This window comes from Ceratotherium simum, chromosome X, assembly GCF_057802395.1.
Source record: "Ceratotherium simum simum isolate JZ-2026a chromosome X, ASM5780239v1, whole genome shotgun sequence".
In the NCBI taxonomy this organism is placed as follows: domain Eukaryota; kingdom Metazoa; phylum Chordata; class Mammalia; order Perissodactyla; family Rhinocerotidae; genus Ceratotherium; species Ceratotherium simum.
Window position 1 is genome coordinate 117,169,950 of NC_141940.1, and position 576,716 is coordinate 117,746,665.

Sequence of the window (576,716 nt, forward strand, 5' to 3'; positions counted from 1 at the left end):
AGAGAGCAGTCAATCATCAACCACACCTTTCATTTTTAATTTAATGATCCTCTAATGTACCACAAGGGAATATACTATGAGGTGATATGTACTGGAAATAAAATGTTGTAAAGCAAGTGGAAATATAGCTGTTATTCCAGTCTCCAAGTCCTTAGCAAAAACTACGACGAAACTGGAAAGACGGAAGTGTCTGAAAACCAAGTCACTACAGAAAAAATTAGCTGGGATGGTGATATCCGGACTTATTTCACAGAACAAACGTAAATGCAGGTAACTTTTTTTTTTTTTAGTGTAGTTTTATCTTCCATATTTTCCACAAGGACTAACCAATACAAAACATCACTATAAAAAGAATGCAGTGAGTTCTTGCATTTAGAATGCTACATGGTCAGATTCCAGATATGAATATCACCAAGTGAAATAAGCACATTTTTCATTCCTGGATAAAGAACAAGGAATAGGAGAGAATACGGGTTAAGAACCAGAAAGAGTGAAAAATACCTCAGAGTCCAAATCCTCAGTCCTTATTTCAAATTCATGGGGCCCCTTAACATGATATTTTATTTCCCATTTTACATCTTGTTTTCTTTCATAAAAAAAAATCACGTCTAGTTACCTCAATTACATAAGCAAATGTGTGGAAGTTTTCTTTCCGTCTTTCCTTCCTTTGTTCCTTTCTTCATTCCTTCCTTTCTGCCTCAAAAATTTATTGAATGTACACTCTATATAAGATATTATGCTGTGTTTAGATAAACAGAGGAAGAATGTCCTAGAAGGGACCCATTCATTATTTATGACAAGATGAAGTTTACTACTAAGAATATCATTCTATTTTAGGGGACTATGGTTTGAATGAATGAATGAATAATTTCTAGTTGTTACTTGTTGAGTTATTTTGCTCTTTATTTTCATGGCATTGTTTGAAAAAGAATTTTATATCAGTTATGGGTACAGAATAAGAGCCAATTTATTAAGCACAGCATTAGTCTCCTCTTTATTATAACACGGGAGGGGTGCAGCAGTAGGGCGCAAGTAGTTGGTGTAAGTCTCTGTGGCGGTACTGGGCAGTAGGGGAGAGTTTGGCTAGTAAAGAAATGACAACTGTGTCCCTAGATGTAACTTTTCCACAGTTACTCCTTGATGTCGCCTATATTTTTTGAAAATTAGTAAGCATGTCAGTAATATGGGTGTAGGGTGTTGGATGAAGGGAGACATTTAATCAGACCCAGAGAGAGTGATCTTAGTTTTTTTTTAAAGTGTCTGATGTCTTTTGACCCAATCTGAAAGTAGGTTCCCAGAACAGCAGGGCTAGGTCATATCCAAGACCACTGGAAAGGGTGGAACAAGAGCTCCTGGGCAAGGCATAGAACAAAGGTGAGCACTAGCTACCATGGGCAGGCAAGCCCAGAAGGTGCCGTCACCAGGTGCCCTGCTACAGCGAACAAGTGTCCCTTATTTGCAAAATTCAGCAAAAGTTCAATTAAGACTCATGTCTTAATTGCCCCCGGACTCCATTTGTCATCCTAAACCATTAGTTCACAGCCCACGATAATTAGTGAACAATGAAGTATTGTGGCAATATTCAGTTTGTGTCAAGGTTGCATTTGACAACTTATGAGGTTGAACCTGATAAAATTGCTGCTATGCAATCATTTTTGACCTATAAAAATGGCAATTTCTTATAGTTCAAGCTATTAGTTTGCTAGTCAATTCCTTGAAAATTAGGAAAGATGTTCCTCATATAACTATGTCATACGTGGTAAGACAGCCTTCAGGCCAGTTCATGGGAGCATATTAACCCGTGATGTTGCTGAAATATTGTACATTTGTGATGTAAAATATTAGGAGACAAGCTGTTATAATGCCAGCAACTTAATGAAAACAAACAAAAAAGAAGGCAATCTAGTAAGAACCAGCTTTGATAGTATTTTATTGTTAGTGCTTGAGGAAAAGCAGATTTTTTTGTGTGTGAGGAAGATCAGCCCTGAGCTAACATCCAATGCTGATCTTTGTCTTTTTTTTTTTGCTGAGGAAGACTGGCCCTGGGCTAACATCCATGCCCATCTTCCTATACTTTATATGGGATGCCGCCACAGCATAGCTTGACAAGCAGTGCGTCGGTGCGCACCCGGGATCCGAACCCCGGGCTGCTGCAGCAGAGCACGCACACGTAACTGCTCCGCCACCAGGCCGACTCAGAGGAAAAGCAGATTTTAATGGAAGCATAAGAAAGTACATGGAACTAGCAAAAGGCATTTATAGACTGTAAAAGGAATTTACAGACCTTAAAGGACATTAATCCTGGCTAACTAAAAATTAGATCTACAATATATTCACTGTCTTGGCCATCCACTTACTTCCCAACTCTTTGCCTTCTGGCTTCCATTCCCATAACCCGGAGGAAACTGCTACCTCAAAGGTCACTAGTGAATTTCTGGTTTTCAAGACCACAGCTTCTCGGTCCTCACCCTCCTGAATCTCTTTGAGTCATTTTACACCGTAGGGCACCCTGCCCCCCTCTTTGACACACTCTCCCTTCTTGACTTTTCCGTGATATGGCCCTATCCCTTTACTCCTCCTCTCTAACCATTCCTAAAGAAGCCAGAGAAGAAGTTGAAAGAGAAAGAAACAGGTGAAAAATTGAGTGATTTTGTGTAACGTTTAGTTGAGCTCTCCGTAGTGAAAGAAAGAAGAGAACTGCATCTTGTGTATAATGAAGGCAATGGAGAAAATACTTGGGGTTAACAGTTCTCTCTGCTGACCACCAATAGGTTGGTTGCTATCCAGAGAAGCCTTGGAGTAAGGGAGAAAAGAAGTGAAAGTAGTCATTGTATATTAAATGATTTGTTGCTCTACACAGTGGTGGAGATCATCAGGGCTAGAGGAATACATGTCCACAATCCCTGATCTGCAACTCCAAAACCCAAAATCTCTAAAAGCCATGTGGCAGCAACACTTGACCTGAACAGATATAATGCTCTTTATGATCTTTATTTATTATACTTAATGGTCTTTATTTGTTATACTTAATATTATTGAATGTAGAAATATTCAAGTGTTTAGTGATAGGATACTGCCTCAGATCCCGCTAGGGGTAGGTTGATATATGGTATATTCACAGTATCACCTGTAATGCCTGAGTTCTAATCCCAACACTGCCGTTTACTAATTGGGTGGCCCTGGGTGGGGAGGGATTCATGAAAGTGGAGAGGAGGCAATCCAGTGAAATAACTTATCCCCATTTGATGTAAATAGACTAGCTTTAAGAAGGAACTAATACTTGCCTTATCTGCTCAAAGGGTTATTATGAGAATAGAATGAAATGAATAATAAAAAACAGCAAAATTAATAAAGAAAATGTGCTCTGTGAATGAAATTTTTATTTATTAAAATTGATACTGAAACTACTCAACTTGAGGCCATAAAGAGGAATAAGAGGGTTTAAGTTAAATATTTTACTATATGAATAATTCATAACTACAATGGCTGAATCTCAGAAGTAGATAACCTACCCATTTGGAAAGACACAACAACACATGGATCTGGTGGGGAGACAGTGGGTGGGAATAAAGAATCTATTTGAATTTTCAACACAAAGAAATAAAAAAAAAAAACCCTAAAAAACTCTGCTAGTGTAATTGCAAAGAAAAAACTAAGTACACATTACTTCTAACCCCAGCAATACCCTCATTTTCCCCCAGAGGATATAATCTTATATGATCCCTGAAGAGAGAGACAGAGATAGCGATGGGATAGAGAGAGACAAAGAAAAACTTGTGGCAACTCAGCTAATTATCCCAGTATTAAGTTCAACTCAATTAGGTAATGATGATCATGTTTTTAAACAATTACTCATTTTTCGACTCTATAACTATAGTCTAACAAGATGACATTTGTTGAATCAAGTGTCCTCCCAATCAATTCAGTTAAAAAATTCTATGTGACTGCAATGGCCAAGATGTGGAAGCAACCCAAGTGCCCTTCTACAGATGAATGGGTAAAGAAGATGTGGTGTATATATACAATGGAATACTACTCAGCTATAAAAAAAGACAAAATCGTCCTATTTGCAACAACATGGATGGACCTGGAGGGTATGATATTAAGCGAAATAAGCCAGACAGAGAAAGACAAATACTGCATGATTTCACTCATATGTGGAAGATAAACAAACACATGGACAAAGAGAACAGATTAGTGGTTACCAGAGGGGAAAGGGGTTGGGGGGTGGGCAAAAGGGGTAAAGGGACACACGTATATTGTATGGTGATGGATAAAAATTCGACTACTGGTGGTGAGCATGATGCAGTCTATACAGAAATTGATAAATAATAATGTACACCTGAAATTACACAATGTTATAAATGATTATGACCTCAATAAAATAATTGAAAAAAAATTCTATGTGACTGGGTGGACAAGCTGTTTTGTTGAATTAACTAATCAATATGGTAGAACTTTGTGCATCCGGTCAAATTCTAATGATATTGAGACTCTCTTACGTTGAGGATTCGTGCCTGCGACTTGTCTGCCAAGTATATGGGGATGAGTCACTTCTTCATTTCTTGGGGCTCTTAAAAGCAAAGACTCAAAGGTTCCTGGGAGGACAGGGCCATAAGCCAGGAGTGGAAAAATTCATTCATATGATAAACCTTTTGGCTTTTATTTAGCACAGTTCTAGGTAATCGAACATGCTCTTTGAAGAACTAAAGAAAATTTAAACCAATGAACGTAAGAACTAAAATCTACTTGCTCAAAAGTGACAGAGGCTTGCCAATGTTAGTATCTTTGTCCTCATTTCAAAGGTGATTGAGGCTCATATTAGATTCCCAGCACATATTATAGTATTTGCTTCTAGATTATCATCTGCTTAGCTATAAAGGGGAATACCAAGGTTCATTTTAGTAGTACAATGATTGCTGAAAGCCGCAGGTTGCAGTTTCAAATGCAGTGCGTTGACACAGCACATTCCAATAGACCAGCAAATTAAATGCCATTTAGAAAACCTCCTCAAGGATTATACCAGAGTCCTTTGGTGTAAAATTGAGCATGTTGTGTGGGCTAGAAATTAGTGTACTTGGCAGTTTTTCCAGAGTTTTGTAGTTCTTTTTTTCTTTGTGTTGAGAATCCAAATAGAAGCCTTGCATGTCTATATACTCTCTTTCCCCACCTTCCTGCCAAATCTATGTTTGTTTCCAGATAGATAGGTTATCTTACTTCTAAGATTTAGTCATTATGGATATGAATATTTATCCACATAGTAAAATACTTTCCCTAAATAAATCTTTTTTTCTTTTCTTTGTGGACTCAAGTTGAGTAGTTTCAATATCACTTTTTATGAAGAATATAAAGGTTTTATTCACAGGGTTCATTTTTTTCACTAATTTTTACTGCTTTTCATTATTTATTTCATTCAATAGCAAGTATTACTAATCCTACTTAACAAAAGAAAAAACAGAGGCTAAGTGAATTTAAATATTTTACCCAAAATCATACAGCATTTAAAAATGTTCATATGTTATTTTAGAGGATTTGTAGCAACTGATTCTTTTAGTTTCCATGTTTTAATTATTATTATTCTACTTTTAGCGTATTTCCGTTTAAAAAGCACTTTGTCATCAACTCTTCTTCCTGGAATAACTTGAAAATGTCATCCACGCCATGCCAGATGTGTACTCAATGGAGGACAAGAACTGGTATTGGGGTGCCTGCAACCCCATGACTGAGTAATGTGCAGGGTGGTTGCTAGGATTATTCTTGGTCCAAATGGAACATAGTACCATGGGAAGGGGCATAGAGAGAAATCAGAGTCTTAAACAGATTGGATGTATTTCATAACTTGAAAATTTTTTAAATGAGGATTCTATTTTTGCTTCAGCATTTATATAGCACTTTGGATAATTGTTTGTTGGCCATTTCTGTGCTATACTTGATTTAGGTCATTTGCTATTTATGCTTTGCTTGTGGGTAATGCAGGGCAGGTTTTAGAGGCTCTGATAAAACTGCAACTCTCCTCATCCTATGTTGAGTCAGATTTAAATGGAGGAAGAACACTCTGACACATCCTGTTAAAACAGAAAGTCAGGCTATATTATTCCTTTACTCAAACCTCTCTACGCCTACCTGTCTCTTTCGGAGTTGGCCCCAAAGTCTCTAAATGGTGACAAGGCCCTACACAATCTGCCCTCTGATCCACACTATTTTTATTATAAAAATTGTGATAAAAAATTGGAGGAATAGTATAATGAACATCCACATATCTACTACCTAGATCTAACCATTCAAAACTGAAATTATAAAGGGCCGAGAGAGATAAGGTCCTGAGAGGGTTGCAAATAAAAGGAGAGAGAACCCACTGGATCAGGCTGTTAGAGATGTAATGGAGAGTGGGTTAGGCTACCTGTTAAACCGATGTTCTTACACAGGGAGTGGGATTAGGGGTGGGGGAAGAGACCACAGTTGGGCTGTGGTTGGGGCTCATTCCCAGAGAAGCATTTGGTTTTGTTTGTTTGTTTGTTTGTTTTCCAGCTGGAGATATAACTGACATATAACATTGCATAAGTTTAAGGTGTACAATGTAATGATTTGGCATGCGTATAATTGCAAAACAGTTACCACGATAAGCTTAGTTAACACATCCGTCTCCTCATGTAGTTACAATTTTTCTTCCTGTGGTGAGAACTTATAAAATGTACTCTCTTAGTAACTTTCAAATATATAATACAGTATTGTTAACTATAGTCACTATTCTGTACATTACATTCCCAGAATTTATACCACTTTTTCTGTATCCATTCATCCGTTGACAGGCACTTAGGTTGTTTCCATATCCTGGCTATTGTGAGTAATGCTGCAATGAACACAGAAGTACAGATATCTCTTCGAGATCCTGTTTTCATTTCCTTTGGATATATACCCAGAAGTGGGATTGCTGGATCATATGGTAGTTTTATTTTTTAATTTTTTGAAAAATCTCCATACTGATTTCCATAGTGACATTCCCACCAACAGCGAACAAGTGTTCCCTTTTCTCCACAGCCTTACCAACGCTTGTTATCTCTTGTCTTTCTGATTCCAACAGGTGTGAGGTGATATCTCGTTGTCATTTTGATTTGCATTTCCCTGATGATTAGTGACGTTAAACATCTTTCCATGTACCTATTGGCCATCTGTATGTCTTCTTTGGAAAAATTTCTTAAAAAAGAGTGGTATATTGTGTTTATATTTTCATTTGCTTCAAGATATTTTTTGATTTCCCTTTTGATTTCTTCTTCGACTTATTGGTTGTTCAGGATTATGTTGTTTAATTTCCACATATTTGTGAATTTTTCAGCTTTCCTCCTGTTATTGATTTCTAATTTCATACCATTATGGTTGGAAAAGATCCTTGGTCTGATTTCAGTCTTCTAAAATTTGCTAAGGCTTATGTTGTGACCTATCATATGATCTATCCTGGAGAATGTTCTATCTGCACTTGAGAAGAATGTGTGTTCTCCTTCTGTTGGATGGAATGTTCTGTATATGTCTATTAGGTCTATTTGATCTAAAATATGGTTCAAGTCCAACATTTCCTTGTTGATTTTCTATATGGATGGTCTATCCATTGTTGAAAGGGGGGTATTGAAGTCCCCTACTCTTATTGTATTGTTGTTTATTTCTCCCTTCAGATCTGTTAGTATTTGCTTAATATATTTAGGTGCTCCAATGTTGGGTACATATATATTTACAATTGTCGTATCTTCTTGATGAACTGACCCCTTTATCATTATATAATGACCTTCTTTGTCTCTTGTTGGCATTTTAGGCTTAAAGTCTATTTTGTCTGATATAAGTATAGCTTCCCCTGCTCTCTTTTGGTTACCATTTCTATGGAATATCTTTTTCATGCCTTCGCTTTGAGCCTATGTGTGTCCTTAAAGCTGAAGTGAGTCTCTTGTAGGCAGCATATAGTTGGGTCTTGTTTTTTAGCTACTCTAAGTAAGTCCCATAGGTTTTCTTCATTCCTTTTTCATTTTTTTTCTTTTTCCCAGAGCAGCATTTGACTGGATCTCTGGCCATCCATGTCCTCCCCTTCAGCCAAGGCCAAATTCAAACCTTCCTCAGCCTATGAAACCCTCCAGATATGAAGATTGTACATAACACCTTTCAGTAGTCTGTGTTAGTGTTTACAACTGTCAAGTGATTCTCCCTTAGGACTAAACAGGAGCTTTTGCCATGTCCTTTCAGCCCATTTCCTCCTGTTCTTTTCTTGGGAGAGATGGAGTTGTCTGGATAATATCTCCTACATATTGACATCAACAAATTTCAAGGCAGAAGTACTATATCATTTTCATCTATTTTAAAAAATGATAGTTATTTTCTTCTTCAACAATCTGACCAGTTCTTTTGAACCTTTACCACATCCCATGGACAGAGGCAGGGGTTGAAATGGAAAACACACTGACAGGTTAAGCCTCAGTTCTCTTACTGGTTGACATAGAGCTAGATACTAACCTTGCTGAGCGTTTGAAAAGTAACAACTTCCAGAAAGGTGGTTATGAACACTCAGTAAGGTGATAGACATTGGTGCCCTGCAGACAGCAAATACTTTAAGTATTAGTTCTCTCCTCTGTGATGTTCAAGTCAGGGCTAATTATTTGGACTGATATTTTGTGTTTTATTTTTTCTTGCTTTCTCCTATTTGTTGCTGAGACCAGTGCATACACACACAAATACATGTCTAAATAGGATTAGATACTTTGTACTCAAATGCCTTGGCAGTTTTGCTACTGGGAGTAGGTAATTTGCTATTCTGCTTGGTCCTGACTGAGATTTGGGGAAGTGGAATCATGCACACACATTAGGTCTTGAGAGCACTATGTTCACAGCACTATCTAGATCAGGGTCCCTTAACCTCAGCACTTGATATTTGAGGCCAAATAATTCTTGTGTGTGGGGAGCTGTCCTGTGCGTTGTGCAATGTTTAGTAGCATCCCTGACCTCTACCCACTAGATGCAGTAGCACCCTCCCACAAGTTGTGACAACCCAAAATGTCTCCAGACATTGCCAGTTGTCCCCTTAGGGGCAAAATCACCCTGATTAAGAACTACTGCTCTGTATCACTGATATAGATTTGCTTTGAAGAGAAAATTTCTGCCCATGCCATCTGAGGTTGTCATCTGTGAATCTATGATCTCTAATTACTCTCTATTCCTGAGCATTCTCATCCTACCGAAAAAAAAAAAAAACATAGCTTTTTACTAAGAGAGGGTAGACGGTCTCCCTTTAGTGAAAATCATGAAGATAAATGCAATATAAGAAGTGCAAGGAGAAACTGTGTTTGTAACTCATGCAAGTTTGATGTCATCCTGGGACTATTTTTTGAGCTGTCCAGCCACACCTTTTATGCTTCTTCATGCCTTGACTATCCCTCTCTTCCATGCCTCCGATAAGAATTCTCTCTAAAAGCCCTTTCTGAGCACAAAGCATCTGGACTTGAAGGCAGACTGCTGAGTTTCGAATCCCAATTCCATTGTTTTCTAGCTTTGTGACCTTGATTCCATGCCTCAGTTTCCTCATCTAGAAAATGAGGATGGTGCTATTGCTTACCTCATAGTGTTGTTGTGAGGATTAAATGAGGGAGCACATGTAAAGCAGTTAAACTCTGCGTGGCACATAAAAGGCACTCAGCAAGGTTTGGGTATTATTATTGTTAATGTTATTAGTAGTATTAGTCTATGCGATTCAGAGTCTCATCTCTTTCAGAAAGCCTACCTGACTCTTTGAGCCCACTCTAACCTCATATTTCTCTGAAATCATGAAAAGTTTTATAATCTTAAAAATCAGAGTTTATCCACATCATCTTTTGTCTGTGTCATTTGAGTAAAATTTCCCAACAACACAGGATGTATGAGCCAGAGATTACATGTTCTATGTGATTTACATTCTCTCATTCATCTCATTTATTGGGTAAATAGTTGTTAAACTGTTTGGGGGCTGGTCTATACCCCTGGAAAAAATTGAGTAGAGGTTTGGGGAAATATCTTCCCTCTCCTATTAGGACTTTCTCCTCCTTTTGCCCACTCTTATCTGGTTATATCACATATAGTCAGCGGGTAAAGGTAGCAGCATGATATTAATACTAAGATGGAAAGTCCCTCCAGATCAAGGCACAATTCAAGAGGATCTTGCAAGTTCTGTCTTCCATACCTGAAATTCATAGGAACCCAAACTCACGGTTGGAATGAAATCTCTACAGAAAATGTCCCCAGAAATAGCCCCTTGTACAGCGGGTGGAACACGCACTACCTATATTACCTATACGAAAGACATCCCTTCCTACTTCCTTAAGGCAGAGCCAAATTTAGTTGGATGTCTACCATTCTTCAACATGAATCAGATGTAAATCTTGATTAGTATAAGTCAAGTAGCCTAGTCCCCTGGGAAAGCTTCCCTTGTTCTTAAAAAAATTCATTAAAAAGAGAGAGTCACAAGAAGAAATATTTCTCTTTTTCCACATTGTCATTTCTAGATGTGATGCCTGAAATGAATGTAGCCATCTTGTGACCACAAGGGGAGCTTTAATCATAGCAGAGGTCGACATGCTAAGAGTGGTACAGTGGAAAGATGGAAGAAACTTGGGTCTTTGATGATATCATTAAGCCACTAAATTAATCAACTCTGGATTTAACCTATCATGGTCTTTTTGTGTGTGAGTTATTATGTTTTCCTTATTGTTTAAGTCAGTTGAGTAAGAGTATCTTCTTACTTGCAGCCCCAAATCGCCCTAACTGAATACATAATTTGGAAAGACCTTGGTGAGGTCATTAAGAGAACATATCAGTTAGCTTTTGCTACATAAAAAGCCACCCCCAAACTCCATGGCTTGAAACAACAGCCATTTATTTAGTTCATGATTCTATGAGTTGACAATTTTGTCTGAGCTCACCTGAGAAGCTCTTCTGGTCTTAGCTGCTCTCACTCATGCACCTACAGTCAGCTGCCAGGGAGGCTGGGGGCTGACTGGTCTAGGAAGGCCTCAGCTTGCTTGTCTCATCACTGCTCCAGTGGTCTCTCACTGTCCAGGAGTTTGGCTCAGGCTTGTTCACTTGGTGGCTACTCAGGCTTCAGAGAGACAGAGGAAGAGAGGGAGGGGAGGGAGAGAGAGAGAGAGTCAGAGAGAGAGAGATAGAGAGAGACAGAGACAGAGAGAGAGAGAGGAGAAGCATGGACTCTTGAGGCCTAGACTCAGAACTAGCCCACTATCACTTCTGCCACATTCTATTGGCAAAAGCAGGTAGAAGAAGAGGGGAAATAGACTGTCTCTCTTGATAGAAGAGACGGCAAAGTCACATTGTAAAGGGTGTTGATACAAGGAGGAGTGAAGAAGTAGTTCTGCAATCTACTACAGTTATCTTATAGTAAATATTTACAAAGCCCTCTCCCTAATTAGTTGAGCATCATGGTAAATAAATAGGTTAGAATCAGGGCACTTCCAATTATTAACTAGACTTGGGATTTTTCGTTAACCTCTTTAAGTCTTCATTTATACTCCTATTAAATGCATATCATAATAGTTCCTTACTCATAGGGTGACAGTGAGGATTCAAGAAGACAGTGTGTGTAAAGTGCTTAACACAGTCCCTGGCATATGAATATTAACCATTATTTGTAAACTATAAAGACAGGCCCGTACTCTCTAATTAAAGCCCCAGAATTCTTTCTCTCTTACTCTTTCTCCTTCTCCCCTCCTCTCTTTATTACAGAAGACTTAAGTAATTTCTTACCTGTTCTGCCACTACCCTTCACCCCATTACTATTATAGTTGGCACCTTGACCACAGCATCTCCATACCTGTCAGAGCTCTGTGCCCCCAGCGGAGCTCCCCAAGGTTCTGGATTGCCAATGCCTAATGCTAGCTGATGGGTGCCTTGGGGCATAACTTAATGCTTTGCCTTGTCCTGGGCCTTGTTACCTCTGGTTTTTGATTACCAGCAGCTTTCTCTAGAAGAGTGCCAGGGTTGAAATCTCAACTGAGTAATAGATGGATTTTTGCCCTCCTCCACTGTTTCTCCAGTTTTCCAAGGGAATAATACTTTCAGGCATGGATCCAGACTTCCAAAAGTATCTCTAGAGTACCCCGTGCTCCCAAGCATCATAGGTCTTCCACAAACATCCTATGGAAGTGTTTGAGCTATCCCTGAATTTCAGGTTCATATTACATTTGTATGGAACTTGGGCCTAAGGACTTCTTGACCAAATAAATTCAGAGAGGATTCTGAATCAGCTCCTAAAGATGATAAAGCTGCCCAGTGAACTGTAACTGACTCCTGCTCCCCAGCTAACTTTCGGGAGATTCCAGTGTTAGAACAGGAGATTCCAGTATATAATAGTTACACTAGGCAAAAAAGCTTCAGATAATACCTACCACAAAATCCAGTGAAAAGGCTGAGCAGAGAAAGACACTCAATATGAGAGTTCCTTCAAGTGTGTTCTCACGTTTTCACTTGTCACAATTGCTTGGTGACGTCATCTTTGCAGAGATTGCTGAGGCTTTGCCTAATCTTAGGTAAACGAATGTTAAAACATTGGGAATCACTGAGATCCAGAAATAACATCTTGTAGCACAATGGCGTTATCCAAATTCCAAGGCCATAGAGCTTTTATTTCTTTCTGGATGGAATCCAAATTAATATTATTAATACCTACCACATTCTGACTGTTCCCAGAAAAGATGCAATGCTGCCCTGGGATTTATGTTGTATAGTTTCTAGACACTGAACATATTTCTCAGACAAAGAAGATTCCTGACGAGGTTGAAGACAGGCTGGTAAATCTTAGGAGGGTCTTTAACGGCACAGAACGAAGTAATAGGCTCTTACCCAACTTAGCTTCTAGTTTTTATATATTTGTGGTGACATCTCCCGCATCATCAAAAGCTAAGAGATTTTGATTTAAAATATAGTAGATTCTGAAGCCTCAGAAAAGTTCTTATAATTTCAAGTGCATGTATCCATGTGGGCATGAGATTAAAGCTTTTACTCTTCAACTTTTGACTTCCACACTGGTCCTCCTCAGCGCTCAGATATTAGGCACTTGAGGATTTACAATGTGATTTATCCACTTCCCATCTTTCTGATTTTGGGAACTGGAGCCGTTCTATAACCTCTTATACTTTCCTCCACATTTCCCACTTGCTTAGATTCCAGAGAGAGAGAGAACAAAGGAGCCCTGCAACCAAATAAACATTAGCATCCTTAGGCAGAGTACCAGTCTTACAGGATAACCTAGAGGAAAACTTCAAAGCCCCAATTAAGCTCTCTTCTCTGGTCCTATAGACCAGACCAGCAAGCTTACCTCTGAGCCTCACCCTGGTCCTTTCAGCTCTCCAGAGCTCTGATGTCTCCAAAGAAGGCTTCCCCAGCCTGGAAGCTTACAATCCTTCCAGCACCGCTGGTGTTAATAAGCTCTTATCTGGGACATTGTGTGTCAGAGAGGGGCACACATAGAAAAGAGAATTCTATACATGGTAGAATTGTTACCATACACTCTGCCATGCCATTCTGTCTTTACAATAACCATTTCTCTCTCTCTGGACTTTAGGAATATTCATTTTGTGATATACTAAACTATAACATAGTCAAATATCTTGACTTTATTTCTGGGTTCTCACCATCACATTGTATATTCTATTTTTGAATTGGCCACTCAACCATCAGTTATGAATAGATGGTTACACAGAAATCTGGGGTGACATTATTATCCCATGGGGCACTGAAATGGAGCCTCAAAGAGTCAGCAGAGTTCTGGGTCATACTTGCCAGAGAATCCCAAAGGTCTGTGATTCAGTTACCTTACTTCTCTAAACTGATATTGCCTAATTTATTCTGAAATAAGCACACCCATTCCAGTACCAGACTTCTTGTTAACAGGTGTGGCACCTCTGAGAACTCCAGGTCATAATGATCTCATCCTAATTCTCCTGATACATTGTCACTGTGGGAGCAAATGCATCCAACATGGCTGCCAGAGCAGCTTTTCAGTTTAGCCGGTATTCTAGCCTCTGTGGTTACGTGACTATCTAATCTTTGCTGAAGTTAATGGCTGGCCACGAGGGCCATCTTTAAAGAACAGGAACTCCTCAAGGAATGGCATGGACTTTTGATGGCGCTCTAACCTCTTAAGTTCAGAGCACCCCCAGATTGTGGAATAAATTAGCAATACTAAAATAACTAGCCCCGTGCTTGGCTAACTCAGTTTAAAGAGTGTGTTCATCTCCTGACTCTGTCTAGAATACTTATTTTTATAGAATGTTTTATATTCATGTTCTAGAATGCTGTTATTTTATGGAACATTTTATTTTCATATCCCAGTTAGAATAATATCTTCCATCTGGTTATCTAGGAATTCTGATGACCACAGCTGTGGGCAAGTGAATGGTAGCTTGTGGCCACAGATGAGACAACATTGGGTAGGAGCAAAAAATCAATGTACTGTTAAAAATAAAAAAGTAGATAAATGAATTTAATAAATGTTTTAAAAAATAAAAATTATTAGCGAAATCAACTGGAGGGATTTCCATTACTTTTACCTCACTCCCTGGCACCTAGTTTCATAGTTATCAATGAGCTTTGTCACCATGGTAGTTGTGATATAAAGATAGTACATCTCATACAATGCCAGAGTGTCCTCACTTTTCTTGTTGCCTAAAACATTGATTGTGAGTTGAGATATCTGTCTCAGGGGAAAGACTGACCCACGTTCAACCCTTTCCTTTCTACTTATTAATAGCATGACCTTGGAAGAAGTGGCTTGATGGAGGCAAACTTCATTCTCTTCATTTATAAAAAGGTGGTAACAATATCTTTCTTACATGGTCGTTTGGTGGATTCAGTGACTTAAGACATGTAAAGCATTTAGCCCAGTGCCTGGATTATAGTAATCATGCTATTTTTCTTCCATGTTTTCTACCATATTAACCCAAATCATAATTTCCGAATCAAATCTTGTTCCAGAAGTTTTTTTCCACCTTTTCTCAGTTGATACTAACTTCTATCCATCATGTCCCGTGGATGAACAAACAAACAGATAAGATATGCCTTATTAAAAATGAATTAATACATACAAGGGTAGACACACAATGTCTACCCTCTTTCTCCTCCTTACTACTGAGTTTATATACAATATCTTCATTCAACAACTATTTATTGGGTACCTATTATGTGCCAGGAATTTTTCTAAGCAGCTGGGGATATGGTAGTGAACTAAACAGAGAAAAATCCCTGGCCTCTTGGAGCATATATTATAGTGGGGAGAGACAGACGATAAATAAATAAATACGTTTGAAAAACATGCAGTTATCAGCATAATATAGCTGATGATTGTAAGTGCCATGGAGGAAAATAATGGATGGAAGTTGTCTAAATAGTGTCAATGTACTTTTATGTGGTGGTGGTGGAGATCAATTTCAATAAGGTGATCAGGTAGCTTGAGCTCCACTCCTTGACTCATTAAAAAAGAGAATCATAATATACGTTTTTTAAAATTCTGAGTTTTCAGATTGGCAGGAGGAAAAACAGTATTTAGTAAAATTGAGAGGTTATAGTCTTGACCAGCATACCTAGGACCAACCTTGGAGTTAGTACAACTGGCTCTATCTGGGTATTGTTCCATTGGTGCTCTGGGAGGTCTCCTCTTCCAGCTTGGTAGGAGGGACTCTCTGAGTGCATAGAGAGGTTGGGGATTGAGTCAGTAACTAGCCTTGGCCAAGTCCCACTGATGGCCCAGACCAGACAAATCCCTTAGAAGATGAGGAGGGAAGAGTACAATGTCTCCAAGATGAGCCTGCTAGACCTCAAGAAGACAACTACTGTTGGACATTTCTAGTTAGATCAGAAAACATGGCTCTTATACTCAATCTGAAGACTGAGGTAGAGGCCAATAGAGATGAAGGTTTATTGTAAGATATTTACAACCAATTAGGATGTACTAACCAAAATGTAAAAGTCTTCAGTTACCCTCAGACTCTAGCTGAGAGGCAGGAGCTGGCTCCAAAAGGAGTCTTCTACGCTTTGAATGCCAATCAATGTTTCAGCCTTGACCTGGACTGGGTCTAAGCCACTTGACTTTGACTATTTCTCACGTAAGCTGCCTTCTCTGAACCTGCACCTTGCTTCAACTCAACTATCCTGTGCTCCTAAGATGTATCTACTTTGCTATAAACCACTGAAGAAATGTGATGCTCTGGCCAAGTTCCTGAAACTCCCTTTTATCACTTCCCTGTTCAGTCCACAGATGGATCTTCTAGGGTGGGTTGTTTCAAGTAACTTTTTTCCTCATTTATCCACCCTATTTTCCTCCCAAGGTCTGGACTAAATACTTTCCAGCACACTGGGATCTGAAGAAGTAAGCTCTTTTCCTCTTGGTCTTAACTGAAAAGACATATTTGACTAACCATCTCTAGATGACAAGTTTCAAATTTATATCTTCATCCCTGACCCCTCTGCCAAACTGCAGATTTGTATATCTAACTGCCTTCTCAACAACCTCACTTGGATTTCTAATAGATATCACAAACTCGACAGAATTCTTAGTCTTTCCTCCAAACTGTTTTGCCTGCAACCTCCCCTATCTATTTGATGTCAACCTCGTCCTTCCAGTTGTTCAATCCAAAAAACCCTGGAGTGATCCTTGACTCTCTCTTTCTTTCACAGTCTACATCCAATTCAACAGCAAATCCTATAGGCTTTACTTTCAAAATGTATTCAAAATCCAGCCACCTTCTCACGAATTCTACTGCTACCATCACCACCAAGCCACCATCATATCTCACCTGGATTATTGCTATTGCCTCCTCACTGGTCTCTCTGCCTGTAGTCTTGCCCCTATGTAGTCTGTTCTCATACAGCAGCCAGAGTGATTCTTTTCAAATGTAAATGAGATCATGTCATTCCTCTGTTCAAACTCTACCATGGATTCCCATTTTACGTAGGATAAAGGCTCAAGTTTTGCTTCTAAGGCCTTAGACGTAAATTTATACTAGTGGCTCTAGTGTTACCTACTATTTTGTACAGTCTGGGTGTGGAAATAAATTAAGGTTACATGGCAAGCACTGTACTATCATAAATTCAGACCAGTAACAATCAGTACAACCTCCCCGGAATCCACAGTTTGTCCTCACAAATCTGAACTCTGTCTGTTGAAAATATTTGCAATTTGGTTAATGAAGATTATCTTTGCTCTATCTGTAGGGAAAAGGGACTGCTATGCAACTAGAAATGTAAACAGGAAAGAGCTTTAGCTTTTCCTCTGGGCTAAAAAGTCAACTTGTTATTTATTTTCTGTAAAGTACTTATAAATTCACTTTGTGTGATAAATATGTGGTCAAAACCAATTGTACTAAATGCAAATAATTCTTGGCCATGTAAAGTTTTAAATTCTCTATGCTGCATGTTCCTGATATCTTTCCTTATTTCTATTAGAAGCATTACTCCATCAATTTTAAGATAAGAAATTGCACAAAACATCCCTTTTTCTCTGAAGTTTACCAAAGTTATCCTCTCAACTTAGGGAACTAGAGAACGTTCTTGCTACAGCTATTTGGCAAACTCTCCATTTGTGACTCAGTTGGAAGTATATAAAAAGTTGCGTGGTAAGGGAAATATGGATCTCAAAGTCTATGCACTTTGCTCCAGCAGAGTGAAGATGCACTCTGAGCTTATGAAGAGGGAGCTTTCTGATTGAACTTTATGGCCATCTGGTTTCCATTTCAGTTTTAACAGACAGCAAATCAGAAACAGGGAGGGGATTTGTGGCGAACAGGGTTACTAGAACTAGATTCTTCAAGAAGTGACAGTGAATTCAGAACCTGCAGAGACAGCAGAGTTAACAGCAATAAAGCTGTTTGGAGCCATTTAATGTAAAGCCCTGAAGACACTGTCACATTATAGCCTGGTCAGTAAGCAATGTTCTAGATGATGACACTGAGTCATCGGAAAAAAAAGACGCAAAATAATGTTCAGGCAACATCCTGATTAGGATGGAATATATTTTAGAAGTTTTTTTACCTTGATGGTTTAAAAATGCAAAATTGGTATAATCAAAGCAGTCCATTTTAGTTTTGCTTATGTGGGCTTGCTTATTCTCAGAATACGACAGTTTTCCTATAGAACTACTACGGATAATTCTCCCATTTCCCTCACTTCTCAAAGTTCCCTAATTATTACATAGCTCTTCTCATTTTGAGTGGCTGTTATTACTAGGCTCCCAGCATTCTTCTTTGTGTTCTCCTGTATTAATTCATGTAATACTTACATCGTCCCTATGAGACGGGGATAATATTGTCATCAGCTTTGAAATAAGGAAATTAGGTGTGGGAGGAATATTACCTGCCTAAAGTCACACAGCTAATAAGTGGCAGATTAAATCCGTTATGCTACCTAAGTCTTCTTCTAAATGACAGTCCCATGATGGAGGAGAGCTCTCCACCCCACGTCTTCTCTTCCACGTCTGACCCATTTATTCTCTTATTTATTTTCCTCTGGATACTCTTCTGTGTCTCTCTAAAATTGTGGTCCTCAGAAATGAGCGTGATGCTCTAAATTATTTTGTATCTAATACTTCTATTAAAGTCTAAGAGAGTCTATAATGGATTTACCTTTTGTTGGGCAGCCAAGTTGGATTTACAACTCATATTAAGCTTTTATTCAGCCCACTTGCCTGGGCTGCTCTAGTAGCTCCCTGACTGTTCTCCCTGCTTCTACCCTTACCCCCTTAGTGTCCGTTCTGTAATCAGCAGGGAGAATGATCCTGTTAAAACTTTTGCCAGATCACTTCTCTTCCTGAAGCCCTCCAATGTTTCCCACATTACTCAGAGTAAAAGCCAAAGTCCTACAGTTGTCTGTAAGGCCCTCCTGATGTGGCCCCCAGCTTCCTCTCCATCTTTACTTCCTGCCGTTCCCCTATGCACTGGGATCCAGCCACAAAGGCCTCTGATGTTCTTGAGACCTGCCTACACACTTTGTCCTTGCTGTTCCCTCTGCCTGGAACAGTCTTCCCTCAGAATCCACATGGCTTTAATCCCTTCCTTCAAAGGGATGAAATGTCACCCTTTGCTGACATTTGCTCAAATGTCACCCTCTCATCCCCACCCCATCATTCACCATCCTCCTTTCCTGCTCGTTGTAAAGTCATAGCATTTATCATCAGCTATTTGTTTCCTCCCTCTACCCTACCTGATATAATATGATATCCACAGGAACTTTTTCTTATTCATTAGTGTATATCCAATATGTAGAATAGTGCCTGGCATATAGTAGGCAGATAATAAATAATTGTTGAATCAAGATTCTTGTTGTTTTGGAAATGAACAGTTTTTAGTCAGAAGACTGCTTAATCCTGTACTGTGTGGTTGTTTCAGGAACATTTAGATCTAGTTGTAGAAATTTACGTTTTGTTAAATCCCTTATTGAGATGGAAGATACACTATGTCTTTGGATTTCTTTTTTTTTAAGATTCCATTCTTTTATCAGAAAGGAAATGAGTCAGACAGCATCTAACTCATTCCTAGTGAATCCCTAGATATATGTTTAGGACAAGAGATACGTATTTTCCAAGTGCAAACTACATTCCAAAAACTATATTTCATAATTCTATCAGGAGTCAAGCTCAAACTCTTCCCTCTACCACTTGTGAAATTCACCCTCCCACCCTTTTGAGAAGTAGAACAGGTTTCCTGCATCTCCAGTCTCCTAATTTTATCTGGTTCTCCATTTTTTCTCAAAGACAATCTGTACCTTTAGGCCAGTTGCTCTTCTGGGTCCCATCCCCTGGGTCTTTAGTGGATTCTTTCCGTTTTCAGAATGGGCTCAGAGAGAACCTTCTGGGTAGCTATCAGAACATCAGCATCTTCTCAGTGGAGAGCAAACAAAAATTCCAACAATTCAGTCACCGCTTGCAGCTGACCATCGTGAACCAGTTTTCCTACAGAGTTATTGTGACAATTCTCCCATTTCCCTCGCTTCTCAAAATTTCTTGGCTTCCAGAATTTTCCTGCTTCACTGTTATCTTAGGCTCCTTGTCCATCTATTTTTAGCTTTCAGATTTCATAGTCTGCTTTCTCCATTTCAATTTGATCACGTTAATCTTATTTTCTGCATCAGTGAATTGAAATTGGACTACTCCCATTTTTTTTTCTAAACCTAAGAGCTTCATTCAGGAAGTGACCTGAGGAGAGTTTTGTTTTGGCTTTTATTAGTTTTCCAACTCTTTGCTCAGAGCCTCATGTGCCGCTCCCCCTTCTCTTGCCTGGTTTTTCTCCTAATGCCTGTGAGAAGTGAGTGGATCTCAGCCTCCTGGAATGTAGGAGGAGCCTTACCGAAACTTCACTGATTTTCCCCACATCTCACTTTCTTTTAACATTCCTTATCATAATTACTTAAATTTGTCAATTACTTTATTCCTCAGAAGGATTGTGTATTTTTTTTTTTGTGAGGGAGATCAGCCCTGAGCTAACATCCGTGCTAATCCTCCTCTTTTTGCTGAGGAAGACCAGCTCTGAGCTAACATCTATTGCCAATCCTCCTCCTTTTTTTTCCCCCAAAGCCCCAGTAGATAGCTGTCTGTCATAGTTGCACATCCTTCTAGTTGCTGTATGTGGGACGCGGCCTCAGCATGGCCAGGAAGCGGTGCGTCGGTGCGCGCCCAGGATCCGAACCCGGGCCGCCAATAGTGGAGCGCGCGCACTTAACTGCTAAGCCACCAGGCCGGCCCAACGATTGTGTATTTTGATTCACATCCAGGGTAGTAAGATTCTGCCTCTTTTTGATGTGGCAGAACCAAATCCATCATCTTCACCGAAGGCACGCATTCCTCTGCTGCTCTTTCTCTACGCCTCCGTTATCGCTCTTAGACTCCTGACTACAACTTAAAGGCCTGTACTCTAGAATCAAACTGAGTGCCTTCCTGCCCTGGCTCCACCACTTACTAGCTGAGTGAGGTTTGGCAATGTATTTAAGTTCTCTGAGCCTCAGTTTCACAATCTGTATAATGGTGATAAAAAAATATTTACCTCTGGATTTGTCATAATGCCTAAATGAGATATTACAATACAAAGCACTTTGAACAGTTACTTATAATTATTTTTTCCTATTCTACAATAATATGTACAACTTTGGAATAAGGGGAAGTAGTGGAAGCTTTTTAAAAAGGTTTGGTTACTGCCATTTTACCGGGACCTGGAAGACTTGTTTTTCTGGGTGAAGAAATGTTTTCCCCGTGTGAAGGTTTCATAATCTCAGTCAAGCAAGCCCATGGGCCCTGCCATTTAAAGTGGCTCCTCTCTTTTATCTATGATACTCATACCTCCACCCTGGGAATGAGGGCACTGATCCAGCTCCTGAGGGTCAACAAAATAACCACTGAAGTCCCTTTGAATTGTATGTTGCCACGACCCTATGGCGATGGATGATCAGAACTTGACAGGGACACTCTTTGAATATCATACCATGTGGAGGCATTCTTACTTCCTTGTGACCTTGCCTGACTTTTGAACAGGTAAGTGAAAGGGAAGGAGGCACATAATGAACTAGTTCAGCTGTAGAACTAGTGTTTAACATGGTCATCTGAGAAATAGAAAATGAACCTTTTTAAGTTTTCCTAAGCCAGATCAGGAGCATTAACCTGGAGGGTAGTCTTATAATTAAAAAAAAAATGGCCATGGAAATTAAAACTTATAAGAAAAAAATAAATTCCGCAAAGGCAAAGTCATTTGCTTAGGAAGACAAAATATTACCCACGTAGAGAGTTCCTACGAATAAGAACTTGAAATAAAAAGAAAGGAGGGATAACTGACTATTAATGGAATTGTCTGGAAAATATGTAAGTACTGGTATTACCCCCATGATCCCTAATTCTAGACTTCTTTGGTCACTGTAAAATTATAACACTTTCAGTGTATCTTTAACAGTTTTTTAGGAACATATTAACCGAATGTACAAGTTTTGATTTGGACGTAAAATGCTGGGAGAGCTATGATTCTCTAGGATTAATGAATAACATTTGTTTATTTGATTTACTTTAAAAATCATTCTAAAATCTGTTTACATATCTGTTCTCTCCAGGATGAACTTTATGTTGGTTCAGCAGATTGTTTACTGTTTCTTCTTCTTCTTCTTTTTTTTTTTGTCTTCCCTGCTCAGTGCCCAACCCGAGTTCAAAGGCTGATGAGAGAAAAAAACTCATGAGGAGGTTTTACTCTCGGGAAAGTTGTTCAGTGGATGGGATCTTGGTGCACAGGGAAAGATGTCAGGCTCCTCCTGGCTCCTTCTCAGCCTTGTAGCTGTGACTGCTGCTCAATCCACCACTGAGGAACTAGCCAAGACATTTTTGGAGAAGTTTAACCCCGAAGCTGAAGACCTGTCTTATCAAAGTGCACTTGCTTCTTGGAGTTATAACACCAATATTACCGACGAGAATGTCCAAAAGATGGTGAGTTCTCACGGCTACACAGGGATATTTGTTGCTTCTTACAGATTAGATTACTGCCCATAAAACTGAAAAGGGAAATCAAAGAAATGCTCTGAGCTGTGAGGCTGGATCTTTGCCTCAGTATTTCTGATTCTGGAGTCCCAGATGTCTAAACTTAATTGACCTTGGGGTTCATTTGGAAAATTGTTACAAAATAATTCACTGGTCTCAGGTCCAGATTCTTGAAAACTAGTGAACATGCTTTATAAAGTTACCACTATAATTCTCATCACAGTCAGGGTTTCAGAGCATTTCATGGAAATGCCATAGGTTTTTGAGTGAATTTCCTCAAGCCTACAATGTCAACAGGAATCTCTAAAGACCCTCTATGAATGATATATTAACTGAAAAATGCAACTGGAGGCTTGGTTAAAGAGCTAGCTAGTAATTAAGCTAACCATGGGTCGGGTGAGGCTGGACTTGGGAATTCCTTCCTTAATTGTTAGGGAGCTCTGAGGGACTTCCAAAGGTCACAGAATCCCTCCAGAGCCCTCCAAGAAAAACCATAATTAAACCAGTTCTGACAAATCTCAGAATGCTCTGGGAAAGCAAGATGCTTTGTTTGACAAGTGCAAGGATTTAGGAATTTCTCTCTCACAGGTCCCAAAGCAGTATTCTTACACATTTAGTGTGGGAAATTGAACAACATTATTTGAGAGAAGATTTTTGTGGCACTTGTACAGCAACACATTCCTTCAAAAATGTCGTTCAGAAGCTTATTTTTTCCAAATGATTAATGGTTGCATGTTTAAATTAAATTGCTGCCATTCATTGGACAGATCAAATATGAGAGCTATTGCCTCATTTGAAATCCCCCAAGAGATTTTTTTCTATTTTTCTAAAGCTCCAAGAAATCCAGAAGATTTTGATAGCCTGGTGTTATCATAGGAGATCATTTTTTTCTTGTCTCATGTTTTAGTTTTACCTCTCTTCATCTTTTCATTGCTGCTTTTTCCTCACTTTCTATTTGCTCTCTGTTGGAGGTGCCTGTAGTGTATCGTGTATTTGTTTTCATTTTCAGCTGAACGGTCTTGTGGGTGGTGGTGAACGTATACCAGCATCAAGCCTAAGAGCTCTGGAGCCAGACCGCCGAGGTTCAAGTCCTGGCTCTACTACTTTCTAGCTGGGTGAACTTGAGCTAGTTAATTAACTTCTCTGCACCTTAGTTTTTTCATCTGTGAAAAAGAACAATCGTATCTGCCTCAGAGGGTTACTGTGAAGACTGAATTAATACACGAAACAACCAGAATAGTGCTCGATGCTTGGAGCATGGGAGAACAGTAAGATATCATTGCTATTGGTGTGAGAGGGAGCTAGAACTGCTGAAGAGACATGTAACAGTTCTGCTGAGCACCCAGATGCTGAGACGGCATGTTACAGAATGAGATGTAGCGATGTTGAAATCGTCTCTGGATCATTAAGTGCTATCACTTTTGAATTGCACCAGATGATTAGAGCAAAGGCCAGAAATGAAAGGGCATAAATCACAAAGTGTGGGCAAACTGCAGGAAGTACGGGCTCTTTAAAGGAAAGTGAAAACATTTGAATGCAGGAAGCAAGCATGGGGCCCAATATTTCCTTCCGCAAGCAGTGGCGAAGGGTGCATTAGTGCATTTAGGTGCACCTGTGTGGGTTTACCTGGGGACGGGGGCAATGGGCAGGGAGGGAAATGGCTCTTCTTTCTATTCTCTTATCGCATGTACTGAGATCCCCTAATAAAATCGGCACTGTGGTAGGTGCTACAAGAGGTACCAAGATGAGCAGGATGCTGAGATATGGTATGCTGCTGGTGGCTATGCTTAGAGAAAAAATTTTAGAAATGGAGAAAGTTCCCCCAAAAAGAGCAACTGGAATGATTTAAAAGGATCAGAGAGAGTTAGGAGGGAAAGCAGAATTAGCTGTACAAAGCCTGACTCAAAAAGAAAAAGAAAATTAGTCTGAGACGGAACAAGAAAGGATAGAGTGTTCACAGTTGTATTGGCCAAATCTCTTCATACTAGAAAGGTGGTGCCTTTGAAAGCTCAAAAGAGATAAATTTGCCATAAATAGGAGGAGGTGCTATTTACCTTACCGGTGGTAAAACTGGTAAGACTTGTAAAACTAGGCCATTCTTTAATATTAAAAAGTGAGACATTAAAAACTATAAATAGGTTTTTGAAGTATTTAAGCAAATGTGAGAACTGTAGATCCACCGTGGGTAAGGAAGTATGGTCAAGTGCATTGGTGGGGCCAGTTCTTTACCCTTCTTTATATCAATGCCCCAGGTTATGTCACTTTGCAGTGCCATCCAACTGAAAATGATGTGACTGTGTCCTTCGCCATGTAACTTACTTTGACCAATGGGGTGTTAGCAGACATCATGCAAGCAGAGGCTTGAAATGGACTTGAATAATGGGGCTTGTCGTTTACACCTTTGCCTTTGCCATGAGAACATACCTGGGCTAGCTAGCTAAAGAATGAGAGACACACGGAGTAGTTGTCCCAGCAGAAACCAACTTCCCAGAGTTGTAAGCAAATCCCGCCAAGATCAGCAGAACTGCCTGGCAACCCCAGTGATTCTAGTCTCATAAACAATAAAAGACTTATGCCTTTGAGGTTTTTGGTTGTTTGTTACATAGTATTATTGTAGCAATAGATAAGTAATACAGGAAGGGAAATATGGGCTATATGACACATATATTTGTTTCCTATCAAGGTGACATTATTGAGGACAATCTGCCATTTCCTAGTTGTCCCTTGGTGTAACTTTCAGAATCAGAATATTGAGCTTGTCAGCCAATGGATCTGACGTAGTATGGCTATTCTTAGATCAAGTTGTGAGAATATACCTTAAAATAATAGAAGGCCTTAAAACTTGATCAGTGTAGTGTCCTAAAAACTCCTTACTTAGGAGAGGTCCATCAGAAAAAGATAGGAAAAAAACTTCATTCAAAACAGGTTTCTAAATCGTTCATAAATTCAGGGAAAATTAATTACCAAACACTTGTCATGTGCTATACAGTAAATTGCCTCCCTTGCTTTATAGCAAATGCACTTCTCATGTTTAAGATCGAACAGTCACCAATTAAACTGTAATTATCATCTCAGTAAAATGATATTACTTTTTTTGCATTGCCTCTTCTTTGTAAGTCTACCGTTGGTTTGATTTTTGAAGTGGAGACCTTTGTAAATCAAAAAGATGAATTTTTTTTTGCAAAGTCAGAAGCTCTCTAGCAACATAGTAGGTCCCTAGGCAATTTTTATCCCTGGAAGAGAGCAAAAGGATCTCAGTGCTGGCAGAGACATCCTGGTTCACTGTTCCAGGATTTGGCAGTATCTACTACAGCTGCCCCAAACTCCTCTCCATGCATCTGAAGTGAGTGTTGAAGACTGCTCTGTTGCAGCCCCGAAGGTCTCTGAGAACACTTCATAAATATTTCTTGATGAGTTATCAGAAGCTGTGAAGAGAAAGCAGGAGGCCCAGACTTACCCTTTGGATGGTTTCTAGGCCTTCTTCAGCCCCCAGTTGCCAGGGCCCCTAGAGTCCTTGGGCACGCCTGATTCCTGAACCTGTTCCTATGTCTTTAGGGCTGGGGTCACAGTGAATTCAGAGCCGGATAATTTTAAACTACTATTCAATATCCAAGGGAAGAATGTAGACTTCATCCCTGTCTCCAATGAGTTCATCCCACACTCCTGAACACACACAAATACACACAGGTACAAGGATGGGGAAAGATCACTGTGCTGCAAATACAGTGGAATTCAGGAAATACGATGCTATCTTGACTCTCCTGAGCTGGCTGTGATACCTTGGGCAAGTCACTTATTTCTTTGTCTCTTGAAATGTAAGGGAGTAGATGGACGTAGCCAAGATTTTTCAGTGCATAACAGTTGTGAATGGATATATTCCACGTGTGGAAGATTAACATGAGTCAAGTGCATTAGTGGCCTTGTTCATACTAGTGTTCCTTTGTCATGAAAACTTGATAATGTCCCAGTTTAGTGACGTAATTTTGGTGAAATTAAACTCGGGCAACTCAAAATGATATGTTTAATTATACCCAAATGTGGCACAATTATTGATCCAAGCACTGGCAGGCACGAGGCGGTCACCAGCTACACCCAGAGAGGGCAGTCTGGTGGTCAGGAACTGTCACTGCTTCTTGATGTGTGCCAGGTTAACTGGGTAAAATTTTGGCTAAATCCTTTGGTTTGGAGCAGTTCCATGGCATTTCAGATCTAGATATAGGATCTAGGGAATAAGGTGATTCTTTTCTTTGCTTTTACTGTTGAGGGCTTTTAACAACAGCTTCATTGAGATATAATTTACTCACCAGAAAATTCACCAATTTAAAGTATACAATTCAATGTTTTTTAGTATATTTACAGAATTGTACAACCATCACCATCATCTAATTTTAGAACATTTTCATCACTCCAAAAAGAAACCGCATGCCCATTAGCAATCACTCTTCCTCCCACCAGCCCCCAGCTCTAAGCAACTACTAATCTACTTTCTGTCTCTACAGATTTGACTATTCTGAACATTTCATATTAATTAATTATACACTGTGGTCTTTTGTGACTGGCTTCTTTCACTTTGCATGTTGTAGCATATATCATTACTTTGTTCCTTTTTATTGCCAAATAGTATTTCGTTGTACGAATTTTTTTTTACTTTTTATCATAAAAATTTTCAAACGTGTATAAAAGAAGAGAGACTAGTATACTGAATCTCTTTATACCCATTGCCCAGATTCACCAATTATCAACACTTTGGCCAATCTTGTCTTATTTTTCTACCCAACCCCACATTTATTGGATTATTTTGAAGGACATCCCAAACATCATATAGTTTTATGTGTAAATATTTCACCTTGTAGCTCTCAAAGTAACAATTTTTAAAAACAACCTTAATAACAGTACTATGTCAAAAACTTAACAATAATTCCTCAGTATCATCAAATATCTAGTCAACATTCAAATGCACTCTGTCTCATATATTTTTTTAAATTTCAGCTGGTTTATTTGAATAAGGATCTAACAAGATTCTTTCCTTCCAATCGTTTTGGTGGATGTACTTTAAGTCTCTTTTAATCTATAGAGTCCTTCCCTCACTTTTTTTACAATTTATTTGTGGAAGAATTGAACTGCTGGTCCTAAAGAAACTCCTACTTTCTGGATTTGCTGATTGTGTCCCATAATGTTGCTTAACATGCCCTTTCGTCCCCTGTATTTCCTGTAAATATATAGGTCTAGGGCAGAGGTCAGCACACGTTTTCTGTAAAAGGCCGGATAGTAAATATTTCAGGCTTTGTGGGCCCTATGGTCTCTGTTCAACTCTGCCATTGTAGACTATTTGTCTCTGCCATTGTAGCACATAAGTAGCCACAGACAATACATAAATGGGTGTGACTATGTTCCAATAAAACTTTATTTACAAAAACAGATCGTGGGCAGAGTCCTGATCTAGAGACTTGATCAAAATCAGGTTTCACCTGTGAGTTTTTTGATAGGTGTGGAAATTGAATTTACACTACTAGCATGGTGCAGGATTATTGAGCCAAGAAATTAAGAAAAAACTAGTTCAGGTCCCTAGAGCTCCAGAAAAAAGAAGCAAATTAAAAAATCTGTAGGGCCCTTTTATAAAAGCTCAACTCATTCCTACTTTATGCAATAGACACAAATAAATTTAGGATAAATTAAAGATTAAATAGGAAAAGCAAGACTTGAAATTTTATAGGAAAATGTAGGTGACTTTTGGTTAGGAATGGCTTATTAAATGACTTTCGGTTAGGAAGGGTGTATTAAATAAGAGACAAAGGATCATGCAATGAAGGAAAATATTGATCAAATCAACTGCACTAGAATTAAAAACAAACTTCTGTGCATCAAAACACATCATAAACACACACACACAAAAGACAAGAAACAGAGCTCAAGAAAACATTTGTGATGCATATAATTAACAAAGGATTAACAGCCAGAATATATACAAAATTTTCCTAAGTGATAAGAAAAAGACAAATCCACTAGAAAAATGAGGAAAAGATATGAGCAGCAAATTCATGGAGGAGGAGATTTGAATATATATGTTTACATACCTCATATATATGTTTAACTTCATTAATAATCAGGCAGACAACATTATAATAATAATGAAGTGCCGAGGTGACATAAAATCAGGTTTACCAAAATTTGACAATATCCATCAAAGTTGAAAATTGCTTTAACCCGTCAATTCCACTTCTAGGGATTCCACCTGGAGAGCCTCACCTGTGTGCTCAAGAAACCTTGACTTGGATCGACTCCTATGAAATTTCCATATTTGCAGGTTAAAATTGAATATTGACAATTTCATATGGTTTAACCTAATACAAGAATGTTTGTGAAAACAACGTAATACTTCAAAACAGGAAACACAATAAACATCCATAGATGAGAAATTATTAAATAAACTTGGATTTGGTCATACATTTAAATGTTACACAGCAGTTAAAATGAATAAATTATATATGCTTGAAAAACTGGAAAAAATATGTTGAGTAAAAAAAGCAAAGGGGTTTTATTTCATTTTTTCCCCCACTTTATTGAGATATAATTAACATATAACATTGTGTAAGTTTAAGGTGTACAGTGTGTTGATTTGATACACTTATATATTGCAAAGTGATTACCATGGTAGCATTGTTAACACCTTCATCAGGTCACATAATTACCATTCTTTTTTTTGTGGTGAGAATATTTAAGATCTACTCTCTTAGCAACTTTCGAGTATATGATACAGTATTATAGACTATAATCAGCAAATAAAAATGTCTGAAGCAAATATTACAAAACATCAACATTTATTAAGTCTGAGTAGAGGTTTTCATGGTATTTGCTATGTTACTTATGCTATATTATTATTACAATATATATCAAATATATATATGGCGGGCCACTTTCTGACAGGACCTAATTTCAGGGGTGTTTTTTTTCCCTATGAGATAAAATTCAGAAAAAAATTAAAATGTTTGTAATCCATACCCCCTTCTCCCATCTAAAATGAAGAAAAAATAAGTTTTTGATTCCCAAGGCAGAGTGATAGAATTCACATTCTTATAATTTAGATTACCTACTTTGTGGAATAGAATAAGTGTTTTTTAAAATATATATCTAGGCATATTTGAAAAGTAACTAAGGCAGCTTTTGTCTTTGATTCTGATGTGGTTTTGAGGGCTATACATGGAAACTGGGCCGGCATATGGGAGCTGAGGGTGGAGGGTTTCCTGGGAGCTTGTTGGGCTCCAAGTTCCTGGGTGGATGCTAAGGTTCCAGTCGGTTTTTCATCTTCTGTCTTCAGGGAACTCTCATATCTACAGGAGAAGAAGTGGTTTAGAGGTTGCTAAAAGTATAGCCTGGTTCAGGGGATAATAAGCTATAGAAAAGGAGAAAATGTGATATCAATACTTCAAATCTCAAACAACTTACCACAAAAACATTTTAATTATTTAAATAAAACTATTGTAATTTGGATAGAGACCACCAGACCTATAGCTTAAGGCAAAGCTCATATGAAAACATGTAAAAGCATAAAGAAATCATCATATTTAATTTGCGTGGAGTTGGGACCAAAAAGAGCAGGATATCTTTTTGAATATTTCAAAATATATTAATATAGGATTTAGACTTTCAGTCCTTGAAATTATAAAGGATGTTTCACAGGATGAGAATATGGTATCCACTACAGTTATAGGTAGGGAGTCAGAGAGGGTTTTAATTTCCTGTGATTGTACTGAACAATGTGCGTCTTGACCCCAAACCCCTATCTATGGCTGTGGAAACTTTTGCTGTTTTAGTTGCTGCTCTCCTGCCTTTGCACAGAGGTAGTATGGGATGCGACTTATTTGATCTGTAATGGTTTCTTTTGAACCCTGTAGCTATGTAAATGACTGTATATGTTTCATTTCATTCATTGTTCTGGTCAAAAAATTACATATAGCTATCGACCACTGTCTAAGGTATCTGGTTGGTATGTATGGACTGACTTTGATTCTCTGCATAACTGCTAAGCTGTCAGTTTTATTTAGGCTTGGGAGCCTTAGAGTGAGGCTATGGAATAAATTTTAAATAATATTAAAAAGAATAGCTTGGGATGGAACAGTATGTCCTCAGAGGCCAAAATTCAAGGCAACATAAAGTAACTTTTTTGCTGCTATAAAGTATAATACTTGTAGTATAGTTGTAATAAATAAAGTTCCCATATGTCGTATAATAAAAAAATGTTCTAAGATTGAGGCCTTTTGGGGATTGTGAGTAGTTTCCAAAATAGATTGAGAATAAAATTATTCCTATAATTTGGTACCAAAGTTTTACCAGAAATTTTGCTTGACAGTAAAATCATCTCGGATTGGGTGAAGAAGGGTAAGGATTGAGAAGTGAGTGGTGGGTTGCATAGATGAGTCTGTGCTGTAGACCAAACTCCTCTTTCCATAACTCACTCCTTCCCACCCATGCATGTTAGAGAGAAGACTAGAATGTGTTGAATACGATCTATAGTCAATGGTTAAGAGCATTAGCTTTGGAAGTCAACGTATCTGTGTTGACACCCTGGTTCTCCCATTACTAGCTGTGTGACCTCGGGAAAGTTATTTACCTGCTCTGTGCCTCATTTCCCTCATTTGTGAAGTGGAGACAATCACCACTACCTCACAAGATTGTTTGTGAAGATTAATTGAAAAGTAGTTCCTGAGGGGTTGTGTGTGCTCAATAAAGAGAGAAATTGTTTTCCATTTCACTGCCACTGTTCTCTTCATCTCTTGTCCAATCCATTATTGTCACTTCCACGCACCATTTCCATCATGTCACATGCCCGCTTGCAACCCCTAAGTGACTCTGTGGTATTCACAGGATAAAAGTAAAATTCCTTGGTCTAGAAAGTGCAATCATGCCTGGAGTCCTGCCTTTGGAATCTGTACTAGTTATCTATTGTGTAAAAAATCACCACAGGCTTAGCAGCTTAAAAGAATACACATTATGTCACAGTTTCTGTGCGTCAGGAGTCCAGGCATAGCTTAGCTAGATCTGCTTCTGAGTCTCATAAGGTTGCAATCAAGGTCCTGGCTAGAGCTGTGGTCTCATCTGAGGCTCGACTGGGGATGAATCCACTTCCAAGCTAATGTGGTTAATGGTAGCATTCAGATCCTTGTATGCTACTTGACTGAGGTCCTTAGGAGGTCAGTCAGAGGCTATCCTTAATTCTTCACCATGTGACCCTATCCATAGAGTAGCTCACAACATGGCATCTTGCTGCAATAAAGTCAACAAGGGAGAGAGGGTCTTCCAGCAAGATAAAAATTACAATCTTATGTAACATAAACATGTACATCCTGTCACCTTTGCTATATTCTACTGGTTAGAATTGAGTCACAGTTCCCATTCACACTCAAGGTGGGCAGGGACACACAAGGGTGTACCACCAGGAAGTAGGGGTCATGGGAGCCCTTTAGAGTCTTTCCACCACAGGATCTAGGATCTAGACTCTGGCAATTGATTGCCATCTCCTCTATTTATTTCTCTCAGCTCTTTTCTGCACATAAGAAAAATGGAGCTAGAATGATTTTCTGTCTCATGGGGTTGTTAAGAAGATCAAATGAGGTAAATTATTGTGCAAAGTACTCTATACCCATCCAATTCCTACCTACTTTAAGGTCTGTCTTGTGTCCCACCTCCTCCATGAGGGCTTGGCCAAATATTGTCACCTGCGTGAGTCTCTCTTTTCCTATACCAGAAACTGCTTGGCCCACTCATAGTTTACACATTATCATGTGCTCTTATGTTTCATTAATGAAACGCTCATGATGCATATCTTATCTGTCTGATAAAACTGTAAGCAAGTTAAGGACAAGGGCTTTTTTTTTTCTGTAAATCATAAAACAGCTAACGTTTTTTGAATGCTTAGGATGTATCAGGCACTCTGATAAGCATTTTATTATTTGTTAGTTCTTCTTGTCCTTACAACAACCCTTTGAGGTAAGTCCTATTATTACTCTCATTTTAAAAATAAGGTAATTGTGGCTCAGAGAGGCTAAGTAATTTGCCCAAGGTCACACAGCTAGTCAGAGGTGTCTGACTCCAAGCATGGAGCTCTTACTTGCCTCATACACTACCTCTTTTGTATGTATGGTCTAGAGAAGTACAATGTACAAAGCAGTTGCTCATCTTAGTCTTTGATAAATGGAAATGAGTTTGTGCATTGAGAGAAGACTGCACTAGAGAAGTCTGGAGAAGTTCACCTGCCTACTGATGTTCAAGATGGGGGGCAAGTGAATCCTGGCATCATCACCTGCTTGTTGGTTTCTTTTGCCGGCAGAAAACCATCGTGGCTACAAAATGGCCATATTCAGGGCCGGCTCCGTGGCTTAGCGGTTAAGTGCGTGCGCTCTGATGCTGGCGGCCCGGGTTCGGATCCCGGGAGCGCCCCGAGGCACCACTTCTCCGTCCAACGCGAGGCCGAGTCCCACGTACAGCAACTAGAAGGATGTGAACCTATGACATACAACTATCTACTGGGGCTTTGGGGGGAAAAAACTGAATAAATAAAAAAAAAAAAAATGGCCATATTCTGGGCAGCCTTGTTTGGGGATCATAATTTAAGGTCAGAATCTCTGGTAAGTCATGGCACTGTGGAGCTTACTGCAAACTGGTTCTCATTTCTTACAGTTCTCATCATCATGAGGAGTTGTATTCCCATTAAGTCCACTCTGAGCTCTAGCGGGCTCTCCATTTAGAGCATTCATCCTTGAATCCTTGATCCATAAATAGGCCATAAGGCCATAAATTCCAGGGCTCCACAATGTGAATCATCTGTGAGAATTCACTTCCAGTTCTGGGGACAGGACCCTTGGTAAAACTAGGCACTGGGCCAGAAAGAGAGAGTGATAAAGAGTGGCCTGGTCACTCTTAACTTAAGGCTTGACCTTCAGCAAAGTAGAGAACTAAACCACTCAGGAAATATGAGATGTTGCACCAGATGTTCTTTGGACTATATTTTCTGTTCTATCTGTTCAAGCAGTGCCATCCTGACTTCAACTTTATTTTCTGTCATTTCAGAATGAAGCTGGGGCCAGATGGGCTGCCTTTTATGAAGAACAGTGCAAGCTTGCCAAAACTTATCCACTAGAAGAAATTCAGAATGTCACAGTCAAGCGTCAATTGCAGGTCCTTCAGCAGAGTGGGTCATCAGTGCTCTCAGCAGACAAGAGCCAACGAGTATGTGAACATTCTAGCACTAATCCCAAGAGTTGAAATATTTGGGAAATATTAAACATTAGTATCACCCTTGGCTGCTTCCTTTATCTGCAAAGATAGTAATGCTGACATTAGAAAGAGCTCTGTGCCTAAGGTAGGGTGACCACATAATTTATCATCCAAACTGGAATCCTTTTGAGAGTGAAAAAAGACACTGGTAATAATTATTGTAGGACACAGAGTCAAATTGAGATTGTCAGGACACTGTGGTGTATATGGACACCCAATACGGAGATCACCTTCCTGAGGACCAGACAGCCTGAAGAATACACTTAGTCTATGTCAATGATTCTCAAGTAGGAGTGATTTTGCCCCCCAGGAACACTTGACAATGTCTGGAGACATTTTTGGTTATAACTGGTGAGAGGGGGGTTGCTATTGGCATCTAGTGGGTAGGGATGCTGTTAAACATTCTACAATGCACAAGTAAGCCCCCAACAACAAAGAATTATCTGGTGAAAAATGTCTATATTGCTAAGCTTGAGAAGCCCTGTATGCAGTCTGATCCTTCTCCCCTTTCACTCTTGACTCTCCTCTGCCTCTTTAACAAGTGGCTGACAACCTCAGTTCAAACTGCTTTAGGGATGGGTGATTCACCTCTTTCCAAGACATCAGCTCCACATGTGGGCCCCTCTAATTGATGGAAACATACTCCCTCCTTTGAGTGTTAAGTGCTTTACCTCCACTTTGTTCTGCCTTCTGAAGCCAAATTGCTCTTTCCTATAATAGTCCTAAAATAAATGAAGGCAGCCAATTTTTCAAAACTGTTGAGTCTTTTCTTCTCTAGGCTAAACATCCTTCCCTCTGTCAGTTTTCCCCTATACAATGGTTTTGAGTCCCCTAATCCGTCCTAGTTGCTGTCTTCATTCTGTCAGTATCCTTGAACTGAACACAACACTCTGAGTTGGTTCTGGTCTGCGTGGAGGTGAGCAGGAATTTGACGTTCCGTACCCTGTGCTCTACATCTACTAAGACGGTCTAGAACTATATTAGGTTTTTGTTTGTTTGGTCTTGGTTTTTTGACAGTCAGATTCCATGGTTGCTTCATATCAATGTCACTGTCATTGAAGTCTTCAAAACTCTTCCACCAATGTTGCTCTAAAACGATATCTTTTAAAACAAATTAGGTAGTTTGTCCAAATTCAAGCAAGCCTATATTCACTCCTGTTAAAATAACATCTCTCATCCCATCTCTCTAGCCCAGAAGTCAGCAAACTTTTTTCTGTAAAGGGAAAGATAGTAAGTATTTTAGATTTTGTGGGCCATATTGTCTCTGTCACAATGAGTTGACTCTGCTGTTACAGTGGGAAATCAGCCATAGCTAATACGTAAACAAATGTTCCAATAAAACTTTACAAAAACAGGCAGCAGATAGGATTTGGTCTGCAAATCATAGTTTACATACCCTTGATCTAACCTATTGAAATATTTTTATCTAAAATATTTGGCTATTTAACATCAAAGTCTTCTTTCCCAGTTGCTTGTCCTCTGGAACTCTGTGTTCTCATCTGCATCTATAAAAAGAAAAAATGCATGATAAGGACAAGGATGAAACCATATGGCACATATCTTCCTACAAGTTGATATTTATTCTGCATTCTTTGGATCCAATTATCCGAGTAGTCACTAATCCACTTTATCTTATGCATTCCATGCTTCCCCATCTTTTTCACAAAGACATCGTGTGAAACTTCGCCCATTGGTCTTTTAGAGTCTAGACAGCCTGATCTAGCCTAGGTGGAACCTGGACATTGTATTTTTAAAAGATCCCAGATAATTCTAATGTGTAGCCAGGAATGAAAGCCACTGAAATGCGTGTGAGAGCTTAAAGTGTTAGGGAAGAGGGGGGACTGAAGGATGCATGAATTCAATGGAGAGGAAGTAGGGGAGATTGAAAAAGCAGGTAGAGAAAGAGACTATGAGGGTTTTTGTGTCATGGTAAGGAATTTGGGTTGATTCCTTTGGACTATGGGATCTTGCTGAAGTTTTAAGCATGGGATCTATTTCATGTTTTAGGATAATGACTCTTATAGCAGAGCAAAAGAATAATGGAAGAAGGAAATAGGAGAAGGGAAAACGGTCTTTCACTTTCATCCGGTGCTTCTTAAATCATCTGTGGTTCTCTCCTTTCTCCCTCTTTTCCCCCCTCCCTCCTTCTTTCCTTCCTTCCTTCTTCTCTTTCTCCCTCCCTGCCTCCCTTTCTCTCTCTCTTCTTCCCTTTCTTCCTTTATTACCAACCTACCAGAGATCAGTACTTGATTAAGTTCATTGATCACATGCTTAGATGTTTTGGAAATATCAAATTGTTTTTAAAAGTTTATGAACATTTATTCTCTCAATTCCTGTACAGAATGGAAACAAACTGTTTGCTGACTTGCACTGGTCCATGGACCATACTTTGAGTAGCACTGCTTTACTCTATTACCTTACTTTCCTTTACTGACAGGGTAAAGTTTAAACTCTTTAGTATGGCATAGATGGTCCCTCATGATCTGGTCCTTGCTTACCTCTCCATTCTCACGTCCTCCACTTCCCTCAATCAGCACCACTACTCCAGTTTCCTTCAACATGTCATCACTCCCTGAAAATGACTTGTCTTTCCCAACCTCCTTCCTTCTTTTGGGCTCTGCCCTCCATCTCCTTTCTCTACTTGACCAATTCCCACTTCTCTTCCAAGGCACAACTCTCCCCTTTTCTTTGAAGCCATTCTTGAATCTCCAGCTTATAAATTTATCCACTCCCTCCCTCATACTGCCACATCACTTTTTGGTGGCAGTTATAGTACTTGTCACTCTGTTATGTAATTATTGATTTCATGGCTGCCTCACTGTCCCATGACTGTGGGGTCCTTGAGGACCAAGGATTTGTTCGTGTCAGAATTGTCAGAATGTAGGGCATAGTAGATGTTCAATAAATGTGCACTCAGTGAATGCTGAATGAAACAACAAATGCACTTCTCTGTGCATGTGCAGTTGGAAACGTTCTTGGGACTTTGGGAGATCTGTTTATTTCAGTCACTCCACATATATTTATTACGTGTTTATAAGGCTCTGTGCTAGTTGATAGTGAGGAAATTTAACTGAGACATTCCTACTCTACATAAAGGAAGATACTTGGCAAGAAGATGTGAACTGCTGTATTTTGAGGCATAAAAAAAATCACATGGCCAAAAGGATATCTTTACATTAGCATTCTCTTTAACATATTTTCCATTTTTAACATCGCTTATTGCCTTTAACTTGCAGCTGAACACAATTCTAAATACAATGAGCACCATCTACAGTACTGGAAAAGTTTGTAACCCAAGTGATCCACAGGAGTGCTTACTACTTGAACCAGGTAGGCTATTAATTTTGAGGAGTGATTATGAAATTTACTTTTTTATTCCAAGTTTTAAAAATGAGATTGACATTAGATGATGACATTGTGCCTTTCAGCAAAGACGAGAAGATTCCAAATATGCGTGTTTCAGCACATAGATGAGCTTTCAGCTTCTAACAAAACTTCACTGTAAATTCTATCACATTCAAGTAATTTAATTAAGTTAGTAGTTAAGTGATTTATATGCTTTATTTTCTCCGCGGAAATATTTTGGAACTATAATAAGGATGAGGAAATTAATGAATCATGAGATTTCATTTTATAACTTTAAGACCTTGATGTCTGTCAGCCTTACTTTTAATTCTTTATAATTCATGTAATTGTTTACAAATAAAAATTTTACAAATGCATGTTTACTTCCCTTTGGGTGCTTTGTGATAACAGGTTTGGATGAGATAATGGAAAAGAGTGAAGACTACAATGAGAGGCTCTGGGTTTGGGAAGGCTGGAGGTCTGAGGTCGGCAAGCAGCTGAGGCCATTGTATGAAGAGTATGTGGTCCTGAAAAATGAGATGGCAAGAGCAAACAGTAAGTTTGCTGGTCTGTAGAGGTCCTGAAGCTCTCTATGGGGCCATAGGGCTATTTCTTATGAATTACTAAGGCTGCCCTTTGATATAAGGGGCAATTCCTAAATTACTGATCGTCTGCTGAACAATTCAGGTTCAAATAAGAAACTACTAGGAAATAAGGAAAGGTGCATTGACATTCTACGGTCTAAAGAGCTCAGGAGTGAGACTTAATTACAGGGCCTCAAATAAATCAGTTGTCTGGGAAGGTCTTAGGCTCCTGGGGGTTCCTGAGGTAGTCTGGAGATTGAGTAGGGATGCTATTCCTCAGAAAGGATGAGAGACAGAAACATTGTCTCTCACATAAACTCCCATTTGACCACAGTTCATTCCCAAAAGTTGTGTGTTTACCTCAGGGTGATGTCCCAGAAAGAAAAACATCAGACTAATTTAGGCTGGAAACCCGTTATTTTCTTCAGCTGTAATTCTAACTCAAATCATGTGGTAATAAAAAATCTTAACATGGGGAGGAATTTCCATATCTCCTAATTTAGTCTCCTGCCTGAATAATGAGCTGAAGCCACGGCATTATGAATAGCTTTATGCTTTGATGATTCACGGCCTCCTGGGGTTGAGTCAAGAAGAACTTTTTTCATCTGTTGTTTCTAAATGTCTTTCACTGCCACTTAAACTCATATTCTCAAGCCATAGGCAAGATGGAGACAGTAGCTCTTCACCACATCCTTCCATCCAAATATTTATTTCTCTCCTCATCTTCCTGATCATCCACTGCCAATGTGCCTGTAAAAATAAAAATTATTAAAATACATTTGCAAACGTTATTAGCTAATACCCTAACACGAGCTCGTGTTTCTTGATGATGAGATACTACACGAAGTACACAGAGATGTGTTGTGTATACATATAATTTGCAAACAAACACAGACCCACTGTGGCAATGTCTGAGTTGGGTTAGATTTGAAACTATAAGGCCCTGAACAAAATGAGAATTTAACAACTCAGATCCAATCGCATGTTTTAAAGCTAAAGATGCAAACTGACTTATGGAGAGACCCACGGTTAGGAGACTAGGAGTGAGCCTCTGCCCCTATATATAAGCCAGTTGTGTGACCTCGGGCAAATGATTTAACCGGCTAAGAGCAGGCTGTTAATCTGCACAGTGGGGATTATAATAATATCAATCTTGTAGAGTTTTTGTGCTTATTAGATGAGATAATACATTTAAATTTCTGGCACAGATCAAGTGCTTAACAGACATTAGCTAGTGCTATTATTCATTTGCATCCCTTTGGGTTGATATTTAGAAGGGCAATGAAAATGTGACAGATCTTTGGATATTTTTTTTAACTTCTCAGCAAGGCTAATCTATGAATACTGTGCTTTATCTCATTCTTTCCTGCATGTTCTCCTCTTTCTCCTTTTTAAAAACAGATTATGAAGACTATGGGGATTATTGGAGAGCAGATTATGAAGTGGAGGGGGCAGGTGACTATAACTATAGCCGCAACCAGTTGCTTGAAGATGTGGAACGTACCTTTGCAGAGGTAACTGTGGAACTGTACCCAGACACAGATGTAGGGCAGTGCACAGGAAGAAGGGACAGTGACCAAATGCATTCAGGCTTGTTCTTAACACACTGCTCAGACATTCCCAGGCCTCAGAGTTATGGAATATTAGAGCTTGAAAAGATTTTAAAGAATAATAGGGCAACTCCAACAAATGATCAGAATTACTCTGCTTTTCTCCCCTTTTCAGCCACTGACCAGCAATTACCAATAGCAAGATTATAAGAAGGAAAGATTATAGGAAGAACTGGTCTTTTCGATTATAAGAAGGAATGGTTTTCATGAGCTACCTGGGGCTGGCACATGCAATTACATGGATGAACTAAAAAACACTATGCTAAGTGAAGGAAGTCAGGCACAAAAGGTCAAATATTGTATGATTTCATTTATATGAAATGTCCAGAATAGGCAGAACTATAGAGACAGGAATCGGTTCTGTAATTACCTGAGGCTGGAAGTGGGAGTGCAACTGACAGCAGATGGGCACAAGGAAACTTTTGGGGTGATGGAAATGTTCTAAAACTGGGTGGTGCTGATGGTTGCCCAACAGTGTAAATTTACTAAAACTCATTAAACTATACACTTAAAAATGGGTGAATTTTATGATATATAAATGATACTTCAATTTAAAAACAAAGGAAGTAGGTAGCATCTTTAAAATGAATATTTTTTGTATCTGCTTTCATTTTGGGACCGTATTCCTCGAGATATGTTTATTGCTTAAGTGATGGAGCTAGCCATCATCAACATCTGGGAGGAAGGAATGCTTTTCAACTCTTCAGAATATTTGAGAGGAAGAGAAATTAGAATTTAGGGAAATTCCACTTGTCTAAAGAAGCTCCCGTGTTTAGTGTTGGGGATTAGATATTGGAATAGGTTACTCTTGGTCTTAAACTTTCCTCCTGGGCTTTTCAGATTAAACCGTTATATGAACATCTTCATGCTTATGTGAGGGCAAAGTTGATGGATACCTACCCTTCCTATATCAGTCCGACTGGATGCCTCCCTGCCCATTTGCTTGGTAAGAAACTCCAGGAACTCTTTGTGTATTTTGCTCTTTGTTATTTCCACCAATAAAGTTGTTTCTTGGAATGAGACCCAACATAAAACTTTTGAAAAATTCTGTTGATGAAGTTAGTAACATTATAGAAATCACATCTTGAAAGCACTTTCTTCAACAGAAAAGCCATTTTAAATCATTCTGTATCGCATTACTTTATTTTGTATGTAAAGAGTTATTATGTTGGCAACAATCCAAAGGATAAAGGGGTGATTTAAGATAACTAGAGAAAGAACTCCAAATTCAAATGAGAGTGTAAGTGAGGAAAATAAGTTTTATTATTCAAGTTGGTTGGCTAAGCTCTTGAGGTGGAGTTTCGGATTTTAGTATCATATTGTCAGAGGAAAGACGCTTGGTAGGCTGGGCGTGGTCAGGGGTGAGAGAAAAGTTTTCTAGAATTAAGGTATAGCCTGAGTGAAAGCTTCATAAGTTCATTCTCAACTGCACCAATTACTTTTGCTGAAAAGTACTTGGTTTGGAATCATATGAGTAATGAATGGAGTCTTCATCATGAAGGAAGATGCCTAGTTTAGGAGGAGAATTAATCTTCCAAGAACTTTGGATCTTGCCACGGAGACTTTGCCAACCATGCACGACCTGGGGCCCTTTATTGAACCTCTTAATTCCCCTCCAGAGAGTGGCCATCTTCCCCTCCCCTCTCCCCCACCCCAGAAGCTGAGGCCAAATAAAATATACGTGTTTGAAAAGTTCATGTCATGCATACATAGCATTCTAGATTAAATCTAGAATACTGTATGGCCTTTTTACCAATCCCATCTCTTTCACTATGTAAAATCAAGTCTGTACTTCTGCTGTCTTTGTCATGTCTTAACAAAATCTTTTTTTTTTTGATAGGTGATATGTGGGGTAGATTTTGGACAAATCTGTACTCTTTAACAGTCCCCTTTCGAGAGAAACCAAACATAGACGTTACTGATGCAATGGTGAACCAGGTAGGAAGAAGAGGCCTTGAAAACCAAATCTAAATCCTCAACTTTACTTCTTTTTATGCTATCTTTCTCTTCTTATCTTTTGCATATAAAACCATGTACATAAAAAAAAAAATTCAAGGTAATTTTGGGGCCGGCCCGGTGGCGGATGTGGTTAAATGCGTGCGCTCCCCTGCAGCGGCCTGGGGTTCAGCCGTTCGGATCCCAGGTGCGCACCGCCGCTCTGCTTATCAAGCCATGCTGTGGCGGTGTCCCGTATAAAGTGGAGGAAGATGGGCATGGATGTTAGCCCAGGGCCAGTCTTCCTCAGCAAAAAAAGAGGAGGATTGGCGGATGTTAGCTCAGGGCCGATCTTCCTCACCAAAAAAAAAAAAATTTGAGGTAATTTAAACTTGTTTTTTATGTAGTTATCTTTTCATGGAAAAGTAGGTTACAATGACAGTGACATCAAGTACCATGAATATCAGGTATGGTATTGATCTTGCTAAGAGATATTAAAAATGGAGATGACCTGAGTTTTCCATTAAGCAGTAAGATGTGGAGTTATCAACTGGTTGGCATCACTCTTTCCAAAGTTAGTCATTGTGGAGCAATGAGTCAGTAATCTCTATGAATAGTAAAAGAAAGGATACCATTAGAAGATTTTTGCATATTTAAAAAATCATTTTTGTTAAAAATATTACAAGAGTCTTTAAAATAATTTTTAAATCACCTTTTTGTTATCATCTTGGTAAAATTGTTTAAATTCTCTGTGCTCCCTTCCATTGATGAAATCATATTATAGTTATATATTTTTCTTTATTCAACTAACAGTCTACATTTCTGGGTAGAATTCACAATCATACTTCTATTGGCTATATAAAATTTCTTCATATAGTTGCACCATAATTTACTTTACTATTTATGCATCACTGGACTTTGGCTTGCTAACAGTTCTAAATCTCTAAGCAGCAATGCAATCAACATCTTCACATACGTAACATACTCCTGGGAAAAGTCCGTAGCAGAATAAAAATGTAAAGTTGCAGGGGCCTCAAACCTCTACAGCTGTTCTAGCCTCGTTTTGCAGTCGAGCAGCAGCAGAGGCCCATCTTTATGTGGCTCCTTAGCCTATCCACAGTGTTTTTATACCCACTATCTCTCCTAATGTTATCTTTACAACAAACCTATGAGGCTGCCAGTTCAGATACTGTGATAGTTCCATGTTGTAGGCGAGGAAACTGAGGCTTGGGGAAATGACTTGCCCAAAGTCACAAAGACAGTCAGTGGCAATTAAGGTTTGAACTCAGAACTTCTAATACCTCCAGTCTGGTTTTCTATTCATTCATTCTTCATTCAACAGATGTTAACTGTACTTACTAGTCAACATTGCTTTGGTATATGTTCTTTCTGCTTAAGAATGCCATACTCATTAATACTAACATTGCCTGCCATTAAGCCTTTAAAGATCAATAATAAAAAAATCCATAGTGTCATATCCTGTTTCATATCCCCAAGGCTGACATAGGAGAAAAACCAGACTTCACTGATCTTTGAGATCAGAGGAAGTTTTCTGTGTCACTAAAAGTGATTCATGGAGTATCTGCAATTACATAAGCCAAACTTAGTTTGCCTGATGTGGGCCTTATCTCGAAAGAAGTCTTGGTCAGCTCCAGGGACACTGGCTCCCAGAAGAGTTTGCTTGATGCCAGACACCTACTGCTGCCCCTCTTTAGTTCTAGAACATCCTAAAAGTTTAGATTCCCATACAGACTGTGAAGCCAAGGCCCAACTACTCATTGCCTGCTGGGTCACATGCAGACATTTTTGGTTCTAAAAGCCCACGACTTCTTGTCCACTTTATTGTTTGTGTCTTCCACTGAGCCTAATACCAGCGCCTTGCCCCTTGAAAGATATCAATCAATGATTATTGGCTTGAGTTGAATAGTTTTTAGCAAAGAGAAGGTCATTGTTGTTTATGTTTATACTTGGAACATAAAGAGTAAAGACAAAAAACATCACACATGATCTCACCCAGTCTACTGTTAATATTTCGTGTATTTCTTCCTTAAGATTATACTATATAAGTGGTTTATATATTCTACTTTTCCACTTACTATTAAAGTATAAAAAATCAATAAAAATTCTTTATAAATGTAATTTATTTAGATTTTCCATTCCACAAAAGTGCCATTATTTATTTAACCACTCTGATGGTTGTTTCCACTTTTTTCCCTATTGAAAATCATTATACATGTTGTACACCTTAAATTTACACAATGTTATATGTCAAATATGTTTCAGTTAAAAATAATAATAAACAAAAAATCATTTTAAATGTAATTCTTGGACCTAATTTCTGAGAATTTCCTAGGTTAGTTCCCTAGAGACAGGGTTACTGAGGCAAAGAGTATAAACACTTTGAAAGCTGTCCATACGTTTTGCCAAATTGCCTTCCAGAAAGGTTATGCCTATGGACATATCTAACACAAAGAATGCTGTTATTTTTTTTTAATTTTTTTTATTGATGTTTTAATAGTTTTTTTGTGTGTGTGTGAGGAAGATCAGCCCTGAGCTAACATCCATGCTAATCCTCCTCTTTTTGCTGAGGAAGACTGGCTCTGAGCTAACATCTACTGCCAATCCTCCTCCTTTTTTTCCCCCAAAGCCCCAGTAGATAGTTGTATGTCATAGTTGCACATCCTTCTAGTTGCTGTATGTGGGATGCGGCCTCAGCACGGCCGGAGAAGCAGTGCGTCGGTGCGCTCCTGGGATCCGAACCCAGGCCACCAGCAGTGGAGCGCACGCACCCAACCGCTAAGCCACGGGGCCGGCCCAATAGTTTTTAACATTGTGAAATTTTAGGTTGTACATTTTTGTTTGTCCATTACCATATATATGACTCCCTTCACCCCTTCTGCCCACCCCCCACCCCCCACCCCCCACTCCCATTGCCCCTGGTAACCACAATACAGTTTTCTCTGTCCATGTGTTGGTTTATATTCCACATATGAGTGAGATCATACAGTGTTTGTCTTTCTCTTTCTGGCTTACTTCACTTAACATAATACCCTCCAGGCCCATCCATGTTGTTGCAAATGGGACGATTTTGTCTTTTTTATGGCTGAGTAGTATTCCATTGTATATATATATACCACATTTTCTTGATCCAATCGTCAGCCGAGGGACACTTAGGTTGCTTCCACTTCTTGGCTATGATGAATAATGCTGCAATGAACGTAGGGGTGCATAAGCCTCTTTGGATTGTTGATTTCAGGTTCGTTGGATATATTCCCAGTAGTGGGATGGCTGGATCATAGGGCATCTCTATTTTTAATTCTTTGAGGAATCTCCATACCGTTTTCCATAGAGGCTGCACCAGTTTGCATTCCCACTAGCTGTGTATGAGGGTTCCTGTTTCTCCACATCCTCTCCAACATTTGTTGTTTTTTGTCTTGGTGATTATAGCCATTCTAACGGGCGTGAGGTGATATCTTAGTGTTGTTTTGATTTGCATTTCCCTGATGATTAATGATGTTGAACATCTTTTCATGTGCCTATTGGCCATCTGTATATCTTCTTTGGAGAAGTGTCTGTTCATTTCCTCTACCCATTTTTTGATAGGGTTGTTTGTTTTTTTGTTGTTCAGTTGTGTGAGTTCTTTATCTAAAGAATGCTGTTATTTTAATGCTAGAATTAAATGCTGTTCTTTTTTTTCCAGACCTGGGATGCAAACAGGATATTCAAGGAGGCTGAGAAGTTCTTTGTGTCTGTTGGCCTTCCTAATATGACTCAAGGATTCTGGGAAAACTCTATGCTTACTGAGCCAGGCGATGGCCGGAAAGTGGTCTGCCACCCCACAGCTTGGGACCTGGGGAAGGGTGACTTCAGGTAGTGAGGCTGACACTTACATGGCTGATACTAAAATGGGAGACAATGGTGGCAGAGACAAGGATGAATTTGAATTCCTTCTCCACTTCTCTGAGCACAGAAGAGATGAATGAACTCTCCTTGAATGACTGCTGGGAGTCCGTGAGAGCACATTTGGGCTTTCCCAGGAAAAGGGGATTGTCAGCAGGCCCTGACTTGAACCTTTAGATAATTTGCCTCACTTGAAATAATATGCACCCATTAGAGTTGTATGGTCGTGGGTATAGTGGGGTCCCCATTAGGAAAGGTTTTGTGCTAAGATTTATGGAAGATGGATGTGTGAATCAGGCATTGATCCTCCCTTCCATGTTTCCCTGTTGTGAGTGAGACAGGACAGGTGAATAAATAAGCTGGGATGAAAGAGAGAAAGTGGTATGTGTCATAAGAGAAACACAGAGAACACTCTATGGGGAACTGGAAGAGAACTGGGCACACCTGGAGTAGTGGGTAGGCTCAGACAGGGCTTTTCAGGTGGCATTTGAATTGGGTTTGAAAGATAAGAAGGGCTTAGGCAGACAGAGCTGGGAGGCAGACACCGAGCTGGGAGAATAGCAGGATCAAATGCAGAGAGGCAGAACCTTGCGTTTACTGGAGTCAGCAAGTTAGGCTAGAATAAAGGGCATGTGAAGAAGGGTCTGGGTGATATGGCAGAATGAGCACAGGCTTTCGAATCCCAGATGTGTCATTTAATGACTAGGCAACCTTGGGCAAAGTATTTAACCTTCTTGGGTTTCAGTGTCTTGATCCATAAAGTCAAATAGTAATTCCCAGGTTGCAGGTTTGTGAGTGTCTTAGGTTGGGTTGTCTAGCTTGAGATGGAGATTCTTGTACAAGTGCTTCACTGAGCGAGAGCTTTCAGGCCAAGGGGAGTGATAGAAGCAGGATGGGGCAGGGGAAAGAGTTAAGTAAATATGTGGTCTCTGCTGGAGACTTGGCCTCAGCCTGATCCCACAAGGCTCTCTGGAGCATGATTTGTACCACAGAGTTGATCACACTTTTGAGATGGGAGGACTGGCCTTTTGTACCCCTGTATTAATCAGTCACTGGCTGTGGACTGTCCCAGAGTGTGCGGGGACTTAACATCCTGGTTGAGGCACCTCCCATTCAGCCAGAGACAGTGAAAAAGGAAGTGGCTGTTGGCCATTAACACCTATGACTCAGGCAACTGGGAGATGGGTGGATCTGCCAGGGAAAGCGGGTCTGGACAGGGACCCAGCAGCATCCACTAGAGTAGGGGTTGGCAATCCTTTTCTGTAAAGGGTCAGACAGTGAATAGTTTAGGCTTTGTGGGTCTCTGTTGCAACTACTCAGCTCTGCCCTTGTGGCATGAAAACAGCCATAGATAATACATAAACAAATGGGTGTGGCTGTGTTCTAATAAAGCCTTATTTATCAAAACATGTGGTCAGCCGCAGGCCATAGTTTACTGACTCCAGTACTAGAGTGAGGCTTAAAATGAGTAAGTATACATAAGTTTCCTGGCACAGCATCGTACATAGAGTAGACATTAAATATTCAGTAGCTATTCTTATAATTGTTTCCAAAGAGAATAGAGAAAAACCAAGTTAGAAAAGCTGGTCCTATTGGGGTATATAAAGGAGGGTGAGTTTATTCTTGAGCAGGTGAGTCCTTACAGGGTATTTATCAGGGGGATGACACGGTCAGAGTGGTAGGAAAATTAATTTGGGACCCTACTGAAATATGATCCCTATGCTCACCTGAATGAAACTATTCTTGCCACGTTGAAAAGGACCACCACCTAATTGCCAAATGCAGACCTTATTTCTTTGGGCCACGGCAGCATTGTCTAATGCTGTCTATGTTTATGAGTTATCTTTGAAATGCTGTGTTTCACTGGCTTCTGCATGGTCATCCTCTTCTGGACTTCTTTGACTTCTCTCATCGCCATCTCCTCTGAGTCATCTTCCTCTCTCCACTCTGTAAGTACTGGGACATCCTAGGGCTTTGTCTTCAGCCCTCTTTTCTTGCCATTCTATGCCTGCTTCATAGGCCATCACATCCATTCCCTGACTTACATGCTAATGATTCCCAAATATCAATTTACAGCCCCTCCACCTCCTGCTTCTCTATCCTGGCTATACCAAACTGCCCGCAGTGTCCTGAATGCAGAACGTTCAGGAGTGAATGAATGCCACGTTGTTTTCTCAAGCCTTTCTCACTGAGCACTTACAGGAACATCAACCGCTTGTCACTCCCTGCCATCTGCCTGGCAAACTCCCGCATATTGATCAAGATCCAGATTGCTTGTTGCATCCTCAGTTATGCCTTTTTTGGTGCTTCTAGGAAACTGTGCCTGCATTCACTCATTGTTATGCCCAAGGTCATGTCTACTGATCACTTATGGAGTACTTGCCTCAGAGTTTTTGTAGTAGAAGACTCTGCTTATCTTACTTTCCATTAGTCTGTGAGCAGGAGAACACGATTCAGCTCTGCCCATCACGTTATATTGAGCACCAAATACAGTTTCTAGGACATAAAAGATAGGTCCTCAAAATTCATTGGTGAATAAATCTTGGAAAGATGATCCATGCTACCAAAATCCCATGCAACTCTATTGTGATGATTAAATGAAATTCAATGAGATTCATTTTAATCTTGCCCATTTTTGTGCAGGATCAAGATGTGCACAAAAGTAACAATGGATGACTTCCTGACAGCCCACCATGAGATGGGACACATCCAGTATGACATGGCATATGCTGTACAACCCTACCTGCTAAGAAATGGAGCTAATGAAGGGTTCCATGAAGCTGTTGGGGAAATCATGTCACTTTCTGTAGCTACACCTAACCATTTGAAAGCGATTGGTCTTCTGCCATCTTATTTTTATGAAGACAGTGGTATGGACATTTTTTCATGGCTTGTTTTGGGGATTCTTTAGTCTGATGTGGGCCAAGGTATTTATTATCATGCATAGGACATATAATTTTTGCCACATATAGTATAAGGTATTTATGGGTAACTGAGAATTGCTACTGGTAAGAAAATTTCTAAGTATATATCACAACATGGCAACTTGTGGTTTTGTATCTTTGAAAAGGGCATAAGAGAGATAACTGAATGAATGGCCTTGGGACTCTAAGAAACATCTAACAAGGTAAAAAAAAAAGATGCTAAAACAAGCCCACAGAACTGAAATGGATTTTTCAAGGTCACCCAGCTAATTAGTGTCAAAAGTTCTGACTATATCACTCTGGTACTAGGTAAAAACTTCTCAAAATGTTAGATCTGGAACAGATTCTAAAAACTATTTTGCAGAGGAAGCAAACTGAAGATAAGAGAGGGAAGGTAACGAGCCCAAGGTCAAAAAGCAACGTGGGTGAACCAGAAGCAGAGCCCTAATCTAAAGCTTTTCCCATAATAGTATGCAAAGCAAAGCGTCACTTGAAATTTGGGAATTCTTAAAGAACAGGCAGGAAAATATCAAGATTGGGAAGGACTGAAACATTTTGTTCATCCAGCTGAAGCATGAATTTGCCCCTGCAGCATCCCCTCAGACCCATGCTATGCTTCAGCATCTTTGCCTGAGGCAGCCCGTTTCTCTTTGGATGGCTTGGACTTGACGGAACACGACAAATGTTCACGAGATCCAGAGTCTTCAGTGAGGACGCCATGGCTTTTGATTCTTTTTTGTAAAAGGAGGACACCTAGAGCCAAATATGTTCTTCTCTTTCGTGTGTTTCTCTCCCCTCATTTTAGCTATTTGGGCCACAAATATCAGCTCTGCTGGCTGGAATGTTTGGTCAATGAGGTCATGGTCATGAGCTCCACCCTCGTGTGGGCAATTCACTTTTCCTCGATTTCTGGCTCCAGACCTTGGTAATCTCACAAGGGCCTTGGAGTAGGTCAGTGTAAAGCCATCATCACGGCTGAAAAAGTTAGCATAAGCATAGACCCAGTGGGTAATAGACGAGTAGTGGCATCCTCCCGTTAAGGGAGCAACAAAGGAAAGGGAGTTCACGGTAACCACACATGTTTCCTAATTTTAAAATATCATTCTCAAGTCAATTAACAGACAATTATTTGTTTTGTCATTTTTTCATATTCCCTGACGGCAGGCAAAGATAGTTGAATCACTAAGATAGCACTCACTAGACATGGTTAAACCATTGGTTTAAAAAACTCCTACTTCTGGGACTTTATCAGATTAAAGAGCTTTTATAAGACAAATGAAACCAGAATCAAGACGAACAGACAACCAACCAGCTGGGAGAGAATATTTGCAAAACATACATCTGACAAGGGGTTGATCTCCATATTATATAAAGAACTCACACAACTGAACAACAAAAAAACAAACAACCCGATCAAAAAATGGGCAGAGGAAATGAAGAGACACTTCTCCAAGGAAGATATACAGATGGCCAATAGGCACATGAAAAGATGCTCAACATCACTAATCATCAGGGAAATGCAAATCAAAACAACACTAAGATACCACCTCACGCCCGTTAGAATGGCCATAATCACCAAGACAAAAAACAACAAATGTTGGAGAGGATGTGGAGAAACAGGAACCCTCATACACAGCTGGTGGGAATGCAAATTGGTGCAGCCCCTATGGAAAACGGTATGGAGATTCCTCAAAGAATTAAAAATAGAGATGCCCTATGATCCAGCCATCCCACTACTGGGAATCTATCCAACGAACCTGAAATCAACAATCCAAAGAGGCTTATGCACCCCTATGCTCACTGCAGCATTATTCACTATAGCCAAGAAGTGGAAGCAACCTAAGTGTCCCTCGACTGACGATTGGATCAAGAAAATGTGGTATATATATATACAATGGAATACTACTCAGCCATAAAAAAAAGACAAAATCGTCCCATTTGCAACAACATGGATGGGCCTGGAGGGTATTATGTTAAGTGAAATAAGCCAGAAAGAGAAAGACAAACACTGTGTGATCTCACTTATATGTGGAATATAAACCAACACATGGACAGAGAAAACTGGACTGTGGTTACCAGGGGCAGTGGGGGTGGGGGTGGGCACAGGAGTGAAGGGAGTCATATATATGGTGATGGACAAACAAAAATGTACAACCCAAAATTTCACAATGTTAGAAACCATTAAAACATCAATAAAAAAAACAAAACAAAACAAAAAAAACAAAAAAAACCTCCTACTTCTTTGCTTGGCTCTGCCCCTGATCTGTGAATGATGTTAAACAAATAAGTTCCTTCGTTCCTTCTCTCCCTCCCTCCCTCCCTCTCTCTCTGTTGCTTTCTTCTTCCAAAGATATTTATTGAGCACATACTATGTGCGAAGCATTTTTCTAGACACTAGAGATACAGTGGTGTGCCAAGCAGATAATATCCCCCTGCTTACATTTCGGTGAGCTTCATTTGTACACTAGAGATGAGCTCTACTGCCTTTTTACATCACTAATAAAGGATAAATGAGATAACACAATTTGTTAAAGCATTTTAAACCCAGGTGTGGAAGATGTCAGTACATTTAAAGTACATTGTACTTCTTTTTTTTTATTGTGAAATTTTTGTTGTACATTATTGTTTATCAGTCACCATATACGTGCATCCCTCTACCCCTTGTGCCCACTCCCCACCTCCCTAGCCCCTGGTAACCACCAAACAGTTCTATCTGTCTGTGTGTTGGTTTATCTTCCACATACAAATGAAATCATGCACTGTTTGTCTTTCTCTTTGTGGCTTATTTCACTTAACATAATACCCTCCAGGTCCATCCATGTTGTTGCAAATGGGACGATTTTGTCTTTTTTTTATGGCTGAGTAGTATTCCATGATATATATATATACCACATCTTCTTTATCCAATCATCAGTCGAGGGACACTTGGGTTGCTTCCATGTCTTGGCTATAGTGAATAATGCTGCGATGAACATAGGGGTGCATAAGCCTCTTTGGATTGTTGATTTCAGGTTCGTTGGGTAGATACCCAGTAGTGGGATAGCTGGGTCATAAGGTATTTCTATTTTTAATTTTTTGAGTAATCTCCATACTGTTTTCCATAGAGGCTGCACCAGTTTGCATTCCCACTAGCAGTGGATTAGGGTTCCCATTTCTCCACAGCCTCTCCAGCATTTGTTGCTTTTTGTCTTGGTGATTATAGCCATTCTAACAGGTGTAAGATGATATCTTAGTGTGGTTTTGATTTGCATTTCCCTGATGATTAGTGATGTTGAGCATCTTTTCATGTGCCTATTGGCCATCTGTATATCTTCTTTGGAGAACTGTCTATTCATTTCCTCTGCCCATTTTTTGATTGGGTTGTTTGATTTTTGTTATTCAGTTGTGTGAGTTCTTTATATATTATGGAGATTAATCCCTTGTCAGATATATGGTTTGTAAATATTTTTTCCCAGCTGGTGGGCTCCCTATTCATTGTGATCCTGGTTTCATTTGCCTTGTAGAAGCTCTTTAATCTGATGAAGTCCCACTTGTTATTTTTTCTTTTGTTTCCCTTGTCTGAGTGGACATGGAATTCAAAAAGATCCCTTTATGGCTGAGGGCGAGTAGTGTACTACCTGTATTTTCCTCCAGGAGTTTTATAGTCTCAGGTCTCACCTTCAGGTCTTTGTTCCATTTTGAGTTAATTTTTGTGTGTGGTGAAAGAAGATGGTCTACTTTCATTCTTTTGCAAGTGGCTGTCCAGTTTTCCAAGCACCATTTATTGAAGAGACTTTCCTTTCTCCACTGTATGTCCTTAGCTCCTTTGTCAAAGATTAGCTGCCCATAGATATGAGGTTTTATTTCTGGACTTTCAATTCTGTTCCATTGATCCGTGTGTCTGTTTTTGTACCAGTACCATGCTGTTTTAATTACTATCGCTTTGTAGTATGTTTTGAAGTCAGGGATTGTGCTGCCTCCAGCCTTGTTCTTCTTTTTCAGGATTGCTTTAGCTATATGGGGTCTTTTGTTGCCCCATACGAATGCTAGTATTCTTTGTTCTATTTCTGTGAAGAATGTCCTTGGGATTCTGATTGGGATTGCATTGAATCTGTAGATTGCTTTAGGTAGTGTGGACATTTTAACTATATTTATTCATTTATTCTTCCAATCCAAGTGGATGGAATATTTTTCCATTTCTTTATGTCATCATTGATTTCACTCAGTAATGTCTTATAGTTTTCATTGTATAGCTCTTTAACTTCTTGGTTAAATTTACTTCTAGATATTTTATTCTTTTTGTTGCAATTGTAAATGGGATTGTCTTCTTGAGTTTTCTTTCTGTTAGTTCATTGTTGTTATATAGAAATGCAGCTAATTTCTGTAAGTTGATTTTGTACCCTGCCACTTGCCTGTAGTTGTCGATTATTTCTAATAGTTTTCCAATGGATTCTTTAGGGTTTTCTATATATAAGATCATGTCATCTGCAAACAGCGCGAGTTTCACTTCTTCGTTGCCTATTTGGATTCCTTTTATTTCTTTTTCTTACCTAATTGCTCTGGCAAGAACCTCCAGTACTGTGTTGAATAAGAGTGGCGAGAGTGGGCACCCTCCTCTTGTCCCTGTTTTCAGAGGGATGGCTTTCAGTTTTTCCCCATTGAGTATGATGTTGGCTGTGGGTTTGTCATATATGGCCTTTATTATGTTAAGGTACTTTCCTTCTATACCCATTTTGTTGAGAATTTTTTTATCATAAATGGATATTGGATCTTATCAAAAGCCTTCTCTGCATCTATTGAGATGATCATATGGTTTTTTTTCCTCGTTTTGTTAATGTGGTGTATCACATTGATTGATTTGTGGATGTTGAACCATGCCTGTGTCCCTGGTATAAATCTCACTTGATCATGGTGTATGATCTTTTTAATGTATTGCTGTATTTGGTTTGTCAATATTTTGTTGAGGATTTTTGCATCTTGTTCATCAGGGATATTGGTCTGTAGTTTTCCTTCTTAGTGTTGTCTTTTCCTGGCTACCATCATCATCAGGGTGATGTTGGCCTTGTAGAATGTGTTGGGAAGTGTTCCATCTTCCTCTACTTTTTGGAATAGTTTGAGAAGGATAAGTATTAAGTCTTCTTTGAATGTTTGGTATAACTCTCCAGAGAAGCCATCTGGTCCTGGACTTTTATTTTTTGGGAGGTTTTTGATTACTGTTTCAATCTCTTTACTTGTGATTGGTCTATTCAGGTTCTCTATTTCTTCTTGATTCAGTTTTGGGAGGTTGTATGAGTCTCGGAATTTATCCATTTCTTCTAGATTGTCCAATTTGTTGGCATATAGTTTTTCATAGTATTCTCTTATAATCTTTTGTATTTCTGTGGTAACTGTTGTAATTTCTCCCTTTTCATTTCTAATTTTATTTATTTGAGCTTTCTCTCTTTTTTCTTGGTGAGTCTGGCTAAGGGTTTGTCATTTTTGTTTATCTTCTCAAAGAACCAGCTCTTTGTTTCATTGATCCTTTCTACTGTTTTTTAAATTTCAATTTCATTTATTTCTGCTCTGATTTTTAGTATTTCCCTCCTTCTACTGACTATAGGCTTTGTTTGTTCTTCTTTTTCTAATTCTGTTAGGCATAGTTTGAGGTTTCTTATTCGGGCTTTTTCTTCTTTGTTAAGGTGGGGCTGTATTGCTGTGAGTTTCCCTCTCAGGACCACTTTTGCTGCATCCCATATGAGTTGGTATGGTGCATTTTCATTTTCATTTGTCTCCAGATATGCTTTGATTTCTCCTTTAATTTCCTTAATGATCAATTGGTTGTTTAGTAGCATGTTGTTGAGTCTCTACAGCTTTGTCACTTTCCTGGTTTTTTCCTTGTAGTTGATTTCTAACTTAATGGCATTATGGTCTGAAAAGATGCTTGTTATGATTTCAATCTTCTTAAATTTATATAAGCATGCCTTGTTTCCCAACATATGGTCTATTCTTGAGAATGTTCCATGTGCGCTTGAGAAAAATTTGTAATCTGCTCTGTTTGGATGGAGTGCTCTGTAAATGTCTGTTAAGTCCATCTCATCTAGTTTTTCATTTAAGTCCATTATTTCCTTATTTATTTTCTGTCTGGATGATCTGTCCATTGATGAGAGTGGGGTGTTAAGATCCCCTACTACTATTGTGTTGTTGTTAATATCTCCTTTTAGGTTTGTTAATAGTTGCTTTATGTACCTTGGTGCTCCTCTATTGGGTGCATATATATTTAAAAGTGATATGTCTTCTTGGTGGAGTGTCCCTTTTATCATTATATATTGCCCCTCTTTGTCCCTCATTACCTGTTTTATCTTGAAGTCAACTTTGTCTGATATAAGTGTGGCAACACCTGTTTTCTTTTGTTTGCCACTAGCTTGGAGTATTGTCTTCCATCTTTTCACTCTGAGCCTATGTTGGTCTTTAGAGCTGAGATGTGTTTCCTGGAGGCAGCATATTATTAGGTCTTGTTTTTTAATCCATCCCACCAATCTGTGTCTTTTGATTGGAGAGTTCAGTCCATTTACATTTAGGGTAATTATTGATATATGGGGGCTTATTGTTGTTATTTTATCACTCTTTTTCTGGTTCTTTTGCATTTCTTTTGCTTCTCATCCTGTGTGTTTCAGACTACCAATTTAGTTTGGTAGTTCTGTATGGGAGTTCTCTTAGTTTTCTCTTTCTTTATCGTGTGTGATTCTGTTCTGATTATTTGGTTAGTGGTTACCATGAGGTTTGTATAAAAAAATCTCGTGGATGTGATAGTCCATTTTTTGATGGCCTCTTATTCCCTTAGACTAAGTCGATTTGATCCCTTTCCTCTTCCCCTTCTAAGTTATTGTTGTCACATCTTATTCCTTCTTGTGTTGTGAGTTCATATTTAACATGATGAGGTTATATTTACGCTTGGTGCTTACCTTCCCTTGATCTTTGGTTTTATATTTAACTGTTTGCTAATCTATTTTGATAGAGGACTGCAATTTTTCTGGTTTTGTCGACCTATTTTCCTCCCTGTTCAAAACTTTGAATCCCCTTTCTCTTTTTTTCCTCAGGGATGAGGGCCTTCTTGAGCACTTCTTGTAGTGGGGGTCTTGTGGCAATGAACTCCCTTAGCTTTTGTTTATCTAGGATAGTTATTATTTCTCCATCACATCTGAAGGATATTTTTGCTGGATAGAGTATTCTTGGCTGAAAATTTTTGTCCTTCAGAGTTTTGAATATATTGTTCCACTCTCTCCTAGCCTGTAAAGTTTCTGTCAAGAAATCGGCTGAGAGCCTGATAGGAAATCCTTTGTATGTTATTGTTTCTTGTCTAGCTGCCCTTAATATTTTTTCTTTGTCATTGACTTTTGCCAGCTTTACTACTATATGCATTGGAGAGGGTCTTTTCTTGTTGATATATTTAGGAGATCTATTTATTTCATTCACTGGTATTTCCAGCTCCTACCCCAGGTTTGGGAAGTTCTCAGATATTATTTCTTTGAACAAGTTCTCTGCTCCTTTTTCCCTCTCTTCTCCCTCTGGAATACCTATAATCCTTATGTTGGATTTCCTAATTGAGTCGGATATTTCTCAGAGAGTGTCTTCATTTCTTTTTAGTCTTAGCTCTCTTTCCTCCTCCATCTGGATCATTTCTGCATTGCTGTCCTCAATATTGCTAATTCTTTTCTCCATATTGTCAGCTCTGATGCTTAAGGCTTCCAGATTTGTCTTTGTCTCCTCTATTGTGTTTTTCATCTCTAAGAGTTCTGATTGTTTTTTTTTTTTACAGTTTCAATCTCTTTTGTGAAGAAACTCCTGATTTCATTGAATTGTCTGTCTGTGTTTTCTTGTATTTCATTAAGCTTTTTTATGATGGCTATTTTGAATTCTCTGTCATTAAGGTTATACATTTCTGTGCTTTCTGGGTTGACTTCTGGGTGCTTGTCATTTTCCTTTTGGTCTGGAGATTTAATATATTTTTGCATGGTGCCTGTCGGTGTTGGCTTACTTTTCCTCATAGTGAAAATGTATGGTTGCAGTTTCCTCTTGCTGCCGCTGGGTGGGGGTCAAGTGCTGTGTATTCTTGCCCGCCTCAATCCATGGGCACTCTCATCAGCCCTTGGCTGATCTGAGGCTGAGTGGAGGCTGCTGGCGGGGGGGAAGTGTGGGAACAGCTGAGACTGGAGCGCAGCTAGGCCAAAGCAGTTGGGGCTCGGGTGTGGGTGGGTTGAAGCAGCTGCAGCTGAAGTGCCGCTGGGCCAAAGAAGCTGGAACTGGAGTGTGCTGGGCCAAAGACGTTGGAACTGGAGTGCATTGAGCCCAAGAAGGAAGAGCTGGAGCACTGCTGGGCCAAAGAAGCTGGAACTGGAGTGCACTGGGCCAAAGAAGGATGAGCTGGAGTGACTCTGGGCCAAAGAAGCTGGAACTGGAGTGCACTGGGCCAAAGAAGCTGGAACTGGAGTGTGGTGGGCTGAAGTTGTTGGCACCAAGTCAGCTGGAGCCTGAGCACAGGCCAAGCCGAAGCCGCTGGAGCCAGGGGTGGGGGGGGCGGTCAAGCTGAAGGAGCTGGGGGCAGGGCCAGTCCAGCCGAAGGAGCTGGGGCCGTGGCACGTGGAAGCCAGGGAAGCTGGAGCCGTGGCTTGGTCCAGCCAGAGCAGCTGGGGTGTGGCATGGTGGGGCCTGAGCTGCCGCTGCCTCTGGTGCAGGGGTGCAGGCTCACCTTGGTGCTGGTCGGGCCCAGGCACCTGGGGGCCACTGCCTGTGGGGGTGGGGCATGGTCATGCTGCCCCTGCTGGTGGGGCCCGGGTGCCTGGGGGCTGCTGCCTCTGGGGACGGGGCTGAGCTGAAGCATCGCTGTGCTGAAGCGCCAGTCAGGCAGGCCAGGTGGGGGAGGGGCACTTACTTTCTCCTTGCTGATCTCAGAGGTTTCTCGCCTGGCTGTTGCTCCCTGCTCTCCTGAGGGGCTAGCTTGTTGAAACTACCCTCCCAACAGTTCCGCTCCCTATGTAGGGGGATCCCCTCTGGCTGTGAGGGGTCTTGGAGAGTGCTGGTTTTCACCCAGTGAGCTGCCACTCCCCCTCCTATGAGAGCTGCGTGGTCTCAGTCTTTGGGTTGCAGTCCTTTGGGGAAGGAAAGGCGCTCCTCTTACCTCCTTCCACATCCTCTGGGGATTCCAGCACCTCTGTCCTTGGGTGTATGGCTGCCTGTGTGCCTCAGATGTCCCCTGTGTTGTGTGAATAGCTTCTGTTGGAATATGAATGTCCTTTTTGTTGTGTCTTAGAGGGGGAGAGTTCAATGGGGAAAGCTCACTCCACCATGATGCTGACGTCACTCCTGTACTTCTTTTTTTATTGAAGTATAATTGACATACAATATCCTATTAGTTTCAGGTGTACATCATAGTGATTTAATATTTATATACATTATGAAATGATCACCATGATAAGTTTAGTTACCATCTGTCACCATACAGAGTTATTACAATATTGACTGTATTCCCTATACTGTGTACGACATCCCCACGACCTATTAATTTTATAACTGGAAGTTTGTACCTCATAATTCCCTCCACCTATTTCACTCCCCCCCAAGCCCACCATCGAGACCACCAGTTTGTTTCTTGTACCTATGAGTCTGTTTCTGTTTTGTTTTGTTGGTTAATTTGTTTTGTTTTTTAGAGTCCACATATAAGGGAGATCATACAGTATTTGTCTTTCTCTGTCTGACTTATTTCACTTAACATAAGAATTGCCTTTAGGTCCCTCTATGTTGTTGTAAATGGCAAGATTTCATTCTTTTTGTAGCTAATATTCCATTATGTGTATATATATATATACACACCACGTCTTCTTTATCCATTCACCTATTGGTGAACACTTAGGTTGCTTCCGTATCTTGGCTATTGTAAATAATGCTGCAGTGAATATAGTGGGGTGCATATACCTCTTTGAATTAGTGTTTTCATTTTCTTTGGATAAATACCCAGCAGTGGAATAGCTGGATCATATGGTAGTTCTATTTTTAATTTTTTGAGGAATCTCCATACTGTTTTTCATAGTGGCTGCACCAATTTACATTCGCACCAGCAGTGTACATGGGTTCCCTTTTCTCCACATCCTCGCCAACGCTTGTTATTTTTTGTCTTTTTGATAATAGCTATTCTAACAGGTGTGAGGTGATATTTCATGGTGGTTTTGATTTGCATTTCCCTGATGATTAGTGATTGAGTATCTTTTCATGTGCCTGCTGGCCATCTGTATGTCTTCTTTGGAAAAATGTCTATTCAAGTCCTCTGCTCGTTTTTTAATCAGGTTTTTCTTTATTGTACTTCTGATTATCCAGTGGATGGTTGCCTCTGGGGAGACTCTTTTTCTTTTGTTTTTTTTTTTTCCTCCCTGGTTTACTGGCTTTTGGCCATATCTGTTTAATGTTTGTTTATTTAACAAAGACTCACAGAGGGCATCATGACACAGATACCGGCCTAGGTACACAGTCTTGAATGAGACATTAACAGTCACTGCCTTCATGGAGCTTACAAGAATAAACAGTATGACTAGGGAAGTAGATGAAATAGCCCTAATTAGCTCTGATAAGAAGTATTTAAGGAAGGCAATTGAAACTAATGAAAAAAAAAATGAGGATTAGGGGTTACTTGTGGATTTATTCACCTGTTCTATCCAAGGCTTCACCCTACTCCAAATCCCTTAGCTGAGAAAAATGAATATTTTCAGTATTTCTTATGTAATCATCCTTATAGTAAGTATATGTTGAGGCATAATATCTTAAGATTAGGAAATTATTTAACACAAAACACTCACTGTCATCCTCATTTTAATATTTATCCTTTTCCGTTTTACTTTCAGAAACAGAAATAAACTTCCTACTCAAACAAGCACTTACAATTGTTGGAACTCTACCGTTTACTTACATGTTAGAAAAGTGGAGGTGGATGGTCTTTAATGGCGAAATTCCCAAAGACCAGTGGATGAAAAAGTGGTGGGAGATGAAGTAAGTCAATGAATATGCAATCAGTAAACTGTTTTCTCATGAGTTTGCTGTTTATTTAAAAGCATTTGGCTGGCCTGTATGTATATATACACACACATACATCACGTCACGTATATAGTACTAGTATCTCTATTTTATTGCCTGAGGGCTTCCTCTGACCCCTAGAACCCTCACATGGCAGGAAGAACTACCACCCCATCAGCCCTCAACCAATATCTGATGGGAATGGGTGGATAAAAATTCAGCTTCTTTGCCCTTTGGTGGGAGAATTCTGAGGTGGTGACTTGCTTGATAACACCCCTTTCGGAGGCTGCTTTCCTTTCCCTGTCTCACTTCCTCATTCCTTTGCTAATATGTCCTGGGATCATTTCCCAGGACCTTGCCTCAGGGTCTGCTTCTGTGAGAAGTCAATCTAAGACAACGAGGATTGGGGTTCTCAGAGAATTCTTCACAGTCAAAATGACTGGGATTTCAACAGCCAAATCTTGAAATCTGGTGATGGGGGGTTAAATATGTGAAAATGAGAGAGAAGTGTATTCAGGCTAGGGGAATGCCATCACACCACACATAACACACACACACACACACGCACACACACATTAATAGCCTCTTTTTAATTTGTCTCCATTTGGGTCCGGTCTCAGATAACATTTCCTTGGCTCTGCCTCCTACCCAAGCAGGATCAGGTGACACACTTCTTATGCTCTATCTTCTTAAGAGTTGGGTCACCCATTAAACTGTGACATTATTTAGGAAATGATCAATTTATTCATTTTTATTTATTCTTTTATCCATTCTTTTAAACAAAAATATTAACCCACATTTTAGGCACAGCACTGGAGATCCAATGCTGGTCATTTTAGATGTTCTTCTTGACTTCAAAGAACTTTTAGTCTGTGGAGGGATGTGACAAAAGAAACCAGTGCAACATATTGTGTTGTGATGAGATGGTATGGGGATCCATGAGCATCCATGGGGAGATCCAAGGCCCAATCTGGTGGGTCACGTGGGGGGAGGCATCTAAGTTGATCTCTGAGAAAGATGTGGGAGTTAACCAGGTGTATGTAGAGGGGAATAGAGAGAATTCCAAGCTAGAGAGAGCCTGGCACATTTGGGCAATGAACAGTGATCCCTTTCAATAGTTTCAGCACTACATTATTCATCACTGTATCTCAAGTGCCTTGCACAGTGCCTGGTACATACAGGTATGAAATAAATGGGTTTTGGATGGAAGAGTTAGAAAAGAAGACAGAAAGGAAGGAAGGAAGGAAGAGAGAGAAAGAAAGAAAGAGAGTGAGAAAGAAAGGAAGGAAGGAAGGAAGGAAGGAAGGCAGGCAGGCAGGCAGGCAGAGAAAGAAAGAAGGAAAGAAAGAAAGAGGGGGTCGGCCTCATGGTTTAGTGGTTAAGTGCCCACGCTCTGCTACTGGCGGCCCGGGTTCGGATCCCAGGTACTCACCGACGCTCCGCTTCTCCAGCCATGCTGAGGCCGCGTCCTACGTACAGCAGCTAGAAGGACATGCAACTATGACATACAAATATCTACTGGGGATTTAGGGGGCAAAAAAAAGGAGGAGGATTGGCAATAGATGTTAGCTCAGAGCCGGTCTTCCTCAGCAAAAAGAGGAGGATTAGCATGGATGTTAGTTCAGGGCTGATCTTCCTCACAAAAAAAAAGAAAGAAAGAAAGAGGGAGGAAGAGAGAGAGAAAGAAAGAAAAGAAAAGAATCTTACCCCTACCATCTATTAGTCAGACTCCTGTCAATTATTTTTCTTTGTTTTTCTTATTTTTCCTTTTTATAGTGAAGATCTACCCATGTAACATTCAGCCTCATATCCATAAGTTTAAGTCAGCACCACTCTTCTGCCAAGCTTCTCTGTGTTAACATAAATCCTACTTAGGAGGAAGGAGGCAGCATCTATAATAACTGTTTCTAGCGTTTGAGTATTACTGAAATTGTGTCTGTAATGATCCCACAATCAGAAAGGACAAATGTATTAAGTTTAAACAATGCTAAATACATGGTTTCCCTATCTTTTTTTCTGATTGAATTAGTTTTTGATCCCTTTTAGTTTATCTTTAAAATTACGTGGAATCAGACCCTTAAAATGATTCATTAATGCATTAATTACTCCATTCATTCAACAAATATACATGAAATCTTTCCTTAGCATTAGGCACTGTTTGGCACTGGAACTATAAAGATGACCAAGACACAGCCCTGCTCTCCAGGAGCTCAGGTCTCCAGGGCAAGAAGGAGTTGTATGTGAATAATTGTAAAATGGAGAGAGAAGGGGCAAGGGAGGCACAGCTAGAGAAGGCTAAGGAGCTGGAGGTGTTCACTGTGCTGGCAGGTGGGTGGGATCGGGCGGGAGGCCTCACAGAGGAGGGGACATTTGAGCTAGCCTTGAAGAATAAGTAAGATTTGAATTTTAGAAAATTCCGTCTGCCAGGAGCACATCAAGTGTAGTGCAAGAGGAATTATGAGGACTTTCACTGTACATTTTTGGCCATGCAGTGCACTTTATTAAATCGTGTTTTGAAGACATAGCTATTTTCCAATGGTATATTCTAGCTGAATTAATAAAGGAAGAGATAACCACATAATGGGTTTTATTCTGTAATTTTTTACACTGTTTCTATTTCACCTGACATCCAATCCCAGTATAAATGCCACTGGCTGATGAAACTGCACTAGGTGCAGCCAACCGTGCCTTCTCATGAGGAGTGACCCATGGCTGATGTATCTTCTTTTTTTCCCAAAGGAGAGAGATAGTCGGGGTGGTGGAACCTGTGCCTCATGATGAAACATACTGTGACCCCGCGTCGCTGTTCCATGTTGCTAACGATTACTCATTTATCCGGTAAATGACAGTTTTCTTCTCACTGTTTAACTTCTAGAGTTTGTAGACAGCTGTGCTAATGGCAGAGAAATAGGGATCTATGAAATGAAGAGTATAATTTCTCTTTCTGTCTTCACCAACCTCCCCCCTAGAACCTCAAAATAGGTGATCAATTTCAATTCAATTTAACTCAACATGATTTATTGGGTTAAATAAAACTCCTGCGAGGTCTTTTTCCAACATCAAGGAGTTTATAGTATCCTTGGGAGAAATAAAGTATTTTTGTTCGTCTTCTCGTTACTGGCAGATTTCAGAGTGATTGTAATAGAAAGAGCATTTTTAACTTGAAGTCCAAAAACCGATGTTCTTCACCTATTAGCCCCAGATCTTGAATTTGCTGAGCCTCAGTTTCTTTATTGAAAAAGTGGAAATAATATCATTGACCTGCCATAAGGATCGATCGGCATCATTTATATGAAAGGGCTCTATATCTGTAAAACAATACAAATATAAGCTAACATTTAACAAAATAACACTACCTTTTCGGGCCGGCCCTGTGGCTTGGTGGTTAAGTGCGCGCGCTGCGATGCTGGTGGCCCGGGTTCGGATCCCGGGTGCGCATCGAGGCACCACTTCTCCGTTCATCCTGAGACCGAGTCCCGCATACAGCAACTAGAAGGATGTGCAGCTACGACATACAACTATCCACTGGGGCTTTGGGGGGAAAAATAAAATAAATAAAATCTTTAAAAAAAAAAAAAAACACTACCTTTTCATCAGCTGATACATAAATGCAAGTAGGTTATGATGAGTCTGTAGGGTTCATATTTGGGTCTTTCTGGAGAAAGAACTTTGACTAGTAGATCTTTGGTTACTAGGGCCTCAGAATTTAAATATACACCCCAATCTATGACTCTACCACAGTAACTAAACACAGGACTGTTTTTTTTGTTTCTTTGCCTCTTTTACAGATATTACACAAGGACCATCTACCAATTCCAGTTTCAAGAAGCCCTTTGTCGAATAGCTAACCATGAAGGTCCCCTGCACAAATGTGATATCTCCAATTCCACTGAGGCTGGGCAGAAGCTGCTGTAAGAAATGCTTCAAAACGTTGACCCTCTCCTATCATTTAATATTACTCATCTCCAGGCCTAAGTTTGAATTTGATTTCTTTGTTCTAAAAAGAAAATTTTTGGCCTCAAAATGTCCTCATCACAAATTAAATGTTTGTTTTGTGGTCACACAGGAACCTAGACCATGTGATGACTGGACAGGGCACCTCTCTCCAAGCCATAACTACAGAGCTCCCTTTGTAGTCATTGGAAGGGAAGAGAGATTGAAGGATGAATACATCCATTAACACACCTTATTTTCTTATCTGCCAGGAGCAAACTTAGCCAAGCCAAAGGAGAGAAACCATAGATCATACATGTAAATATATGTACATCTGGAATCCCTCAAAAGGCCCTGAACCCCCCTCCCCTTTTCTCATGTAGCCAAATGCTGAGCCTTGGAAAATCAGAACCCTGGACCTTAGCATTGGAAAGTGTTGTAGGAGCGAAGAATATGAATGTAACGCCACTGCTCAACTACTTTGAGCCCTTGCTTACCTGGCTGGAAGACAAGAACAGGAATTCTTTTGTGGGCTGGAGCACTGACTGGAGTCCGTGTGAGTGCATCGAGTTGCCACATTTTGAATCACTCCCTTTCTGCTTCTCCTGGTCTTCTCTGGCCCCAGTCTCAAGGGGCTGTGACACAGTATGTTCTCCCTCTGTGTAGACCCTGCTTCTGACTGTGCTATGGTGGCAGCTGCCATTTTATCAGGGAGGAAACACAACATTTGTTCAGCCCCTACTATGTACCAGGCAAGGTGAAAACTACTTCACACACACACACACACACTCACACACACACACACACACACACACACTCTCTCATACTCTCTCTATCTCAAGCCTGCTTTATTAGCCTCATTTAAAATAAAAGAGTATAACAGTCCCCAATTCATTGTACTCAAATACTGCTCTTCAGAGATAAATACTTTTAACAATTTTAATGTTAGTACCTCTTCTTTCTGGCGGTTTCTTTTGTATTTCTAAAGATTTTATTTATTTATTTTTTCCCCCCAAAGCCCCAGCACATAGCTGTCCGTCATAGCTGCACATCCTTCTAGTTGCTGTATGTGGGACGCGGCCTCAGCATGGCCAGAGAAGCAGCGCGTCGGTGCGCGCCCGGGATCCGAACCCGGGTCGCCAGCAGCGGAGCGCGCGCACTTAACCGCCAAGCCACGGGGCCGGCCCTCTTTTGTATTTCTAAACAATTTGTTTATATTGTTATTTCTTTACTGGTCAGTTTTAGACATGCGCTTCTGCCTACTCTTGCGCCTCCCTTTCTCATTCTCCCAGTAAAGCTTTATCATAATTTTAAGTAAAGAAATTATCAATGTTTACATTGTTATGCCTGCAGAGCCAAGGCCAAGGAATCTATTATATCCTTTCATATATGGCTTTTTGTTTGTCCTGGAGTTTTTACTGCCTCATTTTTTTTGCATGCCTAATTTGCTATCTACGTTGCATTCGTCTTTTCCAACTATTCCAACATATCTATTCTTTCAGTCTCATTTTTTCCTAAAGACTTCCCTCTTAGCATCTTATGTCCTCCTGTCTCAATATGGACCTCAGTTTTCCAACCTGAGTCATCCGTTTACCATTTTTCTGGTTGAATCCACTGCTTTCTGGATTCTATTTCTTCTTTCTCGGCTTACCTCTTGTTTTTGCTGCAGTACAGCCTCCAAGTGACTTTCTAAGCAAGAGCACATGGGGTAGCAGGATCACCTGTTTCCCAAAGTGGCTTTCACCAAACCTTGGCTTTCACTCCGCTTGTTTTCAGTCTGGTGTCTTCTTTCTACCCTCTGCTCTACCTGAATCCCAAGCCTCTCTGGGACTTTTTGGGTCTGTACTGCCTCTGTGTACACGTTAGGCCATGGCTTCCTGAGCCTTGAGAAAGCGCTTACCCCTCATCTGTTACTTTTTATTTTCTGAAAGTGTGTTTATACCTTTTAAAAAATTCCTTTACTATCACTTTAGTGGGATCTTGGGAGGGGAAGGAAATAAACACACATGGTCAATCTGTCATCTGTAACAACACTCTGTGATTTCTCTTTGATCAGATGCTGACCAAAGCATCAAAGTGAGGATAAGCCTAAAATCAGCTCTTGGAGATAAAGCAGTGAGTATTCTGGGCAGTACGTCCGTTAGTTTTCAACGTACTCCCTTAAGAAGGACACAGTAAGCCCATTCCAGTGTGATTTAGTGTGAGAGGCCACATAATTCTCTTAAAAACTATAAGCCCCAGATTCTGGCCTTCAGCTTTTGGGTTTTTTTAGTAACACGTTCCTTATTGGATTGGCTATGTCAACTTTTTCCTTGTTACCTTGAAGGTGTTATGAAGAGCAATGAGAAAACATCCAATCTTAAATATCAAATACCCATCCTCCCAATTCACTCTTTCCACCATTACTTATATTTGAGGAAGAGGACATGGTTATATGTTGAGAGATTTTTTGTTTTTAGAAGTAGTGTAGGTAGTTTTACTTTGTTTTGTTTTAGCCAATCATCTATATCCTGGAAGCTTGTTAAAAATGCAGAATCTTAGGCCCCAGCCCTGGACCTGCTTAATCAGAATCTGCATTTTAACAAGCCCCCAGGTGATTTGTGCACACAATAAAGACTGGCAAGCTCTGACTTAGAACACTGTTTCTCAAACCTGGCTGCACATTGGAGTCATATGGAGTGTTTTAAAAATATGAATGCTTGACTCCCACTCTCTGAGATTCTGACTTAATTGCTTTGGGGTGTGGCATCAAGAGTTCTAAAAGCTCCCCGGGGGGCCTCTAATCACAGCAAAGTCTGAGAACCAGTGATGTAGACGTGCATTTTGGGATAACAAAATGTTTTACAGAAAATCATATCACTTACACCTTCATGTGAATTGCTTTAACCAGCTGTTGCTTTCTCCTAAACACCTGTTTCAGGTTATCCAGTCTGAAGAAGTAGTGGCTTTGATTGGGAAAGAGGAGGGGAGAAGGTAGTCCCAGGCAGATGGGGCTCAAAGGCCTGGGTGGGGGCATGGCACCCTGAAGGTTTTGCAGAATTAGAGGACAACATGGAACTACTGGATAAAACAATTCCGGGTGCTACAGAAAATTGTTATTTGCATTGGATAGATCCAAAGATTGCATTTCTACCCCCTTACTTTTCCTGGGAAATTAAATATTGTCCAAGGCTCCACAGTAGTTGTAGTGTAATTTTCATAGGTAAGTAAGACATCTGACTATAAATAACATAGTAGAAGGAAAAAAATGACCATTTAAAAAAGAAATAATAAAAATGGAGGTGCATCACTTCCCAAACTTTAAAAGTTCAACTTCCTACTTAACAATCATTGAGTATCTGTGGGGTTATTTCTCTTTCTGTCATATTTTTATGAGCTCTTTCTTGGCCTAATAAATTTTAATTACTTTAAAGTATTGAGCAGATCAGGATCCTTTCAATTATCTTCTTTTTTCTTGACATTTGTCCCCATGTTCTCTTTCCATGCAGTGAGGGATTGGTAAATAGTCTTCAGAGGGTTTGATGGTGTAACATTCTGAGGCCAATTCACTGAGCAACAGGCTGCTTTGATGAGACCAGAACCATACTTTTAGCACACCTACATATCAAGGCCAGTATATCTGCCCAGTTCAAGCTATTTCATGGCCAAGTCCAACTGGATCTTTGGCGTTATTTTCAGAACTCAGCCTTTAATTTTATCTATATATAGAAATAGTAACCAGAATATTATTAGTAGTAATATTAATAATATTATTATTACTATTAAAGCAACTTTCCCCAAAACCTGAGTGATATCAAGCTGAAGTTAATGTAACAATTCTTTTGTGAAATCTTGTAATTGTTTTTCCTAAAAAGGAAAGGAGAGATGCAAAATTTGTGCCATTCATTGATCTCTACTGCCGGCTGCTGGAGGAAGGAGTGAATGCTTTTTTTTTCTCTTTTAACAAGCTTTTCATAGACTATGCAAATACACATTTGTTTAGCACTGAAAAACAAGAACAAACAAATTACCTTGTTGCTTACAAAGTTATTTTTTCCTTTGACCTCAAGTTTCTTCTTCTTTTGCACTTATACATATCTGAGCACTTACTATTAAAATAGTAAAAACTCAGCATATTTGTCTACAATATATGGACAGTTTAACCAAAACCCATGAATCACATGACTCCCATCTATAATCCTGCCCTCAGGGTGTTTATTTCAGCTTACATAAAACTAAAGTAAAAGGATCAGTGAACCCAGTGGTTCTTAAAGCATGGTTGCCTGATGAGCAGCATTAGCACCACCTGGGATCTTGTTAGAGATGAAAATTCTTGGGTCTCATTTGAGACCTGAATTGGAAACTCTGAGGGTGGGGCCCAGCATTCAGTGGTTCAACAAGCCCTCCACATGGTGCTGATGCATACTCAGGTTGGAGGTCACTGACTTAATGAATAGCGAGAATCTTTGGAATATTAGAAAACTTAAAAATAATGCCTGTGGAATATCAGGTTTTGAATGTATCCTATGATCCCTACTGAGCAGTGTTTTTCTTTTGAATTTGCAGTATGAATGGAATGACAATGAAATGTATTTGTTCCAGTCATCTGTTGCATATGCCATGAGAGAGTATTTTTTAAAAGTCAAAAACCAGACAATTCTTTTCGGGTAAGTTGATTTGCTGTGCTCTCACGTTACTCCAACCAGTATTTCCCTTACTCTTGGGTCTGAGAAGATATTATGCTTAAACTTTCATTCAAGTGAAATTAAGAAAAAACTCCTAATAACTTATAAACTTCTTTGATATCCTGGAATTTGGGCCACTCTATTTAGGGGTGATTGTGACTTATTTGACTTGTAAATTGCAAGAGCATTGTTCTTATGGAAAGGCCCTCCCTCTTCTCTCCTCTCCCCTCCCTGATCTTCTCCTCTCCTCTCTCCTCCCCTCCTCTCCCCTTCCCTCTCTTCTTTTCCTCCCACTCCCCTCCCCCTAATACTCTCATCCACCCTCAGCCTGAAAGAAAAAGGCAGAAATCTCTGCCTTCATTGAGCTTGTATTCTAATGCATATGTTACATGTGTGTTACAGATAAGCCACAAAATAGTCAAGTGAAATATAGTAGAATTAGAGGGTAATAAGTGCTAGGCAGAAAAATAGAGAGTGCTAGAGAGTGCTGGTATGTGTGTGTATAGAGTTCAATTTTAGCTAAAATGATCAGAAAAGGCCTCATTAATATTTGAGCAAATATCTGAAGCAGGAGAGAGAGCCAGCAATGTAGACAATGGGGAAAAATGTTTCAGCTGGGGAAAATAGCAGGTAGAAAGATCCTGAGGAATGAATACCCTTCACCTGTCGAAGGAACAGCAAGGAGGCCAGTGTGGCTGGAGCAGAGTGAGCTAACAGAAGACAAGTGAGATGTAGTCAGGGTGGGACTGGGGCACGGGGGTGAGAAGGAGAGAATAAAGTTCACATGGGCCTCACAAGCCATTCTAAGGACTTTGGCTTTTATTCTGAGTGAGAAGGGCTATAAGCCACATGATCTGCCTTAGGTTTTATTAGGATCACTCTAGCAGCTGTGAGAGCACGGTCTTGTCACATTGTGCTGTAAACCCCACTCCTTACCCTTGCCCATGAGTGTAACATGACAGTTTTTGCTGGGTGGGGCAGGGTTGGAGGATGTAAACACACCACCTCTGTCCATGGTACTGAGCCATTGCAGCCCACTGTGTTGTTTATCACAATTCCGGGTCACCAATGATTCCTTGCTGATTCTCCTGGTGCTTTTAGTTTGAAATTTTTCTGACCATTGAAAAAAAATGTGGTTCTTATATGGTGGCAGAAAAAATAGTGCCAAGACTTGTTACCACACCTTAAGTAGTTGAGTTCATGTGGTTCGGGCAGTGTTAAGGGTTTTTGGACTATTACATCCTTCTGTTGTTTGCCCTCCCTCATGTCTATACTTTACCCTGTGATCCTCCCCCTCCTCCTTTTCACCAGCAGAAGTCTTCATTTCTCTTTATTGTGTCCTCTGTGCCACAAGGGAAGATGTTTCTTTTGTTTCTCCACAGGGAGGACAACGTGTGGGTGAGTGATTTGAAACCAAGAATCTCCTTCAACCTCTTTGTTACTTCACCTAACAATGTGTCTGACATCATTCCTAGAACTGAAGTTGAAGAGGCCATCAGGTGATATTTTACTTTCAAACAAACTATATAAGAGTGAGGGGGTTAACAAATGCAACAACAACAATAACTAACGTTTATTGTGCTCTTACTGTGTGCTAGGCGCTGTTCTGAGTCATTTACATGTTTTATCTCATCTTAAAAACTTGGGTTTTAATTCCAGAAGGACCTCGTAGTGAGGGAATTGTCTTGATTTGGGTTCCTCCAGATGCAGGCCCTTAGACAAGGATTTGAGTGTAAGTAGTTTATTTGGGAGGTGATCTCAAGAAACACTGATAGAGAAATGTGGACAGGAGATAGAGAATGGAAGGAAGATCATAAATGACATGTTACTAAGCAAGCTACCACTGTGAGCAACTAGAGCTCCATTCTACTGGGGAATTCTGGGAGACTGTAGAATATGCACCTTAATGGTCCCATTAGAGCTGGGGTATTTATTAACCACCTCCCATCAGTCATTGGTTGAGAACTGCTTACAGGTGACATGAATTCCCCTGCATACAGGCCAGAATCTTGTGGCCTGAGAATGCTCTCAGGCAATTACAGCAGGTACTTAGTGAAGAAAATCTGGCCAGCAGGCATGGAAAATAGTAAGTGCAGAAGGGACGTGGACAGGTATTGCCATCCTTTGCTAAAGGGACTTTGATGTAGGATTCATTTAACTAACCAAATTCTGAAACAAGGTAGGTAAACATAGAATTTCTTAGACATTGGTTAGCCTCCACACTAGAAGAGGAACTTGTTACGGGCAGTGAGTGTTTAGAAGGAACAGTTTGCCTGATTTGCCTCAGCTCTTTCCCAAAAAAAGAGTGAAGAATGGATAGATGTAGATGATTCCCCCTGTCGTTAAAAAAGGCTTAAAATACCCACTGCTACGGGGAAGCTCACTAGGTGGCCCTCTCGAGCTGCTGTTCATCTTTGGAAGTAGAACTAAGACCTGCTGGGCAGAGTGCCTAGAAAATCTGGCTTAGTTGGGGGCGTACAACCCAACCACGCCCAGAGACTCACTGACTGCCTCCAAATGACTTGTCTCTGTCTTGGGGAAAAGTGCCAGCTGAGATCATCATGAAAGAGCCCAGCCTTCCTGCAAGCTGCAGAGGACCTCAAACTTCTTGTTTCCAGAATTACTTGAGACACTTTCAGGCTAACATTGCCAGGGGTTACATGGCTAATCCTGCTTTGACCTCTCTTCTTCTCTGGGTGGACTCTGACCTCCTAACCTGCACTATACCCAATGGTAGGAGGATGGGATGTCAGACACTTTTGTTTTCCATCCAGAATATTCTCCATTTCACTGTTTTTTGTTTAAAATAATCTTCATCCTTTTTTCCGCTGTAAAATTCAGCCATATCCCATCCCAGGGCTGGAGAAATTGGCAAAGGCCCTTTTCCTGTGTTCCTCCCCAGTGCTGCCTCCAAATGTCAACACCTTTCATTTGGAAAATACAATTGTTGAGACTTGTATAGGACCTGATTCATTTATTTGTAGAAGAGGTGTATCCCATTGTCCTTTCTATCATTTGATATAAAGTCATCGTAGACATACTCTGACAGAAGGGAAATTCTTACCAAATATGCTAACTTTGCCTTTACAACACAGTAGTCATAAATGAACAAATGCCAACCATTTGCACATTTCCACATTTGCAACCCAATTTTCCAGTGAAGCTGTTGCCAAACCTAACCTAGGATGCAAGATATGAAAGGCATGTCATTGTCAAAACTCATATCTTTCATTGCACCTGGTTATATACTTTGATTTCATTGCTATTTTAGGTGTACATTCTTAGGATAAGCTTTATCAAATCCTTTCTGGAACAATGATATAAGGAGTAAATTTTATTTTGCCTAAGTGTTTTGCTTTTGGGAATAGGATGTCCCGGGGCCGTATCAATGATGCTTTCCGCCTGGATGACAACAGCTTGGAGTTTCTGGGTATTCAGCCAACACTGGGAGCCCCTTATGAGCCACCTGTCACCATATGGCTGATTGTTTTTGGGGTTGTGATGGGACTGGTAGTGGTTGGTATTGTCCTGCTCATCTTCACCGGCATCAGAAGTCGAAGGAAGTAAGTGACCTTTCCTAGACTTTTCTATCCTAAAACAGAAAGTTTTAGAGAAAACTAATTGGAAAATTTGTAGTAAGTGGTAGCTTGTACAAGCCAATTACTTATTTGAACAATTTTGTACCTAAGGATTCTGATGCATCACCTAGAAATTTACCAGATTTCATCAGAACTTCACCTTCCTAGCAAGTCCTACCACACAGTAGATGTCCAGCCTAGGGGTTACTACCCTGCCCCAGTAAACTCCATCCTGGCCACAGCATCATTTCCCTGACTGCCAAGAGGCACTGCAAACTCAGCAAGGGTGGGCAGCCTCAGGGGATTATCCTACTAATGAGTCCTCCTTGGTCTAGCAGTGATCCTAAAGACTGGATTGGTGATGGGTTTGAACTGTGAAATCATTCAAGAATGAGCTCTGAGATTTGCTTCAAACTGCTACTCTTTAATCATCTTCATTCCTCCTCAGGTAGCCCTGACTCCCTATCATCTCCTTACTTCATGGATCAGGCACTCTAATCTGTTCTTGAGTTGAAGATCCAAGTTTACTGAGGGTTTAAATCTCTAGAGACCTGATTTATAGTCTTGCTCTGCCACTAGATTTTTCTTTTCTTTTTCTTGCACAGAAGATTTGCCCTGAGCTAACATCTGTTGCCAATCTTCCTCTTTTTTTTTCCCTCCCCAAAGCCCCAGTGCATGGTTGTATATCCTAGTTGTAAGTCCTTCTAGTTCTTCTACGTGAGCTGCCACCACAGCATGGCAACTGACAGCCAAGTGGTGTGGTTCCGCGACCGGGAAGTGAACCCGGGCTGCCGAAGTGGTGAGAGCACCGAACTTTAACCACTAGGCCATCAGGGCTGGCTCTGCCACTAGATTTTTTTTCTGATCTTGAGAAATCATTTACTTTTTTTGCGCTTAATTAATTAAGGTTAATAATATTTTATAGCACCTAACAAAACCCCATGCACACACTTCAGATTGTTTAATCACGTTCTTGATTGAATTTTTACATGCACTAGTCTATTTTTCTCAATTTTCTTCACTATAGAAATTTTTAGTTCCTCCACATCTTCATTTAGAAAAATTAGGCATTGAATAGAATACATTCATATGGTTAAAATTTTAAAAATACAAAAGTACATGTAGAGTTTCCCTGTCACTCTTTGCCTCCAAGTGCCCTTCCCAAAGCCAACCAAAATTATCAGTTTCTTGGAGACCTGTTGAGTCAGAATTTTCATTTCGGTAAGACCCCAGGTGATTTGTACGCACATTACAGTTTGAGAAGCACTCTTCTACATACTAAAAATTTGCACATGAGATACTATTCCAAAGTTAATTCATTAAATAAATTATCTGAGGTCACCTCTTTCATGCCACACACTACGTTAATAGAAGGTAGACAGAAAAATAAGACTGGCTACCCTGCTCAGAACTTTCATACATTAATTACATTAATGTTCTCAGCAAATGTATGATGTAAATATGTAATTATCTTCATGTACATGTGAAACTGAGATTCAGAGAGGCCAAGTAACTTTCTCAAGTTTACACAGCTAGTCAGTAATGGATTGGGATATCCATCCAGTTTCCAAAGCTGGTTGTTGTACTACAAAGCTGTCCTATCCTGATCTTTATACTTTGGAAGTCGATGATTTATTAGGAAACTCTTTAAAATGAAGTGATTGGCTAAATGACCACCGAGTTGCTAAAAATAGCAATAATGGTTAATACTTACTGAGGGTTATATGCCAGGTACTGTGAGTGCTCTGCCAGCATTATTTCACTGACTTCACATTGCCATCATTTTCTGAATAAGCAGACTGAGGCACAGAGGCCCCCTCTCTATAACTCCAGAACTCACACCCTAACCAGTCTCCTCCCCTCTGCCAGCTATGGTGCCAACCAATCACGGGGCTAAAGAAGTGAATCCAATGCCCTCCAGGTGTTGATAGTCTATTAAGAGGGGACTGATATGCAAATGAATACATCAGTGATTAGATGCTGAGATGTAGAAGATGCCTGGACCCAGTGGAGTCCAAGGGAGGCAGTGTCATTCTGACATCACTATATTAAGGTGACTTTACTTTTTAACAGGAAAAATCAAGCAAGAAGTGAAGAAAATCCTTATGCCTCTGTGGACTTGAGTAAAGGAGAAAATAACCCAGGATTCCAAAATGGTGATGAGGTTCAGACTTCGTTTTAGAAAAATCTGTTTTATTTCCTCTTGAGGTGATTTTATTGTATGAAAATGTTAATTTCATGGTACAGAAAATATGAGATTATAAAGACGTCACTAAATATCAAAACTATGGCTCTGTTCAGGAAAAGTTGTCCAAAGAAGACATGCCTGAGGAGAGGGCATCTTCACTTGCATTGCTTTTAATATTTATTTCTGCCTCAGGATTTGTCTTCTCGTCTGGTTCCTAAAAGAGATTTTTATATTTGAGATTAATAGGGAAAGTGTGTCTTTGGCCTCACAGGCTGTTCAAGGGTAATGGAAATGGAAATGTCTGTTGCATTGCTGGAGTTAAAATAAAATAAAACGTGGCTGTATGGTGGCAGCAAGTGTTGGGGCCTTGTACGGAATCTGGATGGATCGCTTTTAAGGACGGTGCCTGTGAACTGATGGAGCTGCAGGGATTAAGAATGGCACACACTGTTCACTTGAATTTAATTCAGATGTATAGGATGACACGCTCTCTTCACGTTAACTTAATCTAAGTACTATAGTGATTTGCCTACAGTGATGATTGGACTGGGCCATCCCTTCTTCAGGGTGACAGGTCTAAAGAATAGAGAAGAATCCAGAGAGCAGTTAGAGGACATTGCCTTCTCACTTCCAAGCTGCTTAATCATCATCTCCCTGACAAATTAAGCTAGCCCCAGGGCCCTCCATGAATCGCCTCCCCCAGCGCACACCTGATAGAAACTGATTTCCATTGTTCTCTAACTGGGGAGTGAATGGAAATCCCAACTGAACATCACCCTCTGAAGTGGGCACCCAATCTCTTAAATCTTTTGTATTTATCCACAATGTTTGAGTAGTGCTGAGCACAAAGCAGATGCTCAATAAATATTTACTAGATTTACACACTCCTGTGGTCTCCCGAGTACTTATATGCTGGGGCTTCTGTGGATTCTGTCTGCTTTTCACTTCCAGGAACAAAGTCGCCGTCTGACTGCCTGGGCCACTTGACCTCCCAAATGTCTTCAAATGTATTCTAATGTCTTAAATTGCTTTATTGTACAAAGCAATTGTAAAATCAGTCTAAAAAGAGTTAAGATTGTGCACACCATCAGGTTAGGAACCAAACCTGATACTGCTTTTACATATCTCAGAGCCCCCAGCCCAGCTCTGAGCACAGCATCCATTGCATACCTGAAGACTGATTTAAAATAGATTAAATAGATTAAAATATCCAAACTCTACCCATCAACTTTCTCTATGTGGTGACAAGCATAATGTTAGAGTAACTTTGTGCTTAATAAATTCTATAGAGATAATGCTCATGGTGGATCAGTTAGCCAAATCAGGGGAAGACGACCTTTTTCTTCACTTCCAAGAGAGTGCAGGCAGGCCTCTGGTTTAAAACAAAAATAAACGCTAGATGTCACCACTAAACACAGTTAAACAGCATTTTAAAAATTATTATGTATGTTTTAAATACTATGAAGATTGTTCCTGTACTTGGCTTCTCCTAGCTTCACTGAACTTATTTTCTGATAAACCTCTACCGGTACCTTAAAATCTTGCTTGAACTTGATTTTTGGAGCCAGGCTTCTAAGCAAGGCTTTGGCCTCTTTTCACAGTAGACAATTCTGCATTGTTTGAATTTTCGCAACAAGCATGTATTACTTTAGTTATAAAGAAGATTATTTTTAGAAGATCAAGTATATAAAAATGAGGAGAAGAAAGGAAAACAACCTTCAAGGGGAGACCAGAAAGACCTAGTTTGGGCCGAGAAATATTTCTCTGGGGGGTTAACAGTCTGAGGTGGGGGTCCCTGGTGGACACGATCAGGGAGAGCAGCAAAGGCTGGCACCCCATCTGACTGGGCCCATTGAGGAGGAGGGGTGTGTGTCACTTGTTCCTTCTTTTCCCTTGGGTAGGAAAGAACCTCGTACACAGGGCGTGCTAAATAAATGCTTGCTGAATATATAAATGCCCTAATGGTTATTTTAAAAGTTCCATTTTGTTATAAATTGAGATTTGTGTACCTCTGTAAAAAATAGAAGACTATTATCACAAGTCAATTCTGTTGAATATAAAGGAATCATTATTTAAATGTCAAGAAACAAATAACCAAGAGGGATCATTGGAAACAGCGGGGAGATGAGGGAGTGAGTGGGATGAGGGAGGGTGTGAATGTCTCTTAAGGGAGATTATTGACTTATATCTAGAAAATAGTAGTGGGGCTTACTTAGGGTGTCTTTTCATTGTAATAGCGCCCTCCACATAACCTTTCTCTTTCCCTTCTTGACGTTATAGAAACGACAACGAAGTACTCCAAAAGAGAGTAAAACCGATGGGTTCAGTAGCCTGCTGTGAAGGAGGGCATTCCCAGGAACAATTTTAAAGCTAAAGTACCTTTTAGTAATAGCCATGAGAAGCTAAAATAGTACTTTTGTACTTTTGTGTCAAAATAGAAGACTGAAATAGAAACTGCAGTTATCAAACTAGCCAGAAGCCCCAGAGCCCTAAACTCAAGGATTTAAAATGTTTAGAAAGCAACAATCTAATCAATTCTAGATATAAGTTCATGGTTGCACTTGAGTCGAGATTGATAATGGTTAAGGTTAAGGAAAAGGGCATCAAGTTATACCTTAGCATCTTTTAAAATTTGCTCTATGTGAAACATAGTTACTATATTATTCAATAATATAATTTAACTTTAGTTTTATATTTGTGTACATGATGACATAAAGAGTCATTGTTCTAATCCGGATATCAGATGAGAATTGTGTCATGTGGATTCAATTATGGACCACCTAATGATGCCTACCACATGAGGTCCCCCAGGGCAGTTCAGCCTGACTACACAGGGACACATGGGAACTTGTTAAAAACACAGATTCTCAGGCTGCACTCAGACCTGCTCTCCCAGAATCTCTGGGGTAGTTCCTAGGAATTGTGTTTTAATAAACTCTCCATTTGATTCTCATGTATGCTAAAGATTGAGAACATTGAAACATAAAGGCAAATGTCCACCTTTCTGTACTTGTTAATAGCGTATTTAATTATCATGATAGTGACAATTAAAGAAAAGAACAAATATCCAACAAATAATTTTTCAATTCTGTTCAATCTTTACACATGGTACACACCCTCTCTACATTGCAATCAGAAAATGTGCTTCTGCTATAGGCTAGGAAGTGTAATATTAAGAGCAGCATAAACAAAATTACTAATTTGACCTAAATTTCAAGGAAATCTTTTGTTTCCTACCTTGTACATTTCTAGATAATATAACAGACAAACGACACACAGAATACCATTAAGAAGAACTAGCTAAATTACATTGTCTGCGCCTTGCTACTTTCCTTAAAAAGAATGAAAATGTTGGCCAACATTTATATTCATTCTCATCAGATCTCCTAATTTCTTCTTCAAGGCTTGTCTTTTTCCCGAAGTGGTTCAATGGAAGATAGGAGTTGCTGAAATGTGGGTCGCTTTTCTGGAAGCTAAATAAAAGAAAAACCCAATGGTTTAGTTTATGAAGGTTATGATTAAAAATAAACTATATAAAATATTTATACCTCAGTCCTAAAGCTAGCAACTTTTAAAATGTGGAAACTCTACAGACATTTCTACTAAGGAGAAAACTAGAGCCCTAAGAATTGGAAAAGAAAAAGTAAAAATATCTTTATTTGCATAAGATATGATTGTATACCTGGAAAAACCAAGAGAATCAATGATAGAACCAACCCAAATAATAAAGGAATTCACCAGGAGAGCAATATATAAAATTAACATACAAAATCAATAGCCCTCATATATATGTACAATAACCAATTCGAAGATATGATGGAAGAGAAAACCCCATTTACAATAGCAACAACACTAAAATAAAATACTAACAAAAATGTACCCCCTAAATGAGGAAAACTTTAAAACATTGCTGAAAAATACAAATGCAGACTTGAACCACATAGAAAAGTAAATGTTGCTTGTTCTTGAATAGGACAAATCAATATCATAAAGATGTCAAATTTCCCAAGTTAAAATATAAACTAAATACAATCTCCTCCAAAACATGAACAAGTTGGTTTCAAGCTGAACAAATTGATTCTCTAGTTCATAGATTTTTTAAATATGCAAAAACGGCTAAGAAAACTATAAAGAAAGATGAGCAATGAGGGGCTGGTAGCCTACCTAGTATTAAAACCTATTATAAAATCTTTATAATTAAAACAATTTAGTGCTTGCACATGATTTGAGACAACAGAACAGAAGAGAAAGTCCCAAAACAAACCCAAATACATATAGAAATTTCGTACAATGTTAGGGGGTATTTCAACACCATTAGATGCTATCTTATGACTGAGGATAACATGGTCTTTTAATAAATGATGCTGCAACAAATGGGTAGTCATTTAGAAAACAAGATTTTTGGATCCGTGCTTTATACCATACACCAAAACAAACACCAACTAGATCAGAGACTTAAATGAAAAAGAATGAAACCAGAAAAGTACTAGTGGAAAATCTGAGTGAATGCCATTATAATCTGGGTGTGGGAAAGCCTATCTAACTATCACTCAGTTTCCAGAAGCAATAAAAGCAAATATTGATATAGTCAACTATATTTTTAAAAAAAAACTTTCGCATGGCAAAAAATACCATAAATTAAATCAAAAGATAAATGACAAAAACTGGGAGAAAATAATTGCAACTTGTGTCACAGATAAAGTGTTAATCTCTTTAATTTATAAGGGGATCTTTAAAATCGAGATGGGAGAAACAAAAACCTGATAGAAAAATGGAAAAGACTTGACATATAATTGTCAGAAAGGTATACAAATGCCCTTACAAATCTACCTCCCTCATAATGGAAGACGTACATATGAAAACTGCACTAAAATGCTACTTCTCATCTATCAGATTGTCAGAAATTCAGAAGCTTGACAATGGTTTCTGTTGGTGAGACTGTGGGAAAATAGGTACATTGCTAGAGGGGCAGCACCTGTGGAGAAGAATTTGCTACTTTTTTTGTAAGAAAGAAACGGAAACAAAAACACATATACATACGTGCTCCTTTTTGTGCAAAGAAATACGAGAAAGATGAATCAGAATCTAATGAAAATTGTGAATGTTCTTACAAAAGTTGCAAAATAAAATATAAAAAAGGGGATACCAAAATGTACAGAATGCTCACTATATGCAGAACCTTCAACTGGGGATTGTCTCTGTGCAAACCCCTCTCAAAGGATTCTGCCACAATTCACTGGCTTTCTTGGACCAGCTGTGGGAAGAAGGCAGTTCCTTCCTGTTCCGGGCCCCCTGTCCATCTGATGGTGAAGTCATATCCCCAGGAGCTAGAGTGGGGAGGGCCAGGGAGGTTCATGGCTTCAACTCAAAAACTCCTTGTCTGCTCCTCATCTCCATCTGACAGGTGACAGCAGTAAGTCAGCCTGGTTGTGGGCAGTGACAGGTCTCTAACTCTCCTCTGACCCAATCTGACCCTCTAGCACTGCCTGAGGCTCTCAGCACCTTAGACACTATATTTGGGGTAAAAAGGGTGGGACAGCCTTGTACAGTATTCCGAGTGCCATAGGATGGGAAATCACAAAGCATCCATATTCCAGGAGATAATTCAAGGCTAAATAATAAAATATTATTATGTGATGCAGTCAGCAACTCTTCCAAAGTGGGACTCTAGGCTCCAACACAAGAGGTTAGGAACTCTTTAAGTAGTGTGTGGCAATTTATTCCAAGCACCAGGCATAGTGCCTGGTGCATAGGTGCTCTGTAAATACAAGAACAGCAAACACTTAGAGCACTTACTGTGTACCAGGCACTGTTCTAAGGACATTGTAAAATTAACTCATTCAATCCATACAATAATCCTGTCGGTTAAGTACTATTTCACAGTGAAGCACAGAGATGTTAGGAGGCTTGTACAAGGTCACACAGCTAGCATTCAACCCAGACATTCTGGCTCCAGAGTCCACATGCTTAACCACAACACCAATCTGCTTTTTACTAGTGAATGAATGAACGCATGAAAGCATGAATGCAGCATTAGGCCCTTTTGTCAATGAGGCAGTACCATATAATGGCTATGAGCTATGGGCTCTTAGATTCATGTTCTTAAAAGTCCCCTCTTATCATGTCGCTCAAAAGTCTTCAGTGGCTCTCCATCACCTATCAAAAGCAAAACTCACACTCCTCTCCTCATCATTCGGTCTACAGACTCTGGACCAGATCTACTCTTCCAAATGAATTTCCAGCCCTTCCAACAATAGCTATAGCCAAGCACGCCATGCTCATTCTCGTCTCTGCAACTTTGCTTGTGCTCCTCTCACCTGGACACCCTTTGACAACGTCTCCTCTCACACACCGATGGACATTCTGCAGAGATTTCCTGACCTGGCTCAGATAACGATGCAGTCAGCAAGCTGGCCTCCCTCTCCGTTGAACTCTTTTTGTATCTGCCTATGCTTCTACTTTGCATGTATAATTATAAACTGCTTGATGTTTTCAGTCCTACAATGTGAGTGCGTGTGTGTGTGTGTGTGTGTGTGTGTGTGTGTGTAAAGACTGAGTTTGGCCAGGGCAGAGATGGAGCCTCATACTTCCTTAACATCCCCCTTAGTTCTACGAGCATGGTAGATGCTTTGCAAATTAATCCCGTGCAATTTCAGCTGCAAGTCTACCCGGAAAGATACTCTCACTCTCTACCTGCATGGAATGCTTTTATTCAGCGTTTGGGAGGCATGGGAAGAGAGGACGGAGTGGTGTCCATTATGTGTTCTCTACACTTGGTTAGACGGTCTCTGTTATACATATTCTATTTGAGGAGAGACCGCATAGTGTGTGGTTAAGAACAGGGACTTGGACACTAGCCAGCCTGCCTCTTAGCTGTGTGACCTTGGGCAAGTCACTTAACCTCTTTGGGTCTGTTTCCTCTTCTGTTAGTTTTAGCCATAATAGTGTCTACCTCATAGTGTGTTTCCTGATGAATAAATGAGTTAATATTTATCAAGTTCTCAGAACAGTGCCAGACATAAGGTGTTTGTTAAACTTTTGGCACCTACGCTGCTTGTTTTACATCACAAACACTTGAGGGCAGGGTCCCAGGGCCATTTCCACCCGCTCTGTAGCAAGTGCCTTCCCTCGAAAATGCTTTGCCCAGCGGTGACGCAGCAACCACCCTGGATGAGACCGGCACCCCTTCCACTTCCAGCTCCCCCTGGTGGTGCACTTGCCTCGTGCCAGCAGCTGTACATGATCTGGTAGATGGTGTCCGATGCCAGATGGGGCCGATAGAGCCTGTGGCCCTGGGAGACCTTCACAACCACCTGGGAATTGTCATACAAGTCGTAGGGCTGCTTCCCCAGGCTGAACACTTCCCACATCAGGATCCCTGCACCGCACCGAGGGGTGGCCGGCAGACAAAAAGGAAAGAGAGCCAATATCAGAAGGGACGGAGTTTGTCAAGTGAGCTTCACACGCCAGGTCAGGAAGGCTATGGGTCAGAGCGAGGGATCCTTCGGAAATGAGTCCTAGCAAAATGGACAGGGTATGGAAGGTGAGCTGTATCATCACTTCTGGAGCCCAGGGTCTCTTCCCTTTGTTCCCTGAGACCCGGACGCCCGTTCTTGCTGGTAAAAAGATGGCAAGGGCATCTGCAGAGGGAGCTACTTGGGGTAGCTTGGGCTGCTTCAGAGAGGCGGCTGGGCCTCGTTCAGTCCACCGTGACGACCACCTGGCTCCCAGCCTTAGGAGTGGTGGACTGAAGCCCTCGCCCTTTCTCTCGCCCTGCCTGGCGGTTGTGTGCAACAACTTCACTGCACAATCAAATCACCTCTCAGTGGAAATGTAAAGATAAAATCATTGATAATGTTCCTCCTCTTCTTATTGCCACAGTGGTTCATAACATTCTGTGGATCTTTTGAGAATCTGATAAAAGCCATTGGCTCTCCCTCAGGAAAGTGAACACATAGCATAGCATTTTTGAGTTCGGTTTCTGGAGGTTCACAGTGCCCCATCAAGGGCATTGCAGACTCCAGGTTAAGAAACCGAGTTCTGGTCATGGTGGTCAAGAGGGTAGCATTTGGGGTCAGTCAGACACGGCCTTTGAGGCCCAGTTCTGCCGTGTATAGGCTGGGCAAGTTTCTGAACCCTTCTCAGCTCAGGTTCCCTGTCTGTAATATGTGGATACTTGCACATCATAGAGTCGCCATGAGGATTAAATAGGATAAAACATGCAGAGCACTTAAAAGAGCACGAGGATATTTTAACTGCTCTCTAAATGGTGGCCACTGTGCTGTCATACTGGCCAAGCCAGAGAATTTCAACAGTCAGCCAGTTTCAAAACCGTGGCAAACAAGAAATATGTAAGAAGGAAGAAAACTTTTCTAGAATCATAACTGAAGTACTACCTTCAAAACTTCTTTGACTTTCAGGCCTACAGATTTTATGTAAAACATTTACAATGAGGCAATATTACAAGTTGTGGCTGTATTTTTTTTAAACAAAGTTTCTAAAACCATTCAAAAGTATGTTGCTCCCTTCACAGTTCTCTCTTTGGAAGGCTATCCGCTGACCTCAAAAATAATATCATTGCTTAAAATATCTGTGGGACTCCTCTTTGAGAATTGCTTTCAGAGGCCCTGGTTCATTTTGAATATCCTTATTGGGGAAAAATTATTTAAGAATAGATTTAGTTTCTGGAAATAGCCAGAAAATTTCTAGAGCCAAGTTCTAGTGCATAAGGTGAGTAATCAAGCCGAGTAATGCAATTTTTTTTTGTCAAAAACAAACTATAACTATTGAGTAAGGATACTGATTTTTAAAAATATGTTTCATAAGGCATATCAATTGAAACAAGGAGATTGAAACCAATTTTGACAAGTTAATCAGCACAAAATGACATCAAGTATTCACCAAAATGCTATCTTTCTATCACAAAAAGTTTCCTTTTTGTGTGTATATTGGATTATTTTTTTAAATGAACAATACCATTTTTGCAAAAGGAATAATTATTTTAAAAAATTGTGTCACATAGAAAAATAAATGGCTAACTAAATTTTCTTTTTTTTCAGGCAGTCTTTTGGATGTCATATAGAAAGTCAAATTATGCTTATGGACTAAGACAGGCACAAAATAGGTCTCAGTCACATTTAATATATTCTGTAACTTTACAATAATTTGGATTATTTATCCTGGGTCCATCTGACAGTGATTGTAAACAGGCCTGACATTCCTCACAACGTAGAAAAATATCAGAAAGTCTACAAAATCACAATTTAAGAATTGTTTCTGCTTTCTAATTACCTTTATTAAATTTCAATATTGATCTTTTAATAAAATAGGGGTCAGCAAACTTTTTCTGTAAAAGGTCACATAGTAAGTTTCCTAAGCTTTGTGGGTGATGCAGTATGTGTGGCAACTACTCTACTCTGCTGTTCCAGCACAAAATCAGCCAGAGACAATTTTTAAATGAATAGGCATGGCCGTGCTCCAATAAAACTTTATTTACAGAAACAGGCCACCAGATTGGGTCCTGGGCTGTGGTTTGCTGACTCCTGATCTAAATGATGAATTTTAACAAGGACACTAGTTGAAATTGGTATGGTCCAAAGAAAGCACTGAGTCATGTTTGGTGTTTACACCAGGCATGCCTGAAGAATCAGTCAACACAGAAGGGAATGGTTATCATGGCTGCTTTCACACAGAAACTCTACGACTTCATTTTAAGCCCTTCAAGGTTTTGGACTTTGTGCAAACTCGGTTTTTTTTTTGTTTTTTTTTTTTTTGTGAGGAAGATCAGCCCTGAGCTACCATCCGTGCTAATCCTCCTCCTTTTGCTGAGGAAGACCGGCTCTGAGCTAACATCTATTGCCAATCCTCCTCCTTTTTCTCCCCAAAGCCCCAGTAGATAGGTGTATGTCATAGTTGCACATCCTTCTAGTTGCTGTATGTGGGACGCGGCCTCAGCATGGCGGGAGAAGTGGTGTGTCGGTGCGCGCCCGGGATCCGAACCCGGGCCGCCAGTAGCAGAGCGCGCGCACTTAACTGCTAAGCCACGGGGCCGGCCCTGCAAACTCGGTTTTAATTTTTAATGACTCCTTTTTAAAACCTGTTTGAAATCTTCAGTGGAAGAGCTTTTATCCCCTATGATTTGATGAGAAGGTGCTAGCAGGATGCAAATTATACAATATGTGGCAGATATCCTAACAGACCCAAGAAAAGGTCATCATCATCTTCAATCTCTTGCTTCTCCCAGGCCATACAGGTAATTTCGTAAGTGCTCAGAGCTTTTGCTAGAAATGGATGTTGCTGCTCTTGTGGTTTCCTGTTGCGGAAGCGAGCTTACGAAATGGGGCCGGGGCCTGTGTGGCCACATTCTTACCGAATGCCCATACGTCTGACTTGCTGCTGTATTTGAAGTAGTGAAACACCTCTGGGGCTGACCACTTGACCGGAAACTTTGTTCCTACTGAACTGACATACTGGTCATCAAGAACATACCTGTGGGGAAAAATCAACACAGACCTTAAGCCACTTGGCTGTGCAAAATGGGAAGACTTCTGCTGGCCGCCATTGTCTCCGTGGCGGTACAGGCTGATGAAGGACATGGAGCCATCCAGCCTCAACCGAATGCTTCAGTTTTCTGGATCGTTTGCTTCCTTTCAATTTGTGAGCTTTGCTAGAAGCTACTTATGACTTGTAAGCTTTTCAAAGTGATATCTAATTTTGAAAATACTAAAATCTGAATGCAAAATGTTTCGTAAATATCGAAAACCACAAAAGTGTAAAACTAAAATGACTCAGAATCCCACCCCCAAAATAACCTGTAATTCTCCCATTCAAGATACATTTTTGCTTGTATTTTCCAATCTTTTTTTTCTATATATAATCTGAACAAAATTGGTTTTCTGTTGTACTGAGGTTTGCTTTTATTTTTCCTTTAACAGCATATCAAGAACATTTTCCCCATGTGGTTACATTTTCTTCTGCAGCATCATGTTTAATGGCTGAATAGTATTCCCTCTTATGGATTAACATAATTTGTTTAACCACGTAAGTTGCTTCTGATCTTCTGCTGTTATAAACAGTGATGAACAACAATATCCTATGGAGATATCAAGACCATAAAAATATATATTAAAGATATGCCCTACACTTTTGTTTGTAATAATGATAAAAATGAAAGCAACCTCAATGTCCATGTGATGAGGAGCAATTAAATATAATCTATTAATGCAATAGAATAGTATGCAGCCATTAAAAAAATGAGATAGCTCTCTATTTACCAAAATAAAAAGATGCCCATCGTATATGGTTATGTGCAAAAGCAGGTATATATAATGTGATTCCATTTTGGTGGGAACAAACAGTAAGTGTACATATTTGTGTATATGACTGGGTATGCTTAGGAATAAGATATGAAAAGACATCCACCGAATGTGTTAGCAATAGTTACTCCTAGTGCTGAGATTGAAGTGAAGGGGTGGGAGGCAGACTCTATTTTTTACTTTATACACTATTGCTATATTTCTTACAATAAGCATATATTATTTATATAATTAATAGAGGGGAATGCCATATATTTGCCCACAAAATCAAACAAACAAAATGACTCCATTCAAAAAAATAGGAAAATGAAAATTATGGAAATTGAAATTTTGGATACAACTTATAGGAAACTTTACAAACCAAAATGTGTGTAAGATATTTACTATAATTTAAAATATCAGAAAAAGCTGATTTGGCAAATCATTCTTTGAAATATTAATAATAGTAATAATAAATAACACGTTCATAGGATTACATACAGCACCTCCCATACTTCCATCCCCAGGCCCCCTCAGCTCCTCAGAAACCACCAGACACCCAGAAACTACCCTGGCACCCCTGACTGGGTTCCACGTATGGCATAAACTTTCCTTCAAATCATCAGGACCCAGTTAAGTCACAGGCATCTGAATGATGGGACCACAGAGCTTCATGACCAACAGGGCCTGGTGAATGGCCTCTAGGATCCCTTATTCAGAGCAAGACCTTGTGTCTCCCTTTTCCTAAGCTACAAAGAATTTGACAGTATATTCCCTGGATGCTAGCATAACAGCCAATATTCCAGCTTTGAGAACAAGGTGGGGATCGGTTCCCTTGTCCGGGTAGCTTATCCTTCCCCCAAGGAGCTATGAGTAGCTTTTACTCTTGCACTCAGGAGAGCTACACATTTGGAGTGTCACTGTAGGAGACTCAGTGTATGATGGTTGGAGCCACGGCAGGTAGCACACAGCGAAAGGGGTATCTTGCCAGTATTGAGGGGTCCCAGAAGAGGAGCACTTTCTAATACTGAATTTTGGAGAAAACTTAAAAACACAGATTCCTCTATAGTGTTTTAGGGCCATGTTTGCTAAATATAGAGCTGGCCTTAGTCGACTCTTCAGGTCTTTTGAAACAGCATTATTCCTCCTCAGCATTATGTGAGTTTATGTCGAATCAGCAGAACTTTATAGCTGTATTTTGTCTCAATATAATTTGTGGGGCATTTACTTGCCTTCTAGACTATAATGTGAGCATTTTGAGGGCAGGGACTATCCCACTCATATCAGTATGTCCCACAGGCCTAGGTATTTAGTAGAAACCCAATAAATTTTTGTTGAATTGAAAGACCAACGTGTATGTATTCATTTCCTATGTAAAACCATGAAAATTGGCTCTGAGGCTTAAATAGTATGAGGATTCAGAATTAAGGAAATGGAAGACTCTTTTAAACTGCTATCATAATCAAAATAATTTCTCCAAATCATGAAGTGGTGATAGAATGCCCACCAAGAGAATTTCAGAGTCTCCTTGCATGTCTTACTTGATGAAACAGAAAATTTAATGATATGACAACAAAATCTTTCCTAGTGTTAATGCTATGCCTATTAGAACATATATTAAAAACAGAAGAAAGGGCTAAAGGAGCCTTGACTGGGTTAAAAATATATGTATTACATATTTATCCAAATAATCTGGCTGTAGCATGTTATATTTAAATATTTAGGATCTTTCATGGAATTTATGCATAAGTTCAGAAAATATTTATCTGGGTGTTAAAAGAACTAAAAGGGACTTTGGATAATTTCTGAAGAACAATCCCATCTTACAGCTGAAGAAATGAGGTGAAACAGGTTTCATAGGTAGTCAGAGGTAGTATAGGGGAGGGGATCTGGGTTTCTAAGACCTCAGTTCGGAGCAGGTTCTATGTCCCCACAAGGTCTTCAATTATAATGGCATTTAGATGTGAATGGAAATCCTTCTTTCATTGGTTGCCCCTTGGGAACTGGCTTACCTCGTCATTCCAAAGTCAGATACTTTCACAGAGAGATCACTGTCTACCAAGCAATTCCGGGCAGCCTTTGGAGGAAAAACACAATTACCAAGTAGTAAAAGTGACAAAGAGTCTCCTGACATCAGAATCCAACATTCTCCTTCTCTTTGGCAGGATTCTCAGCAAAATCTATGATTGCCTATCAAAACCCCAAATGATGAGAAGTTGTCTTTTTTCCTTTGCAATTTTCAATTTTTTGAGATGAAAATGTGCTCCCATAAGTATTTTCACTCAAGCGTCCATCCTTGTCAAACAACATGGAAAATATTTCACATTAAACACAGAACCTTAGCTCATCAACGAGAAGGGAAAAATTATTTCTAGGGGTTTCCTCTCCACCACTAGGATACCGTGCATTAACAAGGGCTTTGAAGGCATGAATGCTGCACCGAGGCTCGTGGAATGCACTGGCCTCATGTGCATGGCATGTTTGCTATTTGGCACAAGAAAATCTCTCAAGATAAATAACAGTACATACCAAGCTGAACACTTCCCACTCCCACCCTGACCCAAAGACATACACAAATTTTATTTCCTTCTGGGTTTTTTTCCCTTTCTCTTCTGTATTTTCAGTTATTGTATTAAATGACTGCTTTAGCACTAAGCCCTTCCCGAAGTAAAGGTCAACTTGGTTTTAATGGTTCCAAGAAACACTAAATTGACCAGAGTCTTTCCTTTTATCTGTTTTCCTTCATACTACAACACAGTTACATAGATCTTGATGGCTTCTTTTTTTTTTTTTTTTTTTTGCGAGGAAGATCAAGCCTGAGCTAACATCCATGGCAATCCTCCTCTTTTTGCTGAGGAGGACTGGCCCTGAGCTAACATCTATTGCCAATCCTCCTCCTTTTTTTCCCTTTTTCTCTCCAAATCCCCAGTAGACAGTTGTATGTCATAGCTGCACATCCTTCCAGCCGCTGCATGTGGGACGCCGCCTCAGCATGGCTGGAGAAGCGGTGCATCGGTGCGCGCCCAGGATCCGAACCCGGGCCGCCAGCAGCGGAGCGCGCGCAGTCAACCGCCAAGCCACGGGGCCGGCCCCTTGATGGCTTCTTTTACTCTTTCTGTTCTTTCTGTACTTCAGATATTTTATTTTGAAATTGTGATTTTTATTACAAAGGTGTCATGTGTTTAAGCAAGTCATAAGTAGGCATAGTAAAAGTGAAGATGCCCTCCTTGCCATTCCTCCTAATGGCCCACCACTGGAAGCAGGAACTGTGGGTTGTTCTCCTTCCTTTCTTTGAGCTTCCAATGGCTTTGCTTACCAAGTCCCGATGTATGAACTGGTGGCTCTCCAAGAAGGCCATGCCTTCACAAACGTCATAGCACATTTCCAAGAGCTGAGAGGGTTCAAGTCCTTTTCCATGACTCTTTAGGTAATTAAGCAAGCAGCCATTGGTTATATATTCAGTCACTATGTATATAGGGTATTTCTTCGAGCACACTCCATAGAATTTCACCAGCTTGGGATGGCTGAGTTTCCTGGAAAAAACAGATTTTCAAAGTTCAGTACTGAATTTCCACACTCCATTTTCCAGATGTCCTGAAAAAGAATCATTCTCAGATTTTTGTTCATTTTAATTCCCCCCTTCTACTTGAACAGAGAAAGAGAGAGAAAAGTTTAGGATCTTATTCTGTGAGCCTTAGCCTTTGGAGGCAAAAAATGCTGCCTCATATTGGACATTGACAACCCCAGCAGCATTTAGCAGTTGTGGGTGCTGTGTTCAACTTTCCTACAGAGAATCAGGGAAGCAATGGTCTGTTGCCTCGGAAATCCTGTTTAGTCTTGTGGCATCTTAAGAACTTCCATGACTGATTTGGAGGAAGCTACACCTTAAGAGCAATTACTTTCTTTCATATTTAGATATTTTATTCTAAAAAAGTTGTATCAGAATATGAAGGCCATAGGTAAAGTGAAAATAGTTGCCATGTTAGGGAAGTGAGAGTAAGCATTATTTTTCTTTGTTTTTTAAAAAATTCATTTTACATTGTTGTTACATTATTTTTTCAATAATAAATTTATAAAATAGTAACCACATGACATAGCACTTCTGGTAGGTCATGGCGAATGGACACTCAGCTATCATGACGTTCATAAACTTGTCCTTATGTAATTGATCTATTCTTAATAGATAGATTCAGGTAATTAAGGATGATTCTTTAATGTTTAGATGTGTAAAGTAAATCCAACTTTTAAATTTTTTAATAAATAAGCATTTATTAAATATTTAGTTATTTTCTTCCTTCTTAGTTTAACTATAGGGACATGACTTATCATGTTACTCAAGGCCATGAGCTCAGTTATGCATCTTTCAGCAATTTTAGAGACCTGCATGGTACTCAGCATTGCTCCCTTCAAAGGGAAGGCTTGTGGTGGGACAAAGGTCCACCACCCAATAAAAGCTGTTTCTTGAGCAAATTCAGTCACTGACTGGGGGGCTCATGGTGGGAACACCATGTCAACTGATACGTCCCACATGATAGGCCTCAGTTTGACCATTACACTTGGGATTTAACATTTTCCCCTTATGGTACAGTTTGACCTCTTTCTGTATGACTGATTTGTTAATGACTTTTTATGATTCTTTATGATTATCAACTTGGTAATAGCAAAAAATATGTTTTAAAGTTACACCAGGACAAGGGGGTTACACCATGAGCCTAAGGGAGTTTCAGCCAGATTTTTCTGTCCTGCAAAAAGAAGACATCAAGGGCCCTCTCCCCAGTTTTATGACAATACAATTACTAAAAGCAGAAACAGCTACATAATTTGCAGGAACTAGCACAAAATGAAAATGCAGGGATCCTTGTTTAAGAATTATTAAGCACTTCAAGATGGTGACAGCATAGCATTAAACCAAGCATAGAGCCCTTGTAAGTGTGGGTGTTCTCAAGACTGTGCAGGTGGCATGCCCATGAAGCCAGCCCTAGCCAAAGGCTTATATTCACACAGTACCTCTGCTTCCAAGCAATTCAAACAATTGTGGTAAAGTGATTGTTCTGATTCTCCTGGTACCTTTGGTCTTCATAAAGGAATGACTAAGGAAATGGACACTGGAATGTCTGCCTGGGTTTGCATCTCTGCTTTGCCACTTTTACTAGCTTAGTGACCTTGGGCAAGTTAGTTGACATTTCTGTGCTTCAGTTTCCCATAAAACAAAGATAACCATGATACATCCCTCATAGTCTTCTTATGAGGATTGGATGTGTTAATATCTATAAAGTACTCAGAGAGATGCCTGTAAACACTATAGAGTGTTTAAGTAAAAAATTTTCAAGTGCCATTACTCTGTAGCAGGCTAGGATTTGTGATTTCAACTATCTTTGACCAAAGTCCTGCTATAGCATTGTTTTCATATCGTGCTGATTGGTTCCCTAAAAGTAGGATGACCAGCTGTCCCGGTTTGCCTGGGACTGAGGGTTTCCTGGGATGCAGGACTTTCAGCACTAAAACCAGGCAAGTCCTAGGCAAACTTGGATGGTTGGTCACCCTTCAAAGTCTGATTCACCATGTTGACAAGAAGAGGTAGAATCATTAAAATAACTCTTTGTACTTAGAGACAGAGAGCAAGAGAAGGGGGGGGAGAGGGAGGGGGAGAGAGAAAGAACAGAGAAAGAGAACACGTACGTATTGCCAAGAATTGAGGACTGTGCTTGGAGCTGAGGCCCATTCGGAAGGGTATCTTCATTTATCAGGTGAGGAAAGAAGTAGGATAAGAAAGAGATTTTTATCAGACTGTATTGAAGGTACCAGGAAGGAAAAGGATATTGTCCGTAGGGTATTAATTTTCAGTATTGCTTTAGTCCTGGCCACTAGAAGCTCCTGCCCTTGGGTATGTGCTTTACAGGGCCCCACTCTGTTCCTCATCCCACTATGCACCTCCTCACAGGGCATGCACCGATTTTATTTAACAGTGTGTTAGCTTGTTTATAACTTCTACATATTTGCATCTGTGATATGTGGACTCTTGCTCCAGGCACTGCAAATGTTAGGGACAGGCCTGTTAGCATGAATGTCCTCTCCTAGTGAGGGCTAGATTGTCATTCCTCAGATGAAACTTACATCATGGTCTGGGCCTCCTGGAAGAATTCATCTTCTGACATGGAGCCCTCCTTGATCATCTTAACAGCAACATCATACTGGCCCTTCCACTTGCCCAGATGGACCACTCCAAACTGGCCACTTCCCAGCTCCTTCAACAGGGTAATCTCTTCTCTTTTCAGTTCCCAGAGTCCTAATACAGCAAGACAGACATTCTTTAGGACAAGAATAGAAGGTTTTGGGGCTAACAGCTTCCCAAGAGATTTTCTCGCCAGTGAGAGTTTCCAATTGATGATATGAAGAACTGCAAGACTTTTTATTTTAAGCTGCTCACTTAAAAAAAAAAACCCTTAGTGATGTGGTCTTATGACCTTTTAGACCACATGATAATGCCACCAGGACAATATTGTTCTTGAAGCAGCTACAGTTATTAACAGGAAAGCTCCCAGTAAAAACACTTTGCCAACCAGAGGCATCTTGGAAAGACTCAGTGACAATATGTGCTCGATGCCCTTAGCTTGGTAAAACATTGTTATATTTTCTTATAAAACAAATTAAACTGTGATCTGGGTGGATGTCATCATCTTAAATACTCAAGGTTGAAGACTGGCTCTCCTGAGCAAGCACAGAATCCTGAAGAAGAAAGGACAGGTAATGGGGTTCTAGAGGCTGATGATTGGGTTTATTAAGAAGAAAAATCTGACAATCTTTTTGGTAATGCTGGGGAGATTACAGATTTAGGTTGGGAGGACAGAAAACATTTTTTTTAAGAAAAAGAACAAATATGTTAGAGCTGAAGCCCTGCTTGGCACAATCTGAACAGGGACCTCCTTCCTGTCTTCTCTGTTTTTTCAGTAAATTAACCAAAAATGCTGAGAAATGGAGTTTAATAGCCCAAGGGCATGTCCTTACCACTTCCCAAGGACACGGAGACAGGAACCTTGTTGGCCTTGGTCGACACAGGGTGGCGGAGTCGTGTGATCATGCCTGCAATGGAAACAGCATCATATCATCACATCATCACATCACCTCACATCACATTACACCACGTTGGCTCACACATCTGCTCATGCTCTCTCCAGAGTAGCTGAAAAAGCCCAGAGTTCAGGATGTTGTGATGCAAAGAATCCATTCTGACCATATTCATCCTGTAGTTGTACTAATTTGTCTTTGACTAGTTAGTTCAATGTAAAGCAAAAATTCAAAGAATAAAACCACTTTATGTGACTTTAAAAAATCCCATCGAAGTTAGTTGCTTGATGGAATTTTTCATTTAAAATTTTTTCCCATTTTTATTTTGCTATCTCTCTATAGTCCTGTATTTAAATATGTATACACACAGCACACACATTTGGCAAAAAATCCAAACAGTTTAGAAGGGTAGAAAATAAAAAGTAAATCACTTGAATTTTAAAAAATTGAACCTATTACTAAATTGCATTAAATGGTCAAGTCATTTTAAATGTTTGCATTGAGTTATGGTAAAGCTGTGTCAAAATAATCATAGTATTTATAGTGGCTTGAAAGAACTCATTCAAAAAAATGTTTTTTCTTTAAATGTGTGATGCTTTCCAAGTCATGGGAACTATCACACATGTCCTTTTTCCTCCTTCCTTTTTCTATATGCTTGTTTACTTTTTATATGAGTGGTCTCTAAACATTTTAAATCCTGCACTTTTTTTCTTTTGTGAGAAAGATCAGCCCTGAGCTAACATCCTATGGCAACCCTCCTCTTTTTTGCTGAGGAAGATTGGCCCTGGGCTAACATCCATGCCCATCTTCCTCTACTTTATATGGGACGCCACCACAGCATGGCATGACAAGCAGTGCATTGACGCGTGCCGTGGATCTGAACGTGCGAACCCTGGGCCGCCGAAGTAGAGCACGCGTACCTAACTGCTGCGCCACCAGGCCAGCCGCAATCCTGCACCTTTAATCAGCAAAAAAAATTAGCGCACTCCTCCAAAATATGTATATATACAATTACTGCTTAATTGATACATTATGTGAATCATAAAATATACTCACAAATATAAAACTTAAGAGAATGAAATTTAAAAAACAAATCTAAATAAACATTTTAATATTTTCTTTCTATACTCTGTGACGTTTCTTGTGCATCCTCTGGAGTACAGTCATTCCATTTGGAGGTGTCTATTTATAAAATATCTTTTCCAAAGGATACTTTTGAGGTGCTACAGGTTAAAATAACCAATTGAGGAAATTGAGACAGAGGGAAAATACAAGCACCAAAATGGAAGCCAAGAGTAAGGCCAATTCACCTATGTGCATGCAATCAGGTCAGATAGAGTTGAGCAAATTTGATGCTGAGCCCACAGCTTATTTTTACTCATTGTTGGAAATTCATCCAGTTACTATTCATAAGTGGCACTAGTCTAGAAAAGACATTTAGAGGGGATTTCTTTTTTTCATTTCTTCTTTTTCCAGCTTTATTGAGATGTTATTGACATATAACATATGTAAGTTTAAGGTGTACAATGTGATGATTTGATACATGTATATATTGAGAAATGATTACCACAATAAGGTTAGTTAATATCTCCATAAGAATGTATTTCTATATACATTTTCACCAGCTGATTAGGCAAAATTTGAAAAGAGTAATAGCAACCAGTGTTGGTGAGGATGAGGGAAATTGCTGTTGGTGGGAGTGTATATTTCTTCTTCTTTTTTTTTTGCAGCAGAAGATTCACCCTAAGCTAACATCTGTTGCCAATCTTCCTCCTTTTTTCACCCTTCCCCCTCCGAAGCCCCAGTACATAGTTGTGTATAGTTGTAAGTTCTTCTGGTTCTTCTATGTAAGCCGCTGCCACAGCATGGCTACTGACAGACCAGTGGTGTGGCTCTGTGCCTGGGAACCAAACTCGGGCCACTGAAGCGCCCGCTGAACGTTAACCACTAGGCAATCAGGGCTAGCTGGGGAGTGTATATTTCTGAAAAGCATTTTACAATGTCTAAATTTTAAATGTTCTTAGCCATTATCTCGGGAATTCCACTTCTAGGGAGTGTGGCTACAGAAACACTCTTACAGCTGCACAGAGCTATGTGCGTAGGACTGTACACTGAAACATTGATGCGATGTGAAAATATCAATAGAGGGTTAGGTGAATAAATTATGGAGTAAGTCTACAATAGAATTCTAGGTAGCAGTTAAATAGAACAAAGTAAGCTATATATATACTTGCATGGAAAGACCTCTAGGACATGTTGAATAAAGAAAGCAAGCTAAAAAGTAGTATGTGTCAAATGACCTCACTTCTGCAAAAATATAATGTGTGTAGTTACATATGTGAAATTTATTTTTATATATATAATGAATAATAAGTGTTAGTATCAGCATAGAATAAAATTCTGTCAGAATAGACACCAACTTGTCCATGGAGATTACTCCTCCAATGATATACATTTCTATAATGTTCGAATTTTGCAAACAAGTTACTTCTATAGGCAGAAAAAACCTGCAAATATTTTTATAAAGAGAATCTCTACTTCTAAGTCACTCAACTCCATTTTTTCTGGCATTATAGAGTGCATAATGTCATATTCCAGGAAATGTAGGTTACAAATCACAGCAGGCATAGGACCTGAGAGCATTCTTTCCCTACTTTCACGGTTCCCTATATAATTGAAAATATTAGGAGGATCAGTAGTATCCAAGAAAAGTGATATTTATCAACAAGGACCTATAAAAGAAAAACTGAAAAAAATTACCTGCTGAATTGTGTTGATGATAGTGAATAAGCTTTGGAATGGAATCAAAACAGTAGTTTTCTGCCAGGTACAATTTGTTCTCAGGATTTGTATGCACATGGTAATGTTTGACGGTTCCTTTCTTATCACTAGAAAGGAGGAAAGAATGTTAGGATGTTTTTAGTAAACAATTGAAGCTTGATTAAACAATGGTTCAATAATTCTTTCAGGTGCATTCGCAAATTTTGAAGAGGGAAGTCAGAGAGGGCTTCTCAGTTTTGACATCTGGTGTTTTTCTGGAGGTATCCACGACAATCAGTAGTTACGGAAGGGGACTCCTCTCTGAACTCAACCTATCCTTGTACACATACAGAATTCACGTACAATAAAATTCCAGCCTTCTGGACTGTTCCTTCCTTAGTAAGTATAAAGCTGGAATCTTCCTTTGATGATTGACAGCAGTTCTTGCAGTTCTGCAGATCCTGCAGCTCTTCAGGATCATTATTCTGAACATCAATTCTCTTTTAGGATAATAATGGAGATAAAAATATGGGAGGCGAAGGTGATTAGGCTGTGGATGTTCTCACCCAGAGCATGGGCGAGAGGCTCTTTTGGGAGTGGAACGTGCAAGATGAGGTGGGTGGGGATCTCCTTTAATTCTTCACATGAACTTGTATCTTTTTCACATAAAACATATTTTTTCTTTTGCTCTACTTGTAGAAAATAGTGGTGAATTGATGCACTTGGTTTAGGCTAATCAGGAAGGATACGCCTGTCTTAGATTTTAGAGCATGGCACAGCAGTCAAGAACTGGGCTTGAGTCCAGTTCTACTGCTTGCCAGCTACCTCATCTGGTTGTTATAAAGATTGGATGAGATTATCTACATATCAATTTGCACTATGCTTCATGCATAAGAAACTGTTAATAAATTGTTGTTGCTGTCATGCCGGCCTAGTTAAAACTGCAATTAGAGAAAGGAGAAAGGGTGCTTCTCCTTGGTGCAAGTGGCTAATTGGCTCTTGGTCTCAGCATGAGATTCACTCAAACCCATTGATGGTGTTTCATAAAAGAAGACTTCTGTATTCATTGATTGGGATTACTTTAATTTGATTCCTCATCTACTTGCTAATTTATCTATCTGACCACCTTCAAAAATGAATCTGGTGTCAAGAAGCTTGACTAGGAGGACTTCTGATATCAGATTTGGCTGAAACTGCAGGGCCAGAGGGCCACAGAGCTTTTGCTACTCAGTGAACCAAGTCTTCCTCTGGTTCTTATGGGGTTGGCTTTAGCCAGCATCCGGGTGTGCAACCTAGTACATGAGGTGCTCCCAGGATGTAGCTTTTGGCATTGGAAATGCCATGTGACTGCTTAGGGTACATCCAATTTCCTGAAATTGGAGGTAGGTACCCTAAAAAAATTCTCAGAATGAAATAACTTTTTAATCACTTAATTATTACAAAAATACGTATATGCACCATGGGGCAGGGCACATGAAGAGGGCACCAAGGCAGAATGACCATTCAATTCCACCACAAAAAAGGGTCGCACATATAGAAATATTTTCTTTCAAATGATCCTAATCAGGATTTGGCCAGATTCTTATTCCAAAACATTGGGAGTTTCAGTGTAGAGACAGGGTGTGGTTGACGGAATACGAACTCTCCTGTTGAAGGCCAGGCCTCAAGTTGGTCATTTATGAGCTTTGCAGGCAGGTCTTTGTAAGCTCTCTTTGAACCTCAATCCTCTTATCTATAAAATGGTGCAAATAAAATTAGCTTTCCTATTTGCTTTGCAGGATGATTAGAAGAAACAAAAGAGCTAACAACCAATAGGAAATTGGCTTGTAAAACTCTGGAGGGGGATCCTGATGTTGGTGATGATGACTTACATGAGATGACTGTGGGTGTCTTATACGCCTTAGTGTTGGGGTGGGGGTAGTGGAACAGGTAGAATCACTCTTTCCCAACGACAGCAACAATAATGGTAATTGCTAGTACTTTATTAAGTGCTTACTATGTGCCAGGCACTGTTCTGATCCAATACATGAATTAACTCACTTCATTCATAGAGAGTAATAATCGTTATTATAGCCCCTTTTCAGAAGAGGAAGTTGAGGCACAGAGGTTAAGAAACTTGTTCAATGTCATAATGCTCTGAAATGGTAGAGTCAGGATTTGGACCCAGAAGTGCAGCTTCAAACCAGAACTATTAGCCACACAAAGAGGACAGTCCCCTAGAAAGAAGCTCTCCAAGAACATAGCTACACTGATTCAATCTTCTGCTAACTCTGCCCCTAAGGGAAAGACTTAATAAAACCAAACTCTGGGATAGGTTTCTCAGCTCAGCAGGTGGCTCAGGCCAAGAGTGTAGAGTGTTGCTATTTTTCTCTCTTTCTAGGCTTACGACTGAATCGTGGGGAATAACCCAAGATTCCTTTAACAAATGTTTACTGAGGCGTGCTGTGCACTGGGCACTCTGCTGCTGCCTGGGATAGGCAAGAGGTGATCTGCAACAGAACAGCCTCTTGGAAGTCAGGAGAAAAAAGGCAACTGCAAATGGTCACATCCAATAGAAATACTTTGATCCAAAATTCCAGGGTTTAAAGATGGTGTCTTATCCCAAAAATGTGACTAAATGACAGGCATATTCAAAGAACATACTCAAAAGATAAAAGAAATAAATTCATGTCATACTTACTTCACAGCCTTACTAAATAAGGACACTGTGTACATTCCCGCCTGGCTGGAATTTCTAACCATAAATGCTCCTTCTTTTCCCTGAAAAGAAACGTACATGTGGAAGGAACAGAAAACATTTTCATTATTCTTGAAAACTATTTTTCCTGGTAGGTGGTAGGAAATTAGATCTTTTAGATCCACTTTATATGTCATTGATGGCACAGATTATCCAACAGTTGGCACAGAAGGAGACCCACAGTTTAGCTTTTCTCCTTCTCTCACTCAATTTCTTTCTTTCTTTTTTTTTTTTTGGTGAGGAAGATAGGCCCTGTGCTAACATCTGCCAATCCTCCTCTTTTTGCTGAGGAAGACTGGCCCTGGGCCAACATCCATGCCCATCTTCCTCCAGTTTATATGGGACGCCGCCACAGCATGGCTTGCCAAGAAGTGTGTCAGTGCGCGCCTGGGACCTGAACCGGCGAACCCCAGGCCGCCGCAGCGGAGCGTGTGCACTTAACCGCTTGCGCCACCAGGCCGGCGCCTTACTCAATTTCTTTATAGCTTTACCCTGTGTGCTTCAACTTTTCCTTTCTAGTCAATTTTTAACCCTCTCTGATAATTTTCTCTGTTTTGCATTTGTGCAAGCCTAATGTTTTAATCTTTTAGAAACAAAATTTAAAACCGCATATCACCATATCACGCTCTTGGAAGGTTTTAGAAAACCAAAGATGCAGAACAAATCATTTGTTCAAGTTCTATGCTCAACTTGTCTTTCTTAATGACTTGTGCTAATTCTAAGCAGACTCACCTTCAGAAAGAGCAGATAATAAACTATGAATGTGACAAAATACCGAGTTAGGTAGTGAAATCATCACATTCTCACTAATACCCCTCAAAGAAATAATTCGTGTGTTCTATTAGGTTGAACTACATCATAGTGTCATTTTTGTAGGTCAGAAGTTTGAGGTTGGTAATTCCACATCACTTGGTAGACATATTCCCCGTTCCATCTGCTGTACTCTGGTTTAGGTGCTAACGAGCAGTGACAGAGCTGAGGTAGGCTCTTACACAGATGGCCCCCAATAAGTCATCTCTCTGTGTTCATGCCCTGTGTAGTCCCCTCCCACGTTAACTCTGGGCTGGGCCACATGACTTGCTTTGGCCAGTAGGATATTAGCAAATGTGACAAAAGCAGAGACCCAATAAGTGCTAGCACTGAACTGTGGGGCTTGTCCTCTTCAACCACTGCCTTGAGATCACCATGCTGGAGGAAGCCCAAGTTAGTCACATGGAAAAGAACTATGGCACCTCGGTTGACTGCCTCAGCTAAACCCAACCCCTTAGTCAATCCACCAGCTAAATGCAGCCACCCGAGTGATCCTAAGCAAAACCTGCAGAACTGCTGGCCCAGCTGACTCACAGAATGGTGAGAAATCATAAATCTTGTTCTTTCAAACCACTAAATTTTGAAGTGGTTTACTACACAGTGATAGATAATGGAAACAGAGGAAGTGGCTGTATGTGAAGGGCCTGGTAACCCATTGGCTGGATAGGCAACACTATGATGACTTGAGCAACACTGTGATAATTAGCAATAAAGTTTCTATGAGAAGTGCATTACCCTCTGGGCCCAACAATAGAAAGAGATTCTTAGAGGCTATTTTAGAGACTAGATTATTTACCTTTTGTCTCAGTAACTGCTCAGATTGTGACCTGGAGATGTTGCCTGCAAACCAGCTGCAATAAGAAGGAATTCCGTATTTGAGAATTAATAATGGTTAATTGCATAACTTGTCACTCAACTTTCTAATCTATAAAATGAGGTATTGGCCTAGATCAGGGGTTTCCAAACCTGGCTGCTCAAGAGAATCGCCTGAGGAGCTTTTCAAAAATCCAGATTCCTAAGTCTCCACCACCCATTTATGATTCTGGGGTGAGGCCTGCATATCTATATTTTTAAATGGGCTGGCTTTAAGAACCTTCGGCCTCCTTCTAGGTGATCTCTAAGTTCTCCTACATTTCACTATTTTCAATGAGAGCCAGAGATTAGATTGATGAAGAATATTCCGATGGGAAAGTCATGATTGCCAAGGATGAAAGTTCCTGTCTTTCAACCCTATAATTTTCTTTTAATAATCCAATAGAAACACACCTCATAGCATCTATTTTCAAAGCAAATGCTTCTCTAAAAAATATATTTTATTTACAGAATAGCAATAGATAAGCATCTAAGGTTATATTAAGACAGAAGCAGTTGTACTGAACTGAGAAAAAGATGATGTGGGACAGCCAGGTGTAATCTTCACATTTTGCCATTTTTACTAATGTAACCGAGAACACCATGTCTTACTTTATATGTGGAGCTCAACAGGCGACAGAGTTGTTTCTTATGTGAGATCAACAATGTCTGTAGTCTTTTGGCTTTGGCCAAAACATCATACTAAGGCAATGAACAGGGTGTGACGTGGGACAGGGCATGGGTTTGGGGGCTTGGGAGGACCTTCTGGCTAAAAAATAACACCTGAGGAGGAAAGAAGTACATGAGGAGAGTGAGGGTATATTAGGCGAGGGCAAGGTGTCAGCTGGCGGCCAGTTCAATGAAGTAGAAAGAGCCTTAGACCAGCCAGCTTGGAGGTTTGTGTTCTAGACACAACTTCCTAATAAGTAGTTGTCTGGCTTTGGACAAGCCACTTAGACTCTTTTGACCTTGGAATTCCCCATTTGTAAAATTAGGATGAGGGTTGAACCCGATTAGTTTAAAGTCTCTTTGGGGGGCCGGCCCCGTGGCTTAGCGGTTAAGTGCGCGCACTCCGCTGCTGGCGGCCCGGGTTCGGATCCCCAGCACGCACGGATGCACCGCTTCTCTGGCCATGCTGAGGCCACGTCCCACATACAGCAACTAGAAGGATGTGCAACTATGACATACAACTATCTACTGGGGCTTTGGGGAAAAAAAGGAAGAGGATTGGCAATGGATGTTAGCTCAGGGCTGATCTTCCTCACACACAAAAAAAGTCTCTTCTAACTCTACCCATATAGATACTGTATAATTAACACTTGAGATATTAACTGATATTTTTTATTAGCTAATATTTTAAGGTAATCATAGCTAATTAAAAGACTCATCAGGGAATATAATCCAGGATGTATGCCTACGGGAGATAAAAAAGGTGATCAGGAATAAGGAGAGAGGCCTGGAGAGGCGACGTGAGATTGTGTATTATACCTGCCCCCCGCCCATACATACACACACACACACACAAACACACACACACACACTTTGCCTGTGTCATAATTTTGCCGAGGCATGGCTCTGTTTGTTTTAAATACTATTTCAGCATTTCAATGTCAGAGCAGTAGAGGCTTAGGCCTAGTCCTAAGTCATGATTTTCCGTCTAAACCTTGGTGCCTCAGTCTTTAATGAGGTGGAGTAGAGTTGCTCATGAAGTTATGGCCAAAAAACAAGTGCTTCAGTGACACTGATGGAGCAAGAAGCTGGGGGCACCAAGTAGGGAGTAAGAAGGCTGAGCCCCAGATCACATAGCCCTGTAGTCCTGATCTCCTTTCAGCATCTCTTTGACTTTGAAGATGCCAGGTCCTTCCTGATCATTTCTCCAATGTACACCTCTCACACACTATTTGATTCTAGAAACGATGGAGATAGAGACTGTCTATATGGTCAGATTTGAGTTTTCTGAACCAAGGAAAGACTTCCAGTTCGTCTAAATGCTAAAGACTAAAATCCACAATGAGAGGTTCATTCCCATTGGCTTAAGTCTTTGTTATCTGTTAAAGTGCAATTATCTTTGGATAATTTTTGTGCTGGTCTTTCTCAGTCTTTCATGCCTTAGTTTGAATTATTCCATCAGATGCTTGCCTGAGGGTAGATGTTAGGGAAGAAGACAGGGCTGAAGAGGAGCTAGAAGATGGTGAAGAGACCATGATGCAAAGGGGTGGGGAGTATGGCATGTCTTCCCCAATGTGACAGGTAAGCCTAGGGCCAGGCTGGGTTAGAGGTAAGAGGAAAAGTTGAAACAGTGGTATGTACTTTATAAAAGCTTTCCTTGCACTTATAGCCAATAGATCAAGAACAGAACTAGAAATATGCGTAATCCTAGTGTTCAAGTGAATTGGTTGCCATTGGATAACAGGTGTCTGAGAGATGCAGTATGCCTTATTACTTCCACCTCTCCTTAATGCCAATCTTTAAGTCCAGGAGACTCATTTGTCCCTATAAGTAGAATGGTAGAATCTTAGATTCTGGAAAGGACCTTAATGGTCACTTAGACCAACCTGTCTCAGTATAGTTGGGATGATCACAGATTCTTATTTGCCCAGAAGAGTCCAGTTTATGCCTGATGTCCAGGTATAACAATTAACAGTGCACTCTTTCTCTCTCTAAAGTGTCTACTTTAGATGTTAAATAATAAGGTCACCCTAGGAATAGGAATCTCTCAATATAAATGCTATCATGTTCAAGTCTCAGTTGTGCTACCTTATAAAATTACTGAATCATAAATAACTTCAAAAGTTGGACTCAATGCTAATAGCAGCCTTCAATCATCATCCGGCGAGAGGTCTCCGGGGAAGAAATAATCAGCAGAAATGTCTTATGCTATATCTATGAAGACAAGGTGAAATGAAGGGGACACCAGGTATACAATAAATCTAATGAATATGTGCAGCCAATGTAGATAATCCACATTGGGGAAAAATATTTTCATTAGTAACAACCCAGCTCATTGTCACCTGCCATCCAGATAAATGGCCCAGAACCTCACATGAGTTTACCCATGTAAATATGGCCCCCTGAGCAAGTCTGAGCCATCTATTTTAATGCCTTTGGGGAAGAATAGAATAGAAACATCTATGTTTAGTTTTAGAGGAACACAGAGGACTTTCAAAACTCACTCATAGTCATCCAGGTTTTCCTCCTCTTCAGATGAACTTGACTCAGGGAATCCCCTTAAGAAGAGAGAAAACAACATGAATACAAAAAACCACCCAGAAATCATCCAAGTGCCTAGCAGTGCGATATCAAATCCCACCCTGCTTTCATCCATGTAAATAAAATTCAGACTGTTAGGTTTCCCTTTTTGCCCTTGGGAAGGTATCAGTAAAGTGAAGAGAGAGTCACTCAAAAGTTGAGCTCATGCCCAGTCTAATGAGAAATGACTCTGATACAGGAGGTCCCCAGGAGGTCCCCAGGAGGCCCCCAGGAACACGGATTTCTTTGACTCTTAAGAAGAGGGTGCTCATGAAATAGATGAAGATGCCTTCAGGGACAGCTGGGGTATAAAGTTAAAAAAAAATCTCAGGTTGTGTATAGAGCTATTCTTAGGGAAGAGTTGTTCAACTCAAGGTTGTTTTTCCTCCTGCTAGAGATGCCTGAGCCAGGTATATTAATGTTCATGCTGACACCAGAGTAGATCATGAAAGATGAATCAGAAAAACCAGTGTGAGGAAAACTGTAACCCACAAGTCATGGATTCAGACCAGCTTAAGGGTTCAGAGAGGCAAACTAGATGGATTTTTTCGGTTTATATTTACTTTAAATGTAAAGTTTAGGTGCAAAATCATTGCAAATTTGGTTAGTTTTCCTGCAAATGGAAGTAAAGGAATATCTGAATTTGATTTACCATGACATCTTTGAGGTGCTGTGATTTACATTTCTTTCCCTTTGGTTACTGCATGCAAAATCTTCACTGTTACAAAAAAAGATACATTTCATAAATTTACGTTTATTTATAAATGTTAAATGACAAAAGTAATTTCGTTAGATATGTTTTAGCTTTATTTAACATTTTGACCCATACATTTCACTTGGTTTGGAAATTTAAGCTAATGAGTCATTTTCACATTTTCATCCTCGCAGGGACTCCAAGAAAAAGCAGTAGTTTGACGGTATTCCTAAACAAAAGAGAATTCTTAATAATGGCTCATAATAACCCCAAACAACAGAAAACTTGGGTTAATAAATCATCTTGGCGGGGTTTGCCTCGATTTTCTTGTAGATATGCAAGCATTTTGTCACATATATTTTAAGATAAGGTATTTTCCTCTATGCTGTTGTGATTGCAATTAGAAGTCTTGAAAATACTGATTTTTTTTTTTTTTTGAGGAAGATCAGACCTGAGCTAACATCCGTGCTAATCCTCCTCTTTTTGCTGAGGAAGACCGGCTCTGAGCTAACATCTATTGCCAATCCTCCTCCTTTTTTTCCCCAAAGCCCCAGTAGATAGTTGTATGTCATAGCTGCCCATCCTTCTAGTTGCTGTATGTGGGACGCGGCCTCAGCATGGCTGGAGAAGCGGTGCGTCGGTGCGCGCCTGGGATCCGAACCCCGGGCCGCCAGTAGCGGAGCGCGCGCACTTAACCGCTAGGCCACGGGGCCGGCCCTTGAAAATACTGATTTTTTAACTCCATGTGGACACAGATAGATCTGCAAGATTTTCATCATTCTCTGCCACTCATCACTTGATCTCTTTCATTTTGGGTGTTAAGCAGAGCATGAGAAGGTGCTTACCTCTCCAAGTCCAAAGGGTGTTTTATTTGGAATGCAGGACCTATTTCCTGTTTGCCTTCATATCCCAGGCTCTTTTTCAAAATCCCACTTCACAGTGACAAGCTTCCTTAACAAGGAAGTGCTCCTCTGGCTCCATTTCAAGGAATGTCTGGAAAAAGCCCTCGACACTGGAATGCCTCCCTCTCCGCCTTCCCACAGAGCCTCGCTCACTAACGGAGCTTTTTTACTTCATCTCTTCCTGAGAAAACTCTTATTTAAAAATGCTATGCAATTTATTTAGCCTTTTTGTTGTTTTTAAGAACACGTGGAGAATGTCCACCAACAGCACATCTCTTGGATTTATCCACATAATAGAATACTATGCAGACATTCAGAATAGTCAGGTCGGTTGCACAACAATGTGAATGTACTGAACACTACTGAACTGCACGCTTAAAAATGACTAAGATGGTACATTTTATGTTATGTTTTACCACAATTAAAAATATTTTTTAATTAAAAATTAAATATATAGTCATATATTCAAACGGAAAAAATGTCCAAGATGTTAAGTGAAAAGAGCAAGTGGCAAAGAACACCGTGTGGTGAGAACTTGATTTTTTAATTCTATATATCTGGTGGCATGAGCATAGAAAACATTTTAGAGAAATGTACATTGAATGTTCTGCAATGCTTTAATGGTAGCATGAATTATTTTGCTACTCAGAAAAAAAATAAAGATTGCAAAGCAGCTCAGATGAAGACAAGTATGAATGACAGAAAGTTGATAAAAAGTATTATCTATTTATATGAGCTGAGAAACATGACTGCATTTTTAAAATTCAAGCCCTTTGAGCAATGATAATAATTCACTCACACATGTAATGCTGCTCATGCTAAGAAGCGATTAATCAATCTTTTGTTCGGACAACTAGCGTTCTGAAGTTCTAGGGAAAAATCCAGGGTTGGGAGCAAATCTTGGGTGCAAAGTCAAAGGGGGTGTCAAAAAACTTGGTAATCAAGATAAGTAGTGTTTTAATAAATTTTTTTTTCCTGGGGAAGATCCACCCTGAGCTAACATTTGTTGCCAATATTCCTCTTTTTGCTTGAGGAAGATTTGCCCTGAGCTAACATCAGTGCCAATCTTCCTCTATTTTGTATGTAGGTCACCACCACAGCATGGCTTGATGAGTGGTGTAGGTCTGTGCCTGGGATCTAAACCTGCGAACCCAGGCCACCAAAGTGGAATGTGCTGAACGTAACCACTAGGCCACGGGGGTGGTCCCTTAATGAAATATTTTAAAAAATAAACATTGATGCAAAAAATCCATGATGAACAGCATATCAACATTTTAAATAAAGATAGGATCTGGCAATCCATGAGTTGGCAGCTCTGCAGGAACCCCATGTGAATCAATAGTGCTGAGTACTTATTTGAAAACTAGTCAGTCAGTTTCACTGCACAACTCCCTCAATGAATCCCTGGGGATCCTGGCAGGGAGGGGACCTGGCACAAAGTTGACATGACACCCATTCTTCTTGGTTCTGGGCTTATCGATTGTGTCCTTCCACAAGTACACCGGGCTGCAGGCAAATAAATGGAACCCGTCCCCTCAGGCACTAGATATAGATTAATATATTTGGATTCTAGCTCCACTTGAGATTGAAAGGTACCATGACTTGTTATACTGAAAACAACTGCAAGAATACACTTATATTCTTTCAAGTTCCATATGGCCCTGTGGCTGTATCATCACTACAGTGAGGCATTTCCTTTAGGTAAAAATGATGAGGATGGAAAGAATAAAAGCACAAGGGAGAAAACAAAGAAAAGAGATACACAGCGAGTCAGAGAGATGCTCTACATCCATTGTGGGGAAAGACAGACATTGGTACCCTGTATAGATGCTAATAACTGGGTGAGAAGATGTCAGATAGTGAACAACATGAGAGGGGGGAAGTATGAGGCAGCAGATAAGGAAGGGTAGTCACTTAACCCTTTCTCTATTGTCATCTTGCAATTCAATTCAATATTTATTGAGCATCAAGTGTGGAGCCAACTCTGTGCCAGACCCCAGAGACACACACAATTTTAGTACTGCCTGCAAGGTAGTTTCAATTTTGGCTTTAGGTAGCATCTTTTGGCTTAAAAACGTGAGAAAACTAATCACGCCAGGAGAGGCGAAGGTGGACATCCTGAGAAGGTAAGCTATGGCCTTTCTTCAAATGCTACTTGTCATTTGGCCAGTGATGCCTGAAGCACATTACGAAAGTAAGCCCACTCTAAGCTCTCTCTCATATAAAGGATATATTTTAAAGATTTAGAGTTCTGTAATGTGAAGTTAGTTGAGGGGATGGTGGGGAAGAAAGAAGAGAGAATAAAATGTTCAAGTGTTACAGTCACGCATCACTTAATGACAGGGATACATTCTGAGAAATGTATCATTAGGCGATCTTGTCATTGTGCGAACATCATAGAGTGTACTTACATAAACCTAGATGGTATAGCCTACTATGCGCCTAGGCTCTATGATACCCATCTTATGAGACCACTGTCGTATATGCAGTCCATCATTGATCAAAATGTCATTATGTGGTGCATGACTGTACTTAGATCATTAGATAGGATAATCTAAAAGGAAAGTCCATGCTGCCCGGTCCCAGTGGGGCCACTGTTTTCCCAGACTTCTGGCTCAAGCACTGAACATTTTCTGAGAGGAAAGCCCTATCTCAGCTAAGACCTGTGTGGACAGCTTTGGGGCTGAGGTCCAAGGCAGTGAGGTAATGTCTATCCTATATGCTGGACAGGGGAACTAAAAGCTGAGTTTACCTTTTCAGTTTTCTTACTTGCCACCAGTCAGGGCAGTCTTCTCTTGGAATATACCGCATGTTGACATTTGACTGGGAGCCATAGTTTTTCTTTGAGTCACTGTCATGCTGGGCTAAAGTCATACTTGAAGATGGTTCATCCATTCTGAGAATAGGAACTGCTCGAGGAATCTTCAGCTTTGGAGGACAAGAGATTTTAATATATCACAATGAGGCACAGATTCATGTACTGGGAACTAACAACAAAAGTATATCAGCTCTTAAATTAAAAAGAAAAGAAAGAACGAAGGAAGGGAGGGAGGAAGGGAGGAAGGAAGAAAAGAAAGAAAGAAAGAAAAAGAAAGGGAGAGAGAGATAGAGAAAGACAGACAGAAAGAAAGAGAGAGAGAAAAAGAAAGAGAGAGAAAGAAAGAAAGAAAGAAAGAAGGAAGGAAAGAAGGAAAGAAGGAAAGAAGGAAAGAAAGAAAGAGAAAGAAAGAAAGAAAAAGAAAGAAAAAAAAGAAAAGGGGGAATATTAAGTATTGGAAAAGATATGGAGCAACTGGAACTCTCATAATTTGCTGGATGGAGTATGAAGTGGTATAACCACATTGAAAAGCTGTTTGCAGAATCTACTAAAGCTGGACGTGCACATACTCTGTGATCCAGAAAATCTATACACATATCCAGCAATGAAATCAAAAGACATATAAAAGAATGTTCACAGCAGAATTATTTCAATTAGATAAAAACTGGAAACTACCTAAATGCCCATTAAAAGGATAAAATAATAAACATATTGTGGTTGTAGTAGGCTAAATAATGTCCCCCCAAAGATGTTCATGTCCCAGTTCCTGGAACCTGTGAATATGTTACCTTATATGGTAAGAGGGACTTTGCAGATGTGATTAAATCAAGGATCTTGCGATGGGGAGATTACCCTGGATTATTGGGGTGGGCCAGATGTAATCACAAGAGCCTTTATAAGAGGGAGAAAATAAGGTCAGAGATTAGGGAGAAGATGTGAGGATAGAAGCAGAGATCTGAGAGGAACGAAGATGCTACCCTTCTGGCCTTGAAGATGGAGGAAGGGGCCAGAAACCAAGGAATGCAGGCAGCCTCTAGAAGCTGGAGAAGGTAAAGAAATAGATTTTCCCCTACAGCCTCCAGAAGGAACACAGCTGTGTAGACCCATTTTAGACTTCTGATCTTCAGAACTATAAGAGAATAAATTTGTGTTGCTTTAAGTCACTAAATGTATGGTAATTTGTTACAGCAGCAATAAGAAACTAATACAGTGGTATATTCACACATGGAATTCTATACAGCAATGAGAATAAACTACAACCACATACTAAAAAATGGGCAAATCTCATAAACTGAACAAAAGAAGACCATAAATGACTATATACTTCATGGTTCCATTTATACAAAGGTCAAAACCAGGCAAATAATCCATGATGCTATAAGTTAGTCTAGTGAAGTCTCTCAGTGGGATGTACTGACTAAAAGGGAACATGAGGGTACCCCTGGGGTTCTGTGATGTTCTGTTTGTTAATCTGAGTGTGGGCTATACAGATGTGTTCAGTTTGTGAAAATTCATCAAGCTGAACTCTTAGGACTTATATACTTTTCTAAGTGCATATTATACTTCAATTAAAAATTCACATAAAAATATATACAAGCTCTGAATTTAATTTTTTCATACTGTATTTTACTTTTTTTTTTAGGGATTGACATCCCGGGAATTTCAGTTACGCGGGACACTGCTGTTTATGAGCTGTGAGGTGGTTCTCTCTAAAGACAAGTGCCGTGGAATGTTCCCTAAATGGAAATCAGAACAGAACAGCGAGAAAGCAGATTTTTATTTTCCTCAGCTCATAAAGTAAGTCCTCTATTGAATGCTCTGGTAAAAACAAAACAAAGAAAAACATGCTTTTCAAGATACTCTGTCTGATCCCTTATCCCTTAGGGCAGCTTATAATCAAAACAGACTTAGGAACCCTTGGCCACTGATTTGCATGACTGATAATTTTCAAAACATTTCCCAAAGAATTCCTTGCCAGAGACTAGATGCAATGGTTTCTGGCTCCCAAATTATCTTCCACTCTTAGATTTGTTTAAAACAAACTTTATTGGAGTTTAGTTTATGTACCATAAAATTCAACCTTTGTAAGTGTAGAATTCAATGACTGTTAGTAAATTTGTCAAGTTGGGCAACCATTACCACAGTACAGTCTTAATAAACTTCTATCACTCCTATAAGATTCCTCGTGCCCATTTGTAGTCAATCCTCATGCTCATCCTGGCCCCAGGCAACCACCAATCCACTTTTTGTCCCCATAGATTTGCTTATTCCGGACATTGCTCTTAGATGTTTTACAGGGCCGTAATTTTCAAGCTTCAGAACCAAAGCATGTATCCAAACCAAAACAGCGATGTTGCTGATAACAAAACAAAATACCCAAACCTTAATACGTGTATTAGTTTCCTAGGGCTGCCATAATGAATTAGTACACATTTGGTGGATCAAAACAAGAGAAATTTAGTCTCTCCCAGTTCTGGAGGCGAGAAGTCCAAAATCAAGGTTTCAGCATGACCATGTTCCCTTTAAAAGCTCTAGGTGAGAATTTTTGCTTGCCTCTTCCAGCTTCTGGTGGTTCTAGGCATTCTTTGGCTTGTGGCAGCAGAACTCCAGTCTCTGCCTAGGTCTTTAAATGGCATTATTCTCTGTGTATCTCTCTGTGCCCTCCCATCTTAAAAGGACACCAGTCTTTGGATTCATGGCCCATCTTAATGTAGTATGATCTCATCTCAGTTCTTAACTAATTACATCTGCAAAGACCCTGTTTCCAAATAAGGTCACATTCTGAGGTTCCAGGTGAACATGAAATTTGGGGGACACAATTCAACCTACTACAATAGTGGATTTCCTTTTGCCCTTCATGTTGGTTCACAAAAACTATGTGGTTTTTACTTAGATAGAAAGATAGGAGGAAGTGTGTGTGAATGTGTGTAGCTGAAAATAAGTACCCAAGATACCACAGAGCCGATGGATGGGTGGAGACACTCCTTTGCTTTCAGGTGAGCTTCCAGAGGACCACTGGAAGGCGATTTTACGTGTCTCCTGGCATTTGAGGAGGCTGACACCTACCTGAGAAGCCTAAAAGCAGGAGGCTATGGCTATAAACCCAAGAAAGCAGAGCAAAAGGAGAGCAGCAGCCTGTACTTCGAGAGTGAGCCACAGACAGTTTTACTAACCAGAGCAGTCAAGGTTTTGTTTGTTTTCCTGTAGGCCAACTCCACCCTTGGGAGAGGGTTGGCTGGGAGCTATCTTGAAAGAAACTGCCCCAGATTGGTAAATTGACCCAGCAGAAAGACTGAGGGCTAGAAACCTAAGAACTAAAGGTCAGGACATTTCCTCTGTCATAAAACTACATTTGGATCTGTACCCCACTGGGAAACCCACAAAAGTCTCCCATAAGGTAAAGAATCAGCATTGGAAAACTGTCTCACCCAGAAGGCACCACTACCAAATCATGATGGGACCAATCACATATGACTGTCTCTTTTTCATTTGACCCCCTCTTCCTGGGCCCCAACCCCGAAAGGGTCAAAAATCTCAGTCTCTCCATGACCCCTCCCCCAAAGTAGGCTGCCCTCTGATGCAGACTTGAGCTGGGTGAAGGGGAACGGTTTTAACTTGGAAAGCTGTTTGGAGTAGTATGATTATGTCCCAACACTGGTTGGGACAATTTAGAGGCTGTTCTCATGACTACTAGTAATTAGGAAAATTTATGTCATCTGAGAGTGACTGGAAAACTATGGAATCTCCCTGAGATTCTATCCAGAGAAAGAGAAGAAAGCCCACTGAGTGGGTTTGAGGGGATAACGGAGGGAAAGAATTATGTTGTTTTCCACTTGTGCCCTGTGGGGCCCCATTGCTTCACCAGGACACTTACGTGAGGCAGTCTTGACCATGCTGGTGGTAGGAGAGGAATGACAGCTAACAATAGTTGCCTGTTATGTGTGATGCCGTCTTAGGGACTTCTCCCACATGCACCCAGTTTTTGGTGACTATTTATGTGCTTACAGTTTAGAAAGAGGCCCAGTTATTCAATGCAAAAATATAAATGGTTCTACCTTTGAATTTATTATTTGATACTGCCATTGCTATTGGTGATAGCTCACGTTTTTTCTCTCTTTGCTGAGCAGTCTGAATAAAGCCTATGCTTTCTAGTCTTGAATCTGGCAACTCTTGGTTTATTTAATATATTCTGACTACGAACAAAAATTTAAATGTTGACTTACCACTCTGTCTGGGAAGACGGGAACTCTGTATTTCTCTTCATTGGTTGCAATGTGCAGATCAGCATCTGAAAAGTAAAACCAAGTAATGTCAGAAGGAACTGTAAATAAAATAAATCAAAACACGCAATGTTACAAATCAAAAGAATGAACTAGCTTGTGTGAGCAACACTCCAGATTAAATGAATTTAGACACAACATCTAGAGTGATTCTGGTGCTTTCCTGTATAACATCCACCTCAAACACCACTTCTCCACCATTGATTTTCAATATCCTCCCAAAATGGATAAAAAATTAAGGTTCCTCTAAAGCCTATAAACTAGTAATTTATACCACATTTCCACTTTGTATTTGAGTAACAGATATCTAATCTCGTTGGGTAGTACCTGCGACCCTAGGATTCAGAATCCATGTCTGACTCCTCTTTGATTGGCTTATACAGGATGCTTATAAATAGCTACTTTATAAGTGAACAAACTTATCCTATGCTTTTTTTTCCTGTACTTGTGATAATTGTTGGTTTCTCTTTCTACCCACACATGTAGATAGATGTCCAGGCCCTCAGTGTGAAGCCATTATATGCCTTATATGTGGGGTGGCCATGCTCAACTTACGTGTAGGCCATGTACCCTGGAAAGATGGTGGTCTGGGGCATTTTGGAGACAGAAGGAAGCAAAGACACTCAATTGTTTCCTTCCTAGCAGCAGTGCCCGTGGGCTGCCCCGTAGCTCAGCAGAAGAGGCCAAGGGAGTTAGTTATACTTGGGCAGATAGACAATATCCCAGCTGCTTATGAGCCGTAACACCGCTATATTCTGTAGTTTTCTTCAGAGGCTGGCAAAGAGCCTGTGGCACCCAGGACACATGGCAGGTGCCATCCAGACGGAACCTAGGAAGATAGTCCCAAGGCAGTGCTCGCTCTGGCCTTTTTCCTGCTCTTTCCCAGGGAGTTAGGGCATGGTCAGAGCTGGAATCTGGCCTGCTGGGTAATGATGCCAGACCGTAGACAGAGTAATTGGGGGAAGTGATTAATGCTGTAAGGAGACATTACTTTTCAGCTCCTCACAGTGGAGGGAAGATCTACATATAGTAAATTCTCTATAGTTCATTAAATCATTATAATTCATGAATACAAAGGGCAATGTGATCTAATTGAGATTAATAAACGTTCATTGTGCAGTCTGAGATGGAAAACACAATGAATATTTATTCATTGATTTTGTTGTAAAATTATCAGTAACGTTAAGATAATTGTCAGGTGTCAATACTCTATGGAGTGAATTTGAATGATATTTCATGTTCCTGTGTGTTTTAAGTTCGTGAAGTATTATTATGCAGCTGATCTCAATCAATTCTTTAAAGTCATTGTAATCCAAGCATATTTTGTCCAGGCTGGTAAAATTGTTACTAAAATAAGTTCTCCTTTTTATTTATTGACGACTTCATGTTGTTCAAGAATGATACACTTTTAAAATATAAAAGACTGCCTCATGTAAGTATCCTGGTGGAGGAATGGGACTCCATAGGGCACAAGTAGAAAACAATATAATTCTTTCCCTCCGTTATCCCTTCAGAGCCACTCAGTGGGCTTTCTTCTCTGTCTCTGGATAAAGTCTCAGGAAGATTGCCCTAGGAGTATAACTGGATAGAATCTGGTTGTACTTAAAGCAAACTTTTCACTACCTTCTCTGATGTTATTAAGAAATCAACAAACATTTACAGAATGGCAAACCACTTGAAATACATCTTTTAAAACTTGGCCATCCAGCATGTTAGTATATGTGGTGATTAAAAGTGTTACTTAAATTTTATCTTTTGATTTTTTTAAAAAGGATGCTGGTTTTTTTAGTTTATAATTTTAGTTTATGAATCATGATGATATGTTCACCACATTCTACCTATTTGGAGTTTATCTTAAACTAGGAAGAATTATGGGAGGTAATAAACAGCTCCTCGCTTGATTCATGATTCCAATTTAAAAAATATTTCTCAAGAAACGAAAGAATGGCAGATGCTAATATTGTTATTATTTTAATGAACATGACTCAGTTGACCCTAGAATTGGACTTCATTTGCCAGATAGCATCTTCGAGGCTGGATTTTCATGATGCCAACCAATCTGGTACATCTCATTTTCCTGAACTGGCGAGCTGTTCTGGCATGGGGCAGGTTTGCCTAATGGGGCACCATCCACCCAGGGCCCAGCCCAATAGAGGGGTCACATTACATGCTTCCCAGAGAGTACATCCCGGGGCTGCTTTGCAACTCTGCTGGCAGCACAGGAACTTCCCGTCCACGAAGAACCCACTGTGGTACTTGATCAGCAGGTGGGGGTTGCCCCTTATCTCTGGGGAGCAGGCAGGAAGAAAACACGAGGTGAGTAAACGTTGGCCCAAGAGAAGAAACACATTCAGTAAGTGCTGTTATCACAGAACAATGAAAACCTCATTTTGCCAGCAACCAGGGTGAGGGCAAATGTTTCCCAAAGGATACGTCTTTCACTTAGAAGTTAAAAAGCCAAGAAGAAAAGTCTAACCATGCGTATAGCAAGAACAACACAATAACTTACATCTGTCTTAAAAAAAAAAAAAACTAGCAGAAAATGCAGGTACAGATCAGCTTGGTGTTAGGATTTTAGAAATACATCCATAAAGGAAGTAAGTGGGTTATGGCACGTGGTGTTCCCTTGCGGCCAAAAGAGGCTGGAGGGTAGGACTAGATCTTAGCAAAAAGAAAAGAAGGTTCTAATATACATTCTCTCCACTTTTTATTTTGAAACATTTCAAACGTACAGAAAAGTTGCAAGAATAGTACAATGAATGTCCATATACCGTTTACCCAGATTCACCCATTTTTAGCCATTTGTCACATTTGCTTTATCTCTCTCTCTGTATGCACATATTGTTTTTAAATTTTTTATCATTGTTATATTTTGCTTAACCATTTGAGAGTAAGTTGCAGATATGATGACCTAACTAATGTCACCCATAAATACTTCAGCATGTAACTTCTGTTAACAAGGACATTTCCTTATATAACCATAATACAATTATCAAATTCAGGAAATTTAATACTGAAACAATACTATTACTTAATATATATTTCATATTCAATTTTTTTCAATTGTCCCAATAATATCCCTTATAATCATTCATTTTTTTCTGATCGAGGATCCAATCCAGAATCACTCATGGCGTTTAGTTTATCTAGTTTTCCTTGATCTAGAACAACATCTCATCCCTTCTTTGTCTTTCATGACTCTGACCTCATTTACACATACCAAGGAATGAATGGTTTATGGGGCTACTTTTCTAGGAATATGTGAATATTTTAAAAACCCATGGAAATAGGACAAAGAAATCCAAAGAAATGAAATTCTAATATTGGAGTATAAGACTGTGTCTACAACAAACTAGCCTCTCTCAAAATACAGCAGAGAAACCCACAAGGTCTTAGTAGAGTAGTTCAAGATGAATTACTAGGTGGGGAGGGCTGGTTCTATATGTGGCTTCAATTCTTTCCTTCTTGATTTTATGTTCATCTTGAGGATCCCTAATTTGATCCCAGCAGAATTCTGCTCCTCCTTTACAACTCTGACTCAAAGTAGTCGATGGAGATAATAAGCACTACTTTGCTGGGTCATTGGAAGGATATGAGAAAATGTATGTAAAGCACCCAGCACAGTGTTTGGTGCAGAGTAGGTGTTCAATGAATAGTGGGCTTTAGTGATATCATTCCTTTAGTTTAACTCAGCTCAGCTTACCCAAAAACACTGGCATTAAATAAAAACTTTACTAAATATTAATGGGAATTAAAGGAAAATTATTACCAAAATCACAAAAAGCAGAAGGAATTAAGATTATAAAACACTAGTTTCCGACCTTGACAACGGTCGTTGCAATTCCTTGAGCACATTGCTTGCCTTCCTGCTCTCTAAGCTCCTAGTCTCCGTGTGCCAAGATCCCTCTTATTTCCTACTACATGGATTTAGTTTCTTGGGTAACTAATTCTTTTCCAACCAAGTCCAAAAGTCCACATTGCAACAGTCCCACCGTCTAATAATGACAATAAGAGGAACTCATAAATTATATGTGTATAGGACTTTACATTTACATGTTTCTCCCTCACATATATCATCTCATTTAATCTACTCAACAACTTTGGAGTTGTTATGATGGATCTTACAGAGTTAGGTAAACTGAGGTGCAGAGAGGTGGTGTAACTTGCTCAAGTTCACAAATCTAGTAAAGAGCAGATCTGAGACCCAGCCCCAAGATTTTCTACCTCACTCCACTGCACAGATGCCAGCTTCCCTGCCAAAAGCCTTTCAGTTTTAATTTTTGGAAAGAAGGGCACACTTTATCCACATCTGATCAGCTGAATTCAGAACCATGGTAGCTGACATTCCTTAAGTCCCCAATGAATCAACCCGAACCTCCCAAGTGTAGGTTACCCTCTGGAGAACTCTATGTCTCCAATGTCCATCTCAGTTTATAATGCCTGAGCCAAATAATAGGCACAAAAAGGGGAGAGGGTCATTATATTACAGTGAAACTTCGTATGGGATAGGATTTGAGTGACAGAACCTCTTTGTTTTCTTGCAGTAGGTTGGTTGGCCAACCTGACAGCTGATACCACCCTCTTTCTCTCTTGCTACCTTCAACTTGACAGCCGATCCTATCCACCTTCTCTCTTGCATTCCAGCATAGAGGCTGGAAAAGCCAGGTACTGTCTTCCAGCCTCCTTTGCACATAGAGATGGCCATGAGACACAGTTCTGGCCAATGAGACATGAGCAGAAGTTTGCAGAGGGGCTTCTGGGAAAGCTCAGAGTCTTTCTGAGAGCCTCTAAGGGTGGAAAAGCAGAAAGCTAGGAGGAGCCAGGGTCCCTACTGATTTCACTGAGCTGCTGCACTACCCTGGACTTGCTCATCTCTGGACTTGTGAGAGGAACACAGTGCATTTGTTTCAGCAACAGTTTGGTGTTGTTTTACCTGTATCCCAAAGCATTACTCACTGATACAAATTGCTTGCTGCATATATGGCAGCCCTAGTGATAGGGTCTCTCTGTGGTTTTATGAGGGGCTACGAGATTCACTTCTGTTTCTGTCTCTGCTCCCCTTTTATGTTCTGTATGCCTTCACATGAGCTACCTAGGGCCCACCCAAACCTGTCTACCATATAAAGTTCCAGAAGGACCTACACAGAACCCTAGTGCATGATCAATAGCTGCATACAGGAGGTGTCTACAGAGCAGCTGCCCCCAGGAAACCTCCCCTAAGGAGAGTAAATGGGAAGCAGCATCTTAGAGCTCCTCCTAGAGGCCCCACTATAACTACAGCAACTCATGTTTGTGTGCAGGATACTGTAATGTATTTATGAATCACTCATTTGTGGCTCATGACCATTCTAGGAGGAAAGAAATGTGATCTCCTATTTTACAGGTCAGGAAACTGAGACTCAGAGATGTTAGATGGTTTTATTAGATGCCACAACAAAGCAGGACTTGGATACAGATTTGTCTGACTCTAAGAGGGCTGCCCTCCTCCTTCACCAAGAGGGAGGCTTCTCTCCTTACTGGATCACTTGACTATCTTATGGAATAGGTTGCTAAATCCTTTCATGCAAAGGGAAAATTAAGCCCTATGTGTGAAAAAAAGGATGTATTTGCATTGAAGTGGAGTAGGTGATTGTTTAAAGTGGTGTAATTTGAGGTGTACTAAGAAAGAGCTCTAATCGAAAGCTTAAAGAAAAGAAAAGAAAAGAAAATCTTTCCCCATCTGGGAGCTTAATATCTGCAATTCCACCAATAGAGTCATTCATTTGAGTTAAATGTCATCCTTACACCATTACCCACCTTTAAAATAAAATTGTCGCAGGGAGAAACATCATAGTGCCAAATTACTAACACAAAATCTCTCTCTTCGACCAAAGGTTGTTACCAGGGCAGCGTAAGGATCGCTAAATAAAAGCGTCATTAAATCCCGGGTTTTGCCTAGCATTTTACTGTACTGGTTAAAAAGCTGGGTTTGGGTAATTGAATTATGAGTTCTCCATTATTAGGTATGTGACATTGGCCATGTCTTCACTTATCTGGAAAATGGAGAACAATATTACCCTTTCCATAGAGTTGTCAAGAGGATTACCTAAGAAAATATTTTACAAGTACTTGACACAGTAACTGGCAAATGGTAAGTGCTTAGTAAGTACTAGATATAACTTTCTGTAAACATCCAAAGTACAGTAACTACATGACCTGAGGAGGCCTAGACTTTGCCCTTGTAAAGGCAAGCACAGTGGGTGGGGAGCAGGCAGCCCTGCTTCCTCCAAGCTGCTGGGAAGGCACAATAGCCAGCTCTGTGCAGCGCAGGGAAAGGGAACCCTATCCCCAGGCTTCCTCTATGCAACAATGAGAATGCAAAATGAGGATGAGGATCCCCAGGCCTCCCCTATGTAACAATGAGAATGCAAAATGAGGATGAGCATGGCACACTCTCTGAGGGTGGTAGGAAAATCAGTAGATTCTCTTGTGGCATTGCGTCCTTTTACTGTCGTATCTTTCCTCCACCAAGCCTCAAAAGAATTCAATCAATGACTCCTTTTTTTGACTTTTTAAATTACCTTTTTGTAATGCTTTCAGCCACTGACTTCGGCTCTCTTCATTTGATGCATAGACATAGAGAAGCCCATCTTTATAGACAATCTGGAAAGGAAAAGATCTGGTGCATTTAGATATAATTGTATCACAGTTCGCTCTGGTGCAACTGCAAATTTTCTGTTATTCGAAAGAAACGTTGAGTTTGCTTATATAATATGCATTAGCTCTGGAATTAGATGAAAAAAATTTGGTTATTTTTATCCTCCATCCCTCAACTTGTTTTATCCTAGACACCTCTACACTTTGGAAAATCACAGCAATGATGCATCTGACAGCAGTGAACATTGAGGTCTCAGTAGAGATGCCCTAGACCATGGAGAATCATAAGAGTATAAGATGTTAGACAGTACAGTTGTCTTAGGAGTGTTCTGGTCCATCTACCTACCCAGTACATGACTTTCTTGATAGCCCATTGGAAAATGTTTATCCACTCTATCCTTAAAAGTATCTTCAGGGATGGAATGTCCTTTACTTTCACGATGCCATCTTTGCCAATTTCCATATATTCTGATCATAATATAGTTTATGCTTATATTGAGTAAAAATATGTCTCCCTGTACTTCATTCGCTTGTGGCACGTCCCACCCCAGGAATCCCAGCATAAATAATTTTCTACTCCTTAAAATACTTGTTTAAATGTTTGAACAGTACAATGTCTTCCCCAGATCCTTCTCTAGTTTATTTAACTTCTGTGGGTAAATAATATAGAACATTCATTAAACACCTACAAGTTTCTGTGCTCTTTCTTACTTTAATATTTTAATATTATTTCAACTCTATGAAAAATATATGATTATGCCCACTTTGCAAGTGAAGAAATAAACTCAGAGAGAGGTTGAGTTCGTTTTCTATGATTACACGAATATAGGCAGTGGGGCTAAGAGCTCTGTGGGGCTCCAAAGCCTGCGTTCTTTTTTTTTTTTTTTTAATAAAATTAACCATTTTATAATTTTATTTATTTATTTATTTTTCCCCCCAAAGCCCCAGTAGATAGTTGTGTGTCATAGCTGCACATCCTTCTAGTTGCTGTATGTGGGTCGCGGCCTCAGCGTGGCCGGAGAAGTGGTGTGTCGGTGCGCGCCCGGGATCCGAACCCGGGCCGCTAGCAGTGGAGCGCGCACACTTAACCGCTAAGCCACGGGGCCGGCCCAAAGCCTGCGTTCTTTTGAGCACTCTATGCCTGATAAGAAATTGAAGCATCTTCCATGAGCACACGCTCCATTGGTTTCTTCCAATTGGATAATGTTCTTTTTTAAAGTGGGAAGTACGGACTGTTCCTTAACCAAATTATTCTATTTTATTTCATTTTTGGCCACAGTTCCCTCATATTAGCCCTGGGTAGTCTGACCATCTGAAGGACAGTCTGCCTGCCTTTAGATCAGAAAGGTAAGCTTTCATGATGTAATAAAAGTAGGGCATGACTTCAATCAAGCCACTTCCAAAGGGTACTGTAGGCACACTCTCTGTAGCATACCATTGTTTAAAATACTTCAGGGTAAAATCAGAATTCCTTCACATGCTCTGCAAAGCCTTTCATGATGTGGCCTTACCCACTTCTCCAGGCTCATCTCTTTCGGTCTCTCACGGGGCTGCTTTATTCATAAAGACTACTTGGAGCTCTCCTATCGTACCACACTATTTCACCTATCAGTGCCTTGACACCTGCTCTTTCTTTTGTTTTGCTGGGCTAAACTCCACTTGTCCTTCCCAACCCCAATGTCACCTCCAACAGAAAATCTCCCTGACCTCTTGGAGTGAGGAGTGAAGCTTCTGCTTCCTGGGGCACCATGGCTACTCTGCTGACCCTCATCTTAACACTCACCCTCACTGCATTATAATGATCTGTAAATGCATTGGGGCAGGGATGGCATTTTATTTCCTATAGTGTGCCTAGTACTTGCAGTACATTGGAAATGCTCATCAATGTTTGATGAAAGAGATTGTCAGACTCCGAGGCAAGTCAGGCCATTGCTGCTTACACGCTCTCCCTCTAGGAAAGGCAGAGTGGTGGAAAGAACTTTAGCAAACTGCCCACCTCTCATCTGGGGATGTTCCAAGCCTTGTCATTGTCTTAATGAGTCTTTGCAACATCATTATTTATCCCCGGTATATTGAGTTCATAATAGAAAATGTTACAAGAAAAGCCATCCATCCAATGGAATGTGGTCCCTCCGCTTACCTGAAACGGGTACTGTCTCTCCACAGGGGTCTGCTCCTCAAGATTTACTTTCTCCACACATCTGATTTTCTTAATCTCGATTGATCCTTTTCTGCTGCCTCTTTTCTGAATTAAAAAACAAAATATAAGATGCCTCCTGCGATACACAATGGTGCACAAAGAAAATCACAAAGTTAAGGTTATGCTTGGGAAGGAGATTGGGAGATGGAATGGTCATGGGAGAATCACTTCCAATTATTCCATAATAGTCAAAATCCAGAGACAACAGAATATATTTTTTGAGTGTGGACACAAACTCATATACTCCTCCGAAAGCAAATCTTCAAGCAGCCCTTAATATTTGTTTGATAATCTTGAAAGACATTTCAAATCAATCCTATGTGATTAATCTACTCAGGAAAATCCAGATTTAACTCCACAAAGCATCTTCATTTTGCCTCAATTTTATGACAGTATTTCAGTATTCCTACTGTGATAGAATACTCAACTATATAGAAATATTCTTACTTTCAGCATTGCGTTAAGGCAGTGTTTCTTATCTTCAGCACTATTTGGGGCTAGACAATTCTTTGTGGTGAGGGCTGTCCTCTGCATTATAGGATGTTTAGCAGCATCCCTGGTCTCTGCCCACCAGATTCTAGTATCACACTGCCCCCCTGACTACCAAATTATGACGACCAAAAATGTCCCCAGCCACTGCCAAATGTCCTCTATGGAGCAAAATCACCCTCAGTTGAGAACCACTATTCTACAGTCACAGTTGGCCTTAGTAAAGTTAACCAATGTTTTAAAAATCATTATCTTGAATTAATTATACCTTGGCTAACAAAGAAAATGTGATGAGTGCAAGTTGATTTTTACTGTGTAAGTTAAGAAACCTGATATTGTTTCATTATAATTAAGTGCTTTGTGGAGACTTAAAAAACTAAATAGTATTAAAACAATGGAATTAATAGGGTCTCACCATTTTGTCATATTCATAGTAGGAGAGGTTTGTTTTGGTCAAAACAAAAAGCCGCTCTTTGTAATTATTTGGAGACATTTTCTTCTTTTGCTGTGATCTTTTGAGAAGAAGTTCTTCTAGAATGGATTTTGTATCCATATTGTCGTCCTAAATGAAAAAAAATAATTAAATTGAGTGTTCGCAGTATCTAGCTAGGTTCTCTTTTAGCTTTCATAATTTTGATTCAACTACAGCTCATTCAGGGATAATACAAGTTTTAAAAATTAGATTTAGGATTATAGAGGAAAACGTAACTAAGTGGACTCTTAAATACACACATACCTGCACTTTTTTCTACTGACTTGGCTTTGACCTTTATAAATATGTTGATTTTTTTTACAGCGTTTTATGCATTTTACTCATCTCCCACTCTGAACCATAAATTCACCATATTTGTACTATCCTCCAGACCATCTTATCAAAAGTCTCCTTATTCCTTAAGCATTCTCTAGGCATCTGTTGAATTGAATTGGATATAATAAATCTTTTAAAAATTGAACTCCAGACAGCTAACCATGTGTGAAATAATTGATCAACTGAAATTTCTCTCCATTAATGTGGCCAGTTGTTTGACGAAATTATCCAAACCACTGTGAGACTCTGATATCATTGTAAATGACACCCTCAGCCCCGATTATGATCAGATCTTTAACATAAAGGGCACGGGTAAAATTTTCAATATTTCTGAGAGTAAACCATTTAAAGAAATGCTATCAAAAGAGATTTAAAAGAAGTGAAAAAAATTGGTATTTATAAACTAAAAACACTCCTGCTTTTCCTTCCAAATCCACGTAAAACGTTAAAACTGAAAATTTATTTCTGGAAAATAAATGCACTAATTTTTTGGTTCTACTAGGACTGTTGCTTCAACCCTCAGTCTGATATCAGATCTGAGAATGAAAAGAAGTAATGTTAAGCAGTAGGCCACAAGAGATACACTTTCTTCTGTTCTTCTTTGCTTTGTGAAATCACATGGTTATTAGCAGTCAGATGCCCAATAATTACCATCTTTCTTTGTTTATTGATAACCTGAAAGTAATTAACTTTACTTACCTTACATTTGATAGAGCCAAAATGTACTTGTGGGTCCTTGAACTCTCAAGCTCTAAGCAAAAAGTTACTGCTCTGAGGCACCATCACTCATCTTCCCTCTGGCTATGCCAGAGTCATGCACTAAAAGGAAGATATTTGCATCCTATTTATCACTCTCTATCAGGAAGCACCCACACAGACATTGCTCTGTATGGATGGAGGCGGATGCCAAGTGAACCTGTCCAGTCACTAATGGGCACTTCTCACTGGCCCAGGAGTATGATGGGCCCATGATGGCAGGGTAGTGGAAGAAAGGGAGACTAAGAAACAGCCTGGCATTGAATAAACCCAGCCGGGCCCAGCCAGTTTCCCTCCTGACATAGACCACACCTCTCTAGAAAGGGGAATCAAGAAAATCAGCTTTTATTATTTATCTACAGAGATCAGGCAACTATTTATTAATCCCTCAAATGTTCTCTAAGGGCATTGTTTGATTTATAGGCAGAAGTAGCAGAAATCTTATCTACTAAATATAATAAAGTCCTGGTCACTTTTTGCTTTAAATATTGTTTTATCCAGAAAAAAATGTATAATTCTTTTGTGAAAGTGGATTGGGTTTCTTTTGAGCACAGTGGGTGCTATTCGCCATGGTCACTGGTTTCTTTGCCCCAGACGCAGAGACGGGGCAGCGATCAGGGTGTAGCGAACCCAGCAGGACCTGGGAAGGCAGGCAGCATGTCTATCTTTCACCTGTGCCTCTATCATAACCACTACACATACACCTGCTCAGATAAGATTATTTTCTACACCCAAAGTCTATGGCCGGAAGAGAATTTGCTTGAAGACTTATTGAAACTGTGGAGGGTCTACTTCTTGTGAGTTAAAGTCCCCTGTGGGGAGCCATACCACACCGGGCAGAATTGTAGGGCACTTTCACCTTTTACACTTAAAAAATTTACTAACAAAGCAAAAAGAGAAAACTGTGAATGCTCTAGTCAAATGTCTTATATCCACAGCTAAAACATTACACCTCAAAGCAGAGTGCTAGTTAAATAGATCTGGTTAGTTGAATAGAAAGTTTACTTTTCAAATTTTTTCCAGTTGCTGAATCCATTTGTAACATTACGAACGCTGTTTTAAAAATGCAAATCCCAATGTCCAAGGTAGTACGCAGCCTTTCCCGGTACTGCATGATGATCCATACACTATTCTGTTTATAGAACTTTCACATTTGTTACATTAAAAATGGTTTTGGGGGGAATTTTATCTAAAAACTAATATGGTGAGTCACAGAAACCATTGACAAATGAAATTCACAAAGTTGCTTCTGTATATTGAAGGGAAGGAGCACATTGACTAGAAAGGAAGGGACCAAGTCCTCGAGCACATTTTCTAATAAATCTCCAAGGGTTTATACACATTGTTGCATCTGATGCAATAAAATTTGTCAAATTTCAACAAAATTGTTCATTCAAAAATCTTGCCCTTTGTGAATTTTTTTGCTTTCATTTTAAAAATCATATATGGTATATGTTTATTCTACAAAACTGAGAGCTACAGAGAAGTAAAAGAAAAGAACTGTTACCATTTTGGTCAACATACCCGTAGATTTTGTCAAATATATACATGCTCGTGTTTATTTTCACAAAAATGAGTTCACATACTGTGCATTTGAGTCTGTAATTTGTTGTTCCCATATAATAAACACGTGGAGCCACACATCTCTGAAATCCCTCAAAGTTCCACGCCCTGAGCTAGACTCCCCAGCTTCCTCACAAAAGAGAAGAACCCCATTTTGATGACTCACACTTTTGTCATCTCCAGATTGGTTTCTTCTAAGACAATACCTGGTTCTTGCTCAAGTTTGGACCTGCCTTTCTCGTTCTATTTGCTTCTGTCCCTTTCTTGTACTTCTTTCCTCTCCTAGATTAGCCTAGATTCTAAATTGAAGGCCTTTCTATGGTCTCTCTCGGTATAAGAGGTGATAATTGGTGATGACTAATTTTTAAAAATGCAATGTCTCCTCCCTTGTATTAGGACAATAAGTCTACAGGGCTCAGGTACTCTTGTTGATTCAAATGCCTGTTCAACAACTAGCAAACTTGGCTCTGCCTACCCTTATTTAAAGGAAGGTAAAAAAGAAAAAGTCTTTCAAAATAAATGAGATCTTAAACCTAGGCAGTATTAACCAGAAATCTATTTCCATAGAGGAGCTGGTGGGATTTGGCTGAACTCTCATATTACCACCTGCATAGAATAGACACATCAATTTGCTTACCAAATACCCCAGGCTGCCTATTTCCCTAAGCACATGAAACTAGAAAGAGATTAAAGTGCAGGGGAGGAAAAAAAAAAACCTGGCAGAAATCAATACAATATTTTCTATAAGGAAGCCAGCAACCATTGTGTAACCTATAACATACATAAAAGGTGCGTGCTGAATTAACATGACTTGGAATCACTCTGGTTATTTAGCATTTATAAGGAAATGATACCATGAGAGTAATGAGTTCAACTCTGCAGGTCTATTCAACACACTTGATTTTGAACCTACAGTATGCCCAACATGGAGTGACTGGTTCCAGAAATAAAGATCAGCTCTCCACCGTCCAGAGTGACAACGAACAGGTTTGAGAGAGAGGTTTCATAACTAATATGTAAGGTAGCTGTGGGGTGGGGGGCTCAGAAGGCTTGGAGGAGGTTACGGGACTGTCATTTGTGAACTGTGTCACCCTGACCTAGCCCCTTCCCTGCTCCAAACTTTAGTTTTCTGATCTATAAAATGAGATGGGTAACAGCTCTCCCACTTTACATGACTTAAATGAGAAACCTTATGTGAAAATACTGGACACACCATGGACACCAATTCATGATTTAAAAAGGAAAAGGTGGAGAGAAACAACTCAAGTGCTAGAGCAGAGTCCATTCTTTTTGCTATGAAAGTCCCGAGGAAGGAAAAGTTGTTTTCTTCCTTAAGATAATCAAGAAAGATATTATGGAAGGGAGGGCATTAAAATTGGACCTTGAAGGATATGATTGATTGTAGTAATACTAATCCTAGCTAATGTTGAAGGAGGGCTCGCCATGTGCCAGGGGCTATTTAAAGCACCTTAAAAATATGCATTCATTTGCTGATCACAATAACCCTAATGGGTAGGTCATGACACCCCTACCCTGTGGGGTAGGTTGTTACACCCCACCCTAAGGAGTACACAGCCACCCTATGGGGCAGTCCATAACACCCCTATCCTATGAGGTAAGTTGTAACAAAGTCACCCTATGGGGTAGGATGCAACATCGTTCCCTGCTTACAGCTGATGAAGCTGCCATAGACAAGCTAATTGCCCAGGCCACACTGCTACTGTGTGGAGCTGGGATTTGAATCCAGGCAGCCTAACTCCACAGACCATATTATTGCCCATGATGCTAATGTTACAGAGGGACGTGCCGGCTGTGTAACTCTCCTCCTCAGAGAAGCCTCTAACCTAAATATAGGAAGGCAGCCATAGGATATCAAAGCTGGTAGGAAGCCTAGAAGTCATTTTATAGATGCAATATTGAGCCCCAGCTGCCTAAGTGACTTAGCCAGAACTGCAAAGCTGTGACCTAAGAGACACAGCCCAGGGAGCAGATTTCTAGTGCCCTGCTTGGGGCACTGTCCACATCATCATGGCAATAAATAGACTAAAAGAGATCTATATGTTCAGCTAAACATATTACAGCCTTGCTGAGGCATGCTGTCTGGTAGAACTGGGCATCGATTTGAGTCTTACCAGACCCATGCAAAGGACCTTTTATTGGAAATATCAGAAAGATGTGACCTACAAATAACCTTTCAGCAGGAACCTCCAAGGCAGTGTTAAATAGCAAAACTCTAGTCCACATTTGAAAATAGGCAAGCACATACAACCCTCAAAAGTTGGAATAAATTCTAAGTGGTGCAGAAGGAGGAGTAGGAGGCAGGAAAGGAAGGGAGAAAGGTATATATAGTTAAACGGGGCCACTGGATAGTTCCCCCAACCAAAAAGTAAATTCCCTGCCTGGGTCAGGATGGCACCTTTAAAGCTTTATTTTTTTAGAATTGAGAGATGTCCCACTTGATTTAGTTATCTTCTCTTACTTTACATAGCATTTAGCTAAAGAGTTTGATAGGTGTCAAAATATTATAATAATACATGTTGTGGGAGGGCAGTGGAGGGGGGTAGGCAAGAAGGAATGTGCAGATGCACCAAGTGCTGACGGGGGATGGGAGGGCTCAGAAAGGGAAAATGGAGGACCTGTGACAAACTTGATCTTCAAATATTTGCCCAAGGCCGGGCCTGTTTATCTTCCTGCTAAGTTTATCTTCCTGGCAAGTTAAACAGGAACAAAAAGCTGAACTCAGAAACAGGCAAAGTGGTTCAAAAATATCTCTTAAGATGCTGGCCAAAGACAAATACCGGCTCCAAAGAACCTGACAAATCCCAACCTCACTTGATGTTATGCAGGAGAGAGAAAGTTACAATTGATCTTGGCATGATATGGACAGAAATCCTTTGACATTGACACTCAAATTCTTAACATTTTGAAACACCTTACCTTAATTGCTCCAAAATAAATTTATGAAAACCAGACATTTGGGAAGGCCATTTGGCACAAAGAATGTGAGAATTCCAAACCCATTCCTGTTGGAACTAAAATTTGCTTGAGGTGTGAAATTCATCTTCAGTGCCCGATAGAGCTTTTATAAGCCCTTCCTTCTTTTCAGCAATGTCTTTCCTTCTGCTCCCTCCCCTTTGCCGAGGGCACTCCTCTGGGCACCCTCCTTAGGAAAAAAGCAAAAAGTGATAAAGGCACGTCTTAATACCTTATGCTGAATTAGCTTAACACATAACACCGCTTAGGCGATACAGGTTGGTGTGGGCGAAAGCACCAAGCTGGTGGGTTCCAATCCCTGCTCTGTCTCTGTGCAACCTGGCATATTACTTAACCCTGCTAAACCTCAGCTTCCCCATCTGTAAAGGGAGTGAAACAATAACCACCTCAAAGGGTTATGAGGAGTCAAGAGAAAATGGCGGTACGATGCCTAGCACCCCAGTAGATGTTCCCGAATCCTGTACCCCTTCCCCTCATCACTCCGTAGGTAGAGTTTTAAAAAAAAACCATAACAAAGTTTAAAAACTTAAGACAACAAAATGATCCTCAATGATAAAATTTCAGTCCTCATCCCCCTTCCCCCAGCTCCTGGGGATAGGAGCTAAGGAGAGGACTCCACACGTATTCTCCAGTCAACAAGCACCTGCTCGCAGGTCTATCACAAGTTTTCAGTCCTGGGACTGGTTACCTTAAAATCAGGCTGAACCAGCCCTATTGACTGTGCATTTGCGCCAGTAGATTTCTTACAAATCAATACATGGATGTTACTCAAAGTGTGGTCCATGGACCAGCAGCATCAGCATCCCCTGGGAGTTTGTTAGAAATGCAGAGTCTCGGGCCCTGGCACACACCTAGAGCATCAGAATCTGCGTTTTAGCCAGATCCCCAGGTGATCCCAGTGCACATGAGAGTTTGAAAAGCACTGACCTAGACCACATTATAGTTGTACTACTTTTTAAATCCAATGAAATCATCATGGTCCACAGGAACTTTCAAAATTATATGGATGTGGCTGCGGCTGTCTGGTTCACCTCCTTTCCATCTTTCTATCTCTATCTAAAATACCCCCAAGCTCCCAATTTAGGGAGACTTCAGGAACCTAAGAACAAATATTTGTAGCTAAAATAACATCATAAAAACACAGATAAATAAAAGAAGGTATGACTAACATTTCTTTGTCTTTTTGGAAGCAGTTATGAAGCCAATATGAAAAGCCAATGTCTAAAGAATAGTATGGAAATCAGCAGAGGAAACGACGCAAAACTACATCGAGCTGATGATGATGTACACACAACCCGACAGCTTCCCTGAACGAGATTTTGAGCTGGGGGGTAATTTACTGTGAAACTATAGCAGCCCCCCAAATTACACGGTCCCATCCAAAGTCCCAGAGGAGCCCCAGCGATTTCATATTCATGATTTTTTAGTATTTTTCTTAAAGCAGGCTCCCCAAATTTTGTGAACTTCAGGCTCTACCACACCCGGATCCGAATCTATTTTCCTGTAGGATATGATATTGCGTAGCCACCTGCCGTTTAAACGCACCATTTTGGCTTGTTCCGCCGCCAGGTCCACGGAGGTAAAGTTAATCTGCCCTCGCAGGAACACAGCCCCACTGTCCTCCTTCCAGCAGCGGTGAATTGTCTCACATTTTCCCGGCTGCTGGGTCAGAAATGGCTACGTTACTCAGTGCCCCCAAAACGTTTATTGTCCTGCAAGGCCTTACACAATCCCACAGGAAACCACGCTCAAACTTAGCCAACACTTGTTGATCTGATTGAATGCAACAAAAACGGAGACAAAGCATATTTCAGAAAGGTTCCAACTTTGATAACTACAGCTCCTGCTTTTCCCAGGCAGCTGTCGGGTACATGTGATAACCCTGCCTTTGTTTAGAGAGCTCTGTGCTGGGAAGGACAAGAAAATATCTCTGCAAAACCCCACTTCTGATGCTGACTTCTCTCGCTCAAGGCAGGAAACCATGAGGTAACGCCAAAGTGCACAGAGAATCAGCAATGAAAATTTCAGCTCAACACTGGAGAAAGGGAGGTCGGAGAATATATGAGAGAGAAGGACAGTTAATATGACCGAAAAGGAGCACATTTCCACAACTTAAATTATTAAGAAATCCAGAAATGGAAAAGAGAACAGTTTTGCTAATGTACTGCGCATCAAGATTGCCATGAAAAAGTGTGATTGTCACTTGACATCATTAATACAACATCACAACTTTTGGCTTTACTGCTTGCACCATTTTCTCTGGTGCATACTGGCTGCCCATATATAATAAGTCTAATGCCTTATTTTAGGCTCTGCTATGGACAGCCGAGAAAATGAATCATCCTTTTAGCATGCATTGACACTCTTCTATTAACTTATAAATTGTTGGCTGCCTTAACTTATTTGTAAACATCTATGGTGTGATGAAACCTTGAGTTGGCAGAGGGGAGTGTAGCTACTGACTTTCAAAGAGGTATTCTTTTGAGTGGACACAGGATTAGCATCATTTCTGTTCATTCATTCAAGTCTTATTGAGAACATACCATGTGGGATAAGCATTCTGTTAGGGGCCGGAGACACAGTAGTCAACAGAGCAGAGGCAGCCCACATCTTCAGGGGGCTTATATCTGGTGAAGGAAGAACCACAAGTAAAGGTTTAATTACAGCAGAGTGTGTGAAAAATAACTGACAGAGATATTTTTTATATTTCTGTTTGAAACTGGAATTTTGGGAAGGCCAAAGAATCCTTCAGAAGAATTCAAAAGAGGGGAGAATAGATCCCAATAGCAAATAAGTCACTGATGGGTTCCAAATAGCCCTCCACCCTCTAGGGATAAAGTAGGCAGTCATTCGAGAAAGTGAGAGTGAAGCAGTGTAACAGTGGCACAGCAACCTGGCCAAATGAGTTAATTTTACACTCTGCTAATTAACTTCCTTTCCCACATGGTGATTTGTATTAACTCCACTGTTGATGTATGGTAGCACAGCAGAAGATCAATTCTAGAATAAAAAGTATATTTAGGGGAGGGGAAGGAGGAAGTGGCAGAAACCTGGAAACACCTGGGCACAATCTCTCGGGATTCCCATCCCTTCTTGGGGCTTGAAACACTCAAGGGCAGCTGGGAGGCGTGGTTTCCTCTAAGTCAAAATGTCACAGATTTATTTAGTTATTCATTATTCTATTCATTCACTTCCTCTGCCACTTCTCCCGACCCTTTCTTTGGCTCTGTATTTTCCATGTCTTTAGTTTAATTCTAACTTGTTGTGGCAACCTGCTGTTTCAATCACATGATTTAATTTGCTCGAATTACAGTCTGTGTTGTCACCTCTACCCAGTGAGACCCTTAGGAATTTTCTCTAAAGCTTGTTTATGTAAGTCTTTAGCATGTGACAAGCTTCTGTAAGGATGTAGCATGGGATAATTTGACTTCATGGCGTAAACAAACTTGTTCACTTGGGAGTAGTAGATCTTACCTTTTCATAATAAGAAAGATGCTGATAGGATTCATTGGTTTTTTTTTTGTGTGTGTGTGTGTGTGTATGAGAAAGAGAGTCGGGGAGGAGAAGGGAGGGAGAGAGAGAGATCTGGTTTCTGGCTGACCTCCATTTTTCTCTCACTTTAAAAAATTCATTTGACTCATGGTTTTAAACACCATCTATATGCTTGTGATTCCAAATTTCAGATCCTCACTCCTGAATTCCAGACTTGTAGTTGACCATCCACTTGTCCATCTATACTTGGAATATCTAATAGACATGTCAAACTTAACATGTCAAAACCGACCTCCCAACTAACCCCTCAAACTAGCTTCTCCTACAGTCTTCCCCTTCTCAGCTAATAGCAATTCTATCCTTCCAGTTTCTCAGGCCAAAGAACGTGGACTCATCCTTGACTTTTACCCTCCCTTCACACCCAACGTCCAATCATTCACAAAATACAGTTAGCCCTATCTTCAGAACATGTCCCCATTTTGGCCACTTTCACCACCTTTGCTGCTACCTACTGGTCTCAGTGCCACCATCCCTCACCTGGAATACTGCTCTCACCTCCTGACTGCTCTCCCTCACTGACTCTTGCCTCCTGTGTGCGGTCTATTCTCCACTGAGTAGCCAGAGTGATTCTTTGAAATGTAAGTCAGTTCTCACCACTTCTCCAATCTGAACTCTCCAATGGTCCTCTCGCTTCTGGTTCCCTAGCACTGTCTTTAACATCATCTTATGATTCTTCTACTTTACCTTGCTGCTCCTAAAACTGGCCTCCTTGCTACTCCTACAATATTCTGAGTGCCGTCTGCCCCAGGGCCTTTGCATCTGTGGTTTCCTCTGCTTGGCAAACTGTCACAGATGTCTCTCTGGTTCATTTCCTCATCTCCAGGCTCTGCTTTAAAATGGTATCTTCCTAATGAGCCCTACTTGGACCACCCTGTTTAAGACTACAAGCCTCACTTCACCCAGAACTCCCAATCTCCTTAGTTTGCTCCACTTTTTCTTTTTTCCATAGCACATATCACCTTATAACCTACTACATAATTTCCCTGTTTATTACCGTTGATATCTGTCTCTCCTCACTAAAGAGTAAGCCCACAAGGGCTCCAACAGCTTCTTTCTACAGCTTGAGCTTTTTCCACTCTTGTCTCTTCATTGGGGCGTCACTCCATCACCTCCTGCACTTATTCCTTCTGGTACTAAAATAATCTGCTTGGAGGTTGGGACCTGATGTAATAGTTTACACTTAGTGGAATCGACTGTTAATGTGTCACCTCTCCTAAGGATGCTTGCATTTTAAACCTCAAGTCCAGTGGTGGAACAAATAGCATTGTTCCTTATGAAAGGAGATGCGTGAGTAGGGGCTGGAGGTGCACATGAAAGGTTTGTTGTTCTGTTTTGTTACCACCTTTCCTGACACCTATGAAAGTTTTACAGAGATGTTGGCATTTTCTCAATTTTACTCCCGTTTTTTAGTGGAAGGTAAGGATTTGGGGTGTAGATGGGGTTGGCAAACTATGACCACCTGTTTTTGTAAATAAAATTTATTGGAACACAGCCATGACCATTCGTTAGGCATTGTGTGTGGCTCCTTTCATTCTACAATGGCAGAGTAGAGTAGTTGCAACAGAGACTGTATGCCTGCAAAGTCTCAAATATTTACCATCTGGCCCTCACAGAAAAGATTTGCCAACTCATGCCCTAGAGGAATCCTGCTAGCTGTGAAAGTGATTTAGTAGCTTGGAATTTAGTTCAACAGCTCAATTCAACAGACATTCACTGAATGGTAGTGTACAAGGTGCCAGAGTTGAAAGTGAAGAAAGTAGGCAAAGGGGGTATCTTTATGGAACTCTTCCAGCCACAATTCCCACTTTGATTCAAATTATTTTTCCCAAAATTTTATCACGAAAAATTTCAAAATACAGAAAAGTTAAAAGAACTTTACAGTGAGCACCCATATACCACCATCTAGAATCTACAGTTACCTTTTACTATATTTTCTTTGTCATATATCTATCCATTTATCCATCTCTCTCTCCATCTTTCAATCCACCTTATCGGTATTACTACTACTGCCAATGTTATTATTATTTTTGGTGCATTCAGAGTAAGTTGCAGACATCAGTACACTTCATTTGTAAACACCTCAGCATACATAACATTAACTAGAGGTTAATTCAAATTAGCCTTTTATTTTAACTCCAATACTGTGATCTTGAAAGCAGCCTTCATTTGGCCAGAAGACACAACCTTATAAAAGCTGAAAACCGAGAAAGGTTATCAGGGTACATGAGGTAAGCATTAGGGGAATCATTCACCTAAATTTCTCCCTTTCCCTGGTTCAGAGATGAATCGGCCTTTCAGGGCCAAGAGTGTTTTGCTTGTGATGAATTCTAAGAAAGATCTGTGGCTCAAAAGAGAGGATCACAAGCTGTTCTTTTCTGGCACACTGCCAAAAACCCATGGGAAAGACAGAGAGGAACACAGTTATGGGTTTCATGCAACAGCTGATCACATGTAGCTTCTGGGTCAGAACCCTGGTTGATGGAACAGACCGACTGTGCAGATTGCTCTCACGAGGGTGGAAATGGGAGTCACGTATACCCGTCTTTTCTGGACATATTTGGATGTCCTCAATCAGCAGCACATTAATGGCCTTCATAAACTAATGTTTACATAATAATCAGTCCCTGACTTGGAGCCAATTGATTTCCTGGGTTCAGTGAGTCTGAATCTCTAATATGGAATATTCCAGAGATATTTGTCATTTAATGAACAGCAGCTACAGTGCTCTGGGAGGCAAATTACCAAAACCTGACCAATCTGCAAGAAAGAATTTTTGAGTTGATTGCTTGCAGGAGAAAAAAACATACAAATGATGAAATGAAAGATGGCCATGTATTTCTATAAAATACCTTTGAGCAGAAAGTTGAAAAGTCATACAGAAGAGGAAAATAAAATTTTTGAGAAAAAAAGTTCAAATATGTTGATAATGTGGGTATCTTTACAGACTATAATGGTGTTATCTGGAATCTTCTAGGGAAGGCTTTCTTCATTGTCATATCAGCGTGGATTTTTCTTTATGTTTTGCAGGATTCCAAGGGCTATCGATAGTGTACCTACACACTCATATATCCAGCTGCCTGGTCGACATCTCCATCTAGATGGCAAATGACAGTGTGAAAAGTGCTCAAAGCTCCATGCACAGGGTCACATTTGTCATCTCAAAAGTAGGCCCTGTTATAATGAAAGATTACATGCCCCATATTCCATTTGTAAAAATTTGCCCCTCTCTCACCTTTGTTTTTCCTCATTTTAAGTCTTCTGGCTTTCCAGGCCTGTTCTTTTCTCCACAGGGGCCTGCAAGTAGAATTCCCTGCCTTGCCCTGACAATGCACGTCCTTGGCTTAACTTCTACCTGTGACTGGTTTATTAAAAACAAGAAGGAAGGGAAGCTCTCACTCTCGTTACAGTTTCAGAGCTGGAAGGGATTCTGAGTCCCAGAGGAAGCTCTGAAAAGGTGATAAACTGAAAGCATCCCCAAGAGTATCGCAAACCCAGGATAGAAGTGGGTGAAAATGTACAGCGACACCCTTCTCTCTTGTTTTCTTGCATTAGGAAGCTGTCCTTGTAAACGCTGATTGTAACAGAGGAGACTTCAGGGCACCTGAGCTCCAGAGCTTACTGCTATGGCCAATGGGAGGCAACAGTTAATCTCTCAAGTCTACTTTAATAATTGCTTATTTTGCTAGATGTCTGGTTGCCTTGGTAATAACATTTAAATGGACATATCCGCTTTCTGAAAAGGTAAATATTTGTGAGAGGTTTTCTTTAGCCCAGCGAGCTTTGAAAATCCACCTCATCTCTCCTCTCACATAAAGGCATATTTTCCACTTATCTATTATCACGAAACAAACCACATGGAAATGGAGTGGCTTAAAACAACCATTTTTATTCGCTCACTATTTTATTTGCTCATTATTTTTATTTGCTCAATTCTGTGGGTCCAGAAGTTGGGAAGGATGCAGTTGGGTGATCATGTCTTATCCAGGTGGCATCAGCTGGGGCAGCTGGGCCTGGAGGATCCACTTCCACGACGGCTTCTTTGTCTATATGTCTGGCAGCTCGGTGTTCTTGGCTTCTGTCTCTCCTCATATGGCATTTCTACCTCTCCTTCATGTGGTGTGGGCTTCTCCCAGAAAGGTGGTCCCAGAGTCATCGGTCTTCTTACACAGCAGCTGGCTTCCAAGAGGCAGGAAGCAGAAGCTGCCAGGCCATTTTAGAGCCACGCCCAGAATTAGCACAGTGTCACTTCCACTGTGTTGCATTGGTCAAAGCAGCCACAGGCTCTGCCTAGACTCAAGAGGAAGAGAAGTAAACTCCACTTGTGATGGGGGGTGTGTCAAGCTCACATTGCAGAAGAAGACATGTGTGATGGCAGATACTGTTGGAGCCATCTTAGGAAAATAGAATCTTCCAAAGGATAGTAAACAATGACTCTGGTTAACAATGTGTAGTTGTGATGATTGCCACATCAAACATCTCACCCATACTTGAAGGGGCAGACGGGGGAGGTTTCCCAGAGGGAGCGACATGGAAACTGAGAGCTGCAAGATGAATGGGGATAAGCCAGATCAAGGAGAGAGAAAGAAAGTTCCAGACAGAGGTGCAGCAAGCCAACAAGAGGGAGAACACACCCTCCAGAGTCTAAAAGAAGGTCAGCATGGTGGAAAGAGGGGGGTACCTGTGTGTGTGTGTGTGTGTGTGTGCGTGTGTGTGTGTGTATTTGTCCTTGAGCAAGTGTCAGCATGTTGAGGGTGAGGCCAGGTTGAAGACATCACAGGACTTTCCTGAGGACAATGAAGGTTTTAGGCATTTATTTCGCTTCCCTGTGACTTGGAGAATGGATTGGCCAGTGGTAAGCCTGAAGGCAGGAAGAGTGGGGTGGCTATCAGAGAAGATGGATGGTGGCAGTCAAAATGGGAAGGACTGAATATATTTAAGAGAGACTAGGAGCAGAATCCACAGGATTTCAAGGTGGAAGAGTGATGGCGAGAGCCTGAGTTCCAGGCTCAGGTAACCGGCTAAATGGTGAACTTTTTGGCAGGGAATGCAGAAGCAAAGTGCCAGGCAGAGAGTCCATGCTTCTATTTTATTTGGAGACAGTTGCAGAAGTAAGTATGATGATGATAAGCAACCATACTTTATTATTCCATGGCACTTTCAATGTTCACGTGTATTGTTTCATTTAGCCTTGAATCATCTGAGTAAGGTGACGAGGGGGGAATTGAGCCCGACTGACACATAAGGAATCCAGGGGAAAGTCCTTGTTCCTCAACTAATCTGTTCTTTTTGAGCAGGGGTTTGTAAATTGGCCTGCAGCCAAGTCTGGCCCACTGCCTAGTTTTTACAGCCTGTGAGTTAACAATGCTTTTTACATTTTGCAGTGGTTGAAACAAAAAAATCAAAAGAAGAATAATATTTCATGACAAGTGAAAATTATATGAATTCAAATGTCAGTATCCATAATCAAAGTTTTATTGAAACAGCCACGCCCACTGATTTACATGATGGCTATGGCTGTTTTGTTGCTACAAAGGCCATTGGGGCAGTCTCCACAGGGAACACATGTGGCCTGCAAGAGTTGAAAATATTCACTATCCGGCCCTTTACAGACAAAGTGTGCTGAACCCTGTTTTAGAGGTGTCACTTTCCTTCCTTTCTCAAAACTACGCAAGGAGCTTTCTGGTGTTTAGAGGACAGAAACCCACAGCGATGCCTGTACCTCCTGGTTAAAGATCCTAACAACGAACTAGATTCCCTCGCTGGCTTCTGCAACTCCACAAGCCCCTGGCAAAATGCTCTGCCTGCCCACTGCATTCCAGCAACATGCAAGCTCTTAACCGGTTGTGTCCCCACTAGCGTGCCTTTTCTCTAGGCAGGAACAAAAATGTCTTGGCTCCCTCACTCCTCCCCCCCCCATTGTAAGTGGCAAACAGCAGGCAATTTGCTTATGTAACACACAGTTGTGTAGTGCTTTAATTCTCATGACAATCCAACGAGGTTGGTACTACAGAGCTTCCTCGATTTCTGATGATGGGGGTACCGGCCTGATAAACCCATCATAAGTTGAATACCATAAGTCGAAAATGCATTTAATACATCTAACTCATTGAATATCATAGCCAAGCCAAGCCTACCTTAAACGTGCTCAGAACACTTACATTAGCCTATAGTTGGGCAAAGTCATCTAACATAAAGCCTATTTTATAATAAAGTGTTGAATATCTCATGTAATTGATTGAATACTGTACTGCAAGTGAAAAACAGAATGGTTTTAGGTATATCGTTGTTTACCTTTGTGATCATGTGGCTGACTGGGAGTTGCAGCCGGCTGCTACTATCCAGCATCACCAGAGAGTATGGTACCACATATTGCTAGCCCAGGAAATGATCAAAATTTGAAGTAGTTTCTACTGAGTGCATATCACTTTCACACTATCCTAAGGTCGAAAAATCATAAGTCGAACCATCGTTAAGTCGGGGCCCTCTGTATTGTCACCGTCGCCATTTTACTGTATTGGAACCAGAAGCACAGAGAGGCTGAGCCACCAGCCCAAGGTCACACAGCTAACAAGTGGTGGAGGCAGGATTCGAACCGGAGCAGCCAAGCTCCGCGGGTTGCGTGACAAGCAGGCTCCAGTTAAAGACAGTTTTCTTACGAGGGCGACTTGGATCTTCGCTCTTATCAGAGCACCTGCAAGGACTACACACCCCCTTCAAGGCCTAGCGGGCCCCCCAAACGCTTTCCCGGGTGCTCTTCCCTCCCGCCTCTCCCGGCGGGAGGGGCGTAGAGGCCAAAGGGCAGCAGAGCAGGCGAGGGAGAGGCGGCGGGCGGAGCGAGAGGATCCGCACGGTGGCGTGTAAATAAAGGCGTGTCGCTCCCGCCCACGGTCCCCGAGACCCACCGCCTCTCGCCTCCCGCCTCCCTGCGGCCGCGGCCTGGAAGCGCTGAGTCACGGTGAGGCAGCTGGACCGGCGCCCTCCCCGCCGGCCCTCCCCGCGCCCCCCGTCGCCGCCCAGGCTCCCGCTGCCGCCAGGCGCTTGTCACAGGCCGCCCTGCCCGCCGCGTGAGTACTGGGCGCCCGCGGGGGTGGGCTGGGGGGTGCTGCCGATCAGGTAGCAGCACCCCGCCTTCCCCATCCCCCTTTAGACTCCTAGAGGAGTCTCCTAGGGAGATGACAAGAGATGCTTAAATAGTACTCTGACATTTAGTGCAAGTGGTAAACGGCTTTTCCTTCTGCAAAGCGCTGCGATCTATCTGGTAAGTACCTCATCAGTTGTTCACGTGCACAGAATTTAATTGTAGGAGTGTGGTAGGACCCAGAAATAGTCCACATAGGGGTAATATACATTCTAGTTGCTTGTCTGTAAGTGATGCCAGTTCTGTACGCCTCTGAGGATTAAGCTCATTTCTGTGCCCCACAGTCTAGCACCCAATAAATATTTATTGATCCCTGCTCCTGGGAGGGCACGTTTTGAATGGCCTTGGCTGACTGGAGCGCATTGCCCAGTAGAATGCTCTGATGAATAGCAGCTAACATTCTTAGAGCACTGACTACAGCCCTTTGAGGCAGGCAGTCTTATTACCCGTTTATTACAGATGGAAAAACTGGGCAGCTTAGCGAATGGCCTCAGGTCACACAGCTGGTATGTGGTGCAACTGGGATGCAAACCCCGGGCTGTCCGGCTCCAGAGTCTGTGCTTCTTGCTAAGGCATTTCTCTTGGTTTGAGTAGGAAACTTTGAAGGAACGGATTATATTTCACCTGAAGAAGCGCTTTAGGGATTGGGCGTACTGTCTGCAAGCATCTGAAGTGGAAAAGGGGTTGGTTCTACTTGTTCTGTAATATCCCATTGAGTAAAACTTAGACCCGCAAGGAGGAAACACTTTGGAATAATAAACCTGGGGTATAGATGGTCCTGGAATATGGGATGCATTGTCAACGGCACCTCCTCTGTGAGTTCTCTATGTTCTCGAAGACTTCATGAGAAAGCTCAAAGATTTCTTACCTCTAAAGTTGGCCCTGAACTTCAGGGATAGATAGGTCTTTGAATTGGTTGACCTTCAAAAATCCCTTTCAATGCCAAGATCTTTGGCATGTTCTGCTGAGAGTCTCAGACCTCTTGGTTTTTCTCCATGTTCCCTATGTCAGCACACAAATCTCCACTCGCAGCCTCACTGGTAGCACCTACGTCATGGGGCAGCGTGGGGTTGGGGGGAAGGCTGAGAGATTTCAGGTAAAGCAGATAAAGCACTCAGAGGTTCTTAGTGCCCAACAGAGCTGTCACCGCTAAACGTTGTACAAGATGGCTGCAGGATCACATGAGAGAACCATTGTAAATAATTACTGGGACTGGGAACCTAGTAAGTAGCCATACATGTTCACCATCATCATCATTGTTTTAAATCACCTACCCCAGGTCTATGTGGTAAGCAATCAATAAATTATAGCTGTTAATATTTTGGGCAGGTCTGAATTTAATATCCTTTATCTTGTAGTCCTTGGATGGGCCCTCTTTTATGACTTCTCTCTTTGTTGTCCCTCCTTTTGCCCTCCATCCTCTACAGCTCAGCAGCAGAACACTCTCTTTCTGGAGTTCGACATGGCATCCTCCAAGAAGGTTACTCTCTCAGTGCTCAGCAGGGAGCAGTCGGAAGGGGTTGGAGCGCGGGTCCGCAGAAGCATTGGCAGACCCGAGGTACTCTGGTTGGGTGGCTCTTTCGTGCTTCTTTGCAGAAGGGACTCGTGGGACACTGAGGATAAACTTGGGAAGAGAGGGCCCGGGATGGTCATGAGCTGCCCTGTGGGGTACCATAGGGGCCAACTCTAAACTTAGCAATTGGGGTCCCCCTCAGACCAGGACCAGCCCCAGCCCAGAGGGGGTTTCTATGATGTGGATTCAGAGGTCCTGGGCAGAAGGTATAGCTGAAGTATCTCTGCACCTCGCTGCACACCCACGTCCTATCCTGGGTTGATCTATCAGCCTCAGCATGCACATTGCCAACATGCCCACCTTATACCCCCATGTTTACATGGCCACAGGTCACAGCACTAGGGAGTAACTCTGGGTCCCAATTCCAGATTCCCAGGAGAGAGATCTGAATGGCTTGGCTTGGGTCAGGTCTCTACTCTTGGCCAGTCAGCTGTTGCCAGGGATTTGGGTCCATAGTGAGGCCGCTGAGACCCAACTCTGTGGACTTCTTGTGGTGGTGGGGGGGAAGTGGGAGCTTCTCTCAGAGAGGGCTATTGTAGTCAGGTAGACGTCTTTCAACCTTAGAGAGTAGTTTTATTTGAAAATTACAGGAGACACAGGACTTGCGGAAAAGAAAATCTTAAATGCCCAGAAAGGTAGCAAATGGTGGTTATAGCCCAAGGAATACAGCGCCCAGCACCATACCAGATTCTAAAAAAATAATTTTTTTTATTGAGGTATGATTGACATATAATGTTATATTAGTTTCAGGTGTACAACGTAATGATTCAATATTTGTATATATTGCAAAATGATCAGCACAATAAGTCTAGTTACCATCCATCACCACACATAGTTACAGATTTTTTTTTTCTTGTGATGGGAACTTTTAAGATTTACTCTCTTAGCAACTTTCAAATATACAGTATAGTATTATTAACTATAGTCCCCTTGCTGTACATTACATCCCCAGGACTTATTTATTTTATAATCGAAATTTGTACCTTTTGACCCCCTTCACCCATTTTGCTCACTCCCCACCCCCCCGCCTCTGGCAACCACCAGTCTGTTCTCTGTATCTATGAGCTTGTGTGTGTGTGTGTGTGTTTTAGATTCTACATGTAAGTGAGATCATACTATATTTGTCTTTCTCAGTCTGACTTATTTCACTTAGCATAACACCCTCAAGGTCCATCCATGTTGTTGCAAATGGTGAGATTTCATTCTTATTTATGGCTGAATAATATTTCATTGTGTGTGTGTATATATATATATATATATATATACACCACATTTTCTTTATCCATTCATCTGTTGGTGGACACTTGGGTTGTTTCTATGTCTTGGTTATTGTAAATAATGCTGCAATGAACATTAGGGTGCAGGTATCTTTTCAAGTTAGTGTTTTCATTTTCTTTGGATCAATACCCAGAAGTGGGGTTGCTGGATCATATGGGGTAGTTCTATTTTTAATTTTTTTATTGAGGTCACTTTGGTTTATAACATTATATAAATTTCAGGTGTACATCATTATATTTTGACTTCTGTTCTATTTTCAATTTTTTCAGGAACCGCCATATTGTTTTCCATAGTGGCTGCACCAATTTACATTCCCACTGACAATGCATAAGGGTTGCCTTTTCTCCACATCCTTGCCAACATTTGTTATTTCTTGTCTTTTTGATAATGGCCTTTCTAACAGGCGGGAGGTGATACCTCATTGTGGTTTTGATTTGCATCTCCCTGATTAGTGATGTTGAGCAGCTTCCAAAAAAAATATTTTTGAATAAAAGAACAAGTGTATGAGGGAAATGGATTCTTTTTGAAAAGTGAGGTTGGTTTGTTCCTCTCCTTAAAGTCTGCTCTGATATTCTCATAATCTTTCCGCCTTTATCTTCCTATTCACCAGTGAGTGTCTTTTCAGGTCCATCAAACATTGTTTTCCAAAGGGATGCACACAAACAGGATTATTCTAGGGACTAAATGCATAGTGGATTTTGGGGAGATGCAGATGGTTGTGGTGTCATGTTCTACCAGGCCACATAACTAACAGAACAATTGTAAAGAATTCGGACACCCGTCAGTAAACCCATTATTGTATGTTGAGGATAGCTAATACTTTAATTACTCCATCTGTCAGGAACACATCTGCTGAGGGTTTCTTAATTTTTTTTGTCTTGTGAACCTCTTTGGCGGTCTGGTGAAACCTATCAATTCCTTCTCGGAATGATATTTTTTAAATTCGTAAAATACATAGGATTACGAAGGAAAACTTGTATACTGAAATACGGTTAGCAAAATATTACAAAACAAATTCATAATCTAGTAATTTTACATTAAATAACAAGACTTGGTGGCAGTTCTCATGACTACCTAATTTCCAAGCTGTGAGGAGCATGAACAGTAGTTCAGTTTACCCACAACAACGGTAATGTGATATGAAAATAGCTTTGATTTCTATTGGTGACAAAGTCACAGGTCCTGGTAATTTACTGTGGTTCTTTGACTACATTCATAATTGAAGCAAATGTTAAATTTCGGTCTGGAGATGGCTGGTGGTGACTGTTGCACACCAATGTGAATATACTTAATGCCACTGAACTGTATACTTAAAAATCGTTAAAATGGTAAATTTTATGTTATGTATATTTTACTATAAAAAAAATCTAGAAGAAAAAAATTTCCAGTTAGAGGTTAGTGAAAATAAAGAGGTAAATTTTTTCGATTCGAAGTTTACAATTCCTCTGAATTCTATCCATGGTGCCCAGTTAAGAATCCCTGGCTGAAAGCCTGTGCGTTAAAGACCCCTACATTCTACTAATCAGAGGGTCTCCCATGTCCAAGGTCTGCCTCTACCCTAAGGAAAAGTAAATGGATGGGAATCGGTCCTAATGCCATCACTCTGGTTTAATCACTATTAAGACAGGCTGTTTCCTTTTGTGTCCATATAGTTGTATATTTTACATCATGAGGATTATGCAGACTAAACAATTTTGTGTCCTTAGTTTTTCATTTAACATGGTAGCATAAGCACTTCCCATGTTGTTATAAATTCTTTGTAAACATCATTTAAATGGCTACGACATATTCCAGTGTATGCGCATACCATCATTCTCTTACTCATGGCCCTACTTTTGGCTATTTAGATTATTACCATATTTTTTAGCACTCCGCACACTATCAACTTGTCAGAAGGGTAGACCCCTAACCCTCCAATCAGCAGAGAAGGAAAACGTCAATCTATCTTTAAGGCCCTTACTTTTCAAACTTTTTGCACCAAGGCTTTGTCTCCGAAGAAACATCTCATCAACCTTGGAGCCCAAGCTATTTTAGCATACAATTGAAAAGTGTTTAGTATTAGTGGCTGTAAGTGACTTGTTCCTTATGACAGTGTATGTGGAAGTAGAGGAATTTACAATGCTCTCACTGAGCCTTTTGGTGATGATAAACAAGAGATGGAGTGGGGCTGGCTCACACCTTTTATTACAATTATATGCGGGCCGGGCCAGCCAGGGTGGAATTTGGATGACTGTGTAGCATGATGTTAGCAGGTAGTTCGTCTGTGCTCCCAACAGAAGGGAAACCCACTACTCATCTGCATTTGCCTTTGTGTCCCACTCCCCCTTCCACCAGACACTCCTTGGTGGAATGTGATTTTCTTTGGACCATCATATTTATTTTTTTATTATGAAGAATTTCAAACATAGAAAAGTAAAGAAAATAGTATAATGAATCTCCATGTATCCAGCATCCACAATGATCAACTCGTGGGCAATCGGCAACCTTGTTTCCTCTAGATCTCCATCCATTTCTTCCCTCAAAGTATTTTGAAATAAATCATTTCATTTCATTTATAAATATTTCAGTTTGTGTCTCTAAAAGATAAGAACTTTTAAAAAATATTACAATCCCATTATCATACTTAAAAATAATGAGTTCCTTAGTATCATCAAATAACCTTGACTAATCTTGGTCCTGGTTGACATAGCCTCTGTAGATGTGGCTTTCCATTATCAGAGTCTCTAGACATTGAGTCAAGGTAGAGGGGCATAGAGTCACAGCTCATTCAAGGCTATAATCTAGATCTCCTTCTGGACTGTGTGCTGGCAGTTTCCTTGTGCCTTCTCACCATTACCCTCAGGCCGCAGTCTAGAGGCTGAGTAGGCCCAGGAGGTAGTCCGAGCTGTTGGAGTCTACCTTTGAAGGGCCTCTCCCTTCTGCTGCTGCCATATTGTCTTGATACAGGCTGGCCTTTTGTTGGGTATTGGGAGGGTGGAGTCTCACCTGATTCTAGGCTGCTGCCACAGGCATTATTGTCCTTGTATCAGTTAGGAGTAGGTTCAACTGTGTAAAACAGAAAGCATCTTCCAAAACCAATGGTTTGCAGATGTAGGGATTTGTGTTTCTCTTTTGAAAATCCAAAAGTGGGCAGTCCAGGGTGGGCCTGGAGGCTCCACACCTATCAGAGACCCATGCTCATTCTATCTTAGTTCATCATTCTTAGTACATTCTTAGGGCATCATCTTATGGCCCAAGACAGCTGTTGGGGCAATAGTGACCTTTTGCCCTTGGGCCCAGAAAGGAGGAAGAGAGGAAAGACAAAAGGATATACACCAGCTGTCGATCCTCTGTTCATAAGGGATTTCCCTACAAGTGCCCCCCAACAACTTCTGCATACCTCTCATTAGCCAGATTCAGTTGTATAACCACACCTAGCTCCAAGGGAGGCTAGGGACCTAACACAAGTTCCACCTGGGATGTTTGTGGAGTACCTTCTATATACACAGAACTATGCTAGATTCAGTGGAGCATCATAAAAAAAGCATAACATCAGCGCTGTCCCCATGGAACTGACATTCCTGGTAGCTACTTCTAGTGCTTCCTGATTTAAATAAAATGCCAGGCTGCTGGAGCTTTATGAAGGGAGTGCCACAGGCTTGAGGGGTGGTGGCCACATGTTTTGACTGGCCTTCTCAAGAGATCAAAAGAAATAGCTTGGAAGCTGCCACCTGAGTTTGATGGCTAAAGGATTTTGAACTGTTTGAAGGAATATAAATTCTCATATGGTTCAAAAACTTTGAAAGATCATCAGTTTAATATGTAGAGAGAGAAAGATGTGGATGAGTTGGGTACCAAGTCAAAACATTTTAGAAAATCAGAGTTCCCATGTAAATCAGATCTTGTCTATAGATAACAGGTTTCTTTTACAGTGTGGTTGAATACTTGCCAGATGTTTAGAGAAAATTAGGAACTCTGATGAAGGCTAATACCTAGCCTGCAAATAACACTTTAGGACAATAATCTAATGCAAGAAACTCTTGCTTGTTGGAGAAAGAATGTCTCTTACACATGTCCCCCATCCCTTGGCCAGATGAACGCTTCATCCCTCTGACTCTTGCCTCAACTAGCTCCCTGGCTTCTGCAACCTTTTCCTTGTGCTGGGTTTCTTCCTGTGTGTGTCCACATATCATGAATTGGTGACCAGAAGGATTGAATGTGCGATCAATATATGACAAATAGTACTTTCCAAACAATGAGTGACTACTCTTCTGTGGGTGGTGGATGGTGATGAGGGTAGGACTGGGAAGAGGGAACCTCTTCTTTTCACAATTTATTTAACAGCAGGACATATTTGCTCATATGAAACTCACTGATACCAAGAAGCAATAAATATTTCTTTATCTCATCTTTACCAACATTTTAATACCATAGAACCACTATAATGTAGAGTTAAAAAGCCATCTTAAAGCTCTAAACCTTTTGTTTTGCACTCGGGGAAGTTGTGGCTCAGAGCTTTATAGGACTGGTGCAGTATAACAGATATCACCCATCTATGTAGAACCTACAGTGCTTCAGGCACTGGACCGAGTGCTCTCCGTTCATTGTTTCCAACCCTTCAGGGTACGTATTATCCTGTGAGAAGAAAAAATGTATGATAAAGTATGAGAATTTTTAATCTCTCCTCCCAGCCCTGTTCCATTCTTGGGATTTCCTTGAGCTGAAATGGAATTATGAGTGACAGGATAAAATTGAAAGGATTCCAGATCTGATTTTTCACTGGAAGGGCCGAGAGTTACTGGTAGAAGAGAAGAGAGTAACTTCAGAAGGTGAGGGGGAGAAGGAGAAACGGAAAAAGCTGTCTCCTGATGGTTTGAGGAGATTTGAACAGTTAGAGTGTGAGAAGATGAAAATACTGGAGACATATATATTGGAAGTGAGTAAGGGGGATTTTAAACATATCTTTAAGTTGAAGCCCCCTTTGGCATTTTTGAGAGAATTCAATAAATATTTTGTTTTTCAGTTACTTTTTCAGATTGGACTGGATGAAACACTGGGCTGAGATGGGCTACGAAGTGGCCCAGCTTTACCTGGGTCATAGTCCACATTTTAAAGTGAAGAGACTGAGACTTGGTTAGGTGAAAGAACTTGCAGGAGCTTGTTGAATTTGTGTGTGTGTGAGCATGTGTATATGTATTTATTTCCCCATAGAAAGTGAAAATAAAAGAGTCAAAACCACAGTCAGAGACAAAGAGAGGGTTTGGTACTTTAATTTCTAGCCATATGACAGAGTACATACCCTGAAGTAAATAAACAAACAAATAAATAAATAACTTAAGAAATTAATTAGCTGAGCTGACAAGAAGTTAGAAAAATTCTTAGAGTCCAAAAACAATGAGAAAGAAAGAAGAAATAGAAAAGCGGAATAGTTTCATAGCCATTGGGGTAATTGAATCAGTATGTTAAAAGTTTATCACAAAGACAACAGGTCCAGATGATTTTACAGACAAATTTTACCAATTATTTAAGGTATAGATAATTCCAATAATGCACCAATTCTCCAGGAGATGAAGCTCTTCACAAATCACTTTATGAAGCTATTATGCTAGAGTGATCTTTCTAAATCTGATCATTTCAGTGTTGGATTAAAACCCATCACCTTCAGGATAAAACCCAAACTCCTTTAAGATTTGGCCTCTCTCCTCAGCCCCTCTCTCATCATAATTCCATGTGCATCTTTTGCCCCAGTAGAGTAGTCTCCTTGCAGTTCTTCTAGCTTGCCAAGCTGTTTCTCTGCTCTTTTACTTGGAATATTCTTCCTTCTCCTCCTTCTACTTTATTAACTCCTACATGTACTTCAAGACACAGCTCAAGTGACACCTCCCTAGTAGAACCTTCTCTGATCCCACCCCACTCTCATGTGTGTTAAGTTGTCCTCTTCCAGAGCATTTATCATAGTGCAATCATTGATTTCCAGTCTGTTCCCCCAAGAGGATAGGATACAGACTGGATCTTGTTTGCACTTGACTATTTAGATCTTAGATGATCATGAAATGTTTGTCTACTTTTTACGCTTCTCATAAAATGTCAACTCTTTAACTTAGTGAATCTGTGTGTGTGTGTGTGTGTGTTTGCGTGCATGTGCACATGTATGTAGAAGTAAGGAGTTCTTTCCTGTAGGCAATTTTTATTGCAAAAAGTTGCTCATCGGTTGTGTGTTTTCAAAGAGCTTTGCTAGATCTGTGCATGAACGTAGGCTCTAGTAGTGTGCCTTAAAAGGCTTGTCTAATCTGCTGAATTCTATTTTTATTTCAGTTAAAAAATCTGGATCCGTTTTTACTGTTTGATGAATTTAAAGGTGGCAGACCAGGTGGATTTCCTGATCACCCACATCGAGGTTTTGAAACAGTAAGTAAAATAATTTGACTGCAAAAGTGTGTATTTTACAACTTGCCTCTGTTCTTAAATGTAATCACTTCTAGTAGAAAATTCAAATTTAGAAGCAATGAATAATAGGCAAAAATTAGTTTATAAGTTTCTAGCTAAAGACTGGCTACTATGGAATTGTAATATCTATTTTACATGAAGTATACTCAAATTTAAATATTTACTGTTTTTAATATTCTCTGAATTTGTCTCACTGGAGACATTCCTATTTGAGCAGCTAATAAACAACAAGAATTGGCTTCTTAAAATATTTATATAATTAAAATAATCTGTTGGAGATAGAAGAAACGATTTAAGATGTGATCTAAATAATTTTATATAGAAAACTTGCTTCTCTTCAAGAATATTCAGAAATGTTTAACCTCATGTAATATAATATTTTAAACCCCAAAACACAATCCAAGAACACTATGAGTATTTAAACTCAGTTCTAAGGAATTATAGAATCAAGGGGCCGAAATATAACATGGCCTAAAAATTAGGATTTTAAGGACATACATATACATTTACAAATTTAAATATAAAATTTAGAGATTCTGCTGAATACTTATTTTCAGTTTTAGTTAGATACAGAAATAAAAATGTGTAATATAATATTGTGGCACTTTCAAAGATTCCCATTATCCACACAAATATACATTCTGGGAAGAAGCAGGGACATTTACTTCCTAGTTACAAAGGTTAGCCATCTGCTCTGCGAGAAAAACCTGTATTCTTGGGAAACAGACCAGGGCCCGTCAAAGGGTTAGTGTGTTTGTCAAGCCAATTATTGCATGAGTAAGTATTTATTGAAGGCTGGCGACATGCAGGTGTTGGTGTCGGGTGGTCTTTTGTATGTTAGAGTGGTGTGTTGGGGAGTGTGGGCAGAAGGCAGAGGGATGGAGGCTAGTGAAGAATGAGGCGTGACCCCTGCTTGCCTCCAGTATGCAGTGTAGTTAAGGAGGTGAAAGACAGACAGGTCAAGAGTTAACCACTGCACTGTAAAGGTGGAATAAATGAAGAAGCTTCTGGGAACAGTATGAAGGATCAAGGTAGTTGGACCAGTCTCCCTTCCTCACTTAGCCATTTGCCTTCCAGTTCTCTTCTCTGCTAGCGCTTTGAGGGGCATTGTGCCTTGCTTCAGCAGTAATAGAATATTCCTTTCACCTCCCCTATACTCGTGCTGGATTCTGACCTGGTTCGCGGAACTTGTCTCCCCGCTGTGCTCTTCTGCTTCTGTTATCAGGACGTTCTCGCCACTCCATCCCATAGCTCCGGTTACCATTTTACTAATCCTTCAGCGTCTTTCCAGATGTCACTGTCTCCATCAAGTTTTGCAGACAATCCCAAGAGGATGCACTTTCTCCTTCATTATATTTTTACCAGTCTCATTCACATTAGACCTTTAGGGTGGCCTTGATCATATTCTGTCTTGTATTCGAGTTAGAGATTGCCACAACCGCCCCTCCTTCGGCCAAGAGGACTGTAAATTGCTTCAGCTGCGATATTCCCACACCTCTCCATGTTCTCCAGGTGGAGATACTCAGTAACTACTGGCTGAATTTAATTGGACAATAAAAAGAGAGTTTTTGCTGAAGACAATGAATATATTAAATAAAATGGTGAAATGCATTGCTTTCCTTTCCATTATGGAGAGGCAATTTAATTTCCTTTATAAATTACAATTTATAAATTGTAAGGTACTCAACTTTGCTCTGTGAGGGAGTTCGGCTGTAGAATATTGCTATTTGGCTCTTCACTTTTGAATAAGAATTTTCCTTAAAACTGTAGTTATAATTACAGTCAATCCCCATTATTTGTGGATTCTGTATTCATGAATTCACCAACTCACTAAAATTTATTTGTAACCCCAAAATCAATACTTGTGGTGCTTGTGTCATCATTTGTGGTCATGTGCAGAGCAGCCCAACGTGCACGTTCCCAGCTGAGGATGAGCAAGGCCACGCTCTGTCTTCTTGTTCCAGCTCTCCTACTGTAAACAAGTGTCCTTCTTGAGGTCTATTTAGTGCCACATTTTGGTGCTTTTTGTTAGTGGTGTCTCTGTTAAAAATGGCCCCATACCATAGTACAGAAGCGCTGTCTAGTGTTCCTCAGTGCAAGAAGGCTGTGAGGTGCCTCATAGAGAAAATACATGTCAGATCAGCTGCCTTCAGGCATGAATTACAGTGCTGCTGTCTGTGAGTTCACTGTTAATAAATCAGTAATATATATTAAATAAGGTGTCTTTAAACAGAAACAAACATAAAGCAATGTTATGTATTGATCAGTGGACAAAAATGTTGTGAGCAGAGGCTCGCAGGGACCCAACCCTGTATTTCCCCAGGAGCAATGCTTCAGTGTTCGCAAATTCCATGATCATGTCAACTTTATAGAACAGAACTGCTGCAAATAACTAGACTCGAATGTATCAGTTTTCCCCAGGAGTGTAGGTAAGCCAAGGACTCAGCTCTCTCTTAATAATGAACTTTAAAAGTGCAATTTAAAATCAAGTCCACTTGTAGGCTCTCATTACCTCCTTTCTGGAGCATTTTCTACGGGCTTATTATAAGTTTTAAAAATGCTAATTAGTGTAAAGAACAAAGTTAGAATCACCTGTTATGTTATCTTACCATCCAGAAATTGTATTGTTATTGTTTTGATGTATTTTCATCCAGTACTTTTTTTCTGGTATTACGCTGTATATGTTTTGAGTCTTTTTTTTTTTTTTTTTTTTTTAGTTAACATTATACTGTTAGCATTTTCCCAGTGTTCTTCAAAAGACTAATCTTTCCTGGCTTCATTAAGCATCTGCCATGAAGGTTGTACCAACTGCCATTACCACAGCAATGTGTGAGGGTACCTGTTTTCCCTTAGCATTACCAACACAATATATTTACCCAACTTTTCTTTCTTTGCCATTTTGGCAAGTGAAAAATAATGTCTCAGCATAGTTTTAATTTGCATTTCTCTTATCTGAATGAAGTTGATTATCTTTTCATTTTTAAACATTTGTTCACCATGCATATTTATATCCTTGGCCTATTTTTTTTCTGTTGGATTGCTGGTATTATTCTTATTGTTTTACAGAAGCTCTTTATATATTAAGGAAATCAGGCCTTTTTCAGTGATAGGCCCTTTTCAGTGATAGTGATAGGAGTTGCAATAGCATTAAGAGGGATTGGGCTTGTTTTGCACGCTCCTAAGGGTAAACCTTTGGATACAAAGCATAGATACAAACCAATAGAAGGAAGAACTTTCTAACAATTCATTATGCAAGGATAGAATAGGCTCCCTGGATCAAAGTGATTTTCTTATGCCTGGAGAAATATAAGCATGCACTGAATGTTAACATAATGGATGTATTATCAGGATTGGCGGTCCTCAAAATAGGCTGAGTATGAGATGAGTCAATGCTGTGCAGGAATAAAATATTAGAGCTCACATTTATTTTTTTTAAATAAAAATGAAATTATGCTGTACTAACACATGAATATAAATAAATACACATATTTAGAGTGCATGCTCACACTTTTAAACTGATAGTGACACGTGATCGAAGAAATATGGAGAATATTATTCTACAAAGTTTCTATTACCTCAAGTCTGATCTGTGAACCAGCAGTGGTACCACCTGGAATCTTCGGCTCCACCTCTGATGTACAGAGTCCGAGTCTGTATTTCAACACCATCCTTGAGTGATTGATATGCACATAAAAATTTGAGAAGTGCCTGTCTAGATGACCTCCCAAACCAGAAATGTTATAGTTCTGTGAGATAAGAATGAGAACCTGATTTTACTGAGTTAATTGTTGATCATTTTTTTAAACTTAACTCTTCGGTTTGGATAGCTATATATTTTCTATTAAAAATTTGCCTGAAAACTGAGGAAGAAGGAATGCCCTGGAGAAGGAGGCACAGCTGGTGGTCACAAGACAAAGGAAAAAATGCATTCAGTATTTCCTGCCAGGAGTTTGGACTCTGGGAAGCATTGTTTTCAAAAGGCCTGAGTGGTAAAGGGTGGAATAATTTTGCAGTTACCTATTTCTAGTCAGGCCTGATATCTTGATTTGTTTAGGGCAGCTATAAATGATCAGAAACAAAGAACAATCTGGAAAATCCATGCCCTGCCAAAGTTTAGTTTAGCTTGAAAAACTTCACACATTGTTGATGAACCCTTCACGCACCCTGAGAAGAAAGCACCCTGAGAAGAAATGTATTTTGTGCCTTTCAAAATAATCCTTTAAGTTACAGCCTCGCGACTTTCCAGGCTTCAGCACTGGAAGTCTTGTGTTCCTGGGAACCCCTCAGCCCTGCGGAAACCAACGTGGTTGGTCACTGCTGCTTAGTTACATTTAAGAACTGTTAGGAGTAAACCATCATGCCTGCTTCGCAGGGACATTTTAAGATGGTCTTGTCAATTATGTTCTTGGTTGGGGCTCACAAAGGTTTTTTACAGTTTTTCCCTGCATGCCTCAGCAGGTTCTTTGATTTTGTTCAGGAGAACAGACCCACCCTGTTTCCAAGGGCGTGTGCATCAGAAAAGCCACACTCATATTTACTGGCTGGCAGCCAGCAGCATTTGCATGCAATGCCTGAACAGTATCCTGGAGAGGAAGGGAAGGGTCCTGGTGATTCACACCTAGAACTTACAGCTGGATTCAAACCTCCCGGCTCCCCTCCCAGCTCCCACACAGCCTGCTTTTTCTAGCTTGCCGTGCACTTTCAAAACCAAACCATACCATTGTTGAATCAAGGCTGGAGGAAAAAAAAGCTTGATTAAGTTCAAAATCTATTTTGGAAAGAAAAAAATATACTCTAGGAAAACTAGGAAAGAAGGATACTTTCTCAACATCATAAACACTGTCTACTGTTCAGTGAACATCCTATGTCCTATCTAACACTGAGATATTAGACATACTCCTGTTAATTTGAGAAAAAAAGACAAGAATGTCTACCAGCACCGTTATGATTTAATGTGGTTCTGGAAGCTTTGAAGCTATTAATAAGAGTTACAGCTATTGGAAAGGAGGAGGAAAAACTGTTTATTTGTAGGTAATATGCAAATAAAAACCCCACAGTGGCTGCGTCCAGCTTTGGGCCATGATGTGATTAGAAGAGGACCGAGGACACAGGACTTGTCCTTAAGCTGTGGTTACAGGGCAAGCACGTGGATTTTAGCTTATACAGTTATTTGGAATGATTTTGGGGGTGAAGCTAACAGATTATAGGAAGGAGGCTAAAGCCACCCTCACCCCCAAGACACCCCTTGGCACCACCGTGCTAAGAATATCAACCAAAACCTCTTAGTAAATGGCTGGATATTAAATAACTGTGCAAAAATCACCCACTTTCCTGCATAAAAGCAATAACCAGATATAGTAGAGGAAACAGTCACAATAGCATAAAAGCCCCACGTAATTCCAGAGGGAAAAGTTATTCCCCATTAACCTAGTAATCCTACTTCTAGGAATCCAATAAATTACTGGAAAAAAACCCGAGGTAGGAACAAAAGCTTATTATACAAATGTTTATTCCAATTTTAAAAAGTTGAAAAAAAAGGTACAAAGTATCCAAAATAATAAGGAAATGATTATATATCTGGAAGTTATATATAAAGATATTAATATATATCTGGAAGATGGAATTTTATGCCGTTAAATCAAAGTTTCTCAGCCCCAGCACTATTGACATTTAGGGCAGGATCATTCTTTGCTGTGGGGGCTGTCCTGTGCACTGTAGGATGTTTAGCAGAATCCCTGGCCTCTACCCACTAGATGCCAGGAGCACCCCATTACCTCCAATTGTGACAACAAAAAATGTCTCCAGACATTGCCAACTGTTCTCCGTGGGGCCATCAAATTGCCCCCAGTTGAGAACTAGTGGTTTAAATATGTGTGTCCATACAATGGCATACTGTATAGCCATTAAGAAGAATGTCACAGCTTGATATGTCCTAATATGGAACAAGCTCCATGGTAGCTGGAAAGTGACAGAGGCAAGGTACAGAATTGTTATGGCAGAGTGTAGGATTGGTTTAAAAAGTGAATATAAAAGTATAACAAGACTATACCTTTATTCTTTTTTAATGGTTTATTATCAATTTTATTGTGGGTAAGAGGAACTATTTTAATGAATGATTACTTCCACAGACTACATTGATGCGAAGAAAATGAAATTACAAAATACATGTTTCAATACCAAAAGAAGATGGTGCTTAGAGAGAAAACAAACACATAATGACAGATACAAATATATATTCACAAAGCTTTTTTAAAAATTTGGTGGTTTTTAGTATGTTCATAAGATTGTGCAACTATCGTCATTGATTCCAGAACATTTTCATCACCCTAAAAAGAAAGCCTGTACCCATTAACGGTCACTTCCCAGTCCCACTTTCCCCAGCTTCCAGCAACCACACTTTCTGTCTCTATGGATCTGCCTATTCTGAAGATTTCATATAAAAGGAATCGTACGATATGTGGTCTTTTGTGTCTGGCTTTTTTCACTTAGCACAATGTTTTCAAGATTCATCCATGTGGTAGGATTTATTAGTACTTCATTCCTTTTTATGGCTGAGTAATATTCCATTGTATGGATAGACCACATTTTGTTCATCTAGTCATCTGTTGATGGACACTTGGGTTATTTCCACTTATACCTTGATTCTTGGGGATGCCTAGATGATCTCTGAAAGGACACCCAAGAAACTGGAAATGGTCCTTCCAGGGAAGGTTCCTCAGTGAGGGGGAGTAGGAAAGAGAGTTAATTTTCACTTTAACCCTCTTTTTCTCTTCGTACCTTTAGAATTTTGAACTATGTGTATTGATTAATTAAAATATCAATATTTTCAAAATTCCCTCTTCACACGCCATATTTGAAGACAAACAGTGTTCTCATGGTTGGCGAAGCTCCTGATGCTTACTTGCTCTCCAGGAACTCTTGCTGAGGCATTTGACCTGGTCTGCCCCCTCCACATAAAATCAGCCTGGTATGTGTTCTATTCCAGTCAACCAGAGAAGCTAATAATATATGCCAGTGCTAATGGGGAGGATGACCTAGGCACAGCTTCCTCTGAGAAATTTTTGTGTCCCGTTAGAGGTTCCCATGAAATTGAAAAGACTGCTTCAATTTAAAAGCATAACTTTCTCCTCTTCAACATGTTTTCTGGCTGAAAAGAAATTAAAATTGTGTGCGTATGTGTGGAAGTGAGACAGAGGACTTATAGTTTGCAAGAAGGTTAGAAAATGATTAAGGAGGAACAAGAGAGATCCAGTTGAAGAAGTTTCATGTTCTTAGGGAGAAGCTAGCTCTTCTAACAGAACGTCTGGGAAGGTGTTAGGGAAAATTTGGCCACTTAGTAAAACCTTAAGGATTAAGTTAGATATGACTGTCTGGACAGTGGGGGAAAGGGTAGAGGGCTTAGTGTGGAGAGATATTAGAAATGGTGAGTAGTTTAGTCAGACTTAAAAATTGGATGTGTGTGGGGGTGGGATCTAAAGCTGTAGGTTGGGCCATTATTGGGGAATGCCTTCAAGGCAGAACTCAATCTCTATGAATGAATGGCCAGTATTTTATATCCTGAAACTCCCAAGTTAATGCGATCATGTTAAGTTAGAACCATCTTTAGTCTAAAAGTCCGGCTTTTAGACTTTCTATATCCATGTTTCTCAACTGGGGGAAATTTTGCCCACATGGGATCTTCTGACAATTTCTGGAGATATTTCTGGTTATCCCAACTAGGGAGTGTTACTGCCATCTAGTGGGTAGAGGCCAGGAATGCTGCCGAACATCCTAGAGTGCACAGGACAGGCTCCCAGAGCAAAGAATTAAACCCTAGTCTATGTCAACAAGCATAGGTCACATGAGGGAAAGTAGTAGTTTAACTGAAATAGTCTTCGAAAGTAATCCAAATAAATTCCCCACAAATTTCCCCATCTGCCCCACCCCCCCCCTTTACGATTATAAACAGAAACCATTCGTGTCTGAGAGACTACATTCCTAGAGTTCTTAAGTAGACAAATGGGGGAGGGGAGGGATGTAATGAAGACTATAAACCAGTCATTAAACATTCTTTTATGTCACACATAAAATAATGCTTTTTAAGTTGAGACTAAAAATAAGTCCAAAATAAATTAACGTAGATCATTACATGATAAAAAGCTTCTTGCAGATCTTCCACACTGTTAGCAAAACTGCTTCGGAGTTATCCATCAATAGACTCTTTTAAATGGAATGCCTGACCATACAGGATTAAACCCGAAGGAAATTTGCCAGGCAATAATATTAGCTACCAGTTTTGTGAGAAGCTTCCCATGTCACCCTGAAAAGTAGGATTTGTTAGCCTCTCATTTTACAGAGGAGGAAACAGAGGCTCAGAGAAGTGGTGACTTGTCAAGCTCACACAGGCCATACAGGGCAGGATTCAACAGGCCCATCTGATCCCAGGCCCACACTTGTCCACTCCTCCATGCTACCACTCCTTCTGGAACAAAGTTCCCTTTCTATACATCTGATGTCTCAATACATTGACATGTTCAGATGATTAAAAGATTTTTAATACCATTAGAAATGAGATTGCACGGGTGACACAGATCCCAAAACTGTGCGCAGCTTATATTCCCTCTGCTACTCACTTACTGTGGGACCCGATGCTTTCATTGTTCAGGGATCCAAATTTTCCTACCTATAAGTGCAAAGTAATGCTCTCGCTTCTCCTCTGAACTTCTGGTATAATGAGGAAATGGATTAGGTTGGTTGACTGCCTGGATATTTAAGGACAATCATTTAACTTCTTGCAGCCACAAGGAGACCATTCATGATCAAGTAATAACATGGTAATTAACCAAATCATGCTTTAATTGCTTATGACCTTTTATTACAGCCTAAAAATTCTTCTCCTCCTTCTATATACCTTTTTGCCCCACCCACCCTAGCTTTTCCCCAATATTTCAATCTTTAAGGACCAGCTGGGGGGCTGCCTCCTCCGTGAATTACTCCTCCATGCCTCCAGATTCTTCCTCATCAGAATTTCATCAGTGTTTCCACTGGGACTAATTGTCCTTCTCTTTAGCTTTCACTCCTCTTATCTGCGTATTTTGGTAGGTTGTCCCCTGCTAGAGTGGCAGCTCCCTGAGGTAGGGAAGGAATTATCATTTTGTTCCTCTTGGGAGATTTCTACTTCCTATTTATGAGTTTGTGATGAGATTTTCCCCTGTGCAGGGCGAAATGAAAGGACAAGAGAGAGAGATTAAAAATTATTTCAAAATTAAAAATTTACTAAAAAAAGACAAAAAAATTGGCATCCCTATGTCAGACTCCCTTAATAGAAAACATTTTATTGCTTCTTGAAGTCCAGAATCCTGAGAACTTGGCCCAATAACATCAAATACAATGATCACATTCACTAAAAGTTTGAGAATTTAAATCCTTACAATGAATTGAATCAGGGAATAATAATAATAATGCACCCATCAAAAGGTGTCAGCTGCTTAATTAAATTAAATATTATTATAATGAAATTTTAACAAAATAGTAAAACGAGAGGGAAATTGACACGATTCCCTTAAATCTCTCTCTCTGTAAGAGCACTGTGAGCCCAAACATGCCTAGGACCATGTGTGCAAAGGAGCGTTTTCAGGCACTTCATTCTTAGATGTCTGCCTTGACAGCTTATTACTGGAGACTGCTGAGCAGAAAAACTTCCCTCTACACCACAACATAGCTCATCCCTTGATGACTAGATGGCAGCCTGCCGCAGGGACACATGGTCTTGAAGCAGAGGCAATGTGCATGTGCTAGAATACATACTTAATGATCAGTGGATCTATTAACACGACATATCCCTGGTTTGGTGAGGACTGATTTTAGAAAAACAGTGAGCACACATCGTTAGGATCAGCAGAGGGCACTCTTAAGCAACAATACCTCAGACTACTCACTTTCCCCCCTGGGTGCAGACACAACACTTTTGTATGTGGGATATTTGAGTAATCATAGAAGTTGGCAAACCATTCCCTTAAGGCCTCTTCAATATAATATGGGAGATAAAACAATGGATGTGAACACCTTGACCACAGTTTTACAAGATGTAGGTGGTATCAGTTAAGAAGCTGGCCTGATGATTACATGGGGAGCCAGGGGTAGTTTGTCTGAAGAGATTCCCCAAAAGGTTGAATCCTGAGTGGGGTTTGAAGAGGAAGGGCATTCCTGACCCTGGGGTTCTAGAAGCAGCTGGAAGATTCTGAGGGAGTCTGTAATTCAGCTCATCTGAGTAGCCAGATTTGAGAATATGATCATCATAGAACCTTGATGTGTGTGTCAGAAATATTACTCAGAGTGAAAGGAAAATTAGTAGATTTGGGAGACTTTTGAGAATGAAGGCAACATAAAAATATAAAAGGAAAATTGCTTTTAAGTCAGTTGTTCTTTTCTCTGTAGTTAGACGTCGTTGGGTAGAACTCTTCAACGTCCACACCAAAGGATCCCGTGATCACGTCATCTCAGGATCCTGTGGCTCCCTGTCCCTCCATCAGCTTCCTCTGCGCTTCACCCAGGAACCGTGAGGCCTATTTTGAGCTTTGTGTACAATAGCCCAAGGACCCTGTCTTTGCCAGAGATAGCCAGTTCGCCTCAAGCCCTTGCAGTTGGCAGTCCTGGCTGCTCTTGCAACTCTCATCAGATCTCTCCTCAAAGGCAAGCACTTTGCTCACAACATGTACATTATTGCCAAGACAGCATCAGCATTTGTTGAAGCAACATGGGAGGTGAAAATAGGTTTATTCTCAGAGATAGAAAATGCTAATTTTAGGTCCTTGCTCTGCTATTATTAAAAGTGTGACCTTAATCACGCTGAGCCACAGTGTTGTCATCGATAGCATGTAGATAATAATATATTCCCAGAATCAGATGCTTTTTATACGCCGAAATTCTGTGCAAATACAAGATGCTGCTATTCATTCATTCGTTCATTCATTCAACAGGTCTTCAGTGCTGGCTAGGCACTGTTCCGGATGAGTCGGGAAAAAAAAAAGTCTCTGCCTTCAGGGAGGTTACATTCTCTTAGGGAAGACAGACAATAAAAGAATAACCAAATAATTAAATAATATAGTGTCCCATAGTGAAAAAGCTAGGAAGAAGAAACACATAGGGTAGGAGGATAAAGAGTAGACTGATCAGGGCCGGCCCCATGGCTTAGCGGTTAAGTGCACACGCTCCACTGCTGGCGGCCCGGGTTCGGATCCCGGGCGCGCACCGACGCACCGCTTCTCTGGCCATGCTGAGGCTGTGTCCCATGTACAGCAACTAGAAGGATGTGCAGCTGTGACATACAACTATCTACTGGGACTTTGGGAGGGGGCGGAATAAATAAATAAAATTATTAAAAAAAAAGAGTAGATTGATCAGTTAGATGGGTGGGTGGGGGGTGGCCTCTCTTAGGCAGTGACATTTGAACAGAGGCCTGAATGAAGTGAGGAAGCGAACCATGAGAATATCGGGGGAAATACATTCCAGGAAGCACGAGAGAGGACCTAGAACGGGGTCTCTGCCCGAGGAAGTGTGGCAGACGTGCTAGTTCTAGAACTTACCAACACTTGTTATGTGCCAGGCGCTTTGCACACATTACCTCATTTAGTTGTCACCACAGTCAGTGAGCTCACCTCCTAGTTCCATGTTGTACAGGGAGAAACTGAGCCTCCAAGAAGTTAAAGGACGTCACCCCACATTGCACACCTGGTCACTGGCAAACCTGAGATTCCAACCAGGGCCCCAAGGCCTGAGTGGTTCTCCGAGGCATGGCCACGCCAGCAGGGGGCAGTGCGGCGGGAGTCCCTGAAGCGTTGGTGCCTCTGCAGGGTTGTGGCAGGAAATGTCGAGGCAGGGCCCAGTAGAGCTTTAAAATATTTGGATTTGCCCACTGGCTGAATACCTAAACCATATTGGTTATCTTTTCCTTTTTGTTAAAACCACCTTTTGGCACTTGTGAAGGTGTTTGTTTATGTGGGGTCGAGATTGGATGAGCCAATTTAGTGGGGGTGATTTTCTAGATTTCTCAGTGATTGCCAAGTTATTAAAACATTTTTGTAAAATAACTTGGGTCCTTAACTGTATGGATTCAAACCTTATGTTTCTATCCTTGAAGACCAGTTAGCAGCTTCTGTTATGCAATATGTTCCTTGCTGGCCTCTCTCATCAGCCATGACCTCAACTCCTGTTTTTGTTTTGTTTTTCTCTTTTTCCTACTCAGCTACCAATAGAAAAAAAGCCACCAATTTAGGGCAGATGGAAATTAAAAGAAACCGTAGGGTTTTATTCCCCCTAATATAAACATTTTGTTTTAAAGAATAAGTCTTGCATCTATAACATTGAAGGAAGTCATCACACTCTCCCTTCTAAATACTGGCCAGAAAGAAAGAACAAACTATATTCTATCTTGTGCTGTAATTCTTCAGAATTAATTTATAGCTCCTTGGGGTACATCTTTCCTAAATTTCACATTGCTAGTGACACTTCTCTTGTATTACTGTTGTGGGTTTGTGTCCTCCTCCCAAATAGAAGCACACAAGGAAATAAAAACTGACGAGGAAGCAAAAGTATTTGGTAAAGACCCATGGAAAGTTGAGGACTAGAAGGAGGAAAGGACAAAGCAGGGCCAGGAAGCATGGCAAGTCTTTAAGAAAACACCTGTTTCAGATTACGGATTTCTTACTTAATTAGATACACACAACTCTTGAGTTTAAACATAGCACCCACAATTCCCTCAACCACCCACGGCAGTTCTCCAGGTGTTTGCCATTATGTAATGTCCCCAAAAATCATCTGGATTGTGTCAACTCTCAGAAGTACTGTTTGAGTTTTTAAAAAATCCATCTGCAAGCATTAATTTATACTTAAGGTCTCAGTGTAGCATTTTCAGCACTTAGCAAAAATAAATAAATAAAATAAAAGATAATAATAAATAAAAGGTCAGTGGTTTCCTTGGTTTATTATTTTTTTCCCAAAGGCTAAAAGTATGGTTTTTGCTTTAAGTAACAAAAGGTAGGCATTATGGACTCAGTAAAGCTTCATTTACCAGACTTATCTAATTCACATTTTATAGTATCTAGGATGGGAGAAATGATGTTTACTTTTATATTACCAGAGAAAAGAGGACATCCACACTACAAAAGTAGAGGAAAAGGGGAGGTAACTGTCTTCTCAGTCCTTTAGAAACAGTGTTGGAATTGTTCTCTAAAGTAAAATTTGCAAAAAAATAAAAACAAACCCTCTCCTAGTGTCCGTAAATTTTCATCTTTGTATGAGTCATGCTCGCCACAATTTACTTTTTAAAGTTGCCTGACATATTTTTAGATGATTAACAACTTGAAAGCCCCTAGGCTTGGACAGTTGAAAAATATTTGGGAATGGAAAAGAGTATGATTTGAAAGAGACTCTTTTGAGAACCCAAGGGGAGCTTCAGCCCAAACAGAATGAAAATTGCCTTTATTATGCAGTTATTTTAATTAAAAATGCATGCGTCACAGGAAAAGGAAAGCAGTTCTAGACACTGCTCCTTGTAGTTCCTCTGTTTCTTCGCCATTTGGAAGCTTTTTATTTGTCCTCTTAAGTTTTTAAGCTTTGTATGGGGTCCCAAGTGCTTAATTCCTACTCTGGCGTGAGTGCCGTCTATAATTCCAGGTCTCTTCCACCTGGTAACATATTAAAGTCAGGGCTAGCTATGTTGTCCTTACACGTAATACAGAGGTTTTCTTCTGATTCTTGGTGTCTTCCTTATGTCTCACTGCCTTCCTATCCAGCCCAGTTCGCCTAAACAGGGAACAAATATTCACCAGCTTCTATGCAGAATAAAGCATCTCACTTATTTTCATTCACTGATTAACGGCAGCATTTTTATATTTTCTGAGGTAAAAAAATTGTTTCCATTATAAAAAAGTAAACTGCTCATTCCAGAAAACCCAAACTATCAGAAAAGTGGCAAGAAGATAACAAAAACGTACCTGCAATTCCACCATCTGGAGATGACCACTGTTCACATTTTGGTGTATATCCATCCAGGCACCTCCACGCATACCCTAACACGACTGGATACAATTTTATTTAAATGAACCCATGTAAATGAATCCTTGCATTTGACCTCTCTAAATAAAATTGCTGTTCTGTAACTTGCTTTTTTTTTTTTTTTTGGTGAGGAAGATTAGCCCTGAGCTAACATCCATTGCCAATCCTCCTCTTTTTGCTGAGGAAGATTGGCCTTGGGCTGACATCCGTGTTCATCTTCCTCTACTTTATATGTGGGATGCCTGCCACAGCATGGCTTGATAAGCGATGCGTAGGTGCACGCCTGGAGTCTCAACCTGCCAACCCCGGGCCTCTGAAATGGAGCACGCAAACTTAACCCCTACGCCAATGGGCTGACTCCTAACCTGCTTTTTTTGATTAAATAATATTTCATTTTTCTGTGTCAGTAAATAAAGATGTATATCACTTTTTAACAGTTGTATAATATTCTCTTTTCTAGCTATACCATAATTTAGCTGTTACCCTATTAACCCATCATCCAGATTGTTCCTGTCTTTTTGCTATTATAATGAACATTGCAAAGATAGATTTGTGCAGACACTTTGTATTCTTATTGTCTCCTTAGATTTAAATCTTAGAAGTTTCTTTTTTACATTTGAATCTGTAATCCATTTGGAACACGTTTCTGTATATAGTGGGGGCTTACTGTCTTTTCTCATATGGTCAGTAGATTGTTCCAATATCATTTATTGGAAAATGCATCCTTGCCCCACTGCTTTGAAATTGCTGTCATCATATATTAATTTCCCATACAAATCGGTCTCTTCTAGTCCTATGCCAATGTTGCAATGTTGCCGTTACTATAGAAAGTTCCCAGGTGGGGGTTTTAGACTTAAAACCTGTGTATTAGCGTTCTCCAGAGAAACAGAACCAAGAGAATATATATAGATATATATTTAAGAGGAGATTTATTTTAGGAATTGGCTCACGAGGTTATGGAGGCTGAGAAATCTCAGGATCTGCCACCTGCAAGCTGGAGAATCAGGAAAACTGGTAGTATACGGTCATGCATCACGTAACGCCGGGGACTCATTCTGAGAAATGCATCATTAGGCAGTTTTGTCCTTGTGTGAACATCATAGAGTGTATTTACACAAACCTAGATGGTATAGCCTACTACGCACCTAGGCTGTATGGTACTAATCTTATGGCATAGAGAGTGAATTTGCCTTTCCTTTGCCATTTTGTTTTATGCATGGTGATGGCCATATTCTTTACTCAGTCTGCAGATTCAAATGGTAATCTCTTCCAGAAACACCTTCACAGACGCACCCAGAAATAAGGTTTTGCCAGCTATCTAGGCATCCCATAGCCCAGTCAAGTTGACACATAAAATTAACCATCACAACCTAGAACCTCCGATTTCTGTAGCCATCTGCCTATCACCTGCTGGGGTAAAGGTTGTTGCCGAGGCCATTCTGTACATAGTACACCTCAATGACATTGTCCCGCAGGATGAAATATGGAGAATCCTTATGTCAGCCAGCCCTGATTTGCACTGTAGTAAGAGTTCTATAAATATTTGATTTCAAGAACTGGCACCAAATAAAGTTAGCTCAAGAAGAGATGGGTTTGTTATAAGGCTACAATATAGGATTTCAACAGCATGACAGTAACAGGTCTTTAATTGCCCTTAGTTTGGAGTATGAGAAGCCATAATAGATGATGGCCCAGCCTGAATTCTGAATCAGTTGAGAAGATAAAAGGAAGAAAGATGGCAGAGAAAAATATACCTTTATTTCCAATAAAGCTGATGTTAGAGAATGTGGCTTATATCTGCAGCTGGCTAGGCTTCCAAATATTGTACCTGAAACTTAGGCAGACTTTATTCAGATCTTGCTGGCTCTGCTGCACCCCTGCAGGCCACCACCATGGGGGCTGGGCCCTCTCACAGAGGCAAAGAGCAAAAGGGGACACTTGCTTTCTGTGGATGGGCTGATTCCCGGAGAGGAAGGAGTTTGGCTATGCAAGTGCAATTTCTTCCTTCAAGTCCACCAATCAGATTAAGTTGTTCTCTTCCCACTAAGGAAGGCTGGGCGAAGTACAGCAAGAAGCAAGGAGTGTTCATGTTAATGGAGTACCCTCCATGGGGAAGGATATATCAAAAAGGGCAGTGGAGGGTTTTCCTAACACTTTGTGGAAGGTCTTGCCCTGGTTTAATCAGCCTCGGCTGATGGAGCAGGGGTCACGTGATGTAGGTCAGGACATGGCTGTGGGAGGGCAAGGTCATGACTAAATCTAGTATAGCGCTATGATTGGTTTTATTTCTTGGCCCCTTGTCATCTCTCTAGGCTTCTCTCTTGCCATTCCCATTCCTTGAATGAGTCATGCTTCTCTCTCACTTCTAGGTCTTCACATATGCCTAGAATACACTTCTGGGCTGCTTTCACCACCATCTTTTTTTGTCTAGCTTACTCCCATCCCTCCTTTAGGTCTCACTTCCTCTGAGAAGCTTCACCTTGTATACAAGTGTGAATTAAATACCTTCCTGTGCTCCTCACGGTACCCTCTACTTACCCAGCAGGACACTGATTATTTTATTCCCAATCACTCTCTGTCTTCCGTATGAGAATACAAGCTTCATGAAGACAATTACTGTATCTGTCTTCTCCATTGTAAGACCTCAATGACTATTTGTTCAATGAATTCATAAATGAATGCTGTTCGTGAACTTACCTTCCTAATTTACTATTTTAAAATTATTCTGTCATAGGTTTTATATCTGTGAATTGATCATCTTTTGGCTATTTCCAAATACACAATGTATAGGAAAAATGATCAAAAACCCACTGCCACTTATGATTTATAAAACAACTTTTTAAATTTTCGTATTAAAAAGATTAGTTAGGTCTACTTTTTGTATCTTAGGATAAAGCAAAAACATAGACTACAAAAGCAATCTGGCCTAGACATATATAATGGGTTCTGGTATGGAGGAGGAAGTAACAATTTTACTCATGAAAACAGCAGTGTCTGATGTATATGCTGAGAACTTCATAAATATTTTCTCTTCTCTTATGTCTTAGGTAAATTTTTTTGTTTTGTTTTTCTTTCTTGTTTAAATATAATAATATTTCTACTCTGTTTCTTTTTGTGGTGTTAGAGACTTGTGATTTATAGGTAAGAAGCATTATTTATTCTTTTTAAGTACTGATTTAAATTATTATATTTGGTTGAATGGGTCTTTGAATGAAAATTCGATCTGGCTTACATAATTACAAGAGATGTTGGGATTTTAATTGCAGACTGCATTTTCTTGTTCACTCATTTAATAATGGTTAAATAGAATTTTGAAGTGAAATTTCCAGGATTAAAAAGGATAAACACATTAGGCTTTAAAGAAAACATTGGGATAGCTAGAATATGAAAACTTCATCCAGTAACATAAATGTTCAAAGTTGTCACCCATAAGCCTGACGTGGGGAGCCATGTGTGATTTACAGATAAACATGGTTTTGCACACACCTTTCAGATCTGCTTAGGCTGATTGGTATTTCTTGTTGGAATTGCAGATGAATTTCATAAATGTGTACAAAATGAGCAAGATGGATGGTCGAATCTAAATAGAGTTGTACAGAGAGAGCCCCTACCCTGACACACATACAACATTTTAAGCTTTAAGTATTAAATTGTATATTTCAAATAACAGTGTTACCATTTTCCTGGGGTAGTTGAAAATTCTTTTTAAGTATTTGGGTATCTTTTTAATCTTTGTTAGGATAATCACAATAGCTTTAAAAATGAGAATTTTAGAGTTGCTTAATTTTTCCTTTTAGTAAAATAGTGAAACAAGAAGGGCTGGATTTTCTTCTGCTCTTCAGAGTTGGTGACATCTCGTTCTATCAAGAGGTACTGTGATTGCAGATGGTCCTGGGAAGGTTTTGCTACCCACACAACATGCTTACCAGAGCTGACTGCTGATTTTCAAATTTATTTATCTAGATCAGCATTGTCAAATAGAATTTTCTGTAAAGATGGAAATGTTCTATAATCTGCGCTGTCCACTATGGCAGCCACTAGCTCCATGGGGCTATTGAGCGCTTAAATGTGGCTAGTGCAACCAAGGAGCTGAAGTTTTAATTTTGTTTAATTTTAATTAATTGAAACTTAAACAGCCACATGTGGCTAGTGGCTACTCTATTGGACAACACAACATTTCTTTCCACTTCTGGATTTAGTATGGACATGCCCCTGGAAAAGTTGACTTTAATTTATATGAATTCATTTGACATGTCACCAGCATTTATTGGGCACCTAGTGAGTTTGTGTGCCTGGTGTCGGAAATATGTTTCCTTTGGATTTCTTCAATCAGCTGTTGGGGGGAGATGTGGAGACTTGAGATCTGTCATCCTACACACTAGGTGAACATGGCCTTGGTAACAGCGCTCCTGCTGTTTCAACAGGAGCTGCCTCTCTTTCACCCTGAGCTCCAGGACCCATGGCAGCACCATTGCCTGCCAGGCTGAGGAGATAAGCAGGGGCTCCTCTCACCCAGCTGTGAGCTCTGGTGCGCTCAGGGCTGCATCTGCCCAAAGGAAGGGGCTCCTATTTGAAATTCTCTCAAAGATATTGTATGTCTTGAGAGACATTGTATGGGCTAGCACGGCCCTTTCACTGAGATTCATTCCCTCAGCTTGCCTTTCTGGCTTAGTTGCTCCTGACACTTTCCTCAACACATTTTCTGTGCAAAAAGTGAACAACTCTTCACAGCCACCCAACACCTACTTTTTCTTCTGCTTGTTTTTTCAAAGGTATCTTACCTCCTGGAAGGGGGCAGCATGGCCCATGAAGATTTCTGTGGGCACGTTGGTCAGATGGACCCAGGAGACCTGCAGGTATGGCCAAGGACAAGGAATTGCTGATGGTTTAATAGTCTTTGGGTGTGCGTGCTTATCTCACCCACTTCCAGCACATTCATGCTTGCCTCCCTCCCTCTATTATATCCTTGACCTCTCCCTTTCTGTGGATCCTTCCACTCAGCCTGGAAACCTGCACAGCTCTCTTATATTCCTCTCTCACACTTTCCTTGACCCCCTCAATCACTTTTTAGCTCCCAGCTAGTCTTCTTCTTACATTTCTTAAAAGAGTAATCAAGAGTGACTGTCTCAACTTCCTTATCTTCCATTTCATCCTCCACTCACTGAAATCAGTGTTGGCCCCTCAGCAACCCCCAAACCTTTACTGAAACTGTTCATGTAATGGTCACTCATGATGTCCCAATTGCCAAATTCATTGCACCAGTTTCAGTCCTCATCTTTTTACTGCATTTGAGACAATTTACTAGTTATCTTCCAACTGATTTGTAGGGGTATGTGTTGTCACTTTAGACAATGAGCCAAACCCTACCACCATCCTAGTCTCATCTGAGTCGTGTTACAATTAAAATCCCCAGGAAATGCTTGGGTCATCTTTGCTGATTTTGTAAATCTGAGCTCTATATCAGATACTTTCTGGGATCATTTACATATTTTGTGGAATGAAAACTGCAAATATTTGAATCATAGTGTTTCAATAAACGTAAACTTAAAAGACAGAAAAGCGAACCAACAAAGAGTTGTGGCCAAAAGTCAATAGTATCCTTCACTGGAGAAGAACATGAAGTAGAGGCTGCCTAGAGAGGTAGATGTGGTGACTGGTGTGTCCTGACCAAGTCGGTAGTGATTCCCTCACCATCGGGCTGCCTCTGCAGTTGTACATGTTAGGTGCTGGTCAACACCTCTTCTACCATTAGAATTTCACGTTTGATTAGACTAATGATTGCATCATGTCTGTCTGTTTATTCGGTGTTTCCATACGCATTATCTCTCTAAGGTAAGTATTTTTTTTCATGTCATTCTAAAAGTGAGAGAATGGGGATTTATTTATTTATTTATTTTCTTGCTTTTTTTGTTTGTTTGTTGCGGTAACATTGGTTTATAACATTGTATAAATTTCAGGTGTACATCATTATACTTCTGTTTCTGCATGGATTACATCATGTTCTCATGTTCACCACCCAAATACTAATTACAATCCATCACCACACACATGTGCCTAATCATCCCTTTTGGCCTCCTCCCTCCCCCCTTCCCCTCTGGTAACCACCAATCCAGAGAATGGGGATTTAAAGATGTCAAAAAAAGGTGTCCATGGCTTCAGAGGTAGTAAATGATGAGGCTGGAAAGAGAACCCTGTTCTCCCCCTCCAAATCCAATGGGTGAGCCATTTAGAAAAAGGTATTGCCAAGCTAGGTGATATCTAAAAAGGGAAAACCAAGGTATGAAAGGCAGAGTGAAAGTATGGAGAGATGAACTGTTAACAGAACAGGAAAATGCTTAAAAATAAGAAGACAAGCCTGAGGAAGACCAGTAGCTATCGTCAGGTGGAAGAAGTGCAGCGTGGGAGGGTGTTTAGGTTTACTTTATATTGCATTAGATCAGGGGTCAGCAAATGTTTTCTGTAATGGCCAGATAGTGAATATTTTAGGCTTTGTGGGTCATATGGTCTGTTGCAACTACTCAACTCTGCCTTTACAGCAGGAAAGCAGCCAGACAGTATGTCAATGAATGGGCGTGTCTGTGTGCCAGTAAAACTTTATGTACAAAATCAAGTGGCAGGAGGGATTTGGCCCTTGGGCTGTAGGTTGCAGACCTCTATACCAGAAGATTTAATCAGCCTTATAAAGTGGAAGATAGAGGGAAATCTCTTTAGATTCAGTGAAAGAAAGAAAGAAAGCTCTCAAATATGTGCTGGCCTTCTTTTGGATCCTTGAAATGCTCATTCTTGTCTCAGTCTTTTCACATGCTGTTCCCTTTGTATGGAATCTCTTCCCCTTCCCCTGGTCAATTCTTGCTCCTTGTTTGGGTCTCAGACTGAAGGTTGCTGCCTTGAACAAGGAGGCATTTCATTTGCTCTCACAGAAGCCTATCATTCTCCACAGCGCCAAGCACAGTCCTAAGATCAATAATTATTTGTGTAATTGTTTAAGGATTTTTCTCCCTAGGGGGGGCCATGTGGAAGATGCTGTTGATGGCCTGCCCCATAGCCCTTTGACCCACCTCTGAGTTCAGGTGGTCACAGTCTGCCTGTGTGTGCATGGCTCCCCACCTCAAGTGCTGCTACTCTGCCCGAGGGCTTTCTCCAGCCCAGTACTGTCAGCCCACAGCCCGGATGTGCCCAGATGTGTCCTGGATTTACCACCCCTGGGGGAGCTCTTGTCAGTGAGGAATGAGAGTTGGTGGATAAACACTCTAGCTTCCCATTCCCTCCAGGCAGCAATTCTCAAGTACAGCTGCGTGGTTCCCAGGGGAATTGTGCCCCAGGTGCCCACAGATGTAGCCCACTGATTAACACTCCTTTTTGGCTTTCTCACTTACCTAGCTCACTCTTCCCTACTTATGTTTTCTGTATCACTTTCCAAATAAACTACCTGCACTTAAGTCCTTGTCTCAGGATCTTCTGTGGGAGAACCCAAGCTAATTTAGGCAGGAATCCCATCTATTGTGTTCTATCTCTTCATCCTCCGATCTCAAGGTTAGTGTCTGAGGCTGGCCCCTAATATACTCTTAATAAAGAAACAAACACATGCTTGAAGAATCTGCACAGCAGTGGAGGCAATAACTGTTTCTCTAGGTAGTGAGGGCTCCATTACCAGAATTGAACAAGCAGAGACTCAAGTCAGCCATCCGTGGTGTAGTGGACACTGTGGGCCTCTGCGTGTGTCTTTAGGCCCATGCCTGTATCCTTGAGCTGCTGATGGCTCTCAGCTGCATCCTGCTCTGGGCACTGCCCTCTGCAGCAGGAACTGCCTCTCTTAAGGTTGTGCTCCCGATGGAGGGGTGGCCTACAGTCAGTGGTTTCCTGATGTGGGGGTAGGAAAGCTCATCCACCTCACCTCAATGTGGGACAATTCGGAAGTTTCATTCATCGCTAGAGCTCCCCGCTGGATTGGCTAAGCCCTCTGTTGTAGCTGCATTGCTGCTTGGCTTCTCCCCCCTGCCCAATCCTGCTTTGTTCACTTCTGAAGGAGTATCTCCCGAGAGCACTCCCTGATACACTATCTGCCTGCACCTCCCCAACTCAGAGCCCCGTTGAAGACTCAGGGGTACCAAAGAGAGGATTCTTCTGTTTGTGTGAATTTCAGATCTGACACTTTGATTTCAAATAAGGAAGCATGGGAAGCGTTTGGGAAACTGGGAAGGGCTTCAGCAGTTGTCATGATTGTTTTGTTATTCCTCATGACGCCAGGGACTCTGAAAGCAGCACTTGTAAGGTGTCTAACTTAGTTACCGTGTCATAATAGTCCCACCTGCAGACTTTTGTTATAGATGGAGTTACATTTCCTTCTTGTTGGTCTGGTGTTTGCAGTGGATGACCGCGGGCCGGGGCATTCTGCACGCCGAGATGCCTTGCTCAGAGGAGCCAGCCCATGGCCTCCAACTGTGGGTTAATTTGAGGAGCTCAGAGAAGATGCTGGAGCCTCGGTACCAGGAACTGAAAAGTAGAGAAATCCCTAAACCCAGTAAGGATGGTGTAACAGTTGCTGTCATTTCTGGAGAAGCCCTGGGAATAAAGGTAAGCAGTGTTATGTGTTTGTGAAAATGGAGGTATGTAGTGACATAGGCTGGTTCCACCTGGGTCAGCAACTCTCACTGGGTTTATCACAGTTCATGTCCCGTGGGGTGGACTTGCTTCATAGGTGTCAGAATAAGTGGAACCTAAGGGAACCCAGAAATTTTTTGCCACATACAAACCCATAGAGTTAGGAAAATTACAAGAAAGCACGCTCATATAAAAAACCTAGTCAAAAAGCAATTTTCCAGATATATCTTAATATGTGTACAGATGTAGCCTATTTCTTTTTGCTTATAGTGCAATTTTATAGCTCCTTGGTACTGCCAGATTGCCACATTTAAGAAACAAACAAAAAACAAAACCAACTCCACTGCCTGAAAATTTATTTAAATTATTTATGCCCAACTTAGTAAGTGTGGAAACCACACAACTACATCATAGAAAGTTTTTTTAAAAAAATTAACTTGAACATTTATTTAACCCATAGACTCCATGCCCTGTACATTCTTCTCAACTGAGACTTTATATTTAGAGTCCCATCTGTTTAATCAAGTAAGAACAATTTAAGCTAAAGATGATGGACAGATTTGTGGTAGGAAAAGGATATGGCAAGTACTGTGTTAATTGCACACCAGAACTGCTGCTGGGGAGGCAGAGTTCCTCATGCGAGACGATTCGAGGTACTAGCCAGCTGGGTAGCATGGTTTCTTGGGTAGGGTTTCCCAGAGGCAGACCCCGAGATAAGAATTCATGTGCAAGTGATTTTATTTTATTTTATTTATTTATTTTTTTTGTGAGGAGATCAGCCCTGGGCTAACATCTGCCAATCCTCTTTTTTTTTTTTTTCCTGAGGAAGGCTGGCCCTGGGCTAACATCCGTGCCCATCTTCCTCCACTTTATATGTGACGCCACCGCAGCATGGCTTGCCAAGCAGTGCGTCAGTGCGCGCCCGGGATCCGAACAGGCGAACCCCGGGCCGCCGCAGCGGAGCGCACGCACTTAACCGCTTGTGCCACCAGGCCGGCCCCTATGTGCAAGTGATTTTAAAGGAAGCACCCCTAGGGGCACAGAAAAAGGAGCCAGGACAGGGAATGGAAGGGAACCAAGCAAGGGTGCCATCTCAGGCAAAGTCCCAAAGAGGATGGAGACTCTGGAGGATCTGTCTGCCTCCAAGTTGTCCCGACCCACCCTGGGCAAGGGAGCTGGGCTTTCATGCTCCCTTACCCCAAGTCGTTACTTATGGCCATTGAGTTTGGGGTAGGGGGCACAGAAATGGTTAAAGAGGATCCAAGGGGATCTGGGAGAGGCCCTGACATCCAGTTCCACACATGCCACCTGGAGTTGAGAGCATCAACATATTGGGAACCACTTGGCCATTCTCCCTGTGGGCAACCAGCACTTAAAACTAGTTTAAACACTAATTTATATAAATTTAAATTTTGTTGATATGCACCCACAGCGATAATGGCTTGGCAGTGGCTACTAGCCAACCATTCAGTGGGATGCATGTCATGGTGAACAGGTTGGTTGTGATTATTGGTTGGGACTTACTGGTTTTTATATTTTCTGCTCTATAACCACAGTTCTTTACCTGTACCATGCCTAGGTGTATGCATTATTTTGCTTTGTGTTTCCAGTGCAAACAGAAGTAACTGAAGGAAAAAACAATCAAAATTTGCTCCCTATTAAGCATATATATATATATATCTGACTGCTGTCTGTACCCCTGGCAGGCCTACGGCTTACTTTGCAGTTGGACACGTGACCCTTCATCGTGTTTCTGTGACCCGTTTCTGTTTTGCCAAACATTGATCAGTGCCCTTTTCAACTGTATGTCAAGAGTTTTCTTCCCTTCAGCTCCACAGAGGAGAATTCAGATCCTGTGAGGCCTTCCTGGTATAAGGCAAAGGACACTGCTGTGTGTAGAATCAGGCAGGGAGGCCTAAGGAGAGCTGGATTAGTGCAGACGAGGGGCGGCTCACTCTGTTTCCTTTAGTGTTTATCATTCTGTGTTTCCAGGACTATAGGGTTCTAGGGACACGCCTTCAGGGCATACTGAAGTGGATGGTGGAGATCAAGAGATTTTCCCCTCTCCACTTCAACCAAAGCACAAGACTTTGCCCAGTCATGTGTATTGGAATTGTCCTTAAGATTTCATTTAGAAAAAGAGTTCAACTGTTTGCAGCTAAAAAGAGAAATTAGACCACTGATTTGATAGATAAGCGAAGCCAGCAATATCACGAATCCTTAGAGTTCACAACTGCTTCTCATTTATAGAAACACAATGCAATTTTGATGTTGGAGCTGCTTCCAGTTATAGGCAGGACATTTTAAAACACTTCCAAGCAGCAGACCGCATGGTCTTGCAATCACTACCAAGAATTAGAGACCATAGGTAATGTTTTAACTTTGTAAAATAATGTCTTAGTAGCTGCTGGCCTCTCCTTTTTCTCTTTGTTGAGTAAAATCTCTGAAGTGAATTACGTTCTCCTAAGTAAATGATCAGTCTTTATTATGAGAGAATTTTAATAAGGGGCTCTTGGCACCTTGGGCAGCATGAATTAGAATTTTGAGAGGCAATGTGGTGCTGTGGTTACTAGCATGGACTCTAGAGACAGAAGGCCTGGATTAGAATCCCCGCCGTGAACTAGCTGTGTGGCCTTGGGCAAGCCACTTAACCTCTCTGTGCTTCAGTGTCTTCATCCATAAAATAGGGTTGCTATGAAAGTTAAGCGAGTGTTTTATACATTAAGCTATCAAAACAGCGCCAGACACATTGTGAGCACCACATAAGCAGTTGCTATTCCTATTATTATTTGATTACCTTGTGTTAACTTGGGCAGGAGCTGGGCTGAGATTTATGTTTGCTGTCTCTGCTAAAGGGGCTTGCTGGGATTTGGGAAAGGTAATTAACCTGCTCTGAAGAAAAGACACCAGCGTGAGTCATTGTAAAGATGGGGGGACTATTGGCCATTTTGTTCTGGGTCTCATAAGAAGTATAGTTTTGTACATCTGAAGTCTTGTCTGCTCACCAAGGAATGACTAGATCTTAAAAAGTCTAGATGTACCATAAAAACAACTGAAGATGGTTTTTCATTGGTAAGATATTTTTAAGTTAAATTACAAGGTGAGGATGAGAATATACATTTCAAGAGACTGATGTGCTTATAACCAATATAGAGTCAACAACTCGCCTCTCCGCAACTGATATATTTAGAAAATGGGATTAGTGACCATTCCAGTGCTTCTCCAACTTTAATATTCATATGGATTACCCGGGGGTCTTGTTAAAATGCAGACTCTGATTCAGCGGGTCTGGGTAAGGTCTGAGAGTCTGCATTTCTAACTGGCTCCCAGTTGATGCCGATGCTGTGGTCCGGGGACCATTGTTGGCAATATGTGTAATGACCATAGGATCCCAGACATGGAGGTTTCCTCATCCAGGAACAGTTTGATTAGGCGCCTATAGAAGATGTTAAGGTCCAGCTCTGGGGCTTTTGGCAAATCTTATGTAACCTCTCTGGATTTCAGTTCCTCTGTCCACAAAAAAGGTGAGGAGCTTTTGTGCAAGATATTATAAGCTTTGGCAAGCAACACAGCTGTCCTTCTGCTGTTCCCAAAGGTAAATGTGTCCCCATTTCCCAGGTTGTGTGTGTCTCAGCCCTTGGGAAGCCACAGCTGATTTTGAGCAAGATTCTGCCAGGACAGCACGGTCTAAAGTGAAGGCTGAAAAGGGGAAAAGATAAAAATGGGATACTTTGAATAGTTTCTCTCACTTCTGGAAGGTCAAAATCACATGTTTATTTCATGAAAGTATGAAATTCTCCAAACCCCATTCCATCTTTATCAGGCAGCCAATCAGTAATATTTATTGCCAGTTCTCTCTGGAACATGTTTCTTTTCCAACAAACGCCTGTACTTGCCTCCTGCTGTTTTAAATTCCATAATGTCAGAAGCAAACCTTAAGGAGGCCTCAGCCCCACTAGGGTCAGAAAAAGACAATCCGGAGCCAGATTGCCTGGGTTCAAGGCCAGCTCTACCACTGACTAACTTTAGAGAAGTCACTTAAGCCTGCTGGGCCTCAGTGTTCTCATCTGTAAAATGGAGATAATTACATGACTCACAGGGTCATCGGAAGTATGAAATTGCTTACTATGTGTAAAGAACTTAGAGTAATACCTGGTGCGGGATAAGCCCTCTATAAGTGGTTGCTCTATAAGTGGTTGCTGCTTTCACTTCTTTGCAAAAGCTTTGTACAGTGTTTGTGTGGCGTACAGACATAACGAAAAGAATCTTCCTTCTGATGGACAGACTATATATATTCATGTATTGGATGATAACCAAAATTATAAAAATTCAGTCTCCAAGAGTTTGCCAAGCATTCCATGTAATTCGCTCAGATCTTGCTACCACTGTGCCCCCAGGACCTGAAACAGTGCCTGATACATAACAAGACAATCAGGAAATATTTAATTAGCAGCTTTCAATGTGTCCCTGCTGGGTATGTCCCCTTCCTCGCCTGGTTTAGCTCCGGCAGGCATTGGAAGACCCCGTGTCCCTTGGGCAATTCTCTCCCAGCCAAAAAGCAACCTGCCCACTGATCAACCTGGGTTGGTCATGGGTTGGCACGTGATTTATAACCAAGCCTGCGATTATCACCTCTGATTTGGAGAGCTGCTGGAGTCTCTGGGCTGTGGCAGGCCATTGGTGCACACCCCCTATTTCCTATACCAGAACTAGAGAGCAACAGCTACCCACCACATTTTCCAGCTTTTGTTTTCATCCAAGGAACTCTAAGGGCAGAATGTCATTTGAAACACTTTATCACCAATACACAATTTTGTCAGTATCCCTTCTACTTTAGTTTGATTAAAAAATATATAGTTTATGTGGCTTTCCAGGAAACACTTTTATAGCATGTCCAAATGGCAGTGGGTTTTTGGCAATCATAATACTAGACAGTAAACTTAGGACATTTTTGCATTATACCCATTTCTCTATTTCAGGGGACATTTGAATTCTTTGATTGTATCTGGCACGTTTTAAATGGATCTTGCCAACTTTACAGTTGACCCCAAATTCTCATTTCCTCCCCTCACCTGCCTTTCTGAGTTTGCTTCTGTTCACTTTGTGATGTGGGGAGGCTGGATGGCCCCCCACTCCCATCCACAGAAGGCTCTCTTTCCTTCCCAAGCTCAGAAGAACAACTTCTTAAAGTAGCATTTAAAAACTATTAAATCATGAAAACAGGTAACACAGGCACATAATTTTTTTTTTTCTTTTTTTGCCTTTGAAGTATTCCAGCGAGTTCATGGGTTTAGCTCAAAAAAGAATGGCGGATATTCTCCTCATGGCAGAGGTTGTAAGTGGGACAGTGGGTTTCTGACAGAGGGAGCCTGAGGTAATGGCCTCCAGCTGTCCCGGAGAGCGAGCAGAGGCAAACAACACGTGCTCAGAAGGAATCGTCCCTTCCAAAGGCCTGTCTGTTAATTTATTTTATTTATAAATCAGAGCGCTCTGTGATGCACTTAAAACTGGATATTTAAAAAAAATGTTCCCTTTGGGGTGAGGGTGGGGAGGATAAGGATGGACCTGAGACTTCTCTCCATTATGTCTTTTTATTTTGAAATTTGAAAGCTGTAAATGTTTACATATTTAAAACATCCAGTTAAACCAGAAAAGAAAAAAAAACAAATCTTAAAATTAAAAACAAATGGAAACAAATGAAGAACTTAAAATTTGTGTAAAGGTATCAGCAACATAACCACACAGAGAAAACATTTATTTTAAGGACTTTTAAACCTAGTTCTTTGACTGTACATTTTTAGTGGGATACATTCTAAAGACAAAAAGAATGGCACAAAAACTTTCATCTTCACTCCATTGTTTTATTGTTAGTGTTGGCATTACAATTTTAAAACAGTTTTGTGTATATTGTGAAATAAAACAAATGAGTAAATTTGTTAATATTTTTAGGAATCAAGATTTTCAGTGTAAGAAAAATAGGTACAAATATAAAAGAAAAGAGCTAAGAAAAATGATGTAATATTCAATGTTACATTAAACATTAAATGGGCATTTAAAAAAATGGATAGCCATGATCTCTATGAGGCAGTTTCTGGAAACCTAATATGATTTGATCATTTTAAGAATCTAAGATTTTTAATGAGACAATGACCCATGTCTCTTTCTGATAACAATTTCATTTTCCTCTAGTTTTTATTTCCATTGATTTTTCTTTTATGGTCCATGTTTAATTAGATACTATGCGGAATCCTAAAAAAAAGTCCCACCTGTGAAATTTACAATCACCCAAATGAATTCTGGCTGAATTTCCCTTTTGAGACCATAAATGGATGTATTTTAATGGGTGGGTGTAGGGAGAGAGGAAAGGAAATCTCAGCGTAAGGCAGAGAGCCTTCTGGTCTCCCTCTGACACAGGACAGGGAGGAGACAGAGCATTTGGGGGAAGAGGATTTTGTAAAGTGCAAAGTCCTGTAGAAATGTGCAGTTGAGGATTTCACCATCTCTGTCCCCTTGCTACTATTAACCAAGGTCCAACCTACGTCCCCTCTCTTCGGTGAAGCCGTCTGGGCTACCCTACATCCACACAGCTGTCTGTCTTCACAACCCATGAGAATTTTGGACTGACAGTTGTCATTTAATTCATGTGTCCCATTTCTCTATGAGCTCCATTCATTTGGTCATTAGGCACCTGCGTGTACACATCGTGCAGTGTCCTGGAGATACGATGAGGACAACAACTGTCCTCAAATAAAGTCACAGTGTAGCTGGGGAGAGAAACTGGCACACATCAGAAGTATAATGTGACAGGAGAAACACTAAAACAGCAGTATGTAAAACTTCCAGGCTAGTCCGGAGGAGTGGGAATTGATTTTGCTTGCGTGGATGGAGGGAGGGAAAGGAAGAAGAGAGGGGGACAGGGATCGTGTCTTACAATGATTTGTATAAAAGACTTGGGTAGTAGGAGTGCAATAACTATTTGGGGATCATGATGGGGGGCTGCATAGGCAACCAGATCCTGGTGGGATTTCGACAGGGCAAAAAGAAATGATGCAAAATATTGGGCTGGAGGGAAATTCAAGACCAAGTTTGTCTACTCCTGGATTTTGCCTAAGGCTGACCTTGGTTGTATGTATATTCCTGCGTCCCTCTCTCCCACAGTTTTCGATAGCATGGTTTGAGGTTAAGGTAGCATGGAGTGCTGTGTGCAGTCCTGTCTCATCTCAAATTTCACAAAGCAGTTCATTCTCTAGGACCTGCCCAACACAGACTATGCAGCGTGAGCTGATGATCAGCGTCATTCCACAGACAAGTGCAAAACTTGGTTCTCATTCAGTGTTGAGAATAGGCATGATTAGGTCTGTTAGTCTTGTTTAGTAAATAGGGAGACACCAAGGAAATGCACCCAGCAACCTCAAAGACTTGTTGTGTGATAGGCAGCCATAGTTGGCACTTAATTTGCAGTTTGGAATGTTCAAGTAAACAGTGGTCAGGATCTGCTCAAATCAGCTGTACAAAAGGTTGCTTTTGCCCAGGGCAGCCCACTCACCCCAAAAAGACCATTCTTGGTGTGCACAAAGGGTGCCAGATGTTCTTATTTCTTCAAGATGTCCCTGCTGACCTAATCCCCTAGGAAGTACATTCCAGTGGTATCAACAAGCCCTCTTCTGCCAGTAAATGAAGAATGGATAGGTGTACTTTTAAACCAGAAGTTACATCCTGTGCCATTCATACATCATTGGCCTAAGTAATCAGGGTTACAAATTAGTAAGGAAGTTTAGACTAAGAGCATGATGAAAGCTATAAAAAACCAAGGTGTCACCTTCAATAAAGGTGAGTGGACACTTTACGTATCATTGTAATCACTTCTATGGCTGTCAAGGCTTGCACTGTTCAGATATGATAAGTCTTTCCTAGGAACATACTACATATTTTTTCTAACCACTGTGAAAAATATAAGACAGCTTCAGAGGTTCTTGCGTGTTGCATTAAAATCTGAGCTCTTGTGCCTATAAATAAGGTAGATGTCAGTATTTTAAAGACTGGTATTGGCATATATAAAGCTATGCTTTTCATAGTTGCAAACACAGTGCTTTATTTTGACTGAAGCACAAATCCTTGGGATCATGTAGCTTTTGAACAAACTCACACTAAAATGTGATGAGAAAAATTGCTGTCAAATATAATTCTAATTACTTGAAGCTTTATTAAGAATTCTGCTCCTGTGGACAGGTATAGGTACTCCAAGGTAGACAAGAATTTAAAAATTTCAACTCAAATGGGCTCTAAATCATTGACAGGGATTACTCTATTAAAAGAGGAGCATGTTGAGAATCCTTTTCACCATCATTGCAGGTCCATGGGCTGTTCCATATTCCCTGGGCTTAGTAAAATGAGATGAGGAAACTGTCAGATCCTGCCATTCCTGGAAGGACTTCCACACTGGCCAGGGGGAATTGGAAGGATTTCCCAGAAAGGTGTCTGTGCCATTATAGGTCAGTTGAGCTCAGCAAATATGTATTGAGGGCCAACTGTGTGCAAGACTCTGTGAAGGTGTGAGGGAAAGAGATGAAAAAAAATCAGGGACCTGGAAGGGCACAGTCCAAGGATGGACACATCAACTGTTAACACTGGTGTACTGTGGGGAGTCACCAGACTAGTAAACGTGGTGGAATTAGGGGAAGGCAGAAGAGACAGGAGGCCCAGCCCAATCTGGAGGTTCAGGAAAAGCAGGCCTAAGTCTAAAGGAGCCAACTGACCAGGCAAATAAGGATGGAAAGAGTCTAGACAGTGCAAAGGAGACAGTGTTTTTGCCTAGAGGTGTGGAAGTGTCCAGTGAATGACTCAGTGCTTTTAGAAGACCTTCAAAACATACGCTTATTGTCTTAAGCATGAAAATTGAAAAAGTTATCTCTACCATGTAAAACTTTTCTGGTAATTTCTCTCTCTCCTGGGTTTTTTTTTTAACTTTTCAATTTCATTCTCTTTTGTCTTTAGATATATCTTGAATTGGTGAAACCAATAATGTTTCACCTGGAGTAATTGCTCTTCTAACTCCTCTGCCTTTTATCTCTGTCTCTGAGTGATCAAAACTAAAACAGTGCAAAATTCCAAAGACACAATGCTGTCCTGTCACTATCTATGGGAGTCATCCATGTTGAGAGTATAACCATTACATTTGGAACACAACATGAGTTGATTAAGGTCCAGCTCATCCAGGTTCATTGAAGAATAAAATAATGATAATTTGCCTCTTTTTCATGAAACCTTAAAGCCCCCTTGTTCTCTTTGCTCCCATATAGATGGTCATTACAGAAGGAAACCATGATGGCCAAAATTTTTCTTTCCTGGTCCAACTATAAATAGCAACTGCAGAAATGTAAATGCTTCCTTTTAGAGGAAACCATTCTGAAATCCAGAACAAGGCTCTCGTTTCCTACTACCTTCAAACACCTGCCTCTGGTCAGTTCTCCTCTCATCTCTAGACTCTGAGAACAGTGCTGGCTTCCCCTGCCCCCTTCTGCTCTCTGATTATAAGAAGCGACCCACAAGAGAGAGGGAGGGAGAGCTGGGCTGTGAAAAGGAGGAAGAAAAATCACCTGACACCTTTTCTCCTCCATCTTGGTTCCTTTAGTGTTGATTTTTGTGCCTTTCCATCTTTTCTCCACCAGAGTGTTTTCCTGTAGACCACCCAACCCCCGCCACTCTGTCACCACCACCAATTAGAGGGTCTGCCAGTTGAGTTCTCCTGGGCAGATTCTTGTCCCCAACAGCTTCCACTCCTGGCTGTGGCAGCTCTGCTTGTCAGGAGTCAGTACCCACCTACGTCTGTGTCCACCTTGGAGACTTTGAGTGCCTCTGAGTAACTACCGAAACTTGGCTGGTGGATTTTCCCAGCATCGGATACTGACTTAAGGCAATCTGTTACTGAGCAGTCCAAAAGAAGTTTTGAACAAGAGTTCCTGGTGACTGTGATTAAATATTTTCATAGATTTTAATTGACAAGAGTTTGTCAGCCAGACAAAAGCAGAAGAGGACTTAGAATTGGGTAGAAGTCAAGTGTAGGGAGTTGAAGTGGAGGAGAAGACCAAAGGATAATTATCCTTTCTTCCCCTCTCAAGTTTAGGATGAATTGAGAGGTAGAGTCTGAGGAGTTGGCCAGATGGAGATCCAAATATCATCTTTATTACCAGTACAATCTGGATAAGAGCACGACTTGTACCTGAGACCTTTTAGGCTTCTTAATACTTCCCCCACTTCATTAAACATGTCCAGGCGGAGCTGTACAGTCTTAGGCATCATTTTCAGAGGCAAGCTTATTACTTTGTGGCAGAAGAAGAAATAAAGAGAGAGAAAGAGAAAGAGAGAAGGAATATAGCCCAGCAGGGTGTGAGCTGAGCATGCTCAGTTCCTTGAATTACCCTCACCAACCGGATCCCATCCTTCCCTCTCCCCTCCACCCCCAGGGATGAGTGAGGGCGGCAGAGAACAGCTGGCTGTTGCCTCATGGGGACGTTATGGAGGGGTCTGGAGGCTCCCCCAATATTCCTCAGCATTTTGTTCTAGTAACCTATTGGATTTGACACTTAGCAGTGACTGACCCCCTCAGGGAAGGAGAGGAGAAGTTTATCACTGTGGATCTCCTCCCACCAAAACTAACTTCTCTCTGGGATAAATTTTACCCCCAGAAGGGTCTGAAATGAGTACTGAGAGTGTTTTCATTAAATTAACACCAAGGCACATCCATATTCTAGGCCGCACATTCCCTCCTGATTTTATTTCCCTGTCAAATTATTCCCAATCATGTTGAGAGTGTGTGAGACGCCCAAGGAGCAGCATAAAAAATTATCTAAATATTAAAATATCCCAAATGTGAACATAAATCTCTCCCATCATCAAATTTCTAAGAATAAATCTAAACCCCTGATCTAAAACTCCTTGCCCTTATAAACCAAGTTGAAAAATTATGATTAAAAATTACATTCTAAATAAAATCCCAAAGCATCCTTACCCAATTGTAATTCTACTTTGCTTGGGTAGAATACAGATTTTCTTTCTGTTTATGAGCACCATAGCGTGAGTTGCCTCCCCTGGTCTGGATGTGGTTCCATCAGAACTGCCAAACTTGAATTCATTCTACCAAAATTTTCACTTATCTCACTTTAAAAATAGTCCCCAAAGGTAATGAGACACATTTATCACAATACCAGCCCTAGATCTGTGAGATTTCACTGCACAAGCAAATCTCCAAGCCCTAGAGCAGCTATATCTGCAGAAAATTGATGTATGTGATCAGACCAGAGCATTAACATAGCTGGGAGAACAAAGCCATGTACCCATGGTGCGTCTACCCTCTGAGGTGAAACATTCCTGCCTTCTTGAAAGGTTAGATGCTTGTGTTGTTGGCAACTCTAGGCACCAGGTCTTAAGAAAATCCTCCACCTAACTATTGAAGGTTGATAAGAATATGAAGAGATGTTCTTCTGACCAATATACAGAGAAATGTGAATTCAAATAATATGGTACCACTTGACACTTTTCAGGTTTGCGAAAGTTAGCAAGCTGAATATTGTCAAGTGCCGGCAAGGATGGGAAGAAATAGAAACTTCATGCATGGCAGGAAAGTATAACTGTATTCATTGTGGAGAGCAAGCTGGCATTACAGTCATGCATAGCTTAACGATGGGGACACATTCTGAGAAATGTGTTGTTAAGCGATTTCATCATTGTGCGAACATCATAGAGTGTACTTACACAAACCTAGATGGTATAGCCTACTACACACCTGGGCTATATAGTACTAACCTTATGGGACCACTGTTGTATATGTGATTTGTTGTTGATCTAAATGTTATTATGTGGTACATGACTGTACTTAAGTTACTCAGTGAAGCTAACACTGCATATAGAGTATGCCCCAGCAATTCCGCTCTTGGATATTTACTCCAGCAAGACTTCACCAAGTAGACATATGACAGTGGTTATCTCAGCATCATGGAGAAAGGAGTCAGAGATGATGTAGGTGTTCACCACTTAGGGAATGGATAAGTAAAATATGGTGATTACATATGATGGAATACAATGTAGCAGTTGGAAACAATGGACTATATTTACTTATATCTATATTATTAGATCTCAGGAAATAATGTAGAATAAATTAGAATGAGAGAGCAGTTTTGCACATAATGCTACTTATTTTTCAAGGACACCTATCTATCTAAATAAACATACAAAGGGTTGATTGGAAGGATGTTCATTACATGATTGAGACCCAGTGAGGGAATGGAACTAAGATGGGGGATGATGGGGAAAAAATTCAAAACAAGAGGGGCTCTCATGGATGTATATGATGACCATGTGCCACGGACCATGATGTATGACCAATTGAATTCCATTCCACGCATCCTAGGGGAGGGAGAGAGATTGGTTTGTGCCCAGTAACAGCTTTTAACTTGGTTAGTGTAGTTGACCTCCTGTGTGGGTGACTTAAGGGATTCTAGGAAGCCCTAATACATGCCAAAAACCTCAGTTACTTATCAGAACTATACCATTAGAGAGTCAATCCTTTGACAGTATGATAGATTGAAAAGAGCATGGACTGTGGAGTCAAGCAGACCTGGGTCCGAATTTCAGCTCTGTTGTTTAATACTTCTGTGGCTTTGGGAAAATTATTATTATTATTATTATTATTTTTTGTGAGGAAGATCAGCCCTGAGCTAACATCCATGCCAATCCTCCTCTTTTTGCTGAGGAAGACCGGCTCTGAGATAACATCTATTGCCAATCCTCCTCCTTTTTCTCCCCAAAGCCCTGGTAGATAGGTGTATGTCATAGTTGCACGTCCTTCTAGTTGCTGTATGCGGGACGCCGCCTTAGCGTGGCCGGATGAGCGGTGCGTCGGTGCGCGCCCGGGATCCGAACCCAGGCTGCCAGTAGTGGAACACGCACACTTAACCGCTAAGCCACGGGGCCGGCCCCCGGGAAAATTATTTTTGAGCCTTTATTTCCTTATCTGCCAAATGGGGATGGTAACGAATAGTCTTTGAGTTGTTTGTAAGATATGTAATGTGCCTGGCAACATAGAGGGTACTTAATAAATGTTTGTTCCCTTTTCCTTTATCTGTCTCCCTTTCTGCTCCCACATTCCCTTTTATCGTTAGGCTTTACTGACAGCAAATCTCTAGAACTTCTTGGGAAGGGAAATGAAAATGGCTAACATCTTTTGTGGGCTTATGAGGTACTAAATTCTAAGTCAGAGCTGTCCAATAAAAATAGAAGGGAAGCAACATGTAATTTAAAATTTTCAGTAGACAGAATTTAAAAAGTAAAAAAAAAACAGGTGAAATTAATAATGTATTTTTACCCAGTTATCCAAAATATTATCATTTCAACATATATAATCACTATAAAATTATAATGAGATATTTTACACTTTTTGTACCAACTCTTTGAAATGCTGTGTGTATTTTTCACTTAGAGCACATCTTGATTCACACTGGCCGCATTTCCTGTGCTCAGTAGCCACATGCGGCTCATGGTGGCTGTATTGGACAGTGAGGTTCTGAGTGCTGTACATGTATCAATTCTTTTTCTCCTGATTTACCTTGAGTTCTCTGGAAAACAGAGCCTAAGGCAGGTCTTATGTGCACTCCCAGGGCTGTAAAGTGAGGGAGAAGGAAAGTGAGACAGATACTTGGCGGTGCAGGACGCCTGTTCAGAAAACTGTACCTCAGGACTTCCTAATGGAGGAAGAAAGAGGAAGAATTTTTCTGTCATCCCACATCTTCCATCCCTCTTTGGCCACAGTCTGCCCCTTGGGGGCTAATCTTCTGCTCTTCTGGATTGTGTCACTTAGCCCCTTCAGGCAGCCTCTGAGAAAGCTACATACCACATCTGGTAGCTTGGATCTTCATTCCTGTCTGGGCATGGAGGGAGGATCCAGAGCCTCGGTAGGTCTGTCAGGCCAAGCCCAGGAGCTCTGGAGCTGCTGGAGCTCCCACCACTGTGGTGCAATCAAGCCATTGAGAACTTGGCAGTCAGACAAGAGGGGCCAGGGCAGCTGAAGATGTCAACAGTAGTAAGAGCAGTGACACTCAGAGGTCTCATACGTGGCCAAGGGCTCAGGAGTTAGTGAGGCGGAGAGACTAAGGAGGCACATAAAATGTGTCCAGTTAAATTCTCACAACAACCTAGTGACAGAGGGAACTGAGGCATAGCGAGTTTAGCAACTTGCCCAGAGTTATGCATCTAGTAAGTGACAGAGTTGGCATTCTAACTGGGTATCTGGCTCCGAGTTTGTGATCTTAACCACAAGCTTACACAGGTCCTTACCAGTTTGGCACAACCCAATATAAATCAGATCTTTTGCTGAGAGCAGGTTTTTATCCACAGAAGCTTTAAAGACGGAGAGGGCCTAAGAGGAGAGATGGATGTTGAAGGGTTCAGAAGAAATCCTTGACCCATCTTTAATTTTGCTAAGGATCTGGCCACGTCTTACTTGCCCAGGAATTCGTGAACACACCCCTGCCCTGGATGGGGGATAAGTACTGACCCCTTCCATAGGTCTCTAGCCCTTCAGCAGATTTGTCAACTCTTCAATTTCTCAGAGCTGTTGCTGAATAGTAGGGAACTTCCTTTCTTGTTTGTGGATAGATGGGAGGCCATATTCAATACTTTTGGAGCCTCTCTGTATACTTACTTTATTTAGATGGGTTGATGTAGTAAGTTTGGGATTTTGGTGGTTGGTCAAGGAAGAGACAGGTTCATGAGAGGCAGTAACACACAAGCTTTATTTGGGTGGTGCTTGGATAGAGTTGCCTGAGAAGGGGAAGTCCCTTGCAGTTGGAGACCTTCTGGAGACAGTGGTGCGAGACTACTACCCAGAAGGGGAACAGGGCAAGGGATCTCCTGGGAGCAGTAGGGGAAATCAGAGAAGGGCTTATGTGTCCAGGTGATGTCGCTCAGCAACAAGATGGAGGGCCTCTGGCTCAGAGAGCTCCAAAGGGCAGCAGCAGTTTGGGGACTTTTATAGCTGCAGAGTTTGTCTTTATTTATGGCTAGCAGATGTTGGGTGCAGTTTGCAGGGTATGTAAAGTAAGTAGGCTCTAAATGGATAAAAATATGTTTATTTGGAATATATTTAAAGCAATCAGATGTGTAAGAATTTGAGTTGGGCTCTAGCGGGCTTTGGGCTAAAGGAGCTAGTCTGCTATGAAGAAGTAAACAATGTGGGGACCATTTTTGCCTAATACACAGAGGCCATCTCAGGCCCATTTATATAATAGTTGGACAGGAAACTTTCCATTCACTCAACCTCTTTCATTGCTGTAATGGGGTATTAGGATCTGAATGAAGTTCTCAGGGCAGCTAGAGTCTAGAATTCCTGACAGTATGAGAGGCTTTTCAGAGCCAACCAAGACCTACTCGTCCTTTTTCTTCTGGCACTTCCAATGGAATCAGAATGTCAGGCAGCGGTAGATATGAGAGATCAGCTCTCCCACTCCACCACTTTGTAGATGAGAACGCTGCAACTCAACTAGGCAAAAAGTCTTTCCCAAGGTCACACAGCTCATTGTGAAAGGAATCTAGACCCAAACTCAGGTTTCCTGAATTTTGCCCCGTTTTATTTGCACAGTACCCCTGCCTTATCACACCATTCTGCCCTTGTACATAAGCTTGCTGAGTGTGTCTCTCTCCAGTTTGGGAATGCCTTAGCTCATTTTCATGGAAGGAAGCTTCAGAATGATCCTCTCTCTCTTTCTACACCAAAAGGGTACCTTCAGGCACATGTCTGTACAGACACCCCTGACTATGTCAGAATGTCCTGCAAACGACCACATAGGAGAAGTCCTATGCCATAATAAGTTCCCCCTTAATCATAAAATTGAAAGTTCATATCTACACAAAGGAAGGTATGAGTCCCCAGAGCTCTATGAAACCTTATCTTTGCCAAATAGCTTCCCATCTCGATGCACTTTCTTGCAAAAACTCTTAAAAACATCTTAGTAAATACCAAATGTAACTAATAGAGATTAAAAATATAAAGGCCTGTGAGAAATATTCTAGCATCGGATAATAGATTTGCTGACTCAACCTTGGAACACATTAACCATGGATGAGAGATAAGGGATAGCAAGGCTCCCTCCTGGCGTATTTGGGGGTCATTGGTGGCTTTATTGTACTGTTGTCTTTGTAGGAGCATGGATGGATTGTTCATATAAGAGATGGGCATTTGTTCTTTCTCTGGTTTTAATTTTCCAAAAATTAGAACATCTGTAACCCAATTTTAGGAAAGAATGCTGACTCAAAGGGTGAAGAAATCAAAGTCCAGTTTCACAATTAACATGTCTCTGGTTAAATTTCAGGGCTGTGAGTCCTGTCAGCATCTTTATTCCTTTCCCCTTCAGCTCTTCTCTCCTCACTACCCATCCCCTAAATAAAAGGTGGGAAGGAGAGGGACTAGAGTGTTACTATTGATTAAAGCGCTGCTTGAAAAAGGATTATATAGAGACTTTTTCTATCCCAGTAGGATAATTTGGCTATGTCCAAAATTCTTGGTCAGCTGGACAGCTTGATGCTCAAGATTTTCCACAGTCCTCTATGGTTGATAGAAGTTAAAAATGTAGTCTGGCCCTCTCTAACTCTCACCCTATACAGAGTCATTGGCATTTTGCCTAAGAGTTCCTTGTCTTCTCTTTGTGTAGCCCTTCATGTATATGTCAAAATATGATTACAGAGTTTTAATCCTTCCCATGATACCTTTAGCACTGAGGATGGAAACTAATCTCTCCCACTCATCAGAATTCTTTAAAATAATCAAGAATTCAGAAATCATAGTGCTTTGGATTGGGGACAGAAGACTTATCCTTTCATTGAAGGGCATCCGCCTATTCTAGACAACAAGAGTTGGAAGTTTGTTTGAAATAATGGGGTAAATCTGCTTTTCATTACTCAAGGCATTCCTCAAAGCCTTAAGATCTCAAGGAGAAAGGGGAAGGTCTGTTTCTCCACATAGGGGCGAAGGGGTCTGGCAGTGAGTTTCTTGAGTGTGTGTGAAGGTATAAAGTGGTGGAGAGAATGGGTCTTTGCTGATGGGTTTTCTCCCCAGTGCAAAGTCCAGCAGACCATGCAAGTGACCCAGTGGTGGAAGGAAGATGAGGAGATTGGGAAGCACCGTGGGAGATGTGTGAGATGATGACGAGAACTCCTGTGGAGCAGATCTTCCTTCTATTAGTTGGGGCTTCTAAGCTAGCTAGTGAAGTTTTCCCCATTGAGGCTCTTCCTTGTGATTGGCAGAAAGAGAACCTACCTGAAATAGACCCAAGTATATTTGCAAACTTAATAATGATAAAGAAGGTTATCATCAATTGGGGAAAAAAAGAGAAGAATAAGTCAACTGGGACAATTGGTTAACCATTCATAAAAAGAAAACAGGTTAGCCCATGATCTCACACCCCATAGTAAAATAAGTTCAACATAGATTAAAGATTTAAATGTTAAAAATTTTGAGCTAGAAAAATATAGGAAAACATTTATGTGATGTTTGGATGGGGAAAGACTTTCTAAGTTTAAAAGCATTGAAAGGAAAAGATTGATAGATCTGACCCATGTCAGAAATGCCATAAATGAAATTAAAGGCCAAAAACAAACTGGGAGATTTTTACAACAAATATTATTAGAGGCTAATAGTCTTAATTTACTAAGAAAAAACATCTCTCGTATAAATTAATAAGAGAAGCACCAAACTCCCTTGACCTCACACCCCCCAATTCTCTGCTCCCTCTGAGAGTCATACTTTCCAGAATATTTGTCTGCACATGTCATGTGCACTTCCTCCATGCTCTCAAGCTGGCATCCACCCCCATTAGTGCATTGAATCACCACTGCCTTCCATGTGGCCAAACCCAGAGGTCTTTTTTTTTTCTTCCTCACGTTAACTCTTCCTTTCCATGGGTTCAACGCTTCCTCCTTTTCCACACCCTCTCTCCTTTCTTTGGCCTCTGAGATAATACATTCTTGTGTCTCTGGATGCTCCTTGCTGCTTCAGTTTCCTTTCTCAAGTAGGTACCTTTTCCTCTACAAGCTCCCTAAATGCTTAGGTTCCCTAGATCTCAGGCCTGAGTCCTCTCTCTCATTGAATATCATCTCCCTAGGTAGCCTTATCCATCCCATGGATTTAGATGCCATTTGTTGTCTTACAACTCCCACATTTATCTTCACAGCACAAACCTCACCTCTGAGCTCTGTGTCCTCACGTATTCAGCTACCTACTTGACTTCTCCATTTGCATGTTCCCAGGCATGTCAAATTTAAAATAGCAAAAGTTGAAATCTTATTCCCCCTGCCCCCACCTGTCTGGACAACAAACAAATGAAAACTCATTTCCCTTCCCGTCTTTTCCATCTTCATGAATGAATGGTACTATCACTCACTGCTCACAGTAGAAACATGGTGGTCATCCTTCTTCCTTCTCCTCCCCTACCCACATCCAGTCCATTAGCAAAACCTTTCTATTTCCAAAGTATATTTTAAATCTATCTACATCTCTCCCATCCCCTGCCCAGCCCTGGCCAGGCCCACCACAGCAGCCTCTTCAGGGGTGCTCCTCTCTCTTGTTCTTATTCTCTTCCAGTTCTCCACATAGTAGCTCAAGATTTTTATCTTTAAGGTGAAAATTGGATCAATGTGTTCCCATTGTACTTTTAAAGAAATGCTAAAAACTTTACTATGGACTACACCTGACTGGATCTTTTCTAACTCCCTAAACTCCTCTCATGCCATTTCCTCCAGCTGCCTCTTTGTGTCTGCATATTGCTATCCTCTCAGTTTCTCAATCCTCCAAGCTCTGTCCTGCCTCAAGGCCTTTGCACGTGCTGTGCTCCTTTCTCTGCCCAGAAACCTCTTACCCCCAACTTTTTTCATTCAAGGCCTTCCATTACTCCCCCATTTTATTTTCTCTCTATATACCCTATTTATTTCTTTTACAGCATGTGTAATTTTATGTTTAATTTGTTAAATTATCTTCCTCACTAGAAAGTAAGCTCCACAAAGGCTGAGCAGATCTGTTATTCACCAATATGCATATCCAATGACTAGCACACTATAGGCTCTCCATCAGTATTTCTTGAATGAGGGAGCTAATTAATGAAAGAATGAAAACTTAAATAGGTTAATGAGCAGATATTTTATAAAAAGGGAAATACAAGTGGCCTAATGAATACACATGAAGCACCTAGAATAGTAGTGCCTGGTACATACTAAGCCCTTAATGTAGTTAGCTACTGTTATTCTTATATTAATAATATTTAATAGTATTTGTTAAATTAAAAATAATAATATCACCCAAACTAATAGTCAAATTAAAAGAGTAAGGAGATATCAATTTCTGCTTCTTAACTTAGCTAAGATTTAAAAAAATGAGACGGTTAACATTTTGATGAGATGGGCACTTTTTTAGGTAGTTACCAAGTGATTTGACAAAAATAATTTGGATGAAAGCAATTCAGTTAGTATAACAATTGATCAAAATGATTTTTTGTTCAAAAACAAATGCTGCTAGACACTGGTCATTCAAATATTGGTACTTGTACTATGGAAGTGATGCCTTTAAAATTTTTTTTAGGTTAAGCTTTTTTCCTTATTTTTTCTTTTTGTCCAGTTTTTCAAAGATTTTCAGGTGTTTTTCCTTTTCCTTTTCTTTTTTTTTTCCAGCAATTAATCCTTCCCTTCTCTGTTTGTGACTGATATATTGCGAAAAAAATCTAAATGTGCAACAATAGGAGATTTGTTGGAATGAGTTAACATTCTAACAGTAGGGGATTAGATGGGGAAAAAAACAATAGTTAGAGCACATAATGAGTTGAAAAACTGACTTGTGGTGTAGCAAAATTACCAAGACTAGAAAAACCAATGACTAACAGTAGACGTGTTCAGCAAATTGTTGTTTAATCACATGATCATGTTGACCAGTTTGCTTTTGGCCACATTGCATTTAGCCATAAACCTACAGATGTATCAAGAGCCTTTAAAATGTCTAGACTTTTAGACCCAAAATTTCACTGTGAAGGAAACAAAATAGAATGTGGTCAAAGATTTATATGCAAATATATTCATCAAAAGTTAACAGTGATGCAAAAAAAAATCCCATAAAACATAATGTCTGACGTTAGAGGGATGATCCAACATGAGGGTGAGGGTCCAGGAATAGGTAGGTAGAAACACTATTTCTTTCTCATTTAGGATATTGAGGATTTGCACTTGTTAGTAGAGTTACTTAATTTGCTTAAACAACATATAGTAAGATTGAGAAGTTGAGTAAATTTCCTGAAAAATCACTAAACCATAATAAAGGGTCTTTGAAATAGTTCCCAAAAAGAAATGTGAAAGTGTTTATTACAGTTCTGATATGTGACAAATTGCTGCCACTTGCTTTTAGGGAGGGCTAGCACAGTGGCAAAATTAGCAGCATTCAGGGATAAATGGGTGGGAGTTTTCTGTGAAAGGAGCAGTGGCAAAATGAAAGATATTTCCTTTGCCATGCTCATACATGGCAACCAACATAGCATGCTCTTTTCTTTTTCTTGGGAAGACATTTTAAAGCCACATGGCTTCCATGTGGAAGTGATTTCATCTCCTAATTAAGATCACATTTATGAATGAAAGCAGAGGAAGGAAGCCAGCTTGACAAAGGTATCATACCCTTACGAGGGTAAGCGGGAAGTCTTTGAAGGCTACAAGATGAAGGGAGTTGGGGTTTCGGAAGGAAGTGGTTTTGTAGACCTTGTTTTGTCTTGGTTGTTTTGCAGTCATTATTGGAGTGCTGTCTTAGGCTCATTAAGGGTTTAATTCTGACATATTTATAGAGAAAGAGAGACGAGGCTTGTCTGGATTTGGTAACACCCCTGTTGTTACAGGTTAGCCAAAATTTACCCTTAACCTCTTATGAAGAGTTACGTTACTTACCTTCTAGAAGCTTTGCCTACATGATATTTGAACTGTAAGATTTTAAGCCACTAGGCTTTTCAAATACAGACTAAAACATTTAAAGATAACTTTTATAAATACTTTTAATAGAGAATTATAAAATGAGAAGAAAGACAAAAGAGAAATAGCTTTGGATTTTAGTACCTGTGCAGGTACTGTTAATCAGGACCAAACAGAGAAAAGGAAAAAGAAAACAATTTTACTGATGGAATTTAAGTGCATTAGTTCTGTTCATGCTGAAACAGATTTGTAGAGGAACGTTTTATTTTAGGTTGTCATGAACCAATTTATTTTAATCCTGTGGAAATAGATACATTGATAGCTAAGTTTAAACCAAAAAGAGAATGATTTGTTTAATTAAATTCTCATTCTATTTTGAGGGTCTATTAATAGTTTAATACTATACATAAAAATAAGCAAAACAGAACACAGGAAAGAATGTGCCTAATGGTGATATTTCTTTATGGCTGCAAATCAGCAGTGTGTGTAATAGAAAAATTAAATCCAGGTTTGCTCAAAGTTCATTCGAGGCTGGTGTTATCATCTTTGAGTTAAATAAACATAATTTATATTTGCTATTTCAACAGAGTTACCATGGAAGATCAAAAATAAAGAAGCAAAACCTACCTGCTTTTCAAAAACTGTGTGTGTGTGTACGTTTGTGTGTATATATATATATATATGGGAACAGCTTCCAAATTGAGTTTTATTCCGTTATGGATTAACTGAAATAGAATAATATACATTTAGGTTTTGGGTAGTTGGTTATTTAAGACATGTGTTATGTTGAAACCTTCAAGGATCCGTTTTTCAGTACAAAACGGATATTAGAATCGGAATTCTGTTCTAGGCAATAGATGTAAAAAACACCTTCAAAATGAATTAAAAATTTCCCTTTATCCCTTTTCACACTGTCAGACAACAGGATATATTTGTGACTTTATAATGTCTCTCCTTGGTTTCAGTTTAAAATTTTGTAAATAAATACATAAGAGTTCCATGTGCGTTAGTGTGTGTGCCCACATGTGTCTGTGTAGTTGCAGTCATAGAGAGAGAGATTACGATTTTTTGGACAATACGGATTAGGTTGAGAAGCTGGAGGCAGGAAGAAAAGAGGAAGAGCTAGCCAGGAGGGCAGGATTGATGGCTGAGGTTGAGGGCAAAACAGAGCGAGTTAACTAGCTGCTCCCTGCTTACTCCCCGCAGCCCTAGTTGCTCTCCCTTGCCCCAGCCACATTCTTACTTCTCTACAGCTCTAGTCTGAGAAATCAGAAGGGAATTTAAAAAATTAAAACATAGAGGAAAATATTAATTTTCTGACTCAGAATTTCAGAACCAGAAATAGACTTAAATATCAGTGAGTCCCAACACGAGATTTTCAGATGAGTGAACTAAGCCCAGAAGAAGATAAGTGCTTCGTTAGTCAGCAGGAAAAGCAATGCTAGCATCAAAGACTCCTGGTTTCCAGTTCAAGATTATTTTTATGACTACATTCTGGGAGAATTCTAGTAAAAATTAAACCAAGAGCCTTTTGTGATTCATCTCTTTTCAGGCAGGGATACTGCATCTGCCACTGAGGCAGAGGTTAGGAAAGATGCTTCAACCAAACAGGGATTCTTTTTCTGGAAGAGAGCAAAATATTGCCCGAGAAGAGGAGTCATCTGATATTAGGTGAAGCTTACCCTTGATCTTTTTAGAGGTAATTTTAGAAGTCTTCATCAGACAAAACCAGATCCTTTCCAGATGGTGCATTATATACCTAACGATACTAGAGAATCAGACCCTGTGTCCCACGGGTGCTGCCCTTGTTTTATGTATGTTTCAAGCTCTTCAGATTGATTGTGACTCTTTGGCCTCAGGTTGCACTTGATGTCACAGGTCCTTCTGGTTTCATTTATGTATGCCCAGGGGAATTTGCTTTTCCAGTCTTTGAAGCTGTATTGATGCAGCTTGACCTTTTAAGCTGTGTAAAACCACCTACCAGACCATTTAAAGCCCAAAGCTTCAATACATGAGACATTCATAGGAAAGGGAACAGTCTTCTGATAGCATTATTTACAATCCTCTATTCCAGAATTTAATGTGCAAACTCACACTTTGACCATACCAGATCATTTTGCTGTCCTGAAGAGAGGCATTTTGCTACATGTAGGTAAAGATATTGATGAATACCCTATGTATATTGTAAATAAATTTATTGTTATACATGGGATTTTCTATTATGAAACATTATTCAGTAAATATTTATTGAACGCCTACTATGTGACAGGCACTGTGGGTTGGCCCTAGGTGAAAAAGGCAGAAATATCCATTCTTCTTAGAGTTTACATAATTATTCTCTGCAAAATGATGCCTTTATCAAAGATAGTAAATAATTATGGGCTCTGGATTCTCTCTTTTGGTCTATTTACACATGCATGTTTTTAACAAATGTAAGCTTTTTATTAGGATACAACATATATACAGAAAAGTATACAAATCAAGTGTACAGCTCAGAGAATTTTCACCAGGTGAATACACCCATGAAACTGGAAGCCAGTTCAGGGAGCAGAATATTGCCAGGCCCCAAAAGCCCCCTTTTTAACCCCTTCCAGTTATTAACCTTCCCAAGATAACCACTTTTCTGACTTCTGACACCCTAGATTAGTTTTGCCTTGTTTTGAACTTTATAGAAATGGAATCATGTGGTATGTGATCTTCTGTGTCTGCCTTCATTTGCTCAATATTGTGCTTGTGAGATTCATCTGAGTTGTTGCACATAGTTGGGTTCATTCATTCTCCTTGCTGTATAGTATTCCATTGTATAAGTGTATTGCAATTCACTTATCCATTCTATCATTAAAGACATTTGGAATATTTCTAGTTTTTGGCTATTACTGACAGTGTCACTATCAAGATTTGTGTACATATCTTTAGGCGAACATTTCTGTTAGGGATACACCTTTGAGTTGGAATGGTGGGTCATAGATTATGCATGTTAACATCTGTACTACATACTACCGAGCAGTTTTCTAAAGTGTTTGTGCCATGTTATAGTCCCACTAGTAGTGTATGAAAGTTCCAGTTACTCTACATCCTTCCCAAATTTGATATTATGTGCTTTTTCATTTTTGTGTGTATTTTAATTTTTTTTTTTTAAAAAGTAGAACAGAACCACTTGGGCTTTTTGATAAACAATGAGACATCATAAGGTTTATAGCAACAGTGATAATCCCTTGGATTTTAGTCTATGCCAATGATTCAGAATGGTGTCATATTGAATTACAAACTCTGCTTAACTGTTGATGGAATCAAAGCCACTGTTCACAATAGAAAATCCTACAAAAGTTTGCCTTTCTTATATTTGGAGTTGTGGCTTTTTCAAGCCAGGAGTGGTGGACCACCTTTTTTTTTTTGCAAGAGGGCCAAGTTAGAACAAATAAAAATATTGACAGACCACTTTTTTTGAATGTCAAAATGGACATGGCTTTATTGAGACCTGGAGAAAAAAAACATACATTTGGATATGAGGTAACCTACTGTATCAAGTGGAAGACTGGAAGTGAGAAAGTTGGAGCAACTATTTGGCCAATGAACTATTAACATCAGACCATATTTGAGAAATGGCTGTAGGGAGACAGCTGTCATCCTGAAATTAGCTTGTCAACCAAATTGTAAAGCTAGGAGGGCTAACTTTTAGACCAAGACCCTTAAGAAGGGGCTGTATTGGCAGCCCCTCTCCCCACTTTAACAGCACTTCCCAAGGAGGAATTGTAAATATAATGGATCCAGGCCCCAGGCCCATCACAGAAGGGCCCCGCTGAAGTAAAGAACCTTATTCTTGGAAAGATGCTGATGGTTTCCTTTTCTTTTCAGTCCAAGATTTACACTCGCACACCCACCTTATATTTGGACTTCAAATTGGACCAAGGAGCAAAGCATTCCCAGCCTATTCCTAAAGGTATGATGGGTTCTGGGGTTTAGTGATAATTTCAGGGGAAAAAAAGGGGGCCACTTGCTCTGGAATGTGCTTGTTTCTGAACCTCAGTACAAAGTTCTATGAACTTTATGTTTAATTATGTTTAAAATTAGCAAATGCTGCTGAGGCCTTTCAAGTTAAGAAAATCAGGAAGAATTCATGAACTATTAGGGCTGGACTGTCCAGGCCCCTCCCTCATTTTACAAATGTGAACTCGAAGGTCCAACAGATTAGTTACTTGTTCAAGGCCACATAAAGAGTTGCCGGACAAGGCAGGACTTTTACCCATGTCCCCTGACTTCTGGGCCACTATTGACTCGCAATGTTCCTGGAGGAAATTCCAACCTTGTTACTTACGAACAAGTGCATCCTTGACTGAGATAGAGGTATCTCCAGATAAAGGTATTGTTATGGAGGACTTACCTTTAAGTTGACATTTAGATCTAAATAATAATTAGAAAACTTCCAAGTATTTAAGACCAATTTCATTTTAAAAAATGGTCGCACCTGAGGTCATTAGACATCAACCTCCCACCCATTATTTTCCTCTTTGGTTTTTTCATTCTGGCTATTTTCAAGTACATGAAAAAATTTTAGATTAATTCACTTTAACATATGCCTACGCTTTTACATAATTTTATAACAATAAGTGTGAAAACATCTATGCTTGAACTTCTAGTGCAGTGCTTTGTTTTACTTTTGAGTTTGCTTCCCTCCAATCCCTTATCTACCTATAGCAGCGCCCTCTCTATATATCCCAAATCTAGGATAAATCCCAGATATATCCTTGAATTAGATCTTGCTGTATTTTTCTCCGTACTCACGTTTCTACGCTGACATATATGTGCGTGTAAGTATACACATATACAGGGTTATTTTGTCATTGTTTTACTAGAATGGAATCATATTGGAAATACATTTTTGCATCTTGCTTTTTTGACTGAACAATACCTCATGGAAATCCCTTCCAATCTACTCGTATGGTTCTCTTTAATGGCGGCATTCTATGCCTTGGGTTGTCTACAATGCATTTAGCCCTTTCCCGTCAACAGGCACTGCCTTTGTTCCTGGTGCTTGCCTACTGCACACTTGTCAGCAATGCACATCCTTGTACACATGTCGTTCCATATGGGGACTTATTTTGATGTGACAGGTTTCTAGGATGGTCACAAGGTATATGCAGGTTTAATTTTAAAAGACATCGTCAGATTACAATCCAAAAAGGCAATCACACTTTCCATCAGGAGTGTGTGAGAGTACCGGTTTCTCCATGCCCCCACCAGTGCTGTGTATGGTTCATGTTACTTTTTGCTCTATACTTAGCCACGACCCTTTATTGCCTCATGAGAGAATGTGTATCTGCCAATTTACAAAGCTGTACTTTTATATTATTTTGTCATTACGAATTTTAAACCTGAGGTTAGTTTTCAAAAACATTTTTTGGAGAGGTACAAAAGCAGGTAGCTTAGAAATGCACATTTATCATTGAGTCACTGTAAACCCACTTGAAACAAGTGTTATAAACCCAGCTATGAAGCAGAAGAACCTGTCTTTTCCAGTACATGACTTCCAGTTTTAGTGTGTTCTCTCTCTCTCTCTCCTTCTCTTACACACACACACACATACACATGCTCACTCACTCATCCGTGCTTGCATTGCATTAGGTGGCAAATCCCAAGTTTTAGGCTTCCCTGTCCAGTGCCAGACAAACAATTCAGATATTATATAGCACTTATTATTTACAGATTTGATAGTTCTGGCTGCCTGTCATCAGTCATATTGGCTGGTAAAATTATGCTGTATAAATTTTATCATCAAGCCATTCAAGTCAAGGTCACTCTTTGTCTATTTTTTTTAAACTACCTTTCCAGGTCAAATTCCATTATAAAATCCAAGAACTGTCTAAATTCATTTTATCTGAGTGCTTTGCTGCATCAAATATTCCTTGAAATGTGTGGGTTATTGGCTGGGTCCTGGGCATGTTTTGTTTATAACATTTTGATTGTTTTGTTACTCATGGTAAAGGGATTTGACATGGATGTCTGGGTTATGTTTGGCTTTTGGCATAAGCTTTGCAATCTAACTAAATGACTGTTGACTTCATTGTATCACCACCAAAGTAATGGGATAGAAATAGAGGCAGACACTGCTACCATCCCATCCCGGATACCAGGAAATGCATCTTTCCCAAAGGGACATCTAGTTAAGGGAGACTGGAAACATGGCTTGTGAACCAGACTAGGCTTTATCTGAATTCCTTCCCATAAATAGTATTGGAATCGATTTTTACCATCTCTCTGTTTCCTTCGGGCAAGGCACGTTTCTGTGGAGTTGTACTAACCTTGCAGAAAACAGATGGTTCATGCAGTGATTACTTGGGAGGCACTTGATATCAGGAATTGAGCTGAACAGTGCATCACTTATAAAGAATCCGATTTGTCGAGTCTCTGACAGTACCAGATTCCTTTCACATCGGCCACACGTTTTTCATGTTAGCTCTTGGCTGAAATAAGAATAAGTAGTTTTTGTTTTGCAGTGACTTTTGCCATCTCTTACAAAGCAACCTGATTTTCCTTGCTGTAAACTGATATACAGATAACACTGTTTGTTATCATTCATTGAGAACAACATAAATCTGTATTTCTAGGAAAATATCAATCTTTTCCAAGAAACTTGTGCCTTCTGGTCGTCACGTCCCCTTTGTACTTCTGACTGACTGCATTCCAATTTGGTCTTCAACAGCCACTCTGTTTATTTTCCCATCTTCCTTCACAGCATCTCTGCTACTAGGTGTTTAAAAGCATGATCTGGAATGTTAAAAATGAAGGATTGTTATGGTATGGAAAAATTTAATTTTGTTAAGCTTTTTTTGCTTCCCTCAACTTTTAACTTTTCTTTACAGTGTATGTATGTCAATCAACAAAATTTCTTTGGGGAACATATAGCTTACTCTTCTCTGGCTAGCAGAATAATGGCCTTGCAAAGATGTCCATGCCCTAATCCCGAGAACCTGTGAATATGTGACCTTACATGGTAAAGGGGAGGTTGCAAATGTGATGAAATTAAGGATCTTGAGATGGAGAGAGTACCCTGAATAATCCAGGTGGGCCCAAAATAATCATAAGGAGCTGTATAAATGAAAGAGGGAGAGAGGAGGCAGAGTAAGAGAAAGAGATGTGACAATAGAAGCAGAGGTCAGAGTGATGTAATTGCTGGTTTGAGAATGCAAGATGACCACAAGCCAAGAAATAGGGGCAGCCTCTAGAAGCTGGAAAATTCAAGGAAACTAATTCTCCCCTAGAGCCCCCAGAAGGAACCCTACCCTGCCGATATCTTGATTTTAGACCCTTGAGACTCATTTTTGGACTTCTACCCTCCAGAACTGTAAGATAGTAAATTTTTGTGTTTTAAGCCACCAAGTTTCTGGTAATTTGTTACAGCAGCAATAGGATACTAATACACCCTCTTAAATATTGCCAATATAGTTTTGCCTCTGTATTTATGTTCCAGGGGAAAAAAAAGGAAAGGAGCCACATCAATTATATCTCAATAAAGCTGGATAAAAAAAGAAATAAATGGTTTATAGCACTTCTTTAAAAAGTAGATTTTAATCCCATGCATACAGTAGCTACTCAGTAAATCACATTAGGATGTGTTTAAATAAATCTTATTGTATTAGTTATTTATATTGCTGCATAACCAATCACCCCAAAACTTAGTGGCTTTAAACAGCATTTTTTATCTTACAGTGTCTCCCAGTTTATCTGTGTCCTCTGGCTCAGGAACTCTTGCAAGGCTGCAATTGAGGTGTCAGCCGGGGCTGCAGTCATCCCTGGGCTCCCCTGGGAAGGATGCATTTCCAAGCTCACACCCATGTGGTCATTGGCAGCATTCAGTTTCTCAAGGGTTGTTGCCTGGGTCCACTGTCAGTTCATTGCCACATGGGCCTTTCCATAGGGCAGCTCACAACATGGCCGCTGGCTTCTTCAGAGCTGGCAAGTGAGTGAGCAAAAGAGGATGAGCAAGATGGAAGCCAGAGTCTCTGTGTAACCTAATCTGAAAAGTGACAGCCCATCACTTTTGCCTTATTCTACTGGTTAGAACCAAGTCACTAGGTGCATCCCACACTCAGAGAAGAAGGGATACACAGGGCATGAATACCAGAAGTCAGAGGGAGTCTTAGAGTCAACTTGCCAAGCTTATGATCTTGGTTCAGAGTACCACACATTTTTCCACATGATCAGTGACTCAAAAATGAAGTAGTGGTTTTTTTCTCCTGCTTGTGATTTTTTCTTTGTTTGAGTGAGCCTGGAGAAATACGTGGTGAGTTCTCCTTGGAGTTCCTGCCTAAATGTCTTTTCATAGTCATTATCTACTTTTTAAAGGAGAATGCCACAAACTTGAATGATTCATATGGAATTTTAGATTTTCAGGTGTTTTCATAGAGAGAGCAAAAGCTGGTTCTGTTCACTACACAGAATATATGATTTAATTCGTGGGTAGTTTTTGCAAAGCTTTCTGCTTACCAGTAGTATATTAGAATATTCAATCACAGTTCCCCTCATATTTAGAATATACTCCTAACAGTTATGGACATTAATCAGTAAGTCTTCAGAGCAGTGATGAACATGAACCAGAGCTTGAAATATAAAATTATCTAGTGAGAAGCTTCATGTCATTTTCCTTTGGGTGGGTTGTCTTTCTTTTTCATATTGCTTTGTAGGAGCTCTTTACGTATTCTCTGTACTAGTCATTGTCAGTTATTTGTGTTGCAAATATATTCTCCCTTTTTCCTTGTTTTTCATTCTGCTATACTATTATATTTTCCTACATTTTAGTAAATAAAAACTCCTTAAATGTATCAATCTGTTCCTTAATGGTTAGTGCTCTCTGTAGCTTCTTTAATAATCTTTCCCTAACCCAAGATCATGAGAATGTTCTATTATAGATGCTTTGTTGTTTTGCCTTTCATACTGATTTATGTACACCTGGAATTGATTTTCATGTGTGGTGAGGTACAATTGCATTTCTTTAAATGTGGTTTTGAAAAAGAGAAAAAAATTGGTAAAAATCCATGATGGAGAATATCATGTACATTTTTGGGAGCTCACACTTCATTGAATCATCCTATAGTGATAGTAATAGTCATAGCTAACATTTATTAAGTGCCTACTGTTTGCCAGGAACGGCTCTAAGAAATTCCCCTGTATTAACACCTGTGATCCTTGTAAGTCCATGAGGTAAGGAGTGTGATTATCCCGTTTTTCAGATGAGGAAACTGAGATACAAGGAGGTTAAGTAACTTACTCAAGGTCAACCAGCTAGTGAGTATTGGGGCTGAGATTCTAACCCACGCAGTCTGATTTTCACCATGACTCTTAACCACTAAGTTCCAGACAAAACAATGGACCTTTAGTGACTAATACACTGCTGGTAGTGCCTTGGGCATATTGGAAAAGAAGCCCAAGATTTTGCAGATAGGTTAAAAAAATGACTATTTTTGAAAATTTTTAAATGAATAATCTCACCAGTTTGAAAATTGTATTGTGTTTTTCTAATATGTCATCTTTAAGAGAGAACAGATTAAAGTGATGGTCAATGTAAAGTAAGAAACTATTCTGAGAATTTAAACACATCTTAATTTTGACAAGGATGTATTTTTTTCCATCTTTTCCAGGTACTACTTAAAAATCTTTTTCTCTTAAAAAGAGCCAGGTGTCTAAATATGCCCAACAATAATCTTAGGGGTATTTATGACACTCTCTACTTATTTCAAGTTTCTATTGTTTTCTGAACCTTTATTTAATCCTTAAAGTTCTATATATTTTAGTTCTTAATTATCTATAAACTTGGCTTCAATCTAAGTTCAAATGCCTAAAATATAGTCGTGTACCACATAACGACATTTTGGTCAATGATGGACCACATATATGACAGTGCTCTTATAAGATTAGTACCATACAGCCTAGGTGTGTAGTAGGCCATACCATCTAGGTTTGTGTAAGTACACTCTGTGATGTTTGCACAATGATGAAATCGTCTAACGACACAGTTCTCAGAACGTGTCCCTGTCTTTAAGCAATGCATGACTATAGTTTCTATTTTACAACCCTAAATATAGTTTTATGATTATAACTACATATTTGAATTATTTCCTGAATTTTTCTGAGCAATTAAAAACCAATTGTAAATACTGTATATTTGAAGAGGAGAAAAGGTCTCAAATAAAAGGTGGTTCAAATAAAACCAAGAGATAATGGTAGAATGTATTATTTTAGTTAAAATGATCACATTAAATGTCTTGTAGATGGGAAAACTTCAGTATAGACTTAGTCTCTAAGGAGCAAGATAAGCTTCCAGGAGATTCTAATACATTTTTTCTTGCTATTTTATTAGCAAGAAAATAATCAGCAGAGTTTGTCCTCCAGAGGGCTAGGCTCCATTCTTGGCACACAGAAGGCTGCCTTCTGAGAGCTTACATTCCAAAGAGCTTACATTGCTAATACAATTCTCATCCAAAATGTTAAATTTCATTTATTTCTTAGTTTTCTGTTAGCCTCTGATGCAATGAATATTCAGTATTATCAATGTTGACCAAACCATTGGGGAAGGTCTTCTTGTAGGTTGCAATTGTTCTTGTTTAAAATATAGGATCTTTAGAGATGGCTGTTAATGTTATATGCCCGTGGCTTATAAACACAGACCATAGTATGATCATTCTGGAATGTCTGAAACACATTCTGAGTATATTTTACTCTGGAAAGCCAGTTGTCTCAAGTGTCTTTATGTGTATATCATTCTATGCAATGTTGTTGGGCATTTTATTATTGATGTCACTCACCAAATTTGGTAAAATGGGCATTCTCTTGTTTTCTTTTGATGAAATTCCCATAAGGTCATATAATAAACTATCTCTTTTTGAGATTGCAGTGCTACGAAGTTGACACTTCTCTCTTGCTGTTTATGTTTGGTTATAAAATGGGGGCTAAATGCCTGTTCTTGGCAAGCTTAGAGCTCTTACGGTGAGCTGTTAGTAGCTGTACCATCAGAAAGCCCACTTATGTCACCAATTCTATGCTGCAATGTTTGCTGGGACACAGACAGCATCTTAAGTGCCACAAGGTTCTTGACAAGGACAGCAAGGATCCGTTCTCTACATTTTGGGAAACAGACCCTGCCGAGCTTTGCTCAGTACATAGTGCAGTCCATGAGGAGACCAGTTGGCTTAGAGTTGAGCGGGGTGCACTGGGGCACATGGGGCCATCTCTGTGGTGATGACCCTTCTCTGGCCTGGATCACAGCTCATCAGAAGCGTAGAGAGCAGCCACTGCAACCCTGACCTGCATAAAGTTGGAGGAGAGTAGAAAGAGAAGGAAGGGGCAGGAAAGGGAACTGATATTTGTTAAATGCCTACTAAGTACCAGACATTGTGTAGATAATGTTAAAAACTTAACACACACTTATGTCCGTGTACATATATATGTATGTACAGATATACAGTGCCACTTGATCCTCACAACAGTTGTGTGTTGTACATATTATTTCCTTATTTTACAAACCAGGAAACAGGCTCAAAGAGGTTAGGAGTCTAGTCCTAGATCTCCCTAGGGGTCATTTGCTGATTGTTAAACCTGTACTTTTTGCCTGTAATTGTCTGTGTTCGTTTTATTGCTGTTTTATTGTTACTTAGTTGGTTTGTTTTCCACGGCACCAGAGGTCCCTGTAAGGTTTGCTGTTGCCTTCTCCTTTCTCCTTTCCCCAGAGGGGTTGCTGGGTTAGAATTCACTATGGAGGTGGGACAGGCAGAGAAGGGATGATGCTGGGGAAAAAGTGTAGGACCAGACTGAGAAGAGTCTGTCTGCTAGGGTCAAGGGTGTAGGCTTGTCCTGGGAGACCAGGGAGCCATTGAAGGGTTTTAAGTGAGGCTTCTAGAAAGGTCACATGCACTGTGTGTAGAAAATGGTTTGGAGGCAACCAGTTAGGGAACATTTCTCTCACCAATATGATTTCATCTGTAAAAGAAAAGAGAGATATGAAATAAATATGGCAACATATATGTTATTTCATCCTTTGTGCTGTTATGAATTTAAAAAATTAAAGTATTGAAAATAAGTATAGTCTCTTCTCTAAAGTTGAGAGGGAAAGGGATTAACCAACAATTTGCTCTAATGATGAGGAGACATCGGACAAACCCAAACTGAGGGGCATTCTGTAAAATAATTGGTCTGTACTTTTAATGAAAGAAAAAGACTGAGAAATTGCCTCAGATGAAAGGAGGTTAGACATGACAAATGAATGCAGCATGTGAACCCAGATTAGATCCTGGCCTGGAAATTTTTTCTTTTTGCCATAAAGGGCATTACTGGGACAACTGGCACAATTTGAATATATGTACATAAATAATAGTATTGTATTAATGGTCATAATTTTTTCATTGATATTCTATCAATTTCATAATATTTATAATATACTATGGTTATATAGGAAAATATCCTTGTGTTTAGGAAATATATACTGAAAATTATTTCAAGGTAAAGGGGTATCATGTCTACAAGTTTACTCTCAAATATTTCAGAAAAAAAAGAATGGTATATATTTCTAGGGAGAAGAATGATAAAGCATATGTGACAACATGTTAGCTTTTGGAGAATCTGGGTGAATGGTGTATGGCAATTCTCTGTACTATTTTTGTAACTTTTCTGTGTATCTGAAATTATTTCAAAATAAAAATTAAAAAAATAATTTTGTGGAGGGAGGAGGGAGAGGAGAGGACCAGGTGGGTCTGCCTCCTGTCCTGGGAGGCCAGGCATGAGGTCCACGTGAGGGGGCTGCCTGCCCAAGCTGAACGCAGGGACATCTGGGGAAGGCACTTATGAACCAGCACTGCTTTGGGGTCTGGCAACCAGTGTGATGCAGAGTTTGGAGAGAGGTTCATTCTCTCCTTGGCCCCATTCCCCTCTCTCCTTCCTTCCCCAGAGCTGACCTTTGTCAGGGACTTGGTGTGTCACCAAACCATATTTTTTTACTTTCTTTAAACATACATGTGTGAGGAGTAGTTGTAAAGTTCATTGAAATAATGAACTTTAAGACTGAGGCAGGAGAAAAGTGAGCCGGGGTAAGGCAGGAAATGTAGGGCAAAAAAAGCTCTCACTAGGAACATTTGCAAGAATTGGGAACCTCCCTGGAAATGAGAGCAAATGCCACAGAAAATGATTTACATATTTAAAAGACAAGTTTTACATTTTTTGTGTTTGACTAAAGGATGTCTGACTTAAATGTGTTGCTGATTAAACCTTCCTACAGGACCAGAGGCAAAATGTGACCTCCGTCCCGACTCATTTTCTTTGTCATTGCCCCAGGGAAGGGAAGGGCTTCCCAGCTGCAAAGAGCCAGTAGCTTGGAAACCACATTTGTAGAAGAAAGGAAAATATAGGACCTGTGACCTCTGACAGAGCAATAAAAATGCCAGGATGGTATCAGTTCCTGGGGCAGAACATAAGAGTGGGAGGAAAGGTGGAGGAAGCTAGAAAGATGAGAAGCACCTGAAAATCTCACAAGAGAGCTCCTTGCTGATGCACTTCTGCTCTTAGCAGAGAAGGAATTCTACTAAAATGGGATGGTTCTTAAACATATAGTAGGCATTCACACAATTTGGCTCTTGTTTTGCTGTAGCTTTAAGAAACAATGCTTAATGGAAATTAAACAAGGTTTAATAGAAGCAAGTGCAGAGGACAACATGTTAAAAAGAAGAAAAAAGGAAATTGCCCCCTGTTCCTATTCCATTCCCTGTAACACTTTGTGCCTTCCAACAGTGACATGAATTGTGTTATTACTGGTAAAGATGGCGTCCAAATCCTAAGAGAAGACTTTTTCATGGCACAAGAATAGGTGAATGCACTGAGTAAATTGACCTCGCCATTCCTTTAAGCAAATGTTTGATCCTTCTAGATCGTGTAAAAAAGATAAAAAAAAGGAGGCTGGCCCCGTGGCCTAGTGATTAAGTTCCCCGCACTCTGCTTTGGCAGCCCGGATTTGGTTCCTGGGCACGGACCTACACCACTCATTGGCGGCCATGTTGTGTCAGTGATCCACATACAAAATAGAAGAAGAGTGGCACAGATGTTAGCTCAGGGCAAATCTTCCTCAGCAAAAAAACAAAAAAACAGACGTAGGCAATTATGTGTGGACTAGTTTTCTGCTTGGAGGGTGAGTAGGAGTGAGGCAAAGGGGGCGGAAGAGAAATGAGATTAGAACAATCAAAATAATCCCAAATGAAAACCTAATTGAGCAGTTGAGAGCTTTGAGGTTCTGTCAGACTTGGAAACCATTAATTTTTTAATACCTAGCAACCATGAAGACGGGATTGGTGATATAAATTACGACATTCTTACAATGGAATGCTTTGCAGTCTTTCCCAAGGATGAGTTGTTTCTCTGTGTTTTGATATGGAAAGGTGTCCAAAATAGAACATTGAGTTTGTTTTAGTCTTTAAGCAAATACTATATGGCACATAAAAGAAAGAAGAAACGGAAAGCTCAAATACCAAATTGCTAACAATATTTATGTCTGAGTGAGTATGAAGATTGCACAGGGGTTTTCAGTTGAGGTGACATTGCACACTTTCACAGTCTTAAAATATCTTTTAAATGGTCGTATATTACTGTTTTATAATAAGAAAAAACCAGTAAGGACATTTGCACTTTGAAAAAGAAATTTAAACTATTTTCAATGGTGAGATTTTTTTAAAAAGCAGCTTAGAAAGGGGTTTTGTTGCAGAGTTTTATTATAAATCAGGCTAAATAGGACTCAGGAAGCTTCACACCCATTAGAAAGAGAGAAAGAAGTGCTCTAGTAGAGCCAGCCCATCTGGATGGATAAGACATGTGGAATTGGGCTGTGAATTGTTAGCATGTGTTTTGAGTATCTACCACAAACCTCCCTCCCCGAAGTTACACAACTTGAAAACCTGGCTGCGCCTTATTCATCTTCATGTCTCCATCCACAGTGCATGCACGTGAGTGGTAAATGTTCCCTACGTGATGGTAGACTGAGCTTGGAAGACTGAGCGAGTGGCTCAATAAGGGAGAAAAACGTGTGAGTGAGCTATGAGCAAATAGCGTTTCTTCCAGAGGCCTTAAACTTATTCGAGCAAAATTGCAGAGAGGGAAAACTGAAATAGGAGGGTGAAAGAATATCGTCTGGCATCCGCCCAGATGTCTTTGTTTGTTTTGCCTTCCTTTGGATTTTCTTAACCAGGACTCAATTTATGTTAAGTTTTGTCAGTTATACCTTTTCTTTTGTACCTCTCTTGCACATTTCAACCCACCTGCCGTCACATCCACATCTCTAGAGTATATTTTGTCCTCCATGATGCTTCCACGCCTGCCTTTGTTTTGTTTACTCTGTTACCAGGTTGACTGTCACATAGACTCCAGTCTGGGCCCTGCCTTTCCACCTTGAACTCTGCCCTGCATTCCCTTCCCAGATCTTCTCTCTTTTCCACTGAAGGCAGACGGGATGATGTCCTAATTCCGTTTTGAGCTTGTTGTTTCTAGGTTCATGCCTCACAGTGGCACCACAGCATCTCTTCTGGGCCACGGGTGCAACACATAAATAGCCATGAGAATCCAGTGCCGGTGCTGAAAGAGCAAATGGCAGGTGGTCCATGGTTCTGAGCTCTTGGCCCCACGGGTCTCAGTAGGAATCTGGTGTCTGCTATGTACCCTCTTCCCAGAAAAGTGTACACACTTGAAAAATTGCGTGGACAATTCCAGGGAGTGCATAGGCCATCCGAAGCCCATTTATACCCCGAAGATTATGCATCCCTGCATCCCTGAAACGGATGCTGTGTTTTAGGATAGATAAAAAGGAGTGAGTTCACTGGATAAAATGCAACTAAGTAAAGAAAAGCATCTTTCTAGCATTCTCTTCACACTTAAAAGTACCTGGAGGCACAACGAACTGAAGATAAGCCAGACTGGTGTGTCACAGTTATTAGCATGATGTTGGAATTGGAAGAAACAGTTTGTTAATACAACTGTTGGCATGTAGACATATAGCCAAGTGTATTGTACACTGTCTGCTTGGGTGGCTCTAAAACATTTGGGGGCACGTCATTTAGGTTTAGGGGTATGTGTGTGCATGTGTGCACGTGGGAGTGTGAGTATGTTTTAAACAGCTCACAGAACTTAAATTTTTAAATATATATCTAAAAGAAAATAAAGGATTTCATCTCCAAATTTATCTTTTATATCTGTCATATAAATTTATATATTTTTATTTCATATATAGAGAGATTTGTTAAATATGTTGTTATATCTTTGTTCATTGTGGCATTATGGACACTAACTTTTTAATGTCACTGGTCCCTTTTCAGGGTGGACAAGCTTCATTTATACCATATCTGGAAATGTGTATATTGGTAAGTGATGAGTATATTCTCTGGGGTTCAATTGCAATAAAATTGCAATTCTCCTACTGAAGAGGAGAAAAGGTAAGATGAAACCTTTCATGTAATTGAATACTACGCCTCCTCCTGTCTGACACCAGCTCTCTCTACATCCTAGTATATCCTGGTATGCCCAAGGCAGGGCACCTCTCAGCTTCCCGCATGTTTGCTGAGGGAGGAGAATATGAGCACCAGTCATGACAGCAGCCGTTTTACTGTGGCCTGTGTGCAGATGTAAGATCCAGGCACGATTATGTGGGTGGATACCTTGCTAAAATATTGACAACCTCTGTACTTATCAAGAGATGGAGCTCTAAGGGGCTCTCAGGGGAGCAGGATCTAGCTCCTGGGAGGTGGAAAGAGGTGAATTTTCAGTCCCAGGTGACTCTGAGAAATCTCAAAGTTGGTTTTCTCTTATTCCAAGGGTTGTATATGTGTCACTTGTTGAGTCTAGTCTAGAAGGAATGTTTGAGAGCCAACCAACTCTCTTTTTATACGTGAGGAAAGGAAAGTCTAAAGAAAGTTATTTAACTTGCCAGGATGATGCATCAGTCAATCTGGGACCAGAACCAAGGGCTCCTCAATCCCGCTCCCCATGCCCCACCCCATATTCTCTGTACGATGACAAAGTAGGGACCACACCATCTAGCTTGTCTTTTCTAGTCTAAGCCCTTTAGCCAACCCAGCAGCAGAAGAGCCAGGAGTGGCAAGGGAGTGGAGATTGTAGAGCAGGCTGGCTCCTGCCCACATCTACTCCCACCCTCTTCATCCTCCCAGAAGCAGCCTGGGTGCCAGGAAAAGTCTCTCTGTAGGATTGACAGAAAACCACTGTAGCAGATGCTGTTGGTGCCCTGCCCACACCCCTGAGGCCTTAGCTCCTCAGTGCCCACTGACCAACTTCCAATCGCCAGTGGTGTCTGTGTCTCTTGGCCTGAGGCTGTCTCTGAAACCTGGGAAGGCTGCTCTGCCCCAGTCAGGACAGGAGGAAAGTGCTGGGGAATTAATATTCCCAGAAGCTTCCTCACTCCTCAGGTGGGATAACTCTGAGGCCTGTGTGTGAGGCCTTTTCCTAGAGTTTCCCCATGGGATTGTTCAAGCTGCCCACACTGGGAGTGTACCTTTCATCCTCTGCCTTTCCTTTCCTAACTTTCCGGATTTCTGGACTGTTGTTTCCTGGGATCGCCTCCCAGATAAACTCCTTGCACTCAAATGTGCGTCTCAGGTTGTGCTTCCGGAAAACCTAAAGTAAGTGAACCAGCCTGTCCTCTCTCCTTCCCTGGCCCTCATGGATAGTGATGGGGGCGTGGGGCAGAGCATTTGACTGCTCCAAGGTGCAGGCCAAGAATCACATTCCTCAGACCCTCTGGGGTTGAGTGCTCTCCACCCGCCTCCTGCAGGCTAGCCTCCTCAGCGATGAACTTCCTGGGGCCCTAACATGGCCACCACCTTGGGCAGTACACTCCCAGCCCCAGACAGCTGGCTTACTGATAACATCTGCTCAGAGTTTGAAGGCCACACCCAAAGCTATTTAAACCACTTTTTATATTCTCCAAAAGGGGTGTTCAACTGCCTGAAATTATTCTTCTGGAAAACAATGGTAACACAAACCCATGTGTTTTGATTTTATACAGTAGAAATGGGCTTAGCTCCTCTTTCACTACATAGCATTTCAATTATGGGTCAGAGGCAAAATTCATTTATTTTAGCATTTGAGAAAGTGTGAAAAAAATTAGTAGTATCTCAAGTCCGTGTGCACACACATTAAACTACATTAACCATCTGGAAAAGATGAAGCATCATTTGTTTTTATGATATTTGAAAATCTTAAGTAAAAATGGAGAGTAAGAACCATTTTTATGGAGGTATCATCACTGGCTTATGATTTTAAGAGAAACAAAATAATTTGCACAAATGGAAAGTAATAAAGAAAGCACACGAATTCTAAGGTGGTAAGGAAACCAGAAATGTTTGTGTAGAATGAGGAAAAACAGGGGCAGCAAGCTTTCTGTAAAAGGACAGATAGCAAATATTTTCATCACTGGGGCCATACAGTTTCAGTTGAAATGACTCATTCCTGCCTTTGTAGCACAAAAGCAGCTACAGGTAATACATCAACAATTGGCGTGGCTGTTCCAATACAGCTTTATTTCTGGCCACTGAGATGTGAATTTCATATATTTTTCATATGTCGTGAAATACATACTACTCTTGATTTTTTTCAACCATTTAAAAGTGTAAAAACGTTTCTTAGCTTGTGGGCTCTACAAAAGCTCACATTTGGTTTTGGTTTAAGTGGTGTTGTAGAGAATGCAGAGGAGAAAAATCAACAAATAATCTTAAAAACTGTTTTAATTAGTAGTTACAGCCTTGTTTCCTGACAGACCTTTAGTCCAAGATTTAACAAGTGAAAAGCTCAACAATTTGTGGAGTAAGGATGACTTATATAGCCACTTGTTTTTCTCGAAGTGAGGCAGGATTTTCCTGAGTCATCTCTACTCTCTGGCCTGGTTCCCCCCTCGTGACCATGGGCCACAAGAGCAGAACATCTGGCAGGAAATGGGTCGCAGTCTGTAGCGCTGGAGTGAACTTGCATCTGTCCAGAGTAAACTGGACCATGGAGAGAATCCAGCTCACAAAACTGGCCTCTTGGGACTCTGCTTTAGCCAATGAGTGACTAGCCAGATGACCTTATTTGAATTTTATCTCCTTCCCTTCCTCCTACCCTCCCCCTAATAGAGATGTTAATGAGAAAAACAAAAGGTCAAGAGCAAATCACCAGAGAAAAAGAAATGACAAAGCAGAAATAGCTATTGAATATATACTGACCTATAAAATCTATATAGAGAGTGCTTTCTGCCTTTACTGCCTCAATTTTATCTTGCTTATAAAACCAGGGTGGCACCAGCCAACCACTGATGGCAGGAACTGATAAGCAAGTAATTTCTTTTTCAAAGTGTCAAGCACCTCCGTTCTGTTGAAATAGACGTTATAAATATATATACTTTGTGTATTGGGCTGGAATAAATAGATAGCAGTTTGGGTTGAAAAAGTAATCTGGGGAGATTCCTTAAAATGGAGATTTAGGAGGACTATTAAAAAATATTAATTGATGCAGGAAGTGCTTAAAATATGAACGTTGGTAGATTTAGTTTGAGTATAGACAGGTATAGTTTTGAATGTTAGAAAATGCTGGACATTAACTAGTTGTCTAAGGTAGTCAGACATTTTAAAGTGCAAGGTGAGTACCGTGAAGTCGTGTAATTGCCCTCTAGTGATACCCTGAAGAAGAAGAGTTAACAGAACTAAAATAAGACAAGTGGAGTTAGCACTTTCTTTTTTTAAAAAGTACCTATTTGAGATGTTTTCTGCTTTGCCAGGATTAATTTTTTCATACATTGGTGTTTTTCAAGCCTTCTAAGCTGACTGTTGAATAGTAGCTTTAAAAATTGTGCAGGAGAGAGAGACATCTTGACAGCAATCCTTTACTGAGGCAGCAAGTTCTTTGACCAGCCCTCAGCCGAAATCTGTGCAGTGTATGATAAAAAAATCAAAAGAAAATAAAAACTATGTGGTCAGAAAACCAATAGAGGGGCCAGCCCCGTGGCTTAGCGGTTAAGTGCGCGCACTCCGCTGCTGGCGACCTGGGTTCGGATCCCGGGCGTGCACCAACACACCGCTTCTCTGGCCATGGTGAGGCCATGTCCCACATACAGCAACTAGAAGGATGTGCAGCTATGACATACAACTATCTACTGGGGCTTTGGGGGAAAAATAAATAAATAAAAAAGAAAACCAATAGATCACAAGGATACTAGCACTGAACCCCTTCCCTGCAGCTGAGATGAAAATGACATGACACATTAACACGGAGATCAGAAGGGTAGAAGAGTTTAGATCCTGTATCCTTGAAGCTTGGGACAGTTTATCGGCTTAGATGCTAGTCCCCTTGAAGGACCATTATCAAATATACTTTTGGGGCTTAGAAAATATATTTAGAAATGTAAAAATATTTGTCTGTGGTTATTGAAATGACAGCTAACTGGCTTATACAGGTGGTAAAATGTTTCAAACTTATTTAAATAAGTAATTATTCATGCTTACTTTGTGCTCAACCATTTGCTTCTGGTTCTGGGTAGTATTAAGAAGTTTGACATGGCCCCTGGATCTCAATAAAGTTGAGGAAATACACTAGAAGCCCTCCAAATTGACCTCCACTTACCCAAAATGAGTTGGATAAACCAGTGCTCTTCATTCCATGGTGAATACGTTGAGTGAGGTGCCTGAACACCCAGGATGATCAGCTCCCTGATCTACCTGCCCATTGCTACTCCCTCCAGCTGAGTTGAAGTGGACTTAAAGGCAGTTGTGATTGCTCTCAAATCTGTTTATGCCTCTTGCACCAGTACTTGCAATTATACAATTTAATTAAATAATATGTAAGTTAATGGAATAAGTGTGAAAAGAGAGTTGGTATTTCTAGACTAACTAAGTCAAATGCTTTGTAAAAGTGAATTGCTAAAGAAAAGCCTTGAATTAGTAGGGGAGAAATGAGAGTAAAAGATTGAGGGAAACTGTAATAATCTAAAAGGACTTCCGTGGTGCGCTACGCGTATGCTTTATAAAGAAAGACTGTGCTTCAATCCAATCAGCAGGCCTATGTTGACTCTTTTTCTAAAAATTGGCAAATGAATGCACATTTACACTTTAATTTAAAATAAAATGTTTGAGGTAGTTTGTCTTTTTCAATTAACGATCCTGATTGCATCAGATAAGAGGGCTTCAACTGTACATATAAAATTGATGATATCAGAATCTATGATGGAAGTACCAGAATGTGTGGAACAGAGAGTAAATGGGACAGCAGTTCTTATCAAGAGAAGAAAAAGAAAAAGGAAATCTGGCATATGGGGGAAAATTGCACAGCAATTAATCACACACTGAAGATGCAGCACTAACTTTAAAATATGTTTTAAAGTATTTTTCCCTTTTATAACTCTTTAGGCAAATAAAAATATTTGTAATTAAATTGTTTTCAGTTAAATTTTCCTTAACTGCACTATTAGATTTAACATTCTTGGCGAAGCTTCTCAATGGAAACTATTTATTATCTGATTTGGCTTTATTTATAATTGAAAGTAGTCAGAAACAATAAAATATATTTCCTTTGAGACTTATTTTAGGTTCAGGAGATAACCAGATGGGTAAAATGGCATAGAAATGACATGAAGATAGAATCGGTCTTTGCTTTCTGTGACCTCGTTTTAAACATTTCATAAAATAATACAGAAGCTAAAGGTTCACTTAGAATGATTAGCCTGGAAACCTGACTACAGTGTCTATACAAAAGGCCTGCCTGAGGGGGGAGCTTTGCAAATGGCCTCTGTAGTATCGATACTGTGATTCCTTTCCCAGATCAGCAAGGAGAATGGGCAGAAATACATTCCATGTAAAGTTAGAATGAGAGCTCTTAGCAAAACACGAACTCTTTGTTTCTAAATTAAGATTTCCTCACAGATCAATAAACAACCTAGTCAAGCAAGCTACCCTGATAGGAGGTACAGAGAAATCCCAATTCAGCATTATTTTTGAGAGCTGTCTCTTGCCAGCTAACTCCATTAAAACATAGTGAAGGGGCTTTGTAAGCTGTTTTGGTCTGTGTACCATGAAACATGCTGTGTGATTAGGGGGCAGGAGTAGACCATGTGGGTAATGGGTGTTATATATGAATTAGTTGAAGATAAAGACGTGGTTCATGGCTCCCAGGGAATCTTAGTAAAGTATACTTAATAAAATGCTGCTCCATGTCACAGTTGAAAATATTACCCAACTCTAAATGAGATGATTCTTAGACTCCCGGACCTCTCTTTTACTGGCCAAATCCTTGCATGAGTGGAAAATCCATGGAGTTCTATCATTCGCTTCCATGAAATTTGTTGACCTAAATCTTTGATGGAGAAGGAACCTTTAGTGGTATGCTGGGGCTGGCTCTTGCCAGCTTGCAAGAGCTGATTGTGCACCTCTTCCCTGACCTCACATTGGTAACTTGAAGTTGGCCACAGTGGGAGCGTTTACACTACAGAAATTGGCACACTTTACAAATCAGGTTTGTTCTCCCCCTTGTCCCCAAAAGCCAGTTGTTAAACATTAACTAACACACCACTGCCTCTGGGACAGAGTTCTTAATCTTTTTTGTACCGTGGACCCTTTTGACATTTGCCAAGGCTCCACCTTTGAACAATGTTTTTTTTAATTCAATGAAGTCATTAAAATGTTAAAAGAACAAGTTTATGATATAATTATATGGGTGCTTCTCTAACGACATTTGAAATAACATGATCCAGCAGCAGGTCTACTCTAAATTCTAAGCAGCGATTAACATAAACTGTATTTTGAGGTATCTTTAACACTCTAATGTGATATGAAAATATCTGTGATTTCTGCTGGAGACAAAGTCATTGGTCCAGCTAATACTGCTGTGGTTTGTTGGCTACATTCATGACTGAAGGAAAGGCCACATTTCAGTTAGGTATTAGTGACAATAAAGATGTAGTTCATCTCCCATCCAAGTCCATGATTGCTCTAAATTCTGTCCACGGACCCCTTGGGAGCACTTTGACTCCAGGTTAAGAACTCCTGCTCTGTTAGAATCCTATTTCACGTTTGCAAGCATCGGAATGAACCCTGTTGCTTCGTATAGGTTATCTTCAAAGTGGAGATGAGAAGGAGGATTTCTCTAGAAGCTATAGCTATGTTTAGACTCCAGTCAGTATTCACAAAATTCACAAATTATGTTTCTGTTATATAATAATTCCTCAAGCTGTTGTGTTCATTTGAATAAGCACTTCCTTATTGATTATTCAGCTTAAGCTCTAATGTGTCAAGTGAATGCCCTTATTTATATCCCAAAATGTCATGCACGTGTATCCCCCTAGACATCTTTATGGGCTTCTCACCCTGTTTGGAATCTTTTCTCTGTTGTCCGTTTGCATGAATGGTTTTTTTACCGAAGTAAAAGACCCAGCCTAAATCCCACCACCTCTTTACAGCCTCCTATGGCCGTTCTAGCCCACTTTGGCTTCTCCATCCTCTAGCCCCTTCTTGCAGAACCACTGTTGTAATCTTCAGGTCACTACATTATTCTGCTCCTAGTGAGAGTCATGTTACACTCCTCTCTCCCACCGTTGCCAAATCTTGAGATTCTTTCTCAACTCCACCTCTCAAATCCATCCCTGTCTTTCTATATCCACTCTCCCAGTTCAGACTAATTCATTTTCACTGAGACTGTTACAATAAACTCCTAACAGGTCATCCTAACTTCAGTCTTGCCCCTTCTAATTTATCCTATGCTCTGCTCCCAGAGTTATTTCTCCACGACACACATCTGACCATTTCACACACACACCCTCTCCTCAAAGGCCCTGCATTTTATGTGGGTAAGCACGGCCTTCAAGTCTTTCCTTGTTCTGAAGGCAGTCTACATTTCCATCATTCTTCCCAGAAGAATGTTCCAGCCATGGTAGAGGTTCACCATTCCTCCAGAGATGCCCTGCATGTTCCCATTCCCTCGTCTAGAATGTCCTTCATCCTAGCTTTGCCTCTTGTAGGTCTGTTTAATCCTGCAGAGCTCTGTTCAAGTCTTAACTCCTCCACAACAAATTCCTAGGGTCCCTAGACCTAAAGTAGCCCCTACAGCCCCTGTTCTCTCATTGAACTTTGCTTATTACTTTATTGTTGCTTTTAAGACACAATTTCATTTGTATTATTTCATCTGTGCACCTCAATATAGAAGAGATGGAAACATATTCGTCCTAAAGACCTCCCCCACAGCATTTAGCACAGGGCCTTGTTCATAGTTCAGTAGCTATCTGACTTACTTGTTTTTCAACTGAATTATTCTCTGATTATTTTATGAATGTATATGTTTAGTTTCACCCAATGAGATTTTGAATTATTTGTATTCAAGGAATCTGCTTTGTGCTGCTTTGTATTTTCTCATAGTATAAGCAATTGTAGGTACTCAATATACTTGTTGAAATGAATTAATGATGGCATTTACTAATTTTCCTCAGTATGCTTAATTCTTATGACATTTATAATTTACCCAAGGAAACACTCTTATTAGTATGTAATGCCAAGGACTTTGCTTATTAATGGAACTGTTAGGCATGACATTAAAAGTGTAAGTGGAAACACAATGCAGAGTTCGCCTGCCTGTTCTTTTCTACATTGGAAACCAGCCAGTTTCAGACTTTATTAATTGCAAATATAATCAACCAAAAGATTTAAGGAGATTTCTAAGTCTGTTATTTCTGAAGTTGAAATTAATATTATGGTGCTCTGTAGTTAACCAAATATGTAACCATATGATGAATGTACTATAACGAGTATTAAATTTAGTGGGTCATCTTTTTTGTAGGGCCTGATGATGCACAAGAAAAAATAGAACCTCATCACACAGCAGTGCTGGGGGAAGGTGACAGTGTCCAGGTGGAAAATAAGGTAGGTATTAAAAATCTTTAATTTTCTTGACTTGTACTTTCTACTAGTTTCCAGGAAAATGCCTCAATCTCCCGTGTAGCTGGAAATTTTTCTCTCTTCCTTGAGGAAAGAAACTATGCCACAAGTTTATCAACCCCTTTCATTAACTTCTGTTATTTCTACTGGTTTATTTTAAAGTTTTATGTATACTGATTCCTCATCTCCAAGAATCATCTAAAGTCCCTGTGGTTTATCCCTAGAAATTTGAGTCTAGAGGCAACACATCTTCCTTGTCTCTTAATTTTCTTTTTTTATACAATTGATTCAATTTTTATCATAAGTGAAAATGGATCAGCCCTCCAGGAGTATAAATATAGATCTGCATGCATACTCACATAGAGCCCTTTGAAAGTAGTCCCCATTTCGAATGGAGAGGAGCACATGGTGCGTTTCATAGACCTTGTGTATTGCATCCCCGCTTTTTAAGTAAAGTTTTTGATATTTTAGGAGTCTGAGGAGCTTTTTTTCCCCAGGTTGCCAAGTTTCTTCCCTGTGTCTACTTTGTTCTCTTGGGTGATTACCCACCATTTTGTGAGCCTGTGAAGCCAACCTGACTGCTTTGTGTCATTCTAATAAAGAGGATTTAGGAGACAGTTGTGCAAAAGCTCCTGAATAGATGCGTTTTGAATAGTAGGGGTGAAAACAATTTCAGTGTGTAGGTGACTGGTGGAGATGCAATCTGACTGGTCAGAGGAGAGGCCCTCTGGCCCTGCTATTGTAGAATGCAGTGGATTTGAGGAATTATTACATCTCAGCCCACTTGCCTGGCAGCTCCCCTCCTGCTGCTTTAATCATCTGCAGCACCATCATGAACTGCGAAGTAAATAGACGAAAAGACAATGCATATCTCAGGGTCTGTGTTCTCTATTATTAGGTTGAACTGTATGAAACTGCTACTTTTGACCTACAAAAATGGCAATTTCATTGATTTCAACCCAATGCAGGAAAGAGGCATGGAAGCTACATATAGGCCAGAACCTCCTGATAGCGGGTTAGTTTGTAACGTTATCTGGTTTAACCTGACAACCTCAGTTCTTCCTGTAATATAGCAGAGGGCACATTGCAAATGATGGGGATTTGGAAGCTGAAATGGAACACCAGAAAGAAGTGATGAGGGGAGCCAGAAAGACAGGAGGCAGCCAGGATAGAAAAGAGTTGGCTGAAACCATCTGTTCATTGGCAAGCAGCGCTCCTGGCTCCAGGGGCATCATTCTGTTATATGTACTTCTGTAATAATTACTGTGCATAAACATACCCTGAACCAGCAAGACATTAGAAAGACTTCTATGAAAAAAATATTTTTTTAAAAAAATTAGCGTTTAAATGGGCATGTGTCACTTATATCCATGAATAGTAGAAAGTTCCCCTTAGATTACAACAGGAAAGAGATTGTGAAGGTGTGAATCTTGACTTGGCGACTTGTTAGTTGTGTGACTTTGGACATGTTTCTCAACCAATCTGAGCTTCAGTTTCTTTATCTGCAAAATTGAAATAATGACACCAACTGCATAGGGTTGTTAGAAGGAATATTTGAGATTACATATGTCATGAGTCTACTCCAGATCTAGCGCAGGCGTCAGTAAATTGTGTCCAATAGGCCAAATGTAAACCTGTTTTTGTAAATAAAGTTGTATTGGACCACAAGCCACACCCATTCATTTCTGTTTGTCTATGGATGCTCTCACACCACAATGGTAGGATTGGGTGGTTGCGACAGAGACTGGGTGGCCCACAAAGCCTAGAATATTTACTCTCTGGCTCTTTACAAGGAAAAGTTTGCTAATCCCTAGTCTGGTACATAGTGGGTGCACGATAATGGTAGATGGAAAGTTCACTGATCTAAACACCTAATTTAACAGATAGTCATGCCAGATACATGTTACCTAAGAAGGATTCATACCTTAGACCCTAAGGTTTAGGGCACATGACATATAGCTTTCTATAGCTAGAAGAAGGCCCTAAAGGATCCTGATTCACTCAGGCTCCAGGCCAGGGTTATCTTCACTTGGAACTAGACTTAGCCTGAGGATTAGATAAAGACGGACATGTGACTTCCTAGTGCTCCCTCTATCCCATTTGCACTGAGTTGTGGTCAAGAATGGGGAATTGTTACACCCCCTGGCTTCCTTCTGGCACTGTTCTTCTGCACTTTAACTCCTCATTTCTTGTCTTTCACCATCACGCCTATCCTCCTGGTTGACTAGTAGTATGGGTGGTTTCCTCTAGAGTGGCCAATCCTCTGGGGCAGGAGAGGAGGGCAAGGAAAGTTTGAAGTAGATCACATCTTTTCTCTCCCCAGGTTTCCCTGCTCCATCTTAGCGTTTGACTCATTTTAGACCAGCACATTTTAGGCTGCAGGGACCCCTGTCTTCTTCACTCAAAGGGTGGATCGTCTTTTGTGACCATGACTCTGAAGTCTTCCATGGTAGGTAGCAACTACAGGGGGCTTGGTTTGTGCTAGATTTAAGAGTCTTTAAGCCAGACCCTTTGGCTTCTTGGAGGAAGCCCAAACCCCAACAATGGCTTCAAAACGGCCTTAACTTATTCAGAGTTCTTAGATATTGGGATCAGCCCCAGGCTACTCTGGACATTTAACCCTGGACTGGACTGGACTGGTAACCCTGGAACAGCCTCTGTTGCAAGGGCTAGGGCTCCCTGTGCTGCTTTGGCTCACAGTTGGTGCTCTGGTTGCCAGGATGGCTCCATGATCAGGAACACATGGATTTGATATGAAAGGCTCCATCTCACCTTTAGACCCATGTTTATACTCGTGTCCTATTGAGAAGGTCTTATGCCTCATGCATTAGCAAACTTGCTTGTAGTTTGTCAAGGTAGACACCAGTTCCTCATTGGCTGCCATCAAAACCATACTTGCGAGTAACGATACTCTTTAACTGGCAACTTTCACGGGAACTCATTAAATTAATGCAGATTAACTTTTGATTAAAATAAAAATTGAAAGACAGAAATAAAACAAAACACCCCGTTAAAGCTAGAGACAACTTTTTGCTTATTTATGCATAAAAATGTATAACGAAATAAACCATTAATTTTTCCAAACTGGTAACAGTTAATTGTGTTATCTTTTAATGGGCCTCAGAAGTGTCAACAATGAAGTCTAGTAAGAACAGTTGCACGCAGTTAAGTCATGCTAAAGCTCAGCTTCTTTCTGGTAATTTTTTCAGGTAATTTGTCACTATAATAAATGTTCTTGAAGCAAAAGCATGCCCTCAGATTCATCCTCAGTCCTACTGTCATCTTAAACTTTATGTTTATAATCAATCAAACTGTGAGTACAGACTCATAGTGTAGAAGTGATTGACACCTTAAATGAATCACAAGGCCTTCATCTAGGCTTTGATCGTTTATTGTTGGTATCAGTGGAACTCAAGACATCTCGGCAATAATATTTATGGAATAACTAGAGTAATTTGTAAAAGCAAATTATTCAAGTAAACCCAGAAAGGCCTAACTCTGAACTAGGAACTCTGAGAAGGTGTGCCAAAGTAAAAGACATGATCTGGGCCCCAGAAGATCATGAATTTTAGTAGGGGTAATTATACATGAAGCAGTAAGTGGGCCTTTCTTACCTTTGTATGGGGTCTTTTCATCAAACTCCCAAAAGGCATAGATCCACACAGGGACTCATGTCTTAGCCAGCTCTTTCATTCTCTTTGCTTTTACATGATTTTCATCATTTGACACCATACATGAGGTCGCCACAGACAAGGACTTTTCAAGATAACAGCAATTGGGACTTTGAATCACAGCAGCACTCTACTGAATATCCAGAAAGATTATCAGCTTTCACCAAAGAAGGCTAGTTAAGGAAAGAAAAAAGATGCATTTATGAAAAAAGAAAAAAGACACAAAACATCTGGTTTGGGTTAAAGGAGAAAGGACCATTCAGAGGTTAATTTTGTGGAAAAGTCATTAAAAGAAGCTTGGACCATCCTTCAGATTTCTGAAGTGGAAAACCAAACTCCTGAACTCCTCCACACCCAGCAGTTTAATCATTTTTCATTCCAGACCAAATGCAAGTGTCCTTTTATCCTGTTGTCCGAATTATAAATGGAAAGTCATCATTTGATTTGAGTGCTATCAAAAGGAGCAAAACTTTTATTTTTAAAATTTTATTATCATTCCAAAATGTGTAAACTGTAGGACATGTTTGTCACTCACAAAAGATGCGTCTTCTGAATTAAGAAACTTGCATTCTGAGGAGTCAGCACATCCATGACACAAGGAGTCTGGCCTTTCCTCTTCCTTTCTCATAATCTCCAAACCTTAATCCCCTTCCTCCAGACCCTAAAACTCAAGTGTGTCTCCACTCCAAAAAAACACCTCAAAACACTGTTGAGTGACATCTTTTTTCAGATTAAATTATAAATGATGTAATACCAGTCATCAGAACAATTTTTCTAAGATGCTTTTCTTTCAGATGTCTGTTGATTAACACTAAAATTTCACTACTCCAAAGCCCTTAGGGAATAAATCTGTTTTAATAACTGCATTTTTAAGTTGAATTTTTAGTAATTTAAACATGACATTGAAAAATAAATCATTTCAGATAGAAACCTTCCCCTTTCCTATGGGCTTAGGTTATATTATGCACAATTTAACTTATTCTTAACCTTGGGTCATCAGCATGTACAGTCATGTGTTGCTTAACGGCAGGGATGTGTTCTGACAAGTGCGTCGTTAGGTGATCTAGTTGTGCGAACATCACAGAGTGTACTTACACAAACCTAGATGGTATAGCCTACTACACATCTAGGCTATATGGTGCTAATTTTATGGGACCACCGTCGTATATGCGGTCCCTTGTTGACCAAAACGACATTATGCAGCACATGACTGTATATTATTGTCCTGTGCTATAAAGTATGATGATGTCTTTAGCGCCTGCTAGTTCCTACAGTAAGTGGTCCTAGACTAATTTTTAAGCTTCTGTGCCAGTTTTTCATAGTTTTTTTTTTCATTTCCATCATTGATGTTAAGCTGTCCATTTTGTTGTATTGCTATATAGTAGTGCTTTCCTGTCTTCTAGCTTTGATCCCTTATAGATCTGATAACCACAAAGCCTAATTGTTAGCATTGTGTATAAAGCAAGAGTAAGTAGGGGTTGAGTGAGGGTCTGTGCTAAGGTTATAGCACTAACCTTTATTATGTGGGGTTTATGACATCTATTTTAAAAATTTGAATTAGCGGAAGTATTTTTAAGCTTACTCTGATTTTCAGCTGGGTTCACATTAGCATATTTTGACAGCAAATTGGGTTATGGATAAGTAAGGTGATGACATATAAATAGATATAGGCCTAAGAATGGTTAAATAGAGATATTTTTTAAATATGAAGAAATGATTAAAGCATCCACTGCATGGATGTGCTAAATGACACCAGCCTTGGGATTCTGGGGGGTAAATTAAGACTTTTGCAGAAACCATTCTACTCTAAATTCCCTTTGAATTTTTTAAAGTTGGAGGCAGAAGGAGAAATAAATTTTAGTCCTGTAAAATATGTTTTTTTTTTAAACTACATGAAAGATTAAAGAATTCATTATTCATTTTTATTGAATCCAGTGATAAGTCTTCTGTTACTAGTAACATAATGATTTCTAATTTAAGAGCTTTGTATTCGTAGAAGCATATAAAGATAATATGATATAGTATAACATAATATTATCACATATTTATAAATATGATATATTATTAGAATATAGGTGAAGTTTTAAAAACTTTGGAAGGCTTTATTTTAAAGTGCCTAATCATTATGGCTTTATTTATTGTTTTCTTCTAAATCAAATAAACCTAAGAGATTCCTCAAAAGAAATCCATAATATTCTGTTATCTATTAGTGAGTAACAGACCACTCTAAAATCTAGTGGCTTAAAACAATTATTTCTTATTTCTCACAAGTGTGATGGGCGTTCTGCTGGTTTCTCTGGTATTACTGGGTCAGGAGACATCAGCAATAGGGGGGATGTGGAGTCATATTGTCAAAGTGGTATCTGGAAGGATTACTGCACCAATTTAAAATCTCCCAAATGATATATAAAAGTGTATCATCTTTCCCTGCATCCGCACTACCACTGGATATTATAACTAATATTTTTTTCAGTTTCAGGGAGAAAAATCTAGTCTTGAAATTTGAAACAAAAGCTTTTAGAGACTTTAACACAAGAGGACCGTTTTGGGGAGAAATTTGCCTGAGCAGATGTTCCTCAGATGTTTTTATAAGGTTCCATTTAGTGCAACATTTCTGGGCTATATTTTACATTAATAGTAATAAATGTCAAAAGTAATAAAATCTTACTTTTGGATTTGCATAAATAATCTTCCCCTTTAAAAATTATATTGGAAATAATGAATTCTGTAATAAGCCAAGTCAGTCACATAGTTTGTCTCAAAGATGTTTCCAATTAAAGAAAATCTTAATTTAAATTCTCCTTCTTAATGTTGAGAAGGTTAATATTTTGGTGGTCTGGACTTATTCTTGAGTTCTGATTGCTACCAAACATTTTAAGGAATAAGAGTTTCCATATTGAGTGTTGCACAGAAAATATTTCTGGAATTTATATTCAGAATTAGGAACATTGTCCATTTGGCCAGCGTGTCAACTTCAAATTATTCCTAATTTGACATTAAGAAATAAGCACGTTTATTGTTTGATGCTTTATTCCTTGACTTTAGGATCCTGAGAGAAACCACTTCGTCTTAATTGCTGGGGAACCATTAGGAGAACCAGTTGTCCAGCATGGTAAGCCCAAAATGGCGATTTTCTTGGTTGATTTTCTTCTTCTTTGAAAGTAATGTACATATGTAGTATTACTGGGAAGAATAGCTGGATTTTTGTCTGATCTTTCCATCTACAAATTTGAGGATTTTGTTTCCTTTCTCCATTGTCAGAGGAAAATATATGCATGGTGTTTATTTCTACATTCATTCTCTTCTTTCTTTTAAAGAAACATTTCTTGAGTACCTATCATGTGTAGGACATTGAGCTTGGAACTGTGGGGAAAACAAAAATAATGTTTTTGCATTATGTCATAGGGAATTTCAACTGAAAAAAAGATTTTGTGGTCTGCTGGAGACTTGAATATCATCTTTATCTTTACCACAAATAACAGTGTCTGTTTTCAATACTGTCCTTGTGGTCTATTGTATTTTTAGTGAAAAATAGGAACCTCTTAAGAATATTTCTTTGGAAGTTTCTAAAGTATTTGAGTCACTTTTTGTTTATTTTAAAAAAATGAACAGAGATAACTGTGCTATAGTAGAAATAGGACTAAGAGGCAGAAAATCATGGAATAAGTACCCACAACAGTCACTTCAATTCTTTGTCTTGACTTTCTCATAATATTGTTTGATTAAATGAGGAACATCTAAAAGCACCTAGAATCCAACTTATTACTTAGATAAATGCCTACAAAACAACATATATGTCCACTTATCAAATTATTCAATTTAGCATGCATTAAAACTCTATTACATCTACTTGCCTTGTATGGATTCCCAGTATACACAATGACTTCAGGAAAAAAACCCAGCTGATCATAGATTTAAAGAACACCGATTATTTTAAAAATATTCTTCTTTTTTGTTCTAGTAATAACTTAAGGGGAAAGCATTAAATTATACCTCACCTAGCTGATAGCATTTGACCTCCGTTTTGCGTGCTTTGATTTCCACTCCAAAGATTCATGGTTCTTAACTCGTTTTATCTTGATTGAGCAGCACTAAATAGTTTGTTCTTTCGGAAGAAGCCTACAGACCAATTGAGTAGGGTCATAGTCTTTATTAACAGCGACTAGAATTTAGGTGGGAAAAGGATGTATGGGATTGAATCCTTTGAAGTTAAACAATCTCCTCTGCACCAGTAATGAAAAAAAAAAGAGTCCCACTGAATTAAGTGGCAGAACAAAGGGGTGGAACTGCTCGAAGACCCCCTCCATTCATCTTATGTGAATCCTCTCTCAGAGGCTTGGATCTCAGGGACAGCTGCGTACGCCTGCACGTACAAACTCAGATTAACCAGAGAAGATAGAGATAGCCCTTGAATCTCAGTGAATGAGAAGCAAAGTATTTTGTTTGTTTGTTTTTTTAACATTTTAAAACCCAAACATTTAAGTTTTTCTTTTACCTGTGCATATTTAAAGACAGCCGCAACCATGTCTCGACTATTTGGGAGCCAACACTAGTTTAATGAATTAGCTAAGGCCCTTGTGTCTCTTATCATGGAATGTCCTTAGTTATATGTCCACAAATTAAGGGTGGGATGTCATAGAAGGTTAGAATAGGAAATGTCCTTAGCATTGATATAGTTATGTGCCTTTTTTGTTTATTTGTTTGTTTTGGTGAGAAAGATTGGGTCCTGAGCTGACATCTGTTGCCAATCTTCCTCTATTTGCTTTGAGGAAGATTGTCCCTGAACTAACATCTGTGCCAGTCTTCCTCTATTTTATATGTGGGATACCGCCACAGCATGGCTTGATGAGCAGTGTGTAGGTCTGTGCCTGGGATCCAAACCCGCAAACCCTGGGCTGCTGAAGCAGTGTGTGCAAACTTAACCACTACACAACCGGGCCAGCCCCTGTCACGTGCCTTTTCTAAATGAGGAAAATGAAGTCCAGATATTTTACTTATTTACTTAACAGATACTTGGGTAGCATTTACTGTTTACAGGATTGGTCAAAGTGCTTTCCAAATATTAACTCATTTAATCTTCAGAACAACCTTACAAGGTTGGTAGTCTCATCCCCATCTTACAGATGAGGAAGCAGAGGTGCAGAGGTTCATTGGCTTGCCCAAGGCCACATAGCTGGATTCACAATCAGGCTGTCTGCCCCTCTGCCTCTCACCATGCTGGGTTGCCCCTCACTGTGCCCTGTGGCTTCTCTGAAGGGAAGTGATCGTTAGTGGTGGAGCTGAGATTTGAACCACAGACTCTTGACCCCATTTTGTGCTCTCTCCACTATAGTAAGGTTCTACATAATGACAGATTAAAGTCACACTATTTTTATTACTGGGCAGGGAGTTCAAAGTTTTAATTAGAGAAGAGATGAAAACTGTAGTTTGAAAGAGGGTTTATGGGATTATCCATAACTGTCAAATAATTTTCTTGTTTATAACCCTTATAGTTGATCAATTTAAAAACATGCTTTCTGAGGGATGAAATGTATGACATGTCAAACTATAGTTAATGATACTGGATTGCATATTTGAAAGTTGCTAAGAGAGTAAATCTTAAATGTTCTCATCATGAGTAAAAAAATTTTGTTACTATGTGGTGATGGATGGTAACTAGACTTATTGTGGTGATCATTTTGCAATATATACAAATATTGAATCATTATGTTGGACACCTGAAACTAATATAATATTGTATGTCAATTATACCTCAATTAAAAGAAATAAATTTAGTGATATAGTATCTGAAAAAAAAAACGTAGGCTTTCTGGTTTCAGTTTTCTTCTTATTGAGGATTTGAGGAAATGAGCTTCCTCAGCTTGGCTTTGGAGGGCTCCAAGCTTCCGGTGTTTCCCATGTTTCTCAGAGTGTGGTCCATGGACCAACAGCATCAACATCACTCGAGAGATAGTTAGAAATGCAGAGTTTTAGACCCCATTCCAGACCTCCTGAATCAGAATATGCATTTTAATAAGATTTTCAGGTGATTTGTGTGCACATTATAAATTGAGAAGCACAGCAGAATACCCCAGAAAATGGAAAGCCAGAAGTGCACTGTTGTTACAGAATACTAATTGGGAAACGGGAGAGATGCTCCACAAGTCAAACTCTAGCAAATGATGGCGTGCAGGAAATCGTTTTTCCAGGTCTCATATCCTTTTCCTCTGTGTGCCCTTTAAAAAGGTGGCTTCTCCAGGGTGCCCTCTTGGATTTATTATTTATTTTGCTTGTGAGGGTTCTCTCATACCTTCCTGGCTGATATAGTCCACGTCTCCAGCTCCAGAAGAAAGTTCTCTCATGAACTCCAGATCCACATTTCCAACAGTGTACCAAGCACCTCTGCTAGGAAGCCATTTTATTGTCTCCAGTACCTCCATGTCAGAATTTCCAGAACTGAACTCCTTGCTCTACCCACAGCCTCCTATGTTCTGTATCTCAGTTACCCTTAACAATTCTACCATCAATTCAGCCTCTCTGGCCTGACACCTTCTCTACCCTGATGCCAAAGTCCTCTTTAAAAACTGCAAGTCAGATCACGTTACTCTGTACTTAACCCTTCAGTGATTCCTGATCACCTGCAGAATTATGTCCAAACTTCTTCCCATGGATAGCATCCAAAGCCCAGAGGAGTCTGGCCTCTTCCTACATATCAGATCCCCCCCATCTTTTTCCCCCTTTGATCCCTCCTTCCAGCACTGTGTCCCTATCCCCAGTTCCTCCCGCCTGCTAATCCTGAAAATGCCTTTCCTCCATGTATGCCTGTTCCGACATCACCCCCTTTGTGAATCCTCTCCTGGGCCCCTCCTCCTCCCCTTTCTGTGCTGATCCTATGGATTTTACATACTTTTATCATTCCATGTATCACACTGTTTTATAATAATTTGTTTTCCTATCTATTTGTGTGATAGATTTGAGGTCCTTGGGGGGAGAGAGTCTGTCATTCATTTGTCTTTCATCTTTACATCTCTGGCTCCTAGCACAATGTTTGTCATTTTACAGGTACTCAATAAATACTTGATAGATAGGTAACTTAGCGAATGAGTGAATTTAGATGCCTTCTTCCTGTTTTCCCTTTCTGCTGCCATCTTATTCTCTGCAACCTCCCAAAAGGCCTCAACATCATCAAAACGTATCATCTTATGTCTTCCTTCTCAAGCGTTAAACTAAAGTGAGCGCCAAATCTGTGCTGATGAGCTAACAATGGTTGAGAAGTTTGAATGTGTTATTCCCTCTAAGTAAGACAGTTATATTTTAATCCGGGTCTCTCAGAGAAAGCCCCTTAGAGGAGGAACTTCCATAAAAGGAATGTCAGGAACCTCTGAAGACTGGTGGAAGAAATATACTGAATGGACAAATCTGTCTACTGTTTTCAAGGTACTGTCAATGCCATGTAAGAGCTGGCTTGTTTATCCAGCAGATCGTGGGAGTGATACAGTCCAGGACAGTATCCTTCTGCCCGTACGATATGTGGAGGAAAGGGCAGAGACAAACCCTTTGCCTCCTGGTGGATTAAGGGAGGACTTCTCCACTTTTAGCAAAACCCAAGTTCAAACCTAGAAATTAGACAAAGGGGCCGGCAAACTGTGACCCGTGGGCCACATCTGCCCACTGCATGTTTTTGTAAATAAAGTTTTATTGAAACACAGCCACATCCCTATTCTCTTTTGTATTGTCTGTGGCTGCTTTTGCACTTCAACAGAAGAGTGAGTAGTAGTTGAGACAGACACTGTCTGACCCACAAAATCTTAAATATATGCTATCTGGCCTTTTACAGAAAAAGTTTGCCAACCCCTAGAGAATCCAAAATGTGCTACTTTCTTGACTTGAAATTTTTGTAATCTCCTGTTTATTGTCAATAAGGTGCTACTAATTCTCAAAAATGACTTAGACCCTTCATGTAAGTACACAGCCTCATATACTGAGTAGACACCCAAACTGTGACAAGATTTGCCAGTTCTTTTTATCAGATTGGTTCAATTCTTGACATCAGCTAATGCTATGAAACTAACAACTACAGTAAATCTTAAAAGTTCTCATCACAAGAAAAAAAATTCTGTAGCTATGTGTGGTGACAGGTGTTAACGAGACTCATTGTGGTGATCATTTCTCAATATATAGAAATATCAAATCATTATGTTGTACACCCGAAACTAATATAACGTTGTAGATCAATTATACCTCAATAAAAAAAATAAGGAGAAAAAAACCTAGCAACTACAAAAATGGTTTATTATGATGGAACCAAACCTAAGAATGTTTTGAAGAAAGAGATTGCTATTGCTGATGACAGCCTGCAGTGGATGGGTGGGATGCAATAGTATTTGTTTACCTGAAGTTTGATCTTTATAATTATATACAATCCTCGTCAAGATACTTGCATTACAGTCCTTGGGGATTGGGCGCTGCGAAAATAACCTTTTACTGTTCAGATATGCCTGGATTTGTTTCAAATGAAGAACTACAGAAATATGTACCATTTCTAGTGACAGAAGAAAATATTGTCACCTACAACTTTCTGATTGTCTCTTTCTGCCCTAGGTCCATTCGTGATGAACACCAATGAAGAGATTTCTAAGGCCATTCTTGATTTCAGAAATGCGAAAAATGGGTTTGAAAGAGCCAAAACCTGGAAATCAAAGATTGGAAACGGGTGAAAAGCACAAGAGCAGATCTCGACGCTTTCTAAAATCTTGCCGTTTGTGGTATCCATCTGTTCAACGCATTCAATTTCCAAAGCTGACTTAGCTGGTTTTCTAGCTTCTAAGGAATTCCACACTAAAGTGATAACATGGTTTTTATAGGAATGCACATGAGATATTTACCGGCACATGCAAATAAACCTAATTGTTGCTTTTTAAAAAATCAATGTTCTTCATTTTGAGCTAAGTTACTAAGCTTCTGTTAAAAAAATCATTTTGTGTATGTTTGCCTTTTCGTGTGCGTATGGATATTTTGTTATTTTTGTACGTGTGTGAATTTTTTTAAGCAAATTTGATTGCTTTCTGTGTGTCACTGGCAGTAGATGTGTGAGCATCTGAGGTCCCTTCCTGAGCAATGCAATTTCGCTGCAGCAGTCATGCCTCTGTGCTGGGGTTTCACATTACAGGTTATCTGCGTTAAAATAACAGCAGTCCTGACGTTTGAGTCAGTTTTTAAAACTGCCCTGCTATTGGTAGGGACGCGACAGGATTACAGCCAAGACTTCCCTGCATTTTCTGCCAAAATCTGGGTCAGATTTAAGACACATGCTTCTGCAAGCTTCCATGAGGGTTGTGAAAAAAGTTTGACTCCAGAATTGGGTTCCAGCCTCTGGAGCTGCAAACATTGGTGGCTCCTTACAGAGCAACTAGAACCTGGGGCAGAGAGTGGAGAGAGTTTTTTGTAATTTTGCTGGACATGAAATGGATTTAGAGTGCCTTCTTATTTCAAGTGGAAGACATGTCCACCTCTTGATTATTTTTGGAGCATCAGAACATTTAATATTTTTTCATCTCTCTCCCCCCATAAGATTGTGCAAAAACGTGCCTTGACTAATTGAAGTCGTGTCATTGGATTTTGATCACAACTGATTATTTGTTTTTCCATGCGAAGTCTTGGGGTTTTGAACTTTCCTTCTGGAGGATGCCTTTTGAAACAGTTTTCTCTAGCTGCCTGATGTCACCTGCTTGGTAATCAGTGGATATTAAAATATTCAAAATGTACAGACAGTGGGCACTGGTGAATATTTTCATGATGTTTTATCTGCAATTGGTGCAGGGCTCCAGTTATGAACATGGACCAGTGAAGGTAGGTGAGCTCAATTTTTAATGTGATGCAGACTTTTTTATTGGCTTATACAGAAGACTTTCTTTCTTTGCCCCGACTATTTTGGAGACAATATAAAAATGCAGAACACTCCTAGTAGTGGACAGGATATATCCTGCATTTATTAATGAGTGTTCTGTTTCTTAGGCTTACTAAGATTCTTGGCATGAATGTTTGAAAATGCTGAGGGGTTTTTTGGAGAGGTAATGGAACACAAGAGAGCATTCTGGAATCTTCAGATGGGGAAGTTTCCCTTCAATTGTATATTCAGATGGCACAGTGATTTTCTAATGAAGCACTGATTTGTTTTTATGACACAGATAACTTTGTGGGCCATTTATTTTCAGATCGTTTGTGAGCAGCAAACGTTAGTTTATTTAGTTAGTTAATTTAGTTAGTTAATTTCTTCTGTAAATTGAAAACTACAGTGCTTTCTACAGATGTTTTCTATCTGGTTTTCCAAATTACCCATTGCCAGCATCTAGAAAAATGTTTTCTTGGAAGTTGTTTTGGTTTTTTGCTTTTTGAAACATGTAAAATTCAACAGTAATTGATTCTTTGGTTCTGTGAGCAAGCATCAGATAGACTCCAATGAAGTGAGAGTAATGCAAAAAAATTCACTGGGATGTTCCTGACTGAGCAATATTTCGCCCAATTTTATATACTTCATAGATTATATTGTTTTTTTCAGCTTTTTATTTTGAAAATATTTCAGATACAATTGTTTTGACTGAAGTGATGCTAAAGCATTATTGATTTAGGAATTTCTGGCTGTGAACAGACAATCAAATGTGGACTTCAGCTTTTGTAGCTGTTGTTGGGACATGCATTTTCAACAAGGGTGATATCGCCCCCAACAGGGGAGAAGTGGTCAGTGGGAGTGAAAACATTTTCCTCTTGTTATGTACAAAGCACAGATGTGCAGACAGTGCATAAACAGAAAACACGTGCAATGCATCTGAAAAGGCCGAGCGCGGTGTCTGGGGTAGACAGTCACCTTGCCCCTCGGTCCCTACCTTTCTAACTTTCCAAATTCCAAATGGACGTGGGAGAGGTCCCAGTCCTTCAGCTCCTCTTCTTTGCCGCCAGCCTGGACGTTGGATCTCAATGCCAGATTGCAGGTAAAAGGGAATCCAATTCTGAGCCTGGGTGACAGGAGAGAAAAACTGGACTTGTTCAGGCTGCTCAACTTTTTATAAGTCCACAAAACTTAGGAATCCTTTATGTGTGTTGGGTTCATGGAGTTGGAGTATTTTTTTCCGGTTTTAGTGCATGGAGTTTTAAAATGTTCCCATTTTACTTTGAAACATCCATTTATTTGATGGTACAAGGGGAGACTGAATTGTTGGAAATAAGGAGTATTCTTTAGGTCGTTCAGCTCTTTTAAAGAGCACAGACCCCAAGAATTCCTTCGGTGTCCGGGGCACGGTGAGGTTTAGATGTTTCGGATTACTGCTGACACAGAAACTTATCTAATGGGGCCGTGGGGGAAAGTGGTTGAATTTACAGGTGACAGAAAACCTGTCCTTATACATGGAAGATGCCGCGTTATATGCTTAGTATACTGTTAGCAATTTTTTAAATACACATACGAATTTCCTTTAAAAAGTGAAGCTACATATTCTGAGCTTATGTGCGTCAAACCCCCAGCTAAATTAAATATTTCCGATGTGAAGGGAAAGGTGCCTATGGTTAAGCAGAAATTTGGGCATCAACATGACTGGGTAGTGATGTGTAAGGAGCTGTGTCATATTGGTTATTACACTTTTCATTCCCCCCAACATTTTCTTAAGAGAAAATCTAAGAAGAAATATGTTCCTTAATGTTAATGTTGTTTTTGTTTAAATTAAAATTTAGTATGAAAGCATATTCAGGACGGTAATGGTTTGGACACTGGGATATGAATTTATTTTTTGCCTTTTGAGATAAAAATGTTTCATTTATTACGAGATGTTTGCAGGGTCCTCCTCTGTAGGAGGTCTGTGAGCATGTTCTTCTGTCCACCCACCCCTCTTGTAACCACCTCTTTTCCAGAATGGACTGCACTGCCAATTCTAGCCCTAGGTTGCCCTTCCCCCACAGTCCTCACTTTCTAGTTTTGAACATTCCCCTGGTTTTTCAGGTTAGACTAGCGTTGCCTCTACTACAATTAAATGAGTCTGTGAACATTTTTTCTGCAGCAGCCATGCAAACAGCTACTAATACCCCCGGTAGTTGCACTTAATGCCGTTTGAGTGTAAGGCATCGTAATTTCATTAGTCTTGCCACTTGTACTTTGAGAAGTGTTTGGGGTCAGCAGTGCATGGAATTTGTGAACTGAGATAAATCTGTTTGAAAATCTTGACTCAAATCTACTGTATATACTGTTTAGCTGCTAAGTTTCTCAATCTAAGCAGAGCAGGTTTTCTTCTAGAAATAAGGTTAACCCAATGCCTATTCTGGGCTCACTAATATAATCGGATTAAGTATCTAGATGTGGGATTTGTTTTTGTGTCTGTTTTCTCCAGCTTTTTTATACAGTTGGGGTAGTCATACACAGTTGCACAGGGTGTGCACTGCACAACTCTAGGAAGCTCCATCCACATAGACTCACATCTGTAGGTGACAGCCCTGAGTACAATGGTGTAGACACTCTGGGCATTTGGTAAATAAATACATGCAACCTCACTGTCGTGTCATTCCCGTTGACCTTCTGGCCAACACTATTTCTGGTTTATTTGATAAGCAGTTCTTGTCACCAGGAATCATGGCGTCTCCTTAAGCCACTAGGGGAAGCCAGCCTCCATAAATCTTTTCAAAGTCACTGATGCAGGCATATCAGTAGAGCGATAAAAGAATTTGGGTGATGGTAGGCTTTCCCAACTCTTTTCTGGCGAAATTTGTTTCCTTCTCCCCCACACTACCTTTTAGCCCCCTCTTTCTTAACCTCACTAGTGGAAGAATATTGGTGGATGTTGGAGTCATTCGAACTCTGTGTAAGACTGGAATAAGCCCGAGATCCACAGGAATGTGAGGCACCTCTACCTTCCACGAGAAGCCACTTGGCTCCCAAGACTACATAACCTTTGTGTCACTTGCCTTCTGGAATTGTCTCTAAAGTGAACTGAATAACAAGGACTGAGGTGCCCCTTCCATATTTAACTCTGAGAAGCAGGCCCGCCCCCGTGCCCCTTCCTATTCCCATTTCCAAAGTCATGCACGGGAAAGTCCATTGACTATGTTGCTAGTCAAATGGTCCAACAAACTCTTGCCCACTTTTGTGTCGGGCACAGTCCTTGGCACAAAAGACATTTGAAATATTTTCCATTAATTTCTTCTTTATTTATGACCTTGTAGTTAAATGTGTTGAATTACAAAGACACAGATCTATTCTATCCTAGTTAGTCACTTTTAGCTGGTAGTTGAAGCTTTTATATCACTATAGCATATTATTGGTACTCAGGATACAATAGAACTCCCTGTATCTTATATCTTGAATATAATACTTCCTTGTATGACTTATCTTTTAATTTAAAAATCCCAATTTAGACTTGTGGATAAACCTTTACTATAGACCCCTAAGAGCTCTAGAAAAAAATAATATTAAAGCTGAAAGTTGAGCAAGTTCTATTATGGACCCTCTCTTGGGACAGGCTTGTAAAGACAATTTATGGAATGAGAATATAGTATTTGGACACATGGATGCTTCCCATGTCGAACTTGATGTAATAAGATCTGGAATTCCCAGACACATTTATCTTGCCGTAATTGGCGAGAGGTCCTGGAGAAATAGGGACATAAATGACAGTAAAATTGTTTCTGAGCACATTTCCAAGCTCAAGTCTTTCCTCCCACTTGAGATTAGCAGAGAGTGCAGGAAACTATATATAATTGGGAATGTGCTTGACATGAGACTTTTCTTCCTAGGTTGCTTTCATGGTGGTAAACCCACTTTTCTCTCTCTCTTGCCACTAGTTCTTAGTCTCCACCAAGATACTAAGACATTTTAAAGCAAAGACACTCTGAGGCCCGCTGCATCATGAAAGCGTTGACTGGTTGTGATGGCCTGATTCGTGAAAGCTCTCCCTTGCCTCTCATTGGACCTTCCCAACGTGCAACAATTCATTCATTTATTTCTCGAGCACCTACCATGTCTCGGCACTGATCTCCATGCTGGGAATGCAACAGGAAATAAGACAATGTTTCAACTCTTGTGGAACTTATGTTCCAAGTGTGCTGGGTGGAGGCACACAACACGCAAATCTGTAACATGTCAGGGGTGATTAGTGCCAGGAAGAAAATGAAGCAGGAGGCCAGAGCCACAGTTGCTGAGGTTGGAGAAGTAGCCACGGCAGATCATGTAGGGTGTGGCTGTGTTTCAATAAAACTTTATGGACACTGAAATTTGAATTGTATGTCATTTTCATGCATCATGAAATCTTATTTTCATTCGTTTTAACCATTTAAAAATGTAAAAAATAATTCTTAGCTCATAGGCCATACAAAAATAGGCTGCAAGCTAGATTTGGCCCAGAGGTCATAGTTTGCTGACCCTGATCTATATCATTACACTGTTTTATCCTCTTCATAGTATGTATCATTAGCTGACATTTTTTATTTGCTTATGTATAAGTTTATTGCTTTGTCACCCTCCACTGGAATGAAAGCTTTTTGAGAACAGGACCTTGTCATTGTCTTGTTTACTTCAGTGTCTCAATCACCTAGTGCAGAGCCTGTAATAGAGTGGATACTAAAAGAAGCATTTGTTGACTGTCTGAGGGACTAGGCTTCTAGGATTTTGAGATACCCAGCTTATGAAGCACTGCATTAAATAGTCTCTGGCATCTATTCTCATCATGGCTTATCTGATTTCATTTTTTTAAATTCTAAAGCATTTTTTTATAAGGCGGTATATTCACCCTGTGCTATTTTCCTGTGGGGGATTACAGAGGATTTGGGTGGAGGTATCAAATCTTCCAGCGTCCTTCCAGCCACAAGCTATCCTATAAAGTGTTCACTTCTGTGAGCCAGTTGTAGAAGGACACTTCCTTAGCCCATTATTGCAATCTGGTGGTCACAGAAAGAGAAATGGGCAAGGCAGCATCTGGCCACACAGCAGATCTGGATAAAACCTTGATGATTTCCTTCAGCTGTGAAATCCTTACGTGCTATCTATGTTTTCATCTTATGCCAAGTGGTCTGTGAAGATATGGTAAATTGTGGCAAAGTACTCTGGTCAGATACTTTATCAGTCAGGCTAGGCTAGGATGTGCTGCAATAACAAACAACCCCAAAATCTTGGTGGCTCATAAACAACAGAGGTTTATTTATTGCTCGTACCACGCAACCATCCTGGTTCATCCAGGGTCAACTCCACATCAGGATGAAGCGGGCTGAGCATCCACATCTTGAATGTCATTAATCACCATACAGAGGGAAAGACAGCCCTAGAGAGTCTCGCCCTGGCAGTTAAATGCTCTGGCCTGGAAGTGACACCCATCACTTCTGGTCACAGCCCCTTGACCCACTGCCCCATCCAACCACAGGGGGCCAGGAAGCGTCATCCTTCCATGTACTCATAATGTGGAAAGCTGAGAACATTTGGTGAACAGTATTGACTAGCACACACAATGTTGGTCACTTCTAAATGTTTCTGAACATACCTTTGAGATGAGAAACAAGCATGGTTGGACACTGGAGTAGAATCGTTGAAGGAAGACGCTCAGGTTTATTTTGGCTGCTCAGGAGGCTGCTTCTCCCCAGGAAAATGAAAGCTGTACATTCAGTTCAGTAAACATTTGTGGAGTGTCTACCATGTGTCAAGCACATGAGTGGAAATGATGTTTTTATAAAATAAAGATGTCCTAGTTATTTGCATGTCTTACCGACAGCCAAGGAGTTCAGTTTGGCCCATGAGAAGAATAAGTTTAATGCCTGAAACTTCAATAATGTAAATTTTTATGAGTCTCTTTTTGTCATTCATTGTTACCTAAATAATTATAACACTCACGTGTTGGAGAAAAGTATTGCTTTCTTGAAATCTAGGTTTGGCTAAAATTATTTCTGGAGAGAGACAATGACGTGTCAAATATTGCTATGGGAAATATTTTCTTATTGCTTACTGTTCCATTCTGGAAAGAGTTAGGAAGAGTGTAATTTTGATTGAATGAATACCTTGAGTTCATCCTAAATAAGAGACTCCCCAAAAGGAAAAAAGTGGGATGATAAAAGCAACTTTTGCCATGGTGTGTTTGGTTCATAACTACACTGTCACAGCAAGACTGGGGATCATTGGGCATCTTAGACAATGCCGAGGATGTTGGTGAGGAAGAGGAGGAAAACAGTGGATGTTGACATGGAACCACTGCGTCTTTAGGAGGAAAAGTGAAAAGGGCCATCCTGGGCTGACTGCCAGTGGCATGGCAGGGCTGCCTTGTGAAAAGGATGATGAGGTTTCACATAAAGATCTTCTGCCCATCCAATGGATGATGTTACACTTAGGCTAAAATACGGCTGTAGCAGTTAACTCTTGCCACAATAATGCTATGTAACAAACCAGTCCAAATTTCAGTGGCTTAAAGCATCTATAATCTGTTATTCTCACTTATGTTTCTGTGGGTTGGCTGGGAGTCAGCGGTTCAAGGCTCAAACTATAGGTTGAGTGGGGGTCTGCCCCACGTCTCTCATCCTCCTTGGATCAGTGGGCTAGTAGGGGCAGCTGCTTGTGGTGATGGTGGAAATGTAGGAGAACTATGCAATCATAAGTTCAGTTCAGTACTCTGCTTGCACCGTGTCTTGTAACGTCCCATTGGTCAAAGCAGGTCACATGGCCCAACATCAGTGAGGCTGAGAAATATACTCCTCCCCTGGCAGGGGTGGAGGAGGCAGTAAAATTGTTTTTAACAATACCTAATTACCATAAAGGCTTTGGGTTTTTTCCTTAGACATTAGGCCCTTGATCTTTGAGATCAGTGATAAAAAGACTAACAGACCTCAGGAATATATACTCTTGGGGTTATTCAGAGCATCCTTTTAGAGTTTTGCCGCTCAAGCCCATCCCACATTCATCTACCCCCACATTTCCTAAGCACAGATGCATCAAGTGGGAGCAGAGGCATTTGAGTAGAGCATGGATTTAAAACATGTAAAGGGGGGACATACACATACAAATGCTAGACAACTTGGCTAGAGAGAAAACCACCAACAATATTCATCAAGTTGGAGGATGTGGAGGTCCCAGGCATCTTAGCCTTCTAGTATGCCCTTAAAATACCCTGCAGCTCTGCACACACACTCAAAGAAATGCATTCATGCAATGAGTGCACGCGCACACACACTTTGCATTTGTAGTTCCTTTCCTTCGTCTAAATTTAATTAAACACCCTGGGTTTCTCATATATATGCATTTAAACATAGAACCGCATGAGTGAAAGAGCCACCGGTAGCATGAGGCCCCCCAAATGGCCAGGTTTCTGGATTTCAGAGAAGCAGGAGCAGGCCCTCAGCTGGTTCCATCAGAGCAGCTGCAGCAGTCGCAGTCACAACAGTAATTCTTAGCAAGTGTGCACTCTGCTCCCCGCCCTCAGTTGGTACACCACATGCCGTTAGGTACCATCTGTTCTAGGTAAGGCCAGACCCTGATAACAGAATACGAAGGTTTACGAAGCGGGTTGTTTTTCTCTTCATCCATCTGTAAAGACATATGTCAAACCTGAGCAGATACTTTAAAATTGGCCTTTCATCTGAAAATACCTCCAAGAAATATTAAAGGAAAAAAAGAAGAAAAAGAACAAGTTTGTCCTTGATTTACCCTGGAAAAGTTTTTCTCTTTTTAATTTGTATTTACTGTGATTGGAGTTGCCACATCTTGTTCTTTTCACACTCACCCCTCTGGTTCCTGAGGGAAATCAAGGGCCATAAAACGCAGACCTCTAAATCCCAACACAGGACCAGATGCCCCACCCCTGGGAAAGGAAAGAAAGGAAATGAACTTTATTGAGCGCCTACTCTGTACTTGACGCTTTCCCATGTATGACCTCATATAATCTCCACACCAGCTCTATGAGATGAGTACTATTAGCATTGCCATCTGTAAACAAAGAAACCAGGGTTAAGGAAGTTAAATAATTGACCCTCAGGCAAATAGCTAAAAAGGAGCGGTGCCTGGATTCAAAGCCAGCTTACTTTATTTTTTTGAAGTTATTGTATAGTAAAATTAACATTTTTTTCCTTTTGGTGTGCAGTTCTATGAAGTTAACACATGTATAGATCTGTGTAACCGCCACCATAATCAGGACACAGAAAAAAAATCATTTATACCACTCTTTTATAGTCACAACCTCCTCCCAATCTCTGATCTGTTCTCCATCACTATTGCTTTGGTTTTCTGAGAATGTCATAAGTGGAATCTTACGGTACGTAACCTTTTGAGATTGGCTTCTTTTACTCCCGACACCTCTGAGATCCATCCAAGTTGCTGCGCGTACCAGCAGCTCATTCCCTTCTATTGCCAAGCGGTATTCCGTGGAATGGATGTAGCATGGTTTGCTTAACCATTCATCCATTGAATGACATATGGGTTGTTTCCAGTTTGGGGGCTATTACAAAGAAAGTTACTATAAACATTAGTGTAAAGGTTTTTGTGTGAACCTAAGTCCTCATTTATCAAGCGTAAATTCCCAGGAGTGGGAGTGCTGGGTCATATGGTGAGTGTATGTTGAACTTTATAAGAAACCACCAACACGTTTTCCAGAGTGCTATACCATTCAGAGCCAGTGTTGAATAATTCAAATCCGTGCTGTCCTCTCTCCAGTAAGCTGTCTGTCCAGATGACAGAGTGGTTTACAGTATCGAGCAAAGCTTCCTTTTGAGCAATGTTATTTCTTTCCACTTGGGAGCTGTGAGAGGCAAAGTCACAAAACTTCAATTTGGACTCACAAGTCTAACCTGGCCTGCACAGACTCCTTGACAGGTGGGAGAGTGAGAAAGAGGAACAGAGGGGCAGGGGGACAATATCTGTGGAGGACAGCTGGGAGCGTGACCGTGCAACTTGGACCCCAAACCAGGGAAAATTTAGTGGTTTTGGCTAAGCCTTAAACATCAAGTTAAAGATGAAATGAAAAATGGTCTTCCAGTGAAACAGAAGAAGTTGCTAAGAGGTGGAGGGAACACAGAACCATCTGTATTGCAATCTGATCCGCCTCTCCAAACCCACTACAAAGGGAAATTGCTGACTGCGGTTCCCTTGAACTCCAAGGGCGAGTAATAAGAGAACTGTGCCCTCAGGCAGCACCTGTAAATCCCTAAGCAAATCTAGGGAAAGCTGTGTGAAACGTGATGCCCCCGTAGCTCGCCCCAAAGCTTCTGGGTATTCCGAATATACAAATTCTATCCACCCCACTCCCTTATCACCAAACTTCCTGAAGACATTGCCAACACAGCTTGACAAAATAGCATCCAGTTTTTAAAAGGCTTGGAAACATAGTCTTAGACCCACAGTTCTCAAGAGGTCCAGTGAGGAATTTTGCAAAGCTGGTCTCCTTTTCCATATCTACAACAGGGGGATTCTTAACACCATGGGACTGGAATGGCCCAAGAAAAGCTTTTTGCAGCTCCTTGAGGAAAGTAGTCAGGGTCCCCACTCAGAAATTCCTTGCTGAAGGCCTGACAGCTCAGATCCAGGATGGGAACCCAGCGGTGTACTCCTGAGCCGTGCTCCTTCCACTTGCCATCTATGTTTATGTTCTCATTTATGTTTTCTTTCAAATATTTTATAGACTGCCTTGTGAAAGGACTATAATTTATACTTCCCTGTTGAATTCCAGTAGGTTAAAGCAGTAGCTATTATTTTTAATTCTGTTTTGAGAAATGGATTGTTTTGGCTTGTTGGGAATTTGAGAAGCAATTTATTCTGTCATCTAGGATGGTCTCGCATAAGGCTGCTGACCTCCTCGTACTGTTTAGCCTGGAAAACAATATTTTTGGTCTTCAATCTTGAAAAAGTTGTACAGGTTGGGCACTGGTCCACAAACAGGTGACTTGAGTTAAGAAAAGGCTTTGAAAATCCAGTTCAGCAAGATACTCATACAGATATTTTGAATACAAGGTATAACTCAAAGAAGTTTAAAAAATAAGACTATTTCTCAGCTGCACCTGCCATTTATTCGCTACTAAATGGACTTGTACGTACCTCAGGCACTAACCCAGGTCTTTGAACTTAAACCAGCATGCAGCACCTCCAAAATTAGTGGTTCTCATTAAAATCGCTTGGGAAGATTTTCTTTTTTTGCTGAGGAAGATTCACCCTGAGCTAACATCCACTGCCAATCTTCCCTTTTTGTATGTGAGCCACTGCCACAGCGTGGCCACTGACAGATGAGTGGTGTAGGTCCGCGCCCAGGAACTGAACCCAGGCCGCCAAAGTGGAGTGTGCCAAATTTAACCACTAGGCCACCAGGGCTGGCCTGGGAAGATTTTTTAAATACACTTTCTATTTTGAAGTAATTGTAGATTTACAGAATAGTTGTAAAGATAGTATAGAGAATTTCTGTATATAGCTCACCCAGCTTCCCCTAAGACTAGCAAACACTTGGGAAGTTTTTTAAAATCCTGTTGGCAAAGCTGTGGCCCAGACCCATAAAAGGAGAATCTCTGAGGATAGGCTTCAAGCATCAATATTTCTTTGCAGCTTCTTCCCAGGCAGATTTAAGGTGAAGCCAAGGTTGAGAAGCTCTGCTACAAACCCTTACTTCTCAAAGTGTGGTCAGCCAACAAACAGTATTGTTTTAGAAATGCAACATCCTAGGTCTCACCCCAAAGCTACTGCATCAGACTCTGCATTCTAACAAGATTGCCAGGTAATTAGTATGCATATTAAGTTTTGAGAAGCACTGCTCTATGTAAAAGATTAAACAGACCACACAAACCTGGGCCCAATAGCTATTTGTTAAATTCATATAAGTATTTATTACTCATAAATTCCTGCATCGGACATGTATTAAGTGCTTATTATATAAAAAGATGAACCAGACACGCATTCTACTCTCAAGGAGATCACAGTCTAGTAAGGGAAATGCAATGTGTTCATAAGTAAGATAGTCTAAGTTAGGGACATCATAAAAAGCTTGATGGAAGAGGTGGCATTTGATTTGGACTTGGAAGGGGTACACCTAGAGGAAGATACTTAAAAGATAAGTGATATAGTTTGAACAAATGAATAATGTCAGGGTTAGATTTTCTGTAGTGTTTGATGAATCAATTTGTTTATTCATACATTTAATAAATATTTATTTAGCTCTTACTATCGCTATGTGAATAACACATATTACTGCCCCAATGGCCCTTGCAATCCAGTGGGGAAGACAAGCACTAAGCAAGTAGTGACACAAATCATTCATGCGTATCTGTGGTGGTAAACCCTGGGAAGAAAAACGGTGGGGTGCTGGAATCCATGTGACCGAGGGACCAGACCTAGGCAGACGTGGGAATTGTGGGGGAGGTTTCCCTAAGAAGGTAACGCCTGGTTGAGAAAGTTTTAGTTAGAAAGTGGACAGCACTCCAAGCAGATGGAATGGCATGGACTAAGGCCAAAGCAAGGAGAAATGGACAAAAGAGTAAACCAATGAAATGGATGTCCAGTAATATTCCATTCAACTCTCCAACGTTTTCCATTGCCTCCTGAATTGGTACAAGTAGCCCGGCCTTCAAGCTTCAAATCTTTCCTCTTTTTTGTTTTAAACAACTATATTGATATATAATTTATATACTATAAAATTTACCTCTTCACCATTCCTTATATTTTAAGTAATTCAATGATTTTTAGTAAACTTACTGAGTTGTGCAGCCATCATTCATATAAGATCTCTTGTGCCCTTTTACAATTAATCCTCATTCCCACTCCCAGCCCCAGGTAGCCAATAATCTGTTTTCTGTCTCTTGGGTAATACCTAAGAATGGAATTGGTTGGTCATATGGTAAATCTATGTTTAACTTTTTAAATAACTGCTAAACTCTTTTCCAAAGTGACAGCACCATTTTACAATCCCATCGGCAGTGTGTGAGGGTTCCCATTGCTCAACATCCCTGACAACACGTGGTACTGTCAGTCTTTTTGACTATAGCCATCCTAGTGGATGGCTACCTCCTGCACCTACCTCACTGCACCAACCTCTCTTCCTAATTTTATTTGCCAGTCCCCTCACTCTTAAACTGCTCTGTGCCCACCCAAAGTGAACCTCCTGCTGTTTTTTCCAGTGGGGCTCTTTGCTATCCCCAAATCATGCCTTTGTTTGCTCTTTGAATGTGTTACTTGACTAGATGTTTTTTTGGAGGGAGAGAGGGTGGAGATTTAGATTTCAGATTAGTAGGAGTACAGAAGGCCTTTGATTTCCCCACAATGTGGACACCTCCAAATCCCTCCTACAGACCCAGCCACCATACCTTTCCAAACATCTTGCCTGCCATCTTAGTCACACTTGGCCTAGATTACTGCCTAAGGCTGAGCTATGGAGATGCTCATGCTTCCTCAGGGAAGAATGCTACGTGAACTTAGAAATTAACAAAAGGAGACATGGCTACCCTTCTTATTGTACCACAGAAAGCAGTATACATTTAAATAATGGTAAAATCTTGTTAGAAAGACCTTAAGCCTCCCAATTTAGAAACTGGCTTATGGTAGCCAAGACATCAAAGAATGATTTGTTATTTAGGAGTGAAATTGCTAACAGTCTTGGATTAATTACCAAGAAGAAAAAAAAAGATGCTGCTGTAATAAAAAGCAGAGATCTGGTGACCCTGTTTCACTTCCTTCCTCTTGCTGACTGCTTTCTAATTATTTTAGTTTTGATTAGTACTTCCATTAGAAAATAGGAAGAAATTATGAACAACTTACTTGGCAAATGTTTGGTAGTTAAAACCATTGAAATCAGTAGTTTAAATATGTATTTGGGACTATATTTACAATTTTTAATTTTTGTCTTGCCCAAGCAGATAACATAAAGTTAATTATACAAAAATCAACCAGTGCAGAAAGCCTATTGGAATCAGCCATTCTTGACCCTTGGTAAACGTGTGCCCCCAATGAATTAGTTGTAAGGTTTCTGCTTATGCTGAATTGCTAGTACTTCCACTTGTAATAGCAAAATGACTGTCTGAAATTTCTCAGTTATTTCAAACTAGGTTTTAAATTATGAGGCTTAAAGTATGCTTAAATAACTCTGAGTACTTGAGTAAACGCTGCATTTTTTATGATGAGGCAAGTCATATGAGCCATTCAACGGCTTTAATTTAATCCAGAGAGTTGATATTTTCTCCTCAGTTCTCATGGTTGGACAGTTTAAAAATATTTCTGAGATTGAATTGAAACCTGTAAGAACTATGAAGCCATACATCAGTCTGTATTTATGGATAGTATTGAATAAAATTTGCCTCAATAAATAAAAATCCTTTCAATATAGTACAATTTTTTAAACATTTAAAAAGCTATTTGATTGGTTTCATTAATGTCATGTGGAAGCAGTGTTGTCACAAAATTTTATTTCAAAGATTGATTCAAATATGAAGTAGTTACACTGTCCAACTAGAAAAGAGAATGAATAATCAGGAAAAGAGAGACTATTGAAAAATGAACTTTAATGGAAAATTGTTGAATTTCAGAGTTGCTGGAGACAGTACTTATTCAGTTTCATCTCCAGGTTTCTTAGATGAAGAAGCTGTGGCATGTTGCTTAAATTTGATGCCTATTCCACAAATATCTGTACTCCTCAAGCTTCCTCCTCCCCTTGCTCCCAGAAAATTGCCTTGATTCAAACTTCACAGAGAAGTGAGAAATCATAGGTCCCAAGCAGTCCCGCTATCTACAAACCCATGTCATTCTCTGTGAACCTCCTGGTTCAGAGAGTGACCCTCTCATCCATGCATCCTGTGTCCACTTATCTCTGGAACTTATGTCAAACCAATCCCTCTAGGTTTCGGGCTTTCTCTCTCATGCATATGCTTTCAGTTTCTCCCTTTCTGTTGGCTCTTTCCCTCAGCTTATAAACATGTTCAAGGTTGTCGCACCTTTATTAAAAACATGCATACAAACACACATACACATTCACATCTAGATGTTCAAGCAAGATGACCTTCTAAATTCATGTTTTGAGATCTTTTATAGTCCATAGCAATGATGGGTAAAATATAAAATTGATCAAAAGATGGTATACATCTGCAGATGGCAAACATTTGCAGAAATAGTACCAAAAACATGAAGCTGAAAAAATCATGTTATATACCTTACATTTATACCATATTATATGTCAATTATATCTCAATAAAAATAAATCTAAGAAACCATGTAGCTGAAGTTGCAGAACTGATGGACTCTGAGTCTGGAAGGTGGAGGCCACCAAGAGTTCAGCTTCAGCAGATAACGGGCTCCATGAGTGCGCTACATCAAACCCATGAAAGAGGAAGGGTTACTGCTCATTGCTGCCTGGAGCTGTGTCCTCTGTGAAACTGCTTAACTAGGGCAAAGGAGGAAGCAAAGCAGATACTTTCTTGCAACCAGTTGAGCTAAGCTGATGCCTAAGTCTCAAATACTCAACAAGATTCTAGATTCAGGGCCCTGGGAGTCAGGGAGGTGCAACCACAAAACTTTTAAATGATGAAGAAAGAATAGTGAGAAAGAAAAATGAATCTCCCAATGAAGATGAAAATACTAAACAAAATTCCAAAGCACATAGAGGTAATTATTACTGAGAAAGCCAGTAAAATGAATAATCAGGATATAAATCATATATATATGAAGTTAAAATATAAAACAATTGGAAGAAATGCTTAAAATAAGTATATTTAGGACCCTAAAAGAAATGAAAGGAATAATATACATAAAATAAAATGACAAATTAGGAAAAACATATGGAAATAAAACAAAAAGATAGGAAGGAGAATGAAGTAGAAATATTTGAAATTAGAAATATGGTGATTGAAATTAAAAACTTAACAAAATAAACTCTAGTCTTACACAACTGGAGAATTGATAATTAGGAAGATGAACCAATTAATTTACCCATAACACATTAAAGAGAGGTGAAAGAAGAAAAAAATAGATAAATATGAAAGCACATTTAAGACACATGTAAGATCACTAAAAGGCTCCACTAACGTCTGATAAGTATTTCAACAAAGAGACTAGAGAAAATATAATACATAGAATAATGAAAAATATAATGACAGAATTTAAAGAATTGAAATAAAAAAGGATGGGTGGCCTCAGATTGAAACTTCTGTGAAGGTCTCTGTTGCAACTTCTCAACTCTGCCATTGCAGAATGAAAGCAGCCATAGACAATATGTAAATGAGTCGACATGGCTGTGTTCCAATAAAACTTTATTTATAAAAACAGGTTGCCTAACCACTAGGCAACCCCGGTGGCCTAGTGGTTAAGTCTGGCATGCTCCGCTTCGGCAGCCTGGGTTCAGTTCCCAGGCGCAGACCTACACCACTCATCTGTTAGTCGCCATGCTGTGGTGGTGGCTCACATAAAAAGAGGAAGATTGGCAGCAGATATTAGCTCAGGGTGAATCTTCCTCAGCAAAGACAAAAAATTAAAAAATAAAAACAGGCAGGCAGCAGGCTGAATTAGGCCAGGGGGCTGTAGTTGGACAACCTTTGATCTAAAGAATTAGCCATTGTTTATATTTTCATGTATATCCCTCCAGATATTTTATATATATATTTAATTTTATGTAAGTGATTAATTAACAAAGGTCAATTGTTTATATATATACACATATATATGATGCACATTATTCACAAATACATACATACATAATTTAAAAAGAGATATCATAACTGAATCATACATGACTTGGACCACACTTGCTCTTCTGAGCACCCACATTTGGACAACTCTCAGTATCCATCATCATGTCGAAAAAAAAAAAAAATCCTACTCCCCAAACACTGGTGAATGATGTAGATTTTTTTTTTTTTTTTTTTGTGAGGGAGATCAGCCCTGAGCTAACATCCTTGCTAATCCTCCTCTTTTTGCTGAGGAAGACCGGCTCTGAGCTAACATCTATTGCCAATCCTCCTCCTTTTTTTTTCTCCCCAAAGCCCCAGTAGATAGTTGTATGTCATAGTTGCACATCCTTCTAGTTGCTGTATGTGGGACGCCGCCTCAGCATGGCCGGACAAGCGGTGCGTCGGTGTGCGCCCGGGATCCGAACCTGGGCCTCCAGTAGCAGAGCGCCAGCACTTAACCGCTAAGCCACGGGGCCGGCCCAATGACGCAGATTTTAACTAAAGTTTTTGAGGGACAACGGAGGAGGGTGTACATCACACCACCCAATGTAAAGCTTCCTAAAAGTCCTATTTGCTCATCTCTGTTTTCCCCCACTGTTCCTCCCCCGTAGCAGGCAGTTGACATGCACCTCTCCCTCCACCTTCCTGTCTCAGCACCATCCTGCAGCCACACTGGTCCTCCGTCTCCTCCCTCACCCCAGCTCTAAAAATCCCCCCAGCCCACATACCCAAACCACCCAGCAAAACACAAACCCAGTAACCACAGGCCTAGCAGGAGAAAATCTGGGTCCCTAACCATAGACAGACCACCTTATGGTTTCTCCAGCACATTCCAGGGAGGAGCTCAATTCATTCCATCCCAACATACATCTAGATCATTGGTTTGATGATCACATCAAAACCAATGCATGTATGCATGTATCATTATTTATATAACCAAGCTCCTAATTTTGAACGATTAGGCTACATACTGAAAATCTTTTATTCGCCAAGTCTTTTTTTCTCACAAATCCATGCATTGTATCAGCCATTACAGTTCGTGCAACTGTGTGGAAAGCAAATTTTCAACATAAACTCTAGAGGTGTATTTTCTCAGGAAAAAAATCATGTCTTTGAATAGTAAACAGGTTTAAAAAGAAAAAAAAAGGCTCAGAGGGTTAGAAGTCAGAAAATTCAGGTTATGAGGATCTTATAATTGTTCTTTCTTGTGTGACTGTAGGCAAAGTTCCCAGGACTTTGTGGGTCAGTTTCTCAAATAACAGAAATGAAAAAAATTGTCATTGGTTCCTGTCACAAAAACAGTATGATTTAAAAATCTATATTAGTTTCCTGTGGCTGCTGTACCAAATTACCACAAACTTGGTGGCTTAAAACAACAGAAATTTATTCTCTCACAGTTCTGGAATCCAGAATTCCGAAATCAAGGTGTCAGCAGGGCTGTGCTCCCTCCAAAGGCTCTTGGAAAGACTCCTTCCTTGCCCCTTCCAGCTTCTGGTAGCTCCAGGCCATCCCTAGCTTGTGGCTGCATGACTTTAATCTTTGTCTCCGTCTTCACAAAATCTTCTTCTGTGTCTGTGTCTTCCCCCCTTCTGTCTCTTATAAGGACACTTGTCTTTGTATTTAGGGCCCACCTGGATAATCCAGAATGATCATCTCAAGATCCTTAACTTCATTACATCTGCAAAGATCCTTTTCCCAAATAAAGTCACATTCACAGGTTCTGGGGGATAGAACGTGGACATCTTTTGAAGTCCACCATTCAACCCACTACGATATTGTTTTTAATTATTCTGAGAACCCAGGGGGGATAAGTAATTCCTTTGATTCAATCATAAATGAGCAGAATGTGAATCAGAAATACTAGATGTCATTTTTCCTAGGTACTGGTGTACATTTGAATAATCTCCCTAATTTCTTTTCAGCTCTATTTACATTTTTAAGTGTTGACAATGAAGGTTATCAAAACAAATTAAAACTTTAGTAACTTGCTTTCAAACCAATATTTTTGGTTCTTTTTAAGCGGGCATCTCGGTCAATGTTAGAACGATCTGAACAGCAGATCAGGGCGGCTTCTGGTTTGGAGGAACTGCTGCGGATCACGCACTTGGAAGACTGGAAGCTGTGGAGATGCCGACTGAAGCTCAAAAGTTTTACCAGCACAGACACTCGCTCAGCATCCCATCGGTCCACCAGGTTTGCGGCAACTTTCTATGACCTTGAAACACTGAAAGGTAGGTGTGTGCGTATGGAGGCCGATTCTTGCTCTTTATCAGATAGTGACAAACACACCGACTTCTTCCGAAAGTTTGAGTAGGGCAGGCACGTGTCAGGCAGAAGAAAAGAGGGTCTTTGATTTCATAGCTTTGGTGTTAGCAGAGATTCCTGGTTTCCTATGTTTACTCTGCAGAGAAATATATTCAATATGATTTTGAGATTGTAGGGGGAAGAGAGAGAATCTCCCTCTGCCCTTTCCCTTAAGGTTCTTCTGGCTGGCCAAATAATCAACAAGACAGGTTAGCAGGAGAAAATAATACCAAGTTTAATAACATGTATACATGGGAGAAAGCAGGGACACTGCGTTTCTCAACACAATAGCAGAAATTCTCGTCTTAAATATCTTTTTCAGCCAATGACAAAGGAGGATTTTGGCGGTGGGGGGAGTCAGTTACAGGAGATTACCACTAAAGCACAGTAAACAAGAGTAAGGTTTATTATGTAGCTCAAGGCCTCACCTTCCACATTGATAAGTCACTAGAAATGAGCTCATCCCCCTCTCTTCTCCAAACAGAGAGGGAGATACCTTTACAAATGGAGATTTCCCTTATAAATGTAAACGATTGTCTGGCAACTCTTCGCAGGGTCATCCAGAGAATGTGGCCAGAGAGACAGAACTTCTGATAAGAGGGGCTTGTTGGTGCCTTTCCTATTGTGACATTTACCCTACGTTATCTTTACAGCCATCATGATAGATCTGTTCCAGGAAGGAGCTACCATGTCAAATTCTTTAGGCAGTTAGTGGGGGAGGTCAAATGTCCTCAGAGAAAACAACCAAGGTAAAGAGATAGATTTCAGGGTGGCCAAATCTTGATCTCCCACAAGATCAAAAACCAACACAAAAGAACACTTCAAAATATAGAAATATATTTAACTCAGAGATGTTAACTCAGAAAGACTGTTCTTAATAGAAAAAAAAATCATTGGGTTTACTTAAAAAATAAAACAACCTGGGTATTCATCAACAAGGAGCATTCTACTGCCATATGTACATGGATAAAAACCGATAGATAAGGTATTACTTTTTTATTTCTTCAAAATTCTGTGATTTTTTTAGTAAAAATGAAGTAGAAGTTAGAAGCTGAGTTGTAATAATGCAATTACTAGGAGAACAATGAAGCGGGAAATTCTCTAGACAAAAGAATCCAAACTCCAGACTAGAAGATAACATAATTTGAAGGGAATGACTGTTCCCGAGTAGGGTATGGAGGTTCTTTTTAAGAAAACCAATGTCTGTATGTACTGTGCCATAATAAATGAAATGCTTGCCAAAGAAAGTAGTGTGGCCTCCGATTAGGCATTTAACATTTTTGATGACATGTCAAAACAACACAAGAAGCCACTGTGGCATTGTTGATCTAGCATTTTAGATTTGATCAACATATGATTACCTGGTAACACATTATATCTATCGCACAATTCAAATTGACCACTAAGCCAAAATTATTCTTTTCTTTCTCTCTAGAGTTATCATTATTTTCTTCCATTTGTAAAAATATGATAATGTTGCACAAGCCGCTGTTGCTGGCTGTGGGGAAGGCTGTGCGTAGGCAGAGATAAATCTCTTGGTAGCACTGCCAGCATGAGTGTGAAGAGGATTCTCTGTGCTCATGAGTATGGCTGTGTGTCTAAATGAGTTGAGGCCGTTGGAACCATGGCCTAGAACCCACTTTAGACAGATTTTGAAGCTCTTATTGTTTCTATGTGGTGAGTTAGCATGGACTGCATGAAAGCAAAGAGGTCAGACCTCACCTGGAGATCCAAGGTCTTAACCAGATGCTCTGTCTCAAGGTCTGAGGTGAGCCATCCATGAAGATGGAGGTAGACAAACGTTACCATAAAACCAAGGCTAGGTGATTAAAAAAAGTAACTGACATTGACATTTTCTAAGGAGGAAACCATAAAAAATATATTAAAAAAATATTTTAACATCACATAAAAAATATGGAACTTGCCAACTCTAAAATGTCTCTTAGTACATGGAGGATCATCTAAAGTTATTTAGATGCAGTAAATTATCAGATCGGTGTGTTACACCGATTATAATTTATCAACTCTCCCTCAGGGGTTTCAGGGTAATTCCCTGAGGCAGAGCAGTCCTGCTGGGCAGTAGTAAAGAATAACAGAGTTATGAAACCTTCAATCAGTGGCATTGATCATAGTTCCACGCAATTTTGATTAAAATCTTACCGCTCCAACTTTCAAAACTTAGTTTTTTAAAAAAGCAAACGGAAAGCAACGTTTAAGTAGAATTTTAAACAAGGAATATTTTCACAAGTTAATTACTTGTTTTTTCCAGGACTCATGATTAATAATAGTGAATTAAATAATACCCATATTAATACCTAATTGAGTAGTTTATCTCTCATGTTTACAGCCTTCAGGCTCTTTGTATAAATATTCATAATCAGAAATTTAAAAAAGTTTCTTAGGATAGAAGATTTTATTACGAAAAACAAAGTTTAGGCAAATTGTGTAGTGTATGCAATGTTTCTGAGCCAGCCAAATATCTTGTATTTTGTATTTTCAGTGATTGAAGAAGCAACATATGGGGAAAATTGAGATTAATGGGGAAAAAGGAAAAAGATGCTTTTTTTTCTTTCTTTCTTTTTTCTTTTTAAAAAAATTATTTTATTGAGGTCACATTGGCTTACAATATTGTGTAAATTTCAGCTATATATCACTATGTTTCAGTTTCTGTATAGACTGCATCGTGTTCACCACCAACAATCCAGTTTTTATCCATCACCATATATATGTGCCCCTTTACCCCTTTTGCCCTCCCTCACCCCCTTTCCCTCTGGTAACCACTAATCTGTTCTCCTCATCTAGGTGTTTATTTATTTTCCACATATGAGTGAAATCATAATGTATTTGTCTTTCTCTGACTTAAAATACAGAGAATGGAAAAGATGTTTTAAAGGAATAATTTAGAGACTAGGGTCAGATCTCCAACAATTATGTCATATCTGTATACTTCAACAGAAGTTCTGTCTATCCCTTCTAGTGGAAACATGTTCACATATATGGGAATTCAGAATAATCTGGAGAGAGACCAATACAAATTTTTGAAGATGGGGTGAAAATGCAGAAGAGTTTATCTATTGCTGCATAACACATTACCCCAAAACTTAGCTGCTTAAAACATTTTTTATCTCACAGTTTCTGTGGATCAGAAATGCAGACATGGCCTAGATGCATGTCTCTCCTTCAGGGTCTCTCAGGGGGCTGCAGTCAAGGTGTCAGCTTGGGCCACTGGCAGCATCTCAAGGTTCAATTGGGGCAGGATGTGCTTCCAATTTCACTCAATGGTTGTTGGCAGGACTCAGTTCCTCACAGGCTGTTGGACTGAGGGTCCCAGTTTGTCATTGGCTGTTGGCCAGAGGCCACCCTCAGTTTCCTGCGATGTGGACCTTTGCAGCATGGCAGCTTGCTTCATCAAAGCCTGAAAGCCGAGAAGGCAAGAGAAAGAGAGAGTACCAGCAAGAGACAGAGACTGCTAACAAAACAGAAGTCAGAGTCTTTTTTAACCTAATCATGCAAGTGAAATCTTATCACTTCTGCTGTATTCTCTTCATAAGAAGCGAGTCACTAGGTCTAGCTCACACACAGAGGAGGGGATTACACAAGTGTGTGAACACCAGGAGGTGGGCATCACTGAGGGTCAGTTTAGAAGCTGCCTACCACAAGAGGCTTTCACCACCACACCCAACACATATCATAAACTCTACAGTTCCATGGCAAGCTAAAAGAAAGTCTTTAAATGTTGTCTTTATCATAAAATTGAATCATTTTCTAAAAACATCCCTAGAAAGGCTATACAATGTTAAGTATCAAAGTGTCAAAATCTAATTAAAAAAATAAACTATGAGAGAAAAGTAAGTACTGTTTTACAAGAATGTATGTAATCTTTTTATTCCCAGAGACTTGTCTCTTTTTCTTGTTTCCCTCAAATTAGCTAGAATGGCCAGAATATTGCTCCTTCCATCAAAATGAGCAGGCTTATTTCATCATTTTACATAAACATCAGTATTGGGCACTTGCAAATGAGAAAACTCTGACTTGAGGAAAGATTATTTCCACTTAAATGTCCATTCATGTGTTTGCCAGGTTTGAATCCTACTATAGTTACTTAAGCAACCAACAGAAACGTATTTCTTGATGGTGCTAAAACCTACCCACACCTGGCTTCAAGTAGAAGAAATGCTATCCAGCTGTGTCCTGTAAATTGCTTAATAAATAACACACGTTATTTCTTTACATGCTTCCATTTACTTCCTCGTTAGCCAGCTTCTCCAGATGTACCCAATGTAGTTACATACAGGACATGGTGTTCTTCACCAAAGGAAAATAAAATTATATTCTACAAAGGTATTGTATAAATGGGAAGGAGCACAGATTTGGTTTTTAGTTTTTCTGAAAACAATCTTTGGTTAAAGGACTGGCAAAAAAATATCCATCTAGTAAAATAAACAAGCACTACAAATGTGAAAATGACTGTGTTCAGCATAACCTGGGCACACATGCCAACGCGTGTCAGGGCCACTTCTTCTGCTGGCCCAATGAACTTGCTCTGTGCAGTCATAGATGAGGAATGGCAAAGAACCCAGTGCAGCCCTAGAGAAACGTGTGTGGAGGTCGCCAGCGAGCTGGGGAGGAGCACCAACACGTTCTTCAAGCCTCCCTGTGTGAACGTGTTCCGATGTGGCGGCTGCTGCAATGAAGAGAGCCTCATCTGTATGAACACGAGCACCTCGTACGTTTCCAAACAGGTATGAGGCCGTCAGCAAGCATGCCTTCTCCAAAGCCCTGATGATGACAGTGTCGACAGCTACAATTAAGCTTGTTGCCAAGCACTGGGCTAAATGTTTTGTGGGCCTTATCTCCCTTACTCCCTGAAACCAGTTAAAAGGGTATCTTACTGTCTTCCTTTATAGGTGAGGAAACTGAGGCTCAGAGAGGTAACTTATGGCAGAGCTGGGATTCAGATCCAGATATGTGGGACTCCAGAGCCTGAACTCTTATCAGTTACTGTCTCTCTGATACTATAATGTCAAGAATCAGAAAATCATATGGAAGTTACTAGAACAGACCTTAAAAGGAATGAAGACAGTGTCTTGTGTATTCACTAGGTTCTGTGTTGTTCGAAGGAGTGATTGAGAAGAGTTTAATGAAGGGTGTGGGCAGGGTTAGGCAAAGGTGGAAGGGCTGGCGGAGCACCCAAGGCTAGCAGAAAGGGGGAGCTGTTCCCACCCTTGGACTGAAGAGGCAAGGGGAGGGAGGAGTTACAGGAACCCGGAGAGAAAGTGGAGAAGAGAGCTGCTGGACTTGCTGGCTGAGTGGGAGTGGCAACCACTGCCAACCCTTAACCTGCAAGGAGTGGGAGTTAGGGGGTGGGGCAGGCAAGAGGACCTATAGATTCGGTCCATGGAGCTCAGCATCCTGGGACACAGAGCCCAGTGAGGAAGGAAAGAGAGAGAACGGCGTCTCTGGAGGGGCAAACGGGAAACATCCAGCACAAAGGACCTTTGAAAATAATTCTGTAGTCTCCATGAAAGAAATAATTCCTTCTCCATCTTATAAAATCCCTTTTGCTCAGTAGATAAGTCTTTCTATTACTATCATATTGTTGTAAAATGCAGTAAATGTTGCATAGGAGACCAGTAATAACAAACTTAGGAAAATATATTAAAAAGAAAAAGCTGTAAGTCAAACTACATTCCTTTTGGTTCTGTGTTGCAAATTCTTCATCCATGTTGATATATTCGTTTAATTGTCATATTTGCCTATACAATCTATTCTCCTCATGACTGTGAAAACAGGTAGTACAATAAAACACATGGGCACTGAATAGATCCATGTTAGGTAATTATCTTAATTAGATAGAAAGAATGGAATACTGATTTGTTTGGTAATAGGTTAACTTATCATTAAATTTGTTTCCCCAACCCCCTAAAAACCTGTTAAACTAGAGTTTCTTTTCCTAAATCCTTTTAGAGAATCTTGGAACTTGTGAAAATTCTGACCTGTACTATTTGACAATCAGGAAAAAAAATGATACAACTATGGCTAAGCATCAACTGTTAGTAGAAACAAAGCTTGCACAACGTAAGAGGCTTTGGTTCATCCCCACGTTATTCCCTAGAGCATAGTTGAAAAATTTCGCAAGATGAAGTTTATGCAAAGTAAACACTCTAAAAAACACTCTCTTACTCAGACTCATGGAAGTTCCATTACATATCAAAACGTCAGAATAAACACAACTTTAATGGATTGTTTCCACTTAATAGTTGAGTACTTTATTTTGACTGCTGTACTCAACAAATGATTAGTTTTAAAGAATGTACTTAAGTGTAAGTGTACAGCAGTTGTTCTTTCCAAATATGCATATTTCAACATTTTAATAGTGGTTTTTAGAAAACTACTTCTCATCCCAAAGTTATGGACTATTTGAAATACATCTTAGAAACAAAGTCAATAAATGAATACTCTATGTAGTAAGGACTACATGGACTGGTGATTAAATGGACAGCACATTAAAATCAAGTTCAAATTCATCTGTACATCATAGATGCACTCTAGAAGCAAAGTAATTGACATTTCTCTAAATTCTACTTACCAAGATCCCACCTTCTTCTGGTCACAGCAATTTCATTCCGAAAAGTAATCAGGTATAGTCTTAAGAGTATCACCTGTGGGTCTAGACTAGACTGCCTGGATTCAGATCTCCACTCTTTCAATCAATAGCTATGTGGCCTTAGGCAATTTATATAACCTCTCTATACATCTGTTTCTTCACCTGTGGAGTGGGGGATAATAAAAAGCCCACCCCATAATGTTGTCATAAGGGGTAAATAAATTAATATAAAAGTGCTTACAATAGGGTCTGGCATATAGAAACAGAAAAAATGATATTTGTGTTACCTATAATTATTTGTTTGGGCATAATGATCTGTATCAGTCAGCTATTACTATGTAATGCTGCATAATAGACAGCCAAAAACTCAGTGGCTTCACACAACAATGAGTTATTCTTACTCATGTATCTGAGATACAGTTAGTGTAGAGTGGGCTCAGTTGGGCTTGACTCCAAGCTGCAGATTGAGTTCAGGTCTGTTCCCTGGGTCTCTCATCCCTTGGACCAGCAAGGCTGCCAGATCATGCTCTTCTCATGGCTACAGCATACACGTGAGAAAACAAGCCCTACAAAGCACACACAGTTCAAGTTTGTGCTGTGTCATGTCTGCTAACATTCTGTTGGCCAAAGTAAGTCACATGGCCAAGTCCAAAGTCAAGAAACAGGAAACTTTATTCCTTCAATGGAGATTGTATGGGAAGGGATAAGGAAATAGTTTTGAACAATAATCTATTCAACATGGTATCAAAGAAACTTCATAGCTATCATTTCATTTAATCTTTACAATTTACACTCAGATTTAAAGCAGGAGCAAGGACCAACAGTGCTTTTTATAAGGGTACCAGTGACACTGAAAAGTTAAGAGCTTTGACCAAACTTAAATACTTGGTAAAGTTGGATAAGCCCCCAATCTCCTGACTCCCGGTCCAGTGTTCTTTCCATCATGCCAACTCTTATCCTTATTAGTTCTTTTAATGAACAACTTTGCTAAAGTGACTACCATAAAGGACAAAGGCAAAAATGTAGACTGTAGAAATTATTATTTTAAAAAATATATATATGTATTATGGTTATCTTTCTCTACTCTAGCTCTTTGAGATATCAGTGCCTTTGACATCAGTACCTGAATTGGTGCCTGTTAAAGTTGCCAACCATACAGGTTGTAAGTGCTTGCCAACAGCTCCCAGCCATCCATACTCTATTATCAGAAGATCCATCCAGATCCCAGAAGAAGATCAGTAAGCATTTCTTCTCGATTATACTTGTTCTTGTCTTTGCTAAAGTTATGTGTAAAGAATACTTAGTTAATTATAGAGTCAACACTTTCTCTTCAAGTTCTTCATCTTTTAGTTTCTAACCCAGATCTACTAGTAATAACTGTTTGGCAAATATATTTTTTTATTAGGTGTTAGATGTATATTGCAGTAGGACCAAAAAGCTCAGTGGTTTTAAACTCCTCATGTCTACTTGTAGACACCTTTGTTTTTAATATGCATAGTCTAATGCAGTTGTAAATCTCTACTCCAGCCTCAAATTTGGCACATGTTGTCTCATTCCAAAACAAGCATTAAATAAAACTCATTTCAGGCTGTTTATACATTTAAGTCCCAAAATTAGTGGGAAAAAAGGTTCCTGGCATCATTGGAGTGGCGAAACTGTTTGCATCTGAGTTGGGAGATTTTCTAACCCTTCCTCTTAAGATTAACTAATGGAAGATTCTTATTTTAAATTAAAATGACTTAAAATTAATTCAACTTTGAAATTTTTGAGAGTGTTTTGTGATTCTTTATGAGACAAATTATGACACCCTTAAGTGTTCTGAAATCAAAGGTAAGAATCATTGATTTGGAAAAAAAAAAGAATTTAATATAGAGAAACAAATAAAGGGCAAATTACAAACACTGAATGAAAACATAAAGTAACTAAGTTGGATACTTAGATCTCGCAAAAGTAAAGCGGTAAACACATTGTGTGAGTGGCAAGTGAAGGAGTGAGCTGGTGGTTATATGTCAGTTAACACTGAGCCGAGAAGACGCCTCAATCTCTCTGAAGCAGAAAAGAAAGCTCGTATAAAAGGAATATTTATCCTCAAGATGTTTTTGCTGTCCTGGCCAATGTTCTTATCTCCATTCTAAAGAAGATAATGCTTACGAGCTATGTTAGAACAATATTTACTTTTGGTAAATAAGCTCTGTTGACAGCTAATTTGCACAATTTTAACACCAATCTTCTTAAAAAGATTATAACTTTCCAAAATTACAGTTTAGTTTCCAAAGGTTTCCAAATAGAATATTTGTACTTACAGAATTACTATCTAATAACATGCAGTTCATAAATATGAATTAAACTTCTTAAAAATCTTAACTATTCTCCACTCAGAAATTTATTCAACATTTAAAAAAAATGTTCCAAAGGTATGATTGCCCTTGAAAGCTTTTAAATCTGGCTTATTGTTTTCTTTTCCTAGCTGTTCCCATTCCAAGAAACTCTGTCCTATTGACATGCTGTGGGATAGCAACAAATGTAAATGTGTTTTACAGGAAGAGAACCCACTCGCTGGGATGGAAGGTAATGATAGCAGTAGTGAAATAATAATAGTAATAATAAAAATAACAACAATAGCAACTAATGTTTATTGACCAGGCAATATTGTAAGCCTTTTATGTATATTAACATTTAATCCTCACAATAATCCTTTAATGTGCTATTATCCCTTTTTTTTACAATTACAAAATAGACACACCAAGATGCCTAGTAATTTTCCCAAGGTCACACAGCTAAGGCTGATAGAAGCTGTCAGATTTCAGAGCCCTCTGTGCTATAATTATATAATAAGTCCACCAATGTATCACTCTGCTTTTTAATCTTAAAGAAAAGCCCAAAGTGATTAGACCATCCTAAAACATTGAATTTGAAAGGGGATGGTAACCTTTAATGAAAGCCACTTCAGAAGTAAACACTTAATCAACCACATTTTACTAATTTATTGGTATAAAAGTCTCACAGGAACATAAAGTAATTTTGGACTTGTTGGTTTCTTTCAACTGTGTCATACGAAAACATGCCAATAATTTGAAAAAAATGGGGGATAAGAGGAAACTTTTTCTGAAACTAGGGCAAAGTAAAAGCAAACACAGCTATTGGACTCAGGAGAGTTGGGAACCAAATGAGATAGGCTATCATCACTGCTCAGAACTCGTAATGCTATGATTTTTGGTGAATATTTGGCTGAAAAAGAATGCATTTTTTATTTATTTCCCAGAGAACTTGACATGATTCCACTGTAAAAATTGCAATTGTAGAAATAGGAATCATGCAATTTGAACCTTGCTTGTTTTAAACGATGACCTACAAGCAAGACTAGTAAGGATTAAACTCTAAGGAATCTGTCTTAGAAACCGGAAATAACACCCTACTTCCTATTCTTCTGTTTCTCAACTTCCTTCTAAAGGTTTTCATGAAAGCTCAAGCCAGGGTTTGAGGGAAACTTAAAGTTCATGTGGTTTATATACCCATGCAGATCTTGACTGTCATCTACATCCTTACCACCAAGTCTTCAGCCATCCTCTGCTGGAATCTATATCAGTCATGGGGAAACTCACCACCCAGCAAGGCAGCTCAATTATCTGGACACGCTCCTGTTGCTAGTAAACTATGTTGAACCTGAATCTCTCTCTTTCTAGAACAGTACTGTCCAATGGAATTACAGTGAGAGTCACATTTGTAACTTACATTTTATAATATTTACATTATTAAAAAGGTGAAATGAAACAGGTGAAATTTATTTTAATATATTTTATTTAATCCAGTATGTCAAAAATAGTATCATTTTAGCATGCAATCAATGTAAAATTTATTAATGAGATATCCTTATTTTTTGTGCTAAATCTTTGAAATCCAATGTGTATTTTACACTTACAGCACACCTCAATTTGGACTTGCCATTTCATGCTCAATGTGGCCCATAGCTACCATGTTGGACAGGCCAGCTCTAGAGCATCAACTCATTAGTTTAGGTTTTACCCCATAGAGCCGAGTAAAATCAATCTAATTCTTTCTCCATGTGACTGATTTTTAATAGTGTTAGAAAGTTATTGTGGGAAGCAATAGATGTAGAGCTTAGAGCTTAAAGGCTGTTCTAGTCGAGGTTTCCCTTGTACACAGCTTCTGAGAGAGAAATTTGTATTCAGGAATTTGCACGCAGGTACAATGCATAAAAGGTGAGAGAGAGGCAGGACTGCACAGAGGGGGAAGTTGAACTGTGTTGCAATTGCTAAGAGGTGTCAACCAAGCCTATGGGGAACTGAAGCTGGGACAGCCCTTGGGGGGATGTCTCAAATCGAGGCAAAGGGGTTGGGTCCTATGGACTGGTCATTGGATATGGGCTGCCTCAGGGAGGGATGTAACCTTGGGTGAGGCAGCTTCTTTCTACTAAAGTAATTCCTGGGGAGGGACTTAGCCAGTGCACACATGTGTCAAAGGTGGGAAGAGAAGTGGGGAAGGAGAGAAGTGCCCTGAGCAGGGGAAAAATGAGTGCTCAGGATTGGAGGTGAGAGAACTTAGCATGTCCAGGGTGCTGGAAGAAGTTCCGACTGGTGGGAACATAATGAGAGGGGGCTGGGTAGCCGTGAGAGAGGAGGCTGGAGAGGTTCACAGGGGCGGAGTGGAAGGACCTTGTGAACCTTGTCCCAGAACTTGGATGTGATGCTAAGGGCAAAAGGAAGCCACTCAACTGGTTCAAGCAGTGATAGCACCAATTAGAATTTTAACAAAATCTACCCAGTGACAGTGTAGAAGAGGATGGGTTGGCCTGGGGCAGGAAAGGAAGTGGGGGACCTTTTCGGAAGTTGTAGCAGTGATGAAAGTGAGAGGCATAGGATAGCCTGGATCACAATCACTTCCAATTTTCATCTCCCATAATTCAATTAACGTGGGCCAAGTTCAAGGTCACTTCTGCAGTGGCTCCAACAAACTGATGACATATACTGAGCTTACTATTCACTAAGTACCTTTTTCACACATGTGGCTATTAAGCCAACTGCCTTTCTACAATGACTTCTCTTCCCTGAATCAGCACATTTGGGTTAGTGAATCCAAATCCAAGTCCAATTTAATTTTATCTTGTTAGATTGATTCAGGTCATTGCTCCAAACTGTTAAAAAAAATACCAAAAAACAAAATTAAGAGTCCTGATTCTATATTTTAAATTCCTCAAGATACTCACAACTTCAATAATTTACTTGGAAAAATTCCATCAGTTTATTGATAAAAATGATAAATGAAACAAGGCCGAGAACAGAACACATCAGTATCCCATCCTCAACCTCCTTAGGATTGAAATCAATGTATAATACTTCAAGGTACCACCTTTAGCTAGTTGCTGCTTCACTCAGTTCTCTTACATCCAGTCTCTGTCACTTTTAACTTGCCTATAAAGATTGAGGCCAGCCTCTGCCAACTACCTTGCTGAAGTTCAGCAAACACCTAGTGGACTGTTTCCCTAAACCACCTGTCCGAGAATGGAGTTGGTCTTGCTTGAAGTGTTCTGAATGAATCTCTACTGCCACCTAGTGATTTATGCAAATCTTTTAAGAGCTTCTTAACTATCCTTTAACAATCTATTCTCATCTTGCCCCAAAGTGACATCTGCCTCGCTGGCATATGGTTTACAAAACTCACCTTTTTCCTCCTCGCACAATCCGGTATGGAATCTCCCCAGTTCTAGCCTTCTAACATTCCACATGATCCCTCAAAGATCATCAGCCAAAGAGCAGTTGAAACTATGAGATTGGACAAAAGGAGATTACCATTTTGATATATTATTAATGGTCAGATATTGGCAAGAACATAGGGTCTAACCCAATGTGTTGGAATGCTGGATGGGATTCTTCATGTATTTCCTCCATACAGCGGCCTGCTTCAAGACCATTTTATTACACCAAATAAACTCAACAAACATTTATCAAGTGCTTATTTTATGCCAGAACAATGAGAACTGGTCCCTATAACCTTTAGGATTTTTTAATTAGTGAAGGAAATATAGAAATAAACAGACAAATGTAAGCAGTACAAGAAAGGACAATAAGGAAATATGCACAGGGCAAGGGCACTTGGCTAAACTTGCAGAAGTTGGGAAAGATATCAGGGGGAAAGGATAACTAGCAGAGAGAAGCACAAGGCCAAAATCATGGGGCTGAGAGACCCTGGCATATCAGGGGAACAAAAAGTACTCTAATTTGGTATGAATGGAAACGGTATATGAGAGAGAGAGAGAGACAGAAGATGAGTCTGAGAGGTGAGTAGAGTCCAATTCATGGAGGGTCTTGTATGTCCTGGTGGGAAAATTGGCTTTTATTGTGAAAGAGAGGGGAATCTTTTAAGGTACTTAAAGCAGTAGAGTGATGTGATTAGATTTCCATTTGATAATATTGTGGAGAGTGGATTGAAGGGGTAAAACCGTGGTGGCAAGATGAGCAATAGCCAGCTATACAAAAAATACTAGGTATTAACTGAATTGAGGTGGTGGCAGTGAGGATGGAAAAGAAAGAACAAATTCAGGGAGGCAGAACTAGGTGGACATTGTGATTAGATTCAATATGGCAGGAAGTCAAGAGTGATGGCGCCATTCCCTAAATGAGGCAAACTGGGAGAGAAGCAGGTTTGGGGAAGATACTAAACATGTACTTTCCTCCAAAACCTTCAGGAATGCTAAGGTGACATAGTCAATTTCCTCCAAAGTTTCTATCTCTTCCATTTTTTGCAATGAATTTCGACTTGATGATCAGAATTGGACATGGAGTAGTGGTTATCCAATTGCTTTGTACACTTTCTAGAAGAAGTATCTGTCAGCTAAGCGTGTCAAAAACTTCTCAGACTCTTCTCCCTCAGCTCAACGTATCTTCCAACAGATGTCTGTGGAATCTAAGTTCATTATCACTGTTGTATCTTTTATATCAGTGTTGTTATCTGCAGGTGAAAAAATACATCACTGTTTTTACCTAGATTCTGGAAGATCTGAGGTGTATTTCTGTGCCAATACTTCTGTTTCTCTCTCCTTTTAATCTTCACCTAAAAACTGGGAAGGACTAGACTCATAATCCTTAGACAGCCCATATTTTATTACTAATATTTGGTTGTGAAACTTTGCATTTTTAACAAGTCACCAACCTAAAAATTTCTAAAAAGTCTTATCAAAAATATTCAGCTCATAACATTTTTATCACAAACTTAAGAGAACACATGAATTCTGTGTTTGTATTGTGAAAGCAGAGGTGAATCTCCTTCACCCTGTGAAAAGATAAGGGGGAAAAATCTACAGGAAAGGGGGCTGGCCTGGTGGCATAGTGATTAAGTTCATGCACTCTGCTTCAGCAGCCTGGGGTTCGCGGGTTTGGACCCTGGGCATGGACCTACGCACTGCTTATCAAGCCATGCTGTGGCGGCTGTCCCACATATAAAATAGAGGAAGATGGGCACAGATGTTAGCTCAGGACCAGTCTTCCTCAGCAAAAAGAGGAGGATTGGTAACAGATGTTAGCTCAGGGCTAATCTTCCTCACCAAAAAAAAAAAAAAATCTACAGGCAAGGAGATTCCGTGAATCCAAGTTTATTTTAGAATGATGTAAAGTATACAATCGACTTTGGTGATCATGTTATCCATGCTACAGCTATTCAACCAATGCTCTTCTGTTTCTCTTTAGACCATTCTCATCTCCAGGAACTGGCTCTCTGTGGGCCGCACATGAAGTTTGATGAAGATCGTTGCGAGTGTGTCTGTAAAACACCCTGTCCCAGAGATCTCATCCAGCACCCAGAAAACTGCAGTTGCATTGAATGCAGAGAGAGTCTGGAGAGCTGCTGCCAGAAGCACAAGATATTTCACCCAGACACCTGCAGGTGAATGGCTTTTTCACTCTTGCCTTAACTTGACTCATTGACATTTCATGAAAATGCCATTTTGATTCGGTGAGATTCTTTATTAAGCCAATTTTTTTTTCAGTGCTCAAGTCCCTTTTTGATAGTACAACAGAGGTTTGGCAACTAACGAATAAATGAGAGTATACAGAGTGATGATTAATTGTGAAATCAAGAAAATCCTGCCTGCTATTGTTGGCTTATGGATCTTAAGCAAAAACTAAATTGATGAGATTTAAACAATTATTTTGGGGGAGTTTCAGATCAGCAGACTCTTTGGTTCAGTTTCTCTCTCAATATATGTCCATATATGTTTGTTGTTTGTTTGTTTTTTCTTTGAGGAAAGAGATGTCACTGGATTTATATAGCAAGAAATTGATTGATGAATAGAACACTTACAGGTTACCCATTGGGCTTTAATAGATTTGGAATCCACGTGGGATAACCATTCAGGATTTTATATTGACATTTTAAATACATATCTTGAAAATTTACTTTGAAAACTTAATCAAATCAGAACAGAGTTATTCCTTTGAATTTAGTCCTTGATCCTGAATTTTCATGTTTATTTTCTTTTGCAACAGCTGTGAGGACAGATGCCCCTTTCACACCAGAACATGTGCAAATGGAAAACCAGCGTGTGCAAAGCATTGCCGCTTTCCAAAGGAGAAAAGGGCTGCCCATGGGCTCCATGGTCGAGAAAATCCTTGATTCAACTTTGTTCCCAAGTTCCTCATCTTGTCATTTTAAACAGCATGCTGCTTTGCCAAGTTGCTGTCACTGTTTTTTCCAGATGTTAGAAAAAAATCTGTTTTACATAATACCACAGTGAATCCAGACCAACCTTCCATTAAACACCAGCTGAGGATTACCTGGTTCACTGACAGATGTTTTCTAACTGAAGATGCCTCCACACTACAGGGAATGGAGAGGAGGGAACCTGCATAACCTTTTATTTTTTTGGTAGATGAAAAAGGTTTGATCATCATGGAATGACAGGTACCCTGTGATTGATTACTCAGAGCAGATGAGGCAATTTGCATAGTCTCCAAGTCCTTTGCTAATTGCAAATCTCTTGTGAATTATTCTGATTCTTTCTTATGCAGATTTTGATTTGTATGATCAGCACTGATTTCCTGATTACTGTCCAGCTTGTAGTTTTGAGTTTACTGAACTACTGTCTGTTGTTTCGTATTTAAGTGTATTTAAAGAAAATAAACACCATTATTCAAGCCATAGAATTTTGTGTGTTATTTAATATGATACCACTCTAAATGTTATGCTAAAGAAAAAAAATGTTTTAAAGAGAGAAAGGAATTTAGAAGTGGGAGGTGTGGGGAGAGATATGGGCACAACAAAACTTGACGTCAGTTTTGGGAAACTGAGGGAGTGGCTCTCAGAAACTTTAAGATTCTAAAGGAGGTGAAGCAAATGTGACCCAAGAATCAGCTGGAGATCAATCTTTCCTTTGAGATTCAATTTAACTTGACTTGACCCCCATCCCATGACCTAAGAGAGCCCACTGATGCCCCTGACATCTCTGAGGGCTTATGTTTCTTCTGGCCACCTCTGGCTCCAAGTTTTTGCACCCACTCAGCTCTCAGTCTTATTCATATCTCAACTCTCACGGCCACATGATTCTTCTCTCTGTTCCACAGCTACCCAGGAAGAGACACAGGCCTTTTCCCCAAAAATACTCCCACAAATTGTTGATGGTGTAGACTTTACTGAAAGTTTGGTATAACAGAGGGAATTTAGCAGCATTAGCAGATTGAAGTTATTTAGCAAATAACTAAAAATTTGATGCCCTCCCCAGCATTTTGCGTAGATAGAGAGACAGATAGACACACACATTCTCTATTACAGCACTTCTCACCCACTTTTATAAATAGTTGTGTTCATGTCTATCTCCCCATTACACTGTGACCTCCTTATGATTGGAAACTGTGTCCTGATCAAATATGTGTAACCCAGGTTTCTTAGGCCAGACCATGGGGAGCTGTACAATAACAAGGAGAAAGGTATTGATAAATAAATATAGCAAAAATAGTTTTGTTTCTCCTGATGTCGCATGGTAGAATTTTTGGATCCCGGCCCATATCCCTGCCCTTCCTCTCTCAGGGTTCCTAAGCAGTTCCTGAATTCTCCCCTTATTCACTAAAATTCTCTGGGGCCTGTGGCCCTGGGCCTTCTGCTTCTTTCCTGGCTTTAGTTCTCAGTCCCTGCCCTGGGGACAAGGCTGATCTTGACCTGACTTGCAACCAGTCCCCACCATGCTGCCATTACCATTGCCTTGTCATTTACTGGCATTGGCCCAGTCACTCCTCTCCTGTCACTCGTCCTCTTGCCCTCACTTTATGACCTTCATGCCAATAAGCCTTCTTCCTTCTAGTTTTACTATTTGATTCTTAGCCTTCTTAAAGGGCTCATGCATAATGTATTAGCCTTCAACTCCTTGCTTTGTCCCTTCATTCAGTTTCCACCATTCTCTCTTCCTCCATAGTATTTGGTTAAGTTCCTTTGAGAGTTGGGGCAGCAGACAGCCCAAGGGACACTGCACAGTTAAAGGAGTCACTTTGCTCATCTTCGACTGGTAAAAAGAGAGGCTGAATCCCCAAAAAGGAGAAAAGACCTGAGTTTAAGGACAGGCTCTGCCGCCTAATCGCATTATGAGGCTGAGCAACCTCATGAAGCCTCAGCAACCTCATGAAGCCTTAGCTTCCTCACCTGTCAAATGTGGACGATAATCTCATCTCCCTGCATCTAAGAGTTGCTCATTTCACTTGAGTTACCATAAGTGAAAACATTTTGAAAAATACAATGTACTTCACAAATTAAAGGAATTGCTCAAGGAGAGAATCACGACTGTGAGCTAAGTTCTTGCCTTTTACTGGATTCCTGGATCTGCCCAAAACCAACTCAAACCACCTTTTGATTAGTGGCTCTGGCTTCCTAATTGGCATTTAGATGGAGGTATTATAGGAAATTCTGGGCTAGGACAAAACTATTTGCGATCTGGCTTTGCACTTCTAAAACTCCTCCCCATGCTTCTTCCCCAATCCCCAATAACCTGGAAGAGATTTGCACTTGGATCCCTGAGGCTGGGTCTAAGCTAGGGTGGGGCTGGTCTACAGGGTGGAGGTGGGGTAACTGGCCTATTGCGTTATTAGAATTCACTGGTCATTGTACAGGAATATTTCTCATACTAATAGCTTTGGAATGTGGGCTGAAAACTCTTAACTTGTCGCAAAATAAAAATATGTGAGAAGCTCCAAGAGCTTAAAGCAAACACAATAAATGCCAGCGATGCATGATGTCCCTGATTATCTAAGCCACAAGGCCACAGAATGTATTAATATGACAGCACAGATCATAAATCTGTGACTAAAGCAGTGAGGTGAGAGGCCCTTTAGAGATGGAAACAGGTTGGACAGTATAATGGTTAGAGTTGGATGAGATTACAATACTGTCTGAGATACTTGATAAAGGGGGTGACACAAATAATCCATTTTAAGGCTTTTAAGGAAAACAATAGTTTGGTGAAAATTGTGAGCTTAATGGATTTGGTCATTTGGTCAAGAAGAGCTAGACTTTGTCTAATTTACTCATAATCCTCAGTGTGAGAACAATGTCTGTTGCATATAGTAGGTGCCTAATAAATAATTATTTAATAAATAATGAAGTATTGCATTGATTTTGTGACCGGTGAATGGAAATTCATCTGCTGCTGGAATGCCCAAGATGAACTCACATTCTCCAGAGCCTCTCTCCAGGTGGCTTTTCATCATTTGATATCTTGCCTGAGCTGCTTTACAGCATAGCCATTGGCTTTCAAAAGGAAAGAGTCCAATAGGACATGCCCCAGTGCATAGGCATTAAGCTTCTGCTGCATCTCATTTACTGATGTCCCATTGGCCAAGCAAGTCACATGGCCAAGCCCAGAATCAATGTGGGAGGGGATTAGACAAGAGTTCGAATATTGGAAAGCGGTTTATTGAAGGCCGCTTGTAACAGTTTCCCACAAGGCTGGTTCCTGTCTCTAGCCACACGTGGAGCCCTGTTAGTCTCTATTATTCTACAAGAGCTGAACCCTGGTTCTTGTCTTCCTGCTTCCACATAGAGTCCAGGACCTATGTGGCTTTGGTTTGATTACCATTTTGAATTTTAGTTCTGTTTCTGATACATGGAAATGTTTATGTTTTTCTTTTTTTAATCACAGCTCTAACATTTTAATTTTCTCATTTATATTCTATCTCATTTTTCTATTTGAAGGAGAATGAGGAGTGAGGAGTCTCATAATATTAACTGAAAATGTCATCTTGGCTAGAAGTCTCGCTCAACATCAAGTCCATTTTTCTTAGTAGGATCCTCCACCAGTTTGCTCCATCCTTCACTGGAAATGCCACCCTTCTCCCGTCTGAACCCTTTCTGTTCTCCTCCCCTGTGTAACTGCACAACAGTGTTCACTGGACAGTCGGCACCTGTCTCTGTACCTTGTTCACATTGTTCTTGGAATGATCTTGCTCCCAACAGTTGCTTGGGCACCCTGTACTTCTACTAGCTAAATGCTGGCAGCCAGAAATACTCTTTCCCTCTGAACTCACAGTATTTTTCTTGTATTTCTTTTAAGGCACTTATCACTTCCTACCTTTTATCATAGGTATTTACATATGCCTTAATTCTGTCTTGGTTCCTTGGGGGTAAAGCTCATGCCAGATTTTCCCTGTCTCATGCCATATACATAGATAGCAAGTTCTCAATACAACTGCATTGCCTTTCCACTCCAAAATTATCCAAGGGAGCTAATTTTTATACGAACTTGCAAAGAGCTGAATTTCCAGGGAAGGTGATATCCACATTTATTTTACACCTTCTCCATTTATAGGACATTCTATACTACAACTGGTACTGATTGCCCTCATATTTTACTAAGTATAATCAGAATACAGCATGTGTAAGTATTTTACTCTAATTCTAGTGGTTTCTAAGAAAATTTTCTAAAGGCATACCTTGATTCCATACATTTAGGCAGAACACTATAATTAGAATTATCCCCAGATTTATAGCTTAATCCTGCTGCTACAAATTTCTTTTGATTTTTAGAAAATAGCCTTACATGGAGACCTTTGCTTAAAGTTTCATTGACTATAAATGGAGTTTCGTATCCATGTGAGATTGTGAGCCATGTGCAGAATCATGATTTATTTGCCTTTTAATGGACAGTGCCTAGGTCCAAGACTGGAGCGTGTTCAATGTTTTCAGACTTTGTTGGAACCACCTGCAGTTGTCTCAACCCCCTGCTCCACAGAGACTCAGCAACAGTGTGCCTTTATTAGTAACTATTTATAAAGGTCAGTTTATTCTACAATATTTAAAACACAAAGAGCCTTTCAAGAAAAGTGGATTGCTTTTTACTATTGGTAAAAAGGTATATAAAAGCTAGGAAAGATAAAAGCTTTTAAAACATAGGGACTATATTTAATATTCCTTGTGCTCCCCACAAAGCCTTTTACAGAGTAGTCACTCAGTAAATGTTTGACGATAAAGAGAGAAAATATTTGTTCTGTTTTGAAAAAAAATCACAACTCCTTTGAAGGAGTATTGGCATCAGGATCTTAGAAGATTCACAGTAGAATTTCAAATGTGTACTGTGATCAGAACTATGGCAGCCCAAACCAGGGGCTCAATAAATCAGGCTTAAACCTCATTTATACATTCCAGGATTTCTACCCACACTCTTTGTCTTAAAACCTATTGCAAAAATGAAAAGGAGACCAAAGCCACACTGTACCATCTGGTAGTGTTGGTGTTATCTGTGAAACCAACTGGAAATTATTGATCTTCAATAAGTATCCTTGAGTCTTCATCACCTTTATTCTCTGACGTTCCATATCAACACAGGGCAGAGAATCTATTCCATCTTGAGCCTTACTCATTATTTAAACTCATTATACATTTCAAATCCTACAACCAAAATGCTCTTTGAATTATACCATTGCACTGTAATTTTTATAAGGTACACTCCATGAAATATTTTCAATTCATTTTATTGGGTATATAATATGTGTCAGGGACTGTGCTGGAATTGAATAAAGAAATACATTAATACAACTAAAACTTATTCAGTGTCTATTACCAGGACAGACCCTGCCTTAGCTTACTATCTGGCCTGGAAGGCAGACACTTAAGCAAATACAATTGCCAACTTTCAGAAAGAAGTCCATGTGAGATCCCAAAAAGACACAAGTCTTCAAGGATCAGGTTGAGGAGGAAGGTGGATGGCAGCCAGGCAGACAACTTGAATATCACCTGATAAATGCTATACCAGCATATGGCCAAAGTACTATCAAAATACAAAAGAGGGAGGATTTAATTCTCTCTGGAGGTTTGGGGAGGGCATTAGAAAGGAGCTGAAATTTTCAGGGATGAATAGGCTTTCCACAGGCTTAAAACGGGTGCTGGTGATGGTGCTCAGGAAAGCATTTGTTTTCTAAAGTGTATGCATGGCAGGGCTGGGGAACTCCAAGTACTAACTGTGAGAGGTGGATGACCATTAGACCACCCCCACTGACTCATTAGCCTCCCGGCCAAGCACCACCACAGCCACTGAACCAGTTTGAGTGGGAGTTGCTATTTCAGGCCAGACCTCAGATTTTTTTCTCCAGAGTGTAGGGTTGCCAGACAAAATACAAGATGCCCAGTTAAATTTGAATTTCAGATAAACGGCGAATAATTTTTTAGCAACATCTCCAATATCTGGGACATATATATATATATAAAAGATCATTTGTTTATCTGAAATTAAATTTTTTAAAAAATTTGATTTGATTTGACTTTTTATTTGTGTATCTTTATTTGCTACACAACGCAACCCTACCAGAGTGTAAGAACCAGCACGGTTCCGCTGTGGCACAATCACAAACAAAACGCCACTATGACCTCGGTTGTCTGTAGCCTTCCCACCCAATCGAAAGCCAGAGAGAACAGGCTTCCAGAAAAGAGACGCTGTCACTAGGCAACCAAGGCGCGGACCCAGCCGACAGTCCGCAGGCTCCAGGCTTAGAAGCGCGGTGCATTTTGGGAGTGAGTTTTCTAAGTTCAGATTCGCCTCCAAAGGCCACCAGACTACAACTCCCAGCAGCGCTAAAGGGTCGCTGCGAGGCACGCAGGGAATTCTGGCTTTACCCTGCGGAAGGGTCCTAGTCGGCTGCTTATGTAACAAGAGACCAGGGCCAATTTTTAGAGAAACGTGACATTGGGAATTCATATAAAAAGTTAAACCTAAGATTACTACTTTCAATACAGGGAAAACAAGTCTTCCGGAACATCGCGGAAACACGTGCATGCGCGCGGTTACGTTACATCCTGCGCTGGAAGGGTGGAGACTGAGCGTCGCTCCTTGCACGTGACCCCAGCGCCTCTTTGTGATTGGCTGCCTCGGGGGCGCGGCGCTCAGGCGCGGACGCCTCAGATTGGTGTTTCGGGGCATTGGGGTGGGTCTCTGGCTGCAGCCGCGGGAGGTCCGGACACTGGCGGCCATGGAACTCGCCGGTAAGTGCGCGTCTGACCTCCCTGGGCTGGCACTCTCGACCGTTTCCGGATGGGACTGGGCTGCTCCCCTGGGAGCGTGGCCGGCGATGGAGGGGGCGAAGCCGACCAGGCTTGAGGCTCGGAAATCGAGGTCGAGGGTCCCCGGAGTCGAGTGGGGCTGAGTGCACTGGGGCGGCCGCGCCGGAGCCGGTTCCGCGGAAGCTCAGGCGGGCGGGGCGAAGGGCTCCGGGACCCCGGTCTCAGACCCTTCCCCGCTCTCTGGCCATTTTTCTCCCTCTGGGCCTGGCGAGACGCTGCCTGACACCGGCGGGGTCGCTGACTGAGCGGGGTCGTCCCTTCCTTGGCCCTGGCGCTCCCCGGCGACCTCTGAGTGAGTGAAGCCGGCGCAGTGCCCAGGAGGTGGTTGGAAGCAGCGTCTTGACCCCACGCCCCCGCCGGGAGCTTCTGGGTCCTCGGGAGCCTCTGCTGCTAATGACTGCCCAGGGATTCTTTGGCCATCGTCGAGAATTTTATGGCCATCTCGCGTTGGCACACTTAAGTGGCTGTGTGGGGACCTTGGACAAATCACTCAACTTGCCTGGCTTCTCATTTGCAAAATAGGAGGTATTCATTAGATCTCCAAGCCTCTCTTCAAAGTCTAAGATTCTGTGATTGTGCTGTTTGTTGAGGTTTTACGCCATAAAGGTGTTAGGCGTGATAACCTGATGGAAGTAGGCAGACTCCTCATAGAACATTGCAGGTTAATGACAAAACTTGAAATGATCTCGTTTCGTTCTTTACTCACTGTTTTCGTTATCATTCATGTTTTTAAATTGAATGGAACTGGAAATTCGGGTTTAGCTGACCAACCACAGTGAGAAAATGTTAGTGAAGCCACTTAAAAGTCCAAACTTGGAGAGTTTCAATGTTTGGTAATATTGAATCTTAATTAGTAAATTCAGGTCAACAAACACTTGCGGAGTATTTCTGAGAACATATTTAAAATATAGATGAATTTGTTGGAGAGAATCGATAGTTAAGACTTTGCATATGCAGTTAATTGGCATTTTCTGAGTTTGCAGGTGAAATCGGAAACTCAGACTTTTAGGATGACTTCTCGTTGTATGGTCGAGTTTCTGGAGGCGAGGAAATCTCATTTGTAAAGCTGAGGAAGACTTTCACTAGCTTTCCAAGACTCTCTTTAGCTGTAAAAGTCTTAAGAATCTGTAGTAGTCCTGAATATTGAGTGGGCATTTTTGCTGATAAGGATCTAGGGGACCCCTGAGATAAACATTTCCTACTTTAGATGTGGAAAATGGCCCCAGATCCAGCCCATCTCTAGTTTAGTCTTTATCTTCAGGCTCCAGACTGAAAGGAGGAACACTCATGGAGGAGAGGCCTGCATAACTGAAGGAAAGGTTAAGAAAATGAAGAGAGCAGTTCGATTCTCTCCATCCTTGAATAAGGATGGAGAAACTGTGGATGTCTGGAGCATGTACTGCAGGTGACACTTGAAAAAGCTACTCTCAGAAAGACAGTTCTCGTTCCAAGTATATTTTAGTGTAAACCACAAAATTAATACTGGCAGAACTTTATGAGATTCATTGAATGAGTGGCTAAGCTCTAGAGTGGGGTTGGCAAACTTTTTTGGTGAAGAGCTGTATATTTAATTATTGGAATAAACTGGTTTGTTAGAATGGGAAGTTATATACTGTGGTGTAACAAACATTTTTTTTTTTAAAGTATGTGTATCAGTATTTTTAAAGCAAAATTAAGATATAAGGACATTGTGGAATCTAGTTTTGTTGTATGCCACAGTAAATGCTAAGCAAGTAAATGTCAAATGAGTAAGTTTGTTATATACTTTGTTTTCTTTCTAGGGGAAAAGCTAGCAAATTTACATTAACATTAGAATAGTATTTGTATCTGGATTTGGACTATGGAATGTATTTTGTCTCTGAGCTGAGATCCCATTTTACTCTCTTTTTCAGGTACTAGACGACACGTATCTTAACTGGGTTGCTCTGAGGACTAATGCCTAAACCATCTCAGCATGGCCTATAGAGGAGGAGACGGGCATGGCCAGCCTCCCTCAGCTGCGCTCTCCCGTGTTAGCCCTGGAAGTCTTTCCACATGTAGAACCCATACCCATAATATATGCATGGTGTCAGACTTTTTCTATCCGAATATGGGAGGTGTGGAAAGCCACATTTACCAGCTCTCTCAGTGCCTGATTGAAAGAGGGCACAAGGTCATAATTGTCACCCATGCTTATGGAAACCGAAAAGGCATCCGTTACCTCACTAATGGCCTCAAAGTCTATTACTTGCCTCTGAAAGTCATGTACAACCAATCTACAGCCACGACCCTCTTTCACAGTCTGCCATTGCTCAGGTACATATTTGTTCGGGAGAGAGTCACGATAATCCATTCACATAGTTCTTTTTCTGCCATGGCCCATGATGCCCTCTTCCACGCCAAGACAATGGGGCTCCAGACAGTCTTCACGGACCATTCCCTTTTTGGATTTGCAGATGTCAGCTCGGTGCTTACAAACAAGCTTCTAACTGTGTCTCTTTGTGATACAAACCACATAATTTGTGTCTCTTATACTAGTAAGGAAAACACTGTGCTAAGAGCAGCACTGAATCCTGAAATAGTGTCCGTCATTCCTAATGCTGTAGATCCTACTGACTTCACTCCAGACCCATTTAGAAGGCATGATAGTATAATAACTATTGTTGTTGTCAGCAGACTTGTTTACAGAAAAGGTAATGAAATGATAGCTACAATTGCACTGCACAGACTTTTTTTTTCTTGTAGAAAGCTGTTGAATACTTGTATATAATGATTGTTTGGCTTTTCATTTTGTTTTATGGTTTTATAACTACTTCTGTGTTAAATATAGCAAAGAAAGGTCTAATATTGTTTCATACATCCAAAAAGAAATTTTTGGAACAGTGGTAAATGCTGCCCCCCCAACCTTTACTGTCTTAATAGTAGTTAAAAATAAAAACAACCTGATGCTGTTTAATAGGTCAGATCTTTTTAAAAGTTAAAATAGCCCTGCACATGCAGTAAGAAGTATAGGGCCAAGCTCCCCACGTAGCCCTTTTCTTTCTGGTTGCAAAAGTAATGTCTTTTCAGTGCAGATATTTTGAAAACTAAGAAAAGCACAAAGGTGAAAACTAAAATCAGCTGTAACTATACTATTCAGGGGTAACCCTAATGCATATTTTGATTTATAGCTTTCCTGTCTTTTTTATGCAATACTCAAAATCAGTGAGCTTGTCCCCCACATTACTGTTTTGTAGCTTGCTTGTTTCATTTAATCATAGATAAGACATTAATAACATATTGGCAGGTAAGTGATGAAGGAAGGCGGATTAGACAGCCCAGAGGCCAATCCTGGGTCTATCCCTTTGTGTGATTGAGGACAAGCTACTTAACATCTCTGAGTCTCAGTTTTTTCATTTGTGTAATTTTGGCAGCAATGGGAATCTTGTGAGGGTTCTGTGATGATTCCTATAAAGTACTTAGCCCAGTTTGTACTTGATAACTGTCTGCTGTTATCAAGGAGGATTTTTTTAGTGCCTTTGCAGCACGTAATGGACACTGCAGTAGAATTTGTAGAGCCTCATTTACTAAAAGCTTGAGACAGTCTGGTTATTCAAAACATAAATGGTCTTCTGGATGGTATTTGAAAACCTGTCCAGTAATCAAAATTGTCACTTAAAATGGGGAATCATTAAAAAGATAATATATACTCCACCTTAAATATTTGAATTTAACTCAAAATATTATTAACATGCGCTGAATTGCCAATAGTTTGATGTAGGCCTGCAGGCTTAAGAGTACTGGTCCACTGATTTGAGCTGCATTGTCTTGCCTGAACAATCACCTTCAAAAAACGTAATTTATAGTTACCAATTTGGGTTTCTTTTAAGTGGGATGAGAACCTAAAGGCGTATGAAGTAACATGCTGCTGGATTTTTAATTTGCTTTTGATTTTATACAGTGGTTCAGGATACCCCCTAATCTGACAAGAGCTTTTTTTCTGTGACTTTCCTTTATTGAATTTTTCAAACCATTCAGCTTAGTTTCATAGAAACTCATTTTGTCAGTTGATGTGCTGTTTAATTAAATTACCCAATACAATAACAAGTGTAGCTGGCATCAGACAGATTTGTGGAGAAACGCAGCAGATCCTTGGTAAGGATGAAGCTCAGTGGTGGGATTAGAAGTGTACTAGAGAGTCGCCTAAAATCCAGATGGGGTCATACGTGTGGTTTACGTTTGGAATGGAGAGCCTTGGTTGACCCGGCAGTCCACTTAAGTGGAGGTTGGTGAGAAAACTGCCACTGAACTGCATTTTCTGAGGTGAAGGCAGTGATGTGCTTTCATTCTTTAATCAAGAAGATGCGAGTGGACCAGCCTTCTATTCTGAATCCCTCTTGGGATATTGGTGATTGTTTGTTGTAACTTGGAAAATGTACCTAATTTGTTTTTTAATCAAATATTTTACCTTTGTGAGATAGCTAGCTAAGAAAGTGTATAATGCATGTATGGTGGAGGATTAGAGAAAAATTAACAATTTGTACAAAGATTAAACCTGTTAACCCTTACTTTACTAATTATGGTATTTTAACCAGCTGAGCTAACCACCAACAGAATGAAGGTATGGCCTTTCCTTTTCTCAGTTCAATAAGTTAACAAATATTTATTGAACCCTCTCGGTATGTCAGGCACCGTGCAAAAAGTAACATTCTGAGAAGGAACGGCCACATCTGTAGCCCAAAAGTGAATAGCAGTACTAATGGTCCATTAATTATTAACAAATTAATTTCATTAGGAAGCATTCGTTTGGACCAGTATCAAAGGCCCTTTGGAATGTATTAAGTGGGAGAGAGGATAAATTAAAATTCTTATTGCCCAGATTTGCTGGCTGGCTTCCTCCCTCCTCTCAAGCTGGTTTTGCTCTCAGTCAGGGTTTCACAGTGCTGTGCGTGGGCAGGCACGCCTCACTTCTTGCTATAGTGGTAATGACAATTACATTTATATTCTGCAGTTGATAAAGCCTGTGCATGGTACAGTACCTCACTTGACCCTCCCAACAACTGTAGGGTAGATGTTATCTGCATGTAACAGACAAAGAAACTGAGTCTCAGAGAGGGTAAGTAACTCTCCCAGGTTACACAGTAAGTAACAGATGACAAACATGAGTTCAGCTCTTCTTGAGTTCAAGTCTCCTGTTCCCTCCACCCCTGGACCAGCCCCCATTATCCTAGGTATAGCTTCCGAAGACTTTAAAATATTGTTCGACTGAGCTTTAAAAGTAGTTCAAATAAGGAGTTTTCCTTGTCCATTTTGGGTGAATATGGCAATTGAAAGTCCTTTTGTATGTTCCATTGTGTTAGACTCTTAGAGGCACCAGAACATTTTTTATTGTGGGGAAATAACCCTTTACGTTTAGAATAATATATATCATTGATAATATTAATCAGTTCCATTTCTTATAAGATAGTTGTCAGGATTAAATGACATAATGCATTTAAAATACATTGTCTGACGTAGTACTCAGTAAATGTTAGCTATTATCAGCAATTATGATTATTACCCTATATGTGTTGTTTTTTTCATTTGAAGAATGGGTTCTTAACCATTGTATTAGAAGGGAGAGCGAGAAGGAGAGAGGGGAAAGAAAGAAAAGGAAAGGGTTATAGGCTAAGTGTTAAAAGTCATTAAGCCACCTTCTAGTTTATGTAGAAATCCAAATGATGGTTTTGGTAATGGACTTGAAACAGAGATAGCTAAGATTTTAATGAGAAGCTTTCATAATTCAGAAAAGCCACATGTGAATGTATTTTTTGCTGATGTAATTATATTTTGAATATACTAGCAGAGTTTACTTAATAAATCCTACTTTAGATTATTTAATAAAAATGATCTTATATATATTATTTCCCCCACCATCTTTTTTGTAATTGATCTGCCTGTATTTGGGAAGATTGATAGAAGTGCAATTCTTGTGTATGTGTGTGTGTGTATGCCTTTCTTAAATTAATAAACTTAACTGTAACTGGGTTATTTTACATTTACTTTATATTACCTGAGGTTATATTTACATAGTATGAGAAAAGTGTTTCATTTAAAAAAAAAAGGAAGCAAGATGCATCCCTTTGTGGACTGTAATGATCTGGCAATTGAGGTCCTGCCACCTTCATTTACTCTCATTCAGGGGAAGTGGGCTAGAGCAGGTTTGGATGGACTATGCTTTTAAATTTTGCTAATACCATAGTGTTCACTGCAGAATCCTCTGTACAAACTGCATTCTGAACAAACTGGAGGCAGCAGTTACACTTTGTTGCTTAGCCCTTTCCTGTGGCAGGAAGTGGAATCATAGGCGGGTAGAATTTTATAGCTGCAAGAGACCTTGGACTTTAGGTACGTAGGTCTCTTTATTTTCTCTATCAGGAAACTTTCCCATGATCAAAGAGCCTCGTAAAAATGGCTGGGACAAGCCCTACATCTCCAGTCAGCTCTGCTGTCCTGCTTTGTAGAAACCTGTAACTCAAATGTTAGGTACCTCAAATACCTTTTAAAAGTAGGCCATGCGTAAACACAAGTGAATAACTTAAAGAACGTTATGTTGAAATGCAACAGAATAGTCCACGTATTGGGCGTGTGGAAGGTAACGATGGATGTCAATGTATATCTCTTCAAGAATTGCCACTTTGGGGGACCACTGGAATTTTGTGAATGAGTTCACCCTCCCAGGAAAGGTTTAAGAGAATGAATTTCTGTACTTAATGAGGGCATAGCTAATACTTTTCAAGGTGAGTGGATTCTCAGTAGTTCTGACGAACTGTTTTGTTTGAATATTAATATCTCCAATCTTCAACTTTATTTTATATTTTCAGGGACCGATTTGCTTAGTGGTATAATACCTGAACTCTGTCAGAAATATCCAGATTTAAATTTCATAATTGGAGGAGAGGGACCAAAGAGAATCATTTTGGAGGAAGTACGAGAAAGATACCAGCTACATGACAGGTATTGATGGATTCCATATTGTCTTGGGTGAGAAAAATATCAATTACCTAAATTTGGTTTTGGCTACGTGCCTGTCTTAAGTGGGCTGCTGTTTCTACATGTACTTGACGTAAAAATGTAGTGCAAGCCCTTTTTAAAATAAAATTTGTATAAAATGGGAAACCCTAGGTAAAGAATTCACAATTTTATTTTTTCCGTTAGCTCAATATTATTTGACTTTAGAGGGCAGTGGTTGGAGGCACCCTGAAAAGCACAAAAGAATAACCACTTTGATTGGAAATGTTTGCAGATTTTCAAGCCATACTGAGTTGAGATTTAAATAGCATGGCCTGAGTCATGTAAATTGCTGTGCACATACAGATTGGAACATTTTTCTTCCTCAGTAACTTAGACCACATGCGAGGAGCGTGTTTGTGAAGCATCAATTTATAAGGGGCATTTTCCTGTTTAGAAATGATAGTAAACATCTACTCATCAAAGTGTATTAATATTTTCATTAAATGCAGACTGATTTTGGAGAAGAGGAAATTTGATATGTGACAAAAATTAGAAATATGTTTAGCTATATGGGTTTTAACCAAACAGCTCTATAAGACTGTTCTTTTAGATTGGAGTTTAGTGATATTAATCTTTTGAAGTGGAAAACATTAGAACCAGTAAGAATATTAAGTATAATATGAGTAGCACATTTGGCTTATAAATTATATTTCTTTTGTAGCATGATTTTCACTCCTGTCTTTCTTCTCTCATTTCTAAAATCAGAGTGCGTCTCTTGGGAGCCTTAGAACACAAGGATGTTAGAAATGTCTTAGTTCAAGGACATATTTTTCTTAATACTTCCCTTACTGAAGCATTCTGCATGGCAATTGTGGAAGCAGCCAGTTGTGGTTTACAGGTAAAAAGCTTTGAGGGCTTACACTGTTGGGGTTTCTGTACTTGTATTTTGAAAAATAATCAGACACATTCTATAATAATTTTTTAAGTTGGTTTGGCTTATTTTCCTGAGATATGAATTATGATGGATCATATGTTCTTTTTTTCTTTTTAAGGTTGTAAGTACCAGGGTAGGTGGAATTCCTGAAGTACTTCCAGAAAATCTTATTATTTTATGTGAGCCTTCTGTAAAATCTTTGTGTGAAGGATTGGAAAAAGCTATTTCCCAACTGAAGTCAGGAGCATTGCTGGCTCCAGAAGATATCCATAACATTGTAAAGACTTTTTACACCTGGAGGAATGTTGCGGAGAGAACTGAAAAAGTATGTCATATGCTAAGAAAAGGGTATTTGAAGATTGTGTCTGAATTCTTCCTTGATGTTTCATGTACACGTTTGCTTTGTCTTATATAGATTTACCATTTCTTTTCTATTGCTTAAGTTTATGAAGCCTCTTCCAAGTGAAAAGAAATGAACTGTGTATTACTTTGGGTATATGCTAGGCTGAGTTTATAGTCACATCATTGTGTTTTGACATCTGAAAGTAGTGGTGCAGTCTAGACTTTTCATTAAACTGGACATAAGGAAGTTACTAGAAATTTTCTAGAAGTCACAACAATTAGAGGCAAAACTGATATTAAAATCTACTCTTAGACATTTTCTTGAGGGTGTTTATAATTCTAAAGCATAAAAGTCTATTAGAAAATATATGCTTTTGCTTAGCCCGATCGCAGCAACTTTATAACTTGCAAATATTTAATTTAGGCTACTTCTAAAACTCTTACATCACTTGCCAGCTACTGCAATTTTCTACAGGAGAAGGATTTTTGCATCTTTTGGCTGATTGAGAACATAATAAGTTAGAATTCAAAATGCTCATGACAAATTTTAGAAATATGATTACACAAAAAAAAGCAGCAATAGAGAATTTCCAAAAGGACAAGTATAGGAAATAGATTAGTACCCTTAGATGGGAGAGTACAGTTATGGGAAATGCTTCGTGATTTCGCGTTAGGGACTTCATTTATTCTACTCGGTTTCATCCTTCTTTTAAGTACCTCTCGTTATTTCATCTGCCTCTTGCCTCTTCTCACCACCTAACAAGCTGGATGGAAAGAAACACTCTGCTTCTTAGCCTGTAGAAATTGTGAACCAGAAAGACAATCAGTTGGGAGCATGGGGCAGATAGTAGTTTAGACTAGTGCTTTATACTGTCAATGTATTCAGTAGAGCAGCTAGTTTCTAGCCTGAAGTAGAGAGCAAGCTGGAGCTGAGTAAGCAGACTAGCTCTTTACTGTAAGGCTTTCCTCTTTGGTTTAAATTGTAAATTCCCGTACATAAGATGAACCCACATTTGTATATAAGTGCAAAAAAGCTCTTATCTCTAAAAGTCGTCATATACAATACCTTTGATATCTAAGTTAACAGTCAAACAGTTTTGACTGAAATATCTCTGAGACACTCTCACCTAGAAGTTTTACAGTATCTCCACCCATATAAAAAAACTACTTTTCCTTGTTTTCCTATGGAAGTTGGAGTGTAGCATTGATTACCTGCTGGGAGTGCCTGTCAGAATTGCCCAGGTAGCCTTTTCAGGATTTGTTCATTTCATCTTCCTGTCCCCCTGCCTCCCCAGCCACTCCCCAGATTCTAATATGACCCTTTCAGAGCAGAGGTGGAATTTGGGAATGGTTGGCAAATATTTGGCTAGATGGGTTTTTTTCAGTGATACCCACCCTGATTGAGAACCACAGCTCTGTAAGCTGTGATTTCACCTTCTTGATCAACATTATGTAAACCTCAGAAGTCTGAGCTACTGTACATAACAAGTTCAGGGGCAAAGAACTATGGTGACAATTTGTCAGCATATGTTAAAGGAGCTAATTAGGATTTTTTTTAAACCACAAATTTCCTTTTAGTTATGCACAAAGTAATAGTGAAACATCTGTGTTTTTTTCTATTTTATACTCTGGTGATTTATAGTATACATTCAGAAAAAAGTTAATCCTTGTCTATAATGGATTGTCATCCCTCTCATTCTCTTCACAGTAGTAAATTATTATTTTGTCATTTCAGATCATAAATGAATTGACCTAGAAATAAAGATGAACACACAGGTCAGCTTGTAGCTGCTCTTTTCATTCTACCTGTTCCATACAGGACATTTTGATCCTTTTCAACTCCTCCTTCTTAGTTTATGCTATTTAGAAAATTGATGAAGAAATGAAATTGGAATTCATGCTGGAAACATACATTTTCAGTTACAAACTGCCAGTCTCGGCGTAATTCTCAACATAATTCTGATTAAAATGTATTCCAAATGTCCTCAGGATAGAAGAGCTAGATGAAACCATCCTGTACCTTTCAAAGACCATTGACCTGTAGAACTTGCACTGCATGTTATAACTTTCTTGAGTTCAAAAGGAGATGGTTTACAGGTCTGATACATGAGAGAATGAGCACAAGTAGTGCTCAGATGCAATTAAAAAACATTAATGCTGGCCTATTTTGTGTTCGAAATAAGTATGTTTAAAGATCTTTGTTTTTTAATATTTCAGAGTTTATAGTGATTGGCAGTGCTTTAAAAAGCAAGCCACCTAGTATCAATTCTCAGCAATAAACTATTTTGTTTGCCATTATTTAACCTAGACCATCTACTAAAATTCTCCCTATCTCTTTCCCCTCCTTTTATTTGAAATCCATGGAATATTTCTGTATATTCTCACCATCTGTGCTCAGCACCACGGCCTCACGTGGCTGTAGAAAGAAGAGCCTCTCTGTACCCAGAAGCACACTAGGTTGTAACTCTGATTGTGGTTGCTGTCTGCCACATAGCGGCGAGAGCTTCTCAGCTGAGTCAAGGAATCTTAAAGGCCAGTCCTGCTTCGTGGAGTCACTGCTGAATTAGATATGGCCTCAACAGGGGGGACCCAAAAAGTGGTTCCAACTTCTCAGGACTTGGGAATTCTCATAGTTGGTTAAAATTTATGGTGATCCCCTAGGGGACAGGAGCCATGGCATATTCGTCTTTGTATCACACCGTGTCTAGTCTGGTGTTTTGTCTAAAATAGGGACTCCCTAAGTGTTGAATCAAGTGGCAGTGATTACTGAAATTAATTTAATTAGTCACATCATTACTGTAACAACAACAATGAAATGTAGGTGACTTCTGTTTACATCTATAACATTCCTGGTCTGTGCAGGTTGTTATTTATTGTGGGTCAGAGTGCTCATTCTTGGCCTGTCTCCTGCCAGGTATATGAGCGCGTGGCAGAAGAAGCTGTGTTACCGATGGACAAACGACTGGACAGACTCATCTCTCACTGCGGCCCAGTGACAGGCTGCATTTTTGCTTTGTTGGCTGTGTTCAACTTTCTCTTCCTCGTTTTACTGAGATGGATGACTCCAGATTCCATCATCGATGTTGCAATAGATGCCACAGGGCCAAAGAGTGCCTGGACTCATCAGCACTCTTACAGTAGAAAAGGGAGCAACAACAATGAGATGTCTAAAACCAGGTAGAAGAAAGCCTGGATTGTCAGATTTTAAACATTTGTAATAGTTCTGTTAAGACTATTGAAATTAACTCTACTTTTTTTTCTTTTTTTTTTTAAAAGTTAATTTAGTAAGTTATGCTACCTCTATATCATTCAATGTTTTATTTTGAGGAAAGATAAAAACTTATGCAATTCCTGAGTGTAGAAACTCCTTGCACTTATTTAAAATTTAGGAGAACATTTAAGCCACTCAGGTATGAAATTTTTCAGACTACTGAAATCCCTCTAGCAGAGATGTTTTAACATTATATTTTGGGAGCTTTGGGTGCTGAAGGGCCAAATGTTTTCTGGGCATTTTTTGGCCGATTTTAAATGTTCTACCATTAATTAGACATTCACCAGATGTTTACAAATTTTCTTTAGGAAAGTACAACAACTACGTGAACGATTTTAAGTCATGTTCATACACATTTATTAGACATTTAAGTCATGTTCTTAAAACATTTATTGGGTATACTCAGTAAATGTTGCATATAATCAGCAGGTTCCTTGAATAAAATGGTCCATCAGTTACTAGCATGTTTTAAGCACCTACTGCGTGTAGAACATTGAACTAGATCCTTCCTACCATTAAGGACCAGGGGCACATTCGCTCTTTGTCTATCACTCAAATGGTTCACTTCATTGTAGTCATAGTTGACATAAAATGGTAAAATATCCAACATGCCAAAAATGCTCATGCTTTTAATGCCAGGAAAAAGTTGCCGGCATATTCCAAGTACTTCTTTGATCCTCTTGTATGCATTCTCCTAGGTACAGCCTTCGTCTTCAGTTGTGTTTATGAAAGTACTTTTTGCTTTTGAAATACTAGGGACCGATATCACTGTTGACGATAGTGCAGAGAAACCCTCCACATCTTTCAGTACATAATTTAGTCCTCTGTAAAGGCCTTCGTGTTTTCCGAGCAGAATGTACGAGGTGTGCCATCTCAAAATCAGCTGCTACCCTATACCTTTGATAGAAGTCACTTCCCTTCACTTGTGGCCTAGCTGTCTGATAAGTATTGTCGGTGTGCAAAAGTCTTTACCCCAGAATGTTTTATTTATAGCAAACTGAGTCTGAAAATTTTAGAGAGACAGTCTCTTTGTGGATGGTTGTTGTTAACTGTAATTGTTGTTGCCCAGAGCCATGGGTTTTTAAACCCCACTTATCCACATGGTGTGTCTTACTAATTCTTTGAACTCCTTAGAATAAGTTTTTGTGATAAAGGACTGTGAAATCAAAAGAATGAGGCACTTGTGGGTGCACTAGATAGATTCCAGCAGTATTGTGATTCTGTACAGGATTTTTTTTTTAATGACAACATTCACAAAACTTCTTTTTAAAAAGTATCTTAATATGCCTGTTAACGGTTGCCACTGATATATAAGAAATATATTTGTGTTTTGTACTAAAACACAAATGCAAGAGTGCAATTTTTAAAATCTAGAAGTTAGGGGTTCTTTTGTTAAAAGAAAAATGGACTGACCCAAACCATTAAATCTTATTGGGATTTTTATGCATAGAAACTAACTTATTTAAATATGAAATAAACAGTGCCAGTATTCATGATAAGGTGAGAAACTATAAGATTTGGTTTTATTTGTTCTCTTCAGCAATTATTCAGCAATTTTTAAAGGAATACTACTGTTTTTTCTTATATTTTTGTTTCTTAGCATTATTTCACAATCATCATTTAATTATTAAATTGTCATTATTTCAGATGGAAATAAGATTTAAAGTTCTTGCGTGTAAAATATGTAATTTACAAATTTAAATTATTTTCCTTTTTTTTAAACAAATGGAAGTAAATTTGCTTGTTCTAGTAAATCTTAATTTTCAGGCTTCCAGGATACCTTAATTGTAACTGTCAGTGTTGCACTGGTCAATATGTGGAAACATATTGTTCTATCCTGTTACTTACATTTATTTGAAAGTGAACTTGCAGTGATGAGGAATTTATGAAAAAGATACTGTATTTCTTTTGCTGTTACAAAAAGTAGCACATGTAAAACTGATCTATGAAAACATGCTATATGTCCAAAAATAAAGACCAAAATGACATTTTGACGATTTTCTGAGTTTGTCTTGTTTTATGAACAGAAAATTATTTACTAGTTGAACAGTACTCCCCCCACCCCCCTCCCTCGCATGCTTTCTTTTTCAGGGCAATTCGATGGGTTGCTTGGTCTGTTAGTGAAACAGGAAATATCCTTCAGGTGATGAACTACTCTGTCATCTTTTCTTTCTAGAACACACTATTTTACTCGTGGACTAGCAGGTTCAATTGTGCCTTTGTTTCCTGATCCAAACAAGCCCTTGTTTTTCACTGCACTAGTTACCGCATGAGACAAATGAATGCATCTATAAACTATTGTGTATGTGAACTACATAATTATACTTTATGTCTTGCAAGCTATTTTAAGAGAAATTTGAATTTTGACTTTATTTACAGAAGCCCAGCTTCTCCCACCCCTTTTGTTGGAAGCAGTGGAAATCAGTCCACCTACATTGGTATGTTCTGATTTATCTTATACCAAAACTTATTTTTGGCAGTCAGCGGGTATCGCAGGTCTATGTTTACTTTTGTGTAGAATTTTTAAAGTCCTCTTTATCCTACTCTGCATTCCCCAAAGAATCTGACTAGATGTTGTTAAATTGTATAATCCTGTGGCTGGATTTTTGTATATGAAATTCTGAAAATGGAAGTTCTATACGGAATTTGACATATTCAGTACTTTGAGGAGTTGATTTTCCTTTATCCTATATCACTTGTCTTTGGCTCTTGCTCAGTAGTTCTCAACTAGATGTGGGCAGGGGGTGTGAAGAGGGTGGCGATTTTGCCTCCTAGGGGACATCTTGCAATGTCTGGACACATTTCTGGTTGTTATAACTGGATGAGAGTGGGGCATTGGCATGGAGTGGGTAGAAGTCAAGGATGCTGCTAAATATCCTACGCTGCTTTTGGACAGCCCCCCACAGCAAGGGATTATCTGGCCCAACATGTCAATAGTGCTGAGGCTGAGAAACCCTGTTGCTGTAGATGATTTCATCTCCTGTAAAAGATAATCCTGAGTAAGGTTACTTCAGTAGCCTTTTACGCCCATCTCAAAGGTAATGCTCAAATGCAGTAATGATGGTCTCTCAGAAATAGTATCTGAACCTTAAAAAAGTCAAGCTTCTCCTGGCCAACTTTTCTGGTATGTAAAACAGAAAGGACAGCCATGTTTTAAATGAAAATTAAGGCCAAAACAAGACAATAATGTTATAATACAATATACATCATGAGCTGACATGAGTAAATGATCGCTTTCTCAGAGTACAGTTGAAGAAAGAGACATGAAAAGAGCTAAAATAATTGTGTTCATCCATGTATTTTTGTACATTGGCACTCGACCAAGTAATCTGAGCTTGGTAAAGTAAATCCTGTATGTTAATATCTGTTCTTGAGAGTGGAGACAACACAAGATCTTTATGGTGCTATGATCCACTGAAATGATGCACTGTATATTCTTATGCATCAGCCTTTTAACAGAGTACAAGGAAACAGTTCTTATATAGGTAGTCATTCTAATTTGCCTGGGTGCTGGGAGAAGCTCCCATACGTTTGCATGAAGTGTTTGTTGAATAAGATTTATTTAGGGGCCGGCCCCGTGGCGTAGCGGTTAAGTGCGCGCGCTCTGCTGCTGGCGGCCCAGGTTCGGATCCCAGGCGTGCACCGACGCGCTTGTCAGGCCATGCTGTGGCGGTGTCCCATATAAAGTGGAGGAAGATGGGCACAGATGTTAGCCCAGGGCCAATCTTCCTCGGCAAAAAGAGGAGGGTTGGCAGATGTCAGCTCGGGGCTGATCTTCCCTACAAAAAAAAAAAAAAGATTTATTTAGGGGCGGGCCCAGTGGTGCAAGTGGTTAAGTGTGTGTGCTCCGCTGCAGTGGCCCGAGGTGCACGGGTTTGGATCCCAGGTGCGCACCGACTCACTGCTTGTTAAGCCATGCTGTGGCAGTGTCCCATATAAAGTAGAGGAAGATGGGCACGGATGTTAGCCCAGGGCCAGTCTTCCTCAGGAAAAAAAAAAAGAGGAGGCTTGGCATCGGATGTTAGCTCAGGGCTGGTCTTCCTCACACAAACAAAAAAAATCAATAAGATTTATTTAGTCTGTTCTTATAATTTTATTTTGGCTTGGTTATAGAAATTTAGGAAATCTAACAGCCAAGAATGAAAGAGGAGATCTAGATTTTCCTCACCTAATTTTCCTAGGTGAAGAAAATTTAAAATAAATCAATTTCACTTATATTGGCCAGCTCATGTATATTGAACAGTTAGGGTGAATATTTTCCAATGAGCGAAGGTATTAATTTGTAGAATTTTTGGACACTTCACCCAGAACCTAGGGCATTTTCTTCATCCATTTCGTTATAACTTTTCCATGATCAGGGATAGCCCACATTTTCCGGAAAGAGGCACCACCTTTACTGACACTTGAAATGGGAAGTGAATGATCAGGAGCTTTATGAGGGGACCTTGTCACGGGTGAAACTATTACAGCAAGTGGTCTAATGCTTCCAGTATGATACTTCCACCTGGATAGACATCCAAGATGGACCTTTTATTAATTAAATACTGTCTTAGAGTAAGTAAATGGTCTTTTTTAACTGGTCATATCCCAGACATGGGCTTTATCTCCCATAAACCTCAGAATGAAGAGAAAATGAAATGTTCCAGGAGCTAGAACTTCGCACCAAGAGCATAGGTTGTATTTGCACTTCAAACAACTTGCTTTGTCCCCATGGGATCTGAGAAGTTTATCTTTCCCATCCTGCCTTCCAACATAACGTACCAAAAATTGGGATTTAGGAATAAAAAAGGTTTGGATATGAGTCCTGTTTGTTAAATAGCATTGAGGAATGTAGGTTTAGAACTATCGGGTGTTTCTGGCTAGAAGCAAGTTTCTTTAGTTTATTTAACATTGCCATGAATGTCAGCACATGCAGTCGCCAAATCACAGCTTCAAGTCTACAAACTGAGTTCTCCGTAACAGGAGCACCGAGGGCTAGAAGGTTTAAAATAGATGTCATATGATACCAATTATAACTCAGTGAAATTTTGCAGTCCCAAGAACCTATACAGAGTGTAAGCCAAAATGGAAGACGGTCCTGTTTTCTATGGCTTTAAAAACATTTTTATTACAATGTTTGCTACTTTTTTTTTCTTCAAGCTTTTAATTAAAGTTTTTTTGGCTCTCCTAACCCATTTCTATATCGTCAAAGGAAATAGAAAAGAAGCGGCTAGGATAGCAGAAGAGATCTATGGTGGAGTTTCAGGTAAAAATACATGAATTTGTTCCCAATACTTTAAAAAAAAAACCTCCTAGATAATTCATGAGTAATGTTTCTAGAAGGCAGATTTTCTTTATACTTTGGCTTTGAGTGGGTAGTTTTAAAAAAGTATTTAAAGTAGCAAATGGTGTTGACTGCACCAATTTGTGAAGGATTTTCAGCTTTATTTTTTGCAAGTTAATAGTTCTATTAGCATTTATTATTTAAGAAGTAAATAGAGTAGTGGCTTTCTGAGAGTATGTTGAGAAACCTCATTTCTACTAAGCAAAAGAATTACTTGTATAGGATTATTTTCTTTAATATTTTTAATCAGACTTTAACAATGCCTTCTAACAAGATTGTTTCCTCAGGAAATAGAAAGACCAATAAATTTGATTTAAACCAGCAAATGTGGCATGCTATATATATTTTTGTGCTGTCATTTGCAATTCAAATTGGCCACTAGTCACTGTCAGGAAAAACCCTTCACTAAACCCGTTTATACTCGGCACCATGCAAAGCACTGCAAACAAAGGTTATTATAATATGAAATGCCAACATTTGGGTAAAACATTTTAAAGGCTCATGCTTTGTAGAATTTAGTCTCCATTTCTTTCAAGAAATGATTCACCTGAATTGTAGTGAGATGCTACAAAAGTAAGTGAACCAGATATCCTTGAAGCTACTGGGATTGTCACTTGATAGAGGAGTATTTATTCATAAACAGAGTTCAGAATTTCCCTGTGTATTTTTAGTGTTCGTAGGGGTTCCAGGATTACATCATTCTTTATCTAGTATCCATTTCAATTTGCATCCAGGATTCTCTTTCAAAATAGACTTATGCTATGTGATTCCAAAATACTGCACAACTTTGAAGACACTAGGTAACAGCAGTCTTATCCAAAGGAGTAAGACCTCCAAAGACGAAGCATCAGAATGCTTCAATTAACTGGGGAAAATGAGAAGAATCTTGAAGTTTCACAAAGTGTCAGACAGCCCGGATTCTGGAAAGAGATTTCTTTTGGGGATTACATTTGTCACACATTTCAGGGAGGTATGTTGCTTAGAGTGGTTAAAAAAATATGTTTTTCTTTCATTCCAAGTTAAGCGTGATCCGAAAAGCTATTTTCTAATTTAATTTGTAAATCTGGGCAGGGGCTTTCCAAAAGTTTCAGTAACACAGTTTTGATGTTCTCATAGACACATCATCCTCATGGTTTAAGTTAGGTAAAGTTCAACTAAGTCAGTATTGGCAAGAGCGTGTTAAAAATGTTTTCCCCTGTTGCTCATGTGCATTATTTCTGTATTCGTGGTCCTTAATGAAGTACACTCATACAAAGTTTTTATAATAGTCAAGACCCATGTTAGCATGGTTCGAATTTAAATCTGGAGCCATAATACAAGTCTCTTAAATAGAACTCATTCATTCTTTAGCCCAAATATCTTTGCTTGTTCAAGCTCCTAGGATAGTATTTATTTAATTTGCAAGTAGCATGGTGTTATAAAGTCAAAAATGTATTTTTCGGTTATCAACAAGAGGCAGGGGGCAGAATAGTGCAAGTTGATTTCTCAGTTTAATTTCCTTCCTATATATGTATATGTGTGGGTAGATGGGTGTGTGTGTATAGGTATACCCACCCATACATATATATAATATGCATATATACATATACACACCCACACATATATGTAATAGAGAGTATATCCAGATTTGGTAAGGCTTTCTATAATAATATAGGCAGTAACATGCCAGAAACAGTGGTTTTTACATGATTCTAACAGCATTTTTTCTTTTGACACTGTTAGCAGGCGGACACTATATACTTAAAGCTAGATGTATTAGAAATCAAGAATAAAATTTTGTGCAAGTGTTCAACTCAAACCAGAAATTACCGTTGCTGCTCATGGGTCAGACAAATGTTTGTTGGGAAAATATGTGACATTTAATCAGTAAGTTAGCTAATTGACTTAGAAAAGTCTCAGCCCAAGGTTAAATTTCTTGATTCCAATGGCATATTATGTTCCTGTAAGCTATCACCGGCGCTGTCAAAAACAAGGGGAGGGCAGTAAAAAACTCAGCCAGGGCAGAGTTTAGCCTGTCACAGGTCCTGGCACTCTTTCTTTTGGAAGCTACACCTAACATCATATCCCTCATTAAATATCATTTTTTTGGCCATAAAATCTTTTGGAAAATTACTTTTTATTCTGGAATTTCACATTCTGGAATATATCATTCAATATGTCTTTGTGGTTTACACTGTTACATTTGTAGCTAACTCATCAGAATTGAGTTCAACTATGGTTGGCTGTTATTTGTTTTGATTTTTCAGGCTTCTTTGTGTAATATGTCAATAATATATATACTTTTTTAAGTTTGACACATTGTCACTGGCCCTTGGCATTCCATCTAGAGCACCAGATGGCTCACTGGATCCCACCTTCAGCCCATAGATATTTCTGCAGGCACTATCTTTCTCCCGAGAGACTTGTGTATGATTTTTCAACGTTTGCTAATTTGGCCAGAACTGAAGCTATATTTAGTAGAGTGACTTGGTCATCAAACTTGATAAAAATAAAGTGCAGATACAGGTTGATAACCTATTATTCACAACCCTTGGGCCAGGCATGTTTCAGGATTCAGGAGTTTTGGGGATACTATAAAGATTATACAGTGTGTATTTATATATCACACAGTATTCCAGCAGGGCCAGGAGCTGCCTCCCATAGTCAAACATTTTGATATTTCTATAGTGAACATATAAATATTCACACTAAGTGAAAAATACAAATAAAAATAATAAATTGCTTAACCTGAGTCCTGATCATGTTTTGCTGCCAAAGGAGTTTGCATCAAACTTGGGAAAAAACTGGGTTTTCAGAATTCGGGATATTTTACAATTGCGGGTAAGAGATTGTGGAACTATTGTACCCTTTTTTTTTAAAAAAAAAAAAAAGCTATTTTATGCTAAGCCTAAAAGATTAATTCTATTCTAAGTGTTACACTCAAAATCAGTTGTCTTTGTTCTCAATTCAAAGGACTGACCTTGATTTGATGGCCACGCCTCTGCCTGCCTCATCATCCTGACTCCTTTTTCCTATCCTTCCCATTCCGACAGGATTTTCCTGCCTTTTCTTCCATTCTTGCCCAATCCTCTACCTAGCCTTCTCTTGTTCAGTTTTGCTGATTGTCTCCTTAAGCCTTGGCCCAACTCCTTCTGAGTGGTTACACATCAAAGGTGCCTGCTGGCTTGCCCAAGTTGGGACAAGCAGTCCTCAACAGGGGCTCTGCCACCCCACCTGTCACCTTTAGCTCAGCTCTCCTGCTCCTGATGGGTTCAAAGGAAGCTTCTTTCCAACACACTACAAAAAGGTGCTTATTGACTGTGTTTCATCTCCTGACCAGAACTGAGTGTTCTAGAGATTATGCATTTTAACTCACTTTTATTATAATATTTTAGATATCTCAAGAAATTTATTATAATATGGTTTTCTCCAATTACCTTTGTTATACTTAAAATATCACTAATTCTGCGGGGCTCTTGCCTATATTTTGGTTCAAAATTGAAATTCCTTTTGAATTTTCTTTTTCTTTGATAAATGCTACAGGAGAAGATATTGCTTCATATGATTTTGGAACTTAATAAAGAGAATAAAGATTGTTCCCTGTGCACTAGAGATTATAACCAGCTAGGTGATTTTTTAAAATTAAAAATAAGCCAGTAAGCTCAAGTACTTGTTGGAATTAAGAAGAGTAAAAATTGCAAAAAAGAATTTAAAAATAATAACTGATTTTTATCTTGAATACTTGAAACTCAACTATATTCCATCTGAATCGATTTTGTTATTGAAATGTATGGTTTTAGAACTTGTCATAAAATTGTTATTCAGAGGGTCTGAGAACTAGAGATATAAATCACATTCTGAGAAAAAGTCAGAGGGAGGAATGAAAAAGTGCTTGAACATTTTCCATACACCTCATCAGGAACGAGTAAACATATTTGTAGGGTAAACTATCTTCCTAGTGTGCTTTGCAGCCCTGTGACACAGGCAGTCTGCCAAATAGCTAAAAATAGACTGCCTTAGAAGAGCGTGATTGATTCCTACTTAAGCATTCATTTATTTGGAGAGCTTAGTTGCATATTTCCCAAAAGGAATGGAAAAACTCCCTAGCTGCCAAATAACTTTTATCCTTAATTTCTCACAATTAGCTTTAATTTGCAAAACAAGAATGATAAGAGTGAGAGACTGTGCGTTGGGAATTAAGAACAGAAAAACAGGAGGGCCTGTGGCAGAGGAGGGCCGGAAACTGTGGCAGAGTTTCTGGAAAAGGGTTTCGTGTGAAAACTCTTCAAGGTCCTTTGAAGCAAGTGCTGGAAAACAATGTGACTGGAAAGGTGACTTCCTGGAGAGTGATTTTGTTTCCAGTTGGGAAACAAAAATGATTTCTACATTGAAGGTGATACAATTGATTTATTTCACATTATTTATAGAGATAAGGTGGATATAGCAAAACATCCCAGACAAAATCTACCAGGAGGATAGGTAGAATTTAAAAACCGATAGTTCTTAAAACCAGAGCAGAGTGTGTTCTGAAATCACAAAACTTTGGATTTCAGTACTATTTCTGCCACTTACTAGAAGTGAGGTCTCTTCATGTGCGGCAAAGGAGTGTCAGGCATTTGGGGTGTTCCGGTTCATGAAGCAAGGCTCTTCCCTTCCCTCCTCTCTTGAAAGCCAAGGGATGGGGGCTCCAGGAGAAATACAAGTTCAGATAAGGGGTGCCTGAAATGAGGGGAGCCTGGTATTTCACTCTCAAGTTGGAAGTCTGCTTAGGCAGACAGCTTACTGAACTGCCCCCTGTGCTATTCAAATAGGTGAAGAGAGAATTGGAAAGCAGTGGCGTGTTGAGAGAGAAGCCCAGGACAGCTCATCATTCCCTCTTTCTTGGTGGAGTAGAAGATGGCCGTACAGGCTTACCGCGACCTCAGAAGCACAGGGTGGGAGTTGGGGGCATCAGAAGGTGCTGCATTGATGGGGGCCACTAGGAGAGGTGGTCAAATGCCAATGCATAGGAAAGGGGCCTGGGAGTGAGCCCTGGTGCGAAGGATAAGCCCGCAGACCAGGAGTGAGACCTGCAGTTGAGGCCAAGCAAACAGGACTGGCCTCTTCTTCCAGTTAACTGGGGAAACATCTTCCCTGTCCCTCTTGCTTCTCCCCACCCCTAAGGCACCAGAGGAGCTGGCACCTAGAAGAAGGAGGTGGAGACGTGTGAGAACATGCCACTCCTCCATCTTCAGCTGCTTGGGATGGCACAGAGGGCCATACCCTGCCCTGGGAGTGGGCAGAGGAGCGGAGATTACAGTTTTACAGTGGACTGACCAGTAGACCGGTTGTTTTAAAATCTCTTTATTGAAATACAATGTAAATACAGACAAGTGCACAAATCCTAAGCGAACAGCTGGATGAATTTTCACAAAGTAAACACAATCAGGTACTAGCTCCCAAGAGCAAGAAAATGCATATTATCAGCATGGCCCCCACCATGCCCTCTTCCAGGCAGCCCTCGCCCCTCCTTGGGGTCCTTTTGATTCTTAACACCCAAGGTGAGTCTGACCCCCTTTTGAATTTTGTAGAAAGGAATCACACAGCACATGCTCTTTTGTGTCTGGCTTCCTTCACTCAACATTAGGTTTGTGAGATCTATCCAAGTTGTGTGCATGGAGTGGGTCTTATGGGACTGGCGAGTAACAGAATGTTAGTAGAAATAGGATGAAGATGTGGTTAAGGTTGCTGCTTCCCAGAAGGAAAGGGGACACCACAGCCCACTTGGAGGCAAGTTTTAGAAACAATAAAGCCATTTCACGTTGATATTCTAAGTTAATAATAGCAAGTTGCCACATAAATCTTGTTTTTATTTTTGAATCGAATACTTATAGTACCTTTAGGTGGCTCAGGTTGACTGGCTATTATTAGAACAAAAGAATAACAAAGCCATGGCTGTGGGTTTGCTTCTTACATTGGTGAGGATGCTGAGTTGCCACCCATGGATGAAGACCGTCCTCACAACCCCGGTGCCTGCGACCATTTCAAAGACCAATTAGGCAAGAGGGCAACATATCTGACGCACGCTTCATATTGAATGAGATGGAGATGTATTAGAAGAAAACCAAGGCTGACTAATTGAGGATTATATGCATACGTTATATTCCCAGTTTATGCAAATTATAAATGTCCAAAGAGATTTAAAAATACTCCACTCATCAACTTTTAACTGACTCAGGAACAAGTGGAGGTACAAATGCAATATATTTTCATTTTAAAATTTTTATCTCTTTTTCTTATAAAAGAATTACACATTCATATCAGGAGAATGGAATCACCAGTGATTTTATATATATACATATATATGTACATATATATATATATATATATATATACTTTTTATTTTGAAACTAATTTCAAAATGATAGACAAGTTACAAGAGTGGAACAAAGAATTCCCACTTCTCTTCGCCCAGAGACCCCACTCGTGTTTACCCACCTGTCCTAATAATGCCCTTGAAAGCAAAAGGACCTAATCCAGGCGCACACATTGTCTTTAGATGTTGTCTCTCGTCAGCCTCCTTCAATCTGGAACAGTTCCTCAGTCCCTTCTTGAACTGGTTAAAGGCCAATTATTCTGGAGAATGTCCCTCAGTTTGAGTTGGTTCGCAGTGTCCTCATGATTAGATTCGGGTTATGCATCTTGAGCAGGAATATCACAGAAGCAATGATGTGTTCTTTTCATTGCGTTCCCTCTGGTAGTACATGATGTCACTCATCACGTTCCATCCAATGGCACACTGTGCCAATTTGTTCCACCACTTCTGATGTTAACTTTGATTCTCTGGGTGAGGCGATGTCTACAATTTTGTTGCACTGTAAAATTACCCCTGTTTCCTTTATAACTAGTAATTATTTTGTGAGGAGATAATTTGAGGCAGATTCTATTATTTCTTCTACATTTCTAAGTTGGTGTTCTACTATGAGGAAGAGCTTTCTCATCTCCCTATTTATGTATTTATTTGTATCAATGAGGACTTATAGATTCCTATTTTATTTGATAGGGTATAATTTCTTACTATCATTATTTATTTTGATGTACAGATTGTTCCGTATTGCCCAGTGGAATCCCTTTCAAGCCAGCTTCGTGTCTTTTTGACATTTCCCATCATTCATTGAGCTCTTCCTTACTTTCTGCAAGGTGTTTGAAATCCATCTTATATTTTTCCTGGCCCAGCCCTGGAACCAGCCATTTCTCCAAGGAGCCCTGGTTTAGATTTACTCAGTACACAGTGCTAATATTATATAGATATAGATCTCACCAGATGGATCGCCAGATCCCACCTTCAGCCCTTAGATATTTCTGTATATTTCTATCTTTCTATATACACACACATATTGAAAATCACATTTTCGTACCAATTTCTCCAATTTCAATCCCACCCTGTAGAATTCATTCGAGCTTTCTCCCTTTTCATAACCCAAAGAGTTAGAAAAGATAAAAATTGTTTCAATACAAGAAGAGGGCTTATGGAAGTGTTTATAGCCCTGGTTCTCATCCATCGAAAAAGTTTACACTCTCCTTGAGGCCTTGAGCTATTTCAAATTTACATAATTCCATCTTTGGTGGGATTGTTTTTGCCAAGGTTGCAGGTATGGGAAAACCCGGATTCTTAATACCAACAGGATCACCTAGAAAATGTTGATAAGATGAGCCCTTTGTGTTAAATCCAAATTGTATTACAAGCTATTCAGTGTACAAAGAGCACAGTTGTAATTTGAAGAATGCCCAAATTTTGCAAACCAGAGTGGGTTGTCTTCAAAACAAATGATTGCCCTTTGGCATGTTTAATAGAGGGTTACTTCTCAAATGCCCATTTAAGCTGGTTTGCTGATAAGCAATTATAAGAAAAATAGGTTTGTAAAGCAGTTCTGTGGCTGTTCCTTAGAGCACTGCCCTACCATGTGTACTTATTAGTCATAAATTGTCTTGAGCACCTAATATCGTGGATGTATTTTATTGGCCTACTTAGAGACCAAAGCACTTGCTAAATACTAGATTGCTATACTTCTATTTCACAGATCACGAAATTGAGGTTCGAATAATTTTAGTAACTTATCTATATTGGCAGAGAAAATGGTTGAGGTGGGACTAGGACCCAGGCAGTGTGGCTCCACTGGCCCCATACTTAGCCATCACGCTCAACCGCCAACAAAAAAACTTTTGGAGGATTATGTCATCTGAAAAATGACATTCTGCATTATGATAATAGATAGGCTTCATTACCAAAATGAAATAGAGACAATTACCTAGGGAATTTAGAGCAAAACCATTTTCCCTGATCCCTTAGAGTCTCCTTCTTGGGGTATAGGATGTGAGTCTTTAAGGTAGGCGTGAGCATGAGAGGCAGGGGTATGATGAGAACGGGGAAGCTCACTGACTGGCTTTGCCCTTCATTTTGCCTTAGTTAGAGTTATCGGATTCAACACTGGGCAATATTTATTTGAAGTAAATCTATTTCTTGTTAAAACTTCCCCTGAAACACCTGAGAGATGGTCTGTTCTTCCCCCTCCACACACACCACCAAACTAATGGACTGCACACTCCGTGGCTTGTCACCCTGAAAGTGGCTGATGAGAGAGCCTGATGCATGGTGTAAGACTCTCTCCTCTTCCCCCAAACCTCCTCTCACAGTAGGTGGGCACACGAACAAGCTGGAGGAAGAAAACTCCAGACCTTGACTTTGAGCTTGATTTGTGTTTCAGATTGCTGGGCCGATCGATCCCCACTTCACGAAGCCGCGGCACAGGGGCGCTTACTGGCCCTTAAAACTTTAATTGCACAAGTAAGTAAACTGAAGACTTGATCCTTTGTGCTTGTGCCATAATCAAGCAGCACTCTTGATTAGCTTTGACTGCAGCAGAGGTCTTGCTTGCCCCAACTGGGTCTCAGCACGGCCATTCTAGGTGTATGTATCTTCTCACAGCTCACCATTTGTGTGGCTCCTGCCTCTCCTTTCTTGGGGAGCTGGCTCATTTTCTGTCCAGTTCTATCTTTCCCCTTCTGGATCTTCCTTTGCTTCATAGAAAGTTTCCCTGTGAGGCTGATGGGGAGTACCCTCAAATTTATGTTGCACTAGCTCACCTTATACTCTCCCAGTGTGCCTTAGTGAGGGCAGCCCTGAAGTTACATCAGTCAGCTATTGCTCTGTAACAAATTACCTCAAAACATAGTGGCTGAAAACAGCAAATACTTAGATTCTCATGGCTTCTGTGGGCCAAGGAGCAACTTAGGTGGGTGGTTCTGGCTCAGAGTCTCTTGCAGGATGCAAAGTATCAGCCAGGGCTGCAGTCATTTCATAGCTCGACTGGGGGAGGATCTGCTTCCAACCTCGCTCATGTGGTCGTTGGCAAGCTTCAATTCCTTGCCACGTGGGCCTCTCCATAGAGCTGCGCCATGAGATGGCAGCTGGCTTCCCCAGAGAGAGCACAAGAGAGTGCCTAAGAAGGAAGTCTTACCTAATCTCCAAAGTGACATCCCATCACTTCTGCCACATTGTGTTGCTTAGATGTGAGTCAATTAATCCAGCCCACACTCAAGGGCAGAGGATTACATAAGTGAGCCAACACCAGGACTCAGGGATCACTGGGAGCCATTTAGAGGCTGCTACCCTGATGATACACTATTTTAAGAGCAAACATTAAAATAGCTTGACAAATGGGTAAATCTTACTGTTTTGGGAAGATTTATTAAAGGTGTAGTTATTAAGGCTACTTTATTTTTATTTATGACTATATCCCTAGCACCTTGAACAATGAATAGCAGCCTAGTAAATATTCATGAAATGAATGGAAGTTTACACGCTCCATTTGCTTTGTTTGTTTTAGAGTCCACGTGTGTACAGAGGAGGTGAGTGAGTCATTATATCTTTTTTCCACATCCTAGGTACCACTGAACCTGCCTTCCTTACCTTTTTAACTTTAAACAGCTGGGCACACTGCTCTTTGTGTGTGCGTGTGCCTTTTTTTGTCCTTGATGAGTTGTGTTACTTCTCAAGAAAGAGACAAAAGGAAAACAGTCCTGCCAGTAATGATCAAATACGCTTTGTACTTGATTTTATCACTTGCTTATTTATTTTTAAATACTTTAAATTTGATTTGATTATTTTTAATATGTAATATATTCACATAGTTCAAAAATTAAAATGATATAAAAAGGTCCACAGTGAAAAGTCTTGCAGCCACCTCCTCCCTCTCAGCCCCCCCAAGGATTTTATTAGTAATTTCAATAAGCTTTTTATTTTGGAAGAATTTTAAAGAAGAGTTGCAAAGATGATACAGAGGATTCCTGTATACCCTTCACCCAACTTCCCCTAGTGTTAACATCTTACACAACCCTGGTACTTGAGTCCAAAATAAGAAATTAACATTGGGACAATACCATTAACTAAACTACAGACCACTGGGATTACACCACTTTTCCCACCAGTGTCCTTTTTCTCTTCCAGGATCCAAGCCAGATACCACATTGCGTTTGGCACTTGATTTGTAACTATACTTCATAAGCATGTTAGTTTCTATAGTGGGCTTAAATGTGTAAGGAGCATTCTTCATAGAGAAGTTCAACCTTTCCTTACTGCACCTCCGCTTCTTTACCCTTACACATTAGCCAAAAATGTATTATTCTACTTCAGTGTGTACTTTATTTCACATTAAGATAGTGTGGTGTGCTGTGAGTTAAACATTAAACCAAGGATCAGGAGCTCCTGATTAGCATGCTGGCTGTCACCGACAGCTGGGGAGCCTCAAGTCTTATTAATAATTTGAACTTTCTGCTTCTCCATCTTCTCATGCACAATGAAGGTGATTCACTCTAGATGGTCTTTCAGGCCTGTCCAGCAATACATTTCTACAGTTCCAGGGATTCTGAGTTTGCACCGGATTCAAGTTTTTTCTAGCACGTTGCTGCCACCTTGTGGACTAGCCTATTTTACTTATTTTCTTAAAAAAATCTTATGTGGGAAAAGGGAAAGGAAAAGACTTTTCTAGTTGTATTAGATATCCAGTTCGAAATATATAGCACAGCTCTGGAGTAATGATATGATATTGATATGATAATGATAATGATATTGATAATGATATTCAGGACATGAAAATGGACAGGACCAAGGAAGCCTTGAGAGGCCCTCAGCTGAAGGGACAGGCAATAGTGGGAAGTCCCAGCTGCTGGCCACAGCAGGGATGCAGCCAGCGCCACGAGATCTGGCAGGAGACCGTGGGAACTTGGGTTAGAGGTTGAGCTCCAAGGTCATGCACTAGGTTTTGAAAGCTTTCAGCAGCTCACTTATGAGGTAGAGAATCAAAAGCAGAATTCAGCTAGGAAGGATCAACCAGGGACCTAATTTCTTTCACAGATAGAAAGTGGTAACCATGGGAGAAAATGGTAAGGGCCAAGTTTTTAAAATCAGAGCATGAAGTCAGTTGGCCAGCAGCTAGGCTGATCCTGTCATCTACCACATGGCTCCAAGACAAGGAAGGTGGAGCACAGCAATATGGAGAGGGGGAATGTGCTAGGACTGGGTAGGGAGATGGGGTCAGGAGAAGCCCCTGTCCCCAGACCCTGGTACTTCAGAGACCTCTCCACGCAGTGGAGTGAGGCAGACAGCAGTGCTGCTACTATGGCGTATGAATCCTAAGAGCACTCTCTACTTTCTCCTCTTAAGCCTGGGAGCCATTCTCCTGTCCCAAATCCAATTCTACCTCCTGAACTTCTTGAGACTCCATCACCTACTCTTCATACCCACTCCTGTTCACTCCCATATCAGGCCCATATCACCCTGGGCCTGGACTCAGACCAGGCTCTCCTTCCTTCCTTCAGTCTCACATCTCTACCTCTCCAAGCAACCCTCCACTGTGCTACCAGTGTGCTTTTCCTAAAATGTCTAATACATTAGCTCCAGACCTTCCATAGCCTAATAGACTTGAAAGGTGCCTCATTCCCTATAAGACATTTCCTTGTTTGGAAATCAAGGCCTTTCACAATCTGGCTCCAGCTCCCTGTCCCCCTTCATCTCCACCCATCTCCTAATTCTCCTTTCTTCTTCTGCCTCTAACACGTGTGGGCTCTTTATGATCTAGAAATACCCAACTAGTCAACTGTGGCCCTGCCACACTCCCTGGTTGCTTCTCGTATTTGCATATGCTGTTCCTTCCTGATGGAATATTCTTTCTTTGCCTTCCTAGCTTGAAATGTTTTGCGCTTCAAGCCTTAGCTAAATACGACCTCACTTGCAAAGTTTTCTCTTATTCCCCAAGCCAGATTGAAGGATACCCCATGCTCCCAACTGAAATTTGAACATGCTTCCATTATAGCAATATTCTTGCTGGTTTTTTTGCCATTTCTGTCTCCCCATTAGGCTCCTGGAGGAGAGAGACTCATCTCATAAGCTTTGAAGAGATGGGTCTAGCAGATTGCCTGGCCTAGAATGCTGACTAAGCCTTTGTTATATAAATGAATTTGAGGCTCCCTGCAATGCTTCTTAGACTCCCCTGGTCAGGGCCTCTACTCCTCTCTATATGGTGCTGATATGATACCCACAGGCTGTGAACACTTCAGAAATACGTCCAACAACGTTGCTTTTATTGCTATTGCTAGTGCAGTCTTTAACTCACTTCTCTCCAAATTGTAGGGTGTCAATGTGAACCTCGTGACAATTAACCGAGTCTCTTCTCTCCACGAAGCGTGCCTTGGAGGTCACGTGGCCTGTGCTAAAGCCTTATTGGAAAATGGCGCCCACGTGAGTACCACCCCAGCCCCCGAAGGTCTATCTGCCCAGGTACAACTGCTGCCGTCTAAAGAGACCTTACCTTCCTGCTTACCCACTGGGGGTGCACGCAGGTTGGGCCCCAACCACGTTCATAGTCCTGAATGGTCAGGAAGACACTGCCCCTTACTCCTCTGTTCAGCCTCTCTGCCCATGTGCGAACATTCACATGAGGTAATTCACAGGAATCTTTCAAAATTGTGATGCTGACTTAAAAAAAATCAGCTTGAACTAAAGTAATTTGAAAACCAATCTTGGAAAATTTATTGTAAAACATTAAAAAGAACATATTTTAAAGGAACAACGACAGCAAAAAACCTTTCTTAATTCAACACCCTAAACCAACAACCTTTTTTACTGAGCAAAATTATCAAACTAAATGAGCTTTTAATAAACAATACATTGAAAAAAACTACAAAATTAACTTTATCTTATTTTTAAATTCTGCCCTCTTTTCAAGGAGTGACTGAGGTGCTGTATATAATACAGATATCAGAATCGAATTATAAAATTAAAACTTTTGAAAATCTCAGTGACATTTATTTAGTTGCCAGATATTGTTTTATTGCTAATTTTGTCTTTTAACTCAGTCCTTGCGTACTTTGTTTCATGAGCTTCAGTGTTTTTAAGTGCTTAATGAAGATTTTCATTGCATTTTATATGGAAGCTGGATTTCTGAATATAGAAGTCGTCCTTGGGCAAAGTGATTTTCCTGGTGCCGTAGTGGTGGTGTATTTTTATTAGGTAGTGCTTCTTTAAATGACCACTCAGTTAACGCACATATGATGATGAGGGCCAGGTTGGGTGAGGACCATTTCCGTTCAAGCTGGATGACTGGAGTCGCAGGCAGACTGTTGGTGGGAAACATCAAACAGCATCGGGTGAGAGAGGAATGTGTGCTGGTACAACTCTGGGAGCTTTGGTGGGGGACAAAGAAAAGAGGAAGACGTGGTCCCTTGTCTTTGAGAATCTTATGAGGGAACAGTCGATAAATATTATATTATTTAACATTCAAATCAGAGTGAGAGAAGGAATAAGAGAAAGTCGGTCAATCAGTAGAAAATTCCTCAAAATTGGCAATCTCATGGATATCTGAAACTCAATGCATCCATGTCGTGCTTATCACGTTGTTCCCTCTGGGACCGGTTCCTCCTCTTGGATTCCCAGCCTCAGAGACCAGGGAAAACATATTCCTGGTTTCCTAAGCTCCAAACCTGGAACCATCGTATTTCTTCCATCTCCCCATCTAATCACAACATCCTGCTAATTTTACTTTCTAAATATTTTTCAAGTCTGTGGTCTCCTTTGTCCTGCTCCTATAGTGATCTCAAGCATTTATTATTATATCAAAATTATCTCTTTTTGTCTTTGCCTTCCCTGATAGACTTCAACTTATTCAAGGAGAGGCAATTGTCTTACTCACCTTTGTTTCCAAAACATTGGCACCTAATAGGTGCTCAATAAATGTTTGCTGACCTGAACCGAGAGAGAAACTTATAAGAAATCAAATCAGAAGACTTCCTGGACTGAGAATGAGGATGATACCTAGTAAAAACAAATCAAACAGTTCCACCAAATATTTTTCAGTAAAAATGTAAATCAGTTAGAAATCCCTAGGGTGTATAAATTTACACACATTTTTTTCCTGTCCTTGTCTGTCTCTGCCTTCTTAGCATCTCATCTTTAACTTCCCAATTTAATAGGGGCTATCCTGGCACTGTGGAGAAATCTTTTTTGTTTCTGAAACAAGGAAATTTAGGCTCCTGATTATCACAATCATCTATCCTTAGTTGAGGCAAAAATGGTTTGACATCAAACCCTCATTGTCCTATATTCCAATCCTATCAGAGCCTTCCCACCAGAATGCCTGGTTCCCTGATGTTCTTTCCAAGCTATTTCTAATACTCAAAGATGCCTTCCAGCTGTGCTGGTGCTCACATGCCTCCCACATCCCCAGAAGGCGTCGAGAATGGTTGGAAACACCATGTTGATGGCTATTTTCTTTGTGCCTTTGGCTTGGTTGTGATCGCTTTAGGAGTCACTGCTGGCATATGCAATTTGTATGGATTATAGTAGACTTGAAAGGAAATTTGTAGCAAGAAAGAAAGAACTACGGGGGAATTGCTGAGATTTTTGCAAGCACAGATTTTGGGACCTTAAACTAGCTGGTTTCTCCAATACATTTGGTTCCCGCCATGTTTATTCATGATTGGGAGGGCGAGTCAGCTCCATAATAATGGAAAATGGAAATAATTGTTATTGCAAACGTTTATTGAATGCTTACTTGGCACCAGGCAATGTTATAAGTATTCAACATGTAGTAACTCATTTAATCTGCCCAATAACCTCATGAGGTAGATTCTTATATGATTCTTATTTTACAAGTAAGGAAACCAAGGCACAGAAAGTTAGTATCTCAAGCAAGATCTCTGAACAAATAAAAGAGAGAGAGCTGGGACTTGAACCCAAGCTAATGATTCCAGAGGCCATGTTCTTAACCACCATACAGGACCACTCTTCAATGATTAGGAGGCTCCCCAGAAGCTCTGGAATACCCATAAGTACATTTTAAAAGCTTTGGCCCATTTTGTCCCACTTGTGGTATTATTTATAGGTGAGAGTTGATAGGCTACTGGTGCCTAAAAAACATAATACTGTAATGATGTAGAGTTCCCTCGCTCATTCACCAGCATGTAAAATTTCTCCAGGCAGATACATAGGAATACACACTTGGAGAAGATAATGAAATAGCAAATCCTCTGGGTCTCTCTCTGCCCATCATTAGGTCAATGGAGTGACAGTCCACGGAGCCACGCCCCTCTTCAATGCTTGCTGCAGCGGCAGTGCTGCATGTGTCAACGTGCTGCTGGAGTTTGGAGCCAAGGCCCAGCTCGAGGCACACCTGGCTTCACCCATCCATGAGGCAGTGAAGAGAGGTAAATGAGTCATCACACTGTATACAAAACATTGGTGGACTCACCCCAATCTGCATGAATCAATGCTATTGTGTTCACCATGAAAGTATCACCCAGATCTTCTTCACCAGTAGATTGTGTGTGGCTTAGAAATCTCACAGCAGTAACTTCAATTTGCCTAAATCTTCAGAAAATACCACTGGGGCATAAAACAAGTCTTCTTATAACCTGGAAATGGCTTTCTATCTCAGATGTCCGGTTGCATGAGGACAGTCTCTTGCAGGCGTTTCTTGAAGCTCTTTGCTGGAGTTTTGGTGGCAGCTGGTGCAGTCAAGACTGCAGGGGTGACTTCCATGAGTTGTACTGTGCTTATGTCTCTGTCCTTACTAGAAAAGAACAGCTCATCCCCCAAAGCCCATAAAACATCAACCACTAACATAAAATAAATTATGAAAGTGTCTGAAAGCCGAGGATGATAGTTTCTCTAATGGAAGATTAAATGTAACTGTCCACAACAAGCAATACACTCTAGATAAGCTGATGACTTCAAGGTCATTAGCTATTGGCAAAAAAGTTGTAACTTTAAAAAGAATGGCATTGGAAATCTTGAAGTTGACTGTAAACTCCTGTGTTCTCAGTTACTTTTGAAATGAGGGAAAAGAGTAAATTTAGGAAATTTTAAAACTATATGCATAGTCTAGACATGAACAAGAAGATGCCATTGAAAGGCCAAGGCCATTTGTCAAAGATCACATCCAAAGAGCAATATTTCTGTGTTACCCAGTGGTGGAGTTATTCTCTTATATTGAGATCAGAAATACAAGGGACAAGTTAGAACATTGTAGAACAGTGATCTTTGCTGGTATAATTGGGGATGGAAGTGTTTATTTCAAAAGGCAATAGTGAAAGATTTGCCCCAGCTTATTAAACATGTCACTTGGTAATTTTTTTTTGCAGTGGACTACTTTAAATGATAACAAAGGACCCAAATCTCAATGTATCTATGGTTTTGATGTCTTATACATATTTAATAAAAACTTATTGATTAATAACTGATGGTCATTTCCCAAACTCCAAATAAGTCCTTTAAGTTGTAGGGAAATAGTCTACTTTGAAAAGATATAAAACTCTTAAAAATTTTAATATTGATTTGAAGTAAAAATTAATTTATTATTTTCATTTCCATCGAAACATTTAAAGAGGGATAAATATTGGGAATGGTTTAGATTACTTAAGTAATTCTGCAATACTCGTATGGTTATATATGGAGTGTTTGGTATCTATGTGCCTACAAAATATATGTACCTACTTATCATAAACACATGAATTCACGTGTCTCTACATGTTTTTTTCTGTATCATAAAAGCATGTTAGGAACCAACGTCCACAGAATGAAAGGATAAATAGCAAATTCTTTATTTTAGATACTGTTATATTAGTGCTAATCATTTGACTTTTATATGTTCGTTTTTTAAAAACTTCCTGAGAATACTTAAATTTAACTCAAACTAGGCTCAGTTTCTTTTTCTACAAAAAAAAGAAAAAGGACAGGAATTATTCAAAAATGTTTATTAGATGCCCTGTATTTACCAGGCAGTTTTAGGTACTGATTAGATATTATTTCTGGATTCTTACAGCTTTAAACCTCTATGAACAAGCTGGGTCAGTCTGAGTCAATACTTTGCAACATTGATGCTATAATCCAGGTATAATATTTACTTACGTGAACAAATAGTTTGAATCCACAGAATCCTTACTTGTACCTTTTAAGGCATATTTATACTTAATTCAGAATTTGTGATAAATCAAGCAGGTTTTAGATGAGGCTTACTTATATGTCATCTATAAAGAAAAGGTTGGTTAAGTTAATCGGTGATGATAAGATTTTTTAAGGAAATTTAAATCTTCAAAGAGAACAAACTCTACAAGCTCCTGTCCATACCTCAGAAGTGTTTGCTCCTGAATGAATCATTCATACGCTGCAAATTAATCATGTCTGTCTATTCATTGGGCAAACTCTTTAAGGAGAATACTTGCTCACATAGTTCTTGTTAGCCACTGAATTTGAAAATGCATTTAAATATATTCTACACTTCAGGCTTTTTATTAATTCTCATGAGTGTCTTCCAGGTTAACCCAAATAGGGAAGTTTTACTGCAGGGTGCAGCCATACACCCAATCTTGCCTGCCTGGGTGAAGAAGAGAATGAGAAATTTGTAATGGAGAGAGATTGGGGCTGGGATCTGAGCATTGGCTTTTCAGGTTAATAATAGGATGAGTCATTTACCCCTCTGGGCCTTGTAGCCTCTATTAGTAAACTGGTGGCTTCATTCTAGAAAGTGATTTCAGCTGTGCTCCTTGGAACCCTTAGTTTAGTTGAAGGTGCCTCAAGGGCTGCAAAGAGGAATTTAAGTGGGGGGAAGCATGGGCATATTCCTCTTTTTAATGGTTTTATTTTGGAGATTTCAAAAAAAATTTTTTTTCTGCTTAAAAAAAATCTAGGTCACTTCTAAAGCCCATTCCAGATAAGCAGTCCTATAATTCTGTGAATAGTCACTATTTCCCTTACTTGAGTGAGGTTATCTTGTGTTCCACCAGGTCATAGAGAGTGCATGGAGATTCTGCTTGCAAATAACGTTAACATTGACCAAGAAGTGCCTCACCTTGGAACTCCCCTGTATGTGGCCTGCACCTACCAGAGTGTAGACTGTGTGAAGAAACTTCTAGAACTAGGTAACCTCCAGAAATCTTTTCATTAGAAGAACCTGTTAATTTTGTTGGTTTTCCATGGCTTCAAAGATCAAGTTCTTGTCAGGCTGGAGAAAATTCTAATAGCATTTGATGTTTGAATGCTTAAAACCGAACTTATCCAGAGAAATGAGTGTCTGTATTTCTCAGTTCTGCTTCCTTTGATATTGGCTCCATTTACCTGGTATGGTCTCAAGAGAGAGCAAGAGTCTCTTTCCCATAAGTCCTAGGGGAAAAAAACAATTGTATTTCATTGGCTCTTTTTGAGTCACCAATCATGGTGGCCAAGGGAATACAATGCACTGATTGGCTTAGGCCTGGATTTGTCTACACTGCAGTTGCTGGGCCTCACTGGAAACACAGGACCTAGGAAATCACAGGGGATGGTTCCCCAGAGGAAACTCTACATGTGGTTACCAGGAAGATGCCGGATAGTAAAAACAACAGACATTTGCCGTAGACTACTTTAGATCAATCCTGCTAAGTTATTTAGTACTTTTTTAGTTCTATAAAGCGTATACAGAAACTGAGAGTCCAGGGAAAAGTAAAATGTCTTGAAACTATTATTTGGTTAAAGATTCCCCAAACTTAGCCACTGACATAAAGGTGGAGATTACATAAAGGCTCTTACCTTTAAATAAGAATTTTTATCTCCAAGATTTTTTTTTTGTCTTTTTTATCTGCCATCATTTACTACTCCCTATAGTAGTTCAGAAATCTTTTTAGTGAGCTCTGAATAATATAAATAATAAACTTTAGCTTTATCCTTTGCCCAAAAACAAAATAACCCTATGTAAAAGGAGTGCAAATATTTAATTTTGTATGTCACAGAGTTCACATGGGAAAGCAAGTGACGTATTTAAAATGACTAGAAATATTTTTATTCACTTTTCTCATCAAAATATTTTTAAACAGTCTTCATAGGCATTGCTGAGGTTCTAGGCTTACATCACATATTTTCAAAGATTTGTCAAATATGTCATGGCATTGAAGATGTCTTGATCTACAGCTACTATATTTTAGGTTCATTGTGTTTCTACATTAACATTTACTGTTGAATTGTGGCCATCTGCTTTGTTAAGGAGCCAGTGTTGACCATGGCCAATGGCTGGACACCCCCCTCCATGCCGCCGCGAGGCAGTCCAGCGTGGAAGTCATCCACCTGCTGATGGACTATGGGGCTAACCTGAAGTGCAGAAACGCTCAGGGCAAAAATGCACTTGATCTGGTGGCTCCGAAAAGCAGTGTGGAGCAGGCGCTCCTGCTCCGTGAAGGTAAGGAAGGGCTGGGTGTCCATTTCTCTTCCACAAGCACATCTGCTATCTCTCCTTCCTGTCTCATCCCTAGAATTTCTTATCTGTTTCCTTATCTCTTTTTAATTGGGAGTGGCATTGTGGGAGGCATCGCTGAGATGGGATTTTGTGTGCTGTATCTATTCACTTATAGCTAAAGGGTATGTACATACAACTGTATGTTACTTTGTATTTTCCATAACAAGAAAATAACCAGAGAACTTTGTTTTCACCATGAAAAGGCTGAACTGCCGCATTTCTCCTGGCAGAATCACATGACTGAGCAGTCCAGAACTTTGCTTTGTAATATTTGGAGGCAATTCAGGGGAAATTAGAAATACTTGAGTTAGAGGTGATAGGGTGGACACAGAGTGTGTGTTTCAGAAACTGGACTAAGTGGGGAAGTTGTTTGCCTGTTCTCCAGATCAGGGAGCAGGTGGGTCTGCATTACTCATTGCCTTAGTCCCATTCCCACCATGGGCTAATGCAACTGCAGATGCCAGAGGAGGCAAGGCAGGCATCCAAAATGCTCTGTATTCCAAATTGAAGAGAGAACCATGCTATGTCTATAGAGGAGAAGTGTATCTGAGCCTATACTGATCATTTGTATGCTCGAGAGAATATTAAAGATAATAGTAATTATTCAGCTTTACATGTGTCAGGTGGTGAGCTAAATTCGAAACATAGATTGATATCACTGAATTCTTAAAACTTTAAAGCAGTGAGAACTTTATAGTAACTGGTGCTATCCCAGCTGCAGATGGGAAAAGAGAAGCATAAAGAGATTGACTTGCAGAAGGTCACACGGCTGCTAAGAAGTAGACCTAGGATTCTAACCAAGCAGTTTGACCCCAGAACGTGCACTCTTAATGTTATGATGCCCCAATGCTGAATCTTCTGAAACAATTTCTAGCGGGGAAGGGTTTTATTTCACTCACCAGTTCCATTTTGTGAAACCACCCCATGTCTTATACGCCTTCTAAGTGGAATGCTTGCTTCGATAGTTGTAGGACCAGTCTCTAGGTCAGAGCTTCTTCGGCTTTAACATGCACACGAATCACCTGGGGATCTCATTAAAATTCAGATTCTGACTCAGCAGGTCTGTGGTGGGGCCCTAGACTCTGCATGTCCACCAGGCTCCCCGGGGGATGCTGGTGCTGCTGGTCTGAGGCCACACTTTGAGTACCACTGGTCTAGATTATTTCCAATAGTCCATGTCATGAATGACTGTTCTTTTATTTGAATCTTGGCTTGAAGAATTATGATCTTCCTTACCAGCTCCCAGTTTGGAAATACCAGGTACTTTGCAATTGTTAGCTGAGAATACAGTTTATAGCAGTTGTCACATTTCCTCTTTTCTTCCATCAAAAATATTTCCAGGTCCAGGATTTGTATTTCTTATAAGCAAGTTCCTTTGTCCTCTCTCTTCACAAATACAGCTGCTTGCTCTAGGAGGATGAACACCGGCTACATCAGAGTTAACTCTGGTGTCTCAACTTCTTTAGGCAAACTGGACAATTTGTCTGCATTACTGTTTTCCAGAGGAGCTTTAGTTGGGCGACAGGTAGAGATGCTTTCCATTCTCGCTTCCCAAGATTTTAACTAAGGCTGATTGTTTGCTCCGCCAGGTAGCTTACTGTCACGTGGATGCTCCTTGGCAATATCACCCCAGGTGTTATCTGGCTATTGCATATGCAGTCCACCATTTCTCATGGGGTGCAACATGCTGTTACAGTAGGATTTTCTTGAAAAGGAAAACTTTGTATAGTCCAGTAATTACATAGATCTACTTGAAAAGATCTTTATTGAGATGAAGAGGTTACAAAATAATGAGACATTACAAATGCCTCTGCATAACTAGTATTCCAGCCAAAAGTTTGTTCATCCTATTCAACCATATTTTGGACTCTCCTTAGTTTACTTTCCTTCGGGACTCAAAGCCACTCAAAGCCATAGGCATGATGACTCCATGAGACTCCATGAGACTGAGGTTCAGAGTATAATGGGGTCTAAGTGAGTTGGGTCCTTTCTCCAGATCCTCTATTGAGCTAGGATCCTTACGAGAATGGAGGGCCCCTCCGAATGTGAGTCAGCACCCAGCCAGCACTGCCTCCTGGGCAGCTAGAGCCAAGAGGTCCAAGAGGCCCCTGAGGGCCAAGTATCAGGCCCCTGGCACATCTCCTAACACTGCCTCTGTGACCATGCTGGCTGGGCTTCCTGCTGACACACTCTCAGCAGTTGTCCCTTGCGGCTGTGTCTCAGGGTCCTGCATGCTCAGTGCTTCCATTTGCACTTTCTCCTCGGCCAGTATATCACATTCCTTGGCACGTGTGATACATGAATGAAGTGCATTCCCTTTAGACCCCACACTTCATTCCTAACTTGCCTCTGGTTAGCCTCAGTCTTCAATATCGGGAATACAGTTACCATTGGAGGATCAACTTCAAGAAACATGTCCCCATCCCGAGGGGCAAACCAGGATCTCTTGTGTGTATTTAGTGTCTACTACCTCACTCTATAATTCCTACACAGATTCAGCTTCTCTTAAGCTTTGAGAAAGTTTCAGCCTCTACCAGTCCTCTGGTCTCCCCTTCACCCCGACCCCCACCCCACTACCATGAGGTTCACACCATTTTAATTCCTTCCTCAGGCCCGTCTGCTCTTTCCCAGCTCTGCCGCCTGTGTGTCCGGAAGTGCTTGGGTCGAGCATGTCATCAAACCATCCACAAACTACATCTGCCGGAGCCACTAGAAAGATTCCTCCTATACCAGTAGTCCCAACTGTCCGTGGGAAGATACTTGGAAATAAACAGGTTGTTGTCTGCTGTACCCGGGGAACCTAGTGTAGACGCTAGACCAACAGCTAGCCTCTCAATCTCCTGAAATGAGCTAAGCCAGTTAGAGTAAATCCCTGATGAACTGGAACACTTGGGGAGTGGAAACTCCTGGTTAGTTGAATATTCTCATTAATCAAGGGGCAACCAAAAACATTTTCGTTTTTAGCTCTTGTTGTTAAAAAACTTTAAAAAACTGTGAAGTAGAGTGAAAATAATAAGCTATTTTTGAAGTTTCATGATCTTCAATTATTTAAGGGTCAACATTCTGAATATCGTGCAGACACATGTAAATCTGGGTGAATAAGATTATGAGGAATGTAAGTATTCCAAGATGTGTTCCTGTTTTAGTTCCTCTCTCCTTCCCCCTTCCTTTCTTTCCTTCCATGAATAAATCTCTGCTATAATTTTGATTTTCTTGCCTTTTTTATATATTAAAAAAGCTAAATACTTTCAAAACATCACAGTTAATTGAGACTTCAAGTTACCGAGGTCCTGGTTGATAAGAGAGATGTTGGAAGAGATTAGCTCACCCAGAGGTTGGGGTGGATTGCTTATCACTCCTGACATTAAATGCTGTTCTTTGAAGTAAACAGTTCCAGGATTGAGCAACACTGGGTGCTCCCAACTACCTGAACCCACTGGCCCTGTTTGATGCATGTTGCAACCCAAGCATCCATCAGCTTATTTTCTGTCAAGAGCCTCAGGGTTTTTAAAATAATTACATGTCGATGTCTGTCACCAAGATGGGCTCAGCGCTAGGTCAATATTATTTCTGTGAGCAGGGGCCCAAAATCAGCACAAAGGTATGCTGGAAAAACAGCCTTCTCCTCCTCCTTTATTCTCTTCTCCTCCCCCTCCTTTTTCTTCTTCCCACCCTCCTCCCCTTCTGCTACCCCTCCTCCTTGCCCTTCCTCTCCTCCTCCTCCTTCCTTTTGTGAATTTAGAACGTGGAAATTGAATAGACTTTTAATTATTATAAGTACTACTGTCATGGTTCAGTGACTATGGTAATATTAACTTCTAAAAAGAAAATTTTCTCTCAGATGATCCTAAGATTCGTTCCAAACATATATTTTTTTCCAGTTTTTCTAGATCTTTGATTCTCAACTGGGGACAAGTTTGCCCTACCACCACTTGGGGATATTTGGCAAAGTCTAGAGACATTTTTGGTTGCAACAACTGGGGGAGGGATACTACTGACATCTAGTGGACGGAGGTCAGATATGCAGCTAATCATCATACAAAGCACAGGGCAGCTCCCCACAGCAAAGAATTATCAGGTCCAAAATGTCAATAGTGCTGAGGTTGAGAAACACTGCTCTAAATCTGTGCTGTTCAATACAGAAGCCACTAGCCACGTTTGGCTATTGGGCAGTTGAAATGTGGCTAGGCTGAATTGAGATGTGCTGTAAGTATAAAATACATACCACATTTTGAAGATTCAGTACAAAAAAAAAGAATGTGGGGGCCAGCCCGGTGGTGTAGTGATTAAGTTCGAGCACTCCCCTTTGGTGGCCCAGGGTTCACAGGTTCGGATCCCAGGGGTGGACCTACGCACCACTCATCAAGCCATGCTGTGGCAGTGTCCCACATATAAAATAGAGGAAGATGGGCACAGATATTAGCTCAGGGCCAATCTTCCTCACCAAAAAGAATGTGAAATATTTTATTAATAATTTCGATGTTGATTACACATCAAAATGATAATATTTTGAATATATTAGGTTAAATAAAATACATTATTAAAATTAATTCCACTTTTTTAAAACTTTTTTAATGTGACTGCAATATAATTTTAAATTACACATGTGGCTAGCATTATATTTCTGTTAGTACTGTTCTAGATCTTTTCCTGATTTTCACAACTTTGGAATATCAAATAAGTTAATCTTAAATAGTTAAATATTTTGGGGAAAAAGATTAAATTCTTATTTTATATCATATTCCAAAAACAAATCTTGTTTTTTTGAAAATTTTAAGTGATGCTAAAAAACACAAGAATAAAATGTTCATGAATGTACATGAAAGGGAAGGTCTTTTCTAAGCATAATATCAAAGGCAGAAACTTTAAAGGAAAATACTGGTAAATTAAAATACATATCATAGAACATTCAGGAATTGGAGGCTTTCTATCTTCAAAGTGTTCTCCTGAGTGCATTTTTTGGTCAACCTGAGTCTTGCTGAATGTCTGAGCTCTGTTAAGCCCCAGGATGTCCTAGGATATTCAATATGTCTGTGGCCCCAAGGAACTTGAGAATCCTGCTGTTCCATCCATTTTCTGAAACTACAGACCGTGGATTTCACGAATCATTTGTATGGACCTCCCAACTCTGGTAGGTGTGTGCGTGTGTGTAGGGGGGCACTCTAATCCATAATTGAGTCCCAAGAGACCACTCACCAGAACCGATCTTCTGGTTCCAGAAGGATGTGGATGCAGAACAGGTCCAGATCCCTGCATCTAGAGGTTATTGTGATGTTTTACGACTTCTGAATGTAGAGATTGGATACAAGATAGTCTTTAAATTCACTTTGAGCCCTACATTCCATCAAGCTAGAATTAGACCATCAGACGAATCATCTGGTTTATATGAGATTATATTGCTTGCTTTTGGGGGTTCTTAACACTAACAATTTCATTTTTCACAGGATGTGGGATATTTTATTCCCCAAATGGTGTAACTTTTTACAATTTCAATCATATCTGAAGTTCTCTAGGACAACTTCTCAATTAATTCATCCAACACATTTTTACTCAGCATCTATTAAGTGCCACACACTGTTCGTCGCTGAGAAAAAGATGAACGAGGTCCTTGCCCTTGATAAGCTTATGTGTTAGTGGAGGCAATGGGGAATAAGCAACACATATATATATATCATCATGTCAGGAAGTGATAAGAAAAATAAAGCAGATTAGGGTAAAGAGTGATGATGAGAGCTGCTGTTTTAGATAAGGTGATTAGGCAAAGTTCTTGGCAAGGTGACTGAATTTTAAAAGACCTATTCATGTGTGTATCTAATATTTACTAATTTTTACTGTTAAGGTTTTAGTGACTTTTTTCAGTGTGTTTTCAGTACATCATTTTTTTTGTTTCTTTGCCTGATTTAATGTAGCGATCCTATTATAAAAGTATTTTTGATTCCTGTTTTTCCCACAAACCATATTGTCATGATTGTCTGTTTCAAACCCTTTGAAACTATCCTTTTAAATGGTTGTATCGTATTCCTTAGCTATTTCCATATTGTTGGATACTTAGATTATTTCCAATTTCTTGCTATTATAAATAACACTAGTGTGAACTTCATTTTTTTATACATTTTTTAAATGTTTGAAGTATTTTTAGAAGACTTTCAGGAGAGATATTTACTGATTAAGAAAACTATTTAAAATAATAGTTAAAAAATTTAAAATACATATACAATGAATCATTTTAAGGGAAAATCTTTTCATAACCAAACGAATACCCAATATTACCTATCCATATACCATCTGTCACTATAGACATCCAATCTATCTATATATCATGTGTCCGTCTGTCTATCACCTATTTACTGATCGTTTATCTGACTGTATCCACCATCTGCCTTGACCCACTATTAAAAAAAAAAGCTTGTCTGTGTCACTTGAAGATTTAAGCCTCAACTCTTTCAAAATCCCTTAAATTATTTAGAAAGTTGGGTATGTCATTCAACATCTCTAAGTTTTTTGTTCATATTTTATTATGGAACTGTTTCTCCCAAAGTAATTCTCCTTCCTGATATGTCTAATATTTCCATGTCAAACAAACCTGAGGTTTACGGATGATTCTTTTTTCAGTAACAATGCTCATTGCTGAAAAGATTTCATTCGCTTAACACAAAGAGAACAGCTGACGCTTCAGAGACATTGCCTGCAGCTGTCAGGGTGAGGGATGAAGCATTGAATAACCACAGTTTGTCAGGGGAGGGTGCTTTCTGCACTGGAGGACCTCACATTTTCTCCCATCGCAAATCATCACCAGGGGCTGCTCCTGCACGGACATTTGCATATGGAATATATCATCTCCTTCCTTTAGCAGAGTCTGTACTAGGACGAATACCTGGGTCACACTCAGAATAGCAGCTTCCTATTTTAACGAGTTTAACCCATAAAACATGTATACCAGGTTTTTATTTTCATTTATTACTTTTTCTTCCTTCACCATTGTTACATCTTGAAAATTTTTCCCACTTACAGAAAAATTGCAAGAATAATACAATGAATATTTGCATGTCCATTACCTCAATTCATCAACTGTTAGCATTTTGCCACATTTGCTTATGTATGCTATGTATGCCACATTTGCTATGTGTGTGTGTATGCATGTGTACACAGGCCTATATAATATATATGTATATATGTAAGCCCATGTATAATTAATGCATATATATATAACATATATATACATATATATAATATATATATACATATATATAATAAATATATAAATATTTTTAAAAATGAGCCATTTGTGGTAAACTGTGGACATCATGATTCTTTACCAGGGCTAGGATAGGATGAGGTAAGTGAGGCAAAAAATTTAAGGGAGCACAGAAAAACTCAGTCATCAAGATACACATTTTAGTGCAATATTTAAAAAATTCAATGTTAAGGGAAAAAGCCCACGATGACTAAAATCTCAAAAATTTTAATAAAGACAGGCTGTTGTTTGTTTTATGACCCTGCATAATTGTGCAATGAGAACAGTGTTTCCAATCAGCCTGCGGTTCTGGGACACGTGGCTGTTGGGTTTATGAGGAATGACAATGGCTTGTAAATGTATTGGACAACGTGAGCTTGATATATAGTCATGTGTTCTGACTGTTGAGGTTGCATTAACTTTTTCTATTTGGTGCAAAATGTTTACATAGAGACCCGCGTTGCTCCCTTCTCGTCATGCTCCCATATGGCTCTGCACTAAGCACTTCAGCGTGCATCTTCTATGAACACAGAGATTCTTCTTCCTACCGTGGTGCAGGATCACATGCAGGAAGTTTGACACTGATGCACTATGATTATCCAATGTAAGTCCATATTTAAGTTTCCACGATTGTGGCATTGATGTCTTTTATGTCTTGTCTCCCCACCTCCCAATCAGAATCCAATCAAGGATCAAGCATCGTATTTAGTTATCAAGTCTCTGTATTCTCCTTTAATCTAGAAAGCCTCCCCACCACTTTTGTCTTTCATACCATTGGCATTTTTGAAGAGTCCAGCCCCATTGTTATGTAGACTATCTCTCAATTTTGATTTGCCTGATTGTTTCTTCAAGAATACTGCATTATGCCGGATTTTTAAAAATACATCCTTGTTTGAATCTTATTGTACTGCTAGATGGAGTAGGAATGAATGACTTCTTTCTAAAGTAGCAACATCAGATACCTCAGCATGCAGTGCCACTTATGCAAGAACAACTGAAACAGATAGGATTTTTGCAGAAAAAGTAGATCGTTCCAGATTATCAGAGGAGATGTGTACCTTTTAGGTTTTAAAGGTTTTGTGCTAGAAAAATTGCAGGCTGGAATGACAAGAGGTTTCAGCTCCTGAGCCAACTTTGACTGATCGGAGGTGACTTTCAAGGCTCCCCAAGGCCTTGGAAGGAAAGAGTCTCATAATTCATGCGTGATGTCAGCCAGGGACATCTAGGTGAGGGGTGGGGCAGAGGCACTGGCTACTGTTAAGACTGCACTTGATAAGGGATGATTGTAGCCTTACTGCTACTGCAGGCCATAATTCTTTTTTCTTACCTAACCTGGGCCAAGTTTCCTGAACGTGCAGACACACACAGGACTGACTAGAAATTGGTAAGATTGTTCTTCTCCTGTGGCTCGTTGTAAGCCAACCTATTTCTGTATAATCACATCTCATACACATGTAATTCAACTTTAATCTCATATAGATCCTTAAAAACACATGAACTCCTCTTGTAATGGTTTTCTAATTCCTGACTAGAACTGTTGTTTAAATAGTCCAAAAATACCAGTTCCCATGCTCCTATTCACAAGTGTTAATCAACATTATAAATATAATGAGAAGATTAAAAACTGACTAAGTCCCTCCCAGGTTCTAAGGCAACAACCTGGAAATTGTCTTTATTGTCATTTTGGACAATAAACTTAAATTTGAGTATGGAAAAACTTTATCTTCTTGGAATTTAATTAAAAGTGAATAAAGAAACTGTACTATGAAGATTTTACTCAGAAAGAATGGCGATGGTGTCCAGCTGCCCCAGTGTGCCCCTCTGTTGAACTGCTTGTCATCCAGTCTAGGTTGAGAGTAAATTTCTCCCTCTCTGCCAAATATAAGTTTTATTGTTCTTCAAACCTGTCCTGGAGCAGTGGACAATGTATATGTTTACGGCCATCTCAGTTAAGTCTGCAAATAAAGCTGGAGGGCAATTTGGCAGTGTTTATCTCAATTTTAAGTGAACAGCCTCTTTTCAAATTGAAATTTGTATTGAGATAATTGTAGATTCACATGCAGTTGGAAGAAATAATACAGGGAGATCTCCTATAGCTTTGCTCAGTTTCGCCCAATGATGACTTTTTGCAAAATTGTAGTACAATATCACAACCAGGAAATCATCATTGATACAACCCACTGATCTCATTCAGAATTCTCCAGTTTGACTTGTACTGACTTCTGCGTGTCCTTAGTTCTACAGAAATTATCCCATGTGTATGAGCACACGTTTGACCCAGGATTTCCACTCTTAGGGATCTCTCCTCCAGAAATATTTGCATATGTGCACAAAGCCATATGTACAAAAATACGGACTGCAGTATTTTTGTAGTAATAAAAGAAATGGTAACATTCTGCCTCCATCATTAGGGTGAATAATGAAATCCTTTTGCAGAAAGGATTGGCACACTAGATAATGCTACGCAGTAGTAGTGAATAAAGAAAGGGGCATAGCTATAGATGCTGAAATGGAAAGATCACCAAAACAAAATAAGTGTAAAAAGCATAGAATGATATGGTAATATAATTACAATTATGTGCAAAATGTAAAGGAATAAATGTGTATACATATGCATGCACAGCAATGCATTTTAAAATATGAAGGACACTCCTCAAACTTACCCATGGCTACCATGTGTTTCAACTGAGGATCCATAACTGCAACAATGAGGCTACATCTCTGGCATTAAAAAAAATCTATAATCATTTCACAGCCAGACTATGCTTAAGACTAACTCAGAGCCTCCCCAAATGGGGAAGAAAAATCCCCTTCCACCCGGAAGAGAGGAGCAGCGGGGTCTGGGGTGGCCATCAGCCTGAACCAGCACCCAGGGGTGTGGGGAAACCAGGTTTATCTGAAAAGACACATGGACAAAACCCCAATTTTGTAAAGGCAAAACAGGCGAAACCGTCACAAAGTACAACTTTTTATAATTAACAATTAAAAGAAAGACAGCAGGTCTCTTGCACGCCCCCATGCCACCCAGCAATCCATTTTTCCAATAGCACCCATTAATTATTTAGAAGTTAAAATACAATGTGTAGAAGAGGGGTGAAGTAGGACACTTAATGAAATCCTTGCAGTTGGAAGAAAATAAAAGTTGTTTCCAAACGTGCATTTTTGTAACATATAGACACATTTTCCCATAAGAAACTCACAGAAAAATTGAAACCACATGTGCAGATGGCCAGGGCGTGCTGTGCATGTTGCTGTGCAAGCAATTCAGCAGGGCTTCTGCAAAACCAGCTTTCTCAGCTCTTGGGTTCTGGGGCTTGTCTCAACAACAAGAAGCCCCCAAATAACAAACAGATCCCAGCAGGGTGAACAACATTGCAGCAGGCGAGCTGTTTCCTTCACTCCCACCCTGTTCCCTTCGCTCTCCAAAAGTTACAAACTGTGAGTTTCCTTCCTGATAAACCTCAAGGCTTCCGCACTGATTGGTCTCAGTTTTGGAAAGGACGTGACATCAGCAACTGTGCAGTCTTGGGGCTGGGGGGCTGTTGTGGGCTTTGGCCAGCCTCCAGTCAGCTAGGTGGAGCATGCTTGTGTGTGTGTGTGTGTGTGTGTGTGTGTGTGTGTCCGTCCGTGTCTGTCCGTGTGTGCGCTTGTCTGTCTGACCACAGGTAGTACTCAGATTACCCTGCCTGTTCTGTTCTCTGCTGCAGACGGCTGTTCTCTACTGTCTGACCAGGACAGTGCAGCTCAGCCAGCCACAGCCCTGGAATTTCCCAGGAGCAGGGGGAGCATGGAATTTGGACTTTTCTGAGCAACTGAAGTGGAGCGTGGAGCTCACTCGACCCAGGAGAGCACCATGGACGGCAAACCACAGGGCAGGAACGGCAGCAAGCCCCTGAGGCCAGGAGACCCTCCTGACACCAGGCTCCTTTCAAACCCGCTGATGGGGGGTGAGTCGAGGGGCTATGGCATCAGAGTGCTGGGGAGGTTGGTTAACGTGCTTAGGAGAGATGAGAGAAGAGGGCTGGGTGATTTCAGTGGCTCCATCTGAGGTGTGTCCATGGGGCAGTTTCTGGACAGATATCCACGGCCTACTGGTATATATCCTTTAGAAGGTTGTTCAAAAATGTGTACACCTCTATCTGCAGAGTCCTATAGACCATACAAAGTCAATTATCACTGTTTATTCTCCTGCAAAAACTTCAGCTCCAAAGAATTATTCTGTGTGGGTCAAATGTATCACTTAAGTTACATTGAGGGTTTAAAGGTTACTTATAAATAGGAACGTTTTTACTGCTAAAACATTTATCAAAAGCTCTTAGGTGTTTGGCATTTAAGTGGGGCTGGGTTTATAAATGATGTTCAAACATTGAGCACTGATTGATTCAGTTTAAGTTTAAGGAACCTTTTTTTTTTTTTTTTTTAACTTTGGAGAAGTGTCTTACCGGTATGATTCTCACCTGTCAGGTGGTATCTTTGCTAATGTATAGAGTCTCATGCCTCTGGGAAACTGTCATTTTCTGTGAACATTCAACAGGTGCCTGCTGACTGGAAGGATTCTGAAAAATGGGTGTAGGCATTATAGGAGAGATTATTATATTCAGCACCCTGGTAGGTTGCCCATAACACTTGTCGATCATAGGGACAATAAGCAGGGACCCTGCAGTCAGATAGGACTTATTACTTTCCTACTGTACAGGTGCTGAAAGGGGAAAAAACCAGAAGAAATAAAATACAAAATGCCTTCCCTCTGACTAATTGAGCAGACACGACTGCCCATTCATCCGTTTCTCCGATTTTGCTCATAAAATGAGCAGAGCACTCAACAGTGAGTAGGATTTGGACCCACAAAGGCAGAACTGGATTGATCAGATCTATTGAGCACAAACTTGGAGCAGTAAAAAGCCGAGTGGCACCAAAAATCACTTTTAAAAATTAATTTGATAAATACATTTTTAAAACAGAAAACCAATCAATATGGGAAAGAATCAGTAGTTTGGTTGACTTCCTCATGATTACTTTACGGCTAAGTATTATGTTTATTTTTATTTCCACGTGAGAAAATGGTGCCAGCCACTTTTCACTGTTTAAAGTTTCTAAAGGTCCTAATTCAGCCCTGGTTGGGGCGGGGTGGGTGGAGGGGACGGGCAGGCATATATATACTCAAAGATATGGCGCTTAGAAAGTGAACACACTGTCACAACTAGAATGCGGAGTGTCTTAGGAAGTCTAGTGAGAACAAGTTTGGAGAGATGGAACCTGATAATGAAGCTTCAAAAGCTAGGTGGGGTTTAGCCTTCATGAGGCAAGGAATTGGGAGCCATTGATGGTTCTGGAGTAGAGACCTGGCAATAATGAAGACTGTAAGTAAATTAATCTGGTAGCACAGTAAGGATGGATTGTGGTGGGATCATGGGAAATTCTTGCACTAATCCATTGATTCTCAAACTTGCATATGCATTAGCATCACCTGGAGGGTTTGGTAAAATACAGGTGGCTGGGCCCCACCCCCGGTGCTTGTGATGCTGTAGTAGGTTGGAGTGAGGCCTGGGAATCTGAACTTATAAGAAGCTCCCAGGCGATGCTGATGGTGCTGGTTGGGGACCACACTTTGAGAACCACTGCACTAATCCAAGCGTGAAGCTCACATTTGGATTGAACTTGGAAATGACAGAGAAAGGGAAAATAGGAGTGATAATTTCAAAGGAAAGAGAATCAGGCTACGTTGCCTGATAAAATATTGGGGCTAGCAGAGAGAAGGCAGCCAAAATTGTAAAGTTTTTGAGCCTAAATTAATGTCAGACAAGAGGGCTAGAAAAGAGAGAAGTTGGGAAGAGGAGCTGGCTTGGGAGCAGAATGGGGAAGGGAGGATAAGGACTTCTATTTTGAACATAAAAGTGCCACTGCTAAATGCACAGCATGAGGATGTGGGACCGAGGCTGGGGAATGAATACAGGTCAGGAATCAGAGACCTTAGAATGTTCTGCAGAGGAGCTGTGCTGAAATCCCCAGAGAGGAGAAATTGTCTGATGGCTGAGAGCTAAGAGCCAAGGATGGAGCCCTGGGCCAGGCCTGCAGTTGAGGAGATAGGACCAGTGAGTTGGACAGAGAAGCAGGAAGAGACTTGAATGCTGTAATTCCACAGGGACTAAGGGAAGAGAAGTTTTCAAAGAACTGGAAGTTGCAAGGGTAGATGCCAGGACACCTCTGCTCTCCTACCTCCTTCTCCACTCCTGACTGGCAAACTCCTACTCACATTCAGCACTCAGCTGAGCCACTGCTCCCACAAAGCCCTCCCAGACTTTCTCCCTCTCCCTACCCAAGTGGAGTCTTTCTCTCCCTACTTTGCATCAGGCCTGCTTCTTGGGCAGAACCTCGATTATAGCTGGATTGCATTTGTTTATGCTTTTGAAGTCTTGACCTTGGTGAAGTGTGGAATGTGAAACACTCGGAATGCTGTTTCCAAATGGCCATGTCAAGAAACTCAGCTCAGGTGAAGCGTATCCCCTGGCACAGGGCCAGGTCAGAGGGAAAATAGGGCCCGGGTGTGGTTCCTCTTGGGGAACTTTGCTGCTCCCACCTCCACTTGCAGGATTTTCTCTGCCTCCTTCTCTGGAGGAAAGGAGGAAAGGATATGAAGATGGCAGCCAGTTCTTTATAGAGATTTGTTTAATGCTTGACTCCTCTGCCCCAGGAGCAGGAAAAGAATGTCTTTTTTTTTTCCTGAAAATACTTTATGTGTTGAATTGTTTCCCCCCAAAAGATATGTTGAAGCCCTAACCCCCAATACCTCAGAATGTAACCTTAATTTGGAACTAGGATCGTTGCAGATGTAATTAGTTAAGATGAGATCATACTGAAGTAGGGTGGGCCCTAATCCAATGGCTGGTGTCCTTATAAGAAGAGGAGAGGAGATAGACTGGGAGAATGCCGTGTGATGACGAGGCAGAGATTGGACTGATGTGTCTAACAAGCCAAGAAACAGCAAAGATGGATGGCCACCACCAGAAGCTAGAAGAGGCAAGGAAGGATTCTTCCTTAGAGCCTTTGGAGAGAGCATGGCCCCAACAGCTTCATTTCAGACTTCTGGCCTTCAGAACTATGAGACAATGAGTTTTTGTTGTTTTAAGCCACCCAGTTTGTGTACTTTGTTATGGCGGCCCTAGGAAACTAATTCAAATCTACTTATAGAAACTTTGGAAAATACATTGAAGGATAAACTAAACCACCTATAATCCTGCTGAGCAGGTAACCACTGTTCCCATTTTTAGTGTCTATCCTTCAGGTTTTTGCCTGCAGATTCACACCTGTAGAGAGATTTCCTTCCTCACAAAATTAAGCCCACCCTGTAGAGAATATTTGCATTTAAACAGAAGACGGGCAAGAACAGGTGTGGAAAGGAAATAATTTCATTCTCTTATGGTGGGTTTTTAGATATTGGGGCGCTTTGGCAGGGGTGAGTTTTCTGGGGGAAACCTGTCTGATCAGATGGAATGGGTGATGGTGTGAGGTCCCTATGGAGAAGGCAGCCCGAGACAGAGAGAAACAGAGACAGAGAGAGACAGAGACAGAGACAGAGAGAAACATAGAAAGAAGAGGCTGGGTGATGGAACTAGAGAAAAAATTGCAGTGGACAGTACCGACTTGCCCAAGAGTTGCCTCAGTGGGCTTTCTATTTCCCTGTTTCTGACTGTGAGCCTCTGTTTCTCTTCCTCCTTTTTTTTTGTTTGTCCTGGAATCCAACCAAGGCCCACTATAATTGTAAACACAGCACCCAGATCCTCTCCGGTGTTGGTACACACCACTGAACCTACCCTATCATTTCCTAAAGACTGAAGGCAAATGCTCCTGCCTTCTCAGAACAACCCAGCCTCTCTTTTTCCCCCTTTTCTGACCTTGCAAAATGTTTTCCAGGGTGGATAGATCTGTGCTACTGCTCAGCATTCACTGGGGGCTCTCAGAGCTTCGCTAATAGCTCTTTTCAGAACGTACCAATTAGTGCATTTAAAATTTCTTCTGAAATAATGGAAATTTTAAAAATCATTCCAGAAATTGCGTTAAAAATGAAATGGCAGCCTTCCTAATGTGCTGCAGGGTTTCATGGAGACTCACTTTAAAAGAAAGGTAAGTTTAATGGCACTAATTGGAGAATTTGTGGAGTAGTCTCATTAGGAGAGCTCCCTGCCCCATTTTAACCATGAGCTACACTACTGGATCTGTGGCATCGCCAGTGACTCCATTTGACATCTATTTTTTTGGTAGCGAAACCAATAGACCCTGGCTGAACGAATGTTGGGGAAGAATCCTTAATATATACCAAGGGCTCGGGTGATATGTTGTATACAGATAATGGTCCTTGAGTATCAAAGACTTTGGTGGGGTCAGTGGAAAAGGGGATTGTGACCTTGAGTCTCCCCTTCATCCAGTCTCCTACTGTGAGCATTTCCATGTTCTGGCAGGAATAGTTCCCTTTTCCTGCTTATTCTGCTCTCTCCAGTTGTCAGCAGGAAGGCAGGCAAAGCTGCTTCTGGGTTTAATTGCACATGTGTTGAGCCTGTAGCTTATTGCCTGCTTGGGGTGTGGGCTCTGGAAAACCCTGGAGAAACGTCTCCCTGATCCTCCCAGGCGAGATCACTCGAGGTGCACATCTCAGCTATCTCTTCAACGTTTTCAAGAGTTAAAGAGTATCTGTGGACTAATCCGTTTTGCAAATTATGGTGTTTGCTAAACTGTATATGTATGTGTATATATATGTGTGTGTATATATATGTATATATGTATATACATATCTCCACGCTCTCAGTGCTAGAAAAATGTGAACCTATCTGTTGTCACAATTTTAAGTTTTTACATAATCACTCAATTGTTCAGAGACCCGCTGAGGCTAAAGTCCTTGTATAAATTTGAGATGAATTTTGGCTTTACAAGGACCCAAGTTTTTCTTCTGGGCAGGAGTATAGGCACACTATGCCAAACCATAGTCTGAAATGACTTTAAATTAGAAAGGGATGTCTTACACACTGCTGATGGGAATATAAAGTGGTACAGCTGCTTTGGAAAATAGTCTGGCAGTTCCACCAAAGGCTAACCATTGGGTTACCACATCATATAGCAGTTCCACTCCTAGGTGTATACCCAAGAGAATTGATAACATACATCCACTCAAAAATTTGTACATGAATGTTCATAGCAGCATTATTAATAATAACCAAGAAGTGGTAACAACACAACTGTCCATCAACCGATGAATGAATAAATAAAATGTAGTCTATCTATACAATGGATATTTGGCTACAAAAAGGGATGAAATACTGATACATACTATAATGTGGATGAACCTTGAAACCTGATGCTCAGTGAAAGAAGCCAGTCACAAAGGACCACATATTGTATGATTCCATTTATAGGAAATGTGCAGAGTAGGCAAATCCATAGAGACAGAAAGTAGATCAATGGTTGCCAGGGGCTGGGGGAAGTGGAAATGGGGAGTGACTGCTAATGGGCGAGGGGTTTCTTTTTGGGATGATGAAAATGTTCTAAAATTGATTGTGGTGATGGTTGCACAACTCTGTGAACGTACTGAAAACCATTGAATTGTACACTTTAAATGGGTGAATTGTATAGTATGTGAATTATAATTCAATAAAGCTGTTAAAAGACACATATATAGATAGAGATTGTCAGCCCCCATCACCTGTGTACCAGGACAACACCCTGTGCTTCTCGAAGACACAGGCTGTCTCTGCTCTGTAAATACATTCTAAAGCAGGGGTACCAAACCTCAGGTAGCCTTTTATTTCCTCTTTGAGAAGTACGTAATTCTATATTTATCCTAAGTAGAAGGAGTAATGGCTCCATGATGAATGACTATAAAGCGCATTTTTGTCTATACTTGAGAATATAATTGCATCGTTTTTATGAAATCTGAACAGAGTTACAATTTAGAGCCCAAATTACCTGCCTGGACTGTTTAGGCTGTCAACTCGGATTATCTGAAGTAGCTTTAAGAAAGGTTGAGGAGTGTGGCAGCTATATTTCTTAGCAGCTGAGCACTTGGAAGGAAAAATGGATTAATCATCACACACATGGTGATCCATTAGGGTACATTTGCAAATCTATTTAAAACTGATTTTTAAAACTCTTCTCAATTTTTGGCTCTTTCTTCTCGCTCAAGATTTTGTGTGGATGGTATCTTGCATTAGCACCAACGGGGTAGATTAGTTGTCCTTTTAATTCTCATTTGGAGAGAAATCTTTCCATATCTGCAGTCTGGATTGTAGGCTCCAAGCCCTAGAAGCAGCAATATTTTTCCTGAGAGAATTAGGAACCTCAGTTCCCTGAGGTTGTCCTGCTGTGAGGACACTAGTTTTCTACTGAGCCGAAGGTTTTGGAAGTAGGAAAACCATTTCACTTAAGGTGTCTCAAGCACCTTAGTGACCCCAGAAGGAAAGCATTGGATGGGCACTGTGTAGGCAGGCTCATTCGACTTCCTTTTACCTATTAAATGCTTCATGAATCCACCGGGAAGGATGGTGATTTGCTCACTGGGACAGATTTTCTAGGGCATTGACAGCTCCAGGTAGCAGGCAGACCTCTGCCAATGCGTGTTAAATACACAGTGTTCTAGCCTCCTCCTTTAAGGCCTTGCAGTTTGCAGGGCGTTACTAACTAGCCTGGTTCTCCAGGTCTTCTCAGCTTTTAAGAGATACCAGTCCCTTTACAAGGCATGACTGGTATCAGACCATTCTGCCTTGTTTGTGTGTGGCGTGTTTACTCAGGCAGGCACAGGTGGAGCTGAAGCAAGCTCAGAGGAGCCTCCTCACGCTCTGACTTCCTGCCTTTGCTTGTTCTAGAAATCAGACGCAGCTTGAGATGAGAAAAATTCAGGTCTACACCTCATTCAGGTTACATCCACACTCAATTAGAAAGAGAGAGGAAAGCATTTAATGTGTTGGGATAGGGTTTACAGGCTTCCTTCCTGAGAATGTGTATTCTTTCCACATGGTTGTAGAACAAATTTGCTATTTTACATAGCAGTAATCATGGGGTGTAATCAAGACTCTCTGTTTAGTGTCAGGACAGGATAATAATAGTAGCTAATAGTATTGAGCCATGGGGAAGTATATTGCTGTCCTCACTTTAAAGAGAAGGAAACTGAAGCTCAGAGCTTGTCCAGGGACCCACAGCTTAGGAGAAGCCAAGCGGGTCTGAATTCAGAGTTTTCTCTTAACCACACTGGCATGCTGCCTTTGGGGGTAAATAATGTCCCTGTTGCAAGGTCAGACTGAATTCTGACTTGTGCTTGATATTGGGACAAGAGGTAATCCATAAATGGATATAGTTCTGTTTTGATTTGATTCCAAACCTAATGGTGTATGTAATTACATGATTACTACCATTAGTATATGGCACTGTTGGCTGAGATGCCAAAGTTTGTATTTCACGCAGGCAACTAGACTGGCAACCACAGTTTAACACACTAATGCTGGTGATTAGTGAAGCTCTCACTTAACTAAACGGACCATTTGCCTTTGAAACCAGCGTGTAAATGGAAGTACAGTAATCTGTCATTCCAATCCACCTCTTTTGTCCTCATTTGGACACTGGCTGTAGTTCTTTCTTTAGCTACCTAGACGTTTCAAATAATCTGTGTACAAGAAACGTCAATAGCGGGGAGAAATGCTGAAGTCCTGTTGGGAGTTTTGGTTGATTGACTCCAATGTCTCCATCCAATAAGACCCGTTAAGCTCTTATTGATGGGCAAGGATGAGCCTCTGGGCCTAAAGTGCATTAGCAGGCTGTAACCCGTTTCTCCCTTTCCATACAGATTTTGTGTCTGATTGGTCTCCTGTGCATGAAGCTGCCATCCACGGACGTCTGCTCTCTCTGAGGAACCTCATCAGCCAGGTAGGGAGCTTTTTTTGGGGGGGAAAGATAAATATTAAGCAACATCCAATTGCTCACTACACTGAGAAAAAAATCATAGTCTGATATTAAGATATAAATTTCCTCTTCAGCAAAATGAGGTGAATCTTATCCTATCTAACCATTCCTTTATTTGGAGGCTGGCATAACACTAGAGTTTAGTATAATTCTATGCACGTAGTAGGTACTATGATAAATATCTGTGGAGTGAATAAGGAGCAAATTAGTACATTCAAGTTGCCTTCACTTTATTCAATAGACTGTGTTCTTGAAAATTATCACGAAAACAATGGTTCTCAATTGGGGCAGTTTTGCCCCTTAGGGGACATTTGACAATGTCTGGGGACATTTTTGGTTGTCACAACTGGGAGCAGGAGCGGGGATGGGTGGGTGGTGGTGATACTGGCATCTAGTAAATAGAGAGCAAGGATGTTAACTAAACATCCTACATTGCACAGGACAGCTCTCCACATTAAAAAATTATCCATCCCAAAATGTCAGTGGTGCTGAGGTTGAAAACCCCTGATGTAAAATAAATGCTTGAAAATGTCTTCTTTAACATGTAATCTTATAATTTCAAAGACATTTTCAGTTCTCTTGAATCTCCAGTTGATAGTGGCTCTGCCCAGTTTGATATTAGTTTCTCTGCTCCTCAGGTGTAATTTCAAGTATGCATTAATTTGAGTTTTGCTGGTTTGAAATTAGTGGGAACTTAAGCAAAGGCACTTTTAAGAAAGCAGTTTAAATCACCATTCAAAATTCTAATAAAGTTTTTGTCCAGAGTATTCTGTTCTCTGAAAAGACTATAGATCTTTTAAGTTAGGAACTCTTGGCCCTTTCTGTACCGTGGAGCCCTTTGGCAGTCCGGCCAAGTCTGTGGACCCCTTCTCAGACTAATGTTTTAAATGCACAAAACACAATATAGAGGAAACCTATCAAAATATTAAAAAACGAATGTGTGACATAGTAATATATGGACTTCTTTATTCATGCATTAAATAAGAAGATTTAGTGATGATTCTAATGACTACCATAATTCTAAGTAGGATGAACATATATTTTGAGATATTTTAGATATCTGCTACAATTTTAATGCAATAAAAAATTTCCATACTTCCTCTCCATGATAGTCCTGTATACTGCTGTTACTACTGTGGTTTGGTGTCTACATTCATGATCGAAGGACATGACAAATTTCAGTTAGTAGCTAGTGAAAATAAATGTGCTTTTTAAAAAAATGCCAATTTCATGGAACTATCTAGACTAAGAAATCCTCCTATAAGAAAATAATTTCTAAAGAAAAATTTCAGACTACCCTAAGCCACTGTCTTAAGCTGTTTTTGGTAGCAGCAGCCTATTATAAATAGAAACATAGTAACACATAACTCTAGCTACAAGAAATTAAGCTGCTTCTCAGATAAAATGAAACATTTACCTTATTTTGATAGGATAAAAAATGATCATTGAAGTTTTTATATATCACAGATTAAATTGGACTGATATTCATTTATGTTCAGTGTTTATATGTTTACTGAATATCAGCCAGAACAATGTCTTTATCTAAGCTCTATCACATTATTTGAGCACATCATTTTTTTGGAAGCTCAATGTCTGCCTTCATAAAATGAGCATTCCAATACCCACTTGTATTAGTCAGATCTTGCTGTGTAAGAATCCACCCAAACTCTGTGGCATAAAACAATAAACATTTATTTCTTGCTAATGAGTCTTTGGGTCAACTGATCTAGGCTGGGCTTGTCTCCAAGCTGTGGGTTGGGTGCAGCTCTGCTGCACATGTCTCCCATTCTTATTTGACTGTGGCTACCTGAGGAATTTTCTTCTCATGGCAAAAGGTGGAGCAGAGTAGGGCAAGCCCAACCATGCAAGAGTATTTCCAATCTGCTTATAGTGCCTATGCTAACACCCCATTGGTCAAAGCAAGTCAGATGACCAAGTCCAAAGTCAAGGATCAAAGAAGTAGATTTTGTCAACTATGAGGTCATGGCAAGGGTATGAATGTATTACACCGCTATAGGAGAGTAAAGAATTGAGACCAAAAATTCAATCTATTATGTTACCTTATATGGATTTGAGAGAATTAACTGAGGTGACATTATGTAAATTACTTATCTTAGTTGCTGTCCTCACAAATGGTATCTGTTTTTTTATTACAATCTACATAGCACTTCAGATAATCGAATAATACTGAAAAACTGTTGCTAAACTAAACAAACTCATATTTTAGTAAGGGGAATAACACCAAACCTTCAAGAGAAAAAAATTATAAAAAATAATTCTCATTTGGTCTAAGAAGGGAGAAACCGAATCCATAACTAGTTATTCTTTACTACGGCTTCACATTAAAATAATCCAGGATATTTTTTAAAAACAACAATGCATGGGCCTAACTCCAGATATTCTGATTTAGCCAAGCCTTCCTCATTGGAATATTTTTAAAGTTCCTATAGAACCACTATGTTCAGGGATTTTAAATAGGCCATTTTGACAGTGCAGAAGAGAGAGGGAAGGGCATTTGACATGAAAGAAATGGTATGGGGAAAGGAACAAAGAGACTGATAAATTGGATTTCAATAAAATTAAGAACATGTTCATCAAAAGGCAATATTTTAAAGGCAAGGAGGTAAGCCACGGATGAGAAAATATTTGCAATATATGTATCTGACAAAGAACTTGTATTGCTACCCAAAAATCAATGCAAAAAGCACAGGCAACCCAACAGAAAAATGAGCAAGAGGCTTGGACTGGAACTTCATAAAAGATGATCTCCAAATGTTCAACAAATGTTTCATACTGTGTTTATTAGTAACTGGGGTAATTCAAATTGCAAATAAGAGATTATGTCACCAGCTTCTCCCATGAGAAGGGTTAAATTTGAAAAGACAGATAATATCAAGTGTTGGCAAAAATGCAGAGTAACTGAGACTCTCATACATTGCTGGTGGGAGTATAAATTTGTACAAACCACTTTGGGAAATTGTTAAGGAATATCTACTAAAGCTAAAACCCTTCAACCCAGCAATTCCATTTCTAGGTTTATATGCAACAGATACGTATACATGTGTTCATCAAAAGACACATACAGGTATATTCATGGAAACCTTATTCATAAAATAAAAAAAAAAAAACCTTGAAAACAATGTAAATGTCCATCAAAAGTAAGATGGATAGGGCCAGTCCTGGTGGCCTAGTGGTTAAGTTTGGTGTGCTTCACTTTGGTGGCCAGGGTTCGGTTCCCGGGCACAGACCCACACCACTTGTCTGTCAGTGGCCGTGCTGTAGCAGCAGCTCACATTAAAAAAAAAGAAAAAATAGAGAAAGGTTGGCAACAGATGTTAGCTCAGTGCAAATCTTCCTCAGCAAAAAAAAAAGATGGATAAATATATTTTGGTATATTACTCAATGGAACTCTACACAGCAATGAAAATGGATGAATGAATAAGTCTGAAAAACATAATGTTGAATGAAAGTAGCCAAGCACACACACACACATACATACTTTGTAGTTCAATTAATATAATGTTCAAAAGCAGGGAAAACTAATCTATGGTGTTAGAAGTCAGTATCCTAGATGCCTTTGTGGATGAGGGGTGGGTAGTAATTTGGGTAGGATATATGTGGGCTTCTGGTAATGTTTTTTTTCTTGACCTGTATAGTGGTAACACAGACATATTTTCTTTGTGATAATTCACTGAGGTTTACACTTAGGATTTATGGACTTTTCCTTATATATGTTGCACTTCGATAATAATTTATTTTAAAAAAACAATAGCAGTTTGTTAGGTTAGCAGAAAGCAGTTAAGGTACCACTTGACCATAGTGTGACCTTAATTTGGTGGCTCTCAATCTAGACTGTACATTAGCATCCCCTTCGGCTGGGGTCAGGTGGCAGTTCTTAAAAATACTGATGCCTGAATTCAACCTCCTTTGATTATGTTGCAATCGCTCTGGGATGCAGCCTGAGTATCAGGACTTTTTTAAAGCTCCCCAGGTGATTCCAATGACAGCCAAGCCTGAGAACCTTCCCAATATGGTCTCATTGCGTGCAAGTGGTGAAGACTGACTTGTCAGTTCCTTGAATGAAACTCCTTATGCTGCCCCCCCCCCCCCCCCGCAATCCTTAAAGGGCCAAGTCACTATCAGGGTTGAAACTAGGAAAGATCCTGGCATTCTGAAACGTCAGATCTTTAGGATGTGGCAGCTAATTGAAGGCTAAGTGATAAAGAATAAGAAGAAATCTCAGATAATAACTACCTATAAGTTACTGAGTGCGAAGCATTTTGCATACATCATTTTTCAGTCCTCATAACAACCTTGTAGGGTAGGTACAATTGTCCCCATTTTACAGATGAGGAAACTGAGGCTTAGGGAGATAAGTAACTGGCCCAAGGTCACATTACTTGTTAGGTGGTGGTGCCAGCATTTGAACTCAAGAATCACTCTGCTATCTTCTCTCTGAGGTCTCAACCCTAGGTATGAAACAAGATAGTGGTGCCATTCAGAGAATTAGGGCTGGCAAGACAAGGAGCTCTTTTCAGAGAGAGTTTGGTTGGCAAAGGCTGAATTTATGTTGTTAGCCGGGTCTCTAGGTTGTTCTGTCTTAGCAGGGAATTAGAAACATGTACCATGGGTGGAGCTTTAGATCTGAAAGTAATTTCAAATACACACACACACAGACACACACACACACACAGACATATATGTATATACAGTATGTAGAGAGGATTGAGAGAAAAGAAAAGGATTTGAGGGCAAATCCTTGAGGAAATGCCTGCATTAGGAGATGTAAGGAGGAAAAGGACAGAGTCTGTGAAAGAGACAAAAAACGGCAATCGGAGGTCAGAGATAATTCTGGGTGGAGCTCTGTTTTAGAAGCCAGAGGAGAGGTTTCACGAGGTCAGGATGAATATGTAACAAATTCAGAGGTGGAAGGAGGTGGAGGACAGAGCAATGTCTATTAGATTCAATATGGAGGAAGTCCCTGGTGATCTTTAAAGATTTTATTTATTTATTTTTCCCCCAAAGCCCCAGTAGATAGTTGTGTGTCATAGCTGCACATCCTTCTAGTTGCTGTATGTGGGACGCGGCCTCAGCATGGCCGGAGAAGCAGCGCGTCGGTGCGAGCCCGGGATCCGAACCCGGGTCGCCAGCAGCGGAGCGCGCTCACTTAACCACCAAGCCACGGGGCCGGCCCCTGGTGATCTTTAAAAGCAGTTTCAGCAGGGTTGTGTTGGTAGAAGATGAAAGAAGGGGTAAAAGTAGAGACAATGGGGATAGACTATTTTTGAAAAAAGAAGGGGGGACAGTAAAGGGAGGAAGGGCATTGGATGGTAGCTTGGCAGAGGGTCAGGATTGAGGGGTGGAAAGACTTTGAATGCAAAAGGAAAGTGTTCTGAAGAGGAGACGGCTGGGGGTCGCATGTGAGAATGTGGATGAAGGAAAGTCATCGGGGTGGCAGAGGGACCTGGTGAGGTCATGGGCTATTGGAGTGAGCTCATATATTTCTTCCGCAAAGAAAGGAGCAGAGGAAGAAAAGAAGACTGGAGAAATGCAGAGAGATTTTAGGAGTGGGGAGAAGGAGTGAAGCTCACATCAAGTGGCTTTGATCTCCTTAGTAAACTAAGAAGGGAATCATGTGATGAGTGTGAGATGGGCAGTCATGGTCTTCCTTTCTGCTGAGTGTAGAGAAGGAAGTGTAACTGTGGATAGGACAAAGGAACTAACCTTGTAGTCAGTTGGTTCAGCCTGGGTGGGCGTATGATTTGGGCTGGGACAGAAAGTTGTCGTGTATTGAGCACTCTGTCATTCATGAGTGTTCTGATATAGCACAGCCCCAAGGACCCACCAAAAAGAGCTTCTGACTATATCCTGAGATTATGGGACAATGGATAATAGAAAAATTAAAGATAAGCCATTCAGTCCATTTTTTTTTAACTTAGAACCCACTGTGGACTGGATCCTGTGTGAAGTAATGGGTTAAAAATTACCTTACAATAGTATATAATTTAGACAAATAATTCCGACAAATCATCACAGTTCATTTAAAGTAGAACTGTAGCTCAATGATGAACTGAAAATACAGTCCTAAATTTGCAAAATGAATCTGAGTTTAAGGGAGTTTCTTTGTAATGTGAATATGTAATGTGTGGTGAAAACTTTTTGTATTGTGAATAATTTCTTTTCTCATTTTCATTTACCTGGATTTATGAACAAACACCTAAATCATGGTTTAGAAATGGCAGTCGTAACTAGAGGAGTACATTTATAATAACAGAATACCTGATAAATAATTCCTTTAAAGGACAATCTTCTTTCAGCTCATGATCTTTTGCACAGAGAAAAATGCAGTTAACATTTTGCTGTGAATTTCTTCTGTACTCTAGCAGTGTGAGTGGGAAAGATTGGATAAATATAGAATGTTGAGAGGGAAAAGAAGGATTTGAGAACAAATATTTGAGGGGATGCCTCCAATAAAATAATAATGACAATAGTAAAATAAATAGCAGATGCCACACTGTAAAGTTCATGGGCAGTACTTGTGAATGGATAAATGCAATAACCCAAATTCTTCTTAAGTCAGGGGGTCAGTAAGCATTTATTGAGTATTCATTGGGTACAGATGGGATTTGAGGTTATGAAGGAAGGGAAGATGTAGTCAGTCCCTTCCCTCCTTGCAAACAGCAGAGCTTGGATGACAAAATACTGTAAATGACATTGGAATTTTAAATTTACAATCGGGTTATTTCGAGTCTCCCAGAACCCCTTCCCAGGCCCACCCCCAAAAAAGGCTCTGGGTTTGAGATCCTATAGACTCAGGTGCCTGCTCAGAATGACTGGATATCTCAAAATATGTGAGCTTGCCTATCAGAGAGTAAAAGCCAAAAGGACAGGATGATTAGGGGCTGACTTGTGAATGCCCACAAAAGAAGAAGAATGTGTGTTAGGAATGATGGTGAGTAAGCCAATTTATTAGAATGATTTTAGGCAAATTTTACCTATTCTGGGAAGAAAAGGTACAATATATTACTGAGTCATTAATTAAACTAACCATGCTCTTAATTGACATGCCCCAAGAAGAACTTTTATTGTACCCAGTTTCTCCTGTTAGGGATAACGTGGATCAGGGGGTCAGGGTCTGTGGAGCCTCTTCTGGAGTCCTTTTGATGTTCTGCTTGACTTGGGCTCATGATCCATCTCTCAGAGAGCACATTTTCCCAGAAGTCTATAAACCCCAGGGCCTTGCAGATACTTTCTTGCCTCTTTAGACCTAGAATACCTAGAATGAGAATGTATTGCCCCTCTGCCTTGGGACTTTCTGCTTCTCTGTCTGTGGAGGATCGCCTAATGCTTTGGCCCCATATTAGTCACCTCTTGCTGTATAACAAATTATCCCAAAATGTAAAAAACATGTATTAGCTCACAGTGTCTGTGGGTCAGGAATTTAGACACAGTTTAACTGGGTCAGAGACTCTTATGAATCTGTAATCAAGGTGTGAGCTGGAGCTGCAGGCATCTTGAGGCTTGATTAAGGGTTGACTTGAGTCCAGACTCACATGGCTGTTGGCAAGATTCAGTTCCTTCTGGGTGGTTGGACTGAGGGCCTCAGTTCCTGGCTAGCTGTTGGCTGTAGACTGCCCTCAGTTCCTTATCATGGACCTCATTAGAACAAGTAAGCCAACAAGTGAGAGGACAAGACAGTGAGAGCAAGAAGAAAGTCAGTCTTGTGTGTATATACCTAAGAGTCAAATTGCTGGGTCATAGGTATGTGTACTATCAGCTCTAATAGACAATGACAAACTGTATTCCTGAGTGGTTGTTTCATATTACACTCCCACCAGCAGTATGAAGTTTCCTTTTTTTGTTTTCTTACATCATTGTCAATACCTTCGTGTACTGTCAGATTTTGAGTCAGGTTAACTTTTAAAAGAATTGTCATAGATTCATGGTTGAAAACTAACCCTATGAAACTGTTGATTTTCACTCTTTGTTCATTTCCCCTTCTCCAGGGGTGGGCTGTGAACCTCATCACAGTAGATCGAGTGTCCCCACTCCATGAAGCCTGTCTCGGAGGTCATCCCTCTTGTGCAAACATTTTATTAAAGCATGGAGCTCAGGTAAGTGCAGCTCAAATAACAGCTTAGAAACAATGAATGAAAAACGACTATTTCTATCCCTTCTGATTGATTTCAAGTATTTTTGATTAGCCTTATTTGAAATATGAAGAGAGGTGGTTTTCAAAAGTATTATGTCCATCAAACTTATTTACTTTAGCAATGGATGAAATAGTGAATTTTTAGCTAGAAGGTAATGGTTCAAGTCTATATAATTTTCTTTAACAGTCACTACTAATAAATAGCTGTTAGATTTCTGCCTTCATTCCTGTGATTGAGAGGTAGTGAAATATTGTAGAAAACACATAACATTTGGCTCCATAAGGCCTGAATAATGGTCCCAGACCATGTCTACCATTTACTAATATTTGGAAACTTGGACAAGTTACTTAGCCTCTGAGCTTTAGAGTCTATATCTAAAAAAAGGGATAAAATAACAAAAAAGTTGTGTAGCTTATTGTGGTACTGCGAGGACTGAGAGAGATAAGGTATATGAGTATTATTTGGAGAATGAGAATCAAGATGGCATAATGAGATCCTAGAGGAAGAAGGAAGACACAAAGTCATTGAATTTGAAAGTAGGGATCAGTAAGTCTTCCATTAACTGTTTCTCATGCTCAAAAGTGATGGGAAAATCTGATCAGAAAATTATATCTGAGTTTCTCATGTTTTCTCAACCAGTATTGACTGAGCATTTATTGTATGCCTGACTCTGGATAAAGATTTTTAGGAACTTATAAACTAAATGAGAGGACAGCCAGATAAACAGGTGAATTAGTGAATGTAGCACTAGCTGCTTCAGTAGATAAACCCTGAAATCTCAGTAGCCTAATACAATGAAAGTTTATTTGTTGCTCAACTGAAACTCCAGTGTGGGTGTTCCTGGTTGGGTGGCTCTTTTCCAAAAGTGATTCAAGAACACAGGCTCCTTCCATCCTGTTACTCCACCATCTTCAACAAGTGGCTTCCATGTGTGCTCTAGGGGTCACCTCCATTCCAGGTGGTTGGTTAGGGAAAATATGTGGAAGATTGTGCATGGAAGACTTTTAAAGACCAGTCTTGGTAGTGCCATATATCACTTTTGCCCACATCCCATTGGCCAGAACTCAGGCCACATCTAACTGCCAGGGAGACTGGGAAATGTAGTATGGCTGTGTGCCCAAGAGAGAGGAAATAGGTTTGTTGAACGCATAGCATCTTGGCCACAGCAGGCAATCACAATACACTGTTTTTATCCATTAGTTTTTGCTGTGTAACAAACCACCTCAACTTAATGACTTAAGACAATAGCCATTTATTTATCTCACAATTCCTTGTGTTGGTTGGACAGCTCTTCTGGTCTGGCCTGGTTCAGCTGACCACAGTGGGGCTTACTTATGCATTTGAGATTAGTTGATAGGTTGGCCGGGGCGGGCTGGTTCATAATGACCTTAGCTGGAATGACTGGGAGGTCTGGGGAGACAGAAAATCTCTATGTGGTCTCTCATCCTTTAGCAGGCTGCCTATACTTGCTCATATGGTAGCAGGGATTCCAAGAGCAGCAAAAGAGGGCAAGATCTCTGCTTGCATCACATTTGTTACTGTCCCATTGGCCAAAGCAAGTCACATGAGCAAGCCCGGATTCAAGGACTGAAAAAATAGCCTCCATCTTATGATGGGAGGAGTGAGTTGCAAAGCCATATTGCAAAGGGATATGCATATTGTGCAGAGAATATTGTGCAGAGAATCTGTGGCCATTTTTGCAAACTACCACAATGTAATAAATATTAATAGTAAGGGGTTGTTGGGAGCACAAGACGTATTTCTAACCCATTTATTTCTGATGGGGAGACAGGAAGTCAAAAGAGGCTTCCAACAGAAAATGATGTCTAAACTGAAACCCACAGGACCTGTTGGAGTTAATAAGCTGAATGGTGGGTTGGGGAAAATGATGGGCTTACCACCCACTGGGCACAGCAAATGCAGAGACCTGGAAGTAAAAGTGAGCACATTTTTGTGACTTCAAATCATTCCTTATGGCAGGAGAGTAGATTGGGTGAGAGGGGTCAGAACGCAGACAACCTGTTGTCCATGCCAAGAAAATGGGCTTTGTCCTGAGAGCAGTAGAGAGCCATAGGTTAGTGCATCATCAGGTTTATATTTCAGTTAAGAAACTTTATTCAAAACTTGGGAACGGGGCCAGGACTAAGGAGAGGCAAGCAAGGTGCCTAGGGTACAAACTTTAAGAGCCCTCACTCTCAGGCTCATGCAGCACTTGTGTGACCCTGGGAGTGTCTCTCTTTTTTTTTTTAAATTTTTTGTTTATTGCAGTAACATTGGTTAATAACATTGTATAAATTTCAGGTGTACATCATTATACTTCTATTTCTGCATAGATTACATCATGTTCACCACCCAAATACTGATTACAACTCATCACCACACACATGTGCCAAATTATCCCTTTTGCCCTCCTCCCTCCTCCCTTTCCATCTGGTAACCACCAATCCAATCTCTGTCTCTATGTGTTCGTTTGCTGTTGTTATTATCTACTACTTAATGAGTGAGATCATATGGTATTTGACTTACTCCCACTGACTTATTTCACTTTGCATAATACCCTCAATGTCCATCCATGTTGTCACAAATGGCTGGATTTCATCGTTTCTTATGGCTGAGTAGTATTTCGTTGTGTATATATACCACATCTTCTTTATCCATTCATCCCTTGATGGGCACTTAGGTTACTTCCAAGTCTTAGCTATTGAGAATAACGCTGCAATGAACACAGGGGTGCATGTATCTTTACGCATTGGTGCTTTCAAGTTCTTTGGATAAATACCCAGCAGTGGAATAGCTGGATCATATGAAAGTTCTATCCTTAATTTTTTGAGGAATCTCCATACCACCTTCCATAGTGGCTGCATCAGTTTGCACTCCCACCAGCAGTGTATGAGAGTTCCCTTCTCTCCACATCCTCTCCAACACTTGTTGTTTCCTATCTTGTTAATTATAGCCATTCTGACAGGCGTGAGGTGATATCTCATTGTAGTTTTGATTTGCATTTCCCTGATAGTTAATGATGTTGAACATCTTTTCATGTGCCTGTTGGCCATCTGTATATCTTCTTTGGAGAAATGTCTGTTCAGGTCTTTTGCCCATTTTTTAATTGGGTTGTTAGTTTTTTTGTTGTTGAGATGCATGAGTTCTTTATATATTTTGGAGATTAAGCCCTTATCAGATGTATGGTTTGCAAATGTCTTCTCCCAATTGTTAGGTTGTCTTTTGGTTTTGTTGATGGTTTCCTTTGCTGTGCAGAAGCTTTTTAGCTTGATGTAGTCCCATTTGTATATTTTTTCTATTGTTTCTCTTGCCCCGTCAGACATGGTGCTTGAAAATATGTGGCTAAGACCGATGTTGAAGAGCATACTGCCTATGTTTTCTTCTAGAAGTCTCATAGTTTCAGGTCTTACATTCAAGTCTTTAATTCATTTTGAGTTAATTTTTGTGTATGATGTAAGGTAAGAGTCTACTTTCATTTTTTTGCATGTGGCTGTCCAGTTTTCCCAGCACCATTTGTTGAACAGATTTTCTTTTCTCCATTGTATGTTCTTGCCTCCTTTGTCGAAGATTAGCTCTCCATAGATGTGTGGGTTTATTTCTGGGCTTTCAATTCTGTTCCATTGATCTGTGTGTCTGTTTTTGTGCCAGTACCATGCTGTTTTGGTTACTATAAATTTGTAGTATATTTTGAAATCAGGGAGTGTGATACCTCCAGCTTTGTTCTTTTTTCTCAGGATTCCTTTAGCTATTCGGGGTCTTTTGTTGTTCCATATAAATTTTAGGATTCTTTGTTCTATTTCTGTGAAAAATGTTGTTGGAACTTTGATAGGGATTGCATTGAATCTATAGATTGCTTTAGGAAGTATGGACATCTTAACTATGCTAATTCTTCCAATCCAAGAGCATGGAATATCTTTCAATTTCTTTGCGTCTTCTTCAATTTCTTTCAGTAATGTTTTATAGTTTTTGGTGTACAGCTCTTTCACCTCTTTGGTTAAGTTTATTCCTAGGTATTTTATTCTTTTTGTTGCGGTTGTAAATGGGATTGTATTCTTAATTTCTCTTTCTGCTACTTCGTTGTTAGTGTATAGAAATGCAACTGATTTTTGTATGTCGATTTTGTATCCTGCAACTTTACCATATTTGTTTATTACTTCTAAAAGTTTTTTGGTGGATTCTTTAGGGTTTTCTATATATAAAATCATGTCATCTGCAAATAGTGAGAGTTTCACTTCTTCCTTTCCAATTTGGATCCCTTTTCTTTCTTTTTCTTGCCTGATTGCTGTGGCTAGGACTTCCAGTACTATGTTAAATAGGAGTGGTGAGAGTGGGCATCCTTGTCTGGTTCCTGTTCTTAGAGGGATAGCTTTCAGTTTTTCACCATTGAGGATGATATTAGCTGTGGGTTTGTCATATATGGGCTTTATTATGTTGAGGTACTTTCCTTCTATACCCATTTTATTCAGAGTTTTTATCATAAATGGATGCTGTATCTTGTCAAGTGCTTTCTCTGCGTCTATTGAGATGATCATGTGATTTTTATTCTTCATTTTATTTATGTGGTGTATCACGTTGATTGATTTGCGAATGTTGAACCATCCCTGCGTACCTGGAATAGATCCCACTTGATCACGGTGTATAATCTTTTTAATGTATTGTTGTATGCGATTTGCTAGTATTTTGTTGAGGATTTTTGCATCGATGTTCATTAGTGATATTGGCCTATAATTTTCTTTTTTTGTGTTGTCCTTGTCTGGTTTTGGTATCAGGGTAATGTCTGCTTTGTAGAATGAGTTAGGGAGCTTGCCCCCTCCTCAATTTTTTGGAAGAGTTTGAAAAGGATAGGTATTAAGTTTTCTTTGAATGTTTGGTAGAATTCACCAGGGAAGCTGTCTGGTCCTGGACTTTTATTTTTGGGGAGGTTTTTGATTACTGTTTCGATCTCCTTACTGGTGATTGTCTATTCAAATTCTCTATTTCTTCTTGATCCAATTTTGGAAGGTTGTATGATTCTAAGAATTTATCCATTTCTTCCAGATTGTCGAATTGGTTGGCATATAGCTTTTCATAGTATTCTATTATAATCTTTTGTATTTCTGAGGTGTCTGTTGTAATTTCTCCTCTTTCATTTCTGATTTTACTTATTTGAGCCTTCTCTCTTTTTTTCTTGGTGAGTCTAGCTAAAGGTTTGTCAATTTTGTTTATCTTTTCAAAGAACCAGCTCTTAGTTTTATTAATTTTTTCTATTGTTTTTTTAGTCTGTATTTCATTTATTTCTGCTCTGATTTTTATTATTTCCCTTTTTCTAGTGATTTTGGGCTTTGTTTGTTCTTCTTTTTCCACTTCCTTTAGGTGAATTTTTAGATTATTTATTTGAGATTTTTCTTGTTTGTTGAGACAGGCCTGTATTGCTATAAACTTCCCTCTTAGAACTGCTTTTGCTGTATCCCATAAATTCTGGCATGTCGTATTTTCATTTTCATTTGTCTCCAGTTATTTTTTGATTCCTCCTTTGATTTCTTCGTTGACCCAATCGTTGCTCAGTAGCATTTTGTTTAATCTCCACGTATTTGTGGCTTTTCTGATTTTCTTCCTATAGTTGATTTCTACTTTCATACTCTTGTGGTCAGAAAAGATGCTTGGTATTATTTCAGTCTTCTTAAATTTATGTAGACTTGTTTTGTGGCCTAATATGTGATCAATCCTGGATAATCTTCCATGTGCATTTGAAAAGAACATGTATTCTTCAGTTTTTGGATGGAATTTTCTGTGTATATCTTTTAGGTCCATCTGTTCAAGTCTGTCATTAAGGCCAATGTTTCCTTATTGATCTTCTGTTTGGATGATCTATCCGTTGGTATAAGTGGAGTGTTCATGTCCCCTACTATTATTGTGTTACTGTCTATTTCTCTTTTTATGTCTGTTAATAATTGCTTTATATATTTAAGTGCTCCTAAGTTGGGTGCGTAGATATTTACAAGTGTTATATCCTCTTGTTGGATTGTTCCCTTGATCATTATGTAATGCCCTTGTTTGTCTCTTTTTACAGTTTTTGTTTTAAAGTCTATTTTGTCTGATATGAGTATTGCTACCTCAGCTTTCTTTTCATTGCCATCTGCGTGGTGTATCTTTTTCTATCCCATCACTTTCAGTTTGTGAGTGTCTTTAGGTCTGAAATGTGTCTCTTGTCTGCAGCATATATATGGGTCCTGTTTTTTTATCCAATCAGCCACCCCATGGCTTTTAATTGGAGCATTTAGTCCATTGACATTTAAAATAGCTACTGATAAGTATGTACTTACTGCCATTTTTTAACTTTTTTTTCTCAATGTTTTAGTAGTCCTCTATACAGAACTGATGGTCTCTTTAGTTTGACCTCTGTCTGAAAGCTCTACTCTTTAACTCCCCTCCTCCCTCATTTTATGTTTTTGATATCATATCTAACCTCTTTTTTGTGCATTTGTAGCCATTACCCTCTTATCATGGAAATAGATAATTTTTCCTATTTGTGGTCTTCTCTTTTCCCCTTGAATCTGTCCCTTTAACATTTGTTGTAGCACCGGTTTCTTGGTGACAAACTCCTTTAATTATTGCTTGTCTGTGAAACTTTTGATTTCTCCTTCCATTTTGAATGATAACCTTGCCGGGTAGAGTATTCTTGGCTAGAAGTTTTTTCCTTTTAGCACTTTAAAAAATCATGCCACTCTCCTCTAGCCTGTAAGGTTTCTTTTGATAGGTCAGCTGATAACCTTATGGGGTTTCCTTTGTATGTAACTTGACTTTCTCTTGCGGCTTTTAGGATTCTCTCTTTATCTTTAATTCTGGACATTTTGATTATGATGTGTCTTGGTGTGGGCCTCTTTGGGTTTATCTTGTTTGGGGCTCTCTGTGCTTCCTGTACCTGGATGTCTGTTTCCTTCCTTAGGTTAGGGAAGTTTTCATCTATTATTTCTTGAAATAGATTCTCTGCCCCTTGGTCTCTCTCTTCTCCTTCCGGGACACCTATAACACGGATGTTTGTTTGCTTGACGTTGTCCCAGAGGTCCCTTAGACTGTCCTCACTCTTTTTAATTCTTTTTTCCTTTACCTGTTCAGCTTGGGTAATTTCATCTAGTCTTTCGTCCAGCTTGCATATCCGTTCTTCTGTATCCTCTACTCTGCTTTTGAGTCCCTCTAGTGAATTTTTCATTTCCAGTATTGTATTCTTCATTTCTGATTGGTTCTTTTTTATATCTTCCATTTCTTTGTTGACATTCTCACTGAGTTCATCTATTCTTCTCCCCAGATCAGTGAGCATCCTTAACACTCTTTGTTTGAACTCTATGTCGGGTAGGTTGCTCATTTCTGTTTCACTTAGTTCCTTTTCTGGGGTTTTGTCCTGTTCCCTTACTTGGAATGTATTCCTTTGCCTCCTCATTTTGCCTCTTTCCCTCCTCATTTTGCCTCTTTCCCTGGGCTTGTGTCTGTGTATTAGGTAAGTCAGCTACGTCTCCTGCTGTTGGATAGGTGACTTTATATAAGTGATGGCTTAGGAGGCCTGCAGTGTGCTTCCCTCAGTTCTCAATGTTCCAGGAGTGACCACTATGTGGGCTACGTGTGTCCTTCTGTTGTGGTGTGTTTGCTGTCCCTGTAGCTGCCCAGGGATCCTGAGTTATGCTCCTGGCTAGCTGTTGTAATGCTCAGCTGCTTGTAGTTGTTGTGGGCCCTTCAGTCTCTTTATTGGGTGTGGGAAGCCCCAGCACAGTTGGCTGCAAGTTCTAATACCATGTTTGTGTTTCAGTCTTTCTTTTAAGTGAGTAGGCCCCCAGTGTGGCAGGTTGTTAGGCTCAGGGGCTTACAATTGCTATAAGCCTCCAGCCTTTAGGTCTCTTGTCAGCTCTCTGAGGATTGCAGTGGGAGTGTCTCCTTAAAGTTTGCACCCTGGGCATCTTTTGTGCCTCACTATCCTGGCCTTGCTTGGAAACGGAGTGTGAGAATGACTTCATTGTCTTCATAATATCATTGTTTAACAAATTTGCCAAAGAATTACTTAATAATATAGAAAAATGCATCTGCATTTGTCTTTTCCATTCAATTATAGCCCAAACACTGTCAAGTTAGATGTTAACTTGTAAGTTTCTGTCTGATTTCCAACATTAGAAAAGATAGCCTCAAAGGTGATAGTTTCATAGCCCTATAGGACGTTAACTAGTTTTATATCTATTAGCAAATTTATTTCAGCATTCTATTGACTGACTACGTAAATTTTCCTTTGAGCCAGCCTTACTATCTTACTGGTTCCCTCACTAATGAATGAGTTGAATAAAATCTTTGGCATGTGTTCACTCTATATTTGTATGAAAGTCATGTTTTTAAATTTTAAAAAATATGTTAACAATCTTAGAAGGTTACTCTGGCTGCTGTGAGGAAACTGGATTTGTGTGGGATGGGTCAAGGATAAAATGTTTAAAATAAGGAGATTAGTTTGTAAGCTATTGAAATTATCCTAACTAGTTTCAAAGTTCATGTTCCTGGGGAGGGCATGGAGGAGATAGAATATTCCATAGCATTCTTGGTGCCTTACATTCGATACCTCATTCAGTTTTTCACAAGCTGGTGGATTTTGATATTTTTGTCCCCATTTTAAAGCTGTGGAATTTAAGGCTCAGAGAAGTTAAATAACAGCTTGAAAGTGGTGAAGTCTAGATTTGAACCCAGGACACCCCACTGCTTGCCTTCATCATGGAACTTTTGTTTCCAGGTGAATGCTGTTACCACAGACTGGCACACTCCCTTGTTTAATGCTTGTGTCAGCGGCAGCCAGGACTGTGTGAATTTGCTTCTGCAGCATGGAGCCAGCCCCCACCCTGCGAGTGATCTGGCATCTCCCATCCATGAAGCTGCTAAGAGAGGTAAATCTGTTGAGAATTTAAGTTTTCTACGTATTCCTTCAAGGGATATCTTACTGTTAAAAGAAAGAAGGAAGAGGAGGTATAATTTAGAGCAGTAGTTCTCCATGTGGGGTCCTGGGACTAGAAGCATCAGCATGACCTGGCATGGAAATGCATATTCTTAGGCCCCACTCCAGACTCATTGAATCAGCAACTCTGGAAGTGGGGCCCAGCCATCTGTGTTTTGTTTAAGAAGCCCTCCAGGTGATTCTGATGCACAATAAGTTTGAGAACTACCCTTTTATAGCATTTGGAATATTATTCACTGCTATTTTTCTAAAACAGGGCCTGGCACACAGTAGGCTATCCATCAATATTTGTGGAATATATTGTTGAACTCATGACCCCATAAAAATCAAGTCATTTTATAAAACAAATTATATTCTTCTATTTTAGGGCCTTAAAGAATATTGTCTCAGTGCCACCTAAGTTTGCTAAGTGAAACAAACTTTAAATTTTTGGAAATGTAAGATGTTATATAGATTTGGGGGTAATTCTTTTTTCCTCTCTAGCTTTATTGAGGTATAATTGACAAATGAAATTGTATATATTTAAGGTGTACCACGTGATGATTTGATGTACACATACATTGTGAAATGATGACCGCAATCAAGTTAATTAACACATCTGTCACCTCACATAGTTACCATTTATTTTTGTGGTGAGAACGCTTAAGATCTCCTCTTTTAGCAAATTTCAAGTATACAATACAATATTGTTAGCTATAGTTCCCATGCTGTATATTAGATCCTCAGAACTTCTGGGGTAATTCTTTTCATAAAGCCACAGTTTTCCTGATATTCTTAACTCTGAGACAAAAAATAAAATTGCCAGTTATGCTTTTCTCCAATGTTCTTCATCATCCTCATCATCACCATCATCATGATGACCATACCTTGCCAGAGGGCTTTCTATTTTCCCAGTGGCTTTCACAAAATGGCTTCCCATGATCCTTACAGCAGCCCTATGTGCCTGGATCAACCATATTATAATTATCTCCCAAAGCATTGACATTTATTAAGAGACATGCTAACTCATCATATTCACTGCATACATAGAACCAAAATGGTATAACATGAATAACGCAAAGGAGCAATGTTTAAAGTATGACATTCTAGACCAAGAAGAGTGATTCTGCTTTCACTGAACCTAGTTTGCCAGACTGGGCCCTGCTCATGTTGGATTTGGCAGCTCCTTCTAAGCCTTGCCTGTGCCCACCGTGGCCTGTTTCTCCCAGGGACTGCCCTTGGTGATGTTGTAAGTTTCCTCTCTGTCCCATGGCCCACACTGTGCCCTTTCTTCTTGAGATCCACCTTTAGGCCCTGTTCCTCCATACCTCTCCCCAACTCACTTTGATTTCTGTACTCAGACTGATTATAAAGTCACAAACGATTAGAAAGGGTGGTTGGTTGCTGGTTGCTTACCGTGGCTAGTAAACTCAAGTGGAGTTCCACCCAGAGCTGCAGATCACATCTTATGGTCAACCCATTAACTGATGGCAATGTTTAAAATCATCCCCTATTGTAAGTAAAGGAAATAGCTTTTGGTCCCCTGGATAATTTTCTGGCAAATTTAAATACATAAAAAATGGGGAAGGTGTTGTTTCGCTAGCTAAGGGAACTTGTGCTGTAACTGTGTTCTTCCCCTTTGGGCTGCAGGCCACGTGGGGTGCGTCGAGTCCCTCGCAGCTCATGGGGGCGACATTGACCATCACATCAGCCACCTGGGCACTCCACTATATTTGGCTTGTGAAAACCAGCAGATAGCCTGTGCCAAGAAGCTTCTGGAGTCAGGTAAAAAACAAAAAGCAAAACAAAACAAGGAAAGAAAACAAAAAGTAAATTAAATGTATTTTAAAGCTCTTTCTATTGTAGCAGAGGAAAGAGTGTGGGCAATAGAGTCAGACAAGATCAGGGTCCATATTGACTGTGTCCCTATGGGGAGTTATTTCAAACTATTTGAACTTTAGCTCTCTCACTTGTGATGAGGATGATGATGATGATGATGATGATGATACTATCTCCTCCCAGCGTGGGTGGTCCTCAATGATTATTACTTTCTCCTACCTTTCCTCTCCCTCCCTCCCTTCTGTCAATCATATTGTTAGGCCATGAGTAACTCCCAAAGCTGCTGGATTAGGGCTGAGTCTTCCTATTTGGGGCCCTCTTCACCAGTTCTCTTTGATTTGGAAATTGAACGTGCCCAATTTTAGCCCATTGTAAATATTATATTTTCTTTTAAAAGGCCTATGTAGCATCATTCTTTTTCACCTCCTTGCTGTTGTCCAGTCCCTTATTTAACACTTGGAACACCATTTTATCACCTCTTTAGTTATTTGAGTCCTGTTTATTTTTTAAAACTCCAGTAATCTTTCCCTCCCCTGAATGTTCTGATAGTTCTTATTGCCTTCCACTCATTTGGTAGTCATTGCCATGAATTAGGAGATTCATATTCTCTCTCTTTCTCTTTTTTTCTCTCTCTCTTCTGTCACCCTAGTTAGATTTTAAGCTCCTATTTAGGAGAGGGCCAGGTTTGGCATCCCTCACAAAGCCAAGAACAATTCAGTTAACATTTGTTGAGTGGACATAGATTCCCATTTTACTAGAGGGACAGAAGCTCAGGCAAAGCCACATGTCCCCACATGTCACAGTGGGAGCCAGCATCCAGGCTGCAATGGGGATTTGATGAGAGTATAGGGATGGAATTGGGTGGGGATAGTATAGAAATCCACCTTACTCCTGAAGAGGAGGGCTTCGCCACCTTCCCTGTGATCTTGGGATTGGCCACCCCAATCTAAGAGATGCCTTCACAAGTTGCTTGCTCTTCACAGTCCGAATAACACAGTCCCAAGTCCCAGGTTTTAAACCCCACAGCAGTTGCTCAGTGTGTGAATGTGGCTGCTTGCTATAGATGGGATTTCACTGTCTAGCCTCACTTCCTGTCTATACTGGCTGATATTTGGGCTCCATTAATAATGCATTTGCAGCTTTCACATCACCAGGATTTTTCTTGTATGTATCACACCAAGGTATAGTGCTCAAAGGCAAGGTTTTAAAACCTCATATACTGTAGACCTCATGTTGTACATTCAGTCACATTGTCAAATGACATTTTCCTCATATTATTAAATGGAATCCAGTCGTCTCTCATTTTCTCAGGAGAATTGCCATGCCCACTGTGGATCCCCTTTTGTTAGGGAATTTTAAGGCGCAGTGCTTTGAGAAGGGGGATGCTTGGACTCTGCTCTTTGGCTGACTCTCTGTTTCTATTTCTCGTGACTCTTTAGGAGCAAGTGTGAACAAAGGCCGAGGTCTGGACTCCCCTCTTCACGCAGTGGCCAGGGCGTCCAATGGGGAGCTGGCCCGCCTGCTCATGGACTTTGGAGCAGACACCCAGGCCAGGAATACTGAAGGCAAACGTCCCTTGGAGCTGGTGCCTCCAGAGAGCCCTCTGACCCAGCTCTTCTTGCAGAGAGAAGGTGCTTCTCCCTTGCCCGAACCTAAGCCCTAAACCGTAGAGACTCCTGCGAGCTCTAGTAGGAGGCAGGTACTTACCAAATTCTGACTTCTGATCCTATACAAAAGATCATTCTCTGCCATCACTAAATGTGGGGAGTTGAGATAATTTAGTATTCCACCAGGTACAGTACTGGTTGTGTAGTAAATAACCATCCTGCTGATTGCCATGTTGGAGACAGGCTGTTTTGGATGATCTAATATTCATGTATGGGGTAGGCCAGTTTTCAAAGAATTAAGATATGGTTTTAAAATTTTAGTTTTAAAGTTATCTAAAACATGCTTTAGAATGATGCAGCAGAAGGCTCTTTGGGGTTGTCCAATGCCCCAGGATGTCTTACTGCACTGAAGATGGGCCAAACTACTGGGCATTTGGTTTCTGGGGGGAAAAATACAACTAATTAAGCATATAGGTAGGGTATTACTTTAACGATTTACAGCAATCTGAAGACATTTACTATTTTTATTTAATTTAATTTTTTTTATTTTTTGTTTATTGCAGTAACATTGGTTTATAACATTGTATAAATTTCAGGTGTACATCATTATACTTCTATTTCTGCATAGATTACATCATGTTCACCACCCAAATACTAATTACAACCTATCGCCACACACATGTGCCGAATTATCCCTTTCGCCCTCCTCCCTCCCCTCTTCCTCTCTGGTAACCACCAATCCATTCTCTGTCCCTATGTGTTTGTTTGTTGTTGTTATTATCTACTACTTAATGAGTGAGATCATACAGTATTTGACCTTCCACCTCTGACTTATTTCACTTTGCATAATACCCTCAATGTCCGTCCATGTTGTCACAAATGGCTGGATTTCATCGTTTCTTATGGCTGAGTAGTATTCCGTTGTGTATATATACCACATCTTCTTCATCCATTCGTCCCTTGATGGGCACTTAGGTTACTTCCAAGTCTTGGCTGTTGTGAATAACACTGCAATGAACACAGGAGTACATGTATCTTTACGCATTGGTGTTTTCAAGTTCTTCGGATAAATACCCAGCAGTGGAATAGCTGGATCATATGGTAGTTCTATCCTTAATTTTTTGAAGAATCTCCATACTGTTTTCCATAGTGGCTGCACCAGTTTGCACTCCCACCAGCAGTGTATGAGAGTTCCCTTCTCTCCACATCCTCTCCAACACTTGTTTTGTCCTGTCTTGTTAATTATAGCCATTCTGACGGGCGTGAGGTGATATCTCATTGTAGTTTTGATTTGCATTTCCCTGATAGTTAATGATGTTGAACATCTTTTCATGTTCCTGTTGGCCATCTGTATATCTTCTTTGGAGAAATGTCTGTTCAGGTCTTTTGCCCATTATTTAATTGGGTTTTTAGTTTTTTTTGTTGTTGAGATGCATGAGTTCTTTATATATTTTGGAGATTAAGCCCTTATCAGATGTATGGTTTGCAAATGTCTTCTCCCAATTGTTAGGTTGTCTTTTCATTTTGTTGATGGTTTCCTTTGCTGTGCAGAAGCTTTTTAGTTTGATGTAGTCCCACTTGTTTATTTTTTCTATTGTTTCTCTTGCCTGGTCAGACATGGTGCTTGAAAATATGTTGCTAAGACTGATGTTGAAGAGCGTACTGCCTATGTTTTCTTCTAGAAGTTTCATAGTTTCAGGTCTTACATTCAAGTCTTTAATCCATTTTGAGTTAATTTTTGTGTATGGTGTAAGGTAAGAGTCTACTTTCATTTTTTGGCATGTGGCTATCCAGTTTTCCCAGCACCATTTGTTGAAGAGATTTTCTTTCCTCCATTGTATGTTCTTGCCTCCTTTGTTGAAGATTAGCTCTCCATAGATGTGTGGGTTTATTTCTGGGCTTTCGATTCTGTTCCATTGATCTGTGTGTCTGTTTTTGTGCCAGTATCATGGTGTTTTGATTACTATAGCTTTGTAGTATATTCCCTGTAGTATATCAGGGAGTGTGATACTTCCAGCTTTGTTCTTTTTTCTCAGGATTCCTTTAGCTATTCGGGGTCTTTTGTTGTTCCATATAAATTTTAGGATTCTTTGTTCTATTTCTGTGAAAAGTGTTGTTGGAACTTTGATAGGGATTGCATTGAATCTATAGATGGCTTTAGGAAGAATGGACATCTTAACTATGTTAATTCTTCCAATCCAAGAGCACGGAATATCTTTCCATTTCTTTGTGACTTCTTCAATTTCTTTCAGCAATGTTTTATAGTTTTTGGTGTAAAGATCTTTCACCTCTTTGGTTAGGTTTATTCCAAGGTATTTTATTCTTTTTGTTGCAGTTGTAAATGGGATGGTATTCAATGTTTCTCTTTCTGCTACTTCGTTGTTAGTGTATAGAAATGCAACTGATTTTTGTATGTCGATTTTGTATCCTGCAACTTTCCGTATTCATTTATTACTTCTAAAAGTTTTTTTGTGGATTCTTTAGGGTTTTCTATATATAAAATCATGTCATCTGCAAATAGTGAGAGTTTCACTTCTTCCTTTCCAATTTGGATCCCTTTTCTTTCTTTTTCTTGCCTGATTGCTGTGGCTAGGACTTCCAGTACTATGTTAAATAGGAGTGGTGAGAGTGGGCATCCTTGTCTGGTTCCTGTTCTTAGAGGGATAGCTTTCAGTTTTTCACCATTGAGGATGATATTAGCTGTGGGTTTGTCATATATGGGCTTTATTATGTTGAGGTACTTTCCTTCTATACCCATTTTATTCAGAGTTTTTATCATAAATGGATGCTGTATCTTGTCAAGTGCTTTCTCTGCGTCTATTGAGATGATCATGTGATTTTTATTCTTCATTTTATTTATGTGGTGTATCACGTTGATTGATTTGCGAATGTTGAACCATCCCTGCGTACCTGGAATAGATCCCACTTGATCACGGTGTATAATCTTTTTAATGTATTGTTGTATGCGATTTGCTAGTATTTTGTTGAGGATTTTTGCATCGATGTTCATCAGTGATATTGGCCTGTAATTTTCTTTTTTTGTGTTGTGCTTGTCTGGTTTTGGTATCAGGGTAATGTCTGCTTCGTAGAATGATTTAGGGAGCTTCCCCCCCTCCTCAATTTTTTGGAAGAGTTTGAGAAGGATAGGTATTAAGTCTTCTTTGAATGTTTGGTAGAATTCAGCAGGGAAGCCGTCTGGTCCTGGACTTTTATTTTGGGGGAGGTTTTTGATTACTGTTTCGATCTCCTTACTGGTGACTGGTCTATTCAAATTCTCTATTTCTTCTTGATCCAATTTTGGAAGGTTGTATGATTCTAAGAATTTATCCATTTCTTCCAGATTGTCAAATTGGTTGGCATATAGCTTTTCATAGTATTCTCTTATAATCTTTTGTATTTCTGAGGTGCCTATTGTAATTTCTCCTCTTTCATTTCTGATTTTACTTATTTGAGCCTTCTCTCTTTTTTCTTGGTGAGTCTAGCTAAAGGTTTGTCAATTTTGTTGCCCTTTTCACAGATCCAGCTCTTGGTTTCATTAATTTTTTCTATTGTTTTTTAAGTCTCTATGTCATTTATTTCTTCTTTGATTTTTATTATTTCACTTCTTCTACTTTTTTTGGGCTTTGTTTGTTCTTCTTTTTCCAGTTCCTTTAGGTGCATTGTTAGATTGTTTATTTGAGATTTTTGTTGTTTGTTGAGATAGGCCTGTATTGCTATAAACTTCCCTCTTAGAACCGCTTTTGCTGTATCCCATAAATTCTGGCATGTTGTATTTTCATTTTCATTTGTCTCCAGGTACTTTTTGATTCCTCCTTTGATTTCTTCTTTGACCCAATAGTTGTTCAGTAGAGTGTTGTTTAATCTCTATGTATTTGTGGCTTTTCTGATTTTCTTCCTATAGTTGATTTCTACTTTCATACTGTTGTGGTCAGAAAAGATGCTTGGTATTATTTCAATCTTCTTAAATTTAGGTAGACTTGTTTTGTGGCCTAATATGTGATCAATCCTGGAGAATGTTCCATGTGCATTTGAAAAGAACGTGTATTCTTCGGTTTTTGGATGGAATGCTCAGGATATGTCTACTAGGTCCATCTGTTCTAGTGTGTCATTTAAGGCCAGTGTTTCCTTATTGATCTTCCGTTTGGATGATCTATCCGTTGGTGTAAGTGGAGTGTTCATGTCCCTTACTATTATTGTGTTACTGTCTATTTCTCTTTTTATGTCTGTTAATAATTGCTTTATATATTTAAGTGCTCCTAAGTTGGGTGCGTAGATATTTACAAGTGTTATATCCTCTTGTTGGATTGTTCCCTTGATCATTATGTAATGCCCTTGTTTGTCTCTTTTTACAGTTTTTGTTTTAAAGTCTATTTTGTCTGATATGAGTATTGCTACCCCAGCTTTCTTTTCATTGCCATTTGCGTGGAGTATCTTTTTCCATCCCTTCACTTTCAGTTTGTGAGTGTCTTTAGGTCTGAAATGTGTCTCTTGTCTGCAGCATATATATGGGTCTTGTTTTTTTATCCAATCAGCCACCCTATGCCTTTTAATTGGAGCATTTAGTCCATTGATATTTAAAGTAGCTATTGACAAGTATGTACTCACTGACATTTTTTAACTTTTTTTTGCTCAGTGTTTTGGCAGTCCTTCTCTGTTTCTTTCTCCTTCTATACAGAATTGATGGTCTCTTTAGTTTGACCTCTGTCTGAAAGCTGTACTCTTTAACTCCCCTCCTCCCTCATTTTATGTTTTTGATATCATATCTTACCTCTTTTTTTTGCATTTGTATCCATTACCCCCCTTCATGGAAATAGATAATTTTTCCTATTTGTGGTCTTCTCTTTTCCCCTTAAATCAGTCCCTTTAACATTTCTTGTAGCACTGGTTTCTTGGTGACAAAGTCCTTTAATTTTTGCTTGTCTGGGAGACTTTTGATCACTCCTTCCATTTTGAATGATAACCTTGCCGGGTAGAGTATTCTTGGCTAGAAGTTGTTTCCTTTTAGCACTTTAAATATATCATGCCACTCTCTTCTAGCCTGTAAGGTTTCTGCTGAGAAGTCAGCTGATAGCCTTATGGAGTTTCCTTTGTATGTAACTTGACTTTCTCTTGCGGCTTTTAGGATTCTCTCTTTATCTTTAATTCTGGACATTTTGATTATGATGTGTCTTGGTGTGGGCCTCTTTGGGTTTATCTTGTTTGGGGCTCTCTGTGCTTCCTGTACCTGGATGTCTGTTTCCTTCCTTAGGCTAGGGAAGTTTTCATCTATTATTTCTTGAAATAGATTCTCTGCCCCTTGGTCTCGCTATTCTCCTTCCGGGACACCTATAACACGGATGTTAGTGCACTTGATGTTGTCCCAGAGGTTCCTTAGACTGTCATCACTCGTTTTCTTTTCTCTTTTACCTGTTCAGCTTGTGTAATTTCATCTACTCTCTCGTATAGCTCGCAGATCCATTCTTCTGTATCCTCTACTCTGCTTTTGAGTCCCTCTAGTGAATTTTCATTTCCAGTATTGTATTCTTCATTTCTGATTGGTTCTTTTTTATATCTTCAATTTCTTTGTTGACATTCTCACTGAGTTCATCTATTCTTCTCCCCAGACCAGTGAGCATCATTAACACTCTTTGTTTGAACTGTCGGGTAGGTTGCTCATTTTTGTTTCACTTAGTTCCTTTTCTGGGGTTTTGTCCTGTTCCCTTACTTGGAATGTATTCCTTTGCCTCCTCATTTTGCCTCTTTCCCTGGGCTTGTGTCTACGTATTAGGTATGTCTACTACGTCTCCTGCTCTTGGATAGGTGACCTTATATAAGTGATGGCTTAGGAGGCTTCCAGTGTGCTTCCCTCAGTTCTCAATGTTCCAGGGGAGACCCCTGTGTGGGCTCGTGTGTCCTTCTATTGTGGCCTGTTTGCTCTCCCTGTAGGTGCCCAGGGAGGCTGAGTTATGCTCCTGGCCAGCTGTTGTAATGCTCAGCTGCTTGTAGTTGTTGTGGGCCCTTCAGTCTCTTTATCAGGTGTGGGGAGCCCCAGCACAGTTGGCTGCAAGTTCTAATACCACATTTGTATTTCAGTATTTCTTTTAAGTGAGTAGGCCCCCAGCGTGGCAGGTTGTTAGGCTCAGGGCCTTACAATTGCTGTAAGCCTCTAACCTTTAGGTCTCTTGTCAGCTCTCTGAGGATTGCAGCTGGGTGGGGCTGGCCTCAGGCACAGGAGCACCCAATTGTTTCAGGCTTTGGAAGGTGGAGCAAACCTCCTATGTGGGTCTTTGAGAAGTACAAGTCTTCTGCAGCTGACAAGCCCTGCTGCCCACAGGTCCACACACACAGTCAACACAGTCCTGCCCCATGTGCGAGCCCTCACCTCCTGAAGTGGAGCTAGTCTCTCCACGGGGGGAGCCCTACACACTCCACCACTGCCCCAACACTCTCCACCTGCTCCTTGTGCACGCCCTGCCCCACTGAAGTGGGCTCAGTTGCCAGGCTGCAGAGAATCCAGTCACCAATCTACGCAGGCCCACAAGTTGCCTGAGGGCTTGTTGTTGGGTGGGGCCAGTCTCTAGGGTGGGCTGCCTGCCCTGGCTGAGCTGGATTAAATCGGTGCTCTAGTGGGCGGGGCAGACCCTGGGCTAGCAGGCCTCAGGGAGAACTCTAATGGCGTCTGTGTCAGCACGCCCACACCAGGCCACAACAATGGCTGCCGCCAATGTCCCAGTCCCTGGAGAGGTCTCACCTCTCACCAAGATTCACTCAGGGCCTATCAGGTGAGTCTCTTTTCACCAAAGCACTGTGCACCTTTCTTTCTGGTGATTTTAGGTTGCTTTCTGAAACGGGTGAGTTTGCACATGGGCCCTTTAAGAGCCGGTTTTAATTTCTTTGTGAACCAGCTTTTCTGGGGGTACTCCCCAATGTTTTAGTAGCAGGCAAAGCCAGATATCATGCCACTCGTCTCGATTGTGCTGTCTCCACAAAATGCCCACAGCGGGGGCACTCCCCGGCTCAGGGCCCCGTGCCTCCAGGGAGGGCTGTGTACCTTTGGGCTGCTCCCAGGCGGCCATGAAGCTGGCGGCTTGCGAAGGTGGCGTTTTTTCTCTCCAGAAGGGAGTTTCTGCCTCTTTCACCTCAATTAGGATTGTCCTTTGTTGCAGGAGTTCCTCTTATCCAGTTTTCAGTTCTCTCTCAGGGGTAATTTTTCCACGAGTAGTTGTAAATTGGCTGTGTCCGTGGGAGGAGGTGAGTTTAGAGTCTGCCTACGCTGCCATCTTGACTTCTCTTTCCTGAAGACATTTACTATTATAAGTTAATCAACACTAACTCTACACTCCTCCATAAATAAGAACTGACACTCCTAACCCAAACAACTAAGCACTGTGGTTGAGCAGTGTGCAAGGGGGTAGGGGCACTTCCCTGGCCTTTGGGGTTGGGGATGGGCCAGGGTAGGGAGCAAAGACCCCTCAGATTGCATTCTTAATTGCCCTGAGAGTTAGAGAGCAGCCAGCTCAAGACCCACTTTTTTATCAGAGTGTGGACTGTGTTCAGTTTTAGGGGTCGTGGGACTTGGAAGCAGGCTTCCCTACCAGAAGGATTCTCATGTCATGTAACCTGGTTATTTCCCCCCCACTTGCTGAGAATTAGGGCTGGCTCTGGGCAGAATGGTAAAGTGACCACAGAATTCTGTTTCCTGCTCCCACTGCCCAGGGTGCTTGTAGCCAAAGCCCTGCCTTGGTGCCCCCAAACAAGGCCTGTCCTCCCTGAGCTGTGCCAGCTGGGCTGGGGAAGACCAACCCCAGGCACAAGGAACAGTCCAATAGAAACCCCTTTATGTAAAGCAGGGGGATAATCAGCCGGAAACTCTACCTGCTTTTTGAGGATTTCTTGTTTTCAAAAAATTCTACTATATATACAGGGCTGATTTCTCCAGCAGGCACAGACAGCACAATGCTTGGGGCCCCTGATGTTTTTAGGGGCCCACAGACATGTTTTAATTTCTTTTAAAATCAGAACAAAAAAATGAATAAAACTCAACTTGGATTATATTCATCTTTATACTGACACAGTTGTAAAATATCATTTTTTTAATTGAGAAAGAAATCCCCAAAGGCAAAAGTACCTCAGGACCCCTTTAAGTCATAAAGTCATATATGTAGACACACACAAACGCACACAAACACATATATATAATATCCCCCCACTGCATCGAGTAATCTCATTGGATTTTCAAATTGCTTCCGCTGACTCTTTCCTTCCACTTTATTTCCCAAAGTCATTCCTAGACACCTACGTTGCCTTTAATTCCTTTAATTCACATTTTGGTGACAGTGTGGCCAATAATCCCACTGGTTTATAAGATGTCACGTGCCATTGGAGAGAATCACTGCTTCTTTTGCCTCCATGAGTCATTTTTGGGGTTCTGATGAAGTCACCTCTCAACAGGCTGGAAGCTGGTGGGAAATGGGGCCGGGCAAGCACAGAAAGCCAGACCCACAGATTTACCACAGCAATTGCTGTCTCTGGGTGTCCCCAGAAAGGAGTTCAAGAATATTACCACCTCATGTCCCTTGAAAAGCATCAAAAGCAGTGTTTACTCATGGCACACAATGAAAACTAAAAATGACCCTCTCTCAGCCCAGCATGACAGGAGCCACCCCGGAATGTGCTTTGGCCTTAAAGCATCATGAGTGTTGCTGGGGAGAAAAGAGAAATCAAGAGCCAAAGCAATATGCCAATTCATAAATATAGAATTAGCTGATTGTATTATTGAGTAAAGCAACCCCCATGAATACTTGCAGGTGCCAGCAAGGGGCCACAAAGCTGTAGTGGGTTTTCAGCTCTATTTGTATGGAATTAAGGCTACTGTTGCTGCACATCATCCTCCTTGTGTAAACAACAGAGATTCCATTTGCATCGGTAGTTACACGGAGCTTCCTCTATCCTGCTTTTCCTCATTCTCTATCAGGCTTGCTCTGATGTCTTGTTCTTCATAATTCTTTATCAGTTCCACCTACAGTTGTCCCTGACAGTAGCACGTATGATTAGTCACGTCCTTCAACATTCCTTAGTGAGATGAGATTAAGATCCATTTCCCCACAGTGTACTTTTTGCAGTTTGTTAATATGTACACTGGACATAATCTGGAAGGTGCCCTAAATTCCAACAGGGGCCTCTGAATGTGTTTTGAGGGCCTGATTGAAAATACTGCATTTATTTCTTTGATAATACAATCAAATCATATTGATTGATTGCATATGATTATACAATGTGTCTGTTTCCACTTCTCGTTCTCCATCACCTGAGAAATATGTAACCCAGTTTATCCTGTAGCTTGTGGTGATGCTATAGGAAATTAGAGGCCACTGTATCCTTTTGGTTGTATTCTTGACCCTGGCCGCATAATAAAATGACCTGGGACACATGGCTTAAAGAATCCAGATGCACGGGCCCCACCCAACAATAATTGAGCAACATCTCTGGCGTGGGGCCCAACATTGCTTAGATTAAAGCTTCTTCTGACAGGTGATTCTGAAATGCAGCCTGGATTGAGGGCTTTTGCTTTATGGGATTCTTGAGGGTATATAGCTTTGCTTTTTTGTGTGTTTTTAATAACCAAAAGAGAATTACTATTACAGTTTGGTGCAGGGGATGGAGGGGTTGGGTAGGAAATCATTTCCCATCCTTTTACGCTATAACAGGGTTTCTCAACCTCAGCAGTATTTATTTACATTTTGGGCCAGTTGCGGGCTGTCTTGTGCACTGTAGGATGTTTAACGGTATCTCTGGCCTCTACCCACTAGATGCCGGGAGCACCCTTTCCCAAGTTGTGACACCAAAAATGCCTCCAGACATTGCCAATTGTTGCTGGGGAACAAAGTACCCCTCCTTTTTCCCTCCCTCCACCCCCATTGAGAACCACTGTTCTAAAATATAAACTCGGCTGGTTCCCCATGCAAGCTTTGTGTTAGTTCTCAGTTCACCTATAAGTTGAAGCACTGGGATAGCTCTGAATGCAGAATATAAAAACAAATATGACTTAAGATAACATACACTTATGCTTCACTGATAACTCCTTATATTTGAATATCTTAAATTGCTTAAATTATAAAATAAAAATGTTTGCATCTAGAAATATGACCTTATTTTTAAGGTAAAAGACAAGAAAGCCGTTAAACATGAATTTTATTTTCATTACTGGGAATTTTGTGTAGCTTCGTAATTCCAAAATTAGCTTCCTTAAGCCTCCATTAGTGAGACTAAGCTTTGAATTTTTTTCAGTTGTTTCTAAATCAAAATCTAACAAACTTATTTTGATGAGATACCAGAAAAGAGAGAACATGGCCTAAAAATTCCTCCTACAAAACACAGAAAATGGTCTTAAACAGTACCATATTATTTCCTTCTAACAATGTTATAGCTTGTATGCTTTAAAAGAAGGAAAGGAAAAGTAGTCTTAGATCAGTGAAACCAACGCGTGGCTTGTCTGATCTTTCCCCAGGACCCCCTTCTTTGATGCAGTTATGCCGCCTTAGAATTCGGAAGTGCTTGGGGATCCAGCAGCATCAGAAGATCATCAGACTCGTCCTTCCCGAGGAGCTGAAACGGTTTCTCCTACACATTTAAATGTGTCAAGGGAATGGAGTCACAAACAACAAACATTGTTGAGTGTTGTGGCCACTGGAATTTTAAAATAAAGTCAGGTTGAGAGAGCTGGGCTAGTTTTTTCAGAGTTTTATTTTCAGTGGAAACACACTGGGTACTTTTGCATTATTGGTTGGAAGGCATGAAGACTTTTTTCCCTCCTGCCTGGAAGAGGGTGGCTAAAATAACAACTACTGTGTTGAATGTCTACCACATGCCAAGCGCTGAGCTAGGAACGCTGTATGCATCATCTGATTTAGCCCTCACAGCAACCCTGCCAGGTGGGTACTATTCCCACCCCTTCTACAGGTGAGACACTGAGATCAGGGAGGTCAAGTTGTCCAATTACCCACAGCGAGGACAGGGAAGCCAGACTGGAGTGTAAGTTTTCTGATGCCTGGGGACTTGCGAGTGAGGCAGAATTTCCCAGAATCACTATCCTGGCTCCATCTCCATTACATGGGAAGGAAGATAAAGAAGATGTTTCTCTGTCTGCGTCTGACTTTTTTTTTTAACTTTCCCTGTTCTTATGACAAAACCACTACTGCTCTAGTATAGTATAGGGGCCAGTTCTTTTTTTCAATCACAATGTCATAAACATATTAGGCATATTCTAGAACTGTGCTGTGCAATACAGTGGCTACTGGTCCACTGGTTCTTAACCAGGGGTGATTTTGCCACCTAGAGGACATCTGTCAATGTCTGGAGATGTTTTTCATTGTCACAACTGGGGGTAGGGTGCTACTGGCATCTAGTGGGTGGAGGCCAGGGCTGTTGTTAAACATCCTACAATGCACAGGACAGCCCCCACAACAAAGAATTATCCAGTCCAAAATGTCAATAGTGCTGAGGTTGAGAAACATTATACCAGCCATACAAGGCTATTTTAAAAGATGTAAGTTAACTAAAATTAGATAAAATCCAGTTCCTCAGTGTCATTGGCCACATTTCAGGTGTATATAACCACTCATGGCTAGTCGCTACTGTATTGGACAGCACAGATACAGATCATTGCAGAAAGTTCTATTGCTCCGTCATTGCAGATATTTCTTTTTTTTTTTTAAAGAATACATTTTTTTTGTGAGGAAGATAAGCCCTGAGCTAACATCCACGCCAATCCTCCTCTTTTTGCTGAGGAGGAATGGCCCTGAGCTAACATCTATTGCCGATCTTCCTCCTTTTTTCCCCTTGTTCTCCCCAAAGCCCCAGCAGATAGTTGTATGTCATAGTTGCACATCCTTCTAGTTGCTGTACTGGGACGCTGCCTCAGCATGGCCAGAGAAGCGGAGCGTCGGTGCGCGCCGGGGATCTGAACCCGGGTCGCCAGTAGCAGAGCGTGTGCAGTTAACCACTACGCCACGGGGCCAGCCCCCATCATTGCAGAAATTTCTATTGGACAGCACTCTTCAGATGCTCAATGAAGGGATTTTAACTGCCTTTCAGTTTCTGATTTACGTGAGACCTGTGATATAATTTAGTAATGATGGCTGTAGTTTCGGTCTTCTGAGAGATGAATTTGAGGCTCCACTGCATCAATAGAAAGAAAGAAAATATTGTACCTACTTAAGGCAAATCCTTACCTGTAAGATGACATATGGCCTAGATGATCTCTAAAGATATTTCCAATATAATTTTCTGTGACTCGAAATTCAATTTGCTATAGGAAAAAACCTCTAGAATATTGTTCTAAAATGCACAACTGGTTACCCAGCAGATGGCGCTGCTGCCACACAGTCACTTAAGCAAAAGGGTTGCTCCTCATAAATGACCCATTGTAAGATGCTTTACAACATAGGCTCTGGAAATTTCCATTCAGGAATGAAAACTTTGTAGTGATAAATTCCATGGACTCCAGGTTTTCTTCTTCTCTTCCAGTTTACCCAAATATTCAAATGTGGCTTTACAGAACCTCACCTCCGTGCTCCTTTTTTTCTTCTTTATCTGATAGTGTTTACATTTATAACTGCTCAGGCTTTAGACAGAAAACAAACGCCAGCATTCTGCCACTTGCTAATTCATTTAATTTCATTAATTCATGTATTCAGGAAATATTTGGTGGTGGGTGCCTGTGACTGCGCGAGGCACTATTCTGGGCACCAGGGTGGCCACAGCAAAGGAGACAGGCCAAGATATTGACTTTCTGGACCTTGCACTCTAGTCGGAGGAATCATCTGCTAAGGAGTAAGGAGCTGTAGACATTTTGTTACAGTTTTCTTTTTGAAAACACTAGTTTAAAAAATAGCCTGATTTCTCATATAAAATGTATTGGACAGACTCTTGTTTATGTTAATCTTCCCTTGGCCAAATCCTCTGAGTTTAACCCAGACTTTACAGATTTACTGGAACAGCATTTTTCTTCTTAAATCTTCCAGACGATTAACCAATTTGCAAATCCATATAATAGATGGTCATCTGCTCAAATGGGAAAAAACCACCACCATCTCCCTCATCGCAATTTAGGGAAATTTCAAATTACCTCACTTAGCAATGTTCAGAAAGAAGATTCTATTTAAATAGGAAGCCTATTTTTATGATCTAGATGTGGCTATATTTATAAGTGGCATACACCTTTGAACTCTTTATCATCACAGTCTGGCACAACCTCATAAATTCTATCATCAAAGATGGTTTGGTGACATTTAATAGACCCCTCCACCTTCATGAATGAGGGATGTAAATTTTTAGCCTTGTGAAACCATCTTTTAAAAATGGTAATTATGTTGTCTGGTTTTAGAGTGCAAACTTAACACATATTTATTGTAGCCCAGTCTCATATTATCAGTTTACTACATTCCCTTGGTTTTATCCAGTAGAAACGCTGACCAGTTGGTACACATCGCTAGCACAATTCATGTTAAAATGAAAGAAGAGAGCAAGAAGAGGCCAGGGAAGAGTGATTGATTTATTCTGGGTTTATATTGGAGCTGATTGAGACGTTCTGCTAGTCCATGTACCAGGCTGGATTGGTGAGTCATTAAGCAGACTGTCGGGGTTTAGAAACAAGGGACCAAGATGTGCTCAGCTGTCTATTCCGGGGCACGGGGTTCGGCATTTATAATACGATGAGAGCCCAGCATTAGGGCTTGAGTAAAAGACCAAGTCAACATCAAAAGCAGCTAAACAACAGCTCCCATCTAGAGCACTTGCTAACGGCGGCTAGGCCCCAGGTATCAGTGATTCATAAGCCTTACCTCAAGCCTACACAACCATGTTATCCCCATTTTACGGATGCGGGTGCAGAGGGGTTAAGGAATTTGCAAAAAGTCAGTTAGTAGTTGGTGAAGCCAGAATTTAAGGCAGAAGCCAGAGCTCTTAACCATTACACTCTCTGCCTTCTGTTTTCTTCAATAAATCCCAGAGCTCTGGGTCCTAAAACCCCCTGCCCAATTTCCCAGTGTGTCTTGGAAGTGGAGGTGGAGCCGAGTCTGTAGGTCAAAGGTCTCTGCGTGACGTCAGGAGACTGTGCCAGATTTAGGTTGGACATCATCCAGCCCTTTCCCCGACCGCATGAACCAGTCTGGGAGGCCCTAAACTTCCTGCCTCTCGGGGCAGGTGGGTCAGCTTTCCCCTGCCAGTAACGCTAGTGAGTACAGAACAACGCCTTCCCGAGGGTCCAAGCCTAGCGTGGGAAATGAAAAATTGTTTTTCTGAACTGAGAGCATTTTGTACTGACTTTGTCAGTTACAACATCTTTATCTGTAATGTTGCAGGGTGGAGAGGAAGCTGTCTGGGCTTTTAACAAAATCTGCCTGACTGCTCATGCGCTAGTTGTGTATGTTTGTTTTTTTCTTTTCTTTCTTGTTGTATTAGTGTTCTATTGCTGCATAACAAATTATAACAAACTTAGTGGCTTAAAGCAACACAAGTTTATTATCTCATATTTTCAGAAGGTCAGAAGTCCAGGCTCGCTGTGACTAGATTCTCTGCTCAGAGTATTGCAGGGCTGAAACCAAGGTGTTGGCCAAAGCTATAGTTCTCATCTGGGGCTCAGGGGTCTTTCTCCAAGATCACTGGTTGTTGGCAGAATTCAGTTCCTTGGGGTTGTAGGACTCAGGTTCCTGTTTTCCTGCTAGTTGTCAGCTGAGGACCACTCTCAGCATCTAGAGACCACTCACAGTTCCTGGCCATGTGGCCCCCTCCATAGGAAGTTCACAATGTGGATGCTGGCTTTCTTTCAGGCCAAGTGGGAGTGCATCTCCCTGAGTTCCTATGCTGTGGCTAGCTGGAGGAAACTCTCTGCTTCTGAAGGGCTCACCTGATTAGGTCAGGCGTACCTGAATAATCTCCTGATTTGAGACCTTAATTACATCTGCAAAATCCCTTCAAATGAGCACTAGACTAGTGTTTAATTGAAGAACTGGCAGAAAGAGTTCGTATACCAGGGGCCTGGAATCTTGCGGGTCATCTTAGAATTCTGGCTACCATACCTGCTAAATGGTTAATAACCATTGATTTTGTGTCGATAAGGTCCAATATATAACAATATGATAATGATTATTTTTGTTATTTAATCAAATATGTATATAGTGCTTACTCTATGCCAGGCATGGCTCTAAGAATTTCACAAACAACTCATACAATACTTATAATAATCCTATGTATAGATGTGTTGTTATATCCATTTTACAGCTAAGGAAACAGGCACAGAGAGGTCAAGTAACTTCCCTAAGGTCATACAGCTCTGTCAGGGACCACATAGTTCCTTTAATCACATCAAGCCTAGATCAACAAGTTTGGCAATGATGAATGAAGGTCCAGATGGGGCCAAGAAGTGGAACTTCTCACCTTTGACTCCATTCCCTTTGGAGCCTGCTCACTAAGCACAAGGTCACTGGTGTGCCTGCCAGGGGGTGAGGTGGAGGAGTGTTATTCTCCCTTATGCTGGCCTTCATGACTCTTTTGTAAATCTAGGTATGCTCTGGTCTGAATGTTTGTGTTCCCCCAAACTTCATATGTTTAAATCCTAATCCCCAATGTGATGATATTAGGAGGTGGGGCCTTTGGGAGGTGATTAGGTTACGAGGGTGGAGCCCTCATGATGGAATTAGTGCCCTTTTAAAAGAGACCCCAGAGAGTTCTCTCGCCCCTTCCACCAGTGAGGTCACAGAGAGAAGATGGCCATTTATGAATCAGGACGCCAGACCCCACCAGACTCCAAATCTACCAGCACCTTGATCTTAGACTTCCTAGCCTCCAGAACTGTGAGAAATAAATATTTGTTGTTTAAGCCAACCAGTCTATAGTATTATTGTTATAGCAGCCTGAATTGACAAGGAATGACAGGTTCAACTTGGCAAACATTTTACAGGAGACTTCACCAAAGTTTGTAGAATCCAAAAGGGAAACCAAATAACACCTTTACAAATTCAGCTAAGTTTGCTACTGGTCCATCTCCTGGCCTAGCCCCTGGCCAACTTCCCTCGAGCAGAGGACATCAGTCCCTTGCCGCTCCTGACTTCCCTTAAGCACTTATCTATGATGTCTCCTCCACACCCAAAAGAGTGAAGCCCAGAGACCGACAGGAGTCCCCTGGCCTTCCTTCTGCTCAAGGCCCACCTTCTATACTCTGGTTTCCTATCTGATTCCCTGGTGTATCACTGGGAGTGACCAGCCCCTACTCACCACAGCATAGACGTACTCTACAGCCAAAGGAGGTCTGTCTTATCAGATGGTCCAGAAGCCCCAAAATGCCGGAGGCACTCACCATGAGGGACAGGATAAAGGAGCCTTCTGTTAGATGTAATCTGGAGGCTTGTTCTGGTGAGTCAAGAATAGGCGCTCCTAGGATTTCCTGTCTTGCTCCACTCCCACCCTTCAGGGTGTTTGGGCTGGGACTGAGGAAGTCACGCTCAAGTTTGGCTTCTGCTGTGGGCTCATCTTGATGAGGAACATGGCAAAAATACTTGGCATGGTCCTCTCAGTACAAAAAAGGGTCCAACCTTCATGCTGTATCCTTCATGATGTGCCTAATACACCTTCCAAGACCTTTAGACTCCTTCAAGTGTATAAATTCTCACTGATTTGACAAGATTGATTTTCTACCCTTTACTTTGCAAAACCCATTGTGAGGCTGAAGCAAGTAAAATTGATTTCAGCTCACTTTCTTCCCCACCCAAGGCCTGTTTGCTCACTCCTGGCAATATGAGATTTTTCAACTTTCTATGCCCTTTTGAAAAGCTTGGTTTTTTTGGAGTACAGTGAAATCAGGTGGTTCTGCAGGCCTGTGTGGGAATTTTAATGTGATGTTTAGGTGTTTAAGCTTCACTGGCTTGGAAGATACCTCTGTTAGAAGCCTAAGTATTTACATTGTAAATGTTAGGCTATAACCATGAAAACTGGGGATGGTATCATCCTGCTTTTTGTTCAGTTCACATTTTGTACATATTACTTAGAAAAGTAATAGCCACTGGTGGAAATTTATTCCTCTGAGTTGCCTTGCGCAGAATCAAATGTAGTGTGTCTGCATTTTACTCTTCAACATCAAATATAAGGAATGTCCCATTTCTTTTAGTTCTCTAAAATGAATTTAATTGAAATTCAGCCTCAGTCACAATATGGACCCCATTGAAGTGTTTAGCAGAGATCTCAAGGGTCTTTTGTTGCCCAGAACATGCAAGAACTACCCTCTAGTCTTAGGTCTAGGTGCGAACTGATGATGTTTGTTTTCCAGATCCATGCGGTTCCTTGGAGATAGGAGGCTCTGAGGCAACCACATAACCTAATGCTCGGGATGAGGCTGGGAGCCCTAGTGCCTGGGACCCAGCCTCCCTAGAGAGACCCTGCAGCAATTCTCTGTTAATGCTGTGCCAGTTCCCCAAGCTGTTGTGTGGGAAGAGGACACGAGCACCTGCTTCTGGCACCCACCCAAAAACCACTGTTCTCTTTGAGTTTTGGGGAATTGATGTCTCCCCATGTTAACAAATTCCACCCTAGGTCTCCAAGTATTCTCTCCCTTCCAGCTCCGGGAAAACCTAGCATGATCCCCTCAGTGAGTTTCAAAAACACAAACCAAGAAAGTGGGCACTTAACACAGAAGGTGCCTAGAAGGAACCCCAGCCTTCAACCCTGCATCATAAATGTTCATGAGCCCCGGGAAGTACAGGCTTGGGTAGTTTCTATTTTCCCAATGTAAAAGGAAGAGTCAGTAGGAGGATGTGACTTTGAAGGATAGAGGACTGGAAAGATGTAAAACAGTTGTCTCTGAGAGTGGAAAAGTTAACTCTACTAGAGAAACGTGATAGGATTGTTAGGTATGCGGAGTGCCTACTTGAGATCTGTGGTCAGGATTGTGTATTTCCTCCAGCCATATTCAGCACTCGGGTGCAGCTATGGCACGGGTGCAGAACTGGGAAAGAGGGTCAAGGGAGTTAAGGAGAATATACAAGGGTATGATTGCTGTCTAGACTGGGCAAGGAGGGATAGCAGGACATGGGAGGGCAGGGCTGGTGGTCAGTGAAAAAGTGGTAGAGCCAACGGATTGGAAGTCCTAGTGACCTCAGGGAATCCAAAAACTACTGGTATCTCCAGTAAGTGGGTTAGAACAAGAGAGGTTGATTATTAGTGGGAGGCTCACAATCAAGATTTTCGAGGTAGTTTGGTTATTAGAGATGACAGACTCTAGGAGAAAGGGGGTGGATTAAGGAAAAGATCATTGGAAACAAAGGCTGTAAGGGAGAGAAAAGTGAGAATGTAGGGTGAATTATCTTTTCCACGGGTGGAAAAGTTGCCATGAACAATGACAAGCATAAAAGATTAAGAGGAAGACAGAGAGCTAGGTGTAAAAACCAGACATTTGTTATTGACCGTAACAAGGAGGAGTGGTGGGTTTATCCTCTGATGGTATACATTTAAAAGGAGATAGAGATTTGAGGAAGGAGGAAGAGAAATGATTTTGAACAGAGGTTGGCAAACAATTATTAGCAGACCCAATCCATCTTGCCTCTTGTTTTTGTAAATAAAGTTTTATTGGAACACAACTACATCCATTCATTTATACATTATCTATGTCTGCTTTGGCACTGTCAGAGTTGAATAGTTGTGACAGAGACCATAAAGCCTGCAAAGCCTAAATTATTTACTATCTGTCCCTTTACATAAGAAAGTTTGCTGACCCCTGAACTAGAATTAGCAATGAAGAACATTGACCTCCCAGTGAGAAGTAAGCACAATTAGGGGCCAACCCAGTGGTGTAGTGGCTAAGTTCAGCATGCTCTGCTCAGTGGCCTGGGTTTGCGGGTTCAGATCCCGGGCACAGACCTACACCACTCATAAGCCATACTGTGGCAGTGACCCACATACAAAGTACAGGAAGATCGGCACAGATGTTAGCTCAGGGAGAATCTTCCTCAATAAAAAAAAAAGAAGTAAGCACAATTAATATCACAATAACTTATCTTGCCACACAAATGTCAAATCCTTCTGTTCCTTTCAGTCTGGGTCTGCTTGAGGTCACCAAATCAACCATTTTCACTCTCTTGATTTTTTTCCACAGCGAATCAACCCATTGGATGGCTGAAATGACAGAATGTCTGCTTTATAGCCTTGTGCATGGATATATTTTTCCATGTAAACCACAATCAGCATACATGATTGTAATGTATGAAATTTACAGAGGTCAATTTCATCATGTGCAAATCCAGATTGCCATTCATTCAAAAATAAACTACAGGCTATGGCACTACTCTGTGGCTTGTTAGGGTACTGAGTAAAGATGCTAGTGGATCTGTCTTCCACAACCAGTTTCCTGTTCAAGCTTACCTTGTTCCTTGTTATTAGTCTTAAGAATGGGAAACTATCCTACGTGACTTTGCCCAGTATCATGAGATAGGCATGGACAGCATTGCCAGGGTAGTCAATCTGAAACTTGCCAGTGGTCACTCACATTCCTTCTCTGGAAAATTTGAATCAAATAATAGAAAGACTCAGAGAATGGTCAACCAAGGCAAGTAAATGGTGGGACACCAGAGTAAGTATTCATGTATGCCTATTGTTAAGCTTCTTGAAACTATCTTTTTATTCCTACTCTTCCTGAAACCTGGACTCTACACAGCTTTCTCTTCCATGAAATCTTTATCCTTTTACTTAAACTAGCTTGAGTAGATTCTATTCCTTAGAACCAAATGGTTACTAAGACAGTCTGAGTGCCGGGTTCTTCGTCATAAGTGGGTCCATCGTCTTGTCTCTTCTAGGATTTCAGATAAGATGTGCTCTCCAGGCCAGTAGTCCTCTATTCCCTTTGTCATAAGGAGGAAAGACTACGGAGGGAGCAGCACAAATGCAAATCAGTCTTTACTCTTGGGAAGACCACTGACAGCCCAAATCTAACTGAAGCAGAGTCAGTAGGTACAATTTCTGTAACAGATATGCTTTTCTAGTCTTAATAGGAAAGACTGACACTCGCATAGCAGGAGCCACTGGTTATTTGCCTCCCAAAGATAGCCCACGGATTCTCTAAGACAAAGCTAAGAGTGAATATTTGAGGTGCAAATGGTTTCCTTGGAAGATTTTTATGAACTAAAGCATTACCTTGGCCGTTTTTCTCCCTGCATTTTTCAGAACTGACATTAACTGTGGTGTTTGTAGAAATGTTTTACAAATATGGTTGTATCAGTTATGCTCTGGACTTGTCAAACTGCAGTAATAGAAAAAAAACTTAAATTCCTGCACAGCCCCTAGCTACTGACAGTTAGTGATGGAAACAGGCCTTGTTGTGCCCTTTGGCTCATTAATAAGTCCTTCCGATCCAGTCACTTCCTATGTTAGCTGGGTTTAGTGAAAATGCACTCTGCTGTTTGGGGATTTAGCAGCAGAAGAGAGCAAGAACCAAACACATGTACTAGTACCTGCTACAGTGAAAACACTACACCAGCGATCTGGGAAGATTTTGACCAGTGGGAATCCTGATGTCTCGGGTTCCAAGGCTCTAAGTGTACTCTCTATCCTGTGCCTGATCAATGATGGCTCCTTTCCCTCTGATTAATGAATAAGAAATTCTCTGTCTTTAGTTCAATAAACTGTAGATTGAAGGCAGCTGTTCTACTGTGGCTCCCCACCAGTGGTGGTGATGCCAAATTGGTTGTTAAATGAGGCTGGCAGATAGTTTTCCTTGGGCTGTGAATTTCTGTGTCTCATGTGATTTCCACTCTAGGTCAGGACTGGAGACAGCTACTTTAGAAGGGAGAAAAATTTTAGTTTTATACTTGACTTCCAACTGTACTGTGCTGGAAGAAGTCATCAAAACAAATGACTTTTTCTGTAAACTTTCATCTTCTTAGGCTTGTCATAGGGGGCAAAGGTCCCTCATTGAGTGGAGAGTCATGGATTAATGAGCTTCTCTGAATGAGTTTGTTAGTCATAAAAAGAATAACTCAGAAATTAGTGAGGAGGCTTGTTTTCCCCCAATGTGGAATAACAGGACAATGTTTGATATTTGGCTGCTCTCAGTGTGGAGAAGCCACTTTATCAAACACTTTACCTGACTAGTGGAGGAACATAATGACATTCGAGTTTTGTCTACTTTGGCATGGACAATAGCTTTTGAGTAGTGGTATGCTGGTAAATGTTTAACATCCAAGTCTCCAGAAAAAAATATGAACATCTGATTTGTAGTGTTTACCAATTTCTGTGGTGTAAACATGCCCACCGTGGTCAATTTCAGGCAACCAACCTGACACCATTGAATGCAGAGTTGGGAATAAATGTGCACAATCAGCTTTTAGGAGCCAGTACCAACTGGCTCCAGCCACCACTGCCTTCTAGGAATGGTTAGACCATATACAACGAGGCTGGTTCCTGTCAGTTACTTCAGAAGAATGTCCACTGGAGAGGAGAGTTAAAGGATGTGGTTTTATTTATTTATTTATTTATTTATTTATTTTTTATTGCAGTAACATTGGTTTATAACATTGTAAAAATTTCAGGTGTACATCATTGTACTTCTATTTCTGCATAGATTACATCATGTTCACCACCAAAATACTAATTACAACCCATCACCACACACATGTACCGAATTATCCCTTTCACCCTCCTCCCTCCCCCCTTCCCCTCTGGTAACCACAATCCAATCTCTGTCCTTATGTGTTTGTTTATTGTTCTTATTATCTACTACTTGATGAAGGAAATCATATGGTATTTGACCTTCTCCCTTTGACTTATTTCACTTTGCATTATACCCTCAATGTCCATCCATGTTGTCACAAATGGCTGGATTTCATCGTTTCTTATGGCTGAGTAGTATTCCATTGTATATATATACCACATCTTCTTTATCCATTCGTCCCTTGATGGGCACTTAGGTTGCTTCCAAGTCTTGGCTATTGTGAATAACGCTGCAATGAACACAGGGGTGCATGTACCTTTACAAGTTGGTGTTTTCGAGTTCTTTGGATAAATACCCAGCAGTGGGACAGCTGGATCATGTGGTAGTTCTATCCTTGATTTTTTGAGGAATCTCCATACTGTTTTCCATAGTGGCTGCACCAGTTTGCACTCCCACCAGCAGTGTATGAGAGTTCCCTTCTCTCCACATCCTCTCCAACACATGTTGTTTCCTGTCTTGTTAATTATAGCCATTCTGACAGGCGTGAGGTGATATCTCATTGTAGTTTTGATTTGCATTTCCCTGATAGTTAATGACTTTGAACATCTTTTCATATGTCTGTTGGCCATCTATATATCTTCTTTGGAGAAATGTCTGTTCAGGTCTTTTGCCCATTTTTTAATTGGGTTGTTAGTTTTTTTGTTGTTGAGATGCATGAGTTCTTTATATATTTTGGAGATTAAGCCCTTATCAGATGTATGGTTTGCAAATATCTTCTAAAGGATGTGTTTTGATGATGTTGCTTTTAACTATGCCTCACCTCTATGGCTTAAATACAAGCTGAGGAGAAGGTGTCTAACTTGATGTGGCTTCATTTGGCTACTCTAGGTAAATTGTATGTGACCTGTAACTACTTCAGTTTTTCATTGTGGCAGTACAGAATTGTGGAAAGAACTTTGTATTGGAGTGTGGGTGGGGCACATTGGGGGAAAGATCTTGCTTCTATTCCCAGGTCTTCCAATTATTGGCTACTTCACTCTTGGACAAATCATATGTTGCCCACTCCCTTTCCTGCCTCCCCAACAATTTATGATTAACAGCCAGGCACCAGCTTCTTCCCAACCGACTCAAGAGCAAACCTATAGGGCTGTGCATTTTATTGATTGTCTTCTCTACTGTCCCTCTGGAAGTTCAAACGATAGGACAATGAATGGAAGACAGAAACAAAATGTCAGCATACTCGCCAAGCCCGGAGCAAACTGCACAGTCTCCTTTGAAAGGATTTCACCACTTTGACACTTAAAAATGTAATGTACAGCATGGTGACTACAGTTAACAATACAGTGTTATATATTTGAAAGTTGCTAAGAGCGTAGATCGTAAAAATGCTCATCACAAGAAAAAAAATTTGTAACTATGTGAGGTGATGGATGTTAACTAAACTTACTGTGATAATCATTTTGCAATATAAACATATATCAAATCATTATGTTGTCCACCTTAAACTAATACAATGTTATAAGTCAATTATTTCACAGTACAACTGGGGAAAAATAAAAAAAATAAAAAAAATAAATTCCTTGAAATAGAAAGGAACATAAAAAAATGGAGTTTTCCCCTATAATTAAAAAGAAGTGAATATAATTTGCTCATTGAAATCACTAATCATTTTTGAATTCACTAATTCTTTATAATACAATTTAGATGCTCCCCAACTGTAAAATCACACAGAAATTCTAAAAATAGTGTTTTCCCGAATCCCACCTCAAACCTGATGATTTGGAATCCCAGTTGGAGTGGGGAGTGGAGAGGAATAGCAGACTCTGTATTTAAAAAAATTCCTCTGGGGGCCGGCCTAGCGGCTTAGCGGTTAAGTGTGTGCGCTCGGCTTTGGCGGCCTGGGGTTCGCAGGTTCGGATCCTGGGCGTGCACCGACACACCACTTGTCAAGGCATGCTGTGGTGGCATCCCATATGAAGTAGAGGAAGATGGGCATGGATGTTAGCCCAGGGCCAGTCTTCCTCAGCAAAAAGAGGAGGATTGGCAACAGATGTTAGCTCAGGGCTAATCTTCCTCACAAAAAAGAAAAAAAATTTCCCTGGTGATTCTGATGCAGATGAAGATTTGGAAATCATTGCTCTAGACCAAGGAAGGACTTTGTTATTGCTCAGCTAAGCAGTGCTCAAAGTTAAGCTGTGTTTTCTAGATCAGCAGTATGGGAGCCCAGAAAGACAGAGGCATTTACAGATTAATGTTGCCAGTGATAAGAAGCTAAACCTCTGTATCAGTGGTCCATCAACATGGCTCCCCATCAAATCCTAAGATCCCCAAACTTCACTGCTAATGTCCCTGACTGACAAGCCCTGTGGTGTTTGCCAGCTGCCAACCATTTTGTCTTCCCACCCCTGGAGCCAAATCCCTGAAACACAAAATCTTCTGCAAGTATTAGGGAAACTGAAAGAGATGCCACATCTGGGTGACTCTGATTGCTTTCAGAGGCTGAAATAGCTGTCAGAAAGAGAAGCTCTTAGCCACTTGTGGCCCTTCATGGACATCAGTTTTTGGTCTTCGAGTCAATGTAGATTAGGTGCATCAATTCCTATTGCAGCCAACTGTCAGTTAACATGTCTGTCCGTTATGAAAACTGACTTGAGTATAATCAGCAGGTGAACACACTCTTTATCATTGTCCATCTTTCTAAGCTTCTGTGTATTGATTTTCAGCCTCAGAGCTGGGACAAAACAGCCTTGAACTCTAAGTGATTTTTCTACTCTGCCTTTTTCTTCAGTTCACTCATTTACTCATCAAATAATAAACGCAGAAGGTCTGCTATGGTCCAGAGATACTGCAGTAAAAAAATTAGACCAGAAACCCTGCCCTCCTGGAGTCCCCCAGTGGGAGGACAAGAAAAAATAATAAGCAAAGTATTAACAAGTAAATATGTTAATGTGATGAACAAAATAAATAAGTAAAATATATAGTATGTCAGATGGTGCTAAGTGCCATGGAAACAAGGACACAAGAGACGAGGAGGGGGAGTTGGGGTCGGGATTTTGTACTAATGGTGGCAGTTAAACAGGGTTTGATTGCTAAAGAAGACTCACAGGACTCTAAAGGCCAATGCTTACAAATCTGGAGTTTATTACAGGCAAAAGGAGACAATAGAGAAAGACATTAAAATCAGGCTATGCTTCATAGCCAAAGACTGTCTCACAGCAAGGGATTTGGAGAGGATGGGGTGGGGATCTAGTGTCCACCCTCCATAAGGTCTGTGGCAGGATGCACTCTTGCTTTCCAATCAGGAGCCATAGATGTATACATGGTACCTCTGGGAACCAGGGAACTCAAAGTGGAGTCTTGGCTCAAAGTTTTTATATTTTGCTGATTGTGTGTGCATATTCCTGCTATGTAACCCGCCTTAACGGCAGAGACTTCTGAGGGGTTCACCCTGACCAGGTGCAGTTCATCCATCTCGCTGTTATCAATAAACAGTGCTGACAAGCTGGTACACACCTCCCCAAACTCCTCGAACCCATGGTCACACAGCAGCACTACTAATTAATAGGTTTCGTGCCTTGGCCAGGGGTCAGCACCATACAGATGGATTTCTTATTTCAACAGAACACCTTAGGCCGATGCCAGGCATGCTGCAATTAACTCTCACAGCACAGACTGCAATTCTAAATATCAAGTCAGGGAGAGCTTAATGAGAAGGTGACATTTAAGCCCAAAATCTCAAGGTGGTGACAGAGCTAGCTATGTAGAAATCTGAAGGCAGCCTTTTCTTCCCTCAGGCAGGGAGATCAGCAAGTAAAAAGGCCCTGAGGCAGAATTGTATTCAGGGAAAAGCAAGGGGGGCTCTGAAGTCAAGGCTGAATGAATGATGGGGAAACTTAGCAGATGATCTCAAAGAGGCAAGGAGCAAATGCTGGGTGGAAATCTGAATCACCTGGTCTTTCAAATGTTTCTGGACTCTGTCTTGCTTTTCCTTTCATGTTGCAATGGAATATGTCAGTCCATTAGAACCGGAATTCTTTTTTTTTTTCCCCAAAGCCCCAGTAGATAGTTGTACGTCATAGTTGCACATCCTTCTAGTTGCTGTATGTGGAACACGGCCTCAGCATAGCCAGAGAAGCGGTGCGTCGGTGCACGCCGGGGATCCGAACACGGGCCACCAGGAGCGGAGCGCGCGCACTTAACCGCCAAGCCACGGGGCCGGCCCAGAACCGGAATTCTTTTTTTTTTTTTTTAAAGATTTATTTATTTTTCCCCCCAAAGCCCCAGTAGATAGTTGTATGTCATAGCTGCACATCCTTCTAGTTGCTGTATGTGGGACGCGGCCTCAGCATGGCCGGAGAAGCGGTGCGTCGGTGCGCGCCTGGGATCCGAACCTGGGCCGCCAGCAGCAGAGTGCCCGCACTTAACCGCTAAGCCACGGGGCCGGCCCAGAACCGGAATTCTTAATCTTAGAGTTTATGGATAAGAATTCAAGAGGCCTGTAAATTTAAATTTAAAAAAATCTTTATTCTCACTAACTTCTAATGAAATTGAGCATTTCTTTCAGTTAGGAATGCAGGCAACCAGAGAAGTATTAGCAGTACCATAACTCTGCCATCCATAGATCTCACAGCTATTTTAAATCTTTGTTGTTGCAAATATTCTGAAATATCTTACCTGCTTCCAGATTGCACATGATCGTGATCTTCCTTTCTCCAGACCAAATGATAAAGTTGAATATTTTCACAAGTGGAGTTAAACTCAGACAGCTCTGGAGAATTCTGATGTCTTTGAGAGAAGATTATCTTCGCCTTGTAAAATGAGCTATGGAAGTTTAATTCCATTTGCAACAATGTGTCTCTATGGATTAGCTTTTCGACATTGGTAAACATTAAAACAAAAAAAAAATGGTGTTGATTGGCTATCCAACATCATGTGCCTCAAACCTTATCAAAGACCACTACCGCATGGTTTAACATTCTTTAGAAACTAAGCAACAACAGCCTTCACACAAAAATATCTTAAAAAACAATCCTGTAACTTGTGTATATGAGTTGTTTTGTTCTTTTATTTGCTGTTATTTAGGGTGATAACAAAAAAGCACTTAAATTACTATGCCATAAATTCATTCATTTCCTTTATTTTTTAAGATTCATTGAGTTATACTTTACTAGCTGCAAAAAAAAAATGAGTTCAGCAAGAGCATTTCCTATTAGCTGTTCCAAACAGATATGTGAGGTCTCCAGGATAACAGCTGGTATCTTGAGAAATTGAATTTTCCAGTGCCAGGTAAGGTTGATGAGGTATTAGCTCCTGAATAGAATATATCATATAAAATTTGACAAGCTTGAGGGGCCGGCCCGGTGGCGCAAGTGGTTAAGTGCGCGCGCTCCGCTGCGGCGGCCCGGGGTTCGCCGGTTCGGATCCCGGGCGCGCACCGACGCACCGCTTGTCAGGCCATGCTGTGGCGGCGTCCCATATAAAGTGGAGGAAGACGGGCACAGATGTTAGCCCAGGGCCAGTCTTCCTCAGCAAAAAAAGAGGAGGATTGGCGGATGTTAGCACAGGGCTGATCTCCTCACAAAAAAAAAAAAAAAAATTTGACAAGCTTGAATTAATACCTAACGTTCTCGAAAGGGGCGGGAAATGATTGGAGAGCAATCAGGGAGCGTTCCCAAAGAGGCCACAGACAACGTGAAATCAGATAAATATGAAAATGCACCCGGTTAGCAGGTCATGAATGGACTGGCATCAGCTTGTTATTGCTGAGGGTAAAATGAAAGCCTAAGGAGGTGTGTGAACACAGCAGGGAACCGGCATTGCAGCTGATTTTTCCCTCTCAGGTAACCAGAGATTTGTTCATAGGGCTCGGCTATTCAGAAATGCTTTTGGCTGAAGGCTCTATTTAAAGAAAGAAAAAGGGCCTGCTCAACCATGCCCCCTATGCTGAGAGAGATGTGCCCTCGCTTCTGTTTCAGCTATTGATCTGGGCTCTGACCATATCTGACAATAGTCTAAATTCAGTGCTGACATCCAACATTTAAGCCAGCAGCCCTTTCTCCACCCTGCGCAATGCAGTGGAATCTTCTGGGGTCCTCTTGGGCTCACTGACTTCTTGGGCCTGCATGTGTCCTCAACTCAGGGGTATTTAGCCCCTTCCCAGGGGACATTTGACAATATCTGGAGATATTTTTGGTTGTCACAACTGGATGCTACTGGTATCTAGTGAGTAGAGGCTAGGGATGCAGCTAAACATCCTACAATGTTCAGGACAGCCCCTCACAACAAAGAATCGTGGCCCAGAATGTGAGTAGTGCCAAGCTGAGAAATCCTGGTGTAGAGGATGGTGCACATAACTGCCTGCGAGTGTCACGCTTGCAGAGAAGAGGGTCTCAAAGGAGGAGCAAAGTGGCCAGTTAGAGAAGGGAAGAAAAGATGTACCATTTCGTCTGTTCGGACACATTTTCCAAACATCACTGCTCTAGACTTCAGATTGTTTCATGGAAATGACTCATTTCTGTCCTGCTTTCATCTTTCCTGTGGATAAAAAGGGGCAGCCAAGATCAGGGAAGGCTACAGCAAGGCTCTGGCACCACCCAGAAAAGCACTCACACTTGGAGCTCCTTGGTTCAATTAATCTTATACTAAAATATTGATACATTATCAATGAATATTGATTTATCGCATATCAATTATAATATATTGTGCATACTTATATATGCCATCCTCCTCCTAATTAATGTTATTCTTAGTTCCTGTCCAAATAAAGAACTTGAACACAGCCATAACTCACATGGTGGAGTGACTGGGTGATAAATGGATTTTCAAACAATATTTCAACCCTGACCTAAAGTCAGAGTTAGAGGTACTCTGACTTTCCCCATGGAAAGTAAAGGCCATGTTGGGACAATGAAAATCATGGGATAGAATTAAGGAAACACATTTTCACGGGTTGTGGGAGATGGACTCAGACCAGACCTACAGCAGATTGATAAGTAGGGCAAGCTTGTAATGAGTCGCTGTCTTTAATCATCTCTTGTGGTTCCTTTTCCCACGACAGAATCCATGACCCATTTATCCAGCTATCTTGGGCCTACTGACTGCTAACTATTCCTGCTCTGATGTTTGTTAATGAAAGCCCAAGATATTTTCTAGCAAAGAATTTGGAATTCTGGGAAACAGAAAAGTCCTTAAGACACAAAAGAATAGCTTCTAACGTCATGCTTTTGTAGGTTGGAAGAACAGATGTTGGAGCTCAGAGGGGCATTCAGAGAATCCCTTCAATTACCACCTAGGGTGTCTGCTGGCTCTGTTCTCTTAGGTGACATGGCTTACTCTTGCACCACACTCCTTGTGATCCATAAAGCCCCAGGTGACCTTATCCAGCCCCATGGCTGTAAATGTCACCTTATGCCAACAAGTCCCAACACAAGAACTGAGAAGTGACCATCTGATTTGGCAATCACCGATACAATAATCAAACAGTAATTCAGCTTCATTGAGTTTGGAATTTGATCATGGCGGATTGAAAACAAATTAGGATGGCTTGAAATCAAATGGTAGGTGAGGAAGCAGAGATGGCTGCTCTTTCAAGAAGAAACCAAAGATGAAGTTCAGGGGAAGGGAAGCTTTTGGCTGATGCCTTAAGGAAGATGCTTCTGGTACCTGTGTCATATCTGCTTGGCCTACCCTTGATTTCAGCTGCAGCTGAGATGGACAGTTCCTTGCAAATCTAGCCTCAACTTGCACTTTCAAGGCCCCACCTCAAGCACACACCTTTCTACATTCTGCTTCAAGGTCTCTTTTGACACCTTGGAAGCTCAGTAGATGCTTGTATGAGCACAGCCCAGAAATATGAGGGAAGTACCCTCAGGGATTACCCTCACTATGAGAGAAGGAAGCTAATGTATAAAATGCTCCAACCTCCCATCTTTAGGATGGTCATTTTTTCTGATTTTCTGGTGGAATGCAGCCCCCATTGCACACAGCAATGACTTCGATACAGCACCCTGGTATTGGCTTTCCCTCTTTCCCTGTCCCACTCTTCCCACTCACTCGTTCATTCCTGATTATTACTGCCAAATGCTTTTGCTTAGATCTTGTCATTACCGGCACTGAGTGAGCTCTTGGCTCTGCAATCTTGGAACTTTAGTGTTTTACTTAGCATGTTCACATACTGTACCAAATACCCTCTGTGGATACCCAGTAGCATCCTAGCCCATCTGAACTCTCTCCTGTACTGCAGGAGCTGAAAGACTGGAAACTACGTCTCCTAGATCCCTTGCCATCACGGTTCCAGTTTCATTCTGTTAATGAGGGCACAATTTGGAAAGCCATTATCTTCCAGTGGTGGTTGGAGGCAGATGACAGGAGCAGTAGATGCACCCTTGAAAACTGCTCACTTTAACCCTGCAGGCATCTGACGTCATTGGCGGCACTTCCTGTGACTCCTGCTTTTTTGATAAGTTTCCCTGACTTTCATTCCTACAACCCTTCCAGGAGTTGTCTAAGCCTCTAATTGCCTATTGGAAATCCCTTTCTGTTCAAAATACCTAGAGTGGTTTCTGTTTTTGTGGCCAAACTCTGACTGATACACATATATAATCTAATTTTATTGAGAGAAAAGGTCTCAGAGTTGGATTTGCCAATGCTGATGGTTAATAAGTGAGGGGAAAATAACAAGATCCAGCTCAGGTAACAAAGCAAAGGTATTTAGAGAGATGTTAGAACAATGAAGCAAATACATTACATTAGAAGTCAAGGTGAAAATCATTTCAACGGAAAGGGGATCCTTGATGATGAATATTCTCTTGTCTCCCAAGAGATGCCAGCCTGTATCAGCTGACGGATATAAAACAGTGCAGGTTTTAAAGTTGAGGAATTGAAACCCTTCCTTCGTAAGTCTGTACAGGTGAATGAAGAAGGAAAGATGAGCCAACCGTGGAAACCTCATTAACATGCATGTGGTGGCTGTGTTATCTGACTTCTCATTAGCGCTGGTGCAGTGATACTGGGAATCGTGTACCGTGTGGTGCTGTGAAGTGGGAAGTATAATTAACCACAAAAATTAAGAATTCTAGGTGACACTGCAGTTCATAAATCTATCATATAATGCTTTCTTGATCAAGAAGGTGGCGTTTTTAAAGACCGTTGTTGTTGGTTTTTTTTAGCTCTTCAACATGCTGAAGAATAGGATGAAGGCTTCCTTTCTCCTGTGTGTTGGAGTAAAATAGTGCTCTATTCATATGAGTTCAAAGTGCCTGAGTCATATAAAGAATGAACACTTAAGTTAATATGTTTCCAAAGTAGCCAAGTGTTTGACATTTTCTATGTAGCTTTTTTGCACCGTTTGCCTGGAGATTTGGGACAGAATTGTTTTGTCAATGATCCTAATTCATAATCTGTGATTTTGATAAAATATTGAGGGTGGACTTAAAGAATGCACTCGGACAAAAAGCCATGTGGATTAGTCAGAGTTCTCCAGAGAAACAGAACCAGCAGGACGTGTATATATTTGTTATACGGGATTGGCTCACATGATTGTGGAGGCTGCTTGCAAGCTGGAGACCCGGGACAGCTGATGATGTAGTTCCAGTCTGAGCCTGAAAGCTTGAGAACCAAGAGAGTTGATGGTGTACTTCTAGTCCATAGGCCTCCAGGCTTGAGACCCAGGAAATGCCAAGGTTTCAGCTCAAGTCTAAAGACAGGAAAAAAACTGACGTCCCAGCTAGAAGGCAGTCAGGCAGGAGAAGTTCTCTCTTGCTTGCAAGAGAGTCAGACTTTTTGTTCTATTGGGTCTTCAACCGATTGGATGAGGTCCACCCACATTAGGGAGGGCAATCTGCTTTACTCACTTTACCCATTCGTATTTTAATCTCATCCAGAAACACCCTCATAGACATACCCAGAAAAATGTTTAATCAAATGCCTGGGCATCCTACCTGTGGCCCAGTCAAGTTGACACAGAATTAACCATCACAGTGCTATGAAAGGGAACATGTGATTTCTGGCTAAGAACACCCAGAGCAGACATGTATATTCATTTGACAAACATTTCCAAGACCAAATTCAGGAAGAGCTCCTGTTTTAGTTGCTAGAGATACAAAGACAGTGACCCTATTTTCAAGGATCCCCTAGTCCACAGACAGGATTTGGAAAATTGTGCATTGCAATGTGATAGAGAGAAGTATGTACAGGATGCAGAGGGAGTTCCTCCAAGGTGTCTGGAGGGAGCTGGAGATGGGCTCTTCAAAGAGATGACACCTGATCTGTGTCTTAAAGGACCTGCAACATTTAGCTAGATGAAGAAGAGGATAAAGAGAGTATGTCAAGTGACAGAGGCAAGAAAGGGAACAGCAGGTTCAGGAAATTATAAATAGTTATCATGAGAATGAAATGAAATAATGCATTTAAGTACCAATGAAATAACAGTTCTAAGTACCAATATCTGGCACTCAGTAAATGTTAACCCTTGTCTGCCTTCCCCCTTTCCCTTATTCTTGCTGTATATTTTGGGGAGATACTATGAAGTTTTCAAATGTCAGGCAATATTTGGATAATGCATAAGTACTTCCGTGTAATTCACTACATTTAAAGAAATCATTGCTGCCTTGTAGAAGCTGCACCTTAACAGATGTTTCTGAGTGAATTTATTCATCATATCAAGCATAACCTTGCAATGTGGGATGCTTTTCAAAAGCCCCTTTTGGGTGAACAGATTGTGTTGCTGCTGAGGGAATTCACAGGGATGAGGCAATCACTGTAATTCAAACAATTTCTCCTCATTTAAGAGCACCAACTGTTTATATTAGCACTGACATGATCCATTTATGAAGCATCTTAGCACAGTTGTCTGAAATTTTTGGCTGTCAAATGGTCATCAGAACTGAGTTGGCTCTAATTGCAAACAAGATCCTTCCGATCTCTTTATCAAAACCCTTACTGAACAGCCACCATGTTTGGGTTCAGTTGGCTGGCTCGTGTGTGATACTATAACACGAGAAAAGTGTGGCATAACTTATTTATTCATTGAGCAGCATTATTTGAATGCCTACAGTACCATGCTGGCACTAGGAATCCAGGGAGAAATAAGACACTCCCCTGAAAGAGCTCTCGGTCTAGTAGGAGAAAAAGACACATAAATAAATGATGGCAGCAGAATGCGGTCATTTAAACAATATATACTGGAATGATGATGTACAGAGAAAGGAGTCCTTGAGCTGGATTTTTAATGTAGGAAAGACAGAAGGAGGAAAGAAATGTTAGGTATTGGGGACAGCATTATACCAGAAGAGGGGAGTATGAAACAATATAGTCCATGGAGAAAAAAGACATTGGCTTGGCATGGTTGTAACATGTTGGGAAAGGGTAGGAGATGATGTTGGAAAGACAGTCAAGGACCAAGTCATGCCTAGAAATTTCGTGTGTGTATCTGTGTGTGTGTGTGTGTGCATGCATGCGTGAGATTCCCCTTAAAGTGTGAACTGGATTAACACCTTACCTTTGACCTTAATATACCACACTGTCACAGTGGATGCTATGTCTGTTTCATAAGCATTACATTTTCTCAAATACATCATTATAAGAAAGTAATGAATTCTTTGCAGCTCAGTAAGGTGACAAAGCTGTTCATAACAACTTCTTGATAATCCATCCGATTCCCAATTTAACTTCCACTTTTTCTTGTCATTTCCTTTACTCAGAAAGTCACTGCATATTGAATGAAGCCCAACTCAGCCTGTTTTCTCTGCTGTTACTGAATCTGAGAAGGTAGGGTAGTGATTACTTGAGTAGCTGTGGCATGCCTAGGAATTTGGGCCTTATTTTCTAGAGAATGATGTGCAGAAAAGTACCATGATCTGATTTATGTTGCAGAAAGATCATTTCAGCAGTGGGATGGTTAGTAGATGAGAGGGCAGGAATAAAATTGAAGGTAGAGAGACTAGGAGATGATGGCATTAATTCCTGAGAGTCGATGAGGTCCTGAACTAAGCCTGTAACATTGGGGTGGAGAGGAGGGGATGGATGTGAAAGAGGAAATTTTTTTCTAGCTGTAATGAGATATAATTGACATATAGCATTGCATAAATTTAAGGTTTACAATGTGATGATTTGATACACATATATATTGCAAAATGATTACCACCATAGGGTTAGTTAGCATCTCCATCACTTCACATAATTATCTATTTTTGTGTGGTGAGAACATTTGAGATCCACTGTCTTAGCAACTTTCAAGTATACAACACAGCATTGTTAACTATAGTAACCATGCTTTATATTAGATCCCCAGAACTTATTCATCTTATAACTGAAAGTTTGTACCCTTTGACAAACATCTCCCCATTTCCCCCACCCCTTAGTCACTGGCAACCACCATTCTACTTTCTGTTTCTATGAATTTGCCTTTTTTAGATTCCACATGTAAGTGAGATCATATGGTATTTGCCTTTCTCTGACTTACGTAACTTAGAATAATGTCCTCCAGGTTTATCCATGTTGTCTCAAATGGTAAGATTTCCTTCTTTCTCATGGCTGAATAATATTCCATCATATATATACATATAAATATATATATAATCTAACATCTTGATCTATTCATCTGTTGACAGACACTTAGGTTGTTTTCATGTTTTGGCTACTGTGAATAATGCTGCAATGAACATGGGAGTGCAGATATCTCTTTGAGATCCTGATTTCCTTTCCTTAGGATATATACCCAGAAGTGGAATTGCTGGGTCATATGGTAGGTCTGTTTTTTGATTTTTTGAGGAACTTCTGTACTATTTTCCATAATGGCTGCACCAATTTACATCCCCATAAACAGTACACAAGTGTTCCCTTTTCTCCATATCCTCGCCAACACTTGTTATCTCGTCTTTTTGATGATTGCCATCCTAACAGGTGTTAGGTGATAGCTCATTGTGGTTTTGATTTGTATTTCCTTGATGATTAATGATGTTGAGCACATTTTCATGTACTTGTTGACCTGGTATGTCTTTGGAAAAATATCCATTCGGGTCCTCTGCACATTTTTTAATTGGATTATTTGTTTTTTTGCTATTGAGTTGTATGAGTTCCTTATATATTTTGGATATTAACCCCATATTTTTATAACACTATCAGCAATTTAAAAATTTTAAAACAGAAATCTTTATAATTTAAATCAGCAGTTCTCAAACATTTTGGTCTTGGGAGTCATGTACAGTCTTAAGAATCATTGACGACTCCAAAGAGCTTGTATGATGTGGGTCCTTTGGCATATGGTTCTGGTGACAGAAGCAAAGCCAAGTGGGGCTGTAGTCAAGTCCCCAGGGGCATGGAGCTATTCCTGGTCCACAGCCAGGACCACAGTTAGTGAGTCAACCACCTGGGTGTGGGCCTGTCCTTTCAAAATGGCTCTCCTCATTTTTGGACTGCACTGGAATGTCCTATCTGGATCCCATAGCTCTCTCAAAGGCACTTTTGTCTGTGGGTGGATGCCAAATTATTGTTATTGAAGGGACATGACAAGGGATGTCTTATTCAGCCATCTTGCTGATGTCACTCAGTCTGAAAGAGGAAATGTTAAAGAAGTAGAATGAGCATGCCAGTGGAGACTGGATATTGGGTGAGAAAGAGATGAAAAAAGCTAGGATGACACCCACATTGCTGACTTGAGTTCTTATCTAGATGATGGTTCTATAAATCAGAATAAGCTGATGGAAGAAGGAGGTTCTTTTACAGTGGTGGGATGGGGAGGAATAATTGGTAGTCTTTCAGATACGTAGAGTAGAAAGTTCCTGGGACACTAGCAATCAGATGGAGACTTGGTGCTGGACCTCAAGAAGGTCTGACAGTAGGTGATAGGAGAAGTCACGAGTTTGATTGAGTCTTCCCAGAGAGGAGTGTGCAGGGTGAGAAGAGAACACCAAACTGCAGGATCTTTTGCTGATTTTACTCATGTCCCTGACTTTGGAGGGCTCATTTATTAGTGTATCTGTCTGTCTCTTTCTCTCTTTCCTTCTCTCTCTCTCTCCACCTCCTCTCCCTCTCCCTCTCTTCCCCTCTCCCTCCCTCTTCCTCCTCCAAGTGGCCTTATCCAGCCCCATAGCTGTAAATTCCACCTTTATGCCAACAACTCCCAAACACAAGAACTGAGAAGTGACCATCTGATTTGGCAATCGCCAATACAATAATCAAACAGTAACTCAGCTTCATTGAATTTGAAATTTGATCATGGTGTGTTGAAAACAAATTAGGATGAGTTGAAATCAAATGATAGGTGAGGAAGTGGAGATAGCCATTTTTCGAGAAGAAACCAATGATGAATTTCAGGGGAAGGGAAGCTTTTGGCTGATGCCTTAAGGAAGATGCCTCTGGTACCTGTGTCATATCTGCTTGGGCTAACTTTGATTTTAGCTGCAGCTGAGATGGACAGTTCCTTGTAAATCTAGCCTCAGCTTGCACTTTCAAGGCCCCACCTCAAGCACATACCTTTCTGCATTCTGCTTCAAGGTCTCTTCTTTTTTTTTTTTTTTTTTTTTAAAGATTTTATTTATTTTATTTTTTGCCCCCAAAGCCCCAGTAGATAGTTGTATGTCATAGCTGCACACCCTTCTAGTTGCTGTATGTGGGACTCGGCCTCAGGATGGACAGAGAAGTGGTGCCTCAATGCGCACCCGGGATCCGAACCCGGGCCGCCAGCATCGCAGCGCGTGCACTTAACCACCAAGCCACAGGGCCGGCCCCAAGGTCTCTTCTGACACCTTGGAATCTCAGCAGACCCTTGTACAAGCACAACCCAGAAATATGAGGAAAATACTCTCAGGGACTAAGGAAGCTAATGTATAAATGCTCCAACTTCCCATTTTTAGGGTGTTCATTTTTTCTGCTTGTCTGATAGAATGGAGCCCCCATTGCACACAGTAGTGACTTTGATAATGTACCCTGATATTGGCTTTTCCCCCTTCCCTGTCCTACTCTTCCCACTCACTCGTTCATACTTTCTAGTATCACCTCTCAAATAAGCTATCTCAGTCTCTGGTTTTCTGGGAGCCCAACTGAGACATTCCTTCCTGACTCCTGACAACTCTGGTATTCCCTGAACATCATCTTATCAAAGCCAGACATCCAGAGTTTATCTCTTAGCTACATGGTTTATTGTCCAGATGGAAAGGGATGGTGAGTAGCTTCAGAGGACTTCTGAGCATCTGCCCACTGACCAGTAAAGGAGCTCATTTTTTTTCAGAATAGAAGAGACAGGACTAGTCAGTACTAGATCCTGGCTTCAGAGCCCTTCCTTCTGAAAACACTGAACCTGTAATGGCATCCCATGGGAAATAGAACCAGTCCCAAGTGTTCCTATTCCTAGAAAGTCCCACTCAGCGTGCTTCATCTGCAATTTCAGGGAATCTACTTCAAGGTATAACAAGATTGTTAATTTCTGGTTAATATTAACCAGTTATAGTAGTTCTTGGAGTAAAAGGCATTAATTTACACAAATACCACATATTCCCTAGATTATTTGTGGTTTTATTTTTTTGTTTTTGTGTTTTTTGCTTGAGGAAGATTCACGCTGAGCTAACATCTGTACCAGTCTTCCTCTATTTTGTATGTGGGTTGCTGCCACAGCATGGCTTGATGAGTGGTGTAGGTCCGCGCCCAGGATCCGAACCCGCAAACCCAGGCCGCTGAAGCAGAGTGCCCTGGAGTTAACCACTATACCATGGGGCTGGCCCCTCCCTAGATTATTTTATTTTAGTATTATTCCTAAAAAAGGAAAGTGAAGAGAGTTGACAATTTTAATTTATTTTTGGCACTCTTTAGGTAAGCTATGAGTTAAATTTAACAAATAGTCATTTATTCAGTCACATTTTCAAGACACATGGATTAAGTTTCCCTTCTATATAAGACACTGTGCTGGTTACAAAAAGATGAACAGAACATAGTCCCTGTCTCAAGGAGCTCGTAGCCTAGTGGGTGTGTTTGAAATTTTACACAAAGAATGAATGAGTCCTCATAAAGCTTACAGACTGGTAGATGGGGAAAAAAGGATATAAGTTTTGTTTTAAACTCACTGTGTATTTATCTATCAAAATAAAAGCATCTAGTGTTTATTGAGTGTTTACTATACCAAATGCTGTTCTAAGCACTTTACATGGATTAATTCTTTTAATCCAAATCATAATATTAGAGGAGGGTATAACTAGCCTCATTATACAGGTGAGGCAAACTGAGGACTAAGTAGTTGAGTAACTTGACCAGGGTCACGTAACAAGTAAGTAGAAAAGCTAAAATTGGAATTCAGGGGGACTCCAGAGTCCAAATACGTAACTGTAATATTACATTACCTGTCCTTCTACCTTTCTCTGTCTTCTATCCATCCTACCCATCCATCCATCTACCTACACATCAAAAATCCATCCATCTATTCAATCATCCATTATCTTATTCCAAATGAGGAACTAAAGATACTCACAAAAAAATAATCAGATAACCATATAATATCAAAAGCTCCATGGGAGATAATTAGGTTGAATGACTCAGGGAAGTTTTAATGGAACTTTAAATATGGATACGATTTTGAAAGTTTGGGGTGAAATGGAGAATAAAAAGGGGACATTTCCAGCAAAGATTATCAAGGACCAATGTATGTGTGAAATGGAGATATTTTTGTGGATTACGGTGATGCTGGTGATGATAAAGATGATGAAGAAGAAGGTAAAACTTTACTTCTCACCTTTTCTGACTTGATTCTTACAACTACCCTGCTAAGTAAAATGAAAGTGCTATATGAATGGTACACTTCTTTGCAAATGTAAGGTATTATTATAGAGGTGGGTGCAGGGTTGCCTCCTTTGTCTCTTACATCTCTACGGCCAAGGACTATTAGGTCTTGAAGCAGAGGTTGACCAAGAAATTAAGTAGCTGGCAATGCTGATTTATGTGTGTCTGAGGATTTAATTATATTTTGCTGTTTCTGCATTTCTGGCGAAAGTGTAGCTGTGGAGCATGGTTTGTTAATCTGTACACATGTGCACTGCAGCTGGGGTTTAAATAAAGCCCATTTTCCCATTTCTTGCCAAAATGGAGCTGTAGCAGCTTTTTGAGTCCAGTGAAAATATAAACAGACTCCTCCCAGAAGACTCAAGTTTGTAATGTCATCAAACAACAGCATGCTGGTGCCTTTCTCGTTGTTACCAACTGCGCACCTCATGATTAAGAGTCACCTGGGGCACATTTCTCTCTTTTTTGAATCACTGAGTCCCAAGATCTCACTTCTCTGCTAGTCCTTTTACAATCCCAGAGTGAAGGGGCTCAGATAATGAGTTTTGACTTTTCTGTGTTACTATATCTGCTCGTTTTATCACAGCCTTCAAGGTTCTGGGCTTTGAATTTGCTGTGGCATCACAATCAGACTCTTGATTGTGCACTTTTGGTGACCAGACCTCACTGGAATGCTCCTAATGAGGAGAATATTCTGTCCTAGCATATGGATTAACTATGGTCAGATTTCCAGCTGGGAAATTTTTTCACGCCATCTGGAGGACACCTGAGATTTCCGGTCCTGAGTTTTACAATAAGGCTGCAACTCACCTTTAGGGTCCAGCATGGCCCCAGTAGCCTGCAGGGGGTTGGGGTGGAGAGAGAATGAGTTGAATAGATTGATTTATTTCTATTCTTTGGCAACGGTCATGCTGGCTTCGGCAGTTGCAAACCATTTTAATGAACTTCTCAAGTCTTTGGATAGCTCCTTCCAGTTTGCAGGCTTATGGCAACTGTCAGCTGGTGCTAAGAAAACATTTTTTTTGAATGAGCTATATGAAGTAGAGACTGATAACTTTTCTTCAAAATCCTCTGCCCTCTGTGCACACGGCTAGACCATTTCTCAGCATTCCTTGAGGTAAGTTGTGGCTATGTGACTGAGTGTGACCAGTGGAATGTAGACAGAAGTGGGAAATGCCACATCGAGGCCTGGCTCATGAAAACCCCCACAGTGGTCCTCCGTATTCCTCTTCTGGCAGATTGGAACAGAGGGCATCCTGTGGAGGACACTTTGGGAGCTACACCTTGAAGATAGTGCAGTCACAAGATGGAAGGGGTCCGTGCCCAGAATCACCACTTTGAGAAAAGCTGCATGACTGGTTACACTGCATTGAAATGTTATGTGAGTGAGAAGTAAACCATTACCTTATTAAGCCACAAAATGTTGGGGATGTATCTGTTGAAGCAGCTAGTGTTACCTTGTCTAATCGATGGTGTGAGGGACTGGGTGTGTGTAGGCTTGATTGATGCTGGGAAGGATTGTGCTATGGGAGAAAGGTAGACAAAGCAGAAGGGAATTCCATGGCTAGGGAGTTCCATGTGGATGGTTTACACACTCACTCATGTATCACAATACTACCTGGAGGGCTTGTCACAAATTCAAGTCCCTAAGCTCCGCACATGAGAGGGTTTCATTCAACAGAGCTAGGAAGAAGCCCAGGAATATCCATGTTAATTATTAACCTCCATGATTTTGATGCAGGTAGACCAGGAAGGCTATTTTGAGAAATGGGGAGAACGTGGTCTCTCACAGTGCTAAGGAGATGTTTGTCAAATGAATAATTAAATGAACAAGAGGAGGAGAAGAGAGAGCAAAACAGATTACAAGTGGGGAGATGTGAAAAAAGAAGTAAACAGCTGGGGAGAGCCTAGCCCTGAGGCACATTAGAAGGTGGGGACATTTTGTCACAGGTGGCTGCAGCTGATGATGGTAGACAAGGCATATGGAGTGTGCTCCTGAACTTGCCAGCCTTAATTTCCCAGGGGACGTCCTCTGTTTTGAGGAGCCTGCTTTTCATCAAGCGTTTTATGTACATCCTGCTGTCACAGTCCTCTAACAAGCTGCTCCTCTGCTAGAGGCATTTTCATGGCTAATGGCATTGACTTTTTTGGAGATTCTGGGGGCAACAAAAAACACGGAAAAATGTGTGGATAGATTTAAATCATTTGCCAGCTTTTGCTCATTTGCTGCACAAATTTAATTTAAGCCAAAGAGATGAGATATCTTTGGTCTTGCAACCTCCTCATCTTGCTTTCCTGATGCCCAGGTAATAAGGGGCCCTCCTTTGATTTGCTGAAATAAATACCATTTTGTCAACAAGGAGGCTGAAGGAAAATCCACCCAGGGCCCATATGGTGCTGATGGCCAACAAGGGTCAGGCAGAGAGCAAAGGGTTAAGCTAGCATAGGGAGCTAAGGGTCAGGATGGAATGCACCTTAGTGATGTGAGCAGGTGCCACTCAGAGACTGGAAGTGATAGAGACAAATGACAGGATGTGAGGATGGGGAATATGGACAGGGCATGCCAGGTGAACTAACAACTCCAGCAGGCTGCTTGACTGCTGCTATGGGCATGCAGGTCTTACACTATACACACCTTTCCAATCAGGCTATCTTAAAGGTCTCATTTGTCCTCTGCCAGTGTCCTAACAAGATCCTTTCAAAATAAATAAAATGCCTTTATGTTCAAAGGCCATCAGTTGGTTATTAACATTGTATCTTCAAGAGTTTGAGGTATGCTGGTGTGTTGAATGAATATTCCTCCAGGAACATCAGTTAGAATTAATCTTTGCTTCTTAAAGCATTATGATGGAAATATTGTCACTATAATATCACATCAATCCATTATAACAAGAGCTACAATTTATAGAGCACTCAATGTGTGGCTCATATTGTGCAAACTACTTTACATATGTTACCTTATTCAATTCTAACAACAACCTTGTGAGACCAAGACCTCGACTCTATTAGGTTAGAGTCAAAGAAACTGAGTCTTAGAGAAGTAAGAAACATGTCCAAGGTCTCAAACAGTCAGCAGCAGAGCCAGCATTTGAAACTAAGCCTGAAGGTAATTGGTTTAGTATCAACATATTACAAAAATTACATTATGCTACGTGAAATTAGCCAGACAGAGAAAGACAAATACTGTACAATCTATTATATGTGAAATCTAAAACAAAAACAAAAACAAACCTGAATTCATAGAAATAGTAGAACGGTGGCTACCAGGGGCTAGGGGGTGGTGGACATAGGGGAGATGCTGGTCAAAGAGTATAAGGTTTCAGCTCTAACATGAATAAGTATGGAGATCTAATGTACAGCTTGGTGACTCTAGTTAATAATACTGTGTTGTGTTCTTGAAATTTGCTGAGAGTAGACCTTAAGTGTTCTCATCTCACACACACACACACACACACACACACACACACACACAAATACACAAATGGTAACTATGTGAGGTGATGGATGTGTTGATTAACTTGATTGTGGTAATCATTTCACAAAGTATATGTATGTCAAATCATCACATTGTACACTTTAAGTATATACAATTTCACTTGTCAGTTATCCCTCAGTAAAGCTGAGAAAAATAAACTGTAAACTCTTTAAAAAATATTTTTCAACTAACTTTTATTGGGAGAGATATAATGAACCTTAATATATATCATATCCTTTAATCTTCCCAAAAGCCCCATGGAGTAGGCGTTAGGATCCTCATATTGAGATGCAGGAAATAAGAGGTAGAGAGATTAGGTGACTTGCCTAAGATCACACAACTCTTAAGTAAGACAGGGCTGTGATATGTTGATCCCAAGCGTTCTGGCTGGGCTTTTAACAGCTATTCTCTGCTGACTGTCATGTAAGTTAAGCTGCAGTTCGGAGCTCCCAAATGCTGAAATCCAGTCTCTACTCTCCTAGCCTGTCAACCTGTTATATGCACCATTGAGGAAGGGTATCCTTTATTATTTAAAACTCCAGTTTCTAAGTTGTTGGCACTGCTGGAGTTAGGAGTCTCCGGGGAGCTTGTATGAGGGGACTAGGAGATTTTGGTGGAAATGCTGGCAGAAGAGAACTTGAAATGGTGGATGCTTCAGAGATTTAACATAAATTGCTGTGTGTGTGTTATTTCCTTCTCATAACACTCTTGGGTGTAGACTAAAGGAAAGCTATCGGATGTTTGCCCCAGCGCCAGTGCTGTCCCAAGAGCAATAAAAAGACTTGTCTGAACTGAGGCCAGGTATTTGCCTAAAAAAGGAAATCAGGCGTGTATAGAAATATACACACAGCTGGTATCAAATGGAGGAAATGTTTAATCTGTCTTTTGAATGGATTAACAATTAGCTTTAAGAAGGTGCTTCTGACTTTTGGCTGTGTAGACCAGGAGAGGCTGTGCTACATAATGAGGATGAGGACTGAAGGGGAATTAGTTGTGTATCTGCAATCAGCAAAAAATAGCCATAAAATTATTTCTAGGAAGAGCCAGACTTCCGCATGTCAAACTGGGATGGAAAAAATCACCCACATAGGACTCTTTTTATTAAGAAGGTTGGAAAATGTTTGCTCTCAAAAGCAGCATGGCCTAGGGCTGGGCTGTCCAATACGGTGGCTCCTAGCCCCATGTAGCCACGGAGCACATGAAATGTGGCCAGTTGAAACTGATATGTACTGTAAGGGTAAAAGACAAACCAGGTTTCAAAGACTTAGTAGGAAAAAAGAAAGCCAACTATCTCCTTGATAAATTTTTTTACTCTGATTAAATGCCAAAATGATAATATTTTAGCTATATTGCACTAAAGAAAATGTGTTATTAAAATGAATTTCACCTGTTTACTCTTTAAAATTTGACTAGAAAATTTGAAATGACATGTGTGACTCGCATTATATTTCTATTGGAAGGCAGTGGTCTAGACTCTGAGCGTGGGCTTTGAGGTCCAACAATGTTGGACTGAAAATATCTCTGCCACTCACTTGCTGTGTAACTCTGGCAGGAGAACACCTTTCTGAGCTTCAGTTTCCACTGACGTAAAACAGCCAAACTACTACCTCTACTTGAGGGTTATTATGATGATACAGTAAGGAGCATATTGAAAGTGGCCGGCAGGGTAGTGGCCCACACTAGATAAATATTAGTTTTCTTCTTCCCTTCCCTCCTGCCAAATATTTTTAAAAACTTGAGGAAAATGATTTTGAATTTTGAATCCCATAACCTGGCAAACTACCATTCAAGTTTAAAAAAAAGATAAAGACGATTTTGGATATGCAGAGAATTATGGAGGCACTTTGAAAGTGTCGCTTAAAGATGGATGCCACTAGAATGAAAATGTAAGCCTAGAGAGAAAGATGAGGGATAAGAATAACAGTGGTAAGCAAAAAAACCAGAAAAAGCTATTGATAATTGTACATGATTATAGAAGCAAAAGTAAAATGATACTACGACTTCTAATAATAATACAATCTGGGCTCTAAAATCCTAGATATTAAAAGGGAAATAAAGGGGAGAGAAGGAAGTGAGATTTCTCTCTTGTTCAGGAGGAGGATTTAGATACTTATTGCCTTTGAATACAACTAAAATACTATAATTTTAAATATACTTTTGTTAAAAATTTAAGAGTATCAAGCAGCAAAATGGAAAAGTGATGACTAGTTCTAGGTTACTAGAGGAAAATTAAGTGGAACAAAAAGAGCCAATCAACACAGCAGTAGGCAAGGAAGTAAAAAAAGAAATAAGGATAAGTTATGGTAAATAGAAAAAATGAAATAAGATGGCATGAATAAATTCAAGAATATTAATAATCACATTAAATGTAGATAGGTTAAATACACCTTTAAAAAAAGAAAAAGAAAAACTTAGATTGGTTGAACAATTTTAAAAAATCCAGTTATATGCCATTTACAAGAAATAACCTTAAAATGAAATAACATAGAAAAATGAAAAAGTAAAGAATGGAAAAGATATATCATAAAATGCTAAAATGAAAGAAAAGAAAAAAGGGCAGAAATATTAATATTGTCGAAATAAAAGTGAAAGTCAAAAGTAGTAAAAGAGAAAAAGAGATAGTTCATATTTATGATAGATACATCTCTTTAAGAAGGCATAACAGCTATGAACAACAGAATTTTGAAATATGTAAAGGAAAAACTTATAGAAATACAGGAGAATAGACAAATTCCCAAACATTTTGGCAGAATTTAACGCAACTTCCCAGAAACTGATATCAAAATCACAAAAGCATTGGTATGTAGGGATTTAATTGCACATTTATGAAACTTAACTTTATACATTTTCATAACTAACAGATTGAAGATAATATTCTTTCCAAACATGTAGGACAACAAATTCTTCAAAGCAGACCACAGGCCATATTTTGTAATCACGATGTTATAAAATTAGAAATTAATGACAAATAAAAGCCAAAATATCCCTTGGGGCTGGCCCGGTGGCATAGCAGTTGAGTTCGCACATTCTACTTCAGTGGCCTGGGGTTCGCCAGTTCGGATTCTGGTCACGGACCTACTCACCTCTCATCAAGCCATGCTGAGGCAGCGCCCCGCATAGAAGAGTTACAACTCTACAACTATGATACACAACTGTCTACTGGGGCTTTGGGGGGAACAAAGCAAAAAAAAAGAGGAAGATTGGCAACAGATGCTAGCACAGAGCTAATCTTCCTCAAAAAAAAAAAAGCCAAATTACTCTTGCAACGAAGAGGAAAAGAAAGCAACTTATAAGGTTAATCAAGGTCGATGAGAGCCCTACAAGAAACAAAACACGGCGGGGGGGGGGGGCGGGTAAAGCCAAAAAAAATGCTTGAAGAAAAACATATAGTTATAAATACATTTCCTAGAGAAGTAGAGAAAATGAAATTAGCAGTGAAATCTGAAACCTAATTAAAGAACAACAGAAAAACCTATAAAAAGTAAAAATAAATATAAAAGTAAAGCAGATTTAATGGTATTTTTCTAAATATTATAGAGTTGATCAATAGAACACAAACCTGATTATTTTAAAAGATCCCCCAGATAGTCTATCCTTTGATAAGTCTGATGTCAATAAGAATAAAGGAGATATAAATAATCTTACACTCAGGTGCTAATTTTTGAGTAATTTCTCCAAAACCTTCAAGCTCAAGTAGCTTCCATGCTTTGTAAACTATTGCAGGGCATATAACAATGTGAAAAGCTCCCAAACTCACTTTGTGAGGCTAGTATTTTACTGATAGAAAAATCAGAAAACTACCACACACACACACACACACACTTGCGCACACACACACACACACACACACACACACACAATATTTAGCCAACCTCACCTTTGAGCTCATATGTAGAAGTCCCAAGTAAATTTAGCATTTGAAATCCAGCTGTGTATTAAATCAGTATTACATAATGATTAAGCAGGGTTTATCCAAGGAATTCAAGAGTGGTTTAGAATTTGGACATTTATATATGTTATTTATAACAGCAACAGATTAAAGGAGTCAAACTTAGTAATCATCTCACGCATGCTGAAAAATCACTTGATAATCAAATACTGATTTCTCCTGTGCTTGATAGAGAAATGCAGGAAGCATTTTTACTAAATCCAGGAAGAATACAAAATGCTCATTTCCACCACTGCACTGCCAAAGCAGGAAGACAGGGAAAGGACACAAGAGGCATAAATATTGGAGAGAAGAGAGAAAAATGTCTGCCTGAAAATAATACTGATTATCTGCTTAGAAAATCCAAAATATTTATCTGAAAAATGATTGAAACTATTAATAATGCTCATATAATTAAGGAGATATAAAATAAAAATACAAACATTAATAGCCTTCTTATACTAGCAATAACCTATTTGAAAATGGAATTTTAAAAATTCCATTTTATTATTATATCCAATTATTGTATTCACAATATCAGCAACAGTAGCAAATACATTTAAAAAATAAAATCAGGAGTAAACTTATTACAATTTGTAAGATTTAGATGAAGAAAATTTAAAAAATCTTTCCTGAAGGATATTAAATAATATGTGAAAAATGCAGTTATGTCATGTTTCTGGATGAGAAAAGTCGATGCTGTAAGCTTTTGTTAAACTCATTTATAAGGTCAATGCTTTCCAACTCAAAGTTCCAACAAGAAATTCTAAAAGGAAGTTGATGACCCAACCCTAAAATTCATATAAAAGTGAAAATGTATTAAAAGAACCAAGAGAGTTTTAAAAAAGAATATTGGGGATAGCTTGCCATATCAGAAACAAAATATTTTATAAGTACTCTATGGAGCCACAGGACTTCAAATAAAACCTATAGTACTTAAAACTACCAGAAATGGATTAATAGAACAGAAAAAGGAATTCAGAAGCTGATGCATGTTTATTTGTAATTAGTAAATGACTAAATTTGCTGAGCAAAGATGGACTAGTCAGAAAATGAAATTGATAGAATTTACCGTCTATATAGAAAACCAATGTTTTAGATTCCTAATTCACACCATTGTATTTTTTACATCTTTCTTTAAACTATTTATTTATTTACTAAAAAATAAATTTCAATTGGATTCAAGAGCTAAATGTAAAATCAAAATTATGAAAGTATTAGAAAAGATTTAAGAGAATGTAAATGACATAAAATACTCTCCAAACTTTATTGTTATTTAAATGGAAAAAGAAATCACAACATAATACATGATTCACAGCATAATACATATCATGTATTATGTTAAAGTAGAAAAAAAATCTAGACAAATAACTAGAAGGATCCATATCAATATGTTAAGAGTGGTTACTTCTAGAAACCACCTAAATGTCCAGTAGGAGAAAAATAGTTGAATAAGTTATGAAAATTCCTTAAAAGCAATATTATTAGGCCATGAAATAAGAATTAAGGATCTCTATTTTTACTTACATGAAATGATCTCCAGGACATTTTGTTAGTTGAATTAAAAAGGCAAGTCAATAAGCAATATGTGTATGTATACATGTAGATGTATTTATATTTATAATGTAAAACCATAGAAAAAATAATATAAGAAGAAGGACTGGAATGATATATTATAATTCGTAAGGAGCGATGACCTTTAGGGAGGGGTTGGTGAAGGGGTATGGGCAGTGATTTGGATACTTTGCTGTTTAACTCATCAGCACTGTCCAATAGAACTTTCTGTGATGAGGGAAATGTTCCATATCTGTGCTGTCCCGTTCGTAGCCACTAATGACATGTAGCTGCCGAGCACTTGAAATGTGGCTAGTGTGACTGAGGAAATGAATCTTTAATTTTGCTTAATTTTTAATTTAAATAGCCACATATGATTAGTGGCTACTGTGTTGGACAGTGCAGCTCTATATACTTTTGTATTGTTTTAAAAAATCTTTTTTTTTAACAATAAAAATACCTACCTCTCTTATGGTTTAGGTTATGCTGTGATGACAAACTGCCCTAAAAAATCTGATTTAACAAATGCTTATTTCTCTCTCATATTGCACATGTTCATCATGAGTTCACTGGTGGGCTCTGCTCCACGTCTTGTCATCCTAGGACCCAGGATGATGAAGCCTACACCTGGAGCATCACTGGTCACCATGGCAAGAGGAAAGAGATGATATGGGGTCTTGTAGGGGAAATTTAAAGCCTTTCTCCTGGAAGGAATTAACACACATCCTTTTTTGAATTTCATTGGCCAAAGCGAGTCTCACGGCCACCCTGAGTCCAAGAGAGTGGGGAAATACAGACAGACCATGTACCTAGAGAGAGGAGAATTTGCATATAGCCCTAATGTCTACCATATTTGCATAATTTTCTCTTTAATTAAGAAAGGAAGAAGGAAAAGCCAAGTGAGAAAACTGGAGCTCAGGCCTCTACTGTAACATTCATAAAAGCATAATCAATATTTGAAAGTTACTCACCTACCTCCTTCCTCATTTGGGTAAAAAACAATCATCTTCATTTATAGAATAGGAGAACTTAGAATATGCTGAAAAAGTAGGTTGTTGCTCTACAGGTATTTTGGTTGAATACCTGGGGAAATATTTCAATAGGATTTAACATTTCTTTCTGGTAAAGTATTCAGGCTGATACTGAATACATGTCTATTTTTTTTCCAAATAATAATTTATTTCAAGAAAATATACCAATTACTGATAATACTATGATTAATGATATTTCTGAGATGGTGTGCATGTATCTTCTAGTAATATGATAGTGTACAGTTTTGATGGCATCTGGAAAATTGGTAGATGTGAGAATTTACTGCTCATTTCCACTCTTCAGTGACTGCAAATGAAAGCAATGTCATATAAAAAAGTGTAAAATACTCATTGGAAAAAATGTGAAGGTAAATGAACCAGGAATTTGGGCCACACTAACTCTAGAGAATGAGTCTCTGGGTCCCTGTAAGAACTGATTTTGCTTACTCTGTGCAGGTTTGAGTCTGATAAGGAGCTAATGTGGGGGAAAAAAACACATTTTATTTTATGGAACCTTACTTTATCTTGTTTGAGTCTAGGCACTAACGGGAGAATAAATTCAGTCACTCTGAATACATTACTGACTGTTCTATTCAGAACTTACAGAAGAGGAACATTGTGCTTTATCAGTGACTGCTTCCTGCATCTGTCCAGTATCTAGCACATTGCCTAGCCTGGGTACATCCTAAATTCACTTCGTGATATCATTTAAGGCTCCTTTATGCTGCTGAGCTGTGCTTGAAATTCAGTGTATTTCAAATCAGGCCTATGTCAGAGCACTTAACTCTTTGAATAGGAATGGGTTACTAAAAGGAGTGAGTTGAAGCCCACTGAGCAAACACCCCAAGAATGCAAGTGTACTCAAAGTTAGGTTTATTGAGCTTGTTGCCACAAGAAATATAATCTCCTGGAACAACCATGGACATCTCAACAAGAGGGATCTGGGAGCGCCTCTTTACAGGGCTTAGGCTTGTTCAAAATCCTCTAAGGAGGATTTAAGAAATCAGAGCCTTGTCTAGCTTGCCTGTTATCAAGGAGCTGGGACAATTTGGTGATTGGATATCTTAATAATGTTTATCTAGGAGGCAGGAGGATTAAAGCAAGGCTTGAGTGGTCATTGGTAAAGAAGCAGCAGTCACTCATGCTGATCATAAGAGAGGTGTGTTTGATCATTTTTGTGGTTATAGATTGGCCTTGTTCCAGACATGGTCACAGAGTGGCCTTGTCAGAGCATAGTTCTTTTTCTGTCAGCGTTGCTTACAGTCATTTGAGAATATCAGAGTTGGCTCCAACAGGGCTGTTTTTCACTTTCTCAGGCACATGGCTGCCTCCTTGTTCAGGACGGTTTTAGGACCTGCCCCTGGCCTCCTGTTTTTAATTACTCCACTAGATTGAATTTCAAAGAAAGAATGAACCGTTGAGGGTTTTGGAGGAAAGAAGACCCTTATCAGATCTTACTAGGGTGTTGTAGGGTGTGATAGGGTTTCAGGCGGAAGACAAGCCCAGACAAGGAAGCTGACCATATCCAGATGAGCACCGGCACACGCCTAATTGTCACCTGAACACACAGGGGGAGGAGTGTGGTGATTGCTTTCTTGGCCCCAACTCCTCCCTCTTCCCTACATCTATACTCTTGCCATGGCCTTATCATGGTACATATCCTCAGCTTTTCACTTTGGACATGGCTATACAACTTGATTTGGCCAATGGAATTTTGAGCAGATGTGATGCAGGCAGAAAAGACTTCTTTGAGGAAATGAATTAAAGCCAAGTTCTGAAAAATGAGAAGGGGTTAACTAAGCAAAGGAAGGGGTTAGACTTGGGGAGGATGAGCTTTCCAGGAAAAGGGAAGAGTACTAAAAAGATCCAGTAGAGGGAAACACAGAATTCGATGGAGAGGGAGTGAATTAAGACTGATGAGAAAGGCAGGGACTGGAAAACAGTCAGCTTCATGGGCTGTACAGCAGATTTGGAAATTTATCCTAACAATAATGGAAAGCTATGGAAGAGGTTTGACCCGGGAGTGACATGATCTAATTTACTTTTTTGAAAGATTGCTTTGGTTGCAGGGTTGTTATTATAATTAGGGATAGAATTTGGGACAAATGAGTTCTAGCATTTGCCCATTTTTGTCAGGGTGCCACACAATACAAATTGGCTCTCTCATTTGTTCCATTAAAGTCAATGACTTTGTTTAGGCAAAGTGGCTCCTGGACATCATCCCAGAGAAGGGTTAGAAGGGTTCTTCATAAAATTCTAAATTTACTAAATGAAAATTAGAGAGTAGCCAAGGATTGATTTTGGGACAAGCCAACAGTCCTTGGTGGCACTGGGCCAAGCAAAGAAGGGCCATTAGGCTGGGTTCAGAAGGCTGTGGCTATGAGTAACTGAGGGGGTGCCATCTTCCTCCAATGGTGACTCATTATGGAAATGAGGTTGATAAGAATAAACAGAATTTTTCCGTGTGAGAATTAAAAAGACACAATCCTTTCCAGCGTAGTCTCTCTCTAATTATTCAGATTTGGATCTCATCTGGTAGTGCATTTTGAGGCTATGTCATATGTCGGAACATTAGATTCTCTCATTTAGAAACTCAAGATGGCTGACATCACATAGCCTTTCACAGGAAAACAAAATTAAGGCAAAAGTGAGATCAGATGACACTAAGTCTTAGAAACTTGCAATTCTGAGAACAGGAAATTAAATTACAAGAAGAAATTTGGCTTGCTTTTTAAAGTTGGCCTATTTCTTTTTAAAAATGAAGAATTTTAGAAACTTGCAAAAAATGGGCTGTGGATTGCTGATTTTGCTGGTTACTTAAGTTTTGGGGCCTGATTTGTCTTTATAACCTGATGTATCCATGCTTTTATTTCAGAATCAATGACTTATGAGGGGAAATTTGGTGGCACCAAAGTTGTCTGTAGGCTAAAATGTTATGTAATTATTAGGAGATCACATTTTTAGGAAGTTGAATTGTGCAAGCATAGATTGTGTTGAATGTTGACAGGTTTTAAGAGTTTCTCAAGTTCAGCCTTGTTGACATTTTGGTCTAGATAATTCTTTGTTGTGAGGGGCTGTTCTGTGCATTGTTGGATGTTTAGCAGCATCTCTGGCCTCAACCCACTAGATGACAATAGTATCTCCACCCCAAAGTAGTGACAAGTAAAAATGTCTCCAGATACTGCAAATGTTCCCTGAGATAGCAAATCACCCCAGACTGAGAACTACTGAGTTAGATACTATCTAAACACTGTTTTTGAAATGACTGTTGGACAGATTTTAACTCTTCCTTATTTTTTAAATTATGCCCTACTAGGAGATAGGCTATTTATAAATAGGTTCAGAGCTTCACACCAGCCTGAGGAAGACTTCTGGATACGTTATCCTGCGGTTTCCATCATGGCTGAAGCTGTGAGTGAATGCTGGGGTGAAATGTCAGAGGTGTTTGTTGAATTTTAGAAAATCTTCCACTGGTCGCTAATGAGGGTGAAAGAATTTAAAAGGTGTGTGTGTGTGTGAGAGAGAGAGAGAGAGAGAGAGAGGGAGAGAGAGGGAGGGAGGGAGAGGGAGAGGGAGAGAGGGAGAGAGGAAGAGAGAGACAGCAAGAGAAAGAACGAGAAAGAGAGCCTCAAGATCTATTTTTTAAAGAGCTTGGAAAGGTCTCAGAATTCAATGTATTTATGCATGTGACGGAGCATTAAAAAAATAAATATTCATTGAATGAAATATTCATTAAAGTCAGGTTTGATTTTTCTATTTACCTTTAGATATTAGAACAGGGATTGAGAAATGCTGTGGATTACCAGGATGAAGGGCTGCTGACAGAAGTCACATGTGCTTGTGCTCAAGAACACATAGGAAGGGCCAAATAAAACTTGTGATCACAAACAAACGATAAAGGAAATTGAGAGGATGGTTTTAGAAATGACTTTCATTTAAAGAATTACTGGGATATGAAATGAAGAACTAGGCTCCCTAGAGAAATAGCTGAAGTCACCAAGCATAAAGTAATTTGAAATAAGGAGAGATGACTCACAGCATGTCTTAGGAGAGTTTGTCTAGTCCTGAAATACTGATGGGAAGATTAGTTCAGGGAAATTAATGAGATAAATGTACATGTTGCCAAATTATCAAAGACAGCTAAAGATGAAAATGGAGAATACAAATAACTCATTCTTTACAAAAGAGTGGAACACCTGTGTGCAAATAACTCTACAAGATGCTAACATGCAATCATACTCTTATAGCTGGAAGGGACCCATAGTTGTTAAGGATGTGAGCTCTTGAAACAGACTGCCTGGGGTCGAATCTCAGCTCTACCGCTTATTAGATGTATAGCCTTGAGCACGATACTTATTTGCTCTGTGCCCCACTGTCTTCATTTATGAAATGGGAAGAATAATAGCAGTACCTACCTTATAGGGTTGTTGTGTGGATTAAATAAGTTAAAACATGCAGAGCAGTTAGAATGATTTTGTTCTATTTAGAAAATGTTAGCTTTAATTCTACATAGGAAATGTTAGCTATTATTATTATTAATCAAGGCTCAAGGGGCCTATGACTTGCCCATAGTCATTGATCTAGCAGGTACAAAGTTAGGCCTTGGATTCTCAGTTCACATCATTTTCTTTTATGTCAAGCTGTACTATTCCAAGTAATGTATCTGTGTACATGTGTGTGTGGATTGGGGGAGGTAAGACATATACATGGAAGCAATAATAGCAAAACACAATTGTTTATTATTTTATATCACTTTTAGAGCACTATAATATTTGAGTCTCAAATCAAGTCTATGATATAAGGTAAAAAAATCCCCGTGTGATAGATATACTATAGAAAAGGTAAGCAATTTGTCTAAGATGTCAGAGCTGATAAGTAGTAGAATTGGAATTCAAAACCAGGAATTCTGACTCCCTTTCTGTGCCTCTCTCTTTGCAATCCACTCCCCACCTATAGCTAAAGCTGAATGCAGAAGGAATGACAGTAGAAGCATAAGTGGGCTCCTGGGAAGCACAGTGGAAGGAGGCCTGATGTCCCACAGGCAAGGGTTATCAAGGAAGGCTTGTTGAAAGAGAGGACATCAGTCTAAGTCCTTTCTATTCCTCCTCCAATGAACTTTGGAATCCATTCATTTAATTCCAGCCCCCCCTTCCACATCCTCCATCATCTCTTACCTGGACTCCTATCTTCTGACTGGTCAATCCATGCTCTACATGCAGCCATAATGATTATTCTAAGAAACAAATCTGATCATGTCTCTCCCATCCCCACCTCCACCTTGATCCCTTCAGGGACTCTTCATCCACCTCAGATCAAGCCAATCTTCTCCACGGCAATTACATCCTTCAGTTCTGGCCAGTGCTCCTTTATCAAGCCACTATCCCTTTGCTCGCTCTATAGTGAAACATATTTCAACCAAAACATGCTCCAGATCATATGTCATCAGGGAAATGCAAATTAAAACAGCAATGAGATACCACTACATACTTATCAGAATGGCCAAAATCCAGAACACTGACAATACCAAAAGATAGCAAGGATGTGGAGCAACAGGAACTCTCGTTTGTTGCTGGTGAGAATGCAAAATGGTACAGCCACTTTGGAAGACAGTTTGGCAGTTTCTTACAAAAGTAAACATACTCTTACCATATGATCCAGCAATTGAGATTCTTGGTATTTACCCAAAGGAGTTGAAAACTTATATCCACGCAAAAATCTGTACATGGATGTTTATAACAGCTTTACTTGTAATTGCCAAAACCTGGAAGCACTAAGGATGTCCTTCAGTAAGTAAATGGATAAATAAACTGTGGTACATCCAGAAATGGAATATTATTCAGTGCTAAAAAGAAAGGAGCTATCAAGCTGTGAAAAGACGTGGAGAAAACTTAAATGTGTATTACTAAGTGAAAGAAACCAATCTGAAAAGGCTATATACTGTATGATTCCAACTATATGACATTCTGGAAAAGGCAGATCCATGGAGACAGTAAAAAGATCAGTGGTTGCCATGATTTGGGGCAAGGGAGAGAAGAACGAATAGGCAGAGCACAGAGGATTTTTAGGGCAGTGAAACTGCTCTGTATGATACTATGATGATGGATACATGTCATTATACATTTGTCCAAACCCATAGAATGTACAACACCAAGAGTGAACCCTAATGTAAACTATGGATTTGGGTGATTATGATGTGTTAATGTAGGTTCATCAATTGTAACAAATGTAGCACTCTGGTGGAGGATGTTGATAATGTGGGAGACTATACCTGTGTGGGGGCAGGGGATATATGGGAAATCTCTATGCCTTCCTCTCAATTCTTCTGTGAACCTAAAACAGTTCTAAAAAAAATTCTGTTAAAAATCGCAATGTAAGTTATAGCAACTTATATGATAAAATTAAAATAATCCATATTTGTATCTTTTGTGTATGTATGTATATGTATACATATAATCCATATATGTATATTTTAACCTTTTCTAGTGCACCATGGTCTCTTTTCTTTCTGCCCTCTACATGTAACCTTCTTGCAGCATTCAACACATTGTATTTTAGTTGTCCCTTTGGACTTTGAAAAATGGGTAGTTTCATCAGGCAATGAAATTTGGGCAGAAGACCTTCACAAAATCAGACATTATTAATGTTTAGCATGTATTAAACATTATTGCTCTGAGTGGATGCTATAAATTGGCCTTGCAAGAGTTATAGTTTCTGCCAGTGGAATATGTTTAAATTCTAACCTTGGAACCAACATTTCAGAAAGGCTTCTTCACCCTGTGACTTGGAAAACCAAAAAGCTCTCCGCAGAGATAGCTGCTCTCCCCGGCTTCTTCACCCCCTCCCCAACATAAGGACCTCTTTGATTTTCAGAGAAGGTACATCTGGGTGTATTTTCAGTCTGAGCTCCTGTCCTCTGGCAGGTCTGTGCATGCAGCCAAACAGTATGGAATCCGTGCCTTTCCATGGGCTCTCTTCCCTCATTTCTCAGGAATGGAAATGAAGAGGAGCTGGAGATGCTGGCTTCATCCATAAGCCAAGGCCTGTGACCCTCGCTCAGCCCTCTTCTTCCAGTTCTCAATTCCTTCTAGGCATGTTCAAGGTTGCTCACGATGTCATCTTCTGCCCCTCTAACTGGGGCCCTGCCTCTTCTACTCCCCATATGTATATATGACATATTGAGACAATGTGTCTTCATGGTCAATAGGAATGACAAAAGAGTTCATGAATGGTGCGTGTAATTACATTGGCCATGGCTTCTCTGGGCATATCTTACAATCATAAAATATTAAATCAGTTTGATCACAAAAAGAAAGATTCAGGGCCAGCCTGGTGGCACAAGCGGTTGAGTGCGCGCGCTCCGCTGCGGCGGCCCCGGGTTTGCCAGTTCGGATCTCCGGTGCACACCGACGCACCGCTTGTCAAGCCATGCTGTGGTGGCGTCATATAAAGTGGAGGAAGATGGGCATGGATGTTAGCCCAGGGCCAGTCTTCCTCAGCAAAAAGAGGATTGGCAGATGTTAGCTCAGGGCTGATCTTCCTCGCCAAAAAAAAAAAAGAAGAAAAGAAAGATTTATCTGGAAAACTCAATCTAAGTCCTTCAGATCTACTCAAATGTGGAAGGAAATAAACTGACAGAAAGTCAGAATTTTAACTGCAAGTGTCCTGGATTTCAGGGCAATTTAATAATATAAACCAAACTGAGGTGTGGGGCTTTCTTAAAAGGAAAAACTATGGCGAGTATAGAAATGTCCTATAATTATATGAAAATTGTTGTTCAAATCATATTTATTTTCTCAGTTAACTTTCAGGTTCATGGTGAAATCTGAAAGAACCTATTTAAGTCCACTATACATCATAAGTGATTATGGTTTCTTTTTAATATAAAATGAGAGTAGATTAAAATGGAAAAATGTTTTTACTTCAATTTGTATACATGACATATTGAGACAATGTTCACCTATAAATAACCTAGTAAACATAAGCAGAAGTCTTATTTCCAAGCATATTATAACTAAAAATATCTCCATTCATTTCTCAAATATAAAATGATTTAGAATATAAGCTTCATATTTGTTCAATTTTTTCTTGCCTTTATACACTTTTTGGCAGGTTATCTCATTTTGCTAAGATTTGAAGTCTTAAGTGTACTTGTCTAACTACCTACATGACTCTAACTTCCAGATAATAGGGAATCTTTCTTTCCCATTTGTATGGGAACCTTTGGTTAGTATCATAGGTGGCAAAGGAGAGTGATTCAGAGTATAAAGCTCGAGATCAGTGGTTCTCAACCAGGGGTGATTTTTCCCCCAAGGGTCATATGTAATGTCTGAAGACATTTTTGGTTGTCACAACTGGAGGAGGGTGCTACTGGCTCTAGTGGGTAGAGGTCAGATGCTAAACATCCTGCAGTGCACAGGGCAGGCCCCACAATGAAGAGTTATCCAGCTTCAAATGTCAATAGTGCCAAGGCAGAGAAACTGATCTAGAATCATAGTTACAGGCTTTTCACACGCCAAAAATGAAGATTACATCACTACCTCACGCTACGTACGATCCAGGTGCATAGAAGACTTAAATGTGGAAAATAAAACTTTGGAACTACTGGAAGAAAATACAACTTGAAGGCATGTGAAAATGGAAGAGAAGAGATAGCTCCAACAAAGACTCCTACCGAAATACCAACTTGATATGAGACTGAGGGAGAATTAAAAATTATATGGAAAGGAGAGATTATATATAACAATTATTTTTCCATTTTACAAACAAGAAAATTGAGGCTTAGAGAACTTAAGTAACTTATTCCAGCTCAACAGATTTATAAGTAATAGAGTGAGGTTTTGAACCTAGACATGATTATGCCTTGGTGTTGGGAAGGATTTCTTAAGCAAGATACAAAAAGCATGAACCCAGAAAGAAAACTTGGACAGTTTTGACCATATTAAAATCTAAAAATTCCATATGTAAAAATACCCCTTAACTAAAGTTAAGAGACAAATAACAGACTGAAAAAGACATTTGCAATATATATAATAGACAAAAATTAATATCAATAATGCACAAAGAATGCCTATAAATAAATGAGAATAAGTCAAATATCCCTCTAGAAAAATGGGCAAAGGATGTTGTGATAGGCAGAGTAATGGCTTCCCCCAAACTGTCCATGTCCTCGTCCCTACAATCTGTGAACATGCTACTTTACATGGCACAAGGGACTTTGCAGATATGATTAAGTTAAGGATCTTGAGATGGGGAGATGATCCTGGATTATCTGGTTGTGCCCAATAAAATCACAAGTGTCTTTATAAGTGAAAGAGGGAGGCAGGAGGATCAGAATCAAACATGGAACTATGAGGACAGAAGCAGAGGTGGGAGTGATGAAGTTGCTGGCTTGGAAGATGGAAGGACACCAGACGCCAAGGAAAGCAGGCGGTCTCTAAACCAGTGGTTTTCAACCAGAGGTGATTTTTGCTCCCCAGGGAACATTGCAACGTCTAAAGACATTTTTGGTTGTCACAACTGGTTGGGGGTGGTGCTACTGGCTCTAGTGAGTAGAGGCCAGGGATGCTGCTAAACATCCTATAATACACAGGACAACAGGAAAATGGATTCTTCCCTAAAGCTTCCAGAAGAAGTGCAGCCCTGCTATCATCTTGATTTTAACCTAGTGAGACTCATCTTTTGGACTTCTGACATCCAGAACTGTAAGATAATAAATCTGTGTTATTTTAAGCCACTAAATTTGTGATGATTTGATACAGCAGCATTAGGAAAATAATACATAGAGGAACAGGCAATTTCCTGGAAACATAAATGCCCAATAAATATATGAAAATAAGCTCAAATTTGGAAATTGAAGTGAGATGTTATTTCAAACCCATAAACACCAAGTATTGGAAAAGATGTGGAGTGAAAGTAACTTTCATCACTGCTGGTGGGAGTGAAAATGGGTGTAACTATTTTGGAGAGAAATTTGACAATACTTATTATTGTTGAAAATGTGCATGGCTTGGAACTCCACAATTACACTTTGAGGAATAAACCCCAGAGAAAAGTCTGGCACAGGAGCATCAGGGGGGCTCTAGAATAATGTGCATTGTAGCATCATTTGTAATTACAAAACAACTGGGAAACACCCCGATTATTGGTCAATAGAGGAATTTATAAATACGTTATACTATATGCACAGACTGAATACACTGGTTAGAATGAATACATAAACTATACGTTTCAACACAGATAGATCTTCAAAACACACCATCAAGTGAATAGAGCAATTTGCAGTAAGAAACACACTCTATAATAGCCTTCATGTTGTTTTAAACACATACAGCACTATTATATGTTGCTCATGGATGTCTATCTATGTAGCAAAACACAAAAGCATGAACTGGGAGGATGCACACCCATCTGTGCTGGCAGTTGACTCTGGAGAGGACGGGAGATGAGACTAAAAAGGAGGACAAAGGGGATTTCAACTTCATCTGTAATGTTCTATCATTAGATATAGAAAAACACAAAAATAAAAATAATATACAAAATACCAAGTTTTGTTCATTCTTGTTGGTTGGTACACAGATGTTTCTTATATTTTTTCTCTCTTTTTGCCTTAAATTCTTTTCAGAATACAAGCATAAAATCCGAAACAATGGACATTAAAAGGAGAGTGATCATATTGAAATTGGTTTGGAATACACCCTGGGTTAAAACTTACGTTCAAAACTCATCAATTTAATTTGTCTTTTCCAACTCAGGAAATATCTTGATGCATTACTTCAGACTTAGCATCTTTAGGAATGAAATAGGTATTGGATTAATGGGATAATGGAATGGGTACTGGATGAATGGAATAACGCAGGCATGGAATAAGAACTGAGTGTTGCTAACATTTGTATCTCGTTTTTCAATCAATAAAAGTGTCTGACATATATTGTCTCAACTGATTTTCCAAAGAACCCCACAAGTTAGGTAAGGCAGATCTTCTGAACAGACCTTTTTTCCAGGTGAAAAGATGCAGGCCTAGAGAGGCCGGTGACTTGTCCAAAGTTGGTAAGTGGCAAGAGCCGGAGCTTGAACAAACGTCTTCTAGGTACCATGCTTTTTGTACTATATCAACTACCTCCTGGGATGAGAAACAGCTGATTTAATAGCTGTTCCTGTAAAAAAACAAAAAGCCCTAGATGTTCTAGTTGACTCAAATGCCATAAAAGTCTGTGCTGTGAACTGGCTGCTTAAACAAGCAAGCAAGCAAACAAGCAAATGATTCTTGCTCTGGGTTAATATCTAGTACAGTGTTCACATCAAAGGAGGGACTTGTCCTAATATTTAAACTTTATTGGGTAAAGTCCTGGGCAACAATATCAAGAGGGAAATAGGTAAAAGAGAAACAAGCAAGGGTTACTAAGATTATAAGTATAGAATCATATTAAATTTGGAAGTGTTAAAGGAACCAGTCATATTTCATTGAGAAACCTTAGGGGAAGTAATAACCTGCCTTTAACTTTTTGAAGGATTTCCAAGTGGAAGAGGAATGAAAAAAATTAGTACTAGAGCCAAAGTGAGGGAGTGATACAGTGATGCTAGTTCTCAGCTAAGAATATAGAACTTCTAAAATATAGAGCTGTCAAAAAAAAAAATGGAGTGGAGTGCCTCAGAGGAGTTCAGGCAGAAACTGGATGAATGGTTTTCAGCAATGCTTAAAAGGAAATGCTTATTTTGGAAGAGACGCTGGACTAGATGTGAGAAATAGAATCATTCTCTGCCTATCATTCTCCCTAACCCTGGTCCAATAGGGGGAAGCAGGAATTTACTCACACAGTTCTGGAGGCCCCTCCAGCAAGAGGCATTGAAGTAACAGAGATTCCCTCTAGATCTCACAAACATCATGAGTGTGTGTGTGTATGTGTCTCAAAGGGAGAGTGGAAAAGATACACTTAAGATCTTGGAGAGGGGTGTGCCTTCTGGTTTTGTCATCCAAACCTACTCTTCTGGGGGTCTCTAAGGCTGAGGTCAGGTATGTTACTAAGAATGTCACATGAGAAGACAGAGGAGCAGAGGGGTATCATCCTTCATGGGAACTCCAGAGCTTGATAGATATATACATAAGCAAGTTGACAATTGCAATTAATTGAGGCCAGGTGGCCAACTAGAAAACTGTGCACGTAGGTTGTCTAGTTGCAGTATTGTGAATCAGTATATTACTTAATATGAGATCCAGAATTGGGAAATGCAAGAAAGGAATAAGTCCAAGCAACTTGGGTACCTGAGGTCGTTGGTTATATCTGGAGGCTTGTGTGAGAAGAATAGTAGGCTGAGTTAAATCTTGTGAAAAACAGAGAGCAGATCCAATACCTCCATTTCAGTCCTCCATCTTCTCTAGGAATACAATATAAAATTGCAACACAACCTCCCTAGAAGGCTTATTTTGTTCTTCCCACCCTTGTCCTAGTGTGCCATCATCTCACCACGCCCTCCTAGAGGTCTCCTTTCCCGCCCTCCTAGAGGTCTCCTTTCCCTCGCTGATATTAACATAATCCTTTCTGGGGACTTACTATATCAGAATCTGCATTTTAACAAGATTGTGGTCATTTGTATGCACATTAAAGTTGGAGATGAATTGCCTTAAGGATTTGTAATGTTGGCCCAAATCAGGACTGTATTTGTGAATTAGCCTAACTCTACAGCAAACCAGCCAATAAGTAGTTATCATTTTGAATCCAAGGTTATCATAAATCTAGTTGTGTACCTGAACAGAATGGACCATGGAGGTAAAGGTGGAAGATGTGGTGTTGCTGAACACCAGGGTAGAGAGCAAGCTTAAGAACCATGGAGCCTAGTTTCAAGAAGACATTACTCATTCCTTTTTGAAAATTTCAAACCAAAAGAGAGTGAGAATGAGATCAGAGAACTTACCTAGGAAGTTGTCTTAAGGGGCTACTTCTCAGAGCATGGCCTATTTTGTCACAAAAATCTTTGGGACTACAGAAAATGATGGAATGGTAGGTACTCCCACTTCTAGTGTTGATGGCTTGCAATGCATCAAAGGAGACTGACTTTGTCTGCTGAATTAAATCACACTTCCTGGGGTTATTTCAGTTTTTCAGAGAGGACTTCCTTGATGGCCTAAGAAGGTTTGATACTGAACTAAAAAAATATAATACAGTGGATATTGTGGTTAATTCTCCAGAATCCATTCCACCCCACCCAATTAGTCTCCAAGCCAATCATGGACATTCCATCCCTCTTGCCAGCAATTAGTTCAGGACTGGGCAGGCATAAACCAGCTTGGACCAAAGAGAGACGCTAGGAGAGACTTGCTGAGGGCATCTGGGAAAGAAGCTTCCTCAGTCTTAGGAGAGATCTAGGAGGATAGACATGAATGAGGGTGGATGGGGTGTAGATTACTACCTGCAGCCATCCTGCAACTACAAGGGGAGCATGCCTTAGGATCAAGCCAACCCTCCAGGCTTCCATAGGATGAAACCAACCCTCCAGGCTTGAGAAGAAACTATTTCTTCTTTTTTGCAAATGTCAAATCCTCAGAGGGAAGAAAGAGAAAGAACTCAAGTCCCTCGTGGCACTATTGAATCCCTGAAGCTCACTCTACTTCTAGACTTCCTGTTGCATGTGCTATTACATTACCTCCCTGCCTAAGTTGCTTTGATGTGATGTCATTGCTGCCCACAGCCATAAACATCCCTACTGATACAAATCATTGGTAAGAATCCTCTCTTTATGGCAAGCACAGCACAACAGTGTAATTAGCATGGATTCGCAAGCGTCATTTCTGAACCGATGCTATTTAAAAATCACAGGCACTTATCCCAGGTGAAAGAATACAATTCCTACCAACTATAATGAGATTCAACAATTACAGCAAATTTTGAAAACAGATGTCATGATACTCCCATCTTGTGCAAAGCTTATTTTAGTATATTTATTGGCAATTCTTCACAAGGTGTTCAGGGCTGCTGTTGCTATAATTGATAAGACTGATTGCATCATGAAGGACATTAACATGCTAATTTTATTTCAACTTTTAGACCGTACTTTTTAAGTAGATTCTATGTGAAGGCTCTCATTGTTTTCACTTGAAAAGTTCAAAACAGGACTCAGTTTTACATTTTATTATCTCTACCTTTAATCATTCACAGTATCCCATGTCTTAACATGTCTGGAATTTGTGTCTCAGGGATGGTGATTTTAGAGGTTTCTTGGCAAGCTGGTAACTGATTAGATCTGTTAGGGATGGAAATGAAAGTCTGGGGCCATTATTCCTGAAAAAAAAAAAAAGCCAGTGAATCACATTTTTGAAGTCAATACATAAGCCACACGTCGAAAATTAATGTTTGTAATTCCCCATGTTAGCATTCTTCCTTTGGATGGTCCTTCCTTGTTTTCTATGCTAATTCAAATCTTACCTATCCCCTGATTTTTTTTTTGTTTTTGGTGAGGAAGGTTCACCCTGAGCTAACATCTGTGCCAATCTCCCTCTATTTTGCATGTGGGTTGCCGTCTCAGCATGGCTGACGAGTGGTATAGGTCCACGCCTGGGATCCAGGCCCACAAACCTGGGCCACCAATGTGGAGCATGCCAAACTTAACCACTATGCCACTGGGCCAGCCCCCCATCCCCCGATTTTTAAGACTTTGTTCAAGTAAAATTTCTTCTTTAAACCTTCTCTAACTGAGTCATGCCATAAACTGGAGGATAAGCTGGTGCCATATTGACAAAGCTGGATCCTTAAGTTCTAGAAGATCATTTCAGCACTCAGCAACTGAGAGTGATTGGACAATCAATATCGCATAACCCTAATTCTGAGTTCTAGATCCATCCTGACTTCTGAGCCTTAGTAGTCTCCTCTGCAAAATGAGGAAATTGAAAGTATATAACTCAAAAGGTTGTTATGAGGATGAAATGAGATAATTCAAATAAGGCCTTAATCCAGTGCCGAGCACATGGAGAATGTTCGATAACAGTTATTGTAATTATAGTTTATACATAAGATTTCAGTGGGCTGAGATATATATACTTTGGGGTTGCAGAATTATACTTTTTATTTATACATTGCCCTAATTTTGCTTTTTCAAAAAGAAAATCTGTGTTTTATTTCTTTAGCTCAATTCAGGCTCTGGGTTTCCTATTTAATGATGAAAACTTCTTAATCAAATGATTTGATATCTTCACGGTAAAAAAAAGAAGCTATTTTACTGATGTGGACATCTTACATATATGTGTGCATATACATATAAAATCAAAACTCATAAGTGACAACCAACTGCTGGATTTCTTTTGAGATTTTGGGTAGCAGTAAGAGTTCATTCAACAAATACCAAGCATCTGTTGCTTAAAAGGCATGGCATGACTCCTCAACAACTGTGGAAAGGAGGAAGAGTACTTGCAAAAAAACCAAGTTTTTATAAATAAATGCTTCATGGGTTGTATAAGCAAAGTAGTTTATATTAGAGGCAGAAACTATTGCCTTCAAGATAAATGAGGACTAGTGACACCCTGAATTTACTTTTAATGTATAGTTGCCTCACGTTAGTATCCTCTCTGGTTTCTGGATTATTCTTTTGAGAAAACACAGAATAATGGCTGCAGTCCAACTGGGAAATTTGGATATGAATCCTGGCTCCACCACTTACTCCCTGGGTGACCTTGGGCAACTCATTTAACTTCTGATTAATTTCTCATTTTTCTCAGCACCATTTTTCAGTGAGAGGGACTAAATTTTCTCCTCCATTATCCAGTATTATACGTTAAGGGGCTAAACAAACCTGAATTCTGGCTTCTCTCATTAAAAATTGTTTTTGCTTTTGTTTCAGGAGGACTTTTTAGGTAAGCAATTCCGTTGAATGCCTTAATCAATTAACCACTGTTGAAAATTCTATTAACATTCAGGAACAATACCACTACTCACCAATTCCTTCAATTACTCTCAGTTATATCGCTTAATGTAATAAGGGAGAATAGATACCATCCAGGAAGTTATCCAGTATTTCTAAAAATTATTTGACCAAAGTGTTCATTTCTTGTGGAACACATCTGGGATGAATTTAGGGGGAAACACCTGCTTGTGTATGTATTAATGTTTACCAGGCAAGTGCTCACAATGAAGATGAAAGATGTGAGTGAAGTCGCTTAGCCAACTCTTGCCACTCTTTTTTGTTACAAACGAGATAACATGCAGAAGGCTTTGGAAATTCTAATGCCCTGTGTATGAAGAAAACAGGATAAGTTTTTTTTATCATGGAGTGGCTAAAATAGAGCACGTGGATATTTTGGGAAAAATCCCATATCAATAAATACCACAAATAAATTAAAAGGCCAACAATAAAACAAGAAAAAATACTTGGAACACACATCAGAAAGAACTAATTTCCCTACTATATGAATTGGTCATGCAAATCAATAAGACCAACAATCCAACAGAAAAATGGTCAAAGGTCACAAAGAGTTAGTTCACAGAAAATGAAGAACAAATGTCTTATAAATATACAAAAGGATAGTCAGTTTTGCTCCTAGTTAAGAAAACGAAAATAAAACAACAGTTACCATTTTTCACCTATTATCTCAGCATACAATTTTGTAGTTTCCAATGTTGGTGTGGGGATGGGGAAGCAGGTGTACCCTAGGGCAGTCTCTTTGGAAGACAATTTGTTAGTTTCTGTCAAAATTGCAAAGCCCCATGCCATTTAACCCTACAATCCCTTGCACAGGAATTTGTCTTACATATACACCCGCAAATATGTCCAAAGCCATACATTTGAGACTATTTATTGCAGCATGATCTATAACAGTAAGGGACTGAAAAAAGCCTCACCATCCATCACTGGGGACTGGATAAAATGCATTATGGGACACCTGTACAATGGTGAACTGCATAGGCAAGAAAAAAATAGGTTGTTGGAATAATCTCTATGAGGCATTATTAATTAAAACAGCATATAAATTTTGTGGGCTCAGAGACATTTCAACCAAATGCAATATGTGGACTTTGTTTGTCTCTAAAACAAATCAACTTTAAAAGTACATTTACGAGCCATTTGGGGAAATTTGAACACTGACTGGGTATCTTGATAATACTGTAGAGGAGGAAGAACTATTCCTTTACCCTTGTGGGTTCTTCCGGCTAGTCTAAGAATTAAATTTACATGAGACAGAATAACAGGAGAACATCAAACAAATTTAATAACGTGTATACATGGGAGAAACCCAGGAAAACTGAGTAACTTGCCAAAATGGCTGAAGCCACCACCTTAAATACCATCTTTAGCTAAAGACAATGGAGGATGTTGGGGGTAGTGGCTTGGATCTTCAAAAGCGAGAATGGCAATTCACATGGAGATGGCAGAGCAAATGTTTGGTAAACAAATATTTGCCATGCCTTGCAAAGACAATGAGATGTAGGGAGAACGTTGATCCAATGGGCCTTGCTAGGTTCCTCCCTATCTACCACACCTAGTTCATATTATATTATACTTATCTATGGTGACAGCTCCTTCCTGAAACAGGCCTTCTACCTTAAATTCTTTTAGGCAGTTAGGGGGAGGGTCAGAGTTTCTTCCTGAGTCTTTTGTTCTTAAAAATAATCAAGCCAAAGAGACACATTTTGGGGTGGCAAAATCTGATCCTTTACAATAGTAAATTTTATTTTTATTTTTTAGGTTTGATAATGATGTTGAAGTTATATTTAAAGAAGAGCCCTTATATTTCAAGAAAGCAAAATGAAACATTCTGAGTGAAATGATAGAGTGTTTGGGATTTGCTTAATAACAATCTATGGATTATGAAGATGAATAATCTATTAATCTGTGGGAAGGAATGAGAGTATAGATGAGACAAGATTGACCCTGAGCTGAAGGTTACTGTAGCTGGATGATGGGTACATGAGGTTTCATTATACAATTCTTCTGCTACTTGAGTGTTTGAAATTTTCCCTAATAAAAAAGTCAAAACTAATAGTTAAAAACTGAAGCTAAAAATGTTCAAATAAAATGTTAAAAACTAAACAAAACAAAAACTAATAATGAAAAAGCAAGGTGGATAATTACAAGTGTAGTAATCTAACAATGAATCTTCATAGAAAAATTCTGGAAAAAAACTGCTGATGTTTTCCTTCTTGGGAGGGCGACTGGGGGCCTAAGATAGAAGGAATATTTACTTTTCAATATTTTGATAATGTTTTAAAACAAAGCTATAAAAAGGAAGTGCTATACAAATATTAAATCTCCTATTAAAAATAATATATGCCACAGTTAAATCCAAATAAGCTAAGGTTCAGAGCAGGGCTATCCAATTAGCACATTTATTAATTCAAGTCCTGCTTAGTCTTCTACCGACATGTTAATTATTTTAATTAAAGTCTTCAGCTTGCTTGCAATCATTTAGTACTTGATAGAAAATGATACAGTAAAGTCTAGTTTTTATATTTATTTATACATAATTAAATATAAATTTAATTAAAATATATTTATTATATATTGGATATATATTTAAAATATATAATTGAATCTGCAGGCTTGATTTAATTTATTAAACATTTATTGGACTATATATATCAATTTTTCAAATAAACAGAAAAATAGAGGGAAATATGATAGACATTCATCATCTAGATTTTCTCATACTTCTTTCATCTATTTTCTCTGTTTTAAAGCAACCTACAGACATTTTGACAACTCACCCTTAAATATCACAGTATGCATCTCTCAGCTGTGTCCAGTCTACTAATAAGCCCATCAAAGGCATTCTTCATTTCTGTTACAGTGTTTTTGATCTCTGGCGTTCCTTTTGGGTTCTTTCTTAGGATTTCCATCTCTCTGCTTACATTGCCCATCTGTTCTTGCATGCTGTCTATTTTATCCATTAGAGCCCTTAGCATATTAATCATAGTTGTTTTAAATTCCCAGTCTGATAATTCCAACATCCCTGTCGTGTCTGGTTCTGATGCTTGCTCTGTCTCTTCAAACTGTGTTTTTTGTCTTTTAGTATGCCTTATTTTTTCTTGATAGCCAGACATAATGTATGGGGTAAAAGGAACAGATATAAATAGGCGTTAAGTAATGTGGTGATAAGGTGTGGGGGTTGGGGAAGTGTTTTATAGCCCTATAATTAGGGCTCAGTCTTTTAGTCAAGCCTATGCCTCTGGATCATGAGTTCCACAAGTGCTTCTCAGTTTCTCCTTTCCCTTAGGTGGAACAGGATGTCTAGAGTGGGCTGGAGTTGGGTATTTCCCTTCCCCCAGGTCATTTAGGCTCTGGTTAACTAGTTTCTCTTGAGAGCACACCTTGTTAAGGAAAACAGAGTGCTCTGGCATATTTCAAGATGGTTCCTCTTCCCTTCCCCCTGCTGGAAGCATGAGGAGATTTTTCTCCAATGTTTACTGTGTCATCCTGGTCTAGCTCTTAGAGTTAAAACTCACAAAAGTGCAGGGGCCCTTCTATGAGTGGGTGGCCCTGGAGTTTTTAACTCTCAGGTTTGTCCACTCTGGGCCTCCAGCAATTTGTCAATTATAGTTCTTGTTTTCCTGCTCTGACACTGGTTCCCAGGGAGGCTGCAGCTCCTACGTTTCTTCTCTGGTAAATTGCGCTTCTCTGTATTCACCTGTCAGCCTCTCCAATTTCGGGGGCAGCAGTTTGCCCTGTGATCTCACTTCTCCTACAGATCTAAGAAGTGTTGTTGATTTTTCAGTTTGTTCAGTTTTTCACTTGTTAGGATGGATTGGTGACTTCCAAGTTCTTTATACACAGAACCATAAACTGGAAGTCTCAGTCTTTTTTTTTTCTCCCTTTGACCTGCTGAAGAGATCAGGCTGGAAGTCCCCATAGGGCATTATCCCCCTAAGGAGACAAGTAGAATTGTCCACTGAATGGCACTTGGTGGTTCTCTTAGGTTTCTTGCTAGCTGGGATTGACGGCTCTCCCATCCCTTGCTCCATGGCCTCAACTTCCCACAAGACTGCCAGGCTCTATCAGCAGAGGCATCCAACTATACAATACTTATCACTTTCCCGAGTCCAGGATTCCCAGACTCTGCTTGCAAGGCCACTTATGAAAGGGAGTCCCTTTTTTGTAATATCACCTGTGATGCTTTCTGCTATGTATGCATCCTACTCTAGAACCTTCTCCTTGTGAGTTCCAGCCTACATTGTGCAGATTGTTGGTGTTTGTCCAAAGCCTTTGATAATCAGTGTGACCCAAAAATGAAGCTCTGCTTCAAACAATAGTTCCATAATAGTTCCACTTTGTGGACTTATTCAAGATTTACCTTGTAGGGTCATTGTACTTGTCCTGCTATATGCCCTGTATTTCCTGGAAACTAGAAGTCAGATCTTCAGGCTTGATTTAATTCACATTAAACGTTTATCGGAAGGAATACTTCATAAGTGATGATGTGTATTTCCTACCACATCACCTCAGGGGGCTCATAAGTTCTGATTGTCCTATTATTATTCAAAAATGCTGATTGATCACTGGGTTAAAGTGGTGACAGCCTGATCCCGCCCTTGTAAAGTTATATCTTTCCCCTGGCAAGCAGTTTGTAATCTCTGGGGTGATTCTTTGATAGCATGTGATTATCCAATTCCCCATCAACAATTTACCTAATGATTTTAACATCTGTGGATAATCCTTGCCCTAATGAAGGACTACATAAGAAGCTACCAATTGGTAGTTTTCTAATTCTATCATTCATTCTCCATTTATCAGCTGTCATTCTACTTTGAGAAAGAGGTTTCTCATTAGCTGTGTCAATTTGGTTACTCTGAAATATAATTCCTATTGCAAACCAGGATAAATGTTTCTTTTTCTTCAATACGAATTCCAGAGTAAGGAGTAGGTGTAATAATCTCCTCCAGTGGTGGCAAATGAGTGTTTTGTGGTTTTCTTCTTACAGATTTGTGGATTTTAATATAGTTAACACACTTCAATCAATGATAGTCCTTATATTTTTTGGAAGGCATGTGATTTTCATTTATTGCAGCAGAGGTTTATAAATTTGCCAGCTAATTTTAGTTAGAATATTATGAAAATTAGTTTGCATTCTTCAAATATACATCCTTAGTATACTGTTTGATTCTTAAGTAGCCCCAAATTTGGTCAGTGGGCTGACCTTCTGGCTAGCTTTTTGACTCAATCCCAGTAGTCTTTGAGTACTTCCTTGCCTTCTGGCTCAACAGGCCATCCCATGTTGACTGAGCATTTCCCATGTCCCATACTTAGAAATAGCGGTTTCTCTAAAGACCCTTGCTTCTTTTTAGTAGTTAATGGCATTTAGAAATCATAGTTTCTGGCATGTCATATTTTCCAGGTGCTATCAGCAGACAGCCTTAAACACACACACACACACACACACACACACACACACACACAAAATGAGTTTATATTGATTTTTACAGCATTCTTGTCTGGTTTTATACTTATGGCTTTCTTTTACACTGAAAAATCTTGGATTCTATCACTTATTTACTTTATTTTTTAATATACAAAAATGGTTTTAAAATAACAATACGGTATTACCACTAACCAGAAAACTACTGAATGAAATTTAAGATTTTGTTCTGCATTTCTTTTTTCCTTATAACGTATGTCCTAAGGGTGCAAAGTCAAAATGCTGTGTTTTAGAGACACTTGAAATAATTATTTTCTCTGGTTATACTGCTAATTTGATATATAATTAGGTTCATTTGTTCCAGTTTGTTTTCGTTTTTAGGACTTTTTTTCTTTTTTATTTGATATTCTGAAATTTTTCTCTCTTAATTACAGAGGAAACCATTAGTTTTTAGAGACATGAGTTCTTATCCAACTCTTAAATAGTTAACCTCCACAATGGACCTCTACACAGAACCTCTAATCCTTGAATTTTCAATTGGTTCTCCCGTCTCTAGATAATGGCCTCTGTGTAAACTCTTACAGTAATTATATACTTATAGATATTCAATTATAGATACTTATTGAATTCAGATACTTGCCTGAAATTAATTCCTCTATTTCCACCCCTTTTAATTTCTTCCCTACAAATTCCAGTTATTTTTCTTTAAATATGCTTAGGGAGTTTTAAACTGATGGTAGAATAACAACTGAAAGGAGAATCACAGGATTTAAAGAAAGAAAAAGGAGCTAGAGGCCCCTGGATATGTCTCATTCTATGACAGAAGTCATCTTATTGACAGGATTTTTTTTCAGCTACTGCACACCCAAGTGGCTGGAAATATTGTTTATAACTGGCATCGATCTTGATTGGTCAGTTCCCATGCCCGACTAGTAGTGAAATATTTTTAATATCATTCCTATTTGGAGGCATAGGATTTCATTTCCCAGATCAATCTCTGTCCACGTTGGGATCCCTTTCAAATAAAGATAAGCAAGAACAAATTTCTTATGGGATTAAAAACTTCACAAGGAGTTGGCTGTGCAAATTGAAACTGATTGAGTTTAGTTCATATAATTTTATCCAAGAAGATTAAATATAGTTGTTTTCTAGTGCAAGCAAATTAGCTTCTCCCTTGTGTCCATTGATGGAACGCACATTTTGCTTTCATAAAGAGAACACAGTTTTCATGGTAATATGCCTCTGGCTCTGGAAGAAAATGAGAAAAGTTGCTGTTGAAAAATTGTTTGCCTTCTTTTCCCTATTTAGATTAGAGAATAAAATACTGAAGATTTTCTTGCAGCATGCTGTTTGGATGTACTTTACCTGTGAAGAGTGAAGGTGGGAAAGATCAAAGAAAGAAGTCAATGAGACATTAAAATCCCTATAGAGAAATATGGGCACTAGAAATAAAAGTCAGAAAACAAGAAATACAAATAGCATACGTGTACATCATTAGTGGTCAAGCGTTGTAAATGTAATTTATGCAATAATGAGAAATTTTTCTGCCGATCCAAAATGTGGCTTTTTTCCTAACACACAATAATTGGTAGTGGTAAGGGTGTTGTTAAATAGTTACTTACAAAATAGATGTTGAGAGTCCAAGTTTGTCAGCCTTTCTGGAGGGCAGATTGGAAATGTACATCAAAAACCTAGATATTCATTTCCCAGGGATAAATCCTAAGGACATGATTGGGATGTGAGCACAGATTTATGGAAAACAATATTCATTGTAGCACTATTTATTATGGCAAAGAGTTAGAAATCAAAGAGATATTTAAAGACAGGGAATGGTTATATAAACTATGGTACATCTATAAGATAAATTCCTATGTAGCTTTTAAATATTTTGAAAGAATATATGATGGCATAGGAAATGTTCATATCGAATTAAGTGAAAAAAGGAAGATATTATAAATTATGGTCACAATTTTATAAACAAAAACAAAAAGCAAAAACACTCCATCCCCCCTCCTTTCTCTCACACTTACACACACATATACAAAATAGTGGAAAGAAATGTACTAACATGTAAAAATAATTTGATTTTCTTTATGACTTTAGTATTTTCCAAATGTTTAACAATAAAGATATATTACTTTATAAAAAGTAAACTGAGAATGATTTCTAAAAAATACACTAGAATAAGTATGTACACCTCCACCTTCCAAACAATACCTACCAAAATGTACACAAAGAACACAATTTTAATTCCAAACCTTACAAGGAAACTAGGAAAGACGTTAACTTTTTACTAAGTCTCTGGAGAACGATGACAAGGCACAATAACATTAGTCAAAGTTGAGAGAGGACTTGGGTGCTAACAACAACTTTTCTGCGTGTGAGGCTGGTGCAAGATTACCGGAGGAGAGAAATGAAGGTTCTGAGGACAGACCAGGGCAGGGCAGAGGTGTGAGTGAGCTTTAGCAAGAATGACTGATGAGCATTATTTATTTAAGCTATTATTTTGGAGTCTCTAGTTTGCAGCTGAATCTAAATTTACCTGATACAATGATATAAACAAACAATTTTATTTATTTATTTATTTATTTATTTATTTATTTATTTATTTATTTGTGAGGAAGATCAGCCCTGAGCTAACATCCATGCCAATCCTCTTCTTTTTGCCGAGGAAGACTGGCCCTGGGCTAACATCTGTGCCCATCTTCCTCCACTTTATATGGGACGCCACCATAGCATGGCTTGACAAGCAGTGCATTGGTGCACACCCGGGATCCGACCTGGCAAACCCCGGGCTGCTACAGCGGAGTGTGCGCACTTAACCACTTGTGCCACCGGGCCGGCCCCTAAACAAACAATTTTAATATAGTTAATTGGGTTTAAAATCACAGAAGCTGTCACAAAACTGGGAGGTTTAGAGGAGTCAGAATTTTCTCTCATCTCCCATCAAATTGTTAGTAGATATTGTTTCATTTCCATTTAAAATTTTTAAAATTAATATATTTTAAATAAGTGGTTATAATAACTTAAGTATGTTAATCAAAATTATAATTTAAAATAAGATACGTAACTATAAATTTACCAGAGAGGAGTTAAGAAATGACAAAACAACAATTATGTAAAAAAGAAGAAATAAAAGAAATGTCAAAAAAGCATTTAGAACATAAATACCATGAAAAGATTATTTATATAATATATATAATTTATATAACATTTGTTTTACATTAAATGGAAAAGATTAAATTTTTATATTAAAAGATAAAGCTCTAAGATGGGTATTTAAAAAACAAAAGTGCATGCTCTGTACAAGAAAAAAACTATAATACAAATAGATGCTGAATATGAGAGAAAAACTTATACAAAAAATCAGAATGATTAAAAATAAAAGAATGTAGGAAGTATATTAGGCAAATACAAAGCAAACAGGGTTTAACTAGAGATTAAAAAACATTAAGTAGGATAAAAAGGGTCGCTTTAAAACAATGAAGAGTAAAATCCACAACGGTGATGTAACTGCCAGAAGCCATTATATCACAATTAACATAATATTAAGAAATATGACAAAAATGTTCTGTAAGCAATGGAATTATAGTGGAACAGTGTAACATACATCTCTCTGACAGATCAAGTGCATAAAAAGAAATTAAGGGCAGCCACCTCTGGTTGCCTATTCTTCCTTTTTTTCTTAGTAACAGAATCCCCTTATTATTGGGAGCAGCAATGTGCCCAGACTCTCGAATCAATTGTATTTTTCATTGTTCCTTGAAGATGAGGAAGGCTCAATGAGAGATAAGCAGGAATTTTTGGGTTAGATTTCCTGGAAAGTTTATTTTTATTTTTATTTTATTGTGGTAAGAACACTTAACCTGAAATCTATCCTCTTAAATTTTAAGGAACAATACATTATTGTTGACTATAGGTACAATGTTGCACAGCAGATCTCTAGGGCTTATTCGCCTTAACTGAAATTTTATGCCTGTTTGATTAATGTCAACTCCCTATTTCCCACTCCCCCCAAACCTTGGCAAGCACCATTCTAGTCTTTGACTTTATGAATTTGAGTATTTTAGATCCCTCATATAAATGGAATCATGCAGTACTTGTCTTTCTGTATCTGGCTTATTTTCACTTAGCATAATGTCCTGAAAGTCCATCCATGTTGTTTCATATTGCAGAATGTCCTTCTTTTTTAAGGCTGTTAAAAGATAAACTGAAGCGCATTAAATTTTTGGAGACTTTATTTGAGCAAACTTCAATTTGAATCAGGCAGCATCAACGTGCTAGTGGTTAGAGGCGCACCACAGACAGGAGCTAAGGGAAAGGCTTTTATAGAGCAGACATGGAAGAAAAGCAAGGAAATGATTTGATTGGCTATAGCTTAAGCAGTTGCCTTATTTGGGAAAGCCTAGTTGGCCGTCTGTGAGTGGTGGTTCTTGAGTTCTGATTTCTTAATTTTGAGGCATTTACAGGAATTGACTCTGGCTTAGGTTTCAGTTTGCTAACCTAGGCTGCCAAGGCATTAGAGCCACCTCAGTCCTGCCTGTTAGGCCTCCTTGTTTAATTACTTTACCAAGACTGAATAGTATTCTCGTGTGTGCATACCACATTTTCTTTATCCATTCATCTGTCAATGGATATTTAGGTTGTTTACACATCTTAGCTATTACTAATAGTGCTACAATGAGCATGAGAGTGCTAATCTCTCTTTGAAATTCTGATTTCAATTCTTTTGGATATATATCCAGAAGTGAGATTGCTGGATCATGTGGTAGTTCTATTTTTAATTTTCTGAGGAACCTCCATGTTGTTTTCCATAGTGGCTGCACCACTTTGCATTTCCACCAACAGTGTGCACAGGTTCCAATTTTCCAGGAAAGTTTTTAAAGGGAACTGACTCAGGTGGGAGGCCGGTGCCCTTTTCTTGTTCCATTTTTCTGCTCTTTCTTGATTTAATATATATTTTTCTTCTTTAACCTGTCAATATGGCAATTATAAATTATAATTGTTGACATCCAAATACCGAAAAAAAATCTTGAATTTCTAAAATGAATAAAAATGCTTAAGATGTCATATTTTTTCACATTCTGGTAGATTTTCTAAGGATATTTTATCTAATATTTTTACATCAGTATTTGAAGAGATTTAGCTATAGTTTTCTAGTGCTTTCTTTGTCAGCTTTTAGTATCATTATTTTATCTGGTAAATGCAGTCTGATCTTACTTTGGGGAACTCCCTTCCCTCAAGCCATAAGATTCTAGAAAGGCTCTCTATCCTGGCTCTCCACTCTTTTCTTCCACATCAGTGAGAAACTGGCTCAGGGTAATCAATCAAATTAATCTATTCTTCTGGCCACAGTGATTACTTTATAGGCCAGTATATGACCCAACATAAGCCAATCATAATCTTCCTAAGATTCAACATATTGGCACTGCTTCTTTAGCAATGCGGGAGAAGAGATAGTAAATCTAGAAAGCAAAGAGAAACAGAGTTAAGTAGAAGTGAGAGATGGATAGAGATCAATCCTTGATGATAGTTCATCCTGAAGATCCAGTTATTCTTGATCTACCCGTTAAATTTTCAGTTATATTATCCAACAAATTCCCCGTTTTGCATAAATTAATTTGAATTTGGTTTTGTCACTTGCAGCCAAAAGAATCCTGATATACAGCCTCAATGTATATTGATTGAAACTGATTAAAAACATTATGGCAGATAAATGCAATAGAGAATTGTTTAGCCTTTAGAAAGGATGTTACTGATCTATATTTATTGATATGGAAAGATGTTCATGACATATTATTGAGTGAAAATAATCAATATTTGTAGTATGGCTCTATTTAAGTAAAACAACATATACATATATTTGTATATACATATGTGTATATATATGCGTGTGTATATGTGTGTGTGTATATAATATATATATAATCTTTAATTCCAAGTGAGAAAGTGTTACAAAAAGAACTCAGCTGAGAAGTTTGGTGAAACAAGCCAGATGTGGGCTGAGTTCTTTGTTCTTTCATGTGATTTTATTTAAGACTGAGTAATGGGAACATTGGGAATTGAACTTATATGATAAATGGTAAAAAATCAAAGTATTTCTGTAACTGAATTTGTTGTTTGCCTATAAAAGGAGAGCTATGTCACTCTGATGTGAATTCAGCGCATCTCTCTGAACAGAAATTAAAATGGTGAGATACAGGGCAAAAAGGAGGAAGTACACCAAATAAGGCAACTCATGAGCACAGTTCTGTAGTTGGCACAAGAGGCAGGCTTGTTGTGATAGGTTGCCTTTAAGTTTTGTGTCACTGATGCCGGGAAGCTTGTTTCCAACAAGTTTGGAATGGGTTGCTTAAGATTCCAGTGGACCCAGGGTCAATCAGTGGATGTGCTCATATTCTCATGCTCAATGCCTAATAAATTTTTCCATTAATAGGTATCATCTTACCTCTGTTGAGGCCATAAGATTGGATCATGTCTTTGTAGTTGAATAAGCATTTGTACCTAGATAGCATGTCATTCTCCCTCTTGATCATCCTGCAAAGAGGTGAATTTGGCACATGAAATGAGGACTGATCAGGTGGCCAGTATAGTGGAGTAAGGAATTCCTCTTTTTCTGGAACCTAGGGTCAGGATGATACATGAAGCCACATGAGCTCCTAGGGGTGGGAGGTAATCTGCCATGTGGCGGCTGGGAACAAGGCTGAGAACTCCCCTCCCGAGGGGGACCCTAAAGATGGGTCTTCATTTGGGTACTGCTATCAAACTATCCTGTTATTCACTTTCTTTCATCACCTGCTTTATAGGAAAGCCTTGTGAAAAAGCATAGCCTGGTTTGTGATATGTTGATGAGAGATATGGAAGAGGGTATATCCCTCACTTGTGATGAAGATGGTGATAGGATAATAGTGTTCCCTCGTGAAAAGTTAGAGTGGAGAAGCAGCAGCAGTCACCTGGCAAGGATAGCGGTGCCCTGCAGAGCTGGGATCCAGCTCACAATACCCTGTAATGGAGGAGGCAGCAGGTTGGACATGTAGCAGGGATGCTGCAATGGAATGTACTCTCCAACACGTGTGAGGTGCTCCCTGGAACCTCTGATAAGACTGGGTGGACCCTTGGCAACAAAGATATATAGGTGCATGATCCCAATAATTCCATATAGGGGTGTGTGTGTGTGCGTGTGTGTGTATGTAGACCATGAGAGACAAAATGGAGGGCAACTCGAGAGCAAGCAACTTGGAAGGATGTTTAAATGTTCCAAATAATTAACTGTGGTGTGACTTCAACTGATTTTTACTTTCTTCTTTGTACTTTCTGATTCTTTGACTTTTCTTTTTAAATAATGAGAATATGTCACTAAAATATTTTTACATAGGTTGAAAAAGGAACCAAATTCCCCAGGTACCTGATTTATAGCATCACTTAGCAGGAATTGCATTTGCTATTTCACTGTCTAATTTTGAAATAGATTTCACCTTTGGAAAATATTCCTCACAACGTGGAAAGACCAGTGGTTCTTTTATGAGACAAGGGTTCAGATTTTCTCCTTACTAGTCAACAGCTATATGACCTTGGATGAGTTTCTTTACTCCTTGAAACTATTTCCTTATCAGTGAAACAGAGAGGTAATTTCCACCCTATGGAGTAGTAGTAAGGTATAATTGAATTGGATGTACATACTATGAATTATTATGAAAATTTAAGGTTTATTAGTGTTATTATTATTCTTGTACTGGAATTATGATGATGTCAAGTTTCAGGGAAATAATTTGCTTTCTCAATTGGATATCTGGCTGCGAAAAATGATGAAAAGGCTTAATACAGGTTGTCAAAAGAAAGCAAATATAACTTAGGTCAAAAAAGAGGAATTGGATTTGTGAACTGGAATTTAATACGTAATGCATGAAATGCTTTACAGAGATGACTTAAAGCACTCAATAAAGGCCTGTTGGTTAGTTGATTTTATTTAGAACAGCAAAATCCATGAAAATAAACACTGACCCATCTACCCAGGAAGGGCTTTGCAAATCAAATAGCTTTTGGTCAACAGACCTGATGACAATATGAGGAATTCAATTTACTCCACATCTATTTTCATATATTGGATTGGAATATTGCAGCTTTTTGTGGGAATCTGTGGCAGAATTTGAGTGTTTCAGCTGCAAGTTGAAAGTATGAGTCAGTTTAGTGAGCAAAGAAATATAAGTTGTATCACTGCTTAGGAATATGATGTGGAGTATAAATAGTATATGTGGGTGAAGCATTAATGAAATACTGTGAGCCATTTATTCTGATAAAATGTTCTACAAACTATTTGCAAGGCTCTTTTTAGAATATGGCAGGCTCCAGAACGCCTATAGCCCAGTACAAAAGACACAGAGCTCAATAAAAAGAGGGCAAAAGACTTGAACTGACACTTCACTAAGGATGATATATGAGTGGGCAATAAGCACATGAAAAAGTTTTCACATCATTAGTCAACAGGAAAATGCAAATTAAAAACTTGTGAGGTGCTCCCTGGAACCTCTGATATGGTTCCAGGGAACACCACTTCCCACCAGAATGACTAAAATTAAAAGCACTGACCATACCATGTGTTGGTGAGGATGTGGAGGAACTGAATGCTCTCATGCATTTCTGGTGGAAAAGTGAACTGGTACAAATACTTGGGAAAACAATTTAGTTCTCTTACGCAGTTAAACACACATCTACTTTTGTCCCAGCAATTCTAATTCCAGATATTTACCCATAAGAAATGAAAATGTATATTCAACAAAGTGGAGTTGAACAAGCTTTGACTCAGAGCTATGTCCCAGCCTTGACTCTATGGGGTTTCAGTGGTTTCTGTCATCTCTCTGAGATCCACCTTCTCATTTTACAAGGATTGGTGAGATTAGGTGATTTCTAAGCTCCCTTAAAGCTCTACTTGCTAAGATTCTATGAAATACTCCCTTGTGATGTGACTCTTACCTCAGAAGCTGTGAAAGCTCTGCCCACCTACCACCAGTGTGAGTAAGGACTCAAATACAGTCATGTGCCACATAACGACATTTTCGTCAATGACAGACTGCATATACGATGGTAATTGCATAAGATTAGCACCATATTATAGCCTAGGTGTGTAGTAAGCTGTACTATCTAGTTTTGTGTAAATACACTCTATGATGTTCGCACAACAACGAAATCACCTAATGACACATTTCTCAGAATGTATCCCTGTCGTTAAGCAATGCATGACTACAATCCAAAATGTGTGATAGCTCTTCAGGAATTGTTCCCTCTTCAGAGAAAAGCTCCTCCCCATCCCCTCCCCATCAGGGCTCAAAGGGAACAAGGATAGAGTGTGTTAGCATATATATATATATATATATATATATTTTTTTTTTTTTTTTTTGCATAGAAAGATTCACCCTGAGCTAACATCTGTTGCCAATCTTCCTCTTTCTTTTTTCCATCCCAAAGCTTCAGTACATAGTTGTATATCCTAGTTGTAGGTTGTTCTAGTTCTTCTATGTGAGCAGCTGCCGCAGCATGGCAACTGACAGATAGGTGGTGTGGTTCCATGACTGGGAAGCAAACCTGGGCCTCTGAAGTGGTGAGCACCGAACCTTAACCACTAGGCCATCAGGGCAGGCTTTGTGTTAGCATATTTTAAAGTTGCTTTGATCATGTGTCTAAATACATTAATAAAGCCATTCATCAAGAAGTATTTATTGAATGCCTGTACATACAAGGCATCATGTTAAGAATCGGCTTTGAGGGAATACACAGCCATGAATGAAACACATTTTCTGTCTTCACAGACATGACCATCTGATTAGAATATAGATAAAAATATCATGATGATATGACATTAACATATATGTCACAGGTGAGGTATACAAAAAGGGCTGTGAACCAGAAGTACATGAGTGATTTTTCTGACTAGGAGAAGGAGTGCATCAGGGAATTTTTTTGTGGAGAACATGGCACAGAAGCTGTATCTTAAGACACGAATGCGTTTTTGCCATGTAGAACTGGTAGAGAAAGAGTAGGCAGAGGAAAATACATGGTGATAAGACAGTCCATGGTATTTTCTAGAATGATGAAAAACATACACCTGGATGGAAGATGGCTGGTACATGGTAGTGGGGGAAGAGATTCAGATCAGATAACAAAAGCCGTGGTATGCTAAACTAAGACGTTTGGACTTTATTTTGCGGACATTTAGGACCCCTCTTGGTATTGACAACATTCCAAAGGGCAGTTTACCTAGATCAGGAGTCAGCAAACTATAGTCCACAGGTCAAATCTGGCCTGTGGCCTATTTTTGTACAGTTGCAGGCTAAGAATGATTTTTTACATTTTTAAATGGTTGAAAAAATCAAAAGAAGAATAATATTTCATAAGTGAAAATTGTTTGAAATTCACATTTCAGTGTCCATAAATACTGCTTTATTGGAACACATTTCAGTGTCCATAAATGCAGTGCCCATAAATACAGCCACTCTAATTTATTTATGTGTTGTCCATGGCTGCTTTCTTGCTACAGCAGCAGAGCTGAATAGTTGTGACAGAGGCAGTGTGGCCTGCAAAGCCTGAAATATTTACTATCTGGCTCTTTACAGAAAAAGTTTGCCAGCCCATGGCCTAGATAATCAAAATCTGAAACCTATTTAAGAACTTTATTTGTTTTTATTGATCACTTAAGGTGAAAACTCCACCACTCTTTAGCTATCTGGTCTTTTTTATTTTCTACTCATTCACATTTCATGAGAACCCGGCATACTGTATTAAAAATTCTTTACAGCCAAAATCATGATACTCCATGACAAGTTTTTCCTAAGATGAACATTTCAAAAAGAAGACCCCAAAAATAATCCACACTGCAGACAAATGCTAGAGTAACTATAATACATGGCATTATAATCTATGACTGCCAGTCATAAAACATATAGTCTACATAACAGCTAACGTGTATGAGCATGGAGATGAATTTATCCAAGGACAGAGCAGGGGAAGTGTGGTGAGGAGTGCTTTCCTACTGGCTTTTGAACACAGACTGTTTCTTTCATAGCCAATGCCTGCAAAACTTAGTGGCAGCCAGGTGCAGTCATTATTTGAGAAGGTTATTTTGCTTCTGGGAAATGAAGAGGTTGGAATAATAAGAGGTTGTGGGCTCATCATTTAAAATGACTCTGTTATAAAATAAGGGAATAAGTTTGCCACTTATACTGGCTTCCTACAGTGTCCTAAGAAAAACTGGCGAGTTTTCCTTATCTTCTAGATAGAAATAAATCAGAGAAAAAGCTAAACATCATTAAAAGGCCCTTAGGGTTGGGAATTCTCTTTTATTCTTTTCCCCACCTATAGCACCTTGCAACAACAACATCATTATCATCATTTGTCATCATTATCATCATAATAGCCATTATTTTTTGAGCATACCAGAAGCTTTATATTGATGATGACTTTTAGTCTGATCAATGGTCTTACAAGCTGAGTATATCATAGATGAGGGAGCTGAAGCTTAGAACCCTGACTTGCCTGACACAACAGAACTGGTAAATGGCAGGGCTGGATTTGAACCTTGGTCTACCAATGCCACAGTGTGTGCTGTCTTCCCACTATAGCGCACTGCCTCTTCAGCCTCCGTGATGACAGACATAAAGATTAGGGAGTAGTTTTTTTAATTTTCAAAGTTGTGATAGAACACACACACAATTTACCAGCTTAACAATTTTTAAGTGTACAGTTCAGTATTGTTAACTGTATTTGCATTGTTATGCAACCGATCTCTAGAACTTTTTAACCTCATAAAACTGAAACTCTATACACTTTAGATACCACATATAAGTGGAATCATACAGTATTTGTCTTTTTGTGACTGGCTTATTTCACTTAGCAAAATGTCCTCAAGGTTCATCTATGTTGTAGCACATGACAAGACTTCTTTCTTTTCTAAGGGCAAATAATATTCCATTGTATGTATCTAAAGTAGTCAAACTTATAGAAACAGAAGGATAATAGTGGTTGCTAGGGGCTGGGAGGAGGGAGAAATGGGAAGTTGTTGTTAATGGGTATAGAGTTTCAATTTTATGAGAGTAAAAATTTTTATAGATCTATTGTAGAATAATGTGAATACAGTTAACAATACTGAACTGTACACTTAAAAATTGTTAAGCTGGTAAATTGTGTGTGTGTTCTGTAACAATTTTGAAAATTAAAAAAAATTACTCACTAATCTTTATGTGTGTCATCTCGGAGGCTGAAGAGGCAGTGCGCTGTAGCGGAAAGGCAACACACACTGTGGCATTGGTAGACCAAGGTTCAAATCCAGCCCTGCCATTTACCAGGTCTGTTGTGTCAGGCAGGTTAGGGTTCTAAGCTTCAGCTCCCTCATCTATGATATACTCAGCTTGTAAGACTGTTGATACCACATTTTCTTTATCCATTCATCCATTGATGGACATTTGGGTTACTTCCACCTCTTGGCTATTGTGAACAATGCTGCTATGAACATGGGTGTGCAAATATCTCTTTGAGATTCTGCTTTCATTTCCTTTGGACATATATCCAGAAGTGGGATTGCTGGATCATATGATAGTTCTATTTTTAATTTTTTGAGGAATCTCCATACTGTTTTCCATAGCGACCACACCAATTTACATTCCCTCTTGGTGAGCATTTTTGAATGAATGTAAGCCGGAATGTTTTCATTGCCCTGGATAGATCAACAGTACAGCGATTCTAAAAGCCCCAGACAAGATTAATCTGAATTAATTAAAAGAAAAGCCCCATTAGAACCGTTAGAACATGTGAATTATAGAATATTTTAAAATAAATGCCTCTTGTTTCATGCAGATTATTTAGAAACAAAATAAAACAAATAAGTTTGTCATGTCACCTAGCAAAGGCTCTTCAGGGCTCTATTTAAGGAACACAGAAAAATGGTGTAGAACTAGAAATAAGTCTACAAGTATGAATCAAGTCCATAATAAGTGTCTAATATTAATTGTCTCCAATCTATGTAGAGTTAATTCAGAAAGAGCAAACTTTGGCCCAAGTCTTAAATCATTCACCAATGGGGTTAAATCAGTGGAATTTAAAATGGAGACCATAATGAATTTAAATGTCCTCTAAATAAAATTCAAGCAGTTGTGTCTAAAACTAATCCTTGACCTACCATGGTGTGGCCGTTTTTTCCCACAGGCTGACTTATGTTAGCAAGAGTCATCTTTTTCATTTCTGAATCGATATTTTTCATTCATTTTTAAGTAACCATTCTTTAAGCTGATCTTGCTGACACGGTCAATGAATCTTTGGCATCATTTAGATTTGTAGGCCTTTAAGAGCCCTCCACGAATTATGTCAGCTGCTCCATCTTCCACTGACATTCATTTGCCCCTCATTACTCACTGTATTGCTAATAGCTATCTGGACTCTCTTTGGGTATATAAGTAGCTATTTTTTTCTACGTAAGTGAAGGTTGAAAATCTTCTAGGCGGACGGTAGGGAATAGGAAGGGAACAGAATATTTGGAATAATGTGGCTTTTTTTAAAAATAGTAATATGTTCTTTATTTTATCAAAATTGGATTATATTATACACACTTGTTTGTAACATTTTTAAAAAATTTTTTGTTTATTGCAGTAACATTGGTTTATAACATTGTGTAAATTTCAGGTGTACATCATTATACTTCTATTTCTGCATGGATTACAGCATGTTCTCATGTTCACCACCCAAATACTAATTACAATCCATCCCCACACACATGTGCCGAATTATCTCTTTTGCCTTCCTCCTTCCCCACTTCCCCTCTGGTAACCACCAATCCAATCTCTGTCTCTATGTGTTTGTTTGTTGTTGTTATTATCTACTACTTAATGAGTGAGATCATACGGTATTTGACCTTCTCCCTCTGACTTATTTCACTTTGCATAATACCCTCAATGTTCATCCATGTTGTCACAAATGGCTGGATTTCATCGTTTCTTATGGCTGAGTAGTATTCCATTGTGTATATATACCACATCTTCTTTATCTATTCGTCCCTTGATGGGCACTTAGGTTGCTTCCAAGTCTTGGCTATTGTGAATAACGCTGCAATGAACACAGGGGTGCAGGTATCTTTATGCATTGGTGTTTTCAAGTTCTTTGGATAAATACCCAGCAGTGGAATAGCTGGATCATATGGTAGTTCTATCCTTAATTTTTTGAGGAATCTCAATGCTGTTTTCCATAGTGGCTGCACCAGTTTGCAGTCCCACCAGCAGTGTATGAGAGTTCCCTTCTCTCCACACCCTCTCCAACACTTGTTGTTTCCTGTCTTGTTAATTATAGCCATTCTGAAGGGCATAAGGTGATATCTCATGGCTTTTTGTTTGATTGAGAACCACAGGGCCCTCCTCATAATCCAGCAACTTTGCACGAGTGGAGATGAAAAGGGATAGTGGAATTAATTTTAATTTTCTCACAGCTATTTAGCCTGGAAGTTACAGAATCTTAATTAAATAACTGAGAAAGGGCAGGCCTGGAACAACAGCCTGGGCCCAGATAACACCAGGCACAGGATTAGGAGTTCCGAAGCTGAAGGGTTCTATACTCTACCTTGCCAGAAAAGCACTTGGCATGTGATCATCTAACCTTCTGTGCACATAAAAGGGCTCAAAGCTATAGCTGTAGCCTTGCAGGAAGATTTTAAGGCATAAAGTCATTAACATAGACCATGAAATTTGTACCATATGGGGAACATCATTGGACTAGAATCAGGAAATCTGGGTTTCTCTTCTCCTAACTGACTGGGTGACACTGAACAGCTCCATTCTCTGAGTTTCCTTACCTATCTGAAAAATGAGGATGAGATTGGAATTTAGAGTCTTGCTTCTCAAACTGTATGGGTGAAGGATCAGATGTTTTATTTCCAATTTATCATTGACTGATACTTTTGTTAAACACAATAAGAATGAATTACTAAAAAAAAAATCATATGATGTGGTGTTGACAATGTCTAACCGCAATGCAAGTTTCTACATGCTCACTGTCAATTTCTGTACCTATCTCATTGTTGACTCACAACAGACGTTTATTTTGGATGGGCGTTGGTCCACACACACACATTTTCAGTAGCACTGGTTTAGAGCAGAGGTTGGCAAAACATAGCCTACAGGTCAAATCCAGCCCACTGCCTATTTTGGAAACCAAGTTTTCTTAGCACACAGTCACTTACTTACAATATGTAAGCCATTCACTTACGTATTGTCTAAAGCTGCTTTTAGTGTCACAATGACAGGGTTGAGTTGTTGTGACAGAGGCCCTGTGGCATCCAAAATATTTACTATCTGGCCCTTTATGAAAAAATTTGTCCACCCTGGTTCAGAGAAAACAGAAAATACGGGAGCTGGATTAATTTTCTAAGGCCTTCCAAGCATAAAGAGATAATAACTCTGCCAAGATGCTTGGTAACAGGGAAAATTGGCTGTCTGACCCTGAAAGACAAATAGCCAGAAAACACTTTCCCTTTTGGTAAATTAGATCAGTATGTTCTATAAAGACATTCTGTTCCAAAAGGAAATATTTAATTTATTTCTACCCCTTTATATATCCAATATTCCAGTGTATTCCACCTGTGCGCTCTGATTACATATGTAATTGTATGTTTGGTCAGTAGGGATCATTCAAGGTCAAAGCTCTGGCCAGACTTCTGGCTTATCCCTTTGTTAAATTCCTGGAAATGTATGCTCTTATTTCATTTCTGAAACATAGCCTATTCCTAAGTAATTATTAAGTCTCTCTCTTTACTGCAAAGGCCTTTCTGGAATGAGCTGAAATATGTGGGCAGGACTTTGGTGGTTCTTTCTAGTTGAATAGACTTCATTTGTGGGGGGCTCAAGGAGCCCTACTAGCATTCCTCTTTACTACTGGGCTGTAAACTCATAGGGAAAACCAACATTTAGGATATTGGAGAATGTGGTTTATATTTGTGGACAAGTGGGCTTCTTAACACTGATCTCCAGAATTAATCAGACTTACTGTACCATGTCGCCAGCATCCCTAGAAAACTGTAAGCCTCTGATACAAGGGTGGGGCTGAGAGAAATCAAAAGCCTATACTCTCTGCAGGCAGGCCAACTTAAGAGTGGAGGAGGAGGAAGGAGCAGAGTCATGGAAGTCCATTTTATAATCTTATAACAAATAGGTAAGTCATTCTCAAATGGAGAGGCCAGAAAGACTACACTAATGGATATCCCTCCATGTGGAAGGAAACATCAGACATGGAGAGGACTAAATACTCCAAACCCCAACATCATTTAATATGAAACTTATTCACTGATTCATCTTACTGCCTACTTTGCTTCAGAAAAGGAAACTCCACTATTTTCACACTTACTGGCCTGGGCTGAGAATGCTGTTGCCACAAGGAATTACAGAATTTTGGAATGACGTCATAATGGTAAGAGACTTTCCTTTCTGAACATTGTGGAAACTAGAAAGTGAACAGATACCTTATCCTCAACCAAGTATTGCCTAACACAGATCTCTTTATTTTCCTTCAACAAAACTGTCATGGAACCATATTTGCTACTTCAGCTATCAATTCAATTATCTATCCAGCCTTCCATGCTAGAAGTATCAAATTCATTCTGGATTTTTCTATTTGGCTAGTCATGAGCATTGTCATTTCTACCTCAGATGTCTCTGGAAACCTTACTCCCTCCCTATCCCCACTACAACTGCCTTAGTTCAGGTCATGAACAAAAAGCATTTAAAGTTTATTTCCCATAACAGATACCTTTTTGTCCTATGTCACATCCCCCTGATTTAAGCACCTCTGAGGTGGACAGTTCCATGTACCCTAAAGGTATCCAACCTCAAGGACATATAGCATTGCTTTTCTTTTCTGCCCTAGGGCCCCGGAGGCCCTCTTAACTTCTGGACAGGCGCAACTGGAGGTGCCAGGGAGTTAACATCTGGTGGCAGCCTTCAACAGTAGAGTCTCTGGATAAATGCTTAGCCACCGCCTTCATCCCCTTCCTTCAGAGAAACAACTCTGAAGATCATTCTACATGGTTACAGCTGCTCTCAAGTCCTGTCTCTTGTTGGAGGGAACACAGACTAATATATTTACTCATTATTTATAAAGTTAGAAGGTTTTATTACTATTGTTTTAAAAATGGGAAAGCTGAGGCGCCAGCCCCAGTGGCCTAGTGGTTAAGTTCAGCACTCTCCACATTTGCAGCCCAGGTCCAGTTCTCAGGTGTGGACCTACACCACTCATCAGTGGCCATGCTGTGGCAGTGACCCACATCCAAAAAAATATAGAGGAAGATTTGCAACAGATGTTAGCTCAAGGTGAATCTTCCTCAGCCAAAAAAAAAAAAAAAAAAAAAAAAAAAGAGAGAAACCTGAAGCATGGATAGGTGAAGTAACTTGTTGAAAGTTTTACTTCTAGGACATGACATAGCTAGGAATAGATCCTGGTCCACTGTCTCCACAACACCAGTGTCTCCTTTCCACCTAAGATCCAAAGCGTTTTTCATCTAATATATCATTTATCTCTATAAAAATTCAGTGGCATAGATAGGCATAGGATATTTTACAACTCATTTGTAGAAAGTGGCCCCTTTGCAATTGAGCAAAATGGTAAATACTCATTAGATGAGCTTGGTTCAAGTTCTAGGACCCTTATACAGTGATTCAAAGAAGAGAGACTTTATTACCTCTTCATTCGTTTGTTTTCCGAACCATTCATATTACAAGTACTGTTTGCCGTGTTGCATTTCTTGAAATACAGCCAAAGGAAGCACTTTATAAACAAAATAGGCCACTCAAATGATTTATTAACATTCAAAAATCAATGAAAATGCTCTAAATCTGAACAAAAGCTTTCAAATGTAAGTACTCAAGCTTGGCTCCCTCATTTAAAAAAAATTCAAATTAGCTTTAAAGTCTTAGCTCTAATTTCTATGAAGCAGAAAAGAAAATCCCTGTCCAATTGTAAACTATTTTTATTTTGACTTTCTCAGTCTCTTAAAACATCAGAAATACGATGACAGAAAAAAGAGTGGTAGAAGAAATTTGCCTAGTATCCTGGATGGTCATAAATAACAGGTGGGAGCAAAAGATATCTTCTAGGCATGCCCTCTCAGCTTTCCTAGTCTTGTAATCACACAAGTGAAATGGGAAATTGGGCCAAGGAAAATGAGTATATAGGTCAGAGTCCCAGAAGAAAACAGGACACTCAGCTGGGAGTTTTGAAGACATCTTTTTAGTGAAGGAACTATTTAGAGGTACAGGTAGAGTCAAGGGCACCATTCAGGGATGTTGGAGCACCAGAGTATAGCAACATTAGGAAGCTGTTTTAGCACCCTTAGGCCTGATGAAGCAAAAGAGGAAACAGAGACAGCAGGCACACAATAGCTGGAACCATGGAAGAGGGCCCCCCCTAGGAATTGACATTACAGAAGAATTGTATGGAGCTCAGAGACAGCCAGGGGAAAATTACTTTGACCTTTTTTATTTCCTGTGCTCTGATCACTCTCCAGGTGAATCCCATGAGCTAAACCCAATCAGAAGCCAGAGGTACCGAGATCTGAGTGATGCAGTCCATAGAAGTCAGCCTGCTGAGGCACACGAAAGGACAGAAAAACATGGAGAAGAGATCTAGGAACTGGTGAAGGAAGAGGGAGGTCCTTATTTTGCTTACTCATTCATAGATTAAATCTGAAATATACATGAGCAAAATCAGTTTCAGGGGAGCTTTAGCTCCCTAAAGGATAGGACTTAGGGCCAGCACTTACAGTAACCAAGAGAGGAGCACTTGAAGTAGTTTTTAGCCTAAAGTTTAGATTATCCACTAATATGAAAATCTGTACATATTTGGGTACATATTTAAGCAGAGAACTGTGATAACCAACTGTCATATGGATAGAGAGTAATAAGTGCTCATGAAACAAAATGGTTTCTCTCTTCCTTAATATTTGAAATACTGGTGTTACACAAATCTTTTTTCAGTCGACTGACTATTGCATCCACCTCTCCAAAGTTTATTCAAATTGGACGAAAATATTTTATTTTTTCATATATTCCTATTGATAAAACAGAGAGATCACCCAATGAGCTCCTAGGGAACGTTTTCGCCCTAGTAGACTTTGGCTTTTATTGAAGGGTGGCACTGTGCTCATGAGTTTGCTGAGCTTAAGTGCAAGTGCCTTGCCAAAAGGCATCCTGATACCTCCAAATCTGTGGGAGCAAACATTCATTCACTCAATGAACACTTGTTGAGCATCAAGCAGTGTTCTCACCATACAAGATAGGTTGCAAAATGGTCCTTGCCTTATTCAATATTACACACTTTAGGAGGTAGATAAGAAACAAGTAAATTCTTTAATAAAATATGTGCAGATTATGATCAGCACTGTACAGGAAATGAAAACAGTGAGGGGCTGAAATATAACTAGGGAGAAACAATCTCAAGTAGGTAGGGTAGTCAGGGGAGATCCTTTTGAGAAGAGAACTTGAAAACTGAGGGATGAGGAGATGGACCTATAAAGAGCAGGGGGAGGTGTAACCCAGGCAGAGGGAACAGCAAATGCAAAGGCCTAGTGGCAGGAAAGGGCCTGAGTCTTATGACAGTATATCTCCATCTTCCCTTAGGATAAGGTGACCTGGGGGTGCTTCAAAAAGTATGAATTTCTGGGGCCCCATCCCAGATTCACCAAATCAGGATCTAGAGAGGAGAGTCCTGGGAAACAGGTGAAGGCTATCATTAGGAACATTTAGGAAACCCTGCTCATAAAGAATTATCAGTGATATTTGGACCATAGAGTGGTCAAGGAGATCGGGGCTGCGTGTAAAGAGTGCTGTGTAATTTTGTTTTTCATAGTGCCTCATTTCAGTGGTGTCAGCCTCTCAGAAGCAGCGGTTAAAGTCAGCAAGCTCAAATATATCTGACATAGTCTACTCCCTGGACCCTGAGGCTGCCATCTGCTTTAGATACACAAGTCATGAAATGTGGTAGGCAGAATTCCAAAAAATGTCCCCTCTAGATTTCCATCCCCTAGTTATTCAATCAAATGTTAATCTAGATATTGCAGTGAAGGGATTTTGCCAATGTAATTCTGGTTACTGGACCTTAAAATAGGGAGAGTAACCTGGATTACTCAGATGGGTCCAATCTAATCACATGAGCCCTTACAAGCAAAGAAATTTCTATGGCCAGAATCAGAAGAAAGATGTGGCAGAAGAGGAATGCAAAAGAGGCATTCAGAGAGATGCAGCAGAAACAAAGTTGTAGAGATTCCAGGCATGAGAAGGACTTGACCTGCTGATGCTGGGGAGTAGGGGGCACATGGAAAGCATAAGAAAGAATTTGGGCAGCCTCTAGAAGCGAAAACTGGCCCCTGGTTGATAGTGAGCAAGGAAATGGGAAGGGACCTCAATCCTACAACCACAAGGAACTGAATTCGGCCAACAACTTGAATAAGCTTGGAAACTGACTTTTCCCAGAGTCTCCCAATAAGCACCCAATCAGTCAACATTTTGATTTTGGCCTTGTGAAATATGAAGTTGGGAAACCAGCTAAGCCTACCATGACTTCTGGCGTATAGAAACGTGAAATAATAAATTTGTGCTGTCTTAAGCCACCAGGTTTGTGGTGATTTGATATGGCAGCAATGGAAAACTAATACAAGAGGTAACAGTCAAACTTAGCAGCTCCCAACCTTAAGGCTACTCTTTACACCACCATCATTAGAATTCTCACTATTGGTTTACTGTATTGAGCCTATGCACTAGTCACTTAACTTTTCTGAGACTCAAATTCCTGATCTGTAAAATGGAGATAAAATTATCCCTAACTCACAAAGTGGATTTGAGACTCTAATGAGATGAAAGCACTATGTAAACTTTGAAACACCACACAAACATCTAGGTTGTTTGCTCCCACAGATTTGGAGGTATCAGGATACCTTTTGGCGAGGCACTTGCACTTAAGCTCTTTCCGTTTGTTACAAGTTGGGTTGCCTGGGAAGGAGACTTGGATATGGTACAGGATGGTACTTGGAGTTAAGGGCTGAGGCATTTATTAGGGAGTGTTTGGGATATGCACCTATGGAAGGGAGGGGAAGGAAGCAAGATAGGGCTAGGGAGAAGTTGAGCTGAGATGTACTCTAAACAAAGGTGTCAGCTCATCCCATGGGGACATTGAAGCTGGGATGTCCCTTCAGACTTATCCAGGGATGTCCCAGGGACTAGGCCTTTATACCCCCTGCATTATCCATCATTGGATGAGGTTGCCCTGGAAAGAGAGCATGAGCTTGGTTCAGTCTGTTAGATTCAGCTGAGGCAGTCCCTGATGAGGGCTCCCAGCAGCTGGAGGTGTAAGTCCTTCACTCCCGAAGGGACATCTGGGAAGTCCATCATAGTGTTCACCACAACATTCCTGATCTTTGTGGAGCTACAATAAGAGGTTTTTCCATCACACAAAGGAAATCATATCTTCTCCAGGTACCATTTTGACTTCTAAATCTTTCTTGTGGGTCAGCAGTTCAGTCTCATGCAAGACAGATGGTGTTCTGCTATCAGTATCCTACTTCTAACTCTCAACAGCCTCTTGAATCATCCCATTCTTTAGGGCCTCCTAATACACATAGATTCCTTGGCCAGATTGGAGCCTGCTTAAATACTCTAGCATATATTTCTGCCAACACTGTGTCAAAGAAGTAACAGTGGGAAGGAACTAAGAAGAATCCCTTAGGAACCATCTTAAAATGCCTGTGGGCTCAATGCTTAAATGAACTGAACAACGTCTGGGGTCCTCAAGGCTCCAATTTCCTGTACTAAAAGGGAACATTTTGTGCAGTGGCAGCCACAGGATTCCAGGAGAGTTTCAGGAGAGGCGTTTTAATATTTCATTTTCTCAAGCCTCTTCTCTCTTTCAAGTGGCATAATCAACTGGAAATGTCTTATGACCTTGGAATGTTTTTATACTATACTCCAAGCCTTGCAAGTTATCCTGGACTGTGAGAGCTGAAATGTTTTGGTAATGTGTGATTAAGAGAGAAGAAAAGGAAAGGGATCGAAGAGGCATGATTGTTCAGTTCTACTCCCCTGGCTTCCAGTTTTGTGCCTTTGGAATCGGCATTACTTCTTCCCTATCTATCATGAATGTTATTGTCTGGTTATTCCAGGGAGCGGAAAATTTTAACCTGCACTAAGACCTTTGGCATAATTGAGAAACCATATTTTGACTCATGGGATTTTTGGTAAATATACTTTTCCTAAATAATTTCCCAAGTGAATGTTTTTCCCCCAACAACACTGCAAATAAGACATACTCCTCATTCTCAGGAAATTACGGATAAAGGGAAAGGAAAGCTTTCCAAGTAGAGAACATGTAATCTTGATCTCTACCTAGATGTCCCACAGGCAAAGCACTCGTTCAAAATTGACTTTCTCACTCATCTGCTCCTCCTTCTGTATTCCCTGTTTTGGTAAGTAGCCCAAACATCCTCTCAGTCACCTAAGCCAGAAACTTAGGAATTAAAGAAAGTGAGGATAGAGAAAATGGAGAGCAGGAAGTTTTCAAAGTAATTAGGAAAGATAATTTTCTATAGCTGAATAAGAAAAATGCCTTCAAATTGAAAGGGACAACCAATGGCCATCACAATAAAAGAAAAAAAAAAGCCCTACACATCCTATGATTATTTTAGAACACTGAGGGTAAAGAAAAAAGTCTAAACACTTTCAAGAAGAAAATACAAGTTACTAGAATGGAACAAGAATGAAACCACCATCTTTCTTTTCATCAGTCACACTAGATGCTAAATGCTACAGGGACCATGTAATTTATTGTCCAACCCAGGAAATCTCACCTGTGGCACATGGATCTGCCTCTGGGATAACAGGTATAAACCATGACTATCATAGGTACCCTGGGACACTTGGTCACTCTACTAAAAGCTGTTAAAGCAAGAACTTCAAAGTTCTGAGGGAAAATGATTTTAACCTAAATTCCATAAATAGAGAGGATATCAAACCAGTATGAGGACAGAATGAAGACTTTCAGACATGCAAGAAAGTTTGGCACCCATTCGTTTTTATTAGGAAGTTACTTGAGGATACATTTTATTTAAAAAATGATGAAATAGGGGCCAGCCCGGTGGCGTAGCTGTTAAGTGCGTGCACTCCGCTTCGGCGGCCCATGGCTTGCAGGTTTGGATCCCGGGCATGCACCAACGCACAAGTTTGTCAAGCTGTGGTGGCCTCCCGTATAAAGTAGAGGAAGATGGGCACGGATGTTAGCTCAGGGCCGGTCTTCCTCAGCAAAAAAAGGAGGATTGGCATCAGATGTTAGCTCAGGGCTAATCTTCCTCACAAAAAAAAAAGAAAGAAAAAATGATGAAATAGAACCAATTCTATAAAATTTTAAAAATTAAGAAAAACTAAGTTATTCTTAGAACCAGAAACTTACTCATCAATAAATCAATAAAATCACTGCTTATGGCTATTGGCCAAAATTGCTTGTGTGATCTGACATGCCAGATTTGGGTAGGGGTGGAGAGGTCTGTATTAAATGAAAAAAAAAAGATAAAATAAGCCAAAAGATACGAAGAAAAGGGACAGAGGAAATAAGAGATCTAAAAAAGAAGAGATAATAAAGGGAATTCCATGGTCATGGGGAAGGGAAATCTGAGGCTAACAAAGCTGTGAGCTGACTTAGAGAACATCCAGCTCAACCAGAGGAGGAAGGATGCAAGAAGATGGAGAAGTCTAAGAGGAGAGTGTCCAGATACAATGGGAATCAGAAGAAGAGACAACATGAACAATTTAGAGATGACATAGAATAAGGGAAAAGCCTCTAGTCAAGTATCTAAAAGAAGATAATCAATTTGAACCTGACATTAGGGGCATTCTCTTCTGAAAGCCATGAGAAGGAAATGTATAAAATAAAATAAAAGCTATTATTTATTGGGGAGTTACTATATATGGGCACTATATATTTTACATATACTAATTCACTTAAATACTCATAGCAACCTTATGAGGTAGGTAAAATTATCATTCCTTATTTTTTCAGGTGAGGTAATGAAAGCACAGTGAGTTTGCTCATCCAAGGTTACACAGATAGTACAAGCAGAACTGGGATTTCAACAGTCTGCCTCCAGAGAACATCATTTGGTTCTAGAGTGAACAATATTTGGTCAAACCAATGTTAACAAAGCTTATAAGTTAAGCTTTAAGATCAATCTATAGACAAATCACAAGAAACTTAATTGTGATTACAAGTCAAGATATAAATGTTATCATGCAAAGAAAGATATACTTGACACTATCTAGTAATTGAGATGAACGGAGGGGGCACATAGAAGGAAGGATGGGGTAGTACTGTCCTTGTCTAACAAAATGAGAGAAAAGAGAAAGAGCCTATGTTTGATAGTTCCAGACATAGAAATTTAAAATGCTATTTAATGTTGCAGAGGTGACCACTCTTGTCACTCTATTGGGTGGAATATAGAGGTGAAGTGAAGAGTAGGTAAGTGGGTTAAGTGTACATCTAAAAATCAAGAGATAAATACAAAATGCTTAAGGTTGATGCATAAATAAAAAATATCAGTATAAGCAAATTATTGAGAAATAAAGCAGTACCTATGAGAGAACATTGGAAATAGTGGTTTCTTCCAAGGTAGGCAACTGCAATTTTTCATCATAGCCTCTTTTATACTATTTTATTCTTAAGTATATTACTTTGCACATATTACTTTGCTAAGCTAGAGAAACAGAAGATACAACATCAGCAATTTGGTTTCAGGAAAACGGCATCCATTACATTAAATGAAATGTAGTTAATTTGGATTCCATTGGTATTGTAGCTTTGATCATATTTATTTTGTAAATTTGTTTTGATTTTATAATAGAATAAAAGCATAAGGATTTTATACCTAGTTTTATGTATGTACATTTCAAAATATCATTAGAATAAAAAATATTGTAAGTCAACTCTGAAACGCCAAACCATTTTTTTCTATCATTTTATCACTAAAGTTTGAAAAACACCACTTCACTGCAAGGGGTCGTGCTACCTTGGTACCAACTCATTACTCAGGGCTTGGTTCAATTTCATCTCTTCTGTGAAGCCTTTCCTTAATCTTCTAGGCAGAATTGATGATGGTCTCCTTTGGGTGTCACTGTACACTGTACATGCATTTGTCAAAGCTTATATCTCTCTTTATTTGTTTACACAGATGTTTGTTTATAATTCCTAGACTGAAAGTGCTTGTGAGTGGGGCCCTTAGCTTATTCGTCTGTGTCCTTAGCACTCAGCTCACGACCAATCACATACAAGGAGCCCAGCAAATATTTGCTGAATCAATGGGTGGTAGCAGCAATGATATTTTCTTGGTTTTCAGAATCCCCTTCAAAGGTTAGCCATCAAAATGAAAAAGCACAAGGTACTTTATCCACCATAGCTTAAAAGCTTTTTAGAAATAGGAAAACATCAAGATTAACTTTAAGTCTTATAGTTAGATTTATGGCACAATAAGGGCATCATAAAAGGAGTTGTCTTAAACTCCTCTCCTGAGTATCTATACCCCTGTAGAGATAAGGTGATAGTGTCGTTATATTCAGGTATAATGAATATTGGTATAGTGGTAGAATATCCTGGCATATAACGACACACTCTAGTTACTTATGCATCACCAGCTTTGTTAAGATAACGTGGCAACACTGAGATTTTCACTGCTACTGCAGAAAGAGTTTAACATATTTCCTAGCCCCATTCTTACTGCCAGTACAGTTTATCCCTCACCCAGACAAAAATGAATCTGGCTTATTGGTATATCTACTGCAATACAAGCAAGTGAAGAGGTGAAGTTGTTGAATTTTTCTGAAAAGGCCAGATTCAAAGGAGGAAGTAGTAACTCTATTGAGCGACGTGTTCCTATGGGTTATCATTGGTGGGATTGTCATTCACTGCCTCCTCTGCCCCTGCTACCCCATGCATCATCAGTGCAATCACCCATTCATTCATTCATTCAGCAAGAATTATTAGACACCAGTTAGGAGCGAGATGTTGCTCTAGGCACAATGGTTGATTCACAAGTAAGATGTGGCCCTAATTAGCCAGAGTTAGAGCTTCATGCAATTTGTTTCCTGACCAACTAGTCTATGTTATTAGCAGTTTTACAACCTGGCTTTGACAAAAGGGAACATGTCTCTTTCTATTGATTACAACTTTTTAAATAGAACTAAATAGCTCACAGGCAGGAATTTAAACAAAGGCATGAAGGCTCCTTGGGAGCCATTAAAGCTGGCTTAGTTGCTGTATTCTCAAAGAAAACCAAACTTGTTTTATTGTGATCTCAATTATAGCACTTCCTCAAAGGATGGTACGTAAGAGGAGCCACTATGTATTATGATAAAACCATTATGTGATACTTAACCCTACACACTTTTTAAATATCTCATTTAATTCCCACTCCCGAAAAAAATTGATTTGTTTAAAAAATGAGGAATAACACCGCTTTTCTTAAATCTTCTGCTTTTTAAGCTTGGATTTCTAGATAGTTATCTAGTTGGAAATATCAATATTTGAAAAAAAATAAGGTTTATTCAGTTCCTTCTGAATGTTTTTATTTTTCACTGAAGTTGCTTCAAAACATTCTTAAAAGGCGAAAGATTTATGCGATCTGAAGAGAAACCCGTCAGAATGGCTATAATTAACAAGACAGGAAACAACATGTGTTGGAGAGGATGTGGAGAAAAGGGAACTCTCATACACTGCTGGTGGGAGTGCAAACTGGTGCAGCCACTATGGAAAACAGTATGGAGATTCCTCAAAAAATCAAGGATAGAACTACCATATGATCCAGCTATTCCACTGTTGGGTATTTATCCAAAGAACTTGAAAACACCAATTTGCAAAGGTACATGCACCCCTGTGTTCATTGCAGCCTTATTCACAATAGCCAAGACTTGGAAGCAACCTAAGTGCCCATCAAGGGACGAATGGATAAAGAAGCTGTGGTATATATACACAATGGAATACTACTCAGCCATAAGAAATGACGAAATCCAGCCATTTGTGACAACATGGATGGACATTGAGGGTATAATGCAAAGTGAAATAAGTCAGAGGGAGAAGGCCAAATACCGTATGATTTCCTTCATTAAGTAGTAGATAATAACAACAATAAACAAACACATAGGGACAGAGATTGGATTGGTGGTTACCAGAGGGGAAGGGGGGAGGGGGGAGGGTGAAAGGGATAATTTGGTACATGTGTGTGGTGATGGGTTGTAATTAGTATTTTGGTGGTGAACATGATGTAGTCCATGCAGAAATAGAAGTACAATGATGTACACCTGAAATTTTTGCAATGTTATAAACCAATGTTACTGCAATAAAAAAAAAAAAAAATTAAAGTATTATCTTTCATATTTAAACTATAAAAAAAAAAAAAACATTCTTAAAGATCTGCATTAGGTATTTATGGAAAATTCTTACTCTCTAAATTATGAACTTTATAATAAAAAAGTATAACTTATCCTCAGCTAGGTGCCAAACAAGGATATCTACAGAATATTAAGAATTCTTTTGAATTTTTTTCCTTTCATCTGTCATCTCCATTAGCCCCAGTTTCTTTTAAACGACCAATGTTTATAAGTTATAAGAAGTCTCATTTGCAATGTAGGCATTGAATATGGACTCATACTAAATATTTTCCATTCCCCAAAACTAAGGCCAGGTATTATAATCCTAAGATATCCCCAACCAGGGCCCAAGGCAACATACCACTCATAGAACTCTGCACTGGTGTACACAGCCACAGCCCTCTCCAGAGAGGAGGAAATAAATGGTTCCATATTTAGACTTAGGACAACGGAACACCTTTCTATGAGCTCTGTGCTCTGGGGAGCACAATATCGACACAATACACACGTTCCGTGTTTCACCAGGCCCGGTCATAAAATAGGGTCTCAATAACAATTATAAAGCAGTCTTTCTTCATCCCACACCCAGAATTGGAAAAACCAATTCTTTCCTCAAATCCCTCCTGCTACTCCAGGAAAAACCCGGAGAATTCCTTATGTGCTAGCAAACATAGCCCTTCTAGCATTCTTCTCTTTTGCCATTTCAACTGATGACTGCTTTGGCTGCAAGCCATTGTCCTGAAGTTCCCTGTTCCACCGATATGGGAGGGTCCAGCCTCAGGTAACTGTGAATTTTCTCAAGCTAGGGGCCAGGGGCACCAGTGGTTGCTTCACTGAGAGAAGGAGGGGAGGGAGGGTGCAGGGGCAACGATTCTCCCCCAGGTTGGAGCGCAGGACCATGCTAGCCTCAGTGATGCAACTCTTATTTTTCTCACTAAGCATTCTGGAGGAAGTCTCTGGGGGCTTTACATGCTTGAGAATTAGTGCAGTGGTAGGAGAGTTGATGGGAAGGTTGCAGAAGATAGAGGACCAAGGGATTGACGTTCAGAGTGGGAAAGACTGTGACTCCACATACAAGGCAAAGCGGTTGTTGGATCACTGATCCAATGGGCCCGAAAACTCAAGATCTTTGAAAATGTTCCCAGGGATATCTGAAACCCCCAATGGAAGTTTCAGAAAAGTCAAACTAGGTAAATATACCCTGTTCAGGCTAAGAAATGACCCATTTGTATGAGGTAAGGGAAATATTAAGTTGGAGAACATTGCTCACCTTTCTGCCAGCTGAACTTTCTAATAACAGTGAAATTTTCAAAGTCACCGTATCGGGTAACTTGGAGATTTGGCTTATGAGGAACAAATTTCTGCCTCCACATTTACAGTTTTTATGAAGTAGCCCTTTTCTGGCTGGGCCTCAACTTTCCCATTTAGATAGTATTTAACTGCTTTTCCAGAAAGGCAGTGCCCACTTAGAGAAGAGCACAAAAAGCTAGTAACTAGAGGGTTTGTTTGAGTATATTAGGAAAAGGTCTTGATTACTACAGCTTTGTAGTATATTTTGAAGTCAGGGATTGTGATTCCTCCAGCTTTGTTCTTTTTTTCTCAAAATATACTACGAAGTTATAGTAATCAAAACAGCATGGTACTGGCACAAAAACAGACACACAGATCAATGCAACAGAATTGAAAGCCCAGAAATAAAACCACACATCTATGGACAGCTAATCTTCGACAAAGGAGCCAAGAACATACAATGGTGAAAGGAAAGTCTCTCCAATAAAAGGTGTTGGGAAAACTGGACAGCCACACACAAAAGAATGAAAGTAGACCGTTATCTTACACCATACGCAAAAATTAACTCAAAATGGATTAAAGACTTGAATGTAAGACCTGAAACCATAAAACTCCTAGGTGAAAATATAGGTAGTACACTCTTTGACATTAGTCTTAGCAGCATCTTTTCGAATACTATGTCTACTCAGGCATGGGAAACAAAAGAAAAAATAAACAAATAGGACTGCATCAGACTAAAGAGCTTCTGCAAGGCAAAGGAAACCATCAACAAAACAAAAAGACAACCCACCAACTGGGAGAAAACACTTGCAAATCATATATCCGACAAGGAGTTAATTTCCAAAATATATAAAGAACTCATACAACTCAACAACAAAAAATGGAACAACTTGATCAAAAAATGGGCAGATGATATGAACAGACATTTTTCCAAAGAAGATATACAGATGGCCAACAGGCACGTGAAAAGATGTTCAACATCACTAATCATCAGGGAAATGCAAATCAAAACTACAATGAGATATCAGCTTACACCTGTTAGAATTGCTATGATTACCAAGACAAAAAATAACAAATGTTGGAGAGGATGTGGAGAAAAGGGAACCCTCATACACTGCTGGTGGGAATGCAAACTGGCACAGCCACTATAGAAAACAGTATGGAGATTTCTCAAAAAATTAAAAATAGAAATACCATATAATCCAGCTATCCTACCACTGGGTATTTATCCAAAGAACTTGAAATCAATAATCCAAAGAGATTATGCACCCCTATGTTCTTTGCAGCATTATTCACAATAGCCAAGTCATGGAAGCAACCCAAATGCCCATCAACTGATGAATGGATAAAGAAGATGCAGTATATATATACAATGGAATACTCCTCAGCCATAAAAAAGACAAAATTGTCCCATTTGCAACAACATGGATGGACCTTGAGTGTGTTATGTTAAGCAAAATAAGCCAGAGAAAGACAAACATTGTATGATTTCACTCTTATGTGGAAGATAAACAAACACACGGACAAATAGAACAGAGTAGTGGTTACCAGAAGAGAAGGGGGTTGGGGGGTGGGAAAAAGGGGTAAAGGGACACATATGTATGGTGATGGATAAAAATTAGACTATTGGTGGTTGAGCACGATGCAGTCTATACAGAAATTGATAAATAATAATGTACACCTGAAATTACACAATATTATAAACCATTATGACCTCAATAAAATAATTGGAAAAAAATGCTTAAAAAAAAAAGAAGGGGTCTTAATAGGAGCCAAAGGGCAGCTCCTGAATGTGTCTTGACTTCTAAGTCCTCTGATCTATTCTACTTTGCCTGACTGCTGCTGTTGGATGACCTTCAGTGGACTTCAAGTCCTAGCATGGTGCAATGGAAAGCCAAGAATTGTTCACCAACAGATCAATCACTTATTAGTGTTGTAATCTTGGACAAGTTATTTAACTTTTCTGAACCTACTCTTTTTATGTAAAGTAGAGATTACAATGTCTACTTTGCAAGATCATTGTAAGGTTTAAACAGGGTCGTATAGTTGATCCTCATTACTCCAAGTTCTGTATTTGTGAATTTGCCTGCTTGCTACAATTTATTTGTAACCCAAAATCAATACAGTCACGTGTCCCTTAACAATGGGGATACATTCCGAGAAATGCATCATGGGGAAATTTTGTCATTGTGTGAACATCACAGAGTATACTTACACAAACCTAGATGGTATAGCCTACTACACACCTAGGCTACATGGTACTAATCTTATGGGACCACTGTCATATATGCGGTCTATCATTGACCGAAAAGTTATGTGGTGCATGGCTATACTTACATCTCTTTCACAGTCACTCACAGAGATGCGCAGTGTGGCAAAAAATTTGAGTGGCCCAAAGTACATGTTTCCAGCTGAGGGAACACTCTGTCTTCTTGTTTCTGTAAACAAGTGTCCTTTTTCCAATCTGTTTAGTGCCACATTTTTTGCATTTTTGTGCTTTTTGTTGGTGATTTCACTGTTTAAAATAGCCTGCAAGCATAGTGCTGAAGTGCTCTCTAGTGTTTCTAAGTGCAAGAAGGCTGTGAAGTGCCTCACGAAGAAAATACGTGTATTAGATAAGCTTTGTTCGGGCTTGACTTATAGTGCTATTGGCTGTGAGTTCAATGTTAATGAATCAGCAATATATATTAATTAAAGTTTCTTTTAACAGAAACACATAAAACAAGGGTTATCTATTGATTGGTTCATGAAAATGTGACCAGACGATTGCAGGAACATAACCCTGTATTTCCCCTAGGAGCAATGGTTCAGTGTTGGCTAACTCAGTGTTTATGGTGACTTTACAGAATGTAACTACTGTGAATGGCAAGAACTGACTGTACTCTAAATGCCTGGTGCTTAGTTGGAGCTAAACAAATACTTATTCCTTTGTCTTCTCTCTGTATGCATAAGGGTAAAATAATGAATTTTCTTTGAGTGGGGAGAGGTGGCTGCTTCCTCACCGTCCTCTCCTTAGAGTGTTTCCTTGAAAACATAATAGGGCCAATAAGAGGCTGGACCTTTTTATTTTACAAGGAAAGGTCAGGAGCCTTCTGATCCTTGGCACTGTAAACACTTACCTCCAAAATTAACTCTCTCGTGAAGTATACAGGAGACCATTACAAGGTAAATCCATCTATCTCTCAAGGAGATAAGAGAAGATTGCATTATTCTTTCTTCTACTTCACTGTGGAAACTTGTATAAAATTCTGTGCAGACTTTGTAGGTACTTTTGAGCTATCTTACATGCCTGTAAATCTGGTAGTGCTTACTCTTTAATAAATTGTGTTCCCTCTCTCTTCTATATTGGTACAGAGGGGTCTTCTGTTGGTAAGATTACTTTATTTCTCCAACGTATGTTTGGGTTTTATTCTGGGAAGGCAGTTCTTTTTAAATTTCTTGGGCTTGTTTGTATCTGTCAACGACCGAATGGCTTTTTGGCTTTGCTATTACGCAGTTCAAATTATACTAATGGACCTGTTAAGTTAGTGTGATTATGCTTGTGGGCTCTCAGTGAATCAATTTTGTGGCTGAATAATGAAGCACCTCAGGTTTTCCATATTTCTGAGTCTGCTTAGAAACCAGAAAAATAGATGTCCAGGAATTTTACAAGATGCCTGATGATCCTAATTGTTGATTGAGGATGTTGCAGGAATGGAAAGAAAGGCTACTTAGACTAAATTTCATGGCATGATTCTCAGTTATTGGCTTCAGCTATGAGCCAGATATTTGATTTTTCCAGGAGATACATGAAACCAATAACTTAAGATAGAAGCCAATTTAGGGGTCCATTTATCCATCTTGTTGGCTGTTTTGAGGAACCCATTTCACCAAAGGACGATGCAGGTGATGTTAGCTCTTATATTCATCAATCTGTTCCCTCTTCCTCTATGCTCTTCTTTACTTACAGATGTTCAGGGTGGTGTCTGAGTCAGTGACTCCTTCCTCTAGTGCAGATTTCCCAACCATTCTTTGTGGTGGGAGCTGTTCCGCGCATAGTAGGATATAAAGCAGCATCCTTGGCCTCTACCCATTAGGTGTCAGTAGCAATCCCCTCTCCAGTTGTGACAACTGAAAATCCCCAGACAAATGTCCCCTGGGGTGGGAACTGGGGGGGAATTGTCCCATCGAGAAGCGCTGCTTTAGAGAGAAAATGTGTACTACATGCCAAGTGGGGGTTTCCAGTGTTTCCTGTCTCTGAGCCTCCAGGCCAGCAACAGAAGCTCATCACTACCTGCTACTGAGGATGCCCACTTGGTTGTTGTAAGAGGAAATGTGGTTACCGCATGGCAAAGGTTCTTCTCAGGAGCTTGCTGGGCTGTTCTCAAGTTGCCAGCATCTCAGGAACAGCACCTGCTCTGTGCCTTGGTTTTCTTGTCTGTGTAAGGAAGAAAACACTGCCCCTCACAGAAGCTTCATTTTTTTTTTATTGAGGTAACATTGGTTTATAACATTATATAAATTTCAGGTGTATTCCAAAGCTTCATTTTGTTTTGCTTTTAGTTTCTTTTCTCCTTTATAGAGGACAACAAGCATAGCAGCTTCCGGAAGATAAAGAACAACCTGATCATCTGAATTTCACCCTTTCTCAGTTCTCCAGAGCTCCTGACAAAAAAGTCAGGAGCTTCTCTTTTTCCATAGTTCCTTCCTCAGGACCTTTGTCCAACCAAGCTAATTGGCTTACCACAGAGGCAGGAGAGCATGGTGGCTAAGAGCACAGACCCAGTTCAAAGCCTGGCTCTGCCATTCCCTTTGTGTGACTTTGAACAGCTCAATTTAACTTCTGGGTGCCTTAGATTTCTCTTTACAAAATGCTGAGAATAACATTACCACTCTTACATCTTCATTGTGAATCTTAAATGAGTTAATACCCTCACAGCACTTGAAACAGCGGTGTAAAATAATGTGTTTCAGTGTAGATCTATATACCTTTCCCCTTTATTTGCTTCTGATTCTATGGGAGCTATTTGACGTCTGTAACTTGTAGATTACTGATAGCAATGCAAAAGAGTTCTTGTCCACAGACATGAACATGTCCAATCATTGATGTTACAGTCATCTAGCCCCTTTTATTTCAGTGTTTCCCTGAGTAAGGGCTATGGGGAGCTGACATCTGTGGCTATTCTTCCTTTTAGTGTCTATGTAATAATCTGTCTGAATCTAAAAAGGTTCATGTTTCTTTACTGGTCAAATGTGTCAGGTCTTGGCCTTGCCTTATGCTTGACAACGAGAATTTGAAATTAGATTTACCTGACTTTCCAAAGCCTTTAGCTGCTTGTCTCTGTATCTCTTTACACCCTTGGGTAATATTTTTGTTAATAGCCTGCCATCTTTTAACTATCCTTTATAATTTTTTGCAGTAGGATTTATGATTGAGTGTTAGTGCCAACCTGAAACTGAATGCACAAACATCTGTGGCTTCCCAGCCTGTATTATCCCAGCCTGTACTAGTTATCTACTGCTGCATGACACATTACCCCAAAACTTAGCAGCTTAAAACAACACACAGTTATTATCTCAAAGTTTATGTGGGTCATGAATTCAGGCATAGCTTAGATGTGTGAGTCCTCTGGCTCTGAGACTTTTATGATACTGTGATCAAGGTGTTGACCAAGGCTATGGTCTCATATCAAGCTCAAATGGGGAAGGATTCACTTCCAAGTTCACTCACATGGTGGTTGTCAAAATTCAGTTCCTCAAGGGCTATTGGACTGAGAGATCAGTTCTCTGGTGTCAGCTGGAGGCTGCCCTCAGTTCCTTGCAATGTGGGTCTCTCTAACATGGCAGCTTGCTTTATCAAAGTGTGCAAGCTAAGAAGGCAATAAAGACAGTCTACTAGCAAGATGAGTCACAGTCTTTTATAACTTAATCACTGAAGTGATATCTCATGACTTTAGCATATTCTATTCATTAGGAGCAAGTCACTAGGTCCTGCCCACTCTTAACAGGAAGGGATTACATAGGGGTGTGAATACCAAGAGGTGAGAATCATCAGGGTCCATCTTAGAAGTCTGCCTATCACATAGAGAAATGTGAATGAAATCTGATGGAGCAGACAAAATAACATAACCCAAAGTTCCCCAGGTCTTACAAGCAGAGGTACAAATGAGGTAACATTATTAATGCCAAGATAGAGCTGAATATAGTCCTCACCTGCTAGGATCATGTCTCCAGCCTTTCCCTCAAAGTCAACTTTATTTCTGAGAGTCCACAGAGACTATCTCATACAGTCTCCTGAATGAGCCCACCCTGTTCTTTGGCTGCAGCTTTTAAGAAATGCAGCCAGGCGCTGACATTATTACTAGTGCTCTCTGTCAGAAGTACTCCCCGAGACGGAGTTTCCTTCAGTCCTCATTGCATTCTTGAAGCCATCTTCTATAAAACAAACAAAAAACACTGGACAAAATACTCCCTCCCTGCTCTAGATCACAACTTCGATACCCAAATGATGCTGCTTATTTCCCAGTGTTCCTGCTGTGTAGAGACCCCTCGCTCAGGTCAGGTTGGAGAATGGATATAATACCATCTTCTTTGCCTCTTGATCCCTCTCATTTCCACTCCTAGATACTCAAAACTTCCTCATAGTTTCCCTCACCATTTCTCATCTGTGTTAATACCTAAAGGCAGTTGTAATATTTAATAACTTGCTTTTTAGAACAAAAGCCCTGATTTGGAGCATTTGCCAGTTTCCATGGTATAAATGCTCCCACCATGGATGATTACAAACGACCAATGTGACACCAGTGAACTTGGAGTTGGGAAGATATGTGCACAATCAGCTCTTTGCAAGCCAGTACAAGCTGGCACCAGCGTACCATTGTTTGGAAGGCCCATAGTCCGGAAGACACAGCCACAATGTGAATTCCAGCCTGGACTAGCTAGAACCTCACTACATCCTCCGTATTAACATTCACCTCTATCTGGTGGGGCATGGAATTAAATTGCTTCACTGATACTCCAGCCATGACTGGAGGACTCGTGTGCATTTCTTCACGAAAGTTGCTTTCACTGCCAACTGGGCCTAGACCTCAATATCCTCAGAGAAAAGTCTGAAGTACTCAAACAGCCCCCAAATTTACAGCCCTTTTAAGATTAAATTCCTGTTTCTGAAGATCCTTATGGACTCTAGGCTATTTCACAGATTTGGGTTGTTCCTCTTGATCTTTGATCTTTCTACTCTATATTTCTCCGTGTTGGCCCAGCCTGAAGGACTGAGCTGCTACCAAGGTTCTTCCTCCTTGATTCTGGCTAGGACCTCACCTTATTGTTAAGGGATACTAGTACCCCCATATAACTTGATCCAGTTTCTTTTCTTGAGGTTTGGTTTTGCCCCTCTGCTCTGAATATAATCATGGACTCAAAGCTCCTTGACATGCAAAGCTTGTAGAGATTTTGGAAAGATCCAGGCAGACATGTCCTTCTAATTCCATAGCAATATGACCTTGGGTGAATTAGTTAACTTTCTCTAGTCTGAGCATCTCTGTATGTTTAATGGAGATAAGAATACTTACTGCCAAGGTTTGTTATGAGGATATAAATTAGAGAGTCAATACAAAGTTCTAGACACAGGGTAGGTGCTTGACAAAAATATCTCTGAATACCCCATTATTGCTTTTATTTATTTATTGCTCTCTCTCTCCATCTTTAAGCATGGATGAATCTATATCTATGGATACAGGATTGGGTTTGATGGGGCTGAGTTGACCTATCTTGGGCTAAGGATCAGAATGGGCACTCAATGAAGTACACAGGCAATAGAGAGAGGGAGCTGTCACGCCTGTAAGGAAGCTCAAGGTCTGGCACCACATTTTTTTTTGTTTTTTTATACATTTTTGTATTAATTTTTTAAAATATAAAAGTATAACCTGCTTATCTTAAGAATAGAAAAATACCCAGACACCTATTTTAAAAAGCTAACAGTCCATTTTCTCCCCTCATTCCTATTCTTTTGTTGAAAGCAATGTGTTTACTCTTCCATAACTTTTACATGCTTACACAAACATAAACACACATATATAGGGCTTTCCTTGATGCTCATTTTTATAAAACGGGTTCCTAAGATACACATTACTCTTCAACTTTTTTTTTTCACTTAATTCATCATATGGACATTATTTGCTTTTTTTGTAGACTCTCAAAAATTAGTTACTGAAATATTCGTTTGTGAAATAAGACTATAAAATTCTTTTTTAGTAATGACTTTGTTGAAGTATGATTCACATACCATATAATTCACCCATTTAAAGTGTGGAATTGAATGGCTTTTAGTACATTCACAGAATTGCACAACCATCACCACAATCAATTTTAGAACATTTTATCACTCCCAAAAGAAATCTCATACCCTTTAGCAATTGCCTTCCATTTCTCCCCACTCCCCACCTCCCATCCCAAACCAGCCCTAGGTAACCACTAATCTACTTTCTGTCACTATAGATCTGCCTGTTCTGGACATTTCCTATAAGTGGAATCATATAGTACGTGGTCTTTTTTGATTTGCTTCCTTCACTTAGCATGTTTTCAATGTTCATTCATCCTGTAGCATGTATCAGGACTTCATTCCTTTTTATTGCTGAATAATATTACATTGTATGGATAGACCACATTTTATTTATCTATTCATCAGTTGATGGATATTTGGATTGTTTCCACTTTTTGGCCATTATGAATAATGCTGCTTTGAAGATTCATATATATCATTTGCTTTTTAACCCCCAATTTTCTGGTCACTTTTTGAGCTCTTTCTCAGGACTGGTTCTTCTCCAATCATACCAACTCCAAGCAAATCCTCTTCCATACTACATGTTCCAGGAATGCCCAGTCCTCAGCAGAACACTGGAGTCTAATTTAGGGGCATGTGCAGGTGATCAAGCTTCAGTTACACACTGGGTCTGCAGATGACGAGACCAGACACTAATATTGAAAATAATGAATTTTTTCTGCAACAACAAAAATAAATTCATACCTCTCTTCACAGTTTAGTTTCATGACATAATTGGGAGATATCCAGAAGTAAAATAATAATGATCTCAACTCTATATTTTCAGTACAGATCCCTTTCCAGAGTGTCAAATATCTAGCTGCCTGAGACATCTGTATTTCCTATAGGCTTCTTTAAAAACCCTGTCCAAGATAGACTCATCATAGTCCCTGACACCCCATCCCCCACAAACCCACTGTTACTCCTATATTCCCTACAGGGGTGGATGGTACCACTTTGCATCCTGTCACCCAAGTCAGAAATCTGGTAAAAACCCTAGACCTCTCCATCAGCCCAGTCTGCATATGATCAGTTACCCAAAGAATGTCAAGCTCTCTGAAATAATTTTGTAATTCACCCTCTTCTCTTCATCCTCACTGCCACTACATTAATACAAGCTATCACAATATCCACTCATGCACCATAACCTCCCGAAACACACAGTGTTCCATGTTTCAGTACAGTGGGCCCCCCTTATCTGCAGTTTCGCTTTCCATGGTTTCAGTTACTGTGGTCAACTGTGGTCTGAAAATATTAAGTAGAAAGTTCTAGAAATAAACATAAGTATTAAATTGCATGCCGTTCTGAGTAGCGTGATGCAATCTCAAGCCATCCTTCGCCATCCCCCTCCATCCCGCCTCTTGCTGCCCAGGAGGCGAATCATCCCTTTGTCCAGCAGATCCACGGTGTAGATGCCACCTGCGTCACCCGCCCTTAGTCACTTAGTAGCCAGCTCAGTTATCAGATCGACTGTCACGGTATCACAGTGCTTGTGTTCAAGTCACCAGTATTTTACTTAATAATGGCTCCAAAGCACAAGAGCAGTGATGCTGGCAATTCGGATATGCCAAAGAGAATCCATAAAGTGCTTCCTTTAAGTGAAAAGATGAAGTTCTCGACTTAATATGGAAAGAAAAAAATCATATGCTGAGGTTGCTAAGATCTATGGTAACTTTTATTACAGTATATTGTTATAATTGTTCTATTTTATTATGTTATTGTTAATCTCTTACTGTGCCTAATTTATAAATTAAACATGATCATAGGTACATATGTATAGGAAAAAATATAGTGTATATATGGTTCAGTACTATCCATGGTTTCAGGCCTCCACTGGGGGCCTCAGAACATATCTCCCACAGATAAGGAGGAACTACTGTATTTTCTTTGCCTATGATATCCTTCCCCCTCTCAAGTGCCTGGTTAATGTTAAGTCAATTTTTAAGACAACTCAAATGTCACCTTCTCTCTAAGGCCTTTTCCTCTCTTCACATTCAAGTCAGGTGAGTTTCCCTTCTTTGCTGCTTGACACACTGTTCTTACCTTTATTTTAGCACACACCACATTCTAGTGCAGTTACTGGTTTAATTCTCCATTTCTGCTTTCATTTGTTTCTGAAATTCTTCCGTTTTTTTTTTTAAATCACTGTAGCTCACACATTATTAGTACTAAACAAATGTTTGTTTAGTAAATGAATGAATAATTAAACTTGTATACAAAAAAGAAAAATTTAGATGAATGATCAGTTTTTCCTTTACAAATATATTTGAGGAACTCCCCTCATTAGATCTCAGCTGTTTATTTGTAACATCAGTCTTAAATTCAAGGGTGCTTATCTAAATATGTAACTGTTTTCATCTTTGCTTCCTCCACCTGATTTGATAAATTTTAATGATTAAATTCTGAAAAATTGGAGAGATTCCTTGAAATGTGTGTAATAGGTCTATTAATAGTAATATCTAATTAAAGAATATTTTTAAATGAGCAAAGTAATAGAATAAATCCATTAAGTTCGCATTAAATCCCTCCATAAAAGTGAATGCTTTGCATTTGTTAAGGATTTCTTAATGAAATATCATTAACCCAAGTACTTCAGAAATTAATAGGAAACCCTCCACACAAAATAATGTCTTATAGAGGCATATGCCTTGTTATGTGGCCCCACAGTCAGAGCTCATGAATTCCATAAGTTTATCACACTGAGGAGATTAAATTTCATGCTTTGCTAAAGATTAATGGAAAAATATCTTTAGAGTTGTGCACATTATTTATTAATCTAAAGAGATGACTGCCTCTTCCTAGCAAAAAGAACTTCAGAATTAAACTATTATAGAAGGTTTCAAAATTTTCATGTAGGAGAAAACAAAAAGGATAAGAAATAAATGAACAAAGAGAAGATACTAAATATTTAAATGCATATGGGACATGCTTGCCATAGCTCTGTAGGTTTATGGGGAGTAGAAAAGAACAAGTAACTTTGTCTATTTTATGCAAGAGAGCACTTAGCAAAATACTAATTTGTTAACTTCTGTGGCAAGAGGGCAAACTTCGCCCTTTTCCGCACTTTAAAATTCCACTGATGTGTCAGAAGAATTGTACGTATTATGAAAAACTCATGGCAGCTCTGGAAAGAGACTTCAGTGCCACCATCAGATCAAATATTTTGAGGAATATCTGGAAGTTTAAAAAATAGACTTGGGTTGATGGAAAAAGTGGAGGTGAAAACCACTCAAGCCCACCCAGGCAGATGAGGAGACTGCAGAGAAGTGAGCAGACAGGATATCACAGGAAAGTTCAATGCTGCAGAGGGATGGGGAGTGGGACAAGATGAACAGGTGGCTGGTGGAGTAACCGAGATGGAGGTAAAGATTTGGAATCTGTCAGCGTACGGGTGGCCTTACAGCCATGGTGTCAAATGAGACCCTCTAGTTCTGGTTATTATTCAAGTAGCTACTCTTAGTAAAAATCTACTACGTGCTAGTTATTTTACAACTCACTTTTGAATGATTCAGAGTTGCTTCTCGTATGAAATAACAGAACTTGCTGAAGGAAGGCATTCTGAAGATAATTCCCAACTGTTTATACAAAAAGCATGTACAGGCAGACCTCAGAGAGATTGTGGGTTCAGTTCCAGATCACGGCAATAAAGTGAATGTTGCAATAAAGTGAGTCACACTAATGTTTTGGTTTCCCGGTGCATATAAAATTATGTTTACACTATACTGTAGTCTACTGTGCAATAGCATTATGTCTAAAAAACAACATGCATACTTTAATTAAAAAATATTTTATTGCTAAAAAATGCTAACCATCATCTGAGGCTTCAGCGAGTCATAATCTTTTTGGCTGGCGGAGGGTCTCATAAAAAACGCGGTAACTGTGAAGCACAATAAAGCAAAGCAAAAACAAAAAGAGGTACGCCTGTAATTCAGAAGAATATAGCTCTCCTTGTTTGAACATAATTGGAGTTTTTGTCTAATCTCCCTCCATCCAATAACCTAATTTTTCATCATTTCCAGGAATGCCTCTTCTATATTTAACACTTCTAGAAGCTTGTGTGATGTCTATTGAACAATTTCTCCTTTAAATACTATCATATTATCTAATTTGTATTAAAATCCCATATGGGATGCATTCTTTACCTTATTTCCTATAGGGTCTCTGGCCTGCAAGAGAAAGTAGATTTTTTCCTCCTTGGTGACACTTGCCATAGCTGCGTCAAGAAGAGAAGAATGAAATCTGTTTGATCTCAGAGACATGCTGTTTTGTGGATAATGAAAACAAATGAAGCATAACAGTTAATTTTGTTCTTTCTATCACAGATGGGGGCTCCTGTTAAAGAAATCTCTCAATCAAATAAATTCTTTTACTTGACACTGAAGATCCAGAGAATTAGACAGCTAATGTGGTCACCCTCTCTATTTTCATTTAGAGGCAGATCAGCAAAGACAACTCATATTTGCTGCCCAACTTCCATCATTCTCTGAGCTTTAGACATTTTAAATTCCAAGACCTCTGATCATCATTGCCTATTTTTAAACAACGAAAGGCTGGAAAATTATTATTCTTTACAGTCCATTAGGTAGATATCAGGGCAGGACAAAAAAAAGCACTAGACACCTGCGTGTTTTAAATAGCTTGGCTCTCCAAAATTGCAAGGTCAGATTGTCTTTGTTTAAAAAAAAAGGTCAGTGCAAAAATAAATGAATTGCAACAAAGAGAAATACAAAGTAAATACAGCAGAAGGGAAGGCCAGGGCACTGGAGAAAAGGCAGGGATGAAGGGTGAACTGAATAACGGTTGACGAATTCTGAAATAGGAATTTCGCATTCACAAAAATTCTTCCAGAAATCACTATGAATCTGTTTTGCAAAAGTTTAAAAACAATGGCCTCAAAGCCAAAGTTAGATCCCATTGAGAGACAGAATATTTTCACAAAATGACTATCTGTCATTTTTTGAATGTCTTCCTCACGAATCCTTTATCATTTGAATGACCTTGTGTAGAGATGAGAGATCCTGAGAATCAGAGAGGTCATGTGACTTGCTCATATTAAACACAGACATTCTTCCATGTTCAGGATTAGAGGTTCAGGATCATCATTGTTGACCAACAATTTATCAGGACTCTCCCTGATTTTTTCCTAGGGACATATTAGCATTATGTACAGATAATTATGCAAAATTATTTTTATTTATGCAAATCAGATTATGCAGTACATAATATTCGGCAATCACTTATCTAATTTAGCAATATACCATGCTTGTCTTTCCATGCCAGTATGTACGGCTCTGATACATTCTTTTTAAAGACCACATCATATTCACTTAAATCAGTAACTCCTAAGGGGGAGGGAGCAATTTTGCCCCCCCAGGGGACAGTTGACAATGTCTGGAGACATTTTTGTTTATCAGAATTAGGCCAAGATGCTGGTGGCATCTAATGGGTTGAGGCTAGGGATGCTGCTCAGCATCGCATGATGCACAGGCCAGCCCTCACAACCAGGAATGATCTGGCCCTAATGTCAACAGTGCTGATGTTGAGAAACCCTGAAAACAGAGGTACCACAATTTATTTAACAAATTGGTGGACATTTGGAGTAGTCCCAATTTTATCTATTATCGTAGCAGTGAATATCCAAGAATCTCTATGTTTGTGCATCATTCCAAATATTACTTTAGGATAAATACCTAGAAGGATAATTTCTTGGTCAAAGGTTATGCCACCAAAGGGTTATATATGTTGCCAAATTGAACTACTAAGGGTTATTTATATGAATTTACATTTCTTCCAAGAATATGTGATGGTGTGTGGTTCCCCAAACACTCTTCAATCTCCAATGGGTATTATCCACCGTTTTAAGCTTTGCCAAACCTTGTGATATATGGCTTTCTACTTCTTCATTGTTATTTCAAATTTATTAATTGTTAGCGACATTAACCATCTTTTCATATGTTATTGATCTTTAGAGGTTCCTTTTTCTTTTGTGAATTGTCTGTTCACGTCCTTGATGATTTTTTAACTGAGTTGGTTATCTTTATCTTCCTGATTTGAAAGAACTTTGTCTCCTATGTGTTGCAAATATTTTTTTCCCTAGTTTGTCATTTGTCTTTTAACATTAATAATTTTTGGACATTTTTATAAAGGCAAATTTATCTTCAAATATTTGCTCCTGGAGTTTATGTCATGTTTAGAAATGCTTTCCCCACCCAAAGAATATAAAAATATACACCTAGGTTTTCTTCTAGTCCTTTCCCAGTTCCTTTCAGGTTTCTTTGTCAATTTGTTTTACGTTTACTCCTTTACATCTAGCTGAAACTTACTTCAGTGTAAATAATGTTAACCCACTGACTTCTCCTAATATAGCCATCACAGCTTCACAGGAACAAGCCAAGTAGAGATTCTCCTTGCAGAGAATAAACTCTTAACCTCGCCATCTGTAATCCATTCTGGAACACCAGCAAGTTTCTTTATAATATCATCTACAGGCAGGAATGATACTCAACACTGTCAAGTGTTAAGCTCGTTAAGCTGCAGAATTTACAAGATTTCACATTAGTTTTCTATTTCATATTATTTTATTTATTCATATGATTTCATTTAGTTATTGTTTTATTTTATCTTCATAGGACACCTTTAAAGCAAGTTGTATTATCCCGACTTCACAGATGAGGCACGGTTAAGGCTATCTGCTTGGCAGTACATTTCTTGAGAATAGTGCCTGTGTTTTTTTTCCTCTCCAGTGCCAGGCACATATTATCTATTGAATATATTTTTGGTTGGCTCAAGGGCACACTTCACTATGTAAAGGAGATGAGCAGGCTGATGGGATAGTTGACACTTCTCATCTCTACTTGATTTAGCTATAACTTAGCCCCATTATCATCCTCAAGAGAAGTTGTCTGCAAAATACTAGGCGATTTTGTTTGCTTCCAGTTGATCTTGGTACTATCTATCCTTTTTGTACTTTTCTATATATAAATGAAAATAAGTAATTTGAAATCACCCAAAATTAAGGTTAGCATAGGATGTAGATGTTTAAGGGTCAATAAATTAATATTTTTGAGATGTTTAGAGTCCATCAGCTCACATATTTGGAGGAAGGTTAAATACTAAAATTACTGCTAGAATTCTAAACAAGATGTCTTGGTTAGAGAGAAGGAAAATGAGATTTTTATCCAAATAGAGCACAATATTATTTTTATCTGAAAACATTTCTACTTCTCTTCAAGAAAGATAGACTATTCAGTTCCCTTGCAAATGAGTTGCTATGATCCCCTGATCAAAAAAACCCTTTTTAACTATCATGTTCCCAATCTATAAGCCAGAAACCAAATTATTTTTTGACTGCTAGCCCACCTGCAGGGAGGTTCCTAGGTGATTTGAAAATACTCACAGCTGCCTTCCCCTGGAAGAACCAAGACCAGGGCCACGGTGTTCATGGCTGTGGCAACAGACAGTGGTGTTGGTGTCCTTAAAAATCATTCTATTCACTTGGTCAAAGCAATCATGTGTCAAATGAACTAGGGCTGTGACTGGATAGATCCTAACGTTGTGAGTGGTCAGTGCTGCAGCCATTTTTTTTGGAAAAAAAATGTTCTATGAGAAAATGCCAGAAGAACCTCCAAACAGAAGCCTTTTTGTATTCATGGCTAGTTGCATCCATAACCACCAGACAAGAGATAAAAATTGATAAAACTACAGCCTTGGGGATATAACTTAATCCCTGAGGTCTCCTCAGAGCCCTAGCTTTATATAAATTTTTCATCACACTCGCAGCCAGCTGTTCAAAGTACAAGAATCTATTTCCCTGATGGGTAAGGAATCTCAGGGTAGAAAACATATTTAGAACTAAATTACAGAATTGTACTCCTTCTTCAATAAAAAATCATTTCTTTTCTTACTTTACAGAACATCCTCAACTGAGTCTAAATAAATTACTGGTCTAGTGTCCTTAAGAAAACAAGGTCTTTGGGGCTGGTCTTAGACACACCACAAGGCTCTGTTTAGAACTATCTTTCCCACGCCTAATGTCTCAGTTGGTTGTTTTGTCTTCTGGATCCTCAAGTCTCGAATCCTCTAAATTGACCTTTTCTTTGGATTTACTGCTAAGTTCAGTGCCACCAGCTGGTTCTTCCCAGTTCCTAACGTTAGTCAATTTGCTGGTTTGTCTTTGCCACTTAGGGACTTTGCTCTGTTCCAGAATCTTGGTCTGAGCTAAGCCCTGGATGGCAAAATATGGAAAGGGTGGGTGGAAGTGGCTGAAGGTTAGACAGAGAATATCAGTTAGAAGCCGTGTTTGAGGTGCTTGTTTTCGAGTAAGAGAAAATCCCAACCCAAACTGGCAATAAAAAGGGGATTTACTAGTTGTAATAACTTGAAATTAATAATCGACAATTTACAAAACAATTCCACATGTATTATTTCGCTTTATTCTCAAATAATCCTCTTAGGCAAAATTGGCGATCCCGATATTTCAACTGAAAAAGTGCAGTTCCGAAGGTGGGTTGCCAGGGACCACAAGGCCACCAGGTGGCGCAGTGAGATTCAGATCGAGGCTTAGGATCTGCTGATCTACTACACCTTGCCGCTCGCATGGTTGTTTTAAGTGAGGATGGGAAGCAGGAAAGAATAAGCAGAAAATGCAGAATAGGAAGGTAGTGAGGGGGAGAGACCCTGGAGCATTTCAATTAAGGACAAATATTATAGAACTGGGTAAAAAAAAATTGGAGAGAAATCTCTGAGAGCAGAAAGAGGGAGTGGGAGGGTGCTTAGAGGGACGGGAAATGGTGCTGAGAGGGGAGGGACGTTACAAAGAGCGAATCCGCCTCTTCGTGGTCTGATCTCGGACTGGTGTTACAATGATAGAAGACTATCCATACCAATGTGCTCCCTACGTAAGGGGTTCTATTTGTTTACCTTGAAACTGGTCTCTGTGGACTCCAGTGCAGAGATATGGTATCATATTTGCAAAGACAATTGTCTGAGGTCACACAAACCATTTTCAGAGCCCAAGGGCTTTGGCCTCACTTCTCATAATAGAGGCACTTTCATTCAGAAGCAAAGAACCCGAGTGAGAAAGGGCTGAAAGGAGTCACCCTTTATATTGAGTTGTATGAAATGAGTTTGTCTAGTCTCCTGAACTTTCCCAGGGCTGCCTTCACAGCTGAGAACAGCTTTTGGTTTCCAAGTTTTATTTTTCTTGTAAGACAAAACAGAAAACCATTCCTCCCAGAGTTTTAATCAATTCAGGTCGAGTCAGTTCTGCTGCTTCTATTTTTCTACCTGTTGCTATGGTTTGTGGTCAGCTGCTAGATTAAATAGCAAAGGCTCATCTTGAAGATCTTAACTGGACCTACAAAGGGGTTTTTGGACAGAGGAACAGAAAAGAAGGGGGTGCATAATCCGCCTACATGAAACAACTCAACTCTAGATGAGTGGTGTGGCATATTTGATTAAAACCCTTTCCAAAGTGGCCTTTTCTCCACTCACCTATACTGTAAACCTGAGCTAGAAGGCTTGATAAGAAAGGGCAAGCTTTTACGCCTCTTTTGGAGCATGATTAACTTGATAAGCGTGCAGACCCCAATGCAGGGCTTGGAAGGCACAGAGGAGAGGGAAAAGCACAACAAAAAAAATCTTCAGGGCTGACTGAGCTGAGTTTTTCCAGCACCCTCTTTTTGACTGCTTCTTGCCCAGCTCGTGTGTGTGTGTGCATGCGTGCGTGTGTGTGTGTTTGGGGAAGCATAGAGGAGGCTTTCTTAATCTCTACCTTACTCTCAAGTGATAAAAGCTAGTAATCCAGCAGCATCAAACATACACACAAACTATAATTTGAGCTTAAAAGGACTCAACTCTTAGGACAAAAAAATATTTCAGGGATCATAGCACATAGATTTACTTTAATATGCATGGACGCTGCCATCTTCATATTTTCACACAGACCTTAGCATGGCCATCTACTTATTTTTTAAGTATTTGCAATGTGGGTTTGAGGAAAGTGAGTATTTCAGAAGTGTTACCTGGTAAGAATTTTTATACACTTATCTCACTGAAACTTAGAAATCTAATCAGCAGAAAACCTATAAAAGGATGATAGGTCCCTGTATACTGTTTTGAGGAGCCTTTGCAGGAGATTCCACATCTTTTTGGAGATTATATCCGGTCAGGGCTATAAAATTTTCTCTGTTAGTGGTTGCCATCTTAGTTTCCACACTTTAAAATGAGGCTAATGAATCCAGAGAGACTGAGAATCTTTCACTGCAACAAAAATCTCTGATCCCCTATCTGTGCCCCTATCTGGCACTCACATTGCTACGGCAAACTAGTCTTCTCATTTAGAGTCTTTTATTTTTCAAATTTCATGAAGAGAAGATTGCCATATAAGATGCTAAAGGATAAAAAAGCTATGACTTTGGCTTTCTTTAAGTGTAGCTTTGTAGGTTGTAATTCTTTTCAATTCATTTCTATAAAAGGCCTTTGGGACCCAGAGCAGAGGTGGAAGGGAAAATGTCGCACTGAGAGGCCCAGAGGGGTAGAAGTCATGACTGTATCTTGACTTTCATATCAGCAGTGCCTAGGATGACCTGGCACTTGAAAGACTTCCTTATCTGGCCCTCTGTTAACTAAAGAAGGGAGGGCATTACTATGGGAAGATTGCTTGTTTTCTGTTCTATTTTTGTGTCTTTTTTTTTTTTTCTCAACTATCTCTTTGGCTCTGTAAGTACTGAGCATTAGTTTTCCCTTCTTCTACCTTCTGGGCTCCCCTATCCCCAGCTTCTATAACAGTGTATCAATCAGCTATTGCTACAATAATGCTTCATAACAAACCGCTTCAACACTCAGTGACTTTAAGCAGTAATTATTGATTCTGGTGCCCGCAGGTCTGTGGTTTGGGTGCATCTAGACTGGGCTAGGCTGGTATCCAGGCTGTAGGTTCCAGACTCTGGGTTGAATCCAGTTCTGTTTGGCATGCCTCTAATCTTCCATGGACCAGAGGCTACCCAGGGCATGTGGTGAGCTCAAGATGTCTCATTCAGAGACCCAGGATGAAGAGGCAGTATCTGTGTGGAGCATGTACTTCTCATGGCAGTGCACCAGACTGAAAAAGGATAAGCTCAACAAAGCAAAGGCATTTCAAGTCTCTGATTGTATCACGTTCACTCACATCCTGTTGTCCAAATCAAGTTACATAGCCAAACCCGAAGTCAAGGGGTCAATGAAGTAATGCTGCCCTTCACGAGGATTTGGTAAGGGTGTGGGTATATAAATATGCCCTCAGCTGAGTGAAGAATTGGGGACAAAGAATTCAATCTTCCACAGTAGAAAGTATCATAATGTACTGAAATTTTTTGGTTACCTATATCAAGTCAGACTGGACTGATCAACTTGAGGACAGAGCCCAACTTTTGCTCACCTCTGAATTTCCACACCTAGCATAAGACCTGCATCTGTCTGAGGTACTCAATATGTTATCATAGAAATAAACTACTAAATAAATTATTCTGGAATAAAAAAAAGGGTAGAAATAATTCTCTCAAAGCTCCATTTAAAAAGAAAGAGAGAGAAAGAACAGCAAGGGATAGCCATCTGTTTTTGTTGGTAACGCTTGCAGGGTTTCTTTTCCTCCTGCTTCATTCATCCTCATACTTTTTGGCAAGTGTTAAGTTTTCTTGGTTTTGAAGCTATTGGTTCCTCTTGCAGAAGGCCATCATGGCAGGCAAAGTCTTTACTGTGATTTTCATCTCCCTGTATTTCCCAACACCTGTGTGGACACCTGCTGTTTTTGTTTTCCATAAACAGAACAGCAATGTTCCCCAGGAAAACATATATTTTGCTTTTGATAAAATTTCTTGAAATTAGATAGGCCCCTAAAATAAGACGTGATTGTCTTGAGGCTTTTTGTTTCCCCATGAAACTGACAAGAAATTGAAATTCAGGCATTCTGTTATCCTCTGTGATCCTGGGCCTCAAAACATGTTAACTCTAATGCTAAAATAACAACTAGATGTCCCCGTTGATATTATGTGTATTAGGGTTTTGCAACAAAGGATGTCAGTCTTTATTAGCTGAATAAAAATAACAGTTATTTATGCAGCACCTACTTTTTCTTTCCATAAAGTATTTGAAGACTAATTAACCACATTTATCTTGGAAAGGCCTGCCTTTGTCTGGAAGGAAACACTGTCAGAGCCTCACATATCCTCTGGGCAATCAACATTCTTGTATCCCCTGTGGTAGCTATGGAACAATTGGTCCTAAAAGATGTCCATGTCCTAATCCCCAGAACCTGTAAATATATTACCTTACATGGAAAAAGGGACTTTGCAGATGTGATTAGGTTAAAGATTTTAAGATTAGGAGATTATCCTAGATTATCCGCGTGGGCCCGATATAATCACAGAAGTTCTTACAAGAGAAAGTAAAGAAGGTCAGATTCAGAGAAGGAAATATGATGACAGAAGCAGAAGTTAATATTATACTGTTGGCTTTAAAGATGGAAGAAGAGGCTATGAGCCAAGCAATCCAGGTGGCTTCTAGAAGCTGGAAAAGGCAAGGAAATGGATTCTTCCCTTGAGTTTCCAGGAGGAATGCAGCCCTACCAACGAATTTTAAACTTCTGATCTCCAAAATTATAAGACAATAATGGGTGTTGTTTTAAGCCGCTAAATTTGTGACAATAGGAAACTAATACACCTCTCAAAGGCCTTCTACTGCAAATACTAAACTCTTTAGAGTCCTGAGGACTTTCTCTGGCTATGAAAGCAGACTTGTTCATATACTGGGCCAACCACGTGTACCAAGCAATTGAGCTTCTAGGAACACCCTCAACCACTGACTGATAGAATGAACACCGTAGCTTCCTTGCCCCTCAGGTGGGACAACTCTGAGGCACGTTCTAGACCATCTCCAGCTGGAGTGAGACCCAGTTGCCCATGGCAGTAATCTACCCAGTGACCCACCCTGCATTGGCTTCCTCCCCTTTCCTGTCTCACTTCTCCACTCTTCTACCAGTGCTTGCAGGGATTGCTTCCTTGATACACAGTATGACTTGACTTGTCTCAGGGTCCATTTATTGAGGATCACAGCCTAAGACACCCACACACATGCCTGGAGAATTACTGGGGTGGCGAGGAAAGCATGACTGGGAAACAGCTTGATATGACAGTCCTGAGAGCCCACACGGTTGTATGCTGGGGGCCTTCTCTGGTAGAGATGGAGGCGTTTCATAAAAATCTTCCTGGTATTTTTAAAAGAAGGCAGAGCAAGTTTTTATATGTAAAAATTATGATAAATAGAAGCTGTAGAATGATAATAGAAGACTAATTGGAGCTCTTGAAAAGGAATAATTAACTTATTTTAAAATTTGCTCGTTAATCTTATGATACTAACTTATAAGATTTTCTATGGACCTTTAAAATCAGAAACACCACGCATGGGTATTGTTTTTTTTCATAGGTCAATAGGAAAACAGAAGATAATTTCAAGCTAAATGAAATAAATATGCAAAATAAATGTAACATTCTGGATTTTGTGAAACTCATTTTGCAAGTGAGTAAAATGGAGAGGTTCATATGCATATTCTAAAGTTGGCCTGTTAATAATAACAGGTTTATGGCCATTCTCATCTTCTATCTCAGACAATCTGAATGCTACATTCAAAAGTACAATTCCTATTGTGTGAGTCCTTTAACATCCGTGACACAGGAGTGCTAATGCTATGGAGCAAGGAGTGTGGAATGTTCCAGAATCATTCAGAAAAAGCAATCTTAACCACTGTTCTTTCAACTACTTCATCTTATCAGCAAAAGCAGTTGGCAACAAGAGTATGGTTTTTGCTCTTAGCAGTAGAATTGCTGTTTTTATAAGGGATTTTTCATATTTTTAAAAAAATTTCAGAATGAGGCCCATTGCTTATTTCAAGGTTAGAATACTTCAGCTGCAAAATGTCAATAGTTTGACATTTAAATATTAAATGACCAAAATCTGATAGTTTTAAAGCTTAAGAAAGTAATACTTCTATTATTGCATTTGACATCCCATCTAGAAATATCTCTTGTATATATGAATGGTCTAGGAAATATTTGGTAGATATTTTCTACTGATACAAATCCACAATGCAATAAAAATAATGTTATTACTGCTATTGTTATTTTTGTTGTTGAGGAACATTTGCCCTGAGCTAAATCTGTTACCAATCTTCCTCTATTTTGTACATGGGTCACCACCACGGCGTGGCCACCGCTGAGTGGTGTAGGTCCGTGCTTGGGAACACAACCTGGGCCGCTGAAGCAGACCATGCAGAACTTAATCACTAGGCTATAAGGACTGGCCCCTGCTATTGTTATTTTTTATGTCACTTTATTGAGCGCTTATTAATGTACCAATTTGTGTGCATTAGCTCACATAATCAAAATGATGTGAGAAGGGTACTCTCGTCATGTCCATTTTTTAGACAAAGAGCACTGAGCATCACAATAGTAAAGTAATTCATCATAAATCATGCAGCATGCAAGTGGCAGTGCCAACATTCAAATCCAAAAAAAGAATCCTTCATCTGTTTTAAATGGCTGGTTTAAATATTTGAGAACCTTTATCTATAGGTTGATTCTAAGACTTAGAAACTAATAATTAGAACACTCAATACTATAGTTATTTTAATATTATTCACTGTAGAACAGAGTAGTCTGGCTGGAGCTGTGGAGAAGGAACTGTAATCCTGTATCAGTTCAACTGCCTCTAATATTTTTTTGTCCCATGTCATGTGTTCTCTATAGATTATTTCATCCAAACCTAAGACGTATTACTATTTATATATACACTAACTCCCATATTTATATCTCCAGCTGAGACCGTTCTGTTAAGATCCAAATTCATCCTGCCTTCCGCCACCTGTCATCTCCATGCAGATATTTCAGAGGTATTAGAAACCTCACATTTCCAAAGTGAATTGTTGATCTTTCTCACCACCCCCATCCCATTCTGTAACTCTTCCAAAATCATGAGTCTAAAGCCATGGCATTGCCATCCACCAGTTCTCATCCCATGGACCTGAGATTCATTCTTAGTATCTCATCCCTCCCTGCCATCTTGCATTCAATTGATCATGTTCTGTTGATTCTACTTTTGGAGTCCACTCACTTCTCGCCATCTCTATTTTCAGCGTCCTTGTCCAAGTGCTCATCAACTCTTGCTTGAACCATTGCAATCCTCTCCTGACCAGTTGTCCCTGGACGATTCTTGCCCCAAGTCTATCTTTAATTTGTTGAAATATTTAATAGAGAAAAACGTACCAGACACTTATGTAAATAACTCAGAAAAATATAACTCCCCACTTTTTTACAGAGATGAATATTATGTTTTTACAGAGATTTTACGGAAATAAATAATTTCCATTTGTTGATTCAGATCTCTTTTTTTAAATACATAGTGCAGCTTTTATTTTTTATTTTTTGTGTATGAGGAAGATCAGCCCTGAGCTAACATCTGCCAATCCTCCTCTTTTTGCTGAGGAAGACTGGCCCTGGGCTAACATCCCTGCCCATCTTCCTCCACGTTATATGGGACACCACCACAGCATGGCTTGACAAGCAGTGCGACAGTCCGCGCCTGGGATCCAAACCTGTGAACCCCAGGCCGCCGCAGCGGAGCGTGGGATCTTAACCGCTACGTCACCGGGCCGGCCCCTCAGATCTCTTTTAAAAGAAAGAAAACAATGCAAATAGAACTAAATCTCCTTTCCCCTCTCCCATCCTTTTTTCCTCCTTTTTTTTCCCTGAAGATGGTGTATATGATTTCTGTAAATGCTTGTATGTTTTTACTTCCGTGTATAGATTCTTAACATAATGTATTGCTTTGTATATTTTAAAATGTGCACCAACTGCTGTTTATTCATACAATGGATACATTTGCCAACAATAGTTGGTAAAATGAATAAACTTGATTGATGTTTATTGACATGTATTTGAAAAACAATATTAAGTTAAGAAAATACATTGAAAAATAACCTTTATAGTCTTTTCTCATTCCTGCATAAGCACATAAAGTAAGTAGCCTTTTAAAAAAAAGGAAGCTGGCCATCCTTTAAAATCTGGGAACTGTCTCCACGCTTTTCTTAGGAACAAGTTCAAAATCCTCGTCGTGATTTGCGCAGACCCTCTCTACCTGGCTCCGACCTTGCTTTCCAGCCTTTGTATGTATTTCCACCCTGTCCCTTAATCATCAGTCTCCATCTGTTCTGTGGATTCTCCAGGCTTCTTAGTGCCTTCTTCTCTTCCTCTCCCCCCAAAGCTGGCCAATTCCTGCAGTCCTTTATACTCAGCTCTAATGTTTTTTCATTGCAGAGGCCTCCTCTAGCTTGCAGGTCTCCCCACCTCCGAGTCTTGATGTGGTCTTCCTTCTAGATAGGCCTGTAGCAGCACTGTCCAATGGAACCTCTGTGATGATGGAAATGTTCTATATCTGCACTGTCCAATATACCACATGTGGCTAATGAGCACTGGAAATGTGGCTAGTGAGACTGAAGAACTGAATTTTTTATTTTAATGTATTTTAATTTAAATAGTCACATGTGGCTAGTGGCTACCATATTGGACAGCATAGCCCTAGTGTCTTGTGCTTTTCCTTCAAACTACTTCTTTCCATGGTACTTATATAATTACCTGTGTAGGTGGTTATTTAATGTCAGTTTCCTGAAACTCTAAGTTCCATGAAGGCAGGACCATGTTTGCCTCTTTTATCACCAGCATTTAGCAGAGTGTGTCGCACAAAAGAGACACTTGGTAACTACTCATTGAATAAATGAATGAATCACTTTTTATATTCTTCTAAGCAATTTAGATTCTAATTATTAGACAAAGAAGAGCCCTTTCAGAATTGTGAGCAAGGAGACTGACAAGATAAATTTTGCATTTTAGAAGAAGCATGATGACAGCCAAGGGAAGGGTGGATGAGAGCGGCTGAGAGATAAGGAGATCAGAAGGTTAGTGCATTCATCCTAGCGATAAATGGTACAGGCCTAAATTATGGGAAAGTTGTTAGGGATGCAGGAAATACTTAGGAGGTTGGGTATTAATTAAATATAAGGCATAAGGGAAGGAAAGGTGTCTCAGTTTATCTGCCAAAGCGGACAAAGGCTCGGGTGCTGGCAGTTATTTGGAGGTGGTCCCAGAAAGTACAAGTGAGGAAGAAGGGATATGAGACTGGGAAGGAAGAAGAGCCAATAAAGGGTGAACTAATGATCAGATTCCTGCTGGGGGCAACTGGGTCTCAGCACCATTGGGACCTTCTGAGGAACTGTGTGGAACACACCTCACAATTGTCCCGTTAGATGACGAGGAGGCAGAGGCATTTATTCACTAGCTCCCATCCCTCACAGAGGGTTTTCCCTGAGACCATTAGCTCCCCTGCACATCTGTGTTAGGCACTTGTGGCTGAGCAAGCTCCTCTACTGTCAGAGAAAGTGCTCCGACAGAGAAGCGAGATGCGAGTGCTCAAGGAGGGAAGTTAGCCAACTAGAAACTGTCTCCCTCAGCGGCAGCACTGGGGGATATAGAGCAGGGCATTGACTGCATCTGTTCCATGTGGTTCTAAAAACACTTCCTGGTCTGGAATGGTGATGCACTATTCTTGAGGCGGGGGATTATTAAAGAAGATGGGGAGAAATTAAGAGCAGGTGCCATGCCCCACTCCTTTTGCATTTTCACCAATGTCTCCCCTGCTTCACAATGGACATGGCAGGGCCAAGAGGGCAATGGTACCATCATGCCCTCATCACCCAAATTCTCCCTATGGGAGGTGATTCCAGGATGAATTAGTATTGGATACCCCAACATCATCTTTCCTAAGATCCAACATGCTTGTATTTAAATAGGGTGGTGTGGTACATAGAATTCTAATATGATCCCCAAGATTCCTGCCTCCAGGCGTACATGTCCTGTATACTCCCCCCTCTTGGATATGGGCAGGACCTGTGAATATTACGGGATATCACTCCCATGATTAGCTTACATTATATGGCAAATGTAAAGAGATTTTGCAGATGTAAAGAAAGGAAGATTCCTAATCAGTTAACTTTGAATTAATTAAAATTAAAATTCAGATAATCTTGGATGAGCCTGAACTAATGAGGTGAGTCCTCTAGAAGAGGGTCTAAAGGTCAGAGAGGTTCTACTGCTGGCCTTGATGAAGTAAACTGCCATGTTGTGAGAGGGCCATGTAGCAAGGACCTGAGGGCAGTCTTGAGAAGCCGAGAGTGGTCCCCAGCTGACAGCTAGTAAGAAAATGGGGACCTCAGTCATACAACAGCAAGGAAATGAATTCTTAACAACCTGAAAGAGCTTGGAAGTGGATGTTTCCTCAGTCAAGCCTCCAGAAAGGAATGTAGCCTGGCTAACATCTTGATTGTAGCTTTTTAAGACTCCAAACAGAGGACCCAGCTAGGCCACACCTGGACTCCTGACCCATGGAAACTGTGAGATAATAAATGTACGTTATTTTAAGCCACTAAGTTTGTGGTAACTTATTATACAACAATATAAAACTAATATATGTAGTGAATAAAAGAAGGAGTTCTGGAATCGGATTCATTTTGTTTTAATGAAGGACCTTGGACTGAGAATTTGCGCGCCTCAGTTTCTTCATCTATAAGATGAGAATAAAAATGCAACTTATACAATTTTTGGAAGTATTAAATTCAGTGCCTGGCATTAAGCCAGTGCTCAACTAAGTCAGCTTTATTACGATATTATTATGACATTATTTTTATTATGTAATTCCTTGCTAGGTTGTAAGTTATCTGACAGCTCAACAATTAGATATTGAATTAAATGAAATGGAATCTAATTGATTTTTTTTGGTAGTGAGCTATGATGGGCTGACCCAAGCAGAATGGAACAATTTTATGTTTAATTTCATGAAAATTAATTAGGCATCCACTATGTGCTTGGGAGAGGAAGATGAATAAAACTAAATCCTTGTGCTTAAGGAGCATATGGTGAGGATTTATTGAAGAAAAATGTTAAGCAGGGTAGGCTAGATGCTGAGTTGTTTTTTTCAAAATTACTTACTGAAGCATAGCATACATGTGTAAAACTGCACAAATCCTAAGCGTACAGCTGAAAACAAATTCGGACAAACTTCCATGTAACTGGCACCCGGATGAAGAAAACATAACATCACCAGCATCCAGCAGCCCCTACCTTGTTCCCTGTTCAGCTGACTACCGAAAGGCAACCTTTCTCCTGATTTCTCATACCACAGGCTAGCTTTGCATGTTTTCGAATTTGATATAAATGGAATCACACAATAAGTTCTCTTTTTTGTCTGGTTTCTTTTATTCAACATTGTGTTGGTAAAATTCATCCATATTGTTGCACATAGTTGTAGATCATTTATTCTCATTGCCATATAGTATTTCATTGTGTGAATATTCTACAATTTATCCATTCTACTGTTGATGGACATTTGCATAGTTTCCAGTTTTTGCTGATTACAAATATAGTTCTATGAACATGCTAAGAGACATTTTTGGTGACTACATATACACATTTATGTTGGGAATATACATAGAAGTGGAATCAGGTTTTGAGTTTTGAAATAACAGTATGACTGGTCAATTTGAACAGCAGTCAAGTGACACAGGGTGAGAGAAAAATGGGACATTCAACAGTATGTAGGCAGCTAGGTGGGAATACGGGTGTTTGTGTATCCTGCAACAGCACCAGAAGAATTACACCCTCCAGTATGAAAAGGGGCAGAGACCACACACCAAGCTTTTGGGGGCAAACACATGGTTATTGATTGAAAGAACATTCTTGATACTGAAGGACATTGAGACATATCTGTGAGTGTGACACTTGGGTAGAACATACACAAACAAGATAGAAAAACAAAGTAATCTTACTGGGCCAAAACATAAAAGCTCATCGGTTTCTAGTAATAGGTGTAAGAAATGTGGCAGAGAAAATGCTGTCTTAACCAAATTCTGTTTCTCTTTCTGGGTACACAGGGAAACTATATTTCTCAGCCTCCCTTATAGCTATGTGAGGCCATATGACTGGGTTCTGGCCAATGGGATGTAGGCATAAGAATGCATATTACTTACTGGCTTGGCTATAAACTTGCTGTGTAATGTTCCACTCAGTCTCTTTTCCTCTTACAAGAGCCAATGAAGAGAGTCCTCCCAACCATCATCAGACTGTGATGACAGCAAAAAACAAACTTGTTGCAACAGACCACTGAGATTTTAGTTTTTTTTATTACTGTTCTGTAGCTTAACCTACCATGTTTATAATTGTAGGCAATAAGAGAAACAACAGAGAAATTTCATAACTTCGAGCTGTCCAACATCTGGAAGTATTCAAACTATACCTAGACTGCCTTTAACTAGGTCTATTAATAATTGTTATCACTTGCTGAGCGCCTCTAGCCTCTATTATCACCTATCCTCCCAACATTGCTGCAAGGTGGGCAGGCAACAGGAGGAAACTCAGGCTCAGAGAAAGTCTGTACTTGATTCACAGTCATACAGCTGGAAAGCGGCAGGTTGAAATCTGAGCCAGGGTTGTCCAACATCAGAACCCTTTTTTCCCATTCCTCTACTTGCCTTTTTAGGCCAGTAAAAGGTATCTTTGTTTGGGTTCCCTCTGAGACAAGGATTCCAGTGTAAGTAGTTTATTTGGGAGGTGATCCAAGGAAATATCTGTAGGAAAGTAAAAGGAAAGAGAAGGCGGTTGATAAAGGTTGTGTTATCAAGCCAGCTACTGCCAGAGACATGTAGATCTCAATTGAAGAGGGAAGCTCTGGGAGGAAGTGAAGAACACGTTCCTCAGATTGTCCCTCCTTAGGGGTGACAGAGCTGGTGTATTTATGTAGCACTATTTCTCAAACTTTAGCTTACATAAGAATCACCAGAGGGCTTGTGAAAACAGATTGCTGGACCCTACCCCCAGCTTTCTGACTCAGTAGGTCTGAGTTGGAGCTTGATAATTGGCACTCCTAACAAATTTCCAGGTGATATTGATGCTGCTGGACCAGGAACCACACTTTGAGAATCACTGTTATTAGTGTTTCCATGTGGAATTTCTTCCCCAGAATTTCCCCAGGAAACATATGTGCTTTTCTGAATTCCAAGTCCTAAGATAAACCCTTTGAGAAATTGGGAAATTGGGGAAAAGTATTATAATTCTCCAGTAAGAATTAAAGTCTAACTGTCAACCTAGATACTTTATGGTTTCAAAAGAATCCACTGATGTTAAGTGAAAAGCAAGAGCAAAAGTGTGAGCAAAAGCTTGCACATGGAGTGAAAAGTTAAGGTCAACATTTGCAGGGTCAGAGACAGGAGCACGGAGAAGAGAAATGATCATGGTCTAGTTAGTCAGTCTCATACCTATGGCCATGTTGAAAGTGTGTAGTGTGTTCATGGCCCTGTTGCTTGTTAATGGTGTATCATTCTTGCAAATGAAATATCCATAAGTTTATACCAAAAACTATACTTTGTACAAGTCGTATGATTTGTGCATTAGAATAACAAGTTTTAGAAGCAAAATAAGTCTTTAAATTGGCAATTCAATATGTGATTCTGGGTAGTGCTCTTAACTTTAAGAGATCTGAATATTCAGATAATATTCAAGTAATATGCAATAATTTCATTGACATCTCTAGTCTTTGAATAGTCACTACAGTCCTCTATTCTTTGTAAATACTACTAAACTTAATACATATTATTCATTAAAGACTTTTGAGATATCCATAATCATGAGTAAAGAGTAGGAAAAACATTGATGTGTTTACAGAATAATTTATAATTTGGGGAATTCCTGAGAACTCCCAAGTTTTTCAACTTATTGTTTCAAATGTTGAAGAGTTTGGAAACACTATTGTACACCAAATTCCATCTCTCATTGTTGGAGACTATTCATAGGGAGAGGTAATTATCTGACTTTCCCTCTTGTGGAGAGCATGGCCAAAGCCAGCTCTGTCTATTAGAAAAAGCCAGAGGGGATATGGTGGGGCAACAGATCCAAGAGGATACAAGTATTAGGGGAAAGGTTGGGCTGAATTACATTTTTTTTTTTTTTTTTTTGTGAGGAGATCAGCCCTGTGCTAACATCTGCCAATCCTCCTCTTTTTTTGCCGAGAAAGATGGCCCTGGGCTAACATCCGTGCCCATCCTCCTCCACTTTATATGGGTCGCCGCCACAGCATGGCTCGCCAAAGCAGTGCGTCGGTGCGCGCCCGGGATCCGAACCAGCGGAACCCCGGGCCGCCGCAGCGGAGTGCGCGCACCCAACCTCTTGCGCCACCGGGCCGGCCCAGGGCTGAATAACTTTTTAAAAATAGCTTCATTGAGGTATGATTTATGTACCACAAATTTCAGCCATTTTAAATGTACAATTACATGATTTTTAGTAAATATATAGAGAGTGGAGCAACTATTACCACAATTCAGTTTTAGAACATTTTCATCACCCCCTAAATACCCCCTGTGCCCATTTGCAGTCAACCCTAGCTACCTAGCCGGAGTGTCAAGCAACCATTGGCCTGCTTGAATTATTTTTAAGGGATCTGCCAACCGTAGGATCCTATGAAACTAGAATTCTGAGACTTGGGCACAGCCACCCTGCACAAAATGCGAGCTCACTCCAGGGAATTCCAAAGGCATTTGCCTTTCAGAGAATACATGCCTTCCTTGCACTTGCCGTTTTGACACTTAGCAGCTTTCCTCATTAGCACAACCTTTCACACTGAACAGCTTCACAGACACCTGTTAATTGTTTTGCTGTTAACTAAGACCCTGGCATCCTAGGAATACTGAGGGCAGAGGGGCTCCGTCACATGGTATAAACATCGGCTTCTTTGTTAATGTAGGTACTTTGCTTCCAGAATTTTCTTTATGGATGAAATAAACAGAAGACAAATTTTTTAAAACTTTGAAGTACCAGATGTTTTCTTTTGGGGTTTCCCTAGAATGTTATCTTGTCCTGACTTCACAAGAGAAACACATTTAAGCTCAGCTCTCTCCATCTCAGTGGTAGAAATTGATGTTGCAATTAGAGATACCTGGAGTTTTGCTACCCATCTGTAAGAATGCACATTTGTTTTAGGCACTGAGGTAACCTCGCCAAAGCTGGAAAAATTCTGTTGTGTTCTTCAGCTCCCTCAGAAGTCCGGGCGGCCAGTTTTGTTCCAAAAGATAACTTTATAGTTGAGATCAGATCTATGATCAAACCCATATTATCAAATAAATATGACCAGAGAAGTGCCATCAAAATTAAGAAACAAATTTAAATTTCTACGATAATATAAAATAGCCAATTTATTTCCAAATCCTATAAAATGAATACATATTTTTTTCCTGATCCTCAGTTTTCTCATCTGTAAAAAAAATAGGCCCAATCACAGCACACTCTAAAGTGTTTAAGGGTTAAATATGTTAAAGAATAAGAAAGTATCTAGAATTGTGCACAACATTTAAGATACATATGATACATTTTATTTTTTCTTCTTTGACTTATTTACATTGATTAAATGAGAAGTTCCACTCTACTATTCTACACAAGACATAAAAAATTACAGGTTCTGTTGCATTTTTATCCATGACAGCAAAGACAGAAGCTATAATTTTTTAAAAAATAGATTGGTTTGAGTTCATAAAGTAAAAGAAAAAAAACTTTGTCAAGAAACACCAAAAAGCATAATTTTTAATGCATTTGATCAATTAGGAAACATATTTGCAACATCTATAATAGACGGATCAATAGCTTTAATATATAAAGAACACTAACAAAACAACAATTTCTATGAGAATTAAGAAAAAGACATGAATAAGAAATTCATCAAAAAGATGTACCTATAAATATATTTTAAAAGTACACCTTTGCCAAATTTTTAAAACTGCAAATTGCATTTACAGAAAGATACTATTTTTCACCCATCAGATTGGAAAAGATTGAAAGGATTAGTAATTTTCAGCAATAAGGACAGTGTGGAAAAACAGACACTCGCATACACTGCTGCTGGGAGTGAAAATTAACACCTTTGTGTGTGAGAAATTTGTTAAACATATTTATATCTGTTGACATAACAATTCAATTTCTAGGATTTTTCCTAAGGAAATAATTATTGATATGTACAAAAATTTAGCTATATAATGCTCAAAGTGTTCTTTACACGGTATTTAAACTATATCTAAACCTTTAAAAACCTTAGATAGCCAATAGGAGGGATGAAGTGACTGTCGTATGTATTCAGTTGAATACTACATAGCTAATAAAAATTATAGAAGATCGATTAATGACATAGGATGCATTTTTCTTTAAAGCCTGATGATAAGGGGTGGGGAAGGAGGTGAGGATTACTACAAAGACACGTGGCAAAAGGTGTGGATACAGAGAAGGGTGAAGATTTGGGGCCAATAATACAATCTGCCACAACAATTGTGCTAATACTGCTTCCAATGTGTTCCATGATTATTACTCATTCTCAGCAGCTCAGCAGAGTTTCTATGGAATATTCTACCCCCTACTTTTATGAACAGATAAGGTTATTTCTTCTTATTTATTTTTATGCACAATGGATTAAAAGGCATTACTACGGTCTCCTGGTCTCTGAATATAACCAGGGCTAGCATGTTACAAGATCTTAGTTCCACCCTCTTTGTATCAGCTAGGAGTACTTTTAACTATAGTTAAGAGAATTCACAGCTAACAGTAGTTTAAACAATAAAGAAACTCAGTTATTTTACATAACAAGAAGTCTGGTGGTCCCAGGTTTGGTGTGATGACTCAGTTAAGCCTTCAAAGATTCAGGGTCTGTCATTCTATTCTGTCGTCGTCAGCCTGTTGGCTTTTCTACCTTAGGTCACTGCCTTATGGTCACAAGACGGCTGCTGCAGTTCTACGCCTCAGAGCATCTCATGTCCACATTCAAGGCAGGAGGAAGAGTGAAGGAGCTGTAATCAGAGAGTACTCTTTGCACATTTGTCCCTCAATAAGGAAAAAAGATCTTTTCTAGAAGTTCCCAGCAGACTTCTTGTTCCATCTAGCTGACCGGAACTGTGTCACATGGACACTTGTAGTTATAGGAGTGACCAGGAATGAAAGTAATTTTTTTTTACCTCTTTGGTAGAAAGTGGCAAGGGAGAAGAGGGTTGGGATGGCTACTGTGTACCAATTGACTCATCTGCCATACTTTATTCACTGTTCTGAGAGATTGTTTCAGGGCTGCATAACCCTAATTTTAGACTCGCCTAGCAGTTTGCCAGATTCCCAGACATATTGAAGACACAGGAGATTAGTCCTCTTTCTTGGAGAAATCCTGGCTTAGACCTCCTGTGGGGTTATGAGTTAAGCAGACTTTTCCCACCACGTTGGGATTTTATTTTTCATTTTTGCTTGTTTATTATCCGAGGAACTATAATATAAGCATAACAATGAGGAAATTATGTAATTATTTTGAATAACTGAAACAAACAAGAAAACAATCCAGAGCCTTTATTTTTAAAAGTCAGCACTGAACTTAGAATTTGCAATTGGAATGGAATTTGCTGTAACTCTACCTTTGGGATATAATTGGGCTATGATTGAACTTCCCAAATAGCAAACACTGAAAAGAAAGACTCAATTTTAACTAACAACACATACATCTACACAGAAAAGCCTTTTGCCAGACCCTCATTAATACAACTAAAATCTATTTCCATTTACTGTGGAGAAAAGATTGATTTTCTCATTTCTTCCTTAGAAAAACACCAATAACTACACTCAGAAAAAATACCATCCACATGCAGTGTCTTCTTCCCCAGGGTCCCATCAAATTAAAATTACTCAACTCCCCCAAGTCAGACACAAATTTCTCTTGTCAGAACATATAAATTAAGGCCAAAAATACAACACGAAAATTAGAGTGAATAAGAAAGAATACTCTTACCCACATGCCAGCAGACCAAATTTTTAAAATTGGCAGCTCTTTCTAAAAATGTTTTCATCCATATATTATGAAGGAAAATGAAAAGGCCTAGGAAACAAAAGGAATTTTCACTGAAATTAATTTTATTTTATTTTGGAGTTTGAATTCATGGTCAATTACAAATTTCTATGTCTTATTTTTATAATATGAAGGACGCTAATGACCAGTCCTTAAATATATCTGCTTAACATACCCATATATATGGAAGCCCGTCACTTCTTCAATGAGGCCATTTCTACCTATGACCAAACCACACTGCACAGCAATGTCAATCAGTGTGGTACATTGCTGACCACTTCAAAGTTCAATCCAGCTTGTTCCTTGAGAACCTCAACTGCTCCACTCAATTGGTGACTGAGGGTGCTAAGAAATTGCCACATGATAGCTGACATTTATGAGTTCTTATTCAGTGCTAGGCATTGTTTTAAGTGTTTTACATATGTCACCTCATTTAGTCTTCAGGGAAGCGCCATAGCAGTGTATTATTATTATTATTATTATTATTATCGATTTATTTGAGGAATTCATACATGGATAAAAGCTTAGTTAATGGGAAACAAATGTTTCTAGATGTCCTTCTCCAGCTCTATTTCCTGTCTTTACAAATTGTAAGAAAGGTATACTCAAAACTAAAGTACCCCGTCCTCATCCAAAGGTGTCCCATAAGGTGTGGGTCAAAGGTGGATTAGCAATGATCAAGTGAAGGGGTGGGACAGAATGTGGAGCTGTCCTGACCTCATTTTGCTTTGTTGTTACCACTCTTCCAAAGGCCCAAATTGGGTACAGGTATATTTGAAGAGTAATGTAAGTAGAATATATCTATGTGGATTTCATCATTTTAAGATGTAACACAAACATGTCCTCTTTTTAACTTGACATTCAACATGTAAATCCGCTAGAGGAGAGAGTGTCATATTTTAACAAAATGCCATATAATGACCTCATTAGGGTAAGGCTTTGAGTAGACTGCTTGTGGTAGATTTGACATACCTATGAAGATCCACCCCACATGGGTGACAGCCATATCAGTTCTCTGTGATAAGTACCTTATTGTCACTCCCAGCCACTGGCCACTGCTGACTATTAGAGGAAAACATATGTTCTAATCTAGGGCAACCAGATTCTCTGTCATAGGAATTAAGAATCAGGATTCAGAGAAGGATATGATCCTCTGGGTCTGGCTTGAACTGAGGACATGGAAATTTAGGGTCTGTGGAGGGATGGCCCTGAGCACAGAAAAACAAAGATGACTGAGGAAAGAAAGAAAAGAATAAAATACATGAGTGTGGAGAAGCAGTGCTGAGAGACCGTTTGGTATAATATGGTAGGAGAGAGGGAAGGTGGGAGGGAGAGAGGGAAGGTGGGAGGGAGAGAGGGAAGGTGGGAGGGAGAGAGGGAAGGTGGGAGGGAGAGAGGGAAGGTGGGAGGGAGAGAGAGATTGCCTTTCTATGGGTTTGGACAAATGTATAATGACACGTATCCATCATTATAGTATCATACAGAGTAGTTTCACTGCCCCCAAAATCCCCTGTGCTCTGCCTATTCATCCTTCCCTCCCCCAGACCCCTGGCAACTACTGATCTTTTTACTGTCTCCATAGCTTTGCCTTTTCCAGAATGTCATAGAGTTGGAATCAAACAGTATGTAGCCTTTCCAAATTGACTTTTTTCCCTTAGTAATATGCATTTACGTTTCCACCATGTCTCTTCATGGCTTGGTAGCTCATTTATTTTTAACACCAAATAATATTCCGTTGTCTGGATTACCACAGTTTATCCATTCGCCTACTGAAGGACATCTTGGTCACTTACAAGTTTTGGCAATTATAAATAAAGCTGCTATAAACATCTGTGTACAGGTTTTTGTGGGGACATAAGTTTTCCACTCCTTTGAGTAAATATCAAAGAGCGTGATTGCTGGATCATGTGATGACTATGTTTAGTTTTGTAAGAAACCGCTGAACTGTCTTCCAAAGTGGCTGTACCATTTTGCATTCCCACCAGCAGTGAATGAGAGTTCTTGTTGCTCCACATCCTCACCAGCACTTGTTATTGTCAGTGTTCCAGATTTTGGCCATTCTAACATGTGTGCAGTGGTATCTTATTGTTGTTTTAATTTGCATTTCCCTGATGACATATGATGTAAAGCATCTTTTCATATGCTTATTTGCCATCTGTATATCTTCTTTGGTGAGGTGTCTGTTAAGGTCTTTGGCCCATTTTTTAATTGGGTTGTTTGTTTTCTTATTGTTGAGTTTTAAGAGTTCTTTTTATATTTTGGATAATAGTCCTTTATCAGATGTGTCTTTTGCAAATATCTTCTCCCAGTCTGTGGCTTGTCTTCTTATTCTCTTGACAGTGTCTTTCACAGAGCAGTAGTTTTTAACTTTAATGATGTCCAGCTTATCAATTATTTCTTTCATGGATCATACCTTTGGTATTGTATCTAAAAGGTCATTGCCAAACCTAAGGTCATCTGTTTTCTCTGATGTTATCTTTAGGAGCTTTATAGTTTTGTGTTTTACACTTAGGTCAATGATCCATTTTGAGTTAATTTACTTTTGGATGTGGTTGTAAAAAGGCAACACAAGGGATCCTTGCACTTGTATTGTTGGAAATATTCTGCATCTTGACTGTGATGGTGGATACACAAAGCTACACTTGTGATCAATTGTATAGAATTAATACACACACACACGAATATAAGTAAAAGTGGGGAAACCTGAATAAGCTTAGTATATTGTATCACTGTCAATATCCTGGTTGTCATGCTACATTATAGTTTTGCAAAATATTGCCATTGGGGGAAATGGGTGAAGTGTACATGGGATCTCTCTGTATTATTTCTTCTAACTTCATATGAGTCTACAATTACCTAAATACAAAAGGACTACAGGTTAAGCCCAAGAACTAAGTTATGTGATCTCTACAATCACAGAATTAATGTTAGAGTTGAGAAAGTCCTTAAAACCAGTGTTTCCCACATGATGTTCTCAGAAAAGTAGCCCCATAACATAGTCTATGAAAAAAAAAAGGAGTTCGTGGTCAAATAAGTGGAGAATGCTGTATATTTTAAATTCTCTCCTAGAGATTTACTATGTTCATGAGTATAATAAAAGTTCTGAAAATGTCTGTATATTAGTCCTTCATAGCCAAGATCATACGGGGTTACAAACATCTACAGAATCTCGATGGCATAAAAATAAACATTTATTTAGCTGGTTGACTGGGGCTTTGCTGATCTAGGGTGGGCTACCTAGGATGATTTGCTTCTGATCCGTGTCACTCACATCCTTCTCTTTAACTCTGTTTCCCAAAATTATGTCATTGTGCTATGTGCTGGGAATAATGGTGACCAAAGTAGACACAATCTCAACCATCTGGTGAGGGAGGCAGAGAATCAAATTATCACAGAAAAAAATGTAAATACATGTTATAATAAGTACTATATGAAGGAAAGATACACAGGAGTATAAGAGTATATAAAATAGGGATCTGACCTTGTCTTGGAGAGCAAAGCTGGTGTGGGAAGGTTCCCCGCTAGAGGTGATATTTGAGCGGATGTCTGAAGGAGTAAGCATTAATCAGGAGAAGCATAGTGGCAACTGTATCCCAAGCAGTAGGAAGCATGTGCAAAGGCCCTGTGGCTCATTATAGTCATTGTGGCTGAAGTGTAGAGACTGAGGAGAAGCATGAGATAAAACCAAAAAGTAAATCTGGGCTCAACTAGATAAAGCCTTGAGGTTCATGGGGCAGATTCAGGGCTTTATTTTAGGAGGCATAGGAAGCCACTGAAGGATGCTAAACAGACAAGTGACATGACCAGTTTTGTGTACTGAGAGGCCCTTTGTGTCTGGAGTGTGTAGGTGGGGGAATGAGAGGGAAGAAAGGGAAACCAGCCAAAAGGCTTTTATTCTCTTTTCTTACAAGTTCTGTAAACAGCCCTTGGTGTTTAGAGAAATTCTATAGCAAACATAGGTTTGCCAGTATATTGTTTGTAAACATTTCCTATAATCAAAGGTACAGATTTGTAGTATTCACATTATAGGGATCTTCAAATTGTGCCCTGAGACTGGAGGAGAGGAGACACTTTGGGCTTCCCCCAGGGGGATTGCATTCTATACTTTTAATTTGCTTTTACATGCATGACAAGATTTTCTTCTTAAGATAAACCTAATAGGGTTGTGATTTTTCACTTAGCACAAGACAGAAAAATTAGATTCAGCTGTGATTCTAAATCAGTCCTTATATCCTCAAGGTTTTGGAACCCTCTGTGGTGCCTCGACTGATTTTCTGCTTACAATGAAAGTTTAAGCATCTGTCGTTCATTGTGGCTGAACCATTTACTGCTTCCAAGAGAATAACTGAATATATCCCCAGTAAGAAGATAAATAGACAAGCCACGCATCCAAAAAAGGCATTATGGGGGGCCTAACAGAGACATCAGGGTGAGGGGCTAGAAACAGTTCCCAGGAAAGGCTGGTGGGAACAACGCCTGGAGCAGGTTAGGTAAGGTGGTATCTTCTAAAGGTTAGTGGCGAGGGGAGAGGCAGCTGAAATGGAAAGTAAGTAATTCCCCTCCCCTTGGCTCATAGGCCACCTACTTCAGAATAAGAGAAGCTCTCCCACAGCTGAGGTAGCCAGCAACTCTCAGGAATGTGGGAAATAGAGTGCTTCCATCCAACCCCATCCATGCCTGGGAGACTCGGTGAGAACTTCAGAAGCACAGTCTGTGCTGAGGAAGGGGCCAGAATAGAAAGGCTTCTTGCTGTAAGCTGGCTCTAACCTTCAAAATCAAGAATCTGGATGTCTGGCAGAAGGGGGGTGTCCTGGGCTCTGTAGGTGCCCCAGTCAGATTCCTTTACTGGGCTAGGACTCCCATTCCCCAGCTGCTGTGAGTTTTGGCCCCTAACAGCTCACAGCTGCCCGTTTCTCTGAAGATTTGTCCTCAACTGAATGGCAGCTGCCTCACCTAGGAGGTTAAGCCCACACTCCCTATCCCACAGCTAACAACTTATTGGCATGGGGGTACAAAAGGCCAGTCCCCTTCCTCCAGGTGCTGTTTATGCTATGTATGAACCTTGAGTGCATAACTCTGTGGTGCTATTTGCTCCATCACTTCCCATAGGGTCAGGTTGAAGCTAGTCTCCAGCCAAGCCCGCACCCTCGCTTAGTTTCCCCGCCCTATCCTGCTGCCATCACTCCCGTCCTCTTGATAGCTCGCCTTTGATGAACCACATTCCTCCAAAACTGTCTCAGCGTTGGCTTCTAGGGAACTGATTCTAAGACAGGAGCTTGGCAGTGACCAACAAGTTCATTAAAATTTCTTTTAAGAATAGTTCATTAATTAACATAGTCTGGTAAAAAGACCTGCTCTGCCTTTCAAACACTTAAAAGGGCCATTAAGAGGTACTTGCCAAAAACTGACGCTACCTGATAAGTACACCTGGACAGGTTGGCTCAGGCACAGGTGTTAAATCTCAATGCCTGATACCCTGGGAATGTTATGTTAAACCCCCAGACCCTAGTTCCACAGGAGATTCCTTACAGAGCAGGAGTCAGCAAACTACGGCCCAAGGGGCAAATCTGGCCCACAGCCCATTTTTGTATAACCCACAAGCTGAGCGGTTTTATGTTTTTAAATGGCTCAAGAAAATCAGAAGAAGAAGAATATCTGTGGCATGTGAAAATCATATGCAATTCAAATTTTAGCGTGCATAGATAGTTATATTGGCACCTAGGCACGCCCTTTTATTTACATCTGGTCTGTGGCTGCTTTCCCACTGTAACAGCAGAGTGGAGTAGCTGCAACAGAGACTGTGTGGCCTGCAAAGCCTCAAATATTTACTCTCTGCCCCTTTACAGAGAAAGTTTGCTGACTCATGCTGTAGAGGAATGAGGGCCTTGAATCCTGTTCTGTTTGACAGAGTTTGCTCTGAATAGCTAATTTCAGCTGTCACAAGTTTTCTCTGTTTTTCTGGGTAACAAGTTTGAACTGAGCAGAGCACAAGGGAGTAGTTGTGTATGTGGCCAGTGGGGTAGGGAGCACTGACTCAGAGGTAAAAACCGACAATGAGAAAAAGGGTCACAGCAGCCTTGAAAGACCCACAGGCAGTTTTTGTCACTAAGAGGAAGGAAGAGGCCGACGTGCAGCAAAAGGGACTGGAGGGGCGGGGCTCACAGAGCAGGCCAGTAAGGAACTCAGAGCTGAGTCAGTGAAAATCAGTCATTGCATTGTCATAGGGTCTAAGCCCCAAGGAGCCCCAAAGAAGCAGCCAAAATGGATTAAATGGGTTAGGCTTGTGATTGATTGTGCAGACCCATCCAGAAATCCTGCATCTTAACAGGAATTATTACTCTCCAAGAAATCCTGCCTAGAAGCAGGCCTCCATCACTCTCCCAATGACTCAAGAAAGCATTTCTAGGCAGGATGAGGTCCGCAGGATGGATCACTGCAGCACAAGCTAAAGAAAGGAGAATATGCGAAAATGAGTGGGAGCTCATTCAAATTCAACTCACATTTGTTTGATACAGAGCAAGGTTTTTGCATACATAGTACCAGTCAAGTATGAGCCCCAACTTGTGCAGATGGAGAAACTAATACTCCAACAGTTTTGAAATATTTTCGCAGGATCACAATGCTAAGCGAAAGTAACCGAAAGTAGCAATGTTGGCAAATTAGACAGGCATCATGGGGTGAGAAGAGGAGGAGCGGGGTGGGGGGAGGAATTCCACTGCACATAGGAACCCAGGTAGTCACCCCTGGATCTGGGCCTTGAACTCTGTAGATTCAAACCAGCTACGAGGGTGGGCCTGGGACCAGGGGTGAGCATATTAAGGAGACTGCAGACAATGAATACAATGCAAACCGTAATTATGGGTGAAGGTAGAGTGTTTCCTAGAATGTGCTGTGTTTTCAGAAAAGGAAAGGCTGCACACACAGTGATTAAGAACATGGAATACTACTCAGCCATAAGAAACGATGAAATCCAGTCATTTGTGACAACATGGATGGACATTGAGGGTATTATGCAAAGTGAAATAAGTCAGAGGGAGAAGGTCAAATACCGTATGATTTCCTTCATTAAGTAGTAGATAATAACAACAATAAACAAACACATGGAGACAGAGATTGGATTGGTGGTTACCAGAGGAGAAGGGGGGAGGGAGGAGGGCGAAAGGGATAATTCGGCACATGTGTGTGGTGATGGGTTGTAATTAGTATTTGGGTGGTGAACATGATGTAATCTATGCAGAAATAGAAGTATAATGATGTACACCTGAAATTTATACAATGTTATAAACCAATGTTACTGCAATAAACAAACAAACAAAAAAACATGGAGCCTGGAACCAGACTGCCCACCTACTAGCTGTGTGAACTTGGGCAAGTCTCTTAACCTCTCTGTACCTCAGGAAAATAGTGCCAACAGTAGTACCCATCCCATAGGGTTGAAGGTTAAAAGGGGTAATATTTGTAAAATGTAAATATTCCTTTATCAAATAAAGTAGATAATGGAGATCATTATTAATGTTCTTGCAAACATTGAACAACTAGATCTCCAGAAAAAAATGTTTTGAAAGGTCTGATTTGTAGCATTTGTTGATTCTCATGGTGTAAACACTTCCACCATGGCAGGCTTCAAGCTACCAATGTAGTGTCACTGAACGCAAAATTGAGAAGAGATGGGTGCAGTAGCACAGCATTATATGGTATTTCCAACCTACAGATACAATAGACATAACAACTGATCTCAAGAGCACGATCATATAATGCAGCAGAATAATTAGCAAGTGATGAGTTTTGAGTATTATCTTTGCTTTTAAAATAATTTAAATGTATGTTTACATAATTTAATTTGTAATATAGGCTATGTTTAACAATTCGCTCTCAGTTCCTGACATTTTAACGATTGGCCCTCATGAGCAGGTATAAGGCAGATTCAGCATGCATGTACTCAGTGACACATAGTTTGGAGGCTCTGGTCTTCGTGGCAAAGGAGAGATCTGTAGGATGAGTTGCTAAGTGGAAGAGCCAACTTCTGTGCCCCAGTGGACATGAACAGTGGTTAAAACGTGGGGGTATAGGCGTCTGCATCTTTATAGGTGGACCTCTCCTGATGGCAGCAGGAGTTACCGCCAACTCAGCACTGTCAACTCCTGGAAACCATCCCAGACCGCGCATCTGTTCTTGCAGCTTCCCCATGAAAGAGGGTGGATTTGTGGAAGGCTTTCTTTATTGTGGAACACAAAGGAGCCATGCTGGATTATGTTGGCAGCACAACTGAACACAAAGAGGGCTTAGTTTGTGAATTTAGGTAGTGCTTTATCAAGACTGGGATAATTCAAATGTATAATGATGGAGAAACAAAGCGTGTTGTCATGCCATCCATTTTTTCCCCTGCTTTCCTTGTATTCCTCCTTGAGGGTCATCAGGGTGTTGAATCATTGTCCAGGAGAGGATGGTACAGGATGCACTGGAGCTGTCCTTGAGGAAAAAGGTCAACCTCTGAATATAGTTGTGGATTTATTCTAAGTCCTTTTAGCCTTCCCATTTCCTTCCTACACATAGACAAACAAATACACACACCCACACACACACACAAGGCATTAGCAGATGTTGAATGAATTGTTTTTTAATGAATGAAGGAATAAATGAATGGAACAGTTTGACTTAGAGAATCAAAGGTGCCTTTTTTTTCCCCAATAAAAAGAACTATCCAACCCTTGATGTGAAAATGGTTCTCAACACTGTGGTAGAGTAACTGATCATAACATAGCCTCCCCTTTCCCCACCTCCACTAAAGGAATACATTTTCCTGTTCCATTGATGTTGGGTTCAATCATGTGACTTACTTTGGTCAATGAGATCTTAGCAGGCATGATGCAAGCAAAGTTCTTAAGCATACTTGAGGGTTGGGCGTGCATGCTTGTGTCTCTGCTGTCACCATGAGAAGAGATTCCCCTGGGGAGTTGCTACCTCTTCACTCTGGGCTGAAGGATGATTCACATTGAGCAGAACAGAGCCCAGACCACAGCAAGGCAAGCCTGGCTTGGCCCACAGCTTGAAGCCTATTAGAGGCCAACCCAGAACACCCAAACTCAGCCAATTCACAGACACATGAGTATGGTTGTTTGTTATGCAGCAATAACTGACTAGTACAACCAAAAGTAGACCTTGAGGCTAAATGCTACAGGGCCATATAGAGGGTCATGGTCCTGGTAAGAACTGGATGGGATTAATACCTTTGTGTCAAGAGGTTACAAGCAGAGGGAACACTTTTTCAATTAATTTACCCATCCATTATCTTTATCGAGAGCCTATCATGTACTGGACACTCTGCTAGATACACAAGTATTGCCTGGCATTGGAAACCAAAATTCCACTCTTGAATTTGAAGGCCCATTATTCTGCTTTCATATAAGGAGATTGGGTCATGGTTATTCTGAATATATGTGGTCCCTGCCTATATTCTCTCCATTAAGGGACAAATGAACCCCTTGAAATTTTCCACTGGTATCTTTTTAGGGAGGAAGGGATGGAAAAAACCTCTTTTCCTTTCTTCCTTTAAAAGGCCACTTGATTTATGTATCAGTTAGGAGTCTTTGCTCTGAGAGATGGAAACCCAACTCGAAGTGGGTTAAGCCTAAGAAGAAACCTAGTCAAACCTAACTAAAATATCCAGAGAACTGGCATCAGGAAAAGATTGACCCAAGGGTTCAAGTTATATCATTATGACTCACTTTCTCTCTATTCCTTGGCTCTCCTGTTTTCTGTGTTGGCTTTATTGCCAGAGTTCTTGTGGTGAAAAGATGGCAGCCAAAAATTCCAGGTCTTCATCATCACAGGTTCAAATTCCAAAGGAAAATATTTTTTTCTGTAGCTCCCACCTAGTCCAGGGGTTGACTCTGGCGGACTATTGGTGTCACTTAAGTCACATGCCTATCCCTGAAGCAAGCATTGTGGTTGAAGGAATGAATGTTCTAATTGACCAGGGATGAATTATGTATCATGATCATGCCTCCCTCCCTTAAAGAGCTGCAAGCAAAGAAGGAAAGAGAAAATAGGAGTAATGTTACCAGAAATTAGGTAAAAGAAAAGTTGAAGGACAAAAAAGAAAAATAAGTATACACAGGTTACTTTAAAAGTAAATATGTAGGTATATTGATTTTTGACAAGGATGCCACATGTAACAGAATGAAGTTAGACCCTTACTTGATACCATATACAAAAATTAAATGGACCTAAATGTAAGAGCAAAAACTATAAAATTCTTAGGAGAATACCTAGGAGTAAATCTTTGTGAGCTTGTATTTGGCAATGGATTCTTAGATATGACACCAAAAGCACAAGCAACAACAACAAAAAACTAGATAAATTAGACTTCATTAAAGTTAAAAACTTTTGCATTTTAAAGAACACTATCAAGAAAGTCAAAAGACAACTCACAGAATGGGAGAGAATATTTACAAATCACATGTCTGATAAAGGACTTACATCTAGGGCCAGCCCCGTGGCTTAGTGGTTAAGTGTGCACGCTCCACCACTGGCGGCCCGAGTTTGGATCCCGGGCGCCCACCGATGCACCGCTTCTCTGGCCATGCTGAGACCACGTCCCACATACAGCAACTAGAAGGATGTGCAACTATGACATACAACTATCTACTGGGGCTTTGGGGAAAAAAATGGAGGAGGATTGGCAATAGATGTTAGCTCAGAGCCGGTCTTCCTCAGCAAAAAGAGGAGGATTAGCATGGATGTTAGCTCAGGGCTGATCTTCCTCACAAAACAAAACAAAACAAAACAAAAAAACAAAACAAAACAAAAAAAAGGACTTACATCTAGAATATATAAAGAACTCTTACAACTCAATGATAAAAAGGCAAATAACCCAATTAAAAAATGGGCAATGGGTATGAATAGACATTTCTCCAAAGAAGAAATACAAATATCCAAGAAGCACACGAAAAGAAGCTCAATATCAGTAGTCATTAGAGAAATGGAAATTAAAATCACAATTAGATACCGCTTCACACCCACTAGGATGGGTATAATAAAAAAGTCAGATAATAACAAGTGTTGGCACAGACAAAGAAAAATTGGAACTTTTATACACTGTTGGTGGGAATATAAAATGGTGCAGCCACTATGGAAAACAGTGTGGTAGTTTCCCAAAAAATTAAACATAGAGTTGTCATTTGACTTCTCTATTCCACTCCTACATATATACCCAAGAGAAATGAAAATGTGTCCACACAAAAATTTCTATACAGCTATTCATAGCACCATTATTCATAATAGCCAAGAAGTGGAAACTATCCAAATGTCTATCAATTGATGAATGGATAAGCCAAATGTGGCACATCCATATAATGGAATATTAGTTGACCACAAAAAGAGATGAAATAGTGATACATGCTACAATATGGATGAACCTTGAAAACATGCTAATTGAAAGAAGCCAGTCACAAAAGGTCATATAGTGTATGATTCCATTTATATAAAATGTCAAGAATAGGCAAATCTATAGAGGCAGAAGTAGTTAGTGATTACCTAGGGCTGATGGGGATGTAGGGATTCGGAGTTGATAATTAAAAGGTGTGGGATTTCTTTTTGGAGTGATCAAAATGTTCTAAAATTATGGCGATGGTTGCACAATTCTGTGAATGTACTAGAAACTATTGAATTGTACATTTTAAAGGGGATGAATTGTATAGTATATGAGTTGTATCTAAATAAAGCTGTTGCAAAGGAAGATTAAATACCTACCAACATCAAATAGTCCAATTTCTCAAATAGACTGATAGTTTATAATCCCAACCATGAAGTAAAGAATGGCGTTATGTATTTATAAAATAGTTTATTTGATATTTTCTTCTATGGAGATTTGAGTATCTCCATCTGATTTACCATTTTTCCCTTATCTTGTTTCTTATTAAAGCATGTTGTTCTGTATCATGGAAACTTCCCCTTTTATGAAAAATAAATAAATAATAATAAAAAATCATAACGAGGTGACCAAAAATGGGCTAAACTTGGAATTATTTCTCAATTTTCACATATATACAGTCATGAGTCGCTTAATGATGGGGATATGTTCTGAGAAATGCATCATTAGGTGATTTCGTCATTGTGTGAACGTCATAAAGTGTACTTACACAAACCTAGATGCTATAGCCTACTGTACACACCTAGGCTATATAGTACTAATCTTATGGGACCACTGTCGTATATGCGGTTTGTCATTGACTGTAATGTTGTTATGCGGCACACGACTGTGTTATGTTAGGAATTGCAGATTATGTAAGGATGATTGATATTTTTCATTAATAGAATAATCCATGTGAAACAATCAATATGTATGAAGTTTGGTAATCTTTTACAGGCATGCCTAATTAGCATTTTCTACTTACATTTCTTAGTAAAAATAGAATCTCCTGGCATTCTGAGGATTGCATTAATTTGTAACACATGATGGCACAAAAAGAAAGAAAATTTTATTTTAAGTCTTCATTAATGGCCTGGAAGAGAGAATAAACATCAAGCTCATTAAATTCTCCACTGATACCCAATTAGAAAGTTTTCCCACACTGGGAAGGCCAATAAAGTTATAAAAATAAATCTAGAGAGTTTGAGTCGATGTGGACAAGAATCAAGCTATGGGGATTTAACCTGATCAATGAAAGGTAATGTATTTGGAGGAGATAAAATAACTGTGACAATAATATACTACAGAGGATAGTGTGGCCAAAGATAGCTAGAAATTACAGGGTAAATATAGGTAGAAGTAAACATTCAATGTGATATAAAGATCCAATAGTCCATATTGGACAGATCACAACATAGGAATTTAAATGGCAGAAGTTGAATACATTTAATCAAAACCCTACCCAGATACTGGATAAGAGCTTCGGATGCGGAGTCAGGTAGCTCAAGTCTCCATCTCATTTCTACCATTTACTGCTACAAGTTAATTTACTTCTTTACACTTCATTTCCCTTATGTATAAAATATAGATAATCATTTCTTTTCTCACAGGAGTAAAGAATGTAATCCTAGCTGGGGAGCCCAGCACAGTGTCTGGCACTCAGGGACCAATACATGCTAGCAATTTTAATTATTATTATTTTTATTACTATTTCAACAGCCTCTTAATGGTTCTTCCTGACTCCCGACAACACTCCACTTTGCCACTGAGTGATCTTCCTAATAAACAAATGGAAAACTGTTATATTTGGCTTAAAATATTCTACTGGCTGCATGAAGCCTATGGACCAAAGTTCAAAACATTTGCATGGCCCATAAGGCTCTTCAAGCTCCAGCCCCAATCCCCTTCTCTGTCTTTATCTCCGCCTATTTCCCTTTATGCACTCTACCTTTCAGTTAACCTAAGCTTGATCTCCTCTTGAAACCCCAAATCTTTACATGAACTATTCCTTTTTTCTGAAATGGGAGAAAAGAAACCTTCTTCACGTGAAGAATTGTGAAGGGTCTGTGATTTTTACCCTTCTAGCAACCTGACAAGTTAGCATGGATTTCATGGATGCAGTCAGAAATCCCTGAGTCAGAGACAAAGGTCTTTATTACTCACAGCACAACAAGAAACATGAGCTTCATGTTTGTGCCAGTTTCCCTTGCCCGCCAAGTCCCACAAAGGCGACATGGATGCTGCATGCAAAGGGAGTTTGTGTCACAGCTGAGGAAACTCAATCTTAGGAAACGAAAATATTTTATAATGTGCTGCAAGCAAACCTGCCTGAACTTTGCCCCAGATAAAGGTATTATCTTTATTATATTGGACAGCAAACAAACCTGCCACCCATTCTGGGGAGAGACACTATCTCTGTCTTCCAAGGCTATAAAAACATCCTTGCTCAATATCACAGGTCATAAAACAAACAACAACAGCCTGTCTTTATTTAAAATTTTGATATTTTTTTCATCATGGATTTTTTGCATTAATTTTGATTTTTAAAAATATTGCATTAAAATATTATTTATTTTGATTACTAAGTTTTCTGGTGTCCTTTGGAATTTTGTGCCTGAGGCAAGTGCCTCACTCACCTTACCCTAATCTTGGTCCTGCAAAACAATTTTTTATATCTATCTATCTATCATCTGTCCATCTATATTTGCAATATATATAATTTATATGTCTGTGTTTATACTTGTGTATATATCTTTCTTTATAGCAATATTGATAGAGATACATACACACATACAAACCCATGCATAAACTTTTTCGTCAGTGACACCGAAGGAATCCATGACATAAGCTGTTCGGTACCTTACTTTTTCACTTAATAATATATTTTCTCCACCTTTCACATAAGCACACGAATCTACTTAATCCTTTTAAAGCTCCGTCAAGTTCCACAGGATTGATGCCCTATACTTTCCTTAATCAGCACCCTATTGACGGACTTGGAAGTGTTTTCCATTCTTTGTCATTCAAAGAGATGGTGTCATAAACATCTTTCTACCTATGAATGGTGAAGTGGACACATAGAACAAATTCTGAGCAATAAAATTGCTGGATTAAAGAGTCTGCATAATTCTGTATTTGATAGATATTACCAAGTTGCTTCCCTAAAACTCTTTACACTCCCATTAACAATGTACAAAAATGTATGTTTTCCTCTACACTCTCAAAAACACCAGGTATTAACAAACCTATGAAATTTTTGCTGACAACGCATGAAAAATATTATCTTTTGACTTGGATTTTTTAAATTACAAATGAATTTAAGCATGTTTTCACATATTTATTGGTTATTTATAATCTTTTTTTCTGGAAACTGCCTGTTCATATCCTTTTTCCATTTTTGTATTGTTTGTTCTGCTTTTTCTTATTAATTAGATGGACGCTTTGAAATTAATGCCGTAATGTAAATGATGCATATCTTTTTCCTGGCTTGCTATTTTTTAAAATTCTTTTGTTGGTAATTTTCCCATGCAGAAGTTTTTTTTTTTTTTTTTTTAGTAGTCAAATTTAACGATCTTTAATGGAGTCTGGATTTTGTATCTTTTTTTCAGATGTGATAAGTTTTTAAATTAGAAATAATACATTATTCTTGTCCTTAAACAATGGATTTTAAAAACCAATTCAAAAAATAAATAGATTTATAAAGTAAAAAGTTAAAATAATACTACACTTCCCACTCTGCCCTCTATCTTCAGGACTATTGTTAACCGTCTCCCAGTTTGTAAATTAGGAATAATCATATACCTATATAGCAGGACACACACACACACACACACACACATAAGCAGAAATATTTAACACATAATATATTATGTATAATATATAATGGATAGGAGCTTATTCTTATTAATTCTTATTAATTTTCTTCTCCCTGTTCTCTTAGGCAAATTATTTCACCCGTCAGCCAAGGATTTCCTCATCTTTGGTGATATCTAAAGTCTCTCCCAGACCTATGATTTGACATGATTTTTTCCTGTATTCTACCTTATGAAAACCCAACTCTAATCACCTGGCTTATAATATTTTCTGCTGTTTGTCTTGTGAAATAGACACAGCTTCTAAGACATCTCTTTTTATTCCACGATTTTCAACTCTTATCTCTATCAGCTTCCTGCGTTTCTGTAGCTATTGCATAGTGTCAGCCAGCAAAAATCTACACCTCTACTACCTAGAAATGTTTCTTCACTTTTCTCTGAGTGAATATGTAGGATTTAAGTCATTTGGGTAGTTGTCTAATGTATTGATCTATTACTTCTATATTTTGAGATAACCAATATCCATCTAGAAATATTTTTAGAATTCATGGGGAGGTGATTCTGACCACAATGTGTCAAAGCCATTGAGATTTCTGAGGACAAAGTTTATAACGACAAACTTGGTCCTTTCAACCTTCATGATATTGTGCATCATTACACTGATGCAGCGAGGGTGAGGGGTGGAGGCAGCCTGAAATGGAATGTCAGTGTAAAATTGCTACATGAAAAATGGATCCTTCCTTCCTTCCTCCCTCCATCAATCTCCCCTCCCTCTCTCCCTTCTTTTTCCCCCCCTCTCGTCCTCCCTCCCTCCCTCCCTTCCTTCCTCAATCTCACATAGAATTACAGAGACTTAAAAATATATATAAACGTGAGACCATTGTAAGCTGTCTGAGAAAGCTATGTTCCATAGTGCAACAACGCAATTGATTTGGGGGAAAACTTTAAATATGTATAAGCTGGCCAGTCTCATATATAACCATTCACTTAATTGCAGGCTGAACGACACATTTTGCCAAATGAATATTTAAAAAATGCTTAATTCATTTATTTTATTACCTATATATCTCCAGAGGGAATAGGGCAATGAGAACAGAAACAACTAATTAAATGTCTTGGTGAACGGGCAGGCAGCTGAAACTTGTTTACATGCTTGGTATATTGCATAATTAGATTGTGATTTGGGAAGGATAAAATCCCCAATGCTTAAGATTCTAATTTTTCTCCTCAAGGATAAACTGATAGCTGCATACCATTGGTGGAAAATAAACAAAGCTTACCTTCCGGAAGCAACGTGCATGATACTCTTGCCTGGCTTCTGTTCAATAGATTTCTCCGTTAACTATGTCTTTACTGTTGGCAATAGCATTATGAAGTCAAATGACTCAGAGGTTTGTAAAGAAATTTAACCTATTGCTATAAAGGGTATCTGAACTTCTCAAAAGGGAGCCCTGTAGTGTCTACTAACCATAAACAAATGCCTATCCTATGACCCAACAATTCTACACTCCCAGGTATATACCTAAGAGAAATGAGTGCTTATGCTCATCAAAAAAACACGGCCAAGGAAATTCACAGCAGCTTCATTCATAATAGCACCAACATGGAAACAACACAAATGTCCATCAAGAGTAGAATGGAAAATAGATTGTGGCATATTCATACAATGGAATACTCCACAGCAATGAAAAAGAAAGAACTGCTAATATATGCAGCAGCACGGATAACTCTGCCACACATTGTGGTGAATGAAAGAAGCCAGACACAGAGGGTGCATGCTTACATGATGTTCAAGAAGAGGTCAAAATAAGCAGTGGTGATGGATGTCAGAGTAGTGGTTACTGCTGACAGGGGAAGGGCACAAAGGAGCCTCCTGGTGTGCTGGGAGTGTTCTAGATCTTGATTTGAGTGGTGGTCACACAATGTACACATCGGTAAAACTCCTTTATTTTATTTATTTTTTTTTTTATTGCAGTAACATTGGTTTATAACATTGCAAAAATTTCAGGTGTACATCATTGTACTTCTATTTCTGCATGGACTACATCATGTTCACCACCAAAATACTAATTACAACCCATCACCACACACATGTACCGAATTATCCCTTTCACCCTCCACCCTCCCCCCTTCCCCTCTGGTAACCACCAATCCAATCTCTGTCCCTATGTGTTTGTTTATTGTTGTTATTATCTACTACTTAATGAAGGAAATCATGCGGTATTTGGCCTTCTCCCTCTGACTTATTTCACTTTGCATTATACCCTCAATGTCCATCCATGTTGTCACAAATGGCTGGATTTCTGTCGTTTCTTATGGCTGAGTAGTATTCCATTGTGTATATATACCACAGCTTCTTTATCCATTCGTCCCTTGATGGGCACTTAGGTTGCTTCAAGTCTTGGCTATTGTGAATAAGGCTGCAATGAACACAGGGGTGCATGTACCTTTGCAAATTGGTGTTTTCAAGTTCTTTGGATAAATACCCAACAGTGGAATAGCTGGATCATATGGTAGTTCTATCCTTGATTTTTTGAGGAATCTCCATACTGTTTTCCATAGTGGCTGCACCAGTTTGCACTCCCACCAGCAGTGTATGAGAGTTCCCTTCTCTCCACATCCTCTCCAACACATGTTGTTTCCTGTCTTGTTAATTATAGCCATTCTGACAGGCGTGAGGTGATATCTCATTGTAGTTTTGATTTGCATTTCCCTGATAGTTAGTGATTTTGAACATCTTTTCATGTGTCTGTTGGCCATCTGTATATCTTCTTTGGAGAAATGTCTGTTCAGGTCTTTTGCCCATTTTTTAATTGGGTTGGTAGTTTTTTTGGTGTTGAGATGCATGAGTTCTTTATATATTTTGGAGATTAAGCCCTTATCAGATGTATAAATTCTTAGAATCATACAACCTTCCAAAACTGGATCAAGAAGAAGTGGAGAATTTGAATAGACCAATCACCAGTAAGGAGATCGAAACAGTAATCAAAAACCTCCCCAAAAATAAAAGTCCAGGACCAGACGGCTTCCCTGGGGAATTCTACCAAACATTCAAAGAAGACTTAATACCTATCCTTCTCAAACTCTTCCAAAAAATTGAGGAGGGGGGGAAGCTCCCTAACTCATTCTACGAAGCTGACATTACCCTGATACCAAAACCAGACAAGGACAACACAAAAAAAGAAAATTACAGGCCAATATCACTGATGAACATCGATGCAAAAATCCTCAACAAAATACTAGCAAATCGCATACAACAATACGTTAAAAAGATTATACACCATGATCAAGTGGGATTTATTCCAGGGATGCAGGGATGGTTTAACATTCGCAAATCAATCAACGTAATACACCACATTAATAAAATGAAGAACAAAAATCACATGATCATCTCAATAGATGCAGAGAAAGCATTTGACAAGATCCAGCATCCATTTATGATAAAAACTCTGAATAAAATGGGTATAGAAGGAAAGTACCTCAACATAATAAAGACCATATATGAGAAACCCACAGCTAATATCATCCTCAATGGTGAAAAACTGAAAGCTATCCCTCTAAGAACAGGAACCAGACAAGGATGCCCACTGTCACCACTCCTATTTTACATAGTATTGGAAGTCCTAGCCAGAGCAATCAGGCAAGAGAAAGAAATAAAAGGGATCCAAATTGGAAAGGAAGAAGTGAAACTGTCACTATTTGCAGATGACATGATTTTATATATAGAAAACCCTAAAGAATCCACCAGAAAACTTTTAGAAGTAATAAACGAATATGGTAAAGTTGCAGGATACAAAATCAACATACAAAAATCAGTCGCATTTCTGTACACTAACAACGAAGTAGCAGAAAGAGAAATTAAGAATACCATCCCATTTACAATTGCAACAAAAAGAATAAAATACCTAGGAATAAATTTAACCAAAGAGGTGAAAGATCTGTACACGAAAACTATAAAACATTTCTGAAAGAAATTGAAGAAGACACAAAGAAATGGAAAGATATTCCGTGCTCTTGGATTGGAAGAATTAACATAGTTAAGATGTCCATACTTCCTAAAGCCATCTATAGATTCAATGCAATCCCTATCAAAGTTCCAACAACATTTTCACAGAAATAGAACAAAGAATCCTAAAATTCATATGGAACAACAAAAGACCCCGAATAGCTAAAGGAATCCTGAGAAAAAGAACAAAGCTGGAGGTATCACACTCCCTGATATCAAAATATACTACAAAGCTATAGTAACCAAAACAGCATGGTACTGGCACAAAAACAGACACACAGATCAATGGAATAGAATCGAAAGCCCAGAAATAAACCCACACATCTATGGACAGCTAATCTTTGACAAAGGAGCCAAGAACATACAATGGGGAAAAGAAAGTCTCTTCAACAAATGGTGTTGGGAAAACTGGATAGCCATATGCAAAAAAATGAAAGTAGATCCTTACCTTACACCATACACAAAAATTAACTCCAAATGGATTAAAGACTTGAATGTAAGACCTGAAACTGTGAAAGTTCTAGAAGAAAACATAGGCAGTACGCTCTTCGACATCGGTCTTAGCAACATCTTTTCTAAAACTCCTTTAAACGGTATATTTTTGGGTACTTTGCACACCTTACTGTCTGTGTTACACATCAGTAAAAAGCAATAAATAAATAAATAAATCTATAAATAAAATTTTACAAGGGAAGCCCTTTTTCTCACTCCCAAGTGTATATCCGGAGAGAGACTGTTGGTATCCAGTGAATCTCACAGATTTAGCACGAGAGCGTGATGAAGCTGTGGGCAGATGTCCATGGATAGGAGTTAACACAGGAAATTGTGCTTAGGGCTCCAGGCCTCCCCCTTCTTTTTGATGTATATTCCTTATCCTCTTTGGCCCTCTTGATCATTTGGCCAGCTACATTATATGGAAAGGGATGTTACAACGGGGGGTGAGAAGACAGGAAAAAAAAAATGAGTTTCATAAGCTTAGGTCCTGAGGGGACTTGGAGCACAGACAAAAAATAAATTGTGATAAGACAGAGCTAGGCTCCCTGCCAAGCAGACTAGATAAAGATTCACCAAATAAGGAGTTCAAGAGTTGGAAAGAAAGCAAGGAGCAAGAAGATGAAAGTCCTTTGGAAAGGGGGGCCCTGTCCCCTCCACAGAACTCCCAGGTAGGGTAGTGGGATCCAAAGAGCATCTTGCCTTGCTTCGCAACTTCTTTTTTCTGAATGCTTTGCTGATTCTGAATTTTCCTTGTCTTATAGGTTATGAGTGTTCCAAATGATCAATCTTGAGTCTTCCGTTTTCCTTTCTCTAGAATTTATTGGGCCACAGTAAATAGTGTCACAAATGAACAAGCTGATTTTTATAGTTATATATTCTCCTTATGAAATTTAATTTTCAAAAATTTGGCTCAAAACTCTATCTACTGAGGATTCTAACACCAAGAATTTTCTGGCACAAGTGTTCCTTTAAACTTTATGGCTTTTTGCTAGTATTACACAAATATATATTTCTTTCAGTGAAAGATTAAATTAAAAATACAGATTGGGAAAAAGGAAAAATATTCCCTAATAACAGATATTTTAGTACTGGAAAGTAAAACAATTTTTGGCTTGCCTACCTGAGACAGTTGGGAGAGTGATTTATTCATGTCTGTTATAATAAATGTCCTCTGCGTTCCGTTTGTGCTGGGAGACTCAACAGCTTGTTTACAGCATTTTTGTCTTTTGATTTTGGCACCATAAATAGACATAACTAGAGACATGGGTAGAGTTTAGTCTTCACTGAAAGCCTGATTAGAGAACCCAGCATTTATTGATTACTGTGCCTGAAAAGCTTTGGATTTCAGAATACATAGTGAGCCAGCAAGCACAGGGCAATTAACTTCAGACGTGAGAATTTTGTGATGAACAAATTAATGCTGAAATGGGACACATGATTATGCATTGACCTAAAAGTTACCGTTTTCTTGGCTGCGTGTTAACGTTTTTTTTTTAACATACTTCCCATTTCATTGAGATAATGACAGCGTTGTAACACGAAGCTTTATATTTTTCTTCTTTCTGAAACACAACATTATTGAATTACACGTATAAATCGTGTTGCTTTGCAGCTCTCAGGCATAGATATATTCCACTGAAAGTGGGCCAAGTGGAGAGCATCACAGTGTTGGTGATATCCACCATGCATTTCAGCTTTGATACTTCACACGTCATCAAAAGGTTGTCAGCAAGTCAAGAGACACAGAAATTTAGAGATGAAATGTAGCATTTCTGAGTCCCTGTCAGACTTGTCAAGTCTTTGTTTCCCAGATTTTGGAGGAAGACAAGCTTAGCAGTGTGAGTGGGGAGAAATCTCTGTATTTAAAATGTATAGCAGTGTTTTCTAGTATTGCAGTTAATAGCCAGTTTGTGTTTATATTGTTCAAAGTCTCTCCATTTGTACATCACAATATTTAAGTCTATGAAACCAAAGGCAGCATGCTGTCACTGATGTTTATTTTCTCCACAAAGTGTCCTGAGCAGTAGCTGGAAATTTGTAACCCCACGAACACACTTAGAGTTTATATTTTTGACTTGCACCTTCTACTCAAGCCCTATCCATTAATGTGAATTCTTTTGTGGATGTGATGGGGGAAAAGTTAATGCCAAGATTGATGGAAACCTTCTGTAGTTTAATTGCATGTATGTAGAATTCTTTTCTCACCATCTTTTCTAGAATGGGAAGAGCTAGAGACATAACAGTCTCCGTCATGTTTTTATTTTTTTGGACTGTTGATGTTCAGAAAAGGAAACATCACCTGTTTATTTAGGTGCTCTCTACAGGCTACGTATCAATCATCACAAATTTATTTCTGGTTACCGTTCCTTTTTTTAAATTATTATTTCTGATTCACAGGCTTGCAGCTATAGAGTTATTTGCCCTCCCTCTTGCTTCCTGGCTCATCCCAGCATTTGCCATGACCCAAATTATAAGAAAGCAATCGCATAAAAAGATTTAGGTTTCATTGAAGAAGATCCTATGGTCGTATCTCAGTAATGCTGAGTTGGCTCCTGTTGGAGATGGTGGTTTCTGATTTTCCATTGCCTATCATGGCACTAATGTTCAATGTATAATTTCCACTTTCGAGTATGTAGAGTATCAATAGGTGTGCCTTATGGTACCAGAACCATGAGGACCTCCTGCTGCTTCTCTGCTGCTTCCAGGAGTCTCTTGAGCACCCCTTTCAGATTCCTATAATAGCAAAGGAATCACATTCTTATGGGATTCCCATTTCCCATTTCCTATTTGAGACAAGTTTGTGTATTGAAAACGACCTCGTCTTTGGAGTCAGCACGGTCAGAATTTGAGTCATGGCTCTGCTCTTTCATCTTGAATGAGTCAACTTAACTTTTCTGAATATCAACTTCCTCCTCTGAAAAAATAAAGCAGAACAACACCTACCTCACACAAGGCTGCTGCCATGAATAAAAGTACTAAAACATGTAAAGTGCTAATAATCATAGTAGATGCTCAACCAATGTTGACTCTAAGCTCTGCCCCCTTCACACAAGACTTGCCTCTCTCAATCTATTATATTAATTCAACAAACATCATTTGAGCATCTATTATAGGATTCATTCTGTGGAAGGTCATGAGGAGAATACAAAGATTAATAAGACAGTCCTGTCCCCAGGAAACAACATTTTAGCGTGTTGTTTCTCAGCCTTGGCTGCACCTTAGAATCATCAGAGGAGCTGTAAAGAATGCCAGAGTCCAGGCCATGCCTCAGGTCAGTTACAACGGAGTCTTTGGGGGTGGCACCCCAGAAAAAAGTATTTCTTTAAAACACTCTAGGTAATTCCAGTGTGCATCCAAGTTGACAATTGCTGTTCTAGAGGTAAGTCAGATGTGAAACCTAGAGTTATAAAGTCCAATTCCGTTTGATACAGAGTAATCAGGGCCAATGGGATAGATAGGGCTCAATCATGAAGTGTCATGTATACCATCTTGCATAAAATCTTGTAGCGGTGCCGGGGCTGCTTGACTCAATAGCCCAACCTGTCAGCCATGACACTCGATGTAGTCCAGTTTCCACGTTTTGTCAAAGGCTCTCAGCTTAACGGGAAATTCAATTAATACGTGAATGAGAAGTTTTGGGGAGAAAATGCAGCATTTTAAAATCTAAATGGCAACCAGGAGCTCTTCTACAGGCCACACAAATCAGAAGAATTTGACTTGATCAGGATAAAAACTGACCATTACCTTCCCAGGGCTAAAAATACGTTTCTGCTCTATCTAAGTGGAGCACGTAACACAGAGCTTATCTGAGAAAGACTGATGGTTCAGCTAGAGTTTTAGAAAGCTTTACAAGATTATGTTCTTTTATTTAACTACCTGTTTAGTAGATAAATTGATGATTGCAGTCATTTATTTGTTAAAAGTACTGTGTAAATTTGAGGAGGGGAATGTTAATAGTCAAAGTAATATCTTCCCTGTTTCTCTGACATGTGGTTTCTAAGCATCTGCTCCGTCCCATTATGCTTGTAAGTTTCCACTTTTTTTTGATGTTCAGTAATAAAGAGAGTTATGAGAGAATAACTTTACTGGCATTAGACACTTTACTTTGAAGCATATGACACATGGCCCATTTACTTATTTCTCTATGCTTCTTTATAGTATCTTTCTTGCAAGGATTGTGAAATGCTTCACAGCTATTTATTTTATTTCCATAACATTTCTGTGATGTTCAGAATGGACATGCATATTTGAGTTGTTTCCTATTTTCCTTTTATTGCACTGATGTTGGAAAAAAAATGTACCGAGTGGTATTCATTCTTTAAGAAGTATTGAGAATTATGATTTTTATGCTAAATTCTCTAAGCCCGGTGTCCACGTTGTTTTGTGATGCCAATACGAGCAAATGGTGTGTTTAATGCTATTGTCTACTACATTGGTTTGTGAACTGAGACTGCAAAGGTCGGGGTCAGCAAAGTTTTCCTATAAAGGTACAGAGAGTAAATGTTGTAGGCCTTGTGGGCCATGCAGTTTTGGCTGCAACTGCTCAACATCTCTATTATAGCGTGAGAGCAGCCATAGGCAGTATATAAACAAATGAGAGCGGTGGTGTTCCAACAGAACTTGAATCACAAAAATAGAAGTTGGTTCACATTTGGCCCGCAGGGCTGTAGTTCGCTGACCCCCAGTGCAAAATCATACAAGAAAGGCTGTAATCTTGGCTTCACAGCTTTAGAGTATTAATTTCATTCTTCATTTGTGTGTGCACTTCAAAGCTGTCAGATAACAATCTATAAATAAGAATGGTTAGATTGTATAAACAAACACAGCTGGGCAAATCCTATTAGTTTTACCCCAAATGACTTCAACCACCTTGCCAGTCCTTGTTTACTTGGAGTCAGCCTAATCTCAGAAGCTGGAAGAAAGTTGGGCTAGAAACTTGACCTAAGTGAAGTTTGGATGTGGCTTGCTGCCCAACAGCAATATGCTCAAAATGTTTAAAACAAGGAAGCCAGATGACTCCAAGATCCTTCCACTTTCACCTTTCCAGGGTATGTCTAAGGCCATCTACTCATCCATCACAAAAAAGGACCAATGGCCACAATAGCTGCCTTTGAGGTGACCACACTCAGAACATCATTAAGTCCTGCCGGTCGCTGATTTAATGCTAATAAAAATGATGGTTACTTTATATTGAGCAATCTGCCATTTTTATCACCTAAACCTCATTGACGCCTCTGAAGTAAGACACGCATACCCCTTTATAGTTAAGGCCACTGAGACTTAGTTTCCCCCAAATCACTCAACTAGCAAGTGGTCGAATTGATATTCATACCCACGTGTTCTGACTGCAAAGCCTGTATTTTGTTCACTTTGAAAGCCTCCTCACCACATAGTGCTCTGATAGCAATAATAGTATCATCATCATGAACAGCAACAACAGCTAACACGGATTGAGCATTACAAGGTGCCTGGCACTGTTTTAAGTTCTTTGTAGGTGTGAGCTCTTTTTTCCCTCCCAACAGGCCTATGTCCTCTTGCCATCCCCGTTTTCTAGATTAGGAAACTGAGACACAGATAATGACCCAAATAACTGGTCTCAAGGCAATTCCTAGAGTCAGAAAGCATCATTCACTCCAAGTGGAAACAGCCTAGGCAGGAAATGTTTCCCTCATTTTCCAGTGTCAGAAGAGGAAGAAAAACCGCAGAGGTCTAGAGAAGCAAAGTCCCAGCCTGGCTTTGCATTCTAACTGCATCCCTCCTCACTCTACTCATTCTTTCATGTCAGTTCATTTTGTGCTGATAAATTCCAACCTCCCTAGGGTCTTTACTATGCTGCCAGATGAATCTCACATCAAAGCCAAGCATTTTGGAGAAGCCTCATGTGGACAATAGCAGAGAATAGATCTGTCTCTCTGTCAAAACGTGAGATAAACCAATTACTCCCTTCTGCCTCTCCCTTCCCATTGCTTTGTTGAAAGCCACACAACAGTGACACCAGAGAAGCTCATGCAGCACTCCAGAGCCCAGGTATTCAAGACATGCAAGGCACATGGCACAAAAGGAGAAGGGAAAAAGAACTATACAAATCACCAGCCGGGTCAAGTAGCTTCAACTATGAACACGGAGATGCCTTTTTAAAATATCTCCATGGCAGATATAGGCTTTTTCTTGTTTTTGCTGTTGTTGTTAATGATAATAATGATGATGTCGAATTCAAATCTAAGCCCTGCTGTGAAAGAAACTAGACATCCTCTTTATCCTCTTTCAATTGCAGGATTGCAAGGGGACAGGAGTTACCCATCATTATTTTCCTTGCAAGTTTTCTGCTGTCCACGCTTCTTCCTCACATATTCTGAAGATCTTTCCGTGTCTGAGGATAAGAATTGCAAAGCTTGGAAATGCCAGATTAACAGAGGTCACTTGTCGTGAACAAACCAATAACTAGACTGAAGTGACAGTTATAGGTTAGGTATCATGCCCACGTTACTACAAGATTACAAGGTCAGTGTCAGACAAAATGCCGCTACACAAAAAGGTCTTTTAAATGTTTCTTTTTTTAACTTTTTACTTTTAAATAATTTTAGACATAGAGAAGAACTCCTAAAATAGTACAGATTGTTCCCAGATAAAACCTTAATCCAGCTTCCCCTAATAATTGCATGTTGCATAGCCATGGTACAATGATTAAAACCAGGGCATTAACATCAACACAGCACTGTTAACTAACCCACAGCTCTTTTGTGGCTTTCTCTAGTTTCCCCACCACTGTTCTTCTTCTGGTCCTGGATCTCACATTAAATTTAGTTGTGTCTCTTTAGTCTCTGCCAATCTGTGACACAGAATGGTTAACAAACATGCCAAAGGTTATACACTTAGTAAATGGTGGAGTTGAGGTTTCAAACCCAAATGTCTCCCTATAAAAAACACTTTCTTATTCATTATACCATTGTCCTGGGTTTCATTTTGGCCATTGACTGGACTGTACATGAGTAAAAAATAAATGTCTAATTTCTATGCCTTTGACAGTTTAAACATTCATTTATTTCAGTGGCATATTAACAAAGATATGGACTGCCCATGAGTCCATATACTATAGCATAGTAGTATAGAGTTATACTAGTAGGCTAATAGTATAGTATAGTACAGGGTTAGCCCAGTACTATACTCTACTTGACAAAAGAAAGCAACATAAGTATACCTGTCCTTTAATTTAGGCCTTTGTTTTTTAATATACTTTCATTTATATTTGATTATTTTAAGGACTAATCAAATGTTAAAAATATAACTTTAAATTTACTTTTCAAGATAAATAGATGTCACAAAAGACTTTTTTAAAATTGTGGAGAGGATGGAGTAGAGGTTGTGTATTAGGAAATCCAATATACTTACAGTATTAGGAGCTATCGTCTCATTTCATAAAGGTTGAGAATCTCTGCTTTAGCATATAGTTGATGCCAAGGATTTTTAGACTTTCAACTGTATGTGTTTTTTAAGTCTTATATCAACAAATTTAATAATTAAATTGAAAGTTGGAATCATTAATCAACAAAATGAAGTTAGAGCTAGGAAATTTTGTGTGGGAGCCAATTAGAGCATAGCCTGTGGGATAAAATTTAATAAAAATTCAACTGTGGGATGTAGCACCAAGCACAACATTTTCCCAGCAGAAGCACCTCATAGAGGTAATTTCATCATTTTTAGCATTGTGTTTAGTCAAGGATTTGGAAAACAGCCCAATACACTATAAAAGAGCATTTATTTTTTTTTTAAAAATAAACTTTACCTGTATGAACATATGGACCTTTCATTTTCCAAGTAATATTTGGTTGTAGACCAAGTACTTGATGAAATACAAGGAGGAGAAAAGACTTTGAAAAATTCTATCTGAGAGACGTATCTGAAATTGGATTTTCCTTCTCATGTTCAGCCTCCCATTTATCCCCACAGTGGACTAATGACGTGTGCCCCCAGCCTGCACTGTTGATAGGCTATGTGGAGTGCAGATATCCCTCTATACTCTGCAAACGAGTAGGTGGGCTGGCGTGTAGGCATTGAAGATGCTGATGCCGGCTGCCAGTGCTGGCAGACTTATTTAAAATTAAATGAAAGGCAGGAATGACTTCGTTTGCCCTGGTGGCCCTGAACCTAACATAGAACCTGGCAGCTTTGTCTATTGTACTGATGTAGTGACCACGGAAATATGCCTCTTAGATCTCCAACTGCAGAGAGTGATGACCCCAGCTTCCGCTCTCTGAAATCCATCACCACATTTTATAAGAAGAGATTCGTTGCCTACTGCTTCTGATTCGTTATTCTCATTTTTAAAAATTCCATTCACCATTTATGCCAAAGTTTTTGTTGGAATTTGGCTGTTAATTTCCATTTTCCATGACACAAATCAGTTTTTCTTGCCAGTTTATGAAACTTTCACATTTAAATGTATTTTAATGGGTTTAAAAGCCAGTAAGCCTTTGCATTTCAAAGACATTTTTCAGTTTAGAATATTCAATTTCAAAGCTTTTCTGTTTATATTTATGATAATATTTTTATAAGTGATATGTCATTTTTGGTAACAAAATTACATAGTGCTGGAAATTTTCCTAAACATTTGTTTTGAAAATGCTCTTTCCATAAAATATCTCTTTGAAAAATCAGTTATTTTTGCACAGTTTGCTAAAATGTTAATACGTACCTTGAGAAGACACCTTAGTGCATTAATTTTGTTTGTCTGCTGAGTAGCCAACTACTGACAGCCACTTGTCATCATGAAAAACTTCTATTCTTTGCCATAAAACTAGGAAACTAGCCTTCTTATGAAAGAAAAATATATAATTCATCTTTAAGTCGATAATTATTTTAAATACTTTGCCATAAGACAACCAGAAAATTCTGTAGCAAACACAATGGAATGTTATACCATCTTGTTACAAAGCCTTATAAAGATTCTACTGTTTAAAGATCTTGATTTTATTAAAGAAAGTTTGATGACATCCAATAGTACATAAACTGAAATGTCACAAAGTGTCAATGCTGGATAAAAGAGTCTCATTCCCTCCACATTTTGATATCTCCCTCTTCCTTCAGAACACTTTATGGACTGACTGTGACCATCTGACATATAATTAAATGAACATGCCAGTGTCAATATTTATATAAAATGTTAGTGATGCTTAATTTCTTATATAGATGAAAATAACATAAATCAATCTCATATTTCCCTCTATATCTCTGTGATTGGAATTATAGCCAGAGTGGCAGGCATCTGACCGGCTGGTGGGTAAGGAGGTTTTCAGTCTTGGTAAGTTAGAGATTTTGGGTTTTCCACCCATCCGGGGGCTGGAGGCAAGGTCTTCAATTTATGCAAGGCGGATAGATATAACCAAGATCCTTCCATAAAGCCAAGATTCCTAAATGGCTGCATATGTAGGGAAAGAGTTGAAAAGTTCCATCCATTAGCATAATAAGGCAACATAGAAACTTTTCTGTCCAAGAGTGGGCTTTGCATAGAAATAAAAATTGTCTCCCTTTAGATTGTATAATTATGGATCTGTGTCTCACATGATTTAGGGTTAAAATTTAAACTATTCTTCTGGATCAGGAATGCTTGAGCTGAAAATTAACACAGAACTTGAGTGTAGGCCAGTGATAACTTTAAGGTATATGCAGGAAGCAAATATAAAACTTCTCTGGATGGATATGCCCTCTTCCCAAGCAACAGGGGCTTCCAACAGATAAGGAAACTCTGAACATGAGCTTACAACTGTGCTGAATGTTCTCCAGTTGCCTCTACAGATCTGCGCTCCATCCTTCTCCACCCTGCTTTGTTCCCCAGCACATTAACCTCTATATACTGCATACACACTGGCTTTTCACTGGGTTCAGCCAGCGGGAGGTAAAGGCAAGAGACTGAAGGACAAAGGTTAGCAAGGTCATGGTATTTGTTCCCCTGGCTACATCCATACTGGGCTGCTGGTTGGCAGTGCTGGCCTGCCTCTACCAAGAACATGTCTCCTGTCAGGCAGCCCTCGCCTCCAACTAGGTCTGGTAATCACTTCTTCCTTGTGCCTCGCAGGCTTGGGATAGCAACAGCTTCATGTTTCACTATCTTTTTTCTGCTTCTAGCCCTGCCCACACCTTTAGAAATAGTCCTTTTATTAAACTCTCCACAATTACCCTATTTGATGTGCTATCTGCTTCCTGCAAGGAATTTGACTGATATATTACTGATAATTTTAAAACTTACTACTAATGTTAATAATTGTGGACAAAATGCACCATGAGCCAAGAGTCCACAGACCTAACAAATAGGATAATTAGAAATCAAAGAACTTCAAATAATAGGACAATTTATTGGAGACTGTAAAAAATATGTTTAACATAATTAAAGACATAAAAAGTAATCAAAATCAGAAAAAGAACAAGATACTATGAAAGAAGAACAAGAGTTTGGAAAGTAGGAAAATAAAATTTCTGGAAATGAAAAAAATGGTTATTGAAATTAAAAACCCATTGGACAAATTAAACAGTGAATTATATATAGCCAAAGAGAGGTTCAGTGACCAAGAAGGTAAATCTGATTATGTCGATCAGAATGAAACATGAAGAGACAAAGGGATGGAAAATATGAAAGAGGGGTTAAGAAACATTGAAAGATGGGTGGAGAGGTAATATTTGCAGGATAATAACTGAGAACTTTCCATAATGGATTAAAGACATGATTCCTAAAATTAAAAAAATACATGTCCTGAGTAGGATTTTTGCTTAAAAATAAGCCCACATCCAGACATATGTAGTGAAACTACAGGCAAAGGAACAAAGAAAACATTTAGAAAGCAGCCAAAAAGAAAAGCCAGATTATCCACAATACTAACAGTAAGACAGACAGTGGGCTTTGCAATAGCAATAATATAGAGCAAGTAACATTGGAATAATATCTTCAAAATAATGATAGAAATTAACTGTTGTCTATAATTTTACACCCAGCTAATATAGCATTCAAAATTAAGGGCAAAACGAAGACTTAGAAAAAATGATTCATTTCTTACTAAAATATTTAAGTTATAAAATTAACTAAAAAATAGAAAATATAACCACTAAAGAAATAAAATCAATAATCTAAAACCTATTTATAAAATGAGCACTAGGTCAAGATGGTTTTACAAACAAGTTTTCCTAAAAAGCAAAACAACCCAAAAGAGACATGGGCAAAGATGAACAGATAATTCAGAGAAGAGAAATTCCCAGTGGTTAATAAGCCATATGGAAAGTTACTCAGCCTCATAATCAGGGGGATGCAAATTCAAATAATAATGAAATATCATTCCACCACTCTTGGATTGGCAAATACTGTTCAAGTCTGATAACACCAAATGTTGGCAAGAGTTGAATATATAGACACAGGAACTCAACAGCATTGGTGGTAGACTATAAATTGGTTTTCTTACTTTGGGAAGCAATTTGAAATATTTAATAAAGATGCAGATAAACATACACATCAACTGGGCAATTCCATTTCTAGAAACTTTTATACCTATGCACCAGAAAACAAGTACAAGACAGTTTAGTGGAACATTGGAGATAATCTAACCCTATCCCTCAAAAGAATAATGGATAACTGTAGTATTCAGAAAATGTATATCATACAATAGTGAAGATGCATGGACTAGGTCTGCATGTATTAGCATGGATAAATCTAAAGAACAAAATGTTCATGTGTATGGTGACAGATAAAAACTAGACTATTGGTGGTGAACATGATGCAATATATACAGAAACTGAAATATAATAATGTACACCTGAAATTTACACAGTATTAAAAGCCAATAGGACCTCAATAAAATTAAAAATAAATAAATAAATAAATAAATAAAAATAAAAGAGTGTTAAAAATGTTAAAAAAGAACAAAGTGTTGAATGAAAGGAGCAAGGCACACAATATGCATCCTTATATCATTTATGTAAAAATTAAAAACAAAGCAATGTAATTTGCTTATCGATATATGCTTATGTTGTTAAAGTTAAAAAATTACAGAAGAATAAACATCAACTTCAGGTGGAGGGGAAAGGGGTGGAGTGGCTACAGCTGTATCTGTAACACTATAAAAAATGAGATAAAAAATGTAAAATATTTCTATCTTTTTAATCTTGGTGTAGGAACAAAGGTATATTATATGATTTTCTATACTGTAAATGTATGTTTGAAAATGTTTTATACTTCTAGACAAAATAAGACCAGTGTGTTCTTATAAATCACCAAAATATTTTTCCTGGGGATTACATTCTTATTATTTTCCTTTACGCCTGTAGTGGAGGAGTAGCAGGATAGCCAAATCTATTTCTAAACAGTTTTACCATACATAAAATTTATACTACATACATTGGTATTCAGGGCTGTTTTAAACCTGCTTCCTGCCCTCTGGGATATAAGCAGGGATGGAAATGGTTAGCCTTGAATTTGAGGACGAGCATCTGACAATAAATGCTTCCTGTGAGACTATGCCACCTGCTTGCTGTATAGCTGTTAACAAGCTTAAAAGAGGCCACAAAATTATCATGTTTCCATTTTCCCCCTTGAGACACTCCTTGCTGTTATTTATTCTGGCTGCTAGGTTTCCAGCCCTTTCCTCTCCTGTGAAAGTACTGGCTGGTGATGCTAATTTGAGAGAAAGGAAATCCACCTACAATCAAAAGAAATATATTAGTTCTTATGAACTCCTTTGCGTACATAAAAATTAGAAATGTTGATTGAACTCAGCTCATTGAATTTCTATTTCTAACTTTTTCTACACTAAAGAGCCTGTTCTGTGCACACATTGGCAGTTTCAAACTGCCTTGAAGACTTTGCTATATCCCAGAAGGGAATGTTGGCAGTTGTTTCTGGGAACCTATTGAAATTCAAAAAGGAGTATGAATAAAGACTTGGACCACTGGGTGAGAAAGAGCCTTGAACAGTATATTTAATTATACAACCCAAGGTATTTGCTTTAGGGAAATAAAAGTATTCATCTTTGGGTATGATTGAATAAAAAAGTTTACAACCACATTGTCTAAATGAAAAATTGCAACCCATAGATTTGTTCAGTTTCTAGAAAGACACTATACTAGCACTGGCAAGAAATAGGGAAGAAAAAAAGTGAATAAAGCAATGACTAGATATGGGCTCTGCCATCAGCTACTTTTAAATCTAGTTGGGGAAAGAGGACACAGGTATGTTAGACAGAAGAACAGGCAGAAAACTCTGATGACATTCTCACATTTGCATGTCTTAATCTCCAACTTGCCAGTGAACTTGTTTAGAACAGCAAACATTTACTGTGCACCCATTGTGTGCCAGGCATCGAGGTAAGCACAGGAGATATAAAATCACGTCAGACAAAGTCCTTGCCTTGGTCTATAGGTGGAGACAACACTTAAATGGATTATTCTAATGTAATATGAAATGTGCTATACGAGAGTGCTGTTGGGGCACAGAACAGAGACTCAGGTTGGATGGAATCTTGAGACATAAGTAATCATTAGCCAGGCAGAGAAGATTGTTCTAGGCACAATTAAAAGTCTGAGCTAAAGGTTCTGAGGAGGGGAACTTCATGGAGTTTGAAAGAGAATCAAGTCCTTTTTTTTCTTTCACCTGAGTTTTAAACAGTGGCTCTTAAAGTGAGGGACAGAATGCTCTGAAACACTTTTTGCAAAATATTTGTGTTTCCATGGGGAGTTTACTTTCCCCCTCATCCTTGGCACCACAAGAAAAGTATAAGGAAGGGGCTAAGGGGATGAGGGCAGACACAATTTTTTTTTGGCTCTTAAGTGCCTAGTTCAGTGGGATGAATGGATGGATGGATGGATGGATGGGTGGATGGATGGATGGACCGATGGACAGAAAGACATAGAAGACAGAAGCTTTGTACAAACACCCCCCCACACACACACATCTATATCTATCTATCTAGAAGGCTTGTTGAACTGAATTCAAACACTAATTAACAAGCACAAACTAAATTGTTGTTACTTTAGTGCGTGGGGGTAGGATGGAAATTGCTCGGTTTTCCAGGTCCTCCCATCCAATTTATAGATGCTTTATGACACTGAGAATTAGAGAGGCACTAGTTCTACAGGCTCAGATATTATATTGGTGTATAGGAGCTTAAATGTGTGCTGGGTTTCCTTATGGAAACCTAAATTTGTTATAAGTATTGACTGCTCTCAATGCCAGGTATTTCTGTTAAGTTTATTACTTTCAAATTTCATCCTGTGTCTTGGTGCCAGAGGCAAGCTGGGAACACCCATCAAGGTGCTGATGTTTCACTTTCATCCAAGTTAATTAAGCTATTTTTCAATGACTCCTGACCCCATGGGAGCAAAATAATTTCTTTTTCACACAAAGGTGATTTTGCTCAGCATATTAATTATTAGATATGTTGACAATGATATATAGAACTATAAGATCTTTTACTTCCACAGGATAAAAAAATTCTCTCACTTTCCACATTTTGCCTTCTTCATCACTAATATAATGTTTTCTATCCTGGATCTCCATTTTTCTTTCTCCTCAAATGACATTCTCTGGTGGACGAAACTTAATTACTTTAGTGAAAGCAGTCTTTGAGTTTTCATATTCTGAAAACTTTGGTATTTATTCACCCTCAACCTGTTTTTGCTTTCCAATTGCTGTTAAAAGGGGCACTTCATAAAACATCATTTGAGTTTCAGCTCTCCAGAGCGCAGAAAAATCTTAAAGCAATGGGAAGAACTTGGTATAAGTGAAACTAATTTAAAAACAAGGATATTTATTTATTTATCTATCTATTTATTTATTTATTATTTATTTATGTTAATCATGGGTAACTTGTGATCCTCAGCTAGAACCTTCTACTCTCAAAAAGTAAAAGGGGGGCCAACCCTATGGCTTAGCGGTGAAGTGCACGTGCTCCGCTACTGGATCTGCTCCGGTTGGGATCCCGGGTGTGCACCAACACACTGCTTGTCTGGCCATGCTAAGGCCACGTCCCACATACAGCAACTAGAAGGATGTGCAACTATGACATACAACTATCTACTGGGGCTTTGGGGAGAAAAAGGGAAAAAAGGAGGAGGATTGGCAATAGAGGTTAGCTCAGGGCCGGTCTTCCTCAGCAAAAAGAGAGGGATTGGCATGGATGTTAGCTCAGGGCTGATCTTCCTCACACACACACACAAAAGTAAAAGGATCCTCACAAGGAGGGGCGGTGTCAGGAAAAGCCCTCTGGTATGAGAGCTAACATGAACCCACACAACCGGTAAGGAAGTCTTTTTCTGTAGGTAAGTATCAGTCAGGGCCCAGTCAGGAGACAGAAATCACACCAGTAATTTTAATGGAGAGAACTTAATATAAAGAATTGTTAACTAGGTATAAAATGTTAAGTAGGTGACTGAAAAAGGTATTGGAGAGGTAGCAACTGCAGGAAGCAGCTACCACCCTTGGGGGAACAAAGGGAAGAGGTTGGGATTGTAAAATTTTAGAAGCTTGGAGGAGGACGGGCCCATGGAATTAAAACTCTGAGCCCTGAGATAGGCACACTGCTCGGCAGGTGCTCGTGTCTCAGGGTGATGGTGGGGTGCAATGAGGCTGTTTCTGCATGTGTTGAAAAAAGTGAAAATTGAATTCAGTTGCTCCTACAGGAGGGCTTTGCCAGTTCCATGGTAAAGAAGTGAGACTGGGGTGATGAGGATAGAAACAAGAATCCAACAGGAAGCCCATAAAAAGAAAACAGACAGGAAAAATCAAGTCCCTTTCCCTTCTCTGGCCTCACAGTCTATTACTGGCGCCCCCTAGTGGGAGCCTAACAGGGTCCACTGGCAAGGTAAAAATGGATTTTGCTGAGTCCCAGCCCCAACATCACAGAGCCCAATATAGAAAGGCAGATTTGGAGCTGGGTGACAATAGTTTAATAACTGGCACTTAAGCTTGCAGAAGTAACCCCATCTACAGGATGAGTTGGTTACGAAATTAAAGTACTGCCTGCAGACCACTCTGATGGCCATGCTAATTGATTCTACATCATCCAATGGTCTCTAATGATTTTTGTGAGCCAAAACCCATACCCCTTGCTAGGGAATGATACAGAAATGAGTTTCTCATATTTTATGTGTAACATAAGAGTTTTATACGCCCTTCAGCAAATTAATTAAATTGGTCTAGTGCCAGTATTTTTAATAAGCTGCAGCCACAGGCATTAGGGCTTAGATCCAGAGAGGTGACATGTAACAAATCTGGGCCCCTGTTGTCTGCTTCATATCAAAGACCCAGAAGAATTTTTGAAGACTTTAATGAAGTGACTTACAATGAAAAAAGAAACTGAAAAAGGAGCAAGACAAGTTTGGCTGCTTTCACTTGCTCAATCAACATTATTCTGGGATTCCTAGCCGGTGTATTTAGACAAGAAAAATAAATAAGACATATAAATATTAGAAATTCTCATGATTTGGAGTTTTTATCATTATCCACCTAGAAAAGCCTATTCAATCGACTCAAACCCTAACAGAACATTAGAGGTCAGTAAGTAAGCCAGATGCAAGAGCAACATACACAAATCAGTAGCTTTCCTTCAAACCAACCACAGCAAATAGAAAATAGAATAGTGAACAAAAAAAATGTAAAGAGTTTATTAACAGCACCATTAGAAACTGAAATACTATTCAGGATGAAGTAAGAAGAATGAAGTAAATTCTTTAGGAGAGATACATTCTCTGGATCCCTAAAAATCTTTTAATTTTGTATTTTAAATTCTACGATCACCTGTCAAAATAATATAAGTGTATTCTGGATCATCTATATCAGGGATTGGCAAACTACAGGCCATGGGCCAAATCCAGGATGCTCTTGGTTTTATAAATAAAGTTTTATTAGAACACAGCCACGCATTCATTCATGTGTGTATCATGTATGGCTATTTCTGTACTATGATGATAGAGTTCAGTAGTTGCAACAGGGACTGTATGGTCCACAGAGTGGAAAATATTATCTGGACCTTTACAGAAAATGTTTACTGACTCCTGAACTGTGTGATCACATTACAAATGAGCCCAGTCTGTATTTGCATTTGTGTTTCTAATCACACTAGTGCCTGAAGTGACTATATTTAACTCTTAATATTCTGGCTGATAAGCAGATCTAACTACCTCCTGTTTGGAATATTCTTAAGTCAAAGTGGGAACAACTACTTCTGACCACCATTGTGCCTTTGTTTAGTTCTATTGATAGTGACAAGGACAAAACTTATCCCTTGCAGTTATAATTTACACTGATAACATTTTCATGGAATAAGACTTGTTTAAGTTATTTGGTAAATTGAAAGTGGTTTGTTATAATGAAATCAACATAGTAGAGATGAGTAATATACTACTTTAATTGTCATAGGATAAAGAGAAATATACAGAAGAGGACTTAAAGCAAAAATGATGTGTTTTTGCCCAATAATGTCACAATGTGTGTCCATGCAAATGTCTTTGAGTAGGGCTGTTAAAGAATACTGGGGGAGACTTGAATCATTGCATGGCTCTCTCTATCAGAGGCAGAATAAACTTAAAAGAAACCATATGCTTGTGGTAAGCACCTTTGTTGTCCTATGATTAGATGGGATGTGAATATCACATTTTTTGTACTGACCAACAGGTTTATTTTCAGTAACTATAAGAGTAAATACGCAATGAATAATTGTTTGTGAAGAAGACTTTTTAAAGAACTGCATTTTGGCGTTTGCTATTTAATTAATTGGCCTAAAATGATACAGAACTAATGATTACAAACACGTTTGTTGTAAAGAAGGAAAGTTAGCATTAATGATAATGACAAGGATTAAAGTCTTTAAGGCCCACCATCTTTAAAATAAAATAAAATAAATTCATGTTGACCACTAGTATACCCTGAAACATGTGACTACATCTTGACATCATAAAATGTATGTTTCAGCAAAGTTATAACATGTATTAACTTAATGTTGTTCAATTAAAGTTTTCTAGCAGCTTGAATTTAACTTGTAAGTCTATTTTGGTTTTATAATTATATAAAGCCTGTATGCATTAGGAGTTTACTTCTATTATAATGTTACTTAAATATGTTCAAACATAAAACTAGATATAATTAAAGTCAAAACTGGAGGTGTTGCTGATAAGTTTTATTTTCTTTTATAGAGATTAGTTTTTAAAATGCTGAGGTAGAGCTATATATTCAGATGTACAAAGTGTCCAAGATATATTATTAAGAAAATAAAGCAAGATAAAGAATAATGTATTGTATGACACCATCTGCATAAAACTAGATATAGACATAAAATATATGCTTTTATACACATACAAAAATCTAGATAAAATACATAAGAAAGCCTTAAAAGCAGTTACTTCTCAGCTGAGTAAACTATGGAGTAAAGGATGGGTTGAGGGAGACTTTTAATACCCATTTTATATCTTTCTAGAACATTCAGAATTTACTGGGTACACATTACTTTCATAATAAAAAACATTTTAGTTCAAAAACAAATGAGCAAAAATAAGAATACCATTGTTGTGCCATTGAGTGGCAAAAACTAAAAGAATGATAATATACAGGGTGACCAAAGTGTAGAAAATCAGACCCTCTTGTACTTTGTTGGGGAAGCACAGCTATGCATCACTTGTGCAACTAAAACAAACAAACAGGAATAAAGAAAAGAGAGTCATAATGACAACACCTTATATTTTCTTATTTTTTTCTAATTATCACTTTGTCTCTGTTTAGGAAAGTAAGAAATGCTCAGGGCTAAGGTTGCCATATTTAGCAAATAAAAATACAGAATGGCCAGTTAAATTTGAATTTCAGATAAATAAGAGATTTTTTTTTTTTTTAGTATAAATATACCCCATAAAATATTTGGGACCTACTTATAATGAAAAATTATTCACTGTTCATCTAAAGTTGAATTTCACTGGGCATCCTGTATTTACCTGGCAAGCTTGCTCAAGGCAAATATTCAATTATAGGGGCAAGTGTATAAAGGAAAGTGAAAGGCACTTGTGCGCCTCTGAAAACAACCACTATCTAGTGCCTGCATGCCTAACTTTTGAAGTACGTTGTAACAACCACTCACATTGAGCACTCACTCCACACCAGGCAACACTCACAAGAGGCTGAATATTTAGTAAGCGAAAAATGAGGGAGCCAGGGAAACCTCTTCAAAGGACATTGGGCAAATTCATTTGACTTTAACTGAGGTTCAATGCCCAGGAATGAATGAGTTAATGTCAGAATTTTCAGGTAGGACCAGGCTGTGAAGGTCCTTGAATTCCAGGGAAGGAGTTTTAGACAAGGAGTCAGTAAACTACGACCCATGGACTAAATCTGGCCCACTATCTGTTTTTGTAAATAGAGTTATTGGAACATAGTCACATCCATTTGTGGACATATTTGTGTACATGGCTGCTTTTGCTCTACAATGGTAGTGTTGAGTAGTTGCAAGAGAGACCATGTAGCCCAAAAAGTCTAAAATATTTATTATCTGGCCTGTAGTGGGTTGAGTGGTGGCCCCCAAAAGAATATGTCTACATCCTAACACCCAGAACCTGTTAATGTGACCTTATTTGGAAATAGTCTTTGCAGATGTAATTAAGTTAGGGATCTTGAGGTGAGATCATCCTGGATTATCTAGGTGGACCCTAAATCCAATGACAAGAGTCTTTATAAGAGGCAGAAGAGATGACACAGGCACAGAGGAGAAGGTCATGTGAAAATTGAGGGCAGAGATTGGAGTGATGTGGCCGCAAGCCAGGAAATACTAGGAGCCACCAGGAGATGGAAGAGGAAAGATTGTCCCCTTGAGCCTTGAAAAGAAACGCAGCCCTACCAACACCTTGATTTTGGACTTCTGGCCTCCAGAATTGTGAGAGAATAAATTTCCATTGTTTCAAGCCACCCAGTTTGTGGTAATTTGTTAATGGCAGCCCTAGGAAACTAATACATGGCCCTTTACAGAAAATGTTTGCTGGTCCCTGGTTTAGATATTTTTTAGTAGACCAGAGTTTCTAGTAAGTTAATCACAATTTGCCATTTGGACTTATATCCTTTTCTGGTTGACCTTTATCCTCTCCCCGCCCCCCTCACCAATAGACAAACATGCACAACACGCATGTGCACACACATTCACACACACATAAACTCCACAGACATTGTGTGTGGGGAGAGAAGAACAGCTAGGAGCCTCCATTCATTTCTTCCCCTTGCCTCTAGCCTAAATAGCTTGTATGAAAATTTGACTCCCACACTCATCACCCCAACCCCCAACCCAGAGGCTTTGAGGGAAAAAAAGACTACAGCAGCTAGCTAGGGGACACTCCAATGGATTTTTTAAAAATACGGGACTCAATGTAGTATAAATATCACAATATTATGTTATCTTGTGTGTATGTGCAGTCTAGGAAAAGTCTGCTTCCCAAAAAAACCCTGAAAACTCTAACTGGGTTATCTTGCCTGTGTGATTTTCTTTTAATGATTATTTAGCAGGTAAAGGAATAACGGAGAGACTGGTGCTTCTGGAATAATGTTCTCAAGGATTCCCTTAATAGCTGACTATTACAAATAAAGCTGTAGGCAGCTTTAGCCAACATGAAATTATAATGTTAGTGGGTAAAAATAGTTACCATAGTTACCTTTCTCCCACTGGAAAAAATTCAACTGCCTACAGCTATCCCTTGTAGAGGTTTTGTAACAAAGCACGTAGGCATGGTTTTATCTGATAACTTCAGAATGCTGTGGCATCAGTGAAAATTAGTTTGGAGTTGTGAAAACACACTGACAGTGATGTTGCTACGGCTGGTATACCTATACCCATTATTTTCTTAAAAGAACAGAAATATCCCTCTTGAGGTCTGTGAGCATTCAGTGATGAATGGAAGGAACTGACAATACAGAATTCTAACTCCTGATACCAATGAACCTCTTACTTTATGAAACTTCAGAGCAGTAAAATTTTGATTTGGTTTAATTGATAACTTCTTTGAGGTAAAAGGGACAAAGGGAAAAAAATCTTGGTTTAAAACTGAGATGTGATCATTTTTCATCTCCATCAAAAAATTCAGTAAGTGATGGCAACTGGAAGATTGTGGATGTTTTTCAGGTAGGTGAGTTCAGCTCAAGGTTCCTATAATAGAGAATTACTGATGCCAGGCTACATATTTATTATTATTCAAAACCGGTGAAGGTGTTCTGTGAGGTCACTCAGGGTATAATTCCTGATTTCGGAGTGGTTTAATTTATCTATTTGATACCTGGCTTATGGATTTACATTTTTTCACAAATGATGCAATTTTGTTTTTGTCTAATAACCTCATTTGCATTTTAATATTGCTAGAAACCTACAAACTTTATTTAATAGTCACAAAGCCTACAGGCTTTATTTTTAATGTTTTCCTGATGACATGTGTAATAAAGGTTCACTATTGGAAATGTGTGAAAAATTCAAAAAGCCCAAAGATGAAAATAAACTGCTACCCATAATATAACCCCTGAGTTTAATAGGTGGGTGAATCTACTTCCAGTGTTTTATATATATTGATATATATTCATAATACACATATATGTGTTTTATATATGCACAATGTAAATATACAAACTTTTTTTTTTCTGGTGAGGAAGATTCACTCTGAGCTAACATCTGTGGCCAATCTTCCTCTATTTTGTATGTGAGCCGCCATCACCACATGACTGCCAACGAGTAGTGTAGGTCCACGCCCAGGGAACTGAACCTGGGCCGCTGAAGCGGAGCACACTGAACTTAACCACTAGGACACTAGGGCTGCCCCTGTATGTGTACAAAGTTTTAACATACAAATAGATTTATATTTTACATGCTGCTTTGTAACCTACCACTTTTCACTTAATGTTGTTAACATTTTTCATGACATTGAATATTCTCTACAACCTCATCTTTTATTTCTATCTAGTAGTTCACTATATGACTATATCATAATTTCTTTTTTTTTTAAGTCATAATTTCTTTAACCAAGTCCCTGTTGTGGAAAATTTAGGTTGTTTCTATTTTTTTCCAATTTTAAACAGGGCTGTGCAAATATGTTGATGCTAAATCTTTGTGCATATTTATGGTTATTTCTTTAGGAGAAATTTCTAGAAGAGGAATTGCTGAGTCAATGGATGTGTACATTTTGAGTTTAACTGAACCCAAAAATCCTTTAAATATTTCTTCTCCTTGAAGTATTTTTTAAAGGTTTCTCTACATTGAAGCTTCCAGATCAAGATATAGAACATTTCCAGCCCTCCAGCAGGTTCCTTTGTGCCTCCTACCAATCTGTACCCACCCCCCACACACTGCAGAGGTAACCGTTATTCTGACTTCTATCACCACAGATTAGTTTGCTTGTTCTTAAATTTCGTATAAGCAGATTCATACAGTACTACTCTGTGTATGGCTACTTGTACCCATCATTATGTCTGTGAGATTCATCCATGTGATATATATCAGTACTTTGTTCTTTATAACTGCTGTATAGTAGTCCATTGTACGAATTTATATACCATTTATATATCTACTCTCCTGTTGACGGAAGTTGGATTGTTTCCAGTTTGGGGCTATCGTGAATCAAGTTGCTATGAACATTCTTATACATATCTTTTCCTGGACATATATACTCATTTCTCTTGGAATTGCTGGATCGTGGAGTAGGCATATGTTTAGAAATATGTCTTCTTAAATGAGGGCAGAAAATCATGTGAGGAAAGGAAATAATTGGTTAATCTCCTGAGTATAGGAGTAGATACTGACAGGTGCCAACACAAAGGGAGAGCTGGTCCCAATCACTTCTGTTGTCCTGGGCACTGAGCAGCCAAGAGGATGTGTCATAGGGACAGAATATTCACAAGGTGCCAAGGAGCTTGGCCAATAACACCATTACAAAAAACTCCCTGGGCCAATGTTAAGACTGCCAACGCCCTCTAAAATGTATCTTTCTTTGGGAGGCAGGAAAAAAATGTTCAAAATGACAACGAGATTTGGAAATTTTGGAGTAGACTCCATAGAGCAGTAGCTGGGATCATCTGAGTTACTTCTGTCTCAAAACAAACTTAAAGTGCACTTTAATACTCTTCCTCTGTAGATGTGAAGGAAGAAAGGCTCTACGGTAATCTAAGATATTGTCTTTCTAGAAGTTGATGTAGTTTTAGCACGGTGTGACACAGTGTTGATTCATGACAAGATAAGAAGCTTGCACCAGAACGTAAATCAATGCAATGCTTATTTTATTGAGAAAATTTTGATACCAAAAAAAAATTAGGTGAATTAAACAATATGACATAGTTGATTTACATTCCGGCACAAGATCATTATCTCATCATAGATCAATAACAGTTTGCTAATAAGCAGCCAATCTGCAGACCACATAGACTTTGGAGTAACATGATCTGGGTTCAAATGTTCACTATGCCACTTACCATGTTACCTTGATACATTTCTTAACCACCTTAAACCTCAGTTTCCTCATCTGTAAAATGATAACAATACTTACCACATGGGGGCCTGTGAGGAATTTGAATATACACATGTAAAGTGTTTGTTGTTGACACAAAGTAAGTGGCTCTGTTTGTGCATGCAGTCCAGAATCTATGAAATATCATGGGCTCCAGACTGTAGTTTAGCAACTCAATCCTAGCATTTTACCGTACAGCACAGGCACTGCAAGCAATGGATGAGAAGACTATGTCTGAAATTAATAAACATTCATATTACCTTCCTACAGAATAAATTCCATGTTCAGTATAGGGCATTAAGCATTGCTTTGCCATCTCATTTGAGAAAATATGCCATCAAATTAGCATATGCCTTCTCTTTATCTCTATGCATTAAGACTATTTATTTACATGTCTTTCTCCCCGCATCGGACTATAAATTCCTCCAGGTCAAAGGCTTGGATTAATTTTCTTAGTATTTCTTGCATGCCTGGCCCATGGTAGACAATCAACACATTTTTATTGAACGTGTGGAATGGCAGATTCCTAACATTAACTAGGAACATAAGACAGTACAAGCCTTTGTCTACTATAATTGGGCTGACCTTTCCAAATGAATAAGTAATTTCTCTGCATTGTTTGGCTTTCCATGAAGTACAATTGTTGGTATTTGACAATTAATTAGGACATTCTAATGTTACAATGTAAGCATCATTAGATGTAAGTCAAAGAAAAGATGGATGGACAGTCAGGAGTGGTACATGATGTATCCAATTTTCACAGGGTTGCTCAAGATTTAAAATCTACTACTGCTTCTTTTTCTCTGACCAAGAAGAATTTTGATAATATGTTTTTGCATTCTTTGAAGACAGAATAAAGTTTGGTAAAGAGTTAAGATTCTGGACTAAAACGTATTACTCGGTGAAAGGTGATGGATCTCACTCAGTTTATGCACCTCTCCACTTTCTCTTGACCCCTTCTGCCTTGCTGGTCCTTGGCTAAGGGCTTAATGGAGCGGCCGGAGGCCATCATGTTTGCCTCATCTCGCAGCACCTCTCAGTTTCACTTGCAGGGAGTTTAGGATGTGTTGAGCCACTTCAGTGCCCTAACAAAGGCTCTGACTAACACAGGCTCTGACTCCTCCCACTACTTCAGAACTCAGCTGAAGGGCTGGACTTTGGGGGATGGGACCAGGTGGGCTGGGTCTTATGGGGAAGCCAATGCATTTTATCCCTTTTGGTTCATAGTTCCTCGTTGTCAACTAAGTTTTAACAAGGTCAAAAAAGTCATGTTGTTTGCCCTTTATCCTAAAAGGAATATTTCTGTGTATCTTTGGGTCAAGTTTTTCAACCTGAAATTTTTGGCAATGAAGAGAAGAGAGTTGGGGGTGGTTAGATAGATGTAACCCAGAAATAGTAATCACAAGCTACTTGTTTTGGCTCAAGTTCTCTGGAAAATAGAGTCTATGAGCTATATGTCATAGACTGTATACAATCTGTAGGGGGTACAATTCCAGGGCAGCAAGAGTGAAGGGAAAATGTAATTGAAGCAAGAAATGAGAAAAGGCAAAAAGAGTGAGGTGTCACCAGGGATGTGTTGCAGTCGGCACAAGAGCCAATTGTGTGCATCTCTTTCCAACTCCACGTACAGTAACACCTCCACCGCTCTGCCCAGACACAGGGCCTTATTACCTCATACCCATCCACTGTAGCAGCTTCCTACCCGGTATCCCTGCCTCCAGCCTCACATCACTCCAGCCTGGCCTTTACATCATTGCCAGAGCACTACTCATGCAGCTGAATTCTGATCACACCCTCTTCATGCTCAGAAATGGAGAGCAGCTCTCCATTGCCCACAAATTAACATTCAGCATCCCTACCTCACTACTGAAGACCATCCACAAGCTGGCCCAATTCCTTCCATGCTTCAGGATAGCAGCTCCATCCGACTGCCTATTTAGGTCTGAATATGTCATGAACTTTCCTGGTCATAAACCATTTTTTCCCCTGTTCAGTCTAAGTGGGATGTCTTCCTGCCCTTTCTTCCCCCCTTTTTTGACTCTAATCTTTTCTTTAGAGATAGATAGCCCCAAAGCTGCCGGCCATATCCATGCAGCTCTGCATTTCTCTCTGGCTTACATTATTTTATCCATTTCTTTCCTGTGTTTGCATAGCATTTTTGTTTGTATACTGTGGCCTGTTTAGATTTCTAATTTAACGATTTGCATTTTTAGTGATGTGAATCATATGCATTTCCCCTGCAATCTGTAAATTCCTTGAAAGCAGGGATGTATCTCAGTGATCCGTGAGTCATCTCAGACTGGCACCGTCCCTGACACATGCTAAATAATTGAATTAAATTCTACCAAATACCTTTGAAATGGCCTAACTTTATGTAGACGTTTCCTGTGTTAGGTATTAAGAATCAAAACAATAAGAAAAGCCAACTTACTAAAAGCATCCCAATATTTATGAAAGTTTCTGAGCCCTGGAGTAAGAGCAAAGCAAATTTTAATTCCTTTTGAATACAATTTAAGTACAAAATGGAAGGGATCCAACTGTCCATGACCAATTCCTTTTGATAAAAGAGGATACTTTTTATTTCAATAAAAAAGAAAAAACTTTATACTGTTAATTAAATAAATTCCTCACTTATCTAGAACCATCAAGTATCCAAAACATTGTACTGTCTGGAGTCACTTATTTATTTATTTATTTATTTATTTATTTATTTATTTATTTATTTTTTGAGCCCTATTGAGCAGTTTTTGTAACCATGAGGGAGAAAATTGTGTGATTTCAATCTATCTCGTCAAAATCCTTTAGCATTAACCTGTAAAAAATCCTTATTGAAGTCAGTCTCAGCCCACTGCCCACTTTCAGCTTGGAGCTTAGATTATCTTTCAGAAAAGGAAGCTGGAGGTTGCGTTGACATAAAGGAAATGTCATTTGTGAAATCCCTGCATTATCTGGGCTCTTCTGGGAAGTGACTTATGCTTGGATTTCAGAGGTAAATGTCTATCTTTGCAGGGAAATGCACATTTATGTCATATCATAAAGTCCGTTAACGGTAAGTGACTGAGGATGCCTTCAAGTGATATTTTTTAAAGGATCTCTGCAGAAGAAGGACACAATCAAAATAATAATGTCGTAGGGTCTGATAAAGAAGACAAAGATGGCAAACAAAGGCAGCCTCGTGTATCAAACAATGAATCAGTTTATAGAGTTTAATTTGATATACTCATGAAGTTGTACTTTATTCATTACTTTGGGCAAAATACGGTGCCATCTTTTTTCACTTTGATAATCTAGTATTGAATACGAAACGATTTTGGTGGGATGTTTTCCTCCCTGATTTAAAGAATAATCATGAGGAAAATTTTGGAAAATCAAAAAAGCATAAATGGAAAATGACTTGTAATCTCATCTCTCAAAAAGAATTATATTAACATTTTGGAGCCTATCATTTCCGTCTTTTTTTCCCCTGTGCAAATATATCCTTAAAAAAGTAACAATAATATTGTAACTGCCATTTTGTTGCCTGTTTTTTGTTTGTTTTCCCACTTAGAGCAGTGGTTCTCAGCCCTGCCTGTACATGAGAATCCCTGGGGAGTTTTAAAAACTTGGAGGGTGGGGGTGGGTTGTGGATGCATCATGAAGAGTCTTGGTTTGGAGCAGGCTTTCTCAACCTTGGCTGCACATTGAAATCCCCTGGGGAGCTTTTACAAATCCCCGTGCCCAGGCCACATCCAGACCAATTGTACCAGAATCTCTGGAGTCAGCACTCCAGTATTTTTTAAAGTTCCCAGTTGATTCCAGTGGGTGGCCAAAGGTTGAGAACCTTGGCTCTGGATGTGGGCGACACTTCAGGCTGTCTTAAAAGTCTCCCAGGTGATTTCAATATATATACCTAGGGTTGAAAAACCTCTAGCCAGGACTTAAAATTCACTGGGTACTATTTGAAGCTGTGACTGTACCTAGGCAGGTGTTGTACCTGGATCTATCTGCTTGTTCTCCTTTCTGTCTAGGTTGGCCCATCATTAGGTCCATCGCCCTAAGGTACCAGAAGATTTAAAGAGTGGGTATAGCGAATGCACGAGAGAGGCAGGCCTAGCAGGAGTATGGCGTAATAATAAAAGCCACTAATTTGTTGATGCTGCTTTTCAGTTGAGAGAGTGGTTCTCAAGCCTGGATGCATATTAGATTGCCTGGGCCTATAATATTCCTGATGCCCAGGCTGCACCCCAGACCACTTAAATCAGAAACTCTGAGGGGGGGAACTTAGGCATAAGTGATTTTCCCACTCCCAAACAATTCCAATGATAGGTACAGCCACAGTGGAGACTCACTAGTTTAGATCAGGGCTTCTCAGAGGGTGGTCCATGGCCCAGCAGCATCAGCATCACCTGGAACGTGTGACAAATGCCTATTCTCAGGTCCCATGCAAGACCTGCTCACTCAGAAACTGCGGGGTCGGGCCTGGCAATCTGTGTTTTAGCAAGTCCTCCAATGGATACTGATGCTCAAGTTGAGAACTGCTGGTTTAGAGAATTCTAGTCACAGATTCTTTAATTTTTTCTTTTCTAGTCTCTCTGGTCCTCAGGTGCAAAGGTTTGGGTTCATCACACCCCTGAGTTCGTGTCCCATGGTCATCTGTGCTGTGTTTTCTTATTGTTTTATTTTTTATCACCTTTAACCCCATTTGATATTCTCAATAGCCTGTGATAGAGGTCTGTTAGCATTCTTTTTTTTATGGATGAGAAGAACTGAGGCTCAAGAAGGATTTTCTAAAGCAAGATCTCCTTGCTCCCGAGCCTTGGGTCTATCACTCCCTGGTCTGCCTTCAAAAATGACCAATGAAAATGCAAGTGCCCATAGTAAGAGTAAATCCTAACTGTTAGCAGCCAACATCTCTGGGACTGAGCTACCATGGCCTGTGATGGAGGCTGGAGGCTAGCAGGCCGCAAAGCCAGGACCAAAGGCAAATGTTGCCGTCCTGTGAGATTTTGTTCAGAGCCAGCTGATGGTGGAGGGCCACTCTGATGCAGAAGGCAAGGCACTATCGGAGCAGGGATGATGAGGGCATCAAAGGAATGTTAGGTGGAGATGGGTTGGGTTCAGACCCAACTCTGCCTCAGATGAAGGCAGCTGCTGTTTCTGGCAGCCTCAGGCCCCTGGGCTCCCATTGCCAGGCAAAACAGTGTTCTGTGTTCTCCAAGGAAAGTCTTTTGGGAGCACGCCTGCAGAGATTTGTGGCATGTTCTGAGAGAATGGTCACTGCTAGGCAGTGGTGTTATTAACCCAGCACAAGGACTGCTTTATCCACCACAGTACACGGAAAATGTACATAAAAATGTCTGAGCGGAGCTATTCAGAGAGGTGATTCCCCTTGTTAAAGGAGTCTTGGGAATGTGTCATTAAATTCATAGTTCTGCCTTTGCATTAAACTTATTATAATCATAGCATTTTTCTTTTTATGTTTAGCTGTCAGCACTACATCCATGACGTGGCATTTTGGTAAAGAACAGTATTTCTCAAGTTGGGGTTTTTATATGTCTGGGGTTCTAATATTGGCCTCTTGGGGGAGTTAAGTTCTTGATAATAACTTATAAACTTTGGCCTTTTTTGCCTAAAATTAATTTAGGCACAATATGGGTTATCAGGATGATCACCTTTAAGAAAACTGTTGAGCTCTTACTGTTTACAGTTATGATTTTATTTTGGTAGTCATCGAAATCCAGTAAGGTAAGTTTATTGCTATCCCCATTTTGAAGATAAGTAAGGTTTGTACTGAGAGGTGAATTGACCTACTTTGAGTTAGCAAAAGAAGGAGGCACCATTAGTAACCTAATCTGGACAATGTTTTAGTGCCACTTCAATTGTCCCAGACTAATGAGCCAAAACAGAGACTGAATAACATAAATCAATTACACTTGAATAACGGCTGATTAGGTCCCACTGTGAAGTGATGTGTGGTGGAAAATTCAGTGATCCTAAGAGAAAAAGTTTATCCCCAAATTGAGAATTAAGCAAACTGAGTATTCAATGTGTTTGCTGGAGAAATCTGCTAATAGCTGCTTGGAAGAAAAGCAGGACCTTTGTCTAAATTGGTTGACTTTTGCTTGGTACTGTTTGGTGCCGCTGTGCTTTCTGCCCCTTTGTCAGGAGGTACAGCCTTGTTACTTGCTAAGTCTAAGTGACAGCCACAGATAGTTGGCTTCTTGTTTATGTCTCGTACTATTACCTTTTATTTCTAACTAATTGTACATGTCTAGCAATTATGGAAAGATGGTCCTGAAGACCCTATGTTCTAAATATTAACTCATGCCACTTGGTAAAGAAATGGCCAGTTTTGGACTATGCTAAGATGAGCACTCTGTGAAAGAAACCAGCATCATAATTTAGCAACTGAGCTGGGTGCGCAATCAGCCAGCCTCTTGTTTAGAATATATGTCTGTGCCCTCTCCAAGTTTTTTTCAAACTGACATTCTCCATCTGCTAGTTCCCTCACTAATGAGTAATAAACTTTGATGTACTCAGATTAATTTAAGGAATTTTGCTTCAACAATCTTCACAAGTCAACTGGAAGGAAAGGAGAGCCCAACTCAAAGAATTGGCAACCTAGGAGTTCACTCCTTATTCATGTTTCAAGTGGCTATTTTTATTTCAGCAAAAAAGAAAAAAAATCCATATATCTGTTACACTTAGTTTTTTATATCTTTTATTTATTTTTTGTGTAAATTTGTCTTGGTTCTATCATGCATTGATTGATTTATTAATTCAACAAACATTTCCAGAGAGCCTACTCTGTGCCAGGCACTGTACTAGGAGCTTGGAAAACGTCAATGAACAAACTAGGCAAAGTTTCTGTCCTCACAGAACTTATGTTCTTGAGTGAGGAAGCCAAACAATAAACAAGAACACTTAAGAGAAAGAAGTATGCTGGGAGAAGAATAAAGCAGAGGACGATTGGGAGACCGGCTCTATTTCAGTTAAGATGGTGAGCGAGGCCTCTCGGAAGAGATGACATTTGAGGAAAGACTTGAATAAAGTGAGGGAGAGAGCCAAGGAAAGATATGGGAGAGGAACATTCCAGATAGAGAAACAACAGTAGGGGAAAATGTGTGTTTCACTGGAAAACTATACATTGTTTACAGCAATGAATCTCTGCTGAGGGTGATTTGCACCCCGCCCCCAACTCCATGATATCTGGTAGTACATGGAGACATTTTTGGTTGTCACAACTTCCCAGGGAGGGTGCTATTAGCATCTCACTGGTAGAGGCCAGGGAGGCTGTTCAACATCCCACAGTGTGTAGGACAGTCCTCCCCACTCCAACCAAGAATTATCTAGCCCATAATGTCAATAGTCAATAGTTGAGGTTGAGAAATCCTAGTTTAAAGCATACTCTTCCAGGTTATTTGACTCTGATTCTATGGGGGCTCTGTGCCTTTTATTGCCTTTGAATTATTGCACGACTCAATAAGTTGCAGGTAACTGATAGGAATGCAAAATAATATTGGTTCATAGATATGCAATAAATTCTTTCCCTTGGAGATTTAATAGACTTCCCTCCCTCACTGAGGAAGAGGTTGATTTTGCCTCCATTCGCACATTCATTTCAATATCCCTGATCTATAAATGTGTCTGTCCTTTGGATTCTCCGTTGAATTGACTGTAACATCTGCCTGGTTCCCTCATTGATAATGAGCTAAATAAAACCTTTAACACATGTTCATTTTATGTCTATATGAGAGTCATGATTTTACCTTTTTTTGAAAATTGTCCTTTAACACAAGCAAGTATAAAAACCCTGAAGTGTAACCTTGGTTTTTTTGAGAAATAGTGGAAGCAGAGCGTGGAGCAGAGCAAATGAAGGAGAGACTGGTAGGAAATTGAGTCAGAGAGGTAGTCAGGGGCCAGGTAAAGTCCTCCCTGTAGTCCTTAGGGAGGACTTCATGTTTTATACTATATGTGATGATTCTCAGCCATAGGCTGGTTGAAAATCAGAGGAGGGTCTTGGAAAAATTTCCATTTTCTAACAATCTTTCTGGATCTTTAAGGATTAGAATTTATTGAGGTAAGATTAGAGTATATTGAGCTAAGAGTTCAATCAGAGACACCAACTATGAAGCTTTCAAAATGATCCAGGTAAGGAAGAATGGTGGTTTGGACTCGGGAAGTATTGATCAAGATGGTGAGAACAGTTCAGATTCACGATGGTGGATTTTGACGTTTATACCGAGAGGACTTACTGAAACCATGCTGTCCAGTTTGGTAGCCCCCAGTTATATGTGAGTATCAAGCACTTGAAATGTGTCTAATTCTAAATGAGATGTGCCATAAATATAAAATACACACTACATTTTGAAGATGTAGGAAGAAAAAAGAATGTAAAATATCTCATTAATAATCGTTTATATGGATTATGTGTTGAAATGATAATATTTTGGATACTATCGTTAAAATTAATTTCACCCATTTCTTTTTACTTCTTTTTAACAGGCTACTAGAAATTTTTAAATTACCTATGTGCTCACATATTTCTATTAGACAGTGCTGTGCTGAGGAATGGCAAGTAAGATGTTATATTCAAGAGTAAAAAGAACATCTACAAAGTTTTTTAAACTGAGCAAACACATTAAAGATAAGCAGTTGATCCTAGTTTTGATTTATGTAGCAGTCATTCTTCCACAGTGGGAGAGGGAAGTTAATTGAACCTAGTTTTGATTTACGTATAATAAATCATAAACACATAACTACATAAATAAATTTTTGTCTAATAAAACTAGGGTATCCTTCAAGAATTTTAAGGGAAAAAAAAAGGAGTCAGTATCTCACTCATGTTTGAGGAGCAGAGGAAAGATAACCAGATTAGTAATTAGGAGACGTGAGTTCTACTCCTTCTTAACTAGAATACCCTAGGAAACTGTACGACCATGGAAAAGTCGCTACTCTTTCTGAATCAGTTCATGTGATCTCTTTTAGCTACCCCCCAGTGTCATTGGAAGCCTTCAAACACAGGCACTATATCTTATTCAGTTTTGTATCTTCCATAGTAATGTCGTGCATAATTAAAAGAAACATGGTGGTCCTTCCTGAATTGAAGAAGTTTTGAATGGCAGACCTGTCCTGAGAGAGTAAATTAATCTCCCTAAGTTTCTTCATCTTTAAAATAGGGATAATAACTGAACATGACTTATAGGGCAGTTGTAAGCCTTAAATAATCTGTGTTAAGCAGTATATCCGTTTCCTAGGGCTGCTGTAACAAAGAACCACAAACTGGGTGGCTTAAAACAACAGAAATTTATTCTTTCACAGTTCTGGAGGCTAGAAGTCTGAAATTGGGTGTTGGCAGGGCCACGCTCCCTCCAAAGCTTCTAGGGAAGGCTCCTTCTTTCCTCTTCTAGCTTCTGGTTGCCCCAGGCATTCCTTGGCTTGTGGTAACAGAGTTCCAATCTCTGCCTCTGTCTTCATATGGCCATCTTCCATCTGTGTCCAAATTTTCCTCTCCTTATAAGGAAACAAGTCATATTGGATTAAAGCCTACCCCAATCCAGTGTGACTTCATCTCAACCTGATTATATTTGCAAAGACTCTATTTCTAAATAACGTCACATTCACAGGTACCAGGATTAGGAATTCAATATATATTTTAGGGAAGACGGAATTCAATCCATAACTGGCATTTTGCAGAGAACTTGCAACACAATAAATATTCATTATTGCTATTATTAATAGTCTAGAACAGGGTTCAACAAACTATGGATCATAGGCCGAATCAGGCTGCCACCTGTTCATCTACATATTGTCTGGCTGCTTTTGTGCTATGAGGACAGAGTTGTGACAGAGACTATCTAGTCTGCAAAGCCTAAAGTATTTACTATCTGGCCCTTTACAGAATAAGTTTGACGATCCTTGGTCTAGAACCTTGATCCTTAAAGTGTGATCCATGGATCAGAGGCATCAGCATCACCTGGAAGCTTATTAAAAATGTAACACCTCAAGTGCCATCTCAGACCTGCTGAATCAGAATTTGCATTTCAGCAAGATCCCCAGGTAATTTGTATGAACATTTGTATTTGAAAAGCACTGATATAGAAATGACCTTTTTTTTTCCTGTCATTTACTTTTTATTTACTTTTTTATTTTAAAAATTATTTTATTGAGGTCATATTGGTTTATAACATTGTGTAATTTCAGGTGTCCATTATGTATCAGTTTCTGTATAGACTGCATCATGCTCACCACCAATAGTCTAGTTTCCGTACATCACCATACATATGTGCCCCTTTAGCCTTTTCACCCACTACCCAACTCCCTTCCCCTCTGGTAACCACTAATCTGTTCTCTTTATCCAAGTGTTTGTTTATCTTCCATATATGAGTGAAATCATACAGTGTTTGTCTTTCTCTGTCTGGCTTATTTAGCTTAACATAATACCCTCAAGGTCCATCTATATTGTTGCAAATGGGATGATTTTGTCTTTTTTATGGCTGAGTAGTATTCCATTATATATATACCACATCTTCTTTATCCATTCATCAGTTGATGGGCACTTGGATTGCTTCCATGTCTTGGCTATTGTGAATAATGCTGCAATGAACATAGAGGTGCATAAATCTCTGTATTTTTGAGTTCATGTTCCTTGGATAAATAACCAGTAGTGGGATAGCTGGATTGTATGGTATTTCTATTTTTAATTTTTTGAGAAATCTCCATACTGTTTTCCATAGTGGCTGCACCAGTTTGCATTCCCACCAACAGTGTATGAGGTTTCCTTTTTCTCCACATCCTCTCCAACATTAATTTTTTGTCTTGTTAATTATAGCCATTCTGACAGGTGTAAGGTGATATCTCACTGTACTTTTGATTTGTATTTCCCTAATAATTAGTGATGTTGAACATCTTTTCACGTGCCTGTTGGCCATCTGTATATCTTCTTTGGAAAAATGTCTGTTCATATCCTCTGCCCATTTTTTGATTGGGTTTCTTGTTTTTTTTTGTTGCTGAGTTGTATGAGTTCTTTATATATTTTGGAAATTAACCCCTTGTCAGATATATGATTTGCAAATAGTTTCTCCCTGTAGGTAGGTTGTCTTTTCATTTTGTTGATGATTTCCTTTGCCTTGCAGAAGCTTTTTGGTCTGATGTAGTCCCATTTGTTTTGTTTCCCATGCCTGAGTAGACATGGTATTCAAAAAGATGCTGCTAAGACCAATGTCAAAGACTGGACTGCCTATATTTTCTTCTACGAGTTTTATGGTTTCAGGTCTTACATTCAAGTATTTAATCCATTTTGAGTTAGTTTTTGTGTATGGTGTAAGATAATGGTCTACTGTCATTGTTTTGCATGTGGCTGTCCAGTTTTCCCAGCACCATTTATTGAAGAAACTTTCCTTTCACCGTTGTATGTTCTTGGCTCCTTTGTTGAAGATTAGCTGTCCATAGATGTGTGGTTTTATTTCCGGTCTTTCAATTTGGTTCCATTGATCAGTGTGTCTGTTTTTGTGCCAGTACCATGATATTTTGATTACTATAGCTTTGTAGTATATTTTGAAGTCAGGGATTATGATGCCTCAAGCTTTGTTCTTTATTCTCAGGATTATTTTGGGTTTTTGGGATCTTTTGTTGTTCCATATAAATTTTAGGATTCTTTATTCTACTTCCATGAAGAATGTCATTGGGACTCTGATTGGGATTGCATTGACTCTGTAGATTGCTTGAGGTAATATGGACATTTTAACTATGTTTATTCTTCCAATTCATGAGCATGGAATATCCTTCCATTTCTTTATGTCTTCTTTGATTTCTTTCAATAATGTCATATCGTTTTCAGTGTATAGATCTTTCACCTCCTTGGTTAAGTTTATTCCTAGGTATTTTATTCTTTTTGTTGTGATCATAAACGGGATTGTATTCTTGACTTCTCTTTCTGCTAGTTCGTTATTAGTGTAGAGAAATGCAACTGATTTTTAAGTTGATTTTGTAACCTGCAACTCTGCAGTAGTTGTTGATTATTTCTAATAGTTTTCTGGTGGATTCTTTAGGGTTTTCTATAGATAGAATCATGTCATCTGCAAACAGCAAGACTTTTACTTCTTCCTTTGCAATTTGGATACCTTTTATTTCTTTTTCTTGTCTAATTGCTCTGGCCAAAACCTCTAGTACTATGTTGAATAAAAGTGGTGAGAGTGGGCACACTTGTCTTGTTCCTGTTCTCAGAGGGATGGTTTTCTGTTTTTCACCATTAAGTATTATGTTGGCTGTGGGTTTGTCACATATGGCCTTTATTATGCTGAGGTACTTTCCTTCTAGACTCATTTTATTGAGAGTTTTTATCATAAATGGATGTTAGATCTTGTCAAATGCTTTCTCTGCATCTATTGAGATGATCATGTGGTTTTTCTATTCCTCATTTTGTTAATGTGGTGTATCACATTGATTGATTTGCAGATGTGGAACCATTGCTGTGTCCCTAGTATAAATCCCACTTGATCATGGTGTATGATCCTTTTAATGTATTGCTGTGTTCAACTTGCCAATATTTTGTTGAGGATTTTTGCATCCATGTTTGTCAGTGATATTGGCCTGTAATTTTCATTTTTTGTGTTATCCTTGTCTGATTTTGTTATCAGGGTAATGCTGGCCTCATAGAATGAATTAGGAAGCATTCCATCTTCTTCAATTTTTTCGAAGAGTTTGAGAAGGATAGGTATTAAATCTTCTTTGAATGTTTGGTAGAATTCTCCAGAGAAGCCATCTGGTCCTGGACTTTTGTTTTTTGAGAGGTTTTTGATTACTGTTTCAATTTCTTTACTTATAATTTGTCTATTCATATTCTCTATTTTTTCTTGGTTCAGTTTGGGGAGATTGTATGAGTCTAAGAATTTATCCATTTCTTCTAGATTATCCAATTTGTTGGCATATAGTATTTCATAATATTCTCTCTAATCCTTTGTATTTCTGTGGTATCTGTTGTAATTTCTCCTCTTTCATTTTTAATTTTATTTATTTGAGCCTCCTCTCTTTTTTTCTTAGTGATTCTGGCTAAGGGTTTGTCAATTTTGTTTATCTTCTCAAAGAACCAGCTCTTGGTTTCATTGATCCTATTTTTTTTTGTCTCTATTTCATTTATTTCTGCTCAAATTTTTATTATTTCCCTCCTTATGCTGAGTTTGGGCTTTGTTTGTTCTTTTTCTAGTTCTGTTAGGTGTAGTTTAAGATTACTTATTTGAGATTTTTCTCATTTGTTGAGGTAGGCCTATATTGCTATAAATTTCCCTCTTAGCACCGCTTTTGCTGTATCCCATAAGAGTTGGCATATTGTGTTTTCATTTGTCTCCAGGTATTTTTTGAGTTCTCCTTGGATTTCCTCATTGATCCAATGGTTTTTCAGTAGCATGTTGTTTTGTCTCCACATATTTGTGACTTTCCCAGAATTTTTCTTATAGCTTATTTCTAGTTTCATGGCATTGTGGTCAGAAACAATGCTTGATATGATTTCAATCTTCTTAAATTTATTGAGGTTTGCCCTGTTTCCCAACATATGGTCTATCTTTGAGAATGTTCCATGTGTACTTGAGAAGAACATGTATTCTGCTGGTTTTGGATGGAATGTTCTATATATATATCTATTAAGTCCATCTGGTCTAGTATTTCATTTAAGGTGAATGTTTCCTTCTTGGCTTTATGTCTGGATGATCTATCCGTTGATGTAAGTGGGGTGTTAAAGTCCCCTACTATTATCGTGTTGCTGTCAGTTTCTCCCTTTAGGTCTGTTAATAGATGTTTTGCATACTTTGGTGTTCCTGTGTTAGGTGCATATATATTCACAAGTGTTATGTCCTCTAGGTGGAATGTTCCTTTTATCATTATATACTGCCCCTCTTTGTCTCTCATTGTCTTTTCTATCTTGAAGTCTGCTTTATCTGATTTAAGTATGGCAATACCCGCTTTCTTTTGTTTGCCATTAACTTGGAGTATCATCTTCTATCCCTTCACTGTGAGCCTGTGTTTGTCTTTAGAGCTGAGGTGTGTTTCCTGGAGGCAGCATATTGTTGGGTCTTGTTTTTTAATCCATCCAGCCACTCTGTGTCTTTTGATTGGTGAATTCAATCCATTTACATTTAGAGTGATTATTGATATATGTGGGCTTAATACTGCCATTTTATCTCTTGTTTCCCAGGTATTCTATATTTCCATTGTTTCTTTTCCTTTGTATTTCTGACTGCTATTTCAGTTTGATGGTTTTCTGTGATGGTTTTCTCAGTTTTCTCTTTATGATTTGTGGCTTTGCTCTGATTTTTTTGTTTAGTGGTTACAATGAGGTTTGTATAAAGATCTCATAGATGAGATAGTCCATTTTCTGATATCCTCTTATCTCCATTAGCCTAAGCAGGTTCCATCACTTTCTTCTTCCCCTTCTGAGTTGTTGTTGTCACAAATTATTCCTTTTTGTGTTGTGAGTTTGTGACTAAATTGAAGTGTTTATAGTTATTTTTGATGCTTTCCTTCCCTTTATCTTTTATGTTATAATTAATTGTTTACTCACCTATTCCTATTTAGAGCTGCACTTTTCTGAATCTATCTTTCTTTTTATCTCCTTGCTCAAGGTGTTGTAAACATTTGCTTTTCAGTTTCAGATGGGAGGGCTCCTTCCATTGTCTCTTGTAAGGCAGGCCTAATGACAATGAACTCCATCAGCTTTTGTTTACCTGGGAAAGCTTTTATTTCTCCACCATATCTGAAGAGGAGTTTCGCTGGATAGAGAATTCTTGGCTGAAAGTTTTTGTCTTTCAGAATTTTGAATATATGATTCCACTGTCTCCTAGCCTATAAGTTTTCTGCTGAGAAATCCACTGACAGCCTGATAGGGGTTCCTTTGTGGCTTATTTTCTTCTGCCTTGTTACCTTTAATATTTTTTCTTTGTCATTGAATTTTGCCAGTTTTCACATTATATGCTTTGGAGAAGATCTTTTTGCATTGATGTAATTAGGAGTTCTACTGGTTTCATGTACTTATCTCCAGTTCCTTCCCCAGATTTGGGAAGTTCTCAGCTACTATGTCTTTGAACGTGCTCTCTGCTCCTTTCTCCCTCTCTTCTACCTCTGGAATACGTATAATCCTTATGTTTCTTTTCCTAATTGAGTCTGATATTTCTTGAAGAATTTCTTCATTTTTAAAAAATCTTAGTTCTCTCTCCTCCTCCACCTGAAGCATTTCTATATTTCTATCCTCTAAATCACTAATTCTGTCCTCCATAATGTCAGCTCTATTTTTTATGGTTTCTACATTTTTTTATTTCATTAATTGTGTTCTTCATGTTAGAATTTCTGTTTGGTATTTTGTAGAGCTTCAATCTCTGATAAGTTACTCCTCCTGCTCATTAATTTTATTCCTCAGCTCCTTGAACTGTCTTTCTGAGTTTTCTTGTAACTTATTGAATTTCCTTATGACAACTATTTTGAATTCTCTGTCATTTAGATTGTAAATTTCTGTGACTTCAAGCTTGGTTTCTGGAGACTTGTCATTTTCCTTCTGCTCTGAAGTGTTACTGTAGTTCTTCATGGTGTTTGATGAATTGACCTTTTGCTGGTGCATTTGTGGTAGTATCAGGTCACAGATTCCACCTACCACTAGTGGGGGAGAGGGGCAGGAGCTGTGTTTTCTGATCCTGCCCTGTCTGCTGGAAGTTGTGCCAGTGGGGCTGCTCTGTGTTTGCCTGGGCTGGCCACAGCTGCTTGGTAGGCCATGCACACATGTGCAGGTGGGGACTCTGTGCTCTGCTGGCAGGTCACACTCATGGGGGTGAGACTGCTGTGCTCAGCAGGGGACCAGCTGAGCTGCTATGCTAGGCAGGAGGGGAACGGCATTTTCTTTCATGTGAAATCTGGCTTTGCACTGGCAGGAGGCTCAGCTGAACTTCTGTGCTTGGTGGGCGGGGCTCCCTCTCAGGGTCTGAGCCACTGCCACTCAGCGGGGAGCATTCCCATGAGCAGGGCTGCCATGGCAAGGTGGGCTCTCCTGTGGGCCAGACCACCACTCCAAAAGCATTCGTGCACAAGCCAGGCTGCCCTTGCCTCCTCTTACAGTTGCGCTGGCCACTGTGTAAAGGATCCACAACCTGGATCGCTGCTACTGGGGAGGAGGAGGGATCTGCTCACCAAGTTCCACCACTTCCCAGGGATCCAGTCCACCAACTTTCGGATGTATGGTTGTGTGTATTTCTCAGGCATCCTGTTGTGCTGTGTAGCGAATCCTCTGTTGGTTAATGAATGTCCATTTAGTTGTAAATTAGAGGGGAAAGACAAAGGGAACAACTCACTCCACCATGATGCTGACATCCTAGAAATGATCTTTTAAGGACTTACAATTGATTCTTGTCAGTCTTTCATTTTTTTAAATTTTTTCATCTTTTTTTTAGTTTATGGAAGTGGTAATATTGCATGTAGTAAAATCTTCAAATAGGACAAAGGAAAATGTAGTGAACATATGTTGAATTCTTTTTTATTCCTTGTTTTTACCCAAAAGGGACCATTGTGTATACATTGTTATGTACCTAGCTTTTACAGATAACAACATACTTTAGAGATAATCCCATTAGTACATAAATCCATCCCAATCTTTTACATGACTGCATAGTATTCTATTTTGCATACATATCATACTTAATTTAACTAATCTCCTTATAAAGCATTTTCAGTGATAAAACTTTTCATTTACTGAAGTTATTTTTATGATTGCTGTTTTTCTTTGGACAGCTTCGAGTTCATCATTGTTTTCTAGGGCATGGTTAATCCAAAAGATGATCCCTGTAGGCCCCTAAAATTGGCAGTTTTATTGAACTCATCAGGAAATCTTATCATAGAATCAAATATGGTACAGCTTAAAATTTTTTGAGTTGTTGAGAGAGTCTGAACCAGAACAGCTTCACCAGGCTCCTTGGGCTATAGTCTTCCCATTGCCCCTCCAGATCCAAACTTCACCTTTTATAATCTGCTTTCTGCCATCTTTCTTGCAATTAAGCCAATGAGGAGCCCTGGCAAGAGGCTGGAGGAGGGAGGAGACTGAAATCAGGGGATTTTTCCCCTGATTCCCTCCTGGACCTCCACTGAAGGTCAATGTTCTTCCACAGGTGGCTTTTTCTATATGACTCTCAGCTTTCTGTATTTTTAATCTAACCTCATCCCTGTAGGCCTAGAAGTGGCAGCGGCTACCCTGCACTTAGGCCTGTGCTCAGTTTATTCCTTGTGGTCCTGTGACACCCTCTCCACAGCTTTGTAAATAATCTTCTTACAAACAGATTTTCTCAAATTATCCTAAATTGAGAGTTGAATTTCCTGTTGAATCATTGATACAGTCTCCTTCCCTCCTGCACTCCCCGGCAATGAGAAGTAGTGAGTGGACCAGGATTTACATGCAAGTAATTACCTTGAAAATGCAGTTTGGGGGATACTAGAAAATATTTTGCTCTCTGGCCCCAAAGACATTTCATCTTTGACGCCTAAATTAGTTAGGATCTTCTGATCTCAAGTGATAAAAAACCCAACTCAAACTGGCTTAGAACCAAAAAGGAGCTAAAGTGACTCATGGAAATAAAAAGTGCAAGGGTCAATTTGGCTTCAGGGTCAGCTAATTGGTAAACCCAGGAGCTCCAGCCTTATCACCAGGAGTTGTTCCTTTTGTATCTCTTTGATCTGTTCTTCTCTGTATTGGCTCATGTTCAGGATCCCATAGGGGAGTAAGATGTGGGCTTTTCCTACTGATTTAAGATCAGTAGGAAAGAGAGGGAGTCTTCTCCAAAAGCCTTAACAGAAGCCTTAGCCTTCATTCTCACTGGCTCAACTTGGTCATGGGCTCATCCCTGAAGCAAGCACTATGGGCAGGTTCATGGAAGAATAATGAAAATCAACACTTCTTGAGTACTTGATGTGCATCAGGCATGGTTCCAAGCACTTTTCCCGTGTGATAGTCATTTTTATTTTGTCTATTTTACTGGAGAAGAAAATGAGACATAGAAAGACCATACCCTAGAACTTATTAGAGCTAATAAGTGTTAGAATGGAAAGTCAAACCTGGCTAGTTTCACTCCAGCCCCCATTATAAATCACTATACTCTGTTCACTGTCTGGCTTAGGCCTGAATCCCATGTCCACCTCTGGAACTGGGATGGAGTGACCTTCACATAAACCTCAATGGACTTGGCGTAGTGGAACTGTATTAACCAGAGAAAATGCCAGGAATTATTACCAAAAAGAATTGAAAATGGATGCCTGCTAGCTGTAATCATTAAATTTCCACTTTAGCAAGTCATGACATTTTGTTAAAGTAATAGTTCCCATTTTTTTCCAATCAACACACCTTAGATTAAGGCTACTATATGTTACCATCAATAAGAATGCTAGTCACTCACCTTTGGGGGGACCCCCACAAAACATACTCCATGTTAAAAGATAATTTTCAGAAAAAGGTAGAATCATTACTTTCATACAGACATAAAAATGAACATGTGCTAAGGATTTTATTTAACTCATGAGGAAACTGCAGATATTAAAACCAATTCAAAGTAAAAGTCAAAAAAAGCACAAATTTATATACAACAAAGAAATGTTTAATTGAAAGTACAAACGGACACAAAACTGGTTTTTCCACGAGGGACAAAGAAGTCAGACTTCTATTAGAGAGGACAGAATTTGCATGTCTATAAGAATTATTTTACATTGGAATCACTTAAATAAGTTTTACAGAACTGTGAAATAGCTCAAGGACAATGAAAGGCTAGAATCTGATAACTGGGAAGAGTGAGCTCTAGTTGCTCATTGAAATACAGTATTTTTCTACAATTTTTAAGTTGTATTTTATTGTGGCAAGAACATGTAACATGAGATCTACCCTCTTAAATTTTTAAGAATACAATACAGTATTGTTAACTATAGGCAAAATGTTGTACAGCAGATCTCTAGAACTTATTCATCTTGCATAACTGAAACTTTATACCCCTTGAACAGCAACTCCTCATTTCCTCCCAGCCCCAGGCAACCACCATTCCATTTCTGACTCTATGAGTTTGATTATTTTATATACCTCATATAAGTGGAATCATGCAGTATTTGTCCTTCTATGACTGGCTTACTTCACTTAGCATAATGTCCTCAAGGTTCATCTATGTTGTCACATATTGAAGAATTTCATTCTTTTGCAAGGCTGAATAATATTCCATTCTATGTATATACCACATTTTTCTATCTATTCATCTGTTGATGAACATTTAGGTTGTTTCTACCTCATGGCTATTGTGAATAGTGCTGCAACGAACATGAGAGTGTTAATATTTCTTCAAGATTCTGATTTCAATTCTTTTTGATAAATACCCAGAAGTAGGATTGCTGGATCATATGGTAGTTCTATTTTTAATTTTTTGAAGAACCTCCATACTGTTTTCCATAATTATTACACCATTTTGCATTTTCACCAACAGTGTACAGGTTTCAAATTTCTCCACATCCTTGTCAACACTTATTGTCTTCTGTTTTGTTGATAATAGCCATCCTAATAGGTGTGAGGTAATATTTCATTTTGGTTTTGAATTACATAGAGCATAGATCAGGAAAAGTACCAAATGTAGAGCTTGCATTGTCCTTTCCCTACAGCTTCATGGACAGTGTTACTTTCCCAGCATTAATGTGTGACAGTATATATGGAGTATTACCAACCAGGGAAGCTCACCTGAGCTTTGGTGTCCAGAGATTTTAGTGGGGCTCGATCACATACTGCCCATGTGGCAGACCTTATTTTTGAGCCCTGTGAGAAGTGGAACTGACACCTCATGGTTCAAAGTTATTAGACTGTCTGGTGGCCAAGGTCCCCAGGCAAAGATGTTCCAATCAGGCTTGACATTCCAAGGGCCTAGAGATCACCTTGCAGTAGCCAAAGGCAAAGGCCAGACCTCTTTTTGGGTAAGATCAATTCTTCACTACACAGGGGGGCATAACCAAATTCTTTAAACTACTTTAACCCTCAAGTCTGCAAATTACAGAAAAGAGTGACGTCAGCATCATGGCAGAGTGAGCTTCCCACATTGAACTCTCCCCCTCTAAGACACAACAAAAAGGACATTCATATTCCAACAGAAGCTATTCACACAACAGAGGGGATGTCTGAGGCACTGAGGCAGCTGTACACCAAGGACAGAGGTGCTGGAATCCCCAGAGGAAGTGGAAGGAGGTAAGAGGAGCTCCTTTCCTTCCCCAAGGACTGTGACCCAGAGACTGAGACCACACGGCTCTCAGAGCAGGAGGAGGGGCGGCTCGCTGCGTCAAAACCGGCACTCTCCGAGACCCCTCATAGCCCAAGGCGATCCCCCTACAGAGGGAGCAGAACTGTTGTGAGGGTAGTTTCGGCAAGCTAACCCCTAGGAGAGCAGAGAGCCACAGTGAGGAGAGAAACCTCTGAGATCTGGGAGGTGAAAGTAAGCGCCCCTCCTCTACCTGGCCCACCTGACTGGTGCTTCAGCACAGCGGTGCTTCAGCTCAGCCCTGTCCCCAGAGGCAGCAGCCCCCAGGTGCCCGGGCCCCACCACAGGGACAGTGTGACCGCCCCACCCCCACAGGCAGTAGCCCCCACGTGCCTGGGCCCAACCAGCACCGAGGCGAGCCTGTGCCACCTGCACCAGAGGCAGAGGCAGCTTAGGCCCCACCACGCCACAGCCCCAGCTGCTCTGGTGGGAGCAAGCCACAGACCCAGCTTCCCTGGCTTCCCTGTGCCACAGCCTCAGCTCCTTTGGCTTGACCACGCCCCCAACCCTGGCTCCAGCGGCTTTGGCTCGGCCTGTGCTCAGGCTCCAGCTGACTTGGCGCCAGCAACTTCAGCCCACCACACTCCAGTTCCAGGTTCTTTGTCCCAGTGCACTCCAGTTCCGGCTTGTTTGGCCCAGCTGTGCTCCAGCTCCTCTTTCTTCAGCTCAGCACACTCCAGTTCCAGCTTCTTTGGCCCAGTGAACTCTAGTTCCAGATTCTTTGACCCAGCGCACACCAGTTCCAGCTTCTTTGGCCCAGCAGTGCTCCAGCTCTTCCTTGTTCAGCCCAGCGCACTCCAGTTCCAACATCTTCTGCCCAGCAGCACTCTAGCCCCTGCTTCTTTGGTCCAGTGGCACCTCAGCTGCAGCTGCTTCAACCCACCTGCACCCAAGCCCCAGCTGCTTTGGCCTAGCTGTGCTCCAGTCTCAGCTGTTCCCACGCTCCAGCTCCAGCTGTTCCCACACTTCCCCCCCAGCAGCCTCCATTCAGCCTTGCCTCAGATCAGCCAGGGGCTGGGGAGAGTGCCCATGGATTGAGGTGGGCCAAAATACACAGCACTTGACCCCCACCCAGCAGCAGCAAGAGGAAACTGTGACCATATATTTTCACTATGAGGAAAAGAAAGCCAACACTGACAGGCACCATGCAAAAATATATTAAATCTCCAGACCAAAAGGAAAATGACAAGCACACAGAAGTCAACCCAGAAAGCACAGAAATGTATAAGCTTAACGACAGAGAATTCAAAATAGCCATCATAAAAAAGCTTAATGAAATACAAGACAACACAGACAGACAATTCAATGAAATCAGGAGTTTCTTCACAAAAGAGATTGAAACTGTACAAAAAAACCAAGCAGAAATCTTAGAGACAAAGAAGGGTGCTACATAATGATTAAGGGAACAATCCAACAAGAGGATATAACACTTGTAAATATCTACTCACCCAATGTAGGAGCACCTAAATATATAAAGCAATTATTAACAGGCATAAAAGGAGAAATAGACAGTAACACAATAGTAGTAGGGGACATTAACACTCCACTTACACCAACGGATAGATCATCCAAACAGAAGATCAATAAGGAAACATTGGCCTTAAATGACACACTTGAACAGAAGGACCTAGTAGATATATACAGAGCATTCCATCCAAAAACTGAAAAATACACATTCTTTTCAAATGCACATGGAACATTCTCCAGGACTGATCACATATTAGGACACAAAACAAGTCTCCATAAATTTAAGAAGATTGAAATAATACCAAGCATCTTTTCTGACCACAATGGTATTAAACTAGAAATGAACTATAGGAAGAAAATCAGAAAAGCCACAAATACGTGGAGATTAAACAAAATGCTACTGAACAATGATTGGGTCAATGAAGAAAGCAAAGGAGAAATCAAAAAATACCTGGAGACAAATGTAAATGAAAATACGACATGCCAGAATTTATGGGATACAGCAAAAGTGGTTCTAAGAGGGAAGTTTATAGCAATACAGGCCTATCTCAACAAACAAGAAAAATCTCAAATAAACAATCTAACAATGCACCTAAAGGAACTGGAAAAAGAAGAACAAAAAAAGCCCAAAATCAGTAGAAGAAGGGAAATAATAAAAATCAGAGCAGAAATAAATGAAATAGAGACTAAAAAAACAATAGAATAAATTAATAAAACTAAGAGCTAGTTCTTTGAAAAGATAAACAAAATCGACAAACCTTTTGCTAGACTCACCAAGAAAAAGAGAGAAGGTTCAAATAAGTAAAATCAGAAATGAAAGAGGAGAAATTACAACTGACACCTCAGAAATACAAAAGATTATAAGAGAATACTGTGAAAAGCTATATGCCAACCAATTCGAGAATCTGGAAGAAATGGATAAATTCATAGAATCATCCAACCTTCCAAAACTGGATCAAGAAGAAATAGAGAATTTGAATAGACCAATCACCAGTAAGGACATCGATACAGTAATCAAAAACCTCCCCAAAAATAAAAGTCCAAGACCAGATGGCATCCCTGGTGAATTCTGCCAAACATTCAAAGAAGACTTAATACCTATCCTTCTCAAACTCTTCCAAAAAATTGAGGAGAGGGGGAAGCTCCCTAATTCATTCTATGAAGCATGATACACCACATTAATAAAATGAAGAATAAAAATCACATGATCATCTCAATAGATGCAGAGAAAGCATTTGACAAGATACAGCATCCATTTATGATAAAAACTGAATAAAATGGGTATAGAAGGAAAGTACCTCAACATAATAAAGGCCATATATGACAAACCCACAGCTAACATCATCCTCAATGGTGAAAAACTGAAAGCTATCACTCTAAGAACAGAAACCAGACAAGGATGCCCACTCTCACCACTCCAATTTAACATAGTACTGGAAGTCCTAGCCAGAGCAATCAGGCAAGAAAAAGAAATAAAAGAGATCCAAACTGGAAAGAAAGAAGTGAAACTGTCACTATTTGCAGATGACATGATTTTATATATAGAAAATCCTAAAGAATCCACTAAAAACTTTTAGAAGTAATAAACAAATACGGTAAAGTTGCCAGATACAAAATCAACATACAAAAATCAGTTGCATTTCTATACACTAACAACGAAGTAGCAGAAAGAGAAATTAAGAATACAATCCCAAATACAACTGCAACAAAAAGAATAAAATACCTAGGAATAAACTTAACCAAAGAGGTGAAAGATCTGTACACCAAAAACTATAAAACATTGCTGAAAGAAATTGAAGAAGACACAAAGAAATGGAAAGATATTCTGTGCTCTTGGATTGTAAGAATTAACCTAGTTAAGATGTCCATACTTCCTAAAGCAATCTATAGATTCAATGCAATCCCTATCAAAGTTCCAACCACACTTTTCACAGAAATAGAACAAAGAATCCTAAAATTTATATGGAACAACAAAAGATCCCAAATAGCTAAAGGAATCCTGAGGAAAAAGAACAAAGCTGGAGGTATCCCAGTCCCTAATTTCAAAATATACTACGAAGCTATAGTAACCAAAACACCATGGAACTGGAACAAAGTCAGACACACTGATCAATGGAATAGAATCGAAAGCCCAGAAATAAACCCACACATCTATGGACAGCTAATCTTCAGCAAAGGAGCCAAGAATATACAATGGAGAAAAGAAAGTCTCTTCAACAAATGGTGCTGGGAAAACTGGACAGCCACATAAAAAAAATGAAAATAGACCCTTACCTTACACCATACACAAAAATTAACTCAAAATGGATTAAAGACTTGAATGTAAGACCTGAAACTGTGAAACTTCTAGAAGAAAACATAGGCAGTACGCTCTTCGACATTGGTCTTAGCAACATATTTTCAAGGACCATGTCTGACTGGGCAAGAGAAACAATAGAAAAAATAAACAAATGGGACTATATCAAACTAAAAAGCTTCTGCAAAGCAAATGAAACCATCAACAAAATGAGACAACAACCTAACAATTGGGAGAAGATATTTGCAAACCATACATCTGATAAGGGCTTAATCTCCAAAATATATAAAGAACTGATGCATCTTAAGGACAAAAAAACTAACAACCTAATTAAAAAATGGGCAAAAGACCTGAACAGACATTTCTCCAAAGAAGATATACAGATGGCCAACAGGCACATGAAAAGATGTTCAAAATCATTAACTATCAGGGAAATGCAAATCAAAACTACAATGAGATATCACCTCACGCCCTTCAGGATGGCTATAATTAAGCCATTTCCAAGACAGGAAACAACAAGTGTTGGAGAGGATGTGGAGAGAAGGGAACTCTCATACACTGCTGGTGGGAGTGCAAACTGGTGCAGCCACTATGGAAAACAGTATGGAGATTCCTCAAAAAATTAAGGATAGAACTACCATATGATCCAGCTATTCCACTGTTGGGTATTTATCCAAAGAACTTGAAAACACCAATGCATAAAGATACCTGCACCCCTGTGTTCATTGCAGCGTTATTCACAATAGCCAAGACTTGGAAGCAACCTAAGTGCCCATCAAGGGACGAATGGATAAAGAAGATGTGGTATATATACACAATGGAATACTACTCAGCCATAAGAAATGATGAAATCCAGCCATTTGTGACAACATGGATGGACATTGAGGGTATTATGCAAAGTGAAATAAGTCAGAGGGAGAAGATCAAATACCATATGATCTCACTCATTAACTAGTAGATAATAACAACAACAAACAAACACATAGAGACAGAGATTGGATTGGTGGTTACCAGAGGGGAATGGGGGAGGGAGGAGGGCGAAAGGGATAATTAGGCACATGTGTGTGGTGATGGTTTGTAATTAGTATTTGGGTGGTGAACATGATGCAAGCTATGCAGAAATAGAAGTATAATGATGTACACCTGAAATTTATACAATGTTATAAATCAATATTACTGCAGTAAAAAAAAATTAAAAAATAACACAAAAGAAATCTTAGAGATGAAAAACACAATAGAGGAGATAAAGACAAATCTGGAAGCCTTAAGCATCAGAGCTCACAATATGGAGGAAAGAATTAGCAATATTGAGGACAGCAATGTGGAAATGCTCCAGATGGAGGAGGAAAGAGAACTAAGACTAAAAAGAAATGGAGAAACTTCCGAGAAATATCGGACTCAATTAGGAAATCCAACATAAGTATTATAGGTATTCCAGAGGAAGAAGAGAGGGAAAAAGGAGCAGAGAACTTGTTCAAAGAAATAATATCTGAGAACTTCCCAAACCTGGGGTAGGAGCTGGAAATACCAGTGAATGAAATAAATGGATCTCTTAAATATATCAACATGAAAAGACCCTCTCCAAGGCATATAGTAGTAAAGCTGGCAAAAGTCAATGACAAATAAAAGATATTACGGGCAGCTAGACAAAAAATAAATAAATAAATAACATACAAAGGATTTCCTATCAGGCTCTCAGCCGATTTCTCGACAGAAACTTTACAGGCTAGGAGAGAGTGGAACAATATATTCAAAATTCTGAAGGACAAAAACTTTCAGCCAAGAATACTCTATCCAGCAAAAATATCCCTCAGATATTATGGAGAAATAATAACTATCCCAGATAAACAAAAGCTAAGGGAGTTCATTGCCACAAGACCCCCACTACAAGAAGTGCTCAAGAAGGCCCTCATCCCTGAGGAAAAAAAGAGAAAGGTGATTCAAGATTTTGAACAAGGAGGAAAATAGGTCAACAAAACCAGAAAAATTGCAGTCCTCTACCAAAATAGATTAGCAAACACTTAAATATAAAACCAAAGATCAAGGGAAGGTAAGCACCAAGCATAAATATAACCTCATCATGTTAGACACGAACTCACAACACAAGAAGGAATAAGATGTGACGACAACAACTTAGAAGGGGCAGAGGAGAGGGATCGAATTGACTTAGTCTAAGGGAATAAGAGGCCATCAAAAAATGGACTATCACATGCATCAGATTTTTTATACAAACCTCATGGTAACCACTAACCAAATAATCAGAACAGAATCACACAGGATAAATAAAGAGAAAAATAAGAGAACCCCCATACAGAACTACCAAACTAAATTGGTAGTCCGAAATACATGGGACGAGAAACAAAACAAATGCAAAAGAACCGGAAAAAGAGTGATAAAATAACAACAAGCCCCCATATATCAATAATTACCCTAAATGTAAATGGACTGAATTCTCCAATCAAAAGACACAGAGTGGTGGGATGGATTAAAAAACAAGACCCAACAATATGCTGCCTCCAGGCAACACATAGCTCTAAAGACAAACATAGGCTCAGAGTGAAAGGATGGAAGACAATACTCCAAGCTAATGGCAAACAAAAGAAAGCAGGCATTGCCATACTTATATCAGACAAAGTTGACTTCAAGATAAAACAGGTAATGAGGGACAAAGAGGGGCAATATATAATGATAAAAGGGACACTCCACCAAGAAGACATATCACTTTTAAATATATATGCACCCAATACAGGAGCACGAAGGTACATAAAGCAACTATTAACAAACCTAAAAGGAGATGTTAACAACAACACAATAGTATTAGGGGATCTCAACACACCACTCTCATCAATGGACAGATCATCCAGACAGAAAATAAATAAGGAAATAATGGACCTAAATGAAAAACTAGATGAGATGGACTTAAGAGACATATACAGACCACTTCATCCAAACACAGCAGATTACACATTCTTCTCAAGCATGCATGGAACATTCTCAAGAATAGACCATATGTTGGGAAACAAGACATGCTTATATAAATTTAAGAAGATTGAAATCATAACAAGTATCTTTTCAGACCATAATGCCATGAAGTTAGAAATCAACTACAAGGAAAAAACCAGGAAAGTGACAAAGCTGTGGAGACTCAACAACATGCTACTAAATCACCAATGGATCATTGATGAAATTAAAGGAGAAATCAAAGCACATCAGGAGACAAGTGAAAATGAAAATACACTGTACCAACTCATATGGGATGCAGCAAAAGCGGTCCTGAGAGGGAAATTCATAGCAATACAGGCCCACCTTAACAAACAAGGAAAAGCCTAAATAAGCATCCTCAAACTATGCCTAACAGAATTAGAAAAAGAAGAACAAACAAAGCCTAAAGTCAGCAGGAGGGAAATAATAAAAATCATAGCAGAAATAAATGAAATTGAAATTAAAAAAACAGTAGAAAGGATCAATGAAACAAAGAGCTGGTTCTTTGAGAAGATAAACAAAATTGACAAACCCTTAGCCAGACTAACCAAGAAAAAAAGAGAGAAGGCTCAAATAAATAAAATTAGAAGTGAAAAAGGAGAAATCACAACAGATACCACAGAAATGCAAAAGATTATAAGAGAATACTATGAAAAACTATATGCCAACAAATTGGACAACCTAGAAGAAATGGATAAATTCCTAGACTCATACAACCTCCCAAAACTGAATCAAGAAGAATAGAGAACCTGAATAGACCAATCACAAGTAAAGATATTGAAACAGTAATCAAAAACCTCCCAACAAATAAAAGTCCAGGACCAGATGGCTTCTCTGGAGAATTTTACCAAACATTCAAAGAAGACTTAATATCTATCCTTCTCAAACTATCCAAAAAATAGAGGAAGATGGAACACTTCCCAACACATTCTACGAGGCCAACATCACCCTGATACCAAAGCCAGGCAAAGAAAACACTAAGAAGGAAAACTACAGACCAATATCCCTAATGAACATAGATGCAAAAATCCTCAACAAAATATTGGCAAACTGAATACAGTAATACATTAAAAAGATCATACACCATGATCAAGTGGAATTTATACCAGGGACACAGGCATGGTTCAACATCTGCAAATCAATCAATGTGATACACCACATTAACAAAACGAGGAATAAAAACCGTATGATCATCTCAATAGATTCAGAGAAGGCTTTTGACAAGATCCAACATCCATTTATGGTAAAAACTCTCAACAAAATGAGTATAAAAGGAAAGTACCTTAGCATAATAAAGGCCATATATGACAAACCCACAGCAAACATCATACTCAGTGGGGAAAAACTGAAAGCCATCAAGTCTGCAAATTACAAATATGAATAACTATATGAAACACTCTCACATATTGAGTGCTTATCAAGTGCGACACCTAGAGTTAAGACTTTAACAAATGTTATATTACTCAGTCTTGGGTTATACCATTCAATCCTCTGAGGTGGGCACTGTTAGCCCTGATTTATGCATGAGGCAATGACACTGAGAGTTTGGGTAGTTTGGCAGAGACGCATAGGCGTTGATAGAGTTAAATTCCATCCTTCGGTGGACAGACTCCAAGCCCTTTCTTTGAACCACAAGACTTCATGCCTTCTAGTTAGCATGCTTTGAATGAAATAATTCATGCCAAAGTGTTGGCATAAAAATAGATTTAAAAAAAACTAAATAATTATACTGGTACAATGGCTTATTATATCCTATCAACACTTAGATGGAAAGAAGATGGTTGATCGCTAACTATTTTTGCCTGGGACAACACAGAAAGCTATTAGGCATTGAAATATCAGCCTTGTGGGCATAGGTGAGGAAAGCATGAAGGTGAGGGATTTTTTTCTTTTTTCCTAAGCTGTTGGCAGCATCTCAATCATTACAAAGAAGTTGAAATCTAATTTGACTTGTGTGGTAGATGTAGTGGGCATTTGTCTGTCTCCATTTGGGAAATTTCAATATTGTAATTTTCACCTGCCAAACCTCTATGGGGAGATTATGAGAATTAACAATGTGATTTGAAAGAGCTTATAGCTATTGCTCAAAAAGGTAAGGAATAAGAACAAAGTGTTCCCAGAGAAACTAGTAAATATGCATGTTACTCAAAGGTGAATTTGGTCCACTAATTCATGGGCTGGTAGAATTATTTTGCTGCAGTGTCCCTTTGAATGTCATCTGAACAATACATGATTTTGGTACTTTTGTTCTGCACAGTTGTGTATCTAAGAGTTTTAAAGGAATGAGATGTTTTCCATTTCTAGAAAAGAAAGAGTGTCAAGAGGTAGGCTAACGAGTTGTGCATCCATAAGAATAGATCGGAAATTAAGAAAGTTCATATTTCATTTAAGTGCTACTTATGGAGATGAGAGAAATACTATTAGAACCTAAGCTCAACTCCTCATACCAGGACATTCTCTCTTTTCCAGAAAGAATAGGTCAAACTAAATCCACAATGTCCTTGGAATATTTGATACCCATAGCCTAAGTGATAGGGCATTCTTGGAATGGCCAGCACCATCACTAATGAACATGACTCTGTTTTAAGATAGAACAATATAAGCCCAGATTTTGCTGTGATTTGAAACTAGTATTCAAATACTGTCTATTCAGATATTGATTATTCATAAACAGCCTCCTTTCAGTAAGATCTCATAAAGAAATTGTGTGCCTGTAAAACATAAATAAACTAGCTTTGATAAGAGTATTAATTTTATGTTGTTTAACTAGGCCTGTTTTCCTCAACAACCCTACTTCTGAGAATCTATCTCGTATGTACACTAGCAAAATTATGAAAGGATATGTGTACAAAACTATTCATTATAGCTCTATTTATAATAGCAAAAGACTAGAAACACCCAAATGCCCATCATTAGGAGATAGGTTGAATAAACTAGGGTACACCCACGCAACACAGAACAGTACAGCTGTGAAAAGGAATGTGATATATCTCTAAATGTTACTTTGGAATGATTGCCAGGATATATTATCAAGTGAAAAAAAGTAAGGTGTAAAAAGTATATATATATTATTCTACTAAGCAACTGAAGAAGGATGAGGAGAATATGTACACATATTTGTTTAGAATGAGAAAAACAAAGATTAAACAAAAACTTTAAAAAAGGAGGTTACCCATAGTAAGAGAGGGGAAAAGGATATAAGAGGCAGAAATATAAGCTAGACTTCTATAAGCATGCTTTGCTTTGTAGATTTGACAAAAATTGAGTTTAAAGTAATGAGTATGAGGTTTCTTTTGGGGGTGATGAAAATGTTCTAAAATTAGCTAGTCTAAAATCAGCTTCACTGGGCTTAAACTAAAATGTCAGCAGGGCCGTGCTCCCTCTGCAAGCTCTAGGAGAAAATCTGTTTTCTTGCATTTTCCGGATTCTAGAGCTGTATAAAACAGCTCATGGCCCCCTTCATCATAGCCTTCTGCCTCCTGTGTCAAATCTCCCTCTGCCTCCCTCTTATAAGGACACTTGTAATTGCATTTAGGGCCCATTTAGATAATCCAGGATAATCTCCCCATCTCAGAATCCTTAATTTAATCATATCCGCAAAAACCTTTTTTCCATATAAGGTAATATTTACCTGTTGTAGGGATGAGGACCTAATATCTTTGGGGGCCATTATTCAGCCTAATACAGGTAATATTAAGAAATTATCTATTTTGTTGAGTTTGATACTGGCATTATGGCTATGTTTTTTCAAAAGTCCTTGTCTGTTAGAAATTCATAATGAAGTATTTACATGTGGAATAATAGGTTGACTGAGATTTGCTTTAAAATATTTTAGCGAAGAGGGAGATGAATGACAGAATGATGACAATTTTTGAAGCTGAATGAGTGACATGGGGGCTTATATTATTTTCTCTACTTTTGCATATGTTTGAAATTTTCCAATAAAAATTTTAAAATAAGTAAATAGGTAAGTAAGTAGGTAAATAAATATATAATTAGGCCTCTTTTCCAGTGGTATGTGGTTAACTATTCTGAAGTTAACTATTCTTAATTATGTTCTTAATTGCAAGTCATCTTGCCTCTATATTCTGGAGTGAAATGCCTAGTACTGTAAGTAAAGCAGTGAAGGCTGGAGGGATGAGACCTTAATAAAGGCTTTGGGGCACCCATGAGCACAACGGAGGGATACCGGCTCAGATCAGGGAAACCAGAATGGCTTTTCCCTCCTACGCAACTATTGGACTTGGGCCTAGTTAATTAACCTCTGTACACTTCGGTTCTCTCATCTGAAGAGGGAGGTAAGAATATTACCTACCCCACAGGGTTGTGTGGGAGAAAATGAGATAATCGATGAAAAGTGCTTAACATTTTGACAGTGCCTGGCATCATTGACAGCTCCTGGCAAATGCTATGCATGCCTCCTTGAAACAGTCTCCGTTTTGCTTCCGGAATATCACTCTCCTTTGTTTCCTCCTGGCTGTCTGGCTACTCTGTTTCTTTTGCTGCCCTTTCTTTGGATGTCATGCTTGTCTTAGTTTGTGTTCCCCTCAAAATAGAGCTCAAAACAAGAATTTGAGAAAGAGATAGTTTATGTGGGAAGTGTTCCCAGGTTAGGGTTGCCAGATTTAGCAAATAAAAATATAGAATGCCCCATTAAGTTTGCATTTCAGATAGACAATGAATCTGTTTTTATTTAAGTTAATTTAAAAATTTAAAGTTAATTTTTTAGTAAAAAAATTAACTGGGTGTCCTGTATTTTATCTGGCAACCCTATCCCAGGAGGCATCGTGGCAGAAATGAGCAGTGAGACAAAGAGGGAAGAAAATCTACTAAAGGGCATGTTAATAAGTTATTAAAGACCACTGTTTGGCAGCCGAGGCTCAGTCTCACCATGGGCCCTCTGAGGTACCATGCAGAATAAGGCTCAGAATTGCCTTTTCCATGGAAGGTGAGGCTGGTGCATTCCTTCAGAAGGTCAACCGTGGGAGATTGCACTCTCCAGCACTCTCCTATTTGGGCTGAGCAACCCCTTGCAGCTTCAGAAAAGGCCCTGTTATAGATTCCATATGACCTTGCATTTCTGCTTTGTGATTATGCTTTTCACAAATACCATCAGTTATTTTTGTGATTATTTTTAATGCTCTTATTTCCCTCCATTAAACTAAGCTCTTGGAGAGCAGAATCTTGTCTTTTTCACTGCTGTAGCCCTAGAGCTTAGCCGTGTCAACATGTGTTGACAGAAGGAATATGTGTTAGTTGCCATTGCTATGCAGTGGATGTTGTTGACGTAAGAAGGAGTTTACTCTTGGGCCCTGGGTGGTGACCCCAATGGGTGGTAAGGTGGACAGTCTCATAAGTACTCCACTGAGTGGAAGGAGGTGCTCATCCTAAGCAGCTGGATATATCTATTCCTCTCCTTTTATCTGCCCTTCCATCTTAACGCTTGTCGTCCCAACTGGTGGGCTGATACAGACAAGGAATCTGAGTAATCTCACTCAAAATTAAACCTGCCACTATAAATATCTTATGAGTACCTACTGTGCATAGAGCACGTATCATGGTAGGTGCCATGGGGAAATGCATACATGAGTTAGAGGGTTGCTCCTCCCTCCCTCTATGAACTAATCATCGTAGATGAGACACATGTAAAAAGTTTTAACATGGGGTGGAATTGAAGTGTATTGATGCCCTGCCTCTGTCTTCCCCACCTCTCTGGCAGCTTTATGCACTGGTCTGTGGGTTGATCATCACTGTCCCACTCCCCAGAGCAATCCAGGCTTAGATGGGAAATACTTAGGCACTTAATCCATAAGGCTGATCTGGAATGTGGTCCCTGCGGGCTCCATCATTGCCCCTGTAAGGCCTCTGCTGTTCTCGGGTGAGTGCAGATCACAAGGCTCCCTTGTTCTCTCTGTGACAGGTCTCTCCTCCTCCCTATTGATGTTGAATTTCTTGCAACTGAGTTCCCGACCTGAATTCTTCCTTCTCTCCAGCTTCTACGTTCTCCAGGTCACAGAGCAGTGCTGTGCTTCTGCTTTGCTCTCCATTTGTAATTCCTCTTCCAGGAGTCTGTCTGGTTCTCAGCTCTTCTTAAAAAACCAGAGCCTGGTCTTATCCTCCCTGACAATACTCACTAAACAAAGTGTCCTGTGATTAGAAAAGGCACAATTGCCTATAGACAGACTCTTAGACACTTGCCCATGGGATCTTCCAAAGACCGAGAGCCGGGCTCACCCATGAAGGACTCCATCCTCCAGGGAGAGCACAGATTGCTTCACCTGTTCCCTAAGTATGAGCATTTGCCTGAACTGAGGCAGAGGTCATCATGCCCTTGAATGCCATCCATGCCTGGTAGCCAAACCTCTTCTGACAGCCCAGTTGACCGCTCCTGTACTCGGTCAGGTTTAGCCCCGGGCCCCAGCTTCTACCCCCACCACAAAACCTGCCTGGCGCGATTTGTGTAAACCCACAGGCCTCATTAAGTGGTCTTGAAAGTTGACATTCTGGGGGTTGTGGGCAAGGAAGAGAGTGACTCTGACGGTTGTAACCTGGGATCCTTGGAAAAATGGCATATGGGCAGGCACTCAAGATGAGTAGGACTTCCAAAGTCCTACTGAATCACTAGTACTGGGTGCATTCTCTCTATAACTATAGGAAGCTATTAAAAATACATCAGTCATTGCTTCTTTCTCTCTGTCTGCTCTCTCTTCCCCAATACCTCTGTTGGAAAAATTTAGATGCTTCCAGAAGGCTTTTATGATGAAGCCCTCAGAATTCCAGAGGGCTGCAGCAGCTTTGAAATCTTGGGAAAGAATTGCTCTCTCTATTCTAAATTAAAAGGGTCATTCTATGGTAATATTTTTCATTACTCTGAATTTTCTTGGACATGAAAAATTATATGGCATTTCTTTCACAAGCTAAATCTTTGGAGTTTTACATTTACGTGCAAATATTCAGCTTTGGGATCTATATTCCACTTCTCAATTAAATTTTTATGCAGAGCCAAATTAGCTGTGCAAACATATAGTATATTTGTAATTTTTGCTCATCTTAATTATGGTTTCAGTCAGCCCTGAACAGGAACATTTGTTTTCCTAACTACAATAGTCTGCAAAACATTAAAAAATAAATTAGTTTCAACTTTGTCGATTGCATTTCCGGGAAAAATGTTAGTGGTATTATTTTATTTATTTAAATTGAACGTTTTCTTCTAATAATTTTATATAGGAAGACATACACACCATGCTGTTTAGTGGTGATGGATTGTAATTAGTATTTGGGTGGTGAACACGAGAACATGATGTAATCCATGCAGACATAGAAGTATAATGATGTACACCTGAAATTTATACAATGTTATAAACCAATGTTACCGCAATAAACAAACAAAAAAATCAAAAATATCGTTTCCAAATTATCCCATCTCCCCTACAGAGCAAATAACTTTACTTAAAGGAATCAAATATAGATTTACTATTTTCCATCAGTTTTTTCTTAATAAGCTGAACACTTACAATGCTTAATCAAAAAGAGAGAAACGTGTTTGCTATTACCATTGCTACATCAATTTATTCTTTAAGGAGTGCCACTTTAAAATGCATTTTTGAGATGTAAATTTCTCATATCCTTGTATGAACTCTTCTAATTCTTGCCAACCTATACATTATATCCATTCAATATTTTACATTTTTACCCGATCCAAAATGATAAGCTAGGAAAATAGACAAATTCAGGCTTTTATGGAATCTACTCTAACATCCATGGACTGATGATTCAGGATTAAAAACTAAAACAAAAAGATTCACTATTTTGATTTCTTCAAAATGAAAACTACTGTTGAAATTTACCCTTACTGGTATATTGTATGTGCACCCCAAACTACTCTATAATATCCAGGAAAAATGAAATATATTTAGGTGAAAGATACTTATAGACTTGTACCATCTTGAAACTGGGTTGTGATGACACAACTTCATTGGGATTCTCCCAGCAGGATGGAGGAGTTCTGAGTTCATTTGGCAGCTTCTGTTAGATCTGGGAAATTCAGGGTTGGCCAACGCCTCTCCCTCTGTCCTCATCCCCAACATACACATCTGTAGGTAGAACTCTAGAAAAAAAGGAAAGAAGGAAAAGGACATTGTTACGTACCAGTCTCCTGCCCTCCTTGTTGCACAACCAGCTCCTCCTGTACAGAGGTTGGCTTACTGAGTCCAGAGAATAAACAAATACAACAGGAACCCCAAAGAAGGCAAAGTTGGAATTTATAATTCCCCTCTCCCTTTCTATAACACTTCTCCCATGATGAGTCACAGCCCTGTCCTTGGCACTGAGTACTTGACTGAAATCATGCTATTTAGGTGAGAAGGAAGGTTTCATGAAGCTGGCCCATGTATGATTTTCAGATAAGAGGAGAGAATGCATGCTAGGGAACATGCATTTCATTCCCAAATGCATCAATCAAAGTAAATCTAGCTGTCTGAAGCCTCCTTATATTTAGTAAAAATCAATAGCCTAATGTGTCCACACCAGATTTCCTCATGAGCAAGCTTTCAAGTTTCCTGTGGGCCTTTCCCCAGGCTCCCTATCAGAACTTGCATTTTCCTTTTGAATGCACTGTTTCACTGGAAGTCCAGTCATGCAGGAGACTGTTGCATCACTCAGTTAACCTCAGTGCCATAGGCGAAGACCTTTCCTCTAATTCTGCAATGGGCACCTCTTCTGCCCTCTCTAGTTAATCCCTTTCCTCTTTGAGGTTAAAGTAAAAAGTGGTACTATGGATTTTTTTCTTCTCAATGATAAAGAAATAGAAAAACTATTTTATGAGTGGTGTGTAAAGATGGTATGGAGCTATCACAGAATGATGTTAGAGACTTTACAGGAATCTTGTATATCTCAGCCTGGGATTTTCCAAAAGCAGAGCCTGAGAAAAAGGCTTGTGTGGATAGGGTTTATTTGAGATCTGATCCAAGGATGTAGGAGAGAAAGATGCAGGGGGGAGTGGTACATTAGAGAAGGAGGAAAATCCAATTCAAAGACATGTTGTTGAGTCGGCTCCTGCTATAGGCTTCCTGCACTTGATAACTCAGGACCTTCCTAGGAGACATGAGATGCATCTCAGAACTGTCTGCCTAGGGCACAAGGGAGGCAGACTTTATCCTTTAGTTGCCAAACCCACTGGCCAAGGGTGGATCTATACGTGTTCATTCCCACACACACTTTCTGCTTGCATTTGCATGAAGGCCAAGTGGGTTCCTCTGAGTGGCTCATGCTGTGGTGTTGCAGAAACCTCAGGGCAGGAAACAAGAAGTAAGAGGCATGACGTGTGGCAAGGCATCTTTGTGAAACTGCTGGATAGCACGGCACACAGCACGTCACCAAAATGCTGCACTTCCTTGGGATTCTTCATCTGTTATGAAAAGCAAGCTGCTCCCTAAACCTAGATCCATCCCTACTTTGCAAAACTGTTTTTGTTAGTTCATAGGATTCCATTAGAAATTTACCTTAGAAAATTTCTAAAGTTATCAAAAAATCACTTATAATATAAAACTATCCAATTTGTTCTTATGCCAAACAATGTTCTACATAATATCTATAAAGTAACATCTCATTATACCAGCTGTTGATGAATTCACTATTACTTTGTATTAGTCTGGATCTTTCTGGGTACCAGTGAGAGAAACATGAGTCAAATGAGTGGAGGCAAAGAAAATAAAAGGCGAGCTTTAGTGGTTTACATAGTAGTTGAGAAGTCTTAGGGTGAAATTAATTTCAGGCTCAGCTGTATCCAGGTCTCAATTGATGCCACCAGATCTCCCTCCTCCTCTCTCCCCTCTGTCTCTTTCTTTCTTTCCACGTATTGACTGTCTTTCTGTGCTATTCTTTGCGTGCTAACTCAATTCTCTGTTGCTACAAATGGATGGGAAAAATAGCCAAAGGCAGCTCAAACCTTTCAACCTCATATCTTGTGATTCAAGGTACCTATCTGGCCTGTAGCCCAATTACTGTGGGGAGGGGTATGAGGTACCATGATTAGCAAGGTTTGGGTCAAATGTCCTTCTTGTGGCGTAGGTGATGTTCTGGAGTCGTCAGACCCATCAGAATCATGTGGGCTATAGAGTGGCAGGTCTCAATAGAAATAGCTGTGCCAGACATTTAAAAACAATGATATCCAATGCTTGCCCCTGAGTAAAGCTTCCAGTAAAGCTTTCTCCTTAAAGCGACAAAACCTTGTGTATTTTTACTTTTTTATCAAACTTTTTACATAAATACATAAAAGCATTTACCAGTCTCTTATTTTTATACTTTTTTGCTCTCCTTCCTCCTTCCTTTCTCCTCTCAATCTTTCCTACTCATTTTACGTTCTTGCCCCCACAGATAGGTCATGTTAACAACCTAATATATTATCCTTCTATATTTTTTCTTCATGCTCGTGTAATCATAGCAAATATACACATACATATGTATATATACACAGAAATGTAATTCTTAAATAAGGATGAACTTTGCCCCCCAGGGGACATTTGGCAACATCTGGAGACACTTTTGGTTGTCATAACTGAGGGGGTGCCACTGGCATGTAGTGGATAAAGGTCAGGGATGCTGCTAAATATCCTACAGTGCACAGGACAGCCTCTACAACAAAGAATTATCTGGCGCAAAATGTCAATAGTGTCAAGGTTAACAAACTCTGAGATATATAATTCATGTAAGTTGTAGTCATTGTTTGTTTATAAAATTGAGATCAGGGGCCGGCCCGGTCGTGTAGTGGTTGAGTTCGCATGCTCTGCTTTGGCGGCCCAGGGTTTGCAGGTTCAGATCCCGGGCGCAGACCTACGCACCGCTTATCAAGCCATGCTGTGGCAGCGTCCCATATAAAGTAGAAGAAGATGGGCACGGATGTTAGCCCAGGGCCAATCTTCCTCAGCAAAAAAGAGGAGGATTGGCAACGGATGTTAGCTCAGGGCTGATCTTCCTCACAAAAAAAAAAAAATTGAGATCATATTAAACTCACTTTTCTGTATCTTGTTTCTCTCACTCAATAATAGCTTATTAAAATAAGTCAAAATCAACTGATATAGCATGAATTAACTCTGTATGATGGTTGCTTAATATTTCATTATATGGATGTAATCTAATCTACTTAACCACCCACTGACAGACGTTCACTTTGTTTTCTGGTTTGGGGTGTTTTGGGTCACTACATCCTTGTCTTAGTTTTGGGATCCCTGAAGCAAACCCAGAGAGGAGGGTTTAAGTGTGATAGTTTATTTTGCAAGTGGAAGGAACAGCAGTAGGGGAGTGGGAAAGTGAGGCAGGCAAGGGAAGACAGCACAGGATGGGTGCACTACCCAGACTGCTCTGCCTGTGGACAACTGGAACTTAATCCCATTAGGGAGCTCTCAGAGCCGGTACAGAAAACATGCTCCAGGATCTTTTTCTCCAAAGGTGAGGGAGCTGGGGTATTTATACCAATTCACACCCATGATTGGTTGTGGGCTACTCCTAGGGAGCATTGACTCTCCAGTACTTTGGAAGTGTGGCCAAGCAGGCTCCAGCAACAATCTCAGGCAAAGAAATGTAGGTATTGTCTGTTGGAAGGCAGACTGGTGGGCAATCATTCAGTGAAGTGAGCATAGAGGGACTGGACACTGCTAACAATCTGCCATAATCCTTGATGTACATATATTTATTTGTAGTACTCTTATTTCTGTGGGATACTCTTTTAATAAAGGGATTGCCAGATTAGAGTATATCTTTATATTAATTTCAATAGATACTACCTGATTGCTTTCCAAAATACATGTCATAATTCACATTTCCACCAGCAAATTTTGAAAATACTCTTTTCCCCACATCCTTGCCAGCAAGAAATGTTAAGACTCTTTAAAATTTTTGCCTGTCTGATAAATATAACATGATGTGTTGTTACTTTTTTAAAAAAAAATTTTCCAGCTTTATTGAGGTAATGTCTTGGTACTTTAAAAAGTATTATCCTGATCTGTATTTTTGTTCATTGGCCAAATGGATTTATCCTCCTGTGAAATATCATTTCAGATTCTTCATCCATTTTTTTGTAGGTTGTTTTTCCCTTTCTGACAATTTTTAAGAGTGCTTTTTGCATTATTTATACTAACCCACTGTCTATTCTCTGCTAGAAATATTTTTTTCCAAGTCTTTTGTTCGTCTATCAAAACTTTGTTAAAATATTTTTTATAATATAGAAGTTTTTTATGGAACATTTTCTGGATGTAACGTATTTTGGTGAATCAAAGATGTAAGACTCACCATTATGTACCACTAAGAATGAAAAAAAACCACTGCCAATTTAATTGCTATAATGCTTTCTCATGAATTGAATTTAAGTTTACGCTTGTAGAAGGGACTTTTTGATCTTTAGTACTGACAATATAATTTTGTGGCAAATTGAAGAATACTGGATTTTCTTAGCACTGCCTACTTGACTCATTCTCTTATTTTTCCTCTATTAAATTCTATATAGCTGGAAGTTTAGCATCAGCTTCTATTCAGAGTCAGTAGGAAGTTTCTGACACGTTGATATTGAGCTTCTTAACGATAGTGCTGCATGAATTGGTCCGAGTGGCCTCTCGTTCCTTTGAAACTTCTTTCATCTTTTCCAAGAAATTTGGCAATTTCCCCGGTCTCTCTTGCACGGCTTGGTGTCGATAGGCAATACTTTTTCACATATCTCCAAAGCAAAATGTAACACAGTTTCAGCTACTTGCGAGTATCTTCCTTTTTGGTCCCACGAAGTGCTTGGTTGTTGCTCTGCACCACGTATGGAATTGGTGGTTATTCCTCCAGTGATGATGAACGTTTGCCTCTCTAATAACAGACTCGTATCCTTATACTGTTTTGTGCCTTTCTAAATGCCCAGTAACTTTTCATTTCAATCCCAAATCATAGTATAAACTCCTGAAGCAATTTTAAGTGTGGCAACTAAACTCAACATGTGAGATACCAATGATGCATGTATGTGACTCTGTTGAGGCGATAACAACGTCAACAGTCAAAACCAAATCTGGGCATGCTCAGACATACAAAACTATGCCACAAATTGACAGCTACATCCATGTTCAGAGATGTAAAATGGGGGGAAATGTATGCATTTTGGAATCAATAAAATAAGGCATATATTTTCTTATCTTATGTAGATTATAACAAGCATAGTTTAAGCTTCCATGAACGATCAGGTTCACTGAGAACATCTAGCTTTGCACTTTGTAATAAAACAGAGAGAACTTCTATGATTATTGAGATGGATGATGGTGGCCCCAGGTCATGCCACTTTGGGAATGCTTTGCCCCTTCATTTCTACCTTCTTGCTGAATATCAGGCAATGAGTCAATACTGCACATGGCTATCTGTGTGGTCTCTCTTTTTACATTCAATCTACTGAGGGCTAGAAAACCACAATACCAGGCAAAGCTGCTTTCCAGGCCAGCAACCTGAGGAAGGACAATCACAGGTATAACAAAATCACAAAAGCAGAGGTCTGGGGCTTGAGCCTTGCTTTGTTATTGCATCTCTCCCTCCCAGCTTTATCCAGTAGCACCTCTAACACCTCTAGATTTCTTTATAGGGACACGTTGCCCATCAATCACTGCCTCTGATCTGTTTCCATCTCTGACAATGCTGCTTTTACATTTTAGAGCCTATTTTAGTCCTATACCTACAGCGGCTGCCCAGAGCCCCTTGGTGCTTGAGCTGAGGCTGTTGCTGCTCTCCACCCTACATAAACCTTGAGACTACTGGATAGGACCACAAAAAGACAGGCACAAGTGACTGCCCTGGAGTGGACAGGGCTGATTATTGCCAGGATCCTATGTTGAAGCAATTTCTTTCCATGGTCTTAGATACCCAGGGAGCTCATGGCACCTGAGCCCGGGTGAGAGGGGGTGGACCGGGTCCTCTCACCACACACAAACCATAACTTCGCCCCCACTTCCCTCCACCTCCCCTTCCCCAGTGCCTCCTGTGCATCTCTCTGGGTTCTGCTTATTACCCAAAAGTTGTTAAAACTTTTTATTGTGAAATGTAACACACATATAGGAAAGTAGGCTAAAATATAAATATAGGACTTTAAAAAATGTATTATACAGTGAACACCCATATAATCAACACTTATTTGGATCACTACACAGCTGTGAAAGGAAATGAGTTATAGCTACACATAAAAGTGTGGACGAACCTCAAAACATGATGTTAAGGGGGCCGGCCCCATGACTTAGCGGTTGAGTGCACGCACTCCGCGGATCCCAGGCACGCACCGACGCACACTCGTCCGGCCATGCTGAGGCCGCTTCCCACATATAGCAACTAGAGGGATGTGCAACTATGACATACAACTATCTACTGGGGCTTTGGGGAGAAAAGGGGGGGAAAAAGGGGAGGAGGATTGGAAATAGATGTTAGCTCAGGGCCTGTCTTCCTCAGCAACAAGAGGAGGATTGGCATGGATGTTAGCTCAGGGCTGATCTTCCTCACACACACACACACAAAATATGATGTTAAGGGAAAAAAGTTTGTCCTGGGAGAATGGATAGAATATGATGATTCTATTTTTAGAAAGTTCAAAATCATGTGAAATTAAACAATTACAAATAAAAAATAATTATAAAGAAAAGCAAGAGAAAGTTAAACACAAAATTCAAGACAGTGGTTATCTCTGAGGGACAGGAAGGGATGAGACTGAGGGTGAGTGAACAGAGACTTTCAAAGTAGGAAGTGTTCACACTTGTTCATTTGTAATTCTTTATAACTTACACATACTTTATAAAATTATTTTGCATCTACTCAATATTTAACAGAAATCTTTTAAAAAGAATACATTATCAGTAGAGGCTATAATTAGTATTTTCTGATCTAACCCAGATCAGAAGAGACAGTACATCGCTCTCTCTCTGTCCTCATTTTTCACATCCAATCTACTGTGGGCTAGAAAAACACAACACTTGGCAAAGGGGCTTTCCAGGCCAGCAACCTAAGGAAGGACAACCTAAAAGTATGGGTGGTGCAACAAAACTACAAAAGCAACATTCTGTAATCGTTTGTAACACAGTGCTCCCCTTACAATTTAAACAAGAGGTGTGTCCCCAGAAGCTATAATGGTGCCTGTCGTATAGTAGCATATAAATGTTTGCAAAATGAATTAAAGGAAAGAATGATCTCTGCTTTGTTTCATTTGTTTAACTTTCTCTCCCTCATAGACATTTTTAAAGTGACTAGTCTAGATTTTACCTTTTCTTCTTCCTTTCCCCAAGATTTTAAAAAATATAACAGCTTTATTGAAATATAATTCATATACCATATAATTCGCCTATTCAAAGTGTACAGTTGTGTGGTTTTAGTATTCACAGAGTTGAGCAACCACCACCACAATCAATTTTCAAACATTTTCATCACCCTTAAAAGAAATCCCAGTACCCATTAGCAGTCACTCTCTATTTCTCCTAGGCCTAGACAACAACTAATTTACTTTCTATATCCCTATATTTGCCTATTCTGAACATTTCATATAAATGAAATCATACAATATGTGTCTTCTGTGACTGGCTTCTTTCACTTAGCATAATGTTCTTAATGTTCACCCATGTTGTAGCATGTATCGGTATTTCATTCTTTTTTATTGCCAAATAATATTTCATTATATGGATAGACTCCATTTTATTCATGTATTCATCAGTTAATGGACATTGGGTTGTTTGCACTTTTTGGTTACTATAAATAACGCTGCTATGAACATTCATGTCAAGTTTTTGTGAGGACATATGTTTTCCTTTGTCTTGGATTTACAGCTAGGTGGGTTGCTGGGTCGTGTGGTGAGTCTATGTTTAACCTTTTGAGGTACTGCCATCCCACAAGATGATTAAGGTAATACCTTTAGGGAAAGCAGCAGAAAGAGAAAGACAGACAAGGTGAGGGAGATCAGAGTGATTAGGGTCAATTTGAAAAAACACATCTAATGAGCACTTCATTCCTTAAACAGTGATTGAGAATCTGCCATGTGCCAGGTGCTGATCTAGGTACCCAGACTACTGCAAGAGGTGATAGACAACAAATAAATTAGGAAATAAATAAATGATGATTTCATCTAGTAAAAAGTGCTAAGAAGAAAATAAAACAAGATGGCATGATGGGGGTGAGGGGAGCACAATGGAGGGTAACATTAGATAGGATGGCCAGGGAAGGCTGTTCTAAGGAGATGTCTTTTAAGGCTGAGACCTGAAAGGTAAGACAATGCCCTCATTGTACCTTTGCAAAACAATTACACTAACTCATTGGAATATTCTATCTTCACTTGAGAAATTAGGAAGGAATAAAAGATGATCAGTGGTATATAATTTTCTGTGGCAATTTGAGTAGAAAATATGAAATGATCTTTTAAAACTTTTTAGCAAGTGGAATACATTGCCTTTTGTCTGCATTTTTTCTCTCCTTTTTATTTTCTAGAAACTGTAGTCATTACATTTGGTGGGTGTGAGTTATCATGTCTCTCTATTGTAAAGTGAATTCCATGATCAAGGAATCCTCTCTATTCTCCTTGCTATTTATGTATGCACGATCTGGGGTTGACATTATTTGCTTTGTTATTTGTGGATGTTCCCAGTAAGAGAGACAAAATAGACTCTTTCTACAGTAGTAGCAAATGTAAGAAATCAAGATATGTATTATCAGCATCCATTTTTGTCTAGGGATATGGACCAAAAGACCAAAGTAATTTGAGTGTTCGCTAGCAAAGAAAAGATAAGCTTTGTTCTGGGTAGCTGTTAAAAATAATTAGCCATGTTTCCACCAGATTACCTTGTACAAAGCTGACAGTGAAGTCTTCATGAGATTCCCAGGATGGTTTGGTTAAAGCTGCAGCCTCCTTGAAGCTGTGAAGTTCTATTTAGATGTGGAATTGTCTGAAGGTAAGACAATAAACTGAAAAACAACCATGATTCTATCTTGGTCTATCTCACACCCTGCCTATTTCCATCCTCCTCTCACTGCCACCACCCTTGTCTTTCTGGAATTTATCCCTACAAAGACCATTTGGGGAAGCTTTTGTGACAACACAAATCATTCATTCATTCACTTATCATTCAGCAAATGTTTACTGAGCACCCTCAGACAAATTCTCTTCCCTCATAGATCTTACATTATTACAATGGTAGGGGAAAAAATAAACAAATGAACAAATAGCATAGTTTTTAAAAGATATAAGAACTATAAAGGAAAACAAAAAAGAACAGGATAGTGAGGAAGAAATTGAAGAGGTGTGATAAAATTTAAGTTGGCCATGGCAAGTGTACGTAGCACAGTTAATACCACCCCCTTCTTTGCTAAAAGAATCCTCGTTTTCCTTAAAATCAAGTGGCTGTGTGCTTTAGTGAAAACCAGGCTCATCTTTACTTCAGGAGGTAAATCTTGATTCGTTTGGGCCAATTATGGTGGTTCTATCCCTCTTGCCCATGATTGGCTTAGGAATGGGACAGTAAGGCAATCCTGGCCAATGAGATTCAAGGTGAAGTTTGCTGGAGACTACTGGAACAATTTTCCTACATTTTACACAAGAACATAAGGAAAAGAAATTCTCTGCTTTAGATATTGTTTAAGGAGTGATGCTTGCAGCTACTGGAGGCTTCTTGCAACTGTGAGGGGGATGCCTGAGGATGGCAGAGCAAAATGATGGAAAGAACCTGGATTCCCGAAGAAGTCATTGAGCCACTTAACTGACCTACTCTGGAGCCACACCACCTCCAGACTTCTTATTATGTAAGATAATACGTCTTATTATTTAAACCATTTGAGTTAGTCTATTTCTTGTAGCCTAAGGCATCTCAATAGAAACAGCCTCCCTGAGAAGATGACATGTGAGTAGAGATGTGAATGACAGGAAAGCAATCCAATTGGATATGATCTTGGCCTTGCTCTCCTAGTTCATTACTGTATGATCTTCTTCCAGGAGAGTCAGATGACCAAAATGTAGGCAGATTTTCTGTTGTAGGACCCTAGGCATCAAGGCAAGGGTATGCTCATAATTGCCACATGGAGGAGTCATAAGACCTGGAAGGCTTAGGAGCTGGAGTGTTGAATACACTTTCAAGCCTAAGGTTCTCTGCTCTGGTGGTTAACTTCTCTGTGCTGTTGGATTTCTGGCTGCTTACAGGCTGCCTAGAAAGATTCTGTGTCTGGTTTTTAGAAAGCTCCATGAGTTGGGACCAACATCAGTCCTCATACAACTGTGTTGGGCTTTGGGAAATCGTCATCATCCATTAGCTGTTAAGTGGGCTCTTCCATGTTGTTGCTTCTATCTTTTGGACCATTGATGGTATTCTTTATAGGCGAATGAGTCGAAACTACATTACTTGGCTAATGCTGATTTTGCACCGAAGTTAAAACTATTCTCTGGTTTTATTTGTCCCAACAAATGTCTCTTTCAAAGTCTTGTGTTAGAGCAATCAGATGCTGGTGTCTGCCTAGCTTGCAAGTCACTACTTTGAATAAACTTGATTCTGGCCCTAATGCTACAGCAGGGAGGGAACAGCTAGGACAGTATAAGATGACTCACAGCAATAGCAGCAAAAGCAGGTGGCACTCCAGATGCTGGTAGGCACTACCCATTTTCCATCTCAACACCTGGGAGTGTTGATATAATCCATAGAAATGACACTGATCAACAGTGCATTCTGCAGGTGGCAGTCACTCTCCAGTCCAGAGAAGGGCTGTGGTAAGAGGCTGGAGTTCAGATGGGGTTCATATGTGATTACATGAAGGACATTGATCATCATACTGTATTTTAGATAGATAGATAGATGCATTCTCTTGGATAGATTGAAGATAAACCATAATGCATGGGGGGCCGGCCCGGTGGCATAGTGGTTAAGTTCACATGTTCCACCTCAGTGGTCCAGGGTTCACCTTTTCGGATCCTGGGCTCGGACCTACTCACAGCTCATCAAGCCATGTTGAGGTGGTGTCCCATATAGAAGAACTACAACTCTACAACTATGATACACAACTATGTGCTGGGGCTTTGGGGAGAAAAAAGAACAAAGAGGAAGATTGGCAACAGATGTTAACACGGGGCCAGTTTTCCTAAAAAACCCATAATGCATAGGCAGTGACATCAGCATCATGGCAGAGGGAGACGTTTCTTTTGTCTCTCCCCTCTAAGTTACAACCAGTAGGACATCCATTGACAAACAAAGAGCTCCCTGCACAGCACACCAGAGCACCTGAGAGATCCATACATCTATACATCTGAAGGGGAGTGGACTGGCCCTTGGGAGGCAGTGGAACTAAGGGAGCATCTCCCTCCCCATCCCCCAGCAGTGATGATCCAAAATGTGGATACCTCTGGCAGTGGCAGTGGTGCCCTGACTTGAGGTTTCAAAAAGTAGAGTGACATGTGCTGGTGACCAGAGGCTGCAGGAGCAACAATGGCACTCACAGCTTAGCCCCTGCACTTCCCCCAGCAGTGGTGGGTGGTGCGTGCAACACGATGCCTCAGGAAACACAAGGTGCTGGTAACCCAGCCCTCTCTCTCTCCCCAGACAGCAGGAACTCTGACCTTCATGTTTCCAGCAGCAAAGGATACCTCCAAAATGCAGATACCCCTGGAAGGGGCAGTGGTGCCCTGACTTGAGGTTCCAAAAACCACACCAAAACCAGAGACCAGAGGCTGCAGGAGCAGCAGCAGCAATCACAGCTCAGCCTCTATCGCTCCCCAAGCAGTGGTAGGTAATTTACCTGTGACCTGAGGCTTCAGGAGCCACAGGGGAACCTGCGACCCAGCCCCCAGTGGCAGCACCTCAACATTGGCCCTACCAAGAGCAGGGGCCGCATACAAGACCCCAGGACCCTGGCAGCAGCAATAACACCTGTGAACCCAGAACACCCTAGCAGCAGTGCTGCCAGCATCCCCAGATAACCTGGGAGCAGCAGCACAAGTGGTGCATGGAGAGGAGCACCCAAGCCCTTGGAAAGCCCATGGAGAGCCAGTACGGGAACACAAGACCCAGGAAACCCTGGAGGTAGCAGAGGTGATTGCAACCTGGTGACCATGGTGGCAACACACACGACTGCAGTGACATCAGAAACAACAAGGCACCAGCAACCTCAGAGTCACAAGCAGCACAAGGAGGGCACTGATGACACCTCTGGCAGAGACAGTGGAGGGTGAAAAGTGCAAGCTCTCAAATACAACCAGAAGCAGTTCAGAACCAAAGTAACAAAAGCCTTACCCAAATAAGAAAAGAGTTTACTACCACAATTGCACTGGCAGAGGATCAACTCATAAAGAACTGTGAAGAACTACAGTAACATGGTAGAATAGAATGAAAATGACAACTCTCCAGAAACCAAACATGAAGTCACAGAAGATTGCATTCTAACTGACAGAGAATTCAAAAGAGCTGTCGTGAAGAAACTCAACAAGTTACAAGAAAACTCAGAAAGACAATCCAATGAGCTTGGGAATAAAATTAATGAACAGATGAGCTACTTCACCAAAGAGACTGAAACTCTAAAAAAAAACCAAAAAGAAATTCTGGAGATGAAGAACACAATTAATGAGATAAAAAGTAAAGTAGAAAGCATTGGAAATAGAGCAGACCATATGGAAGAGAGAATTAGTGAGCTCATAGATAGAAGTCTAGAAATGACTCAGGTGGAAGAGAAGAGAGAACTAAGATTTTAAAAAATGAAGAAATTCGATGAGAAATATCCAACTCAATTAGGAAAAGTGATATATGGATAATTGGTATCCCAGAAGGAAAAGAGAGGGAGAAAAGAGCAGAAAGCTTATTCAAAGAAATAATAGCTGAGAAGTTCCCAAACCTGGGGAAGGAACTGCATATATAAGTGCATGAAGCTAATAGAACTCCTAATTATATCAATGCAAAAAGACCTTTTCCAAGGCACATTATATTAAAACTGTCAAAAGTCAATGACAAAGAAAGAATATTAAGGGTGGCCAGAGAGAAGAAAATAACTTACAAAGGAACTCCCATCAGGTTGTCAGCAGATTTCTCAGCAGAAACTCTACAGGCTAGAGGAGAGTGGAATCATAGACTCAAAATATTGAAATACAAAAACTATCAGCCAAGAATACTCTATCCAGTAAAGTTATCATTTAGATAGGAAGGAGAAATAAAGGCTTTCCCAGACAAACAAAAGCTGAGGGAGCTCATCACCACCAGACCAGCTTCACAAGATATGGTGAAAGGAGTGCTCCTACCTGAAACAAAAAAGCAAACATTTACCAAGCCATGAGAAAGGTGATAAATAGACAGACAGAATCAGAAAATTGCAACTCTATATAGGAATAGGTTAGTAAACAATTATAACATAAAGGCTAAAGGGAAAGAAAGCATCAAAAATAACTACAACCACGTCAATTTGGTAACAAACTCACAACACAAAAAAGGATAATTTGTGACAACAAAAACATAGAAGGGGAAGAGGAAAAGGATGGAACCTGCATAGGTTAATGGAGATAAGATGCTATCAGCAGAAAAAGGACTATCTCATCTATGAGATCTTTAATACAAACATCATGTAACCACAAAACAAAAAATCACAGCAGAGTCATAAAACATAAATAAAGAGGAAACTGAGAAAAACATCACGGAAAGCTACCAAGCTGAAATGGCAGACAGAAACACAGGAAAAAGAAACAATGGAAATATAGAACAACTAGAAAGCAAAAGATAAAATGGCAGTATTAACCCCTCATATATCAATAATCACTCTAAATGTAAATGGATTGAATTCACCAATAAAAACACACAGAGTGGCTGGATGGACTAAAAACAAGACCCCAAAATATGCTGCCTCTAGGAGACCCAACTCAGCTTTAAAGACAAACACAGGCTCAGAGTGAAGGGATAAAGATGATACTCCAAGCAAATGGCAACTAAAAGAAAGCAGGTATAGCCGTATTTATATCAGACGAAATAGATTTCAAACCAAAAAACATAACAAGAGACAAAGATGGAAATTATATAATGATAAAAGGGACATTCCATCAAGAAGACATAACACTTATTAGTATATATGCACCAAAGTATACAAAGCAACTATTAACAGACCTAAAAGGAGAAACTGACAGCAACACAATAATAGTAGGGGACTTTAACACCCCACTTACACCAAAGGATAGATCATCCAGACAGAAAGTCAACAAGGAAACATTGGCCTTAAATGAAATACTAGACCAGATGGACTTAATAGATGTATATAAAACATTCCATCCACAAACGGCAGAATACACATTCTTCTCAAGTGCACACGGGATATTCTCAAAGATAGACCATATGTTGAGAAACAAGGCAAGCCTCAATAAATTTAAGAAGATTTAAATCATATCAAGCATTGTTTCTGATCACAAAGCTATGAAACTAGAAATCAACTATAAGAAGAAATCTGGAAAAGTCACAAATATGTGGAGAATAAACAACATGCTACTGAATAACTATTGGATCAATGAAGAAATCAAAAGAGAAATCAAAAAATACCTGGAGACAAATGAAAATGAAAACACAACATAGCAAAACTCATGGGATGCAGCAAAAGTGGTACTAAGAGGGAAGTTTATAGTAATACAGGCCTGCTTCAACAAACAAGAAACATCTCAAATAAGTAATCTTAAACTACACCTAACAGAACTAGAAAAAGAAGAACAAACAAAGCTCAAAGTCAGTAGAAGTAAGGAAATAATAAAAATCAGAGCAGAAATAAGTGAAATAGAAACTTAGAAAACAATAGAAAGGATCAATGAAACTAAGAGCTGGTTCTTTGAGAAGATAAACAAAATTGACAAACTCTTACCTAGACTCACTAAGAAAAAGAGAGAAGCCTCAAATAAATAAAATCAGAAATGAAAGATGAGAAATTACAACAGATACCACAGAAATACAAAGGATTAGAAGAGAATACTATGAAAAGCTATACACCAACAAATTGCATAACCTAGAAGAAGTGGATAAATTCTTAGAATAATACAACCTCCAAAAACTGAATTAAGAAGAAACAGAAAATTTGAATAGACCAATCACAAGTAAAGAGATTGAAACAGTAATCAAGAATCTCCCAAAAAACACAAGTCCAGGACCAGACGGCTTCTCTGGTAAATTCTACCAAACATTCCAAGAAGGTTTAATACCTATCCTTCTCAAACTCTTCCAAAAAATTGAAGAGGACAGGATGCTTCCTAACTCATTTTACAAGGCAAACATTACACTGATATCAAAACCAGACAAAGACAACACAAAAAAAGGAAAATTACAAGCCAATATCACCGATGAACATAGATGCAAAAATCCTCAACAAAACATTAGCAAATCGAATATAATAATACATTAAAAGGATCACATGCCATGATCAAGTGGGATTTATTCCAAGGACACAGGGATGGTTTAACATCCACAAATCAATCAATGTGATATACCCCAATAACCAAATGAAAAATAAAAATTACATGATCATCTCAATAGATGCAGAGAAAGCATTTGACAAGGTTCAACATCCACTTATGATAAAAACTCTCAATAAAATGGGTCTAGAAGGAAAGTACCTCAACATAATGAAGGCCATATATGACAAACCCACAGCCAACATCATACTCAATGGTGAAAACCTGAAAGCTATTCCTCTAAGAAGAAGAGCAAGAGAAAGATACCCACTCTTTCCACTCTTATTCAACATAGTATTGGAAGTTCTAATCAGAGCAATTAGGCAAGAAAAAGAAATAAAAAGGATCCAAATTGGAAAGAAAGGAGTAAAACTGTCCCTATTTGCAGATGACATGATTCTATATATAGAAAACCCTAAAGAATCCACCAAAAAACTATTAGCAATAATTAACGAATACAGTAAAGCTGAGGGTACAATATCAGCATACAATAATCAGTCACATTTCTATACACTAACAGCGAACTAGCATAAAGAGAAATCAAGAATACAATCCCATTTACAATCCCAACAAAAAGAATAAAATACCTAGGAATAAACTTAACCAAGAAGGTGGAAGACTTATACACTGAAAACTATAAGACATTATTGAAAGAAATTGAAGAAGACATAAAGAAATGGAAAGATATTTCATGCTCATGGATTAAAAGAATTGACATAATAAAAACGTCCCTATTAACTAAAGCAATCTACAGATTCAATTTCGACATAGTTAAAATGTCCATATTACCAAAAGCAATCTACAGATTCAATGCAATCCCAATCAGAATCCCAATGATATTTTTCACAGAAATAGAACAAAGAATCCTGAAATTTATATGGAACAACAAAAGACCCAAATAGCCAAAGCAATCCTGAGAAAAAAGAGTGAAGCTGGAGATATCATACTCCCTGATTTCAAAATATACTACAAAGCTATAGTAATCAAAACAGCATGGTACTGTCACAAAAACAGACACACAGATCAATGGAACAGTATTGAGAGCCTAGAAATGAACCCACACATCTATGGACAGCTAATTTTCGACAAAGGAGCCAAGAATATACAATGAAGAAAGGAAAGTCTCTTCAATAAATGGCGGTGAGAAAACTGGACAGCCACACAAAAAAGAATGAAAGTAGACCATTATCTTACATCATACACGAAAATTAACTCAAAATGGATAAAAGACTTGAATATAAGACCTGAAACCATAAAACTCCTAGAAGAAAACACGTGCAGTATGCTCTTTGACATCAGTGTTAGCAGTATCTTTTTGAATATCATGTCTCCTCAGGCAAGGGAAACAAAAGAAAAAATAAACAAATGGGAGTACATCAGACTAAAAAGCTTCTGCATGGCAAAGGACACTATCAACAAAACGAAAAGACAACTCACAAACTGGGAGAAAACATTTCCAAATCACGTATCTGATAAGGAGTTAATTTCCAAAATATATAAAGAACTCATACCACTCAACAGCAACAACAAAAACAAGTATTTATCCAGCAAATCTCTTCCTTCATTAGTTAAGGGTTACCTCAAGGGCACTTCCTGCCTGGCCCGTCATTCCTGCATGCTCCCATGAGCAGAGACTACCCTCAGGGAGAAAGAAAGGAAAAGTCTCGGGTATGTAAGGGAATTCTCTGCAAGTTTCCTCTAGGGTAGCCCAAGAGGATATGGCCTAGATGCTAATAGCATCTGCTATAGCCGCCGATCTTTCCTGAACTCCAATTTCAGGCCTGGTTACTTGTAACCATTTAAGTATCATTAGCCTAGGCCTCTAGCCCTGGATCTGCAATTTATTTTATCTAATATTAGGAGAGTAGTAGTAGTTTTACCAAATGATGACAATGGAGTGTAGAGGTTAAGATCATAGGCAGAGTTTAGTCAATTATGTAATCCTAGCTCCACCCCTACTATTTGAATGGCTTCAGATAAGGTTTTAAACCTCTACAAGTCCATTTTATCATGAGGATAAGGATAGCAACTTCACAGTACTGTTGCGAGGATGCAGTAAGAATTTATGTTTAGAAACATAAGCGAATTAATAATAATCATCATAAGTGCTCTGAAGAAAGAATATATAGTGTGTTATGAGAGCTCCTATTAGGGGCCCCTATCCTGCTCTGAGGAACAGGGGTTGACTGGTCCTCAGGAAGCTCTGAGAACTGAAACAAGAGAATCTGTATTATCATCTGGGTTGAAAGGAGTGGAGTGCATCAGACTGAGTAGAAATATGTTTCAAGGGCTGATGAGGTAATTGAGACAAGTATTGATCAACTTTGTAACCAAGAAAATTGAAAGGAAGAGAGAAAACAGTGAGAAAATATAAAACTTTTCAAAAGTTCTTAACCCTACAAACTAGTAAAAAGAAGCACCATCACTTCTCTTTTTGTGCAAATTTTCACAACTCAGTTCCCATTCAAAGGCTCAATAGATTAGGCAACATGTTTGAATTATTCTGAGACCAAGGTCACCCCAATGAGAATCTAGCACTAGTCATAAATTAGTGTCACCCTCTTAGGACTAAAGAGCTTAGTAAGTAATTTTATATATTAGTTTTATCCTAACAATGGGTAATAAAAAGTGGATAAGAAGTTCTGGGTTAATAATAGTCCTGGGGGTGAGAGTTCAAGAAGCGACAGCCTTTTGGAGCAAAAGCTCAGTAATATCAAGTTCTCAGGACCATTTAGGTTTTACTATACTTGTATGTACAAGAATACATTTGTCATTGAAATTCCTATAAGAGACACAGCTTTGTTATTTCAAGTCTTAGGCCAATGGCAGCCAAAGCCTATGAGTATCCACACCTTAAAGAAGAGTAAAGGTAATACTGATGGTGTAGATCATATGGAAAATATTGAGGTCATGAGAGATAATTTATTATCAATTGCAATCTATTCAAAGGAATGCCATTTATTTATTTATTTATTTATTTATTTTAAACCCAACTCTCCAGGTTTTAAAAACATTTAAAAATAAATTTTTCTTTATCTTTTTTTTGCGTAAGTAATACATGAATGCATTCTATGTGAACAAAATAAAACAACATTGAAAAAAGTAAAAGGCTTCATTAATTCTCATCACACTCCTATCTGTGGACATAATAAAATTTAGGGTTAGTTAATTGAGGACTTAATTTGTGCTGGAGAACATGCTAAGTGCTTTTATATTATCATATTTAATTCTCACACCCACCCTATGTGATTGGTACTGCTATTATTCCTATTTTTCAGATAAAGAAACTGAGTTCCAGAGAAGTTAAGAAATTTTCCCAAGATCATAGGACTCATAAGTGGTAGGGAGGGGATCAAAATCTGGGCAGTCTGATTGCAGGGCACATGCTACTAAACTCAATGCTCTTCTCCATTACTATGAATCCTCTCCATTCTTGTTATAAACATGAGCCACCTTGCATTAAGTATATATGTGGGTGTTTGTACTTACTGCTTTTTGATACATTAGAAGTTGGCTAATAGAAAATGACAAAACATACGAGGCCAAAATGGAGCTCCAAAATGGTTGATAAAAGATGAGAAAAATTCAAGGATGAGCAAAGGAAGCAATGACTGGGGGACAAACTGAAATGAAAAAAGATGATCAGAGAATTAAATATGTAAGCACCATAATAATCATGGAAACTACAGAGGATGCAATGAGGTAGTGACTCCACACAGTCTCTCAAAGAGTCAGAGACTGCAGAGAAAAAGGGATTTTGAGTCATTCTTATGCCACATAATGGTACTGTGTAGTTGTCCTGTATACATTTTATAGATGAAGATTCTCAACGTTGTGGTCAAATGGCCCTTGCATTCTAGATATTTAGCTGAACTCCACTGTTCATGCCAATGATTCAGCAATGAAAACATTGTCCAGTGGAATCCACAACAGGACTATATTCACAAGAGGGCAGTCGAAATAAGGAGGAGGCCATGGTTCTAGTCCTTGGCTGGTAGCAGCTGACAACCATGGCAATCACAGGAGTAATCTCTTATGGAACCTTGTGTTTGTGTGTGTGTTTAAAATGTTCTCAACAAATATTGACTATTATGCTTAGAAGAATATTTATAAGAATAAACCTGTGATAGACATCTTTGACTGCCTCTCCAACACCATTTCCTCTTATTCATAGCTATCAAAACCCTAATTTTACTTGGGCAAAATTGAGTCCAGTGCTAAAGGGTGAACCAGGATGGATCTAAACATAACGGCAGTCCTGTTCTCTTTTGGTCAGCGATTTGTTGAGGGGTGAGTGTGTGACCCAGTTCTGGCAAAAGAGATGGAATGGGAAGTCTGTTGGGGAGCTTCTGGGGAAGCAAAAGTTAAAATCTTCACAAAGAGAAAGTCCTTTTGCCTCTCCCTTCACTTACTGCTTTGAACACTGTCTTGGGAGGATGTTATATTTAGAACTGGGCCAATAAGAACAAGAAAGGTAAGAGACATGATCCTTGATGACATCACTGCACTGCTGAGCTAATCTGGAACCACCTACCAACAGACTTCATGTAATAAATAATAAACGTCTCTGTTAGTTGGGTTTTCTGTGACTTGCATCACATAAAGAAGACATAACAAGTGAAGTGAATGAATAAATGCTGATCTACAGTCATACAAACATACTTGAATCATTTATTGTATTTTTGTTATTATTCATTATTATATCCAAAACACACATCATATTGACTAACACTCAATAAATACTTACTAAAATTATTGAATAAATAAATAGTGAATGGGTATGAAAATACAAAAATCCAAATCTAAGATAAACCTTAGTGGACACACTTTGATAATTGTTCCATAAAACAATGTATCTTAATGCCTAAGATCAGCAAGTATTCAGAGATGTTGCAAATTGCCAAACACATATTTGATCTGGTTAGATACATGCTAAATTTAAGAAATGGAATGCAAATAAGCTGAGGCTAAGAGCTTTGGCTGGCTCTGACATAAGGTACTTTGGCAGGGGAAAAAACTCTATAGTGAGACTAGAATAAAGAATTTAGTATAAATTGAAAAGATTGATCTAAAAATTCAGCTTACATCATTTTTTAATATATCTCAATCACCCAGAAGAATATACGCAGCATTGTGAGGAATATGTTGATCTATTACTCCCATCTGAAAATGAAATTCTCCCACATCAGTGCCTCTTAAATACCTCCTAAAGTAGCCCAGGATATTTCATCCTTTAGTCCTTCCCAGTTAGCCTCTCGGCAGCTTGTCTTAGATTAAAAACTGTACAGGAAGTCATTTAATGCATGTAATTATTTTTATCTTGTTTATGGAAATGTCCTCCAGCTAATATGTGGAAGTAGTAATCATGATTACAGACGCTGTGGGAATGAAGAAAATAGAGATTACAGAAGTT

At 39.6% G+C, this 576,716-nt stretch overlaps 7 protein-coding genes across 18 annotated transcripts; 6 read left to right on the forward strand and 1 right to left on the reverse strand.

The window, feature by feature from the left end:
• Positions 1-22,279: 22,279 nt before the first annotated feature.
• Positions 22,280-73,539, forward strand: ACE2 (angiotensin converting enzyme 2). 2 transcript variants are annotated; one of them, XM_004435149.3, is made up of 18 exons: positions 22,280-22,465; positions 33,581-33,739; positions 37,024-37,117; positions 37,544-37,687; positions 39,118-39,230; positions 40,167-40,272; positions 41,167-41,264; positions 44,962-45,131; positions 47,805-48,031; positions 58,933-59,077; positions 61,841-61,939; positions 62,890-63,012; positions 63,418-63,590; positions 65,091-65,149; positions 67,580-67,680; positions 69,081-69,197; positions 71,067-71,261; positions 73,350-73,539. In XM_004435149.3, the coding sequence occupies exons 1-18, from the start codon at positions 22,280-22,282 to the stop codon at positions 73,456-73,458; spliced, it is 2,418 nt and encodes an 805-aa protein (XP_004435206.1). In that variant the 3' UTR covers positions 73,459-73,539. The 2 variants fall into 2 exon arrangements, with proteins under 2 accessions (XP_004435206.1, XP_087283385.1); XM_087427259.1 differs by lacking the exons at positions 63,418-63,590; positions 65,091-65,149; positions 67,580-67,680.
• A 2,967-nt stretch (positions 73,540-76,506) lies between these two features.
• Positions 76,507-128,057, reverse strand: BMX (BMX non-receptor tyrosine kinase). The gene is made up of 19 exons (XM_004435148.3): positions 127,917-128,057; positions 120,666-120,812; positions 119,702-119,806; positions 117,486-117,567; positions 113,093-113,212; positions 110,869-110,933; positions 106,580-106,755; positions 102,884-102,949; positions 102,156-102,209; positions 98,927-98,981; positions 97,264-97,343; positions 94,584-94,711; positions 91,764-91,838; positions 90,873-91,044; positions 88,075-88,291; positions 86,771-86,835; positions 83,834-83,952; positions 80,685-80,842; positions 76,507-76,937 (listed from the first exon to the last, which is right to left on the reverse strand). Exons 1-19 carry the CDS (start codon positions 127,917-127,919, stop codon positions 76,863-76,865), a joined length of 1,962 nt encoding a protein of 653 aa, XP_004435205.2. The 5' UTR covers positions 127,920-128,057; the 3' UTR covers positions 76,507-76,862.
• An 8,747-nt stretch (positions 128,058-136,804) lies between these two features.
• On the forward strand, positions 136,805-227,447 carry PIR (pirin). Of its 4 annotated transcripts, none has more exons than XM_014791120.2 (10): positions 136,805-136,987; positions 138,489-138,619; positions 146,207-146,299; positions 165,145-165,228; positions 168,740-168,946; positions 193,808-193,892; positions 206,287-206,331; positions 214,775-214,857; positions 221,589-221,655; positions 227,124-227,447. In XM_014791120.2, the coding sequence occupies exons 2-10, from the start codon at positions 138,524-138,526 to the stop codon at positions 227,237-227,239; spliced, it is 876 nt and encodes a 291-aa protein (XP_014646606.2). In that variant the 5' UTR covers positions 136,805-136,987; positions 138,489-138,523; the 3' UTR covers positions 227,240-227,447. The 4 variants fall into 4 exon arrangements, with proteins under 4 accessions (XP_014646606.2, XP_087282514.1, XP_087282516.1 ...); XM_087426388.1 differs by lacking the exon at positions 136,805-136,987 and adding an exon at positions 136,994-137,181; XM_087426390.1 differs by lacking the exons at positions 136,805-136,987; positions 206,287-206,331 and adding an exon at positions 136,994-137,181.
• A 174-nt stretch (positions 227,448-227,621) lies between these two features.
• Positions 227,622-262,214, forward strand: VEGFD (vascular endothelial growth factor D). The gene is made up of 7 exons (XM_004435146.3): positions 227,622-228,371; positions 246,175-246,385; positions 251,010-251,200; positions 254,155-254,303; positions 255,533-255,633; positions 260,766-260,961; positions 261,564-262,214. Exons 1-7 carry the CDS (start codon positions 228,282-228,284, stop codon positions 261,688-261,690), a joined length of 1,065 nt encoding a protein of 354 aa, XP_004435203.1. The 5' UTR covers positions 227,622-228,281; the 3' UTR covers positions 261,691-262,214.
• A 6,271-nt stretch (positions 262,215-268,485) lies between these two features.
• On the forward strand, positions 268,486-282,100 carry PIGA (phosphatidylinositol glycan anchor biosynthesis class A). 3 transcript variants are annotated; one of them, XM_004435144.2, is made up of 6 exons: positions 268,486-268,530; positions 270,501-271,280; positions 275,430-275,562; positions 276,325-276,457; positions 276,612-276,818; positions 279,750-282,100. In XM_004435144.2, the coding sequence occupies exons 2-6, from the start codon at positions 270,563-270,565 to the stop codon at positions 280,014-280,016; spliced, it is 1,458 nt and encodes a 485-aa protein (XP_004435201.1). In that variant the 5' UTR covers positions 268,486-268,530; positions 270,501-270,562; the 3' UTR covers positions 280,017-282,100. The 3 variants fall into 3 exon arrangements, with proteins under 3 accessions (XP_004435201.1, XP_087282519.1, XP_087282518.1); XM_087426393.1 differs by lacking the exon at positions 268,486-268,530 and adding an exon at positions 268,549-270,013; XM_087426392.1 differs by lacking the exon at positions 268,486-268,530 and adding an exon at positions 268,549-269,133.
• Positions 282,101-285,170: 3,070 nt separating this feature from the next.
• ASB11 (ankyrin repeat and SOCS box containing 11) lies at positions 285,171-307,940 on the forward strand. 3 transcript variants are annotated; one of them, XM_087427264.1, is made up of 7 exons: positions 285,171-285,351; positions 294,153-294,236; positions 298,128-298,183; positions 300,996-301,146; positions 303,724-303,858; positions 304,956-305,147; positions 307,816-307,940. In XM_087427264.1, the coding sequence occupies exons 1-7, from the start codon at positions 285,171-285,173 to the stop codon at positions 307,938-307,940; spliced, it is 924 nt and encodes a 307-aa protein (XP_087283390.1). The 3 variants fall into 3 exon arrangements, with proteins under 3 accessions (XP_087283390.1, XP_004435198.1, XP_004435200.1); XM_004435141.3 differs by having other exon boundaries at positions 294,153-294,232; positions 298,076-298,183; XM_004435143.3 differs by lacking the exon at positions 285,171-285,351 and adding an exon at positions 286,282-286,399 and having other exon boundaries at positions 294,153-294,232; positions 298,076-298,183.
• Positions 307,941-316,050: 8,110 nt separating this feature from the next.
• ASB9 (ankyrin repeat and SOCS box containing 9) lies at positions 316,051-355,611 on the forward strand. Of its 4 annotated transcripts, XM_004435139.3 has the most exons (7): positions 316,051-316,385; positions 324,263-324,342; positions 332,385-332,492; positions 341,272-341,422; positions 343,120-343,254; positions 344,748-344,939; positions 355,402-355,611. In XM_004435139.3, the coding sequence occupies exons 1-7, from the start codon at positions 316,292-316,294 to the stop codon at positions 355,524-355,526; spliced, it is 885 nt and encodes a 294-aa protein (XP_004435196.1). In that variant the 5' UTR covers positions 316,051-316,291; the 3' UTR covers positions 355,527-355,611. The 4 variants fall into 4 exon arrangements, 3 of the variants coding, with proteins under 3 accessions (XP_004435196.1, XP_087283396.1, XP_087283397.1); XM_087427270.1 differs by lacking the exon at positions 355,402-355,611 and having other exon boundaries at positions 343,150-343,254; positions 344,748-344,971; XM_087427271.1 differs by lacking the exons at positions 332,385-332,492; positions 355,402-355,611 and having other exon boundaries at positions 344,748-344,971.
• The last annotated feature ends 221,105 nt before the right edge of the window (positions 355,612-576,716 follow it).

What these genes read in the sequence shown, in the direction of transcription:
- ACE2 (XM_004435149.3), top strand. Translation starts at nt 22,280, where the DNA reads ATGTCAGGCTCCTCCTGGCTCCTTCTCAGCCTTGTAGCTGTGACTGCT. An exon ending in GTGCTTACTACTTGAACCAG is followed by an intron (nt 37,118 to 37,543) that starts GTAGGCTATTAA and finishes TTGTGATAACAG; the next exon opens with GTTTGGATGAGATAATGGAA. An exon ending in TTATTTTTATGAAGACAGTG is followed by an intron (nt 48,032 to 58,932) that starts GTATGGACATTT and finishes TTTTACTTTCAG; the next exon opens with AAACAGAAATAAACTTCCTA.
- BMX (XM_004435148.3), bottom strand. An exon ending in ACTATGAATATGACAAAATG is followed by an intron (nt 119,807 to 120,665) that starts GTGAGACCCTAT and finishes TTTTTAATTCAG; the next exon opens with AAAAGAGGCAGCAGAAAAGG. An exon ending in AGCAGTTACTGAGACAAAAG is followed by an intron (nt 97,344 to 98,926) that starts GTAAATAATCTA and finishes GTTTCTTTTCAG; the next exon opens with GGAAAAGAAGGAGCATTTAT.
- PIR (XM_014791120.2), top strand. Translation starts at nt 138,524, where the DNA reads ATGGCATCCTCCAAGAAGGTTACTCTCTCAGTGCTCAGCAGGGAGCAG. An exon ending in TTCCCAGCCTATTCCTAAAG is followed by an intron (nt 193,893 to 206,286) that starts GTATGATGGGTT and finishes GTCCCTTTTCAG; the next exon opens with GGTGGACAAGCTTCATTTAT. An exon ending in ATCTGGAAATGTGTATATTG is followed by an intron (nt 206,332 to 214,774) that starts GTAAGTGATGAG and finishes TCTTTTTTGTAG; the next exon opens with GGCCTGATGATGCACAAGAA.
- VEGFD (XM_004435146.3), top strand. Translation starts at nt 228,282, where the DNA reads ATGTACAGACAGTGGGCACTGGTGAATATTTTCATGATGTTTTATCTG. An exon ending in CCTCGTACGTTTCCAAACAG is followed by an intron (nt 251,201 to 254,154) that starts GTATGAGGCCGT and finishes TCTCTACTCTAG; the next exon opens with CTCTTTGAGATATCAGTGCC. An exon ending in TTTCACCCAGACACCTGCAG is followed by an intron (nt 260,962 to 261,563) that starts GTGAATGGCTTT and finishes CTTTTGCAACAG; the next exon opens with CTGTGAGGACAGATGCCCCT.
- PIGA (XM_004435144.2), top strand. Translation starts at nt 270,563, where the DNA reads ATGGCCTATAGAGGAGGAGACGGGCATGGCCAGCCTCCCTCAGCTGCG. An exon ending in CAGACTTGTTTACAGAAAAG is followed by an intron (nt 271,281 to 275,429) that starts GTAATGAAATGA and finishes TTATATTTTCAG; the next exon opens with GGACCGATTTGCTTAGTGGT. An exon ending in TTGCGGAGAGAACTGAAAAA is followed by an intron (nt 276,819 to 279,749) that starts GTATGTCATATG and finishes GTCTCCTGCCAG; the next exon opens with GTATATGAGCGCGTGGCAGA.
- ASB11 (XM_004435141.3), top strand. Translation starts at nt 285,171, where the DNA reads ATGGAAGACGGTCCTGTTTTCTATGGCTTTAAAAACATTTTTATTACA. An exon ending in TTAAAACTTTAATTGCACAA is followed by an intron (nt 294,233 to 298,075) that starts GTAAGTAAACTG and finishes TCCAAATTGTAG; the next exon opens with GGTGTCAATGTGAACCTCGT. An exon ending in GAAGAAACTTCTAGAACTAG is followed by an intron (nt 303,859 to 304,955) that starts GTAACCTCCAGA and finishes TGCTTTGTTAAG; the next exon opens with GAGCCAGTGTTGACCATGGC.
- ASB9 (XM_004435139.3), top strand. Translation starts at nt 316,292, where the DNA reads ATGGACGGCAAACCACAGGGCAGGAACGGCAGCAAGCCCCTGAGGCCA. An exon ending in TATTAAAGCATGGAGCTCAG is followed by an intron (nt 332,493 to 341,271) that starts GTAAGTGCAGCT and finishes TTTTGTTTCCAG; the next exon opens with GTGAATGCTGTTACCACAGA. An exon ending in CCATGAAGCTGCTAAGAGAG is followed by an intron (nt 341,423 to 343,119) that starts GTAAATCTGTTG and finishes TTTGGGCTGCAG; the next exon opens with GCCACGTGGGGTGCGTCGAG.